Genomic DNA, 576,716 nt, shown 5'->3' with positions numbered 1-576,716 from the left:
TCGCGGGAGTCCCAAAGCTTTAGAAATGGCTTTATAACCTTTACCAGACTGATAGATCTCAATTACTTTTGTTCTCATTTGTTTCTGAATTTCTTTGGATATTGGCATGATGTCTAGCTTTTGAGGTGCTTTTGGTCTACTTCTCTGTGTCAGATAGCTCCTATTTAAGTGATTTCTTGATTGAAACAGGTGCAGCAGTAATCAGGCCTGGGAGTGACTACAGAAATTGAACTCAGGTGTGATAAACCACAGTTAAGTTATTTTTTAACAAGAGGGGCACTCACTTTTTCACACAGGGCCATGTAGATTGAGTTTTTTTCTCACTAAATAATAAAAACCATCATTTAAAACTGCATTTTGTGTTCAATTATGTTATCTTTGACTAATAGTTAACGGTTTTTGATGAGCAGAAACATTTAAGTGTGACAAACATGCAAAAGAATAAGAAATCAGGAAGGGGGCAAAGTTTTTCACATCACTGTATATGCAAAAGATAAACACACACCACAACAGTGTACAACTGCTGAATAGGTTTTTCCCAAATACACTCCGCTGTGTCACACGCCGTCACCAACACACTCCACCAGTGCAGGAATGCTCCCCCCACGCACCCGCACTCACCCAGTTAGCCTCCCAAATATCCGGAGGCAGAAAATGACAGCGTTGGGGGATTTGATTCAGCAGACACACATGATGTGGGCTGGTAAGTAGCCCTTATTTTACTAACTGCAACTAACATAGCATAAAACCAGCGTTTAATCGGAAATTCCAAAAATATTACACTCACATGCAGTTAGTGGATACAAGCTTATCAAATACAGATCGGGTCCACTCCGAATGATGCCACCTCAGATCCACGCTGCGTTCAAACACCGTCCCTGATGAGTCAGAGTTTGACCAAATGCATAGGGCGGAGCGACGATACACGTGACTTGCAAGGCAACAGAGTGGAGCAGTGTTTGAACGCAGCGTGGATCTGAGGTGGCATCAGTCGGAGTGGTCACCCAGGGACCCAATCTGTATTTGATAAGCTTGTATCCACTAACTGCACGTGAGTGCAATATTTTGGGAATTTCCGATTAAACGCTGGTTTTATGCTATGTTAGAGTTCTTAGTTGCAGTTACTCGACATGTGTGTCTGCTGAATCAAATCCCCCAACGCTGTCATTTCCTGCCTCCGGATATTTGGGAGGCTGACTGGGTGAGTGCGGATACACGATGTTCCTGCACTAGAGGAGTTTGCTGGTGACGGCATGTGACACAGTGGAGTGGATTTGGGGAAAACTTATTCAGCAGTTATACGCTGTTATAGTGTCTGTTTATCTTTTGCATGTAACGTGAGAGTCTGGCTTCAGGAGTGGTGGACAGCAAGTGTCAACCATCTGCAGTGTGAACCCAACCTTGATGGTTTATGTCTTTATTCGGGCCATAGACTGGGAGATGGTATACCTATTCTGATTTGTCTTAAAGGAGTTATCGGGCAGGTGCAGTAGTTCTGCACCTGCGCAGCACGCTCCGGTCCACGTGGCAGTGATTGACAGCGCAGCTCACGCAGGCGCAGTACAGGCCGACCTCCAGGTCGGTCTGACATCACCACAGCGGACCGGGAGGCAGAGGTGGCGAACGGCTACGGGGAGAGCTGCGGCAAGGGACATGTTTGGAGCTTGGGGCTGGGTAGCTGAAGCCCCGGGTAAGTAGCCCTTATTTTACTAGTAAGTGCCTGATAACTCCTTTAAGACTGTGTGCGCGATCTCTAGAACTTTTAAGTTGATTCACTAAGTAGCCTACTTGTAAAATGCATAATTAAAACAGGTGCATAGTCCTCAAAACACCACGGGTTCATAGCTTTCTGTTTATAGAAGGGGGCACTGTAGCCAGATTTACCCAACCAGATTAATTCTGAATATATTTAGAATGAATCTGAAAGCATTTCAAATTATTTAGAATTCAAAACAACTGTTCATTAACCACTTCAAGTTTTGTATTTTGTTTTTACCCCTAATGCTGGGTACAAACTATGTGTTTTTTCCGTCGATTTTCCGATCAATTTCCGATTCGAGTCTCTTATCTTTTCTCATCTATTTTCATTCACTTCTATGAGAAAATCGATCAGAAAAACAATCGGAAATAAGATTAGACATGTCGGAAATTATCGCGCCATCTATCTAACACAAAATTGTATGGTGTGTACCTAGCGTTAGGCCCCTTTTCCACAGACAGTTGATAAGCAGTGAAACGCCTCAAACGCTCACAACTGCTCACTGCTGCCTGGCAACTGCTCACTGCTGCCTGGCAACTGCTCACTGCTGCCTGGCAACTGCTCACTGCTGCCTGGCAACTGCTCACTGCTGCCTGGCAACTGCTCACTGCTGCCTGGCAACTGCTCACTGCTGCCTGGCAACTGCTCACTGCTGCCTGGCAACTGCTCACTGCTGCCTGGCAACTGCTTGCTGAGCACACAGTTCAACTGCTTGTGTAAAAGAGGTCTAAAGGTTCACTATTGATACAGCAATGTCACTATTACGTCACTTGATACAGCAATGACTTATTACCTATGCATCAAAGTGGTATATATTTTTTTTGTTCAGGGCAAACTAGACTTTCTGTATTTTTTTTTTTATTTCACAGGCACAGAAAATTAGGTCTAAACCACAAAATTGTGCTTTTTCATGTTCCCCCTTTCCTAATGTTTACATGACAAGTACCACAGTTGTAAAACCCCTCAAAATACATGATTTGTCTCGTCCCGGTTAAAACGATATCATACATGCCATATTTCATCACTAGTTGGGCATGTAGCGCACCATTATCGCCAGTCTGTGCGTCTGTAGCAATTGCATGTGATCACTAGGGTGCACAGTTTGGGGACCCCAGTGCTGTATAGATGCATTGCTAGGCAACAGCATTTCAATGAATCTATATAGCGTTGTGTCCCCAAGCAGTAGACCTAGTGATCGCATCAGATTAAAAAAAAAATTAAAGTGACAGTGCGCCCATCATAGTTTTTTGTATTTTCCCTCTCCTAACGTTATGTAAGTGATTACTGGTAGTAGCAATCCTTCACATTTGGGAGAGTGCATGAGTGTACACGCATAACAGGAGCACAAGAACAGCAGGATTCTGCGCTGGACATACCTCATACATCCAGGAACACAGAGAGGCACAGATCTGGATGTACGTGGTACATCCAAAAACAGCAATAGGTTAATGACAACACGGACTAGCCACGCAGGCTTTCATTACATTTGCTTAAGTTTTAGTTCTCCAACTGTAAAGGCCTGTTTCCACTAGTCTTGTATTCTCATCGCATCAAACCTGAAGCCAATGCATATCAATGGAGTGGTTTCCATTGCATGAAAATTTTCATTTGCGACACAGTGCGACCTGGGGAAATTATGGATGGAATGCTGCAAATATCCGCAGCATGCATCAGATTCCCCTTAGCAGAAACAGACAGCCTGCATCCAGACTTCCGAAAGACAACAGGAAGTCACCCACGGCTAGATGCCATCATAAGTGGGCAGTGGAAACGGGCCATTTCCACTAGCTCAGCATCAGTTTTTCTGCATCCAGATTTCTGGATGTGGCTATTTAATATCTGTATGGGAAACTGATGCATTATGCAGAAATCTGCAACATGACATCCATAATTTTTCTGCATCAGAAAAATTGTGTTTCATGGAAACAGGCCAATAGGCTTTCACTAGAGTCGTTTTTTCTGCTTCCAGAATCTGCATGTAGTGGAAACAGGCCATTCAATTTCTCCTAGCTGATGAACTGCATCCACTTGTCTGACAAATGTGAGGGGGAAGTGCCCTCTAGTGGCTATGTGCAGTAACAACTGTGATTGTTCGTATCTATGAACAGTATAGTTCTCATTTCATCTTATTGTGCCTACTTCAAAATAAAGAAAATTCCCTATAGATCTTAAAGTGAACCCGAGGTGAGTAATATGGAGGCAGCCAAATTTATTTTCTTTCAAGCAATACACGTTGCATGGCTATCCTGCTGATCCGCTGCCTCTAATACTTTCAGTCATAGACCCTGAACAAGCATATGCAGATCAGGCGTTTGTCTATATTGTCAGTACTGACAAGATTAGCGGCTTGCTGGTTTTCTGGTGCTATTCAGCTACTAGGGCAGCCAAATAAATGAGCAGGACTGCCAGGCAGCTGGTATTGTTTACAAAGAAACAAATATGGCAGCCTCTATATCTGTCTCACCTCGGGGGGGGAGCAGCTCTGGTTATAACGTGGACCCAAATTAAAAATACAAGATTTCAGAAATAAAATCTATTTTCTAAATTATAATAAATAGCAGCCTTTTTTCAGCTGCATGATGACAAATATAAAATATTTTACATTTATTGGAGGAACCCCTCCCTTCCTTTCAAATTGCCGGGATTTTTCTGGCAAACTGGTGGAGTAGATGGTGTCCGGCAATGGAGGAATTGCTAATGGCTGCCCCCAGTATAACCCTAGTTATGAAAAGAGAAGGGTGAAAAGCATGCACTGAAATGATCATAGGTTTGAAGGAGAGTTTATTTATCTTTGTATGTGTCAGAGTGGTGCAACTAAATATTTGTAATAAAAATAAAAAAAAAAAAAAAAATAAAAATATATATATATATATATATATATATATATATATATATATATATATATATATATATATATATATATATATATATATATATATATATATATATATATATATATATATATATATATATATATATATATATATATATATATATATATATATATATATATATATATATATATATACACATATATACACATATATATTTGGTTTGGGTCCGCTTTAAGTGAAATGTAATGTGGCCAGTTACTTACCTGGGGCTTCTTAGCCACCTGAAGTCTTCCTGGTCCCTCACCCTCAATCCACGCTAGTTTATTCCTCAACTGTCCACCTCCGCCTGTTGAAGGCCACTGTGCATGCACGGCCCTTGCCCCACGCCTCCTGGATCATATTCTGCACATGCACAGTGGCAATATTTACTTACTGTGTCAGCACAGAATGCTCTAAGGCCATTGGAGGAGGTGGACAGCACAGGCCTGTGCATGCAGTGTCTGGAGGGCAACAGCGGATGAAAGGAGCAGAGCGGAAAGATGGCGAGGGAACAGGAGGACTTCCAAGGGCTAGAAGAAGCCACAAGTAACCAGCCACTTTACATTTCACTTAGTGTACCAGAGATGTAATAAACTAATACCTGGGGCTTCCTCCAGTCCCATGTGCACGGATCGCTCCCACGCCACCATCCTCAGCCTTCTCTATTGCTGGTACTGGGTCCTGTAACTTCTTCCAGTCACGGCCAGTCCACGCAAGAGAAGTGCGACCTCTATGGCTGCCGGAGAGATACGTAGAGAGCGCACTTCTCTTGCGTCAGACTGGCAGAAGTTGCGGGACCTGGTACCTGCAACAGAGAAGACGGAGGACGGCGGCATGGGAGCGTTCTGTGCTCATGGGGCTGGAGGAAGCCCCAGGTATGTATATTTATTAAAGGTGGGTACACACGTCAGATAAAAGTCTTTGGAAAATGAAAGATCACAGACCAATTTTACCCCCTTTCATGTAGTATGAGAGCCATACTCTACACAGTCTATTCTATGGAGCTGAACTCCCCATCAGATAAAAATCTTTGCAAGATGCTGCACACAAAGATGCTGTACACATTCAACAGATCAGTATCTGCAAAAGATCTGTTCCTGCAAAAGATCCATTCCTGCAAAATGCATACATAGTCTATGAGATCTGCAGATCATCATACACACCTTGTTTAATGGACATTCATCTGCAGATCAGACAATTATCTGCCGATCTGAAGATCCAACCTGGTGGATCTGATCTACAGATAATTGTCCGTTAAACAAGGTGTGTATGAGGTCTGCAGATATCATAGACTATGAATGCGCTTTGCAGGAATGGATCTTTTGCAGGAACAGATCTTTTGCAGATACTGATCTGTTGCATGTGTACAGCGGTCTTTGCGTGCAGCATCTTGCAAAGATTTTTATCTGATGGGGAGTTCAGCTCCATAGAATAGACTGTGTAGAGTATGGCTCTCATACTACATGAAAGGGGGTAAAATTGGTCTGTGATCTTTCATTTTCCAAAGACTTTTATCTGACGTGTGTACCCACCTTAAGTCTCTGGTTTCCTTTAAAATGGTTTGTGACGCAGGCTATTGCGATCTATATCCTCTTTGCACCATCTAATCTCTACCAGAACGTAAATTTCAATATACTTGCTCGGCACACTCTCGCTGTGATCATGTTAAACTCTAAACTCAGCTTTCTAATGACATCTGATTTCTAGGTTTCTGCAATGAAAGAGTCGAGAGCAGCGTTTCCTGCATACAAATACAACAGCAAGTCCAATGCATTCCTGAAGACTGATAGGTCACACTGAATTGGTTGCTATGCAAATGTTAAACTTGACGCCTAATTATGTCTAAAGTTGCCAATAAACGGTACCATTTTCTCATCAGATATGATCTTTTGACGCGATTTGAATGATTGTAACTAATCGGAAGGCAATTATCGATTGTTAACATTTACTGAATGATTCTTACTTCAAATGCGATCATAAAATCCATCTTTACGCTCGATTTATCCTATTTAGCAATCGACCAAAGAATCGTTCCTTATCTATTTCCTTCATAAACAGCAAATTTTCTATACAATGCGATCATAAAAAAAAAAAAAAAAAAAAAAAAAAAAAAAAAAAATCGCATACAAAGATTTCCTTCGGTGAAAAAAATTGTACGGTTAATGAGTACCTTTAGTTTAATGTCAGTTCAGGTTTGCTTTAGAAAAACAATTATCACAGACTGCAAAAATGTTTACCTTGCCAAAAACTGTATCAACATATTTCTCGGTTCTTCCTTCTAAAATATCCGGATCGTCCAGTCCAGATCCGCCAATAATTCCAACCTGTAAAGCGAAGCGCAGGTTAGTGTATTAGTTATTAAACCAGTGCTTTCATCTCAGCAGGCGATCGTCCAGATTCTGCTCCTAATCAGGGGTTATAAAACTTGCGTGTCTGTGCAAACATCCCTAATGCTGAATACTCACCATAGCGACACAGGAAGATGGATCCAGTGATATTCCCCTACAAAGAGTGTTCCCTGATCCATCTTCCTGCAAGGTGGGTATGGGTGACGTTACACGACAGGAGCGAACGGGAAGTCAAGCGATTGCGCTACTTTGCGTGGAGTTGTTGGGGATCTTAAGATCTGATCCAGATCCTATGACAGCCGATCGCTGCGTGTTGCTAAGCGTGTTTCGCATAAGCACACATCTGTACTACATCGCGGAAACAATTTCTCGTTGTTCAAGAAATCGTCGGAAAAACAAAAACAAAACTGCATAGTGGATACGGGCCTCAAGACCAATATAGTGACTAAACTACTATGGGGTCCCCTCAACTGTGCACATGCATTACTAGGCAATGGTAGAGCAATGAATATGCTCGACACTGCGGGGCTCCTAACTGTGGCCATAGAGATCACAGCCGATCACTACAGGTGTCAAATATTAAAAATATGCATATAAGTGCAGGTGACAAAAGAGGTTAATAGGCTAGGTGAGAAGTTAACACTTCACTGCATACCCCCTCCCCACACATACAAATTTTTTTTAGTTTTCATTTGTTTTTTACTGTTAAAACTCCCCACCCTAACTTTTAAAGGGAACCTTAAGGTTTCTTGCACACAGGGACGTTACAGGCGCACGTTAGTGCAGCCTGTAACGCTCCCCCAACGCACAGCAATGTAACACAAGTGGGCTGTTCACACTGCCCATGTTGCGTTACATTGTAACGCAGCAAAGTGCTGCATGCTGTGCGTTCTGCGCGGCTAAGCCGCGTTAGACTGTTTGCACATGCTCAGTCATGTTGGGGAGTAGGGGAGAGCGGCGGGGCACATGGCTAATTAATATTCACTGCACTCAGTGACGTGCAGTGTTTACTTCCTGGAGCGGCCGCTCTGTGCGACGATTGGCCGGTCGGGACCACGTGATGCCGCATGCGTCCAAGAGTACGCATCACGGCATCACGGACGCCAGAGTGAGCTGCACAACGCGGCTCACTCCGACGTCCACACCAGAGAGCACCAGGCGTTGCATTAGGGGCACGTTATGTGCCCTATAACGTCCCCTAAACGCAACGTCCTGGTGTGTAACTACCCTTAATGTAAAAAATAAAGAGTTTAATTTACCTGGGGCTTCTCCCAGCCCTCTGCAGCCACGCTGGTCCTCTACAATCCTCAGTTCTCCCGCCGCCAGCTAGTTTTGTTTTCACGAACTCGGAGTCTGTGGCCCAGTGTGCCTGTGCAGCCCTGGCAACGTGTATAGTGCTCTCGTTGCATAGGACGCTATTGCAGACGGTAACACAAACAAGGATACGCGTTGCCAGGGCTGCGCAGACGCAGTGGCCCTCAGACTTAACTTCACAGTTACGGTTCCCTTTAATAATGAATATAGCAAATAGCAGCAATCATTTCCTTTTGACTGGGTGCACCCATGGAAGCATGTGTTCAAGGTGGGCCTGCATGGCGACTGTAAGGGCCTATTCACACTAGACGCGCTTTTTTGAGAGTTTTACGATTAGCAGTTTTTAAAATCACTCCCATTCACTTTCATAAAAATCGTGATTTTAATGAAAGTGAATGGGAGCGATTTTAAAAACCGCTAATCAATTGCAAAACGTTCAGAAAAGCGCTTCTTGTGTGAATGGGCCCTCATTCATGAATGTTAAATAAATGTCCTGAACTGTTTAATGGGAACCAAGCACCACTTTTTTTCCTGGTTTCTAATAGCAATAGGAGCTGCCATGTTTCCCCCTCCACTTCTAGCTGCCCATTATTTATCCAGGGGAAGGTGTGAAGATTAGCAGATGTGTCTTCTGTAAATGTTTTTAAAGCACAGTGTGCTATGTGCCCACCCAATAAAATAATTACATTGTTTTGAAGCACAGTGTCGTATGTACCCACCCAATAAAATAATTACATCCATATCTGCCAGAAATGTCCTTATCTGCCTGAAAATTCTGCAGTCAGGCAGAAGTAGAGTAAAAAGTATCTGTTAAACTTTTAAGTGTAAAAAGAAAAGGTAAAATTGAAGTTATTTTTAATAATGAGCCACATTATTGGCATATCTTTAATGTGCTGTTGAGATGCCCTGGGTGCTAAAAATGGTTCACTTTAATGGTGGGTCTCAGTCATTAGAATGATGCAGAATTGGACAGGGACAACATTATGTTGCTATGCCATCTTATTATTATGCATTTATAGAGCGCTGACATCTGCCACAGGGCTGTACAGAGTATATAGTATTGTCACTGTGTCTCAGAGGGGCTCGCAATCTAATCCCTACCATAGTCTAGGCTTAATCTTAGAGGGAAGCCAATTAACTTTAGCTGTGTCTTTGGGATGTGGGGGGGGGGGGGGGGGGGGAACTCATGCAGACACTACTAGAAAATAAAAACTGTATGCAGATAGCACCCTGGCTGGAACTGGGGACCCAGCACTGCAAGGTGAGAATGCCATCCACTACACCACTGTGCTGACTGGTATAACAATCTAATACAGGTAGGTCCCGGCTAACGAATGAGATAGGGACTGTAGGTTTGTTCTAAAACTGAATCAGTTCTTAAAGTGGAACAGAAGATTCGATACAAACAGTTTCACTTACCTGAGGCTTCCCCAAGCCCCCTGCAGCCGTCTCACGCCGGTCCTCCATGATCCTTTCTCCCGCCAAGGTGCAGTTTCATTACCACCAACTTGTAAGTCGACGGCAACTACACCTGCGCAGCTGCCGTTGACTTACAAGCCGGCAGTAATGAAACTGCATCACGGCGAGAGAACGGAGGATCGTGGAGGACCGGCGTTCCCACATAATCCCAGAATTTGGTCTGTTCAGATCAACAGGTCATTCATAAGTCGGGCGTTAGTAAAAGTCAGGGACTACCTGTAATTAATAGGTTTGTAACTCTGGGAAAATGTCCCTGAACGCCGAATGTGTTTTTCAAATAAAAAAAAAAAAAAAAAAAAAAGGAGGGGGGGGGCTTTGTATGTTTTCCTCAAAAGAGGATTAGATGATATGTGCCTTTAATTCAAATCTGAAGTCCACTTCTTCAAACATTTCCACTTATTGCTTGTCAGGAGCGGTACCTGACTGTCTGAACCAGCTCCTTTCTCCTGTCATCACCTCTGCTCTCCTGTTCGTGAGTCATGCAGAACAGGCAGCGCAGTAGAGCGTTATACATACTTGCTCCTGAATCCATGTCACTGTGCTCCAGACCCATATCCTGCTCTGTCTGTGCTCCTGTCATAGGTAACGTCCCCCGCACACATGCTGTAGACATGCACTGCAGACTCATTGTACCTATTGTAAACATACGTGTTTACTGTACACATTTGCACTGCAGTGTTCTCCCCAAGCTCTTTTAGCCGGGTACTCCACCCGGCTAGATTTGGTGACCACCCGGCTGTCATCGGCTCAGCTCCTCACCTCCTCCTATGCTGTAAGCAGAGTTGCCCTGCATTTTCATCTCGCCCCACCCGGCTACTTTTTCATGCCACCTGGCTGGAAACAAATTCTGGGGAGAACACTGCACTGTACACATACATTGTACGGCGTAGGTTTTTGTGTGTACACACACACATGCTTTGTATATGCGATTAATGCAACCATATGCTTGCGGCAAGCTATCGCCGATAATTTCTTATCTAAAATTACATATGCAGGACGGAAGCTTTAAAAAGGTATTTATTGGTAAGGTTTGAAAATATTTACTTAACTGAAAGTTTATAAGACATGACCCATAGACCGTTAGGCCTGGAACCCACTAAGAATCACTTCAGCACTGTAAAATCAGCTCATCGCTGTGTGCAGCGATTCCTAGGGCAAGTGTGCTTGCGATTCCCAATGCTTAGAAGAGCTGTACAGTAAACTGTGCAGACCTTACGATTAGCCATTCAGATTTTTGTTTTTTCAATAAACTATTATATTTACCAGGTGTCAGTCTTCCGTTTATAGCCCCACCCCCTAAAGGAAGAGGCTGTCTGAAAACCAAAAATACAGACAACTGGTGAGTATAATAAAGTTTATTTAAATTGCAATCTCTCGCCTCCCCCCCCCCCCCAAAAAGAAAAAAAAAAAACAAAACCTCAAACTCACTTTTCAAAGCCATGTTGCAGAGCTTATATACTTAGCATGGAGTGCAAATGCGCTCAAAATGCTGCATGTCCTGCAATTACCCATAATCACAGTCTCACTAGTGGGTTCCAAACCACTCACTCTCACTGGCAAAGCAATCTGGGAATCGTTGGCGATTGTTGGCGATCCCAAAATGCTGCCAAAAACACCCTAGTGAGTCCCAGCCCTTACCATGCAATGTTACCCAACCAGGAACAGTTTATCCCACATCCTATGCAATTTCCCATCAGGTTGTTTTGTGATCTCTAGGCTATAATGTACCCCGCCTCAGATAGGGAAATACAGGCACGTGTTGTGTAGTATGAACAAGTTCTTACACATACTGCAAAAATGGTACAGTTGGGAGATATATGCCTATAGTACAAGTCTCACATTATGCTTAATTCATATAAACTGCTTCAGGATAACACTAGGTTAAAATCTTTACCTCTACTCACACGTAAAAGACGTTTATTTACAAAAGGATTTCACTTCAAATTATAAACACGTTTACAAGAAGCTTCTTCTAAAGACAATATGATAAAGTTATATGCAATAGCATGAGAGTTGATGTGACATGCAGATTACAAAGTGACTTGGCTCTGCCTTCTGCTCGGATAGAGAATGCAATCCCTCCCTACCAGGAAGCCACGCGGCTACGTACAGCTTGCTGCAGCAGCTACACGCCTGCTTTCCCATATGCATGTCATGTACGTGATGTCATGCCAGCGCCGTAGTCGGTTATATTGCGTTGCTAGTGACCCTAGGAAGCAACGTAAAGCAAGCAGAGAAGGTAGAACGTGTAAGGACGCGTAATAGCGGACATTCCATGGCCTCCTCACTAACCTTCACAGAGTGCACAGCCATATTGGGAGCAGCGAAGAGGAGGGTCTGGAACTAGCTGCCTTCACGCCAAGCAGCGCAGCACAGCCTCATCATTTATCAGCGCGTTTTTGCATACTGCCTAGAGCTTCCTGAAATATGTAAGGAGGCCCCCTATTGGTTGCTTTGAAGAGAAAGAGAAACTTAAAATATAAGAAACTTCATGTTGGTGTCACAAGCATGTTTGTAGTGAATAAACGTACTATAGACTTTGTTCACATTTAAAATCGAAGCCAGCGGTTTGCGATTTTGCGAGTGATTCCCCCCCTCCCGGCGATTACTTGTGCGCTACGATTTTGTGGACGCAAGTCAGGAAGTGAACTATTTAACCCAGAAAAGAATAAATACAATATTATTCTTAAAAGCGTGAACTCAATCGCTGCACAAATTGATTTTGTGAGCGTTTTGCGTTTTTCCTATACCTTTTATTGTAGCAAAATCGTCCTAAAATGGTACATGCAGCGCTTTGCTGAGCGGAAAGCTGACAAATGCTGAGATATGAATTATCCCATTAAGGGGAACTTCAGCCTAAACAAACCTACTGTCATCAAGTTACATTAGTTATGTTAATTAGAATAGATAGGTAATATAATCTCTTACCCACCCTGTTTTAAAAAAACAGGCAAATGTTTGTGATTCATGGGGGCTGCCATCTTTGTCATGGGGGCAGCCATCTTTTTGGTTGAAAGGAGGTGACAAGGGGCAGGAGACACAGTTCCAACTGTCCTGTGTCCTGATCACCACTCCCAGCTGCACACACTAGGCTTCAAATGTCAAATTCAAAATGTAAAAAAAAAAAAAATTGCACCAAAACAGCAGAACGAGAACAACAAAATCAGAAATCCCATCATGCTTTGCACAGCATCAGGGGAAAAAAGCCCGGACAGTTTTCTTCTGTGCAGCTAAAAATGAGGCTTGTATAAGAGAAACAAAGTTCTGATGCTGTGAAACTGTTAAAGAAACACCAAGCCTTTTCAGTGCTGCTGAGTCGATTTTTAGTCCAGGGGTTCACTATAAGGATTCATTGCACTAGCGATAGGGTGTTTCTTTTAAATCGCCGGCACTCAACAAAAAAAACCGCAAAACGCCCTAGGTGTGAACGAGCCCATAGTGAGCAAGGCGAAACCTCTGCTTGGAATATATTTAAAAATATTGTGATTTATTCTAAACATCATCACAGTATGTACACAGTTCCACTTTCTATAACCTTGTTTGCCAGGTATGCAATATTATGAATAAACTCCAAATGAGGTAAGGTAACGGATATAATTATTGAAATGAGAGAAACATGGAGGCGGCACTGAAGTATGCTAAAAAAAATAAGAGTTTTACTTACCTAGGGCTTCTGCCGGCCCCTTGCAGCCGACCTGTGCCATCCTGGATGGATCCTCCGCCCCCGCCGAGGGTCACTTTTCTTCACGCAGTGGAAGCCGACGTCCACTGCGCCTTGGCCTCGCATACCCTCGTACCCGTTTCCGTAGCCAGGAGCTTCCTGAGATAATCTATACTGCGCCTGTATAGTACGCTCCCGGTGTCGGTGAGCGAGGACGCGCCGGCCAGGACCATGCACTCCAACTGCATGAAGTGAAAGTGAGCCGTGGCATGGGAACGGAGGATCGTATGGGAACTCCGCGGGCACAGATCGGCTGCATGGGGCTGGCAGAAGCCCCAGGTAAGTGAAACATTTTGTTTTAGCATACTTCAGCTCCGCTTTAAGGCAAACCTGAGCTGAGATTCAAAATATTACTTTTACTAGTTAGAGAGGGAAGCCTCAGCATCCTCATGAGTAGGGATGCTCAAATCATGAATTCAGATGAAATCCGAATAGGTGTTTTTCGGATTTCATCCACTTAATTGCAGCAGCAGTGCGGGTGACCGAGGCGGGGATTAATCTTACCCATCAGACGTCTTCTTCGCTTCTCCCTCGGCGCCTCCCACGCTGCGTTCCAATCCGGCGTCACGTGACTATACACTTCCTCCTTCAACCCGGAAGGAGGAAGTGTATGTAATCACATGACGCCGGATTGGAACGCAGCGTGGGAGGCGCCAAGGGACGAGTGAAGAAGACGTCTGATGGGTACGATTAACCCCCCCTCGGCCACCCGCGCAGCTGCTGCAATTAAGTGGATGAAATACGAATAACAACTATTCGGATTTCATCCGAATTCATGATTTGAGCATCCCTATTCATGAGGCTTCCCTCAGTTGTCGCAAGCCCCCCTGGCTGAGCGCAGACTTCCTTCACATCAGAGCCACACAACTCCTGTTCCTGAATTAAGTGTGCACAATGGCTGCATGAGCTTGCATGCGCAGTAGCATGGAGTCTGCAGCTACTGCGCATGCACGGGTAGGCTCAGTCGGCTATTGCGCGCACTTAATCCAGGAAGAGGAGCTGCGCGGCCCCGTTGTGATTAGTGACAATACATTGTCGCTTAGGGCCGGTTTAAGCAACAATGGGGCCCCAGGGCAAAATAAACCTGGGGGGCCCCAACAGATACCCCGGAACAAAAATCGGCATTAAGGGACCTTTTTGCAGCTGGTATAGTCAGGGTGTGAAGCCCCAATCGGTCGGAGCTCCACATTCTGGCTATCCAAGTCTGCATGGGGGACAAGGGGTTAAAAAGTTTCAGGAGGGGGACCCCACATAATTAAAAAAAAAAAATTCCCACACTTTAACATACAAAAAAAAAAATTGGGAAAATAGGAAAAAATGCCAGGGATCTTCATACAGCCATATTGCGGCTGTATAGCGCTCCCTGGCCAAAGCGCTGCGGCTGCGTATGGCCCCCCTGGAAACCCCGTCAGGAAATTTATTGCTTTCTTTTGATACATGCAAAATTACACTACCGTTAGGTTTGCTACTAATAGTAACATTTACCGCATTTAAAAGCATACTTTTTTCCTTCGAAATTTTACAATCGATTTTCTCAAAAACTATAAGGTCTTTTTGAAAAATTGTTTTTTCCTCTTATTCCCTTCTTAATATATCCTGCAAATTTAGGGTTCCTAGCATTTAAGGTGGATTTGCTATTAACTGTTAAAATCGGCAGGTTTTTAAATGTGTATTTTTTTTCCTTTGAAACTTTAAAATCGATTTTCTCAAAAACTATAAGGTCTTTTTGAAAAAAAAATGTTTTCCTCTTGTAGCCACTGAGGGCCCCTACAGGCTCTGGGGCAATTGCCTCCTTTGCCTCTATGGTAGCGCCGGCACTGTTGTCGCTAATCTTCCAACGGGAGGTGGCACTCAGCATGGGGGACCACGGAGTAGTGAGGGAAGCTTCTTATAGGGCAAATAGGTCAACCGACGATGCCATTAACATCTGTCTGGAACTTGTCAACAATCACCTTGACAAACCAAATTCATATGCCAGGGTCCTCCTCCTCGACTTCAGCTCAGCGTTTAACACCATTAGCCCCCATATAATGCATGAGAATCTGGCTGAGCTCGGGGTCCACCCCACTCTTCAACTGTGGATCAAAGACTTCCTTACAAACAAATCTCAGGTTGTCAAGATGGGCTCCACCTTCCTCGCAACCAAAGATCACCAACACAGGGGCCCCACAAGGCTGCGTCCTGTCACCATACCTGTTCTCCCTGTACACGAACAATTGCAGATCCTCGGCAAATTCTGTCAAGGTAATAAAATTTGCAGATGACACCACCATAGTTGGCCTGATCTCCAACAATGATGAGCAGGAATACCGCCAGCAGGTTGACAGGATTTGCCACTAGTGCAGGGAGAACAAGCTGGTCATCAACAATGCAAAAACCGTTGAGATTGTCATTGACTTTAGGAAGCACGCCTCCACCCCGCCTCCACTGCACACTGGAGGGATGGTGGTGGAAAGAGTGCCCTGTGTACGCCTCCTGGGCACCACCATCTCCAATACCCTGAAGTGTAAGGCAAACACTGTTCCACCCAGAGGAAAGCCCAGCAGAGGCTCTACTTCCTCCGCCAACTGAGAAAGTTCGGCATGTCCCAAAAACTCCTGAGGAGCTTCTATACCGCAACCATTGAATCTGTCCTCTGCTCCTCTATCCTTGTCTGGTATGCTGGCTCCACCGATAGCGACAGACGCAAACTACAGAGGGTCATCAGGTCAGCGTAAAGGATCATCGGGAACCAACTTCCTGCCCTGGACTCCCTCTATAAGACCAGACTATGTTCCAGAGCACTGAAGATTGCAAACGATCCCTCCCACCCTGGCCACCAGTTTTTCAGTCAGCTCCCCGTGGGGCGGAGGTATCGGTCCATCATGACAAAGACCACGAGACACAAAAACAGCTTCTTCCCCTCAGTGGTAAATTTGCTGAACGCGATAAACTCTGCTCATGCCCTCCCCCCTTAGGCTGCCCCTGCTCCCCCACGCTGACTTTAGGCATGTAACCCACCTGGTTATGGAAAACGGTGGTCTATGGTTATGTTTATCTTATGAAGTGATGGAATTGTGGTCTACGGTTATGTTTATGGCTTATGGTTATGTTTATGCAATGAAATCATGTCTACTATGTTATATGTCCTGATGTCTGTTACTTTTCTATGTATACGCCTTGTATCCGTTGTGCCAAGCCCAATTCCGGGCACTACCCAGTCGTGCTTGGCGAAAATAAAAGCGATTCTGATTCTGAATAGGATCCTGAAGTGTCTGATTTTGTACCTGAGCTAATGCTCAGGTACACTTTAAGTAATACCAGTTGCCTGGCTGTCCTGCTGATCTTCTGCCTCTAAGGCTAGGGTCACACTTGGCGGAATGCATGCATTTTCCACTATGTGCTATGAGGAAAACTCATGCGATTCTACTAATTGTGACTCTGGCCTAATACTTTAAGATGATCTTAGAGTAATCCTTGGGAGTGCACTAGCATTCCTTCTAGCATAGTTAGGTTGTTGATTATCTGTATTGCCTAGTTCTGTCTTGTCTGTTGCGATTGTCTTGTCACCAGCTGCGGTGAACAGGAAATCGTTCTGTCTGTTGGGATCGCATTCGCCCTAGCGGTAGTGGCGGTGGTTCCTTCTGTACTCTGTCTTAGGGGTGCAAGCCAGAGTTGCTGTTGCTACTGGTTGCTCCATCTGTCTGTCTGTCTGGATCACATTCGCCCTGGCGGTAGCGGCGGTGGTTCCTTCTGTACTCTGTCTGGGAGTGTAGGCCAAAGCTGCGGTTGCAACTGGTTACTCCTTCTGTCTGTCTTGTCTGGATCGAACGCTTGCTGTAGTCTCGGTGAGGGAACCGTTTAGTAAGCGTTCGCGTTCTCTTTTGTTTTCGTGTTTCTTTGGTTAGTCAGGGTTAGTACGCTTTGTCGCTATTGCGCTTCTCGTGTGGCGACCATTGCCGGGCGCGCTCTTTGTCGCTATTGCGCTTAACGTGTGGGGACCGCATGTAGTTAGTCCTGTCTGTTCCTTTGCTCTGTCTTATTGTGTGTTCACCGTCGCTGGGTGGCGACTAGATTGGTGGACACACATACATTCTGTCGCTGTGCTCACTCTCTCTTTCTCAGGGCTATCTTGCCCTGCATTGTTGCAATTCGTACAAATACCATCTGGCATCTGTGGTAGTGCAGAGGGGTTGTTCCTCTGCACGCCACAGCTCCATCTGCCGGTGGGAATTTCCCTCTACAAGTGCATTACACCAAAGCTGGGTTCTGTTGTTTCGTACGCATGTGGAGGATTTCCGCAGTGTCAGCGCGCATCTTGTGCGCTGACCTCGGAAATAATTCCGCAATCATTACAATAAATGTGCCCCCCGTGTCTGCATTTATTCATTACCTGTCCTAAATCAGCCTTCGCGTGGTGTCCATCCGTCCTCCAGGTGGCTCTGCCGCAAACACGCTGGCGGCAGCGCATATCGTCATGCGCTATGCACCGCAGCCAGCTTGTATGCGGCTGAGCCACCTGGAGGACGGATGGACACCATGCGAAGGCTGACACAGGACAGGTAATGTATAAATGCACACACAGGGGGCACATTTATACATTAGAGGAGCAGTGGTGGGGCAGACGCGGCGGGCTTGGCCGATTCCCTGAAGATTTCATGCTGAAATTGGACAGGAATCGGCCTGCAATATATGGGCAGCTCGACAAAGATGCGAATGTCTCCAATCAGATTCGATTAGAGATAAATTTGTCTCTTTCTCGAATCTGCCCATAATCTACTGATGTATTGCTACCTTTAGGTTCCTCTTATCTTTAAGCACCCCCCTCACCCACACACACAGTCCACCTTAATGTGCACCTGAGATCAAAGGAAAGAAGAATGTATACATACGCACGCTAAAATCGCGTGAACGTAAAAATTAGCGCGCGAATGTGAGAATTTGCACGCAAAAAATTTGCACGCAATACTCGCAGCAAAAGTCGCGCGAATCACATAGCGCGGCCGTGATAACAGTTATCACACTTTAGCGAATCAAGCCCATTCTGTTTTAAGAAGGCAAACGTTTGGTTTTTGTTTTTTCACAGTACATTGCGATGCGAAAGTTTGGGCAACCTTGTTAATCGTCATGATTTTTCTGTATAAATCGTTGGTTGTTACGATAAAAAATGTCAGTTAAATATATCATATAGGAGACACACACAGTGATATTTGAGAAGTGAAATGAAGTTTATTGGATTTACAGAAAGTGCGCAATAATTGATTAAACAAAATTAGGCAGGTGCATAAATTTGGGCACTGTTGTCATTTTATTGATTCCAAAACCTTTAGAACTAATTATTGGAACTCAAATTAGCTTGGTAAGCTCAGTGACCCCTGAGCACTGCAGGTGAATCCAATTATGAGAAAGAGTATTTAAGGGCATCAATTGTACGTTTCCCTCCTCTTTTAAATCTCTCTGAAGAGTAGCAACATGGAGGTCTCAAACCAACTCTCAAATGACCTGACGACAAAGATTGTTCACCATCATGGTTTAGGGGAAGGATACAGAAAGCTGTCTCAGAGATTCCAGCTGTCTGTTTCCACAGTTAGGAACATATTGAGGAAATGGAAGACCACGGACTCAGTTCAAGTTAAGGCTCGAAGTGGCAGACCAAGAAAAATCGTGGATAGACAGAAGCGACAAATGGTGAGAACAGTCAAAGTCAACCCGCAGACCAGCACCAAAGACCTACGACATCATTTTACTGCAGACGGAGTCACTGTGCATCGTTCAACCATTCGGCGCACACAAGGAGATGCTGTATGCGAGAGTGATGCAGAGGAACCCTTTTCTCCGCTCACAGCACAAACAGAGCCACTTGAGATATGCTAAAGCACATTTGGACAAGCCAGCTTCATTTTGGAATAAGGTGCTGTGGACTAATGAAACTAAAATTGAATTATTTGGGCATAAAAAATAGGAAAAACAACACAGCATTACAAGAAAAACACCTGCTACCCTACAGTAAAATATGGTGGTGGTTCCATCATGCTGTGGGGCTGTGTGGTCAGGGCAGGGACTGTGAATCTTGTCAAAGTTGAGGGACGCATGGATTCCACCCAGTATCAGCAGATTCTGGATATCAATGTCCAGGAATCAGTGACAAAGCTGAAGCTGCGCCGGGGCTGGATCTTTCAACAAGACAATGACCCCAAACACTGCTCAAAATCCGCTAAGGCATTCGTGCAGAGGAACAAGTACAACATTCTGGAATGACCATCTCAGTCCCCAGACCTGAATATTATTGAAAATCTGTGGAGTGAGTTAAAGAAACCTGTCCATGCTCGGAAGCCATCAAACCTGAATGAACTAGAGATGTTTTGTAAAGAGGAATGGTCCAAAATACCTTCAACCAGAATCCAGACTCTCATTGGAACCTACAGGAAGTGTTTAGAGCCTGTTTAAACAATTATTGCACACTTTCTGTAAATCCAATAAACTTAATTTCACTTCTCAAATATCACTGTGTGTGTCTCCTATATGATATATTTTACTGACATTTTTTATTGTAACAACCAACGATTTATACAGGAAAATCATGACGATTAACAAGGTTGCCCAAACTTTCGCATCCCACTGTAACTAAACGTCTGTACGAGTCTTTAATCTGCCCAACAATAAAAATAGTTTTCTATTTTATGTGCAGATTTACTTACAGTAGATATATTGGGTATAGATAGAAAGTCATAAGAAAGTTAATGCTGTACTTTATTCTGTTTAATGACAGGAAGATCATCCAGCTTGTTATTGCATTGTGGTGTTTCCTGAGATGAAGAGCATTTGATTCATTTGATTCTAATGTTATATAACTATTTGTTTTTTAAAGTTCAAAGGATGTTTATATAAAAGCATAGCAGATGAAACAGGAAGAGACTAATGCACAGCCCCACTTAACAGGTGTACTAAATAATATATCCCTGAATTCTGTATGCTCTATAAACAGGAAGGATGAATAAAACACAAACGGGGAAACCAAGAGCCCACTATTGTGTAGTATGTATTGACTTATTGTGGTTGTTATAGAAATCGAACAATGAAATGATACTCACAAGTGTGGGTTACCACAACTGCACAACCACCTGAAGGTAGGTGGGGAGAATAAACCCAGCCTCACTTAGGTTAAGAAGAGGGTCCTTCTGCCTACCTAAACTGGGGGCCCTCTGGCCACCTATACTGAGTGTGCTACCTCTTGCTGGGGAGAACTACTAGCTACCTATATGGGGGACCACGGGCCTCAATTCACTAAGCATTATCAAACACTTTATCGAACAAATTGATAATTTACCTCATGAGTAAAATCTAATTTTGAATTCACTAAGGTGTTATAGATTTATTGAACGTTTTATTGATAAAACATTTGATACATATATAACACCTTAGTGAATTCAAAATGAGATTTTACCCATGAGGTAAATTATCCAACGTTCCATAATGTGTTTGATAAAGCATAGTGAATTGAGGCCATATGTAGCTACCTATAATGAGGCGACTACTTCTAGGGAAGGGAATGGCAGGGTGGAACAGCTGCTGTTAGTCTGCCTCTTCCTGCAGCACAATATTCGTCTCACAAGACAAATAATTAGAAAGCAGCTGGAGAGGTACAGCAAAGCTTTTTCAACATAAAAGGTAAAAAATAGATTTGTACTTATTAAAGGAACATATCAATTCATTTAAAAAAAAAAAAGGCCACAGAACCCCTTCAATGCTGTGAAGGAGAAGCCTCTGGCTACCTAAAATTTGTGTGTAGGAGCATCGGTTACTATATGCTTTATAACTTTTTTTTTTTTGGAAGGGGATGTGACGGATTCACCTGTGCTAAATGCGCCCAGCATATGAAATATGCACACAAAGGTGTTATTCAGAGTACCCCCTTTAGGTTCCAGCCTTACTAAAAAAACAAGACGTATCTGTCAGTCCAAACCAGTCACTCTCTATAGGATGATACAAAAAAGGAGGAGGAGCGCTCCGTAGTGTGTTAACTTTTAATAGATTAAAAAAGCGCAAAAACATATGCACTTACTAGATACATGGATAAACAGGCGTTGAGTTTGGCATAAAGCCTAATTAAATCCCATCAGAGGAGCAACCTAGAAACTGCAGTGGCCAGCAGCAGTGGGGTCCAGATGGCGTGGTGACCCAAGGTGCCTTTCCGGGGATGATACGTGTGCAGTGAACGTCAAGACGCGATTCGGCGTATCCACGCCTTACTCAGTAAACATTTACTCACTATGGAGCGCTCCTCCTCCTTTTTTGTATCTTTCTCTTCAGTCCACTTGCGGTCGAGTGTTGAGGAGTCGCTAGAGTGTGTTCATTAGGTCCAGCGAGATCGGCCTAATCCTTGAGCGGTAGCAGCGCAAGATTTCCCTTCTTTTACTCTCTATAGGAAAAGGTTGTTTGTTTATTTCTCCCTGGAGAGGGTGCCATAAAACCTCCCCAGTAGATTCAGAGCCCTCATAAAACAATTACTTCTTCTCTCCAGCAAACCTAAACACATCAAACACATTATTTGATACCTATTCAAAGGATTTCCATAAAGAGAGGCTAGGGCCCAGAGAACTCCACACCCCTTGTAAATTTCTTAGCTTACCAGAGCTACATTCCTCCACATATCCTGATAGGGAGAATACCTATTAATGAATCTTAGAAACTAATATTCATCTTACTAAACTACCAGCCTTTCCATAGATGCCAGACATGTCAAAATTAGCAGATGTGCATTGAACCCAATCTCAAGGTGTTTGAGCCAAAAAGCACCTGCCTACCACCATCTGTGGCAGAGATATGGTTTTCTCTGAAATGAAATATGATAATTCATATGTGTTTAGTCTCTGAGTAAAGCAGAGAATGCCAGGAACACACATGTATAGTTTTCTGTGTGTTCTGATCAACTGACGCTGCGATAATTTCATATATTACTTATGTCTTTATGCCTCTCATGGCAGAGGGTGTAGCTGGATCATGTGGCAGACACTGCCCATCTCCTATTACTATAACCACCTTCCAGCGGAGAAAGAGTTAAAACTGCTGGACACACAGGCTGTCAGGGAGTCCCAGCCAGCCTTTCCATTTTATCATCATGGATTTGGGTTTACAGTATATCTTGGACTAATTACATATCAGAACTTTATGAGTAGGAACACACTAGGCAGAATTGCATATGCATTTTCCACTATGTGCTATGGAAAACGCATATGCGATTCTGCCTAGTGTGTTCCTACCCTATATCTTCTGTTTGGACTTACCATCGCTGTGCATGAGCAGTAGCCTGAGGCTAGTGCAGTTGGCAGGCTTTCAGGGACCTGTAAAGGTACTGGGGCTGGAACAAGATCCACTTAAGCACAATAGAACTTGTCCCCCCCTCTCAGGTATACTGAGTTTTTCCACTGATGACTTGGAGAAGCCTTCCACAGACAGCAGCTTCAAAATTGTAAGCTTCATTGTTTTGGGTGGCCCTGTTGTCAGCACCCCTGTCTTTGGCAATTCACTTTGGCATTCTCTTTGGCAATTCACGTACCTGAATTGTAGGAGATTGATGTGCTGAGGACAGCAACCCTTGCAGCAACTCGTAGACTGGAGTCCCTGGAGTTGGAACAGGGACCTCCTGTAAACAAGGGCCAGGAGTGCTTGAATAACCAGTGGTGTGGCAATCAGGCGTGTGACCAGAAAGGTCCAACACCGCTCTCACAGGTGTGGTGAGTGTAGTGATGCAGTGACCCAACAATCAGCTGGGTCCAGAGGTGAGCAGAGGTTAGGCAACAAAGCAGGTCCTCTAATAGGCATGGTTCGGTAACAGAGCAGGTCCTCGACCAAGCAAGGGGTCGGTAACAGAGCGAGTTCTCATACAGGCAGAGGTTGATAGACAAGTCGGTCGTCACATGAAGCAGAGGCCAGGAACAGAGCAGGAAGTCAGACAGGCCAGGGTTAGCATGCGTGATGACAACAGGCAGACTCTAGGTCAAACACAAGAGTACGTTCACACAATAGCTGCAATACTACAGCACTAGAGAGCTGCATTCTCCAGATTGAAACAGGCCTCTTGGCGCGAATAGAGTAACAGGTAAAGCACTAAGTGTGCATGCCCAAACACAGGTGTGCACTTGCAACACGCACGTAAGCCCAAACACAGGTGTGCACTTGCAACACGCATATACATAGATGCCCTTCACGCAGCATTGACCTCAACACCGTGTGACCCCAGTGGTAATGCAGCGCAACACAACACGCGTAAGTACAAACCCCCAGACCCCCATGCATAGGGACCCGCCGGGATGCACCAAGACTCCTACCAACATCCGTTCATACCAGCTGTCTCATCTGGACGGGTGCAGACAAAAAAGTAGATGGAGGCTGGCACTTCAAAAAAATTATAAAGCTCTTTTATTGAATCATGATTAAAAGCATGTGGCTATATGGCGACAGCCCGCTGTTTCAAGACTCAGCCCTTTTTCAAGCCGAAGTATCCGTTCATACTTCAGCTTGAAAAAGGGCTGAGTCTTGAAACAGCGGGCTGTCGCCGTATAGCCACATGCTTTTAATCATGATTCAATAAAAGAGCTTTATAATTTTTGAAAGTGCCAGCCTCCATCTACTTTTTTGTCTGCTCCAGTTGGATCCCAAAGTGCGGGGAACCTTTGAGGCTTTGGCACCCTATCCCTCCTGTAAGTGAGTGCCACTCTTTTTATCTTTGCATTGGAGACGTCATCTGGACGGGTAACTGACCATAATAATATTATTCAGCTGACTGCTACTGTAGTCTCCACACTGCAGCAGAACACTTCCTTCACATCCTCCACCCTCCCTTCTTCATGGAACAGAATGGGTGGCTTAAATGAGAGTCAAGCACCACGTCTGTAAGCCATTCATAGGTAAAATGTCCGTTGATCAAACATATGTACCATATGATGCCAGCTTATAAATGCAGGTCTTAGGGTGTTTTCTTATTTTGCCTTCAGGTATGCCTTAAAGGGACTCCGAGCAGTGCAGACACTATGGAAAGATGCATATCATTTTAAAGCTCTCTTTCTCCTCTTTCCAATGATATATAAACCGCCACCCTACGCCTTTTAGTTTTCGCGATTTTTGCGATTGAAATTGCCGCGGCTGCAATTTCAATCGCGAAAATAAAGAAAACTAAAAGGCGTAGAGCAACGATTTAGGGGTCGTCAGAAAGAGGAGAAAGAGAGCTTTAAAATGATATCCATCTTTCCATAGTTACATTGTATTACACAGGGCGACTTTTTCTCAAAGTCAGCAGCTCAATTCAGCAGAAAAAGTCGCCCTGTGTAGTACAATGTAACTATGGAAAGATGGATATCATTTTAAAGCTCTCTTTCTCCTCTTTCTGACGACCCCTAAATCGTCGCCCTACGCCTTTTAGTTTTCTCTATTTTCGCGATTGAAATCGTGAAAATCACGAAAACTAAAAGGCGTAGGGCAGTGGTTTATATATCATTGGACAGAGGAGAAAGAGAGCTTTAAAATGATATGCATCTTTCCATAGTTTCCGCACTGCTCGGAGTCCCTTTAAAATAGAACTTTTTATTTGTTTCAGATACAGTGAGGAAGGATTATAACCTCTGCCAGTTTATTTTGCTGCTTGTGTTTGTCCATCATTTGAAGTCTTGGCTGGAGTTCCCCTGTAAGGCAACTCTGTTGCTAGATGCTTTGTTTTTTTCTGTTGTTTTTGCATCCTTCATATTAATGAAATTGATGTTCTTTGTCATGTCAGGTAGTTGTATGTGTTTATAGTTTTGATTTTTACCATTGCTCGGTATTAGTCATGTTGATTATGTAAGAGGAAATATTATCTGTATTAAAGACAAGCTAGTTCTAGTCAAGGAACACACTTGGCTCCTGTTCAAGCAAAGAAACTATGGATGCTCTTTACTAAAACAGATTATGGTCTAAACAATGGTGTAGCTAACGTAAGGTGCATGATAGCACAGCCATTTTAGGAAAGTGCAGCTTTGCTTGGAAGAAATCTGTATTCTGACTCCTGGGATGTCTTGCTTGAAAATGAATATAATATAAACAGTGGCGTAGCTAAGGAGCTATGGGCCCCGATGCAAGTTTTACAATGGGGCTCCCCCCCAAGCACTCTATACATAACAATGCCTATGCCTACTACCGTACCCTCATGGCAAGAAGAAGAGTTTGGAATTCTCATTTGAAGTGTCCGCCCCACTACCTGCGGCCTGGCCCAACTGGATCCTTAACCTCCCTGGCGGTAAGCCCGTGCTGAGCACGGGCTATGCCGCCGGGAGGCACCGCTCAGGCCCCGCTGGGCCGATTTGCATAATTTTTTTTTTGCTACACGCAGCTAGCACTTTGCTAGCTGCGTGTAGCATCTGATCGCCGCCGCTACCCGCCGATCCGCCGCAATTCCTCTCGCCGCGGCCGCCCCCCCCCCCCCCCAGACCCCGTGCGCTGCCTGGCCAATCAGTGCCAGGCAGCGCTATGGGGCAGATCGGAGTCCCCTCTGACGTCACGACGTCGATGACGTCGGTGACGTCATCCCGCCCGTCGCCATGGCGACGGGGGAAGCCCTCCAGGAGATCCCGTTCTTTGAACGGGATCTCCTGATCTCCGATCGCCGGAGGCGATCGGAGGGGCTGGGGGGATGCCGCTGAGCAGCGGCTATCATGTAGCGAGACTTTGTCTCGCTACATGAAAAAAAAAAAAAAAAAATTAAAAAAAAAGATTTGCTGCCCCCTGGCGGATTTTTTGCAAACCGCCAGGGGGGTTAATGCAGTGCCCGGAGCTGATCAGGCCAGCACTTCACAAAATAAATCAGTGCTCCTTGCAAAGTGGACTTTTCCTAGAAGAACTAAAGAAAGCAATCATAAAATCCCTCTTGAAGAAACCATCACTAGATCCTGATTCTGTGACCAACTACAGACCTGTGGTGAACTTACCATTCCTATCAAAAGTTATCAAGAAAGCGCGTGTATCAAAAAAGGGCGCGGGATATAGCCGAAATTATATGTTGTAATGTAAAACAATATTTTTCGTTTATAGCTTATAAATAGTGTTGGGCGAACACCTGGATGTTCGGGTTCGGGAAAGTTCGCCGAACATGACTGCGATGTTCGGCATGTTCGGGCCGAACCCCGAACTCCCCGAACATCCCGCTTTTGGGGGCCCTATGGGGTCGCAGGCATAAGGGGGGAGCATGTCCCGGTCGCGGGGGGGGGGGGTCGGAAATTCCCCCCACCCCCTCCGCTAGCGCTCCCCCCTCTGCCCGCTTCCCCATACAAAAGTTTAAGGAAAGTACCGGTGGTAGTGGATGGCCTGGCAGTGGCACTGTGGAGTGAGGAGGAGGAGTCCGGAGAGAGACGCGTTGAGGGAGGCCGGGCAGCGGGCGGTTCAGCGGTAGTACCCTTGTGGTACTTCCGCCCTTTCTCTGACCTCACGCCCGCTGCCCGGCCTCCCTCAACGCGTCACTCTCCGGACTCCTCCTCCTCACTCCACAGTGCCACTGCCAGGCCATCCACTACCACCAGTACTTTCCTTAAACTTTTGTATGGGGAAGCGGGCAGAGGGGGGAGCGCTAGCGGAGGGGGTGGGGGGAATTTCCGACCCCCCCGCGATCGGGGCATGCTCCCCCCTTATGCCTGCGACCCCATAGGGGGGCCGTATTCGGCCGAACAGGGCCCTGTTCGGCCGAACAGGGGCCCTGTTCGGCCAGGTTCGACCAGGAATTGAGCCGTTCGGGCGAACGCGAACAGTTTGGCCGAACACCACCAGGTGTTCGGCCGAACTCGAACATCACCCGAACAGGGTGATGTTCTGCAGAACCCGAACAGTGGCGAACACTGTTCGCCCAACACTACTTATAAACGAAAATATAATGGTAAATCGGTTCAATAAACGGAAATGAAATGGCAAAATGCTGTCTATAACAACAAACGAATTCGGAAATGAAATGTCAAATAGCGTCTATAACAAAAAAACGATATTTACACTTGTATTAAGCATAGTAATACAATGGTAGATTTTACAGGTATTTTACTGCAAATATACCTAACTATAGGCTCTCCCTATCCCTAACCCCTAGACCCTCCCCTTTGTGTAAATATACATAATTTAATAAATGGTGTATATTACAAATATTGTACTGTAACTATACCTATCCCTACTCTCACACAGAACCCTCCCTGTACCTATCCCAAACCCCTAGACCCCCCTAGTGGTGGTGCCTAACCCTAACCACCCCCCCTGGTGGTGCCTAACCCTAAGACCCCTCTGGTGGTGCCTAGCCCTAACCACCCCCCTGGTGGTGCCTAACCCTAACCACCCCCCTATTGGTGCCAAACCCTAACCACCATCCTGGTGGTGCCTAACCCTAACCACCCCCCTGGTGGTGTATATTGTACTGTAACTATACCTATCCCTACTATCACACAGAACCCTCCCTGTACTTATCCCTAACCCCTAGACCCCCCCTGGTGGTGCCTAACCCCCCCTGGTGGTGCCTAACCCTAAGACCCCCCCTGGTGGTGCCTAACCCTAAGACCCCCCTGGTGGTGCCTAATCCTAAGACCCCCCTGGTGGTGCCTAACCCTAAGACCCCCCTGGTGGTGCCTAATCCTTAGACCTCCCTGGTGGTGCCTAACCCTAAATCTCCCCTGGTGGTGCCTAACCCTACCATCCCCCTAGTCGTGCCTAACCCTAACCATCCCCCTGGTCATGCCTAACCTTACCTTCTCCACTGCACAAACACCCTTACACACATATAAAGAATAATATATTTAATCCTTAAAATACTTCACTATAAATAACATGAATAGAATAATTTATATATTTGTAATAGAATAAATAGCATTAAAATCACGTACACATTAAAAATATTATAAATAGAAAAAGTTATATATATATATATATATATATATATATATATATATATATATACACATATATAATAGAATGGATAGCCTTACAATCATGTACGCATTAAAAATCTTAAAACAACGGTAATATTAAAAGCGATATATTAGAAAACTATAATCAACACATTATTAGTGTAAAAAACAAAGTTAATACCAAAAGCGACATATTTCCAATAGAACAAGGTTGAAAACGATATTCAAGCATTATACGTATGAAAACAAATTTTAACCACTTCACAACTGAGGGGTTTTACCCCTGAAACACCAGAGCAACTTTCACCTTTCAACGCTCCTTCCATTCATTCGTCTATAACTTTATTATTACTTATCGCAATGAAATAAACTATATATTGTTTTTTTCGCCACCGATTAGGCTTTCTTTAGGTGAGACATTATGCCAAGAATTATTTTATTCTAAATGTGTTTTAATGGGAAAATAGGAAAAAATGTGGGGAAAAAAATCATTATTTTTCAGTTTTCAGCCATTATAGTTTTAAAATAATGCATGCTACTGTAATTAAAATCCATTAAATTTATTTGCCCATTTGTCCCGGTTATTACACCATTTAAATGATGTCCCTATCACAATGTTTGGCGCCAATATTTTATTTGGAGATAAAGGTGCATTTTTTTCATTTTTGTGTCCATCCCTAATTACAAGCCCATAGTTTATTAAAGTAGTCATCAGGCAAAGTCAAGTAAAATGAGTGGTACTTACTGGGGGCTTCCTCCAGCTCCAAGCTCTCAGGATGTCCCTCGCCGCAGCTCTCCCCGCAGCCGTTCGCCGCAGGTCCGTCTCGGTCCCCTGCGATGACATCAGAGCGACCTCCAGGTGCAGGCGCAGTCTGCTCCGGCCCACGTGGCGGTGATTGACAGCGCCGCTCATGCAGGCGCAGTACAGAGTGACCTGGATGACTCCTTTAAGTAACAGTGTTATACCCACTGGACATAAATATTTAAAGAGTTCAGTCCCTAAGGTAACTATTTATGTATTTTTTTTAATTGTAATTTTTTTTTATTTATTATTACAAAAAAATAATAATTGGAGAGTGTGGGAGGTAATGAGTTAATTTATAGTGTAAAACAATGTATTTGTATATGAAAAATGCTTTTGGGTGTAGTTTTACTATTTGGCCACAAGATGGCCAGTTGACCACAGCACTTTTTTGTTTATGCGACCTGTAAGCGTCGGAAGGACGCTTACAGGAAGTTCAGTGAGACTGGGAAACTTTTTTTTTTCACAATGATCGCGCTGCTTCTCATAGAAGCAGCCGATCATTGCTGGGGGGCTTAGATCAACGAACGGGAACGATTTTTCCCGTTCATTGATCTCCGGGCGAGCGGCCGGCAGCGTGCACAACCGCATAAGCGGGCGCATGAGCGAGTGGGAGCGCGGTCAGCGGCGGGAGGTGCGGATATCTAAGCCCCTGGAGGGGAAGGGGTGGAAAAAGGGGCGTAAATATCCGCACCTGCGGTGGTAAAGTGGTTAAATGATAAAATAAGTGTAAACGATAATTTACTTGTTACAGCCCTGAAAGTAAAATTTAAAAACGGAAAAAGGTAAAAGCTCCTATAAGCGAAATTTAAAAACAAAAAAATAAATAAACCACAAAGATAAAACTAACTCGTAAACGGTATTTGTAATAAACCTTATTCTGTAAATGAAAACTTTTGTTAACACGATCCCTGCAACTGCTATTTCTCGGGTGCCCTTTTTTCCTGTCGAGCACCCAATAGCCGATATTTTGCATTGCAGTCTATGGCGGTGCCCTTTTTGTCCATTAGCCATATGCGCCCTTTTTTACTGGCCTGCGAGAAAGCAGTCGCCAACCAGCTAAAAGCCAGGCTTACAAATAACAGCATTTTTGATACTTTTCAGTCAGGATTCAGGAAAAGGCAAAGCACTGAAACGGCATTAGTCTGAGTATTGAATGATCTACAGCATTTTATACTGTGGATCATGAAATACTAATCCAGCGACTGAATAATTACTATGGCCTATGGGGTACTGTTCTTAGCTGGTTTTAGACCTTCCTATCTGGCAGGACACAGCAAGTATGTATGAGCACACACTACTCTAATCCAGTGCCACTTGCCTATGGAGTTCCACAGGGTTCTGTACTATCACCATTACTCTTTGCAGTCTACATGCTCCCACTGGGCAAAATAATCCAGAACTATGGCCTAGGATACCATTGTTATGCAGATGACACACAACTGTATATGTCCTTCAAGCCTGGCACCCAAGACCCATCAGCATCCATAAATGCGTGTCTATTGGATTTACAAAATTGGATGAACACCAGCTGGTTGAGGCTGAACTCTGACAAAACAGAGGAGTTGGTGATAGGTGGTCCACACATGATGGATAAAGTTCAAAATGCTCACCACCTCAAACTAGCAATTGGGGGAGGTACGAATTGGTACGAATTGGTATGAATTGCGAAACATTGGGGTGATCCTGGATGGAAATCTAAAACCTTCTTCCATCTAAGAAATATAGCGAGCATTAAACACCTTATCCTAGCTGAAGACCTACCTGCCCTGGTTCATGCATTTGTATCCTCCCGCCTAGACTACTGCAATGCCCTGTTCATCGGCTCTAAAGTTAAGGTTCTGCTCCCCGTACAACTAGTACAGAATGCTGCAGCCAGACTCCTAGCCAATACCCCCCGCAGCTCACTTATCACCCCAGTACTGCAAACTCTTCACTGGTTGCCAGTAAAATGGAGAATCTATTTTAAGATTTGCCTTCTGACATTCAAGGCTCTACACCACATGGAACCCAAATACATAGCAGATCTATTGGAACTTTATGCCCCTCCATGCACCCTTTGCTCTGCCAACAAAATTAATCTGGTTATTCCCAGGATACACTGAACATTTGGTGCTCAGGCCTTTTCCTATGCAGCCCCTATTCTAAGGAATGCACATCCACAATCAGTACGAGAGGCTCCTTCTATGGACAGCTTTAAAAAAAGGCTAAAAACTCACCTCTTTTCCCTAGCCTTTGAGACTGCATAACGCGGGTCACATCGCTTTGAGTCCCCAGGGAGAAAAGCACTATAAAAATATTATAGTAATTATTGTTATTGTTACCTCATTGTTCCAGGCAAAAAATAAGCTGCAGATTTTTTTTTCTACAATCAGCTCTACTTGCATACAATAACTGTTAAATTAATTTTAGGGTGATTCTGACCTATGTGGTGCTCCAGGAAAGTTGACTTGTATGAACCAAAAACAAGAACTCATACACCTGTTAGGGGTGTCTCAAATGGTCTTTCTATCGGACTAAATTTATTTATTTATTTATTGTATTTATAAAGCGCCAACATATTACGCAGCGCTGTTTATAATAGAAGTCTTGTCCTTCCTTGGGCTCGATTCACTATGCGGTGCTAAGTATTAGCGCCGCATAGCTAAGCGGGTTTTTCCGCGTTAACCGGCCGTGTGCGCACTAATATGCACGCAAACAGTTGCGCGCATCAAGTTAGTTCCGTTCGCGATGCCACAATAACATCGCACCATTCGCATGCTTTAGTGCGCGAACGGTGCGACAATAACGTTTTGCTGTTTTCGGCGCACCCTGCTGCGTGTGATGTGTGGGCGCAAATTACCGAACGCCCTGGTTTGCCCCCACAAAGTCTTTAGGTGTCCTAACCGGCTTTGCGCCGGTTAGTGAATCAAGGCCCTATAGTGTGTGTGCAGCACAACAGACATCCTCCTGCAGGTCCATGCTGAATAGATACTATTGCCAGCTGAGTACCACGCCACAACATCTGATCTTGTCAAGGTCCAAGCTTGGCATATGGGCAGATTGCTGCTTTCTGATTTTGAAGAGAGACTTGAAGATCCAGGGCATGAGCTAAAGTGTCTTCTTTTAAAGACACCAAGGACTTCAATGATTTCTGTTTGTGGAGAAATTCCATCTGATTATGCTTTTAGGCGATACACTGCCTAGTTATGTTTTGAGGGATACACTGAATAACTTTGTTTTAGGGTCATACACATAATATTGATAGCTTGGAGGATACATTGGCTAATTAAGTTTTGGTGGGCACACTGTTTATTTTTTTTTTTTGTTGATCTCTGACTACTTATGTTTAGGGAGGGGTGGATGTGCCTAATTATGTATGGATGCATGTGGCTTAATTATGTTGTCTAGGGCAGTGTTTCTCAACATTTTATTGGTATGTACCCTGTACTCACCAAGTACCCCCTGGCATAGTAAATATTATCACAAGTACCCATTGGCAAATACAGTATATGCTTAACTGTAGTACATGATAATTGGTTCTAAACAATTTCCAAGCATTTACTATTGTTTTGAATTAGCTAAAACACTAATTTGGTGTTGTTTAAGAATATTTATCATTTACTAAAACTCAAAATTTGTTATTCTTGGTTAAGTATATGAAGCCCGAGTACCCCCTGGAACCATTAGAAGTACCCCCTGGGGTACATGTACCACATGTTGAGAACTTAGGGTCAAGGAGAAGGAGAAAACCTAACTGTGTCACTGGATACAGCTTAATTACATTGTTTGCGGGAAACACAGTCTATTAATGTTGTTTGGGTGGCAATGAGGGCTGCTTAATTATGTTATTTGGAGTATAACCCTGCATAATGAGGTTGTTTGGGGAGACCCACTGCTTAATTGTGTTATTTGAGGACCATGTCTGCTTTATTATGATCTAAGATTCTAGGAGGGGTTGTTGTAGAGAACAGTACATACCCTGTCTACAGTATTCTATTCCATATGGCTGTTTCTATGGTAGTTAGGGCCTTCTTTTTAATTCAAGTTACACGTCTGCTCAGGGCCGGATTTGTACTTTTTGCCGCCCAAGGCCCACTGTCACCACCCGCCCCCTGACCAACAGCATCCCAGGTACTGGTGGTCCTAATGCCTCAGAACAGAGCTTAAATTGAAACTTGCGCACGGGGGTGGGGGAACAGCTGTTCACTCACCCTTCACTGCTTCCGTGCACTTTCCAGTTACTTCCTCTATCACCCAGAAGGAGGTAATGGAGAAAGAAGCTGGAGAGCTGAAACACAAAATAAAGGGCAGGGCACAGAGGTAGCGATAAGGGTGAGTTAAACCCTTCTTGCTGCCATGCGCAACAGTTTCAAATTGAGATCTGTTAAGAAGCATTCGGAACACCAATACCAATCGTCACACTGATCCATACTTCCAACTAAGTAAAACTGTCTCCTCCTGCAGTTAGTGAGATTTTAAAGAATACCTGATACCTGGGGGTTCTCCCCCCAAGCCTTACAGGTCCCTCTGTTTCCTCCTGGTCCCCTCTGTTGTGTCACTATCCCCCTCTGAAGGCTCGCCAGTCATGGGCTACTGTGCAAGGACCTCCTCGATTGTGCTCCCATGGCTTTTTACTCATGTACAGAATGTTCCTGGCCACGACAGCCTGGGCCACATGCGCAGTTACCCATGACTGGTCTAGTGGGCAAGCTTTTGGAGGGTGACATGGGACAAAGTAATGGACTGAGAGGAAACCAAGGGGACCTATAAGGCAAAGGGGGTCTGGAAGAAGCGGCAGCCCCAGGTAAGTAAAATAGAATTGTTTTCCATTTCAGGACAAAAAAGCAACTACCCCATTGACACCTGCCCCATTCACACCTAAAAATGAAACCGCGAACGTTTTCATGCGCTGTTTTTTTCCCCCTCCTGGCGCTCCACTGAGCACTGTTTTTGTAAAATGCGATTTTCTAAGCGCATTTTGAGAGCGGTTTTGTAATTCACTCCCTGACGCAAGTCAGGAAGTGAACTCTTTGACCCAGAAAAGAATAAATACTATGGGCTTGATTCACAAAAGGGTGATAACTGAGTTATCACGCCTAAAAGCTTTGCAAGTGCAAACCAGGGTGCTAAGTAGTTTGCACTCTAGTTTGCACTTGTAAACTATGGTGCAAACTAGGGTGCAAACTACTTAGCACCCTGGTTTGCACGTGCAAAGCTTTTAGGCGTGATAACTAAGTTATCACGCTTTTGTGAATCAAGCCCTATGTATTTATTCTTAAAAATGCAAACGCAACTGCTGCACAAAGCGATTTTGTGAGCGCTTTGCCTTTTTCCTATACCTTCCATTATAGCAAAAAGCCTCAAAAATGGTACAGGCACCACTTAGCTGAGTGGATCGGAAACGAACCGCTCAGGTATGAACTCTCTCATAGGGAGTCATTGCAGAAGCGTTGCGCTTATAAAAAGACGGAAAAGGCCCCTAATGTGAACGAGCCCTGACAGCACTCACACACGCGATGCATGGGGCCCATGCAGCTAAAAGGGTGTGTACAGCAGCTGCATCCAGGAGTGTTCAAAGCATGTGCAGTTTGGATGCTCTTGGCCATGGCAGCTGTGCACAGCTGAGTAGGAGCATGATATAACAGGGCATGGAGTGGATAAAGCATTATGGGGCCACAGCAGACAAAGGCAAATCTGAGTATGGGGACTAGTAAGATGCTTCCAGGCATGGCTACCTTTTAAAATTTACAAAGAGACATTTGTTTTGTTAGGTGGAGGGGGGATGGGCAGTGAACATTGAAAAAGAACGTCATTGAGAATAATTAAACAGAATAGTAAGTAGTTTCCACGTACTTACTGATAACATGCATTATTTGTCTGCAGCTCAGAATTCAGCACTTTTTCTCCCCTTCATTCTTCACCACCACACACAGACAGGAGCAGAGCTTCTGGAATACATTGCATCAGGGGGATCTCGATCTGTGCCTGGGGCTCTGATTCATATCAGACCCAGCAGCACCACGATACCTCCCCATCAGCACTGTCCTCGTCCTGGCCGGGCTGCCTCTGACGTCACTGACTTGCATTCACAGACAGTGGGTTCTGCAGCCGCGGCTCTGCCCACTGTCTGACTGTAGAGACAGCGCTGACAGAGGAGATGATATGCCTGGCAATAGGGAGATCATAGTGGTGCAGTGCATGCACATTTGCTCGCTGTCTCCACCACGTCACTTGTTGTAGCCGCCAGCCGGAAGCCGCTCCCGCTAGCTGCACACAGACACAGGATCAGTGCTGAGCACAGCGGGGCGGCTACGGTCAGCTATCGATCTTCTGCAGCAAGGCAATGACTGGTGACAGGTGCAGTCAACCTGTCATCCGCCCCAAGGTTAAAATTCCCCCTAGTCCTGGGCTTCGGGGGCCTTCCCCTAAATCCGGCCCTGCGTCTGCTAGGTTCACCTACATTTGGCCCCTGCATACTTCTTGCTGCATGCTCTGAGCGGCAGCAGGATAAGCCATCATTCGGCTCTCCCTAAAGGTGGCCAGACACGATACAATAAAATGATCCGATTTTACGGCAATTCAATAAATATGATCGAATTTCCCGAAAAAATCGAAAGCTTTTTTTTTTCATTTGACTGAAAAATCTGTTCACATTTCCAGTTTTTATGGATCCAAAATGCTGGAAATTTTTCTTCAATTTTTTAAAAGATTGTATGGTGTGTGTTAGATTGTCAATTTATTAATATATACACCCCAGCAATTTTCAGAGTTTCCAATCATTTTTATCATAATTGGGGAAAAATTGAACATATGTGTGTGGTACATTGGTCATATTTTTAAATGTTACAATCAGTCAGAAAAATTGATTGCAATTCTTGAATTGAACAGATATTTAAAAAAATTGTATGTTGTGTGGCTACATTTAGCCCAGCTCACATATGCCTGGGTGCAGGATAGTGGCAGCAGGTGCCAGTGGTGCACAGCCTGACGACCGTTTCACAAACAAACTTAGCTTCCTCTGAGACAGAGTGTAAACACTTGGTCTCAGAGGAAGCTAAGTTTGATTGCAAAATTGTCGTTAGGCTGTGTACCCCCTGGCGCCACCATCTTGCATCCAGTATACCAGAATGATACGTACACAAGTTTTGCAAGTCTTGCACTTGAATGTTGTTTATAATTGTTACACAAATATTGCACTAGAACTTTGCTGGTAAAAAATGTGCCAGAACTTTTCCTACTCTGTTCAAAAAGTAGAACCGCACACCCACAATATAGTAATCCAAATGAGGAGTCCGCACATATGTACATATTTGTCTGCCGTATGCCTTGATAAAGGGGACCCATTGGTGGCCCCGAAACGATCGTCGGCCGTACAGGTCAGATTTATCTGCATGTGTATGTGATGGGACAATAAATGGTGCACATTGTTCCAGCAAAGACTGTGTGCGGACTCCTCATTTGGATTACTTTTCCTACTCTGCATTTTGTTTACTGGAACTTTTGTATTGGTCTTGAGCACATTGAGCCCTACTGGGATCGTTACAGTTTACACCTTTGCCTCAAAATATAAGCTTGCAACTCAGACCTGATTAACCTTATGCCTGCTGGTTTTCCTTGCATTGTATTACATTTCTATATCTTGGCGTTTGAGAAATAAAAATGACCTCTAAAGAATCAGCTATGTCTTCATTAGAAAGTCACGTTAAGTCAACCAATGAACCTGTGGGTGACACTGTGGAATTTAGCACTGAAAAAAAGGATGACTCATCATGAACTGTATCTACACCACTTAGCACATGGAACCCAAGTTCACCAGGTTTCAACAAGAATTAAGCAATCTTTAATTCCACAGCTGTGAGTCATCGCTGGAATTATGAAAGGTTAAACATCACTGAAACCTTTGCATTTGAAAGAAGCTAAAATATGCTGATGTGGATATTATGGGAGAGTTGCATATAAAGTAGGGATGGGCAAAATCATAAACACATGAATCACAGATATTCATTATTTTACACTGTGAATTACCATGTTATTGTATATCATGCCCACTCTCCATGATGGCCATTAGTAAAGCTATCTTGCTGCTATGGATTCAAACAAGTTGGGAATGCATCAGATTTTCTGCTGGTGGCTTCACTGCTGTAAAAAAAATCTGTCACTAGGACAAAAGACAAATATTTCATATTGAATTCCAGATCTCCTCTGATAACAGATCAGGGTTTTGTACTAAAAAATACATCTCTATTTGGGAGAAAACAGCTGTTTCCCAGGTAAAATAAAGTTTATGATGCTCTGCTGTCACTGTTCCTGACTACTAAAATCAACATCAAACCAAGATTGTCCAATCCCTAAAACTGCTTGCAAAGTTTTCAACTCCAGGGAGTCAACCAGCCTGCACCTGGACCCAAACAGTGCCACAGTATACAATCGTGATGGAATTGACTGGGTCTCTGCCTGTATTTTGGCAATTATAGCCCAATTTATTGTATCATCAACTACTATAAACAATTGCATAGTTACATAGTTCTTTGGGTTGAAAAAAGACATAATATTGTACGTCCATTGAGTTCAACCAGAAAATAAAGTACAACACTAGTTTGGGAAATCAGCACTTGACAAAGGCCTGCATGCCGAAACATTGTGTGTGCATTACTGTGGCTATGATACAATAAATTGAATGGGGCACGGAAGAGGAAGGAACGGGAGGGTGATAGGAGGGGACATCTTGGCAGCCCTGCCTCTTCCTTTCTGAAATATTGACTTCAAGTTTTTTTTATGGCATAATTAGGGAGACCGGAGGGGGGGGGGAGAAGATGAGGAGAGGAACGGACAATGTACAGAGGTGTGTGGATCCAGCATGAACATACTTCTGTGCTTACTTTATGTAGCTTTGCTTGGGTCAAGTGTCCTATTAAGTTTTTTCAGACTTACAGTATTAGAGTGAATCTGCAGCCAAAAGCTTTAGATTTGGATGGCGTGAGGTAATGTTGAAACAATACAAACCAAAAGGAGAGAACAGTCTCTGGTTATAAAGGTGAAAGTGAACCCTATGAAGATCTATCAAAAGCTGTTTAACCAAATAAAAAGACAAAAGAGAAGGGAAGCCTAAACATTTCAGCACGATGGAAGATGATGGCTCTGTATAATTATTATTAATAATGATATTTTATGGTTGTGCCCTGGTATCAGCCCACTCTGGGTTTAGCCCCGATCGAACGGGACAGCTATCCATCCAGGACACAAATGGGGATGTAAGAGAAAGTATTATTAATATCTCCTCCTATGCTGTGACTGTGGCTGAACTTAAAGTCTTTGAGAAGGGGTTGGGTTTTGTACCAATTTATTCCGTGGATCAATTTGATTGGGAGACTGAGTTCTACAAATTTGTAAGGTCATTGAAACTGAAGATGTGGTTTAAGGACTCCCCAATGGTGGAGAAGGGGCTTCTTTATAAAAAGAGCACCTGGATACCTGACCTTCAGAACGATTCCCTGAGCATGTTTGAAAATATTGTGTTACATGAAGTTAGCAAAATTTGGTCTCGGGAACCTAGGTTTAGGAATGTGTCCGGGCAGGAGAGAAACGCTCTAAAATCGCTTCAAGCGAGTACGAGTATATTTATATCTAAGGCCGATAAAGGGGGTGCTGTAGTGATCCAGGATAAGGCGATGTACATTGCAGAGGCGAAGCGACAATTGACTGTACCTGGTCACTATCGCCCTATTAATTATGACCCGACCTGGGAGATTAAAGCAAAAGTTGACATGCTGATACGACAAGGAATTGACGATTGCTTGTTTGACAGTAAGTTGGCGGATTTTCTAACTACGGAACACCCTCAGACACCTATTCTGTACTTGTTGCCAAAAGTGCATAAGAGTTTGTTGAACCCCCCCGGACGACCGATTGTGTCGGGTATAGGGTTGGTCCTGCACCCGATTGCCAAATATGTCGATACTTTTTCGCAACCATTGGTCCAAGATGTGGCCACCTGTTTAAAAGATACTAACGATTTGCTCATCCGTCTGTCTGACTTAGGTCCAGTATCTGATAACCTGTATTTATGTACTCTTGATGTCCAGAATTTATTCACGTTGATTCCCCATCAGGAATGTATGCAATGCATTGAATCCAGATTACTTGAAACCAATATTTCCAATCGTATGGTGTATTACCTATTGGATTGTCTGGAGATGGTTCTTGGCTGTAACTACTTTAGATTTGATGAGGAATTCGATTTTCAGTTACAAGGCACTAGTATGGGTTCCCCGGTTGGACCCTCAGTGGCCAATTTGTTTATGGCCAGCCTTGAAAAATCGTTGTTTGTCGACAATGCGGAATACGCTCGAGATATTCTCGTGTATTATCATTTTGTCGACGACATTTTAATTTTGTGGCAGGGTTCACCTGAAAGGTTCAGATCTATGGTTGATGCAGCCAATGCTTGTCACTCGACAATTAAATTTACTGCAGAAATTTCTAATACTGCTGTGAATTATCTGGATGTTTCTATTTTTCGTGAAGGGAGGTCTTTGCTTACAAGATTATTTTCAAAGCCAACAGAACGGAATAATCTTCTGAGGACGGACAGCTTCCATGCTAATTGTGTTAAGAGGGGGATCCCTAAAGGCCAATTTTTAAGAGCCAAACGAATCTGCTCGTCCTTAGCTGATTATGATAAAGCTTCTAATACCCTGATTGAAAAATTTAAGGCAAGAGGCTATGATGCTACTTTGGGTAAAACCAGTCTGGAGGTTAGACATTTGGATAGAGACAGGTTAATTAGACAGGTCAGTAGAAAAACCGGTAGACGATCAAATGATCGTATTCCGTTTGTTTCTACTTTTTGTCATCAATCAGATAAGACCAGGAGCATAATTTGCAAGCATTGGTCTATTTTACAACTTGACAAAGAGTATGGTAGGTTGTTTGAACAGCCACTACTGTTTGCATATAAAAAGGGTAAATCGATTGGTGATGCTGTGTGTAACTCGGATATACGGAAAGTGACGCGAGATGTAGCAGCCCCGATGCGGCGTGGTACGTTTCCTTGCCTGGCCTGCAATTGTTGCAGTTCCATTATAAAGGGCAATTATATTTTACATCCTCGAACGGGTAAAAAAATGTTTATCATGAATCGTTACTTCTGTTACACGACGTTTGTGGTGTATGGCCTGAAATGTCCATGTGGCCTGGTCTACATTGGGAAGACCAGGCGCATGGCAAAGTGCAGGATTCAACAGCACAAACAGGCCATCACCAATCTTGCCGCTGGAAAAGCGAATTATGATACTCCTGTGGCTAGGCAGTTTCGTACAAGCTGGGCATGCAGTGTCCCAACTGAGATGGTTTATCATTGACGCTATTCCGCCCCTTAAGAGGGGTGGTAACAGGGATAAGTTGCTTTTACAACGTGAAGCCAAATGTATATGGAGATTTGATTGTATCGCTCCTAGGGGCTTGAACGAGAATAATAATTTTGCTTGTTTTTTGTAAATTTGTTACAGGGGGGACTCCACAGAGGAATAACGGACTTGATGCTGCTGTTAGATAAGTCCTTGACTCATGATATAACTTATTGCAATATTTTGTGATTGTATTTATTGGTGAATTTTTTGATACTAGTATACACTCATGTTTATTCAGAATTGTCAGGGTAGACATGTATGTGTAGTTCCCTGATTGGTTGTATATATCTTTTGAATTATTCACTTATGGTGTGACTTCCTGGGTGTGCGGTATTTAATGCTCAAGTTGATGGTGGGCGGTACACCTGATGAAGGGCTCCGCCCGAAACATGTAGTGTCATCGCTTGCTCCAATACAGCTTGTTGCTGCATACAGCTCCTGAGTGCCGTGTCTTTTTTGATGTTTGTCTATGGATGTGCAGGGGTGGTGTACCTGCTAGACGCTGAGCACCGGCTGGACGATTGTAATATCGTTTGTTCCCAGAGGAAGGAGGTTCTGTTTTTGCTTTTATCAGCCCACTCTGGGTTTAGGTTGATGGGATCCTGGGTAAGATATTGGGTTGGCCTGTCCCTGTTACCTGTAGAGTTCTCCTTACAGAGGCAGTATTTTCTACTGCCTGCAAGTGCCAGCTATTATAAGTACCATGCTTTAATGTCAGGAAGATTATTGTCTTGCATTGGATGCAGCAATCACCTTCTTCTTTTGCTGTGTGGATGTTCTTGGTTGATCAGGCTTTATCTGTAACGATAGGTGTCAGCAACCAGAGAGAATCTGATTATTGGTGATCTGCAGTATCACCAAGAATACAGATCTATACCCGATTATGGATGATCTGCAGAATCACCAATAATACAGATATAGTACTAACCTCTAGACACCTGAAGCGTGTAAGTGTTTGGTGTAACAGTAGGAATTGAACCACCGGGGTAGCAGGTGGTCCAATAAGTAGAGAAAGACTCTACTGCAGTCAAGGGCTCCAGGAGGGAGAGTCCCCGACTGGTTTTGCAGCAGGACCCCCCTCTGAGGAGCAGGGGACCCCTGCAGGAGGACTGAGCACCCAAAGGTTGGGTGACAGCCAGAAGGGTCGGGCAGGCCGGGTCGGCAACACACAGGCAGATAAAGTACAGAGACAGGAGACAGATTCGGTAACCAGGGACAGGCAGGGTCGGCAACAGTAGATCAGATGTGCAAAGGTACAGAATCAGAAAACAGAAGAGAAGTCAGGAGAGATACAATTCATAAACAGATATCCAATAATTCCTAGTCTTGAGTGTGAGGTCCGTGGTCTCACACCCAGGGACTGGTCTAAGGAATAACACAGATGATATACAATATTCCTAGTCTGGGGTGTGAGGTCCGTGGTCTCTACTCCCTGGAACTGGTCTAAGGAATAACACAGATGATATACAATATTCCTAGTCTGGGGTGTGAGGTCCGTGGTCTCTACACCCTGGAACTGGTCTAAGGAATAACACAGATGATATACATTATTCCTAGTCTGGGGTGTGAGGTCCGTGGTCTCTACACCCTGGAACTGGTCTAAGGAATAACACAGATAATAATACAGTGAACTGGCTAAGTGTGGATTCCCAGGTCCTCCTGGTTCCACCACACTGAAGGATCTGACTAAGGTGTGAGTGCTAACACATAGGTATTCGCAACGCCAGACAACCAGCAACTGAACAGCAAGAGATATATATAGTAAAGCGCTCCACAGCGCCGCCCAGCTCCCATCAACCAATCACCTGCTGAGCTGGGATCAGCTGATCGCCTCGATCAGCTGACCCTTCTCCTATTAGCATAAAGAGCCTGTCTTGCGGCGCGCGCACGCGTAGCTCTCCATCTGTGTGCACTACTAGGTCCAGACAAACCAGAAGCATGTTGCTGTGGGGAAACCGCCGCTCTGTGCGCGGATTTCGCTGCCTCACTGCCAGAACGCGCGGCGGTTTCTCCGCAATCCGTCACATTATCTCTTTACAAGCTTTCATACCTACATCGTAATTGCCCTACCAAATTTAAGAAAATCTGGAAACCGTGGCTAGCTTCTTTAGAAAATAAAAATATAGCTTTGGATGACACGTGAATGTTAATTCAGTTAGATTACTGAGGTTGCCTTATGCCCTTATATCCTGGTCACTGTTGGGGGGAGGGGGACGGGGTGGGGTTCATGATGTTATATTCCTCTTTACATAATAAAAATTAAAAGGCCTTGCAAAAGTATTCACTCCCCTTTGCATTTTTTTCTGTTTTGTTGCCTCACAACCTGGAATTAAAATGGATTGTTTGAGAATATGCAGCACTTCATTGACAGAACATGCCTACACAGTTCAAGATGTATTATTCGGTTTATTGTGGATTCTCTATTGAATTGAGGTCTGGACTTTGACTAGGCCAATCCAACACATTTAAAGCGGACCCAAACCAAACATTTTTTTAATTCAAAATATTTAGTTGCACCACTTTGACACATACAAAGATAAATAAACACTCCTTCCAACCTATGAGCATTTCAGTTCATGCTTTTCACCCTTCTCTTTTCATAACTAGGGTTGTACAGGTGGCAGCCATTAGCAATTTCTCCTTTGCTGGACACTTCCTACTCCACAAGTTCCTCCAATAAATGCAAAATATTGTATATTTGGCATCATGCAGCTGAAAAAAAGTTGCTATTTATTATTATAATTTAGGAAATAGATTTTATTTCTTAAATCTTGTATTTTTAATTTGGGTCCACTTTAAATATTTCCCCTTAAAGAGACTCCGTAACAAAAATTGCATCCTGTTTTTTATCATCCTACAAGTTCCAAAAGCTATTCTAATGTGTTCTGGCTTACTGCAGCACGTTCTACTATCACCATCTCTGTAATAAATCAACTTATGTCACTCTTGTCAGACTTGTCAGCCTGTGTCTGGAAGGCTGCCAAGTTCTTCAGTGTTGTGGTTCTGTGATGCATCTCCCCCCTCCAGGCCCCTCTCTGCACACTGCCTGTGTATTATTTAGATTAGGGCAGCTTCTCTCTTTTCTTTTACAAGCTGGATAAATCCTCCTCTGAGCTGGCTGGGCTTTCACATACTGAGGAATTACATACAGGCAGAGCTGTCTGCACTCTGCAGGAAGAAACAGCCTGACACTTCAGTGGAAGATAGCTGCAGGGGGAAAGAAACACACAAGTGATATCTTGAGATTAAAAAGGAAGGCTGTATACAGCCTGCTTGTGTATGGATGTATTTTCTATGTGTGGACATACTGTACATCAACCTAATTCCTGTTTTGGTGGCCATTTTGTTTGTTTATAAACAAACTTTTAAAAACTGTTTTTAACCACTTTTAATGCGGCGAGGAGCGGCGTAATTGTGACAGAGGGTAATAGGAGATGTCCCCTAACGCACTGGTATGTTTACTTTTGTGCGATTTTAACAATACAGATTCTCTTTAAACCACTTGAGTGTTAACTTAGCAGTAAGCTTCGGGTCATTGCCCTGCTGGAAGATGAACCTCTGTCCTAGTCTCAAATCACTGGCAAACTGACACAGGTTTTGCTCAAGAATATTCCTGCATTTACCACCATCCATCCTTACCTTGACAAGAACCAGTTTCCCAGTCCCTGCTGCTGACAAACATTTCCACAGCTGATGCTGCCATCACCATGTTTTACTGTGACAATGGTGTTCTTGGGGTGATGGGATGTGCTGGGTTTGAACCTGAATTTTTGTCTCATCTGACCAGAGCACTTCCTCAACATATTTGGGGAGCTGCCCACATGTCTTTTGGCAAATCCAAAACGTATTTCTCATTTTTATTTATTTATTTTTTCATCTACCCGTATTTTTTGCCGTACAAGATGCTCCGGAATATAAGACACACCAAGGTTTTGAGGGCAAAAACCAGGGAAAAATATATATACTAAACCTGGTACATCTATATTCCAGGAGCGTTTTGTAGGTGTTCCACCCCAATTAATGTTCTCAGGAGTCCTCCATGTGCCCTCCGGTTTCCCCAGTGTGGTCCCCATTTGTCCTCAGGTGTCCCTGTGTGCTTTCAGTGCACCCCATGTGCCCTTAGGTGTTTCCAGTGTGGCCCCCAAGTGTCTCCCATGTGCCCTCAGTGTCCCCCATGTGCCTTTAGATGTCTTCCGTGTGGTCCTTAGGTGCCCTCTATGAGCCCTAAGGTGCCTCCTATGAGCCCTCAGGTGCCCCCATGTGCCTTTAGGTACCCCCAGTGTGGTCCCCAGCGGCTGGAGTTCAGAGTAAGTATGACTGCCCCTGTGCTGACACCCGGGGGGATCGCAAACACAAGCGGGAGTGAGCGCACATAAGCGGGGAGGGGACCTGAGGCAAAGCGGCCAGTGAGGATAGAATGGGGTAGTGCGGACCACACGGGGAGCCAGGCAGTAATGCGGGCGGCAACACTGAAACATGCCGCCACACTAATTACACAAGCAAGGGTGGAGCGGATCACACAGGGAGCTAATGCAGGGAATCCCAGATGTGGCGGCAGGTCGCGGTTCGTATCGGCGGGCGTTCGTAAGTCGGGGATTCCCTGCATTTGCCGTATAAGACGCATGGACTTTTTCTCCCCATTTTTGGGGGAGAAAAGGTGCGTCTTATACGGCTGAAAATATGGTATATGCCTTGCATAATAACTCTTATATAAATGCAACAATTCAACATTCTATTACAAAGTGTTGCAACCTTCAGGGTAAAAATCAGGGGCACATTTCAAAGTGGAGTGTACAACCTATTGTGGTCCTACGGACAGATACTCCAGTCTCTGGTTTGGAACTCTGCAACTCCTGCAGGGTTACCTTTGGTCTCTGTGCTGCCTCTCTGATTAATGCCCGCCTTGCACGGTTTGTGGGTTTTGTTGGGTGGCCCTCTTTCCCAGGTTTGTTGTTGTACCATGTTGTGGTACCATGTACCATGTTGAATCTTCAAAGCTATAGATACTTTTTTTTTTATAACCCAACCCTGACTTTGTTCCTGAATGTTTGGAGAACCCCTTAACCCTTTGGGGACCGGCTGCCTAACCCCCCTTAATGACCAGGCCATTTTAAATGCGGGGAGGGGGGTGCATTTGGGGGTGGTCTGGTAGCCGGATCCCTGATAGGGCTAGCTGGGCATGGTGTCCCCAGTGTGGCCAGGGGTCCCCCGTATTGCCAGCAGCCTTTACTCACCTCCCAGGCTCCAGTGATGAGCAGCTCAAGTCCCTTCTGCTCTGGCTAGCATCCTCACTCACACTGCCATTAAAGGGTACCTAAACCAAATTAAAAAAACTAGTTTCACTTACCTGTGGCCTCTACCAGCCCTCTGCATCAGTCCCGTGTCCAGCTCTGGCCATCCGTATACTTGTTGTACGCGTTGCCGTCCGCAATAGCGCCTTGCACATTGCAGACGTCAACGCGGACCTAAATGAATGGCAAGGGCTGCACGGCCGCAGTGGCCCAACGACTCCCAGTTGAGCAAAAAGAAAGCTTAGCCATGGCGGGGTAACGGAGGATCGTTGAGGATCGGCATGGGCATAGGACTGCTGCAAGGGGCTGGTAGTAGCCCCAGGTAAGTGAAACCATTTGGTTTAGGTACACTTTAAGTTCCAGGTCGTGGCTTGATGACGTCCTCTCACTTACGTCAGAGCAAGCAGGGATGCCGGCCAGAGCGGAGGGGATCTGTCAGCGATCGTAGTGATCAGGAGCCAATCGCAACGGCTCCTGATCACTGAGGGGAGATGTCAGCTGTCATATGACAGCATAATCTCCACTCTCGTGTGCGCACGATTGCGTCGGGAGCGAAAAAAAACAGGTGCCGTAAATCCTACGCCGCATCAGGCTTAGACAGCCACAAGTGTGGCATAGGCTTTACCTACAGCGGTCCCCAAAAGGTTAACCTTCATGGTGTGATCCCTCTTGCTTAGTGGTGTTAAAGTCTCTCAGGCCTTTCTGAAAAGGTGTGTTTATGCTGACAGATCATGTGAAACTTAGATTGAACAAAGGTAGACTTCACTAATTAACTAATTATGTGACTTTTCAATGTAACTGGTTACACCAGGGCGATTTAGGGGCTTCATGGCAAAGGGGGTGAATACATATGCACATGCCAATTTCAGTGTATATATATATATATATATATATATATACAGTGGAGGAAATAATTATTTGACCCCTCACTGATTTTGTAAGTTTGTCCAATGACAAAGAAATGAAAAGTCTCAGAACGGTATCATTTCAATGGTAGGTTTATTTTAACAGTGGCAGATAGCACATCAAAAGGAAAATCGAAAAAATAACCTTAAATAAAAGATAGCAACTGATTTGCATTTCATTGAGTGAAATAAGTTTTTGAACCCTCTAACAATAAAAGACTTAATACTTAGTGGAAAAACCCTTGTTTGCAAGCACAGAGGTCAAACGTTTCTTGTAATTGATGACCAAGTTTGCACACATTTTAGGAGGAATGTTGGCCCACTCCTCTTTGCAGATCATCTCTAAATCCCTAAGGTTTCAAGGCTGTCTCTGTGCAACTCTGAGCTTGAGCTCCCTCCATAGGTTTTCTATTGGATTAAGGTCCGGAGACTGACTAGGCCACTCCATGACCTTAATGTGCTTCTTCTTGAGCCACTCCTTTGTTGCCTTTGCTGTATGTTTTGGGTCATTGTCGTGCTGGAACACCCATCCACGACCCATTTTCAGTTTCCTGGCAGAGGGAAGGAGGTTGTCGTTCAGGATTTCACGATACATGGCTCCGTCCATTTTCCCGTTAATGCGATTAAGTTGTCCTGTGCCCTTAGCAGGAAAACACCCCCAAAGCAAAATGTTTCCACCCCCATGCTTGACGGTGGGGACGGTGAGTTGAGTTAATGCCAAAGAGCTCTATTTTGGTCTCATCAGACCACAGCACCTTCTCCCAGTCACTCACAGAATCATTCAGGTGTTCATTGGCAAACTTCAGACGGGCCTGCACATGTGCCTTCTTGAGCAGGGGGACCTTGCGAGCCCTGCAGGATTTTAATCCATTGCGGTGTAATGTGTTTCCAATGGTTTTCTTGGTGACTGTGGTCCCTGCTAATTAGAGGTCATTCACTAACTCCTCCCGTGTAGTTCTAGGATGCTTTTTCACCTTTCTCAGAACCATTGACACCCCACGAGGTGAGATCTTGCGTGGAGCCCCAGAGCGAGGTCGATTGATGGTCATTTTGTGCTCCTTCCATTTTCGAACAATCGCACCAACAGTTGTCACCTTCTCTCCCAGCTTCTTGCTAATGGTTTTGTAGCCCATTCCAGCCTTGTGCAGGTCTACAATTTTGTCTCTGACATCCTTGGACAGCTCTTTGGTCTTTCCCATGTTGGAGAGTTTGGAGTCTGCTTGATTGATTGATTCTGTGGACAGGTGTCTTTTATACAGGTGACTAGTTAAGACAGGTGTCCTTAATGAGGGTGACTAATTGAGTAGAAGTGTCTAACCACTCTGTGGGAGCCAGAACTCTTAATGGTTGGTAGGGGTTCAAAAACTTATTTCACTCAATGAAATGCAAATCAGTTGCTATCTTTTATTGAAGGTTATTTTTTCGATTTTCCTTTTGATGTGCTATCTGCCATTGTTAAAATAAACCTACCATTGAAATGATACTGTTCTGAGACTTTTCATTTCTTTGTCATTGGACAAACTTACAAAATCAGTGAGGGGTCAAATATTTCCCAGCATTGGGGCTGTCTTAAAAAAAACACACGTGAAAAGCTGGTGATATATATCGCCCATCCAGCACCGATCCCTGGAGTCCTGTACAATAGTGTTCCCCAACCCTGTCCTCAAGGCCCACCAACAGTGCATGTTTTGTAGAAATCCACAGAGGTGGTCAATACGCTCTGGTGAGACACTAATTACCTCACCTGTGTATGTTTGTGGTTTCCTGCAAAACATGTACTGTTGGTGGGCCTTGAGGACAGGGTTGGGGAACTCTGCTGTACAATATATATATATATATATATATATATATATATATATATATATATATATATATATATATATATATATACAGAGAGGCTGCAGCACACAACATATATAGAAGGTGAGGTGTTTTTAATTTCATTTCTTCCAATTAGTTGACCCTTGGGCTTTTGGCATGGTTCCCACTAGAACACTGATAAAAACTGGCATTTTTGCCTAGTTAGAGTAGGACTCACCAGATTGAGGATATATATATTCTCAATTCACTTTGCCAACTTAGACTATTTTGTACAGATCCATCACCTAGAGAAACATTAAAATTACAGTTTGAAATGTAACAAAATAATGTTTCCATTACTACTGGCTCGGATAGCTTTGTGGGCAGGACCTAGAAGTCCCGTTTCCGCCAATCGCCATCAAATGCAGGGCCAGGCAACTAATCCAGAAGGGGTTATTGTTGTAGCCCTTGCGTCACGTATTGAGAAGGGGACCAGAAAGCTATAGGAGCCTGAGCGTGCAGTGTAGTGTCTTGTCCTGCTACTCTGCACCCGGTATGCTCTTCTGCGCCTTACCACATGCTGCTGCTGTTATTTATGAAAGCATGCCTCCTCATCCAGCCCCCCCCCTCGGCTGCCCGGTAGACTCCCATTGTCCTCCTCCCAGCCTGGATCGCAACACCTGACAGCTGGATTAGGTGACTGTGGGGATCAGGAGGTGGTGAGGTGGGTAGGATTTTGTGGATACCGCTGCTGTTTATAGAGACAGCTTGGTGGGAGAAGTTCCATAAGACACTCCTGGATCATGGATGCACTGGGTTTAGTATATTTCTCCACCTGCTCTTTGCCCTTTAAACGTAAGTGCGTCTTATGGTCCGGAGCGTCTCATGGTCCGAAAAATACGGTAATCTAAAATCCAATTCATGTAAGGGAACTTATTAATGGAAACCAAATTATTAACACATACACAATCCTTCACCTAAAAAAAGTGAGACCTCAAAAATGTTGTCAAAATCTCTAGAAAGTGAGTGCTGCCTTCCCATGGGTTATGTGTCTAATCAAGGAGACATGTCTACCATCTTCACCAGTGTCTCCACCCTTGGCAGATACGAGCAAGGGTTCACCCTAAATAGTTTTTGTTTTTTTTTAACATGCAACAGAAATATGAATTGGGACCCACTGAATGCAAACCAAAATACCTTACAAAACGGCTAAGAATTCACCATTGACTCCCTGTTCATTTGAGATAGAATCCAAAGTGGCAACTGTTAAGTTGAGCCACGGTCCAACATCCTTGCAACCCTATTTAAGCAACGAGTATTCTGACATTTGTGAGGAAAACATCAACATATGAGAACCCATGCTGTTACTAATACTACAATGTGCCTCAAGCACAATATCATTGTGAAGGCCTGAACATTTAGATGGATAAGGCTCAATTATAATTACAGCAGAAATACAAAATACCTGCAATCAATTATTGAACATCTTTGTACTTCTCCTCCCCGTATTCTCATTCAGATAAGAATTCTTTAGATGCTGGTAAGAAAGATAACAGGTCCACAAATTCCCTTTTTTTTAGGAAGCAGGATTGTACCAGTCATTAAAACAGGAGACAGAGGCATGGCTGGATTTACTTTTCAGGAGTCTATAGGCACAGAAGTTCTCTCCTTCCCTGTCAGTTTGTCTCCTCTCCTGGGCCTAGCTCTGTGTTCATGTTCCTGTATTGCCCCTTTTCAGTTACATTTGCTGTTACTGTCCTCCTCAACCTGGCAGGGGTTGACTTAAAAGAAGAGCCAGCTGGTTCTCTTTTGAGAGAGATGTGCCCTCACCAGCCAGCATGTTTATAGTCACTACTGCAGACACCAGTGCTCCCAACAGAGACAGAAATACAGTATATAGTCACAATGTTCCAGTACCTCTGCTCTTTCTAGTAGCTGCCTTAATTCATGCTGATGTACCACAAACTCCTGCCTGAGGTAACCGGCTTCCATATATGTCCATCTTGGCATGAGCCTCTGAACTCAGCCAGGGGCCCATCCACAGCAGGTGCTAGGGATATTTTCCTGCACAGCCAGGAAAGGACCTTTGAAATTATTCATGCTTGTCCATTCAGTGCAGGGCATTTTTGTGCATCACAATGCATTTTGATGCACACTGACAAGCCTGAACAGGCTTCAACTGTTATAGCGAACAATAGGTTAGGGTACATTACATATTAAAAAAAAAATCCAGTCTGCCTGTATAACTGGAAATGGCTAGAGGCATGGCAATTAATAATGGGTGGATTTAAGACGCTAGGGTTTTTGTAAATATAAGCATCTGAGATGTAAATGTGGTCCTGGCTGCAAAGGTGTTTCTTTGTCTACAGTGCTGGTTATGCATGAGTCAGCTTTATATTGTAATCTATTTTATTGTGTGGGAGATTCACAAATGGTGCGGTGGTAGGTGGACATTCTGTTTTTATAATGTGGCTGCCAGGGAGCATAATAATTCTGTTTGGCCATGGGTGGATAGATACTGTATGTGATAGCTGATGTGTTCAATGCCATCTTGTGTTGTGGCTGCTGGTGGATTTTAATATACTGCATTTATGTTATTGGTGCTGGAGGTTATAACATATTTAAGTAATCCTGGAGAGACAGACTTTGAAGGAGTGACCTGGACTTAGTCAGCACACAGCCACTGTTATGATGCCTATAATATTCTAGGCCTGATTAACTAAGCCAAATAACTGCATAATGCTGAGTTACAGCATGACATGGCATACAATAAAAGCTTGTTTCCCTATTCTGTATTGCCCATACAGTTATTCTCTTTAGTTTTATCTCAAAGTCATGTCATCTGTCAGAGGTATTGACTACAAATGATGCCCTTCCCCAGCAAAACATTTATGTGATCTCCAGCATTCACACCTCTCTCCCTGCGGTGACCCTAATGGTCAGGAGTGAATCAAGTAAATTAGGTGTCAGGCCTGATCAGTAAATTAGGCATCTCCCTAGGTGGTGGTTGGGCAGGGGTAGGGGGGTTGTTAAAGTTAGGCACCACCGGTGGGGTCTTAGGGTTAGACACCACCAGGGGGGTCTTAGGGTTAGGCACCACCAGGGGGGTCTTAGGGTTAGGCACCATCAGGGAGGTCTAAAGCTGGCCACTAACAGTCCAAGTTTTAGCGAAAAATCGTTAGATTTTTGAACGAGTAAAAAAAATGTCGCCTGAATGAATTTTCGTTGAACGAAAATTTGGATTTTCTTGGTGGTCGTGATAGATAGGAAGCAATGATTGGTTAGTTGATGGTGTAGTGAACGATTTTTCGTCCGATCAGAATTTCTGATCGCTCGAACGATTTTTCGCTAGAAATTGGACTGTTAGTGGCCACCTTTAGCGTTAGGCACCACCAGGGGGGTCTTAGGGTAAGGCACCACCGGGGGGGGGGGGTCTTAGGGTTAGGCACCACCAGGTGGGTCTTAGGGTTAGGCACCACCAGGGGGGTCTTTGGGTTAGGCACCACCAGGGGAGTCTAAGGGTTAGACACCATCAGTGGGGTCTTAGGGTTAGGCACCATCAGGAGGGTCTTAGGGTTAGGCACATCCCGGGGGTCTTAAGAATAGGCACCACCATGGAGGGTTCTATGTGAAAGTAGCGAGAGGTTAGGTTATAGTAAAACATTGGTAAGTTATATATCGGTAAAATATATTAAAGATATTTTACTATACGTATGAAGTAGTATTTTATCACTTTTACTGGTGCTCATTTTAGTAAACATAAAAATAAAGATAACTTCAATATCGTTTATATGTGCTGCCCTTTTTAACTGGAGTCTTTATAATATGCACGCGTTTGAATCGCATGCAATTTGCTGCATTGTGGAAAATGCTTGCAAAATTGCGTTTAATTAAATTCTATAGGCTGCATAGCAAATCACAACTGTCCACGATTTGTAATGCATTTTAAATCGCACAACATGTTGCTGCTCCTCGCGTACTGTATGCAAATCACATACTATGCTTTCCTATACAGCTGCAAAAATGCATGCGTTCTTGTAAAGAATAGGTCTGATACCGTATTGTTTCACTCGTTGAAAAGGATGATTATAAAAAACACAAAGTGCAGGTGCATTAAAAATACGTATTAAAGCGCAAATCCAAAAAAACGAACACACAAAAACGAACATGGCAAGTGTGTTCCCAACCTAAGTACATCAGGCACCGTTTCAAGCACTTTGCTAAGCATTCATGTGTATTCCCTCTGTTAGCCTAACACACCCTGTAGGTAACGTTCCAGGGAAGCCCTCAGTGGGTGTTAGGATACTGTGCCAACTACCAGCTTGGATGTCTGTATTACTAAGCCTGATGACTCATTCAGAACACAGCAGATTTTCTGTGATAAAAGAAATATATGCTGGCTGTTACATGTAGGTGTATTGTAATACTTTTACCTGAAGTGTTTAAGTACATTGGCTTGCATTTTGTAATGCATTGTAATAGTGTGTGAAAGATCCCTAAAATCTGAAGAATAGTTACACTTGTGCTAACTGGGCACACCTGATGGGAACAAGCATCAGAAAGATACATTTCAAACCTGCTACCACTGATTAAATAGTTGCAGGATAATAACAGCTTATGATCTTTCTGTGTTAATGTCTTAGTTATATAGTTTTGTTCCGGCATAGATTACAGTACACACCTTGGTTCTTGTAATTTAAAATCTTATACCTTGTTATTTTCTTAGCGGGTTAAAGCGTGCAATTGAGAAGCCAAAAACACTGCTTTCTGTCAAACATCAGCACTCTACTTACATGTAGCACTTCCGCCATTGCACTGCTTGTGTCGGTAAAATTCATTTATGCAGGGCAAGATTACTGTTTTAATCTTCCTTTCCTTTTAAACTTGCCTTGAGATGTGTTTGTTTACAAGTATGGTTTTGATGTTGGAACCCAGAGTAGTGTTCAGCCATAACATACAGTATGTCGCCTAAGGATAACTCACTTTGCTTGAAATTCTACAGTAACTCTAGAAAGAAAAAAACGATGCAAGCCTTTGGCTTCAGTTCACTAAGACACGTTTGGTAAAAATTACCTTGTGGTATTGTAGACTTTTTTTCTCCAAATTCACTAAGCTTGACATACTGTACATGCTGTAATAGTTTGGTAATTTACCAAAAAACTGCATGACAATTCACTAAGATTTTTACTTCATGTGGTATTTCATTAGGTATTTTAAAGTGTACCTGAGATGAAGGGACTAAAAGAATTGATGCTCTCCTGGGGTTTCCTCCAACCCTCTTCAGGCCATAGGCTTCCTCCATGTCTCCCCGGTCTGCTCAGATCATCCGTTAGCCATCCCGGCAACTTGGCTCAGTTGCTCCGCCCTAGTGGCACTCCTGTGGCCAGGTGTAGGTCTCAGGTGGTATGTACACATCAACATGTTTCTCAGTAAATATATTTCTCGTGAGGCTTTTGACATGGAATTTTCACCTGATTCCAGTAAGGGCGTGAGCCCGCTAACGCAGTTGTGCGCAGTTGTGTCCGCATTTCAGCAACACATCAATGTTACAGATGCTGAAAAGCAGACACAACTGCGCACAACTGCGTTAGTGGGCTCAGGCCCTAACAAGCAAGGGTCCCATCAGTTGTGGAAATGGAATATAGGGAGATGATTTGCATGTTGTTAAAAGACGTTTCCAGACTCTATGCCCACCAGGACCTGCAGCCACATGTGTAGGGTTGTTACGCCTACCTCCCCAAACATGGGTTGGTGACTCCCTTACCCCCATATTATGGACCATGCAGATTTTCATTGTTCAGGTAGTGGAGCCCCATGCTGCCTGGCTTAACCATTCTGGCAATACTAGCCTACCGGCCGGTATTGGTGGTGGTGGGTTAAATGTAGAGGGGAAGCTATGTTAGATCTGTTCTAAATTGTAATAATAATATTAATTAAGAAAATAAATAAATTGGAAAGATGCAATAAGCATTATTCTGACGTCATTCAATATATCTGATCACCTGGGTAAAGCAGGTGATAAGTTTAGTGTTGAAATGCCTTCAATTTGTAAATGTGTTTTTATTTGTAATGAATTATTTCTGTTTGTGTTTGTACATACATGAGTGCATGTGTTTGTTTGTGTCTAAATTAACCCCTTATGCTAAAGATCCTGAATAATTGGACATGATTGTGAACATACCTGAACTTTGTTAAGGGCTCTTTCACATTACCAAATGCGTGCACAAACGGGATTTTCCTGCATGCCTTTATGACTGGCGGGGTGACGTCAGGAAGGTGCGGTGTGAGGCTGATTAGCAACGGTAGTTTTTATTTACCCAATGGGAAAACGCTGCGGCTGGACGATTCAAAGCTCCATGATGCATTACAACGGAATGCTCTGGAACGCTTTGTCTAATGTGAAAGTTAACATGAAAGTCAAGTAGACTTTCATGTTACCTTTTTAAATGCATCCTAGGAGTGAGCCGTCAAAATGCACGGATCAGCTCCTAGTGTGAAAGAGCCCTAAGCTCTGCTGAATTTATGCATCAGTGATTTTGAACTACTAGTATATGAAATCTTAAGGCATGAATCTTGTTATTTACCCAGTTCATGGTATATTCAAGGAAGTTGAATTGTTTCTGCTTGGCACTATTTAATGTTCTAGTTGTTTCTTTGCTGTTACAAACATATTCAATTTAAATTAGGTGACATACTCAGGCCAGGCCCGGATTTCTGCAAAGGCCACAAAGGCCACGGCCTAGGGGGGAGGTAAAAAATCAGAAGGATAAAAGGGCGGCAGGACCTGAGAGAGATAAGAGGCTGCATGTCAAAATAAATCATTTCTCCTGCTCCGAAGCCGCCCTGCTTTGCTGCACACACAGTCAGAATTCCAGAGCTCTGTGTATTTTCCTTACTTCGTATTGTGCGATGAGACAGTGCTATCTCCTGAACATACAAGCTTCAGTTTAATGCCAGGGGTGAGAGAAACATGGATTGCCATGTGCTTGCTGCGCAGTCTGTGACTCCAGTAAGGTAAACATTTTAACAGAATTATTTCCACTTTACAACTCAAGCTGGGCTAAACAATGTATTGCTGGTCAGACTCTGTTAATGACTTGAGCCATTCCTTCTCCTCTCTCCCCCTGGATTGTAAATCTTAAACAGAAAGATAAGTTTTTTTTCCTTAGAGAGATTTATGGCAGCCCCTTCTAAGCTAAATCTTAACACCTTGCTGGCTCATTTTAAAGGCATCAGTAGTCTGCAGTAGTATGAGATAGACAACTTCTCTATAATTATAATTGCAAATGTACTGTTGTTACTTGTATACGCTTGTATTGTTACATTCTGTTTTGTATACCAAAAGTAATAACATATACTAAAAATTAAAAAAAGATATATTTGTACCGTATTGGCAAACAGTAAAAAAAACCTGTGAAAGAATCAGTACAATAAATACTATAAAATAAATGCAACAGATCTGTGATAACAGAAGAGCAGAGAGGGAGATGAATGCCGCTCTGCTACTTCATGCCTGGTACACACCATGCAATTTGCCATCAGATAGATGGGTTCGAATTGATTATTTCTGACAGGTCTAATCTGATTTCTGATCATTTTTCTAATCGACTTTGTATAAGTGATCGGAAAATCGATTCAACCCATCTATCTGGTGCGTACCAGGCATTAGGGACTCACTGCTCTGACAGGAAAAACAATCACTCATCATTTTTCAGAGGTATACACAAGTCACTAAAACAGGCATTTCCTCCTGGAAACAAGTGATCGTTAAGGCTCATACACACATCAGACTAGAGTCTTTGGAAAATGAAAGATCACAGACCAATTTTACCCCCTTCCATGTAGTATGAGAGCCATACCTACACAGTCTTTTCTATGGAGCTGAACTCCCCATCAGAAAAAAATCTTTGCAAGATGCTGCACACAAAGATGCTGTACACATGCAACAGATCAGTATCTGCATAAGATCTGTTCCTGTCAATGATCCGTTCCTGCAAAATGCATTCATAGTCTATGAGATCTGCAGATCATCATACACACCTTGTTTAACTGACATTCATCTGCAGATCAGACAATCATCTGCAGATCTGAAAATCCATCCTGGTGGATCTGATCTGCAGATGAATGTCTGTTAAACAAGGTGTATATGAGGATCTGCAGATATCGGGCTTGATTCACAAAGCGGTGTTAACTGTTAGCACGCCTGTGAAAACCCCCTTAGCACGTCTAAACAAGCTTTTCGCGCATAAAACTTTACGCGCGTACTGCACAGAGCGCAGGGCGCTCCGCGCGAAGTGCCCATTAAAGCCTATGGGACTTAGCGCGCGTAAAAACTTTGCGCGCGTAAAACTTTGCGCGCGCAAAGTTAGCGCGCGATCTGATTGAGAAATCCGGTGCTAACCTACTTAGCACCCTGGTTAGCGCGTCTAAAGACTTTAGACGTGCTAAGTAGGTTAGCACCGCTTTGTGAATCAAGCCCATCATAGACTATGAATGCATTTTGCAGGAACGGATCTTTTGCAGCAACAGATCTTCTGCAGATACTGATCTTTTGAATGTCTACAGCACCTTTGTGTGCAGCATCTTGCAAATATTTCTGTCTGATGTGGAGTTCAGCTCCATAGAATAGACTGTGTAGGTATGGCTCTCATACTACATGGAAGGGGGTAAAATTGGTCTGTGATCCTTCATTTTCCAAAGACTATGGTCTGATGTGTGTATGAGCCTTTTGTCAGGATGTTGGACAGAATGATATTGAGTGAAGGTGCATACACACATCAGACCATAGTCTTTGGAAAATGAAAGATCACAGACCAATTTTCCCCCCTTCCATGTAGTATGAGAGCCATACCTACTCAGTCTATTCTATGGAGCTGATCTCCCCATCAGATAGAAATCTTTGCAAGATGCTGCACACATTCAAAAGATCAATATCTGCAAAAGATCTGTTCCTGCAAACGATCCATTACTGCAAAATGCATTCATAGTCTATGAGATCTGCAGATCATCATACACACCTTGTTTAACAGACATTCATCTGCAGATCAGACAATCATCTGCAGATCTGAAAATCCATCCTGGTGGATCTGATCTGCAGATGAATGTCTGTTAAACAAGGTGTGTATGAGATCTGCAGATATCATAGACTATGAATGCATTTTGCAGGAATGGATCTTTTGCAGGAACAGATCTTTTGCAGATACTGATCTGTTGCATGTGTACAGCATCTTTGTGTGCAGCATCTTGCAAAGATTTCTATCTGATGGGGCGTTCAGCTCAATAGAATAGACTGTGTAGAGTATGGCTCTCATACTACATGGAAGGGGGTAAAATTGGTCTGTGATCTTTCATTTTCCAAAGACTATGGTCTGATGTGTGTATGCACCCTGATTGTGTGTAGGGGGGGGGGGGGGCGGTTGGTGGTACCGGGCCTAGGGCACTGGGAAGTCTAAATCCTGCCCTGACTCAGGCTGTACCTTACTTACTTCATGGCAATGTAGTCTAGCCATTTGACCCTCATTATGCAGATTTTAATTGATATGTTGCTGAAGGTGTGTATTATTTTGTACTGTCTATAAAATGTCTGGGAAAGGTAATAAAACATCATTTTACCTTGATAAATGGTGCCACAGTTCTCCGCCTCTTTTTAGGGATGGTTGTTCCAGTTTAACATACTATAGAGGCCCTTTTTCATTCCTCTTGCAAACCAGTTTTCTTCTGTATCCAAAATGTGAAACTTACCACCCTCTCTGCTTGAGGTGTAGGTAAACTGTTGACTCTTGGCCTGCAGAGTTTAGCCCTCCTGTGCTGGACCATGCTTAGGGGTTTTGTGAATATCCCCAATGTACAAATCATTGCATTCATCAGTATACAGAACTGCACACATCAGGGTGGCCACTGATGATTCAATCTTGTTCATCCAATCTTACCAAATCTATGTAATAGAAGAGTAAACGGATGGAATATATTAATTGGATACTATAGGCAGTTGTCTTATATTAGATAGAAATGGTAAGATTGGATGAAAAAGATTGGATCATTAGTGGCCACCATAAAGATGCTTTGATCATACTACAGTCTATTTAGAGCTGTTTCTTTTACATCAAATATGCTCTGTTCACATTATGCATGAAGAAGTAAGCCAAAGTAAAAAAACTTTAACAAACCTTGCATTTTAAACTGGTGACAGAGCCATGTAGGAGGAGACTTTGATTGTCCAGAACAGTTCAGCTTACAAATTGGTGCATGGCATGGTTTGAGGGATGGGAGGGACTTGGTAGGGCATAAGAGGTGTGTAGTTAGAATTCCCTATACAGAGGTTCAGTATAACGGGATCCCTTCTTCGAATGCAGTCTTTTTACGCTGTCATACTGACAAAAGGACTTGAATTGATTATGGCATAATCTGAAGATATGACCCTTTGATACAATGTAGTCAGTGAACTGCTTGTACTGTATAACAGTGTAAAAACTGAACACACAGCCATTAATGCCTAATCGCTGTCAACACAAGTGAGTACATCCCCTAAGTAAAGAATGTCAAAATTGTGCCCAAAGTGCCACTATTTTGTGTGCTACCATTATTTTCCAGCACTGCCTTAACTCTCCTGGGCATGGAGTTCACAAGAGCTTTACTCTAGAGTGGAATCCTTTTCCACTCCTCCATGACAAAGCTGATGGAGAGACCTTGCACTCCTACACTTTCTATTTGAGTATACCCCACAATTTCACAATAGTGTCTGGAGATATGTTTGGCCAGTCCAGCACCAGCACCTTTACCCCAGTCATCTTGGAAGTGTGCTTTGGTTCATTATGTTAAAATACTGCCCTGCAGCCCAGTTTCCAAAGGGAGGGATCATGCTCTGCTTTACTGTGTCACAGTACCTGTTTACATTCATGGTTCCTGCATCAGGTCACGTGAACACATCAGAACCCATACAGTTCGGATGCAGACAGCAGCTGCAAGAACTGAAGATGACCGGCGCCTGGAACTCGGTTTCCACTGCTTGCTGCTCTGCATTTGCTGTGGGAGAGGGGTTAGTATTATGTTGAGGCCCTTGATTGCTCAAACTCTCAAGCAACTGGAAATTATTCATATCTGGCATCCGGCAATCCCCGTCTGTGCCGTATAACCAAGACTCCACTGTACTACTTGTGTATTCCAGACAAACAGAAAATACTGTTTAGAAAACCAATCTTCTTGGATATCATTTTATACATTCTTTTGTAGCCAAAATAAGGGGGAAAAAATCATATATTTTATCTCTTATTTCTAAAAACAAATATTGAAATTCGATGGAACCGTCTACACAGCTGATGCACCAACGTGAACATACCATAGAAACCATAGAAGACCACAGTACAATAAAAGACCACAGTACCATACCACAGTAGAGTCTCAGGTTTCTGGCACAGTCGGGGATTGGCTCATGCCAGATAAGAGTGCTATCTGGTTGCTTGAGACTCAATGTTAAAAATGTTAAGCTAATACATTACTTTACCCCACTCTCTATACTAGTGTTGGGCGAACATCTAGATGTTCGGGTTCGGGCCGAACAGGCCGAACATGGCCGCGATGTTCGGGTGTTCGAACCGAACTCCGAACATAATGGAAGTCAATGGGGACCCGAACTTTCGTGTTTTTTAAAGCCTCCTTACATGCTACATACCCCAAATTTACAGGGTATGTGCACCTTGGGAGTGGGTACAAGAGGAAAAAAAAATTAGCAAAAAGAGCTTATAGTTTTTGAGAAAATCGATTTTAAAGTTTCAAAGGGAAAACTGTCTTTTAAATGCGGGAAATGTCTGTTTTCTTTGCACAGGTAACATGCTTTTTGTCGGCATGCAGTCATAAATGTAATACATATAAGAGGTTCCAGGAAAAGGGACCGGTAACGCTAACCCAGCAGCAGCACACGTGATGGAACAGGAGGAGGGCGGCGCAGGAGGAGAAGGCCACGCTTTGAGACACAACAACCCAGGCCTTGCATGAGGACAAGAAGCGTGCGGATAGCAATTTGCTTTTTGTCGGCATGCAGTCATAAATGTAATACAGATGAGAGGTTCCAGGAAAAGGGACCGGTAACGCTAACAAAGCAGCAGCACACGTGATGGAACAGGAGGAGGGCGGCGCAGGAGGAGAAGGCCACGCTTTGAGACACAACAACCCAGGCCTTGCATGAGGACAAGAAGCGTGCGGATAGCAATTTGCTTTTTGTCGGCATGCAGTCATAAATGTAATACAGATGAGAGGTTCCAGGAAAAGGGACCGGTAACGCTAACAAAGCAGCAGCACACGTGATGGAACAGGAGGAGAGCGGCGCAGGAGGAGAAGGCCACGCTTTGAGACACAACAACCCAGGCCTTGCATGAGGACAAGAAGCGTGCGGATAGCAATTTGCTTTTTGTCGGCATGCAGTCATAAATGTAATACAGATGAGAGGTTCCAGGAAAAGGGACCGGTAACGCTAACAAAGCAGCAGCACACGTGATGGAACAGGAGGAGGGCGGCGCAGGAGGAGAAGGCCACGCTTTGAGACACAACAACCCAGGCCTTGCATGAGGACAAGAAGCGTGCGGATAGCAATTTGCTTTTTGTCGGCATGCAGTCATAAATGTAATACAGATGAGAGGTTCCAGGAAAAGGGACCGGTAACACTAACAAAGCAGCAGCACACGTGATGGAACAGGAGGAGGGCGGCGCAGGAGGAGAAGGCCACGCTTTGAGACACAACAACCCAGGCCTTGCATGCGGACAAGAAGCGTGCGGATAGCAATTTGCTTTTTGTCGGCATGCAGTCATAAATGTAATACAGATGAGAGGTTCCAGGAAAAGGGACCGGTAACGCTAACAAAGCAGCAGCACACGTGATGGAACAGGAGGAGGGCGGCGCAGGAGGAGAAGGCCACGCTTTGAGACACAACAACCCAGGCCTTGCATGCGGACAAGAAGCGTGCGGATAGCAATTTGCTTTTTGTCGGCATGCAGTCATAAATGTAATACAGATGAGAGGTTCCAGGAAAAGGGACCGGTAACGCTAACCCAGCAGCAGCACACGTGATGGAACAGGAGGAGGGCGGCGCAGGCGGAGAAGGCCACGCTTTGAGACACAACAACCCAGGCCTTGCATGCGGACAAGAAGCGTGCGGATAGCAATTTGCTTTTTGTCGGCATGCAGTCATAAATGTAATACAGATGAGAGGTTCCAGGAAAAGGGACCGGTAACGCTAACCCAGCAGCAGCACACGTGATGGAACAGGAGGAGGGCGGCGCAGGAGGAGAAGGCCACGCTTTGAGACACAACAACCCAGGCCTTGCATGCGGACAAGAAGCGTGCGGATAGCAATTTGCTTTTTGTCGGCATGCAGTCATAAATGTAATACAAATGAGAGGTTCCAGGAAAAGGGACCGGTAACGCTAACCCAGCAGCAGCACACGTGATGGAACAGGAGGAGGGCGGTGCAGGAGGAGAAGGCCACGCTTTGAGACACAACAACCCAGGCCTTGCATGATGACAAGAAGCGTGCGGATAGCAATTTGCTTTTTGTCGGCATGCAGTCATAAATGTAATACAGATGAGAGGTTCCAGGAAAAGGGACCGGTAACGCTAACCCGTCACAGATGTTCCCAGCAGAGACACAGAGTGGCAGTAAACACAATGCTATATAGTGTGGGTGAGCGGTGTACTACTGTTCCCAGCAGCGACACAGAGCACAGTGCTATACAGTGGTGGGTGAGTGGTGTACTACTATTCCCAGCAGCGACACAGAGCACAATGCTATACAGTGGTGGGTGAGCGGTGTACTACTGTTCCCATCAGCGACACAGAGCACAATGCTATACAGTGGTGGGTGAGCGGTGTACTACTATTCCCAGCAGCGACACAGAGCACAATGCTATACAGTGGTGGGTGAGCGGTGTACTACTGTTCCCAGCAGAGACACAGAGTGGCAGTAAACACAATGCTATATAGTGTGGGTGAGCGGTGTACTACTGTTCCCAGCAGCGACACAGAGCACAATGCTATACAGTGGTGGGTGAGCGGTGTACTACTGTTCCCAGCAGCGACACAGAGCACAATGCTATACAGTGGTGGGTGAGCGGTGTACTACTGTTCCCAGCAGCGACACAGAGCACAATGCTATACAGTGGTGGGTGAGCGGTGTACTACTATTCCCAGCAGCGACACAGAGCACAATGCTATACAGTGGTGGGTGGGTGAGCGGTGTACTACTGTTCCCAGCAGCGACACAGAGCACAATGCTATACAGTGGTGGGTGAGCGGTGTACTACTGTTCCCAGCAGAGACACAGAGTGGCAGTAAACACAATGCTATATAGTGTGGGTGAGCGGTGTACTACTATTCCCAGCAGCGACACAGAGCACAATGCTATACAGGGTGAGCGGTGTACTACTGTTCCCAGCAGAGACACAGAGTGGCAGTAAACACAATGCTATATAGTGTGGGTGAGCGGTGTACTACTGTTCCCAGCAGCGACACAGAGCACAGTGCTATACAGTGGTGGGTGAGTGGTGTACTACTATTCCCAGCAGCGACACAGAGCACAATGCTATACAGTGGTGGGTGAGCGGTGTACTACTGTTCCCATCAGCGACACAGAGCACAATGCTATACAGTGGTGGGTGAGCGGTGTACTACTATTCCCAGCAGCGACACAGAGCACAATGCTATACAGTGGTGGGTGAGCGGTGTACTACTGTTCCCAGCAGAGACACAGAGTGGCAGTAAACACAATGCTATATAGTGTGGGTGAGCGGTGTACTACTGTTCCCAGCAGCGACACAGAGCACAATGCTATACAGTGGTGGGTGAGCGGTGTACTACTGTTCCCAGCAGCGACACAGAGCACAATGCTATACAGTGGTGGGTGAGCGGTGTACTACTGTTCCCAGCAGCGACACAGAGCACAATGCTATACAGTGGTGGGTGAGCGGTGTACTACTATTCCCAGCAGCGACACAGAGCACAATGCTATACAGTGGTGGGTGGGTGAGCGGTGTACTACTGTTCCCAGCAGCGACACAGAGCACAATGCTATACAGTGGTGGGTGAGCGGTGTACTACTGTTCCCAGCAGAGACACAGAGTGGCAGTAAACACAATGCTATATAGTGTGGGTGAGCGGTGTACTACTATTCCCAGCAGCGACACAGAGCACAATGCTATACAGGGTGAGCGGTGTACTACTGTTCCCAGCAGAGACACAGAGTGGCAGTAAACACAATGCTATATAGTGTGGGTGAGCGGTGTACTACTGTTCCCAGCAGCGACACAGAGCACAATGCTATACAGTGGTGGGTGAGCGGTGTACTACTGTTCCCAGCAGAGACACAGAGTGGCAGTAAACACAATGCTATACAGTGGTGGGTGAGCGGTGTACTACTATTCCCAGCAGCGACACAGAGCACAATGCTATACAGGGTGAGCGGTGTACTACTGTTCCCAGCAGAGACACAGAGTGGCAGTTAACACAATGCTATATAGTGTGGGTGAGCGGTGTACTACTATTCCCAGCAGCGACACAGAGCACAATGCTATACAGGGTGAGCGGTGTACTACTGTTCCCAGCAGAGACACAGAGTGGCAGTAAACACAATGCTATATAGTGTGGGTGAGCGGTGTACTACTGTTCCCAGCAGCGACACAATGACTGGGGGGACCCTGGCTAGCCTGGCTGGAGAGAGAACTACCCTGCCTGCCTACCCAAAGCTAAACCCACAGACAAATGTCGGAGAAATGACGTGGATCGGGTATTTATTTACTCGAACCACGTGACCCGTTCGGCCAATCAGAGCGCGTTTGGGTCCGAACCACGTGACCCGTTCGGCCAATCACAGCGCTAGCCGAACGTTCGGGGAACGTTCGGCCATGCGCTCTTAGTTCGGCCATATGGCCAAACAGTTTGGCCGAACACCATCAGGTGTTCGGCCGAACTCGAACATCACCCGAACAGGGTGATGTTCTGCAGAACCCGAACAGTGGCGAACACTGTTCGCCCAACACTACTCTATACTTACCATGAACTCTGTGCTAAATGTTAAAATACAGAAATTGAAAGTATATTAATCTTGGGGAAAGTATATTAACCATGGAACTAAGTCTTTAACAAGAGCAGAGCCCACAAACAGCCTGTTTGCCTTCACTACGGTGAGTACTGTCAGTGATTTGTGCTGGTTGGTTGAGGCTGATGGATAGTTGAACTCCAGATAACTGGGATTGTAAAATGGCATTGTGTTTTAGTGCGATTATATTGTTCCTTGCCATGGAATGCAATGGACACCGTATTAAAAGAGCCATTGAATATCCCCATCTCTATGTATAAAATACAAGTGTTTCTGCCTCCTGTCCCTGTGTCAGTGCTTTTGCACTACTGCGCATGTCCTGCACCGACACAGCCATTGGGACAGGACGCAGGATGGGGCAGGAGGCGTCCGAGCGGGCAGACAGATGAGCACGCGCGCACTGTGGGCTGGTGCGTGCGTACGGCGGAGGGTTGCGCACAACAGGTGCGCGCGGCAGGCGGCAGTGAAAAACCTAAAGCCCGTTTTTAAATGGGCTTAGGTCAGCTAGTAGAGCTTATAAAAAGCTTTTGTAAATGGCTTTTCTTTCATCCACAAATGCTGTCGGAATTAGCCAAGAGCCTGCCATGAAAATGAGCTGGAAGGAAATTAACTTGCACATTTAAGCTGACATTGAAATGGCAAACACTCTAAAACCAGGTGTGGGCCTGGTGTAAAGGGCTTCTCAGCCCATTATGGTGTAACAGCCTAATTTATAAATGATAGCATCACTTCACATATGCTTTAATGATTAGCAGTTGCAGTCATACAATTAGTTGTTTTTTTTTCTCGTTTTTTTTTAGTAAATAAGTCCAGAACTACTTTTATTAGAAAAAAAGTGCCTATAATACATACTTGAATACGCGTGTAGTCACACGGTTTTAACATTTCAGAAATCATCCCTATGGTTCAGAATCCAAATTTGTTAAAGACAAAGAAGAGAAAAGTGAGTGCCCCACAGTATAACTGCCTGATACCAAAAGGTACTCCTCCTATAGTAGCGGTGCCACATCCGGATGTGGAAAGATCAATGTATATCACCAAATAGAAAAATTCCAGGAACTACTCGCCGTATGGTCTGTTTCTATATGTTTTCTTATTACACTTGTTGTCTTATGAAGATATGGAAGGAAAGATGTGGAAGTTTTATTGATGACATGGCGAGTAGCTCCTGCAAATTTTTCTACTTGGTGATATATGGATGGTTCATAATGACCCAGGCATGGGTTGTACTTTTTTGCCAACAGTAGGCAATGTTTAATAAATCCAAGTTAGCATTATGATATATTTTAATCTACAATAAGATCTTCCTTATGATCTTTATGATCTTCCATCATCTCTAGCTCTTAGAACCTCCGTAAATCAGGCTCCCTGTTACCATCTCATCCCTTGTCAACTTTTTATTTTTTTCTCATCTAGGAAAGCAGCCAATTTGGTGTGCTGATGCCAAAGATATTGTCATTTAATTTCTCATACGATCTATGCGTGCTTGTGGATTTTTCTGGTAGATTTGAACCGTTTCAAAGGAACTCAAGGTGTGAGACCCATAGAAGCTGCCGTATTTATTTCTATTTAACAAAACAAATTGCCTGGCAGTCCTACTCATCTTTCTGGTCAATAGTGTCCGAATCACACACCAGAAACAAGCATGCAGCTAACCTTGTCAGCTCTGACAATTATGCCAGAAACACCTGATCTGCTGCATGCTTGTTCAGGGTGTATGGCTAAGGGCCTGTACACACTGCTGCGCTTGCGCTGCGTTTTTCAAATCGCATGTGCTTTTTAAACGCAAGGTCTTTTAAAAAATAATGAAAATCGTAAAGACCTGTACACACTGGCGCGATGCGCTTTTTCTATTCTCATGAAGGCTTGCGATTTAAAAATCGCATGCGCTTTTAAAAGCGCAGCAGTGTGTACAGGCCCTAAAAGTATTAGAGGCAAATAATCAGCATGACAGTCAGGCAATGTGCATTGTTTACAAGGAAATAAATATGGCAGCCTCCATATGTCTACCTTGTGATGCCTTTAAAGAGGAACTCTGATGAAAATAGTGTACTAAAAAAAAAGTGCTTCATTTTTACAATAATTATGTATAAATGATTTAGTCAGTGTTTGCCCATTGTAAAATGTTTTAAATCCCTGATTTACATTCTGTCATTTATCACATGGTGACATTTTTACTGCTGGCAGGTGATGTATAGAGATGGCTCGAACCTCCGACATTCAGTTTGCGAACCGCGAACACAAACTTGCAAAAAAGTTCACGAACTGCAATAGACTTCAATGGGCAGGCGAACTTGAAAAACTACAAACACTGTTTCCAGCCACAAAAGTGATAGAAACGATGTTTCAAGGGGTCTAACACCTGGAGGGGGGCATGGCAGAGTGGGATACACGCCAGAAGTCCCGGGGAAAATTACGGATTTGACACAGAGCAGGGTTATAATCCTTAAAAGGCAGAAATCACATTGCATTCCTAAATTGGAGGCCTGAAGTGCTTGAAAACATATTGCGTGTGTATACATGGATCAGGTAGTGTAAGTAGTGTACTGCTTCACACTGACAGACCAAACTCACTGTGTAACGCACCACAAACAGATGGCCGTGCTGGTGCGCACATTGGCGAGAATGCAGGTGCTGGCGGCTTTCCTGCCCATATGGTCGGGCTGAAGTAGCACAATAACAGAATAACAGTGACTGTCCAGCTGACTGAATTTGGTCTGTCCACAATGAAGCAATGACCTTATTTTCTTGGGTGTGCCCCCCAACACACTCATATAGGTCATTGCTTCATTGTGATACGCAATCCCCTTCACCGTGGCAAGGTAACAATTACGAAGGGGAATTGACACATGTACATGCCTTTTGTTTTGTTGTTGCAGCCGCAGTGCAGCCAGAAAAATTAGGCAGGCATGTACATGCAGCAGAAAAATTATAATAGCGGCCGCTGCTAGCAGCGGCCTTAAAAATTCAGGAATCCGCCTGGAGTCCTGGACCCTGTTGGTGGTAGCTGAGAAGGCAATCAAGCGGCCTGCAGGCAGAGATGCTGTGAGGGGACTGAATTAGTCTCAGGGCAGGTAGCAGCGGCTGGCAGGCAGGCAGAGATGCTGTGTGGGGACTGACTTAGTTTTTGGGTAGGCAGCAGCGGCCGGCATGCAGACAGAGATGCTGTGTGGCGACTGACTTAGTCTTCGGGCAGGCAGTAGCCCTCCGGGATCCATGCCTCATTTATTTTGATAAAGGTGAGGTACTGAACACTTTTTTGACCTAGGTGACTTCTCTTCTCACTGACAATGCCTCCAGCTGCACTGAAGGTCCTTTCTGACAGAACACTTGAGGCAGGGAAAGCCAGACGTTGGATGGCAAATTGTGACAGTCCTGCCACAGGTCAAGCCTGCGCATCCAGTAGTCCAGGGGTTCATCGCTGCTCAGAGTGTCTATATCCACACTTAAGGCAAGGCGGCCGGTTACCTGCCGGTTGGGTGGATCCGGAAGGGCTAAGGTGAGTTGTTGGAGTAAAGAATGTCCGCATGTCCGACATCACCATGAGATCGCTAGAGCATCCTGTCCTTGCCTGCGTGGACATGGGAGGAGGAGGAAGATTACTGGTAGTGGCACCTTTATTCCGTTGTGCTGTGACATCACCCTTAAACGCACTGTAAAGCATACTTGCCAGCTTGTTGTGCAAGTGCTGCATCCTTTCTGCCTTCTGTAAATTTGGTAACATCTCCGCCTCTTTGTGCTTATACTGAGGGTCTAGTAGCGTTGCCACCCCTTATGTTTTGGTCATTCCCCTTACGTTTTTTTTATACGGGGGTCCCTCAACAGGCTGGACAGCATGAGAGACCCCATCTGCACAAAGTCGGATGCCAGCCTACTATCCATCTCCTGTTGCTCTTCCTCAGTAAAGTCAGGTAAGTTCTCCTCCTCCCCCCAGCCACGAACAATACCACGGGAAAGGTGAGCAGCACAAGCCCCCTGCGATGCCTGCTGCAGTTGTTCTTCCGCCTCCTCCTCAAAGCTACCTTCCTCCTCTGACTCCTCGTCCCCGGATGACTCCTCCCCCCTCATCTGTGATGATGTGTTGATGATGCCGCAGGTGATGTTTCCAAAAACTCTTCCTCCTCTTCCTGTTCACGCTCCTCTACATCTTGATCTACCACTCTACGCACAGCACACTTCAGGGAAAAAAGCATATGGGATCAAGTCGCTGATGGCGCCTTCACTGCGACTCACCAGGTTTGTCACCTCCTCAAACGGACGCGTGAGCCTGCAGGCATGAGTGTCCAGTACTTCAGCCACAAAATGCCCAGCTCCCCAAAGCCTGACCTTTGACCATAGCTGTACAGATAGTCGTTGAAGGCTTTCTCCTGTTGTAGCAGAGGGTCAAACGTGAGGAGCGTTGAATTCCATTGAGTCGGGCTATCGCAAATCAAGCACCTCACCGGCAAATTGTTTCTCTGTTGAATATCGGCCAAGCGTGCCATGGCCGTGTAGGAACGCCTGAAATGCCCATACACCTTCCTGGACTGCTTTAGGACCTCCTGTAAGTCTGGATACTTAGACACCAATGTTTGTATTATAAGATTGGGCACATGTGCCATTCAGGTACACGTGTCAGCTTTCCCAAACTCAAAGCCGACAAAAGATTGCTGCCGTTGTCACACACCATATTGCCGATCTCCAGTTGGTGCGGGGTCAGCCACTGATCCACCTGTTTGTTCAGAGCAGCCAGGAAAGCTGCTCCAGTGTGACTCTGGGCTTTGAGGCAAGACATGTGCAAAATGGTGTGACACAGTCGTACCTGGCATGCAACATAGGCCCTGGGGAGCTGGGGGTGTGCAGTTTGAGAGAATGCAGCAGTAGAGTAGCACTCAGCCGAGGAGGAGGAGGATGACGGCGAAGAGGATGTAACAGAAGGAGTAGGAAGAGAAGGAGAGGAGGTGGCAGCAGGCCTGCCTGCAAGCCGTGGAGGTGTCACAACTAGGTCCGCTGCACAGCCACATACTCCCTGCTTGCCAGCGGTCACCAGGTTGACCCAATGTGCCGTATAAGTAATGTACCTGCCCTGACCGTGCTTTGCAGACCAGGCATCTGTGGTCAGATGGACCCTTGACCCAACACTGTGTGCCAGAGATGACACCACTTGCCTTTCAACATCATGGTACAGTTTGGGTATCGCCTTTTTAGAAAAATAATTGCGGCCTGGTATCTTCCACTGCAGTGTCCCAATCACCACAAATTTTCAGAAGGCCTCAGAGTCCACCAGCTGGTATGGTAACAGCTGGCGAGCTAACAGTCAGACGGTCAAGCCAGCTGTCAGACGCCGGGCAAGGGGGTGACTGGCAGATATTGGCTTCTTCCGCTCAAAGATTTCCTTAACCTCCCTGGCGGTTAATTTTTTTTTTCAAACTTTTTTTAAATTTTTTTTTTTTGTTTCATGTAAAGCTACCAGAGTGGTAGCTACATGAAACACCACTAGAGGGCGCATGTGGCCCTCTAGTCCGATCGCCGCCGGCAACAATAGCAAACAGGGGAACGCGTATATAACGCGTTCCCCTGTTTGGCTTCTCCTGTCGCCATGGCGACGATCGGCATGACGTCATGGACGTCAGCCGACGTCCTGACGTCAGGCGCACTCGATCCAGCCCATAGCGCTGCCCGGAACTCATTGGTCCGGGCAGCGCAGGGCTCTGGCGGGGGGGGCCCTCTTCTGCCGCTGCGTGCGGGCGATCGCCGCAGAGCGGCGGCGATCAAGCTGTGCGCGCAGCTAGCAAAGTGCTAGTTGCGCGCACAGCACTTTACCTTGTGAAAATCGCCCCACCAGGGGCTGAGATATCTCCCTGTGCGGCATAGCCCGAGCTCAGCTCGGGCTTACCGCCAAGGAGGTTAACGGACACCTGGCTACTGTGGGCAGAGGAGCAGGAACCGCTCAAGGTGAGAGGCGGAGTGAAGGAGGGTGGCTGTAAAGGTGCAAGTGATAAAGCAGCTAAATATGCTGCACCCGATGGAGGAAGAGGAGGCGGAGGGTGGCTTTGTATTTGTGTGCTGCTCAGATAGTCATCCCATTGCTGTTTGTGCTTTTTCATCATGTGCCTTCATCAGGCAGTTGTTTCTACATGGGTCTTGGTCTTTCCATGACTCAATTTTTGGTGGCAGAGAGTACAGATGGCATTGCTCTAATCTGAGGCAGACACACACAAAAAATTCCACATCGCTGAACCCTGGGATGATGGCACTTTGGTAGTGGCGGCAGCAGCTGACCTTGTGTAATGATCTGCAGACGATTTCCAGCCAACACTCACCACGTGTGCTGAAGCAGGAGGAAATCGCCACAGTCACAGAAGCAAAGTACCCAGTATAAATTTGTAGAGGTGAATTCCAACCAGCAGATGGAGCTGTGGAGTGCAGAGGAATAAACCCTCTGCACAGCCACAGATGCCAGTTTGAAATTGCATGACTGAGCAACAAAACAATAACTCAGAAGAAAGCGAAGACAGAGACAGACAACATGAGTGTCCACCAATCTAGTCGCCACTCCGCGACGATAGACATATCACGTCAAAGCAGACCAGAGTGAGAAAGCTAATCGCAAGACAAGCGATTGCTATCAGCAACACAAGACTGAGTAAAGACAGAGCGTGACTGAGTAAGGAAGAACCACAATCTGAACGTCAAAGAAAACAACAAACGAACTAGCTAAACGCGGTCCCCGCATGATATGCGCAACAGAGACAAGCGCGTTAACGGTACGGCCACCGCACAATAAGGGTAACAGTGAATTAACGTACCAACCCTAACTAACTCATGAACACAAACAATGACGACAGACAAATAACGCGAACGCTTGCTAATCGGTTGCCTCATCCCAGACAACAGCAAGTGTCCGTGCTGGACAACACACACTAAAGGTGCAATCAATAGCAACCGCAGCTAAGGTTATACTCCAAGAGACAGACAAAGGAGATCCACCGCCTCTACCACTAGGGCAAATGCGATCTAGGAGCGAAACCAAACGCTTCACTGTCAGCCACCGCAGGTGCCAGTACAATCGCAAGGACAAGACAAGACAGCACAGGAATACACAGTACAAATAACACAGAACCTGACTGCACTATAGGAAATGCAAAACGCACTCCCCAATAATAACTACACTAGAATATTCACAACAAGATACAAAAGAGGCTGAGGCTCCAAGGTAAGTTTCCCTAATCAGAAAACTATGTCGAGCAAGGAATTCTGGGAGGTAATGACATTTATACTAGAACCTACAAAGGAAGCAGATAAGCAATCTGCATGACAAGTGGATGCAAATCAGTCAGCCTTTCAAACTGACAGAAAGGGCCCTTTTCCCTGGACTGCACCATGCAAGCTGCATAGGAAACAACACAGTCCATGGAAATCAAGACCAGCAGAGTGGATTCTGACACCTTGAAGGGCGTGTTGGCTGGCTGCCCATAGGTGGCAATACATGCCGCCGGACACTGCCACAAGCTGTTTCTGATGGCGAGCTCCCCCTGCTTCTTTCAGCAACTCGTCTCCTCCTACTCCTCTCTGACTCCCCCTTTGAACTTTCCCCCTGTTCATCTTGTCTATTGAGAACCCACGTGACATCCATGGCAATATCATCATCATAATCATCTTCCTCAGCTTGGCTTGTATCAGACACCTCCAAAACTGCACCAACAACAGGTACTTCATCATCCTCACACCTTAAGTCCATACTGACGCTTAACTCAGACATATGAGGTGGTGGTCTAACATTAGCGCTTTCATCTTGTAACAATAATGGCTGTGAATCAGTTAATTCCCCACCAAATAACTCCTGTGAACTGTCAAATGGAGCAGATGTGGTGCTAGTAGTAGCAGTGGTGGCTGCCAGCTGAGAGTTAAGTGGGGTGCCAGTATCAGAGCAGGAGGAGGAAGGTATGTCACGGTTCCGTGCGGAAGCTGAGGTGTTCTGTGTTAAATAGTCAAATACGTCCTGACAATCTTGGGAGTTGATGGCACGTGCCTTTTGAACACTGTACTTTGGCCGAGGGCCGCACAAAATCACGTCAGCATGACCTCGAACAGACCTGCCAGGTGGCCTGCCTCTGCCTCTGGCTCTGCATCTGCCTGTTGTTTTGTCCATATTGGGGGGGGGGGGGTGAAGTAAAAGGTATGCACTGACTTGACTACAGTCACACAGATGCAGTGAAAGGTATGCACTTTGTGAATAAAATCACCATTGCTGTATCAAATATTATGGTAGAGAACAGAGGCGCCAAAAGGATAAAAACAATATTTAAAAGTTTTAAAATTATTGCTTAGGAGGCAGTGGTGGACTCACCTCCCACAAGCAGACACAACAACTGTGTATTCACAAAAGGGACATTTATTGGTATACTCCAAATAAGGTCGCAACGCGTTTCGCAGGTCAAACCCGCTTCATCAGGCAATTATAGGAAGGAGCACACAACAGCAGTATGTCCAGATAGCACCTGGCGCCTCAGTGTTTTTGATTGCTGTATCAAAAATTGTGCATTCAAACAGTTGCAAGAGGAGGATGTCCTACCATATCAAGCGTGGCGGTGGTGGGGGCAGGGCAAAAACGGTGGCCTAACGGCCGTTTCACACGGCGGTGCTTCTTCCGAGGCTGATGATGATGTTTTGTACCTACCTTTTTGAATGTCACAATTTTTGATACAGCAATGGTGATTTTATTCACAATCAGAAACACCATTAAATCAGTAATTACTGCAGTGCCTGATTCAACAGTTTTTTTCTTTTCTAATGCTGATCCTATGTGTATTTTTCGCTATTTAAGTCATGAGCACGCAGTATCTGGTACAATATCAAGGTGGTTTTTAGATTATCCATCCATCCTCTCTCCCAGTCACACAGCTAGAGACTCTGTAGTGCTGGCAACCTATCACTTTTTGATTTGAAAGGTATGCACTGACAGCTGGTGTAATACAATGTGCAGTCACACAGATGCAATGAAAGGTACTGGCTGCTGGTATAATACAATGTGCAGGCACACAGATGCAGTGAAAGGTGTACACTGACTGCTGGTATAATACAATGTGCAGTCACACAGATGCAGTGAAAGGTACAGACTGCTGGTATAATACAATGTGCAGGCACACAGATGCAGTGAAAGGTGTACACTGACTGCTGGTATAATACAATGTGAAGTCACACAGATGCAGTGAAAGGTACAGACTGCTGGTATAATACAATGTGCAGGCACACAGATGCAGTGAAAGGTACTGGCTGCTGGTATAATCCAATGTGCAGGCGCACAGATGCAGTGAAAGGTACTGACTGCTGGTATAATACAATGTGCAGGCACACAGATGCAGTGAAAGGTTTGCACTGACTGGTATAATACAATGTGCAGTCACATATGCAGTGAAAGGTATGCACTGACTGGACTAATACAATGTGCAGTCACACAGATGCAGTGAAAGGTATGCACTGACTGCTGTATACTGATGAGACGAATACACTTGAAATCCTATAATGAGAATCTGTTATGGAGGGCAAGTCTGCCATCCATTCAAGTGAAAAGGTATGCAGTGACTGGTATAATACAATGTGCAGTCACACAGATGCAGTGAAAGGTATGCAGTGACTGCTGGTGGTATAATACAATGTGCAGTCACACAGGTTCAGTGAAAGGTATGCAGTGACTGCTGGTGGTATAATACAATGTGCAGTCACACAGGTGCAGTGAAAAATGTATGCAGTGACTGCTGGTGGTATAATACAATGTGCAGTCACACAGGTACATTGAAAAGGTATGTAGAGACTGCTGGTGGTATAATACAATGTGCAGTCACACAGGTGCAGTGAAAGGTATGCATTGACTGCTGGTGGTATAATACAATGTGCAGTCACACAGGTGCAGTGAAAGGTATGCAGTGACTGCTGGTGATATAATACAATGTGCAGTCCCACACAGGTGCAGTGAAAAGGTATGCACTGAATGTGCTAGGCCTGGCACAGTATAGCAATTAGCAAGGGCCAGTTGCGACAGACAGGGCTGTGTAGTCAGTGTCAGTGGGCCACACACACACAAAAAAACACATCACAAGAACATTAGCTCTCAAAAGAGCTGTTTTGTGTTGCTTTTCAGCAACAAATATCAGCAAGGAGCAAGCTAACAGGACCTAACTAAGCTTTTCCTATCTTTCCAGCAATGTCTCTCCCTTCTCTCTCACTACAGGCAGCAGACAGAGTGAGAACATGGCCGACGCTGCTGCCTTTTATAGGGGAGGAGGGACTCCAGGAGGGAGTGCAGCCTCCTTGGCTGCCATGTGTCTGCTGACTGTGATGTAGAGGGTCAAAGTTTAGCCCAATGATGTAGTATAGGGGGCGGGTCGAACTCACTAAGTGTGCGCGAACCGTTCGGGCCATCTCTAGTGATGTAGCTGCTGCTTGCTATTTTGGCAGTTGGAAACATCTGTAAACAGCTATTTCCCACAATGCAACAAGGTTCACAGATATGAAACTGCCAGGACCATGGTCCTCAGAGTTTCTTGTGGGAGGGGTTTCACCACAATATCAGCCATACAGAGCCCCCTGATGATCCGTTTGGTAAAAGGAATAGATTTCTCATGGGAAAGGGGGTATCAGCTACTGATTGGGATGAAGTTTAATTCTTGGTCACGGTTTCTCTTTAAGCCAGTAGTTAGCTTTGACCTGTGGCATCTTGTGATCATACACTGCCTGAATCGTGCCATGACGTTGCAAATTTAAAATTCTTTATTCTTTGAGTGAAGCTTGAATGATTACGGATACTTGTTTCAATGTTTTTATAAATACTAGTGTATCACATAGTTTAACTTTCTTACGGTTTATTAAGTATGTTATCTGTGGGTGTTGGTATTCACATAGGAGGAGTACTTGATGACTAACTCAGGATATGAGTCATTACGGTCTGACATTTAAAAGCATACAGTTTGTGACAACACGGTACTTATATTTACTTTATCTAAAAAGAAGGGATAAAAATGGTAAAAAGTTACATTCAAAGAAGCCAAGAATATAAGGCTTAAAAGATTATACCCATTTTATAATTGTCATTTACTGATTCAGTAGGCATTTTAATTGCTATAAAATGTCCTTTGCCTTTCCCTTTTTAGTAAGCAATCTCACAATTGCATTATATCTTTTGAGGTAGTGCCCATACAGAATATTGTTTGAAGCCATTTTGATAATTTTCAAGAATGCCATGCCTGCTTTGGTTTTTTTTCAGTGATGTAAAGAGAGGATCAGACATAAATTAGCCTGATGTTAAAGATGAGGATGCAGGGACTAGAGGAACATATGTATACACAGTGGATTGCAGAAGAGTGCATATGTATACACAGAAGAGACAGATAGCAAAAGTGTTAGTAAACAGATCCTACTTAAAATGGGAAATTGGTAGCAGTGGGGTCCCACAAGAGTAAGTACTAGGTCTATTAATCTTCAATTTGTATTTTAATGACCTAGTGGATGGATTACGGTGCAATGTTGCCATCTTTACAGATGATACAAACTTATGCAGAATTATCAGGACTAAGCAGGGTAGTCTCCTCTTCCTTCATACATGGCTCTGTTACCAGTTTAAAATGTATGGTTTGTCAAAGTTCGTTCATCATGCTAGGCTATTTAGAGCTGTTTCTTTTATGTCAAATGTGCTCTATTCATGTTATGCATGAAGTCACAGTAAAGTTGGTGCTCTCCATTTCCTCATTTTACTGCAGATGACAGCACACTGCCTTCCTATCCAGAGGATCAAACCAATGCAGTGGCCACATGCATGTATTGCCCTTCATGGTTTTTAGGGTATCCACCAGGGACTCCCCTCTGTTCAATCTTAACCACTTTCCCCCCGCCCGTACGAATTTCTCCGTCCCTTTTTCCATCCTTTAACCCCCAGGGACGGAGAAATCCGTACTTTGCGCACTTCCGCCGCTGTCCGCGCTCCCGCTAGTAAACACGCCGCAGCCCGCTCGCCCGGAGATCAATGAACGGGAAAATCCATTCCCGTTCGTTGATCTAAGCCCCGCAATGATCCGCTGCTCTCCGATGGGCAGCGCGATCATTGTGATCTTACTCAGCCTCCAAGTACTTCCTCCAAGCTTCCGGAAGGACGCTTGGAGGTCGCATTAAAACAAAAAGTTACTGTGGCCATCTTGTGGCCAAATAGTAAAACTACACCCTACACATTTTTCACATACAAATAAATTACTTTTACACAAAAAATTAACTCATTACCTCCCACACTCCCAATTTTTTTTTTTTTTTTTGTAATTAAAAAAAAAATAAAAAATGTACAATAAAAAAAATACATAAATAGTTACCTTAGGGACTGAACTTTTTAAATATTTATGTCAGGAGGGTACAACACTGTTACTTTATAAACTATGGGCTTGTAATTAGGGATGGGCGCAAAACTGAAAAAAATGCACCTTTATTTCCAAATAAAATATTGGCGCCAAACATTGTGATAGGGACAATTTTATAACAGTTTTATAACCGGGACAAAAGGGCAAATACATTTCATGGGTTTTAATTACAGTAGCATGCATTAATTAAAAACTATAATGGCCGAAAACTGAAAAATAATTAATTTTTTCCCAGATTTTTCCTATTTTCCCATTAAAACACATTTAGAATAAAATAATTCTTGGCATAATGTCCCACCTAAAGAAAGCCTAATTAGTGGTGGAAAAACAAGATATAGATCGTTTAATTGTGATAAGTAATGATAAAGTTATAGACGAATGATGGAAGGAGCGCTGAAAGGTGAAAATTGCTCTAGTGGTCAGGGGGTAAACCCCCTCAGTGGTGAAGTGGTTAATAAACAATTTGACCCACAACTAAGACTATGTTTTAGATGTTGACCCCTTGTGTGGATGTTGGATAAACCTGACCTAGTGGGAAGAGTATGTGGCCTCGGTTTTGTAAATATAGGCTTTGTCACAAAGAGTATTAGTATGTTGCATGGCATTGGTGAAATCTGCCCATGGGCTTTGAAAAGCTTTAGTTTAAAAAGAAAGTCAGTCTTTCTATAGGTGTATATATGGATCTGACATAGTTATTATGGGCAAGTGCTGCTTGTGAGTGCTACATGTGGCTAGAGACTTGGGTGAACTTTGAAACTTGTTTTGTTAGATGTCCTCCATAGGGGCTTCTCTGCCTTGGGTAGCAGAACTTTGATGGGCAGCAGATGCACCCCTGCTACCATCAGGAAAGGTTTACTTCTCTGCTGGAATGAGTTTTACAATTTTGGCCTCTTAGTGTGAACCCAAGAGGGTGGTTACCCAATAGAGATTTCCTGAACTGTTTGCCGGCGAACAGTTACCAGCGAATATCGGCTGTTCATGTCCACGTCTGTTCGTGAACATATGGTGTGTTCGACCCGCCCCCATACATTACAATGGAGCCAAAAATTGACCCCTCACCCCAGAGTCAGCAGATACATGGCAGCCAATCAGCTATCACTCCCACCTGGACCAGCCCCATCTATAAAAAAAACAGCACAGTAGCCATTTTGTAGTCTGTGTTTGGCTTCTGTGCTAGGCAGATCAGGGAGAGTGTGCTGCTGAAAGGGATAGCGTTAGTTAGGCCTCTGTTTTGTGTCCTCAGTGCAGATTCTTGCTGCTACCACAGTGCCCTGAACGGCTAATAGCCCTTCTTAGAGCTGGTACATTGTTTTTCTTGCTAGGTATTGCTGTTCTGTGTGTCCAGTACACAAGTATGCTGTTGGAGACAGGTCTGCTGGTCCTAGTAGTGCACTGACTAGATAACCCAATAATCCTTCACCACCACTACTGGCAGCTAATATCCCCTACTGCCCTGCATAGGGCCTCACTAGCAGAGCCTTTATTGTGAGGTAATTGTTGCACATAGCATAAACCTGTCACCTGACCTGCATGAAGTGACAATCAGTTCCTCCCTGGCAGAGTTTTTCCTTTTTTGATATTGTAATATTGTAAAAAAAAAATGACTGCTGTGATTTCCTGTGGCCCTACCATATCGCCCAGTGTTCAGAGGCCTTGAATTCACAAAATGCCACAGAAGTAGTTGACTGGCCTACATAGCAGCACAAGCACACCCCATGTTCTACTGCTTCTGCTAGGAACCTTGCCGCAGCATTCCCATCCTCCTCTGATATGGGCACTCCACAACGTCATTGAACTACCTCAACCCGATCATAGGGGCTGGAAAACCGTGATCACCTGCACTCCCATGATCGTACACACAAGCACAGCAACCGTAACCCTACTCAAAGATTGCTACCAAGAACACTAACATTTACGTCCTGGAGGTGTCATCTAGTAAAAATAATAATTCACTCACCTGATGTTATCACTAAAGCTCTTTACGGTTGTTTGTGGTGCGGTAAATGTGGCATTTTGTCTGTCAGTGTGAACCGGGTCTAACCCTTACACTACCTGATGGATGTGTACACACGCCGGACGTTTTAAAGGACTTTATTCCACAAATTTAGGATTGTAATATGATTTCTGCCCTTTAGAGATTAAAACCCTTTCCCCTACATTGTTAGACAATTATTAGAAAGCCATAAGCCTGCTTGGACTAGATATTCAATGTTGTTATCAGGTCTGGATTTACTTCACAGGAGCCTATAGGCACAGATGTCCTGGCATCCTAGACTTCATACTCCATGAACCTACAAACTCCACCAAACTGCACTGCAACTGTGCAGGCTGGCCCAGCTGCCACTTTTCCCTTACTTCTTTTACCTGTCATAGGTAGCTACAGGTGTCCCTTAGCATTGGGTAACCAAGGGTATCCTCAGTATTAAGTGCCCCCTAATGAAGGGAGATCTCATCAGTGGAGTTCAGAGAGCTGAATGAGTAACCCCATTTATGATCAGCATGAGACTCTGCATAAGGAAGGAGGGGATTGAGTCGCCATACCATCATCAGGCACCTGTAGGCACGTGCCTACAGTGCCTACAGTGCCTTATGGTAAATCCGGCCCTGGTTGTTATTGATATGATGGCTAAGAGGCTGGACACCTTCGAACAACTCTGTTCGTGTGCTTTCTTCGGTAGAGAAACAGATTTGTTTTTTTGTGTTGTTGTGTGAAGGATGATGATACGAGAGTTCACTGAGAGAGAGAGAGAGGTGGCAGGATGAAGGTTTATAATGAATGAACATTGCTGTGATATGTGTTTTGCAGTAGAGTGAGTATTTATGCTTTGTAACAGCTGAATTTTTATGCAGTTTCGGCTACAATATGGAGATGATGGATGTTATATTTGTCCTTTCTGGCTGTAAAGTTTGACTCTTGTTGGTCTATTGTATAATCTACTGCTGTTCCATTTTCAATAAAATATTTTGTAATAAAAATGAAAGCCATAATACTGGGAAATGTACAGCCTTTCCACCTTCTCCTTCCTTCTGTGTGCTTTGTGGTTCCAACTCATTGACTCTGAGGCCAAAGAACATCTATTCCAGCAGGCAGACAAGTTAGTGTCACTGATGACTGCCTGATCATGGATGACCATTTTTTGCTAATTTCTCAAAGGTGGCAAAATTTGCACATCCTGAATCTATTCATTCCTGATAGGTGAAGTACACACGCATCACAGAGCGTCTGCTGTGCATGAATTCAACCAGGTCTCTATGAAAACTCTTTGATACTGGGAGAGTTACAGACTACTCAGCCAGCTCATGGGGACCAAAAAGCCCTCTTACTAAAATGTTAAGCAAAACAAAAGTTTGCTTAAGTTAGGCAAACTTTGGTTTTGCTTAACATTTTAGTAAGAGGTATTTTGGGTTCCTTTGTAGCCCCTTACACACTCCTAGGAGTTCTGCTTCACCATGAGCTTGCTGGATAGTCTGTAACTCTGGGTGTTTCAAGTCCTACACCATAGAGCCACATTAATCCATGCCATGCACTGATGAGGATCAACCAATCCGAAACAGTCTGTATGCATGTTGGATTATTATGGCTCTGTACAATTAACAAGCTGACACATCATTGCATTCCAGCGGCTCTGGAGGTGTTGTTAGATTACAGGGACAACAAATGATGATTTGCATATTCAGCAGTGATGCAAGGGAAACATTATATGCTCACTCCAGCCTGTATTATCGCAAATACCTTCTGTTTTAAGAAGGCAGACTTTTGTTTTACTGGGAGCATTGACTTTTTGGTCTCTTTTGGTCCCCTATACTTTCCTAGTAGTTTTGGGTCACTCAAAGCTGCTTGGGTATTCTGTAGTTTAAAACAGAGGAGGAACAGAAGAGGAACTGTAGTCAAAATAACATCATGAATACAATTGCTTATTTATTTATTTTTTACAATATTAATTTATACATTATTTATTCATTGTTTGCCAATTATAAAATATTTACTCTCCCTGATGAATTTCTGAAATTAATCACAGGTGGCAACATCTTGCGGGTGATCTCTGGGGGTCCCAGGTGTTCTCCTCCACTTTTTGCATCCTCTGGTATTGTTCTCTACTGCAGGTTTCCCTTCGCTGCTCTGGCTGTCTCTTCACTCCTCTTCTCCTGTCCTCTGTCCGAGTCCTTCTCTTCTTCTGCCGTCCCACTCGGAACCAGGGAGGTGAGTTGCGTTCTGTACACAGTGCTTCCCTGCAGTCACACTCGGAGGGGGTAGCACGGAGGGCGGCCCGCGGAGAGGAAGGGAGGGAGAGGTCGGGCTACCCTTCCCGCGGCTGACTCCCCCCTCCATACTGGGGGGCAGCTACCTATCTAACCTATACTGGGGGGCACCTACCTAATCTATCCACACGGGGGGTCACCTACTTAATCTAACCACACTGGGGGGCACCTACCTAATCTAACCTATACTGGGGGGCACCTACCTAATCTAACCACACTGGGGGGCACCTACCTAATCTAAAGTATACTGGGGGGCACCTACCTAATCTAACCACACTGGGGGGCACCTACCTAATCTAACCACACTGGGGGGGCACCTACCTAATCTAACCTATACTGGGAGGCACCTACCTAATCTAACCTATACTGGGGGGCACCTACCTAGTCTAACCTATACTGGGGGGCACCTACCTAATCTAACCACACTGGGAGGGCACCTACCTAATCTAACCACACTGGGGGGCACCTACCTAATCTAACCTATACTGGGGGGCACCTACCTAATCTAACCTATACTGGGGGGCACCTACCTAATCTAACCTATACTGGGAGGCACCTACCTAATCTAACCACACTGGGGGGCACCTACCTATCTAACCTTTACTGGGGGGCACCTACCTAATCTAACCACACTGGGGGGCACCTACCTAATCTAACCTATACTGGGGGGCACCTACCTAATCTAACCTATACTGGGGGGCACCTACCTAGTCTAACCTATACTGGGGGGCACCTACCTAATCTAACCACACTGGGGGGAACCTACCTAATCTAACCTATACTGGAGGGCCCCTACCTATTTAACCTGTATTGGGGGCACCTACCTACCTAGTCTATACTGGTGGCAACTATACTGGCTACCTATATTGGAGGCACCTACCTCACTAACCTATACTGGGGGCACCTACCTATCAAACCTATGCTGGGGGCAACTATTCTGACTCCCTATATTAGAGGCACCCACCTAGCTAACCTGTACTGGGGGCACCTACCTATCTAACCTATACCGGTTGCACCTGCCTATCTAACCTATACTGGGGGTAACTATACTGGCTACCTATACTGGAGGCACCTACCTGGCTAACCTATACTGGGGGCAACTATACTGGGGCACCTATGCCTGGCTACCTATACTATGCCTGGCTACCTATACTCGGGGGACATATAGCTGGCTACCTATACTGAGTGCCACTAGACCTGGCTAACCTATACTGCGGGCATGTATACCTGGCTCCGCGGGGGGGGGCGCAATTTTAACACCCTCGCCCTGGGTGCATTTTAGCCTAGAAACTGCCCTGAACTGACTGCACTCAGACCAAAGGGGGTTGAATAATTACACACACCCCACTTTGCAGTTATTTATTTGTAAAAATATGTTTGGAATTATGTATGATTTTCGTTCCACTTCTCATGTGTACTCCACTTTGTCTTGGTCTTTCATGTGGAATTCCAATGAAATTGATTCATGTTTGTGGCAGTAATATGACAAAATGTGGAAAACTTCAAGGGGACCAAATACTTTTGCAAACCACTGTATCGATAAAAAGCAATATAAAGATGATGTTGAAACTAGAATATTTAACGCAAAAGTGGGTATCTTAAATAATTTACCGCATTCTGCTATACATTTAACCAAGCATTTAGCAGCAAAAATGCCACTCATTGCCTGTAGCCCTATCCCACACATTTCATCACAACTGACTTCCACTGAGACTTCTGAATCAGGCAATGAGAGACAAAATTTGGTATTCAGACTTCTACATACACCTGTGGATCAGGATGGCCTATGCAACACAGAGTGTTAGGTGCATGGAAATATACTGGCTAAAAAAGCAAAACTATTATAATATTGCACATAAACTGTTGAACTTCTGGAGAAGTAAACATTTTCAAAAATACACTGGAAATTGTGGAGCATAATATGTACCGGTACTGGATACTATTAAGGCAGTATACTCTTTACAATTTTATCACTAATGAGCCTTTGTCTACTGCCTTTGTTACATTTGCAAAAATATTCTATAGCAGTTCATTTGAAATCCATGTAGACTCTAGTAAATGCTCAGATATCCACAAGAACTTACTCTTGTAGATATTTATTATTGAATGGCATTTACGTTCTCATATCCATTTTTTTTTATTTTGTAATAAAATAGTAACAAGGTATGTGTGTTCCAAAATGTATATTTTTCTTACATTTTCCTAGACATTACAGTGCTATTTTATCTGCCTACGTTATAATCACACCTGTTCTGCTTCTGCAAAGTGCATTCACTCAGTTCTGCAAAATGCCTTCTGCACTCCCTTGTTATCAAACTGTTCCAAGTTCAGACACCTGAGCAGAGATCCCGCCCAGATAGCCTCCTCCTACCCATTCATGCTAGCAAAGGTATAACAGCTGCAGCACTTGCAGAGTTACACCAGCACCAACTGAGCTGTCAGGAGGGAATAAATGACGGCCACTTCCCATTGTGCTGAAAACGGAAGTTACTTCTACCTTACAATGGTAAGTTTGCATACTTTTATTGCAGACAATTGTTGGTGGTAATATTTAGTGAATAATGCTGTTGGCATACATTTACATGGCTATATTATCTCCAATAATATTATTATATTGCTGCTTATTGAACACTGAACTAGTATCCTAAAAGTTATACTTCTGCCACTTAACTATGAAAATAAAAGTAAACAATACCAGTGCAGTATTCTGAATAAAAGAATAACAGTTTTGTCATTTCTAAAAGCAAAAAAAAATACATTTTGCCTTTTTTTCCTGAAGGATTTTGTTATGTTGTTTCTACCCCTTCTCCCCTGTAATATTTATTCCTATTATACAAATGTGTGTCTGTGTAGATATAGCTTTTGATTTGTGATTGTAGTACCTTTGGCTTGTGCGTCTGATATACAAGTAGCATTTATTTTTCTGTTGCACTTTACAAAGTACCCTAAACAGTGTACTCCACTAACTTTCCCTCAGTGGTGATCACAACCTAATGTCCCTACTACTGGCTGCAGCCAGATATGGGATGAGTAGACTTATCCTACCAGCATGCTTTTGGGGTATGGAAAGAAATTGACACATCATGAGAAGCTATGCAACTACAGGGAGAATATTCAAACTCCATGCAGATAAATAGTATGGTATGTTTTTTTATTGCTTATAAAGTGGCTACGTACACAACAGTGTTAACCTTTCAGAAATATACCCTGGGAAAGCCCAGTAAAAAAAGAAGACATATCTTTCAAAAAATTTAAATAAATAGCGTCAAAGGGGCAAAAAATTACGTTGGGACTCAAAAAGCAATTCTGATCCCTTACTGTTCACTATTGCAAATGTGGGCGGTTCACTATTTTGTCATTTTAACGACGTCCAGTCCTTTCTTGTTTTTCAATTATATTAACATATTGACAAAAAATTAATGAAGAAGATAAAGTTTTTGCAATTGAATTATATTTTATTCTGTTATTACCTGATTCTGAATTGATTAATGTCAGAATTTCATTTAGAGGACTTTGCATCTCCTGTTCCCGACGCCCATGTCAAACAGATGACACTTTTTTGGATTTAAAACATTCATACAAGAATTTAACAGAATTTGACTTAGGTAGAGTTACTTAAAGACATTTACAAAGTGCAAAAACAAAATGAAAATAAAAAGTAAGAGTAAAACCCTCTTTCTAACTAGTGAACCTTATCTTAAAAACCACAACTTACTTGTATATAGTTGTGCTTTTTACGATACTGTACACAGCACAGGATCAGTGTGTAAAGAACCTTTTACTATAGTGAAGGCTTACTCAAGGATTTTTTTAAGGTTACTATAGTGAAGGCTTACTCTTTGAATTTTTTTAAAAATTAACCAATAAATCATCTTGATTCAAATATTTCCGCCATAATTGATACCTAGCATAGTACAATACAATACTTTAAATTACTATCCAGTGTAAGGAGTTTGTGCATTTTTTTTGCATATATTTTTACACAGGAGCAAATGATTTCCCATATTCCTGTTGTGGATTCTTCAAGCAAAACCTCTGACAGGTACAGTTTCTTCAACACTAGAATAGAAAATTGAGAACAGTGGTTTCAATGATGGCACAGACAGGAATAAAAACGTGATACATGTTCTGAGACCTTGTTCACAGTGGTGAGTTGCAGTCCGATGTAACTTCTGCTTTGTAATGCGGCTTACCACACCGCAATACACCACCTATGCAACGTTCACAGGTGGGTTGTGGTATAACTGGTTGCAGAATGGTAACGCACTTACCGATAAATGCGCACGTTAACAGCAGAAGTGAAGCATACTTTTAATTGACCGTATGCTTCACTGTACCTGATACAACACGAGCATAACATGCTGCACTGCTGTTCTGATCAGTTGCATTGTGTTTCTGCTGTTACAGGCCACCTAACACAAAGACCACTGTAACGTGACCTAACCCTTTTCTACACTTTTAATACATAAACTTTCAAAAGTGCTTTTATTCCTGCATGTGTCCATACTGGAGATTTATCAGCTAACTTCCTGTTCTCTGTTGCCCTGTCACCAGTACATGGAGTGATTAGACAACTGTCTTGTTGTATCCTAGACTCCAGTGTTAGTCTCATCGAGGTTCTTACTATTCTCAGTTCTATTCAAAATAAAATAAATGACTGGAGATTCATTCAAGTTCTCTTCCTGTGCCCATGAAACATCAATCTTTAACAACATTATTTAAACTGATCACTTGTGTATTTTAACTGGGACTGGTCACTAGTATATTTTAACCGGGAAATATGTAATAGGTATATTTACTGAATATATATATATATATATATATATATATATATATATATATATATATATATATATATATATATATATATATACTCTTCCATCTATGAATAAACCTATTAAACTTCTGCTTTTGCACTCCCAGCTTTATATCAGTGCAAAGAATTGATAATGTCTAAGTAGATGGGCTGGTGCAATCAATATCTGTGAATGTTTGCCATTTGTTTACTTTCTGCGTGTCACATTACCATAATTCACTGGTAAAATCAAACAAGGGGCAGATAATTTTTTTCTTCTGTTAACAATCAACTGATTCATCGGAGACTAGTAATATTGCATGCATAGTTCAATTTTTTTTCTTTTAATTTCCCATGTACACAGTAAATCATTTTTGTGGTTTCACTGCTGCTGTTAAATATACAATTAAGAACAGAGGTTTTATTTAAGCAAAATATTTTTTTTTTTTTGCAATGTTGATTTTGCAGCTCTAGCTAACCATCAATCAACTTTAATATGTCATGTGTAAGTTATAAATGTTACTATAGATTCATGAAAATTTAGTACAGACAACAGGTTATCTCCCTAAGGCCTTCTTCACAATGAATCCATTGTGATGCTCAACAGATCTAAAAACAGGCACTTCTCATAATGTATCTGGTACAAGGCATACGGCATCACCGTTCATTTGTAATGCAGGCCTAACGGACACTTGAAAGGAGAGGGATATGGAGGCCCTTTGGACTATGAAAACCAGTTGCCTGGCAGTATTGCTGATCTTTCATGCATCATAATCTCTGAAACACACACCTGAAACAAGCATGTAGCAAATTCAGTCAAACTTCAACCAAACATCAGATCTGCATGCTTGTTCAGGGTATATGGCTAAAAATATTGGAGGCAGAGGATCAACAGGACAACCAAGCAATTTAAATTGTTTAAATGGAAATACACATGTCTGCCTCCATGTCCCTCTCACTTCAGGTGTTCTATAACAAGTGCAGTGTCCAGTGATGTGCGCACAGGTGTGAATTGCTTAATCATTGTAGCATGTGCAAAGTTTGAACATACGCTTAGGCTAAGTTCACACTATGTGTAGTTTGCATAATGCACAAAATGCCTACATTTCTTGTGTAACGTGTTATGTATAACACGCATTGCACACGGTATGTATTGTGTTTATAACGTAAACTGTACAAACCACTTAACAGGTATTATATAATTTGAGTAACACCTGGTAAAATTGCACACAGTTTTTTTTTTCTTTGTTTGTGAATGGACCCCAATTGCGTTACATTGCTCAATAACCTAACAAGTTACCGCATGTGAACTCACTGCCAATACGAGTGCAGGGGCATGCTCATATCTGTATTATAAGGGATCACTTTATATGAATACATTCTCTACACCATGTTTCTGGATAATTTGTACAAAAATGCAAGTGTTCCCTAGCAGTTGATCATGTTATGAAATAACACACATTTTACTCAAGAAATGTGTATATTGCTTTAAAGAAAACCTGAACTGAAAATTAAAAGTCAAAATAAACATGCACAAGTCATACTTACCTCCCGTGTAGTCTACTTATCAATCTCTTTCTCCTCTCCTGTGTCCTGTTTGTCCACTGTGATCAATAGAATTCTCTGTCCTCCATTTTGAAAAAGGCCATAATCCCCATAACAGCTTCCTTGTCAGCACACTGTTAAACTGTAATATCGCTCACTTGAGATATAGGAAAACATGGACACACCAGTTCTCCTCTCAGTTATAACTGACAGCAACTGATATATTTCAGTTCTGACAAAATGTTGTCAGAACTGGAAGGGATCACTGTAAGAAGAAAATGGTGAGCTTCTGAGAGGAACTGATGGAAAGGTAACTATGTAATATTCATTTGAAGTTACCTGATGTGTTTATTTTAAATAATTTTACTCAGTACAGGTTCCCTTTAAGCCATCATTATAGTCTGGGTGCAAAGCACATAATGTGAATGTACCCCTACTAATATATCTGAGATATGAACTGATCGCTGTTCACTTAAGTATATTCCCTTTTCTTTGTATGTAATGCCTGGTACACACCATGCAATTTTCTGACAGATTTACTGTCAGATCGACTTTTTCCAGCATGTCTCGGTCTGATTTCCGATCGATTTTCCGATCACTTCTATCGGAAATCAAATCAGACATGTTGGAAATAGTGGAATCTGTCAGAAAATTGCATTGTGTGTACCTAGCATTAGAAGTTGTGTGTAGATCACAGATATGAGTCAGATTCCAAATATACCGGTAAGGCCCGGTTCACATTAGCGTTGAGCAGAATGGAAGCGGAACGTATACTGTACAAACAGTCCGGTATGCGATATGGATCCAGTGTTAACCAATGGATCCGTTCACATCCATCCGCTTGTATGGATCCGTTGTCCGTTCCGCCCAACGGACAGTAAAATGCTGCAGGACCTATTTTTCCAGGCTGTTGTGCCCAGTGGAACGAAAACGGAAGGTTTTGCAGCTGCATAGGAACAAATAGAAAACTGACAGTTTTTGCCTGATCCTGATGGTCAGATCCGTACGTCCATAAGTGTAATTCCGTCATTCACAAAGAGTTTATGGTGACAAAAAGAGGCACAGTGAAATTGTCAGGCCACAAGACAGCAGTTACAGCAGCCCTTTACTTTGTACACAAACTGCTGGTAAAGGAAAGGTACCTGTAAACAACAGGCAGTCAGGGGATTCTCATTGGGATAAAAACAAAACAATAATACATTATAATTCTTCTCAGGGTACTTTGAGATTGATTGGCATATTTATTCTATAGGATCACTTATTCTATAGAGAAAAATATTTGATCTTTATATTGCCTTGTCATGTGCCTTATAAAAACAACAATATTTATTCCCAGGATCATTGTGCTTTTGTAAAACAGAATAAAGACTGTAGCCCTGTGCCTGTCAGCAGTGTATGTGACAGCCTACGGAGTGTTCTATATTTTGTAAGGGGCTTTTATGTGCTTTAAGCCAAGTTTAAAGGTGGCCACACAAGTTGTGTATGGGTGCTGGTTTGATTTTAATTGCAATATAGCAAACCAATCTGATTTTCAAAAACTCTAATCCTACCACTTAGTATGACTGAAGTATAATAACTGATCTTGATGCAATGGATGACTGATTCTGTAAATTCATATTTCTTTATAGCTTACTGCACATATGGGATACTGTGCTGTGTATGTGCTAATCAGCATAATGATAGCTTTAGCTGATTTTTTTTTCTATAAATACGATATCTGGATTTGATAACTATCTTTAAAACTGCTGGTAGATTGTTTCCAACTGGGATACACTGAGTAACAATTTTACAATCAATTACATAAATCGATTGAACTTTGTATTAATATAAAAAAGGAAAAGTCTATGTGCGTGGTAAATATATATATTATTATTTTTAATTATTTGCAATGCAGATTATGTTTATTCCATGGTTATTGTTAACCTGGAATTTACCTTTAAATTGCAGATGTACACGTTTTGACTTGCTATGAGTATGATTCTTGTACAACTGTACGTTTTCATACCAGTAAATATAAATCCCGTCAGAGCTGCTGGATAAAAATATAGTATGACATTTCAATAAAAGGTGAGCGATTGCTGCTGATTTAATATATCAGCTACTAATTTATAGATCAGATAGTTCAATTGTTCTAGCTAGCAGAAAAGAGGGATACATAAATTATTTTTGAAATGTTTTTGCTTGATGCTTACAAACATTGAACGTATCACAGGCGGTGCAGTGCAATAGTTTTCAGAGTGCATTTAATCGCTTTGGCAAAAGATTTATAATAATGAACATGTTTGAGGCACATAATTTGTAACTTGTATTATCAGAGCCCAGTTAATTTATAATCCCTGGAATTCATATAGATTATGGCGGCCGTCAGTAGTTTAGTCTACTTCCCATTTTCTTCCATAAGAAGTAACTGAGCACAGTAATTCAGCATTTGCTAGGAGAAATGGTAAAAAAGATTGTATTAAGTCAGCTTAAACAGGCATATGCAAATTTGAAAACCCTTCTCCAAGCATAGGTTTTAATGCCTTCTGTGCAGTTCACCCCCTAAATAGGAAAAGTGACACAATTCTCGTTACTTCCCATTCAGATCGATGAAAGGGGAATATCGTGCTGCAAATTTCTTTTTCTAGTGGATTGTACAGAAAGTGGGCTTCATAGCCCATCAGAAGGAGGTGTGGCTTCAGCAGGCAGATTCGTAAAGGACACATCAACTGAGAGAAATATGGAGGCTGTCATATTTATTCCAATTGCCTGTCAGTCCTGCTGATTTCTTCTGCTGCAGCAGTATCGGAATCACACACCGGAAACAAGCATACTTCAAATCCAGTCAAACTTGAGTCAGAAACCTGTGATCTGCATGCTTGCTAGGGGTCAATAGCTGTAAGTATCAGAAGCAAATGTTCAGCATGTCAGACAGTAAATTGATATTATTTAAAAGGAAATAAATGTGGCAGCTCCCATATCCCTCTCAGTTTGGTTGTCCTTTAATAAGTACAGGAGGGCCTCTGTCTAGAAGCATAAAAGGACCCAGGCCTCAGGTGACCACTGGATGAACCTAGAAAATTAACATATTTACCAATATTTAGACTTAATATACAATAATAGTTTATAATGTTATATAACCTATTTTGGGCATGAGGAGGGCATATAGACCAAAACTATGTCTGAAGAGAGCTTTTATATGTTTTATATGCTGCAAACTCTAGGTTTACAGAGGACTCCTATGACATATTTTTTAAAGAATGTGTTCATATTTCACCATATCTGTGTAGATAAGTAAAGGTAACTACATCGAAATGTGTTTCAAATAGTATTACATTCATTACAATTTTTTTATTCCTGTCAATAAAACCCCAGCTTATTCATCAATATTATTTCTTCTTCATTCTTATTGGAGTCTTTGAAGTTTTTCTCTGGAGCATAAAATAATATATTTTACATATGTGTATTTACTGACTGAGAAGGGCAGACATTTTCATTCGTTGTTATTCATTATTGGAATTTTGCTTTCAGTGGTAGCATGTTTTAAGATTAACCAAGATGACTTTTCTTATTTACGATACATCTACTGTATTTACATTTTAGATTTATCCAGTGAAAAGTGTGTAACGCAGATTTTTTTAATAAAACAAAACAAAAAATGTGTTTTATTTGTAAAAGACCAACATATTATGAAGCACTAGATAATAAATAGGGTTGCAGACAATGCTAAATAGGAGTGACAGACAACACTAGGTCACACAAGGATACACGGTACAAGATCATGCAATACAGTGATGATCTTAGAGACAAAGTAAGCAAAGCCAGTAGGAGGGGAGCACTGTGACATGATCAAGTATTGTACACTGGGGGGGAGAACTGCCAAAGGCTTACAATCTAAAGGGACGGAATAAGGTCATGCTAGGAAGGGGACAGCTGAAAAGGTGCTCAGCAGGGAGAGTTAGGGTATGGATGAGGCGGTTAGTCCATCATGAAGAGCAGTGTTTTGAGGGGTTGCATGAAGATGTTTATGGAGGGGGCAAGTGGGAAGGTGGAAGGGTGTATCAGAGAATGACATATCATAATTTATATACACACATCTTTTTGTCATTTATTGTAGTTGTTTGTAGAATTACTTTTTCAGGTAAGTCAACTATTATTTTTTTAATTATGCTTCCTTCATAATAGTGCTGGCTATCATGAAATTTGAAAATGCTTACCCGTTTTAGGGCCAGTTTCTACTAGTCTATGTGCGTGGCTGCAAGATGCATGGCGGCACTTCCTGGTCTGCGGGTACGCAGATGAATCCCAGAAGCCATGGACAGCTATGTGATTCCCACACAGAAAAATGCTGAAATGTCGTCCGAATTGCTATGGCAAACGATTTAGATGGCGGCAGCATTATCCCCTATGGCAGAGTTTGCCAGTGCGATTTGTTTGCGGGGAAACTATGGATTCGGCCCAATTTTCACAGCAGTGGAAACAGGCCTTCAATGTTTACTGTAGCTTTAAATGTTTACACATCATTTTTATTGTAACGAGAATTTAACAATACTAGTTTGGAATAGATTGGTCTAGTAACAGCTGAGTGTTGAAAAGCATGATCGCTATAGGGAGCATCAACAAAAATGTTTCCAAGGATGGCATTTGTTTTTTTAGTGAACCACTGAAGTAAGTGGCATTGGTTGAAAACAGTAGCATTTTTGCTGGACCCTTTTTAATGCCTCTTTATTTTAAACATTGTAGCAGTGGTCAGTAGGATGTCTGGGGGTGGATCATTTCTGAAGACAGTCTGTATGTATTCCCCATTATTTTCATTTATTTCCTTTACCAGGTCAGTGGAGATCTGCATATTAAATACTTTTTGATAATTGTTTCAAGGCCACGTAGGGTCCATTTCATCATAAAGTGCAGACATGTGTCCTGGCGACTGGCACCAGGAGGAGGACCTGGGAAGCCTCTATAGGATCCAAAGGCTTCTTTCTTCTAATTATGTGTTTCTGAACCTGAGCTTCGGCTCCGGTTCTCTTTAGGTAGCGAGCAACATATGGGAGTGCTCCGTGTCTTTTAATATATTTTCTTTGAATGCGCAAAGACTTCACATTGTTCTGTGTACAGCTCTTTGGATTAATAAGGGACATTTTATATTTCTGGCATTCTGCAGCTTTCATCGTTTGAGAAACTATCTAGAATTACTGTGAGATCTACAAAACCAAATGAATGTTAGAAAAGATGGAATATTTTATGAATCTGCAAGATTGTGGTGGTGAAAATGACCTTCATGCCTGTCATTAGACTTTTTTGACTCCTTCCAACATAAAACTATAAGGCAGATCCTTAGATCCTTTCAGAGGACAAGCTTAAAATTTAGATCTCGGCCATCAAGGGTTCACAATAGCACAGGAGAAAATGTATTTGCTTAGATCAGACGAGGGACTGGGTGTTCCCATTATAGTTACAGTACTTACTATCATGGAGTGCTAATAGAGGAAATGCTTTCCTACAAGAAAACCAAAGGACCCTTATGGAACTCTGCCAAAGTCATTGATTGCCATCCAATTAAATGCAATACAAATGCTAAATATATTGTTGTACATAAACCTTACAAAAACAAGAACAGTTAAATGACACAATACACAATTAGCAACTTCTCATTTACAATATGGAATGGGGTTAAATACTCAGGAGAACTAACCCCCCACATATGCTTTGGCATCACTCCTGGGACACCCACATTTTAATACAGTGATTTAAAACACAGAACGCTTCTCGAGGTGGAGAGAAGCAGAATTAAATAAAATATAATATATTACATTGGTAATAATTCTAAACGTTAATGGGAAATAGACAAGCAACAAGAACAGAAGTCTTTTGCTACCTGGAATTGATAGACTTTGCACAGACGATTGTTGGGAATGGAGATGCACAGTTCACAATGACAGATTTTGAACATAGATGCCTATGGTCACCATAGTATACATATCTCTAGGCTCTACTAGTAAAATATTTAAACCAAAGCACGTAATGAAATAGGAAACGGAGGCTGGGGAATCACTTGAGGCAAAAAGGCTGGTTGTGAAGGTATACTAATCTGAACACCATAGAAGGTAACTACAAAATACAATTCTGATGCCATTCAGTTAAATAATACATGACTTTTTTGGGGGCAGCACGGATAGTGGCAAATTAAGACATATTTGCTTAGACTGTACCAATGTGAAGAGATTCTCGACAATATTCTCCCAAACAGTGTGCATGATCCTAGGAAAGGAACTTCTAAAATAAAGATCCCGTTTGTACAGGATGTCCCAGGGGTGTACCAAGTACCAATAAACAATAGCTACACATATTTTCAGCAGTAAATTCAACTATCTCTAGCGCTTGGAAGTTGAGGGATTTATTTTGATACTTTGAGTCAAAGAAAGCTTAGAAACAAGTTTATTTTTGCAAGAAAACTAAGTTGCTTATGATTTGAGACAACAGTACCATAGATGGAGACTGACAGACTACAGTAGTGCTGGCTCTCCCTGGTGGACTGCCTAACTTTCCTCTCCTCCTTTCGCATTATCATTTCTCATGTCTCTTTTCCTGTTTAAAGAGGATCTGCACTCTAAAATTCTTACAATAAAAAGCATACCATTCTATTCATTATGTTCTCCTGGTCCCCTCTTTGCTGTTTCTGCCACTCCCTGCTGCAGTCCTGGCTTGTAATTGCCAGTTTTAGGCGGTGTTTACAAACAATGGCTGCAAACCAGAATGTGACAGGCTCAGAGAAGCTCTGTCTGTGACAACAGCAACAACACACAGCACACAGAGCCTGCAGGGGTGTTAAGGGTGTGTGCATAGCTTCTCCCTATCACAGCAGAGCAGCACATTCCTGCCTAAGCCAACAAAGCCGACAAAAGAAAGATTAGATTATATAACAGAGATATTACAGTGACTGTGCAACTAGAAAAGGCTGCAGTAAGACAAACCACATTAGAACAGGTAGAGGAACTTATAGGATAGAAGGAATAAGACTGAAAATTTTGTTACAGAGTCACTTTAAACAACGGGCCCAATTCAATTAAATTTTTTCCTAAGTTTCTCCTAGGAGATCATTTTTCACTTTCTGTTTAAAATAATTTTTCAACACTCTGCAATGGAAAATTAACCAACTAGTAGTTGAATAAATGCTGTCAAAATTATTCTGAGTATTTTCTGGCTTGCTTGAAACTTTTTATTGAAAAGCAGTGAAAATATCAGCTATGAGAAAACTTAGGAAAAAAAGTGAGTTTAGTAAGAGCCTATGTTTATCACATTTCACAATCCATAAAGGTAATGATGAGGACGTTACTTCTTATTCTATGCTAGAGAAATGGCTACGTGCAGCAACAGTAGATTTCTAAGCTAAAAGGAGACCTGAATAATGAGCTTATGAAATAGATGCAATAGATAGGAGCAATGAAAATGCTGCCCCACTTTCTCTGGTGACTTGCAGTATGTGCTGCATGAAGATAATATTTGTCAGAACAAGACATTTCTGTGTTGAAAGCTGGATAATTATATGAACATGTGAAAATGGTTGTTAAGTAAATGTTTAAACATTCATAAAAGTTTTGAAACAGAGAAATACTGATTGTTAAATTGCACGCAAATAAGTACATACACCTCTGTTTAGTTTTCTGTATGCCTCATCAGCCATTGCATAATGCTTTGTTGAGCTCTATACACTGCACGGAGCATGCTGGTCTGCCTGAAAAACCTTTATCTAACCCTATGGAATGCTGGGATTTTTATTATCAAACTTAATTTACAATAAGGGCGTACAATACCAGCTTCAGCACACAAGCTCCTATTTAAACAAAAAAACCTCTTTTCTTTAAAGGGCAGATTCTCTGTGCAATACCTGATTTTATGACTTATACGTTACAGTATCTGTACAAGTGTACAATAAAGCAAAAAGGTATTGTGTCGTATATAATGCTGTATATATTGAAGTAACTGTGGGGCCCCAATCTCGATCAATGAGAAAAACAGTAGTGCAGCTGTGTGAGGATAAATCCTTCTATCCAAGTAAAGTAAAGATGCAGTATTCACAGCGCAGGTATATTCCTCTCAGTCGTTTTGCTTTATGATGTGTATTTTCCCACTTATCACCACCTGTATATGCATTTGCAGTGCAACGACAAAAACAGGAAGGCTATCAGTGGTATTAAAATGTTTCTCGTTTATTTCTGGATAAAAAGGCAAAATATAGGGTGCAGGGTACACTTACTTCAAGAGGGTCCTAATCCACTTAGGACCCTCTTCTGGCATATATCGCTTCCCACCCAATGTGGTACTTAGTGACCTCTCCTTGCAACCCAGACTTATGTTGCCCGCTCTTGTCCCGACTAGTTTCGGCAATCTGCCGTCTTCAGGGGAATAAACCTTTAGGTTACCTTCAGGGTTTATTCCCCTAGTACCGGCTTCTGCTGATCACGTGTGGTGTCGTTTCTCCACGCTTCCAGGGTGGGGCTAATGGGGAGAACCCCCCAGCGACTAGGCTGCAGATAGCGCCTTTACTAGTGACACACTCAGGTGCTGGCACAGCACATGTATGTAGTGTCACTGTGACTTGCTGCTCTGAGTGACGTAAGGCGCTAGCAGTGACGTGTGCACCCATAGTGACCAGGTTGTCGCCTGGTGAGTGAGTGTGGTGACCCCCCTGGAAATGTTGGTCCTGTGCATGTGCACAGATGGCACATGACTAAGGCTGCCCTTGGTAGCCAGAGAGTACCCCCCAGTTTAGGAAGCCAGACTGTGGCCCCCATTATGGGCAGCCAGAGATTGCTCCCCCATTATAGGTAGCCAGAGAGTTTACATCAGTGCAGGTAGCCAGAAAGTGCTCCCCCATTCTTCAGTATAGGTAGTTTGAGAGTGCCCACCCTCCACGTCCAGTATAGGTCACCAGGTAGAGCCGTCCATCCCCTATGCACAATGCGCAGTGGAGCAAACATTACTCACCTCCCCAGGATCCGGACACATGTTGCAAGTCTTCCTCCTGTCCTTTGGTGGGGGGGGGGGCTCTATTTCTATGCTGAGATCGCCCTCAATCATCATGATGCATTTGTTTGAACATTTGCATGCGAGTGTGCGAAGGGTTATGGATTTTTGCTAATTTTATGGCCACACCCCCTTCAGCACCTCCCTTTCCTTAATAACGTATTTAATGTCCTAACTAGAGGTGATCTGCCTGGATATATGTTTTTTTTTCTCAATCGTCATGCGACAGATGGCAATCTCGACATAATGATGTGACTCCAGGAGGACATGGAGAAGACGGGCTGCTGTGGTTGGATTGAGGGGAGGCGAGTTCGGCTGCACTCGCTGCACATGGCCCTCCCAGTGGTATCCACGATAGTAGCTCGGAGTTACTGCTAATTTCTGCTAAAAGTAATCTTGAGCTACTCTCAGACAGGAATACTGCCAAGGAGGTTAAAGGGAAAGTCTACTTAATTTTAACTTATTTTTGGAGAGCTCAATGCCAATGCTTATTTTGCTTGCTTTCATGTGCATAAGAAAACACAGGCAACCCACAGTTTTGTTTTTAAACAGAGACCAATAGAGTCATAAGCCTCAATTCACTAAGATCATGCTGGAGATAATAAGGCAAGAGTAAACTTACCACTGCACAGTGAGAGAGTTATCTTATCTATTAATTTCTTAAAGAGAAACTCCAACCAAGAATTGAACTTTATCCCAATCAGTAGCTGATACCCCCTTTTACATGAGAAATAGAATGATTTTCACAAACAGACCATCAGGGGGCGCTGTGTGACTGATGTTGTGCTGAAACCACTCCCACTAGAGGCTCTGAATACCGCGGTACTCCTGGCAAACTGCCACAATGTAACAATGTGCACAGACAGGAAATGGCTGTTTAGAGCTGTCTAACAGCCAGAACAGCTAGAAACAGCTACATAACATGCCCACAGTAACAATGTCACCATGTGATAAATGTCAGAATGTGAATCTGATAGAGGAAAGATTTTACAATGAGCAAACACTGACTAAATCATTTATACATAATTATGGTAAAAAATGAAGCACTTTTTTTACCACATTATTTTCACTGGAGTTCCTCTTTAAGTTACCTCCTCTGTAGATAAGTTTCCTGCTCTGTAGTTATTTTCACACTCAGTTAATTAACCGCCTGTCTTTAACGTTAAAATTCTGGAGGTATTTTAAGGATTGAAGAGTTAACTTAAAGACAGAAGAGTTAACTTTAGGTTTGCCTGAGGTAAAATGTTTCCTGAATACTACATGCCTTATCACCATGGTGATAACACTAAAAACGTTATTTAAGTCAGGGGATAAGCTTAGTGAATTGAGGCCATTGTCTGCTATATTGGATCGGGGCAGGTGTTGTACATGAGTAACAAGAACTGCTCTGTGCAGCTTATAACTCATGCGGCAAAGTGGGAGTTTAAGAGTATTTAAAACAATGTTGCCATAGTTGCAAGGAAGTGAAAGTTTTGCTGACTGTCAGTTTTACTATCTGAAAATTAAAATCTAAAGTTTTATTAATATAAAAAAAAAGACTTATACAGCACTGATCCATGTCTGTGGTCTTTTTTTTAAACAAAAGTCGACTTTGCATTAAAGTCATTGTTGAAGATGGTACATACTGTGCATTATTCACCTGGCATAGATCAGATTTTATAGCGAGGGTGAAGAATGCCAGGTGAACTGAGTACACAGAGGAGTATACAATTTTACAGAACCTGTTTTGATTTTTATAGTTAACATAGGCAACTTTCACAAGTTCATTAATATATTGTTGTATGTACAGTTAAGAAATGTTAAAGAGGCACCATAGTAAAATGTAGTATACTATTCAGGATACCGCCTTCTACGTTATGGATCCCGGTTTCAACCTTAGAAACATTATATATATATATATATATATATATATATATATATATGAGTACATTTGAAATCGGCGCCGGTAGACTTGGGCGCAGGATACAGCGGTATATAGCTGATCCTGCTTCTGCACAAGTCCGGGCCGATTTAATTACTATTCCCCCTTCAGGCCGACATGGATAGTGGGGGAATGAAATAATTCGTCTTCCAGCGATTGCTGGAGGCCGAATTATTATGTTTTTAAGCAACTTCGGCTCCGTCTTCTGAATGATTCCTATTGAAGTCTATGGAGGCGCCGGCTGCGCCCAAATCTAGCAGCGCTGAAAAGCACTGCTCCGATATATATATATATATATATATATATATATATATATACAGTATGTGTGTGTGTGTGTGTGTGTGTGTATATGTGTGTATGGAGCCCCACCTTCTCAGTGATATTTAGCCTAGGCTGTTTATTATACAGAATTATCCTTCCAGAGCATTCTGGGAGACCAGGTGTTATTTCTGCTGGCTTTGGAACAACATATTATATATTCAGTAATCATCCTCTTTCATTTTGATGAGCAGCATCTGTTTTTAGTATCATAACCTGATGCTTAACTAAACTGTTTTCTTGTCTATATCTCTTTTATTTTAGGCACAATAGTATGCTGCTGGAGGACTGCACTGCACAAGCAATATGCAGAGAACTAGACATGTCTGATAGAGAGATGGAGGGGAGGCAAGATGTTGGCATAGCTGTGATGTTATAAACCTGCTATGCCAACGTATTGCCATCTCTCTTTTCTACCAGCACCTGCAGAATGAGCAATATACCATACATCTGTGGGAAATGAAGCTACATATTTTCAGTGTGCAACAAGCCTGTAAACGATGTACATTTAATATCACAAATACAGCAATATCTTGGGTGGTAACTAAAACCAGTAAATAAATGTAAGGTCTGTGTGAACACATAAACATTTCAATATGCTAATTTTACTGAAACATTATATGAATAAAGAACATGTACATCTAATGGCAATAAAGTGCTTATAACCTTTGGAAGTATGCACCCAGTGCATCTGCTGATTCATCAGTAACGTGAGTATTGCAGGCAGGCAGGCATACCAAAGCAACTACACATCAGTACAACAAATTAGACCAGAGAAGCCTAATTCTGGCACATAAAGTGTGTTTTATAATTCTTTTTTGCTAACTTAATTAGAAACATTGGCCTGTGGCATTTTGTTTTCTCTTTCACGGTCCATAATCTGTTGATAGTAGAAGTATGCACAAGTCTGTTTCTGAAGAGTGGCATATATATGACCCAGACCCACATTGACTGCTGCCATGACATGAAATTGTGGCGTTACAAAATAGCTGCTTTGTTACTGTTCTGTATGATGACAGGAGAGAGAGAGAGAGAGATGCTTGGCAAAAGACAATGCTGGTAGATTCTGCTGCCACATATAGGTGGCCATACACTGGTCGATTTGCCATCAGATCGACCAACAGATAGATTCCTCTCTGATCTAATCTGATCAGAGAGGGATTGTATGGCTGCCTTTACTGTAAACAGATTGTGAATCAATTTCAGCATGAAATTGATTCACCATCTGTGAAGCTGCCGCCTCCCCCCCTGCATACATTACCTGATCTGGCCGGCGCGAGTCCCCCGGTCTCCGCTGTCTTCTTCTCCGCTCTGGGCTCCAGGGCTGCAGCTTCACTGTACTTCCTGTGCGGGGAAGTTTAAAGAGTAGAGGGTGCTCTACTGTTTAAACTTCCTGTCGGGACAGGAAGAAGTGAAGCCTGCCGGAGCCCAGTGCGGAGAAGGAGCAGTGGTGACAGCGGGGATACGTGACGGCCGGAGCAGGTAATGTATTGCCGCTAGCGTCGGGCGTCGGACACTCGAACGCCACTATCGACGCACTCCCGACCCGCCGGTGATCGAACGAAATCTTCCGCACGGACGGATCGATGGGAACGATCAATTTCGGACGTAAATTGATCGTTCGGTCAGCGCTTGCGCAACGATTTCACAGCAGATTCGATCACAGTGATCGAATCTGCTGTATATCAGCGGGAAAATTGTTAAGTGTATAGGCCCCTAAAGAAGGAACTATTCAAACACACCTCCGGGAATGTTTGTCTCCCCCCCTCCCCCCCTTCCTACATGAAAAATAGGCATTTACCAACCACAATCGCAACTTATCTTCACCTAGGAGGATCTTTATTTTGGGGGGGATTTTACACCATCCAATTGAAAGTGATTCATGCTGGTCCTCCCTACACCTACAGATGCATCTACTTTTCCTATGACTTTCCTTCCTTCTAAGTGGGAGTGGGAGTGGAGAAGGTGGGGGAGGGGTGAGTGGAAGGATGGCCCACTTGACTCTACCAGAAGCTCCACACCACATCCCACAATGCACTATAGTGCATACCACAAATCCTGCACTGAAATGATAACTAGGGATGAGGGGGAAAAAATAGCTGGCAGGTTCACAAGATTTTCATAGAAATTCTCATCTGTCTGTGATAATCTCACAAACCAGTTTTGCAAACTTGCATTGAAGTCAAAGGCGCTGAGCCACCAAGTCATGCAGTTTATTATTATTAGCATTGATTTATATAGCGCCAGCATCTTCTGTGGTGCTGCAGTTAATTACAAAGCCCCCATACACACTATCATCACCAAAGTTGTTAGGTTTGCTGCTTCTCTCTTCCAGAGCATCCCATGTCATGGACTATGCAGGTTGGAATAGCTCAGGGCGCAGAGACCTAATCTGTACAGCCTGCATTGGTGACAAAGGGTCAGAGAGGATTGGGAGGGGGTCCCCACACTTTCTGTTTTGTTAAAATGTAATAAATATGTTAGTATTAGGTATACTGCAGCAATCTATAATTTAACAGTGGTTTAAAAAACAGATTTCTCAAAGGTGTTTTCCAATTTTTTTTGTTACTTTTCCCAATATTCTCCTTAAAGGGAACTTGAGGGGAAGGGGGATTTCAATAAAAAAACAAAAAACTGTGCTACCTCATACGGGGGGCTGGGCGGATCAGGTAGCCGCCATCCCCGCCGCTCTCTGCCGCTCCTGTAGCCTGCTCTCCTTTAGTTTCTGTTTGTGACATTTGGGGTCATGACGCTGGAAGAAGAGATGCTCTGTGTGTCACACAGAGCAGCATGCAGGGAGGCGGGGGAGCGGCCATGAAGAGGCAGAGCTGCCCAATTGCAGCTGGAGAAGGCCTTCAAGAACAACCACAGTGGGTGTTTGAGCAGGGAATACCTCTCCTCCCTTACCCTCAATTTTGGCGGCAATTGTATGTCGGCAATTTTGAGGGGTGATAGCGCAGCAGTGAGGGGCAGAGAGCGGCACGGGGTGGACACAGAGGCATGTCAGTGTGGAACATGCTTCTGTGTCCCATCTGCCACTCTGCTGCACCGCCTCGGGTACACTTTAACAAACTTAGAAAATTTGGTGATGACAGAATGTGTGGGTAGAGGTCTGTAGATCTGTGCTATTGACTTTAATGTAAAATGCTCTATTGCTACTTTTCAGTGGTGTAGCTAAGGAGCTGTGGGCCCCGATGCAAGTTTTACAATGGGGCTCCCAAGTACTCTATACATAACAATTGATACGGCGCACCAAAACCTGCCAATGGCAACTACAGTGCCTGAGGTGCAAGAAGGGGATGGGGAGCAGTTTGTTAATGATTACCACTATTCAAAGTATCTATAGAAGTGATTATTATGAGCACAGGACCAAAAGAAAGTACTGCAGTTGAGGGAGGACCCTTCGGGGCCCCTCTGGCCCAAGGGCCCCGATGCGGTTGCAACCTCTGCAACCCCTATTGCTACGCCCCTGCTACTTTTAAGTTATGTCACTATTAACCACTTCACTAAAAGTTTTTCTACTTAAAAACCAGAGCAGTTTTCACATTTCACACTCCTCCCATTCATTCAACAATAACTTTATCGCTACTTATCACAGCTAAATGATCTATACATACCGGTAGGTTTTTTTTCACCACAAATTAGGCTGTCTTTGAGTCTTACTTTTTGTTAAGAATTATTTTATTTGCATTTTTAAGGGAAGAATAATAAAAAAAATGTAAGTGTAAGAAAATAATAATTTCTTACTTTTCATCTATTATAGTTTATTAAAAAAAAAACTTACTACAATTTATTATTTTTATTTATTGTATTTATAAAGCACCAACATATTATGCAGCGCTGGACATTAGTTTAGGTTACAGACAATATTTAGGGTGACATACAGCAATACGACAATACAGGAATACAAGAAAAACTTTCACTTTGATCACCGGCATCTCGCTGATGCCAGTGATCATTTGTTATAGGCACTTTGAATGGCTTTGGGAACACATGTTCCCATCCACCGATCAATACTCTGCCGAGGTCGGGTCGCGGGCATGAGCAGACACACATGCAAGTGAGTGCTCCACTTATAAACTGATGATATGTGTATCTACGCCCTTGGCCTCTAAGTGGAGTCCAGTGGGGCGCAGATACACAATGCAAAGCATTGCGCAGAAGCAGTTAAAGAAAATCCGAATAATTTATTTGGTCTTCTGCCACTGCCCATGACCCTCCAGCTGCTTGGGGCTGTCTGCCGCTGCCCATGACCCTCAAGCTGCTTGGGGCTGTCCTTCTCTTCTGGCACAAGCATGATCGTGCTACAGTCACATGAGAGCGTCAGTGCCTGCACAAGTGGCTCCAGCTTACTGCGCAGGTGTGGCCATACTGGTGCTGATGCAGTACAGCTGTGGTCTTGCTTGAAGAGGAGTGCAGCGGTAATCTCTGGAGGGTCCACAAGCAGCAATGGGGAACCAGAGGATGCTGTGAGTAGCCTCATTAAGCTTTGTGATTTTGTACCTGATCTTCGGCTTGAGTAAACTTTAAAGTTACAGGTGATTGATGCTGACATTTCATAGCTTATTAAATCTAGCTTGAGACAAACTTTTCTGTATGGGCTACATTATAAAGTAAACTTATGCCATGACCAAAAAGATCATTCCACCCCGTCAATTATAGAGGTTTCCTAAAGGACAGTGAGACAGCAAGGGATACATTGAAAACTTTTCTACAATACTATTGATAGGATGGAGGATTTGTGGCACAAATGTGAGTTCCTCTACCGTGACAACTTACCAACCAAGTAATGCAAGGTCCTTGCTGCAAAGTCATGAAAAAAAGCAAAACCAGGAAAGCAATACATTTGCATTGTTGATCATGGGTTATTTTAAAGAATTGTTATTTTAAAGACATGCAATTTCCCTTTTAGGGATCTGTTCAAACAATCTGTTCTTGAGGCCTCATTCACAGTGGAATGTTGCAGAGCTGCATTATAAACTCTTATAATGCAGCTTACCACACTGCAATGCTAACGTTATGGTTACGGTAGCGTCGCATTGTAACGTGTAGTGTTATGGTAACGCACTGCTTGCAGTGCGTTAGCTCTAAACGCACACGTTAGCAGCTACAGGAAAGCACATTTTTCATTGCCTGTATGCTTTACTGTACCTGCTGTATACGACGGTTAGGCAGTGTTAATGTGCGTTGTAGTGCTGCTTAGTGACTAACATTACAATGCAATGTCCCACTGTGAATGAGGCCTGAAGGTGTAGTGTACTTTTTCAATACCTACATCTGATTCTTAACCTATTTTGGTTCCTGGACGTAGGAACTACGTCCAGGAACCATGCGCGCTCCCGCAGCTGATTGCGCGCGTGCACGCGCGCTCCCGGCCCGCGGTTCGTTAGCCAGGCAATCAGTGAATCGGGCTATGGTGCCCGATCACTGATTGCTCTCCCCCGCTGAAAAAGCGACAGCTTCTCTCGGAAGCTGTGCTTTTTCTGGCTATTCCCTCCCCGATGCGTCACTCTAAGCGTGTGTTACGCTTAGAGTGACGTCATGTAAACAAACTCATGGCCGCCATCTTGTGGCCAAAAAGTAATACTACAACTGAAAGTTAAAAAAAATAAAAATTAACACACATTTACATTATAAATCTATTGTTTACCTCCTACCCTCCCAAAACTACCCAAATAAAATGTTTACTATTAAAAAAAAAAACCATTACAATTAAAAAAAAAAAACATGTAAATATTTACCTAAGGGTCTAAACTTTTTAAATATCAATGTAAAGATGAAATATTTCTATATTTTTTATTTTAAACTTGTAAATAGTGATAGATGCAAAATGGAAAAAATGCACCTTTATTTCTAAATAAAATATTGTCGCCATACATTGTGATAGGGACATAATTTTAATGGTGTAATAACCGGGACATATGGGCAAATACAATACGTGAGTTTTAATTATGGAGGCATGTATTATTTTAAAACTATAATAGCTGAAAACTAAGAAATAATGCATTTTTCCATTTTTTTCTTATTCTTCCTGTTAAAATGCATTTACAGTAAAGTGGCTCTTAGCAAAATGTACCCCCCAAAGAAAGCCTAATTGGTGGAGGAAAAAACAAGATATAGATCAGTTCATTGTGATAAGTAGTGATAAAGTTATAGGCTAATGAATGGGAGGTGAACATTTCTCACGTGAAAACGACGGAACGCGAATGGGTTAATCATCAGCATACAGCATTGCTAATGAAGAGAAGGTATTATCAGAGATGTGGATCTTCTTTTTGTCAGCACTTATCTTTTTATTTTATCAGTTATCCCTAACACTAATATGCATACTGATTAACTTTCTTGTTCATTCAGAGGGCCTGATTCAAGTCCAACTGGCTAAAGACGTGCTGCCTGTTGCCAGTTGCCTGTCCTCATGCCTGTGGGACTTCTAACTCACCTGGCAAACTAATAAACTAATTGATTGGAGTATTTGAAATAATGTTTAGAAGTAGAATCATTACAACCTTTTCAGTCAAACAGGCAATGAAGACACAGTATACTGCAGGTCCCAACACCAAGTAATATAACAAAGAGGAGGTGCCTTTATTCATCCATTATACAATGTACAATATGTCTAATCATGGAAATCATTTCAAGGCCTATTTTTCAAGGCACTGGACAACAAGCACACCAAAGTTTTAAAATCAACGGTATCCTACAACTACATCAATCATTGTCATCACAATCCACCAAAAATGTTACATAACATTAATTGTGCGCACAATTACACTTTGTCAATAGGTTATGTCAATAACCCCCCCCCCCCCCCCCCATACTCTTGGAAAATTTTGCTCATCCCTTGCTCATCCCTATGTCTCAGCTGTTCTCACAGGCTCTGAATGCATTTGGTGACTGGAGCCATGGCCCCTGTTGCTGATTCCCGCAAACACTCTATTTGCCCCACTATCAGAGGCGACCACATGTCATCAAGCTGGAACACTAGACGCATAAAAAACAACTAGGTTGCAAGATCATGAAGTTGAATAAAGGGGACATTTGCTTCCAAAATGGATTGCATGCAATAGTACTCTGTTCTAGATCCTTACACCAGCATTGAGGTTTAACCGTTAAAGAGACACTGAAGCGAAAAAAAAATTATGATATTATGATTTGTATGTGTAGTACAGCTAAGAAATAAAACATTAAGATCAGATACATCAGTCTAATTGTTTCCAGTACAGGAAGAGTTAAGAAACTCCAGTTGTTATCTCTATGCAAACAAGCCATTAACTTTCCGACTAATGGCCCGTACTCACAGGCTGCAAAAGTGGCCTGTCGCCAGCACACGTGAGCGTGTGGGCGACAGGCCGGCGACAGCTCCTCGCCAGGTCCCTCCGCGTACACACGCGGAAGAGGGACCAGCGGCGCGACGGAAGCTGTCGCCGACGTTCCTCCTCGCCCCGCCGGAAGCTCCACATACCTCAATGGAGGTTGCTGTCGCTAGTCTGCATACTCACGCGGACTAGCGACAGTTGCGGCGGAGTTGCGGCGGCGACTGCTGCCAGGCGATTGACCGCGCCAATCGCCTGGAGACATCAGCGACGGGCGACAGTTCGGGGTGCGCGCCCGTGCAACGGCGCATACTCACGGGCGACAATTGTAGCCCATGAATATGGGCCATAAGTCTTAGTCATGGAGAGGGCTGTTATCTGACTTTTATTATCTCAACTGTAAGTGGAATGTTTACTTTTTCTCTGCTAGAGGAGAGGTCATTACTTCACAGACTGCTCTGAAAGACTCATTTTGAATGCTGAGTGTTGTGTAATCTGCACATATTATAGAATGATGCAATGTTAGAAAAAACACTATATACCTGAAAATAAAAGTATGAGAATATTTTCTTTGCTGCTAATCTAGACATAGATGCACATAGATCAGTCTGAGATTGCTCAGGAGGAACCAACTGCACTACCTACACCATCTGATAGATGGGCTGTACTGGCACAGGGCACAGGAGTGCTAAAGCTTTCAGCAAGACAGCAATGGCTGCCAAGAAAAGCATACAAGGAAGAAGGGGCTATGCTCATCCTGCTTAGGGACCGAGATTTTAAATGGAAATGCAGGTGCCGAGGGGAGTGGTCAATTTACATACAAACATTTACCCTCTGCATTAATGACACTCACATGAAGCTGGAACATTAGAAGCATTAAAAGCAGTGAGGTCATGCTATCAATTGAAGGCAATGAGCGTCATAATGAAATGTTTACATCTTTTTTTTTTTTTTTAACAAATCAATTTTATTGTTATACAACAAACAAGAAAGTATACATTAGGAGCCACTGTGTTCCACACACAAGAGAAATTAACAGAGTGGATATACAATATAATATTATCATAATGGCGGAAAGAGTATACAGACCAGTATGCAATTATATATGATGTTATACAAACCAGCTAAGGATATGTAGAATAACCATTACAAACATTATGAAAATATTCTGTGTGTGTAAAGTCTTCAGTATCAACTTTTAAACCTCATCAACCTAAAGATTAATAGGTATTTGCGTGTAGAAGACACAGCGCTCCTGGAAGAAGGTGAGAAAAAGGAAAAGGAGGAGAAGAAGGAAAAAGAAGAACGGAAGGAAGAGAAAGAAAGGCAAGAAAAGAAAGGAAAACGACTCTGGGCTCACTCCCAATCACATCCTAGAATGTCCCGAGTATTCAACATCTCATCGAGAACCGTTATGAAGGAAACAAGGTTTTAACTAGAATCCAAGTTAGATCCGGTTGTTGGGATATTGTCACACCATGGTGTCCATATCTTATAAAATCTTTGTGGGCAATTACGATTTTTATAAGTCATTTGAAATAGCGGGAGGGCATGATTAATAGTACGTTTCCACATATTTATAGAGGGCTCCGCATTACTTTTCCATACTCGTAATATTTCTTTACGCGCATAAAAGCACAATATGCGTATTAGGTATTGTGTATATTTATTACATGTCGGCTCCTCAAATAACCCCAATAATGCCAATTTAGGTGTACAATCAAAATGCGATTCTGTGAATTCATTTATGATAGCAAATATTGCTAACCAAAATGGTTGAATTTTAACGCAGCTCCAAAACATATGATAAAACGTTCCAGCCACTACAGAGCATCTCTGACAGAGTGCACTATTGGAACTACTAATATTGTGCATTCTCATAGGGGTTAAATATGTTCTGTGAAGGAATTTAACTTGAATTAACCTATCTCTGGCTGAGATAGGGATTTTCACAAAGTCTTCTAGGATATCTTCCCAATCCGTATTATCTAAGCCTGGTATATCTGCGTTCCATTTTTCCTGGCAGCGAAGAGTTTTTTCATTATTTTTTGATAGCAAGGCTGAGTATAACACAGATAGAGGTTTATCCAGATGCTGTGTGATAAGGATATTCTCAAGGTCATGTACTGCCAACACAGGAGCTCCACCAGGGAATTGCGCCGCAAATGCATGCCGCAATTGTAGGTAACGAAAAAACATCTTATTAGTAATGGAGTATGTCTGTTTCAGCTCGTTAAATGTTAGAAGTAATCCATCTTTTATGATATGCTGCAAGTTTTTAATACCTGCCTTAGCCCATATTATGGGGTCCGGAACCTGCATAAAGTGTGGTAATTTAGGGTTGTCCCATAGTGGAGTATATGGGGATATGTGCTCCTCTACTCCTAAGAATTTTATCACATCAGACCAAGTCCTGCATATCGCCTTCATTGGGACCGTGCATCTCTCATCATTTGTTGTGCCCCTATATATTAATAGAGTAAGCCTTTCGTATGATCCCAAGCATGCCGCCTCCGTAATTACTGCAGGGTTATAGCTGTCTTGAGCAAACCACCATCTAACTGTGACTAGTACTGCAGCGTAATAATACAATTGCATATTGGGAAGAGCCAGGCCCCCTTGATCTATAGGCAATTGCAGGGTATTAAGAGCAATTTTAGGAACCTGGCCTGTCCAAATAAAATTTGAAATTAAGGAGTGAAGATTTTTGAAGAATTTTTTTGGAATTATAATTGGTGTATTACGGAGAACATATAGAAATTTAGGTAAGAAGATCATTTTGAATATATTTATTTTCCCAATGAGCAAAAGCGGTAGACGTTCCCATGCTTGGAACATTAACATTAAGGTTAAAATAATCATGTACAGAATTTGTTACCAATATGCCCAAGTATTTGAATTCAGAGACCCATAGTAATTGGTCAGAGGAAACATTAACCTGGGAACTATCCAGTGGCATGATGACTGACTTACCTTGATTGATCCGAAGACCTGAGAATGAACCAAAAGTTGTGATAATATCTAAGGCAGTAGTGAGAGAGGTTCCTGGGTCATAAAGATAAAGCAGAGTATCATCAGCATATAGTGAAATTCTCTCTTCGATATTCCCCACAGAGATCCCCTTAATTTGGTTAGAATCACGTATTAAAATAGCCATGGGCTCAATCGCAAGAGCAAATAGGTATGGGGAGAGCGGACAAGCCTGACGGGTGCCCCGATATAAAAGAAAAGGATCCGAAATAGTATTTCCGGTGCGAATTCGTGCTTTAGGAGCATGATATAAGGCTTGAACCCATTGAACAAATTTAAAACCAAAGCCATATCGATTCATTATTTCCCACAGGTAAGGCCACTCTACTGAATCAAAGGCCTTCTCAGTGTCCAGCGAGGCAACGATCCTACATCTGGACCCCGAGGAGGGCAAGGAGATATTAGCAAAAAGCCTACGCAGGTTTATATCTGTGCCTTTATTGGGCATGAAACCAGATTGGTCACCGTGTATTAAGGAGGTGAATATTGGTTTGACCCTGTTTGCTAGAATCTTAGCCAGAATCTTAGCGTCAGTATTGAGTAGTGAGATTGGTCTATAGGATCCACACTGTGCTGGGTCCTTTCCTGGTTTTAGGATGAGTATTATTATTGCTTCTGAAAAGGAGGCAGGTAAGGGGCATCCCTCTAGGACTTCGTTAAATAAGGAACGGAGTTTGGGAGCTAGGATGTCAGCATAGCACTGGTAAAATTCAGAGGGAAAGCCATCTGACCCGGGAGTTTTATTGGGTTTAAGTTCGGCTATGGCTTCTTGAACTTCTTCAATGGTGATCGGTTTATCAAGGTTAAGTCTATTTGGTTCCGATAGGGTTGGTATATCTATACTATTTAGGTAAATGTTCAATTCCTCAGGGGAGTAATGAGCCCCGGAAGAGTATAGGGTTTTGTAGAAGTCAGTAAAGGCCTTATTTATTTGTTCTGGATCAACCTGAAGAAAATTATTGTGGTCGAGGATAGCAGGGATGGCTGTGGGCAAACCTGTGTCCTTGGATAACCAGGCAAGCAGTTTGCTATTTTTATCACCAAATTTAAAGATGTGCTGTGTCTGATGTAGCAGGGCATTTTTGGTTAGGGATATTTGAGCTAGTCTCCATTGTCTGATTAAGTGTTGCCAATGCCTCCAATTTTCTAAAGTATTGGTCTGTATAAAACTATTTTCAGCGTCTTTAGCTTGTTTTTCAAGGTTAAAGAGACTCCGTAACAAAAATTGCATCCTGTTTTTTATCATCCTACAAGTTCCAAAAGCTATTCTAATGTGTTCTGGCTTACTGCAGCACTTTGTACTGTCATAGTCTCTGTAATAAATCAACTTATCTCTCTCTTGTCAGACTTGTCAGCCTGTGTCTGGAAGGCTGCCAAGTTCTTCAGTGTTGTGGTTCTGCTATGAACTCCCCCTTCCAGGCCCCTCTATGCACACTGCCTGTGTGTTGTTTAGATTAGAGCAGCTTCTCTCTTCTCTCTTATCTTTTACAAGCTGGATAAATCGTCCTCTGAGCTGGCTGGGCTTTCACATACTGAAGAATTACAGACAAGGGCAAAGCTGTTTGCAGGAAGAACAGACCAGCCTGAAACTTCAGTGCATGAGAGATGCAGGGGGAAATAAACACACAAATGATCTCTTGAGATTCAAAAGGAAGGCTGTATACAGCCTGCTTGTGTATGGATGTATTTTCTATGTGTGGACATACTGTACATCAACCTACTTCCTGTTTTGGTGGCCATTTTGTTTGTTTATAAACAAACTTTTTAAAACTGTTTTTAACCACTTTTAATGCGGCGGGGAGCGGCGAAATTGTGACAGAGGGTAATAGGAGATGTCCCCTAACGCACTGGTATGTTTACTTTTGTGCGATTTTAACAATACAGATTCTCATTAAGAATATGGGCTCTAGAGTTTGCTTTATAAGTCTTAAGTTCTGTCATATATTGTCCCCGGATAACCGCTTTCCCTACATCCCAAACAATGAGATCAGAAGTAGATCCCTTATTTGTATCCCAATAATTACGTAGAGCGTGAGAAATTTGAGGTTGAATACAAGGTTCGTTAATATAAAATCGAGAGATTCTCCACAATCTATCCTTAGGTTTAGTAGAGATAGTCAATGTAAGTAGAAGAGGTGCATGATCCGATATACCGGATGGTAATATGTCTATACATTGTACTTGAGATAATACAGGGGGAGTAGCAAAAGCTAGATCGATATGGGACATGGAGTGATGCGCTGATGAGAAACAGGTAAATGATTTTTCTATGGGGTGTTTCCACCTCCACAGGTCTTGCAAGTGATTACCATCCGCCCATAATTTTAGATCATTGCCGTCTCTGGAAGAGCTACTGGTTCTGTCTATCGAGGAGTCCATAGTTAGGTTGAAATCACCCATTATAATAAGTCTGTCACCATGCCACCTGGAAGATTTAGTAATAATATCATATAGAATTTGCTTATTTACTGGTGGGGGTATATAGACCCCAGCATTTATATACTCAAGACCATAAAGTTCAAAATTAAGTAAGACAAAACGCCCCAGGTCATCACAATATGAGTCTATTATACGCAATGGGATAGATTTGTGGATAAGTATCAGGGGCGCCTCTGGCCATTTTGTCACTCCAGGCAAGGAAACCTGTGGCGCCCCCCCCCCCCCCCCTCTCAATGAAAATATTCGCAATGAGGCAATATTCGCAATACTACGAGCCACCGATCTACCGCCTCTATACCACTGTGTCCAATTGTAAAAATGTACTGCTTGATTGTACTTTTCGTACATTTTTGCCATGGATTGATTGAAATTCTGATCGATGTGGTGGTTGATAATCGCCATATTCGATCATTTTGAAAGAATCTGTCTGTAAAAATGAATGCATGTATTGACAGCTATAGGCTAGGGTTACTAATAATAAGATTGGGTGATTCAATTGTAAGGGTAAGATTGGGGGGGAAAGTAGAGAGTAACAAGGAACATTTATAATTACTTTTCTCCTGGCAGACTCAGTGCTGACTTGCTCAGTAGGCAGTAGCAGTGTTAGGGAGTCTTGCCCAAGGTCTCCTACTGAATAGGTGCTGGCTTACTGAGTAGGAAGAAGTAGAGATTTGAACCCAGGTTGCATGTGCCAGAGGCAGAGCCCTTAACAATTACACTATCCAGAGAGAGGCAGATGAAACACACCACAGCCAAGAGCAAAGAGGACCATGTGGAAAAATGGAGGCGTGAAATAAAACAGTCACAAAAGCTAGCCATATACCAGTCTCTCAAAGAGAATATAAAATGGCCCCATACCTGGAAAAGCTCCAAAACTCTCAAGAGAGGAAAATCTTGGGTGTCTACAGACTGAGTGCTCACAACCTCGAAATAGAGTCTGGGAGACACAGACAGACGTACAAACCCAGGGAAGAGAGACTATGCCAGCACTGTGAGCAGAAGACCCTCGAGGAATAAAGCCACTTCCTGCTGCACTGCCCCAAATATACTGCAACCAGGGACACTTACTTTAAGAAATTGTTGGAACTATTCCCAGACTTTCTCACATTAGAAGATGAGAGAAAAACATATAGCCTACTGGGAGAGGAGGAATCCACAGTGACAATCGCTGCACACTATGTCACAGCATGCCACAGACTGAGAGGAGCATAACGGAACTGTAAACCTAAAAAAATGTCCACATACTGCGTAGCCATTGTCCCCCTACCCCACCCCCCTTCCATGTCCCCCTTTTCTCCTTGCTTTGGCAATACCTGTAATTAATCTTGGACATGCCAATAAAGCTATCTTTGATTTGATTTGAGAGGAGGAAAAGACAGCCAGCACTAGGGGAAGGGGGGGAAAAAAGGGGAATGAGGGAGAGAGGAGGAGTGGAGAGAGACTGAGTATAGCCTGACATGGAGCAGAGATCTTATCTGTATCTATATCTGACTCCTGTCCTGCCTGTCTCTCACACAAGGCTGCAGCAGCCACATGGAGTCTAGGGACTGTCGAAAACTCTTCAACCTGTGTAATACCTTATCTAGCTGACCACATGCAGTCTTTACAATGATGAGAAAGCAGACAGAGTTTTTTTCTAAGGACACTGTAGGAGGCAAGCCTCTCTTCTGCATCATGCTGTGTACATTTACCAGCTTGCCATCAAATTGTACATTTATTTCCCTCAACCAGCCTAGTGCTTCACATTGCCTTATATATTGTGCACATGATTTTAGGTGCTGTGGTGGTGGGCTGAACAGGGAGTAAGCACATAATTGTAGGTGATGGGGGGAAGTGATGTTCTGGGAGGGAGTGAACACATGATTGAGGCCTGGAACTCACGACAAAACGCTATGGCTAATCGCAATTGCTAGCGTTTTGTATGAGCAGTTTGTAAGCGATTTCATGGGCGTTTTCGGTAGCGATATTAAAACGTGTAATCAATATGCCAGCGGTTGTGTAGCGATTAACTTCAAAACGCTAGCAAAACCGCTCTGTGCAGGATTTGATGAGCGATTATGCCAGCGTTTATATACTTTACATTGCAAAAACGCTAACCGCTAAAAAATGCTGCATGTCCTGAGTTTTGCGATTTGGTAATCGCAGTCGCTCCAATGGAATTTGGCCCATCCACTAACATTAGATGAGGATTTAAGGAAATCGCTAGCGGTTTGAATTGCTCCCTAAACGCTCCGAAAATCGCTCTAGTGGGCTCCAGCCCTCAGGGTGCTAACTAAGGACCAGGAAAATTAATTAGGGCCCATTTCCACCAGCAAAAACAAACACACTGCATTGCGATCGCACAAGCTGCCTTTTCCACTTGCCGCATTCGCGCCATATTAGCGTCGGGAATGGAGCACAATGAGGTTTGCGCCAGCCGGCAATCTGCGTTCTGGGAAAAAATGCCACGCACTAGTGGGAAAAGAGCACACCGCAATAGACATGTAAAGTGCAATGTAAATCAGCAAAATGGCTGTAATTCACTATTTGAAGCAGATTGCAAGTGGGAAAGGGCCCCAGTGTGTGTGTGTGTGTGTGTGTGTGTGTGTGTGTGTGTGTGTGTGTGTGCGTGTGCGTGGTGTGCGTGTGCGTGTGTGTGTGTGTGTGTGTGTGTATGTGTGTGTGTGTGTGTGTGTGTGTGTGTATGTGTGTTTGTGTGTATGTGTGTGTGTGTGTGTGTGTATGTGTGTGTGTGTGTGTGTGCGTGTGTAGGGGGGGGAGGGATGTAGGGAGCTTATAATTGAGGACGCTGGAGGGTGGTTAAAGCTAAGTGAAGGAGCTGGGTGGAGGGGATTTGTGACTAGGCTGTGTGTTTATGCAGGGAGATGGGGCAGCAGGCACAGCATGTGAGCAGATGGGAGATAGCACACTGACTCCGTAGATCACAGCTGTTTGGAGGATGTTATAGTGTAGTACCTGGCAGCCTTCTATCCGTAGTCCATGCTGGCTAGAGAATGCAGCATTTAAAACTCCCGGCTAATCCTCTCTCAGCTCTGACAGGGACAGCGCTGCTCAGGGGAGAACTGGGACCTTTTGGCCTGGGGGGAAAACACAAACTAGAGGCCCGTTTTCACGGCAGCCCCAGCCCAAATGACATCACACACGTGCCCCATGTGCTATATGTCGGTAGTCACGTGGGAAATACTGCAAGGACACTCGAGGGACAGCGTGACAGGTAAAGTATAAATGCACTGGCTCCGGGGGGCACATAATACATTTTTAGTTACAACGGTTAGGGTTTCTATCACTTACACAAGTCCTGCAAGCAGCCCTTCTGGAGTCTAGGGACTGTCTGCAAGCAGCCCTTCTGGAGTCTAGGGACTGTCGAAAACTTTTCAACCTAGACAACATCTTATGTAGCTGTGCACATGCAGTTAACAATGGTGAGAGACCAGACAGGTTTTTTTCCCACGGACCCTGCAGGCAAGCCTCTGCTCTGTATCATGCTGTGTATACTTACTAGCTTGCCCGTCCTGCAATTGCTCTGTAATTGGGCATTTATTTCCCTCATTCAGCCTAGGGTTTCACATTGCCTTATACAAAAACCTGAATTCACCAGGCACAGTACCAGCCCTAAATCATTAAATGAGAGGCAGCCTGGGGGGAAATCTCCCCCCGTCCCCCCTGGCCAGTCCTCCCCTGGCGCTGCTAGTTACAAGCAGCTAATTACAAGCTGATCCTCTCTCATCTCCACTCTCCAGTGTGGTTCAGGGGGATTGGGGGGAGGGGGGGCATGGCCGAATGAGTCACTGGCTGCTAGCACTAGCAGGCTTCTGGGAAGAAGCCTGGAAGTGTAACTGAAAAAAAACCTCTTCTTCTGCAAATGCAGGAAAAAAAGTGTCCTTGTGCTACTCACATCTGCCTGGCTCTTCTTCGCCCTCCCCCTCCCAGCGCCCTGGCAATGGCATGCCCTGCAAGGCCATAAAAATGGCCCTGATAAGGAGGGGTGGGCAGGACAGGAGTCACAGAGACACACTCTAGATCTGGAGATAACACTAACATTAGGGAATGCCATACAAAGTGTTGTAGACAGAAGGTTTGTAGATTCCTTATTTGAGGCTGAGCAGTAGAGGCTTTCATTAGAACTTTTTATTCCCGTTCCCTAAGTGTTCAGTCTCTAAGGACAGGAAAAATAAACTTTTTTCCCCTCAAAGCGCCTGCCATAAATCTGGCGCTCTAGGCAATTAGCTGGTCAGCTGGTCTCTAGAAGCGCCTCTGATAAGTATTGAGACTCCTCTGGAGTAGGACGAATATGTAGAGTGGTAGTGTTGCGAAACCCATGGACGCTTAAGCGATAGGAGTTTGTTACCTATTAAATGTGTTTCAAGTAAAGGGCACAACAAAGGTGGAACTCCGCTCAAAACCTCCAGCCACCGGCAGTGCAGGAAAACAGGCTGCTAGAACCTCAAAATCCATTACTGTAGAAGATGAAATCCGCACAATGTCGGTGGAATCAAAATCAGAATCGTTTATTTAATCAATCACATAGCAAGCTAAAACCATCGCCACATGCTGACATGTTTCGGGCGCTATACGCCCTTAATCATAGCACGTGCATGTGGCGATGGTTTTAGCTTGCTATGTGATTGATTAAATAAACGATTCTGATTTTGATTCCACCGACATTGTGCGGATTTTATCTTCTACAGTACTGTTTCAAGTAAGATACATATATGCGGGGTATATTGTTTTAGGTAATTAAATATTAGAGATCTTTTGATTTTGGAGCCCAGACCCCTTGTATTCCAGCTTATACATTTAAGTGTATCCATCGAGACTATATAGTAGTATTAACGGAGCATATTGTAGTAGTATAGCCCAGGACATGTGAGATTTACAGATTATGCGTAAACAGGAAGCGAGCCCAGAGTCAAAGGAGAGGAGAAGAAGAAGAAACACACAAAAAGGTACAATCCCAGAACCCCCCCCCCCACCCTACACCTCTTACCAAAACCATGGGAAAGAGCATGTCTGCACCCAAACGTACACCAACTGTTGCAGAGGAAGTACAAACAGACTACAAGTACTGCCTCTGTGGGGAAGCGGATTTGCGTGAGGAAAGCCGCCGCCCGGATCTCCCAGCTCAACTTGAGCAGGGGGTACATAGCTTAAACCTATTTAAACACTGGAAGTAGAAATAGTAAACAGGATACTGTATTAAAAGAAAAGAAAAGTTAGGTAGATGCACAGAGCTTGTATTTGTCTTATCCATTCCTTGTTAAGTCCCGTTACATTTAAAGAAGTGCAGGAAAACTGTCTTAGCAGTTGCAATCAGTTGACATAAGGTTACCATGGAGATCTCATGACATGTCATAGATTGGTAGAAGACATAGCCATCACCCTATTAAACATTCATAGAAAATAAATTGGTATTATATAAGGAAACACCCACTGCAGTATGAAATGCAGATATAAAATTGGAAGGCCCCTGTCCACTGTCAAATAAGTATAATATAGTATCACTGTTGTAAAGAGTTATGTTGGGCCATTAAAGCTGCGTACGTTAAAAAGGGGCGCTGGGAAAAAAGGGCGCCGGGTTTTTAACGATAAGCATGGATAACGTTTAAAAATGTATTGTACTGTATTTCGTTTAAAATTAATGTTTTATAAAGTTATAAATCATTAAATAATGTGCATTAAATCGGCAATTGTAAAAACGTTAATCTTTCGTTTAAATAGTAAAACGTATAATAATGTTTAAAAAAAAAAATTACTAAGTAACCCTCCCTGTACCTACCCCTAACCCCTAGACCCCCCTGTTGATGCCTAAACCTAAGACCCCCCCTGTTGGTGCCTAAGTAACCCTCCCTGTACCTACCCCTAACCCCTAGACCCCCCTGTTAGTGCCTAAACCTAAGACCCCCCTGTTAGTGCCTAAACCTAAGACCCCCCTGTTGGTGCCTAAACCTAAGACCCCCCTGTTGGTGCCTAAACCTAAGACCCCCCTGTTGGTGCCTAAACCTAAGACCCCCTGTTGGTGCCTAAACCTAAGACCCCCCTGTTGGTGCCTAAACCTAAGACCCCCCTTTTGGTGCCTAAACCTAAGACCCCCTGTTGGTGCCTAAACCTAAGACCCCCCTGTTGGTGCCTAAACCTAAGACCCCCCTGTTGGTGCCTAAACCTAAGACCCCCCTGTTGGTTTTTTCGTTTAAAAATAATGTTAAAAAAAATGTACTGTTTTTCGTTTAAAAATAATGTTTGAAAAAAATATTGTACTGTTTTTCGTTTAAAAATAATATTTAAAAATGTATAAATCATTAAATAATGTGTAATCATGAGAAGCAGTAATAAAACATTAAGTCTCCGGGCGCCGCTTTTAAAACGTTATTTTTCTCCGGCGCCCTTTTTTCCTATCGGGCGCCCATTAAACGATATTTATTATAGGAGTGAATGGCGGCGCCCGATTTGTCCATTAGCCTCAGGCGCCCGAATTTACTGTTTCCATTAAAGCTTGCTACTGTATGCTTCACGATGTGGAGCAGCTTCTGGCAGGATCTTTATGCTGGGAGTATACTGACCTCTATTGGTTGTATCTGGCTATTGTGTGGCTGGGGATTTTTATTAGTAGATACATATGTAACCACTCGCAAAGTAATAACTGCGCTGTAATTACATGAGGAGGAACATAAACTTAAAATAAGAGACACAGAGCTGCACAAAATAAGAGTCCCTGTCTGCTACAGCACACCTACAAATCAGGAATAAGGATGTGTGCGCTAATATGAGGTGCACCCAGTTAATGAGATCACTGCCAGAGTCTTACTCATCGCTAAAACGTGAAGAATGAAGCTGTCTATATTATCAATACATAGCATTGATGGACTGTGTTAGTCAGAATAATTCCATAGGAGATAAAAGATAAAGGGAAGAAGATGAAGTACATGTACCTCCAGAAGTAGTAGCTAAGGTGTGGAGACGACTAACACAAGAAGAGAGGATATGCAGTACTCTCCGCCAGATCCCACCGGAGGAATCAGGAATACAACCTCTTCTCATACTACTTCTTGCACTATTAAAGTATACTTAATATTAGTATCTAGTCAAGTTAGAATTATCAATTCCCGATTCCAAGGGAGAACCCCACGAAGGGCACCACAAGACGTAAGTAATTAACAATAAAACAGATGTATGTACAAGTTCCATTAAAACCTATGCCCTCAACAACTTAATATATTAAACTGTTTACGTTAGCAAACTTGCTGCTGAGGGAATCAAAGACTATAAAATCACAAATAATGTCATATTCTCCGTATAGCACAGCCACAGCCAAATTTTTTCTGATGGCAAAGTTAAGTAACCATACTTAGCAGTCATCCTATCACCCTTATTGGTATATACTGCTGTTTGAGCACTCACAGTATAATGACCGCACCTTATTTCCGTGAGAAAAATCAAACATTTAAAATAATTCTCTAGACCTCAGAGATCAAGAGCTGCGCAAAATGAGAGTCACTACTGTCTGTTACAGCTCACATATATGTCAGAGATAGAGATATATGCGCTAATATGAAGTGTGTCAGTTGAAGAAGATTGCAGCCAGTGACTTACTTCTCACTAAAACGTGAAGAATAAAGCTCTTTATATTTTCAATACATAGCATTGATGGATTGTATTGAACAGACTATTTCCATAGGAGACATACAGAGATTTTTTAGTGCATGCATGATCAGAAGTGATGACTATAGTGTAGAGACAACAAACACAAGAGAGAAAGAACAGAAGCATGATACCCTTCGCCAGTGCTCACCGGAGGAATCAATCATACAGTTTAACCTTTCAGATTACTTTTCCAAGATCAGTATATATACGTGGGGTATGAAACCCTACTCTGCAGGGGCGTAGCAATAGGCCCTGCAGCGCCTGCGCCCGCGGGGGGGCCCGGCCCCCCCCTGGGGCCCGCTCGGGGCCGTTTTTTGGGGGCTGGAGGGGTGGCAGCATGAGGGGAAAGCCTTGCCCACAGTCGGCGGGGAGAGGGGAAGTTCCCCCCTCTCCCTCACCTCGGGGCTCTCCTCTCTGCGCTCCCTTCCAGCTAGTTAAGGTCTGTGGGCAGCGGGCAGCAGCGGCAGATACATACCTTCTTCCTTGCGTTCCATCGCCGCCTTCTCGCTCTAGCGGCTGACGTCACTTCCGGAAGTGACGTCAGCCGCTAGAGCGAGAAGGCGGCGATGGAACGCAAGGAAGAAGGTATGTATCCCGCCGCCGCTGCTGCCCGGCCCGCTGCCCACAGACGGTAACTAGCTGGAGGGGGGCGCAGAGGGGAGAGCCCCGAGGTGAGGGAGAGGGGGGAACTTCCCCTCTCCCCGCCGACGGTGGGCAAGGCTTTCCCCTCATGCTGCCACCCCTCCAGCCCCCCAAAACCGGCCACGAGCGGGCCCCGGGGGGGGGGGGGGGGCTCTGAAATTCTGCAGGGGGATTTTCAGGTGTCTGCTGCCCACAGTACGATTTTCAGGTATCAGCTGCCCATATTATGATTTTCTGGTGTCTGCTGCCCACATTGCGATTTTCTGGTGCCTGCTGCCCACATTACGATTTTCAGGTGTCTGCTGCCCACATTGCGATTTTCTGGTCACTGCTGCCCACATTGCGATTTTCTGGTGTCTGCTGCCCACATTACGATTTTCAGGTGTCTGCTGCCCACATTGCGATTTTCAGGTGTCTGCTGCCCACATTGCGATTTTCTGGTGCCTGCTGCCCACATTACGATTTTCAGGTGTCTGCTGCCCACATTACGATTTTCAGGTGTCTGCTGCCCACATTACGATTTTCAGGTGTCTGCTGCCCACATTACGATTTTCAGGTGTCTGCTGCCCACATTACGATTTTCTGGTGTCTGCTGCCCACATTGTGATTTTCAGGTGTCTGCTGCCCACATTACGATTTTCAGGTGTCTGCTGCCCACATTGCGATTTTCAGGTGTCTGCTGCCCACATTGCGATTTTCTGGTGTCTGCTGCCCACATTACGATTTTCTGGTGTCTGCTGCCCACATTGCGATTTTCAGGTGTCTGCTGCCCACATTACGATTTTCTGGTCACTGCTGCCCACATTGCGATTTTCAGGTGTCTGCTGCCCACATTACGATTTTCAGGTGTCTGCTGCCCACATTACGATTTTCAGGTGTCTGCTGCCCACATTACGATTTTCAGGTGTCTGCTGCCCACATTGCGATTTTCTGGTGCCTGCTGCCCACATTACGATTTTCAGGTGTCTGCTGCCCACATTACGATTTTCAGGTGTCTGCTGCCCACATTGTGATTTTCAGGTGTCTGCTGCCCACATTACGATTTTCAGGTGTCTGCTGCCCACATTGCGATTTTCAGGTGTCTGCTGCCCACATTGCGATTTTCTGGTGTCTGCTGCCCACATTACGATTTTCTGGTGTCTGCTGCCCACATTGCGATTTTCAGGTGTCTGCTGCCCACATTACGATTTTCTGGTCACTGCTGCCCACATTGCGATTTTCAGGTGTCTGCTGCCCACATTACGATTTTCAGGTGTCTGCTGCCCACATTACGATTTTCAGGTGTCTGCTGCCCACATTACGATTTTCAGGTGTCTGCTGCCCACATTGTGATTTTCAGGTGTCTGCTGCCCACATTACGATTTTCAGGTGTCTGCTGCCCACATTGCGATTTTCAGGTGTCTGCTGCCCACATTGCGATTTTCTGGTGTCTGCTGCCCACATTACGATTTTCTGGTCACTGCTGCCCACATTGCGATTTTCTGGTCACTGCTGCCCACATTAGGATTTTCTGGTGTCTGCTGCCCACATTACGATTTTCTGGTCACTGCTGCCCACATTGCGATTTTCTGGTGTCTGCTGCCCACATTACGATTTTCAGGTGTCTGCTGCCCACATTACGATTTTCAGGTGTCTGCTGCCCGCATTGCGATTTTCAGGTGTCTGCTGCCCATATTACGATTTTCAGGTGCCTGCTGCCCACATTACGATTTTCAGGTGTCTGCTGCCCACATTACGATTTTCAGGTGTCTGCTGCCCACATTACGATTTTCAGGTGTCTGCTGCCCACATTACGATTTTCTGGTGTATGCTGCCCACATTGCGATTTTCTGGTGACTGTTGCCCATATTGCGATTTTCTGGTGACTGCTGCCCACATTGCGATTTTCTGGTGACTGCTGCCCACATAAGGATTTTCTGGTGACTGCTGCCCACATTATTATTATTATTGATTAGTATTATTATTATTAATTAGTATTTATATAGCGCCGACATATTACGCAGCGCTGTACAGTGTATATATATATATATATATATATATATATATATATATATATATATATATATATATCTTGTCACTAACTGTCCCTCAAAGGAGCTCACAATCTAATCCCTACCATTGCCATATATCTATATTATGCAGTGTAAGTACTGTAGTCTAGGGCCAATTTTTTTTTTTTAGGGGGAGCCAATTAACTTATCCGTATGTTTTTGGAATGTGGGAGGAAACCGGAGTGCCCGGAGGAAACCCACGCAGACACGGAGAGAACATACAAACTCTTTGCAGATAGTGCCCTGGCTGGGATTCGAACCAGGGACCCAGCGCTGCATTAGGATTTTCTGGTGTGTGCTGCCCACATTATGATATTCTGGTGACTGACTGCTGCCCACATTAGGATTTTCTGGTGACTGCTGCCCACATTACGATATTCTGGTGACTGCTGCCCACATTAGGATTTTCTGGTGACTGATGCCCACATTGCGATTTTCTGGTGACTGCTGCCCACATGGCGATTTTCTGGTTACTGATGCCCACATTGCGATTTTCTGGTGACTGCTGCCCACATGGCGATTTTCTGGTGACTGCTGCCCACATGGCGATTTTCTGGTGACTGCTGCCCACATTGCGATTTTCTGGTGAACTCTGCCCACATTACGATTTTCTGTCCCACATTACGATATTCTGGTGAACGCTGCCCACATTACAATTGTCTGGTGAATGCTGTCCACGTTACAATTTTCTGGTGACTGCTGCTCACGTTACGATTTTCTGGTGACTGGTGCCCACATTACGATTTTCTGGTGAACTCTGCCCACATTATGATTTTCTGGTGAACTCTGCCCACATTATGATTTTCTGGTGAACGCTGCCCACATTACGATTGTCTGGTGAATGCTGTCCACGTTACAATTTTCTGGTGACTGGTGCCCACATTACGATTTTCTGGTGAACTCTGCCCACATTATGATTTTCTAAAGGCCCACATTACGATTTTCTGGTGAACTCTGCCCACATTACGATTTTCTGGCCCACATTACGATTGTCTGGTAAAATGCTGCCCACTTTACAATTAATTTACAGTGAAACGCTGCCCCATTACGATTATTTGGCACCTATGGGGGGGGGGGGGGGGGCCCATCCAAATATTCGCAGGGGGGCCCAGTGATTTCTAGTTACGCCCCTGGTACTCTGTGTGAGAAGTTAACCAAGTTAGATCTGTCAGTTTTCGATTCCGAGTGAGAACCCCACGAAGTGCACAGCAAGACATGAATGGATAGTAATAGGAGTTATATAAATATATACATAAAGTCTCTGTGCATGCGACCCAGGGCCCCCCTGGCAGCATCACAGCAAACTCCATTGAGACCTAGTGTCCACAGTAGCATAATATATTAAACATTTTAGATTAGCTAACCTGCTGCTGAGGGGATCATGAAGATTAGGAAATTGCATAAATATCACCTTCACCGTAGAATAGCATATACACAGCCAAGATTCAAAATGTGACCGTTATCAAAGATGGCGATTGCGTGCCATACTCACTGGCGGTAAAATTAAGTAACACTATTTAGCAGTCATCATAACACCCTGATGCAAATGAACACATACAAGGCAGCAGCATAGGGTAGTCTAGCCTAGATGTATGCGTAAGTCATAATAAAATAACACCATTAGTACATGTAACAGTAGGCAAGGACATCTTCCAGCATTCTTATAGATAAGACCTCTGCAGTAGGCGATTTATATGGTATATACGGAATTATAAGGCTACAAAATTATGACATTCTTAACATAGGACAAGACAGCGTTCTAAATCTGTACATGAACAGACATCGCAATGTGCAACCATTAACAGCAGAACGTCATTAACCAATCTGTATGGCCTCCACAGAATGACGGGAGGAGAGAAGAAAAAACTATGTTAAAGAATCCAAGGAACATAAGGAACTAGCACAGTATATGTATCTATATAACGGTAGGTATTCCAGTGGGGCTATATGCTATAACATAGGCATCAGGATGAAGCCACGATTCAGTCCCCTGTCCACAGCCCAGAGTTTAAGTTCAGGTAGCTGTAGTAGAGGGGGAGGACCCGCCATATTTAACATGGCCCTACAGTGCATATTTTTATAACGACGGTGTTCGTACTTACAGTTCTCCGAACAATAATAAAAGAAAAAAGAGATACATTTTTGTTTAATCCGGTGGAAGTGGCAAAGACTCAATCCAGTTCATTGCTGCTTCAGGTGACTCAAAGAACTTCGTTTCTTCTTCATGTTCAACTCGTAGCTTTGCAGGGAAAAGCATAGCATAGGAGATCTTCCGATCTCGCGGCTTTTGTTTAACTTTCATGAAGGATTGCCGCTGTTTTTGGGTCTCAGCAGTAAAGTCCGGGAATATCATCAAACGTTGATTCTCAAGAAACAGATCCCCTACTTTCCTTGCCGCTATAAGGATGTTGTCCCGGTCTTTATAGTTCAAGATCTTGAATATGAGTGCCCGGGGTGGTGCGCCTGGAGGGTTTCTTTTTGTGGTGATCCTATGTGCCCTCTCAATCACAAAGAAGGGAGAAAAAGTATCTCCTGGAAGAAGGTGCCATAGCAGCTTCTCTATGAACTCAGGGACATCCTTTCCCTCACTGCCCTCTGGAACTCCAAGAAGACGGAGGTTATTCCGTCTATTTCTGTTCTCCGAGTCGACTGCCCTATCCTCCAAGATTTACCAGCGACGCTGCATGGCAGGGATGTCAGTTCCATGTGTACGAACAGTGTCCTCAGTGTCCGAGGTACGTCTCTCAATATCACTCAGTCGTTCCCTGATGGTGGACATATCTTGTCGCAAAAGACCCATGCCTGTGTTGAGATAGTCTATCTTTATTGTTAAGGTAGACTGGCATGTTTGTATAGCATCCATTATAGTGCCCACATAGGGCGGTAGAGGATCTGAATCTTCCTCCGCCATATTAGCTTCCATCTCCTTGTCCGTTTTAGCTTTACCCTTCTGCACTGCTGGGGTAGATGTTAGATTGTCAGAGGGTTTAGGCTTGTCACCTTTCTCCTTATTGGTTTGCCTGCCGCGCTGGGACATGGCCGGAGTGTCGTATCGATGATAGCGCGAGGAGGATGGTTTCTCTCGATCAGGTCCTATGGCAGCGTCCCAATCAGGGGAAGTGGGGCCGGTTTCCGCTGATCCCTCAAGCGGAGGAGCACACCAGGTCTTCAGTTTGCAGCCGGTCACGCACCCGACACTGTAAGGTACAGACTGGAACAGTTTTGTCTGTGTCTAAATAGCAATAATGGGGATTAGTAAAAACCAGGCAGCGGAGCTCCTCACCACGCGTCCGCTCAGGTCGCCATGTTGACCACGCCCCCCTACATCGTATTTATACATGACACTAGAGTACATGTAGCATTGGTGCTTACCCTTTCTGACAAGTCAGGCTCATCCAGCAATTACAATTACTCACCTGCGGCATCGCTGGAGTGTGGTATCCCTCGCTGGCACCCTCCTAGCGAGCACATTCCCGATGTCTTCTCGGAGATCCCTGGCGGCGATCTCCGATCTTCTTTGCATGTTGCTTCCTGTCCCTCAGTGATCACATGTCCCCACCTTGTCCCGCTGATGATGCTGCGTGCGCCCTCTGGTGTTGGGCATACGCAACATCATCACATAAGGCAGCAAATTCAAATTTTCTTGTGTTGGATGCAATGCAAACATCTGTATTGAATCAAATATAAAAAAAATTCTAAGTGTACAGTAATATACATATACACACATATATATATATATATATATATATATATATACTATATATATATGTATATATATATATATTACGCATGCTTGCAAGCCGGCAACTTGCAAGCGATCCGCAAAAAGGCTTACAATATAGAGAAACGCTTCAGAAAGATTGTACCTCTTGTGGTACAAAAATCCTGCGTAAATTAAATGCCGGGGAGGTTAAAGTATATAGCGGTGGTTGTGAGCAACTCATCTACATTAAATCACACAAAAAATTCTAGCACATGAATTGAGCTTGCAAAGAAGAATTCAATTGTATTAGAGCAGGTTCACACTGCAAGAGCATTTTCTAAGCGCCTGTAATTTTAAAAGCAATGTGAGCTTATCAAATCACAAGTCCTTAAAAGCTCTTGCAGTGTGAGCCAGCCCTTAGGCTAGAATAGATTCACAGTAGTCAGTTGCATAGCATTTGTATAATAACGAGTGTAAACTGCAATAGAGACTAGCCATAGATGTTAATACAAAGCCTGAATGCAGTGAGTTAGAATAATGCAATCAGTTACAATGCAGTACTGTGAACAGCTCCATCGAATTGTATGAGCAGTGAGTTGACATGCAGAATTATTTTGCAACACAACCGAGCACTGTGAATTAGCACTTGAAGAAGAACTGTAGCAAAAATAACATAATTAATAAAACATTTTTTTTTTAAATATTAATTTATAAATTATTTACTCAGAGTTTGCCCATTGTAAAAAAATTTCCCACCCTGATTTACATTCTGAAATGTATCACAAGTGGCGCCATCTTTAGTCCTGGTGATGTCTGTGCACAGAACTCTCAGTAAATGCAGAATGCAAAGGGAGATACTGTATGCTTGGCAGTTGAGAACAGCGTTATTTCCCACAATGCAATGATGTTCACAAATAGGAACTGTCAGGGCCATGGTCCTCCTGACCTCACACTGGGGTTTCTATACAATGTAAGCCATACAGGTGTCCCTGTTGATCTGTTTGAGAAACGGTAAAGCTTTTTGTGAGAGTGGTTATATCAGCTACTGATTGGCCTCAATAAGTTCAATCCAAGGTTAAAGTTCCTCTTTAATTAGGAACTGTCATGAAAATCTTAAAATTTAAAACACATACAAATAAAAAGTACAGTTCTTCCAGAATAAATTAAGCCATAAATTACTTTTCTCCTATGTTGCTGTCACTCACAGTAGGTAGTAGAAATCTGACATTACCGACAGGTTTTGGGTTAGTCCATCTCTTCATGGGGGACTCTCAGCATAGCCTTTAATATTTTTTAAAGACATTCCCTGAAAAAGATTTATACAAACATGCTGGTCAGCCTCCCCGCTCGCTACACACTTTTTTTTGGCAGTTGGGCGGAGCAATTGCCATTCACTAAGTGCTTTTAAAAATAAAGAAAACCCTGAGAAACCCCCCCCCCCCACACACACACACACACAATGAAAAGATGGGCTACTCCAAAATCTGTCGGTAATGTCTACTACTTACTGTAAGTGACAGCAACATAGGAGAAAAGTAATTTATGGCTCATTTTACTCTGGAAGAAACGTACTTCTTATTTGTGTATGTTTACATGCATTTTAAATTTTAAGATTTTCGTGACAGAGGTGCTTTAAGATAACAAAGTATTCATGCAAAAGACCTCTCTTAGAACACCCAGTTACAAGTTGTTACAGCTAAGCACAAACAGCTGACAAGCTCTGCTAGTGTAATTGAAGCAGTTTCTGCTCTCTTTAGTTTCCGTGCAGTTTCAAGTGAGATGGCGGCGCTAGGACAATTTTCAACAGTGAATGGACAGGCAATAAATCTCTCTCTGATCAGATTTGATCAGAGAGGGATCAATCTGCTGATCAATCTGGGTGCAGATTGACACCACCTTTATAGTGCCTTAAAATGCAACCTAGGCTCACTTGCTGTCATGTTATGTCCATTGTTCACCACTTCTTGTAGCCATCTCCAGTTTGCCCGCAGCTAATATTTAATCTCTCTATGATACCCAGGCAGTGGCATATCTGGGTACAATGGTGCCCATGGCAAACACTGAAATGATCTCAACCACTTCCCCCAGTCAGAGCCTCCTTTCCCAGCAATAACAGCATCCTTTCTCACCCTCACAGGCAGAGAAACACCTCAACACAATTAAAACATACACAAAATCAAGGCACTACTTCTGCCCACAGAAACTCATTTTTTAGGCAACCCTCCTCCCACAGGCAGAGCTCCTCCAACACTTGTCCACACCCCAACACATACACAAAAGCTGGCACATTTCCTTCCACAGGCATGATCCCTCCACCCACAAAGCCAAGCAGGGCCAGGCCAAGGTAGAGGCGAGAGAGAGAGAGGCTCCAGCCTCAGGGCTCAGTGTAGGAGGGGGCGCACAACTCACTCAGCTATCATTCCCCTATTGTGTATGAAGCAGAGTGAAATAAGAAAAGGGGATACATGGCAGTGACTGCAAGTCAGATAACTACAGATTAAGGGGTTGGGGGCCTCTTTGTCTAATGGGAGGGATGGAGGGGCGCACTTTAGTGTCTCAGCCTCGGGTGCTGAAGTACTGGGTGGTGGTGGCACCCAAAGATAGGTAATGTGATAAAACAAAAAATAATAATAAGGGGGAGGGAAGTGTCTTTACCACTCCAGATGGAAGAACCCAAACCACAGGGTTAATGTAAAAAGATTAAATTATTTATTCAGCACGATTAAAAGGACAACGCGCTTCACGGTCTCAGCCCGCTTCCTCAGGTCAATACAAGTGCCTTTAAAATATGGTCACAAGCATGGACACCAGATTTCTGTACAATACTCTTGTACTACAATCTAACATCTAATACCCCACAATACTGCACCATTTGGCTCCTGGTCTCTGCTTGTCATACAAGAGGCCGTGGTATATCCACAGTGATCACCTTTTCTATTGAGTGCTGGAGGACCTTGTCCTGGCTTTGAAACCAAGACCCATTCTCTAGTTTTTTTGTTTGTTTGTTTTTCAACACTCGCAATGCAGTAACAAGTGTGGCCGATACAATCTATTTCTCCTGTCAGTTACAAAGAGAGTGTGGCCAGGGAGACCACCTGGGGGTGTCAGGGAGAGCCCCGCAGTGGTCAGGGCCCTAGGGCAATATCCCCCTTTGCCTCAATGGCAGTGCCAGCCCTGATGCCCTGACATCTTTCTTCCCTTTCTATACTAGGGTTATTCTCCTGTGTTTCCACATTAGCCCCCTATGATCTGCCTCTCTCCTTTGCAAATAGGCACAGCAGTGATGCTGACGTCTTGCCTCCTTTAGCACAGGACTCTCTCCTCCTTTGCTGCGGATGCTTAACCACTTTACCCCCCCGCGGTACGAATTTCTCCGTCCCTTTTTTCCCCCCTAAAAAACCAAGGGACGGAGAAATCCGTACCTTCCGCACTACCGCCGCTGTCCGCGCTCCCACCGCTCGTGCTCCCGCCGCTTGTGCATGCCGCCGCCCGCTTGCCCGGAGATCAATGAACGGGAAAATCCATTCCCGTTCGTTGATCTAAGCCCTGCAATAATCCGCTGCTTCTATAAAAAACAGCGCGATCATTGTGATGTTCCCAGCCTCGTACTGCTTCCTGTAAGCGTCCTTCCGGATGCTTACAAGTCGCATGTAAACAAACTCACTGTGGCCATCTTTTGGCCAAATAGTAAAACTACACCCTAAAGCATTTTACATATACAAATACATTAGTTTTCCACAATAAATTAACTCATTTTTTTTAAAAAAAAATATACAATAAAAAAAAAAACATAAATAGTTACCTTAGGGACTGAACTTTTTAAATATTTATGTCAAGAGTGTATAACACTGTTACTTTATAAACTACGGGCTTGTAATTAGGGATGGATGCAAAACTGAAAAAATGCACCTTTAGTTCCAAATAAAATATTGGTGCCAAACATTGTGATAGGGACATAATTTAAACGGTTTTATAACCGGGACAAATGGGCAAATACATTTCATGGGTTTTAATTACAGTAGCATGCATTATTTAAAAACTATAATGGCCGAAAACTGAAAAATAATAATTTTTTCCCACATTTTTTTCCTATTTTCCCATTAAAACACATTTAAAATAAAATAATTATTGGCATAATCCTTTAGTCCCACCTAAAGAAAGCCTAATTGGTGGCGAAAAAAACAAGATATAGTTCATTTCATTGTGATAAGTAATAAAAAAGTTATAGACGAATGAATGGAAGGAGCGCTGAAAGGTGAAAATTGCTCTGGTGTTTAAGGGGTAAAACCCCTCTGTGGTGAAGTGGTTAAGTACTTGGAAAAAAGGCTCTGTGTGATCAGGTGCCCGGCAAGCAGCAGCTCTAGGAGCCGCATATCAGAGAGCTGCTGCATACCAATACATACCTGCTCTCTCTTTCCCCTTCTTGGTTTTGTGGTACTGCTGCAGCCTCCATTCTCTCTTATCTTCCTCCTTCTGAGTTCCATATGCTTAAAAAAAATAAGATAAAGATAAAGTAATTAAAGGCTGGTACACACAATGTGATTTTCCGGTCAGATGGAAAGGTTGATCGATAATTTTTAGCATGTCCAATCTGCTCGCAATCGAAAATGAGATAAATTTGCGGGTTAATACTGCACAAAGTCAGTACCGTTCTCAATCGAGAATTATAAATAGCTTCCCCTCCCCCCAATTTAGGAAGCTAAACATGTTCCCCCAGTATAAATAGCATCCCCCCAGTATAAAAAGCACCCCCCAGTATAGGAAGCTAAATGTGGCCCCACATCATAAACAGCACCCCCCAATGTAGGAGGCCAAATGTGTCTCACCAGTATAGATAGCTCCCCCTCCCCCCCCCCCAGTATAGGAAGCCAAATGTGTCCTCCTAGTATAAATAGAACAACTCCCCAGTACAGGAAGCCAATTTTGCCCCCCCCCCCGTATATATAGAATCCCCCCTATACAGGTAGCCAAATATCCCCCTCAGTATAAACAGACCCCCCCACCCCCAGTATAAGAAGCCAAAAGTGTCCCCCAGTAAAGATGTAAAAATAGCATCCCCCTCCCCCTAGTATAGGTAGCCAAATATGTCCCCCAGTATAAATAGCACCCCCCCCCCAGTATAAATAGCATCTCCACCAATATAGGAAGCCAAATGTGTTGCCCCAGTAGAAATGGCACTCCCATATAGGATATATATGGGGGTCCCATATAGCCCCTTTTGCCATGTTTTATTGCCCCCACTCCTTTTCCTCTTACGTGCTTCAGCGTCCACCTCAACAACACACTCTTAGACCTCAGAACAGCGGCAACAGGAAGCCAGAAGAGCAGCCAGCACAGTGACCATGGTGCGCACTACAAGTGCAGAAAGTGACTAATGAAGTCACTTCCTGCTTCTGAAATCCTCTTTGGCCACAGTGCTGACAGCTTTTCTGTCTTCTGGTCAACGCTGTTCTGAGGTCTTTGAGTGTATTGGGTAGGCGAGCGTCACAGCATAAAGGAGGAAGAAGGGTGAAGGCATGGCACCCATGGCGCTGTGGCGCCCATAGCATAAGCCATGCCTGCACCTCTATAGATATGCTACTATACCCAGTAATCTTTTAGGAACCCCCATTTTTGTGGGGTGGAGGGGGCTGCGTTCTGCCCTGTTACAGATTTTGCTTAGAAATCACTGTGTTCAGATGAGTAGCTTGTTTATTTCTATTACAGGGGATGTACCGTTGGGGTGTAAAGCAAAATAGATCAGTCAGGATAATCAGTAATCTCTTGGCAGGAGTGTAGCAAAGGCTTCTGAAGGCAGGCATGAGATTGTTGCCCGACCTGATGAATGCCTCACCTGTCTTTAATCAGCCACAGAACTTGTGTAGTACATATCTTTCAGCAATTACAGGGATGAGTTGGCAACTTTAAATATACTGGTTGTGTTCCAAAATCTTGCACTGATGTAGTGGAGAGCTAATGTAGACTTTGGAACTTAGAAAACAGATTAACCTGAGAGAGACAGAGCAGGCAACCTTTTTATCGGTTTTTCAATATATCCAATGTGATAAATCATGTTAAGTATTTAATAAAGCCTTTAGTTTAGCCTCTAAGTGGCGTCAAAGAATTAACAGATTGTGAAAGCAGTGTCAGTATTTTTTTCAAATAGTAACTGTGGAAAAAAGAGGAAATTCTGCAGATATTAGAATGAAAACATTGAAATGTGGCTTTCTTATAGTGTATTGTGTAATTCAGCACGTGGCACATAACTCGGAACTTTCTTTACTTCTTTAGTTAGGAGATAGTAGAAAGCAATAGGCTTACAAGTTTCAGTCATTTGCCAAATGTAAGCATAGCTTTTACAAGTTACTTTTTTTCTGCCTTTGACCAACCATAGACAAAGGTATTGTCTTTCTCTTCTTGTGTGCCAAATCATCCCTCTCCAGGTATAGCTTTCCACCTCCTGCAATTTACCTAGGAGTATTACAAACTGGCGCATAAACCAGCTCTGTCACATGTCACACTGCTAGCAAATGAAGCAGGACATTGTGGAGTTCTCTTCAATTTAAAGCCAGCCTGCACTAAAAATAAACTGATGAGATAAGCAATTGTTTCTATAGTCCTACGCCTCATTTCCAAGAATTCCACAGTTTTGTTTTTGCGTTTAAAAAAGTTAATAGCGTAAGTTGAATATTTTCAGTTGAATGATACAGTCTTTTACTGATATAACGCTCCCATCTTGAACTGCTAACGTTTTGTTTTGTTTTTAGTCTATCTTCTGCACTCAGAAGTGTTTCTCTGCCATGCAAAAGTTTTATGGCCTGTAATTAGTTATCAGTGAGTGTTGACTCAAGCCGACTAAAGGGAAAGCATCACTTGCATACCTTTACAGTGAAGATGAAAAATAAAAAAGGCGTACACTAGTTCTATTTTCAAAGGAAACTGCTCATACACATACGTATCTCATCATCAGGTCAGAAAGTTCCAGGAGAGGACATCACATGACATAAAGTAACTGTATGACAAACAGAAAACCATACTGATTTTTTCAGCGATTTTATATGGTGAGTAGAAATATTAAACTCATATAAAACAGATAAGGACTATAAAACAAACACCAGAACTAATGTTGACTTGGACAGAACTGCCCTGCTAGTTTCACAATTTGCTGACAGCTTGAAACCTTGTTTTAACCATTTCAGCCGCAGGTTGTTTTCACCTTATGTACACCAATATACAAGATACATAATTAGTGATAAAATACAAAAAAATGATACAAAATACAGAATACAAAATACAGAATTGGTAATGACAGTGATAAAAGTAACTTGATAAAATGTATGATTTTCAAGACACAAAAGGGGGAGAGAGCCCTGCCCTTGCGAGCTTACAATCTAAAGGGAATGGGGGGGGGGGGGGGGGACAAGAGGAGGGTAGTATACAACAAATATATAGAGGCAGTGTGTTTTAGGATACGTAGTTGGAGTGCAATTTTGTCTTAGGACAAAGGGAAGTGGCCTAAGGTAGCGCATATGCTTGTCAAAACAAATTAGTTGTTAGAGCATGTTTAAAGGTAACAAAGGTTGGCGAGTGACCGGTGTGTTGTGGGAGGACATTCCAGAGGAAGGGTGAAGTGCATGCAAAATCTTGTAAACGTGAATGTGAGGAGGTAATTCTAGAGGAGGACAACAGAAGATCATGTGCAGACCTGAGATTGCGATTGGGTTTGTATCTGGAAATAAGAGAGGATATGTACCGGGGAGAGATTTTGGGGAGCTTTGTAGGTTAGGGTTAGGAGTTTGAACTGGATCCTCTGGTTAATTGGCAGCCAGTGAAGAGCTTGACAAAGAGGGGCAGCAGAGGAAGATCGAGAAGAGAGATGAATGAGACGAGCAGCTGAGTTCAGTACCGACTGGAGCGGGACCAGTCTGTTAAAAGGTAGTCCACAAAGTAGTATGCTGCAGTAGTCCAGACGAGATATTATAAGAGCATGTATTAACATTTTAGTTGTGACTTGAGTGAGAAAAGGTCGGATGCGGGATATGTTTTTGAGTTGGAGATGGCAGGAGCTGGTTATGGAGTGAACATGAGGAGTAAAAGAGAGAGATGAGTCGAATATTACCCCCAAGCACCGTGCTTTGGGAACTGAAGTTATGGGAGTGTTATTAACATTTATTGTTACTTCAGGCAGAGAGGTGGATAGAGATGGCGGAAAAATTAAGCGAGAGGACATGGAGGAGGATATAGCAGACAAACAGTCAGGATCACATTTGAGAAGAGAGTTGAGGTCTGAGGCCGAAAGATACAGCTGTGTATCATCTGCATACAGGTGGTATTAAAACCCAAATGAGTTGATTAAGTCACCAAGACCGTGCATGTAGATGAAAAAGATGAGGGGACCAAGGACAGAGCCTTGAGTAACCCCGACAGACAAAACATGAGGAGAAGAGATTTGATCTGAGTAGGAGACTGTGAAGGATCTTCCAGAGAGGTAGGAAGATAACCATGTGAGAGCGAGCCCCTTTATTCCTACATTTGAAAGTATTTGTAGGAGTAAGGTGTGGTCGACAGTATCAAATGCTGATGAAAGGTCAAGAAGGATGAGTATGGAAAATTGATCTTTGGATTTAGCTGTAAGAAGATCATTGGCCACTTTAATAAGGGACGTTTCTGTGGAGTGGTTAGAGCAAAATCCAGACTGGAACTGATCAAGTAGGGAGTTAGCAGATAAATAATGGCTTAATTCTGCATGTATATGGCGTTCAAGTAATTTGGATGCAAATCAGCATCAACAGATCCCTCTTGTCCCCAAACTTTAGAACAAGGAGCTCATTGCAGTGGAAACTACACACCTCTCCCTTCTTCAATTTTTTGTTGATGACTTCCAGGGGCAGACCTTGGCAATTTGGCCTTGCGGTTCCACAGGCTACGGTTTGCGCTGCATCCAAAAATTTAAACAGCGGTACACTGACATAAAAATTGTCAATGTACAAATGGCACCCTTTGTTCAGCCAGGGACTTATCAAGTCAATGACAATTTTGCCAGTACTATTCATGTACGGTGGGCACCCAGCAACTTCCAGATGAGAGTCCTTGCCTTCATAAACCCAAAAGGCAAATGTGTAGCCTGTTCCGCTTTCACACAGTTTATAAAACTTAATCCCATACCGTGCACGTTTGCTGGGGATATATTGCCGTGAAATGACATAAGGGACTCATCTACCGCTATCTACCGCTATATTCTTTCCAGGCATGTAGACCTCTTTGAATTTGTCACTTAGATGGGATAAAAGAGGCCTCAATTTAAAAAGGCGGTCATGCGCTGGATCGTCCCTGGACAGATGTTGTTTGCTGTCATTAAAAATGTAAACATTTCATAGCGTTCCCTTGCCATAGTTGCTGCGTAAACAGGCATGCAGATTATGGGGTTTCTTGCCCAATGGTCACGAAGCTGAGGTTTCTTTTCTAGACCCATGTTTAACGTCAGGCCAATAAATACCCTCAGCTCAAACACATTCGTGGGGGTCCATCTCGCAGCTAAACGAGTGGTAGGATTGATATATACTGTGTAGCATAGAGATTAGTTTGCTGCACAATATGCTGTAAAATGCTCTCATCCATAAAAAGAGCAAAAAAGTCAGCAGGCTGCAGATTTGCAGTGGGCACTAAAATACTGATTGCTGCTGTGAAAGCAGGGATGTCTGGCACCACCATACATGGAGGTGACCACTGGGCGTTAGTTATCTCTGGTGGTAATTGGCTTACCCTTGGCCGTGAGATCGGCCACCTCCTGGTTGACCCCTGACCACTGCCACTAGCCACATTGCCGGGATCTGGCTCCTCACCAGCCAAACTACTGTCCCTAAGCTGTGCCTCTCCTTCTACCCTCAACCTGCGAGATGGTGGCCCTGACTCCTCCGAACTTGAGTCGCTGTCGGACAGTGACTCAGAGTCAGTAAAAGGTATCCACTCGTTGCCTGATGACCCCTCCTCACTCTCACTGCTTTGCTGCAAATAGGCGCAGGCCTCTTCAAGGGTGTAACCACCATTATGCTACCTGGATAGATAGACCGATGGATCGATAGATTGATCAATCGCTAGACGGATCGATCGGTAGATGGATCAATTGATAGATGGATCAAATGATAGATGGATGGATCGATGGATTTTTTTTCTCTGTGTTTTTATTTTTTAGAAAGAGTGTAAAGAGTGGAGCTTAGGGAGGAACGTATACAGAGATGTATACGATAATGTATACAGAGAGGTATACAGAGAAGAGAGAGAAGAAAAAAAATAGAACGGGAAAAATAAAGTTATCTACCTGAGTGGGATGGGATGGGATATAAGGGATGGGATGGTATGGGCATGGCCGTTTCTACCCCCGTGCGGGGCGTGCCGCCGCCCGGGGCGCTGCTGGGAGGGGGGCGCTGTGATGGAGGGGGGAGCCGCAGCCGCGGGGAGGGCAGCCCGACCTCTCCCTCCCTCTCCCTGGGCCGCCCTCCATGCGATCCCCCCTCGGACGGAGTGCAGAGTAATGCGCAGGGAAGCGCTGCATAAAACTACTAACCTCTCTGGCTCCAAGCGCTGCTCTCTCGCCGCCAGTCTCCTCTCTCTGCCTACACGCTGATACACACACACGCTGCTTCCTGTTTAGCAGCGTGTGTGTGTATCAGCGTGTAAGCAGAGATGAGACTGGCGGCGAGAGAGCAGCGCTTGGAGCCAGCGAGGTGAGTAGTCTTCTGTAGCGCTTCCCTGCGCATTACTCTGCACTCCGTCCGAGGGGGGATCGCATGGAGGGCGGCCCGGGGAGAGGGAGGGAGAGGTCGGGCTGCCCTCCCCGCGGCTGCGGCTCCCCCCTCCATCATGGGGGGCACCTACCTAACCTATACTGGGGCAGCTACCTATCTAACATATCCTGGGGGGCACCTACCTATCTAACCTATCCTGGGGGGCACCTACCTAATCTAACCTATACTGGGGGGCACCTACCTATCTAACCTATACTGGGGGGCAGCTACCTAATCTAACCTATACTGGGGGGCACCTACCTAATCTAACCTATACTGGGGGGCACCTACCTAATCTAACCTATACTGGGGGGCACCTACCTAATCTAACCTATACTGGGTGGCAGCTACCTAATCTAACCTATACTGAGGGGGCAGCTACCTTATCTAACCTATACTGGGGGGCACCTACCTATCTAACCTATACTGGGGGGCACCTACCTATCTAACCTATACTGGGGGGCAGCTACCTATCTAACCTATACTGGGGAGCAGCTACCTATCTAACCTATACTGGGGGAAGCTACCTATCTAACCTATCCTGGGGGGCACCTACCTAATCTAACCTATACTGGGTGGCAGCTACCTAATCTAACCTATACTGAGGGGGCAGCTACCTAATCTAACCTATACTGGGGGGCACCTACCTATCTAACCTATACTGGGGGGCAGCTACCTATCTAACCTATACTGGGGGCAGCTACCTATCTAACCTATACTGGGGGCAGCTACCTATCTAACCTATACTGGGGCACCTACCTAACCTATACTGGGGGGCAGCTACCTATCTAACCTGGGGGGCAGCTACCTAATCTAACCTATACTGAGGGGGCAGCTACCTAATCTAACCTATACTGGGGGGCAGCTACCTATCTAACCTATACTGGGGGGCACCTACCTATCTAACCTATACTGGGGGGCAGCTACCTATCTAACCTATACTGGGGGGCAGCTACCTATCTAACCTATACTGGGGGGCACCTTCCTAACCTATACTGGGGGGCACCTTCCTATCTAACCTATAGTGGGAGCATTAACTTATCTAACCTGTATTGGGGGCACCTACCTACCTAGCTAGTCTATACAGGTGACAACTATACTGGCTACCTATATTGGAGGCACCTACCTAACTAACCTATACTGGGGGCATCTACCTATCTAACCTATGCGGGGGGCAACTATTCTGGCTACCTATATTAGAGGCACCCACCTAGCTAACCTGTAGTGGGGGCACCTAACTATCTAACTTATACCGGGGACGCCTGCCTATCTAACCTATACTGTGGGCAACTATACTGGCTACCTATACTGGAGGCACCTACCTGGCTAACCTATACTGGAGGCAACTATACTGACTCACCTATGCCTGGCTACTTATACTGGGGGGACCTATAGCTGGCTACCTATACTGGGGTACCTATTCTGGGGGAATCTATACTGAGTGCAACTAGACCTGGCTAACCTACACTGTGGGCACCCATACCTTGCTTCGGGGGGGGGGGGGGGGGGGGGCGCAATTTTTACACCCTCGCCCTGGGTGCATTTTAGCCTAGAAACTGCACTGGGTATGGGATATAAGTTTCATTCAAAGTTTTAAAAATGTGTGAACTCACTTTTCTTATCAAAGAATATCTCTAGCAGCTCCAGTCAGCTCATAAATCAGCTCTGAGGTGACAGATCTGCTCAGAGATACTCTTTGATACACTTGTATCATGTTTGTAAACTTTTATGAGAACGATGACTGTTCATTGGCTGGAACAGCCATCATTCTCAATTTCCAGGCTTGTATTGGCTCAGAGGATATATGTCCTCTTCTGCCAATCCCCTTTGCCTCTGGGCCAATCACGATCGCACACGTGCATGCCTGTGTTCGTGCACGATCACAAAAACACTGCCTGCCTGTTTCTGATTAGAATGATCGCTGTTTTTGATTAAAAAAACAGCGATCATTCTTGCTGCACACTGATGGATTGGCTCAAGGGACTTCAGTCCCCGGCAGCCAATCCCCCCTGCCTCCAGACTCATCGCTTTGCTCGGGAATCATTATAGCTGAGTCATTCTAACAGAGCCAGAAGGGGGCAGGCTTGGGCTTGAAAAGACATCAAAGAAGACAGACTCAGCTATAATGATTCCTGAGCAAAGCCAGACTGAATGCTCAGTCGGGGATTTTATCAGGGCTGATAACAAGCAGGCTGAGCAGTGAAGAATGAAACAGAGAGCAGGATAGATGTTTTCACTGATATATATGGTAAAATACATGAGAGTGCTTTGTCTCTGGTTCACGTTAAAGAGAGTCCGAGGTGGGGACATAAAATTGAAAAAAAAACTATGTTATCTGATCTAGGGGGCTGGGTGGATCAGGTAGCCACCATCTCCGCTGCTCTCCGCCCCTCCTGTGGCTCGCATCTCCATACTTTCATTTTTGTGACATCGGGGGTCACAGCGCTGGAAGGAGAGCGAGATGCTCTCTCAGTGTTCAGGGAGGCAGGGGAGTGGCCAGAATGAGACAGCTGCCCAATGGCAGCTGCAGAAAACCTGCAAGAACACCCCCAGTGGGCATTTTGAGCAGGGAATCCCTCTCCTCCTTTCCTCTCCAGATTAGCGCCAATTATTTTGAATGCTCTTTTTTAACAGGCTTAAGTATCCCTTTAAAGGACAACTGAAGTGAGAGGGATATGGAGGCTGCCATATTTATTTCATTTTAAGCAACACTAGTTGCCTGGCTATCCTGCTGATCCTCTGTCTCTAATACTTTTAGCCATAGACCCCGGTGTTTCTGACATTATTGTCAGATCTAACAAAATTACCTGCATGCTTGTTTCTGATGTTATTCAGACACTACTGCAGCCAAACAGATCAGCAGGGCTGCCAGGCAACTGGTATTGATTAAAAGGAAATAGATATGGTAGCCTCCATATTCCCCTCACTTCAGTTGTCCTTTAAGAATTTGAACTGTCAGTTTTCAGTTTACAAAGAGGCAACAAACCTGTGGGCAGTGGAAGCCAATTAGGAGCAGACCTGCATGTAATTTGGGGGGTGACTTCTGCATTTAATTTGTGGGGTGACTACTGTATTTTGTTTGCGGGGTGACTGCTGCACTTTATATGTGGGTTGATTGCTGTAAATGTATATGTGGGGTAATTGCTCCAATAGATCTAGCACCTGCTTAGCACCCTCACTTACAAAAATCCTGGAGGAGGAGGTGGACTACTAGGGTAGGGTATGGTATGTGAGCTCCAAATCATCTCTGGTGGGCGCCCAGTCTCCCAGTCTGAGTCTGGGTGTGAAAACATCCATTGTGAGAAAACTAAGCAGAGAAAGTGATTCAGGGACCTTAGGTTTTACCTTGCTGAAAGTTTACGAATGACTTCATTATTATTTTAGAGAAATTCACAAAATGTTACTGCTGTCCAAAAAAGCATGTATTTATATTTAATCAGCACTAGGTGGCAGCAAATAACCACACACCATGTAAAAATCCCTTAAAGTGGATGATAGAGGAAAATGCATTCCTGCCAACTATTTAACTTCAGTTTAGCTTCCATTAAAAATACGCTACTTAGTGATTCAAAGTAATGTTCATGTTAGTAAAGATATGAATTCTATAAGTGTAAAACAATTATTGGTCAGAAAATACACTTAAATTTTGTGCTAGTCGGCCCAGAAAGCAAACGCAATAGGCCCTGGAAAATCTGCAAATATTATCATAACGGCAAAGCTGTTGGTGAAACAAAATGTATCACTGTCTGGAAGAAATGACACCACTGCTGAAAAATGACTTGTGATGCCAAATCAGAAAACACCCACATAGTAATCCTAATAACGCAAAAATTCCAATAATCAAAAGTAATGAAATAACCAGCATTGTGTTTTCCTTCAGGCTCTACCATATGGTGGCATGTTATTAACCCTGTCATCGCCAACTTACAGGCAAATACAGAATTTTGAAAAAGTCTGCTTCCTGCAAGATATCCTATGCTGAGAATTACTGTGTCAAAGGGATCCTTTTACACACTGATACAGTTACACAGATTACAGTTTTATTGCCTGTGATGAAACTATATTGTGTGGTAATGGTAGAGAGAGCAGTTCTTCAGTAACCACCCCTGCTTATCGGTGCAGGAACATCTCTTTACGACTGGAAGTACTGTTGTCAGAATGACTGGCTTACTGAAGAAATTGCCACGGAATGATAATGGACTATTTCTTCTAAGGTTCTCCAGAAGCGGTAGTCACTGGAGAGACAAAAAATAGAAAAGATACTGGCCTGCATGTGTTTTCTCTGCAGGGCCCGTATACAATTCACTTTTTCACCTGAGTTTTCTCCTAGGTGATATTTTCACAGCCTGTAAATAAAATTACTTTTACACCCCCAGCAAGCGAACAAATAATCAAATTAATTTTGACGGTACTTTTTCAACTACTTTTTGGTACTGTTTACATTGCAACGTGCTAAAAAGTTAATTCAAATTGAAGAGGAAAAATTATCTCCTAGGGGAAAGCCCAGGAGAAAACATAAATTGCATATGGCTCCCTGTGTGTGCCTGGGGCTGACATTTCAAAGCTGCTGATTTACTAATGTTAGTGCAATAATTATACCAGAGCTGCAAATTGCATTTATCTCATAAAAGAACGGCTGGTGACCCCCCTCCCCATGATCATTGTCTCTCCCATACTCTTAAAAACAGGAAATAAGTGTAACGATCGGTGTAACACAGAGAGGGTCTGATTACCGGTGATCTGCAGTATCACCGAGAATGCAGAATATACCCGATTATTGATGATCTGCAGTATCACCGATAATCAGATATATATTCTAACCTCTGGACACCTGAGGGATAAGAGTGTTTTGGTGTAACAGTAATACTTTGAGTATTGCACCTTAGGAGAAGGTACAGAAGCAGTAAGGAGTACTGCACAGAAGTAAGTTCCTTCCGTATGCCTAGACTCTCCCGGGGAGGAGCTAGGCTGAGGATAGGAAGGACAGAACGTGAGTGACACCAGAGAGAGGGTGTCACTAATAGGTCTGGGAACTGCCTCTAACAGTAAGGCCAGTTCTCGAGGTCGAGCAATCCAGGTAGTTAACACACAGACAGATACTGTACAGATTCAGGAGACAGATACGGAATCCAAAAAACAGGCAGGGTTTGGCAACGGAGTATCAGAATAGCGGGGTACAGAATCGAGAGGCAAATACAGAGTCCAGGAACGAGCAGAGTTTGGCAACAGGATATCAGAGATAGCAAGGTACAGAGTCAGAGTTCAGCAGGATAGTAAGGCAGGCTGAAGGTCATAACAAATAATACAGTTCAATATTCCTAACGCTAAGGTGTGAGGTCCGTGATCATCAACACCTTTGGAAACTATGCTAGAACACAGATACAGACAAGGCCTGAGTGCTACCACGTAGTGATCGCAACGCCAGACACCAGAGGAATGACCAGCACCCAGTATATATACACCAGTGCTCTCCAGCACCTCCCTTAAAGAGACACTGAAGCGAAAAAAAAAATATGATATAGTGAATTGGTTGTGTACTATGAATAATTACTAGAAGATTAGCAGCAAAGAAAATATTCTCATACTTTTATTTTCAGGTATATAGTGTTTTTTCTAACATTGCATCATTCTATAATATGTGCAGATTACACAACACTCAGCATTCAAAATGAGTCTTTCAGAGCAGTCTGTGAAGTAATGACCTCTCCTCTAGCAGAGGAAAAGTAAATAGTCCAGGAATAGTTGAGATAATAAAAGTCAGATAACAGCCCTCTCCACGACTAACTTTAGTCGGAGAGCTTAATGGCTTGTTTGCATAGAGATAACAACTGAAGTTTCTCAACTCTTCCTGTACTGGAAACAATTACACTGATGTATCTGATCTTAATGTTTTATTTCTTAGCTGTGCTACACATACAAATCATAATATCATCATTTTTTTTTCGCTTCAGTGTCTCTTTAAGTGCTGGACCAATGAAAGTTGCTGCAATTGTCAGCTGACCGGCCTGGTCAGCTGACCCTCCTCTGACTGCCATAAAGGCCCTGCCTCTCCGCGCGCGCACGCGTCCTCCTAAACCAGTGTGGACTATCAGTCCCAGCCACACCAATCATGTGTTGTAATGTTGTTGCTGTATGGGATGCGGAATCCGCCGCCACGCTGTCTGAGCATGCAGCGTTTCCTCCGCATCCCGCCCCACTGAGAGAAGCAGGCCTATGCGTACAAACCGCCGCGGCAGACGCGGCGGTTTCTCCGTGTTCTGCTACGCCAGACGTGGAAACAGCCGCCTGATCCTGGGTCCATGCGGCGGCTTTTCCGCGTTTCTTCACAGTACCCCCCCCCCCCTTGAGGAGTGGACTCCGGACAGCTCCTTCCAGGCTTCTCAGGATGTAAAGCGTGGAATTCATTTTTCAGTTTGTCAGGATGCATGCAACATTCAGGTACCCATGATCTCTCCTCAATACCATACCCTTTCCAATGAACCAGATATTGTACTGAGTTCTGAACTATGCGTGAGTCTAAAATCTTCTCTACCTCGTACTCAGGTTGGTCATCTATCATCACAGGAGGAGGAGGAGTGGGACCCACATGGACTGCTGGCTTCAGCAGAGACACGTGAAAGGATCTTACGCCACGCATACTGGCAGGAAGATCAATGGCATAAGTAACATTGTTGATCTTTCTTGTTACTGGAAATGGACCCACAAACCTGGGCCCCAACTTAGCTGAAGGCTGTTTTAAGGTTAAGTGACGTGTGGATACCCAGACTAAGTCTCCTGGTTGAAATCTCCACTCTAAAAAACGTTTTTTGTCAGCTTGACCTTTCTGACTTTGGAACGCCTTTCCCAAATTATTCTCCACGATCTCCCATACGTCCTTAAATGACTTTTGCCAGGCCTCCAGAGCTGGAAATGGAGTGGAAGCGATTGGCAATGGGGAAAATTTGGGCAGCTTCCCAGTAACTATCTGAAATGGACAGAATTTCGTGGAAGAACTTTTCAAATTATTCTGCAAATTCTGCGAAGGGCAAAAACCTGACCCAATCGTTTTGCGCCTCTGCAACGTAACACCTCAAAAATTGTTCTAACGATTGGTTGACCCTCTCAGTCTGACCATTGGTCTGTGGGTGGTAGCCCGACGAAAATGACAGTTCCATGCCCATTTGCTGACAGAATGCCCTCCAGAATTTCGAAACAAATTGGACTCCCCGATCTGACACAATGTTTTCCGGAATGCCATGCTAACGGAAAACATGGATGATGAATAAATCGGCCAACTCCTGGGCCGAGGGGAGTCCTTTTAAGGGCACAAAATGGGCCATTTTACTAAAGTGGTCGACTACCACCCAAATGACCGACATGCCCTCAGACCTGGGAAGCTCACCCACAAAATCCATGGACAGGTGGGTCCATGGCTCACTCGGGGTGGGTAAGGTCTGCAACGTTCCCACAAGTGCCAGCTGGGAGGGCTTACTTTTTGCACACACTGCACACTCCCTAACATACTCCTTGCAATCTGTTGCCAGAGAAGGCCACCAAGCGCACCTGGCAACCAGATCCTGTGTTCTGGAAGCGCCAGGGTGTCCCGCATTTTTGTGTGAATGGAACATTTGTAGAATCTGAAAGACGGAATGGCAGTGGTACAAACATAACCCCTTGAGGCTTCCCCTCCGGGGTGTCCTGTTGAAAGGGCCCTAAGGTCTCTGTCCAGTCTTTCCATATCTCAGTTGTTGCTAGTATCAGTTTCTGTGGAACAATGGTTTCTGGGGTAGAGGGCTGTGCTGTCTCTGGCTCAAAACATCTGGACAGGGCATCTGCCTTAATGTTCTTGCTGCCTGGAGTGTACGTAATTATAAATCTAAACCTCGAGAAAAACAAAGACCATCGAGCCTGACAGGGGCTTAATCTTTTAGCTCCCTCAATGTATTCCAAATTTTTGTGATCAGTGAAAACTGTGATTGTATGTTCTGCTCCTTCCAACCAATGACGCCATTCCTCAAAGGCTAACTTGATGGCCAGGAGCTCCCTGTTGCCTATGTCGTAGTTTCTCTCTGCCGGAGAGAACCTACGAGAAAAATAGGCGCATGGGTGTAATCTACCCTGCAACCCTGATCGCTGCGACAGCACAGCCCCTACCCCGACCTCCGAGGCGTCCACCTCAACAATAAAGGGGTAGGAAGTGTCAACGTGTCTTAGGATGGGTACCGAGCAAAACAAGTCTTTTAACGTGGAGAACGCTTGCAAAGCTTCTGGAGACCAGTGGGAAGTATCTGCCCCTTTCTTAGTGAGACTAGTGAGGGGTGCAATGACAGTAGAGTACCCGTTTATGAACCTTCTATAGTAATTGGCAAAGCCCAAAAATCTCTGAAGAGATTTCAACCCCACAGGTTGAGGCCAATCTAGCACAGCAGAGACCTTGGCAGGGTCCATCGACAGGCCTGAGGTGGAAATTATGTACCCCAAAAAGGTGACAGATGTTACCTCAAAGATTCATTTCTCCAATTTAGCGTAAAGCATGTTCTGCCTCAGTTTGTCCAACACAATTCGGACGTGTGTCCTGTGCTCAGAGAGGTTGTTGGAAAAAATAAGTATATCGTTCAGGTATACTAACACGAATTTGCCCAACACCTCTCTGAATAACTCATTAATTAGTTCTTGGAAGACGGCCGGGGCGTTACACAGCCCGAAGGGCATCACCAAGTACTCGTAGTGCCCGTCGGGCGTGTTAAAAGCCGTCTTCCATTCATCGCCCTTTCTAATATGCACCAGGTTGTAGGCACCCCGTAAATCTAATTTTGAAAAGACTTTAGCGTTGGTAACTTGTGTAAACAGGTCATCTATCAGGGGCAAGAGGTAGCGATTCTTTACCGTGATTTTATTCAGGCCCCGGTAATCTATGCATGGCCGCAGACCTCCGTCTTTCTTTTTAACAAAAAAGAACCCTGCGCCAGCGGGCGACCGGGAAGGTCGAATGAACCCCTTGGCTAAATTCTCACGAATGTACTCTTGCATGGCCACTTTCTCTGGCCCGGACAAATTGTAAAGATGACCCCTTGGGGGCATACAACCAGATTGAAGATCAATGGGGCAATCAAACGGGCGATGTGGCGGTAACTTGTCAGCAGCCTTGGGACAGAACTCATCAGTATACTCTGAATATTGTACTGGAACCCCCTCCAAATGAATCCTGGTCTGGCCTAATGTCACCCTCCCTAAACACGGCAGGAAACAATGAGGTGACCAGCTGGTTAACTGCCCAGTGGTCCAATCGATCTGTGGAGAGTGACGGTGCAACCATGGCATGCCAAGGATGACTGTGGAGGTGGTCATGTGTAACACAAAAAACTGCAGTTTCTCCTTATGTAGCACCCCTATAGTGACTTTCACCTCTGGTGTCTGAGACAGCGGATGATTACTTTGCAGGGGGGAATCATCTACTGCCGTAACCTGAATGGGTGGTTTTACCGGGGTGAGCGGAATACCTAAATTCTTTGCAAATTCAAAATCCATAAAATTTGCTGCCGAGCCTGAATCAACAAAGGCCTCGGAAACCTCGGTTTTATCTTCCCATGTAACAGTACAAGGAAGAAGTAACCTTTTATCTTCTAGGGGTAAGAGACGCGCGCCTAGGGTGTTACCCCCTACAACTCCTAGGCGGTAGCGTTTCCCGACTTATTGGGACAATTACGTACTCTATGACCCCCCTCTGCGCAGTAAAGGCACAGCTGCTCAGACATCCTACGTCTTCGCTCCACTTGAGATAGTTTTGACCGACCAATTTGCATAGGTTCGGGTGGAGGCGAGACAGGAGGAGGCGGAGTTACTGGACGCGCAGCATAGGACACCATCTTTAGCTGACTACTACCCCGGGTCTGTTTCTGATAGCGCAGCCTGCGGTCGACTCGAATGGCCGATGAAATGGCCTCATCGACTGTCTTAGGTTCAGGCAGACTTAGCATGAGATTAGAGACCTCATCCGACAGTCCCGATAAAAAGCAATCTAAGAGGGCATAAGTGTCCCACCTGGCTGAAACTGACCACCTCCTAAATTCCGCTGCGTAATCCTCGACCGGACCCTTGCCTTGACGCAAAAGCTTGAGCTTCCGCTCAGAAGTCGCAGCAAGGTCTGGGTCGTCGTAAATTACTGCCATAGCTTTAAAAAATTCGTCCACTGACGTGAGGGCTAAGTCTTCGGTGGGCAAACTGTACGCCCACGTCTGAGAATCGCCAGATAACAACGTCTTAATAAATGTGACCCTTTGGGCCATTGTTCCAGAAGTTCGGGGTCTCAACTCAAAGTAAGATAACACTCTACTTCTAAAATTTCGGAAGTCAGATCTGTGACCAGAAAATTTCTCAGGTACAGGCAAACGTATGTCAGAGCTAGGAGGGGATCGGACCTCATCCACTGCTGTCTGGAGGGTTTGTAAAGAACCAGACAAGGCTTCAATCATAGTCTTGTGATTACCCAGCACTTGGTTGATGTTTGGAATGTTTGGATGATGGAACCCGCCGCCACGCTGTCTGAGCATGCGGCGTTTCCTCCGCATCCCGCCCCACTGAGAGTAGCAGGCCTATGCGTACAAACCGCCGCATCAGACGCGGCGGTTTCTTCGCGTTCTGCTATGCCAGACGCGGAAACAGCCGCCTGATCCTGCGTCCATGCGGCGGCTTTTCCGCGTTTCTTCACAATAACCTCACAGTTGTGCCCACTCTGACCTACATTGGGGCCCCGATATATAGACAACAACAGCAATAGTGAGCGGTAGCAGAAGCTGGAAAGAGCTTTGGCATAGATCTCACCACAATCCAGGTCTCAGAGTACAGCAACCACTGAATGAACCTCCATTGTACTGATGCAGGGGATCACAATAGCAGCTACTAGAGTCCAAAAGAGGATCCCAGCACACTTCGAGTTTAGCCACGCTGTGTATCAAATACTCCCACCCTGTGTAAGACAATTGGCAGTATGTTTGGTTCTAGCCTCCTCCCCGCCTACATGTTTTGCTCAGTGAAAATTTAGAGTGTTTATGTAACGATCGGTGTCAGCACACAGAGAGAATCTGATTATTGGTGATCTGCAGTATCACCAAGAATACAGATATATACCTGATTATTGATGATCTGCAGAATCACCGATAATCCAAGTATAACTAACCTTTGGACACCTATATAGTGTGAGTGTTTGGTGCAAGATTGTTTACCATGGTGGTCAGGACTTCAACATGGCTATACAATGCGTCTATTTGGTTTTGGTCTGCCGTTCTGTAACGATCGGTGTCAGCACACAGAGAGAATCTGATTATTGGTGATCTGCAGTATCACCAAGAATACAGATATATACCCAATTATTGATGATCTGCAGAATCACAGATAATCCAAGTACAACTAACCTCTGGACATCTATATAGTGTGAGTGTTTGGTGCAACAGTAATGACTTTGAGTAAGACAACCCGAGGAGCAGGTGGTCTTTGGCAGTATGGGCGATACTGCCTTCTGAGAAGTGCAAAAACCTTCCAGCAGCCTGAGACCTCCAAAGGGGTGGAGTCCCAGGCTGAAAGTAGGAGGACCTGTGAGTGAGTGACACCTGAAAGATGGATGTCACTAGCAGGTCTGGAGACTATCTCTTAAAGGAGAGAGATAGCTCTCAAGGTCGGGCAAGCCAGGTCGGCAACACACGGACAGACAAGGTACAGAGACAGAAGGCTGATTCGGTATCCAAAGGCAGGCAGGGTTGGCAACAGATAGTCAGATATGCGTAGGTACCGAATCAGAAAGCAGAGGGATAGTCAGAAAAGCAGTAGGTCATAACAGATATCAAACCTAGTCTTGGGTGTGAGGTCCGTGGTCTCTACACCCTGGAACTAGTCTGGAGTATAATATGGTGGTACACAGTATCCCTAGTCTTGGGTGTGAGGTCCGTGGTCTCGACACCCTGGAACTAGTCTGAAGTATAACAGAATGATAACACAAAGTCCCTGATCTTGGGTGTGAGGTCCGTGGTCTCGACACCCTGAAACTAGTCTGAGGTATAACACAATGATAACACAAAGTTCCTAATCTTGGGTGTGAGGCCCGTGGTCTCGACACCCTGGAACTAGTCCGAGGTATAACACAATGATAAACAGAAGTAATCTGGCTCAGTGTGAATTCCCAGGTCCTCCTGGTTCTAACACACTGTAGGATCTGACTAAGGTCTGAGTGCTTCCACGTAGTGTTCGCAACGGCAGACAACCAGCAACTGGCAAGCAAGCAGTATATATAGTTGCAGGACTCTGCCGCCCTGCCCGAGCCACTCAGCCAATCAGGAGTCCAGCAGGAATCAGCTGATCATCCTGATCAGCTGATACATCTCCTGCTGGTACAAAGGTCCTGACTTCTGGCGCGCGCGTGCGTAGCTCTCCATCCATGTGCACTAGAGATCCCAGCCGACCCAGACATGTGCCGTTGCGCAGAAACGACCCTTCTGAACGCGGAGATAGCCGCCCCACCTCCAGACCGCGTGGCGGGATCTCCGCCGTTTATTACAGTTTACAAACCATGTATGGGTTTTGTAATTAATAAAGGTATGTCATTTTATATGCAATTTGGAGCACTAGTATAATTATTGCATTGCTAATGGTCCATAGATTTGCTTCTGCAAGTTATTTGCAGTGATTTCAATATATTTATAGGGATTCTGCCTCCTTATTTATGGTTACACATGGAGTCGCTCTGGTCAAGTATGAACAAGTTGAAGGTTGCATCTTTTCTCATTTAATGGCTGACTATTGTTTTAGTAATGATGGACTGATTTGCGGGCTCATTTGTATTCAATCCAAGCATTAAGCATTTGGCTTCCCTTCCTCATGTCTTATTAACTCAAATGCAGCATGTTCCTCTTAGGCCATTCCTACAATGAAACAATGTATATAGTGCGCAATTAAAGTGTTAGAGTAATTTTGATTGAATTCAGTTTCAATGTTTGAAGAAAAAAGGAGGGGGAGACCGCTGCACTCACGTGTATACTGTAACCCAAAAGGGAGCAGGAAAATCAAATGCCAAAGTCCATAAGTAACCAGAAAAATGCCGCTGCACCAATTGGTTGGGTGAAGTAGAAAATCTTTTTATTCCTTAATCCATCATCAGTGTTACAATAAAAAGCTCACGCGTATCGGAGCGTAAGATGGCTCCTTAATCATCGCTCCAATGTTTCAATGTAATGCAATAGGTTGGGGGTTGAGTTGTGATGCTGAAACGACAAGAAGAAGTGGATCACTTCTGTGGTGTATTAAACCTTTATTCACAATCGTAATAATACATAAAGTATTGCAGGCACAAGAAAATATTAAAATAGAGCTTATCTCAATCAGAGGTAACCTTACAACTCAACATCTACCATGGCCAATGGAGATAAGTGATCCAAAAACTGGCCTTTAAGTGGAGCTCCTCTGCTTGCCAACTGTATGCTGTGGGTCTGACGACACGTTTCGACGTGCCACGTTTTCCTTTGGTCATGTGACCAGCCATGGAGCTATGGTTGTTTTAATGGAGCCGGCTCATGAATATTCATGTGAGAGGAGCGAACCAGTGGGTGGGAAGGCTCTACGTACATAGTAATTAAATTAAATTTGCAAAGCATACCATTTCCCAATATAAAGCAATTAACAAAAATATCATATTACAAAATGCCAATAAATGTTAAAAATAACAGAAGCAGAGCATTCATCCATTACTAAAAAGACATCTGAGGAGCAAATAAAAATGTAAAAAGGATAATATTAAAAATGGTTTACATATGCATGCCATATTGCCATGTATATGCATTCATATTCTTTATTATTTTTCCCCCACTTCTTCCATTTTTATGCTCTTTCATGTATTATTATAATTTTGCGAGTCTGTGGCTGGTCACATGACCTCAGGAAGACACTGCTGCGTCGTAACGGTTTGTCAGACCGACAGCACACAAAGGCCTCGATTCATCATTATCTTTGCGATAACTTTTTCCAGTTCGTTAAATTACAGAATTCGAAGTTTATCGATTTCTAGTTGTATTCATCAAGGTTTTTCCGCATTTGGTGTGACTTCGATAACAATGCGGTAACCATTCGATAAAATGACGATATTTCCATTTTACAGCAGTAATTTAACACAAGGCCATAAGATTCCCGTGGAATTGTGGGTAAAAAGGCAGTCCTTTGAACACCACGTAGCAACATTCCGAACAGGGCTTAACACCTGGACCAGGATTCTGGAAGTGGCTTGGGACAATTCCACAATTTCGCCAGCTACGGCTTAATGGGAGCCTTTTCTGAAAAAATGTAGTGCAGCTAGCAATTTAGTTAACCCTGGCACTGCCTGTGTTCTCTTACAAGATGATTCAAGAGAAATGCAGCAGATGTCCTGGTATAACAAATAAATCCATTCTCTTGAAAATGTATTTGTTTCTAGACCTTATTCTTGCCCTTCTGCGCTTTCGAATCACTCTCAGCTGATACATAACCACTTCAAATGGCTCCATCTTCTCTGTCAGCAATGATCTGACAGGAATAACGACAGAGCAGTGAAGGAGATAACTAATCCTAACTTTAACGCTAAGCCACGCCCACTTTCATTTTCATGAATTGCACTTTCTTCCGTTTTATCGCATCATTACTGAATGATTACCGAATGCTCTCTAACAGCTGTAGATAACTTTGTTGAATCCTGAAACCAACTTATCGAGTTCGATATTTTACCGAGCTGTCGGTAATTGATACGATAAGTCTTGATGAATTGAGGCCAAAGTCCGCTAGCAGAGGAGCTTCACATTTTTAGTATTGGATAGTAAAACAAAAGGGGATGGATTAGAGGAAGTCAAGCCCTATAAAAAGCATTTTTTGCCTGGCCAGTGCGCACAGCATTGTGGGATTGCTGGCGTCACTGGCAATCCGACCTATAGAGCCCGACCCAGGAATGGCTCAATTTGCAAAATCTTGCAAGATGACACATGGTAAACACCACGAGTGAGAGACACGGAGAAGCGGCAGAGGGAGGCTGAACGGGGTCCAGGAACACAGGCTGAAGCAGCTGCACAGCGGGGAGAGACAGGCTAAAACGGGGACCAGGCAGAGAGACACCGATTTAGAGGCGGCTGCAGGAGGTTTTTTACATTGTCATCAGTCCTTTCTATCTGCACGGGATTTCCTAGGCATATTTACGTGAAGGGGAGGGCAGAAGACTGGAGGGGAGGCACAAAGCTGAGGGTGTACTGTCCCCGGCATCAGCATGAGAAGCAAGATGGCGGTGCTACAGCAGATCTAAATGTTAGTCTATTCTATGCACTGCAATATACCAGATGTAAACTTTTTATGTATATCTAACTGTACATAGTGCCTAGATTGCATATATGTATTGCTATTCTAACGCTTTTTGGCTGTAGGTAGTCTTTAACAGCAGGCATTACAATACAATACAATACAATACAATAACATTTGTAAAGCGCTTTTCTCCCATAGGACTCAAAGCGCATAGCTGTGTCTCAGATTAATACAGGGTTTCAGGCTGGGTTGTGTTACAGAGGAGATAGTCAGATGTTCATGAATGCCAGATTGAAAAGGTAGGTTTTCAGTTTAGACTTAAATGCTTCCAGGGATGGGGCTGTCCTGATTGGGTGTGGCATGGAGTTCCAAAGTGTAGGGGCAGCATGACAAAAGGCTCTGTCTCCAAAGGTTTTGAGGTGGACTCTGGGGGTGACCAAGGTGTTACGTCCTTTTGATCTAAGATTGTGGGGGGTGTGATGTAGTTGCAACAAGTCCTTCAGGTATCCAGGGCCCAGATTGTGCAAGGATTTGAATTTTTGCAAGGATTTGAAGCATTGCTTTTCTATATAAAATAAAACCACTCTCTGCAATGTTCAGAAATAGTCATTTTCCAGGAAATAATCTCGTGAAATAAAAAACACACACAAATGAACAAATACAAAATACACTCTGACTTGTTGTTTGTTCAGCTGGGAGCTTCTAGATTTAGCTGCATGCTGACTAATTGGGCCTTGTATGAAACGAGGCCAGAGAGCTCACCGTTTCTCTTTAGTCATGTGGTTGCTGTTTCATGTCTTCGTCCTCTTCACCAGGATATAAGTATACAGAGTACATATTTTTATTGATTGGCTTTCAAAATGCAATATAATGAAAGTTTCAGTTAGGGTCATATTTTATTGTGCAGTTATAAAATGAGTGTTAAAGAATTAATGGTGTTGTTTTATTAAAAAGCTTTATTTTTTAGTTTAAAAATCAAAAGTTGGTGCTGTAACAAATCAAAGGAGCTTCTTGATGGTGTTTAGCAGGCTGCTCACTCCCCATTATCTCCAGGTGGTCAAAGCCACACCCCTGGAAAGGGACCCAACACCACCATATAACAAATATATAAAACAAACCTCCCCCTAAGGGAGATTCATAAATGCTGTGGGCTTTTGGGATGGGCAGCATGCATTTACTTACACAAGGGGGGCTGCCCTGAGCTCCTCACCTTTACATCTTGTATGTCCCACACATGCACAGGTAAGAAAAGATGGAAACCCTCATATACACAGGGAACTACAGAGCTTCCATAGGCGAAACAGGAAAAAACGGTGCCGCAGGTGCCTTGGGGAAAAAAAACTCCACCACAGGCAATTTGCGACATTGAGAGGAAATTTGGGCACAGGGAGGCACCCAATAAAATAGCAGGCGCAGAGTCTTCCCGCTCTGCAAATTGCAGTTCTTCATAGCGTGAACAGAACTATTTTATTATTTATTTATTATTTATTCGGGCACCTCCCTGCATGTATTTTGTATTTGCTCATTTGTGCGTGTGTGCATAGCGGGAAGACCCCAGGCATCCAAATTATCCTCTCATTGCCGCTCTATGCCAAAAGGGAGCTTAAGGTTGTAGGCGCCACGTAGGGGGTTAGGGTCAGGCACCACCAGCAAGGGATGGTTAAGAGTTAGGTGACACGTGGGTGGGGTTAAGTGTTAGGCATAGGGAGAGGGAAGGTTCTGTTTGAGAGTAGGGTTAGGTTAAATTATAGTAACATTTCAATAAAGTATTGGAATTAGTATTGGAATTCAGTAGTAGAATAGTAGAAGTAGAAGTGTCCCCTGCACCCTTTTTTCCAGGTGCCTTATTTCATGGATGCCCCATAAGGAAGTAAATGCATGCTGCTCAGCTCACCCCAGATAACCAAATTACTGATTTACCATAACTTTGCAGTGTTTGATAAATTACTACATTGCATTCACTAAGGCAGTAGGCAGACGTTTCCAGTGTAAGTATGGGAAGGAATATTTTTAGGGCTCGTTTCCACCATAGCGAATCCGCATGCGGCGACGAGATGCGGATTCGCTTGTTACAGTGAAGTGGCCGGGGCTGTTTCCACATGTGTGGCGTGCGGGAGCGATTTGGCGGCGGGCCAAATCTGCACGACGGGACCCACAGAATTCGCCTGCGTCGGGAATCCGTGCGAATCGCCGCTAATGTATTTAATAGTAAAAACGCATGCGTTTGTTACATGCGTTTTTACCCGCGATTTCGCGTGCGATTTCGCACCTTTTTCAATGTTATTTTGCCCTGGCAGTGTCATGGTTAATTTCGCATGGCACCCTGCCATGCGAAATCGCACGCGAAATCGCGGGTAAAAACGCATGCGGAAACGCATCCGCATGCGTTTTTACAAGCGTCGGAATGCCGGCGAAATCGCGTCGCAACAGTGGAAACGAGCCCTTACAGTTTTTATTTAATTACCACCCTGCAATCATGGCTTACATTAATTAAATGTTATTTTATTATTAAGTACAGCAAGTATAAATACTTAGATGTAATCCCCCATAGAGGTGGACTCAGGATTGTGAAATGAGCAAAACAGGAACTTTCACTTAATGGAAACCTGTAGTGACAAAAATATGAAGGCTGTCATGTTTATTTTCTTTTAAAATGCTAGCTGCTTGCCTGACATGCTGTTTTTCTGGCTTCAGTAGACTGAGTCACAAATCAGGCCCAGGCACACAGCCAAGAAGTTGAGTCAGATGATCTCTTATTCTACACACATGTTCTAAGTCAATGTTTCAAAGTATTAGAGGCAGAGAATCATCATGAAAGCCAGGCAACTAGCATTTTTTTCAAGTGCATAGATTCGAGTGCAGGTCAGCACTTCCATAGGGGAAAATGGCCAATGGCCCAGAGTCATAGGAATTCCCAAGTTTCTCCCCCTTCGGTGTAATTAGGGATGTGCAGTACGCACCGGGTGTCACTTCCTCCTTCTTCCCTTAAGGTGTCCTCCTGTTTCCATGGCTTCCAGCTGTGGTTGCTCTGTCTTTGTAACCTGTCGGCATGTTACGTCAGTTTTTGCTTGTCTATAGGGAACAGGGTAGAGGCGCTGGAGGGGTGATACAGGAGGCTGGAGCAGGCTGAGGAAGGGCAAAGGAGAAGGAAGGAGGACAGATGAGATCTGATGCTCCAATGTGCAACTTTACATTTATGGGAAGGGAGGGGGGGAGTTCACCTGGTACCACTATCTGGAGGTGGGGTAGGCAAAGGCTACCTTAAAGAGAATCTGTATTGTTAAAATCGCACAAAAGTAAACATACCAGTGTGTTAGGGGACATCTCCTATTACCCTCTGTCACAATTTCACCGCTCCCCGCCGCATTAAAAGTAGTCAAAAACAGTTTTTAAAAGTCTGTTTATAAACAAACAAAATGGCCACCAAAACAGGAAGTAGATTGATGTACAATATGTCCACACATAGAAAATACATCCATACACAAGCAGGCTGTATACAGCTTTCCTTTTGAATCTCAAAAGATCATTTGTGTGTTTACCTTCTGTCCCCTTCTTCTCTCATGCACTGAACATTACAGGCTTCCTGCAGACAGCTCTGCATGTGCCTGTGTTTGTAATTCCTCAGTATGTGTCAGCCAGCTACTTTCACAGCCTAACAGAGGAGGGTTTTTATCTTCTATCACTGATAAGATAGCAGAGAAGCTGCTGGCTTATGTAAATAAAACACACACTGAAGTGTGCATAGAGGAACAGACCAGCACGGAAGAGTTGGCAGCCTTCCAGACACAGGCCGACAAGTCTGACAGGGGAAAGATACATTGATTTATTACAGAGACCGTGATAGTACAAAGTGCTGCAGTGAGCCAGAACAGATCAGAATAGGTTTAGGAACTTGTAGGATGCTAGAAAAAACGTTGTAATTTTTGTTACAGAGTCACTTTAATATCGCTAACTGGGTGGGTGGAGGTCCCTATTCTGCCCCCAAATTGAGGTATGCATGAGCCCCCCTACACCCCATTTTAGTCTAGAACACTGTGGAGGTGAATAGGAATATTTAGAAGGAGAAGATATTGCTATATGTGTTCCTACTGGAGAGCAATTTCAGTGCATGCTTTCTCTATGGGGTTTTTTGGGTTAGCTTTAAGTCACGAAACTCTGACATAACCATATGTTCATACTGGCTATGAATGCTGCTGTTTCCCCCTCTCTTTCCCAGTGCTGGGAAAGCTGGGTAAAAAGAAGACAACTTGCATCTATGATGGTGTTTACATAGATGTTTGTGCTCAGCAAGTGACATTATTGTGTCGGGCGGACGCTAGGTGCAATGACTTACAGACATTTCTCAGGCACTTTCTTGGCCATTTTCACTTCGGGATAATTTCCATGCAAAACTGATGTCACAGGCAAACAGGCAATAGTGTCAATACAGCATTTGATTTATTTCTCTGATACCTTTACTAACGGTAGTGTGAATCTAACCTAAATGTGTGCCAAGGACAAAAAACAATTGACAACAATAAAAAGAGTCAAGAATTCTAACTCTTCCTCACTCTACAAAATACGTTTTATTTATTGCAATGTCTCTCATTGTTGAATAGATCCCCACTGGCACTTACACAACAGCATTAAAAACAAAGGCCGAGGGCTATGTACAATTAACTTTTTCTTCTTACTTTTCTCATAGGTGATATTTTAAAAATTGTTAATGAAATACCTTTTACATCCCCAGCAAGCACGAAAATACTCAAAATAATTTTGATAAAACTTTTTCACCTACTTTTTGGTACTTTTTCAGTCGCAAAGTTCAGGAAAGATATCTTAAACAGAAGTTGAAAAATTATCTCCTAGCAGAAAACTCAGGAGAAAAAGTCAATTGCATATGGGCCCCTATCTCTTACCACACTATCCACAACAAAACTAAAGATGTTTCTTGGCACTAAATTTCACTTTAAAACAAGCCTGAGGAGAAAAAAAACCCTTATGACATAATGAATTGTATGTGTAGTACAGCTAAATAGAACATTGGGAGCAACAAAAAAAAAAGAGTCTCGTATTTTTAATTTTCACTTATATAGCCTTTTATATAACAATGTATCAGAGTGCCACAGTTGCAGTTTCAAGATCACACTCTGTTTATAGCTTAAAAGACAAAGTAGAGCTAATGACCGTTTGAACTTTCCTGCAGTAAAACCTTATCTCAAGCTGACTCTTGCTGTTTCTTGGCTGTTTAAGTGCTTCAGAAAACAGGACTGTATTTAAAGTGAACCTCCAGACTAAAAATCTACTCAGCAGCACTGAAACGGCTTGGTGTTTATGTAACAGTTTCCCAGCATCAGAACTTGTTTTTTCATACTATATTATAATAGCCTAATATTTAGCTGCACAGAAACTACTCTTTTTTTTATGGGGCGGCATAAAAGAAAACTGCCCGGGCATTTTTCCCCTGATGCTGTGCAGAGCATGATGGGATTTCTGATGTTGTTGTTCTCGTTGCCTAGCAGCTGGGAGGAGTGATCAGGACACAGGACAGTTGGAACTGTGTCTCATGCTCCCTGTCACCTCCTTTCAATCAAAAACATGGCTGCCCTCATGAAATCACAAACATTTGCCTGTTCTTTTAAAACAGGGTGGGCAAGAGATTATATTACCTATCTATTTAATTAACATAACTAATGTAACTTAATGACTATGTTTGTTTAGGCTGAAGTTTCTATTTAACCTAGGAGCCCAGTGAAGCTCTTTTGCATAGATAACAACTGAAGTTTTTTTTAACTCTTCCTGTGCTGAAAAACAATATGAGATTTATTTGCTACTAATGTTCTATTTCTTAGCTGCACTACACATACCAGTCATTATTATTCACATCAGGTTTGCTTTAAATGCTGTTTAAATTATATTAATAAATATGCCACTCATTTCTGATCCAGTACCTAGTAAATACATATACGTGGATTGTTGGTTGCCACCTTTTCATTCACATGCTTACGACCGTAAGTCCGTAAAAATGAAAAACAGATCATACAAAAAATGCATGGAAGGGAAAGGAGGAAATGTATAAATCCTTGCGTTCTCTTTTTCCTATACTAGGATCTATTTTAACCTTATGGTTTGGTTTTCATTAACTCCACATGTAATCCAATCAGGATGGAGAAACTGCAGCCTGAAAGCCGAGCAAAGGTGTTTCTTAGCGAAACCACAATCACTTTCACATACTATATAACATTCAGAGCTTTCCATTCATTCCTCTGTGCAGTGTAATCAAATCACCTTTGAGAAATGTGCCTGCACTTAAGGCAAAGGGCAGAGTGTATGCAGATGACATCGGAAATGGGCTCCAAGGTAACACGAAATATAAACAAGGATTCCCACAGAGGGAGGATTGCTGGAATGTAGAGTAATTGAGGTGACTGTTTGCAGGTTGTGGTGACCGTTTCCGTGGTGACGGACAGCAGTCAAGGGAAATCCTTGTGTGTATAATGTGACGTGGTGCCCTTTGCCAACAGCTGTTTACAACGTTATATCTTGCACGCAATAGTTACTCAGTTCATTTGCAAGCATTTTTTACTGTTCCACACCTTGTGTGTGGGAGGTAATCGGTGCACAGGTAATGTTTGCTCTTGAGCTTTGCACTGCGTATCAAACAACTCAGATCAGTCCAAAAATACTACTGAGGTTGACTGGAAATGCTGGTCTCCTGCCCATTTTAGTCTATAAAGGACATAACTATAGTACCGGAAGCCTGTGCAAATACAATGGGACCCCACCTTACAGGGAGCCCTAACAATTTCTAGCTACATTGCTTTTATTTACTATAGCTACCTAACTGATCCAGAAAACCAAGAATAGCATTTTTAATTTTTCAAGAGTCATGCTACTTGCACACCACTCAATCGGATCGAAACAAACGGTTTGAAAAGTCACCACAAGCGCATATTTGACAAGGTTGCATGTATTAAACTGTTTTAATCACATTTCAACAACCATCATTGTGTTTTCATATGACCCAGGGTACAGTTGCAAACTTTAGCCACTTAATAAGAGATTTTTTATATATATATAAATACACATATAGGTTTCTGGTTATCTAAGGCAGGGGACACATGTCTTTCAGTTTTCCATGTGCATTTTTCTGCATGAGTTTCCTGCACTAAGAAATTGACTTTTTTTCACAGCAGCTAAGGTAATTGATAGAGAAAAATGACAAAATATGCAGAATTATCCGGCAGGATGTCAGTTTTTTTTGTTTTTTGTTTTTTTTCTGGGCACGATCAATGCAGTGTGAAGTGTGAAAGAGCCCATTGATTAACATAAGTTTTCTGTTTTTCTGTGCAGAAAATGCGCACGAAAACAGTCAAGTGTTTCCCAGTTTTCACTGTTCTCCAGTGTTCTTCAGTCAGTGTTAGCAAATTATTCTCAATGTTTTATGTAGACGACAACAGCACAGGATAAATGGCTATTATGAATACATAATACCTAAATTTAGAAACATGAACTTGTATGTATCTTAGATATAGCTGTAAGGCTTGGTGGTGTATTCTCCACAGTCAGCATGCAACGCATGAGCTGACGTGGAGGAGGTACACACACTAGCACAAGGAAACAGGCTATCCCCAGTATAGTGGAGGGGAGGACTGACTCCAAAAGGAGATTGTGGCGCACAGAGCCGGTGCAGATCCGACAGCCACAAACAATGCTTTCGCTATAACGTCTCAGCGCAAAGTAGCGCTGAGCGCATAAACCAGAACTGAGGAGATCAGGACAGGTAGACAGAATGAACGCTTGCTAGCTAGCCGCTACTTAGTGACAGCAAGCGTCCACAACAAGACAGACTGGAATGAGGCAGCCAATGCGTTGCAGCGATGGCGTGCCTCACAAAGACAGGACAGGATAGTCAGGAAATAGCAGGATCAAGATAGATGAACGTAACACAGACAAATATACAATAAGTATGTTTTCCTAGCGTATTACAATTACAGCTATCAATGAAACTATTTGTAACGTCTGACTAACATATGTATATATCGGCAATGAACCGATATATGACATAAGCAGGAACGCTGACTAGGACTGGAGTAATACAGGGAACAGGACTCAGAAGGATTTGCTATCTCTTCGCAGAGATGAACGCAATCCACAAACGGTAACAGGACAGGATTCAGAAGGATTCGTTATCTCCTCGCAGAGATGAACGCAATCCACAAACAGGACCAGGAACAGGATAACTAGCTCAGCACGGGTGATCAATGTGCTAGAACTGACTAACTGAACAGGATATAAACAGTTCGTGTACGTATATATCAGCGTCACTGATGTATCAACGTAACACGAATACAAGGAAAATAATAAACGTGCTGGTATGCATATATATGGGCAATGAACCAATATATGATGCAAAACCAGCAAAGTATCTTTAGAACAAGAAACACGATCGGGGGTTGAAGCGACAGCAAGACAGGCTTAAAAACTGAAGCTATGAAAACCCGAGGAGTCCTGCAGGAAGCAGATCTTTATACTGAGGTCATCCAATGGGAGCAGACATGCAGATTCCCACACAGGTGAATGATAATCAGTCACAAGCTGACAGCAGGGAAAGGCAGACAAAGCTATGCAGCTTGCATGGAAAGAGATCAGAACTACCTGAGCTGCAGCACTACTACTTCCAGCAATGCCTGCTGCAGCAGCGATCATGACAATAGCACAACTAAAATAAAGACTACAGTCTTGTTACTAAATGTGCAATTCCTTCAGTTCAGCTGTACATTGCAAGGATTTACGGCATACATTATTTCAGATTGACTATCTAGTTTTTGATGCATACAAATCACAGCCATTTTAAAGTATTCGTGTCTAAGATTAACAGATGTAAGTAAAAAAAATATCTCCACAATCACGCCATACTAATGAGGAAGAAACCGACCTTCAGATTTATAAGTATTGCCATCATGGTACCACTGTTATATGGGCATGTTTGCAGTTTTCAACGTTTTGTACCACTGCATGTACACGGTAGGAGATAGTTTAGGCCAGTGGTCCTCAAACTAAGGCCCGCGGGCCTAATGCGGCCCCCTGAGGCTTTTTCACCGGCCCCCCACACACGAAATGTATTACTTATAGATGCAGTCTGCTGCATCTTTAAATATTGATGGCCTGCATATAGAATAACAGTACTGGCATCAACCTTACACATTGAAGCCAGAAAGCAGTCATTTGCTGGCTTCTGGGTTGTGCTGCAAGCTTTTGCAGGCCATTGGGTGACATTATGGCTCACATATGACTTGCTATGTTGGGGTCACGATATCTGCACTGTGTTGGTGGCATAACAGCTGCACATGCTATGTTGAAGGGCATACTATCTGCACATGCTGTGTTGATGGCATAATATTTGTACTTGCCGAGTTGGGGGCATAACATCTGCTCTGGTTAAATGGGAGACATGAGGGCTGCTCCTGTTAATAGGCGCTGCCTACAATGCCTAGGCTCAATGTTATGTTTTTCTACATCATTTCATGTATACTCCGGCCCCCCAGCAGTCTGAAGTATGTTGACCCGGCCCTTGACCAAAAAAGTATGGTGACCCCTGGTTTAGACAGTCAGGGTTCTTAACCACTTCACCACTGAGGGGTTTTACCCCTTGAGCACCAGAGCAATTTTCACCTTTCAGCACTCCTTCCATTCATTCGTCTATAACTTTACTATTACTTATTACAATGAAATGAACTATATCTTGTTTTTTCCGCCACCAATTAGGCTTTCTTTAGGTGGGATATTATGCCAAGAATTATTTTATTCTAAATATGTTTTAATGGGAAAATAGAAAAAATGTGGGAAAAAATTCATTATTTTTCAGTTTTCGGCCATTATAGTTTTTTAAATAATGCATGCTACTGTAATTAAAACCCATGAAATGTATTTGCCCATTTGTCCCGGTTATAAAACCGTTTAAATTATGTCCCTATCACAATGTTTGGCGCCAATATTTTATTTGGAAATAAAGGTGCATTTTTTTCAGTTTTGCGTCTATCCCTAATTACAAGCCCATAGTTTATAAAGCAACAGTGTTGTACCCTCCTGACATAAATATTTAAAAAGTTCAGTCCCTAAGGTAACTATTTATGTATTTTTTTTAATTGTACATTTTTTAATTTTTTTTTTATTAAAAAAAAAAAAAAATCGGGAGTGTGGGAGGCAATGAGTTAATTGTTTGTGTATAAGTAATCTATTTGTATGTGAAAAATGCTTTAGGGTGTAGTTTTACTATTTGGCCACAAGATGGCAACATTAACTTTTTGTTTAATGCAACCTCCAAGCGTCCTTCCGGAAGTACTAGGAGGCTGGGAACGTTTTTTTTTTCCACAATGATCGCGCTGCTTAGCGGAGAAGCAGCGGATCATTGCGGAGCTTAGATCAACGAACGGGAATGGATTTTCCCATTCATTGATCTCCGGGCGAGCGGCCGGCGGCGTGTTTACCCGCGGGAGTGCGCGCTACAGCGAGCGGGAGCACGGGCAGCGGCGGGAGCGCGGAAAGTACGGATTTCTCTGTCCCTGGGGGTGAAAAGATGGAAAAAGGGACGGAGAAATTTGTACGGGCGGGGGTAGAGTGGTTAAATTGGATTTAAAGTATAAATTCGAAAGTGAAAAATAGAGTGAGTAGTTTAGGAGTGTTCAAACTTATTAAAGTTTGAGTGCAAATTGAGAATGTGTGAAAAACACGTTCACCACACCTCTAATGAAAGTTAGTGAAGGATTGCACTTCTAAAATTTTCTTTGCAAAAAAAAAAAAAAAGTACCGTACATCTTGTAGCATAAATTTGCACATCGCCTGCAAATTTCTATTGACTTTCATTATATATGAAATATATAAAATATGTGTAAGCACATTTTAATGGGGAATAACACGTGAAAAAATGTCCACTTTTTCAGAATGATAAGTGTGAACCCTACCTAACACTTTAAAGGGAACATAAAGTGAAGTAAATGTGGCCATTTTAACTTTACAACCCCCTGTAGTCCTCATGTTTGCTTGGCATCGTTGTGCTCTGCTCAGATCAGCAGCTGTCTAGTTTAAGAGTTGCATGTGCTTCCTGGTCATGCTCCCGTGGATGGGGAGTGTGCAGCACCTTGCGCAGTTTGTAGAAATTGCAACTGCAATGCGAGGAATGCTCCTGGATATGGGAGCGTGATTGAGCCGCATGCGCAATAGCCCACGACTAGCCCAGTCAGCCAGCTTTTGGAAGGGGTACAACTGCTGATCAGAGCAGAGTCAAATAACAGCAAGGGACTAGGACGACTAGAGGGGGCTGGAAGAAACCCCAGGTAAGTTAAATTGTCCACATGTACTTCACTTTAGGTTCCCTTTAAAGAGGAACTCCAGTGAAAATAATGTAATAAAAAAGGTGCTTCTTTTTTACAATAATTATGTATAAGTGATTTAGCCAGTGTTTGCCCATTGTAAAATCTTTGCTTCCCCTGATTAACATTTTGACGTTTATCACATGCTGCTTGCTTTTTTGGCAGTTGGAAACAGCTGTAAACAGCTGTTATTTCCCACAATGCAACAAGGATACCACAGTCTGATGTCAGAACCATAGTCCTGACATCACACTGTGGGAGGGGTTTCACCACAATATCAGCCATACAGAGCCCCCCGATGATCCGTTTGTGAAAAGGAAAAGATTTCTCATGGGAAAGAGGGTATCAGCTACTGATTGGGATGAAGTTCAGTTCTTGGTTACGGTTTCTCTTTAAGGCCCAGTGCACACCGAGCGGTTTTTGGAGCGATCCGCCGGCCGCATCTGCCTGTAAAAACGCTTGGCTAATGTATTGCAATGGGATGGTGCACACCGGCGGTTTGAGGTTTTTGCCCAGCCGCAAATGTGCCTCCTGCTGCACGTTTGCGGTTTTCTGAAGCATGTCGTCAACAATGTAAAGTATAGGAAAAACGCAAACCGCTCTGAAAAACGCTACTTCAGAGCGGTTTGCCAGGCGGTTTTTGTTACAGAAGCTGTTCAGTAACAGCTTTTACTGTAACAATATGTGTAATCTGCTACACAAAAACACACCCAAAACCGCTAGGTATGTTTAGAAAACCTCTCTAAACATGCCTAGAATCGCTCTGGAATCAGCTCCCAAAACCGCTAGCATATTGCGGATCTGCTAGCGGTTTTGGTGTGCACTGGGCCTTACTTTGGTAATCTTCTTTGCAGTCTGTTTACCACAAAAACTCAGGGCCCTTTCACACTGACACGGTGTGTATTTTTAACACAGCCTAATTAAAGTCTATGGGTTATATTACAGTACATGTGGTGCGCCGGAAGTGCTCAATCTCACACGCTTCCAAAACTACGTTAACGCGCGACTTCCTCGGTGACACGCATTGAACTGGAAGTCATGTTAACCTATGGTAATGCAATTTTTTTTAAAAGGCTGGCGGTAGCGGTGCGATGGCCGCGCTGCAAAGCTAACGCAAATCTTCAGTGTGAAGCTGGACTGAAATTTGTTTTTGTTTATTTATTTATTTTTTCCACTTGCATAATACCCATAAATTACTCAGTGCTTTGCTTTAAAGAATATATAGAACCATTTTAAGAAAAAAAAATCCTGTTCAAGAATATAATTGCTGTATTCTATTTATCATGCAGTGTTTCCTTGTTCCTTGCGGCTTACCTCACCCCGTATGAATGGTTGCTTCATAAATAAACTGACAAATATGCTCCATTTTCATGTCACTAAAGAAAGAGGCCCAATCTTCATGCAAACCGATCATCTTCTGCAGTTTTCTAGGCACAAAGTGCATTTGGCGAAGTAGAAAATAAGAAGCGAGAAAACAGAAAATGGGGAAAATTGGTGTGTGCTCCAAGTGGATTATGCTTTTAAAGAACTTTTTTCCTTTTAAAGGATTTTCTTTCCTTACAGAGATAAAGTATAATTATGTGATTATGGAATTTCTGTTGCTGCTCCATTTTATTTTCCTGTTTTTAACTTTTGACTGTCTGTCTTGCTGTCTAGCAGAGGACACACGTTTGCCCACAAGGAAAGAGATTACTGTAAGAATTACATAAAGTATGCATGAAAGAAAATCCCCACGATTCTGCGTGCTAATTTTGAAAAGCAGCAACATAGCTCACATTAGGGTGGACCTCTAGCATACACTAATATAACCGTAAAGCAAACTTGGACTCAAACGCAAAACAGATAAATGAAATACGTGTTAGGCTCCCTGCACACTGCAAATCCGATTTGCGATTCCAATTTGCAATTCCGATTTTTCCTGGATGCTATCAAAACAAGAAGAAAAATGCAAAAAAAGCAGCATGCAATACTGATTACAAATCGCAAATTGGAATCGCATGTAAAATCGTGTCAAAATTGCAAATCAGAATCGGAATCAGATGTAGTGTGCAAGAGGCCTAAGGCTGTGTTGTTTAGTGAAATGTTCTCTGGCAGGGAGTTGAAGACAAAGCAGGTAAAAAGGTGAAATGCCCACTATTTATAGCCGCAATTTGCATGGGCCTTGTCTTGTCACTAACTGTCCCTCAGAGGGGCTCACAATCTAGTCCCTACCATAGTCATATGTCTATGCATGTATCGTGTAGTGCCTGTATCATAGTCTAGGGCCAATTTAGCGGGAAGCCAATTAACTTATCTGTATTTTTTGAGGATGTGGGAGGAAACGTGAGTGCCTGGAGGAAACACACACAGACACGGGGAGAACATACAAACTCCTTGCAGATCTTGACCTGGCTGGGATTAGAACCTGAGGACCCAGCCCTGCAAGGTGAAAGCGCTAACCACTACGCCACCATGCTGCCCAGGGGGGTGTACTGTAAGTTAAGAAGGTGGTGTAGTGTAGGTGGTGTAGGTTAAGGTTAGCCACCACGCCGGGAAAGGGGGGGGAAGTTGTTAGGTTTAGATTAGGCACCACCAAGGGGGGCTAACTCAGTGCTAGTTACAATTTGACCATGGTCTAAGATGAGAGCTTCACAGGCATGGCAGCTATTGCTGCCCATGGAAGAGATGGTTGTGTATGGAAGAATGAAAGGGTAGGGTTGGGGGGTACCTGGAAAATGTGGAACTTATGCATATGGCAAAGGGGAGATGATATGTATGTAATAGGGGACCAATATTGTGTGTGTGTGTGTGTGTGGGTGTGAGTGGTGGTGGTAGTGGTAGGGTGGTGGGAAGAGTGGTTAGAACGTTGAAATCTATCAGACCCTAACAGTACTTACTCTTGATCATATTTCCTTACAAAAAATAATCTCAACAGGTTTGTAGAGAAGAAGCTTTATTGACTCACCTCCATTTTAGTGCTGCTCTTTGCTGATGTTGTTTATACTGTACAGTATGTGATAGAAAGCCATTCTCCTGATGGATGAAAGAGCAAGAGCTCCAAGAATGTCATCCATATTCCGTTCCAGTATGGAATCCCTCTTACTCACAGTTCCTGTCACTGGGCAATGGCAGTGGCTTTGATTGATATGACCACTACCCTCCTTCAGAAGGAGAGAGATGTGGCAGTAACATTCTGCAGGGAACATCTTATCAGTTGTTCCTCAGAGTTATCATTGATTTTCATGGGCAGTATTCTTTTGGATATGTGAAGACAGTTATTGTATAGGATAAAGGTAAATATATGATTTACAGTACATTCCAAAGGCTTTTTTTTAAGTGATATTATACTCTTCTTTGATCAAAATGCAACCACCCCATTTCAGGTCTATATATCATAACATATTTTTCAAACAGTATTTCCAGTTTGGAAATACTGTTGGTTACTTGGTTTTATCTGCAGATGTCAACCACATGCTTAGCTTAGCCATCCTGCCAGCATAATCGAACGATCAGTCTATCTGATGCGAAAATTGCATCGTGTGTATCCAGCATAAAAAGTTAGATTTTGTGATTGGAAAACTAATGTTTTTTTTTTTTTCTAAGCATTCAGACATGTACATTAAAGAGGAGCTGTTAGCTATACTATCTCAAAAAACAACAACACATATATAAGTAAATAAATAATTGCTCTACGTACATAACATATGTATAGTATATATATATAGTAAATAAAGAGAATTCTGTTTCAGGCATTTGCCATCTTAATGCCCTCTGACAGAAGCCAATACTGATGTAATTTCCTCCCTTACTCTAGGAGGAGGGTGGCCAATGCAAACACAGACAGTCTTCAGACACTCCCACCCAGTTCTACAATAGAAAGTGCATTTTCATTGTGTGAGCTTGAAAAGCATGAGAAATATTGGCCAATCAGAGAGAAACAGAGGTGTGGGAGGGATAAATAGGAGGGAAAGAGGTGTCAGCCAATCAGGCTGCATTAGTTAAAGGGATACTGTAGGGGGGTCAGGGGAAAATGAGTTGAACTTACCCGGGGCTTCTAGCGCCCCCCCCGCAGACATCCTGTGTTGGCGCAGCCACTCACCGATGCTCCGGCCCCGCCTCCGGTTCACTTCTGGAATTTCAGACTTTAAAGTCTGAAAACCACTGCGCCTGCGTTGCCGTGTCCTCGATCCCGCTGAGTCTGAGGGGATATTAAGGAAGCAAAAAAAAAAAAAGACAACTCACATTGCCCTGCAACTTCCTTTGTGCGGCAGATGTACCACATAAGAGACACAGAAACTGGGGAAAGAGGTTTTATGGAGAAGAAAAGTAATAGTGATTTTAACGTTTGGATTGCCTGGCTAGCATCCTTATTACTTGTTTACCAGATAAAAATAAAGAATTGATTTTTGATTTTATGCCTGACAGTTACTCTTTAAAGAGTGTTCGAGGCGGATTTTATAGAGATTATAGGACACAGAGGCATGTTCTCTGCCCAATGACATGCCTCTGTGTCCTTCTGGTGCCGCTGCCAGTCTTCCTCCCTGGGCTCTGCTGTCCCTCCCAAAACTAGCGACAGGCTAGCGACAATCTAATTGTCGCTAGCCTCCTTTTCCCCCTTCCAGCCATCAACCACCGGCTCCCCCGCCTCCTCCATTGCCTCGCTCCCCGCCTCTGTCACCTCACTTCCCGCCTCCACTAGCTTTTTCCAAATGGCATCTAAACCATGACCCAGGAAGTTATGCAGGAGAACAGAGGCGCCAAAAGGATAAAAGGAAGCTAAATGAGCTTAAAAACCAAATTCTTGGTAAATAGAGGAGGTAGTGGTGGACTTACCTCCTTCAAGTAGACACACAACGACTGTAGTAAAGACAGTCAATATATTTTATTTCTGAACTCCAAATATGCAACACGTTTCGCAGGTTTGATCCCGCTTCATCAGGCAATAACAACGGAGCAATAGCATATAGCAATATATAGACCACATGGTCAGTAGAAGAGCCAGGCACCTCTGACAGAGGTGCCTGGCTCTTTGGTTTTTAAGCTCATTTTAAGCTCATTTTGCTTCCTTTTATCCTTTTGGCGCCTCTGTTCTCCTGCATAATATTGAGTCCACCCTGGGTGGAGGGTTGAACCCCCTTTTTCTCATCTACAGACAGCGACTTCTTATTCCTGAGTGGGGTCAGGAAAATCTCCCCACCTGCCTTTACAGTTGTTGCCTGGTGGTAACCCTGGTTTGTGATTATTAATATTTACTCTATCTAGTAACCATTTACCAGTACATATTACACTATTGGGGCTCTTGGTGTTCCTTGTTTTTATGACCCAGGAAGTACTTCCGTGTTGCGGCCATCTTGGATTTCTTGCACCGGTGATCGGAGGATGAACAGCTGTGGAGGGTGAATGGGGCCACAGAGAGTGGCATGGACACGGAGAGGCACAGATTGATTCTGGAGGCGGCGTGGAGCAGGTAGTATGTTTTTTTTTTCTTTTTTCATGCCACTTAAGGGTCTCTTTAAAGCTAATGGGAACCGAAAAAAAAAAAAAGTCAGATACTCACCAAAGGAGAGGGAGGCTCTGGGTCCCATAGATCATTCCCTCTCCTCTTTCGGTCCCCGCTGTTGCGCTGGCTCCCCGTAGCGGTATTGGACCGTTTCGATCAAATACCGCTGTTTCCCCGCCGAAGGGAAGCTTCGGAAATGCTTCGGGAGCCCGAGCACTCCTGAAGATGGGCCGCTCTACACTGCACACGTGGGCGCGTCCTCTATGACGCACTCGCGCATGCGCAATATGGAGCCGCCTGTCTTCGGAAGGACTCGGCTCCCGAAGACTTCCGAAGTCCCTGCAGCGGGGGACTTGAAGGGGGGATCCAGCGCAGCACAGAGGGCACCCGGAGAGGAGAGGGATGGCTCAATAGGACCCGAGCCTTCCCTCTCCTTAGGTGAGTATCTGACTTTTGTTTTTTTTAGCACGGGTAACAATGGCTTTAAGCTGCAGATTGAAATGGAAAGATACTTTATGATATTAAATTACAATACACTCAGGGCATAGTTCACAGTGCTCAGTTGCGTTGCAGAATAATTCTGCATGTCAACTCACTGCCCATCCAGTTCGATGAGACTGTTCACAGTGCTGTGTTGTAACGGATGGCTTTATTCTAACTCGTCGCATGCAGGCTTGTATTAAAGTCTATGTATGTCCAGTCTCCATTGCAGTTCACGGACCCTTGTAAATCCAGCCTAATACGTGCTGTCGTTTTTTTTTTGATCAAATGGAAATTCACTTTGAGAACATAGCAACTGTGCTCTTCATAAATACATTGTTAAAATATGTTTATTGCTTAAATATGGAATGTAGGTTACTGCAGGGACTACAGACCCATAAAATCATATCCAGCATACCTGCAGCATTACAACATTTATAGCTTACTGAATGTAAATCACAGAACAATGTCATCTACTCTATAGTTCTATGGAGCACAGGCTGGGAAGCTGACTTACTAAAGGGGTTATTTTCACTTTAGCCTGTTTCCTGTTCAGATCCCCAATCAAGTTTAGATTATACCTATATGTCATTTAAATACATCTAATTGTGATTTTGTATTGAAATGATTACTGTAGAAATACGTCCAGTAGTAAATCAAAATTTTGGACAGACTGTATACATGTGTCAACACAGACAGCAGGTGGTGCTAAAGGACAAAGTATGCAAACAGTGTACATGCAAGAGGTCTTGTAGGCAGATTGTCTTATAATTCACTTGTCGGCAGAATATAATTTCAAGTCATTGCTTGGAAATATGATCCTAGCACATACAGAAACAGCGCTCTCTCAAATACATCACAAAAATGTTAGCAGAGACAATTCTCAGCTGGCTGTTATGGACAGTATTGAGAAAACTGATTGGTTCTTTTAGGAAAAAAAACGTAATAGAAAAGAAAACCAATAGTAATGGTTACCAGTTAGGTATAGACGTTAGTTTTCAAACTTTTGCTACAAACATCACAAGAGAAGTCTAGCTTGCTCAATTGACAAGTCTTATCCTCCCCTCCCCCCCCCCCCCTTTTTTTTTTTTTCAAAAAAAGCTTAAGATACAAAAAAAAACCATCACAAACAGGCATATATATACGTATATAACAATCTGAATCTGCACTATGAAACTGCACATGCCTGGCCTGCCTGAGGCCTCCTTCACACAGACGGCCATTTAGCCACCCAGCTGCTGGGAGTAAGCACCTAGTGGTTGCAAATAATGCAGCTGAGTGGGAGTGCCTGTACCAGTGCTGGACATTTGCAGCCAACTGCAAGCACCTGGCAAATAAAGAGGCTGACAGGCAGTTAGGCCTGGAACCCATTAGCAGCGCTTTTCTAAGCCTTTTGTAACGGCTTGTGAGTTGAAAAGCTCTTCCTAATGTAGTGCTATGGGTGTGATCCCACTTGAGCAATGTGATTTTATACAAAGAAGGCCCATAGCATTATATTAGAAAGAGCTTTTCTAATCACTAGTGTCACAGATAAACCCTTAGGAAATGCAATCAATTCAGGAAGAAACACAATCAGTCAGTTTTCTGATTGTTTTCTTCTATCCCAACCCAAATTGCATGCCTAGGGGCAACAGAAGGAAACTCTGGGGTCCGTCTATTCATGTGATTACAGCTGGTCTTCTAGGAGGCCAATGTTTGTGTTTAAATAACGGGTACAAAAGAAGTCCCTTTACTAGTTCACCTAATAGGTGTGAATTACTGGCACCAATGTAGCATATTGGGAATAAATGTTTGATTTTGCCTTGTTAAGAGATACCATGCCTAGGATAGTTATGGAACTTGTAACATTTGATTTGTAGTGTCTCGCTGAATGTTTTGGTATCCCTTTTAAGGAGCTGCGGTAAGCCACAGATGCGTTATTATACATCTTATTAACCCAGTATTGTAAAATACTCGTGTCTAGTGTCAATGAGACCGATATTTTCTGTGGATTGTCAATTTGTTATTTTTATTTGTGTCTGATACACAGGGTCTGCTACATGAAAACGTTGTATTTTTTGGAGTAAAATTTCCTGCCAAAAATAAAACACTCCCATACTCCAGCCCAGGTTATGCCTCCAGGTCCCGCCCTAAAAGCTGGATCATTCAGAAGGAACAGGCTGGAATTTAACCTCAGTCCTCCATTTTACCATCATAAGGATTGCACACAGCCAGCAAAAGAACCTAGCAAAATTATCAACGAGGGGGGGTTGCGCATCCCTAAAACCATGCTGCAATTGACTGGTTAATCGCTCAGGCATGCACCACCTCATAATTTTGCTAGTATGTAACTACCAGGTTAGCTGCTCCCAGCCTGTATTCCTAAGTTTTCCTGTTTGCATGGTAAGTAATAGCCCTTATGGCCCTCTCCTCGCTGTCCATTAAAATGTAAGTTACACATTTTTGCTTAGCTGCTCCCAAGGTTATACATATTTTGTTTTTAACTTAGGTTAGGCCACTTGGCCAGAGGTGTAACTCACCGTGGTGCAAGTGCCCAGTATATTATACTTTGCATGCAAACTATAGTGGAAGCCAAAGTTCCTCTATAGCATAATAAATGTAGCATTTGTTTTGGATGCAGGGCATGCATTTTCAGCCTAATAGAGGTGCTGCATGCCTGAGCGATTAACCAGTCAATTGCAGCATGTTTTTAGGGATGCGCAAACCCCCCCCCCCTCTTTCATAATTTTGCTCGTATGTAACTACCAGGTTAGCTGCTCCCAGCCCGTATTCCTAAGTTCCCTGTTTGCTTGGTAAGTAATAGTAATTATGCATATGATTTGCATCTGAATTGAATGCAAAGTGTGCAGATAGCTTATTAGAGGTGCTACACATGTGAGTTGTTGGTCCTTTCAGATGCAGCCTTTGTGATATGCGCTGGCCCTCTCCTCGCTGTCCATTAAAATGTAAGTTACACATTTTTGCTTAGCTGCTCCCAAGGTTATACATATGTTGTTTTTAATTTAAGTTAGCCCACTTGCCCGGAGGTCTGCCTCACCGTGGCGCAAGTGTCCAGTATAGTGGCTGGATAGTGTACTGGTTAAGGGCTCTGCCTTTGACATGGGAGACCAGGGTTCAAATCCTGGCTAGGTCAAGTACCTATTCAGTAAGGAGTTCAAGGCAAGACTCCCTAACACTGCATGGTGGCCTCCTGAGCGCGTCCCAGTGGCTGCAGCTCTTGAGCGCTTTGAGTCCGAAAGGAGAAAAGCGCTATACAAATGTTCGGATTATTATCGGATTATTATACTTTGCATGCAAACTATAGTGGAAGCCAAAGTTCCTCCATAGTATAATAAATGTAGCATTCGGTTTGGACGCAGGGCATACATTCTCAGCCTAATAGAGGTGCTGCATGCCTGAGCGATTAACCAGTCAATTGCAGCGTGTTTTTAGGGATGCGCAACACCCCCCTCCCCCCCCTTCCCCCAGGTTAGCTGCTCCCAGCCCGTATTCCTGAGTTTCCTGTTTGCATGGTAAGTAATAGTAGTTATGCATATGATTTGCATCTGAATTGAATGCGAAGTGTGCAGATAGCATATTAGAGGTGCTGAACATGTGAGCTGTTGGTCATTTCAGATGCAGCCTTTGTGTTATGCGCTGGCCTTCTCCTCGCAGCATGAGAACCTAGGCTGGTGGCCATCTTGTTTGAACTTTTATTCTGAAACAAAGGACTTTCTTGGACTTCCACAAAAAAGGACATCTCCCCTACAACCTTTAAAGAGGAACTCCATTCTGACATTCATCACATGGTGACATTTTTACTGCTGGCAAGTAATGTCAGTGGAAGGAGATGCTGCTTGCTTTTTTGGCAGTTGTAAACAGCTGTTATTTCCCACAATGCAACAAGGTTCCCACTGTGTGATGTCAGAACCATGGTCCTGACATCACACTGTGGGAGGGATTTCACCACAATATCAGCCATACAGACCCCCCTGAGGATCTACTGGAGAAAAGGAAAAGATTTCTCATGGGAAATAAGCTACTGATTGGGAGGAAGTTCAATTCTTGGTTATGGTTTCGCTTAAAGTATACATTTTCGTTTGTTTTCCCCTTTTATTTTACACTGAACTATTTTTCTTTAGAATTGTTACTTTTAATAATTTTCTGTATATAAAATTATTTATATTGCATTTATAATAATAAGACTTTTAAGTAATTTTTTCTCAGCTGCAAACCTGCTTTCAGCCAGGCAGAAAGAATTCTAGCCTTTCTGAAGATTTGCTACCCTGAAAGATTGTGTTGTTTTAGCCAGAATAGAGTGTCTTAACATTTTTTTTATTGACAGGTTTTAGAATCAGTCAGAGTAGGTCTTCTATCCTTTACAGAGGTGGTGGCAGATACCTGAAATAGTGTGTAGTTTGTGTTTCTGTAGCTCACACGCTCCCTTCTAGCCTGTCTGCTGCTCAATTCCATCAGTTTCAGTGCACCGATTTCATCCACAAGGTTGGATGGTCTGGTCTGTATGTCGAAATAGATTGGAAGGCATTGATTGGAAGGCCACTAGGGGGCGTGTGACAACTAGCTCTTAGAAAAGGCTACTAGTGGGTCCCAGGCCTTAGGTCCTCCACTCGTCAGTTTTTCTGTGCATTTTCTGCACAGAAAAACTGCAGCCAATTTTAATCAGTGGGCTAGTTGACACTTGAATGCATTTTTTCACATGCAGAAAAACAATTGACAGCAATGCACAACTGTCAGCCAACTCATGCAGAAAAACTGACGCACAGAAAAACTGACAAGTGGAGACCGGCCCTTACTGTTAAGTGTATTATTAGGATAACTTGGGGGTAATAATGTTCTTTTCATTAACTATTTGCATCATTTTTTCTGTCATTGCAGCCATGGTGTGGAGGTCTGTTGTGGTTATCTGGTGGTGTGGGGGGACCCACCCACAGTGGTAGTCCTTCAGTTATGGTGTTTTAAACACGTGTATTGGATGCTGATGATTAGCTACGTGTATTGGTTGGTTGTTGGCTATCACAGTCTTGGTGACCTCTGTATCCCCTCCCTCAAGTCTTTTAACACTTAATTTTATGGATGATATATTTATATTATTAGAAGAAAAGAGAGGGGCGCTCTGAGTCCGTTGCACCGCTAGACTGTGCTCTAATAGGACAGGTCTCACCTGTTTGCGGTGGGGCTTGCACAGCGTACACAGCCCGGATCTGCCTTGTCCCTCTTAGCCGAGCCGGGGACTGAGCTCTGACGCGGGGCGGAAGTGACGTCACTCGCTCCAGGAAGTAGTAGGTCAGTTGCCGGGTAACGCCAGACAGCCCTGTACGGAGCTTCTGGCCCTGTGCAATGTATATTGCTGAGCAGGAAACTTCACGGAGGTGGAGGTAGATAGACTTGGATATGATAGGAATATAAAACTTTTTATTAAAACAACGCGTTTCGCGGAGATACAGTCTCCGATTTTTTAAGTTAATGCTTGTGGAACTAAACATCTCTCGGAAATAAATACCCTCCCCTCCATACAAAGACCCGACTTGACCAATCCGCACTGCAGTGGGTGGGGTCCAGGGATTCATATTACTTCTAAGTAAGGAGCAGGTGCCGTAAAGCACCTAATAAAGGGACAGGAGATAATGTATAGGATATAAAGAACATAGTGGCCTAAAGGAATTATAAAAAGAGAAACCCCTTGAGAAACAGACACCCATGGTAATTAACTACTCTGGACAGGCCGAGGAATGCAGAGACATTTTCTCGAAATATTGGCCGGTCCTATTAAGTGATCCCATTTTAAGTTTTATATTCCTATCATATCCAAGTCTATCTACCTCCACCTCCGTGAAGTTTCCTGCTCAGCAATATACATTGCACAGGGCCAGAAGCTACGTACAGGGCTGTCTGGCGTTACCCGGCAACTGACCTACTACTTCCTGGAGCGAGTGACGTCACTTCCGCCCCGCGTCAGAGCTCAGTCCCCGGCTCGGCTAAGAGGGACAAGGCAGATCCGGGCTGTGTACGCTGTGCAAGCCCCACCGCAAACAGGTGAGACCTGTCCTATTAGAGCACAGTCTAGCGGTGCAACGGACTCAGAGCGCCCCTCTCTTTTCTTCTTTTACTGCAATGGTTTTATCGGGAGCAGCCAGGTCCAGACTGTGGGGGCCAGATCGCATCTAAGGGGCATCCACTAGCTCCATACTGCCTTTTTGATATTTATATTATTGTATGTTATATTTTTTTATTATTCAATGATGGGTTGCTTGGCAATTTATATTCAATTTGCTGGCCCTAGTGAGTAACAGTATTTAATTGAGGAAGTCAGTGAAATTCTAGTGTAATGCTTGGGGGTCATACTTTCTGACCACCCAGCACAACAAGGCTGGATAATGGAGGAGGTTACACAGGCTGCCCAGAGCAACTGCAGCTCTGGGCTTCCGATATCGCTACAAATAAAACACAATGGCAGCGCAGTGCAATGTTGCGCTGCCTTAGTTTGCACTGTGCTGCCTTAGCAGCAAGTATTTAGACAGGTACAAGACAGGACTATAGATTAGAGCATAACTAGTAGCAACCGCAGCTCACAGTCACGTCCACAGAAACAGAGCAAGTGGGCTAACAACAGTCACCAGCAAGCATCCACCCAGGCAAGACTACAGGATAGAACGTAACTAATAGCAACTGCAGCCTATAGTTACGTTCCCAGAAACTAGAGTAGCAGGAATACTACAGTCACAACGTGGTGATGGCAGAATCCAAGCTATCTGGATAATGGACTTCACTGATCCACCGCGGATGCAGCGAACGGCCATCAAGCATGGAACTAAGGAATATACAATGATAAGAAAAATAAGAAACAGCTCAACTAACGGATAAATATATATTAGCAAGTCTGCATGTATATTTATCAAGAACTAGCTAAAGCACAAGTAATAAGGTCGCATAGAACTACAATAACAGAACTATACAGAGTAACAAGGTGCCCAGTAGATTAGCGTACTGACCACTATGACGGGCGGGGTACAAAATGGGAGGCAGACTTTCATGCCGGCATCAGCCAATGGATGCAGGTATGCAAATCTCCACACAGCTGAATGGTAATCACTCAATCCTGAACTGGCTTGATTACCATTTGCTAGCTGGCTGTGAATGCAAAGGACTCCCATAAGAAATACATGCAGTATTATATAACAACATGCATGAAGGAAATCCAGGGATATCTGGCCGCAGCTCAGCTGCAACAAGCAATTGGTGGAATGATGACGGCATCCTGAGCTGCCCAGAACTGCAGCGATTGCAAATGACAATGAGACCCATTGCAAATGCACAACCGAATGCTAGCAGATAAGCCAGAACTGTCCGTTGCAGCTCCACTGTAACGGACAGTATACGCTACAGGAGGGATCCTTACATACAGTACCTACAATCGGGGTGTCTAAACTTTTAGCCAAGGGCTGTATCACAGTTCTTAAGGTTGCTGGGGGCCGGCCTAGAAAATTTAAAAAATTAAACACAATTTGCAAAGTGCTGAAAAGTTATTTCAAAGAGAAAATGAAAAATTATTTTCTGTGACAGGGGTGTCCAAACTTTTAGGCTAAGGGCCATATCACCGTTCTCAAGGTTGCTGCAGAGGTGGCTAGCAAAGTTAAACAAAATTTTTGCTGATTGCTCCTGGCTACTTTATGCCTACTCCATTTTGTCAAAAAGAACATTTCCAAAGGTAATAAACCATATACCGTGTGCAATTAGCATGTCCTCTTCAGTATGCAGGTATACTGCTGCTGGCACAGCAGTGGCTAACAAGTGACTGCTGCTACTGGTGGCACAGTGGCAGCTGCTTGTAAGTGTCTGTTACTGCTGCTGGCATACAGGGCCGGTTCTAGTTACAATGGGGCCTTGGGGCAAAGTAACTTGGGGGGCCCCTAGAAATGCGCCCCTTAGCCTTCGAACTGACTACCAGGACCCCTCCCACCACATTCCCAGCCACACAAAATCATTATGTGTCCATCATATGTCCCCAAAAGTATTGTTGGGAACCCCATTATTCCCTTCCTCCTACCCTTCACAAATCCAGAGTGTACACACATTTGGGTCTTACCTGATCCAGGTAGGATACAGGAGGCAGCACCAAGCTCTACGCTCCAGACTTCTCCCCATGGCACCGCTCTTCCTCACTCCCAGCAGGCAAGTACGGGGTCAGCATAGCTGGAGGGGAGGGAACACACACCTTGGGGGCCCCCTACAAGCTCTGGGGCCCTGGGGCAATTGCCCCCCTTGCCTCTAAGGAAGTGCTGGCCCTGCTGGCATAGTCCATCACTAGGATTCATTGGAATTCCCATCGGTCAGGGCATGTGCCCCATGATACTCCGCGATTTACACTTAACTGCATTGCCCATAGACTTCCATTCTTGTATTTTGGTGTACACCATTGTCTGTATTATTATGTACCCCATGTTTGTTTCTTACTTTGTACAGCGCCACGGAATATGTTGGTGCTTTATAAATCAATAATAATAATAATAATAATAATTACCCCAAAACACAGCGAGTTAAAGGGGTTCTTTCACGAATGAGGAAAAAAATAAAAAGTGGTTTTTAAACATCCTTGTAAAATAGTGTAAAAAGTTTTTTTTTAAAAATGAATGGTTTCATCAATATAACATGGATTGTAAATAGTGATGGATGACGGCTGGGAGGCTAATCCATTTGTTTATGGGGTGGTTTTTTTTTAACTTTCTTTTCACAACCATAACTGCTGCCTACATAGTTTTCAGTGGTATAACCCACTTCTAGCAGGAATCGCTGTTATAACCCTAATAGCTGAGCTCCGCTGAGCTGCTGAATATGTGTTTACACTGTTGCTAGGCAACCAGACCCCGGATGCAGAGACTCATTTGTGAAGAGTCATAAGCTGCAGGGAGAATCAGTCCCATCTACACCATATGATTCTTTGTCAGATTCGATTCAATTTGATTCGATTCATTGATATGATTTGATCTGACAATCTAACATGTCCGATTCATGATTTGATTCAATTTGATTCAACGGTGATTCCTGCTAGAAGTGGGTTATACCACTGAAAACTATGTAGGCAGCAGTCATGGTTGTAAAAGAAAGTAAAAAAAAAACACCCCTAACAAATGGATTAGCCTCCCAGTCCTTCATAAGTCACTATTTACAATACATGTTATATTGATGAAACCATTCATTCAAAAAAAAAAAACTTTTACACTATTTTAGAAGGATGTTTAATAGTTTATGCATAAACCATTTTTTATTTTTTCCTCATTTGCGGAAGAACCCCTTTAAGCGCAATGCGTGTGGTAACATGCTGCTGCCCTTGCTTAGATACTTCCAGCGCACCACAACATACCTCAAAAAGGAGCCTAAGCATCCAGTCTGGCTTTGCTATAATGATTCAGCTATAATGGTTCCTGAGCAGAGCCAGAAGGGGGCAGGCTTGGGCTTGAAAAGACATCAGAGAACACAGACTCAGCTATAATTATTCCTGAGCAAAGCCAGACTGAATGCTCAGTCTGAATTTTATCAGGGCTGTTAACAAGCAAGCTGAACAGTGAAGAATGAAACAGAGAGCAGGGTAGGTGTTTTCTCTAATGTTCCCACTGATATATATGGTAAAATACATAAGGGTGCTTCGTCTCTGGTTCACTTTAACCTGCAAGTGTAAATGGGCTCTATATGAAAATTCACAAAAGCAAAATTATACATTAAGATCAACAATGATGAACACTACAGGCTGAATTATGGAGTAAATATTTCTTTACAGCAGAACATTTTTAAAAGAATCCAGGGATCAGGGTTTCCCTGGATCACACAGGCTTTCCATTGCTCTCTAGGGTCCAACCTTAGAAACTTAGAGCCAACGCAGAAGTGAGGCTATGTTCATAGTAGTGAGTTGTGTAAGACAATATATTCACATTGCTAAGGCGATGCAATTATATTGTAATGGTACGTTCACATCAGTGTATTAGAAATGTGGCACGATGAATCCATCGGGCATAACGCAATACATGCAGGGCCATAACACACATAAGTACTGTATGCTTCACTGCATGCGTTGCACCGTAAGCATGACCCCTCTGGTGCATTCCTCTTTTTACAGGGATCGTAAAGCAACTCCCCACTGTGAACTTAGCCTAAACCTGCCAAATGATACGCAAATGACTGCAAAGTGATTTATCAAAGCGTGGTCATAATGTATGAAAGTAATACTACACTGCACATAATGGATCATCCATTGCTATATAAAAAGTAGCTAGCAGAGCAACAAATGTTGGTATGTGCCCCCAGCCGTACACCTGTAACACCAACTGGAAATGGCTACTTTAGAATTCACAACATGTCAAAGTCAGACGTGGTTGGATTTACCCCAGGGATATCCACTCTAACCTCACAACATACAGTTTGCATAACTTTGCTTTAATTTCCTCATTTTTTTACACTTTTTTTTTAAATGCCTAATGCATTCTCAGACCAGGAGTGTCTTACAAAGCCGTCATTTAGAAGTGTTCCACATAATGTAAACTGTGTGTGAAAGGAAAATGAGTTTAAAGTGTCTTACTGTTACTGAAAGGCTGAAGCTATGTGAGGCATACAGAATCTGTAATGTGAGATTATTATACTGCTCAGAGACTTACACACGATGAGTAGAGTGTAATGCATTGCATATAATGTATTGCATTTTGCTCTACTTATGGCATGGTAAGACTTTACACACGTTATTTTGCTTAAAGCATTTTAGTGAATACACCTCTTAGACACTTTGAAAGCTGCAATTAAAGTAGGGTTAACTGGTTGCTAATAATTCTGAATTGAAGCAAAGTATCAACATCACTTATTCACTAGCTGCTTTTCTGTAGGCTGCTTCACTTCACAAAGTAGCTCTTGAGAAATCCTGCATGTGCTTTATATGTGTGTCTGGGTGGTTGTCAGCAATTTATTTGTTTTTGCACTGTTCCACTAGGTATGGCCGGAAATGCTGATTTTCGGTTTTGTGTAAATTCCGATTACCAAAAAATGCTGATTACCAATTGCTGATTTCCATGGATTTCTGAAATACGATTACTGATTTCAAAGGAAAGTCTTATTTTGTCATTTTGTTAATAAAGTTAGTTACCCGGTAATTATAATACTTCTGAGTATTGAACCAATCAGAGAATGCATAATTTTACTGTGGTCATCAGAATACCACAGACATTTTAGGGCAATCGCAAAACCAAAATACTTGGTAGTATCCGAGTCTTGTGATTGGTCTACCGTGGTAATCCAATTTTTGAGGAAAAAAAAACTGCTTTCTCTGATTGTTCCAATTCTTCTGAGTTTTGTAATTGGGCTAAAATTACTGAATTGCATTAATGTGGCATTTCCACTTAAAATTTTGATTTCAATAACCGATTACCGATTACAGCTGTGGTAAGCCAATTTACCGTGAAGAACGTGAATGCTATGGGCGAATCTAAGGGGCTTTAGACCGCGGCGAGGGAGAAATCTGTGTGGAGGGGGCTGGAGAAAGCCCCAGGTATGTATAGAACTTTTATGCCCCTTCCTCTCAGATTCACTTTAAATTTAAAAGTGCATCCTGTTTCTTCTCAGCAAAATGATCAAACAGTGAAGATTACCATTTGTGTTAAAGGACGAATAATATGTACCTTGACTTGTTTTCAATCTCTTACAGTGAGCTTCAGGCAAAATACTAACAGTGTCACCAACGGAAATTCCCTTATATCCTACGGTAACACTTCTAAATTTATAAAGACTTCCCTCTCTGTTAATTCCGGCCTGCATACAATGTCTTAAAGAAGAACCTTCCTTTAAAATAAATCCAAATACTTTGAATGGATCTCCACAACAGTGAGGTATATAAGTGAGAGCTTATTAACTCTTTTAGTTAAATTTATTTTTATATTCTATACTTAAGAGAATAATAATAATAATACCTTGATAATAACAACACTCTTCCTGCATAGGCATGAACACACATTAGCTTTCAATGCTTTCTTATTCTAAAGTTACATAGCATGTTTTAATCACTGATCTTATAAAGTAATTATACGAAACCTCCAGCTATTTTCATGATATAATCATTGCCTGACAGCCGACACTATATGATTATTAGAGTACTTATAGTATTAGAACATAAAACCTTTTGTCATATTGGCTCAGGGAAAAAACGATTTTAACTAAAGCAGAGACACACAGTGGCTGGTTCAAGTATGATTTGTCACTCTTGCCTGTGCTCATTTGAAATACAAAAGGGAAAATTATATGTGGTTTTTTTTCGTAAATACATTTTTATTGAAAATTTTCTAAACAAAACATCAACAAATACAGGTTACCTTAAAGGGAACCTGAAGTGTGTAAATGTATTTAAAATAAACACATGACGTAGCTGCAAATGAATATCACATACTAACCTCACCGGCAGTTTCTCTCAGAAACTCACCATTTTCTTCTTACAGTGATTCTTCCCAGTTCTGACAATATTTTGTCAGAACTGAAATATACCAGTTGCTGTCAGTTATATATCAGCAGCTGTCAGTTACAAATGAATGTGCACGGTAATGTCCATGTTTCCCTATGGCTCAAGTACGTGATATTACAGTTTAACAGTGTGCTGACCAGGAAGCTGTTATGGGGTAATGGCCATTTTCAAAATGGAGGATGGAGAATTTCATTGATCACAGTGGACAAATAGGACACAGAAGAGGAGAAAGAGATTGAGGAGTAGACAACACAGGAGGTAAGTATGACCTGGGTATGGTTATTTTGACTTTTTATTTTCAGTTTAGGTTCTCTTTAAGTAAATCACTGTAAGATCCCAATTCACTTAGAGAAGGAATAACAACATTGAGTAATAACAAGTATTTATTGAAAAAAGGAGAAATATTACCACTTCTTGGTGAAGTAAATATTGGAATAAACACCATTATTCTACTAACAGTGAAGTCATATATATTAACAGTAGGTATAACACAAGATAACCTTTAGAATAAAATGTATCATCTGTAGACATCCCAGTCTTCAACATATATAACTGTGATATGCAGTCAGAAAGAAAGTCAGAGGGGACAGGGGGGGGGGAGGAAGGGGTAAAAGTAACTTCGCACAAAATGTACTAGTGAGGTCGGGTCTCCATAGATGGAACATTGACATTAATGAAGAGATTATATGTTTTTAACTCAGCACATCAAGTTATTACAATAAAATCCAAGTAACATTAAGCATTTGAATCAATAAAGATACATAAGGCAATACGATGCAGCCGTATTCAATGTATTCAGTGGCAGTGGCTGGCTAGTGTAATGGTTAAAGGAAAACTAAAGGGGACCATACACTAGGCGACCAACCAACCAATCGACCATCCAATTCGATTATTATAGTTCAAATTGGATAAAAAATTGGTGCTGCCAAGTGCCTGTCCGACTGACAAAGCAACCAATTTCAGGACAGAAAATGGCCGCACGGTCAATCGCGCATGCTGGAAAATTTCGGGCCGAGGTTGGTTGGTCAGGTGCGCGGCGGTACAGCGGCCAAATTGCGAACGAGCGACGAGACGACGAAATACCCGCCGCTGCTGATTTTGATCTGATATCAGGAAAAATTGATACTAAGGGGACCATAGGGGACCATACACTAGGCGACCAACCAACCAATCGACCATCCAATTCGATTATTATATTTCAAATTGGATGAAAATTGGTGCTGCCAAGTGCCTGTCCGACTGACAAACCAACCAATTTCAGGACAGAAAATGGCCGCACGGTCAATCGCGCATGCTGGAAAATTTCGGGCCGAGGTTGGTTGGTCAGGTGCGCGGCGGTACAGCGGCCAAATTGCGAACGAGCGACGAGACGACGAAACCCCCGCCGCTGCTGATTTTTATCTGATATCAGGAAAAATTGATACTATTTCTGAAATAAAATTGAAATATTAGCTAATACATACAATCCAAAGAAATGTTGTTAATTACTATAACATATAACATCGGTCCTGCACTCCCTTCACTGGCTACCTATAAAATGGAGGGTCCTGTTCAAAATTGGCCTACTGACATATAAATCATGATATAATCTGGGCCCTGGATATATGGATACATGAAAGAAATGCTACAGCTGTGTAGCAATCCCTGCAATCTCAGATCTACAGGTTCTAATAATCTAGTCATACCCAGAGTCCACTTGTAAACTTTTGGTCCCAGAGCCTTCTGTCATGCTGCTCCTACATTATGGAACTCCTTACCTCAGCAGATCAGGACAGCTACATCTCTGAACGTGTTTAAATCCAGACTGAGAACCCACCTGTGTTAATACTTCATCCTACTACCAATTACTGAATCTAAAAGAGAGCCTAAGCGCTTTGAGTCCTATGGGAGAAAAGTGCTATAGAAGTGTTATTGTTATTGTTGATACCGTTATTTTGTGGGTGAGGTTACACCATTTTTTTATACGAATAAATATATACAAATAATATTTATTTGAAGATTAGATTATGTGTTTTCATAACAAAATTAATGTTTAAAAATCAGCATTGACTGCTACTTACAGATAATGCAGGCAGATAATGCAGGCATTACTTGGTGTAGCAAACCACAGAAATAGCCCAAGTTAAGTCCATGTCTGCCTGGCTGCCTTGGCTGTTCAGAGTTGTGCTTAACCTCCTTGGCAGTAGCCCAGAGTCAGGCTCGGAGTAATAGGAAAAAGATGCTGGGGAGGTGAGTCTGTGCAGGGGCTGCTGCAGATCTCTCTGCAGTAATGTCTTCCTCCTTTTAGGGTCTAAAAGCACATGAAAAATTTGTGCCACTTTTAGACCCTAGAATCATACCGCAAGGGAGGTTAAATAAGACTAAATATAACAAAGGAACATAACCAGCCTCACAGAGACAGGAGGACGGGGCCAGGGAGCTGGGCGGGCGTGTGAGTGGGTGGCCGGGTCTGCGGTGGGTGCACACACGTGGCGGGTGCGCACGCATACGCAGTAACAGGCGGCGGGCGGCTGCGAGAAAACACAGACCTAGAGCCCATTTTTAAATGGGCTTGGGTCTGCTAGTCTTCTTAATAATACTTTATCAAACGTATGCCACCTAAGCCCCATATATATGTATCAGGACTGTTGCCCAACAGGGATCGGCACTAGTTACCTTAGGTCCAAGCTTGTACAGACTGCTGGCTAGCAACATGTCTATTGCTATGGAGGAGGAGGAGAGGCAACAAAGTAGCTTCTGGCAGATGGGGTGAGTGGGGAATACAATGTGATGATGTCGGAGGTATCCTGTCCAAAAGCAAGACTCTCGTCAAGGTGGTTTTCAGTGCCATTAAGGCACATACAGCTGGTTTGTTGAGGCAGTAGAGATGATTTTTTGCAAAATGTCAAATATCAATTGTGTATGAGGTTCATATATTGTCATGTTGTAACCTAGCATTTAACTTTAAGTTGAAGAGGAACTGCAGTGAAAATTGTGTAATGAAAAAAGTGCTTAATTTTTACGATAATTATTTATAAATGATTTAGTCAGTGTTTGCCCATTGTAAAATCTTTCCTCTCCCTGATTTACATTCTGACATTTACCACATGGTGACACTTTTACTGCTGGAAGGTGATGTCTGTGGAAAGAGATAATGCATTTTTGGTAGTTGGAAACAGCTGTTATTTCCCACAATGCAACAAGACTCCCACAGTGTGATGTCAGCACCCTGGTGCTGACATCACACTGTGGGAGGGGTTTCACCACAATATCAGCCATACAGAGCCCCCTGATGATCCGTTTGTGAAAAGGAATAGATTCCTCGTGGGAAAGGGGGTATCAGCTACTGATTAGGATGAAGTTCAATCTTTGGTTACTCCTTAATATCGTATTATTTGCATTAGATTTATTTACATTTTAATGTCACATTTTAGTTGATACTGAAGGCATCCATTTATTATTTAGAACATTAAGTGTTTCTGCATTAACCGTATGACAGCAACTAAAATCATTTAATAGATGTTTGCCTTTTTACTTCAGACTATGATTAAGTCATTATTAAGTCATCCCATTTATAATTGTCAATCAACCCTACAGTGGATTCCTTTGTACCAAACTGAAGCCAGATAATGACATTAAGGTTATTTTTAAAATATGGTGTAAGAATAATCTATTTTAATTTCAGTCATAGTTATTCATGGATATATAACATAATTAGTTAAATTAAATGGAAAAGCTACATTTAGGAAATGAGCTATCGAAGCAGTTATTAGTTTTACTGAGATTATTATCTATTTTTATGTCACTTAGTACACAACTTGCTCATGCAGTTTTTTAAGCCTTTGGGATTTGCACAATTAACTTGGAGAAAAAAGCTATATATCATGATTCCCATCTCTCTATCGAAGAAAGTGGTGACTGTTGTAACCAAGTTACAACGGTCAATATGGACAGGTCAAAGCTTAAGGTCAAATATGTACACCTCAAAGCTTTAAGGGCCTCTCATGTGTTTTGATCTTTTAGCTGGCCATGCAGATTAGAGGATCATGGAATATTAAGATCCAACCACCATAAGAGTAATGCATCTATACCTATAGGAGATGTTGGGGAGAGGAGGAGAGGACAGACGGCCCATACTTTTCATGGAGCATATTCTGGGGTATAGTCAATATTTTCTGTTCCTTATTATTAGGGTGTTTGGGAAGTGATAATCGCTTGCTGAAAATCAGTGTAGTTGAAAATGGCCGAATTGAGCACTTTATATTTCATAACTATGCATGACATTAAAATATAAGGCATTGTGACAATTTCCAGTATTGCATATGACAGTATGGTAATTATCGGGTCACATGGTACTGACAAAGGTATAATAATCAGAATTTGTGACACTTATAAAAATTGTTTATTGCACTCAGATATTTTATTACAACATGAAGAACACATGGACACCGAGAGCCCGATATAGTGTAGTATGTATGGATCAAGGGAGGAGAGATGAAAGGTAAGTAAAGAATGCTCACAAACCAGGGTTACCTCACAGACAACCACTGTAATGGCAGATGGGGAGAACAAGCCTGTCCCCACTCAGAATAAGAATTCACTCTCTGTAGATAGGAAGAAACGTAGAACATGTTCCGCCCTTCCACCAAGGGTGGACTAATAATAGATGCAGGTGAACAGAGCCGCCAAAAGAATAAAATAATATATTAAAAGGTTTTGAAGTATAACACAAAACGATTTATTTATACACTCCACAATATTACAACGCGTTTCGCAGGTGTGACCCCACTTCTTCAGGCATTTCAGATAGGAGTATATAGCTTCTCCAAGCAGACACAAAAATTTCCAATGTATTTGTCAAATACAACAAGTTTATTTACATACTCTGGGGGACAATGCAACGCGTTTCGCAGGTTTGGTCCTGCTTCATCAGGCAATTGTTCACAGAGGTGCCTGGCTCGTCTACTGACCACATATGCTATTGCTCCGTTGTTATTGCCTGATGAAGCAGGATCAAACCTGCAAAACGCGTTGCATTGTCCCCCGGAGTATGTGAATAAACTTGTTGTATTTGACAAATACATTGGCAGTTTTTGTGTCTGCTTGGAGGAGCTATATAGTCCTAACTGAATTGCCTGAAGAAGTGGAGTCACGCCCGCAAAACGCGTTGTAATATTGTGGAGTGTATAAATCGTTTTGTGTTATACTTTAAAACATACTTGTTTTAGTGTCCTTTGGAGTGGCTAGGTTTCCACCTCTACCACATCCATGTTTTAAACCTTTTATTATATTATTTTATTCTTTTGGCGCCTCTGTTTACCTGCACTTATTACAACATACTGTAGACCCTTATTCAATTCACTTTTTCTCCTCTGAGATATTTTCACACCTTATCGATAAAATACCTCCTAAGCCACCAGCAAGCAATTTTGGCAATACATTTTCACCTACACTTTTTAGTACTTTTTAATTGCTGATTGCTGAAAAAATATTTTAACCAGAATATGAAAATATGTCTCCTAGGAGAAAACTTAGGAGAGAAAGAAAAAGTGAATTGAGCCATGATGTCTCTAAAGAAAAAGCAATAAATCTTCCACAACTTAAAATACACACACACACACACACACTCACACACACACACACACACACACACACACACACACACAAACACACAATTGTAATGAGAGGGAAAGTGGGCAAAAGTCTCTGCATTCAAGCCATTGGTAGGCATACCGGAGTAGGGTTGTAACATCTGCAAATATAGCGGCTGCGGACACGCAGGGTATATCCACAGCCGCCTTTGTTCCCTGTTCACAGGCCTCATCCATTCCATCGGCGTCTAGTACGCCGGGAACGGTACTGTCTCGTGCTCATAGGGTCGCTGTATCGCGCGGGCGCGCGTGGAGACAGGACCTTTATGCTGGAGGAAGGCACGTCAGATGACCTGCCGGTCCGATGACGTCAGAGGTGACTGACGCCACTCGGATTGGCTGATTGGTAAGGGGCGTGGCTGTGAGCTCTCCTCAGCTTCTTAAGCCTTCACTGGTCATTTGCAACTTGTCTGCTGTTGCGAATACACTCGTGTTAACGCTCAGACCTTAGACTAGTATCCGGTGTGCTTTGATCTGGGAGGAAACCAGGGATTTCACACAAGACTAGGACTATTGTTATATTGTATTGCTGATTACCTGTGTATGATTCTGGCTAGACTCTGACCTTGCTATTGCTTATCGATTCTGTACTTCCGCCTATCTGACCTTAGTTGCTGAACCTCTGCCTGATAACTCACTATTCTTCTGCCTCACATTTCTGTACTGTATTCGCCTCTCAGTTGCCAAACCTTGCCTGTCTGACCTCTCTACTCACCAGTGGGCCCTTGCCACTGGTGAGGTGCTCTTTTGACTAAATACCCACCAGCTCCTCTGGTGAGGTTTAGTTTAAGTTATACAACTCCTGTGACTGATAGTACTTTACCAGCTCCACTAGTAAGGTCTATTATTTATCTACTGTTGCACCAAACACTTTACACCTCTGGTTCTCAGCCTTCTATACTTGCATTATTGGTGATACTGCAGATCACCACATAATCGGGTATAGAGTCTGTATTATTGGTGATTCTGCAGATCACACATAATCAGACGTCTGTGTACTACACCAATCGTTACAAGGGTTTTATGGGAGAGCAAAAACTCTGGAGTCTATTCTGAAAAGGGTTTAGGGTCAGACTCTTCAAATCTGAAATGTCAAGAAAATTTAGAGGACTATGTTCCATAAATAAGGGTATAATTTTGCACTTTGCAGCCAAAGTAAATGATTACAGACATGCAGGTATTTTTAGGATTATTTGCCCTGAGGCTGCTTTATTCATACACAACAAAGTGTAATGACGCAGCCATTTAATGTTGTGTGCACAGAAGATTGTGATTTATTCCAATCCCAACTAGTGATGAGCCTGAATTTCACGTAATCGTAATTTTGCATCATAATTTAATAATAATAATAATAATAATTATTAGGATCCATAATTTTACAGTTACATGTAATTTTTACTTTAGCATTTAATAGCGAAGCCCCATACATGTTATCATCACCAAAAGTGGGACAATATAAAAAAAAAACATTTTCAAAAAGAAAAAGACTTTGTAGTTTTAGAGAAAATTGATTTAAAAAATTCAAATAAAATATGTTTTTAAACTAAGTAAAAATTACGTTTTGCTGTGGTAAACTTTAAAGGGAACTTAAAGTGACACCTAGGTCTGCAGATTAACTTTCCTGGGGCTTCTTCCAGCCCCCTGTAGTCGTCCTGGTCCATCACTGTCACCCTGCTCTTTTCCCTTCAGGTGCTGTGTCCGTTTGGAAGGTGCAGGTGCAGCCCCAGGCCACATGCGTCTGATCGCGTATCCGTAACTGGGAGCATTCTGCACTTGTGCAGTAAAAAAAAAAAATGAAACTGTGCATGCACAGTGCACTCCTGATCAAGGAAGTGGGGCCGAGGAGGGGCGTGGCTAGGGCCGTGCATGTGCAGTTGCTTTAAAGTGTACCACAGCACTGTAAAGTTCACTGTAAAGTATACCACAGCAACATGTCATTTTACAGAGTTTAAAAAGGCATTTTTTTTGAATTTTTAAATTCTATTTTCTCAAAGTCTTTTTGAAAAAAAAAATGTTGTTCCCACTATTCCCCTTATTATACATAGCAATTTTGGTGACGATAACATGTATGGGGGCTTTGCTATTAACCTCTAAAGTCACCAGGAAATGACACGTAATTACATAAAATTATTAATGGATTACTCCAAATCAGTTGAATTTTGAAATTGTGAGGATGTGTAGTCACAATTGTGACATTTTACATTTCATTTCTTGTAATTAGCAGATTATGATCATCACTAATACCAACCATAGCATAATTATTACTGTCATTATTATTCCTACGTAGGTGCAGTGAAAATATTTGTAACCAATACAAATATTGTGTTACAATAAAAAATGTAGATTCAAAGTACGGTGCTTTTACCTCACCACAGTTTCTGATTTCTTGTGCACTAGAACACTATCCTTCACCCTCTCCTCAGGCCCGAACACTGCCATTCCAGTGCAGGAGACTTGGGCCCAGCAGTGAGTAACTTCAGCGCTGAAGTTACTTATAAAACACTATAATTCGGCCTCCAGCAATTGCTGGAAGCCGAATGATTTCATTCCCTACCATCCATGGCGGCCTGGAGGGGGAATAGTATTTAAAATCAATGGGAATTTGTGCAGGAGCAGGATAAGCCACACAGGCTGTATCCTGCACCCAAGTCTTCTGCACCGATTCCTCTCATACACCTCAGGCCTGGCTCTAACTGAAGCAAAAAATAATGGTACTCTAATAAATGTATAACCAGCATGGGAGAAGCTGACAGGGTATAGAAACCAATTTCATAGCCAAAGTAAAAAGCTCAACAAATATAAAGCCAGCAAATGCACATGACATCTCCGACATACACAGAACTTTCCCAGCACCATGATATGTGGGAAGCCCGTCACCAGCATTTAGGTCAAAATCATTCTGGGGTCTCTCTAGGCTAATGATGGATGATATCACATCCTATACAAACACGTGTGCCCATAGTGGTATATTATACATGCCCAAATGGGTAAGACATGAAAGTTAAAGAGAATTCAGGGTGAACCTTGAGTCAAAAATCAAATACTTACCTAAGGAGAAGAATGCCTGCACATTCACAACCGCACTCCTCCTAATGCACTAGCATGACCGCACTGCACCCGCACAGTAGTACAGAGCTGCTTGTGCACAAGTAGCACTGGCCTACTGTGCAGGGGAGGCTGTGCCGGCACAGGCGCAGTATTTCTGTGCTTGTGCTGGTAGAATCCAACAAGAGCATGTCAGATTTCTTTTGGGGGTCCACTCTCAGCAACGGCGGACCAAAGAATGGCATGGGAAGCCTCTGTAGGGTACCCGAGGTTTGCCTCAGGTACACTTTAACCACTTGCCGACCGCACGCTTATACCGTGCGTCGGCAAAGTGGCAGCTGCAGGACCAGCGACGCAGTACTGCATCGCCAGCTGCAGGCTGATTAATTAGGAAGCAGCCGCTCGCGTGAGCGGCTGCTTCCTGTCAAATCACGGCGGGGGGCTCCGTGAAAAGCCTGCGGGCCGCCGATGGCGGCTCGCAGGCTAAATGTAAACACAAGCGGAAATAATCCGCTTTGTTTACATTGTACGGCGCTGCTGCGCAGCAGCGCCGTAAGGCAGATCGGCGATCCCCGGCCAATCAGCGGCCGGGGATCGCCGCCATGTGACAGGGGACGTCCCGTCACTGGCTGCACAGGACGGATAGCGTCCTGTGCAGCCTCGATCGCCGGGGGGGGCCAGGTAGGAGAGGGAGGGGGAGGATTTCGCCGCGGAGGGGGGCTTTGAGGTGCCCCCCCCCCCGCAACACCCAGGCAGGCAGGAGAGATCAGACCCCCCCTGCACATCATCCCCATAGGGGGGAAAAAAGGGGGGCAATCTGATCGCTCTGCCTGCACGCTGATCTGTGCTGGGGGCTGCACAGCCCACCCAGCACAGATCACTCAAAACAGCGCTGGTCCTTAAGGGGGGGTAAAGGGTGGGTCCTCAAGTGGTTAAGTGAACAAGAGGTTGCCACCTGAACCAGAGTCTCTGAACCTTGCAAGCAGCTATTAGGAAGACAGTGTCCTCATAAGAATTGCCCTGTGCTACATCCTCCACTAAGTAGAAAACAACAATGCTAATTCACACAATGAAGCTCATCAGATTCTATCTCCATCCTGTGCAAACAATGAGTGTATCTACAATGGAACACATACATGGATGGAGATTTCACTTCAACTCTATAAATTACTAGAATATAAAAAACGATGTCAGCTACTATAACTTTTTTTGGCACAGGAAAAAGTCATCTAGACCACAGAATTCAGAACAGAGTTTATCATACAAAGCCTTCAACGTTTTCTGAGTGCAAGTGTTAAAATTAGTAATAAGGGCTCCTGCTCTGCACAGTTAATTATTTATGCAGAAAGATCCATTTTTTATAAGCTGTCCATACTTCAATGAGAATACAGATGCCTTTCTTGTAATCGAGTTCAGATTCAGCTTACAGTCAGCTTTGGACATTCACAATTGAAACAGAAGGATAACATTACAGAATATATAATTACAAAAAAAACTTGCACCGCACTGATTTATGTTTATAGCAATTTATTGACCAAGGTGGAGTATTACAGTATTTTCATTCATAGTTTATTTAGTATAATGTATCATGGAGACCTTTTTGTCTTTATGCATTCGCCTACATTCTTGGATGAAGCATAGGGATTGGTGTTATGTAGACATGGTAGGATTTCATATTTTCATAAGATTTACTTTTGATTTACATTGCTGGGAACAATAGATATTTCTTTTGCACTTTATACACCAACACATTCAAATATAAAGAGACTGTCCTATAGCTAAATAAAAGAGAACCAGCCACATTCCACTGGTGAAATGATCCACTTTAGTGTGAAATTTATCTTCAAGAACCAAAGTGCATGAAGAAATGGTGTTCTTGAAATCACATTTTAATTTCATGTAAAAACTTTCCACCTTGCCAGGCTAGATGTTTTGACACTGTTATTTCTTGTAGAAAGGTCACTGTCAATAAATATTCTATTGGTTTACGTGCATTTTTGACAATGTGCATGTCAGATTCTTTTCATCAAAGGTTTCATGGTTCTTAAATATTAACTCTAGCACAGTTTTTTTCATTCCTATCTGTCATAAAGGCATGCCATTGTTGCTTTTGTTTCAGGATTTATGCTCTTTGCTAGCCCTGGTTGCATTATCTTAGTTTTTATGCTGTCTGATTTTAATAAGTGAATCTCTGATTTCACTAAGGGTAGGTTTACTCTGAGTCTACTAGGGTGTGCATGTGGCATAGATTTCGAATCTAGCATCTTCTGGCAATGCGCATGTCACAACACATGCTACCTCACACGTCAGACTTACACATCAGGAGCTTGTAGGCACAGAGATTCTAGCGCCCTAACCTCCGCCCTTTAACATATACCACACCCCCAATCCCGATCCTTATTGGCCTCAATTCACTAAGCTTAACTCCTGTCTTTAATAACTCTTCTTAGCTGTTTTACAGTTATCACCATGGTGATATAATTGTGATAACTGTAAGACAGCTCAGAAGAGTTATTAAAGACAGAAGTTAAGCTTAGTGAATTGAGGCCAATGGCCAATGGTTATTAAAGACAGGAGTTAAGCTTAGTGAATTGAGGCCATTGGCCTCAATTCACTGAGCTTAACTCCTGTCTTTAATAACTCGTCTGAGCTGTCTTACAGTTATCACAATTATATCACCATGGTGATAACTGTAAAACAGCTAAGAAGAGTTATTAAAGACAGGAGTTAAGCTTAGTGAATTGAGGCCAATGTCTTTTATCACATAAAGAGCTAAGTATACATGAACCTAGCAATGGTGTAAATCAAAGAGTGGGCCTGCCCAGCAAAATGTTGTATAAGACCACCTCTACTTTAATAATTAAAAAAATTATAATAATTATATATATGGCTACCCTTACAAAACAGGGTACACACAATCTGGGATGGGGCTACCCACAATTGGGGGCTACACATAACTAAGTCACCACTGTACATTGCCTCAAGCCCACCCCCACTAAGATGTGGAGAGCAGGCGGCAAATGTCAGTGTGTGTGGCTAGAGTATACAGCTTTATTTATTGTATTTATAAAGCACCATGATATTATGCAGTGCTGGACAATAGTTAAAGAGACTCCGTAACAAAAATGACATCCTGTTTTTTATCATCCTACAAGTTCCAAAAGCTATTCTAATGTGTTCTGGCTAACTGCAGCACTTTATACTATCACAGTCTCTGTAATAAATCAACTTGTCTTTCTCTTGTCAGACTTGTCAGCCTGTGTCTGGAAGGCTGCCAAGTTCTTCAGTGTTGTGGTTCTGTGATGCATCTCCCCCCTCCTGGCCCCTCTATGCACACTGCCTGTGTATAATGATCTCTTGAGATACAAAAGGAAGGCTGTATACAGCCTGCTTGTGTATGGATGTATTTTCTATGTGTGGACATACTGTACATCAACCTACTTCCTGTTTTGGTGGCCATTTTGTTTGTTTATAAACAAACTTTTTAAAACGGTTTTTAACCACTTTTAATGCGGCGAGGAGCGGCGAAATTGTGACAGAGGGTAATAGGAGATGTCCCCTAACGCACTGGTATGTTTACTTTTGTGCGATTTTAACAATACAGATTCTCTTTAAGGTTACAGACAATATTTAGGGGTGACATACAGCAATAAGACAATACAGGAATACATGCAAACCAGATCACACAGCACAGTATGAGTACAAGGTAATGCTTAGTCACTGGAGGGGAGCATGGAGATTAGGTAAGTTAAGTTCACTCAGATCCATAGGATGGGTGTACAGCTGATCAAGTCTGCAGCTGGTGCATGCGGGGACAGATGTAGGTGGATGCAATACCCACACCGCCCACCACGCTACTCTCACTTTCACAAAAGGCACTGATTAAGCCTTGGATCTCCACTTCTAACTACATGCCTGTGGCTGCTGGACTGGTGTCGAGGGGGGAATAACATCAGCCTCCAGCTCTGCTGAGGAAGGGGACATTCGAGAAGGGAGGGGAGCCACCTCTGCCACATGAGGTGCCTGTAGGAACGTGCCTTCAGTGCCTTATGGAAATTCCAGCCCTGCTACCTCATTGCTACTTTTTTGTAATGCAGGCGTAACATGTACGTTGGCCAGTTGCACAATGCTCATGTTATTATATGATGCACTGTAGAAGCAACACGTAAATGTGAATGCACAGATTATGGCACTACTGTCACGCATTGCTGTGCTATTAAAACTCACATTATACACTCCACAATGCGCATAGTGTGAATGCAACCTAAACCATTGGAATTTAGTAGAACTATTGTTTTTGTCATGGTGTTTGGAGTGAATAAGCAACTCTTGTAAGTGTTATTTTGCCTTCATAAAATAGAAGGTATTTGTGATAATTCAGTTTGAAGGCTTGGTTCACACATAAATCTGTACATTTCCGGTCTGATCCAGGACTGTTCTGTCCTATCAGTTTAGTATCAGTTTTCAATCAGCTTTACCTGACCGGACTGGAAATATTCACCTTTTATGTGTGAACACATCCATAGAAATACATACAAAACTGATAAAAACTGACAAGACTGGACCGTACCAGAGAAGTACAGATTTATGTGTGAACACACCCATAGAAACACATACAAAACTGATCACAACTGTCAAAAACTGACAGGGTAGATAGCTGGCAAACAGGGCCGGTTCTAGTAACAGTGGAGCCCCAGGGCAAAATTAACCAGGGGGCCTCCCAGTAGACACCCACCAACCAAAAAGCGGCAGTAGGGACCCTTTGTTGCAGTCAAATTTCTGCCAGGACTCCTGAGCCATGGGCTGACACTCCATGGTTCTGCTGAAGACACTGCAGGGCCCCATGGGGAGCAAAAGTTAAGTTGTGGGGAGACACCTTATGGGCCCTACAGGCTCTGGGCCCTGGGGTAATTTCCCCCTTTGCCTCTATGGTAGCACCAGCCCTGCTGGCAAAGACTCACAGGTTGCTCTACCAATGTCTACGCAATGGAATTAGCCTACAAAGTATTAACCAGATGGTACTTGGTACCATCCAGACTTACCAAACTATCCATATCAACAGGCCCCAAGTGTTTTAGGGGCTCTGGGAGAGAGGACACGATGTACTACATTTGGAGGCAGTGACCCAAACTAACCAGGCAGGGCTTTTGGGCTATTACAATCTCTCTTTCAAATCATTGTACGTAAAGATCCGTGGATCGTACTCTTCCACAGTAAAATAGAAAGCCTATCAGAGTCACAGAATAAATTGGCCTCCTTCCTTTTTCTGTCTATTAAAATGACTATAGCCAAATATTGGAGAAAACCCCCACAAATTTCCTTGAGGCCAAGGCCCGCATGTCAGACTTTATGATTAACAAAAATCTCACCAGTGTCCTTTGAAAAAATTTTCCCCGAGTATGGCAACCTTGATTCTGAAACCTTGATTTTGAAACATGTATTGCTCTTATGGACTCCTATGCTCTCCCCCCTTTACCTCACTTTTAATTTCCCTCCTCTCCTCTGTATTCTCTCTTTCTCCCTTTATCCCCATTTCTCCTCCTTTGGGTCCGGGGTGGGTGCATTGAGAGGAAGGAAGGACCCTTCAAGACCTCTCACCCCATAAGATTTTTCAGGAATATAGGCTGGTAGCTCTGCTGGCTACAAACCCAAGCAATCTTTACCCATCCCTATTTTTGTTTGTTTGTTGTCCAGTATAAGATGCTAACCGGCTGCTGGAGCCTCCATTGTGCCATATCTATGTACATTGTCCTCTCCCCTGCATGGAAGAATCACATGCACAACTCATATACAGTATGTACGCTGTTCACCTCATGTTATATTTGAAACGTTCAATAAAAATTTTGCAATCAGAAACTGTCTGGACAGGACACCTTTTTATGTGTGAACCAAGCCTAAGTAAGCAGCTATGTTCATCATTCCCTGATCTGCTTGGGCATTCTGTTGCAATTCTTCTAAAGGACTGTTTTGTTTTCTAAAACCACTATGAGAAAAATCACCAGTTGTACATTTGAACCTTTCTGTGACTCAGAAACCTGCTTTCATATCAAAGTCAACTTATCATTTTATAAAAGTGCTTGGTAAAAAAAAAAAAACCTACATAATGTGTACTTATAGAACACACAAAAAGCTCAAGCTGAATTCAAGGAAAACTGCTCCCATTGTATATATCAGCCCACCACTGTTTCCAGTAGTGGTTATTGTTTCCTATCCCTCCTTTGTTTTGAGAGTCCTCTGTCGCTTTGCCATGAAATGCATCCACTGCTGGACATCCGAGCTAGTGGACCACTGTACTGTTATTGGAGCTCGGCACATTTGTTAGAAAGTAACTACACACCTATAGTAATTCACTTTGTGAATACAGCACGGCATAGTAAGGAGCATTCAATCTGACTAAACAGCACATTTTTATTCCATGGGAACAAGAATTTACAATTGTTGAATCAATGTTTGCAGGAGTTATTCTAATCTTGGAGCTGGCAATTCATTTATTGCCATCTGATTAATTATTTAAGCTGACAGCTACTTAATTGGCACCACCCAAATCTAATTAGCTCCTGTAAATGCCAGTTCCTAGGGAGCCAAAGTTTTCCAGTGAATTTCTCCGCAGAGACATGGGGCCATGTGCAATTCACTTTTTTCCTGAGTTTTCTCCTGGGAGATAATTTTTCACCTTCAACTTAAAATAAAGTTTCCAGCACTTTTCAACTTAAAAAGTACCAAAAAGTTGGCGAAAAAGTGACATCAAATTTATTTTGAGTATCTTCTTGCTTTCTGGTGGCTTAAAAGGCATTTTATTGACAAGTTTAAGAATATCACCTAGGTGAAAACTCAGGAGAAAAGTGGATTGCATGTGGGCCATGGGAAGAACATATAGAGTTTACACAGATAATATACATGCCAGAAAATTAATCTAAAGGTGCATACATACCTTTGATGGATGTCGCCTGTTGGGGATCAGGATCCATTCCCATTGGGTGACATTGCTGGGCCAGGCTGCACAGATGCGAGTCAGTTGTGTAGCTGATGATGTGCTATGTTGCTATGCGGGGAGGTGGAGGGACAACGGAGAAGCACGCATGACATCACATGGCGGGTGGGGAAGTAGCGTAAACAATGTGATCAGCAGTTGCTGGGGTGGGGGTGTGAGGTGATCCGCTAGATGGATCACTTGTGGGTTGAGGGTCAGGGACCGCTGTACACGTGCTTGATTATCAGCTGTTATTGGATTCGCCTCAGCCGACTTAAGACAAGCGTGTGTACATGCCGTAAGCCGCTAGTGCTGCACATTGTAAGCGCAAGTCTTTATGCCACCATGCTGGCCATACAAGTGCCATGCTGTTGTAATATGATGCATAGGTCAAAATAAGTTCTGCTTTCATAAGGGAAGTAGAAGTGATGGATATGGAGGATCTTGGGTCATGTGACTGACTCTTCAGAATAAAAAGTAAGATATAAAGCAATAAAAAAATAACGCAAATAAGCACTCATAATGGATGTGTATTAGATAAGTGATATTCATTGCTGGTTTTCTGGTTTCAAACTATAGTGTTAGTACAAAGGATCAGGGTGTCAACCTATGCTCTATGATCCAATGATCCTGGAGTACTTTTCAGGTATTGGAGAAATCCTTTGGTCACACTTAACTGCTGTAATGATGCACCACTATCTTGCAAAGTAGAAATCACAACAAAACTGGACAATCAGTCAGTTCTATTATCTTCTAAACACCATCGGACATCACTTTTTCAAAAGGTCACCATCTCTGATTGCACTAGTGTAGGCCATTATATAGTACAACCAAGAAATTCTGTATTAAAAAAGTCATGGATTTTTCTTAGGATTCAACCACCATTCTGTGCAATCAGCAATAAGATTTAAGTTATTTTTTTAACCACACCCCAAAAGGTGATACATTCACCCCACAATATGACCAAGTCATAACAAACAGGTAATAAGTAGAGACAAGAGGTTTAAATTCACCAAATCAGCCTTGAAGCAAAAATAACACGTCCATTAAAAGCACAAATTATTGTGAAAATGAGCTTAAATTTTGTCTTACAGCTTGTACAGCTTATTTTTCCAAAACTGCATTTTCAATCAGAGCTGTCCCAGGTGACTCTGCAGGTGTTTGGCCACTTTTTCCTTGTCGTTAGTATAGTTCATGTGGCGTTCAGACGAGGGAGAATTAAGGCTCACAAAAGACATTATCCACTGCCTGTCTAGAGTAGATTTGTACCAGGGATCAAATGAATCCACTGTCTGGAAAGATGCATGGATTTTTCTGAACACTATGAACAAAAACAAAATGGATAAATGTAAGCCATAGAAAACCATGCCAATCTTTCAACTTTCTATTTAATCTGCTGCCCTTTCTGTCACAGTGAAGAGCAGGGAACATACTGTGAACGGGACCTTTGTGAAAGGAAAAGATAGGAGTCTGGACTTGAGTATAAGTAGATGCAGAGATATTAGCAGTGACATTAAGTTTGTATCCTTGTGTATTTGTACCTCGTAACTTCAATCTAGGTGATTGTTTTATTTGTTGTTTTTTCAGTTACTTCTTTCTTTAAGTTATTTGGAAGGATTTGGAGAGATGTTATTTTGGCTGCATGTGTATGATGGGGTAGTCATAGTGGCAGCCCCTGTTATGGGGAGAGGGAGAATGTTGGACTCACTTACCATGGAAGGAAAAAAAAAGTGGCACCACCTGTTTGGAGGAGGGGGTGACTCTAGCTGTGGGAAGGCAGAGTTAAAGTGGCTGCTTTTCTTATGGGGGCATGGTCACATTTGAGATGCAGGTATGCCGGGAAGGGGGGGAGGGGTGGTGGTTGTGAGGCCAGGCTTTAAAGTTTCTTTGGGATTTCCGTGATTTGTAGTTACTTCTCAGTTGCTGGGAGGTTGTGGAAGGAATACAATTGACACACGCGTGCGCACACACACACGTGACGCACACACATATCTCATGAGCCATGTAGAGCCAGAAATGTAACATGCATGCTAGGTAGTCACTGATCAGCCACAACATAACAACCTCTGGCAGGGGAAGGAAAGTACTTTGATTATCCGGTTACAATGGCACCTGTCAAGAAGGGATCTCTAACAATGGCTTTTGCGTGACAATAAGTTTAAGTCATGTTCAGTTATGAGACAGAGCTTAATTGAAGACGTTTACCTAATACACGTATTACTCTGTTTACCTAAAATAGGTTGATGTATTTTCCTTGCTCATCTTGGCATTCATAATGTGCATGTTGTGAACATGCATGCACTTGCTGGTGCCTTCCATACTCCCACCTGGATTACAGGCCAATGTGTTTGCAGTAGCAGCAATGTAGAAATGTTCCTATTGTGCTTTTTGGAATGCCCCACATCACACATCACAGCAAAAGGATGTCATCATGTTGCTCCCCTTCTTGCCTTAGGGTCAAGGAGCGTGAGATAAAATTTGTGGCAGCAGATCTCGCTAATTACTTTTATCATTTTGGCACCCTTTAGTCTAGCCAAGTGTGCAGACATGTTTTTCAGTATGTTTAATTGCACTGTGGAGAATCAGAAAGAGTAAATTGCCTTGAAGCTACTCAAAACAAAGTACCCATAAATCTGAAACAAAGAACTTAGAAGCACATGACTGTTTAGAGAACACATCTATTTACATGTACATGCACAAAATGTAGATGGAGCAACATCAGTACATTACCTAATATATATATATATATATATATATATATATATATATATATATATATATATATATATATATATATGTATATATATATATATATATATATATATATATACATATATATATATATATATATATATACATATATATATATACACTCAACCACTCAACCACACACACGCTCACACAAGTGTATACATGCTACATACAAATGTATGTGGGAGGTAACCAGACATGGCTCCTGACTACACTTTGTTTTCTGTTTTCTTTACTATATACCTTAGCTAGATCTCAGTTACAAGGAGTTGCCTTTGAAGCAAGCTTGATGTGCAGCTGTCTCTTCTCTGCCAGGGGCCTGAATCACATGATAAACACTAGAGGCCAAACACTATAGGCACCGTGGCACATACCTTACATGACCACCAGAGGCCTCTAGTGTTTGACCTCTTTGTGAAGTGATAAAAAGTGCTCAAGAGAGAAGAGAGTGGAAGATGTGTCTGGCAATGGAGAGAAGACGCACAGCGGATATGTGAGTGTTGCTGCTTTCACATGGCAATGGCAAGAGAGCAAAGACAGAAATTGACAATAAGACGTTAACAATATATACAGGCATGCAACTCACAATGAAATGGTCAATGCTATGCAACATGCAGTTTAGCATGCGAGCAGTCATGAGCCTTCCCAGGGTGTGGACTAGTGTTTCTCAGCAATCGCATCAGGGTGACAGCTAAGTTTTAAGCTGGCCAGAGTGCAAGAGTGTCACAGCCAGGCATTCTTACACCAGGCATATTTGAGCTGAGCAAGGCTAGGGTACCACTGAGGGGCTGGAGTTCAGCAGGAGGGCTGCTTGGGGAAAAAAGGTGTCCTTTCGCCTGTTTTTTGGCGGATAGACCTGTAGTGTCGCCCCGATGGAAGGAGCTGGAAGAATCAGCCGCCTGGGTGGGAGGGGTCCTGGGGGATCTTGGTAGCCCTTGTCTTCATTCTAGCGGTATGGAGAAGGTCTAGAGGTGGCAGTGGAGAGCCAATGATACTTTCTGCTGAACTAATAATTCTTTGAAGTTTATGCGTGTCTCTGGTGGTTGCTCCTGCATACCACACAATAATGGTTGCAGCTCTGGAACTCTGTGCAGCAGGAAATAGCTGGTGAAGAGGCCCCTAACCAAGTAGAAATGTAATTTCTTAATACTCTGGCTAGTCAAAGACTGACAAAAGTAAGCTCTGCCAGTCACTGGTTGCATTAGGAAACATTTGTGTGTAGAACTGGGGCTTTGATAAAAATACAAGTCTAGGGAGTGCTGTGAAAGTATAGTTCCATTTTCAACTCTTGCAGTTGGCATCAGTAAAACCAAATATGGAACGCGCCGACATTTGCTTTGCCAGCTGATCACACAGTCAGGCAAATCTCGTATTTAGTGCCACCTCATTAATATTATCTTTTGCAGTACAGGGTCAAAACATCACTTGAAAAGTAAATCCATTTTAGTAGAAAAAAAGTGTGTACAGTAACTTGCGATTTGTAATGTAATAGTATTAAATATTATAACATGACATCTTGTAACATAATGCTGTTAAATAATTTTCAACCTTAGTCTGCAGCTGTTTTCTTTTTTTATCCTTAGTACTGAACTGCTCTGCTCCCTTAAAGGAATATATAGATAAATTGAAAAAAAATTCTTTTACTTGCCTGGGGCTTCTTCTAGCTCTCTGTAGTCCCTCACTGTCCACTAAGTGCCCTCCGTAGAACTGCTTTCAGCACCATTAAAGTCCTCATGCTAGCTGGGGACATTACAACATTAAACAAAGCACAAGGACATTATAGAATTCAACAATGGTAGACAATATAATGATGTAGCAAAGGAGTGAAAAATATAGCAGACGGGTCACTGTCCATATGGTGGTGGAGAAGAGCAGGTGTGGACGCCCTGCCGAATACTCCATAAATGCATACCTTACATAATTTCTAAAAATGTGTAAATGATAAGTAAATTAATTGTCACTTTTATGATAACTGACACATTTATGATCAGTAGTTAGTGTTGTCACCAATAGTAATAAACTTAACTTTTTGTAGCTAGTTTATGTTTAGTTTATACCTGCCATTCCTTTTCTCTTCTTTTCTGGCCCTGTCCCAAGAAAACTTGTCAATCCAGGTTTTACATCCAGTGTGCCTGAAGAAAATGATGTGAATGTTTTGGACTGAACCCTGCAGTTGTATGCACAGACTTGTTTTAGTTCATGTGAGTTGTGTTGAAAGTGTCAGTCCCACATTTCCATAGGACCAGAAATGAAAAATCAGCACAATTCATGTTTTTCACTTTTGTTTGTTTTGGTTACTGATCTTTTTTCAGCTTACAACATAGCTTATTTTTGACCAGATACTGGCATATTTCATAATAAAGTGCCCAAAGAAATGCAGTAACACTTTACAGTAATTTAGGACTCCTAAGTGTCAGATTGCTTTGCATACTGAGCTTTAGTTTTCTTTTTTATAATTTCATATGAAACTTACATGCTACTCCATATATTCACCCCGAAGTTTAGCACACTTGGAATGTTACTTTTTGACTTTCCTTAACCTTTAAAAAAAAAAATCTAATGTCTGGTTGGTGGAATACTGCTCTATTGATGATATCACTTCAAAATCATTAGAAAATATTCTCCCTTTCAAATCCTTTTTGGGCTTCTTTTCGTGAGCAGCTGAAGATGGTGAACTCACTGCTCCCGTCTCGGGTCACTGGCTGGACACTTGCTAGCATTTGGCATGGGCGATGGACAGTCGGTGCCTCCCATGAAGTTGCATCTGAGCACGGTAGTTGCCATCCTCACACATGACATGATGTGTTGTTTTATTGTCAGATAACTGATGCACGGTGCATTTTAACGCTGCCAATTAGCTGCATGTAATTACAGGCGAAAGGCGCTTTTTGCCAACAGTCGGGAGTTTGAACTGCCTGAAAAATGCACAGTTCAGTCTCCTGTGGAAAGAGGCCTTAAGATATGGAAACAGGTGGAGCAAAATCTGATGTGTAGGGTATATGCTCCATGCCCACAAATTCTATAACAACGACTTGCCAGAGGTTGTTTTGTGAGCAGTACCACCGTCTTCCAAAAATAGGACACATTGTTGCATCTTCCCTGCCTTTATTTCTTCCAAAATCTCCTTAAGGGCTGGAACCCACTAGGAATCTCAAATCGCTATAAAAAACGCTATCATTTTTGATAGTGATTTGTACACAAAACACAGATGGCTTTCTGAAGCTATTTCAAGAAATGCAATTTCACTGCAAACACTGCACTGAATTACCCACTATTCACTTACATTGCCCAAGTGCTTTTGGAGTTGCCTTTAATTCCTTGAAAGTGCTCTAGTGGGCCCTAGACCTAAATCAGCACAGAACATTAGCACAGTTCTTTTGCAGTATCTCTTACACAGGGCTGGTTCTAGACTTTTTGCTTGTGAGGATGCCCCCCCCCCCCCAATTTGGAATGATCGCACCGCATCCAACAATTTACTCTGCTTCTAATGTTCTCACATGACATGCTGCAGCTCAACATAATAACACACTGGCTGGCTGTGAGTCTGTGACAAACAAACTGCTCACCCTCAGCCACTCCATTCCTCCTCATTGCTGCTCACCCTCAGCCACTCATTCTTCCTCCTCAGGACAGCAGTGCCACCTCCTCCCTTCTGCTGTGCAAGTCAAATGAAACACAGCTGCTCTCCTGCCTCACCCCTCCTCACTGACTGTCAGACTCCTCACACAGCACAACAAGCTGCTTTTCCCCAATGATGACCTCTTCACCTCGCTCTCCTCTTTCTTGTCTTCCTACTCTGACTACATGCTGTTAACATAAACACAGTACAAAAATTCTGCCCCTGTAATCTCTGCGCCTGATGCAAATATTTAACCTTGCTTCATGAGAGAACTGGCCCTGCTCTTACACTGACGGTTATTTTTTTTGCCAGCTGTGTTTGTATTGTGTTTAAATGTCTTGCCCACATCTACATGTTCCAAAGTCCAAATAAGTCAGCAGGGTTGTTATTAAGGTACCAATAAATTTGAGATGATTGAGAATGATGCTGAACATTATGATGCAGAATTATACTAATTACTATGAACATTTATGGTAAACTGACTAATCAAATCTTACAGTAAAAGCATTTCACTGGTCCATATTCAAGCTGCACAGATTTGCATTAACATTTACATATTTCTGCATCAACTAAGAATTATTTATGTTTTATGGCTGAATAGAGTAATGGTTAAAGAGACACTGAAGTCTCATAAAAATCATCTTTTTATTTAAAATATGTCTTTAACATGATAGCCCTAACTAAAACGCTGCATCCCGCGGTTGAAATCTAACTAAATCCCCCCTAACTGCCCCCTCCCTCTCCCCTGCAAAATCCATGAATTTCTTGGTCGTGGATTTTGCTGCGGGAGGAGGCAGAGCTTTCAGCCGCAGCTCTGCCTCCTTACACGTCAATCAGTGCGTATCTCCGCCTCTCCCCCACCCCTCTCAGTGAAGGAAGACTGAGAGGGGGGGGGAGAGGCGGTGGACCGCGCTGATAGACGCATGGAGAAGCAGAGCTGCAGCTGAAAGCTCTGCCTCTCGTGGAAGCGCTGCCCGGATTGCCCCCCAGGGAGTTTGGGGATTTAGTTAGATTACAGCCGCGGGGATGCGGCGTTTTAGTTAGGGCTATCATGTTAAAGACATTTTTGAAATAAAAAGATGATTTTTATGAGACTTCAGAGTCTCTTTAAGGGCTCTGCCTCTGACACAGGAGACCTGGGTTCGAATCTCGGCCCTGCTTTTTCGATAAGCCAGCACCTATTCAGTAGGAGACCTTGGGCAAGTCTCCCTAACATAACTACTGCCTATAGAGCGCGTCCTAGTGGCTGCAGCTCTAGCGCTTTAAGTCCACCAGGAGAAAAGCGCAATATAAATGTTCTTTGTATGTGTCTGTTTTAAAGGCGGTATACTTAGTGTGTGCAGGCAGCGTATGTTAATTTTATCCTGCTTTACGCAAATGATGTAACACTGTGTAACTCACACAGACATCACCTACATTGCCTACGTAAAAAGGTGACGTAGTTGTTTCACATATAACAGGAGTTATTCAATATGCATAAAGACCAGTAAACTTACCGGTAATGTGTGTGTGCTGCCTGCGCATGTTAAGTTTATTAAAGATAAGCAAAACAGGGTTGCACTGTCTTGGTTTAGGTTTACCTTGTGCTTTGAGGAAACCCAGAACTGGCTGGCCAAAACATGTAGGTGGGACCACTGCTTCCTGCAGGTGTGTGTACTGTCTTCTGCGCTTGGAGTGACCATTCCTCAATGTGCTGATGTATCAATGCTGCTGTCACTGCGGCCCCTCCACACATGCTGAACATGAGTCCATGTGCAGATGACAGCTGCAGTTTGTGGAGTCCTGTCATTAAGACCCAGGTGCTCATTCCTTCAGCACCACTAGTGAACACCAGTAAGCATTGTGCTTTGGCCTGCACTCCTATTGGAGTCAGACTCTTGCAACATGCAAGCATACAGCGCATAAACCTATCAATAGATAAGGAGCACAAATCCTAGCTCATGCTGTATGGTGCGTATGGATGTAATGGATGTTTATTGTAGCGGACCTGGCAAGGTTAATGCAAAGCACTGTCTGTCCCAAAAGAGGAAAGTCATGACCTGAAAGAGGGCATTAGGATATGTGGTCAAATCTTTTGAGTTTTCTTTTTTTTTTCTTTTTCAAATAAAGTGAGATTTTTGTGAGTTTGCGGCCTAAATTCTCAATGAGGCAAAGTTGGCTCGATTACTTCCCTTTTTACATTCGACAGCTGAAGCACTTAATCAAGGCCTGAAGAAATGATGTAATAGCGCCTGATGTAGAAGCAGCAGAGGCGTGACGGCGCACGATAAAATAGCAGCAATGGAGTTGAGCTACTTTGTAGTGCAACTCCATAGCACTGGCGCCTAGTGTAATACCAGCAGGGGTAATTTGAGCACCGGTGGTGCTTGATGTAATAATGGTGGGGGAAGGATGAATAATAAAATAGTGGTGGTGGACTTCTGCTACTATGTCTGATTTAATAGTGATGAAGAAGTTCTGTACTGGCAAAGACAGCGGCAGCCACAGGGACAGCACTGGAGCTGAACTCCATAGCGGCGGGGATAACTAGTATAGTAGTGGCTGGAAGACTGGTGTGCAGCATTGTCAGTGTGATGTTAAGGTAGGCAAGTTTTGTAAGTTGTCAAAAGATAGTTAAAACTATTTTTGCTTTTTTTTTTTTTTTAAAGCATTCTCACCCCATAGCATTTCTCCACGTTTGGATAGTTTAGAGTTTTTGTTTTGTACAGTGCTGGACAGAGGATAACGAACTAATCACACAATTTACTGTCATTCACTCAAGGGGGGGGGGGGCATGCAGTCTAATGTCTTTACTTCCTCATTAAGCTCTTTGGACATTTTTGATGGGGGGGGGGGGAGGGGTAAGGGGTGTCAAACTGAAAAGAAGATACCACTCTTTCCCTACTTTGTATGAAACAAAAATGGTCTTAGCTGCAGTTTTACTTTACGTAAGCCCGGCGGATGCAACTTTATTGTAATGTAGGTAGAGGGAACACATACAAGTGAAAAGAAAATACACAAGTCAGAACAGACTTTTTTTGTTTGGTTTCTGGCTTTTGACAGTATAAGAATTAGAAGGAATTCAATTAATAACAATGTGTGCTGTTCTCTGTTTCAAGGGATGCATTATGGAAAATATTTTGAGAACTCATTTCTTGAGTTTGAATCATTTATCAAACACTGGAGTGGCAGTCTAATTGAAGTTGACATTCAAATTATGATTACATAAAAATATCCCTCTAACTGAGTTTGAAATGAGTGATTAATGTCCTCAATTATAAAATAAATATTTTAATGTTATTTTTAGTGTGGTGTTAAGCATTCTATTTGCATGTACTGTAAATGACTATTACCTTTGTATACACACCACAATGTAGGACAGTTGAAGTACCACATAAAGGGAGATTCCATCATCATTTTGTAAGATTCCAAGTCTTTTTGTAATTTATTATTAAAATGCATCTTTCTCCAAGTCTCCATTTAGCTTTTCAGCTAGCTAAGAATATTTTAAACTTACAGCCAGGCTCAGATTTACATCACACTATCATCACACTATGCCTATAGACACATATATCCTGGCACCCTAGACTTTTCCCTCCGTGAACCTACAAACACCTGCTAAAACGCACCACAAGTGTGCTGCCTGGCCCGGCTGTCAATTCTCCGTTAGTTCACTGGTCCATCATAGGTAGCTACAGGAGTCCCTCAGCATTCGGTAGCTATCCATTATTATTGTTGGTATTAAGTAGCTAGAGGGGAAGCAGGGAATTTGGGCACATGAGGCAAGTGGACAAAAAGAGCGCAACGCCATTGACTCTCATGTTAAATATTGTTTGACGGGCATCCAACTGGAAATTTGGGAAATTTCGTGTCTGTCTACGTAAAGTTTAATAACAAAATCGATATTCTCTGGAAAATAAAAATAAGCATTAAATAACTAAATATTAGAGTTGGGCCGAACGGTTCGCCTGCGAACGGTTCCATGCGAACTTCTGTGGTTCGCGTTCGCGTCCCGCAGGCGAACCTTTGCGGAAGTTCGGTTCGCCCCATAATGCATGGAGGGTCAACTTTGACCCTCTACATCACAGTCAGCAGGCACAGTGTAGCCAATTAGGCTACACTAGCCCCTGGAGCCACTCCCCCCTACTAAAAGGCAGGCAGCGGCGACCATTACGGTCACTCGTGTGCCTGCATTAGTGAGAGTAGGGCGAGCTGCTGCACACTCTCTCTCATAGGGAAAGATTAGTTAGGCTTAGCTTGTTCCTGGCTGCATACCTGTTCTGTGAACCCACCACTGCATACCTGTTCTGTGAACCCACCACTGCATACCTGTACTGTGAACCCACCACTGCATACCTGTTCTGTGAACCCACCACTGCATACCTGTTCTGTGAACCCACCACTGCATACCTGTTCTGTGAACCCACCACTGCATACCTGTTCTGTGAACCCACCACTGCATACCTGTTCTGTGAACCCACCACTGCATACCTGTACTGTGAACCCACCACTGCATACCTGTTTTGTGAACCCACCACTGCATACCTGTTCTGTGAACCCACCACTGCATACCTGTACTGTGAACCCACCACTGCAAACCTGTTCTGTGAACCCACCACTGCATACCTGTTCTGTTCAGTGAACCCGCCACTGTATACCTGTTCAGTGAACCCGCCACTGCATACCTGTTCTGTTCAGTGAACCCGCCACTGTATACCTGTTCTGTTCAGTGAACCCGCCACTGCATACCTGTTCTGTTCAGTGAACCCGCCACTGTATACCTGTTCTGTTCAGTGAACCCGCCACTGCATACCTGTTCTGTTCAGTGAACCCGCCACTGTATACCTGTTCTGTTCAGTGAACCCGCCACTGCATACCTGTTCTGTTCAGTGAACCCGCCACTGCATACCTGTTCTGTTCAGTGAACCCGCCACTGTATACCTGTTCTGTTCAGTGAACCCGCCACTGCATACCTGTTCTGTTCAGTGAACCCGCCACTGTATACCTGTTCTGTTCAGTGAACCCGCCACTGCATACCTGTTCTGTTCAGTGAACCCGCCACTGCATACCTGTTCTGTTCAGTGAACAGTTTGGTGTGTCAGTGTGAAGCAGTACCTTAATTACACTACCTGATTGATGTATACACATGCAAGATGTTTTAAAGCACTTTAGGCCTGTCATTTAGCATTCAATATGATTTCTGCCCTTAAAACGCTGCTTTGCGTCAATTCCAGATTTTTCCCGGGGACTTTTGGCGTGTATCCCACTCCGCCATGCCCCCCTCCAGGTGTTAGACCCCTTGAAACATCTTTTCCATCACTTTTGTGGCCAGCATAAATTTTTTTTTCAAAGTTCGCATCCCCATTGAAGTCTATTGCGGTTCGCGAACTTTAACGCGAACCGAACCTTCCGCGGAAGTTCGCGAACCTAAAATCGGAGGTTCGGCCCAACTCTACTAAATATATTGATATAAAAAATATTATGATAAACGATAAGAGAGTCTTAGAGTTAAGCACCACCAGGGGAGTCTTAGAATTAAGCACCACTTAGGGTTAGGCACCTCCAGGGTGGTCTTAGGTTTAAGCACCACCAGGGGGCCTTAGGGTTAGACACCACCAGGGGGGTCTTAGGGTTAGGCACCCCCAAGGGGGGTTTTAGGTTTAGATGCCACCAGGGGGGGTCTTAGGGTTTGGCACCATCGAGGGAATCTTATGGTTATGCACCACCAGGAAGGGGGGCTCTTAGAATTAGGCACCACCGTGGAAGTCTTAGGGTTATGCAACACCGGGGGGTGTTAGGGTTATGCACCACCAGGGGGGGGAGGGTCTTAGGGTTAGGGATAGGTACAGGGAGGGTTCTGTGTAAGAGTAGGGATAGATTTAGTTGTAGTAAAATACAGTGGCTTGCAAAAGTATTTGGCCCCCTTGAAGTTTTCCACATTTTGTCATTTTACTGCCACAAACATGAATCAATTTTATTGGAATTCCACATGAAAGACCAATACAAAGTGGTGTACACATGAGAAGTGGAACAAAAATCATACATGATTCCAAACATTTTTTACAAATAAATAACTGCAAAGTGGGATGTGCGTAAATATTCAGGCCCCTGAGTCAATACTTTGTAGAACCACCTTTTGCTGCAATTACAGCTGCCAGTCTTTTAGGGTATGTCTCTACCAGCTTTGCACATCTAGAGACTGAAATCCTTGCCCATTCTTCTTTGCAAAACAGCTCCAGCTGAGTCAGATTAGATGGGCAGCGTTTGTGAACAGCAGTTTTCAGATCTTGCCACAGATTCTCGATTGGATTTAGATCTGGACTTTGACTGGGCCATTCTAACACATGGATATGTTTTGTTTTAAACCATTCCATTGTTGCCCGGGCTTTATGTTTAGGGTCATTGTCCTGCTGGAAGGTGAACCTCCGCCCCAGTCTCAAGTCTTTTCTTCCAAGATTGCCCTATATTTGGCTCCATCCATCTTCCCATTAACTTTGACCAGCTTCCCTATCCCTTCTGAAAAGAAGCAACCCCAGAGCATGATGCTGCCACCACCATATTTGACAGTGGGGATGGTGTGTTCAGGGTGATGTGCAGTGTTAGTTTTCCCCCACACATAGCGTTTTGCTTTTTGGCCAAAAAGTTCCATTTTGGTCTCATCTGACCAGAGCACCTTCTTCCACATGTTTGCTGTGTCCCCCACATGGCTTGTTGCAAACTGCAAACGGGACTTCTTATACTTTTCTGTTAACAATGGCTTTCTTCTTGCCACTCTTCCATAAAGGCCAACTTTGTGCATTGCACGACTAATAGTTGTCCTATGGACAGATTCCCCCACCTGAGCTGTAGATCTCTGCAGCTCATCCAGAGTCACCATGGGCGTCTTGACTGCATTTCTGATCAGCGCTCTCCTTGTTCGGCCTGTGAGTTTAGGTGGATGGCCTTGTCTTGGTAGGTTTACAGTTGTGCCATACTCCTTCCATTTCTGAATGATCGCTTGAACAGTGCTCCGTGGGATGTTCACGGCTTTGGAAATCTTTTTGTAGCCTAAGCCTGCTTTAAATATCTCAATAATTTTATCCCTGACCTGTCTGGTGTGTTCTTTGGACTTCATGGTGTTATTGCTCCCAATATCCTCTTAGACAACCTCTGAGGCCGTCACAGAGCAGCTGTATTTGTACTGACATTACATTACACACAGTTGCACTCTATTTAGTCATTAGCACTCATCAGGCAATGTCTATGGGCAACTGACTGCACTCAGACCAAAGGGGGATGAATAATTACACACACCCCACTTTGCAGTTATTTATTAGTAAAAAACGTTTGGAATAATGTATGATTTTCGTTCCACTTCTCATGTGTACACCACTTTGTATTGGTCTTTCATGTGGAATTTCAATAAAATTGATTCATGTTTGTGGCAGTAATGTGGCAAAATGTGAAAAGCTTCAAGGGGGCCGAATACTTTTGCAAGCCACTGTATCTATAAAAGTAACCAATGCTTCACTATAGTTATGACGATTGTACATTTGTGTAATTTTTTATTGTTATAGATGATATGTTCAGATATGTATGTATTACATAAAGAAACAATAAAATATGGCTATAGACAATATTATACATAAATATTAAATTGGCCCTAGACTACGATACATGCAAACACTATATAGATAGGCAGGGCCGGCCTTAGGTTTCACAGCGCCCTGAGCGAACCAGATTTTGGTGCCCCCCCCCATTCATCCTCTTCACGCACGCAGACACAGATTGCACACATGCAGATCACACAGACACATGCAGATCTCGCACACACACATACACAAACTCACAAATGCAGGTCTCATACAAGCAGATCACACACACACGCAGATCTCGCTCTCGCGCACACACACACACACACACGCAGATCTCGTACACACACATGCAGATTACACACACACATATACACACTCACACACATATACAAGCAGATCTCGCGCACACACACATGCGGATCTCACACATAGACATATACACACTCATACATGCAGATCACATACAAGCAGATCGCACACACACACAGATCACATACAAGTAGCACACACACACACGCAGATCACATACAAGCAGCACACACACACACACACACACACACACACAAGCAGATCACATACAAGCAGCACACACACACGGGCAGATCACATACAAGCAGCACACACACATGGGCAGATCACATACAAGCAGCACACACACACGGGCAGATCACATACAAGCAGCACACACACACACGCAGATCACATACAAGCAGCACACACACACACACACACACACACACAAGCAGATCACATACAAGCAGCACACACACACGGGCAGATCACATACAAGCAGCACACACACACGGGCAGATCACATACAAGCAGCACACACACACGGGCAGATCACATACAAGCAGCACACACACACGCGCAGATCACATACAAGCAGCACACACACATGCGCAGATCACATACAAGCAGATCGCACATACGCAGAACACACACACACACACACACACACACACACACACACACACACACACACACACACACACACACACACACACACACACACGAAGCCCCCTGGCACTCAGCTTCCCTCCCTCCAATAAAAGTATCTTTCCCCGGCACACAGCTTCCCTCCTTCCCTTTGATTAATGCGCCCCGCTCTGAGCACCTGTCATTTCCCTTCCTTCCTTCCCTCCCTCCCTCCCTCATAGAGAATGGTGCAGGCAGTGTCACTTACCATCCATCTCGCAAACAGCAGCTCTGGTCAGCTCCCGGGACATAAGGGCTTTGCTTGATGACCTCATCAAGCGAGCACCCTTAAAGCCACAATGCAGAAGAATGTCCCGGGAGCTCAGCTGAGCAAAGCTGCTGTTTGTTTGCGAGATAGACGGTGAGTCAGAGCCACTGGCTGCACCGTTCTCTAGGAGGGAGGGAAGGAAGGGAAATAAGAGGTGCTCAGAGCGGGCGCATAGGGAAAGAGGGAAGCTGTGCGGCGGCCGGCGGGGAAGATACTTTTATCTTAGGGAGGGAAGCGTTCGCCCCCCTGAAAGCAGGCGCCCTGAGCGACTGCTCCGGTCGCTCAGGTCAAAGGCCGGCCGTGTAGATAGGCATATGGCTATGGAAGGGATACGATTGTGAGCCCCTCTGAGGAACAAAGTGACAAGACAAATGCACGATGTTCCCCACCTCTGAAGCAGGATTTCTCTCCTATGCAGTTCATTTAAGCACCGCTTGCTAGGGTGCTGGGAGTCTGCCGCTGGCTACAGAAGGGAGCTGCATTTTCCATTGGACATGTTCACCGCTTGTGCAGAGTAGGAGCTGACGTGATACCACCTCGTATGGTACTGTATGCATTGCCTTCATTGTTCTGGAATATGCTTTATGTTCATCTCTAATCCTATACACTGGCAGCATGCAGTGTCTGTCACTCCTGCTTACCCTTTGATGGACTCTGCTGTGCTTATATCTGCAACTTACTATTGCTCTCTGCTTATGCTCTCTGAACTCTGTGCTGGAAACTAAGGACTGTAAGATAAGTTTATCCTGCTTTCTCCTCCCGATCTATATGGCTGTTGTGCCCTGCTGGACTTTGTCCTATATATCATTGACTGCCTACTCCAAACTTGATTCTCTAATTGAGGAACTGTTTCTGGGGACGCCCTATCAAAATTATTCTCTGCATAAATATACATTCAATAGAGCAATTGCTACTACCAGCACCAGGTGGCCAGGTGTGAATGCTGCGATGTATGTGTGGTATGAATGGGTGGTATGTTGGCGGCCATTGGGCTGCTTCTTTTTAATTTGAATGTTTTATTTTTTACAAGTGTGTGTACTTTATTGACATTTTGATAATTAATAAAAAGTTTTTTTGATATTTTTCTAAAAATAGTGCTTTGTTGTTTGGAGTATATGCCTTGCTTCAGCACCTCCTAAATTGTTTTGCTTGACAAGACAAAATACTCAGTACAGCACTGCGGAAGATGTTGGCACTGTATAAATAGTAAATAATAATAATAATAAATAATAATATCCTGTATTTATCATTTCAGAATGAACAAGCTATGTATAAGCTATTTTACATATACCGTATATACTCGCCTATAAGTCGAGAAATTTAGGACTGACTCAAAGTATAAAAGTGTGTGTGTGTGTGTGGGGGGGGGGGGGTCGCCTTATACTTGAGTAATCCTAAATTTCAGAACTTATAGCCTGGCATTGTGGGGGAGCCTCTTTCTCTCCCCTTACCTACTGCTAATGCAGGCAGCTTTCCACAAAGCCCCCCTCCCTCCCATCACCACGCAAAGGGTGTCCGCTTCTCCCTCTCTCTCCCCCCTGTGTCATCTAATGCGGCAGCCCCAGCGCTTAAGCGGAAGCCGTAACTCACTGATTACACAGCGCGGCATCCTCCCTTGTCCCTCTGCTCACGCTGGTCTGTTTTACAATACCACAGCTACTGCTCCGATGTCACATGACACATCAAGTCACATGACATCGGAGCCATAGCTGTGGCATTGTAAACAGACCAGCGTGAGCAGAGGGATAAGGGAGGATGCCGCGCTGTGTAATCAGTGAGTTACGGTTTCCGTTTCAGTGCTGATGGTGCATTAGATGACACAGGGGGGAGAGAGAGGGAAAAGCGGACACCCTTTGCGTGGTGATGGGAGGGAGGGGGGATATGCGGAAAGCTGCTGGGGAGAGGGTGAGTGAGAGGGGGGGGGCTTTCCATGGTGGTGGTAAGGAGGGGGCATTTCAGCAAGCTGCGTGCTGTAGCACTGTGAGAAGGGGAGACAGATGCTGGCTGGTGCAGCTCCTACAATCCAGGGTAAAACAGGGGACACACAGCTAGGGGACACAGGGGCTGCACAGCCATGGGGAAATGGGCCACATAGCTAGAGGGGCCACACAGCTAGGGGGACACGGGCCACAAAGCTAGAGGGGCCACACAGCCTGGCAGACACAGGGGCCACACAGAGGGGTCACAGTGACCACACTAAAACATCCTGGTGACATCCTGGTCCCCAAGTGCAGTCTTTAACTTTCCTGGGTAGAGTTATATTTGATTAAATAAAAAATTCCAGCTTAAGAGGGTCAAATATTGGGGTCGACTTATACACGAGGTCGACTTGTATCCGAGTATATACAGTAAGTCATATAAATGCATTAAAATTATTAATTATTAATGTATCTCAGAGCAAAAAGCCAGCAAAAGAATGTTAAAGACCTCTGCTCTATATTTTTCTAGTTAGTCACCTGTACGCTTGTCTTCAGTGTGGGGGAGTGAGTTTTTTAAAGAATAACAAAACCACCGCCCCCACTTTTCACACAACATAGTTGACAAAATGTTTGTTTCCATAAGACCTAACCTGAAAGTAAACCAATAAAACATATATGTGAGTGAGATGAGCAGGAGCCCAAATCTAGTTGCCCAAATGTGTCCTTTTGTTCTTTATTGTTTTTTGTATGGTTTGGAACCTTACACTGTATGCATCAGTGCAACACTGTGCACACTTTACTAATGGGCTCCAGTCTCAGAGGGGCATACTGAGCTATATTCTGCTCTGCATGTATTAAGATGCTATAATGGAACCCCTATCTAAATTCACTAATTGGTTTAGGAGAAAAAGCTGTCAGAGCCATAAAGATGCTAAAGAGAGTTCATGCGGTGGTAATTGTAGCACAGTGATGTTTTCTTGAATCATTACTCGAATACATAGTCACATGAATTGAGTCAATATCTCTAGTGATCGTTGTAACAGAATCATGTTTTGTAAGTACTGTTGGCCTTACCTGAAATTATTTTTGTATGAGAAATGTTCAAATTACACAGATACATCTATATGGGACTCCTGTAGGACACAATCTGGCCTAATGCCCTTGCATAGAGCTCTGACAGTAATCAAAGGTCACCCTAAATTTTTACTGTGTCTTGAAAATTCCACAGCTTTCAGATAGTGGTCTGAGTATAATTTGATTATGCTGTATGATCTAGTCACGGACACAAAGGTTAAACCCTTACAAATATTAATAGTAAATAGACATAGGTCCAGCGCTAAATTATTTAGATATCTGCAGGTTGAACATTTTCTTATGGCCTAAACAGATCGATCAGATACCCTCGTTACACCTAGATCTAGTTTCCAGCAATGACTGGATAGTGTACTGGTTAAGGGCTCTACCTCTGACACAGGAGACCTGGGTTCACATCTCGGTTCTCTCTGTTCAGTAAGCAAGCACCTATTCAGTGAGGAGATCCTAGCACTGCCTATAGCAGGGCCGGATTTACCATTAGGCACTCTAGGCACGTGCCTACAGGCGGCATGTTTGTAAAAGGCGGGTCAGTAGCCGCCCAAAGTGTCCCCTGACTCCCCTTGTTTCTCTCCCTGTGCAGAGAGAAGAGCGCCGTTAGTAGTGCCTGAACCAGAGGCTGGAGAGGTGCAGCTCCGTGGGGCGCGTGTTCCTCAGCTCTGATCGCCGCCCACCCGCCATCCTGAAGTGACTGTCCCGGTCAGCGGCGCCCTCCGTGTCACATGCCGCAGCCCGCACTGTCATCAAAGAGATACAAAGCCTGCTTGTACCGTTAGCGTTGCTAGGCAACGCTGCAGGAAGCCAGCTCCACATTGGAGAAATAACCCGGCTTCTTCCTGTTGGAAGAGGATGGAGTGGAGTTGAGTCTGACTGTGCAAGGATGAGAAGAGCAGGCTGGGCTTGGCACTAAATGTGCACAATGCACGAGTGGCAGGTATTTGAAAAAATGTTCTTCCCTTCTCCCTTCGGTTCAGTAAAGTGACACGCATCCTGTCACGCCTGACATATTCCTGTACTAGGTTCAGTATCTGGCGGGGAAGGGGAGAGGAGATTCACAGACTCAGCAGATTGTGAGTCTCATTGCGCTGAGTCCTGTGACAGACACTACCAGAGAGAGAGAGAGAGAGAGAGAGGTCTGGACTCTGTCTTGAGCCAGGTCAGCGGGCAGAGACTGCCAGACCACTGTGCTACTGTATCATCTATCATCCTGAGGAGGAGGGCACATGTAGCTGACCATGACTGCACAGGAAGAGATGGAGGACTAGAACAGAGTGAAGCACAGTGAGAGGTACTAAAAACTTTGTAGTCCAGACAGACAAGGGACCTGGGTCCAAGCTGGCTGGAAAGAGAGTAACCAACTGTCTATCACACAAGCTATGATAATGTCCTCAGTGGAGCTCACAATCTAATCCTACCATAGTCATAGTCTGATGTCCTCCTATATTATTATTATTATTATGTATTTATATAGCACTGCCATCTTCTGCAGCACATTACAGAGTACATAGTCATGTCACTGACTGTCCTCAGAGGAGCTCACAATCTAATCCTACCATGGGTAGCACGGTGGCGTAGTGGTTAGCTCTGTCGCCTTGCAGCACTGGGTCCCTGGTTCGAATCCCCGCCAGGGCACTATCTGCAAAGAGTTTGTATGTTCTCTCCGTGTCTGTTGTGGGTTTCCTCCCACATTCCAAAAAACATATGGATAAGTTAATTGGCTCCCCCTAAAATTGGCCCTAGACTACAGTACTTACACTACATAATATTGTCTTGTCACTAACTGAGGGACAGTTAGTGACAAGACAATATATATATATCTATCTATCTATACACACTGTACAGCGCTGCGTAATATGTCGGCGCTATATAAATACTAAATAATAATAATAGTCATAGTCTAATGTCCTACCATATTATTATTATGTATTTATATAGCACTGACATCTCCCGCAGCACATTACAGAGTACATAGTCATGCCACTGACTGTCCACAGAGGAGCTCACACTCTAATCCTACCATAGCCATAGTCTAATGTCCTACCATATTATTATTATGTATTTATATAGCACTGACATCTCCCGCAGCACATTACAGAGTACATAGTCATGTCACTGACTGTCCTCAGAGGAGCTCACACTCTAATCCTACCATAGTCATAGTCTAATGTCCTACCATATTATTATTATGTATTTATATAGCACTGACATCTCCTGCAGCACATTACAGAGTACATAGTCATGTCACTGACTGTCCTCAGAGGAGCTCACAATCTAATCCTACCATAGTCATAGTCTAATGTCCTACCATATTATTATTATGTATTTATATAGCACTGACATCTCCTGCAGCACATTACAGAGTACATAGCCATGTCACCGACTGTCCTCAGAGGAGCTCACACTCTAATCCTACCATAGTCATAGTGTAATGTCCTACCATATTATTATTATGTATTTATATAGCACTGACATCTTCTGCAGCACATTACAGAGTACATAGTCACGTCACTGACTGTCCTCAGAGGAGCTCACAATCTAATCCTACCATAGTCATAGTGTAATGTCCTACCATATCATTATGTATTTATATAGCACTGACATCTCCCACAGCACATTACAGAGTACATAGTCATGTCACAGACTGTCCTCAGAGGAGCTCACAATCTAATCCTACCATAGTCATAGTCTAATGCCCTACCATATTATTATTATGTATTATATAGCACTGACATCTTCTGCAGCACATTACAGAGTACACAGTCATGTCACTGACTGTCCTCAGAGCAGCTCACAATCTAATCCTACCATAGTCACAGCCTAATGTCCTACCATATTATTATTATGTATTTATATAGCACTGACATCTTCTGCAGCACATTACAGAGTACATAGTCATGTCACTGACTGTCCACAGAGGAGCTCACACTCTAATCCTACCATAGCCATAGTCTAATGTCCTACCATATTATTATTATGTATTTATATAACACTGACATACTCTGCAGCACATTACAGAGTACATAGTCATGTCACTGACTGTCCTCAGAGGAGCTCACAATCTAATCCTACCATAGTCACAGCCTAATGTCCTACCATATTATTATTATGTATTTATATAGCACTGGCATCTTCTGCAGCACTTTACGGAGTACAGAGTACATAGTCATGTCTCTGACTGTCCTCAGAGGAGAACACTGTCTAATCCTATCGTAGCCATAGTCTAATGTTCTAACAGACTTATTATCATCATTGTTTTGTTCTGAGCATAATCTTCTGCAGAGTATTAGCGCAGTGAAGGGTTTTGCTCACCTTTTCAGCGTGCATGCTTCTTCCGGGGTGCTTCTGTCTTCTAATGACACGGCAGCATGTATGCACTCACATACCATGCCAGTTCACGGGCTCACCCTGTGCAGCAGGAAATGACGGCAGCACAGAGGAGAGGTGAACGAGACCGCTCCACTTTGCTAATATTCTGCATGAAGCCCCAGGAAGACCAGCATTAGGAGGGAAGATGTGTCACAGGCCTGTTCTCAATCTACCAGCAAGGAACTGTCCTGCCCGATCGCTAATGTCAGTTTATTTCAACTAGAAATTGATCAAAATTACGATCAAGCAGTATGTTAGGGCAGCTTCAGCAGATTAATAGTGTAAGGGCACCTTACGTTTTTACATGTGTACTTAATGTTTACCAAAGGGACTATTTTAAATAAAAAGAAACACATATCTAAAGCCCAATCTACACGATACGATTCTTTGTGCGATTCGATTACAATTCTATTTACGATCCGATTAAATCCGATATGTCCGATCGGAATTTGATTCAATTCAACTTGCCATTGCAAAACAATGGCAAATCGAATTGAATCGAATCCTGTGCAGTAAGCCATAGCTGCTTGTCCACGAGCAGCTCTGTGCTACTGCTCAGATGCAGCACGGCCACGTTTGTGCATGAATAGAGGTGGGAATATGATTTTCAAACGAATAACAGCGGCAGTAGTCTGAAGGAGGATGTAAGAAGCCTCTGGAGTATTGCCTGTGTGGGGTGCACTTTGTAATCTCTGCCTCTGTTGCAGGATTATTATCTGGATTACAGTTGTATTATCTGCTTGTTTTTAGCAATATCAGCCTATATTTGCTAACTTCTACATTCTGTTGGTGATATCTGCATTGTTGGTATTCTCTACTTGTGTTTGGTAATATCTACATTACCTTGTGTGATTTTATGTAATAAAAGGGGTTGTGGTTTGGGGGTGTGGCCTGTGTTAAGGGGTGGAGTTTAGGGCGCCAGACCTTATGTGCCTATAGGCTCCTGAGCTGTAAATCCGGCCCTGGCCTATAGAGTACGTCCTAGTTGCTGCAGCTCTGGCACTTTGAGTGCGCCAGCAGGAGAAAAGCACAATATAAATGTTCTTGATCTTGTCTTGTCTAGTTTTGAACATACTCTAGATGATGTGAATCCGTCCTCTGCAGGAATTATTTCCACGGCTTATGGCTGCTTGCTTTCACCAGGGGTAATTGTTGAACCGGTTTATATACTGAAATGGGAGCAGGACCTGAATATTACAATAGAGATAGAAGACCTGCAGACAGTTGGAAGTGCTTGCCAAGCAGTCCTATATGCTCTTTATTTTCAATAAAAAGGGTACCGGTAAATTAACTTACTTAAAGGACAACTGTAACAAAGTGATATGGAGCCTGCCATATTTGGAGTGATATGGAGGCTACCAAATTAACTTACTTAAAGGATAACTGTAACGAGAGTGATATAGAGGATGACATATTTTTTTTTCATGTTAAACAATACTAGTTGCCTGGCTATCCTGTTGATCCTCTGCCTCTGATTCTTATAGCCATAGACCCTTAACCAGAACCAGTATTTGCAGATCAAGTACTCTGACTCAGGTTTTACTGCTTGTTCCAGGGTTTTGACTCAGACAATACATAAGCCAGAAGATCAACAGGAATGCCAGGCAACTGGCATTGTTTACAAGGAAATAAATATGGCAGCCTCCATATTCTTCTCACTTCAGTTGTTCTTTAATATAAAGTATTGTGCACTAGAGATGGCCCGAACGGTTCGCCGGTGAATGGTTTCCGGCAAACTTTGGTGGTTTGCGTTCCCGGAGAAACGCAAACTTTTCCGGAAGTTCGATTCGCGCCCATAGTGCACTTTGACCCTCTACATCAAGGTCAGCAGGCACATTGTAGCCAATCAGGCTACACTCCCTCCTGGAGCCCCACCCCCCCTTATAAAAGGCAGGCAGCGTCAGGCTTTTCACTCACTCGTGTGCCTGCAGCAATTATAGAAGGGAGAGCTGCTGTGCAGAGACCTATAGGGAAAGCTTAGTTAGGTTCTTGTAGGCTTCTTAGCTTGCTCCTTGCTGATTCTTGTTGCTAAAAAAGCACCCCTCAACAGCTCTTTTGAGAGCTAATCTTGTGATCTATTTTTTTTGTGTGTGTGTGGCCCACTTGCATTATATACAGCCCTGTCAGTCAGTTGCAGCTGGCCTTTGGCCCCTTGGTGGTATAATTACTACTGTGCCAGGTGCACATTGTAATACCCATCACTGCATATGCCTACCTGTTGTTCACTTCAGTGCACCCACCTACCTACGTGAGCGCACGCAGTGTCACTGTGCCTGTCCGGTACCTGTCTGTGTGTGACAGGTGCACATTATAATACCCATAACTGCATATACCTACCTGTTGTTCACAGTGCACCCACCTACCTACGTAAGCGCACGCATTGTCGCTGTGCCTGTCCGGTACCTGTCTGTGTGTGACAGGTGCACAATATAATACCCATCACTGCATATACCTACCTGTTGTTCACAGTGCACCCACCTACCTACGTGAGTGCACGCAGTGTCACTGTGCCTGTCCGGTACCTGTCTGTGTGTGACAGGTGCAAATTGTAATACCCATCACTGCATATACCTACCTGTTGTGTTTAGTGCACCCACCTACCTACGTTAGTGCACGCAGTGTGATATACCACTCCGTGTATACCTGTTAACTGCACCTGTGTGACTGCACATTGTGCACATTGCATTAGTCAAGTCAGTGCATACCTTTCACTTCATCCCCCCCAATATGGACAAAACAAAAGGCAAAGGCAGGCCACCTGGCAGTTCTGTTCGAGGTCACGCTGTCGTTATTTTGGGCGGCCCTTGACCAAAGTACAGTGTTCAGAAGAAGGCACGTGCCATCAACCCCCAATATTGTCAGGACGTAGTTGACTATTTAACACAGAACACCTCATCTTTCTCAGCTTCCGCTGACATATCTTCCTCCTCCTGCTCTGATTCTGGCACCCCACTTAACACTCAGTTGGCCGCCACCACCAAAGTGCCATCACCCCAGGGCTCAGCGATGTGGACATTTTTGTGTGTGTCTGCCTCAGATGAGAGCAATGCCATTTGTACTCCCTGCCACCGAAAATTGAGCCGTGGAAAGACCAAGACCCGCGTAGGGTTAACTACCTTACGAAGGCACATGATTACAAAGCACAAACTGCAATGGGATGACTACCTGAGGAAAAGCAGCACACAAAAGTAAAGCCACACACCGCAGTGGAAGATACCAGGCCGCAATTTTTTGACATAAAAGGCGATACCTAAACTGTACCGTGATGTTGAAAGGCAAGTGGTGACATCTCTGGCACACAGTGTTGGGTCAAGGGTCCATCTGACCACGGATGCCTGGTCTGCAAAGCACGCTCAGGCCTGCCCGAAGACTAAGTCAGTCCCTACACACAGCAACTCTGCCTGCACGCCGTGTGACTGCCTGCCCCAAAACTAAGTCGCTCCCCACACAGCACCTCTGCCCACAGGCCGCTTGACTGCCTTCTCCGCCACCACCAACAGGGTCTAGGACTCCAGGTAGATTCCTAAATTCTTAAGGCCACCGCTAGCAACGGCCGCTATAATAATTTTTCTGGTGCGTGTACATGCCTGCCTAATTTTTCTGGCTGCACTGCAGCTGCAACAACAAAACAAAAGGCATGTACATGTGCCAATTCCCCTTCGTGATCATTACCTTGCCGCGGTGAAGGGGCATGCGTATCACAATAAAGCAATGACCGCCAGCTATATGAGTGTCTCGGGGGATGGGGGGGTTCACACCCACGATAATAAGGTCGTTGCTTTATTGTGGACAGACACAAATTTGATCAGCTGGACAGTCACTGTTCTGTCATTCAGATACCTCAGCCCGGCAACCATATGGGCTGGAAAACCGCCACGGCCTGCACACTCGTCATGGTGCACACCAGTCCAGCACGGCCGTCACAACACAAACAGCTGTTTGCGGTGCGTTACACAGTGAGTTTGGTGTGTCAGTGTGAAGCAGTACTCCAATTACACTCCCTGATTGATGTATACTCATGCAAGATGTTTTAAAGCACTTTAGGCCTGCAATTTAGCATTCAATGTGCTTTCTGCCCTTAAAACGATGCTTTGCGTCAAATCCAGATTTTTCCCCGGGACTTTTGGCATCTATCCCACTCATCCATACAAAAACTCAAATGTTAGACCCTTTGAAACATCTTTTCCATCACTTTTGTGGCCAGCATAAGTGTTTCTAGTTTTCAAAGTTCGCCTCCCCATTGAAGTCTATTGCGGTTTGCGAAAGTTTGCGCGAACCGAACTTTTGCGGAACTTTGCAAACCCGGTTCGCGAATTTCGGAGGTTCGGACCATCTCTAGTGTGCACATAGAATCTACTAATAGAAATAGATATGCATATGCTAAAGCTCCTCAGCATGCATTATCTAGGTAAATGTTCATGTTTCACAGGCAATTCTGAAGTTATTTTGCTTGGATCACACTGCTAAATACTGTATTCGGTAAGTACACATATAATAACAAAGATTTTAAGTGCTTTTGGGTATCTTGCTGATAGATAGCTTATTTGTAGTAAATAACAGGCTAAGGATGACTACAAAGCTGTTAATATTGCTAAAGAAATTTGTGACTCTCGTTGACAGCTTATTGTATTTATATCCACATTTCATAATGATCTGCCGCACCCTAGTCAGAGCATGATGGAAAAACACATATTTCTCATATTCCTTCTCATAAATCATAGAAAATCTAATAATTAATCCCCTGTAATATCTCACAAAAACACTATACTTAAAATGTGATTATAGGCTAATCCCTTTACTATAGACACTGGCTCAGCAAAGAGTGTTGCATTTGTAAATTTTACCATTGGTTTCTGTTGTCTTATCAGTCTAAGCTATGTTTGAGAAAAAGCTTCTTGTATTTAAAATATTCCGAATTGTTTTCTTTGTCAGCACTCAGACAGGATAAGTTTTGGCGATCAGTGAGCTAAATCCTCGTGCTTAAGATGCAAAGAATTGGTTACATGACATGGTAACAACAGACGTGGTGAATGTAAGACAGTGCATGGTATTCACAGTCAGACAAAGCAAACAAGCTCAGAACAGAAATGGCTATGTCTAAAGAACTCTGAATTTCAGACTTTTTAAGTTCAAACTACAATATACATAATTTTACACTTTGCCAAAATACAATAAAATTGCTCAAGAACAATTTTGGAATCTAAAGAGTCAGTGGATGAGACTATATATTCTTCAAATATTTACCTGGGACTATACAGTATGTGTTTGTCTTAACCACTTCCCGACCGCCGTATATACAATTGGCGGCCGGGAAGTGGACGCCGCAAGGACCGCCGTATTGACAATTGGCGGCGGTCCTTGTATGGGCATGGGCAGAGCGATCGCGTCATCCGTGACGCGATCCTCCGCCTCCGCCTGGCGCCGCTCACCCGCCGCAACATCCCGCCGGCCATACGGAAGCGCCGGCGGGATGTTAACCCGACGATCGCCGCATACAAAGTGTATAATACACTTTGTAATGTTTACAAAGTGTATTATACAGGCTGCCTCCTGCCCTGGTGGTCCCAATGTCCGAGGGACCACCAGGGCAGGCTGCAGCCACCCTAGTCTGCACCAAGCACACTGATTTCCCCCCCCCCTGCCCCAGATCGCCCACAGCACCCATCAGACCCCCCCCTGCCCACCCCCCAGACCCCTGTTTGCACCCAATCACCGCCCTAATCACCCATCAATCACTCCCTGTCACTATCTGTCAACGCTATTTTTTTTTTATCCCCCCCCCCTGCCCCCCGCTCCCTCCTGATCACCCCCCCACCCCTCAGATTCTCCCCAGACCCCCCCCCCCAGACCCCCCCCCCCCCCCGCCATGTACTGTATGCATCTATCCCCCCTGATCACCTGTCAATCACCTGTCCATCACCTGTCAATCACCCGTCAATCACCCGTCAATCACCCCCTGTCACTGCCACCCATCAATCAGCCCCTAACCTGCCCCTTGCGGGCAATCTGATCACCCCCCCACACCAATAGATCGCCCGCAGATCCGACATCAGATCACCTCCCAAATCCATTGTTTACATCTATTCTCTCCTCTAAACACCCACTAATTACCCATCAATCACCCATCAATCACCCCCTATCACCACCTGTCACTTTTACCTATCAGATCAGACCCTAATCTGCCCCTTGCGGGCACCCAATCACCCGCCCACACGCTCAGATTGCCCTCTGACCCCCCCTTATCAATTCACCAGTGCATTAATTACATCTGTTCTTCCCTGTAATAACCCACTGATCACCTGTCAATCACCTGCCAATCACCTATCACCCATCAATCACCCCCTGTCACTGCCACCCATCAATCAGCCCCTAACCTGCCCCTTGCGGGCAATCTGATCACCCACCCACACCATTAGATCGCCCGCAAACCCGCCGTCAGACTACCTCCCAAATGTATTGTTTACATCTGTTATCTTCTCTAAACACCCACTAATTACCCATCAATCACCCATCAATCACCCCCTATCACCAACCGTCACTGTTACCTATCAGATCAGACCCTAATCTGCCCCTTGCGGGCACCCAATCACCCGCCCACACACTCAGATTGCCCTCAGACCCCCCCCCCCTTATAAATTCGCCAGTGCATTAATTACATCTGGCCTTCCCTGTAATAACCCACTGATCACCTGTCAATCACCTGCCAATCACCTATCACCCATCAATCACCCCCTGTCACTGCCACCCAACAATCAGCCCCTAACCTGCCCCTTGCGGGCAAACTGATCACCCACCCACACCAATAGATCGCCCGCAGATCCGACATCAGATCACCACCCAAGCGCAGTGTTTACATCTATTCTCTCCTCTAAACACCCACTAATTACCCATCAATCACCCATCAATCACCCCCTATCACCACCTGTCACTGTTACCCATCAGATCAGACCCTAATCTGCCCCTTGCGGGCACCCAATCGCCCGCCTACACGCTCAGATTGCCCTCAGACCCCCCCTTATCAATTCGCCAGTGAAATATTTACATCTATTCTCCCCTGTAATAACCCACTGATTACCTGTCAATCACCTATCAATCACCCATCAATCACCCCCTGTCACTGCCACCCATCAATCACCCCCTGTCACTGCCGCCCATCAATCACCCGCTGTCACTGCCACCCATCAATCAGCCCCTAACCTGCCCCTTGCGGGCAATCTGATCACCCACCCACACCAATAGATCGCCCGCAGATCCGACGTCCGATCACCTCCCAAGTGCAGTGTTTACATCTGTTCTCTACCCTAAACACCCACTAATTACCCATCAATCACCCCCTGTCACTGCTACCTATCAGATTAGACCCCTATCTGCCCCTAGGGCACTCAATAACCCGCCCACACCCTCAGAATGCCCTCAGACCCCAGCCCTGATCACCTCGCCAGTGCATTGCTTGCATTTATTATTATTATTATTATTATTATTCCCCCCTCTAATCACACCTTGAGACACCCATCAATCACCTCCTGTCACCCCCTAGCACACCTACCCATCAGATCAGGCCCCAATTTGCCCCGTGTGGGCTCCTGATCACTCGGCCAAACCCTCAGATCCCCCTCAGACCCCCTTCCGATCACCTCCCCAGTGCATTGATTGCATCTATTTTCCCCTCTAACCACCCCCTGAGACACCCATCAATCACCTCCTGTCACCCCCCTAGCACTCCTATCCATCAGATCAGGCCCAATACAACCTGTCATCTAAAAGGCCACCCTGCTTATGACCGGTTCCACAAAATTCGCCCCCTCATAGACCACCTGTCATCAAAATTTGCAGATGCTTATACCCCTGAACAGTCATTTTGAGACATTTGGTTTCCAGACTACTCACGGTTTTGGGCCTGTAAAATGCCAGGGCGGTATAGGAACCCCACAAGTGACCCCATTTTAGAAAAAAAGACACCCCAAGGTATTCTGTTAGGTGTATGACGAGTTCATAGAAGATTTTATTTTTTGTCAAAAGTTAGCGGAAATTGATTTTTATTGTTTTTTTTTCACAAAGAGTCATTTTTCACTAACTTGTGACAAAAAATAAAAACTTCTATGAACTCGCCATACACCTAACGGAATACCTTGGGGTGTCTTCTTTCTAAAATGGGGTCACTTGTGGGGTTCCTATACTGCCCTTGCATTTTAGGGGCCCTAAACCGCGAGGAGTAGTCTAGAAAACAAATGCCTCAAAATGACCTGTGAATAGGACGTTGGGCCCCTTAGCGCACCTAGGCTGCAAAAAAGTGTCACACATGTGGTACCGCCGTACTCAGGAAAAGTAGTATAATGTGTTTTGGGGTGTATTTTTACACATACCCATGCTGGGTGGGAGAAAATTCTATGTAAATGGACAATTGTGTGTAAAAAAATCAAACAATTGTCATTTCGAGAGATATTTCTCCCACTTAGCATGGGTATGTGTAAAAATACACCCCAAAACGCATTATACTACTTCTCCTGAGTACGGCGGTACCACATGTGTGGCACTTTTTTTTACACCCTAAGTACGCTAAGGGGCCCAAAGTCCAATGAGTACCTTTAGGATTTCGCAGGTCATTTTGCGACATTTGGTTTCAAGACTACTCCTCACGGTTTAGGGCCCCTAAAATGCCAGGGCAGTATAGGAACCCCACAAATGACCCCATTCTAGAAAGAAGACACCCAAAGGTATTCCGTACGGAGTATGGTGAGTTCATAGAAGATTTTATTTTTTGTCACAAGTTAGCGGAAAATGACACTTTGTGAAAAAAAAACAATTAAAATCAATTTCCGCTAACTTGTGACAAAAAAATAAAAACTTCTATGAACTCACCATACTCCTAACGGAATACCTTGGGGTGTCTTCTTTCTAAAATGGGGTCATTAGTGGGGTTCCTATACTGCCCTGGCATTTTAGGGGCCCTAAACCGTGAGGAGTAGTCTTGAAACAAAAATGACCTGTGAAATCCTAAAGGTACTCATTGGACTTTGGGCCCCTTAGTGCAGTTAGGGTGCAAAAAAGTGCCACACATGTGGTATCGCCGTACTCGGGAGAAGTAGTATAATGTGTTTTGGGGTGTATTTTTACACATACCCATGCTGGGTGGGAGAAATACTTCTGTAAATGACAATCTTTTGATTTTTTTACACACAATTGTCCATTTACAGAGGTATTTCTCCCCCCCAGCATGGGTATGTGTAAAAATACACCCCAAAACACATTGTACTACTTCTCCCGAGTATGGCGATACCACATGTGTGGCACTTTTTTGCACCCTAACTGCGCTAAAGGGCCCAAAGTCCAATGAGTACCTTAAGGATTTCACAGGTCATTTTGAGAAATTTCGTTTCAAGACTACTCCTCACGGTTTAGGGCCCCTAAAATGCCAGGGCAGTATAGGAACCCCACAAATGACCCCATTTTAGAAAGAAGACACCCCAAGGTATTCCGTTAGTAGTATGGCGAGTTCATAGAAGATTTTATTTTTTGTCACAAGTTAGCGGAAATTGATTTTAATTTTTTCACAAAGTGTCATTTTCCGCTAACTTTTGACAAAAAATAAAATCTTCTATGAACTCACCATACTCCTAACGGAATACCTTGGGGTGTCTTCTTTCTAAAATGGGGTCATTTGTGGGGTTCCTATACTGCCCTGGCATTTTAGGGGCCCTAAACTGTGAGGAGTAGTCTTGAAACGAAATTTCTCAAAATGACCTGTGAAATCCTAAAGGTACTCATTGGACTTTGGGCCCTTTAGCGCAGTTAGGGTGCAAAAAAGTGCCACACATGTGGTATCGCCGTACTCAGGAGAAGTAGTATAATGTGTTTTGGGGTATATTTTTACACATACCCATGCTGAGTGGGAGAAAGATCTCTGTAAATGGACAATTGTGTGTAAAAAAAATTAACAAATTGTCATTTACAGAGATATTTCTCCCACCCAGCATGGGTATGTGTAAAAATACACCCCAAAACACATTATACTACTTCTCCTGAGTACGGCAATACCACATGTGTGGCACTTTTTTGCAGCCTAACTGCGCTAAGGGGTCCAAAGTCCAATGAGCACCTTTAGGCTTTACAGGGGTGCTTACAATTTAGCACCCCCCAAAATGTCAGGACAGTAAACACACGCCACAAATGACCCCATTTTGGAAAGTAGACCCTTCAAGGTATTCAGAGAGGGGCATGGTGAGTCCGTGGCAGATTTCATTTTTTTTTGTCGCAAGTTAGAAGAAATGGAAACTTTTTTTTTTTTTTTTTTTTCTCACAAAGTGTCATTTTCCGCTTACTTGTGACAAAAAATAATATCTTCTATGAACTCACTATGCCTCTCAGTGAATACTTTGGGATGTCTTCTTTCCAAAATGGGGTAATTTGGGGGGTATTTATACTATCCTGGAATTCTAGCCCCTCATGAAACATGACAGGGGGTCAGAAAAGTCATAGATGCTTGAAAATGAGAAAATTCACTTTTTGCACCATAGTTTGTAAACGCTATAACTTTTACCCAAACCAATAAATATACACTGAATGGGTTTTTTTTTTAATCAAAAACATGTTTGTCCACATTTTTCGCGCTGCATGTATACAGAAATTTTACTTTATTTGAAAAATGTCAGCACAGAAAGTTAAAAAAATCATTTTTTTGCCAAAATTCATGTCTTTTTTGATGAATATAATAAAAAGTAAAAATCGCAGGAGCAATCAAATAGCACCAAAAGAAAGCTTTATTAGTGACAAGAAAAGGAGCCAAAATTCATTTAGGTGGTAGGTTGTATGAGCGAGCAATAAACCGTGAAAGCTGCAGTGGTCTGAATGGAAAAAAAAGTGGCCGGTCCTTAAGGGGTAGAAAGCCCTAGGTCCTCAAGTCGTTAAACCTGAAGCGCAAATAAACTTATGACATAATAGTAATGAATTGTATGTGTAGTCCAGCTAAGGAATGGAAGATTAGTAGCAAAGAAAATAGTCTCATATTGTTTTCCAGTACAGAGAGAGTTAAAAAAATGTCAGTTATCTATGCAAAATAGCTTCTCTGAGTTCTTGGACCTCGTGGGTGCACTACAGTCCTGTTTTCTGAAGCACTTAAACAGCCAAAAACAGTGAGAGGCAGCTTGAGATAAGGTTTTACTGCAGGAAAGTTCAAAGGGTCATCATTTCTGCTTTGTTTTCCAGTTTAAAAGACAGAGTGTTCTTTTAAAACTGCAACTGTGGCAGAATGATGCAATGTTATTAAAAAAAAAAGCTATACAACTGAATTGTAAAAATATGAGGCTTTTTTCTTTGCTAGAGAGGCGTAGCTAGGGCTGTCAGCGCCCAGAGACAAAGACAGTTTTTGCCTCCCCACCTGGACAACATGTTCGTGCCACACATCAGAATGTGGATGTGGTCATGGGTGGAGTCAAATGTACAAATGCTGTTTACATAGCCAGATGTACCTACTTCCCCCTAAAGATAGTGACATGTGCCTCCCTTCCCCCTATTTGATATGTGCCCCCTTCCGCTGTTCAGATAGCCAGGTGTGCCCCCCTTTAGATAGACAGATCTGCCCCCCTTTAGATAATGAGTTTTCCCCCTTTAGAATTAGCCAGATGTGCCCCCCTTTAGATAGCCAGACATTTCATGCTTTTTCTACTGCTGTTGACAATTCTGCACTCCTCTGCAGAGGCAATTCAGGCAGCCAGTGAGCCACCTCTTACGCATGAGGAGCTGCAGTGGCTGTTCTAAGCCCCCTTACAGTGCTGTGCCCGGGGACATGTGTCTCCCCTTGCCCACCCATAGCTACGCCTCTGTTCCTTATTTGTACTACACATACAATTCATTATAGCATACTTTTTATTTTTTTGTTTCAGGATTGCTTTAAGTTTTGCGCTTGAAAATGTTTTTATTGGGGGTTTTTTTAGGCTAAAAACATAAAATATTTTACAACATAAAATATGAATAGATGAAATTGAATACCATTGTTTTATACATTTATTATGCTTTGTTTTTTGTTTTTTTTTACTTGGGAACATCCTGTTCTATACATACTGTATGTGTTACAATGTTCTTTTTATGAAGACATTAACACATATAAGCTAATATCCTATTAACTTTTCTCCTGGGTTTTCTCAAAGGAGATTTTTACATCTTGCCAATAAAGTTCCTTTAAGGCTATTTGCACACGAAGACGTTGCGTTAGGTCCTACGTTAAGGTCGCATAACGTGCACCTAACGCAAGGCCTGGTGCTCTTCGATGTGGACGTCAGAGTGAGCCGCGTTGTGCAGCTCACTCTGGCGTCCGTGATGCCGTGATGCGTACTCTTGGACACATGCAGCATCACGTGGTCCCGCCGGCCAATCGCCGCACAGAGCGGCCGCACCAGGAAGTAAACACTGCACGTCACTGAGTGCAGTGAATATTAATTAGCCATGTGCCTGGCCGCTCTTCGCTCCTCCCCAACATGACTGAGCATGTGCAAACAGTCTAACGCGGCTTAAGCCGCTGTAACGCTATGGTATGCTGCACTTTCGGCAGAACGTGCAGCGTTACCTGTAACGCAACGTGGGCTGTGTGAACAGCCCACTTGTGTTAAATTGCTGTGCGTTGGGGGAGCATTACAGGCTGCACTAACGTGCACCTGTAACGTCTTAGTGTGTAAGCAGCCTTAAACAACAAGCAGCAAGCAAGAAAATACTTACAATAACTTTGATAGTACTTTTTCATCTATTTTTTGTTACTTTTTCAATTGCAGGGTGCTGAAAAGTTGGTTTAACCATTACAGCCCGCGGGTATTTTTTACCTTATGCATTAGAGCAATTATCACCTCCCATTCATTCACCAATAACTTTATCACTATTAATCACAATGAATTGATCTATATCTTGTTTTTTCCACCACCAATTAGGCTTTCTTTGGATGGTACATTTTGCCAATAATTATTTTTTTCTAAATGCATTTTCACAGGAATATTAAGAAAAAAATGGAAAAAAATGCATTATTTCTCAGTTTTCGGCCATTATAGCTCTAAAATAATACATGATACCATTAAAACCTATGTATTTTATTCGCCTATTTGTCCTGGTTATTACACCATTTACATTATGTCCCTATCACAATGTATGGCACCAATATTTTATTTGAAAATAAAGGTACATTTTTTCAGTTTTGCGTCCATCACTATTTACAAGCTTATAAATGTTCGTAAAATGGTTAAGGGCTCTGCCTCTGACACAGGAGACCTGGGTTCGAATCTCGGCTCTGCAAGTTCAGTAAGCCTGCACCTATTCAGTAGGAGATCTTGGGCAAGTCTCCCTAACACTGCTACTGCCTATAGAGCGTGTCCTAGTGGCTGCAGCTCTGGCGCTTTGAGTCCTCCAGGAGAACAGCACGATATAAATGTTCTGTGTTTGTTGTTTGTTTGTTTAATATACCCTCTTCACAAGCATATTCAAAAAGTTCAGACCCTTAGGTAACTGTTTATGGTTTTAATGTACATTTTTTTTCATAAAAAATTGTATTTGGGTAATTGTTGGTGTGGGAGGTAAACAGTTAACTTTAAATGTAATAATATAGGTTTATTTTATAAAAACATTTATGTAGTTTTAATATTTGGCCACAAGATGGCCACAGTGAGATTTTATTTTTTTTAGCCCTGGAAGCGAAGTGCTCGCTTCCAGGAAGTATTAGGAGGACAGGAAACTTTTTTTTTTTGCTAGAAAGACTGCGGTTTCTGATAAGAAACCATCGGTCTTTCTACCGGGGACTTAGATCAATGAATGGGAACTATGTTCCCATTCATTGAACTCTGGGCTAACGGTGGACCACACGTGCTGGCACACAATCGCGAGCGCGCAGCACAACACAGCAGCCCTACAGCAGCCGCCTGGACGTGACAATCACGTCCAGGCGGCATAAATGGTTAAACAGAAGATGAGACCTGCCCTTATATCTTTTGCCATTGAATGTTGTGTACATGATACTCTGCATGAAATGCCCCTCAAAAGGAATCTGTACTGTATAGGAGAAAATCAATGAGGGTAAAATGGTCACAACAGTGGCCCAACACTTCTGTGAACCAGGACACAACATGTAAGATTTGAAAGTACTTATTCTTAAGGGTTGATTTAAAAAATGAGCAATCAAGGAAAAATTCTGAGTTCACATTTATGAAAATGTTCAACACATTAACAGAAGGTTTACATTGTGGAATGGGTTTCATGACACCTTATTTAACGTGACTGACTTAACTTCATGATTTTTATGGACTTCATATATTTACTTGCATGAGCTCACTGGCTCCAGCCTACTGATCACCTGACATCTAAATGCTAAATAGTAGCCAACACAACTGTCATCTGCGTGTTTACTATTTACCTGCATATAGTGTTTTACTTCAGCTAACATCTGGAAATATGCCTGAAGAAGGGGACTAGATCTCTGAAAGCTTGCATGCATAATTTAACTTTATCAGTTAGCCATTAAATGGTATTACTTTTACAAAACTTTGTTTTTCTACATACATTTGCTGTAGTAAACAAATCTCCAACATTGCAAAAGTCAACTTTGTTTACTTGGGAACCTAAAATGATACACCTGATATTTTCAGATTGAGTTGTTACCCGGATTGTATGGTAGCAAAGCAATTGTTGAAATGCCTCATGTTTACCTACAAGCTTAATCACACGTGTGTCTACCATGTCCAGGTTTGACCATTGCATTACTGCAACGGAAAAACCCTACAGGCTTGGGGGAGTTGGACAGGTAAATGGCACATATCCACTGCCAAGTACCAAGTACAGCAGACATTTCAGCTGACCCTTGGAGTGTAGTGTATCTGCACTAGAAGAATAAGGTACCACTCTGGGAAGTGTGAACCTATCCTAATATTCACTTTGGATTTAGCTTACCTTTTACTATACATCACCAAATTAGCAATCTGAGATAGTAAAATATTTTACAAATAAATGAAAGGTGGAATTACCAAAAATGAAATGTATATTTGTCATATTTTATATTTTCATTATTAAGAATTAAAAAGAAAGCTAATGTATTTTATTTAATTTTTATTATGTTATCTGATTAAAGGGCATTTAATTAACCACATATGCATTTGGCTGGCTGTCCAGAGAAAACATTTCTGACATTACTAATATTATATACCTCATCCACAAAATATATTATCAAAAAAGTAAGGTTAGTGTAATTAAAAATTCCATACTAAAAAAAATATGAATTTCTATTTGTCATTATTTTGTTTATTTTTTATTTATTTATTTTTTGTAGGGAAATTAGCTATGGGGAGACTTTCATAAAATACTAGCAAAGTTTGCAATGTGTTTCATTTTCTTTCTGACATATTACTGCACTCATATTTTACTAGTTTTTGTTCCCTTTAGTGATCCGAGTAAGAAAATCTAAGAAATACATGGAGATAAATAAAAGGAGAAGGAATTCTGAATGCTTTTGCTGTTGCAGCTAGTCATGCATTCAATATAATGTATACTTCTGGATAGATAGAGTCTTCCATCTGTTTTTAAAATGTAAACCTGTAAGAGGCAGTAGAAAAAGCATACAAACATTTTATATACAATAAAAAAAACAAAACTAAAAAGTCTAGAAGAAGACAGCTGCTTGATATTTATGAAAGTTTAGTTTTAAAGATTTCCAGTACTTACAATTTTCTGTGGGACTGATATATTACAGGTCTCAAAGCAAGGAGCAACACTGGAGAACAGTGGAAAATATATAGGATCCAGCAAATCTACCCTGGATATTTAAACACAATTGTATTATTAAGTACCAAATGAGAGCACCCTTAGCTCTTGCGCCTGGTAGGAGGAGCGGAAACTGTACTGGTCATAGTAATAGGGGAGAGGGCTAGGGACGTATTTTGTGTAAGGTCAGAGATATCAGTTGTGTAGTTTGGATAGAGGTGACATGGAAGCCTACGTAGAGATTTTCAGACTGGGCAACAGAAGCGTAGTAATGAGAAAGATAGAAAGGTGCAGCTGTAACATTCATGGTGCATTGCACCGAAGGTGACGTAGCTACATACTTGTCAGTTTAGAACCTGCAGACATAACATAAAATGTGTCGAATGAAGTGGCATATCTCATATCATTACTTTTTTTTAAAGTGTAACTGTTTGCCAGGCATAACATCAAAAATCAATTCTTTATTTTTAGCTGGTAAACAAATAATAAGGATGCTAACCAGGCAATCCAAACGTTAAAACCACTCTTACATTTCTTCTTATTAAACATAATTTTCCAGTTTCCCTGGTTCTTTTTTGGTACATCTGCTACACAAAGGAACTTTACTCAGACATAACTAATGCAGCGTGATTGGCTGAAGCCTCTTTCCTTCCGATTTTCCCCTCCCACACCTCTGTTCCTTTCTGATTGGCCAATATTTCTCAAGGCTTTTTCTACTGCAGACCTGAGTGAGAGTGTCTGAAGACAGTGAGGAGGGTGGGCAATGATACACAGACAGAGTAAGGGAGAAAATGATGTCAGGATTGGCTTCAAGATAGACACAGTCAAAATGGAAAATCCTTAGAAGGATTTTTTCTTTTTTTACTATAGATAAATCTCTCAAATCAATATGTGGGCAGTGCAATACATCTGTTATGTAAGTAGAGCAAGTATTTATCTACTTATATATGTGTTTTTTTTCTGGGATAGTATGGCTGACAGCTCCTCTTTAACCACTTCAGCCTACAGGTGTTTCACCTTCAGCACGCAGACACTTTTCCCCTTTCAGCACTCCTCCCATTCATTCCCCAATAACTTTTTCACTACTCATCACACATAAATGATTTATATCTTGTTTTTTTTGCCACAAATCAAGCTTTTTGTGAGCGATACTTGTTTTCAGTAAATACTTTATTTTCTATGCATTTTATAGTGAAAAACCAAGGAAAAAATGAAAAAATACACTATTTCTCAAATTCCATCCCCTATAGTTTTAAAATAAACAATATTACTATAGATAAAATACACACATTTTATTTGCCCATATGTCTTGGTTATCACAACATATAAATTATGTCCCTAGTACAAAGTATAGTGACAGTATATTGTTTGGAAATAAAGGTGTATTTTTTCTATGTTGTGTTTTTTGTTTTCTCATTGTACACTACCAAGGATTAAAAGTCCTTATTTGCATAACTAACAGGAATACGCCCTCATGGCATACATATTTACAAAGCTGAGTCCCTAAGGTAAAGATTTATGTATTCTTTTTTCAAATCTGTCACTTTTTGGGGGTTTTACAAGTGTTTTATTTTGGTACAGAGTTTATGAAAATACCAATATTATTGCTTTTCATTCACTTTGGCAGTTAGAAAAATTCACATGAAATACGCCTCAACTTTCTTACTGCCCAAATTGTATTCTCTTGCTTGTCACGGTTAAAATGATACCCTATATACATAATCACATAGCATTTTGGGCTCACAGCACACTATTAACCGCAAGTAGTGCCAATGGATTTTTCAAAGCCATTTTTTTCAACAAATGCAGCAATGTCATTCTTTCTTAGCAACGCCCACGGAGTGTCAGAACATTCAATACATGTCATAAATGTTACCATTCTGAAAATTAGAGACCCAGGCCTACTCAGATATACATATTTGGTAACATTGGGACGTATGCGGTTTTGCTGAAGTTGCACCATAACTCTGAAAATTGCATTTTTTAACAGTTTTTTCAAGTTTGGCAGTATGAAGAATTCACATGACATATGCCTCAATCCTAAAACACACCAAATTCTATTCTACAGCTTGTCACGGTTAAAAAGATACCCTATATACATAATCACATAGTGTTTTGGGCTCACAGCACACTATTAACCGCAAGTAGCGCCAATGGATTTTTCAAAGTCATTTTTTTCAACAAATGCAGCAATGTCATTCTTTCTTAGCAACGCCCATGGAGTGTCAGAACATTCAATACATGTCATAAATGTTACCATTCTGAAAATTAGAGACCCAGGCCTACTCAGATATACATATTTGGCAACATTGGGACGTATGCGGTTTTGCTAAAGTTGCACCATAACTCTGAAAATTGCATTTTTGAACAGTTTTTTCCAGTTTGGCAGTATGAAGAATTCACATGACATAGGCCTCAATCCTAAAACACACCAAAATCTATTCTACAGCTTGTCACGGTTAAAAGAAAACCAAATGACAATGATGACAAATACAATGGAACTTACCATTGGACGTCTAGCAGGATTGGAGAAAAGTCAGAGGTCAGAAGTCAGGTGTCAGAAGCCAAAGCAAATTGGTGGGTCAGAAGAAGGGAGGGGTCAGCATAGTTCATTCCAAGCATGTGGCTAAAGTTCAATTTGGAAGCAGGGTCCAAAGTTCAATTTGGCAGCTTGATTATGTTTCTGGGCTTCTCCCAAGCATCCAGTTTCCTCCAACACCTCAGAAACACATTGGTAGGCCAAATGGGAGCTTCTTAAGGGACAGTAAAAGGCCAGTAAAATATGTCCAGGTTTAAAAAAAATATAGACACCCCCCCCCCCCCCCAAAAAAAAAGGAAGAAGAAGAAATTAATAATGTGGAAGAGTGTGGTATGTCCTGAAGCAAGTAGCAACGCATAGTGCTGGGGCTGAGGGGCAATCCGGGCAAAAATATCTGGACTCCCTCCTCATCTTGTGTTTCACACACACTCTGCATCTTCTCATAGGGGTGGCTTTCACTTCATTTGGGGGGATCAGGGCAGGAAAGTGTCTTTCTTTAAGTCTGAGGGTATTCTCCAAATAAATCGGATCGTTTTGCTGAGCGATTTGGGTAGGGCCAAAAATTAGAGACTTGTGGACTTTCTCCTGGAACTGCACAAAGGTGTCCCTTCCGCCTGCTTTTGCATACAAGACAAATGCGTTCTGCATTGACACCTTCAGCAAGTAATAGGCTATCTTCTTATACCATGCCCTCCGCCTTCTTCTTAGCATATAAGGAGCCAGTTTTTGGTCTGCCAAGTCCACTGCTCGCATTTTCTTGGTGTACTCCACTACAGCCTGTGGTTTTACAGTTCCCTCCCCTCTTGACGAGGCAGGAACGGTGGCCTCACTGTGGATCGTTGTTAGGATCAACACATCCCTCTTGTCAAAGTATTTTAGTGCGAGGAGTTCGCCACATCTGAGGCTGTAGGACTGTCCTCTATGTAGTTTTTTGTTCAGTACCTGTAGTGGGAGGCCTACACGGTTGGATCTAACCGTCCCACATGCTCCAGTCTTGGCTGAGTACAGGAACTTAAACAAAGGTACACTTGAATAAAAATTATCTACATAGAGGTGGTACCCCTGGTGGAGATAAGGGGTTAAAAGATCAATAACAATCTTCCCACTGGTGCCAATGTACTGTGGGCACCCAGCTGGCTGTAAAGCGGAGTCCTTGCCTTCGTATACTGTAAAGGCGAAGGTGTAGCCAGTGCCACTCTCACATGCCTTGTACATTTTTACCCCATATCTTGCCCTCTTGCTAGGTATGTACTGTTTAATGGCAAGTCTACCATGAAATGGTACAAGGGACTCGTCCACTGCAATGTCACGGTCTGGGGTGTAGAGATCTCGAAATACTGCAGTAAGGTGGGTCAGCATGGGCCTTAACTTGAATAACCTATCATGGGCAGGGTCAGTCCGTGAAACATGGTTGGTATTATCATTCAAATGAAAAAATTTAGATAGCAAGTCAAATCGCTGCCTTTTCATTGTTGCTGGGTAGAGGGGCGCGCTATGATAGAGGTCCTTGGACCAATACATTCTCAGTTGTGGCTTTGTTGTGACACCCATGCTGAGATTCAAGCCAATGAAAATTTTAAATTTGGGCACGTTGGTGGGCTTCCATTTTGTCACAGTCCAGTGGGTTGGGTTTTCAGCTAAAAATTGTTCAGCATAGAGATTAGTCTGCTCAACCATATGCTGCCAAAAGTCCACCGTAATAAAGAGCTGGTACAGCTCAATGGGTGACAGATTGTCAATAGGCACTAACACACCAGGAGTGGCTGTAAAGGGTGGTATATTGGGCACCTCAAAATTAGGGGGTGACCAAGTGCCATTAAGGATATGATCTGGTACCGGCTGCCTGCGAGGTACCGATGGCCGCTCACCCCGTCTGCTGGCTCCCCTCTGCCCAGTGCTGCTGCTGGCTGCTGTGGTGTTGCCCGCTGAGACCCAAGCTATGGCCTCTGACTGTCCAGTTGGTTCCTGTCTGCTGCCTCCTGTCTGCCCACTGCTGCTGCTGGCTGCTGTGGTGTTGCCCGCTGAGACCCCAGCTATGGCCTCTGACTGTCCAGTTGGTTCCTGTCTGCTGGCTCCTGTCTGCCCACTGCTGCTGCTGGCTGCTGTGGTGTTGCCCGCTGAGACCCCAGCTATGGCCTCTGACTGTCCTGATGGTTCCTCATCAGGGGAATCAGGATCATCCCAACACAATTGGTGAGATGGCAGCCCTCCGGACTCTGAGCTTTCAGTACCTGAATCAGAGTCGCTCGGAGGGGACCACTCGCTGCCTGAGTCATCCCCAGATTCCTCACTGCTGCTCTGCTCGCAGAAGGCGACTGCCTCCTGCAAAGAAAAGCGCCTCCTCGCCATACTAAAAAGAAGAGATAGAAATAAAAAGTAAGAAGAAAAAGAAAGAAATAGATTGTGTTTTTTTTTTTTTTTTTTTTTTTTTAAAGTGACAGTTTTTTTTTTGTTTTTTTTTTGTTTTTTTTAATTGAAATAGATGGATAAAATAGATAAAGAGTAGATAGAAGGTAGATAGAAAGAGTATATAGAAAGAGTAGAGAGGGTGAAAATACCCAAAAGTTAGGAAGGGAGGTTAGAAAGAATAAATGGCAAGGAGAGGGAGGATCAGGAGATAAGGGGGTAGATATGGGGTTAAAATCAAGGAATGGGGGGCAAAATTTTAATAATATAAGTCCTACCACACTGCTGCAGTCTCTCTCTCAGCTCCTGTCAGCACAGATCACTCACAGAATCTGTGATGACAGAGAGCTGTGAGAGAGAGAGAGGGAAACTTTGTTTATAAACATTTAGCAGAATGTACATTGTTACTGGCTGTAACAATGTGCATTCTGCCTGTAAACTCATCTGATTGGTTAAGGGACCTGCTGGTCCCTTGAACCAATTAGCTCTCCGTCGGCTGGGCTGTGAACGAGCGGCGGGTGCGCGTGCATGCGCGCGCACCCGCGGAAATAACGCTGGACGTACTTGTGCGTCCATTTAGCCCGCAATGCGCCTATCTGGACGAGCAGATCCGTCCAGATAGGCTGAAGTGGTTAAACAATCCATAGAAGCATAGAGCAGACAAGAAGGGCAGAGTAGTCTGGGGCAGCAGGTGGGGGTGGATTTTCCTATTTGCTGAAATCATGGAATTTAACTGTAAACATTTTTTAAATACAAATAAGAATATTGCCTTGCAAACCTGTAACATTTCTAACATTCCATTATTTCCATTTTTTAAGTGAAATTAGATGAAAAACTACTGTAGAGTCTATTTAGCATAATATAAGTGATTACAGACTAAGCCATTCTCTCTTTCACTTAGAAGTTATTGTACATTCCTGTAACGCATGAGTAAACTTGCTTTGAAATCCGACTTCCATTTTTATAATGTAATTTGAGTGTACAAGGAGGTAGTATTCTGTTGTGAGTGATTGTTTGTTATTATAGCACACAGACATGAAAAAATGTTACTTACATCCTCTTTTATTAGTAGCCTCCACCCTATATTAGTAGTGAGACAACTTAATCCCCTTTCTCATAAGACATGTTAATGCCAAGAGCACTGAATATGGAATACAGCCTGCTTACACAAGTTAAACAGGTACACTACCGGTAACGTAATGGATGAAGTAAAAGGATTTGAATTATTAGTGCAATCTGTGTGATCTAAAACTCTATGATTTGTTATGTTTCCCTGGATTCAAACATACCTGTTTAACCAGTTCCATGAAGACATTGGGCTGACATACGAAATAGTTCGGCCTACCACAACCTGATAAACAGGACTTCCTTCTGCCATGACTCCCATTTACAGGGTCTACTTGAAAAGTGATGAAACGGTCCCTACTGCTCTTTCAGGAAGTTAGACATGGGAATGCTGTGCTAATGTTTGTGAATAACACACACAGGGTGTCTGAGCCTGCAGTTAGACCTCCATATTTACTTCAGGTTTCTGTCACAATAGATGCACCTCATACAGTTCTGGTTGAACTCGATGGACGTATGTCTTTTTTTAACCCAAGTAACTATGTAACTATATCAACGTGATGGATGGAGATAATCCTATGAAAGTACGTCAAAGGTTTTTGACTGAATTTTGCATCAGCCTTGGGAAAACCAGTTATGAAACTCTGGAAATGTTATGGCAAATATACTGCCCAAAGTGCATGTGGGGAGGCAAGCCTTGCCAGCAATTGTGTTTTTGAATCAACTGGGAGGACGTGTACAGGGTGCTTCCACTTGCTGTCACAGAAGACTTAAAAAACAGTGATCCGGCTGCAGCTTCATACTTATCGATGTAGACCACTCATAAACAACGGCACAGCATTTCATTACGTTCAGTTAGCCTTCTTATTTTAACCACTTGGGGACCACCTATAGTTAAATCTAGGCAGGGCTTGTGGATGCTCAAGCCTGACATGTGTAGATTCAACTACACTGGCTCCCTCACACTCACCAAAAATGCTTGTCTAATATCAGCTGACTAAGCCACTAAGACACTTGGATCTCATCTGCCACCATGCTGCACCATGTAATTATGTGGCTAGCCTCTCCACCGTTGGAGCCGGTTGAAGACCCTCTGATCCAAGTGTGGACTAAGCTCGACCCCGCTCCCTCAAACTGATGAGCATTCCTTCTTGCACTATTGTAAGGGGGTGGTGACCTTCCACCCTCTCCCCCTAACACTCAGCCCTCAGAGGTCATCCATGTCCTCCAGCTTTTTTTTTTTTCCAGCTACTGGGAGAAATGTGGATGACAAAAAAAATATTTATTTTCAATAAATTGTTGCTTTGGCATTTATTGCAGAAGAGTTGTTAAAACATTTATATTATATGTGCTAACTATCCAGTCATCTAGTATGGCATTGCTTTGCATGTAAAGCATAGTGCTCTAAAGCAGACCCGTGTTTATATTTCTCTTCTACAGTAACTCACAGTCCTCTGATTTTAAATGTGCTTTTCTCTTCTGTGGAAAAAGATACCCAAATAAGCTGTAATGCTGTCTATCTTGCACAGCGGAAAACAAATAATTGTCATTTTGTGTCAATAAATCTGACGCCGCTAATCTGATGACTGCAAGTGCAAACCTCTTCATTACAAAATGGCCACACTGGTAGAATAAATGTGCCAAACACCTGCATGTAATGAGACCATTCCATTATAAATTGGCAGCACATTTTTATTCCTTTGGATTGATTTCATTTTATATTAACTGCTGCAATTTGGGAAGATTACACATTTGAAAAACTTTAATATATTCAAAGATAACTAAAGACGAGGAAAAAAAAACCAACAGCAATATATTCATCTGACTGTTATAAAAGCATTTTTGTAGCATATTTGTTCAGTAGTTTGGGATATTCCTACTGCTAAATGTTATTACTTGTATTATGAGAAGAAATGTGCCTGCAAAGATACAAGAGCTCACGCGAGGCACAATATAAGGGATAAAGAACTCCCTGGCTCCTGCGTCTGCCTTGTACCTGCTACATTCTTCCAAGGAGGGGGCATGGATTCATTTTCAGCCCCCTGCATTGGTGGGCTTGGATAAACCATTTATAATCCTTGTTTTACATGAAGGGAGAAAAGCCTGTCATTCTTTGTTATGGTCTAACCTAAAGAAATCCAAACTGAACCTTAAAGTTAGTTTGTTGTTTGGAAGGTGTTAAAGAGAAACTCTGACCAAGAATTGAACTTTATCCCAATCTGTAGCTGATACCCCCTTTTACATGAGAAATCTATTCCTTTTCACAAACAGAAAGGAAAATAACTAGATTCCCCTAATATTTAATAGTTATTAGCTAAGAGTCGTGGCTAATATATGGCTAGAGACACCTGAATCAGTGAAAAAATCTTTATTCAAAACCAGCTCATAAAAATAAAAACAATTAAAAACAGGCAGCCAGACCTGGTACACAGGCCCCTGACCTATTCCCCAAGTATAAATACTTAACAAAGTGATTAGGTAAACAATTTGTTGCCTTGATATGTCTGCTCGTGTTGCTTTAGTGTGAATTATCCTCTTCACAAACAGACCATCAGGGGGCGCTGTATGGCTGATATTGTGGTGAAACCCCTCCCACAAGAAAAGTACGTACTCTTGGCAGTTTCCTGTCTGTGAACCTTGCTGCATTGTGGGAAATAGCTGTTTACAGCTGTTTCCAACTGCCAAAAAAATCATGCAGCAGCTACATCACCTGCCAACAGTAAAAATGTCATCATGTAATAAATGTCAGAATGTAAATCAGGGATTTAAAAGATTTTACAATGGGTAAACACTGACTAAATCATTTATACATAATTATTGTAAAAATGAAGCACTTTTTTTATTACAATATTTTCACTGGAGTTCCTCTTTAAGAAGGGCTATAACATCTGGTAGGTTATTAACTGCTGTTTCACAGCAAATAGAATTCCACTCACTTCCTATTGCTTTCATGAGTCTACCCCTGAACTGGTTTATTATAAACATACTTTTAATACCATTGTATTTGTGGTGCTGTGATAAAATGTCACAGCACCATCCTCCTCCAGCACCCCCTGTGCCCTCAGCCCTGCTTAGCTGCAAACCTAACTTTTCAAATTGAAGCCATAAAAGTATCCCTGGAAGAATACACATGGGGAAAGAGGCACCCAAGATATGATAAAACTGAGTTAAAAACAATAAAAGGAAAAAAACGAGGTGGCTTATCTCAATGAAGCCAAGTTGTTAATAAATGATTTTATTATATGCACTAGCCAGTCAGTAACTCAGTTTTATCATATTTTGGGCACCTCTTTGGCTCCCTGTGTATTCTACCAGGAATACTTTTATGGCTTCAATTTGAAAAGTTAGGTTTACTATTTTTTGACAAGGTACCAACAAGACAGAATATGTCACTTGTATGCCTGAAAATTAACTCTTACAGACCACTAAATAAAAAAAAACCTGGTTATTAATATGTTTTGCACTGTACATATGGGTTTATCTCATCATGTCACCTGTCACCTTGAGTACACTTTATAGAGAACCAGAGACAGGTTAAAATAAAAAAAGTTAGCTGCTTACCTATGAAGATGAAAGCCTCTGGATCCTCTAGATCTGCAGGCATGGCCATAGTCCACAGGCACAGTATGGCCGCACTTGTACATGGCGGGAAGCAAGGCCACAAGAACATATCTGACAAGCTCTTGTCGAATATGCTACGAGGGTCATGTATGGCAACGGTGGTCTTCAAGATAATGTGGGAAGCCTCTGGAGAAAGTAGCTAACGTCTTTATTTTAATCTACCTTGGGTACACTTCAACTACTCTATATAAAACTGAAAAGAAAGATTGAGGTGGAGTGGGGCTTAAAGCTCACCTAAAAAATGTAGCTACACAAAAATATAATGCCATCATTTCATTGAGTCTGCCATATCTGAAGTTTTACGGTTTGGCTTTGAGTTTCTGGGGCCTACCAAGAGTTAACAAATGCATGACTAACCACAAGTTGAAGGTATCCTTAATCCTCTATGTCATGCACTGTGCTAGCTGATGACTCCTGGGACATACCTAGGCCAAGTCACAGTATTTGCCAGAAATTAAATCATAACAGTTTTATTTAAGATATCTCTAATACCTTCCAGATCACTCTTCCCTTCCTTATCAGCATCTTCAAAAGATTAAGTTGCCAGTTTCATTTTACTTTATCAAATGCATATGTTTTAAAGAAATATTTTATACTTTCTTAGTTTTAGTACCCAGCTGTATGTGCTGTGTGATTTGATAGCGGAATGCCTATATTTTGTATCCAACTGGAATCTTTTTATCTTTTTTTTTTTAATTGCAGTAATTCGTTAATTACTATCTACAATGTATTTTTATGTTTTCAAGTATTTACTTTGTGGTTAAACTTTCTTGAATGTATTTCATATTCAAATTCATAAATATTCCATGTAGTATTTGTACAATAATCCTTACCGGCTGACCCTATCCATGCATGATTGCATGCACATACCCATGCCCATATACACACTTGCACATTCTGTGGCTTGGGTGTCATTTTAGATCTAATGTCACTCTGGGCCTGGCCGAGGCAAGAGAGGCTCCAGCCTCACGGCGCAGTGTAGGAGGGGGCGCACAACTCACTCAGTTATCATTTCCCTATGGTGTTTGAAGCAGAGAGAAATAAGAAAAGGGGATACATGGTAGTGACTGCAAGCCAGATAACTAGAGATTAAGGTGTTGGGGGCCCTGGGGCGCCTCTTAGTCTAATAGCAATCAGTGTGTGATGGCTGGGGTGGGAGAGATGGAGGGGCGCACTTTAGCCTTGGGTGCTGGAGGACTTTGTCCCAGCTCTGAATTGTCACTGTTTATTCAACATTCCTCTAATGTTATGGACAAAGTCCTACAAAAAAGGCTCCACCAATATCTGCCCTGAGGACTTTCAGATGTTCAAGTTGGTTTTGAAAGAAGTAGAAACACCATAGAACAAAATGTCAATATTTGCTGTATAATGAATAAAGCTTGGAAATTTCAGAGAAATGTCAGCCCTGCAAGGACTGGGAGTGCTCCCAGTCCATGCTTGCAACTGTAGAAGACACTGCACTGTAGACCAGAGGAAGTAGACAGGTACCGCAAAACGCATCATTTTTTCCTGCATCCAATAAAATTATTATCTTTAAACCTTCCTCCTGAGGTAAGACTGTTTTATTACACACGTTTAGTCGTTGAATACTACATTAGGGAGTCTACTCCCATTTAGTGTACAGTTTAAAACTTGCAATGGTGTCCATAGCTGCAAAGCTACACCATTAGGTACCAGGGCCCTAATTCAGTTCTTTTTTCTCCTAAGTTTCTTAATAGTATTTTCATATATTTTTAATAGAATTTTAAGCCACCAGTAAGCAAGGAAATCTTTTTGCCAGTGCTTTTTAAGCTACTTGTTGGTTTTTAACTGCCGAATGGTCAAAATGTATTTTAAACAGAAGATGAAAAATGATCTCCTAGGAGAAAACTTAGGAGAACAAGTTAATTGCATAAGAGGCAAGGTAAATGTATTCTCCTCTGGAGAAATCTGTATGCAAACCAAAATGCAACAGACACCAATTTGGCTCAAACTGCTCAAGCCTAAGACAGAGGTGAGACAACACTATACTGTTTTGTATCACCTCTCTTATTTAACTTATATGCAGATCACTTACATTGGAATGTTGTTTTAGATGAATCAGATGCTGCAATTCAAGCTTCAGAATTGGACCTCAGAATCAGATATATAGGTGATACAACTCTGATAGCTGCAAGTGAGGAACAAATGAAGAGCTTGTTGGTCAGGATTAAAGAAGGAAGTGTAAAGTGGGCTTCCTGCTGAAAGGGAAGCTGAACTGACAGGAATACAGAGGCTGCCATATTCATTCTCTAATAAATAATGCCAGTAGCCTGACTTCTGTGCTGATGCATTCCCTCTCATACTATAAATCCCTGGCCCAGAATGAGCATGCAGATCAGATGCCTTGACTCTGGTCCAACTCCACTGGCTGCATGTTTGTTGTAGGTGTGTGACTCAAAAACAACTAAAACCAACAGCTCAACATTACAGCCAGGCAACTGGCATTGTTTATAAGGGAATGAAGACAGCAGCCTCAGTATTCATCATACCTCAAGTTCACTTCAAAACCATAATTCAGCTTCACATTTTTGAATGCACACGATGATTAGTGTTCATCAATTAACAATCCAGCTTTCTATCTCTGAAAACTGAAATCCGCAATTTGTGAAGGAATGAAGAAAGTTTCAATAAACAGCATTTTTCAATGTCTAAAATATTAATCCGGAATGTGGGTTTGATATGGCTGTGTAAAACTTAAAGCTATAGGCTTGCTATACACCAGCGGTTCTGGATGCTTGCTTGGCTTAACAAAGGGCGAAAAGGGATAATTTGCATATTTAGTAGTAGTGCATTGTGGGTAACCACAAATGTTCATTTATAACTGAATTATTGCAAATTTCCTTCTGTTTTAAGAAGGCAACTACACCAAGCTTTGCTTTTTTAGTAGGAGGGCTTTTTGGTTCCTTTTATCCCCTATACATTCCTAGTAGTTTGGGTCATCCTGAGCTGCTTGGTTACTCTGTTGTACTGGTCCAAGCCCTATTTCATACAGCCTTATCAATCCCTGCCATGTACTGATGAGGACCAAAAGTCCGAAACAGGCTGTCTACATGTGGGTTTGATATGGCTGTGTAAAACTTAAAGCTATAGGCTTGCTATACACCAGCGGTTCTGGATGCTTGCTTGGCTTAACAAAGAGCAAAAAGGGATAATTTGCATATTCAGTAGGGCATTGTGGGTAACCACAAATGTTCATTTATAACTGAATTATTGCAAATGTCCTTCTGTTTTAAGAAGGCAGTTACACCAAGCTAAAATATTAATGAATGGGACAGTTCATGCAGAATAATTTTGTACTGAAAATATTTTTTCCTTTCTTTATATTGGCATAACAACTTGGGCTTTCACAAGGTTTTGCTATTGTTGAGCTATGTGGAGTTGCCTAAGACCCTTTTAAATGGCCAAACATTGACCCTTTACTGGAATCAAAAGACTTGAGCTTTTATGCCAACTCCTAGTGATGTCCAAAAAAGTATGTTGTCATTTTAAGTCAGAGAACTTGGGAAATAAAGCACATTTCTTCTGTATAGAAACCAAGCAGATCCCTGACATATATAATGTGTAATTCCTGCTAATGGAAGGGAGGCATGGCACTGCATGGCAAAGCTCTGCCCATCCTTTGAATACACATCTATTCTATTTACATGACAAAACAAGACACACAACATTTATATTGCATTTTTCTCCTGGCAAGACTTAAAGCGCTTAAGCTGCAGCCACTAGGAGCATGCACAGTAGGCGGTAGCAGTGTTAGTGAGTCCAGCCCAAGGATTCCTTATTGAATAGGTGCTGGCTTACAGAACAGGAAGAGCAGAGGTTCCAACCCAGGTCTCCTGTGTCTGAGTCAGAGCCCTTAATCATTATACTATCCAGCCAAATGAGTCGTGTCTTACAGGATTGTCCAGCTCTTAGCAGCCAATAGTTCTGGAAACCCTGGTATATTTCACAAAGATAAAAATCAGTTATGTGAATCAGCAGGTGGATCGACTTCATAAAGAGGTCCTCAGAATGAGCCTAGAGGGGTCAGTGTCATACCAATGTGTGCCTCACCAAACACTAGCAAGGCAAGTCTCAGACCTTCATGAAGATGTAATTTGGAAGATTAATATAGTTGTATTTTTTTACTTGGGATCTGCCTGAAAATAACAGGAGACATTTTCATATATATATCAGGAACCAGCTTGGAGAGTTGCAGCTAGTGATCTCAGTAAGTAGACAGCTTGTGGACCTCGACATGGGGCCTTTTTGACCTTTAGAGATGTAAAAAGAAACCAAAAACAGTACATAAAAACGTACAAAAAGGGCGTCGGGAAAAAAAGGCGCGGGGTGTAAACGATAATATTGTTTTGTATTTAGTGTACAAATAATGTTTTACAAATCTATAAATCATTAAATAATGTGTATGAAATCGGCAATAGTGAAAACATTAATCTTCTCTGTTTCAAAAGTGAAACTTAAAATAACGTTTGTTAAAAGAAAGATAATATATGTTTAATCGTTATAATTGTATATTATTGTGATTAACCTTTATTTATGGTTTCTTCTTATAATAAAATCTGAAAGCACTTATTATGAACGTAGATATAAATATAATTACGTTCATAATAAGTGCTGTAAAACATTAGTAAGTATTACTAAAATGTTACTAAAACTATACCTAACCCTACTCTCACACAGAACCCTCCCTGTACCTATCCCTAACCCCTAGACCCCCCCCTGGTGGTGCCTAAACCTAAGACCCCCCTGGTGGTGCCTAAACCTAAGACCCCCCTAGTGGTGCCTAAACCTAAGACCCCCCCTGGTGGTGCCTAAACCTAAGACCCCCCTGGTGGTGCCTAACCCCAACCACCCCCCTTAGTGTTCGCTTTATTATGTGGATAATAATGTTTTACAAATAGTGACTGTAAAAAATATATTGCAATTTACGTTACGTACTGATTGCTTTATTTTGTGAATAATAATGTTTTACAAACAGTAAGAGATAACATTTTAAATAATGTTTTAGTTAAATAGGATACATATGTTTAGTATCTTTATAAACGTTATTTGTCACGGGTGCATTTTCTAAACGTAAATCATCACAAGCACAGTTATAAAACATTACAAAGCTCCGGGCGCCGTTTGTAAGACGTTATTTATCTCCGGCGCCCTTTTTTCCTGCTCGGCGCCCATTAAACGTTATTTATTATGGGAGTGAATGGCTGTGCCCTTTTTGTCCACTAGCTGCCTGGGCCCTTTTTTCCCGTTCCCCATAAAAACGTTTCCATTTTCATAAACAGATGAGCTATTGCCTACTGCAAACATAATGGGCTTTATTAAATTCTCTTTTTCTCCTATGTTTTTTTCCGGGGGATAATTTTCCATCTTCTGTATAAAATAACTTTTAGCACTCCGCAATTAAAAAAAAAAAAAAAAGTAGGTAAAAAGGTGCAGTCAAAGTTATTCTGAGTATTTTCTTGCTAGCTGGTGGCTTAAAAGGCTTTATTGCTAAGGTGAGGAAATATCGCCTAGGAGAAAACTGAAGAAAAAAAGTTTATTGAATAGGGGGCCAAAGTTGTCATATAAAACTTATCCCCCAGAGACCCAGTGTTCTAATATTACAACATCACATTTAAGGCTTCAAAAATAAACCCTTCCAATTTTCTTCTTTGTAGAACCTTATGATAATTACTACTGAACAATAGGACCTATTAGTAGTGTACATGAGGTTTTACAAAGAAGAACATTTTTATTTTTGTAGCCTTAAATGTGATGTTGTAATATTACAACACTGGGTCTCTGGGGGTTTAAAGTGTCACAAATGCTAATTATGACACCTTTGTCAGAACCGTGTGACCTGATAATTGCCATACTGTTATGTGCAATACTGGAATCTGTCACAATGCCTCATATTATAATGCCATGCATAGTTTAAGTTATGAAATATGAATTGCTTAGTCCAGCCATTTTTGTTACACTGATTTTCAACAAGCAATGATCACATGTATGAGGGTGTTCCGCATGTACACTTGCCAAAAACCTTAAAATAAGAACAGAAAATATTGACTATTCCCCCACGATTTTCTCCATGAAAAGTATGTGCTGTCTGTCCTCTACTCCTCTCCCCCACACCTTCTATAGGTATAAACGATGCTCAACCACTCAATGTTTCTGTTTATGATAAACTGATGCATTCATCTTATGGTGGTTGAATCTTAATTGAATGAGACCCATAGTGGTTTGATTCAACTTTTGCTTTAACTACACGCAGTGATGGCTAACCTTGGCACTCCAGCTGTGACAAAACTACAAATCCCATCATGCCTCATCCTCCCCAAGGTATGCTTAGAGCTGTCAGAGTATTGCAATGCCTCATGGGACTTGTAGTTCCACCACAGTTGGAGTGCCAAGGTTAGCCATAACTGGGCTACAGTATCATTTAATGGAAAGTAAAATTGCAGGGATCACAGCTCTAAGCAAGTTTTATCTGAAGGAGCTTGTAGACCTATGCTGTGCTCTCCTTCTCCTGCTTGCATCTTTCATTTCCTGTCCTCTTTACCTCAACCTCACAGCAGTTCTCAATAAACCAACCATTCTTCCTCTTGTCTGTGAGTCTCTATCATCATAAAGATCCTTGTGGAACATTCATAAGAAACATTCATGATCCTTTTGGCATCCCCATGGTTACAGAGAAGGAACCACAAAGTTGGCACCAGGGAGTTTGCATTGTGAAAGTGGTGGAATTGATGGAGAGGGGATTACTGAAGGAAGAAAAACTCACCACAACCTTAGCCCGTGGATATTACAGAATAAGCATGACATTAGCAATAAGAAAACATTGCACTGGAAGTATTTGCAGTAAAATTTGTTTCTGAAAACAAATAGTTACTAAAAATGCATAGAAAACGGATAAATGGAATGTCTAGAACCACCCTCCATTAAAGGATATCAACCATTTATACTATTTGACAACAGAACCAAACTACAAAAATCCACTACTATAAAAGTACAAATGTATTCAAAGTCTACTTAGTGACTTTCCCGTTGTGTGTGTGGTGTGTGAGGGTCCCATGGTGATGGTGTATTTTAATGGTATTAATGTGGTAGGTTGGTTGCAACCTTGAGTGGGAGAAAAAAAGTGGGTTCCTTGTGGGAAATTCTTTTCATTAAAGTGGACCTGAACTCAGAACTTCTTCTCTGCTCTTAAAGATACACAACAGCATAATAACCATTAAAAAACATTTCTTGGTTACAGATGATACAAATCCTGCAATAATTCTGCAGTGTGTCTACTTCCTGCTTTCATTAGAGGAAGTAGACCTATTGTTAACATCCCGTGTTTACCAATTAGCTGCTCTGCCATGGCAGAGGATATTCCTGAGCTGACACAGCTGAAGAGATCAAATTACGGTGGTGATTAGACACAGACGAGGGGAAATTAGACAGGCTAAACTCTCTAAATACATACAGGGTGCATTTCTCTATGTTTACCTTCTGTCCAGTGCAAGAGGTCAGGTCCACTTCAAACTCAGAATAAAATTGTACTTTTTAAAGTAGCACCCATTTTGCTTCTTGCTTGTTGGACTATATCATTTTTTTGTAGCTAAATGGAATGTTTTTAGCGGTCACGCTTTCATTACTTCGACTGAAACCAATTAACCTTAAGAAATACCCCAGCTAATTCTGATTATCTGTAGGATATCTGATGTAATAAATGCATAACACAGGAGAAGAATTCCAGAATTCTAAAATATGACAGTATTCCACCTTCTTTTTGGATGGAGTTCAGCTCAGCTTTTATTCCACAAAATGTTCTGCGAATTAAATCCAAGAGTAGCACACTGCCAAATGAAGATTACTTAATCACTCAAATACTATTTAGCTATTTGTTTTCACTCGAAATGTTAACCAGAGGAAATTCCCTTGTCCAAGTCCTCCATGAATTCTCATCATGAAGCCGTAAAATGACAGCACATTGAAACTTATAGCAGCGGGGCAGGTAGTTCCGGCACAACCACATGTAGGCTCATGTTTGTAATTAGGCAGTGTCCACATTTGTTTCCTTAATGAACAACAGGCATCAACGAAAAGTCATTTCTTATGTAGTGTTGTCTTTGTAAAATATAAAAGTTTCACTTAAAAACATTTTAAATAAGGGTTAAAACCCAGCTGTAGACTCTATGCTAAATGCAAGTGCCAGTAAAAAGGTCATTTTAGGACAATCAGTTGTTGTGAGCCCACTGAGATCTACTTAGAAGGTTGCAAGTGCGCCAAATTCTACAAGTACTGCGTAGAAGGAGGCTTTATAACTTTGGGAGAGGGCAGGGACGCATTAAGCAAATGGACAGAGATTTAAAGACGTACTTTCTATCTCCTACGTTAATCCTAATCCGATTCATGCAGGCAATCCCCAAGGTGACATTCCACAACCCGTGATGAAATAATATCGAAAGAATGTACTTGCTTGTGATAAGCTATATGGTGTCATAGTCAGCACTGATCTGCGAACACAAAACGGAGCTTCTGGACTAGAATTAAATTCCTACACCTACAGGCTGTCAGTGTCCGAAGAAGAATGTTGATAAATACATCTACTCAAGGGGACAGCAAAATGTAGTTATTGCTGCCAAGGACTGCACAAAATATGGCCAATTATGTTCAACATATAGATATGAAATGTAGCATTTATGCTGACATCAACACTGATAACGGTAATGAGTACATGATTTTATGAACACATTTTTTAGCAGAATCAATCTCTGTGTGTTATATTGTAGCAAGGTCGTGTTATGGACACCTATCAGATAATGTCTAATGCTTGTCCATAGCGTATACCATTCACTAGTCAGGGGTGTCAAACTCAAATACAAAGTGGGCCGAAAATGAACACTGGGACGAAGTCGTGGGCCAACCTTAATGTCTACTGGCTACCTTCCTCCCTTATAAAGTTCCCTGGTGTCTAATGGACCCTCTCCAACCCTTATACAGTTCCCTGGTGTCTAGTGGTCCTCTTCCCTCCCCTATACAGTTCCCTGTTTTCTAGTGGTCCTCCCTCCACTCCTACAGTTCTCTCATGTCTAGTTGCTCCCTCCCTACCCTATACAGTTCCCTGGTGTCTAGTGACGTCTCCCTCCCCTTTACAGTTCCCTGGTGTCTAATGCCCCCCACCCTGCCCTATACAGTTCCCTGGTGTCTAGTGCTTTCCCCCTACCCTCCCTCATATGGCTTCCCACGTGATCTAGGGCTTCACCTCCACTATAGCTTCCCTGGTGGTCTAGAGTGGGCCAAACTTGATGCAAACTGGGGAAACCACTTGAAGGCCAAATTTAATGGCTCTGAGGGCCAGATTTTGCCCGCGGGCCAGAGTTTGAAATGTATGCACTAGAGAAACATCATTCTAACGGAAGACATCAGATTGAATGCATAGCTTTATAGCTTGACATTTAAATATTTTTTGCAGAGGAGATTAGGTGTACAGAAGATAGGTGTACTGTTGCTAAGCGCTAGAGTTTTGCTCAAGTGATTTTACAGCGATTAGCACGGTAAAAAAATCACTGGACACTTCAACGATTTCAGACCAATTGCGGTCAGCGTTTTATAAGCACTGTACCGCAATCGTTCCAGAATCACTCCAAAAAATCCGGCAGGTAACTGATTTGCGATTGGTGCTAATCACAAAATGCCCACAATCTGCACCAATCGCAGCAGTGAGAGAACTGCCATAGGGTAGAATGGCACTAGCACTATTGAAAAGTGCCAATGCTTTGGCGATTAGCGGGAATCGCCTGCTAATCACCTAGTGTGAATGGGCCCTTAAAGAGGCTTTCTGGTGACATATAGTAGAATGCAGTACATTTTCAGGACACCCATTTTTACGGTAATTTTCCTGGTTCCAGCATCAGAAACACTTCCTTTATGTATATATTACTGTATATTGATATGTATCCCTGCAACTTTATTCATTATGTTTTTTTTTTCACTACAGTTCCTATCTAACTTCAGTAATGTTCCTCTTTGTCTTTAAACATGTATTGAGATATGAAGCCATATATTTACCCTCTATTCCCCACTAACTGAGCTCATAAATAAGGCAGATGTTTATTTCCATCCCTTCCTCATTCAAAAAGATTTCTCAATGTGCCTTAGTCCTTTTTTTACAGTGCAAGTTATTCTTCTCTGCCCATTTCTGTCAATTAAAAATTGAGTAAAATTGATGAGCCAAACATTGGGCCTTTACGATGCCAGTTCAGTTTCAGAAGAGCAGATTAGACAAGATATACAAGTGATATATAGATTGGAAACATATAATTTAATAGAAAATCTATGACAGGTTTGTTGGCAATATACTTTGCAAAAACAGCAGGGTCCATACGCAATTTGTGTTTTCTCCTGACTTTTTTCCTAGATGATATGTTCACACCTTATCAACCACAAGCAAGAACATATTCAAAATAATTTTGAAAGTTATTTTTCACCTGCTTTTTGGTGCCTTTTCAATAGAAAAGTGCTGAAAAGTTATTTTAAATAGAAGATGTAATATTATATTCTAGGGGAAATTCCAGGAGAAAAAGTTGATTGCATATGGGTCAACATCTCAATGGGAAAAAAAAAACACTCTGGATATCTGTGCTGATACGGACAAGGTAAAGCGTTAGGAAAAAGAGCATTCCATATGAAAATGATCAATCAACAGAGGCTGAAGAAGTGAGAAAATTATGCAACAGGCTAGTCCATTTTGCCAAAATGTAATTGCAGTTCATTGCAGATGGTAAGTGACCTGAGTCATCTCTTTCTAGATATAAACCAGGGCATCAAAGACCTGGACAGTGTGAGGTAGAACCTGGTTGTGTTGTATAGACCAAGACATCATTTCCCAGAGAAGTTCTATTGGATTTAGAGCAAGCATGGGGCCAGTCAATATTATCATTTACTTCATCCTCCAGGAACTGCATGCATACTGTCACCACATGAGATTAGGCATTGTCATGTAGTGCTCATCCTGTTCCTCCTTGCCCAAAGAAGCAGATACCAGCCCTGCTGATGGGTAAATGACCTTGTATGGCCCAGTCCAGTTCTCCTAAAGTAACTGCCTGTCTCTTGCTTGGCACAGCAAACCTGGCGATAAAACGTATTTATGTGCCATCCTGGAAGAGTTGGACTACCTATGCAACTTCTGTAGCGTCCATGTATTGCCTCATGCTACCAGTAGTGACACTGACCATAACCAAATACAAAATTAGTAAAAAAAAAACTGTTAAAAAGAGGTGGAAGGAAAGCACATCAGTGGTCTGCACCTGTTAAACCATTCTTGTTTTGGTGGTTGGCTAACTGTTGCCCCTCTAGTGCACCTTTCATAACACCAAAGCAACTAAAAAAAACAACCCTCTGCTACCTACCAGATCGATATTCCAAAAGTTTTATTTAGCTGCATAAGGCTGCACTTACAAGGAATTTGACTTGCCTCTTGCTTAATGGATACAGACTGGAATTTATCCAACCCATGTGATTGTGCCTCCTCTGGTCAGATTTTTCCCTTTTTCTTAGTGAATATTTCAGAAGATGTCTATAGTTTCTAAGGGGTGCAGTGTAGACCATGAGTGGTGTGTTATGGTTACATCTGAGACTTTTTTTTACTATACTACAATCAGTACTTCCTTTACTGTAGCTTCACCGGTACTTGCTGAATAGCGTATGGGAACTTAGGAGATTAGGGATCACACATAAAAACTCAAAAGGCAGCATAAAGTTGTACAGGTGTGCACATGCGGACATTTGTCATAGTCAGCACGCTCTATCACATTTAAAGTACAGCTTAAATTAGAACTTCCAAGTAAAAGATGTAAATCTAGGTGTACTTTATGTTTCTGGAGGGCTTATCAGTTCTTATTACATCCCAGTTAATGTGTCCCTTGGTATCTCCATCCATTTTGTGATATCATCGCTGTTATTATTTATAGCAGTGTGAAAGATTTCAGAGATATTTATCAAGGATGAAGTGTTAAGTCCAAAAACAACAGCCAATCCTTTATTTAATGTCTAAAACAGTTCAGTACTTTATGTTCAGTCTTTCCTAGCATGATGGTAGTAAAATATACATTTGTGCTTATAATTGAAGATACAACTTGTCTACATATTTGTACCAAAAAATACTTCATTATAGATTTCTCCAAGTACAAATGCCAACTTCTCTTGCAAACCACTGTGGTGTGCAGTACAGTGCTTCCAATAAGAGTTATAGACAAAAAGTAAATGGCCAAACTATACGCAGTATATTACTGTTCCATCAGAGCTGGCTCCACCAGTACAGTAAGTAAACAGGAGACTGGATGTTTCTGAAAGAACAAGATACAGAGGTCTACTTTTTTCTTCTTTCTAGATACATTTGGCTGCAATTTTCAAGTTTTGGGTTGTTTTTTTTTACTTTCTCCTAGATATATGGACACATGTCTTTTTCAACCAAGCTGACTAAGTAATATGTACTTATGTTTTACTAGCAGGCAGTATTTGAAGACAGCTACCACACTTCCCATGCATCTCCTCCTACATCACACCCCAGTGGATAGGCAACGGCCTCATTATGCGATTGCATGTGGGACTGTGTGTGTGATTGTGCCTCAGCCTAGATTTTTTGATATCCTGCCAAAACATTATATAATTGCACCTTTTAATACACTTTAGTTAGTTCTCACCTTAACTTCAGTTTCTAGGTTTAACTTTTCTAGCCATATTTCTCTGTAGGCTCTGTAGGTTGTCCGTTCTCTAGTCACTGCATACACATGGGCAACAAATGACAAAATTACTTATGTTCCGAATGAGGCAACTGAAACAATGGGTTTAATCTATGACAGCTACATATAAATGCTGGATTATGCAGGACGATCACTCATGATCATCTCAGGTGTTACCTGACCTGTACTCTCACTGTCATTTAAATACATGTAAGTGACCCACTGTGTTGGATTAATCTTGGACGATCACCACTGTAGGTTCAGAATCAGAATCATTTATTTCACCAAGGACAAAGTAGTTGTACCCGGGAATTGGTTTTGGCTCATACAGGTTGTAGAAGGGAGGGGGGGGGGGGGGTGTTGGATGGTGAGATTAAGGGCGAAAATGTCAGAAAGCCAAGAGCCAAGGCTTCCATACTTTGGCGCCACTGTTCACACAGCAGGGCATCTCTTGGACATCCTCCCTTAAAGTGGACCTAAACCCAGGACTTCCTCTCTGCTCTAAAAAAAAGCAACAGCATAATAACCTTTACAGAAAAAAAACATGTCATTGTTACAGCCCACATAACTCTTACTGAGATTCTGCAGTGTGGTTATTTCCTTGTTTCAAGGGAGCACATAAATGGTTAACCCCCTGTGTTTACATATAGCCTGTAGGCAGAAAGCTTGGAAAAGATCAGACAGAGCTGACAGCTCACATTACATTGGCTAATTACTAGCAGATAAAGGAGAATTAGACTGTTATCTCTAAATACAAACAGGGTGGGTTTCTCTGTGTTTTCCTTCTTTCCTGTGGAACAGTTTAAGGCCACTTTAACCATAAAACAGAACAGGCTCCTTGGTGGAAAATCCAGGAATGTGTTGGTACAGTGATATTTCCTAAGCTGTCACCCTAAACAATCACAGACAACCGAGTAATATTAATCAAGCATGTGGATGTGGCTTTATATTAACTTGGCAGCAGATGGTTAGAGAATATCAAATTCCTGAAACACTTGATTGAATGTATTAAAAGTTGTACTAAATATAGTTTTGCTTCCTCAAGACATGATGTGCTTGCAATTATTCAAATTTAAAGAGACTCCGTAACAAAAATTTCATCCGGTTTTCTTCCATCCTACAAGTTCCAAAATCTATTCTAATGTCCTCTGGCTTACTGCAGCACTTTCTGCTATCACCATCTCTGTAATAAATAAACTTATCTCTCTCCTGTCAGACTTGTCGGCCTGTGTCTGAAAGGCTGCCAAGTTCTTCAGTGTTGTGGTTCTGTGATGCATCTCCCCCCTCCAGGCCCATCTCTGCACACTGCCTGTGTGTTATTTAGATTAGTGCAGCTTCTCTCTGCTCTATTATCTTTTACAAGCTGGATAAATCCTCCTCTGAGCTGGCTGGGCTTTCACATACTGAGGAATTACATACAGGCAGAGCTGTCTGCACTCTGCAGGAAGAAACAGCCTGACACTTCAGTGGAAGATAGCTGCAGGAGGAAAGAAACACACAAATGATCTCTTGAGATTAAAAAGGAAGGCTGTATACAGCCTGCTTGTGTATGGATGTATTTTCTATGTGTGGACATACTGTATATCAACCTACTTCCTGTTTTGGTGGCCATTTTGTTTGTTTATAAACAAACTTTTTAAAACTGTTTTTAACCACTTTTAATGCGGCGGGGAGCGGCGAAATTGTGACAGAGGGTAATAGGAGATGTCCCCTAACGCACTGGTATGTTTACTTTTGTGCGATTTTAACAATACAGATTCTCTAGCATTTCTTTTTTACAGGCAGAAAATGGGGAGCAAGGAGGTTGTTTTAGGTCAGGCATTCTCAACCAGGGTTCCCTGGAACCCTAGGGTTCCTCGAGTAGTCTGCAAGGGTTCCTTGGCATTTTCCCCCATCGTGGGGGTAGTATAATAGAGCACATTATAATAGGTGATACTTCAACAAGAAGCACTAAATTGGGGGGTCAGGAGACAGTATAATGAGTGGTAGTGTAATATGGGTAGTGAAATAAACAGCCACACATACTTTTAAAGACTATGCCTCCTCCAAAATAAATGCAGGGGTTCCTCGAAATCAAAAAATTGTTTGCAGGGGTTCCTTGATATCCCAAAGTTATTTGTAGGGTTCCTCCAGGGTAGAAAGGTTGAGAAAGGCTGTTTTAGGTGGAGACAGGCAATTATAGCGCACTGGGCATTCTGAAGATATAATAATATAAAAAACAATGCCGATAATTCGTACAGGAAAAAATATATATACAACACGGGAGTCAAAACTGGCTCAATCTTCCTAAAAAGTACATTCTGAAGATATGGCGATGCCTGTATACAGGTGTAGTGTTGCTACAACACACACACCACTCAACAAAACGCAACACCAAATATCATTACCAAATATCATTACAGCAGTGTCAATGTCAGTCCTCTAAAGGAGGATGAGTCCTCAGAAGGACTATTGGTGGGTCCCTTGCTGGTGAACTGCAAGTAGCAGAGCACCTAGGGAGCAGCTACACAGCACAATATCAAACAATAGCCTATCTCTCATTGTCCCTCTATCTGTAGCAGCAGCTCCTCTCGCTTCACTGACTACAGGCAGAGTAAAAATGGACACCAGGATTGTGGCTTTTATGGGGGGATAGGCCCGGGGGGGAGGGGGGGGGGGTAGCATCTTTGATAGGCTGTGCAGGGTGAAGGGTCAAAAAATGGCTCTATTGGAAAGTATGGGGTGGTCGCGAATGGCCCATATAGTTCACTTTACTCACAAACAGGCAAGCTGTGACCATTCGCTGGGAACCATTTGCCAGTAAACGTGTTCTGCCATCACTAATGCGCAAAAATTGAATCAAGAAGACAAAGAGAAGCCAGAGAGGTAGTTTTTAAATTATCTGAGGCCACTGGCATGAGAGGGAAAAATGCCAGGAAACCCCTGAAAAGTCCTCAAGGAACCCTGGAGTTCCTGGAAACCCTGGTTAAGAAAGCCTGTAATAGCATGTTACTTAAAGGTCAGTAGAGAAGTAGAGGATGTGTGATTGTAGCCCCCAAGCACGTTCCCAAATTTTACAAAAAAATAAAACCAGGAGAGCAACGACTGAAAAAAAAATCTTGCTGCAGTTGTGTGCATGCAAATCCAATAATTTCCAGCCCATGGAAGGCGTACGTTAAAAAAGGACGCCGGGAAAAAAGGGCGCAGGGTTTTAAACGATAAGCATGAATAACTTTTAAAAAAACATTGTGCTATATTTCGTTTAAAAATAATTTTTTATAAAGTTATAAATCATTAAATAATGTGTATAAAATCGGCAATTGTAAAAACGTTAATCTTCCCTGTTTAAAAAGTTAAATTTATAATAACGTTTTATAAAACATTAATAAGAATGGTACTAAAGCTATACCTAACCCTACTCTCACACAGAACCCTCCCTGTACCTATCCCTAACCCCTAGACCCCCCTGGTGGTGCCTAAACCTAAGACCCCTCTGGTGGTGCCTAAACCTAAGACCCCCCTGGTGGTGCCTAAACTTAAGACCCCCCTGGTGGTGCCTAAACCTAAGACCCCCCTGGTGGTGCCTAAACCTAAGACCCCCCCTGTAGTGCCTAAACCTAAGACCCCCCTGGTGGTGCCCAAACCTAACACCCTCCTGGTGATGCCTAAACCTAAGACCCCCATGTGATAAGCATTAATAACATTTTAAAAAATATTGTGCGGTTTTTCGTTTAAAAATAATGTTAAAAAAAAAAAAATTTGTACGGTTTTTCGTTAAAAAATAATGTTTTAAAAAATGTTGTACTGTTTTTCGTTTAAAAATAATGTTTAAAAAATTATAAATCATTAAATAATGTGTAATCATGAGAAGCAGTTATAAAACATTAAAAGTCTCCGGGCGCCGCTTTTAAAACGTTATTTTTCTCCGGCGCCCTTTTTTCCTGTTGGGCGCCCATTAAACGATATTTATTATGGGAGTGAATGGCGGCGCCCTTTTTGTCCACCTGCCTCATGCGCCCAAATTTCCTGCTTCCCCGTGGAAGCCCTAGTCAATCAGATGCTATTTCTTTAAGTATAGCATAATAAACTACAGCTGCAAAAATACATTATTTCAAATCCTTAAAAGCCTGAAAAGGTAATCCATCTGAATGTGTCTTCACTAACTACACGGCATGTTTTTTCATCCTTTTATTCAAAATGTGTATTCTGCATCATAAATGCCAATTGTTTTATATTACATATTGCATCCCCCATGACATTTTCTATTCCTTAGTATTTAAATTATGACTTGTGTTCAGCAAAATATAAAAACATACAAAATGCAGCCAAGTTTTCTATTAACTCAAGAGACCATTAATTTGTGTGCACCTGAATCTCTGTGACCTTATCTCCTCTCTATATGTGAATACCGGTAGATATGTTACTGATACATGTTTTATTATTAACTTGCACCAAAAATGAATGTTTTAGTTTATGATATTCGCAGTTCTGAAATACAGGAACTAACTGCCGTGTTGTTTATAGACAGTTTTGTAATACAGAATTTTAAGCAATGTATTAACCATCTTGAGGTTTTTTGTTTTTTTTTTGTTTATTTGCTAGCGTGGAGGGTTCATTGTGACAGAGTGACACAGGGAGACCCTATTATCTCCATGTCTATAATGTTCTGGCCCAGATTTGAATCAAGGATCCAGTGTAACAAGTGCTATACCTCTACACGCACCACATACCGTTCCACATCAGAATCATAATCATAATTTGTTTATTTCGCCAAGTACAACCGAAGTTGTACCCAGAATTGTTTTTGGCACATACAGGGTCGGTGATGGTACAGTACAAATGCATACAGTTAATGTAAAGTATGGGTGTACAAAGTATATGAACACCATAAATACAACCGTAGCTGAGGAGGACCAGAGGGGTAGCCTGAGTGCTATGTTGAGAGGGGAGCTGCACCTATAAAAGCGCCGCTCAACTGCTCTGCAGCTATTCAGAACGGAGCAGGAAAAAATGGTGCACAGCTCCACCAGAACATTATGGCGCCGTCTATTTAATGTAAAACGCTAATTAGCGTTTTGAAATTGTAACATTGTTGTAGCACAGCGGTATAGTACTGAACTGTGGTTTGTATTTTGTGCATAAAGTGCAGGTTCGAATCTAGTCAATGATCTTTTTTAATTATTTTAATTTATTGATACATGCGCTGTTATCTGAGAATTAATAAAAGATTACTTTAAAAATTACTTTTTACGAAGTCAAAGTTTTGTGTTTTTAATATCCCAGCTGCATAACATATGCAAAGGGAGTGGGAAGGCAGAATAAAGATGAGAGTTTGCAGCCAGTAACTCCTGTCTCTCCTTCTTAACCTTGCATAAGATATTCAGCAAGCTCATGGTGACCCAGAAATCATTGGAGTGTGTAAGGGACTACTATGGTCCTAAAAGCCCCCTTACTAAGATGTTAAGAAAAACAAAAGTTTACTTTCCTAAAACAGAAAGAATTTGCGATAATTCAGGTTGGAGTGAGCTTGAGATGTCTCCCAGAGCAACACTGCTGAATATATGCAAATTAACCAAGGGTACAATGGTTAATTTGCATATATTCAGCAGTGTTGCTCTGGGAGACATCTCAAGCTCACTCCAACCTGAATTATCGCAAATTCTTTTTGTTTTAGGAAAGCAAACTTTTGTTTTTCTTAACATCTTAGTAAGGGGGCTTTTAGGACCATAGTAGTCCCTTACACACTCCAATGAGTTCTGGGTCACTATGAGCTTGCTGGTTAGTCTGTGCCTCTCAGATTCACAAGCCCTACTCCATAGAGCCAAATGAATCCATGCCATGCACTGATGAGGATTAAACAATCTGAAACAGTCTGTATGCATGTTGGATTATTATGGCTCTGTACAAATTAACAAGCTGACACATCATTGCATTCCAGTGGTTCTGGAGGTGTGTTTAGCTTCTAAGCGTACAATGGTTAATTTGCATATATTCAGTAGTGTTGCTCTGGGAGACATCTCAAGCTCACTCCAACCTGAATTATCGCAAATTCTTTCTGTTTTAGGAAAGCAAACTTTTGTTTTTCATAAGATATTCAGCTGGGACATCAAAAACACAAAACGTTTACTTCATAAAAAACTATATTTCAACTAATCTTTTACCAATGCACAAATAGCAGCAGTATCTCTATCAATGAAAGAAAAAAAACATTTCATGTGTGCAGATTCGAACCTGCAAAAATTTTCTCCAAAGTCCAGTGCTTTACCACTAGGCTATCAATCCTTCTAAAGCTGGCCACTAACGGTCCAATTTCTAGCGAAAAATCGTTCGAGCGATCAGAAATTCTGATCGGACGAAAAATCGTTCACTACACCATCAACTAACCAATCTTTGCTTCCTATCTATCACGACCACCAAGAAAATCCAAATTTTCGTTCGACGAAAATTCATTCGGGCGACATTTTTTTCACTCGTTCATAATCGATTGTGTCCACCAATGGAGATTATTTACAACCAATCCGATCAGAATTTCTGATCGCTCGAACGATTTTTCGCTAGAAATTGGACCATTAGTGGCCAGCTTTAGAATCTTTGCTTAGTAATGCTTAGACATTCTTTTATAACACTATGCTGACCAGCTCCATCTACTGGTTATACATTTCACTGTAAACACCACAGGCAGCCCGAGTCATATTACAACGGAAAATTACGTTTTAAACTCTAAAACGCTAAATAGCGTTTTAAGGGCGTGCGCCATTTTTTCCAGGCGCCGCTTTTGACTGTATGCATTTAGGAGCCCATAAGGTTCATGAAAAAAGAGAGAGAGAGAGAGAGAGAGAGAGAGAAAGAGAGAGAGAGAGAGAGAGAATAGAAATATAAAACAGATGGACCCAGGGGAAGGACTAAGGGGGTACTCCGCTGCTGTCTATGGCACTCAAATGCTTCTTCAGCGATAAATGAATCAGAGGACTCCCAGTCCACCCCTGGGGAAGAGAAAGAGAGAAAAAGCAGAGAGAAGGAAGAGAAAGAGAGAGAAAGAGAAGGTGAGAATGAGTCCCCAAGGATTGCGGCATAATCTGGCCGGTTAGGTGTCCTGTTAGGCTGGTCTAGTCGATGTCGCAGAAAGCCCTAAGGCTACTACGGATACTGGCCGCTGATGCACGAAGATAGGGATTGTGCTGGGCAACCATCAGCTGGATCTGTCGTCAAAGGGAGAGCTGCAGCACTCAGACTGGCCTAGTAATGACAGTCTCCTGCACGTGGCTGGGAAATGGGCATGGACGCCATGCGGTGGCTGCTAGGCCGCGGTACAGGCCAGGAGCCTGAATGACAGAAGTTTGGCCTGATATAGCGGTGGTGACTCCTCAGTGCAGTCGCTGTGCTGCGCTGCGCTGGATCTACCAAGGAAGGCTTCGGGAAGCAGCGGTGGCGAGATACCAGTTTGTCCCTCCATGTGGGGGTGGGTTGGTCCTGCTCTGGCATCCTGGTGTAGCAGTGGAGAGAGCGCCGGGAAGCGGCAGTGGCGAGATGCAGAATGGTCCTGGTTGAGGCAGTAGCAGCGGCGGTGTCCCCCTATGTGCTGGACTCTCATGCAGCGACTCGCTGCATGAGAGAGGCAGGAGCATAGTTGTAACATGATGAGATAGACATGTGTATGTACAGTGCCTAGCACGCAAATAACTATGCTATGTTCCTTTTTTTCTTTCTCTGCCTGAAAGAGTAAAATATCAGGTATGTAAGTGGCTGACTCAGACAGGAAGTGACTACAGTGTGACCCTCACTGATAAGAAATTCCAACTATAAAACACTTTCCTAGCAGAAAATGGCTTCTGAGAGCAAGAAAGAGGTAAAAAGGGGAATTTCTTATCAGTGAGGGTCACACTGTAGTCACTTCCTGTCTGAGTCAGGACTGAGTCAGCCACTTACATACCTGATATTTAACTCTTTCATGCTGAGAAAGAAAAAAAAGGAACACAGCATAGTAATTCGTGTGCTAGGCACTGTACATACACATGTCTATCTCATCATGTCACATGTCACTTCGGCTATCCTTTAAATGGACCGACTTAGGGATGCTTATTCGGATTCCACGGAATTGAAATTTCCAATTGGAAATGGGAAAACGGAAATTGGAATTCTATGGAAATCCGATATACCACATTTACCAAACGTAATTTTAGCCCAATTACAGAAGTTTGTACCACTCAGCATTGGACCAATCAGAGAAGGCAGAATTTTTATGCAAAAATCAAATTATCGCGGTCATTTGAGACCAATCTAAGATCACGGTTTTTCAATTTCTGAATTTTTCTTGTCATTCTTGCTGTCTCTGATGCAATAAAATGACAAATAAAATACTTCTTGGTAATTGGAAAATTGGGAAAATAAAAAATAGTAAAAACAGAAATCGGAAAAAACTGAAATTGGAAAATCAGAAATTGGCATTGGCGGAAATCAAAATTTCCGCAGAATTGGAAATGGGCACTTCTGACCATCCCTGTGGACCGTTGCTCTGATTGTTTTAAAATAACAATCTTTTATGTATTGACTCTCGTTGCACCTTCTTGACTCTGTCCTGACACCTTGGGTTTAGCAGTACAGTAAATGCTGATTTACTGCTGCGGGGATCTGTACGAGGAGATTCATGCCTCCAATTGTGCAAATTAACTTTATTTACAATGTACCACACACACACACACACGTGGGCGCGCACGCACGCACACACGCACACACGCACGCACACACACACCATTTTAACACTGCCCTCTATCTAATACATTAATGTAGGATGCCTTCAATTTTCTGAGTTCAATGCTTCCTGATTCCATCTATGCAATACTTTAAACTGACTGATCGCGCTTTTTCAATCAGTACGATCTAAGTGGTTCATTGCGCTTACATATAATCTGACAGATTTATGTAGAAAGAAGAATGACTGGAGATGACTTGAATTGCCCAATTACATATATTAATAGATCATCCGTGACTACATGCATGCGTTCTGCATTTTTTCCAGTTGAGTAACACCTTATGTGAATCACCTGGATTGATGTGACTCATTTTCACAATTCTTCACAGTAATGCTCATTTACAGGAATTTGTTCTGTTAAACTGAATTGTTCTTTACATTGGGTGTTTCTCTTATGCAAATACTTACAAGACTTATGGAGCCTATTCAGTCAAAATTACACATTCTCTAGATCCTCTTGTAAAATAAACTTATAATTACCTTCCGGGTCTGTTTCTTCCAACTCACTCCCCGAGCCCTGTGTCTGTCACCTTCTGTCTCGTAGCCATGCCCCCTTTCAGAAAGGACCGTGGCCAGCCGTGGCACTTTCAATATCTCGGATAGAGGAGTGCGATAGCACCCTTCTGCAAGAGGGCAGAAGAAGAATGTGTAATGGTGACTGAATATGCTCTAATATTCTTATAAGTGACAGGACTGGTAGCATCACTGACCTCCATAAGGGTACTTGCTTTTCATTCACATACAACCCAGTCATAGTAAAGCACTTAGTGCTGAATGCAGTGACTGTAAGGAGTCAGTGGACCTTTTTGTGAAAAAGAGCAACACTGGAACCACTACTATAACTGGTTCCGGACCGACGCAGTTAAAATCTATGTCCTGTTTCTTTCTTTTTTCTTTCTCTTATTTCCCTCTTTCTTCCTCTGTCCTTTCCTCCTACTTTTTCTCCCTTCTTTCTTTGGGGTTCTCTCTTCATCCTGCAATTGCAGGAATTCACTGAGCATACTGAATCACCTTCCCCAAGTAAGGTACCGCCCATCTGTGTCGATAGACATGCCCACATGTTCTTATTTTGCTTACTCATTGTTATGGGATATCTCATTATTATTTGTTGTCAATACACTAGCGGGCTCAATTAATTGAGAGACATGTGTATGATCCCAATTGGGCCCTGTCTCTTAAATTAAGCACCTACCATTCCCGCTTCATTGATAACAATGTGTCTCATCAGCTCCTTGCTTATCTTGCATACCCCACATCATCGTTATATTTTTCCCTGGGCCTTGCAACAACCCTAGTCTTTAATTTGTTTATATGGGGCGGAGCTGGTTTGCCGCCTTACATCTTTAAATATGCTGATAATGTTGTAAGTTTTATTATGCACGTTACATTTATCACCTTTATTGTGACCTTATTGCTTGTTATGTGACTGTTATGTACCACTTTTATTTTTATTTCTGAAATGTAAAATAAAAGAATCTTTAAAAAAAAAATGTATGTCCTGCATTTGGCTGCGCACATCTGACAGGACGTAGATTTCAACACTCGTCGCCTCGGGGTTATGCCACTCCCGCTGTCTCCCTGCCGCAGATCACTCGCCCTGCCATCTATATGACGGCAGAGCTGTGTGAGCAGGTCAGGAGATGATTTCATTGGCTCCTGACCCTGTATTCACTGTAAGCCAATCCCATTGATTGACAGCATCAGGAGCCAATGAAAGCGGCTCCTGACTGGCGCACAGAGCTAGAACGGCGTGACCGTCGAGGGTGACAGGTGATTGCGGCGATTTGTCTGTAAGTGCCGTTTTACCATGTCAGCAGTCTATGGTCCGTAACCTATTTGAGTTTCTGGACGTAGAAACTACGTCCAGAAACCATGCGCGCTACCGCGCGCTCCCGCGGCCGATCGCGCGCGTGCACGCGCACTCTCGGTAGCCACGGAATCAATGTATCGGGCTATGGTACCCGATCACTGATTCCTCTCCCCCGCTGAAAAAGTGACAGCTTCTCTCGGAAGCTGTGCTTTTTCTGGCCGTTGCCTCCCCACTGCGTCACTCTAAGCGTGTGTTACGCTTAGAGTGACGTCATGTAAACAAACTCATGGCCGCCATCTTGTGGCCAAAAAGTAAAACTACAACTAAAAGTAAAAAAAATTGAAAACAACACACAATTACATTATAAAACTATAGTTTACATCCCACCCTCCCAAAAATACCCAAGTAAAATGTTTTAATATAAAAAAAATAAACCATTACAATAATAAAAAAAAAACATGTAAATATTTACCTAAGGGTCTAAACTTTAAGGGCACAGAGACTGCTGGTATGGAAGTAGATAAGAGATGATATTTAATGCCTGACAGCCTGAAAAATCATAGAATTTTATTTATTATATTGGTAATTAATCTTTAGTTTCCCTGGGTGTGTCATTTGCAGTGGGGAAAGAACCTGCAGGGCCGGCACTGCCAAAGAAGCAAAGGGGGCAGTTGCCCCATAGCCCCTGACCTCTGCAGGGGCCCCTGTGCTGCCAGACCCTGTCCCTGTCAACTGTGCTCCCCTCCCTGCTGCTCCCTGATGCCCCTGCACATTAGCTGCAGGTATCTCCTTCATTAGCACATAACGGCAGACAGTGGCTGCACTGTCTGTGTACTCTCTAGCCGTGCTGTCTCCTCCTCTCTATTACCCAGCATGTGTTTACACATAACGCGTGCCAGATAGAGACTGAGGCAGACGTGGAGAGGCGCCAGATAGAGAGGCGCAGCTAGAGAGTGCACACAGAGTGCAGCCGCTGCCCCGTCTCACTCTGCCACAATGATGCTGTGTGGATACAGGTCAGTGCCTGACGGGTCTCTTCTGTCTTGCAGAGCGGAGATGGACACTGCTGGCGCTCTTGCTGCACTCTCTCTGAATGGCTGCAGGTCACTCACTCACTGCAAGCAGAACATTCTCTGAGTCTTCTCCTTCTCCCACTTCTCTTCCTCTTTATAATATCAGCAGTACCATTGGTGAACCCATTAGGCACTGACTGATTATTGTTCATACGTTGAAAGGCTATTCAATACAGGGTTCCCCAGTGCAGGTACATTAAACTCATCATAGATTTAAAGTGGGATTACATTTAAAAAGTAAGTAATATGCAGCTACTATGCAGGGGCCTCAGGGAGCATTGGGTGGTGTTTATCGGTCGGGAGGGGGATGTAGTGAGGCCTACTTAAGCTTGCCCCAGGGCCCCTTAAACCCCGGCCCTGGGAGCCTGAAAGGGTGTGTTTGTTAAATTTTGGGGGTGTAATTGCTCATGTGTGTGGGGGGGGGGGAAGGGGCTTATGATCAGTTTAGGAGGGGGAGAGAAATGTACTCTGGGGCAATGCTAACTTTTGGGGAGAGGGAACATTTAACTCCAGGCATTTTATGCAATTTTTTGGAGGGCGGGGGTAGGGGTGGAAGAGTATATTTTTGCACCAGAAGGAATTAGCTCAGTTTAGGTATGGAAGAACAAGAGTTGTTTGCATTAACAGGTATCAAACAGAAAATGCAGCCCTGGGAATTACTTTTTTGTGCAGTGGGCGAGCCCTTTATGCAGGAGGTTGGCGACACTTTTTCTCCAGCTGGATGTCCTCTTTTCATCTTTTACTTTCAAGTAAACCTTTTCAGCAAAATCTAGGCTAAACTTTTGATAGGAAACTATGTTTCCACGCGTAGCTGTTGGTGGAATTGTGGCAGTATTTCGCTCATTGACAGGTTTACTTCCTGAGACTTAAAAAGGTGAACTTGTACAAAATGTAAGCAAAAGTACATATTTAGAAGATGGTCAGTGTCAAGTCCCTCTATGAAGCATATTGTAACCCCTTGTTTTTCATGCAGACTAGTATTCCCCAGAGAATATGGAGCCTACCAGAGTGAGGCCCTGCCCCTGAGCAATACAAGCCCACAAGTTTTATAACATTAGGGGAATTTGAAAAAAAAGCCCCTACCCACTTTTCAGAGCCAACTTGTATGGGAGAAGTGGACTCCTTCTCATCTCTTCTATGAACAATGGCTGATGTTGTTCATGTTGGATGGAATGTTTTTTGCATAGGCTATTCTCTCTCTTTTCTGTTCTGCTTTCCCTACCGCCACTACAATCCTCTTCCTCAGCTTTCTCTTTGCCCTACATGCACCTCACTTTGTCAGCCTAAACCTCTCTCCCTGCAGTATCTGTTAGCAGTCAGGCCTGGTCCCAGCACTCATGTGCATGGTTTGTCTATGAGTATTTCAGATCAAATAGCAAATAGCATATTGCATGTCATACAAGCAACGGACACATTACATACATAACAGTAATGCCGTGTTTGCACAACACTCCTTACAGACTTTGTGTAAATAAACGCCTATCAAATATACATGCACTGTCTGCGCAAGTAAATTTTACTGATGATAAGTGAATCTGCCCCAATCTCACCTTGTATATTGCATGTACGCACATTACTTCTCTGTAGCACATTTTCCTTAGGCAAAACCCACTATGTCATTTCAGCTGGTTTATCCGGTGAGACAGGTGAGTACTAGCATCATGCATCTCAATGTGTTTACCTAAAATAAAAGAGAGCATCATAAATACTATTCGTCAAAGCTATATTGTTAGACAAGTTCTTGCTTGAATGCGTATTTTGCAATACGTGTATTACTGCATGAATTACATAACTGCTTAAGTAGTGCTGATTACATGTTTGCATTAGGTCAGTACCTAGAGCTTTCATGAAATCACCATTGTGCTCCTGTAATAGCTAGCTGATGACAAATTCTTACTACTGATATCATTTACATGTTAGAGGACAGAAATATAAAAGTACATCTAACAGTGGAGTTACTGCAATTCAATGCTCCTCCCCAGGCAGTACTTTGAATAACCCCCCAGTGTTCACACCCCTTCCCTTGCCTCCCCTTGGTGCCCTTCACGGCTTTGGGGCCATCTCACAAGAGTCATAAAATAAGTGTGGCCTCCATGATCTTCACACCCATAACAAGTGCAGCCACAAAAACACCTGATCTGATGTATAGTTCCCTGTATCGGAGGAAATGAAGGTTATATATATATATATATATATATATATATATATATATATATATATATATATATATATATATATACATATCTTATATATATCACATCTTATAAATAACTGGGATTCAGAGAGTTGCTGCCACGTATATATATATATATATATATATATATATATATATATATATATATATATATACACATATCTGACAATCAGACAGAAAAATTTACTGCGAATTCTTGAATTAAAAAGATATTTAAAAAATTGTATGGTGTGTGGTCGCCTATCAAATTAGAGTTATATGGGAACTAGGGGTTGGTGAAACATTTCGCTAATTGAGAGCTTTTAACATCAGCAGGGTCTTGACTGCCATATACAGTCCAAACAATATAACGGGGTTTTGAATGAACAGTCAACGTTTTATTCTTCAGTATTCTATTTTCTTCTAGATTGCGAACAGGTAACCACAAGAACCACATACAGTAATACATCAAAACAAAGGACTGCCTGACACGTGTTTCACAGTCAAAGACCGCTTCCTCAGAGGCACACAGTGCATACACATATCAAATGTTGGTTCGCAGGTAATATCACATCGCAATCTGTAAAACCAGTGAATCCGCTCTCCTGAACGAAGCCCTGGACGCTAGAACGCATCCATGGAAGATAAGTCTTTGACCGTGAAACACGTGTCAGGCAGTCCTTTGTTTTGATGTGTTACTGTATGTGGTTCTTGTGGTTACCTGTTCGCAATCTAGAAGAAAATAGAATACTGAAGAATAAAACGTTGACTGTTCATTCAAAACCCCGTTATATTGTTTGGACTGTATATGACATTGTATGAGGAGTGGAACTACACTATTGGTGTTTTAAGTGATCTTGTATTGCTGCATCAACAAAGGAAGAAGGAGGGAGTGCATTGGTTGGAGAGATTAGGCTTTGCCCTGCAATCTGCATGATTGGGGGGGGGGAACAAAGGCTACCCCAGAACAGCAATGGGGAGCAAAGGCTACCCAGATACTGTAATACAGGAGAGTGGGGGACGAAGGCTGCCTAATGCTGCTTTTTTGGCAGGTGGGGGCTGAATAAGGTCACCTAATGCTGCTATCTGGGGAGGTGAGGAGGGGCACAAAGGCCACGTGATTCTGCTATGGAGAGATGCATGTTAATGTATGTCCATGGACACTTTTAATCTGAAACCAGCACTGGTGGTGACAAACAACCAGAAGATGCTGGAGTATGCAAGCTGTGCCTTATATATCCTTTAGTATATATTGGTGGCATATTCAGTTACAGATGCACAAACTGAGGACATTAACCCATCTGTACTGCTGCACTTCCAGATAGCTAGGAAACACTTGTCACTGTATTTGATACCCTTTCAAATGATGAGCTTACACTGGAATGTGATGAAGATACTCTTGTGGGGGAATGTAGCCATAAAACAGCGCTAGTATCCTAGTATCCGAAATCCTGACCCGAACATGCGGCCATGCTGTGCAATGAGAAACGGATGTTTCTCATCACACTGGCAATAGGACCGGATGCTTACAGCACCGGTAATATATATATATATATATATATATATATATATATATATATATATATATATATATATGGCAAAGGTAGGGATTAGATTGTGAGCTCCTTTGAGGGACAGTTAGTGACAAGATATATATATATATACACTGTACAGCGCTGCGTAATATGTCGCCGCTATATAAATACTAAATAATAAAAATAATAATAATAATAATAATAATAGTATCCATGACGTTGCTTTTCAGTAGGACCTGCAGTACAGATACTGCTCAAAGTAAAGCAGCATGAATCTCTGCAATGTTTTGCAAAAAAAAAAAAAGTAATTTAAAGGTGAACTGCAGAAAGCCAGAATAAAACAACTGAACACACAAATTCAATGGGAAAAGGCTGAAAGTCTTTAAAGGAACACTTAAGTCAAACAAAAAAAATGAGTTTTACTCACCTAGGGCTTCCAATAGCCCTCTGCAGCTGTCCGGTGCCCTCGCCGTCTCCCTCCGATCCTCCTGGCCCCACCGGCAGCCACTTCCTGTTTCGGTGACAGGAGCTGACAGGCTGGGGACGCGAGTGATTCTTCGCGTTTCCAGACACATTAGCACCCTCTATGCTGCTATATGGTATATGATATATGCTATAGCAGCATAGATGGCGCTATTGTGGCCAGGAACGCGAAGAATCACTTGGGCATCCCCAGCCTGTCAGCTCCTGTCACCAAAACAGGAAGTGGCTGCCGGCGGGGCCAGGAGGATCGGAGGGAGACGGCGAGGGCACCGGACAGCTGCAGGGGTCTATTGGAAGCCCCAGGTGAGTAAAACTCTTTTTTTTTTTATTTAAGTGTCCCTTTAAGAAGACACAGCATGTTTCATATTCCAGCTGTACCATTTTTGCTGTGCTTTTATTATGCACAAATGGGCTGTATCATAACTGAGCTGAGCAACTGTTAGCCATAATATGCCCCCCACAAAAATCACATATGTAAGTAGATAAATACTTGCTCTACTTACATAACAGATGTATTTGCACTGTCCATGTTTTGGATTTCATTATTTTTTCACTTTTAATCATCCTCCTGGCAGTGGCCATTTTGTACCCTCCAGGCTAAATAATCCCCCTCCTCCCTGCACTAATTCTGAGCATAGTAGGGAGGATAAAGGCAGCAGGCACAGACTCACCCACTAACGGGCGCTGATGACAAATTGATAGATTAGATACAAAAATAATATTGAGTCTCAAAACAAATCTATAAAGTATATGCATATTATTACCAGGCCATTTATTATGAGGGGGCGCAGCCACTTTATAAAAACGCCACTTTATAAAAATATTATACTGCTTTTGTACAGTCTGGGTCTTTACAGGTTTCAATATCCAAAAGAGTTGCTAAAGTCAATACAGACCAAATCTAAAAACAATCCTGGTTACTTCTTTACCATACCAGGTTTACGCTGGCGGTTTTTTTTCTTGCGTGACTTCTGCCATTTTGCTTGTTATGTCAGCAATATCAGTTAGGCATCTTAGCCTGTTAGCCACAGCAATTATTAGTGTAAAAGAATTAATTTCTAACCATGTCTTTGCTTGAAGAAGAGAAGCATCAGCCCATGCTAAATGCATTCCGTGTAAACAGGAAATGAATCCAAAGCCTAAAGAGCTATTCTCTTCTTTACAGAACCTTGCCTGATGATGTTAGTCTGCACGTCTGTGTTTTCAGTCTGCTTACATACCTGGAAGTATGAAAGGCTGTGATCCTCAGTTCCCACTTCCCAGTGGTAGTGCATGCTTCAAAAAGAGTCAGAGGTGTGAGCAGATTTGTGGGCCATTCAAACAATCTGAAATCTGAATGATCTTATTTACCATCTCCCATGTTTCGGAGTCTTTGTATTACAGTCCGGCAACAGCCTGTTGCTGAATACCAGCTATACACTGCTTACTCCTTAGTATTTTGCTCAACCTATGCAATTACCTATGGCCATCTTCAGTTACTCTAACCTTATTCACCTCTACAGCCTGGTCAGGCCCGGCCCGCCCATGAGGCGGGGTTAAACATTTACCTCAGGCGGCAGATCTGGGGGGGCGGCACCCTCCTGTCTGTGGATGCTGGGTGCCGCCCGCCGAGCTGGAGGGGTAGCTGGCAGAAAGGGGGTATTGGGCCTAGCAGTGGGGAGGGGGGTCGGACCCCCCCTCCCTCGCCTGGGTCCCCCGATCTGCGCTCCTCCTCCAACGTTAAGTAACCAGCGTGCATAAAGATGAAGAGGCAACGGGCGGGGAAATCACTCACCTCTTCCGCGTTCCATCGTGTGCTCCACTGACGTCACTTCCGGCAATGCCGCCCACTGTATTGTAAGTGGACGGTCTTGCAGGAAGTGACCTCAGTGGAGCGCACGATGGAACGCGGAAGAGGTGAGTGATTCCCCCGCCCGTTGCCTCTTCATCTTTATGCACGCTGGTTACTTAACGCTGGAGGAGGAGTGCAGATCGGGGGACGCAGGCGAGGGAGGGGGGGTCAAACCCCCCTCCCCACCGCTAGGCCCAATACCCCCTTTCTGTCAGCTATCCCTCCAGCTCGACGCACCCCCCCCCCCTTCCCCCCACGACTGGGCGGCGATTTTTTCTAATTATGCCTCAGGCGGCAAAAAGTCTAGGGCCGGCCCTGAGCCTGGTGTGGGTGTTTGTTGGAGACCACAACCTGATGCATCATCATCATCATCATCATTATCAGAAGACCTGACTGCTACTTCGTAATATACACAGTTTCAATTAAACAGGCTAGCTCTTACCAGTACCCTTTAGGGAAGTCTCCCATATCCAAGGTCAGACCAGCCCACTCACATGGTGGTGGTGGTGGTGGTGGTTCTATCTTTGCTGTTACTGCTACCTCCATATTTCTCTCCCTACTTTTAATCTAATTCTAATTAATGGATTTAGCCAACCCCAGTGCCAACGTAGTTCCTGGCATATAATTCTTCTCTTCTCTGGCACATTGAGGAAATTATCTTCACACCGGGGCCACAGCAAGTGAGGAGGCAGCATTCAGCATTCATCCCCACTGAAGACAAAGAATGCTACCATTTGCCCCCCCCTCCCCCCCCCCCACGCACATATACATACTCCCCCTCTGCCCCACATGTCAGGCCACTTCATGGAAGAAGCACTTGTGCAACATAAAACGCTTTAACTCTAAAATAATTTTTATTTGACTCACATCTCTCAAGAGATGCTTATTAGCTTGCAGATGCTGACATTACAACGGTGCGTGATGCCAATTGCCAATGCATGAGAGTTCCAGAAATGTCTTGAAGGGTTATGTCACCATGACTAATAGCTGTGACTAGACTTCAGCACATTATAATGGATTAGTGACTAGTGCTAACGGCTAGTTAGATCATCAACTTACCCCACCGCCAAGCTGTAATTTCTAGGACTTACATCTTTCCGATATTGGCCTCAAAGTTGTATGAATTTGATCCATCCCCATAACTGTGCTCATTTTTCTGTCAATAGCAATGTGGTTCGATGTCCAGGTCATCTTGGTAGCATCTGACACTGTAGTAACCTTCCTGGAGACCGCAGAATCCTGTAGAATTTTTTACCCATTGACTTCAGTGGTGTAGTGTTCATATCTGGGCTGTGTTAAAACCCAAACATTTTGACCTGTTTGGTGGAATGGTTTGAATGCAGGCTGTGCTAACAAGAAGTCACATTGCACAGTTATTTCATATTTTCTATTGACGTTTCAATTACAAAACAAGAATCACCTTATTTCCACTTTCTGTATGGTATGTTTCTTTTTTAATGAGCCTTGTAAGAACAGTATGTAATAATCTGGTACATTTTATTTGTTTCCTAATGACTCCCTCATGTCCTAATTTACAATTGCAATAGAAGTATACAAGAAGCCAACTTCATAAAAAATGAGAAACAAATCTCATGTATAGATTGCTCGTTAGTCATAATGAAATTATTAATTATGAAGTAATTTTATCAAGTTTAGCACAGACTCACAAAAAGCCTTCTAGTCCAGATAAGGCAAACAAGGGTAACCAAGCATTATGTACTTTGAATACTACCTCACACAGGCCAAACTGAAATTGTCCAAATGCATACTTAAGAGAATAGCTAACTCACAATAATAAACACATTTCCTTTCACAACACACAGCATTCAAACTAATAGTTAGCTGATTTTTTGCTGTATATTTCATCCACCATTAGCTGGAAAAACTGATTTGGGCTGACTGGAGAAATTATTTCTCTATTTAGTTATGTGGCTAATGGGTACCTGTCAGGTTTCATTTACTGTTTTTGTTGCCATTGTAGAGATGTACCAAGATCCTAAAGCCTCCTGCACACGTACGATGCATGTTGCTGGGTGGGGCTCGGGGACCTGATCCCTCAGTCTAGAGGCCTGCGCGGGTCCAATTTTTCATACCCCCACGTGACCCGCAGACCCGCTACCCGCACCCGACCCGCAACCTGCTTTCAGCTGCATTTAATACCCGCACCCGGGACCGTCCCCCCTCCCCACCGAGTGTGGCCCTAGCTTTCCCCTCATGCTGTGAGCCCTCCGGCCCCCAAAACGGCCCTGAGCGGGCCCCAGGGGGGGGGGGGGGCGAGCCCCCCGCAGACGCATGGGCTGCAGCCCCTATTGTTACACCCATGTTTTCTTTATTACAGTAGCTCAGCAGTAAAATAAACGGTAATTCATTAAGAAAATCAGGATTGCATAAAAGTACAATAAGGCTTTTAAGCAGGGAGAGCAAATATACTGTATATGCACACCTACTCAGGACTTACCAATCAGAATCAAAGTTAACTGGAGCAGATTTATCACAACCCAAAAAAAATTAAAAAACACATCACATGTCCCTCTATTTTGCATGCACTTGTGTTGATAAATCTGCCCCATTGTCTTGCATCTGTATGATAATAAAATCCTGTATTTAACCACTTTGCCCCCGCCCGCACGGATTTCTCTGTCCCTTTTTCCATCCTTTAACCCCCAGGGACGGAGAAATCCGTACTTTGCGCACTCCCGCCGCTGCCCGCGCTTCCGCTCGTAAACACGCCGCCCGCCGCTAGTAAACACGCCGCCGCCCAGAGATCAACGAACGGGAAAATCCATTCCCGTTCGTTGATCTAAGCCCCGCAATGATCCGCTGCCACTCGGCTGAGCAGCGCGATCATTGTGAGCAATAACAAACTCCCAGCCTCTTTCTACTTCCTGTAAGCGTCCACGCTTGCAGGTCGCATGAAACAAAAAGTTACTGTTGCCATCTTGTGGCCAAATAGTAAAACTACACCCTAACCATTTTTTACACACAAACTAGTTTTACACAAAAAATTAACTCCTTACCTCCCACACTCCCCAATTTTTTTTTTTTTTGTAATAAAAAAAATAAAAAAATTTACAATTTAAAAAAAAATACATAAATCGTTACCTTAGGGACTGAACTTTTTAAATATTTATGTCAAGAGGGTATAACACTGTTACTTTATAAACTATGGGCTTGTAATTAGGGATGGACGCAAAACTGAAAAAAAATGCACCTTTATTTCCAATTAAAATATTGGCGGCAAACATTGTGATAGGGACATAATTTAAACGGTTTTATAACCGGGATAAATAGGCATATACATTTAATGGGTTTTAATTACAGTAGCATGCATTATTTAAAAACTATAAAGGCAGAAAACTGAAAAATAATAATTTTTTCCCACATTTTTTCCTATTTTCCCATAAAAACACATTTAGAATAAAATATTCCTGGCATAATGTCCCACCTAAAGAAAGCCTAATTGGTGGCAAAAAAACAAGATATAGTTCATTTCATTGCGATAAGTAATAATAAAATTATAGACGAATGAATGGAAGGAGCGCTGAAAGGTGAAAATTGCTCTGGTGGTCAGGGGGTAAAACCCCTCAGTTGGGAAGTGGTTAATTATTCTTGTCATATGCAGCAAACACATACCTGTGTGTGCTAGATGGCTGTGGATGCAGCTACACTGTGTCACAGATCTTGTCACATGTGGCATGTGCTTCTCTGCCTGCCATGTGCTGCTCTGTCTCCTCCCTCCAGCTTTAGAGAACATGCCAGAACATTCTCTAGCTCTTGTCCTTTAAAATATCCCCAGTCACTAACAGACAGAGCTTTCCTATGACACCTTTTCCTCTTTCACACGGACATGTTCCCAGTTATATGCACTAGTATGGGGGGAGGGGAGGTGTCAGCTTGAGAGGAGGAAGGAATCTGCTATAATTAAAGATGAGAAGCAGTAAACAAGCCAGCAACAAAGTATTCTGGTGCCAGGATTCATCACAGATTTTGGAAAGGCAAAAGATACAGAATTATCTTATGCTTGTTTTGACTACCCGCGACCCGACCCACACCCGCAGACCCGCTACCCGCACCCGACCCGCAACTCGCTACCCGCGACCCGACCCGCACCCGCAGTACCCGCAATTCGGGTACCCGCACCCGACCCGCATTTCGGGTAACCGACTCGCTGTAGGCCTCTCCCTCAGTCGACATTGCAGGGCCATGGCTGTTCAGATGTGTTGCTAGTGGCTTATTCTGTTGCTATCCAGGGGGGCAGCAGAGTGGCACAGGAGTGATGTCACGTGGTGAGCGGGCTGAGTGGGGAGAACAATGCTCTGGGCCAGCGCTTGGACTAATCAATCAACTAGGCTGATTGCTGGCTGAGGCATTGGGGAGCATTGGGGACTGCTGCACACATGCTCATTATCAGTCGCCTTGACCAGCTTTCATCTAGCGTGTAGAGATGTCGTGAACATAGAATTTTCCATTCGCGAATGGCGAACGTGAATTTCTGCAAATGTTTGTGAACAGGCAAATCTGGCGAACCACCATAGACTTCAATGGGCAGGCGAATTTTAAAACCTACAAAGACTGTTTCTGGCTACAAACGTGATGGAAAAGCTGTTTTAAGGGGTCTAACACCTGGACAGGGGCATGCCGGAGGGGGATCCATGCCAAAAGTCCCACCAAAAATTACAGAGTTGACGCAAAGTCGAGCAGAGAATTAATCCAATATGGCCACCGCTACTGCTTTTTGATGGGGGGGGGGTCCAGAAAGAACTGCTAGCTGATTGGCTGCCATGTGTCTGCTGACTGTGAGGTAAGGGGTCAAAGTTTAGCTCAATGATAATGTATAGGGGGCAAATCGAACACCCCAAATGTTCGCCGCGAATTTGAACAGCCGATGTCCACAGAGGACTGCTTGCCGGCGAACTGTTCGGGCCATCTCTACTAGAATGTATGTAAGGCTTTACTCTCACCTACAAAGCACTTTACAGTTTTGCACCGGCAATCAGCAAAGCGCTGCTGCTAATGTATCCCTATGGATACATTCACACTGCAGCGTTTGCGATTCATTGCAAATGAGCGGCATGCAGTGTTTTGGGGGAGATCGCGCTGTGATTCTTGTTCTATTGAACGGGACTCACAAGTGCAATTCACGGAGAATCACGAGATTTTGCCTGTGAATCGCTCGCGGACCTAAACGCGATTGCGGGCAAGTGCCGAGTGTGAACCAGCCCTCACTGGAGAGATTTACTTTACTTCCTGTTCTTTGTGATTCTGTCACAGGGAAAGGAAGAGAGCAGAAATCTCACAACCAGAACTCAGACACAAAAATAATACGAGGGATTCAAACCTTTTTGTACTATAGCTGAAGTTCCACAGTTTTTATGCGGCGTGCATATTGGCCTGTCCCCTAACCCTATATTTGTGAAGGGTACAGCCACCTGTTGGAAAGGTCAGTGAGCCACATCTGCAGGGTGTATGGGAAAACTGAACTCATCCCTGAGGATGCGATTACCCATTAATACATAGTGCAACCCTTTAAGGCAAATACTTCAGCTGAAGTATTTACTAGCACAATGAAGAATCCTGCATAATATAATACAGTGATGCTCTGAAAAGTATCCATCAGCAATACCATCAGTATGGTAGCAATTAGAGAATGCTATCTCATTGCAAACTATGTAATAAAAGTGATTCTGACAAACTACAAAGACTCTTCCTGCAACATGTCTAATTAATTAATTCAGAAAATGAAATGACTTTCAGATGTAGCCGTTATGTATTTCTTTGCAATGGCAAACAATGGCAATAATAACAATGCATTCTCTCTCTCTCTCTCTCTCTCTCTCTCTCTCTCTCTCTCTCTCTCTCTCTCTCTCTCTCTCTCTCTCTCTCTCTCTCTCTCTCTCTCTCTCTCTCTCTCTTTTTCTCTCACTCGAGTGTACGATAATCAAAGTGGCTCAGCTGTAAAAGTCCTCATTACATGTTTAGTTGTCTTGTCTTGTGCCCATCATATAGTAGTCACCACTATTTGCAAATTTCCCATTTTTTGTGAGGGAGGGAACACACTTGTCTTTCAGTTTTCCGCTGTGCATTTTTCTGTGTATGTTTTCTGCACACCATGCAGCTGATATAATTGATACTGAACACTGACAAAATGTGCAGAATCATGATGCAGAATGTCAGTTTATTTTCTGTGCGCGAAAAACACATTAAATGTGAACTAGCCCATTGATTAACAGGATTTCTCAGTTTTTCTGTGCAGAAAACGCGTACGAAAACAGTTAAGTGTTTTCCCTGCCTCAGATATCACGTTTTAAGGAAAATATCACCAGTTTTTTTTATTTAAACAAAAGATATTCATTACTATGCTGTTTTATATACATTGTAGTAAAAACATGGTGAACAGTATCAGAAAGGTGACAAACAAAAACTAAATATGGGGATATCACATGACATTAGGAGCCAGAGGTACACTAATGTTTGCAGACCAAGGGCCTGATTCACAAAGCGGTGATAACTCAGTTATCACGCCTAAAAGACTTTAGGCGTGATAAGCTGTGCACTGCTGAGTTAGCACCGTTAGCACCGCTTTTGCTCTTTATCGCGCAATTCCGCGTGCAGCGCCCATAGGGTTTAATAGGCACATCGCGCGAACTGCACCGTGCGCCGGGCGATTGCGCACGCAAAACTTTGCGCGCGGAATTTCACGCGAGTTTCATTTTATTATGCCTAAACTGAGTTTAGGCGTGATAAAGGGCTTTTCACAGGCGTGCAAACACTTTGCACCGCTTTGTGAATCAGGCCCCAAGTGTGAGTGAGGGATATGAGAGGACATGTGTCTGGCGCAGGGCTTTGTAAGAGACTTGGCTTCCACTGCGGTACCCGCTCTGCATTTTATTACACGTGAGGGGGATATAGAGAGGCAGGGTGGGGACAGGGATCAATGCACACTGACCACTGTGGCTCAGGGACAGGCGCGAATTGGCACGGGGGGACGGGGGGCAATTGCCCCCCGGGCTGCCCGAATCTGAAGTAATTAGGGCCGGTGCAGACCGCAGCCAGGTACGCAGTGAGTGACACAGAGAGAGCTGTGCGTGCAAAGTTTGCCACGGCCTCTCACTAAGCCAGCCACCCCCTGCCCGGCTAGCCCTCTGTAACAGAGTCAGACTTACTTTACGGGCTGGCTGGAGGATGATGATTGAAGATGCACGCGCTCCACCGGCCGGTCTGACTCTGCCTTCATCCTCTTCAAGTGTCCAATCAGGTGGGCTGAGGCAGCCGTGGCGTGTGTGCTGCCGCTGCGTGAGCGTGTTCATGCTATTTGGTCAGGACTTGTTGCTGCTTGTGGACTCCGCCCCCCGCCTGGAGCCATTGCCGCTCAGCTAGCTCATCTGCTGAGAGGCAACCTGTGCCAGTGTCAGTGAGTGAGCTTTCTCTGCTGGGGCTGGGCTGGCTGGCTGGCTGGAGGAGTCGTCAGACGGTCATCGTATCGTCCTATCGTAGTCCTGCCTGACAGACTGGGAGAGGGAGACAGTCACGCCGCCTAACTAGCTAAGCTGTGGAGGAGGAGTCAGGAGGAGAGGGGGTCAGTCCAGGTCGCCAGAGGAGGTTTTTATAAATTTTGTTTTTGTACTTCTTTGTTACTGACTTTTTTCTTGAGGTGTCTTTCATTGGCGGCAGGGGGAGGGAGGCAGGCAGTTAGGCGTCAAGCGGGTAGTTGGAGGAGGGGTGGGGGGTGTTGTTAGGTGTCAGACCGGTAATTTGTATGGGTGGGCAGGAGGGGGGGGGTAAGGCATCAGGTAGGTAGTTTGTGTGTGTGGGGGGTTGTTTAAGGTTAGGCATCAGACACAGACACGTAGATTGTGCAGAGAAAGGGAGTTAGGCATCAGGTAAGGTATGTAGTTCGTGTGTGTGTGTGTGTGTGTGTGTGTGTGTGTGTGTGTGTGTGTGTGTGTGTGTGTGTGTGTGTGTGTGTGTGTTTGTGTGTGTGTGTGTGTGTGTGTGCGTGCGCGCGCGCGCGAGGGAGGCTCTTAGTCATCATGAATGAGGGGTTTAGGGTTAGGCGGCAGGTAGTCTGTGTGGGGGTTAGACATCAGGTAGGTAGTTTGTGCAAGGGGCATACATGGGGCTGCCAAGACCTAAAAGGGCCTCTACGATTTGTTTTCCCCCCAGGCCAAAAGATCCCAGTCTTCCCCTGCTCAGGAAGAGGGGGAATTGGGACTGGTCACATTAAAAGTTTGAGCATGGGGCCACATACTGACCACACTAAAAGGGGGAGCAGGAGGGTTCATACTGGCCACACTTTAATGGGGAGCAGGAGGACACATATTGGCCACACAAAAAGGGAGAGTAAGGGGACACATACTAGCCACACTAAAAGGGGAGCAAAGGGACATATACTAGCCACACTGCTGCGGCCACACTGATAGGGTGCATGGGGACAGATTAGTGGCTTAATAGCTGCATGTGGGGACCTGGAGTAGTTATTGGCTGCAATTGGGAGCTAGGGGGGACCAGTGGCTACAATACTTTATAAAGTTCAGCCATTAACCCCTCCTGGTCCCCAAATTGTACTGCAGTGGGAAGCACAACTGGGCCATGGAATGGTATGCAGTTACTTTGCACCAATACACTGTTTATATTGACTTATTCAGACTGTCTAATAATCTGTCTTGTTCGGTTTTTGGTTTGGGTGGGATTTAACACCTGCATAAGAATTATGTGGGCTTTTTGTGAAATTCATGTTTTCACATCAATGAACACACATGATAACTGAATGAAACACACACATTTAACAACAATAAAAAAGAGCAACTACATTTGAATAGATTGAAATACAGTCGGAAAGAAACAGGTGCAGATCTAGTTTCAGCGACTCCTGACATTTCATGATGCCATAAGATCTGAACTTGTACTATGCACACAGAGAGTTTGCTCAGTGCACACTTTGATGGGGTTGATATTCCTTATGTCACATGGAGTGAAAACAGTATACCGTTAAATGCGAAACAAATGTTAGCTTACACTGTACGATATGTTCCAGAGAAGCCGAGAGCCACCACCATGACAAGAAAGATTAAAGGAAATAGCAGGAAGGTTACAAGGAAATAGTGCTCTTTAAGAAGAGCAATGAATTCAAGGATGAAGGTAGCTGCAAAGCACTTGCTAGTTTAGACACACACACACACACACACACATATACACACACACACACACACACACACACACACACACACACACACACACACACACACACACACACACACACACACACACACACACACACACACACACACACACACACACACACACACACACACACACACACACACACACACACACACACACACACACCTTATGTACTGTACAAAAGTACTACCTAGCCAAACCTCAAGGACTGTTGGAAATTTCTAATAAATGGGTTTCTGTAGCAAATTCAGCCTACCACCATCTAAAAAATGCAAACACAACCTCAAAAACACAAAGCACAAATGCAAAAAATGCAAATCTTGATACCAGGAGGGCTGCGGTGAAAGATAATTGAGTGGAAGAGGCTAATTACATTAGAGGGCAACAGGAGAGCGAGACAAAAAAACAAACAAACATAAAAAAACACATTTTAGGGGGGAAATTGTTACCATTTTATATATGTGAGGAAGTAATTAGTGATGACCCCCATTTGCTCCACTTTAAAATTAGGGCTATATTGTATGTCTGTTCCAGTTAAGCTTATCATACACTATATATATTATATAAAAGGGATATTTACCATGGAAATAACTTTATATATTAGCCAATAGCCAGACTTTTTTCATTGTTCACAAAAGTACAGAAGTTCGGAAGGGTCCTCATTTCTTTTTATTTACAGCTTTGCCATCTGGTTGGTTACGGTGCTGATAAAAGTGGCTCCTAGTCAATATCAGGCTGGCAGGCAGAGGTAAGCAGAGATCAGAACTTTCACTCTTCTAGTTACAGTACTTTTTCTCTTAAGCTGGCCTATGGGGTAAGCATGGCCACTTGCGCTGGTCAACATTTCTAAAAGTGTCAGGCAGTGGTCACATTTGTTGCCATGTTTTCTGCACCGAAAAATGCATTTAAACTAAGAACTCATGTTAATCAATGGGCTATTTCTCACCACAATCAGTTTTTCACATACAGAAAGAAACTGCACACCTTATGCATTTTCTCTATCAATAACATTAGATGCAGTGAAAACACACACACATTTTTTGCATAAAAATGCACATGGCGTGCAAAAAAGGTGTGCAAAAACAACCTGCACAGAAAACTGACAGACGGGTATGACCCCTGCCTTATGGGCTTTGTAAAAAAAAGTACTGAAAAGTACAACTCATCCTTGTTTTAAACCAGAAAGCAGTTTCATTATCTAAAAATAAACATACATATATCCAGGCACATCGCCTCTAGTTAGGACATTAAATAAATTATTATTAGGGAAAGGGAGGTGCTGAAGGGAGTGTGGCTAGAAAACAGCAAAAATCTATTAACCCTTCGCACACTCACATGCAAATGTTCAAACAATTGCATTCACAGATTCACTCATCCAGGCACAACTGTTATCCCTACAGCTAAATTAAAAGCCAGGGTTTTAGTTCACAGAAGAATGCATTCTTATGCTTCGTCACCTACACTGCACAGAAGTACCCAGGTAAACATAGGTGTCCTAACTCTGGCCCTGTAACATGCATAGTGCAGACATGCAAACACATTCATTGCATCAAACCTATCAATGGATTAGGAGCACACATCCTAACTTCCTCTCCTGGGAAAGACAGTGCATCTTACCAATCGCACAAGGGAGCTAATGTTATGTGTCCATGTGCACCATGCGCATACACCAGCATAAGCTGTCTGCATGCTGACAAACATACAGGGGAAGGGGGGAGTGCACCGAATTGGACCCTAGCCACAGGGGTCAATGATAAGAATAAACATACATATATCCAGGCACATCGCCTCTAGTTAGGACATTAAATAAATTATTATTAGGGAATGAGTGTGCGAAGGGTTAATAGATTTTTGCTGTTTTCTAGCCACACTCCCTTCAGCACCTCCCTTTCCCTAATAATAATTTATTTAATGTCCTAACTAGAGGTGATGTGCCTGGATATATGTATGTTTATTCTTATCATTGACCCCTGTGGCTAGGGTCCAATTCGGTGCACTCCCCCCTTCCCCTGTATGTTTGTCAGCATGCAGACAGCTTATGCTGGTGTATGCGCATGGTGCACATGGACACATAACATTAGCTCCCTTGTGCGATTGGTAAGATGCACTGTCTTTCCCAGGAGAGGAAGTTAGGATGTGTGCTCCTAATCCATTGATAGGTTTGATGCAATTAATGTGTTTGCATGTCTGCACTATGCATGTTACAGGGCCAGAGTTAGGACACCTATGTTTACCTGGGTACTTCTGCGCAGTATAGGTGATTAAGCATAAGAATGCATTCTTCTGTGAACTAAAACCCTGGCTTTTAATTTAGCTGTAGGGATAACAGTTGTGCCTGGATGAGTGAATCTGTGAATGCAATTGTTTGAACATTTGCATGTGAGTGTGCGAAGGGTTAATAGATTTTTGTCATTATCTAAAAAGTGAGCTGATAATGTATCACTTCCTCACAGAGTGGGTGGAGACAGGAAAATAATTCTTTCACACCCTCACTGGCCAAGCGTGCATTCAGATTAGCTGGTTTATAGTACACAGACTGCTTTAAATATACATAGGCAATACCTGGGATTGGCTCATAAGACCATGCACACCCTCCGCATGTTCAGGGTACTTGACAACAGTCACAAATAAGGCTCAGTCCACTCTTGTCAGGTTGCATTTTGACACTGAGGGGAAGAGCAGGCAGTAGGCAATCCGCTTTGGCATCCGTTTTGTGTGCAAAGTTCTGTGTGTGAAGGGAGATCTGTTTTTGTGTTGCCTTTCAATGCCTCCGTGGGGCTCCAGGAAAAAGTGCAAAGCCTGGACTCTCCGTTCAGTTTTCAGGCACAGATCTCACGGATCCGTTTTTTGACCAGAGTGAAGAAGGGCGCTATTTTTAACATTGGGATCTGTGGCTCCGTTTTTTTATGTGTCAAAAAATACAGATATGGTTCCTGAACAAGTGTGAACAGGCCCTGACCCTTTATTGAGGATCACTTCCCCCAAAAGACTTTTCAGACTTAGTTCTTTATTACTCTGGAAGCAAGAGTGAAAGCTCTAACCACGGGCATTGTCTTCACTCATTACCCCAACTGACAGGGTAAGAGAAGGGGCTGTTGGGAGACAGTATCATCTACTAAAGGGGTCCTTCACTTTCTACATTCCCCTGAGAAGCAGAGTGATCTTACTAAAGCATTGAAAGCCTTGTAAATACCACTCTTGGTCTTGGACATAGCAGCAATTTCAAACTGAATTGCACAAATATCTGACACTGCTCCAGACTGTTGCAGGGCTAGTGAGCCAGAAAGAGTGGGACTTTCTAGCTTCATATATCTTGTATTTTGAAATATGTAGAGCAGGAAACCAATACAGTCTGATTTGTGGATGACATTTTATCCAGATTTTAGATGATTCACTTTGCACTGCTAACAAATGTATCGCAATACTGTCCCACTGGCAGGAAATGCTATAAACACACCATGGAATGATCTCTGCTCCATAACCACATGACTTTCTCTGCTTGGAATGCTTGCTGTGCTTCATTTCACAGCTAAGTGTCAGCTTTGTCATTAGCATAGACCTGTGCTTAAAGATTCACATGTTTTGACATTATCGAATGGAACAGGCTGAATGCACATTGTGTATGGAATTAGAGAACCTAGTGGAATGGAATGCACATATGACTCATAAAAAGGAAATAAAAAGGAAGCAGATAAAGAGATGGAATCAACCTAGATTTATATAAATCAGTTTGAGTGGGGTCTGACATTAATATGAAATCATTGATGGGCTAAAATATAAAAGACTGTAAGAAAAACATTACTGGCCCTATAAGGGACAATGACCTTAATGCACTAAGCTCATCTCCTGTCTTTAATAGCCTTTCTAAGCTATTTTTACTGTTATCACCATGGTGATAAAGCATGTAGTATTCACTAAAACATTTACCTTAGGCAAACCTTAAAATAAGGATTTTGTCCTTATTTAAGAAAATAAAGTGATTATTAAGAAAAGGAGTGATTTCTAAAGTTAATGTTTCAATCCTTCAAGGACTACTGTAAGGGGGTAGGGGGAAAAAGAGTTGAACTTACCTGGGGCTTCTAATGGTCCCCGCAGATGTCCTGTGCCCGCTCAGCCACTCACCAATGCTCCGGTACCCGCTTCTGGAATTTCTGGAATATCTGCTTCACTTCTGGAATTTCCAACTTTAACCCTCCTGGCGGTTTGCTAAAAAATCGCCAGGGGGCAGCAAATCTTTTTTTTAAATTTTTTTTTTTTTCATGTAGCGAGACAAAGTCTCGCTACATGATAGCCGCTGCTCAGCGGCATCCCCCCAGCCCCTCCGATCGCCGCCGGCGATCGGCGATCAGGAGATCCCATTCAAAGAACGGGATCTCCTGGAGGGCTTCCCCCGTCGCCATGGCGACGGGGCGGGATGACGTCACCGACGTCATCGACGTCGTGACGTCAAAGGGGATTCCTATCCACCCCATAGAGCTGCCTGGCACTGATTGGCCAGGCAGCGCACGGGGTCTGGGGGGGGGGGGGGCTGCGGCGCGACGGATAGCGGCGGATCGGCGGGTAGCGGCGGCGATCGGGCACTGCACGCAGCTAGCAAAGTGCTAGCTGCGTGCAGCAAAAAAAAATTATGCAAATCGGCCCAGCGGGGCCTGAGCGGTGCCTTCCGGCGGCATAGCCCGAGCTCAGCTCGGGCTTACCGCCAGGAAGGTTAAAGTAGGAAAACCACTGTGCCTGCACTACCGCTCCCTCCCACTGACATCACCAGGAGTGTATTACGCAGGCCCAGTACGGTCTGCGCCTGCACATTACACTCCTGGTGACGTCAGCGGGAGCAAGGCCACGGCCACGCAGGTGCAGTGGTTTTCCAACTTTAAAGTTGGAAATTTGAGAAGTGAACCAGAGGCGGAGACCGGAGCATCGGTGAATGGCTGCACAGACACAGGATGTCTGTGGGGGACCATTAGAAGCCCCAGGTAAGTTCAACTCTTTTTTCCCCCTACAGTAGTCCTTCAAAAAACCTACAGAATTCTATGTGCGTAGGAGATGGCGACCATCATATGGACAAGAGGCCACACCAGCAGGCTCCTGAAGGTAATGGCACACTATTACAAATAGCTAGGGCATATATTAATATGCATGGTGAAAATGGGATTTTACTACCTGTTTAGAAAGAGCATTAATGGCTGTGACAGTTAGGTGTGGGAAGATAATATCCTGATTCAGCCAGGTAGATAGCTTCTTGTGTCTTTTCTTTCCTCTGGATTGAGATGCAGCAAGGCTCAAGAGGTTGAACTTGATGGATGCGTGTCTTTTGGCAGCCGAGACAGGTGTGTAGCCATGTGGGAATAATATACTATCTAGCTCCGAGCAAATAGCTTTGAATAATTGCAAATGGAAATGTGGTGATATGTGATTTGGTGTCTTGCGCAACATCATGCATGAAGAAATATTCTTTATAACTTAAACAAAATTCATGGGAAGAGGAGAGAGCACACCCTAAATAAAGCAATCACTTATGTTATGTTTGGAGTTGGACGCATTTAACTGATTTTATTAATAGAGTGCTGTATCTTCCATCTTCCGAGGTTAGGAACGCTGAAGAATTTGTGGGACCAATAAGAATTACCTATTTATTAAATTAACTTGATAATAACTTACTGACCACAATTGCAGTTTTATTATGCCAGAAAATAGCTCCAGACCGAATGGTTAGTATTACAGGTGGAGGTTTATTAAAAGTAATATTACATCAGTCAGAAGCACCATAAAGGGCAAGTAGTTCTTGGTAATCTGATATAGGAGTCCTTAAAGAGGGCCTGGACTCAGAACTTCATCTCTGCTCTAAAAGATAAGCAACAGCATAATAAGCTCTAAAGAAAAACATTTATTGGTTGCAGCCCACAGAACTCCTGCAATAAATCTGTAGTGTGTCTAATTCCTGCTTTCATAGAAACAGACCAAGGCTTAACATCTGGGGCTTGATTCACAAAGCGGTGATAACCCAGTTATCACGCCTAAAAGACTTTAGGCGTGATGACCTTTTCACCACTGAGTTATCACCGCTTTTTCCTGCTCTTCGCGCGAAGTTACCGCGCGTACGCGCGTGAGCGCGCGCGCAAAGTCCCATAGGGTTTAATGGGAGCTTCGCGCGAAGCGTCGGGTGCTGCGCGCGTAACTTCGCGCGAGTTTCTTCTTATCACGCCTAAAGTGAGTTTAGGCGTGATAAGGGCCTTTTCACCAGCGTGCAAACACTTTGCACCGCTTGGTGAATCAAGCCCCTGGTGTTTACAAATTAGCTGAGGCTGCTGAGAACTGCCAAATTCATGTGCTGACACAGTTGAAGGCTCAAATTACAATTGTGATTACTAGCAGCTGAGGGGGAAACACAAACAGGGTGGATTCATCTGTGTTTACCTTGTGTCCTGTGTATGAGTTCAGGTCCATTTTAAAGTAGAACTCTGGAAACTTACTAAATATAACTTTCAGGGTATTATAATTCCCTTTCCCTAAGGCATTTGATACTCCCTTGGTGTCCTCTTTAGTAATCTGCAGGTCTCTTCTCTGACAGTGTTGCAGGAACATTACTGAGGAAATCTCCAATTACTCATCAGGCATGGACTGGAACCTTTCACCTTTTGAAACAGGTACTATGTAAAGACAATGGAGGTTATCTTGTTTGACAAAGCTGATCCCCACTTAGCTCTCCCATAGTTCCAATGACCTAAAATGATGATGCAGATTAAAGGACAACTGTAGCGAAAGGTAAATGGAGGCTGCCATATTTATTTCCTTTTTAACAATAGAAGTTCCCTTGCTATCCTGCTGATCTATTTGGCTGCAATAGTGTCTGAATCAGATCAGAAATAAGCATGCAGCTAATCTTGTCAGATCTGGCAATAAAGTTGAAACATCTGATCTGCTGCATACTTGTTCAGGGTCTATTGCTAAAACTATTAGAGGCAGAGGATCAGCAGTACAGCCAGGCAACTGGTATTGCTTAAAATGAAGTAGATATGGCAGCTTCCATATACCTCTCACTACAGTTGTCCTTTACAGCTGAGGAGACATAGGTGAATGAGGTGCTTGCTTATATTGCCACAAGACACTATTCTGTAACTAATATTGCATAACATTTTGTTCAGATAAGAGGGTGGATTCACAGATTATCTCGTTATTTCTCCCCTTATCTGTGTTAACTTATGATTTTTATCGCGCGTACGTTAAAAAAGGGCGCCGGGAAAAAAGGGCGCAGGGTTTTAAAAGATAATCATGAATAACGTTTAAAAAAAAATTTGTGTTATATTTCGTTTAAAAATAATGTTTTATAAAGTTATAAATCATTAAATAATGTGTATAAAATCGGCAATTTTAAAAACGTTAATCTTCCCTGTTTAAAAATTGACATTTATAATAACGTTTTATAAAACATTAATAAGAATTTTACTAAAGCTATACCTAACCCTACTCTCACACAGAACCCTCCCTGTACCTATCCCTAACCCCTAGACCCCCTGTTGGTGCCTAACCCTAAGACCCCCCTGGTGGTGCCTAAACCTAAGACCCCCCTGGTGGTGCCTAACCCTAAGACCCCCCTGTTGGTGCCTAAACCTAAGACCCCCTGTTGGTGCCTAAACCTAAGACCCCCTCTGTTGGTGCCTAAACCTAAGACCCCCCTGTTGGTGCCTAAACCTAAGACCCCCCTGGTGGTGCCTAAACCTAAGACCCCCCTGTGATAAGCATTAATAACGTTTTAAAAAAAATATGGTGCGGTTTTTCGTTTAAAAATGTAAAATAAAAAATTGTACGGTTTTTCGTTTAAAAGTAATGTTTTAAAAAATATTGTACTGTTTTTCGTTTAAAAATAATGTTTAAAAAATTATAAATCATTAAATAATGTGTAATGATGAGAAACAGTTATAAAACATTAAAAGTCTCCGGGCGCCGCTTTTAAAACGTTATTTTTCTCCGGCGCCCTTTTTTCCTGTTGGGCGCCGATTAAACGATATTTATTATGGGAGTGAATGGCGGCGCCCTTTTTGTCCACCTGCCTCATGCGCCCAAATTTCCTGCTTCCTTTTATCGCTCCTTAACTGATGAAACTTATAATTCAGCTCTCCTTACCTGTCTTTAGCCATGATTTATCTCTCCTTATCTGACTTAAAGGGACACTTAAGTCAAACAATAAAAATGAGTTTTACTCACCTGGGGCTTCCAATAGCACCCTGCAGCTGTCCGGTACCCTCGCCGTCTCCCTCCGATCCTCCTGGCCCCGCCGGCAGCCACTTCCTGTTTCGGTGACAGGAGCTGACAGGCTGGGGACGCGAATGATTCTTCACGGTCCCAGACACATTAGCACCCTCTATGCTGCTATATGGTATATGAAATAAGCTATAGCAGCATAGATGGCGCTATTGTGGCCAGGAACGCGAAGAATCACTCGCGTCCCCAGCCTGTCAGCTCCTGTCACCAAAACAGGAAGTGGCTGCCGGCGGGGCCAGGAGGATTCGGAGGGAGACGACGAGGGTACCGGACAGCTGCAGGGGGCTATTGGAAGCCCCAGGTGAGTAAAACTCATTTTTTTTTGTTTGACTTAAGTGTCCCTTTAAAGGGGTTCTGTGGATTATTAAAACAACAAAAACTGACACTTACCTTGGGCTTCTATCGGCTCCCTGCAGCTGTAATGTCCCGCGCCGTTCTCCTACGATCCTCCATTCCCAGCCACTGGTCCCGGTCCACTTAGCTGTCTGACGCAACTGCGGCTGCTCGCACCCGCTGCATCTCAGGGAGCTTACTGCGCAGGCGCAGTACGAGAAAGCCTAGTACTACGCCTGTGCAGTAAGCTCCTGGAGATGCGAGTGGGAGCAACCATTTTTCGTCTAATTAGACGAATAATTGACTGGTGCCGGCAGCGGGGAATATAGGATTGTAAGAGTAGGTGCGGGACATGACAGCTGCAGGGGGCCGATAGAAGCCCCAGGTATGTGTTAGTTTTTTTTTTTTTTTTAATTATCCACAGAACCTCTTTAACGGAAACCTGAGATGTCTGGTACTGCAGTATTTATACTTATCTGCGGCTTCCTCCAGCCCCATGTGGTCTGTGGGCTCAATCACCCTCCTCCCCAGTTGCTCAGTTCTCCCGTGGTCCCGGGGTCGGGGAGGATGGTGAGGGAACGGACGGACCACATAGAGCTGGAGGAAGCCCCAGGCAATTATAAATACTGCTGTACCTGACATCTCAGGTACACTTTAATTCATGATAAATAAATAACAGTTATATCAGTAATACATGCGATGCCCCTCATTGGGTTGAGCCTGCATCTTTCTCTCTTACTGTATAAGAAGGTTGCTGGGTTTCTCTCTTTGGTGCATGCACATCCCACTGAATTCATTGGGAAAGTTTGGATTATCAGATTGGCTCGGTGTTCTTGTTCACCATATGAAATGACTGAAGAGGAGAGTAGAGGAACCTGAGATGCATGGGTCTCTGCTTTGAAATCCTGTGCCATGTGACCAATATATTAGAAAACCCAGTGTTTCCCATTGAATTAACCAGATTCCTGTGATGTCTCTGGGTAGTGACAAGTCTTCACTTTTTGCCAATCCCCATGTGGGTAAGAAACAAGTTGTGCACACTTCCGCACTATAGGACTCAGGCACAAGCAGAGATGACTTAGATGTAATGAAGCCCTAGGCAAAGTAGTAGATTTGGGGACTCCCATGTGGTCCTTTTGGTAAGCTGAAGTGGAGAAAGGTCAAAGAAGTACAAAAAAACAAAATCTATTTTGCTCATCAAGTACTCCAGGATAACGCATTATAACAGTTCCTTAGTTTACTATTATTTGAGAAGTGTGGTTTATTAGTGTAAAGATTTTATGCTCACTTTGTTCTGATGTGACCCAGGTGAGTGTTGCAAACTTTTGCCAACTTATAGCAAACAATTTGTAGCACTCCGGTCCAGGTCTACTGGCTGGATAATGTCTGTTCTTCAGCCTTCTCCGTTCCAACCTCAGTATATGAGCCTCTATTTATTTAGCATGCTTCTACATCACTACATTCCGCTCTATACAATACTTTCGGAATAAAATCAGAATTGCATAAACGGGCTTTGTTTCTTGCCTAACTCAGCAATCTGATAATATAGTGTAACTGCTCTCACGCCTTTCTTTATTTTACTAGTTGGCAAATGTGTATTTATTGCATCAACATTTCTCTGAGCCTTGAAGCTACAAGCGGTTCTCAATTTACGTAAGGAGTATGTTCCAAGGAGGGCCCATGTAAATCAGTTTTCTCATAAATCAAACAACGATCTCGGATTGAAAATCCTAGTTGTTACTGTTGTTGTATTCCATATGAATAAAGCACTGTAAGTTCAACAAAGGGAAAACACATTTGTATTGTTACTTCTCCCCACATTCTGAAAAAATCCAGCACAATTTGCATAACTTATTTTAATAGAGTACAGTACTTTATACAAAATAACTGATCTTACACATTAATTAAATTAGTGTAAGGCCCAGGACTCACTACAAAGTGCAAAGCGCTATCGCAATCGCTAGCGATTTGTGATAGCGTTTTGCAAGCGAATTTGGGCGCGATTTCCCTGATCCTATACAATACATTAGAATGGAAATGCTTCCAAAATGCTGCATGTCCTGCGATTGCAATTTCCCTAATCGCAATCACTCCAGTGGGATCTACTGCATCCACTTACTATGGTAAAGTGTTTTGGGAAATCGCTAGCGATGGAAAGCAATCCCTAAACGCTAAAAAAAAAAATGCTCTAGTGGGTCCCAGCCCTATAGCTTGGTTTATATTACAATGCAAAACAGATAATTTTTTTACGTTTTTTGACAGAATGTAATATTATTTTCTTTTTAAGTTAGCCAATAAAGGGTGTCACCCTGATTCAAAACTTCGTACTTCAACTGATGGCTAACACAGTATATTTACTGCTACTACAATGTTATTAATGTATATATAGCATAGAGGCACTCCCTGCTTGCAAAACTCTAGTATCAAGTATCACTTTTTATTATATATTTTATTAAAGTGGACCCAAATTAAAAATACAAGATTTCAGAAATAAAATCTATTTTCTAAATTATAATAATAAATAGCAGCCTTTTTTCGGCTGCACGATGACAAATATAAAATATTTTACATTTATTGGAGGAACCCCTCCCTTCCATTCATATTGCCGGGACAGAGTCCGGCAGACTGGTGGAGTAGGTGGTGTCCGGCAAAGGAGGAATTGCTAATGGCTGCCACCTGTATAACCCTAGTTATGAAAAGAGGAGGGTGAAAAGCATTCACTGAAATGCTCATAGGCTTAAAGAGACACTGAAGCGAAAAAAAAAATGATGATATTATGATTTGTATGTGTAGTGCAGCTAAGAAAAAAAACATTAAGATCAGATAAATCAGTCTAATTGTTTCCAGTACAGGAAGAGTTGAGAAACTCCAGTTGTTATCTCTATGCAAAAAAGCTATCAAGCTCTCCGACTAACTTAGGGCTGGTTCAGACGGACGCTTGCAGAGCGTTTACAGCCAGCGTTCGGGGCTTGGCGTTAAACCAAGCTTTCATGCGCGTTTGCATGAACGCGGCGTTCGGGTCCCGATTTTCCCTGGCGTTCAAGGAGCCCCTGGAAGCTACATGTAGCTTCCAGGGGCGGTTAACCGCTACGGGTAATGTCCCCCTAGGGGAAGAAAAAACGCGACCGCATCCGAACGCAACGCGAACGCTGCTGAAAGCCCGAACGCATTGCCGCTGCGACGCCAATGAACGCGACGCCTCCAAACGTCCGTCTGAACCAGCCCTTAGTCGTGGAGAGGGCTGTTATCTGACTTTTATTATCTCAACTGTAATTGAACTGTTTACTTTTCCTCTGCTAGAGGAGAGTTCATTAGTTCACAGACTGCTCTGAAAGACTCATTTTGAATGCTGAGTGTTGTGTAATCTGCACATATTATAGAGTGATGCAATGTTAGAAAAAACACTATATACCTGAAAATAAAAATATCAGAATATTTTCTTTGCTGCTAATCTTCTAGTAATTATTCATAGTACATAACCAATTCATTATATCATATATTTTTTTTCGCTTCAGTGTCTCTTTAAAGGAGTGTTTATTTATCTATGTATGTGTCAGAGTGGTGCAACTAAATATTTTGAATTAAAAAAATGTTTGGTTTGGGTCCGCTTTAAGGAAGTGGAATGAGATCCGCAAAACACATTATCATTGAAGTGTCTGGGTTATATTAAAATGTATCATTTTATTTGGGCTAACCCTTTCTTATTAGAGGTAAGCCAATTTTTTTATGTTGCACCCAGTCGACATTCCCACTTCCACACATTGTATCTTGGAGCACCTTCTTCCACCCCCCCCCCCCTCCTCCTTTGTTATTAACAGGATCTTTTCAAACTTCCCGTAAGTGCAGACCAGAAAGATTGTATGCATTTCCTGCTTTTCCCATAATGGGATGCATTTCCCATATAAATCTTTGGAGGAAACGCATCTGCTCCGGACCGCAAGAGAACCACAATGGACCATCAGAGCAGATACTTCAGTGTCCGCTTCAGTTGGCTGACTTAGATGAGATGTAGATGTAAACCAAGATCTGGTGTAGATGTGAACAGAATCTGAAACTTGTATCCACTGTACTTGTGCAGTATAGATCTTTTTGCAATTTAATGATATTAAACAAATGTAACTTTTTTATTGTATTTTCAAGCCACCTGTAAATTACTAACTTAATCATAAGCACAAATTGCACTTCTTATTTCTTGTTTTCCACTCATGATCTTAACCAGAGATTGGCAGCAGACTGTGACACTTTCATCTGCCATTTTCTACTTGTGACAACGAGCTGGCTGTGTTTAAGAGAAACTCCAACCAAGAATTAAACTTTATCCCAATCAGTAGCTGATACCCCTTTTACATGAGAAATCTATTCCTTTTCACAAACAGACCATCAGGGGGCGCTGTATGGCTGATATTGTGGTGAAACCCCTCCCACAAAGAAATTCTGAGTACGTACTCTTGGCAGTTTCCTGTCTGTGAATCCTGTTGCATTGTGGGAAATAGCGGTTTACAGCTGTTTCCAACTGCCAAAACAGCAAGCAGCAGCTACATCACTTGCCAGCAGTAAAAATGTCACCATGTGATAAATGTCAGAATATAAATCAGGGATTTAAAATATTTTACAATGGGCAAACACTAACTAAATCATTTATACATAATTATTGTAAAAATGAAGCACTTTTTTTTATTACATTATTTTCACTGGAGTTCCTCTTTAAGCATGCTCAAGGACAAGGTGAGGAAGCTGAAATAATATTTAACATTAGTCCGAAGGGATTAATTTTTCCTTAACAAAAGTAACACAAAAAAATACAGTCAGGGAATCATAGGATAATACCCAGTGAATATATTTCTGCCAGTAGCAACACATCTGACATAAAGATGTTATTTTTCAGTGTTGACCAGTGGCTAATTTATGAGAAGGGAAAAAGCAAAAATATTTGAAGGAGTTTTAAGCCTTACAGGACACACATACAATTGTCCCTATTTTCCTACCTATGTCATCAGGACTTTCACTCAAACCATCACTATTTTGATTCTGAGTAAATAAAACTCTCTAAATCTGATTGTGGTTATGCGCAAACCAAACAAGTGGCAGCATAATAACTGCCAGTTGTTTGGAAACAGCAGCTGTTGAATTGTTAAAGCAAACATTAAGTGGAAATAAACTTATGAGATAATGAATTGTATGTGTAGTACAGCTAAGAAATAGAACATTAGCAGCAAAGAAAAAAGTCTCATATTGATTTCCAGTACAGGAAGAGTTAAAACACTTCAGTTCTTATATATGCAAAAGAGCTTCTCTGAGCTATTCAACCAACTTGGTTCAAAGAATATCCTGTTTTCTGAAGCACTTAAATAAACGTTGAGAGGCCTCTTGCACACTACATGTGATTCCGATTTTTTATATGATCCGATTTTTGATTCCGATTTTAAAAAAGTACTGCATGCTGCTACGTTTTGTAAGCGGAACAAAAAATCGGATCGTATAAAAAAATCAGAATCCTCTGTAGTAAAGAAAGAAGTGCGCAGACTAGAAAGGAAGTGGCGAAAATCTCAGAATTCAAAAGATAAATACACCCTTGTCTCTCACCTAGAAAGCTCCCAAAATGCGATCACTAAGAAAAAATCCTCCTACCTATCACAGGAGATCGCAAAGGCCGCCAACAGACCAGCCTAACTATTCCACACAGTTGATAGACTATGTAACCCATCCTGCCTAAAGCCTACTATAACTCCCTCAAAGGAGCTATGTGAGAAATTTGCGTGCTACTTTGCAGACAAATTATCCTCTATTCGCTCTCTCATTCAATCCTCAGCACCCACGACTCATGCAACTCCTGGACATAGCTGCAAAAACAACCTAACACCCTGGACTGACTTCAAAAGTATTAGTGAGGAAGAGATCTCAGACATCCTCCGTCACCTCCGCCAGACCACCTGCGACCTGGACCCTGGACCAACTAAACATATGCTGAAATGCCCTGACCTGCTTGGCCCAGCATTTCACAAAATAGTAAATTGCTCTCTGCAAGCAGGGAGGTTTCCTACCTCTCTAAAAGAAGGAATCATCAAGCCCCTTCTTAAAAAACCTTCCATGGATCCAGATGCAATGAGCAGCTACAGACCTGTCTCCAACCTCCCCTTCTTAGGTAAAGTTATTGAAAAGGCTGTCTATCTGCTACTTGAAACCAGGCTGTCAGTAAACAACATCCTGGACCCTCTACAATCTGGCTTTAAGAAACACCACAGCTGTGAAACAGCCCTCATCCAAGTCTGCAACGACCTGCTCATGGCAAGCAGGGCCGGGACGAGGCATAGGCTGGAGAGGCTCCAGCCTCAGGGCGCAGTGTAGGAGGGGGCGCAGAATTCATTCAGCTGTCATTCCTAATTGTGTTTGAAGCAGAAAGAAATAAGAAAAGGGGATACATGGCAGTGACTGCAAGCCAGATAACTAGATATTAAGGTGTTGGGGAGGTTGTGGGCCCTGTGGCACCTCTTAGTCTAATAGCAATCAGTGTTTGATGGCTCGGTGGAAGGGATGGAGGGGCGCACTTTGGTGTCTCAGCCTTGGGTGCTGGAGGACCTTGTCCCGGCTCTGATGGCAAGGGACAGAGGGGAATGCTTCATCCTAATCCTGTTGGATCTCTCAGTGGCTTTTGATACAGTTGACCATGAAATCCTGCTTAACAGACTGCAGGAGTACTGTGGCATAAGTGGATCAGTCCTCCAGTGGTTCAGATCATTCCTGACTGACAGAACACAGAGAGTATCCCTAGGACCTATAATGTCCAAACCTGCACCTCTACAATTCGGAGTGCCACAAGGATCAATCCTATCCCCTCTGCTGTTTGCAATCTACATGTTGCCACTCTGTACACTTATCCAACGACATGGCCTGACGTACCACTGCTACGCCGATGACACACAGCTATACCTGTCCTTCAAACCTGGTGGAACAGACCCTACTCCAAAAATAAACTTTTGCTTAGCTGAGCTACAGGCATGGATGAATGATAACTGGTTGAAACTGAATGCTGACAAAACTGAGGTCCTCTTTGTCCAAAGCCAGTGCTCGGCATCAAAACAGCTCTATCCTAAAGCAACACCAATCAGGATTGGGAATTCAGACATAAACAGCTCCAACCTTGTGCGCAGCCTTGGCATACTAATCGATGGGGATTTAAATTTCAGAAACCAAATTTCATCTGTAGTTAAATCTTCCTACTTTCATCTGAAGAACAATGCAAAGATTAAACATCTGATTCCCCCAGAGGATCTTCCAACCCTAGTTCACACCTTCATCACATCACGGCTGGACTACTGCAATGCCCTTAATGCTAGCCTCCCCAAAAAGGACCTGCGTCGCCTGCAATTAGTGCAGAAGTGCAGAATGATTAGTGCAGACAGCCTTACCACTGTCACATTACACCGATCCTTCGCTCACTGCACTGGCTACCAGTAGAATGGAGAATACTCTTCAAGATTGGACTGCTGACATTCAAATCCCTGCACAATCTGGGCCCTGGATACATGAAGGACTTGCTGAAGCTGCACCACACCTCTCACAACCTCAGATCAGCAAGTTCTATTAACTTGGTCACTCCCAGAGTGCACCTCAAAAAATCTGGAGACAGAGCCTTCTGTCATGCTGCCCCTACTCTTTGGAACTCCCTGCCACACCCAGTAAAGACAGCACCATCCCTGGAGCTATTCAAATCCAGACTGAAAAGCCACCTGTTTAGCCTGGCATTTCCGGACTTATAAAATTATTCCGCTGTACCACGATGGTCTGAGCCATGCTTATGCGCTTTGAGTCCTACGGGAGAAAAGCGCTCTACAAATGTTATTTGTTGTTGTTGTTGTAGTGTGCAAGAGGCCAGAGACAGGAAGAGATAAGGTTTTACTGCAAGAAAGTTCAAATGGTCATTAGCTCTTCTCTGTTTTATAGTTTAAAATACATAGTGTGATTTTTAAACTGAAAATATGACAGTTTGATGTCATGTTATAAACAAAGCTATATAACTGAAAATAAAAATAAGAGACAATTTTCGTTGCTACTAATCTTCTATTCATTATCTGTACTACACATACAATTCATTATCTCTTCAAGGTTTTTTTTTGCTTTAGGTTTACTTGAAAGGAAACAGGACAGAATATGGGGGCTGCCATCCTTATTTCTTTTAAGATACAGGCAGTTTTGTAAGCATTGATCATTTTGTATCATTGGTATCACATACCTGTGATAAGCAACCAGCCAATCAGGGTGGAATCAGAACACCCCATCTGTACACTGGTTCTGGGCTAGTTGGTCGGAGAGTATAAAATTACAGGATCAGCACTACAATTACAGAGCAAGCAGCATTTGTGAGAGTGAGTGAGAGAACAATGTCCGGTCCACCAGGAACGCCTTTAAGTATAATAATTTGCCCCAAGTAAAAATACCGCCTCACCTCAGCCACTTAGCATGTTGTTTTGTCATTGACCTGAAGTCGTGGGGGAACACTCTTAAAACACACTGTCCTATCTCCATTTTGTGCGCATTATATGCGTTTGCGTTTTTCTGATTGGCAAGTGTTATCTTGATTTTTGAAAATAGATACTAGTAGTTAAATTCATGAAAAACGCAAAGCGGTTTTCATGTGTTCCTATACTTTACATTGAAATGCAAAATGCATCATAATCGTGCAGACATGCGTTTGCGTTTTTTTTTTAATTGGAACGCAGCAGTGGAAAAGACCACCCTGGATTATTAATTTAACCAGGCTGCACTAAGAATGAGCAAACGCATGCGTTTTGCGTTTTTGGCAAAAAAGCAGCTAGTGGAAAAGGGCCCACACACACGGCTGAAGGAGAAGGAGCCAGGAGGAGGAATAATAGATGTCTGGGCCAATTAGCAGGGGAGGAGAGTGATTAGCAACTAGTTACTGCTAGCCACACTCTTCCCAGTGAAATGAATCAAATGAGTCAAATGAATCGGTTCATGATTCAGTTCCTTTTCATGAATTGAATCGAATGAATCGATTCACTGTAAAGAGCCGGACTCGCCAATCACTACTGCGCTCCCCGCCTGCATCTATCTAAGTGGCAGCAGCGACGGCGGCGGCAGCTATAAATACCTCCATTCACCACCGGAGGTCTCTGATCTGCAAGTGCTTCTCCGATCTGCAAGGGCTTCACATTACTTCCTGTTTTAACAGGAAGTAATGTGAAGTCCTTGTAGATTGGCCACCTCCGTGGTGAATGGAGATAATTATAGCTGCTGCCGCCGCTGCCACTTAGATAGATTCAGGAGGGGGAGTGCAGAGGGGAGAACCCGAGGTGAGGGAGGGGGGACTGTCCCCCTCCCTGCTGATGTGCAAAGCTCTCCCCTCATGCTGCGACCCCTCCTGCCCCCCCAAAACAGTCATGAGCGGTCCCCAGGAGGGCCCCGCCCCCCCCCCCCCCCCCACGGGGGCAGGGGCTGCTTCCCATACTGTCATGCCAGTGAGTAATGTAAGTTTGGCGGGTTTATTAGTAAAGGTAAACCTTCCTTTGCCTTTCCTCTTGCTATAAGCATACACCTCTTGAAGGTGGATATGTTTTGGTTTAGTACATTTCAGACTAATATTCCCAACCCAAGAGTACGACTGTTGAAGTTCTGACTCTAATTTGAGCGGGGGAAATTTACTCTGCAGGCACATATGGGGGTTGTGCTACAGTAGCAACCCAAAAAGTGTGAGCACCCTAAAAAGTGTGAGCACCCTGTATGCACTACATCTAATAGGTTTGTATTGTTGGCTCCTGGTTGTTTCCCTTTATATTTTCTTGGTCCCTGGATCTCCTGGAACTTTAGAAGATTGTTTGCTCAGGATGTAGATATGAAGAAAGGCCTGGGAATCCGTACCACTTTCCCCCATGTGTTTTCTTCTGTTCTTACAAGTATAATTGTACTAAATACTACGTTTTATGCAAAGATGCTTGGCCTATTTAACCACAGCATATCAAAGAATTTATGAAGACATCAGAAGGCGTGGCAGGACCACTGAGAAATAATAGTTGGATCAGAAAACGAGGTCAGTGTACATACTAAAATAGCTATGTATCATAGCATAAACTGACAGGACCAAGAACTTGACATTACAGAAAACAATAGATTTAAAGTACACTAGAGCTGATTAACAATAGAAGTTTTATACATACCTGGGGCTTCCTTCAGACCCATCTGCACGGATCGCTCCCACGCCGCCATCCTTAGTCTTCTCCAGCTCCGGTACCGGGTCCCATAACTCCAGCCAGTCGTGACCCATCTGCGCAAGAGAAGTGTACCCTCTATGTATCTCTCTGGTGGCTGCTGGAGAGAAACAAAGAGAGCGCATTTCTCTTGCTACAGACTGGAGGAAGCCCCAGGTATGTATAAAACTTTTATTGTTAATCAGCTCTGGTTTCCTTTAAAGGAATACTTAAGGGGAAAAAAAATGACATTTACTCACCCGGGGCATCCCTCAGCCCCCTGAAGTTGGATGGTGCCCTCGCAGCCCCGCTCCGATCGTCCTGTCCCCGCCGGCGGCTACTTCCGGGTTTCCCACTCGCTATATGCTGCTATAGCGTAGCTATATACGCTATAGCAGCATATAGCGAGTGAGAACGCAGAAAATCAGCCGCGTTCCCAGCCTGTCGGCGGCTGTCGCCGAACCCGGAAGTAGCTGCCGGCGGGGACAGGACGATCGGAGCGGGGCTGCGAGGGCACCATCCAGCTTCAGGGGGCTGAGGGATGCCCCGGGTGAGTAAATGTCATTTTTTTTTTCCCTTAAGTATTCCTTTAAGAATCATCCATGCTTTTCATCCTGATTTTGTGGGCAGTTGATTCTGCCTCTCTGTTGTCTCTCCCAGTTTACCCTTTATTGAAGTATCCAGTTACAGAGAAGGAAGAGTACAGCAATATCAGATCTGCACACAACCTTCTTTTGTCCTCTCTAGAATCACCTCCTTGCATTCATGTATACAAGACTTTGCAGGTGCTTCACCCCTCCTCTGGAATCCCCTGCCACAACACATCCATCAGTCTTCAACCTTTGAAATCTCTATAGTAAATGCTTCCTCAAAACTCACTTTTTCCAACAAGTATATCCTCTAACTTAGGCCATTCCCCCTCTGACAATTAGCCAAGTTGTACTCCTTACTTGATAATCTAAAAAAACACTGCCTCCATGAATATTGTATACTGCACCCCCCCCCCCCCCATTGTTTGAATTGTTTTGTACCCTTTGTTTGTTTCTTACTTTATACAGTGCCATGGAATATGTTGGCACTTCATAAATCAATTATAATAACAAATATGACCAGTTTGAATTCCAATAGTCTATTAGAGCTTAAAGGGATACTGTAGGGGGGTCGGGGGAAAATGAGTTGAAGTTACCCGGGGCTTCTAATGGTCCCCCACAGGCATCCTGTGCCCGCGCAGCCACTCACCGATGCATTTTCCCCTGATCCCCCTACAGTGTCCCTTTAATGTGTACCTAAAACGAATTGCAGCAAAGGATTTATACTTACATGGGGCTTCTTCCAGCCCCCTATAGTCTTTTACCTCCCTCACCACCTTCCGGTCTCCTCTGTATTGCTACTGTCAGCCCCACTACTGCGTGGTCCCATGCACACACACCAATGACGCTTCAGTCACCGGGAGCATTCTGCGCATGTGCAGTTCATGAAGACTGTGACGGCACTTGGGCAGAATGCGGGGATGCACGCGGCTGGGACTGTTACCGCACAGTGGCCCACAACCAAGCTGGATCGCAGACTTCACAGCAGCACAACAGAAGGGACTGTAGTGACACAGAGGAAGCAGACAGATTACAGGGGGATGGGAAAAGACCCAGGGAAATATTAAAGAAAATCTGTAATGAAAAAAACTCCCCTAGGGGGTATTCACTACTCACCTCGGGTGGGGGAAGCCTCCGGATCCTATTGAGGTTTCCCCCGTCCTCCACGGTCCCACGGTGGCGGCAAAAATCCTCCCGGAGTGGCGGCAATATAAATATTGACCTTTTGGCTTCAGAGCAGGCACAGTATCCTCTCCTTCCCACGGAGATAGGCGGAAATAGCCGATCTCCGTCGGGCTGCTCTACTGCGCAGGCGCAAGTCTCCTGCGCCTGCGCAGTAGAGCGGACCCGACGGAGATCGGCTATTTCCGCCTATCTCCATCAGAAGAGCCGAAACAGCGCCCCCGCTGGAGCCTGGAAAGGTGAATATTGAGCAGGCTGTCGGATCTGTCGGGCCGGCTTTGAAGGGCTGCAGCGAGACCCCTGTGGGACAGAGGAGGACAGGGGAAGCCTCATTAGGATCCGGAGGCTTCCCCTTCCCGAGGTAAGTACCCCCCAGGGGACGTTTTTCTTCTTACAGTGTCTCTTTAATTATTTGCTGCAATTTGTCTCAGATCTACTTTAATTCTTTTTGCCTGCATTTGTCACAACAATGCTATACATGCAGCTGGCTTGTTATGATCTCTAACTCTGACTACTCCTTCCATAGCTTAAAGGTGCACTATGACAAAAACTGTAACAATTTAAGATACATATGTTTACATACATACATATAAGATACAGTAGGAGGAGGTGCCCCACTGTGAATACAATCCCCTTGTGACAAGAGATTAATCTTGACCTACAATGACTTGTCAAGCAACACGCACGTAAATGAACTGATACAGTGAGGCTGGAGAAAACAATTATACCTAACAGAAAAAAAATGTGTAAATCAGTTGCATTCTGCAGTGCCACCCTGTATGTCTCTACAGTGAGGACATTCTCCTAGCCAGAGCCAGGACAAGGTCCTCCAGCACCCAAGGCTGAGACACAAAAGTGCGCCCCCCCTTTCCTCCCACCCCAGCGGTCACACACTGATTGCGATTAGACTAAGAGGAGCCCCAGGGTCCCCAACCCCCCCCCCCCAATTCCTATCTGGCTTGCAGTCACTGCCATGTATCCCCTTTTCTTATCTATCTCTGCTTCAAACACAATAGGGGAATGATAGCTGAGTGAGTGGTGCACCCCCTCCTACACTGCGCCCTGAGGCTGGAGCCTTTCTTGCTTCTGCCTCGGCCAGGCCCTGCTCCTAGCAGCTATATGTAATGGTTTTGAAACACTAGACACTAGACAGTTTTGGGGTAAAAAACAAAACTAAGCAAAAAAAAAAAAGTGGCTTTATTGATTATGGCTAAAATGCACTATTACCTTATGCAGGCAAAGGCAAAACATTTTGGAAATTGTCCATATACTTTATGTAAAAAATAATACTCATGGCATATACTGTATGCCAGGTGGCAATCAGCCAGGTGTGGTATATCTACATCCTGGAATCATCATAAAGTGTGATAGAAATTATATGTACTATATTAAAAATCACAAGGTATAAATCAGTCTGTAATTTCATTTCTGGGCCGTCTGTACTGGTTTCCGCATACATTTCTGCTTGACAGAAAATCTTCAGAATTCCCTGCCTGGGGTTTTCTGCTCTATTTATAGCGCAAATATTGAACAGCTTTCGGTTGGAAAACACTTTTGATTAGGTTCTACATAAAATGTAATTTTATAGAACAAATTAATCTATTTACTTTTATGCATTGTAGATCAACAGAGCTTACGAGGACACGGCTGGTCTATTTATGACATTCATGAATTGTTTTTACAGTATTCCCCCAAAAGCTGGATTGCAATAAATGTGTCAAGTCACTTCATGGGAGGCCACGTTTCATGAGAAGTCAAATAAAAATGTTCACGCTGTTAGGACAAGCCCTTAAACAATTGCCATGTAAAACTGCTGTAACACGAAGAGCTGTTCTCTCTGGCAATTCCCACAAAGTGGGGAGGCTGTTCGGAAAATGTGCTAGTGGCACGCACAATGCCTCTCGCTGGTAAGAAAGCATCGTAACGATCAGGCTGCTAGCTCCTGCTACATCCATACTGTAAAAAGGAGAAGGGGACCTCCCGCATTGTTAGGTTCTAATCTGTTATAATGACTTTCCTAAAGTCACCTCATTCTCCATTGCCAGAGCCAGATGAGTTTATGTCCTGCAAAATACAAAAATCAATTTTGATCAGTTATGGGCCACCCAGCAGAGATGAAACTGCCAGTTCCTGCTGCTAGTAATCCTCTGACAGATCCAGCCAGGCACCTTCTTCATTATTAACATGCAATGCTTGCTTCCTATGCTGTAGTTGAAAGCCACCTATTCATGAACGCTAATGAAGAAGTATATGGCAAGGAAATGAACAGCGCTACTTAAAAACAGACAAGTGCCTACCTGCAAAAGAGTGCAAGCCCCACTTGTGGAATAATATACACACCTAGCATACACATGACCTGTCTACCACTGGAGGATGTTGGTTTCCGTAACAGATTGCATGCAACCTATTAAGTACTCGTCCCTCCCACTGCGAAGAAGTCAATCCTCCCTGGGAGGGGACCTAACACTAACTAAATCCTAACCTATGTATATGCATAGCCTGGGTGCGGCTAATCAAGTAAATTCGAAAATTGAAAATTGCGCAAAAGGTGGATCAGCGCATCACCAGGCCGCCTCCGAATGGCCTCGAATCAGAGGTGCGCTGAGCCCCCCCAGAAACTGCAAATGCACCTTGAACCCAAACGGAAGCTCTGCATATACACCAAAAGCAAAGCTGTTAAGTGGGAGCAGCTGACCAAAAATGAATTAAATTAGTACATGGCAAGGAAATGAACAGCGCTACTTAAAAACAGACAAGTGGTGGATCAGCGCATTTGAAGGCCATTCGGAGGTGATGCGTTGATGCACCTTTTGCGCATTTTTCAATTTTCGAATTTACTTGATTAGCCGCACCCAGGCTATGCATATACATAGGTTAGGATTTAGTTAGTGTTAGGTCCCCTCCCATGCAGGATTGATGTACTTAATAGGTTGCATGCAAGCTGTTACGGAAACCAACATCCTCCAGTGGTAGACAGGTCATGTGTATGCTAGGTGTGTATTTTATCCCACAAGTGGGGCTTGCACTCTTTTGCAGGTAGGCACTTGTCTGTTTTTAAGTAGCGCTGTTCATTTCCTTGCCATGTACTAATTTAATTAATTTTTGGTCAGCTGCTCCCACTTAAAGTGAACCTAAAGTGAACAAAAAAAAATGAGATTACCTCACCCGGGGCTTCCCTCAGCCCCCTGCAGGAGGTCGCAATAGCAGCACAGGGGGCGATATACAGGCTGGGAACGCGAAGAATCACTCGCGTTCTCATGCCTGTCGGCCAGTGACGGCCAAACCGGAAGTGTTCGCCGGCGGGTGCAGAAGCATCTGAGCAGGGCTGCGAGGGCACCGATCGTCTGCAGGGGGCTGAGGGAAGCCCCAGGTGAGTTAATCTCATTTTTTTTTTTGTTCACTTTAGGTTCACTTTAACAGCTTTGCTTTTGGTGTATATGCAGAGCTTCCGTTTGGCGTTTGGGTTCAAGGTGCGTTTGCAGTTTCTGGGGGGGCTCAGCGCACCTCTGATTCGAGGCCATTCGGAGGCGGCCTGGTGATGCGCTGATCCACCTTTTGCGCAATGAAGAAGTGTGTCATCAATCAGGCATAGTTTCACATACAGCTGGATGTGTTGGTTTTACTATACATTTGGCATGACATCTTCATGCATGGTTTTACTTTCTCTCTGTGAAAGCTCTATAGAGAGCCCTTGTTTAGGCATACAATATTAAAGAAAAACTAAAGAAAAAGTTAGATTATTACCTATGGAGTGGAAAGGCTCGGGATCCCATAGAGTCTTCCTGGTCCATGCTCTGTGCACTTGCTCCAATGCTGTACCCCCATTTAAGTTATTCGACTAACAGGTCGCATACACCTTCAGGAGCATATAAACCAACCCGTGTATAAGCCGAGGTACCCACTTTTCCCTCAGAAACCAGGAAAAAGTGAATGGCTTGCATATAAGCCCCCTCCCCAATAAAGCCCCGGCCACAAGAGCCAGATGTGTCCCCAGTACATGTTATCCCCTTTCCCCATAGCCAGATATACCCCAAAAATGATACAGCTGTGTCTCAAGGCGCCACTAGATGATGTCATAGATATGAGACACAGTGATTACCACACAGGTAGAATCCAGGGGCGGACTGACCATTAGGGCACTCGGGCACGGACCGAGGGCCCGTGGTCAGGGGGGGCCCGCCACCCGCAAGAGAACCCTGAGCAGGAGGGGAGACAGCCAGTGAAGGAGGGCGATGGGCATAGCAGCGGAGAAGGGGGGAAGTTCCCCCCCCTTCTCTCACCTTGGGGCCCCCCTTCCTGGCTCTCCCCTCCGTAATCTGCAAAGTGCAAGCAGCTGGAAGCGGCTGACAGCGGGCGGAGATTTACCGCTGTTCAGCCATTGGAGGGATCGCTGATCTGTGTGCAGCTAGTGTGGGCTTGAGAAGCCCAGACTAGCGGCTCACAGATCAGCGCTCCCTCCGGTAGCTGAACAGCGGTAAGTTTCCGCCCGCTGTCAGCCGCTTCCAGCTGTTTGCACTTTGCAGATTACGGAGGGGAGAGCCAGGAAGGGGGGGCCCAAGGTGAGAGAAGGGGGGGGGGGGAGGAACTTCCCCCCTTCTCCGCTGCTATGCAAATCGCCCTCCTTCACTGGCTGTCTCCCCTCCTGGAGACACCTACAAGCCTGGCTGCATATACTGGGGGCACTTACAGACCTGGCTATACTGGGGAGACCTATACACCTGGCTGCATATACTGGGGGCACCTATACACCTGGCTGCATATACTGGGGGCACCTATACACCTGGCTGCATATACTGGGGAGACCTATACCTGGCTACATATACTGGGGGCACCTATACACCTGGCTGCATATACTGGGGGCACCTATACACCTGGCTGCATATACTGGGGGCACCTATACACCTGGCTGCATATACTGGGGGCACCTATACACCTGGCTGCATATACTGGGGAGACCTATACACCTGGCTGCATATACTGGGGGCACCTATACACCTGGCTGCATATACTGGGGGCACCTATACACCTGGCTGCATATACTGGGGAGACCTATACACCTGGCTACATATACTGGGGGCCCCTATACACCTGGCTGCATATACTGGGGGCACCTATACACCTGGCTGCATATACTGGGGGCACCTATACACCTGGCAGCATATACTGGGGAGACCTATACACCTGGCTGCATATACTGGGGAGACCTATACACCTGGCTGCATATACTGGGGGCACCTATACACCTGGCTGCATATACTGGTGGCACCTATACACCTGGCTGCATATACTGGTGGCACTTATACACCTGACTACATATACTGGGGGCTCTTATAGACCTAGCTACATATACTGGGGGCACCTATAGACCTGGCTGTATATACTGGGGGCACCTATAGACCTGACTGTATATACTGGGGACACCTATAGACCTGGCTATATTGGGGACACCTATAGACCTGGCTATACTGGGGACACCTATAGACCTGGCTATACTGGGGACACCTATAGACCTGGCTATACTGGGGACACCTATACACCTGGCTACATATACTGGGGACACCTAAAGACCTGGCTATCTATACAGGAGACACCTATAGACCTGGCTATCTGTACTAGGGACACCTATAGGCCTGGCTACCTATTCTGGAGACACCTGTAGACCTGGCTACCTATACTGGGGAAACCTATAGACCTGGCTATCTTAACTGGGGACATCTATAGACCTGGCTATCTTAAATGGGGACATCTATAGACCTGGTTATCTATTCTGGGGACACCTGTAGATTAGGCTACTTATACTGGGGACACCTATAGACCTGGATACCTGCACTGGGAAAACCTATAGACCTGGATACTTCCACTGGGGATACCTTTTGACCTGGTTACCTATACTGGGGGCACCTATTTTGGGGGAACTGCTGCCAGATTAACTATTTTTGGGAAACTGCTGCTGCCAGATTAAGTGTACTTTGAGAAACAGCTGCCAGATTATGTGTATTTTTGGGGAACTGCTGCCAGATTGTGTATAATGGGGGAACTGTTGCTTCCAGATTCTGTGTATTTTGGGGGGACCACTGCTGCTACATGTATTTTTGGTGATCCGCTGCCAAATTATGTGTATTTGGGGGAACCGCAGCTGCCAGATAACGTCTATTTTGGGGGAACGACTGCCATATTATCTGTATTTTGGAAGAACCGCTGCCAAATTGCATGGATTTTTGGTGAAATGCTGTCAGATTACATGTATTTTGGGGGGAAACACTATGGCAGAGTTCAAACTTCCCCGGCAGACCTTTTACACCACTGCTAAGGTCATGTATATTTTGCCCCACCCATGACCACGCCCACATTCTGTTGCGTGACCACACCCATTTTTTGGCGCGCCGCGCTACGCGCGGCCCAGGGGTTTTTGTCAGTGTACAATATAACATATTTACTGTTGGCAATAAATTATTATATCTTAGTCTGTAAAAATATAACGTGAAAGGTGGGAAACACACACTGGTATGGGGGCCCCATATTCTCCTATTGCCCGGGGGCCCCATGAGTTGTCAGTCCGCCCCTGGTAGAATCACAGCTGATATGATGTTTGCACGCTCCACTCCACAAACCAGGGGGCACAGGTAGTCTTGAGCAGCGCACTCTGCGCACCATGTTGCACGGGACAGGGGGGGGCATGGACAGGAAGCCAGCTGGCAAGAACAGGACCATTAGTGCTGCAGTGCAAGATCCTTACGCTTCTCTGCCAGTAACAAAACCTGCTCCACCATTCGTTGTGCTCCACTGACTCGCATATAAGCCGAGGCTTATACACGAGTATATAAGGTACTCCTTTCCTGAGTACTTCTGAAGATGACTGGATCCATATATCTCATGTGCAAGTCCAGATTCACGTGGTACAAATATGTCTGTCTTCAGAAACCTCCTGATCACGGAGGAAATTGGTGGATCGAGGCCTGTCAATGGACTTTTCTACTTATGATTTGCACATACTTTAATACTCGGCCTCATTTCCAGTCAACGCAAGTCCCGGACACAAATGCATGCAAAATGTATTTTAGGTGTAACAGCCCATTGGGCTTATTTCACCTAATGCAGGAAATCACGCATGTTCATGTCCGAAGATAAAAATCAGACATGCAGCATTTTCCAGGATGACCCAGTTGTACCTCCATAGAGGAACATAGTACCGCCCTCCACAACACATGCAAATTTCATGTTTCTACGTGTGCCGTTCGTAAAGCTGCATTGGAACCAGAGTGCCTGTTGCTAGTGGAAACAAGTGTCTTAACTTTGTGACTCTGCTCCTTTTTAGCCACTACAGAGCCACACTGATGTCCCAGACAGCATGGATATTCTATATTGCATAGAGGTAGGTGTGACGAACATTACGGAAAAGTCGTGCGCTAGTGCCATCGACTTTCGCATAATCGTGCACAGTTCCTGTCAGTCTTGGGTAAATGCACAACAGATGTCAATTTCTCTCTCTCTTACTGAGTACAGTAACCTTCCCCCCCACATCCTGTTCAGGTCAGGAAAGAATTCACAAGTAGCCAGACCACCTGGGGAGCAGCATTTGGTCACATAGCTCATGTTCCACCAAACCAGCTCAAACTGGTTGAACTTCAAATTTCCCTCCAAGCGTATAGCTTCACACAAAGGGAACGTTAACTTATTAATAATTCAAAATAGGTTTGTCACAGCAAGACCAAAATTACATTTCCTGATACCTAGGAAACAGGTCTATAATTCACATGAATTATCATTCTCTAGCTATCAGGAATCAATTGAGAAACCGCTTTATCCGGCATGCGTAGAGCAAATTCGTTAGACTAGGCGTGTATAGTCTCATTTAATACAGAGTCGCATGCTGCTTATGAATATGGTCTCGGATCTGCGATGCACCCATCTGGGGCGGAATTACACAAATTATTAATAATTGGTACATTCCTTGCTCCAAGTCTGTGGGTGGTAACCTGACTTGCCAGGAGGTAACCCTGCCTCCAACACACCTACTTTCCAGGTAGTGACCGCCCCAAAACTCTGGTCAGTAAAAAGCGTTTGCAAGGAACTCCACCCAGTTCTTCAATTTACATCGACTAGGGAAGTCCAGACATGTGCTCACGGAAGAACCGGGCGCATGTTGTGTACAAAGGACTTTTAAGCTGAATGCCTACGTTTAAACTGGACTATTTTCTTCATGCTTCAAATGGACTGCTCAGCTAACTAAGTAAGAACTTTCTGTTTTATTCCTTTTATTTTTAAGCTCTGTGTTTTATATGTTAATAGGTGTATATAACTGTATGTAATGCATTTGTGTTATTAAACGTTTAAAAATCGTTTAGCGGTTATGACCTGTGGCTGAACATACACAATCGTACCTATTCTCCTGAACTCGCTACCCTGTGTTTAATAGAAGTATACATTTATAACCCGTATGCGAGAACCCGGCCCAGACATAACGATCTGGCCCAGATTCTTGCATACTGCTAGGGGTTACTAAAGTGTTCTCGAAGTCCTAGTAAAATTACAGTAGCGGGCTGTGTAACTCGCTTGGTGGCAGGTCTTTGAATTGTATATGTGTGTGGAGTGATTCGGTTGGTATCAGAACGCTCCCTTCGCGAGTCAGTTCATCAAATTGCGAATGCGGGTTACCCTTCGTGATGAACAAATGACCGTGTAAGAGGATTTCTGACGCTGATCGATTTACCCCACCCGCAGACCGGCTCGCGGTCTGTGACATTTGTTTGGCAGCTTTTTGGGATTTGTGTATGTTCAGAACATCAACGGCAACGTTATTTGATTAACCTGCCAGAACAGATCAAAAATCTGTGGTTGATAACCGGTGCATTACCATTTATATAGACTAAACGTGTAGCACAGAGTTCCCCCCCCAATCTCTTTTCCTATCCTATCTTTTATTTGGCAAAAATGGCTGCAGCAAGATACAAGAAAATGGCAGTGGCAGACCTAGTGAACTTGTGTGAAGAAAAAGGCATTGTGACTTATAGAAAAAAGAAAGCGCAATTGATTGAGGACTTGTTGCGACTGAATACCCAGCCGGAGCAGATGCTGGGAGAGCACACTCCTGGTTCAGACGGTGCTGTAACTGGGGCAGAGGAAAGTGAGCGGTTGGAGCAAAGCAACCCACTTCCAGACCCAGAGGAAAACGGGACCGCGTCTGAACCGGTCGCTGTAACTGCTGAGGAGCATGGTGGCCGGCAGGAGCCCGCCCATGCCAACCTGTTCTGTGTTCCTGATGCTGGAATGCAACCTGGATTACAAAGGCTGTTGGAGACAAATCCTGAGCTGTACATGCAGATTGTCAGAGAAAATGCTGACCGCGCAGAACGCCAGGCTGAACGGGAATCTTCAGAACGCCGGTGGCGGGCTGAGCAAGTAGCGGAAAGAGAGGAGAGAGAAGCCGCACGCAGACATGACCTTGAAATGGCCAAACTGCGAGCGCAAGGCCAAAATCCCTCGCAAAGTGCTCTGGAACCCCGGCCCACAGCAGGCCCATTTGGGACTCCCAAATTTAAGTTCCCAGAAATGGAGAAGGGAACTGACCCGGACACTTATTTACACTCATTTGAAAAGACTTGTCGTCAGCATCATCTGCCCCAGGAGCAGTGGGCGAGATATCTGACACCCAACTTGCGGGACAAAGCGCTTGAGGCGTTTGTGGACTTACCCGCTGACAAGGACAATGACTATGAGGCGATAAAAGCTGCAATTATCGCCAAATACCAGCTGACCCCAGAGGTCTATCGCAAAAAGTTTCGCTCCCTGCAGAAAGGCCACACCGACTCTTACACCGACCTGGAGAGTCGCCTGCTGACCGTGTTCCGGCAGTGGTCGCGGGGCCTCAAAAAAGACTCTCACCAAGGTCTGGAGGACCTCATCGTACAGGAGCAGTTGCTGAACTGCTGCACTCCAGATGTCCGGCAGTTTGTCTTGGAGCGGAAGCCTGAATCCGCCAAAGCTGCCGCAGAACTTGCAGACACTTTTGTGGCCACCCGTGTGCCGGACAGCCGCAAACCTCCAGCCCAGAGCTGGAGAGGGGGGAGACCTATGCAACCCAGCTCTCCTCCCCCTGCTAACCGTGGGAATCGGGTCCCACAGCCACAGAGGCCGGATGCTGCACCTGCTACTCATCCGCCTGATGCCACATATGTTCCGAAGTGCTACCACTGTGGACAGAGAGGACACCTCAAGTCTGCCTGCCCCGAGGTGAGGACGCCGTCTCCAGAGCCTAGCGCAGAAGTGGCTAGCGCATCCTCTACTGCACACGCCTACCTCGTCATGGGAGCAGCAAATCCTCGACTTTCCGGAAATCATCAAGTCGTGGAAGTTAACGACCAGATCGCTGTTGGTTTCCGCGACACAGGCGCAGAGCTTACCTTGGTTCGCTCTCATCTTGTAGCCAGGGAGAATTTCCTGCCTAATGAGCGTGTCACACTTTTGGGAGTTGGTGGCACACACGCACGCATCGCCAAAGCTCGTGTTGTTCTCGATTGGGGAAGGGGCCGCCAGTCAAAAGTTGTGGGGGTGACAGATGACATCCCAGTGCCTGTGCTGTTGGGCACCGATCTTGGCACCCTACGATCCTTTTATGAACCTGTGATCAACACCCCGGATTGCCAGTCTGGACCCACTCAGGTACTGTACAAGCTTGGGGTGGGACAGAGGGAGGCAGCCAGGGTAATGGTACCTAGCCCTCCTAGGGAAGGAGGGAAGGAAGCGGTACCTGTTTCTAATGGACAGCTGTCTAGTCACGGTTTGTCTGACTCTAAACCTGTCACTGTTGTTCCAGATACCTGTGTACATGTGAAAAATGAACGTAACTGTGATTTTAATGTTGTACCAGATGTTGCTAATAGCTTTCATGCTGAATCTCACAGTGCTAAAAATGATGTATGTTTAAATGTGACAGTCTCTAATCTAAGAGGTAACAGTCTTGTTTTGCCTGGGTCATATCCGTCCAGGGCAGTGGAAGCAGGCCAGGTGTCAGAGCAGGCAGCTGGGGGCCTAGACCTCCCCTCCTGCTATGACAGCCAGAGTGCTCCACCATTGTCTGCTGTTAACAAACAGCTGGTGGAGACAGGCCGTTCCTTCCCTGTCTCACCCTTGCATGTCGTCCCCTTGCAGAAGCAACCCAGTGCAAAACTGCCCACAGGTCCACCCTCTATCCTTCCTGGAGAAGGGGCAAGCCTCGCCACCCAGGTGAAGGCAAATTCGTTTTTAAAATTGTGCTCTAATGTTCACCTAGGTTGTGCTGACCAAAATGTTGTGCCAAGGTGTAGTCCGTTAGAGCAGGGGTATGCTACGCTGCTTCCAGATTCGCAGGCTGACACCCGAGAGTCAGGAAGTGACCCGGATGTCAGCCAACGACTCTCTCCCTTACAGGAAGCGCTATGCAAACCCAGCCAGGCCTTTAGAGGTAAGCCTGTTGGTGTGCATCGCACCGTCCGCAAAGCGGACACTGGGACACACCGGACCATGAGGCCTTACGCTTCTGGTGAGTTGTCTAACGGGCAGTCAGATAAGAAGTCGAGAACCCGGTCAGTAGCTAAGCGCCGCGTAGAGCGGGTCATGCAGACCCACTCTGTGCGTCCGGCTGGTAGGAGGGAGATGTGACGAACATTACGGAAAAGTCGTGCGCTAGTGCCATCGACTTTCGCATAATCGTGCACAGTTCCTGTCAGTCTTGGGTAAATGCACAACAGATGTCAATTTCTCTCTCTCTTACTGAGTACAGTAACCTTCCCCCCCACATCCTGTTCAGGTCAGGAAAGAATTCACAAGTAGCCAGACCACCTGGGGAGCAGCATTTGGTCACATAGCTCATGTTCCACCAAACCAGCTCAAACTGGTTGAACTTCAAATTTCCCTCCAAGCGTATAGCTTCACACAAAGGGAACGTTAACTTATTAATAATTCAAAATAGGTTTGTCACAGCAAGACCAAAATTACATTTCCTGATACCTAGGAAACAGGTCTATAATTCACATGAATTATCATTCTCTAGCTATCAGGAATCAATTGAGAAACCGCTTTATCCGGCATGCGTAGAGCAAATTCGTTAGACTAGGCGTGTATAGTCTCATTTAATACAGAGTCGCATGCTGCTTATGAATATGGTCTCGGATCTGCGATGCACCCATCTGGGGCGGAATTACACAAATTATTAATAATTGGTACATTCCTTGCTCCAAGTCTGTGGGTGGTAACCTGACTTGCCAGGAGGTAACCCTGCCTCCAACACACCTACTTTCCAGGTAGTGACCGCCCCAAAACTCTGGTCAGTAAAAAGCGTTTGCAAGGAACTCCACCCAGTTCTTCAATTTACATCGACTAGGGAAGTCCAGACATGTGCTCACGGAAGAACCGGGCGCATGTTGTGTACAAAGGACTTTTAAGCTGAATGCCTACGTTTAAACTGGACTATTTTCTTCATGCTTCAAATGGACTGCTCAGCTAACTAAGTAAGAACTTTCTGTTTTATTCCTTTTATTTTTAAGCTCTGTGTTTTATATGTTAATAGGTGTATATAACTGTATGTAATGCATTTGTGTCAGGGGCGTAGCAATAGGCCCTGCAGCGCCTGCGCCCGCGGGGGGGCCCGGCCCCCCCCCCCTGGGGCCCGCTCGGGGCCGTTTTTTGGGGGCTGGAGGGGTGGCAGCATGAGGGGAAAGCCTTGCCCACAGTCGGCGGGGAGAGGGGAAGTTCCCCCCTCTCCCTCACCTCGGGGCTCTCCTCTCTGCGCTCCCCTCCAGCTAGTTAAGGTCTGTGGGCAGTGGGCAGCAGCGGCAGATACATACCTTCTTCCTTGCGTTCCATCGCCGCCTTCTCGCTCTAGCGGCTAACGTCACTTCCGCTTCCGGAAGTGACGTCAGCCGCTAGAGCGAGAAGGCGGCGATGGAACGCAAGGAAGAAGGTATGTATCCCGCCGCCGCTGCTGCCCGGCCCGCTGCCCACAGACGGTAACTAGCTGGAGGGGGGCGCAGAGGGGAGAGCCCCGAGGTGAGGGAGAGGGGGGAACTTCCCCTCTCCCTGCCGACGGTGGGCAAGGCTTTCCCCTCATGCTGCCACCCCTCCAGCCCCCAAAAACCGGCCACGAGCGGGCCCCGGGGGGGGGGGGGGCGCTCTGAAATTCTGCAGGGGGATTTTCAGGTGACTGCTGCCCACAGTACGATTTTCAGGTATCAGCTGCCCATATTATGATTTTCTGGTGTCTGCTGCCCACATTGCGATTTTCTGGTGCCTGCTGCCCACATTACGATTTTCAGGTGTCTGCTGCCCACATTACGATTTTCAGGTGTCTGCTGCCCACATTGCGATTTTCTGGTCACTGCTGCCCACATTGCGATTTTCTGGTGTCTGCTGCCCACATTACGATTTTCAGGTGTCTGCTGCCCACATTGCGATTTTCAGGTGTCTGCTGCCCACATTGCGATTTTCAGGTGTCTGCTGCCCACATTGCGATTTTCTGGTGTCTGCTGCCCACATTACGATTTTCTGGTGTCTGCTGCCCACATTGCGATTTTCAGGTGTCTGCTGCCCACATTACGATTTTCTGGTCACTGCTGCCCACATTGCGATTTTCAGGTGTCTGCTGCCCACATTACGATTTTCAGGTGTCTGCTGCCCACAGTACGATTTTCAGGTGTCTGCTGCCCACATTACGATTTTCAGGTGTCTGCTGCCCACATTGTGATTTTCAGGTGTCTGCTGCCCACATTACGATTTTCAGGTGTCTGCTGCCCACATTACGATTTTCAGGTGTCTGCTGCCCACATTGCGATTTTCAGGTGTCTGCTGCCCACATTGAGATTTTCTGGTGTCTGCTGCCCACATTACGATTTTCTGGTCACTGCTGCCCACATTGTGATTTTCTGGTCACTGCTGCCCACATTAGGATTTTCTGGTGTCTGCTGCCCACATTACGATTTTCTGGTCACTGCTGCCCACATTGCGATTTTCTGGTGTCTGCTGCCCACATTACGATTTTCAGGTGTCTGCTGCCCACATTACGATTTTCAGGTGTCTGCTGCCCGCATTGCGATTTTCAGGTGTCTGCTGCCCACATTACGATTTTCAGGTGCCTGCTGCCCACATTACGATTTTCAGGTGTCTGCTGCCCACATTACGATTTTCAGGTGTCTGCTGCCCACATTACGATTTTCAGGTGTCTGCTGCCCACATTACGATTTTCAGGTGTCTGCTGCCCACATTACGATTTTCTGGTGTATGCTGCCCACATTGCGATTTTCTGGTGACTGTTGCCCATATTGCGATTTTCTGGTGACTGCTGCCCACATTGCGATTTTCTGGTGACTGCTGCCCACATAAGGATTTTCTGGTGACTGCTGCCCACATTATTATTATTATTGATTAGTATTATTATTATTAATTAGTATTTATATAGCGCCGACATATTACGCAGCGCTGTACAGTGTATATATATATATATATATATGTATATATATATATATATATATATATCTTGTCACTAACTGTCCCTCAAAGGAGCTCACAATCTAATCCCTACCATTGCCATATATCTATATTATGCAGTGTAAGTACTGTAGTCTAGGGCCAATTTTTTTTTTTAGGGGGAGCCAATTAACTTATCCGTATGTTTTTGGAATGTGGGAGGAAACCGGAGTGCCCGGAGGAAACCCACGCAGACACGGAGAGAACATACAAACTCTTTGCAGATAGTGCCCTGGCTGGGATTCGAACCAGGGACCCAGCGCTGCATTAGGATTTTCTGGTGTGTGCTGCCCACATTATGATATTCTGGTGACTGACTGCTGCCCACATTAGGATTTTCTGGTGACTGCTGCCCACATTACGATATTCTGGTGACTGCTGCCCACATTAGGATTTTCTGGTGACTGATGCCCACATTGCGATTTTCTGGTGACTGCTGCCCACATGGCGATTTTCTGGTGACTGCTGCCCACATGGCGATTTTCTGGTTACTGATGCCCACATTGCGATTTTCTGGTGACTGCTGCCCACATGGCGATTTTCTGGTGACTGCTGCCCACATGGCGATTTTCTGGTGACTGCTGCCCACATGGCGATTTTCTGGTGACTGCTGCCCACATTGCGATTTTCTGGTGAACTCTGCCCACATTACGATTTTCTGTCCCACATTACGATATTCTGGTGAACGCTGCCCACATTACAATTGTCTGGTGAATGCTGTCCACGTTACAATTTTCTGGTGACTGCTGCTCACGTTACGATTTTCTGGTGACTGGTGCCCACATTACGATTTTCTGGTGAACTCTGCCCACATTATGATTTTCTGGTGAACTCTGCCCACATTATGATTTTCTGGTGAACGCTGCCCACATTACGATTGTCTGGTGAATGCTGTCCACGTTACAATTTTCTGGTGACTGGTGCCCACATTACGATTTTCTGGTGAACTCTGCCCACATTATGATTTTCTAAAGGCCCACATTACGATTTTCTGGTGAACTCTGCCCACATTACGATTTTCTGGCCCACATTACGATTGTCTGGTAAAATGCTGCCCACTTTACAATTAATTTACAGTGAAACGCTGCCCCATTACGATTATTTGGCACCTATGGGGGGGGGGCCCCATCCAAATATTCGCAGGGGGGCCCAGTGATTTCTAGTTTCGCCCCTGATTTGTGTTATTAAACGTTTAAAAATCGTTTAGCGGTTATGACCTGTGGCTGAACATACACAATCGTACCTATTCTCCTGAACTCGCTACCCTGTGTTTAATAGAAGTATACATTTATAACCCGTATGCGAGAACCCGGCCCAGACATAACGATCTGGCCCAGATTCTTGCATACTGCTAGGGGTTACTAAAGTGTTCTCGAAGTCCTAGTAAAATTACAGTAGCGGGCTGTGTAACTCGCTTGGTGGCAGATCTTTGAATTGTATATGTGTGTGGAGTGATTCGGTTGGTATCAGAACGCTCCCTTCGCGAGTCAGTTCATCAAATTGCGAATGCGGGTTACCCTTCGTGATGAACAAATGACCGTGTAAGAGGATTTCTGACGCTGATCGATTTACCCCACCCGCAGACCGGCTCGCGGTCTGTGACAGTAGGCTTGTTGGGAATTTAGTCCCTTTCCTACAAGTGATTTGTAGATTATTAGAAATTGGAAGCACAGAATTCTTCTCCTATCAGCTATTGTCTTCTAGAAGGAGACATAGCCTCATGAATTAAACAATGAAGAATAGTTAATATATAGTTTCATTTGTTAGAAATATTGTAGCACTGCCAGAGAGATTATAAGCAATACAATAATAATAGTCCTGCAAGTAGATCAGCAGAAACTATGAAACTCATTCTTTTAATACCTGAAATGAACTCTATGTAAGAGGTAACCAGTTACTGATCATAAAGAAATGTCTAATATATTATCATATGGCAATTTTCATTGCTGTAAAAACTTCAGATTATGAAACTCTAGCTCATTTGCACGCTTGGGGATTTCCCAACACAATGTGATAGAAAAATGCTGCATAACCACATTTTAACCTGTCTGTTTTAATTTTATACTCAAGGAGCAAAAGAACAGACCATACTTGTCTGCACTATGAATATATATATATATATATATATATATATATATATATATATATATATATATATATATATATATATATATATATATATATATATATATATATATATATATATATATATATACACACACACGTAGATCCTGACTTACGAACACCTGACTTACAAATAACCTGCCATTGGGAGCTGCACGAAAATGGGAAAAAAAATTGTTTTTTTAATAAAAAATACATTGTAATTTGAGAAAGTTGTTTTTAAAAAATTAGAAGTAAAATGTTTTTTAAACTTAGTAAAATAACACTTTGCTGTGGTACACTTTACTATAGTGATCTACAACGCTGGGACACTGTGGAAGTTTTTGTGGCTTGCATGAAATAAATTCAATTTCAAAAATGGAATTATGTATAATCATAATTGCATAATTTTTTGTGAAATTTTGCATACCATAAATTAACTCATTGCGATCATCACTAGGACAAAAAGAGGCACAAATTAGGATAGAAGGAGGCACAAAGGTGGTACCATAATTTTTCGTAATTATGATTGTTTTCGTAATGGAAATTAAGAATTTCGAGTTTAATGCGGAAATTCGGCCATTCTCAAAATTGTTTTCCAGTTCAGAGCCTCCTGATACATTTAAAGTGACAACATGTGCAGCGATCTTTGCATTATCAGATATTGCATGGCCCAAAATCAAGTGTCTCAGCGTGCATGACCGATAAGTGCACCTTGGCAAAGAGCACCTGTCTTAGAAGTGGCTGCAGGTAGAGCCTCCTGATACATTAAAAGCAACGGCATGTGCAGGGGCCTTTGCATTATCAGTAATTGCAATCAATGAGTGACTTTCCTGGGTCTAGTAATTACTTAAATTTGCATAATTACTATTAAAAACGAAATTACGTCCATTTTCGTAATTAAAGTAACTGTTTCTATACAAATCACGTAATTACAAAATTTCGTGTTAAACACAAATTTGCGCCGAAACGAGAAATTACGTGATGGAAATTTAGCTTATGGAATTCCGAATTACTGTTTGTATGGCAATGTAGAAATAACAAATTCGAAATGTAGTGGCAAAATTTGCATCTGTAATTACGGAAACACGAAATTACGCTTATTTTGGCTCAACACTAACGCTGTAGTCAGCATCTACATAAGCTGACTACAGAAGAAAGGATCGACCTTGGAGGACACTGAGGAATCCCACAGTCTTAAAGCAGATCCAAGATGAAAAACTAACTATAACAAGTAACTTGTCTATATATCTTATCTAAAGTTTACAAGGCATAAGTAGCTGCTAACAGCATCAAAAGTTGATGATTATTTATTCCTGTGATATAATGAGGGCAGCCATGTTCTGTTTGTCACATTGTCATAGGCTAAGGGCTGGAGATGCTATCAAATTGCCTGTGTGTAAATTCAGTCCCCTCTTATCCTCTCCTCTGCCTCTGAAATCAATGCCTAGTAACCTTCTCCTCCTCTTGCCCAGACTGAGCTCCCATAAGCCCTTGCTACAGTGCCAAGGCACAAAAGGAGCAGCGGGCGAGGCTTGTTTCGTTTATAGGGAATTAGAGTATTAAAACAAAACAAAAAAAGTTTTTGGCTTGAGGAATGCCCTATAAACTATATGAAAGGAGCACAATTATGCAATGAGTAAAAGTTTATCTCGGATCCACTTTAAGGGGGCTGGAGGAAGCCCCAGGTAAATATAAAGGCTGTGCTTTAATCATCTCAGGTTTCCTTTAAGATATCATGCAGGGAACACTCATTTCAGCAGTCTCTTATAACGCGGCTTTACTTGTCGATCACACATGAAAAACAGCAACTCCGCAATCTGACATTGTTGAAGAAAGGTCTAGAAGAGACTTCCCTAAGTTCCCTATAGAGTGTTGTTTCTGTCTGGATCAGTGACATAATCTGGGTCGGGTGCACCTAATGTTGTTGACCTGGAAGTATACTATCTTAATGAGTGTGGATGTATTTTTTGTATTGCATCTGTGTATATGAAAGGAAGTTGACTAATTGGAGTTTACACAAAAAGACCTTACTATCTATCTCAGTGGTGCTTCATCTTGATCTCAGGCACAAATGTCATTAGATAATTAGTCAGAGTTTCCAGCTCTCATTTACAGTATCCTAAAACCTAAACAAATGTAGCCTTGCTAATATCTTATGGGAACTCAGTTGACCCCATCAATTTTTCACTTATAGGGATTGAGTTCTGAGTAATTCTACTGGGGTTACATCTTGTGCTAATTTGAAAATTGTCTTATCTATTTAGTTCACAGCTGTGTGATTTCTGTTCTCAAGAGCTTCAGACAAACATGAGTTCTAAAGTCAAATAAAATCATTTTATTCACTTATGTATACCTTGATTATTTAACCACTTAAATATCACGTATGAAAGTGGCTGACTCAGCCCTGACTCAGATAGGAAGTGACTACAGTGTGACCCTCACAGATAAGAAATTCCAACTATAAAACACTTTCCTATCAGAAAATGGCTTCTGAGAGCAAGGAAGAGGTAAAAAAGGGGAATTTCTTATTATTGAGGGTCACACTGTAGTCACTTCCTGTCTGAGTCAGGACTGAGTCAGCCACTTACATACCTGATATTTAACTCTTTCAGGCAGAGAAAGACAAAAAGGAACACAGTTCAGTTATTTGTGTGCTAGGCACTGTACAAACACATGACTATCTCATCATGTCACTTCAGGTATCCTTTAACCATTTCAGCCGAGCGGACGTGAGCTTCACGTCCGCAGTGGCAGGTGCTACAGCCGCAGGGATGCGCTAGTCACGTCCCTGCAGTTTGGGGGGTCTGCAAGTGATCCTGCGGGCAGATGCCCACCTTCACGCTGCTGCTGCTAGCATGGGGGATTGGCTGCAGGGGACAAAAGTCCCCTGTGCCAATCCGAGCATGTCCGTCGAGAATAAACACTGTTTTTGTTCAAAAACAGTGTTTATTCTGTAAATAGAGCCACTGCGCTATCTCCCGCCATCATTTCCACCGGTTTCCGCCGCCCGATCATTACATTTATGAATGGAAACAATGTTTCCATTCATAATCTCCCCGCCGCCGCTGTGATTGGAGGCTTCCGATGGAAGCCTACGTCACTTCCACTTGTTACAATGTAACAATACATTGTATCCTATGCAGCGTAATTGTACGTTACATATAATTTTGCTCAGCGGGGACATCTTGTGGCCAAATAGTAAAATACACCTACTGACTATAGGGGAAAAAATAATATCTATGTCAAGAGGGCATCGTATTATTAAATAATGGGCTCAAAATTAGTGATGGATGTAAAACTGAAAAAATGCACCTTTATTTCTAAATAAAATATTGTCACCATTTATACTAGGGATATAATTTTAATGTTGCAATAACCGGGACAAATGGGCAAATAAAATGTGTGGATTTTAATTACGGTAGCATGTATTATTTTTAAACTATAATGGCCGAAAACTGAGAAATAATGATTTTTTTTTCATTTTTTTGTATTATTCCTATCAAAATGCATTTAGAATAAAATACTTTTTAACATAATGTACCACCCAAAGAAAGCCTAATTGGTGGCTGAAAAAAAACAAGGTATAGATCATTTATTTGTGATAAGTAGTGATATAGTTATTGGGGAATGAAAGGGAGGAGCGCTGAAAGGGGAAAATTCCTCTCGTCCATAAGATGAAAAATACCCGCGGGCTGAAATGGTTAAGGTTCTGGGGGGTGTTACCGTTTGAGGTTCCTGACAATTTTGGCATATTAGCTGTGTCATTATTGATACAGCAATAACTTTTATTACATATGCTATCAAAGTGGTACATGTATTGTGCTTTTTTTTTAGGTAACATTTTTTTCCAAGTATTTTTTATTTTCACAGTTAAAACGATACCATATTTCATAACTAGTTGGGCATGTAGCGTACCATTATCACCAGTCTGTGTGTCTATAGGGATTGCATTGAATCACTAGTGCGCACAGTTTGGGGACCCCAGTGCTGTATGGATGCATTGCTAGGCAACAACTTTCTGATGCATCTATATAGCCCTGGGTCCCCGAGCTGTCACCCTAATTATCGCATCTGATGGCTATGGGTGGCAGCCATTACAGGTGTTCATGGATCTTAACTCTAAGCCTAGGTGACACAAGGGGTTAATTAGTCTGGTAGTGGTTAAAGGCCCATACACACGTCGGATTTGCGCGAACGACGGGTCGTTTGAACGTTCCCGTCGTTCGCACGTTTCCGCATGAAATCCGGCGTGTGTACAGACTATCGTTCGGGAGATATGACTGGTTACCAACGATCCGCCGGGCGGATCGCTGGTAACCAGTCTTATCTCCCGAACGATAGTCTGTACACACGCCGGATTTCATGCGGAAACGTGCGAACGACGGAACGTTCAAACGACCCGTCGTTCGTGCAAATCCGACGTGTGTATGGGCCTTAACACTTAAAAAAAAATAACTTAGATTTTTTAATGGGACACTGTCACTTTCATTTATTTATTTTTTTCTCGTAACTTCATGTGAATGTTTGCTGGCAACACCAAATTCTTCTACAACCTAAGCTTATAGAGAAGTGCAAAAAAAAGTGGAAAAAAGTGGTACAGGAGGACTTTTTCAAAAATATTTTTATTTGTGCACCAAAAATACCTCCCTACAGTTCCAAACAAATCCTGCAATGTAGTGTGCAGAAGGCTAAATATATCACATCACTAAAAGCAAATGTTGCCCCTTAGCTTCTCTGACTTCAGCCATGTACAGGAGCACAATGTTGCTCGGTGAGCTCTGATTGTCTTCTCTGTCCTGACTCTGGTCATTTCTTTTGATTTTGTTTCTCTGGAAGTGTTTCTGTGCTTGTAGTTGCTGTCCCATCCTGGTGGTGGCATAGAGCCCTAATTACACCCAGCCGGTGTTACAGACTGTTGGTGATGGAAGTCAAAAAGGTGGAACTGGCCTGTGTTAGTAGATTTCCTGTTAGGTTATGTGCCTCTCTATGCTCTGTTTGACATGTAACATCAGTCCAAATAGGGTAGTTCGCTGCTTTGTGTGTCTTCCAAACACATGGGCCAAATCAAAACGTGAAAAGCATCCTTTTACTTAATATGTACATTCAGAAGATACTTAATATGTACATTCAGAAGATAAAAACTCAACACAGGGAGAGACATACATTGTATGGTTTGGCAAGCAAAAAAACAGTATATGGTTCAAACCGGATAATCTGGAGAATATAAGACATCACACTTGGAAAGAAATTACATCCAAAAATGTATTCTCCCAAAAGTGTCCAGAGAAGAAGATATTAGGATGCAAAAGGATGCTATAATCTGCATAGTTATGAAATTATAATTATTTTGTGGGGTGAGTGAGCAGTTATTTTTCTCCTCCCAAAAAACTTAGGTCTGTGACCGTCTGACCATGCACAAAACTCTTGTTGGGTATCACTACAGCGAGAGGCAATGTAGTCAGTGAGAATGAATAGGAAAAAAACTGTCACTGATCCAGATTAATGACTTTTCACAGTGCGGCCATCACACGAGTGGGGTGTATATACAATGAATACAGCACCACCTATCTAAGCAATGAAATCTATGTAGCTAGTAAATACAGTTGTGTTCAAAATTATTCAACCCCCACTGAAATTGAGTGTTTTGGCCAGTTTGACATTGATTTTGATCATTTCAGTCATCTTGTTTACAATTAAATTAAAGAGGCACTTGTAAGTCAGACAAATATAACATAACATTTATAATGAAATAACCACAAATGTCTTTTCTGTGCTATCAGTTTTATTCAACCCCCAAGTGACATTAATTTTTAGTACTTAGTACAACATCCTTTTTTCAGTTATAACCGCTTTTAAACGTGAAGCATAGCTTGACACAAATGTCTTGCAGTGATCTACAGGTATCTTAGCCCATTCTTCATGGGCAAAAGCCTCCAGTTCAGTCACATACTTAGGCTTGCGCGCTGCAACTGCTTTCTTTAAGTCTCACCAGAGATTCTCAATTGGATTTAAGTCTGGTGACTGCGATGGCCACTCCAAAATGTTCCAGCCTTTAATCTGCAACCATGCTCTAGTCAAGTGGACTTGGAAGTATGCTTGGGATCATTGTCCTGTTGAAAGGTCCAACGTCTCCCAAGCCTCAGGTTTGTGATGAACTGCATCACATTTTCATCCAATATCTCCTGGTACTGAAGAGAATTCATGGTACCTTGCACACGCTGAAGCTTCCCTGTACCTGCAGAAGCAAAACAGCCCCAAAGCATAATTGACCCCCGGCCATGCTTCACAGTAGGCAAGGTGTTCTTTTCTTCAGAGGCCTTGTTCTTCCTCCTCCAAACATAGCATTGATCCATGGGCCTAAACAGTTCTAATTTTGTTTCATCAGTCCACAGAACACTACCACAAAAGTTTTGGGATAGTGTTCTGTGGACTGATGAAACAAAATTGAAATGTTTGGGCCCATGGATCAATGCTATGTTTGGAGGAGGAAGAACAAGGCCTATGAAGAAAAGAACACCTTGCCTACTGTGAAGCATGTAGGCAAAATTGAAAAATTTTGAATACAACTGTAAATCAGCAAAGAAAAAGTACTAACAGTGAAATTGACTTTCTATAACTGAAACTATAATCTGACTAGTGTCTATCTGCCTGGTCTGTATTTCACTGACAATTTTACATGGTAGTCTGACAGTTATGCAGAGCAGCTATGTCTAGCACTCACAACTCAGTCATAAGTGCCCAGTACAGGGTCTTATATGCAGCTATGGCTGCCCTGTGTGGCATGTGGTGTGAATCAGTTAACCAGCTGCCTGCCACCAGTAAGATGGAGGAGTTGATCCCTGCATTGATTGGAGGGCCCTAGGCATCATTAGAGGGGCTGCTGGGCACTATGTAAGTGCCAAATATGCACTGTAGAATCACATGTTTTTGGGTCGACCCAAACAACCAACACAAATTCGAACAACAACACTAGTGTGGAATTTCTCTCAGGGTACCCGCGTTTCATTAATTTGTATGGAGCACTCAGCTGTGCCAAAACTACCAGTGGAACACCATACAAGATTGCACAACACTCGTAATGCTGGCATTTCATGCTGGTTTTAGCTTCTGGTAATCTCAGTGTTGGTGACATCAGTGCTGAACCTCTTAACTAGGTGAGTGTTTACACTGGTGAGGTGAACACCCTGTGGACAGTTACTTCAACCTCTTGGCCACTGTTCCAATTTGATAACACTGTGCAGAAGGGCCACAGCCAGGTACACTCAAACATGCCTGCTCCACCGCCCTCCCATCCTAGCAGAGTAGCAGAGGGAGTGCTGTGATATTTACCTGATCCATACTGCATCGGGTCTCCTCTTCCTTCCGGCAGCCATTTACTCTATGCTGCCACCCTTCGAGTCCCAACCATGCAATATACTGCTCTGCATGGGGGATGGGGGGAGGGTGTCAGAATGAGTGGCCACAATGCAGCCCAATATGGCCCAGGGGTCCAATGGTCATTGTGCTGGGGGGCCCAGAAAGCTGTTTTAGTGTTACATTGCTACTGATCCCAATAAATCAACCTGTAGCACTGGCATACCACTAATTAAATGGTGGTTACAAGGGTTAATGGGGAATGCTAGGTTACAGTGAGGGAATTGTATATGTTGGAGTTATATCATGAGGAGAATGCTAAGAATAGTATTTTACATTGAAGAGGAGAGCTGGGGCACTGACAGTACATGTAAAGGGAATTATATTTTACTAGCTTGAAGCTCGTTTAATAATGGGCACTAGAGAACTTGGCATGCGCCCTCCACAGCCATGTGGCTCACGCAAGCCCACAACCCTACATGCATACAAGTCCACAGTCATGGCCCTGTGTGTACCCGTCCAAGGCCCCAAAGCCCATGGCTGTGTGGTGCACATGCGTAGCAGGCAGCTGACACGGACGCACCCTTCAGTGTATCAGTGTGAGTAGACTGCAGTCAGTAGCTGTGGAAGTCTCCTTTGCAGGAAATGGCTGTTCAAGAAACTCTTTTACTGGGTAAACTAAAGAGGTTTAAATAGTACCATCTATTGAAGGTTAAAAACAAGAACATTTGTACCTTTAGTTTGACTAAATATCTACGAATAGGTGCAATAGTCAGAAAGGAAAGGAGTAATTGTGCCTCTCTGTGGTTTTATTTGCATCTGGATTAAATAAAGCAATGATTTATATTTGTCCTCTCTGCTCAGTGTACGTGCTGTGTGGCCCAAATATAGGACATACACACGATTAAGCTCTAGCTATTGAAAAATTCCAAGAGCAATGCAATTAAACATTGTTTTGTAAAACAACAGGATGGCTGATATTCTCTGCATAGTTCTGTATGCGCCTCTGCCCTGCATAGTTTAATATGCATTAAATAAGCACTCTTCGAATGCTGTTTATGTAATTGGACAAACCATAAACAGATGGCTTTGACAGTGCATCACTTGCTGCTCTTTCATCATACAGACTTTCTCTATAACTACTATAGTCTGTGATTGATAAAGCAGTGCATTCAGTTACAGCAGTTTTTAAATCACAGCTCAACTCTGGCAGTCATTTGGAGTTTTTTTTGCTAAGGCAAATAGGAATCAGAAGTCTTCTTAATGCTACTGGGTCACTAGGTGGAAAACAGCAACTAGTGAGATTTCAGTTCAATATTTTTGATATTTACTTTAGTTAGTTATTTCCTTTAAAATGTGACAGCTAAGATTTTTTGGGCTTTAGCCATTGTTTTGACATTTGTCCGGGTATCCCAAATCTTCAGCGTACAACTTAGCATGTGACTAACAAATGGCTAGGCCAGATATTTTTATATTTTTGCTGAATTTATTTGTCTCCAATAGCTACACTATTTCCTCTGCTCCTCCTTACCTTTTCCTAGGACAGTATGTGCTATTTTATTGTGCTGAACACACCTAAACCATCACTGTTACTAGTGCAATGTTACTAGTGTAATGTTTTTAGTCTAATGTCAGTTCTTTGCTTCTTTGTCTATGGCATCTAGGATGGCTCCACACAACATTGTATTGTACTGTGACAATAAAGGCATCTTTATCTTTATCTGTTTGCCTGCAGACTGTCTTTGAAGTATGGTGATCACAAACAATCATTTCAACCTGCAAAAGCTAAGCTTTTGTATGTAGCTTAAAGGAACACTATCAAACCAAGTGTTATAAAATGACAATGTACAAGTAATGTCTAAGTAGCGGTGTAAACATTTTCCTACTTTTCATGTTAAAAAGCAAAAGCTGTAATTCACTGTGTGTAGATTTTAGCTATGTTTGGAATGTCTCATTTACATAGGTGAATCTCTGCTGTCTGTCATGCTAAGAACAGTGTAATATTGAAGCAGAGTTATACACAATGGCTCTGGTGTCAGGTTTCACACACTACAAATGTTTATGTTGCACATAAGATACATTTCCTCTGCTTTTTGCAGACATCTCCCAGAGACCGACAACTGTAGCTGCTAAGAGCTTTCTCTCACACACAGAATTAAGAGATGGAGTGTGAGGGACCCCCCCCCCCCCTCCTCTCAAGGTTCACTGGCACTTCAGAATCAGGCTAATCAGCATCAGGGAAGTGTAAAAGGAATTTTATAACAGTAAACAAACAGATTAGCAGTCAAATGTATACACCAGTACTAAACAACACTTCCCAAAGAATTCCTATCTCAATTGAAAAAAACATGTCAATCGATACTGTTCCTTTAAAGAGGAATTTAACCTAAGATTTAACTTCATCCCACTCGGAAGCTGATACCCCCTTTCCCACAGGGAGTCTTTATGTTTTCTCAAATAGATCATCTGGGGGGGTCTGTCTAGCTGATATTGTGGTGAAACACCTCCCACAGTGTGATGTTATGACCATGGTCCTGACAGTTTGCTGTCTGTGAACCTGTTTGTGAACCTCGTTGCATTGTGGGAAATAACTGCTTTATCCAACTGCCAAGCAACCAGTATCTCCATCTGTGCATAGAACTCTCAGTAAACGAACATTCCATACTGATAACCTGGCAGGACTAAAGATGTCACCACCAGTGATAAACTTCATAATGTAAATCAGGGAGAGGAGAGGAGAGGAAGATTTTACAATGGGCAAACTGTGACTAAATAATCTATAAATGAATATTGTAGCAAGAAAATTATAGACATGCAAGTTAAAGGCCAATTATATAGGGCCATCTCCAAACAGATTGATGTTCATGTGACAACAGTGGCAAATACTGTATGAATAAGTTTAAGGCCCATGGAACCATAATCAACCTTACTGGACACAGCAACTGGAACATGTATATCAGAGTAAGTACAGTATAATGATAGTAAGGATGGTATATGGAAAAACAAAGGGCAACTTCCTAAGAGATACAGGCTGAATTCCACGGCCACACTCCATCAATGACTGATTTGTGGCTTTTTGAGTAATAGTGGGCTCAATGGAGGAAACAAGGAAAATTCCACTGCTGAAACAAAACTGTAATAAAGTCAGACTGAAATGTGTTTATATGCATTCATAAATGACAAGCCACAATACTATCAGGAGAATGTCCTATGAACAGATGAGACAAAACGCTTTATGGCAAATTACATCAGCTGCATGCCCACTGTGGAAAAAAGCTTTCAAACAAAGGCACTCCATACCTACTGTGAAACCTAGAGGAGGGAGACTTGGTTATGTTTCAGGGTTGCTGTATCTGAATGGAGTGCCAGGAATCACTGCAAGGAACAATGAAATCTTAAGATTTTCAAGACATTCTGCAGTAAAATGCTCTGTGTCCAGTGTCAGACAACTCTGTCTCAGACACAGGTCATGGACCCTTTCATAAGATAATTACCCAAAACACAAAGTAAAAAAACAACAACCCAGCATTGGCTGGGAAGAAGGCACCAAAGATATTTTGTAATTATATTTCACTGAAATGTCATTCACATTCCATTCTGAAATTAGCTACTGTTTTCAAACAACATGTTTAAAGTACGGTTCTTTGCAACCGTGGTAACAGTCTGTCATTTGTTGAATAGAACATCCCTATTTTTTCATTTTATTGTTTGTATGATTGGTTCAGGAAAAGAAAGCACACAAAAAGGTCACAGGGTTTTGATTACCGCATGCATTCGTTGTGGCATTGGTAAGACTTCACACACAGTTCTGTTTAATGCAGTTAATTGCATAAACCCCTAAGTCAGCTACTTTCGTAATGTTGCTAAATTCTTTGCAATGTAAGAGTTAAGAAGGGAAAATTACTTTTCTTAGGGTTCATTCACACTGCACAGCACATGTGCGAATGTGATTTCGTGCATGTGCTCCGATTTATGGAATGCATCGGCGCAGGGCCTTAAAACATGGACGTTGGCAGCCACGGCAGGATGCCCAACGGAAACACACATGTACTGTGCACTAAGATGTTCCCCGCTATGTTATGGGAACACACACTGTACTGTACATTGAATGATAACATAAAAGTCTATGGTGTTTCACGTTACCATGCATATCGGATATTATGTGCGGTGCGTCATGACTGACATCAATACACATAGCGTGAATGAGCTCTTATGAAGGCAGAGTGATGTTGGTAGCATTCTGTGAATTGTATAGGAGGGCAATGCATAAAACAGCATTTTCACTGTACCAGAGCCACATTTATAAAATATCTGCATCTTCTATGTATCCAGGAAGAAGAAGAAACCACAGTGACATAGCTTTACACTTTATATGAGGAAACATGGAAATAACACCAGTCTCATTGAAACAAGTAAAACCAGTGGCAGAGGTTTCAGCGGAGATTTCTGTGCATCTGCAATAGGCCGTAATAGGAATTACTGTTAAAGCAGCACTCAGCAATTTTGGCGCTGTCAAAAGATGGGACTTTTGTAGAAGCTGGGTACCCTGCGCAAAAATTTCCCATCGGCTTAGTTATATGTACGCCTCTCACATACCCACTGCCTGTTTAAATATACTGCGCATTGAATTGCTTTGTTTATATCCAATGCCTGGATTTTCCCAATATTCCTATTCACTTTTGCTTTCATTTGTTACATTATAAAACTGGATATAGAAAAATAGGCTTTTTTAAAACTACATTTCTGATTAGTCGGTGACATGTAGTTAATATTTGCATTTATTTGTCACTTTCTTGCATTTTGTATAGTCTGCCCAAGTACATTTTTTACATAAGCAGTAAATAGGAACATAAACAATAGTTTTTCAACAGAAAATCCATTCTTGCGAAAAAAAAAAATAGCTGTAAACAGAAATGGTCTAAATTAACCTTTCCATTTCAATGACAGGCAGTTATGAATTTCCAGAACATACTGTAAGCCCAACTTGTGTTTCTTTTCTAGTTTAGAATCTGTACTAGTTTTCAGTGCAGACATCCCAGGTGTGTCCTGCACAAGCAATTATCTACACATAGCAGGTCCATTCATTGCTTATTTTCCACACCTGCACAAACTGCCTGACTACCAGCAAGCACTCACACATGCCTTAACAGAGCCTGTTACAATAGATGTAAAATAGCTGAGTGTTTAAATTCAGGTAAACCTTGTAGGCAGTTTCAAATAATATGTGACGTTAATCCTAAAAATATGTGGAATTTCGCTTTCAATAACATAATTCTTATCCAGGATAGGTTAGCGTTCAGGAGTACCTTGAATTCCCTAAACATATGCAGGGTTTTCAAGCCAATTTGCGTAATCATGATATAGCTGCATGTAGATTTCAAAACCTTCCAGATACAGTTCTAAATACTGACAAAGAGGAATCTGGAACCAAGTTCAAAATGAGTTGTCCATATCAAATTCAGTAATTAAAATAGCAATGATATCACTACACCTGAATGAAGTATTCTTTTCTATGGGTTGTGCTTTATTGACTGTTTATCTGGGAAACATCTGTTTTAATATTTCATCAGAACGAGAGCAGCTTACACAACTAGTCAGAGATGCTGCATGGATAATGTGTGTTCTTATACATGACCTCAGATAATCTCAAGCCTGATATCTTTTTATAACATCAATGATCCAGATCATGGGGAAATCAAAGTAATCATTGGTCTCTGGTATATTTGTGGGTTGGTCGTCGTTGCAAATGTCATGTTTTATATCTCGGTATGTTTTAAGAAATCCCAAGACCAAACACGAAATCCCAGTGCCTAATTTAAACATGCTTTTGCTGGGGTTCCAATTAGTGCCACTAGTACAATACAGAGAACCCCAGCAAAAAGCATGTTTGAATCTGACGACATGCTCTCCCTTTGTCCTTTAAGGTGCGATTAAACTCTGTTTTTCAACCAATAAAAATTGAACTCTACATTGATTAAAATGTATATAAAATAATTAATACACAGTTAGGAGAAAGTACCTGTTTGAACCTGCAGTCCCTTATTTCCAAAGCCGAGAAAGAGGTAGTCTTTTTTTAGTAATTTTTGGAGTGATTTTCGAGAGATTTAGTGCTAGGGAGCCACTGGCGGAACTTTGTGGGAAATTGCTAAGCACCTGCAATTCCCAAATCGCAGCCGCAATTTCATGATTCCTGGAGGGGTTGCAAATTGGCCCTACAGCCATGAATGCAATCGCTCCAGGATTGCTCCCAAAATGCAGCATGCAGCACAATCACTGTGCAAAAACAAGTGGTACCACCCCCATAGGGTTTCATTGCTGGAGTGCTTTGCTGATTGTCGGTGATCTGCAACTGCTGCAAAGGCTCTGCCGTTGGTTCCCAGGTCTTGCTGACATGATCTCCTGGATCCCAGGTCACATGTCATATCATGTGATCAGGACCTAGAAGACCTGCCAGAAGTTCAGAGCCACCAGTGGAGGAAGAGAAGAAGCTGTTTGGAACAGGTAGCTATAACTGCGCTGCGTAATATGTTGGCGCTTTATAAATACAACAAATAAATAAATAATAAATAAAATAAATGACTGTTCCCTGCCACCCGCTCGTCTCTCTGCACTGGGCAGCCAAAGGGGATTTGCCGGTAAAGTTTTATGTTACACAGCATTCTTTAAATGAAAAATGTAGTTTGAAGCTGCTAATGGGTTAATGCAGTAGTACATTATAGATACAGTATTATTATATTTAGAGCTTCAGTTAAGTTATTATTTACCTGTTTCTCTCTTCTGTAAATAAAGTAATGAAAAAGTATATTAGTGTAACAGAAAAACTTAAAGAGACTCTGTAACCAATTTTACTCCCCCTTATCTTATCTGCAGCATGTAATGTTACCTCTTCCGACCTCCTCATGTTAATCCTGGTGGTGTTCTGTCGCCCCTCTCTCTGTTAATCCCCCTTTTTGTATCTTTGTCGAGGCTTGTCGATGGGGGCGGCGGCATCTTCTGCAATGGGGGACGCCTAGTGCATGCCCAGTGCAGATCAAGATGCGGCCCCTCCACGCTTCTGTAAAGTCCGCTCCAGTCTCTCCCATCTCAGCTTATGAATCAGCGTCCCTGCGCAGAGCATGTCTGCGAGGGAGGGAGCCGCTGAACAGCTGATCGGAGCTGCCGTCTCCGCTCCAGTCTCTCCCATCTCTGCATATGATATGAATCAGCGTCCCTGCGCAGAGCATGTCTGCGAGCGAGGAAGCCACTGAACAGCTGATCGGAGCTACACAGAGCTTGTTCACGGCTCTAGTCTGGAGTGCCCATCTCCCGTACACGCCGCTAGTTCCAGGGACACGGCCATTGTGATTGTTTTGTAAACAGTTTTTAAAATTAAGCACTACCATTTTGCCATGTTCAGGTGGGAATGGGGCCTAAAAGTATTAAGGTAGCCATACACTGGTCGATTTGACATCAGATCGACCAACAGATAGATCCCTCTCTGATCGAATCTGATCAGAGAGGGATCGTATGGCAGCAACCGATTCACCATCTGTGAAGCTGCCGCTGACGCCCCCCCCCCCCCGGTCAGCTATACATCTTCTCCGTGCTGGGCTCCGAGTCCGGCTGGCTTCACTGAACTTCCTTCCGGGGAACAGTAGAGGGCGCTCTACTGTTTAAACTTCCTGCCGGGACAGGAAGTTCAGTGAAGCCAGCCGGACTCGGATCCCAGCGCAGGGAAGAAGACAGCGGAGAGAGGGGGACACGCGCCGGCGGACCAGGTAATGTATTGCAGCTAGAGTCGGTCGTCGGGCATTCGAACGCCGCTATCGACGCACTCCCGACCCGCCGGCGATCGAGCAAAATCTTCCGTATGGACGGATCGACGGGAACAATTGATTTTGGACGGAAATCGATCATTCTGTCAGCGTTTGTGCAACGATTTCACAGCAGATTCGATCACAGTGATCGAATCTGCTGTATATGGGCAGCACGGTGGCGTAGTGGTTAGCTCTCTCGCCTTGCAGCGCTGGGTCCCTGGGTCGAATCCCAGCCAGGGCACTATCTGCAAAGAGTTTGTATGTTCTCTCCGTGTCTGCGTGGGTTTCCTCCGGGCACTCCGGTTTCCTCCGACATTCCAAAAACATACGGATAAGTTGATTGGCTCCCCCTAAAAATTGGCCCTAGACTACATTACTTACATACATAATATAGACATATGGCAATGGTAGGGATTAGATTGTGAGCTCCTTGAAGGACAGTTAGTGACAAGATATATATATACACTGTACATCGCTGCGTAATATGTCAGCGCTATATAAATACTAAATAATAATAATAATAATAATAATAATATATCGGCGGGAAAATCGTTAGGTGTATGGGCCCCTTAAGAGGCAGTGGATCAGCTGAACAGCCAGCCATTGTTTAAAATGTAAACAAAATGCATTCTTTAACAGGAAATAAATATGCAGAGTTCCCAACTGTGCCTCTTTTGGAGTGACAGTCCCTCTTTGGGAGCCCTGTCCCCCTGTACTTTTTTCCTCCTCATTTATCTCTCTTTCAGGACTTTGTCCCTCTTTCTATGTAAAAAAATATATTTCTCTACTAAAAAATGTGTTTGATTGACTCTAAACTTTATTCCCATCCCTTAAATTGATATATTACTAATTTTGAAATGTTACAATGAAGGAAATGAACCAGGATAAAAAGGATGAGTGGTTTGAATTATAAAACAACAATTTTTTCTCATGAAATCTTTATGGTATGTGTGACTAGGGGGTGTGACAGGGGCGTGATTAGGGGTGTGGCATGGGCATGGCTTAAGTGTCCCTTTTTCTCATCTCAAAAAGTTGGGAGATATGAATATGTCCTGCTCCATATGTCTCTCAGTTCAGGTTCCCTTTATAAAACAGTATACCGGTACTCACATTACAGCACAGATATATGTAAAGCAGACAGATCATGTTATATTCCTAATATTTATATAACAGTAGTTAAACATCATCATATATGGTTCAGTGCAAAAAAAACACCTTAGTGATGTAAAAACAAAGTGATCACAAAAAAGTAATGTTAAACGGAACATGTAATGTAGCCAGGGGGCCACATGTTTAGTGATTTGTACTTGACCTATAATTGCGGTAGAGGTGATATTGCATATTGCAGGCACCCATCTACAGAGCCCAGGGCTACATGTATTAACGTTGTTCACTAAATGGGGATTATTGTATTCATTCTACCCAGCTTCTGCGGTGTATCATGGGTAAGTAAGCCATAAAACAAAAGGTGGTTTGAACCTGTGTACCGTAAACCAGGACTGTTTATTCACAATGGAATTTTCAGCAATGTTTATCCTTAAGTTATGTAGCTCAAGTCCCCAAGAGCCAAGTGGGTCAGGTATTACCTCATGTGTTAGTGCAGCTGCTGATTTGTGAAGTCACTGGACATGTCTGGTTTCCTTCTGTCACAGCAGCTCATTTATCCCCCTGATTCTTCAGAGACCTGCAGCCCACTGCAGAATATAAGGTGAAAAGGCCTGAAACAAACAGCCAGGAGCTTTACCTGCTGCTGCCAGTGAAGGAAAACAGACCCATTTTGGTGGTCTGTAAGTCTTTCTTGCACTGATGAGATTAACTTCTTATAGGGAAATTTCATAGGCGACAGTTTTCGAAGGAAAAAAAAAATGCGAGACAACGATCCTATCGATAATGTCTCACATCTTTAAAAATACTGTTTTTCACTTGTCTCAGCTGCTGTCTGTTTTTGGTGGTTTATGGAAATAACAGTCATTATTGGTAATAGAAAATTGTGTGCATGAGTGCATTTATAATACACCGCCATGGTGTAACGGTATGTGACATCTGTGCAAGCTATGCCAAGCAGGATTGGAAACACATCATATATTCTAAAGGAGGCCTGAAGTAAGAGGGATATGGAATGTGCCATGGCCGCCTTCCTCTTGAAACGATTACTAGTCTGACTGTTATTGTAGTCATTTTGCCTTTTTATTGTTTCTTAAAGTGGACCTCTGGTTTAAAATTAAAAACCCACACTATCGGCACAGGCATCAGTAATTATAACACAGTAGCAAGAAAAAACGTCTAAAAACTGACCATTTGTGCTTTAAAATCTAGCTTTTGTTAGTAAACCACAAACCCTTTCTGAGAAACTGCCATTGCAGTTTTCGGCCTTTTGCAAAGACTGCTAAGAGATTGGGTCACCTGTAGGTGGGAGGTGCCTCATTGTGTGGCCTGAGGGGTACTCTACTTCTACCTATGCTACTGTGCTAGCCTATCTCAGAGAGAAGTGGTGAATAGAGAAGTAGTGCTCCCCAACCCTGTCCTCAAGGCCCACCAACAGTACATGTTTAGTAGAAATCCACAGAGGTAGTGAATCAGATACTAATTACCTCACCTGTGCATGTTTGTGGTTTTCTGCAAAATATGTCTGTTGGTGGGCCTTGAAGATAGGGTTGGGGAACTCTGTTCTCCAGTACTTCCCTGCTGCTTATCAAAGTAGTCAACCATAGTAAATGTCATTCTAGTTCTTTTTCACTTTGGAATTCAGAGCGCAGGTCCACATTAATTGATTTGCAAAGAATATCTGTGCAAACTGTGTGCTCTAGCTATACTCTTGGCTGCACACTTGCTGTAAAAGATCACTGAGCTCAAAAATCAGCATGAAGACCAGGGAACTGCCAATTTTACAGAGAACCTGTACCAAAAAAAATTTCCCCTGGGGGGGTACTCACCTCGGGAGGGGGAAGCCTCAGGGTCCCAATGACGCTTCCCTCTCCCCTGCAGCTGTAGGCAGTCCAGCGCTGGCTCCCCCAAAGTGTCCCGGAATCCTCCCTCGATAAGCCTGACAAGCACTGATAAGCGCTGATTTATTTACCTTTCCTGGCTCCAACGGGGGCGCAGTTGCGGCTATCTGCATGGAGATAGGTGAAAATGGCCGATCTCTGTCGGGTCCGCTCTACTGCACAGGTGCAGGAGGCTTGCGCCTGCGTAGTAGAGCAGCTCGACAGCAATCGGCTATTTCCGCCTATCCCCAAGCATGAGCCGATACTGTGCCTGCCCTGGAACCGGGAAGATAAATATTTACATCCCCGCTGGTCGGGGAGCTTTATCGCCACCTCCGCAGGACCGAGGAAGACGGAAGACGCCCAGGGCCGGATTTCTGGCAAGGCCGTATAGGCCATGGCCTAGGGCACCAGAAATTTAGGGGCGGCTCAGTGAGGGACAGTAAAGCTGTTCCATGCAGCCATCCCTATCTACAAGGACAGCTTTAACCTTTGAACTCTCTGTCCTGTACTTGTGTCTTCCCTGCAAGACCTGTAAGCTCTATCCTGCAGGTACACTTCAGCCTAACTCACATGGTGGCACAATGGGTTCATCATTAATGAGATGGCAAACATAACGTAAAAGTTCTTAAGGGAAATATAACTTATAATTTATACGCGTATTACTGAAATAGTTATTGTCTGTGACATCCAATGATGTAAGTAGAATTCTCATTGGGGCACACGGAGATAACAACCATACAGACGGTATAATTGGCCTTGGGCGGTAAAAAGTACAAATCCGGCCCTGGAGACGCCTCAACAGGATCCGGAGGCTTCCCCCACCCTAGGTGAGTACCCCCCAGGGGAGGTTTTTCTCATTACAGGTTTTCTTTAAGAGCTAAAAAGGAATCATAGTCTGTGTATGATGTGTACTTCAGGTATCCTTTGCATTAAACATCTGGTAGGTAAATCAGCTGACTGTACTAAAGCTAGAGATGTGTGATTGTGATATGATGGTGGATGAAGTGGTTAGCACTGTTGTTGCATCTTCATTCAAGCGAATGGAAGCCAAGTCCGCTGTGAACATGTTCCTTGCAGCACTCTTTTGTGCACCTGAAAAGGCACTTCCACTGCTGTCTGTTCTGCATTATGACATTTATAACGCATAGCCAGTTGTCTGTGGTTTAGGTGCTATCTTGGATGACTAACTGAACACGATTTTGTTGCAAGCTTTGAAAACTTTGTGGGGTTGATTCACTATAACAAATAGCATGCCTTTTCAGAGTTAACATACCTTATCAGAGTTAACATGCCTTATCAGAGTTGGTGTGCCTTATCAGAGTAGCATAGCAAGCGCTATGAACTTGTGCCTGCTAATTGTCAATGACGAGAGCTCCACTCATCCTGCACTGAGCCTCTGCAGGTCCGACACGTTGATTGGCCCAATAGGCTGCCTGTCAATTTTCCTGTCAAGTGACTGGCAGCCTATTGGGCCAAAGTACGGGAATAATGTCCTTTAAAGTGATTTGACCCGCTGGAGCTCAGGGCAGGACGAGTGGAGCTCTCGTCATTGCCAATTAGGAGGCATACGTTTGTAGCTCTCGTTATGCTACGCTGATAAGGTGTGTTAACTCTAATAAGGCAGGTTAACGCTGATAAGACATGCTAACTCTGATAAGGCATGTTATTTGTTATAGCGAATCAACCCCTATGTTTCTTCTTCAGGCATGATACAGAACTGGATCAGAACTGTACCCCTTCTGTATCAAGGCTGAAGAAGAAACTATACATTTTGAAAGCTTGCAAAGAAATCTTGTCAGGTAGTCATTAAAGGGACTCAGAGCTGAAAAACTGAAAAAGAGATTTTAAACATACCTGGGGCTTCCTCCAGGCCCAACCGCCTGGATTGCTCCCACCCTGCCGCCGTCCTCCGCTGCTCGCAGCTTTGGGAACCGGGGCCCAACACTTCCGTCATTGCGGCAAGCTGTGCAGGAGAAGTGCGGTCTTTACATATCTCTCCAGCAGCTGCTGGAGAGATACGTAGAGGACGCACTTCCCTTATGTCAGACTGGCTCTGACTGACGGATGTGCGGGGACCTGGTACCGGAGCTGCAGACATAGGAGGGCGGCGGCGTGAGAGCAATCGGAGAGGATGGGGCTGGAGGAAGCCCCAGGTATGTATAAAATCTTTTTTAGTTTTGAGCTCTGGTACACTTTAAAGGTATCACCTAAACAACTTTTGTTATGTCTTCGGATTATAACACAATGAGCAGGTAGGAACCATGTAAAGTTTCTAGGGGGTAGACCCTGGCAGCCATTTTAGGGCCAGTGTACATGAACTGTTAGTTTCTTAATTCAACATGAGCTCAGACTGAAGAAAAGAGTACATGTGCATCTGGAAATTATATGCAACCTGCAGTTGGCCTGCAAATGATCTGCACTGGACATTTATTGAAATTTATGTTAGAATGACAGCTGATCTGAAGTCAGGGGTCTATCTATAATACCACTAAAAAAGCATGTGAGAAAAACTTGCTGTATGTGTGAGGAGAGTCCTGTGTTTTGCAGACTAACCACTGGAAACATTTAGAGGTTTGGTTCAGGGTCTTACATGGAACCTGAAGTGTGTGAGAGAGATGTCGAGGCTTAGTTATTTATCAAATATAAACAATATCAGTTAGCTGGCAGTCCTGGTGATCCTGTGCCTCTAATACTTTCAGCCATAGACCCTGAACAATCATGTTCTTCAAATTTTTCTGTCAAAATCTGACAAGATTACCTGCGTGCTTATTTCAGTTGTGTGTTTCAGACACTACCGGTGCCAGAATAATTAGCAGGATGCCAGGTAACTGGTATTATTTAAAGCAGATCCGAGATGAAAAACTAACTATAACAAGTAACTTGTCTATATATCTTATCTAAAGTTTAGATAGTTTACACAGCAAACCTAGCTGCAAACAGCTTCAACAGTATATGATTATTTCTTCCTGTGATACAATGAGGGCAGCCAGGTTCTGTTTGTGATCATTACACACAGGCAAACTTATCTGCATCTCCAGCCCTCAGCCCGTGAAAACCTCACACCCCTCTCCTTCTCCCTCCTCCCCTCTGCCTCTGAAATCTCTGGCTAGTAACACCTCCTCCTCCTGCCCAGACTGAGCTCCCATAAGCCCTTGCTACATGTGTCTCAAAGTGCCAAGGCACTCGAGCTGTGGGCGAGGCTTGTTTAGTTTATAGGGAATTAGAGTATTAAAACAAAAAAAAAGTATTGGGCTTAAGCTATATGAAAGAAAACAAGTATGCAATGAGTAAAAGTGTATCTCGGATCTACTTTAAAAGGAAATAAATATGTCAGCCTCCATATACCCCTTGCTTCAAATTCCCTTCAACTTAGAAATTTAGAGTACAGTATATTGCTTAGTCATTTTGAGAAATAGCATGAAGGCTATATTCTATGCAAGAAATATCTGGCCTTTGATATTTATATAAGGAACTTAGCAATAGTGCACAGTGGGCTTGATTTACTATTCTGCATCATCACATTTGTTGGCTTGTACTTACCTGAAGGATTTAAATTGCTGTGCTATAATAAAGACATTTATGTTCTTTTGGTAAAGGAAGTGGTTAACTATTTGTTTAAACTCAAGAGTAGGCACACATTAATTGTTATATAATACTGTAATGTTTAATTATAATGTTTTGTTAATGTTAAGTCACAGGTCAGCCATATGATTACTGTTAATTAGCAGTAATTGCATTGATAAATGATGATGATTCAGAGAACACCCGCACATGTAAATTATACTGCAGTACAGATCTTTATTGTAAGATCCTAATTTGCTTGAAAAGCAATAACAGAATGCATTACATTATTTAAGGAAAGTAAAGACTATCTCTACACTATCTCAGAACCTAATGGATCTTATATTCCATTCAGGACTTTTAATATCGCACATGGAAATCAACCAAGTGGCATGGTCAGACCACCACACCATTCACTTCTCTCTGGCTGTCTATTTGCAACTTGAAGTCAGGCTCTCAGCAAACAACATCTTGGACCCTTTACAATCTGGCTTCAAAAAACACAACAGCTGCGACACAGCCCTCATCCAAGTCTGCAACGATCTACTCATGGCAAGGGACAGAGGGAATGCTCCATCCTAATCCTGTTGGATCTCTCGGCAGTTGACCATGAAATCTTGCTCAACAGATTGTAGGAGTTCTGTGGCATCAGTGGCATAGATCTTTCTTTAATGACAGAACACAGGGAGTATCCCTAGGACCTGGAAATCCTGCACCTCTAAAATTTGGAGTGTCACAACAAGGCTCAATCCTAACGCCTCTGCTATTTGTCATCTACATACTACCACTTGGTATAATTATCCAACAAAATGGTCTGATGTACCACTGCTATGCTGATGACATGCAGCTAGACTAGTCCTTCAAACCTGGTGGAATAGACCCTACTCCAAAAATAAATTCTAGCTTAGCTGAGCTTCAAGAGTAGATGAATGACAACTAGTTGAAACTGAATGCTGACAAAACTTGTTGTCCAAGGCCAGTGCTTGGCGTCAAAACAGGTCTATTCTATATGAACATCAATCAGTAAGTATAGGGAACTCAGACATAAATAGAGCCGACCTTCTGCCTAGCCTTGCTTGGTGTGCTCATCAACGGGGAATTGAGCTTCAGAAACCAAATCTCGTCTGTAGCCAAATATTCATAGTTTTATCGGAACATTGCAAAAATTAATTCCCCCAGAGGATCTCCCAACCCTAGTTCACACCTTCATCACATCACGGCTGTACTGCTGCAATGCCCTTTATGCAGACCTCCCAAGCAAGGACCTGTACCACCTGCAATTAGTATACAACTCTGCTGCCAGATTGCTAACAAATCAGCCTCACCACTGGCACATTACACCGATTCTTCACTCACTGCTCTGGCTACCTGTAAAATAGAGAATAGTCTTAAAGATTGCCCTGTTGACAATCAAAAATCCCTACACCATTGGGCCCTGGATACATGAAGGACTTGCAGAAACTGCACCACACATCACAACCTCAGATCAACAGGATCCATAAACTTGGTCACTCCAAGATTGCACCTCAAACACAGTCAGAGCTTTCTGTCATGCTGCCCCTAGCCTTTGGAACTCCCTACCAACACAAAGACAGCCCCTCCCTGGAGTTATTTAAATGCAGACTGAAAAGTCACCTGTTTAGCCTGGCATTTGCAGACTTACAGTAGATTTCTTCCTGTATACCACAATATACCAATTAACCACTTACTGGTCTAAGCCATACTTATGTGCTTTGAGTCAAGAGAAGCGCTTTACAAATGTTGTGTGTTGTTGTTATCATACTCGAAAATAGGGATAGAGTTAATGTTTTAAGGATTTTAAACTGTGACAGAGAAAACATCTCACCCTTTAGCATACAAAATGTCTACAAATCTCTTCTTCCTGCATGAGTAATCTGTGCAGTAAATGTTATAACCCTTTGGCACCATCTTTTTATATAATATACAGTGGCAGTTGTTGGGGTAGGGTGCTTGGTAAAGTGATTAATGGTATTTATATACAGCCCAGATTTCTTTCCTATGCACAGCCATTTTAACAAATCCATTTTTTTTATGATTTGGTGTTCATGGAGTCCATGGTATTGTGTACATTTAGTGTTGGGTATTGGCAACAGACGGTTGTGCCAGAATGCAGTTTTAGGGGTTCTCCAGGATCGTCTAACTTTTCACAACCCACCTACTTAGCTTAATTTTAACTTTACCTCCTCCGTTATCCCTCACCTACGTCAGACTATAAACAAATCCCTTCTTTGCTATATCCCTTCAATTGACCTAATCGTTATCTAGCATCTATCCTTTACCCGTTCCCTAGCTGATGCTGAAATTAATTGTCCCATGCCTAAACTTCACCTCTTCATTTAATCAATACCTAATCCTATTTTATCTTATCTCCTGAGCTGGTGTCACTCAATATTTTCTCTTAATCTATTCTAGTGATCCTTAAAATGGGAGCCACAGTGCCCTGGTACACCACAAGTGCTTCCCCGTGTACTGGTTCCACACCATCCCTTCCTCCCTTCCTGTAGAGTGAAGTCTGCAGAGAGGTAACTTACCTGTCCACATTAGCATATACTGCAAGGCACCTCTGGCTACCCACTCCTCTGCCACTAATACTCCCCTAATGGACAGAGTAGAGAGCTTTACCAGCATACCTCTGCTCTGTACAGCGACCATGCATTTAGGTAGTTGTTTTGCCAAGAGGTGCATTGAAAAAGTGTCATCAAGGCAGCCCTCACCTGGAACATTACAAATCCACTGATCTAACCAATACAATTAGCCTTGATTAGATAGACAGGAGAAGAACTGGAGTTAATGTTTTGGTTGCTGGCCTACTAAGTTTTATTAGCTTGTGTATATTTTTTATAACATACTATCGGCTGAAGGATATTTAATAATAATTTAAAGTGGGATAAATCTCTGACATAAGATTCAACAAAAATGTGTTTTCCTACTTTATATTACTTATACTGTTATGATATTTGCTTTTGTGCATAAGTATTATTGTCTGATTAGTACAGTTTATCTGCTCTGAAAGCTGCTATTGCATTGTATTGCATAGCTGCTGTATTTATATATTAAAATCCATCTAGTGATCACTCCTCAGCTCTTTCTGCTTCTCAGCTCAGTACAGCTCAGTTTTGGCAGTTTTCTAATGTTTACTAAATGTATCTGACAAAGGAATGAAAACAAAAGATAATGTTATAGCACCTTCTGAAGCCAGAAGCTTTCTACTGAAGCAATGAACATTCCACTGAAGAAGAATGTGCTGTGTTTACCTTTTTGAATGCTTTCCTACTAAAAATGTCTTATGTGGTAGTAGATTTAATGCTGTATATAATCTTTTAGAACAAAGAGGAAATGCAGAGCTTCATACTTTAAGCACAAGACTGCACTGCTTTTAGTAAAAACTCAACTTGGTAATCTTTTTAACAATGTTTTTCACATTGTGAAATAAAGGAAAGTAAAAAACAGTAAATATGTTTACCTTTTCTGCTCATTATTAATGACTAATATCTGCAGATTTTGTGCCTTTTGACCAAACCTTCCCATTTGCTCTTGCAAATCCAAGCAGACAGATTTTCACTACAGATTCACTTCAACAAATGAGAACTGCATTATACAGCAGATAATGTGATTGTTCCATTTTAAAACCATCGTTTGCTTTTGTGTGATAACCTGTTAACTAGCAGCAGCTGTATTTGTGCTTATAATAGCGCATCTAAGTCTTTTCAATGAAAACATTTCTATATCTGAAAATAAGATTAATAAAGAAGAAAAAAAATCTTTGGTTCCTTTGAAGCTTTGCAGCTAACATTGACACATTCCACGCAAGTTAATGTGATTTTCTTAAGGGATCATAGTAATTTGATCATGCTAAAGATTGCTCTGACAGATTCATATTTTATGTACAGTAGCGTATAAGCAGAAGTGACCTGGAATGACTTTTGAGTACGTGTGACACTGTTGTTCGCATACCTTCCATACGCAACTGCTAGTCAAATGTTTGCAGGATCTAATAAAGCTTGTGCGAACATCAAACTGCCTGCACAGCTCGATATACAGCTCAGAATGTATACTCTTTTACATGTTTTATGGAAATAACCTGCACTATAAATTCAGTGTAAAGCAAAACAACTGACTGTTATACAGAACCTCAGAGGCTTATTTATTTTATTATAGCGAGGATAAATGGCAAACATCTGTCATATGTTTACGGGACATTTACAACTGATGTGTTTTTTTATCCAACATGGTATTGTGAACTTATGGTGTATTTGTAGCGTACGCTGAGAAAGGGCGTCATGTAAGCTCAATACAAAAACAATCCATTTGTCACCATTGAATTAATCTGCCAGGATAGAGTTCCATTATGGAGGGTGCCATTCTATATTGTTTTATTAAAGCGTTAGTGTACTTAAAACTTAGAGCCATTTTCCAGGAATTCATACACGTCCCCCCATCCCCCCCAAGGGACTTTAACCTCTTTGTCACCTGACTCCACCATCTGGCCAGACAGCTATGGAGTCTATAGTGCTTGAGGCCCACTTTGGTTTTGATCAGAATTGTTCATCCCCTCCCCCTCATAACGCCACTTTCCAGGAACTCCCAATGTGGCCCTCCTTGCAGCACTTGCTCACCAGAGGTGTAGCTATGGGGGGCAAAAAGGAAACTTATATGACATGTCCCCGGGCCCAGCACTGTGAGTAGTGAGGGCGCTCAGCATGGCTTGCTGACAATACAAAGTGCCCCCGCTTCTCTCTCCCTCCCTCTGCAGCGGAGTGGGGAATTGTTAATAAAAGCAGAAGACTCACTGGCTCCAACGTTCTGGTGATATCATCTCTCCATTGCAGGGTGCCCAGCATCCTCTCCATGGTAACAGCAGCATCGTGTGACATGAGACATTGAAGTCGGTGAGTCTCCAATGTCCAGTGTCAGAGGCGCTTATCGTGACCTAAAGACTGCACTGTGTGTACTCCTGTTAATTATTGCCTGAAGAAGCGGGAATATACCTGTGAAACGCGTTGCGCTGTGTGTTGGAGTATATAAATAAATGTGTTTGTACTTAAACCAACAATATCATGTCTGCTTCGGGGAGATGAGACCACCACCGCCTCCCGAGGAATTTTAAAATTGTTAGATATATTTTATTCTGTTGGCGCCTCTGTTCTGCTGTTATTAACACATCTGGCTATCTAAAGTGGGACACATCTGGCTATCTGAACAGGGAAAGGGGGCACGTTTGAATGTCTAAAGGGGGGCACATTTGGCTATCTATAGGGGGGCACATCTGGCTATCTGAATGGGGGGAAGGAGGCCACATCTGGCTATCTATATGGGGAATCTGCCTTTTTGACCACTTAAGTACCAGCGGCCTCTGACCCTTTAACCACTTGAGGACCGCAGTGTTAAACCCCCCCTAAAGACCAGGCCTTTTTTTACTGAATGGGCCACTGCAGCTTTAAGGGCTCGCTGCAGGGCCACACACCTCAGCACACAAGTGATCCCCCCACCACCCTCCTTTTCTCCCCACCAACAGATCTTTCTTTCTTTTCTTTCAGCATGTTTGTTTATTTTATTATAAATATTTGTTTTATTTATTTCCTAATAAATTTGTATATTTATTTTATTTTTTCTTCCCCCTCCCCCTGTCAGCCTATCAGCGTCTTATTATGTCCTATTATACTGGTGGGGAGGTCCATGCCTATAAAAGCCTACCTCCCCTCCAATCAATCTGGGGTGAAGGGAGGAGCAAGTGGAATTAGTGCCACTACCCTTCTAAAGGACTCACCTAAAGAAGCTGACAAGGAAGAAAACAGGCAGAAGCCCCAATGTGGTGTCATTGTGACTATAAACAGGAGTTGTGGGGACATGGAAGTTGTCCCTATCATTTGTTAGGGTGGAAAAATAGCAAGAAGAAAATGCAGTAGACATGCCTGATTCATTTTTACCCACTTTTAAAGGAAAGCCTGAAGTGAGAGCCATATGGAGGTTGCCATATGGATTTCCTTTTAAACAATACTAATTTCCTGGCACTCCTTCTGATCTACCTGGTAAGAAGTGTCTGAATTACAAACCTGAAACAAGGATGGCAAATATAGTGAGACTGCACAGAGAGGACCTGATCTGCATTCTTGCTCAGGGTATATGGCTTAAAGTGTTAGAGGCAGAGGATCAGCAAGTCAGCCAGTCAATTTGCATTATTTAAAAAGGGAAATTCCTTTAAAGAGAAACTCTGACCAAGAATTTACCTTCATCCCAATCAGTAGCTGATACCCCCTTTTACGTGAAAAATCAATTCCTTTTCACAAACGGATCATCAGGGGACTCTGTACGGCTGATATTGTTGTGAAAAGCATCCCACAGGAAACTGTGAGGACCATGGTCCTGCCAGTTTCCTGTCTGTGATCCTCGTTGTATTGTGGGAAATAACAGCTGTTTCCAACTGCCAAAAAAGCAAGCAGCATCTCCTTCCAGGAGAATGTCAGAATGTAAATCGTGGAGAGGAAAGATTTTACAATGGGCAAACACTGACTTAATCATTTATACATAATTATTGTAAAAATAAAGCACTTTTTTATTACATTATTTTCACTGGAGTTCCTCTCTAAGGTAGTGGCAGGCCAACCCCAGCAAGTATAGGCTGGGAGTCTGTCCTTATACTTATTGTAAACTTACTGTAATGTCTGCATTACATACATATATTTTTTGTACACTGAATATGGCATTGTAGTGTAAAATATGCTATAATAATGTCAACTTAATTAAAAGGAATGGGCTAGTCTGTACTGCACAGAATAAGATTGAAAATGGGGGAGAAACCGAGAGCCCAATATGGTGCAGTATGTTAATATGGAGAGGTCTGTTGTGAATAAATGAGATGATTATACTCACAAGGGTGGGTCGCCACAAAGGCAACCACTGGAAAGGCCGGCGGGGAGAATTGTAACCTGACCCCGCTCAGGTTAAAAAGTCGCTCTCTGTAGATAGGAGAAAATGGGGATACACCCCTCCACCAAGGGTGGACTAGATGATATTGAAATATGATAACAGAGGCGCCAAGCAGAATAAAATTAGTTAAAATTGTTAAAAAGGGGGAAGTGGGTGGACTCACCTCCCTTCTGAAAAAAATGGCCGGACAATGGACAGGTTACTTACAGTCTAAAGTAACATTTATTAGTAACTCCAAAAGTGCAACGCGTTTCACGGGTAACAGTCCCGCTTCTTCAGGCAAACGATTATTTGGAGGGTGCTGGGGAAGGGAAACAAAAGGAAAAAAAAGGGGATTGCCAGAGGAACGCAAATACCAGGCACCCAAAGGTGCACCACAAGTCTACAGCAATAAAATGTGCAATATGCATTTAACAGCAAGATATGCATACAAAATAGACTGAGAACGTGTGCAAATAGCATGTATAAAGTGACAGTGCACATATCCATAATATAAAGGCAGAGTATGAGTCACTCTTAGTAAAATGATAAGACAGTAAAAAAATGAATTTAAAACAGGGAGAAACAGAGAAAGGTTTAGTTTTTAAAGGAGTGAGTGCAGCAGTATATTATGATAAGGCAAAAAAGGCATAAAAAAAAAAAAAAAAAAAAAAAAAAAAAGCAGTGTTTCAAGATGAGCAAATGTTCAACTTACTAGAGTTATGAGAAGCAGAGAAAGGTTTCATTTTTGAAGGAGTGAGTGCAGCAGTATATTATGATAAAACAAAAAGGCATACTAAGAAACAGCAGTGTTTAAAGGTGAGCAAATGCTCAACTTACCAAAATCAGGTCATGAACCAGGTAGAGCGCCTCTGTGAGGTGTGGGGTGCTCTGTCTTAAATTTATAAGTGACTGGAATCACCCAGAATGGGGGATGGGAAGTGGGAGCGACAGAGGTCGCATGCTGATGACATATGGTAGTAGGGCGGTGCAGTACTGAGATCAATGTGGGAATAGGATGCAAACCTATGTGTATGATGCTGGATGGGAAGGGAAGGGGGGGGGAGAAAGAGAGGGATATAGGCAAAGGGACTGGGATATGCATAAGTAACAACATGCTTACTCCCATAGTGTACCTTGTATGGGTTGGTAGTGGATGGTGAAAAGCGCATAGGATTGGAGGTGGCCTAAATCTTAAGTAAAAACAATAGATGTGGTGTTTGTCAATCAATGCAGAAGAAATTCAAACTGAGAAATACATCAATACACATCTCAAGGGCCGCTCTCGTTTTTACCCCACTTCCTCAAAGGGCAATTTTATTGACACTTTCTACACACTAGTGCTTAATGATCTGCAAAAATTGGACTTTGACACACCATCTCCTTCATCCAATCTCACTCCATCAGAAAAGAAAGCTCTCTACACCCTCAAAAATAATCCAGACATAATCATCAAACCCGCTGATAAGGGCGGCGGTATAGTTTTACTCAATAAAAATGACTATCTACTAGAGGCCCATAGACTACTCGACAATCCACTACACTATAGACAATTGGACTCCGACCCCACCCCAAACTATAACGCTAATTTAAAACTCTTCATTAACCAAGCATTTTTAAACGGTATCATTACCAAGAATGAAAGGAACTTTATCATCAATCACCATCCCAAAACACCGTTCTTTTATTATCTCCCCAAAATTCATAAATCACTCACCAATCCACCTGGTAGACCGATCATTGCAGGGATAGAATCCATCACCAGCAACTTATCTAAATTTGTAGACTATCATTTACAACCCCTTGTACAAAATCTACCATCATATCTTAAAGATTCGGAACATCTTATTCAGATATTAAACACTATTCCTTGGAATACAGAATACAGCTGGCTGACATGTGATGTGTCTTCCTTATACACTAATATTCCACACACCTTTGGCCTCAGATCATTAACATATTTCCTTTCCACCCATCCCGACATGCCAGCCACCCAACAATCATTCATTACTCAATGTGCAGAATTTATTTTACAACACAATGTGTTTTCATTTGCTGACAATCATTACCATCAAATTTCCGGTACCGCTATGGGCAGCTCATTTGCACCCTCATATGCCAATCTTTCCATGGGCCTCCTGGAACATCTCAAATTCTCCCAGACACATACATTTAGCAAAAATATTGTTCTATATAAAAGATACATCGATGACTTGATCTTCATTTGGAAGGGCGACCATTCCCTCATTCCTACCTTCCTCACCTTCCTGAACGATAACCCGGCCGGTCTGACGTTCACCCACCAACATCATCCCACCACCATCGATTTTCTCGATCTAGTTTTATTTACTAACACCCATCACATCAAAACCAAGACACACTTCAAAAAAGTTGACTCTAACAATTACATTCATTTCAATAGCCATCATCACCGACCCTGGACAACCAATACTCCCTATAGTCAATACCGCAGAATCTTCCGCAATTGCACCGATTTCTCCGATTACCAATCCCAATCAGATATCCTTACCAAAAAGTTTGCAGAACGTGGCTACCCAAAAAAACTGATCAAAGACGCCAAATGGAAGGCCACCATCACCAATACCAACAATACTGTTTCGTCCTCGACCCCCAGTCCTTTCCCCAGATTTATCACTGGATTCAGTAAACACCACAAACAGATCAGATCCATAATACAAAACAGATGGGAGATTCTGACACAGGATCCTCACCTCAAACCTACTATACCTGAAACTCCCTTACTCACATTCAGAAGGGCCCCCAACCTCAAAAGTCTCCTGGCCCCTAGTAAACTACGCCTACCTATCCCTAATCCCACTGAAACCACCCCCATCTCAAACCCTGGGTCATTTCCCTGTGGGAAATCCAGATGTACTGCCTGTCACTTCATAAACACCACTGATTCCTTTTCATCCAATACCACCCAAATTCAGTATATTATCAAACAATACATTACTTGTTCAACCAGAAATGTCATTTATTTGATCTCTTGTTCATGCAATCTGCAATATGTGGGGCGAACCACTCAACTTGTCCGAAACAGAATAGGACAACATAAGCGCAATATATTGAAAAACTATCCACTTCACAGCATTTCCCGTCATTTCGGCTCCACCCACAACTGCAATCCACAAACACTCAAATTCACGCTTATTGAATCCATCCCACCGCACAATGCTTTTGAGGTCCTTAGGAATAAAGAAATGTTCTGGATACAAATTCTTAAAACACTAACGCCCGAAGGTCTAAACGAACAATTAGAGAAAGTATATTGAATCATCTTTTTTTAATATATTTTAAATGGTCCACTCTTTTATACGAACCCATTATATTTGTCTTACACTTGTTTTGCTTTGATCATTTACTTATTTTATCATTTTTAATGTATTTTCGTCAAGTTTTATGCTTCATACAAATTTTTGCAACTATGCATAGTTTTGTATCCATACTCCTATTATTACAGCAGTTTTCTGTTTTTCACCCTGTACCATTAACCCTAGCTGGAATGAACCTCTCCAGTATATTTTGGATCCAACATTCGGCATAGTGTGGCATGAACAAATGTTTTTATGCATTTTCTTTACATGTACTTTTTATGTATTCCAAGTGCAACTTTTATTTAACCTTTCTACATTTCCTTTCTCCAGCCTCCGACCCTATAACAAACACCACATCTATTGTTTTTACTTAAGATTTAGGCCACCTCCAATCCTATGCGCTTTTCACCATCCACTACCAACCCATACAAGGTACACTATGGGAGTAAGCATGTTGTTACTTATGCATATCCCAGTCCCTTTGCCTATATCCCTCTCTTTCTCCCCCCCCCCCCCTTCCCTTCCCATCCAGCATCATACACATAGGTTTGCATCCTATTCCCACATTGCTCAGTACTGCACCGCCCTACTACCATATGTCATCAGCATGCGACCTCTGTCGCTCCCACTTCCCATCCCCCATTCTGGGTGATTCCAGTCACTTATAAATTTAAGACAGAGCACCCCACACCTCACAGAGGCGCTCTACCTGGTTCATGACCTGATTTTGGTAAGTTGAGCATTTGCTCACCTTTAAACACTGCTGTTTCTTAGTATGCCTTTTTGTTTTGTTTTATCATAATATACTGCTGCACTCACTCCTTCAAAAATGAAACCTTTCTCTGCTTCTCATAACTCTAGTAAGTTGAACATTTGCTCATCTTGAAACACTGCTTTTTTTTTTTTTTTTTTTTTTTTTTTTTTTATGCCTTTTTTGCCTTATCATAATATACTGCTGCACTCACTCCTTTAAAAACTAAACCTTTCTCTGTTTCTCCCTGTTCTAAATTCATTTTTTTACTGTCTTATCATTTTACTAAGAGTGACTCATACTCTGCCTTTATATTATGGATATGTGCACTGTCACTTTATACATGCTATTTGCACACGTTCTCAGTCTATTTTGTATGCATATCTTGCTGTTAAATGCATATTGCACATTTTATTGCTGTAGACTTGTGGTGCACCTTTGGGTGCCTGGTATTTGCGTTCCTCTGGCAATCCCCTTTTTTTTCCTTTTGTTTCCCTTCCCCAGCACCCTCCAAATAATCGTTTGCCTGAAGAAGCGGGACTGTTACCCGTGAAACGCGTTGCACTTTTGGAGTTACTAATAAATGTTACTTTAGACTGTAAGTAACCTGTCCATTGTCCGGCCATTTTTTTCAGAAGGGAGGTGAGTCCACCCACTTCCCCCTTTTTAACAATTTTAACTAATTTTATTCTGCTTGGCGCCTCTGTTATCATATTTCAATATGCACAGAATAAGAAGACACTTGCAGTCCTATAGACACTTATTCTGCTGTATAGAAAAAGATTCCAGCCATGTGCAGAATACACCTTTCTTGAGACTCCTGCTGCATGATCATCATACAGGCTGTTTCTGTTTAATGAAATCACCGTTCATTCAGGCAGAACTATTACCTGTGACCTAGTAAGTGACTGAGAAATTGAGGTAACACTCATTTTGGCAATTTCGCTGATTGCCCTTACACATTACCTGGCATTTCACACATTAATTCTTCTGTGAAAGCAAATGTATCATAGTTATTTAGGCTGGAAAAAAAGTCACAAAAATCGACAGCTGTGCAGACATTACAAATGCACTAAATTGTTATTGTTGTGAAATGGATTTAAGAACATCATTTCCAGATGATTTTGATTTCAATTTTCAGATCAATTTACTGCTTCGGCTTCAAGATAGACACAACTTATACACACGCTGACCCAGAGCAGATTGCTAATGATAGAGAAATGAACTATCAGGCATTGCAGCTGTTTTATACAACTTAATCATTTGAGCATCTTCTATCCATTAAAATATTTTTACAAAAAGGTGCTGACCACATCACTCTGCTTTGACGGCCCAGTGAATAGCTGTGTGTCAAATGTCTGAAATTAGTGAACGACCTGGGAAAAGTCACATGAGGGTACAGCTTAAATGTAATAGTGACCATGCCTGCACGATCATTTGAAGTCAAACAAAGACAGAAAATCTGTGTGTAGAAATGTTAACAGTGCTTAAAGAGACTCTGTAACAAAATGTTGAGCCTTATTTCTTCTATCCTATAAGTTCCTATACCTGTTCTAATGTGCTCTGGCATACTGCAGCCTTTTCTAGTTGCACTGTCTCTGTAATAAATCTTATCTTCTTTCCTCTGTCGGCTCTGTTGGACTCAGGCTGGAATGTGTGGAATGTGCAGCACTGCTTGTGATAGGCAGAAGCTTTACACACCCTTTCCAAGCTCTCCTCTCAGCCTATCACACTCTGGTTAGCAGCCATGTCTTTTGTTTGTAAACACTGCCTAAAACTGGCAATTACAAGCCAGGATTGCAGCAGGGAGTAGCAGAAACAGCACAAAGGGGCCCAGGAGAACATAATGAATAGAATGGTATGCTTTTTATTGTAAGAATTTTAGAGTACAGATTCTCTTTAAAGCAAACCTGAAGAGAACGAAAAAAACATATGATATAATGAATTGTATGTGAAGTCTGGATAAGGAATAGAAAATCAGTAGCAAAGAAAATAGTCTCATATGTTTATTTTCACTTATATAGCTTTGTTTTTCTTTGTTGTTTAAAGGACAACTGAAGTGAGAGGTATATAAAGGCTGCCATATGTATTTCCTTTTACACAATACCAGTTGTAGCTCCAAAGGTTCACACGTCACCCACCTTATGGGCCTAAGACAGACCCTCGTGCCGGTGCACTTCTCCTGCAGGTACACCACTCCTGCTCCACTGAAGTACAAATTCAAAAACGGAGACTGCACACAAAGGGCTTTAGCGACAAGCTGTATTAGTGAGCATGTAGAAGGGCTCCGCCCAAAACATGTTGTGTATGTGCCTCTACATGCTCACTAATACAGCTTGTTGCTAAAGCCCTTTGTGTACAGTCTCCGTTTTTGAATTTGTACACAATACCAGTTGCCTGGCAGCCCTGCTGGTCTATTTGGCTGCAGTAGTGTCTGAATCACACCAGAAACAAGCATGCAGCTAATCTTGTCAGATCTGACAATAATGTCAGGAACACCTGATCTGCTGCATGCTTGTTCAGGGTCTATGGCTAAAAGTATTAGAGGCAGAGGATCAGCAGGATAGCCAGGCAACTGGTATTGCTTAAAATGAAATAAATATGGCTGCCTCTACATCCCTCTTGCTTCAGCTGTCCTTTAACTACTTTAGGACCAAGGTGATTGAAATCTACGCCGTTTTTCCAAATTTAACTTTTTATTGGTACTTGTTAGAATTACAACACATGCGTTATATTGTACCGGTGAAACATCAAACATTCGGTGAAAAATAATTTTGGAAAAACATAAGAAAGTTGGCTGCTAAAGCTACACTCAAAGAGGTTCCTCTAGATCCCTGGACCTTAGTTCTTGGTTTACCGATCCCTCATACCAGGGTTGCTACACAGAAAATGATAAACATTATTTTAGTTGCAGCCAGATTGTCAATTGCAACCTGTTGGAAATCAACTTCCCCTCCCACGGTAGAAAGGGTTAGAGCTAAAATTGAATTCATTAGAAAAATGGACCTCCTTACAGCAACTAAAAACAATACCATGGCTTCTTTTGAAAAAATCTGGGACTTTTGGGACATTAATGTGGTGCTAACTAACGATTGCGGTTTGATTGCCTGAAATGTGCCTGCTGTGTCCTGGTGGAGCTGGGACTTTTCTTGCTATTTTACATGTGTTGTGCCTCAGCCTTCCTGCTTGGTTCTGGTTTTTAAGTTACCTCCTGTTTGGAGTAGTTTTGTACTCAAAATACTTGATGTTACAGTTAAGAAAAAAAAGTTGAGGTCTTGCTGCTACTATGTCTTATGTAATCCACTGAAGTTGTAATATGTGAAACTGTCTTTTCAGTGTCTACTATCAGCCTTCGTGTATGGACATGATTTTGTATGCATGATTATGACCTCAATAAAAAAACTTTAAGTACGAAAAACATTTGTTGAAAAATACAAATAATGAACAAAGTAGAACATTGCATATAGTATTTGCTATATAACATTGTTGTAGCTAAATAGCTAAACCTTTACACATAGCTTTAGGCTTTAGCTGATCATACCATTGATCATTTTAGCTGGTCATATCTCTTAGTAATTATTGTTGTAAGGCATATGTTTTTCTAATGTCTTTGAAACAAATGCATGAGAATAAAAGCAAGACATTAAAATATATATATAAAAAATATAAATAAATAAAATAACGTTGAAAACTGTAAAGACCAGATCATTAACCTCCTTGCCGGTTATCCTGAGCTAGGGTCGGAGCGGAAAACCGCAGCTAAGAATGGTGATCCCGACCTCTGCTCAGGGTAGCCGCCGGAGGCTGTATGCAGAGCAATGTGCGCAGCAGGAGCGTTTCTACATACCTTCCGGGGATCCCGACGTCGGCCGGCATTCTTCTTCCTCTCCTCCGGGGCTCTGCTTCCTGCTGGTGAGATCGCCGACTGTCGTCATGACGACAGCCGGCAATTTCACTTTAGAGTTGCAGCGCCACCCGGAAGATGGAGGCCTAACTGCAGCGCTGGAGCCAGGGAGGTGAGTGATTGCAGGACTGCTGCAGATCTCCCGGGCAGCATTATTTTTTCCAGGTTTTAGGGTCTGAAAGGGTGCAAAAAATTGCACCGCTTTTAGACCCTAAAATCTGGAAAGAATCAGAACGCCAAGGGGGTTAATAGTAATGCCATATAAAAGTAGTTGACAATCTTGTGTGGGCTTATCTTACATTTCCAAACTTCATTGCCTGTTCTATCTGAGCTTAATTATAGTTCATATTTCTGGGTTATCTACGCCCTGTTTTGATGGTTACCTGGCTGCCAGGGCGTAGATTTCAATCACCGCCACAGCGCGCATCCACAGTTTTCGTCGCTCCCGCTGATCTCGACGCTAAATCCCCACTGTGTCCCATCGCAGCTCACTGGCTCTGCCTGTCTCTATGACGGCAGAGCCATGTGAGCCGGTCAGGACATGATTTCACTGGCTCCTGGCTGTGTCTATCAATGTAAGCAGCTCCCTTAGGCTTAGATTAATAGACACGGCCAGGAGCCAATGAAAGCGGCTTCTGACCAGCTCACATGACTCTGCCGTCATAGAGAAGGCAGAGTGGATGTCCTGAGAATCCCGGCGTGTGGCGGTGATGGCGGTTGCGGCAAGTATATGCGGCGATTCGTCGGCATTCCGTCATTATTGTACCAGTGGTCTCTGATCAAATGCAGCAGCTGCTAAAACACAGTACATGTATCGTATTCATACATCATATGCTTTTATAAATAACACATAGCATACATTACTGCTAACTGATTGTTATTTTCATTTAAATCTACAGTATATATATTTAAATCTACAGTATATATAGACACACAGAGCTTCCCACAGTCTCTGTGCCCATGACACAAAGCAGCCAGTCAATGGAGAAAATAATACCACATATTCACGGGATAATGTACTGATTAGTTTAAAGTCGCTGGGGATGCATTAACTGATCATTACATTTGTACCGGTCTTTTCTTGCACAGCAGAAGGGAAAGCGCTGTAAAGCTTTACACAGGCGCAGCTTAATGGGAATAATGTGTGAAAATTGCCAGCAAGATCCACATATGCCAATGGAGTCCTAGCATTGAATGGGATTGTTGAATATCATACTGTATACCTTACTTATACCTTCAGTTTGGCAAGCTGGAACAAGTAGCTGGAACAGTTAAAGGGCCTATAACAAGACCACCAGCTGAAGCTTTCTGTGAAGGGACAATTGTTGGAATTTGGTGGTTATCCAAAATACACATCTGAGGAAAACTGTAAAACAAGAGTCATCAATCAATTAAAAAAAAAAAGAATATCTGGAACATTGCATGTTTATGGGTTATTGCTACATTAAAATGCAATTATCTGTTACTATTTAGTTAGAAACCTATAAGAGTAAGACAAATGGTACTATAGTAAACAGAGTCACAGTAAGTATTGGTCTGCAGCACGTTACTGCTTGTTTTGCACAGAAAACACTACATGTTTCAGATGGTGCCCCCACCCTGTCCATAGAGCACGTATTCCCCAATACCCATCGCCAGAAATGGATATCATAGAAATTCAAGTTATAATTACAAAAAAAGTATATGCAAAATCTGGGGACTGCACACATAGGTATCTACCTCAGCAAACAACAGGAGAACTACCACTTACGCATACATTACTGAATACAACATGTCACCAATGTGGATTTAGCAATTTATTTCTTTACATTTCAGTTAATCCAGCTTCTGTACAGAATATAGGAAAGGTTAGAGAAATCACTTGTAACTGACTTTCAAGTTTAAGCCCGTCAGATGTACACAATTAAATCCATTTTAAAGTAAACTCGAGGCGAACCTCAGCCAAAAACAGATACTTACTGTAATGGATTGTGGAAACACCGCCGCGCGGTCTGACAGCGAGGCGGCTGTTTCCACGTTCAGACCGGCGGTTTCCGCACAGCAGCATGCGTTTGGTTTGTCTGAGCCTAGTAGTGCACACAGATGGAGAGCTACGCGCGTGCGCGCTAGGAGGCAGGACCTTTATGCCAATAGGAGAGGGATCAGCTGGTCAGGACGATCAGCTGATCCCAGCGCAGTAGGTGATTGGCTGAGTAGGACTGGGCGGCGCTGAGGAGCGCTGCACTATATATACTTCTTGCCTGTCAGTTGCTGGTTGTCTGCCGTTGCGAATACTAATGTGTGAGCACTCAGACCAGTCAGATCTCACAGTGTGTTAGAACCAGGATGACCTGGGAATTCACACTTAGCCAGATTATGTTTGTGTTATAGTTCCAGGGTGTTGTAGCCACGGACCTCACACCCAAGCTTAGGGATACTGTGTCATTGCTGTGTTATACTTTAGACCAGTTCCAGGGTGTTGTGACCACGGACCTCACACCCAAGCTTAGGGATACTGTGTCATTGCTGTGTTATCATTTAGACCAGTTCCAGGGTGTTGTGACCACGGACCTCACACCCAAGCTTAGGGATACTGTGTCATTGCTGTGTTATCATTTAGACCAGTTCCAGGGTGTTGTGACCAAGGACCTCACACCCAAGCTTAGGGATACTGTGCCATTGCTGTGTTATCATTTAGACCAGTTCCAGGGTGTTGTGACCAAGGACCACACACTCAAGCTTAGGAACACTGTACTATTACTGTGTTATACTCTAGACTAGTTCCAGGGTGTCGAGACCAAGGAACTCACACCCCAGTCTAGGATTTTGTTGTACTTACATGTTATGACCATTTGCTCTGTCGACCTTTCTCTTGCTTTCTGATTCGGTACCTCTGCATATCTGCCCACCTGTTGCCAGACCCTGCTTGTACCCGGTTACCGAATCAGTCTCTCTCTCTCTGTACCTGATCTGCTCGTGTGTTGCCAACCTGGCCTGCCCGACCACCCCAAGCTGTCACTCTCCCTGAGTGCTCAGTCTAACTGTACTAGCAGTAACATCATTCCACTACGTGTCATATCCTTATCCCTGGTTACCAGGTCTTCACTATCTAGGAGATAGTTTCTGCACTGCCCAGGGCCACCTGCCCCTCAGGTGGCTCTTGGCCAAGCCGTTTACATCTCCCGCTCCTCGGGAGATAGCCTTCAGTTTCATCTAGCACTTTACTCATTAGGTGTCCAGAGGTTAGTCATACTTGTATTATTGGTGATTCTGCAGATCATTCATAATAAAGTATACATCTGTATTGCTGATGATTCTGCAGATCATCAACAATCAGGTTCTCTCTGTGTGCTGACACCAATCGTTACACTTACCTAGGTAGAAGGAACCCTTGGGATCCTCCAGGGGCTTCTTATGTCCTCCTTTCCCCCACTGCCACTGCCCGGGACCCACCTGAGGATCGCAACTGCGCTCCTCTTCATGCACAAGTGTGGCCGCTCCTGCGCAGTGGCAGGAAGCTAACTGCAGGGGTGTGGCTGTACTTGCACAGGCACAGTAATACCATGCTCATGCATGAAGAGACGTGTGGTCACTATCAGAAATCCAACAAGCAACAGTGGGGGCCAGGAGGATGTGGGAAGCCTGTTCAGGATCCAGACGCTTCCATCTACTTAGGCAAAAATATCTATTACCTTTTTTTTTTTTATTCGCCTCGGGTACACCTTAATAAATTGATACATTTTTAAATCCTTCTGTAAAGTGTGCCTCAATCAGCTCCTGTTGCCAGAGCGAAATACATAATCAACCACAAACCAATAAAGTTGGCCACCACTATGACCCAATTGCCCAAATGGCTTAAACACAGGAGAACGATACCCCTTCCGACACGTCATGCGCCTCGTCTTCCACATGTAAACTAGCTCAGAGTGGCATTTCAAGCTAAACATGGCTGATTACTGAATACTGATTGTTGATCCAAATCTTTTCACATCCAAACGGTTGAGATGAAGTTTTTCTCATGTGTAAGGTACAGGAAAGTAAAAGTGACTGTGTAAGATTATTGGGAAAAATGACTGTCTCATACATAAACTGTGCTCAGAATCATGTAAGGTTCCTGACAGTGGCTGTGTGTACCAGATCACCGTGACTTGCTCATTGGACGTTTGAGGAGATAGTTGAGTTGAGCAATAAATGCAATTGCCTGAAAGGGAACCTGTACTGAGTAAAATTATGTAACCACTGGGCGGTCGGCCCACAGCCGATGGGCGGCCGCAAAGTGGACGCCGAAAGGACCGCAATACGCCCAAGGGCATTGCGTCCTTTCGGCATGCCGGGGGAGCGATCGCGTCATTGATGACGCGCGCTTCCCCCGGCAACTGGCTCCGCCCACCCGTGACGACAACCCGCCGGCTGTCCGGAAGCGCCGGCGGGTTGTTAACCCCACGATCGCCGCTACAAAGTGTATAATACACTTTGTAATGTATACAAAGTGTATTATACAGGCTACCTCCTGCCCTGGTAGTCCCAGTGTCAGAGGGACCACCAGGGCAGGCTGCAGCCATCCTAGTCTGCACCCAAGCACACTGATCTCCCCCCCCCTGATCGCCCACAGCACCCCTCAGACCCCCCCTGCCCACCTCCCAGACCACTGTTTACACCAGGGGTAGGGAACCTTGGCTCTCCAGCTGTGATAAAACTACAAATCCCAGCATGCATTTGCCTTTATCAATCATGACTGTGGCTGCCAGACTCCTGCAATGCATTGTGGGACTTGTAGTTCCTTAACAGCTGGAGAGCCAAGGTTCCCTACCCCTGGTTTACACCCAATCACTCCCCTAGTCACCCATCAATCACTCCCTGTCACTATTTGTTAATGCTATTTTTTTATTAGGTCCCTAACTGCACCCTGGGGACTCCTGATCACCTCCCCACCACTCAGATTCTCCCCAGACCCCCTCAGACCCCCCCCCCCCCTGTGTACTGTATGCATCTATCCCCCCTGATCACCTGTCAATCACCTGTCAATCACCCATCAATCACCCCCTGTCACTGCCACCCATCAATCAGCCCCTAACCTGCCCCTTGCGGGCAATCTGATCACCCACCCACACCATCAGATCGCCCGCGAACCTGCCGTCAGATCACCTCCCAAGTGCATTGTTTACATCTGTTCTCTACCCTAAACACCCACTAATTACCCATCAACCACCCATAAATCACCCCCTATCACCACCTGTCACTGTTACCCATCAGATTAGGGCCTAATCTGAACCTTGCGGGCACCCAATCAACCACCCACATGCTCAGATTGCCCTCAGACCCCCCCTTATCAATTCGCCAGTGCATTATTTACATTTGTTCTTCCCTGTAATAACCCACTGATCACCTGTCAATCACCTGTCAATCACCCATCAATCACCCCCTGTCACTGCCACCTATCAATCAGCCACTAACCTGCCCCTTGCGGGCAATCTGATCACCCACCCACACCATCAGATCGCCCGCAAAACTGCCATCAGATCACCTCCCAAGTGCATTGTTTACATCTGTTCTCTCCTCTAAACACCCACTAATTACCCATCAATCACCCCCTATCACCACCTGTCACTGTTACCCATCAGATCAGACCCTAATCTGCCCCTTGCGGGCACCCAATCACCCGCCGGCAGGCTCAGATTGCCCTCAGACCCCCCCTTATCAATTCGCCAGTGCATTATTTACATCTGTTCTTCCCTGTAATAACCCACTGATCACCTGTCAATCACCTATCAATCACCCATCAATCACCCCCTGTCACTGTCACCCATCAATTACCCCCTGTCACTGCCACCCATCAATCAGCCCCTAACCTGCCCCTTTCGGGCAATCTGATCACCCAATCACACCATCAGATTGCCTGCAGACCCGCCGTCAGATCACCTCCTAAGTGCATTGTTTACAGCTGTCTCTCCTCTAAACACCAACTAATTACCCATCAATCACCCCCTGTCACCACCTGTCACTGTTACCCATCAGATTAGACCTTAATCTGCCCCTTGCAGGCACCCAATCACCCACCCACACGCTCAGATTGCCCTCAGACCCCCCCCCCTTATAAATTCGCCAGTGCATTATTTACATCTGTTCTTCCCTGTAATAACCCACTGATCACCTGTCAATCACCTATCAATCACCCATCAATCACCCACTGTCACTGCTACCCATCAATCACCCCCTGTCACTGCCACCACCAATCAGCCCCTAACCTGCCCCTTGCGGGCAATTTGATCACCCACCCACACCATCAGATCGCCTGCAGACCCGCCGTCAGATCACCTCCCAAGTGCATTGTTTACATCTGTTCTCTCCTCTAAATACCCACTAATTACCCACCAATCACCCCCTGTCACTGCTACCCATCAGATTAGACCCCTATCTGCCCCTAGGGCACCCAATCACCCGCCCACACCCTCAGAACGCCCTCAGACCCCAGCCCTGATCACCTCGCCAGTGCATTGCTTGCATCTATTCCCCCCACTAATCACACCTTGAGACACCCATCAATCACCTCCTGTCACCACCTGTCACCCCCTAGCACACCGTCCCATCAGATCAGGCTCTAATTTGCCCCGTGTGGGCTCCTGATCACTCGGCCAAACCCTCAGATCCCCCTCAGACCCCCTTCCGATCACCTCCCCAGTGCATTGATTGCATCTATTTTCCCCTCTAACCACCCCCTGAGACACCCATCAATCACCTCCTGTCACCCCCATAGCACTCCTATCCATCAGATCAGGCCCAATACAACCTGTCATCTAAAAGGCCACCCTGCTTATGACCGGTTCCACAAAATTCGCCCCCTCATAGACCACCTGTCATCAAAATTTGCAGATGCTTATACCCCTGAACAGTCATTTTGAGACATTTGGTTTCCAGACTACTCACGATTTTGGGCCCGTAAAATTCCAGGGCAGTATAGGAACCCCACAAGTGACCACTTTTTAGAAAAAAAGACACCCCAAGGTATTCTGTTAGGTGTATGACGAGTTTATAGAAGATTTTATTTTTTGTCAAAAGTTAGCGGAAATTTATTTTTATTGTTTTTGTCACAAAGTGTAATTTTTCACTAACTTGTGACAAAAAATAAAATCTTCTATGAACTCACCATACACCTAACGGAATACCTTGGGGTGTCTTCTTTCTAAAATGGGGTCACTTGTGGGGTTCCTATACTGCCCTGGCATTTTAGGGGCCCTAAACCGTGAGGAGTAGTCTAGAAAACAAATGCCTCAAAATGACCTGTGAATAGGACGTTGGGCCCCTTAGCGCACCTAGGCTGCAAAAAAGTGTCACACATGTCATATAGCCGTACTCAGAAAAAGTAGTATAATGTGTTTTGGGGTGTATTTTTACACATACCCATGCTGGGTGGGAGAAATCTCTCTGTAAATGGACAATTGTGTGTAAAACAAAATCAAAAATTTGTCATTTACAGAAATATTTCTCCCACCCAGCATGGGTATATGTAAAAATACACCACAAAACACATTACACTACTTCTTCTGAGTACAGCGGTACCACACATTTTTCAGTCTGGCAGAGGCGGTGTATGCCTGTGCGATTAACCATTCAATTGCAACATGTGTTTAGGGATGCGCAGCCTTTCCCCTCAACCTTTTCTTAACTTTGTAACTATGTAACTGTCAGGTTAGCTGCTCCCAGCCCCTCCTCCTGAGTTTCCTGTTTGCATGATAAGTATTTGCAGATTTGCATATGATTTGCATCTGAATTGAATGCGAAGTGTGCAGAAAGTCTATATAGGTGCTACACACTGAGCTGGTGGTCATTTCAGATGCAGCCTTAGTGGTATGCGCTGGCGTTCTCCTCGCAATAAATATACACTGAATGGATTTCTTTTTATCAAAGACATGTAGCACAATAAATTTGGACAAAAATGTATACAGAAATTTTACTTTATTTGAAAAATGTCAGCACAGAAAGTAAAACAAAACATTTTTTTGACAAAATTCATGTCTTTTTTGATGAATATAATAAAAACTAAAACTCGCAGCAGCAATCAAATAGTACCAAAAGAAAGCTGTATTAGTGACAAGAAAAGGAGGTAAAATTCATTTAGGTGGTAGGTTGTATGACCGAGCAATAAACCGTGAAAGCTGCAGTGGTCTGAATGGAGTAAAAGGCTCTGGTCCTTAAAGAGGAACTCCAGTGAAAATAATGTAATAAAAAAGTGCTTCATTATTACAATAATTATGTATAAATGATTTAGTCAGTGTTTGCTCATTGTAAAATCTTTCCTCTCCCAAATTCACATTCTGACATGTATTACATGGTGACATTGTTACTGTGGGCAGGTTATGTAGCGGCTTCTAGCTGTTCTGGCCATTACCGACAGCTGTAAGCAGCTATTTCCTGTCTGTGAACATTGTTACATTGTGGCAGTTTGCCCAGACTACCGCGGTCCCAGATATTCTTGTGGGAGGGGTTTCACCACAATATCAGTCATACAGCGCCCCCTGATGGTCTGTTTGTGAAATGCAATAGATTTGTCATGTAAAAGGGGGTATCAGCTACTGATTGGGATGAAGTTAAATTCTTGGTCGGAGTTTCTCTTTAAGGGGTAGAAAGACTGTGGTCCTCAAGTGGTTAAAATAAACACATGAGGTAACTTCAAATGAACATTACATAGTTTGTTACCTTGCCATCAGTTCCTCTCAGAAGCTCACCATTTTCTTCTTACAATGATCCCTTCCAGTTCTGACAATATGTTGTCAGAACTGAAATATATCAGTTGCTGTCAGTTACAGCTGAGAGGAGAACTGATGTGTCCATGTTTCCCTATGGCTCAAGTGGGTGATACTACAGTTTAAAGGACCACTATCACGAAAAAAGTAGGCAGTTAAAAAATGTGACAGATGACAGGTTTTGGGCCAGTCCATCTTTTTAAGGGGGATTCTCAGGGCTTTCTTTGTTTTCAACAGCATTTCCTGAACAACAGTTTAACTGCCAAAATAGCAAGATACCAGCCGGCCTCCCTAATCACTTGCACACTGTTATGTCAGTTAGATTTTGCAACTGTTGTTCAGGAAATGCTGTTGAAAACAAAGAAAGCCCTGAGAATCCCCCTTAAAAAGATGGACTGGCCCAAAACCTGTCATCTGTCACATTTTTTAACTGCCTAGTTTTTTCGCGATAGTGGTCCGTTAACTGTGTGCTGAGCAGAAAGCTGTTATGGGGTAATGGCCATTTTCAAAATGGAGGATGGAGAATTCCATTGATCACAGTGGACAAACAGGACTCAGGAGAGGAGAAAGAGATTGAGGAGTAGACTACACAGGAAATAAGTATGACCTGTTTATGGTTATTTTGACTTTTTATTTTCAGTTCAGGTTTTCTTTAAGGTAACAGAAACCAACTAGCCTTATATCCAAAATTCTCATATAACCAGAGAGGAAATGGTCATGAAAAAAATCAGCGTGTGCAGGGCACACTTTATAGAGTCTGTTGGAGTTAAAAGTGCAATGCAGTCCATAAATGATAAACAACAAACTTTCCCAAACTTCCCCCTCTCCCCAAATTTTCCCAAACCATTTTTACCTTGACCACTCCCAGAGTCCAACTGAAAACCTTTGGAGCCACAGCTTTCTGTCATGCTGCCCCTACCCTTTGGAACGCCTTGCCGCACCCAGTTAAGAAAGCTCCAACTCAGGAGGAATTTTAATTAAAACTGAAAATCCACCTGCTTAGAATGGCATTTATGATCACATAACTTTTTCCCCTGTATCACATTACAAACCACAACTATGTAATGATCTGAGATAAGCTTATGCGCTTTGGGTGCTACAGAAGTAAAGCGCTTAACAAATGTTTTGTTGTTGATGTTGTGCCTTACAGAATCATGTCACTAATTTATTTAGTTTAAACTAGGGACATTAAATAGAAACACAATTTCAGTCACTAAAAATGTAACAGATTAAATGTTTTTTGTTATATTTAATACTTCCAATATCCTGTTTACGAATTTAGTTAAACAATTTCTGCAACAGTTCATGTCAGCTGCAGGACACACAATGAAGATAATTTGGTATAAGCAGCAGAAAACACACACATATATATATAACTGCAACATGTTGTGAAAGTTATCTAAGATGTACATAACATGCCCTAAATAGAAAAGAAAAATATTTTATTTTCCAGTTTCAGGTAAATGTCATATTTCTAGTAACCTCTAAAAATGTGATTGTGAATTAAAGTCATGTATTTATTTAGCCGGTTTGTCTTGGCTGAGTAACAAGGGGCTCAGAATAAATAGTTGACAAAAATGTATCCTATACATCAAAATACCAGAGCATAAGTCATTTGCTTCATCATTTTCTATTTTAGATCTGCTGTCTACCACCTGATGGCACCCTGGTGATCTCAGCTTAAGGCTTCCAACGCCTTGCTGCAGGAAGAGCTGCTGTCCTACACGCTGCTATATTCTGGTGAAAATAATTATTCATTTTATAGCTTAGCGACAGCTGATTGCAAGATCATAGCCAAACTGTTTTGGGCTAAGGCTAGGTCCACACTAGACACAGTTGCAGGACGGACACTGCAGTCCGGATCAGGGGAAGATTAGGGGAAGTACCACCGTACTGCAAACTGATGAAAGTGCACCGGTTTTGCATCAGTTTCCGTTCAGTTTTTCCCTGACAGACAAACGTCTCCATCATTAGGAAGGAGTGGGAGGATTTTTTTGGGCCAATCATAAAGCTCAGGCTATCCATTTTCACATCAGTTTTTTGCCTGTGGAGCTGGAGATGCATTTTCTCATTGCTTTTCACTACACCTGCTTGTATCCGTGGTCCTGATCCGTTGCGTGAAAATGCAGCAGATCCGGACCTTCTGTTCAGGTTTTGAAAACGGGTCCCCGCAAACGCAGACGGATGTGTTTTTTACTTGGGTGAGGACAGCTGCTATTTTGAACATTAGTATCCGGGACTCCGTTTTTCATCAGGTTTGAAAAACGCAGCCACGGATACATTTCCGGACCTAGTGTGGACCAGGCCTTAGTGCAAAATGGAGAACAGAGCCCATTGGTTGCCTTCTCTTTGTTAAAGTTCCAGTCAAAGAGCAGCTTTACCAAAAGATAGTAGTAGGGAAAAAAAATAAACTCTTAAAAGAGAAGATGAATTAAGAAATTTGTGATACTCACCATGTAATTCGTTTATGTTGTTGGTATGCCTTGGCCCCATTTACACTTAATCAGTTGCTCTCAGTTATAACTGAAAGGACAACTGATTTTCAATGTAATGCCCATATTTTCCTATGGCACAGTTCACACTTAACGTGTTTTAACTGAAATCTTCTTCCCAATGCACTGCTATGGAGAAGAAAAAAAAAACGAATACCAACTGATTATGTGTAAACAGGGCCTGTGTGCGTTAGTATGCGTTAGTACGCGTTGGTACGCGTTTTTTCCATAGCAGTGCATTGGGAAGAAGATTTCAGTTAAAACTTGTTAAGTGTGAACTGTGCCTATTATTGATCACTATTCTCAGCGTTGTCAGGTGTGGAAGAAGCTGCCTCTGTCAGTCGTGGGACGAGTGAACCTGTTTGAAATGATTTTTCTCCCTAGATGTAATTATATATTTAGACAATACCCAGTCTGGGTCCCTCAAGCTATATTTAAAAAAAAAATTGATTCTATAACTTCTGACTTTTTGTGGTCAGGAGGGCCCACTAGGCTGTCTCTTTCTGCACTGCAGCTTCCAGTGGATGCCGGGGGCTGGCGCTGCCTAATCTGTTTAATTATATCCTAGCATCAATTTTAGTTACTATTAGATGGTGGTTCGCCCAGGATCGGCGCAATACAGCGACTACCCTGGAGGCTGCAGTGGTCGGTTCGTATGAATCTTTGACAAATTTGCCATTCAGGGGAGTTAATAGATACTCGGAGATTACTACATCTACTACTATTAAAGCATGGGACATAGCAATGGATAAAATACATAAACCTGGTACAATGTCTCCCTATACACCTCTTTGGGGTAACCCAAGATTGGGTCACTTTATGGGTATCCCGGACCCTCAACTATGGGTGAGTTATGGAATTAAACAGGTTGAGCAGTTGGCTCCCCGGGGATGTGTTACAGTCCTTCAATGTGCTTAAATTCTTGTTTAAGTTACCAAATCATATGTATTTTCGATATATACAGGTACAGCATGCCTGGAGTGTCCAGTTCCCAGGTGTTTGGGTGTGGGAATCGGACACTCTAGAACGCCTCCTGATTCGCCAGAGAGTGGAAAGGCCTCTCTCAGAAATATATTCTATTTTGATGCCTGTATCCTGTATAAGATTGGATGTTGCCCGTGAGAAGTGGTCCCTAGATGTCGGCCCACTTTCAGACGTGAATGGATGGATGTTTTAAGGGCTATGCAAGGTATTTTCATTTCTGCAGTGAATAGGTTTACACACCTAAAACTTATATATTGGGTTTATTATACCCCCCAACAGCAATATAGCTACTATCCTGAAAGGTCAGATAGGTGCCCTAAATGTAAGGCGGCGGTGGGAGACTTTTTCCACATGATCTGGAACTGTCCGGTTATTATGAACTACTGGTTCGACTTGGCCCATGTTATGACAGTGGTGATGGGAGAAAGAGTGGTGGTTGACCCTAGATCTCTTTTGCTGGGTCTATATACATATTTTAGTACTTCTCTCCAAGGTACCGCCCTGCTACAAGTGATGAGCTTGTATAGTAGACGGGAGGTTTTCTATAGATGGGGTAGTAATACACCTCCCTCCATCTCTACATGGGTTAAGAGAATGAATGGGGCCATGCTGCTGTATAAACTTACATATTTCAAGCGCAAATGCCCAGAAAAATTTGAAAAGATGTGGCAAAGCTGGATCGAATATATTCATAACAACTATACTTTAGACAACCCTGCTTAGGGGAAGACGCTGTCGCTGACTATATGCTTGGATAGGCTACTACTTCAATATATATAACATACTGAGTTGCCGATATGAGTTCTGATTGCTCTGACTTGCAATGAACCCGGGGAGGGATGGATGAGGGTTGGTAATTATAATACTGTAATGTCTTTGTTGATATATTTTCTAAAATTCAATAAAATTCAACTTTTTTAAAAAAAAGTGTGAACTGTGCCATAGAAAATGGGCATTACTTTAAAAATCAGTTTTCTTCCAGTTATAACTGAGAGCAACTGATTAAGTGTAAAAGGGGCCTAAGTCTGCAAGTCACCATTTTTGCTACTGGCAAACAAGAAAAAAATGGACTCCTCCAACTGCTATTATCAATTGTCTTCTAAAACTATTCTTTATAACCCATGAACTTGGGTTATAAAAAATAGTTTTAGAAGAAAATGCTACTCAAGTTCCACTTTTCTACCTCTGCATAATATAAAGATTTTACCTTCTTTAATGGTAGAAGTGGTGTCTATGTAAATGTTCCAGATGCTTCCTGTTGGCTCCAGAAGAGAGGAACCACATCATGGTGTAGTGAAATAGCACTCTATTAACCCAATAGAAAGCAATGATAAAAATAAAACAATGTGATGATGCTTCCACATCTGCGATGAGGGGAAAATTACCTATGTCCCTCAGGGATTTGTTGTTTTGAAACAATTGTGACCTGCTACATTGTCACTATAGTACTGGCCATTAACACCATTTCTGTGAGAGCAGGTATACATCCTATTCAAGCCAGGTCACTGATTGACTGGAACCATTCCATCTTCTGCCTGCTAGAATCACAGTTATGTTTCTGCGCAGCTGGCAACATAAAAGCCTGCATTTACTATGTTGGAAAACGTAAACAATGGGAGTAGTATTCATTTACCTGTGTGAAATGTCCTTTAGGAATAACTATGAATAAATGGGTCCCATAGCAGTTTTTAACAGGTTGTTTAATTAACATAGCTCAATACTGTGCAGGATCCTTGAGAGGATTCTCTTTTCCTGCATGATTGTTTCTGGTTATGTATCATATTTTGTAGGCTACTCTCCTTTGCTGTTTTGTTTGTTAATATTAATAATAATAAAGATGATGATGATAATAATACAAGGGCCATCCAGAAAGAAACAACTTTTTTTTTTTAATCTGACACACAAGGTATTATTTCAGTGTAATTCAACTTGCTTCTGTCAGGTTAACATCCCGCTGCACTGCTTGTCACAGACTGCAGAATGCCGGTAACTGTTTGCTCAGCAGCATTGACACGACCCCCCCCTCACCCCTAATCTCTACAACTTATAGGTGAGGAGTGTAATGCTACTACAACAAAGTGATTGAAAACCTTGTAAAAGGATAGAAACATGCTAAAATTAAAGAGGTGAGTATGTGGAGAAATAATTAGAAGATACAGTGTCTAAACTGATTAAATGAAAACAGCTGTTGCAGCTGGATGAGCCTTGTAATAATAGTAATGTTAATAATTACCATATTTTTCGGAATATAAGATGCTCTGGAATATAAGACGCACCTAGGTTTATAGAACAAAAATCAGGGGAAAATATATATATATATATATATATATACTAAACCTGGTGCGTCCATGTTCTAGGAGCGTCTTGTACATGTCCTCCCCCATTATCCTCCTATGTTCACTATGTGTCCCCTTCTGCCCTCCTGTGTGGTCCTCCAGTCCCCCTGTGTCCACTCCTGCCCCCCTGTGTCCACTTCTGCCCCCCTGTGTGGTCCTCCTGAACCCATGTGTCCCCTCCTGTCCTGTGTGTGTGTCCCCTTCAGCCCATCTGTGTGGTCCTCCAGTCCCTGTGTCCCCTCCTATGTGTGTCTGTGTCCCCTCCTGCTCCCCTATGTGTGTGTCTGTGCCCCATTTAGCCCCCATGTTGTCCTCCTCTCTGTGTCTGCTCTAGCCCCCAGCATGTCTCTGCTCCAGCCCCCTCTCCCCCTCCGCATGTCTCTGCTCCAGCCCTCTCCCTCCCCCTCATATCTCTGCTACAGCCCCCTCCCCCTGTCTCCACTCCAGCCCCCTCCCCCCCTCCCCGCATGTCTCTGCTCCAGCCCCCCCCCCCCCCCCACATGTCTCCGCTCCCTTGGGTAATAATAACTGCAGAGCGACTCACCTCCCTATGGTGGTCCTCTTCACCTCCATCTTGTCAGCGCTACCCCTGTAAAAGAATCGTTAGCGCCAGAGCGTCTCACCTTCCTCCGGCGGCTGCGATCTGCAGTCATCTTGCGTACCGCGCGGCTTCCCCTAGTGACGGCTCGTGTTAATGACTCATTGAGTCATGGGGAATGACTCATTGAATCATTACCATGAGCCGTCACTGGGGAAGCCGCACGACTCCCTCTAGTGATGGCTTATGTTAATGATTCAATGAGTCATTCCCCATGACTCAATGAGTCATTAACATGAGCCGTCATTAGGGGAAGCCGCGCGGTACGCAAGATGACTGCAGATTGCTGCCTCTGGAGGAAGGTGAGCCACTTTGCCGCTAACTATTTTTTTTACAGGTGTAACGCTGACAAGATGGAGGCGGAAAGGACCACCCAGCGCTGGAATCCATAGGGAGGTGAGTTGCCACCGGCGTAACCACCGGGGATGCGACCCCCTCAGCCGCAGGGGGGCCCGGGGCTGCTCCGGGGCCCGCCAGCCATGTGCGGAGGAGGGGGGGAGCGCTGCCGCCCGCCCGATTCTAGGACCCACCAGGCCCCCAGCCAGGTGTGGAACTGGCCGCCCGGGCCAGTTCATTCCCCGCAGCCCCGCAGTCTCCCGGGAGGCAGAGCAGGGCTACGGCAAGATGGCCGCCGAAACCCTGCTCTGGAGACTATTTATGTCTCCAGTACAGGGCTTCGGGAGCCATCTTGCTGTAGCCCTGCACTCTGCCTGTCAGCGCGGGAGATGTGCTGCTGCTGGAGGAACGTCGGGGGATCTGAGGCCAGGAGAGGAGACTTCTGCCAGGCAGGTGAGTGAATTGTTTGTTTTTTTTTTACAGGTGCTGCCCATATTGCAATTTTCTGCTGTCTGCTGCCTCGTTGTGATTTTCTGCTGTCTGCTGCCCACATTGTGATTTTCTGGTAACTGCTGCCCACATTGCGATTTTCTGGTGTCTGCTGCCCACATTGCGATTTTCTGCTGTCTGCTGCCCACATTGTGATTTTCTGGTAACTGCTGCCCACATTGCAATTTTCTGGTGACTGCTGCCCACATTGCGATTTTCTGTTGACTGCTGCCCACATTGCGATTTTCTGGTGACTGCTGCCCACTGTACGATTTACTGGTGACTGCTGCCCACATTGCGATTTTTCTGGTGACTGCTGCCCACTGTACGATTTTCTGGTGACTGCTGCCCACTGTATGATTTTCTGGTGACTGCTGCCCACTGTACGATTTTCTGGTGAACGCTGCCCACATTGCGATATTCTGTTGACTGCTGCCCACTGTACGATTTTCTGTTGACTGCTGCCCACTGTACGATATTCTGGTGAACGCTGCCCACATTGCGATTTTCTGGTGACTGCTGCCCACTATATTATTTTCTGGTGCCTGCTGCCCACTGTACGATTTTCTGGTGACTGCTGCCCGCATTGCGACTTTTCTGGTGACTGCTGCCCACTGTACGATTTTCTGGTGAACGCTGCCCACATTGCGATTTTCTGGTGACTGCTGCTCACTGTATGATTTTCTGGTGCCTGCTGCCCACTGTACGATTTTCTGGTGACCGCTGCCCACTGTACGATTTTCTGATGAACGCTGCCCACTGTACGATTTTCTGGTGAACGCTGCCCACATTGCGATTTTCTGGTGACTGCTGCCCACTTTACGATTATTTTATGGTAAAATGCTGCCCACTTTACGATTATTTTATGGTGAAATGCTGCCCACTTTACGATTATTTTATGGTGAAATGCTGCCCACTTTGCGATTATTTTATGGTGAAATGCTGCCCACTTTGCGATTATTTTATGGTGAAATGCTGCCCATTTTACAATTATTTTATGGTGAAATGCTGCCCACTTTGCGATTAGTTTATGGTGAAATGCTGCCCACTTTACGATTATTTTATGGCGAAATGCTGCCCACTTTACCCACTTAACGATTAATTTCTGGTGAAATGCTGCCCACTTTACAATTATTTTATGATGAAATCCTGCCCACTTTACGATTAATTTCTGGTGAAATGCTGCCCACTTTACGATTATTTTACGGTGAAATGCTGCCCACTTTATGATTAATTTCTGGCGAAATGCTGCCCACTTTACAATGAATTTCTGGTGCATTGCGATTATTTTATGGTGAAACGCTGCCCCATTACAATTATTTTATGCTGAAACGCTGCCCCATTACAATTATTTTATAGTGAAACGCTGCCCCATTACAATTATTTTATAGTGAGACGCTGCCCCATTACAATTACTTGGTACCGGGGGGGGGGGGGGGGGGCATCCAAATTTTCGCAGGGGGGCCCAGTGATTTCTAGTTACGCCCCTGTGAGTTGCTCTGCAGTTATTGTGACCGGGGGAGCGGGGGCTGGCAGACCACACAGGGGGACAAGGCAGGAAGTCCCCGACATAGCGGCGGGTCGGCGGTTCGTATCGGCAGTCGTTTTTAAGTCGGGGATTCCCTGCCTTTGGAATATAAGATGCAGGGACTTTTTCTACCCATTTATGGGGAGAAAAAGTGTGTCTTATATTACGAAAAATACGGGTAAGTCAGTTCCAGGGTAGGATTCAGTATTTTTGTCAGACTCTCTTTTTATGGCATGTATCTTAAAGGACCACTATGAAAAAATGAAACAAATTAAAACATATATGTGCAGTGACTGGAGGAACGGAAGACACCATATGGGCCCCTCAGTACCTGGTGTGGTAGCAATCTCTGCATCCCTTTTTGCTACATCACCGCAAGGAACAAAACCCTCTTCCCACTTTTATACATTTGTAAAAGTGATGATTAGGCTTTGAAAAGTGAAGACATCACTTTTTTTATATAAGCTTAGATTTTTAACTAGAGATGGGTTGAACATCAAGTTTTTGGTTCGCAAATTTTGAATGCAAATTTCCAAAAAAACTGGCGAACAGACTGTTTGCAGCGGGCTCCTTAGACTTTAATGCAGGCCACCGGACGTGGACTTTAGCGGTTAATAGTAAAGCCCCCTTAAATGCTAGAAACACAAAATTGTCAGGGTATGTGGAGGAGGACAGTGGGTACAACAGGACAAAAAAATCAAAAAGACCTTATAGTTTTTGAGAAAATCGATTTTAAAGTTTCATAGGAAAAAAAGAATACATTTAAAGAGACTGAAGTCTCCCAAAAATGAGGTTTTTCTTTTAAAAACCTCATTAACATTATAGTCTCACCTAAAATGCTGCATTCCCGCGGCTGCAAACCCCCTCGATCACCCCAAACTCACGAGGGTACGGGCAGGCAACTTCCGCATAGAGGCAGCGCGGCTCTGCCTCTATGCGCGTCAATCAGCACCGGATTGCCGCCTCTCCCCCGCCCCTCTCAGTCTACCTTCACTGAGAGGGGCGGGGGAGAGCCGGAGATACGCGCTGATTAACGGGCATAGGGACGACAGCAAAATCCACAACCTAGAAAGTCGTGGATTTTGCCTGCACTGTACCCCCGTGAGTTTGGGGTGATTGAGGGGGTTTCCAGCCGCGGGAATGCAGCGTTTTAGGTGAGACTATAATGTTAATGAGGTTTTTAAAAGAAAAAACTCATTTTTGCGAGACTTCAGAGTCTCTTTAAATGCGGCAAATGGAAAATAATGTAGCCAACCTGACGGTAGTTAAAATTTACATATATCATAAGAAAGAGCAATGAATTTCATGGCGGGGAAGTGGCAATGCTTTGGCCAGGGATCGCTATACAGCTGCAATATGGCTGTATAAATGATCCCTGGCAACTTTACCTATTTTTTTGAATATTTTTTTTTTGTTCAGAGTGTGGGAAATTTTTTAAAAAATGACAGGGGGTCACCCCTCCAAAGCTTTTTTAACCTCTTGTCCCCCATGCAGGCTGGGGTAGCCAGAATGTGGAGCCCCGGCCACGCTGTGCTTCGCACCCTGGGCTATACCAGCCTGTATGGTCCATGGTATGAATGGGCTCTGGGGGAGAGGGGCAGCCAAGCCTCCTCCCAGAGCCCGTGTCCAATCCATGGACAAGGAGCTCTTCCCCACCTCCAGTGCCCCAGGAGGAGGTGGGGGTCGAAGACACCCAGGGGGGTTCATGGTGGCATCTGGGAGTCCCCTTAAAGGGGACCCCCAGATGCCTGTCCCCCTCCCAGGACAACTGAATATAGTGGTACAAAGTACCCCCTACCCATTTCCGCAAAGGGTTAAATGAAATGCTCACTGCGCAGCTCTCATCTAAACTAAGTTATTAACCACTAAAGTTGGCGGACACTCATCTGCCATTAAAGTCTATGGGGAAAATGCTAACCCAGGTTTAGAAAAAAAATGTGTTAAATGCAAACAGCAAACAGCCCTTGTTATCTGCAAAACTGTTCTCTGTTTGGCCCATCTCTATTTTCAACTAGCACAATGGCATATTGCATTATACTGCATTATCACAGTATATGTTAGTACCAGCCCCACAACACATTAATAAAGAAATAGTACTAGGAAGGATGGTCAGTGAGGTGTAACTAATTCTGGGTTGATTATTGATTATGCAAATATGTATGCAAATGTATGCAGCTCTATAATAGACCAGACCAACCAAACTTTACCCTGATTCGATTGGTCCATTTTAAAGCTGCATACATTTACATACAACATTTGCATTATCTTACATCAACTTGGAATTATTTGCATCATTGACCATCCCTAAGTACCAGAATATCTAACACTGGACTATACAAGTTGTTTTTAACCATTTGTTTGCATCAATACAGTATATTTATGTCCTCTCTGTCACCAATTTTGTCTGAAGTATGTAAACAACTGTAGCACCAATGCCTGTGTTCATCACCCCATGCAACACTTGTGGTACTAACCAGGGTATCCCACCTTGGAGTCCAGTCTTTCCTTACCCCTCCCCTTCCCCTTCAGCAGAGGTTTCAGGCAGGAAGCGATTCTGGTATCTCTTACTTCTCCCAGGAAAGGCTATAAGAGGGGGTACACCAGGCTTCCAGGGAAAGTTATAAGGTTGAAGGGGGTTTTCTAAACTACCATAGGACCAGGCTTCCAGGGAAAGTTATAAGGTTGAAGGGGGTTTTCTAAACTACCATAGAAATGTATAGGGGGGGGGGGTAGACTACCAGAGAAAACTATATAAAATGGAGCAGAACCACCAATGTCTTAAGTGCTGAGCTGTTGCAGTTGCCAACGATGAGTGCAGGTGATCCAACATTTCAGCCTTCCTGGCACTCAGGGCCGGATTTACCATTAGGCACTGTAGGCACGTGCCTACATTTGCCTGATGATGGAAAGGTGTCTCACTTGCCTCCCCTAGTGCCTTCCTGCCTCTTTACCTATGCAGAGTCCTGAGCAGAGTGTAAGTGAGAGGTTACTCACCCAGCTCTCTGCATTCCACTGATAAGATCTCCCTTCAGTTGGGGGCACCACTAGCTTCTTAGCATTAGGTAGCCAGAGGTACCCTCAGTATTAAGGGACACCTGTATGATGGGCATGGGAGGCAAGGGAGAAGTGACAGCCAGCACACTTGGAGTGCGGTCCAGCGGGGCTTTGTAGGTCTGTGGAGGGGGAAGTCTAGGGTGCCAGCACATCTGTGCCTATAGGCTCCTGTGATGTAAATCCAGGCCTGCTGGCAGTATCTGTCAGTATTCACCACCCTCTGCCTGCTGCTACTTGTACACCACTACTTTCTGCCTACTGCTACTTGTATGCCACTACCTGACACTACTTGTCATACAATATCTGTTAATACTTGTCTCCCACTATCTGTAACTTCTCGTCAACAACTGCCTGCTGCTACTTTTCTCCCACTATCTGCCACTACTTGTAGCTTTATAAAATACCAAAGAATCACAGCTGCTGCATCAGCTAATTTATCCTCAGTGACCTACTGCCTGCTACCACTTACTGAACCTGTAACACTCTGGCTAGTCACATGGACATGCAGAGCGCAGAATAATTGCTCTGTGAGCAGAAGCCAAACCTCCCTGCGTTTCAGGAGGCATGGCTGCAGCCTGATTGGGAGGGCTGGGAGCGAACAGGCAGCAATAGCTTAGTGAGGATTTATGAACTGGTATTGTTTTATTTATTTTTTTTACTCGTTCATATTTCAAAAATTACAGGTTTTTTTTACAATCATTTTAATGCATAATACATTTAATAAAATATTCTATGAAATCCATATAAAAAAAAAAAAAAAACGTACCTGAACAGGTGCTTTAGCCAGGATTAGCAGGTTTTGCTAAGAATCTCAGAGACCTGTGCTGACTACTAGGAGATTAACCGCCACAATAAGACTAAATCAGATAGCCCTCTTGCATCCTTCCCAATCATCCTTTCTGGCACACCAATGAGGTGGCTAATTTATCATTTCTAAAGCTTCCGCATAACTAGCAGATTATAAGATTTCCTGCATGGATTTATACAATGTTTCCAAAGAAGCACTTCTTTTGCAGGAGCTGTCACTTATCAAACCATCTGAGTTTGTAAAGTAGAGATCTGGTTTGTGAATATTAATCCATATTGTGTTGTAAGTTTTTACTTACAGTATGCAGAGTTCTACATGGAACGCGGGCGCTGAACACCATCCTTCTACTGCTATGGACAGAAATAATTTAAGTGACCATAAATGGTCTGATGAGGTCGTAGTCCTAAATCCGCCAAACATTCTATAGTGACTCTAAAGATAACAAGAAGCATGAAATGTCAGTTAAGAAAGAGCAATCTGAATGTTGAGTCAATCCACTACCTGGAAGATTAAGGGCCCATTTCCACTATAGCGTTACGAAATCGCCGGCGAATCACCGCAGGCAAATCGCATGCGGGTGCGATTCCGCATGCGTTTTTGCCGCGATTTCGCATGCGATTTCGCATAGGTAAGGCTGTATGCGATTTTAACCATGTCACTGCCTGTGTGAATTAACATGGGTACCTATGCGAAATCGCATGCGAAATCGCGGCAAAAAACGCATGGGGAAAACGCATGCGATTTCCCTATTAAATACATTGCGTGCGATTCGCCTGCATTCCACACGCAGGCGAATTCTGAGGCCCCTACCCTGCAGATTTTTTCTGCACAGAAAAACGTGCGGGGAAATGCACAAGTGGAAACAGTCCCATCCACTTGTACTGACTGTGCGAATCCGCATGCGGGCAACGCATGCGGATTCGCGATAGTGGAAACGGGCCCTTACATACAAAATGGTCAAGTACAGCAATGGGCAAGTACCTGACATCAGTTCATTTATTAATGGTAGTTTTTAAGCATTTCCATAGACTATTAACACTTCTGCCAAAACTATCAGGGGAGCAGACACTACAGCAGCAGGAGACCCATGGCTGGGGGAGGGGGGTATAGAAAAGGCAACATCATACCCTTCCTGCCTCTGATACAGGGCTCCTCCCTGTAGAGCAGTTATTGCTTTAACCACTTGCCGACCGCACACTCATAACGTGCGTCGGCAAAGTGGCAGCTGCAGGACCAGCGACGCAGTACTGCGTCGCCAGCTGCAGCCTAATTAATCAGGAAGCAGCCGCTCGTACGAGCGGCTGCTTCCTGTCAAATCACGGCAGGGGGCTCCGTGAATAGCCTGCGGGCCGCCGATGGCGGCTCGCAGGCTAGATGTAAACACAAGCGGAAATAATCCGCTTTGTTTACATTTGTACGGCGCTGCTGCGCAGCAGCGCCGTAAGGCAGATCGGCGATCCCCGGCCAATCAGCGGCCGGGGATCGCCGCCATGTGACAGACCACATCCTGTCACTGGCTGCACAGGACGGATAGCGTCCTGTGCAGCCCGGAACACCAGGGGGAGGCAGCAGGTAGGAGAGGGAGGGGGAATTTCGCCGCGGAGGGGGGCTTTGAGGTGCCCCCCCCGCCACCCACAGCAGGCAGGAGAGATCAGACCCCCCCAGCACATCATCCCCATAGGGGGGAAAAAAGGGGGGCAATCTGATCTCCCTGCCTGCACCCTGATCTGTGCTGGGGGCTGCAGAGCCCACCCAGCACAGATCAATCAAACCAGCGCTGGTCCTTAAGGGGGGGTAAAGGGTGGGTCATCAAGTGGTTAACCTCACCTGTTATGGGTAAAGGGGTCATCATGTTGGCCATACTGTTGTACAAACATTTCAAAAGGGTCTCATGCCATAAACACCTTTATTAATTGGCTTAACAAGTCTGTAATAAATCACACAGACTAAAAAAACAGAATGAAATTATCTCTTGGGTGCATACAAAACAGTTATATTTATTCATTCAAAAAATTGTTGTACATGCTAGGAAAAATAGCTGCAAATACTAAATTGAACACAAAACCACCATATAAAAAATATGCTTTTATATGCCAAGTTTTCTCCAACATTGGATACATTTGGTTTTTGGTTGTTACTCTGCATTTCAAGCGAACTTGTTGGCCACTTCATGTGCACATTAGTTGTAAGCCGAATGGTAATTCCTTCTGATTTGAAGGAACCCCATTGGTCTGCTAAGGACCAATGGGGCTCCTTGGAGCCCAAATACAAAGATGCTTTCGAGAGCTCTGAGCTATAGCTCAGAGCTCTGTCGGGTGAAGGGACGCTAAGTCCCCGCCGGCTCCGCTGCCCTCCCCGCCTCTCCCACATGTCACCTATATACATGCTGGCACCCATGGGTGCCAGCATGTATATGGGTGACAGGTGTGGGCGGAGTGGACGGCGGGAGCCGGCGGGGACTTAGCGTGTATGCGGCGGCCGGCGGGTGAGCGGCGAGTGACGTCGGGTGCGGTGGTGTTACAAAGTAACAAAGTTGTTACATTGTAATAACTTTGTTACATTGTAACTGATTAGTATATTTCCGAGGATATTGCGTGGGAACTGGCTTTTAAAGGGACAGGTAAGTATTAATGGTTAATTAAGAATATTAAAGGACTTTTTTCGTGGTTATGTTTTTTGTTCAATTAAAATACTTTTTCTATGTGTTTGTGTGTTTATTTACTTTTAACTCTTAAAGGAAATGGGTAAGGGGTACAAGTACCTCTATACTCATTTCTCCTGGGAGGGGGGGTGGGCATCTCAGGGACCCCTTTTTAAAGGGGACTCCCAGATGCCACCATGAACCCCGCCCCCAGGAAATCGTGGCCTCCACCTCCACCGCCCATCGGAGGTGGAGAAGAGCCCCTTGTCCTTGGATTGGACAAGGGCTCGGAGGGGGAGGGGAAAGCTTGGCTGCCCCTCCACTTCCGAGACCCCCCAATCCATGGACCATGCGGGCTGGTATAGTCAGGGTGCGGAGCCCCACGCGGCCGGCGCTCCGCATTCTGGCTATCCCAGTCTGCATGGGGGACAAGGGGTTAAACGAGGTCTGGGAGGGGGGACCCCACGTCGGTTTTTTTTTCAATATTTCCCACACTCAGAACGAAGTAAGTAAAACTCTTCCCACTTGGGGAATCTATGAAAATAAAACACTACTGTTACCTGTGCAAAAAAAACTGACATTTTCCGCATTTAAAAGACATTTTTGCCCTTGAAACTTAAAAATCGATTTTCTCAAAAACTATAAGGTCTTTTTGAAAAAAAATGTTTTCCTCTTATTCCCACTGATCCCCTTAATATACCCTGTGAATTTGGTGTTTCTAAATTTTAAGCAGGCTTTGCTATTAACCGTTAAAGTCGGCGGGTTTTTAAATGTATATATTTTTCCTTTGAAACTTTAACATCGATTTTTTCAAAAACTATAAGGTCTTTTTGAAAAAAAAAATTTCCTCTTATTCCTTCTGATCTCCTTAATATATTCTCCAAATTTGAGGCTCTTAGCACTTAAGGGGGCTTTGCTATTAACCCTTAAAGTCGGCGGCTTTTTTATATTATACGGGAGCGTAATATTACGCGATTACGGCAGACTGTGTAATCTCAATGGGAGTTTACTGTCTTACGCGTAATTTGTTACGCGTAAAAACGTAACCCACGGTCTACGCGTAATTAATTACGCGTAATACCGTAACCTTACACGTAACGCTTACGGTGCATTTGTAGTGAATTACGATGCGTAATTACGCTAATGCGTAATTTCGGCCCAGCACTGACTACACATACAAATCATAATATCATAATTTTTTTTTTCGCTTCAGTGGCAGAATAGTTTTTCAATTCAGAGATAGGAAAACAAACAAATGATTACAGCAATTGATTCTTTAGCTGTTTTTTTATTGTCAGAAATGCCAGTTCCTCAGGTTTTCTGATACATACCAGAGTTATTGTATGTACGCGAGGGTACATTTGCTTCAAGGTCTTGCAATTCCTGTGCCTTTGGTTTACACCAATGCTAATCATCTATTCTACTCTTTTCTATAAGGCCACTGAAAGTATTTGCTATGTTCTATTTTCTATCTATTTCTATTTATTTCAATAAACATGTAAAAGACCAGTTTTTGGCATTTCTGGAGAGTGGCGTTGTTACATTTGCATATCATTATCAGATGAAGATGATGGGGCTTCCAGTCTGGGGGCGCTGTTACGGTCAGCCACATAGTCCCGAATGTTGGAAAGTCCTGGAATAATACAACAGCTAAGGGCGCTGCGGTGGATTTCCATCTCCTGTGCGTCCTGCCACTCATCCTTCTCCTCATCATAATGCTCCACGTTGGAGGTTGTGTTGAAGCCATTAAATCCCCCAGCAACAAAAAGGAGATCATCCACCACCTCAATGCCAAAGTTGCTGCGTGTAGTGTTCATGGCTAATATTGGTCTCCATGTATCAGTGGCTGGGCTGTATGCCTCTCCACTGCGCAGCCTGTTGCTACCATCAAAGCCACCGATCTGTAAGAAAAAGAATGAGTATGAACAATCTATCTGCTGGTCTTAATGCAGCCACCCACCCCTATAATATAAGACTGTTATAAAGTCAGCTTTGATTGATGCACAATGGAAGTAACACATTGCTCCAAATAAGCTGCTGTACTTGACTTCTGTCTCAGTTCCTGAGTCTACACAAATTCCCCAAAATATCAGGAAACCAAAAAATAGCCATTTTACTCCCCAGACCATCTCAGCAAAGACTGCTCTGTAGCAGTTTAACAATGAAATACCTTCCCATTCCAAAACATAGTTATCCATTTTTTTGTTCAACAATTTGAGCTCTTTTTAAGAATATTGATATAAAAAAACGAAGAAAAAAATATGTCTATAGCACTGCACTGAAGAAGATGGAGTAACATGTCAGGCCCACTCTGAGAGCACACCGAACACGCAGTGTTGCTGTCTTGTCTCTTCACACCCACAGCTGCAGGCAGCATGTCTCATCAGAAAGGAAGTTGTGAGAAAAAAGGTAGCAGAGAGACTGGGATGTGCTGCAGATCTGACCATACTGTGGTCAATCATCACTGCACTACAATTTATAAATAGAAATAATGAAACAACAATAAGGCTTTTAACCACTTCGCCATATCTGGACGCATATATCCGTCCAGATAGGCAGTGGTGCTGCAGCCGTGTGGTGCGTGCGATCGGACGCACGCCTGCGCGCGCTCCCGCTGCCCCCCGATCAGTGAATGGGAATATAATTCCCATTCACCGATCTTAGTCCCCGGCAGAAATACCGACGCTTTCTCATCAGAGAGCGTGGTATTTCTGCCCCCAGGAAACTTCTTCTCTTCATTTTAGTTCCTAGATGCGACATTGTTCGCATCCAGGAATTTTTTGAATGTGGCCATCTTGTGGCCAAATAGTAAACTGCACCCACATACCTGTATTGAATAAAAAAATACATTATATTACATCTAAAATTGGCTATTTACCTCCCAAACTAAAGTTACCCAAATACATTTTTGTTTTAAAAAAAAAATAAAAAAAATTACAATAAAAAAAAACTACATAAATAGTTACCTAAGGGTCTGAACTTTTTAAATATACATGTCAAGAGAGTATCTTATTAAATTTTTTAAAATTATAAGCTTGTAAATAGTGATGGACGCAAATTGAAAAAATGCACCTTTATTTCTAAATAAAATATCGGCGCCATAAATTGTGATAGGGACGTAATTTAAATGGTGTAATAAGCGGGACAAATGGGCACATAAAATGCATGTGTTTTAATTACTGTAGCATGTATTAATTTTAAACTATAATGGCCAAAAACTGAGAACTAATGATTTTTTTCCATTTCTATCTTAATCTTCCTGTTAAAATGTATTTACAGTAAAGTGGCTCTTAGCAAAATGTACTACCTAAAGAAAGCCTAATTAGTGGCGGAAAAAACGAGATATAGATCAATTAATTTTGATAAGTAGCGATAAAGTTATTAGCGAATGAATGGGAGGTGAACATTGCTCGGATGCATAAGATTTTCAAAGCTGTAGGCTGAAGTGGTTAATCAAAGCCAACCTTATGGTAAAGCAATGATTTTCTGGATAAGGATGGGGAAAGTTCCAAATGTACTACTTTGGTAAATAGGTTAGGGTTAGGCATTGCCTAAAGACTGGAGGTAAAATATAAAATAGATAACAGGGGCCAATGCTGGGTACACACAATACATTTTTCCGCTCAATGTTCCATCCGATCATTTTTTCCTCTCGATTCTGTGCTTAATTCTCTTATCTTCTGCTCTTTTTACTTATCTTTTTCCATTTACTTTTATGAGAAATTGAGCGCAGAATTAACCGAAAGGAATATCGGACATGTCGGAAATTATCGAATCCATCTATCGATAGGAAAAACGTATGGTGTGTACCCAGCATAAGATTAGACGCTTGGCAGGAAATAGTGAAAGCTATGTACAATCGGGTAGCAGTAATCATGTAGTTAGGGTTAGTGGTAGTAGACACAGTAGGAGGTTGGGAATAGGCCCAGGCCAGGCAATGAGGTTACAGCTAGACGTGAAAAGGATGATTAGAATCATTTAGGGGTGACAGAGTTTAGTTTGTCAATCAGAACTTGATTAATCTTAAACCATTAAACTCGAAGCACCATGATGCCAAAAATAGTTGGAAGGCAATGCTCTGCTATAAAAGTGTCCCCTTTTCTCTAAATGTAGCTATATTAGAAGGTGGCCATCTCTGAGGTGCTCCAGTAGACTGCTGCATAAATATGACTGGGTAAATTGTTCAGCATGCATGCTTATGAGAGGAGAGAACAGTGATACCAGAAACCAACATTCTTGATTTATGCATACCGCATAGACTTTGTCTTTATAGGCGATTACTCCACAGCCGCTGCGTCTGGTGCCCATGTGTGCAATCAGGGTCCATTGGCCTGTGACGGGGTTGAAGACCTCTGCAGTGAATAAGCAATCATTGCCATTGAATCCGCCACATATGTAAACCTGTAGAAAGAAAAGAAAATAGTGAACTTGCTAATATATTCCTTACTACGTACACAGCGCCATGTTCAGGGCCCTTTAGAAAAGCATAACAATGAAATGGGGCCTCCCTATTTACTTATCTCTCCCTATTTACTTAGTTTAGCTCTAGCCCGGGAAAAATGACAATGTTACAATACATTTTATGACATCCAGTAAGTTTTTTTTAAATAAAATGATTCATTATACTATTTTTATACTACTTAAAAAAAAATCTTTATTTTTATTTATTTATTCATGACAGTTCTCCTTTAAGTAAGATATTACCTTGTTATGCAATACAGTGGCACTTGCATCACTCCTTTGTTCGTTCATTGGCGTAATTATATTCCACTGGTTGGTCTCTGGATCGTACCGTTCAGCAGTGTTAAGGCGAACATGGCCGTCAAAGCCCCCCATCGCATAAATGTGGTCATCCAGTACAGTAACGCTGACATAGCACCTAATAGAGTGCATTGGGGCTGCAGGCTGCCATATTTTCTTGACCGGGTCAAATCGCTTCACGCTGCTGAAGTAGGCCACGCTGTCAAACCCACCAATCAGGTACAGGTAACCCTTTAAATATGCAGCTCCATGATAGGCTCGGGGACTTTCATCATCATATGTCACATTTTTCCAGCGATTAGCTCTAGAGTCATAGCACTCTATGGCATTCGTGGGGCTTCCACCGCTCCATCCACCAGTAGCAAAAAGAACGGTGAAGGGAAGACGTGGCCTTTTGAATGGATTGCTGAAATCAGGTTGAGTGAAATCATCATTCATGTTCAAATCATATATCACTTTCAGTGCCTCAATAATGATATTCTTGCATCCATCGTTGTTCCGTACATAGTTGTTGGACTTTACGTTGTTCATAAAATATTCAATAGGCATCAAAGCAAGTCGAACCTAGTAAAGAACAATATAAAATATCATACAAGAATAATAAAAAATAGTATATCTTATAGCTCTGGAACTTTATGATTAAAACTGAGCTCAGGGTAACAATCCAAACCCATCCTGTGTCCTTCCTTGTGTTCCCGCCATCTGGTCATGTTGCCAGTCCATTATTTTATACCCAGAGATGTCACTACTAGGTGGGGGGCCTGAGACTGTAGGAGATCCCAGTTAGTTAAGAGGAACTATTGCAAAAATCTTAAATTTAAAACACATACTAATAAGAAGTACATTTCTCCCAGAGTAAAATGAGCCATAAATTACTTCTCTCCTATGTTGCTGTCACTTACAGTAGGTAGTAGAAATCTGACATTACCAACAGGTTTTGGGCTAGTCCATCTCTCCATAGGGGATTCTCAACATGGCCTTTATCCTTTATAAAGACACTAGTGACCTTATCCCGTTTAAAAACGGGCTTGGACTGTCACTAATCCGCCGTATGCATGCGCGCGCCCCGAAGTGCCCCCTTGCGCACACCTGCCATGCGCAACGGGCGAACTCATGTCGCGTATCTGTCACACGTGCGCACCCCCCCCCCCCCCCAGTCTTGAAAATTATATATAGACATTCCCTGAAAAAGATTTACACAAAGATGCTGGCCAGCCTCCCTACTCTCTGTACACTATTTTGGCAGTTGGCTGGAGCAACTGCTATTCACTAAGTGCTTTTAAAAATAAAGAAAACCCTGAGAACCCCCCTAAGAGAAAATGGGCTAGTCCAAAACCTGTCGGTAATGTCAGCTTTCTACTACTTACTGTAAGTGACAGCAACATAGGAGAAAAGCAATTTATGGCTCATTTCACTCTGTGAGAAATGCACTTCATATTTGTATGTGTTTTAAATTTTAAGATTTTCGTGACAGTTCCTCTTTACTCTCCCTCTGATACAGGGGCCTCCTGCCATAGTAAACGTTTTTGGAGCTTCACTTAAAATAGGTGGAGGTACTCATGGTGGCTGTACTATTATGGGAAGGGATCATTGAGGCCACACTTGATATACGCCCTCACAAGGGTGAAAAAGAGATGAATGTTGGTGATCACCATAGGCATTTCGCTGGACTGCCTTTAGATTAGTAGAAACACCTGTTTATTACTTTAGAGTAGATAGACAGGTTTCCCTTTGGGGTAACCAAAATGTTGTCACTGTAATATTTGATGTTACCCTTCATGTGCTCTTTAACCCTTAGACTGCCAGTATATTTTTTAAGAAGCTACAATCCAATTCCAGCTATGTGTGCGTTGCGTCTTGCCCAAATTTACATGTAGCTCAGGCTTGTCACTGAGGTGCAAATATATTTGAGTTGATTGAGACTTATGGTGCTCATACATGGTACAATTTTTTCATTTTTTTTTTCAATTAGATCATTTCATCCGATTATTCTGTTGGATTGAATATAAACGTTTTTCCAACATGTCTGTCATGTCTGTTTGCTTGAACAAAAAAAATATTATTTTCGACCTTCATTTGATCCGATCGTTTTGGTCTAATAAACAGGCAAATTGAAACGTTTTTATTGTACCATGTATGGGCACCATTAGGCTAATTATGATACAGAATTATTCTACTTTTCGATTATAAAAATCTAATATGTAAAGGCACCAATCAAACCTTGCAGTATATGCATTTGACTGGTTAATTGACTGGTCAATTTCTAGGTCGCATTCACAGCGGGATGTTATTGTCCTGCATTATAAAGTCATTATAATGCAGGTTAACGCAATTTAATAAGCCTATGCAACATTCCCAGTGCGACGTTGACGTCGCGTTGTAAATGTTGTGTTATGGTAACTCACTGCTTTCCGTGCGTTACCTCTAAACGCACACGCTAACAAATACAGAGAAGCATACTTTTCATTGCCTGTATGCTCCACTGTATCTACTGTATGCCACGGGAACGCAGTGTTAATGTGCGTTACCACCTTTTTTTTGCGTTGCGTTGTAATGCTGCATTGCAACTTTAAAGTCGCATTACAACGCAACATCCCACTGTGAATACGACCTTAAAGAGAACCTGTACTGAGTAAAATTATTTAAAATAAACACATGAGGTAACTTCAAATGAACATTACATAGTTAGCTTGCCATCAGTTCCTCTCAGAAGCTCACCATTTTCTTCTTACAGTGATCCCTTCCAGTTCTGACAACATTTTGTCAGAACTGAAATATATCAGTTGCTGTCAGTTATGTATCAGTTGCTGTCAGTTACAGCTGAGAGGAGAACTGATGTGTGCATGTTTCCCTATGGCTCAAGTGGGCGATGTTACAGTTTAACAGTGTGCTGACCAGGAAGCTGTTATAGGGTAATGGCCATTTTCAAAATGGAGGACGGAGAATTACCTTGATCACAGTGGACAAACAGGAGGCAGGAGAGGAAAAATAGATTGAGGAGTAGACTACACAGGAGGTAAGTATGACTTGTGTATGTTTATTTTGACTTTTATTTTCAGTTCAGGTTTTCTTTAAGCTGCATAGATAAGTAGTAACATCTGCATAATTCTGCATCAACTTTGTATAATTTTGATATATAGAACACACGCCTGATTTAAATATTTAAACACAGATTTGCCTTGAAAGAGGAAAACTAAAACTAAAACATAACTTTTAATGAAAGATCAAACATAAAACCGAGTAGCGCTGCTAACACATACTAGTTTGGCGACAAAACAGTGGAAGGTGATACTAATGAATGATGATCTTTCATTAAAAGTTATATTTTATTTTTATTTTTCCTCTTTCAAGGTTAATCTGTGTTTATATAATTTGCATATCTCAAGCCAAGTAGAAAGTTGTCTCTGAGCCAAAACTTTGTAGTAAATGCCTTTAGATGCCTTTAGATATCTGGGACACAGAAATATGGGGAAACAAAAACATTTGTAGACGTATCTTGTACTGAAACACCTTTAGATGTCCATGGCATATGGATGCGAAAACACAGAAACGCCTATAGAAGTCCGTAGCAGTCTTTGTGTTAGGGCCTCTTTCGCACTTCCACCATTGCCACAAAATCAGCGCATCGCGGCGCAGAAGCAATTACATTGATTGCCGTGGTACCCAGGAAGTACGACACTGCATTCAGTGTGTTAACAGTACGACATGCACATTTGCACCGGAAGTGAGACATACTGGAATGGTACTGCATGCCTCACTGTATGGCTGCAATGCACCGTTAACCTGTGGTGAAACTTTCCAGGACCACTGCAGTGGAATTAAAGAACAATCGCATCACATCGGCAAATAACAAGTGTGAGGGGGCCTCAAGAGAAACACGAAGGCCCTGTTTACACTTAATCAGTTACTCTCAGTTATAACTGAAAGGACAACTGATTTTCAATGTAATGCCCCTGTTTTGCTATTGCACCTTTCACACTTAAAGAGGAACTACAGTGAAAATAATGTAGTAAAAAAAGTGCTTCATTTTTACAATAATTATGTATAAATGATTTAGTCAGTGTTTGCTCGTTGTAAAATCTTTCCTCTCCCCGATTTACATTCTGACATTTATTACATGGTGGCATTTTTACTGTGGGCAGGTTAAGTAGCTGCTTCTAGCTGTTCTGGCTGTTACAGGCAGTTGTAAACAGCTAATTCCTGTCTGTGAACATTGTTACATTGTGGCAGTTTGCCCAGAGTACCGCGGTCCCAGAGCTTCGTGTGTGAGGGGTTTCAGCACAAAATCAGTCATACAGCGCCCCCTGATGGTCAGTTTGTGAAAAGCATTATATTTCTCATGTAAAAGGGGGTATCAGCTACTGATTGGGATAAAGTTCAATTCTAGGTTGGAGTTTCTCTTTAACGCGTTTTAACTGAAATCTTTTTCACAATGCACTGCTATGGAAAAGGAAAAAAAATGCGTACCAACCGATTAAGTGTAAACGGGGCCTAATTTCACTTGTTTTGTACAGATAGTGAAAAAGATTGCACTGCAAGTGCAGCATGGTGCTACATCAAATTTATAACCATTATTTAATTTACTGTTTGGCATTCCTTACAATGATCAGGTGAGAGTTGACCTCTGGCCTTTTTGTCACTCCAGGCAAGAAAACCTGTGGCGCCCCCCCCCCCCCTCCAACTGCATCACATGCTGCCACCATGCCCATGATATAAAAATAAAATAAAATATATAACTTGCTGACCTCAGAGCATGTTCAGATACCATGTTTGCACAAATAATTTTAGACATATTTTCCCAAAAATAACAATGGTCTGTATCATGTCCCCCACAGATCAACTGCAGATACCATGTTCCCCTCTGATCAAATGCAGAGACCATGTTCCCCACAAATCAAATGCAGATACCATGTCCCTCACAAATCAAATGCAGATACCATGTCCCTCACAAATCAAATGCAGATACCATGTCCCCCACAGATCAACTGCAGATACCAGGTCCCCCACAGATCAACTGCAGATACCAGGTCCCCCACAGATCAACTGCAGATACCAGATCCCCCACAGATCAACTGCAGATACCATGTCCCCCACAGATCAACTGCAGATACCAGGTCCCCCACAGATCAACTGCAGATACCAGGTCCCCCACAGATCAACTGCAGATACCAGATCCCCCACAGATCAACTGCAGATACCATGTCCCCCACAGATCAACTGCAGATACCAGGTCCCCCACAGATCAACTGCAGATACCATGTCCCCCACAGATCAACTGCAGATACCATGTTCCCCTCTGATCAAATGCAGATACCATGTCCCCCACAGATCAAATGCAGATACCATGTCCCCCACAGATCAAATGCAGATACCATGTCCCTCACAAATCAAATGCAGATACCATGTCCCTCACAAATCAAATGCAGATACCATGTCCCCCACAGATCAACTGCAGATACCAGGTCCCCCACAGATCAACTGCAGATACCATGTCCCCCACAGATCAACTGCAGATACTATGTTCCCCTCTGATCAACTGCAGATACCATGTCCCCCACAGATCAAATGCAGATACCATGTCCCTTACAGATCAAATGCAGATACCATGTCCCTCACAAATCAAATGCAGATACCATGTCCCCCACAGATCAAATGCAGATACCATGTCCCCCACAGATCAAATGCAGATACCATGTCCCCCACAGCACCACCTAGCACCCAACCTCACACATACCACCACCTAGCACTCAGCCGCACACATACCACCACCTAGCACCCAGCCGCACACACGTACCACCACCTAGCACCCAGCCGCACACGTACCACCACCTAACACTCAGCCGCACACGTACCACCGCCTAGCACTCAGCCGCACACACGTACCACCACCTAGCACCCAGCCGCATACATACCACCACCTAGCACCCAGCCGCACACGTACCACCACCACTAGCTGGAATTATAGCATACCTCCCAACTTTTAAAAAGCAGCACATTATGACCCAGCTGCATAGTAAAACAGAAATTTGTGCATAATGCACAAACACACAAATGAATATATGTTTTTTACATGCACCCAGACATTCATCAGCAAAAATACTAGCATTTTCCACAAAGATAGGGTTTCTCCCTAGTGTGTTCTCAGCCTGTAAGCACAATACATCACCTTAAGGAACACATCTGTTGTTCACCTTATAATGCTTGGCGACAATGATTTAACAAAACGTTTTTGACATGGCTGGTGTTAATGTGTTTCCTCTGCAGTGCTGAATAGCTAAGAAAGAACTAAGGGCAGATCACAGGAATGTATTGTTTGCAATTCATTAGCTACTCACAAGACCCTTCAATAATACACATACTGATATTTAGTGGGACTCTTATCACATGGGCTAAGAACGGTGTCAATGGTTTATGTGTGACTGACAATAGCTCGGGTGCTTCTCCTGCTGTGAGACTGGTCTCTACACTCACCCTGCTAAGCTGCTCTGCAGATTGCTAGTCTTGAGGCTGCATGTCTCAGTCACTCTACTGCCCTGTCACCTGTAGAGGAAGGGGGCGGGGCGCCACATTCATCAGGCTCAGCAGGAAGCTGCTGAGTGCCGTGCACTAGTGCCTGTGCACATGACACTGGCTGCTCTGATTGTGGGAATTGCTTATAAAGGCCCCCCAGACTGGGCGACTCTCTAGCGCTGTGTCCCCCCACATACTGTGCCCACTGCCCAGGCCCGGGGAACATACGTCCCTCCATGCTCCGCAAGCTATGCCTCTGTTTCTGGCCACTGTGGCCAGCGGGGAGGGGGCGGAGTTAAAAGCACAACACATTGCAGCTCTGCTCCACACTGGCTCTGTGTTGGGGGAAGGAGTGGCCATGTAGGAGGAAAGGGGAGCACATGCTTTGTTTCTATTGGCCCTGGGGGCGGGCTTCGGCGGGGGGCGTGTGAGTAAACGTAACAGCATGCAGCTGCAGCCAGTAATGGAAAGGAAGGTGCGTGTGATTGACATGCGCATTATGCAGTCCAGCAGCGGCGCACTACAGGGTCCAGCGGCATCTCCCTTGGCAACCAATGCGCCCCAGGCAGTTGTTTGTCCTGCCTGTCCTGTCAGGCGCCCCTGCCCCTGTGTCTTCTTGTCTGCCCCTGTGTCCTCCTGTTAGCCCCGTGTCCTCCTGTCAGCCCCCTGTGTCCTCCTGGCAGCCCCCTGTGTCCTCCTGGCAGCCCCCTGTGTCCTCCTGGCAGCCCCCTGTGTCCGTTTGGCAGCCCCCGTGTCCCCGCTGTGCCTGGCTCGTGTCCCTGCCTGCGCGTCTCCTCCCTCCCTCAAACAGCGGCAGCAGCAGCTTACCTCCTCCATCTTGCCCGCGGCGAATGAAGACATCCAGCTTCTCCGTGCGGCTTCCTCTAGTGTCGGGCATCTAATGACGCGTCATCAATGATGCGTCATTAGATGCCCGACACTAGAGGAAGCCGCACGGAGAAGTCTTCAATCGGCGCGGGCAAGATGGAGGAGGTAAGCTGTTGCCACTGCTCGCACGGGGGGGCCACAATGACACAAGGGGGAGGGAGGAGACGCATCAGGGGGGAAGCCAGGCACAGCGGGGACAAAGGCAGGGAATCCCCGATGGCGGCGGGTCGGCGGTTCGTATCGGCGGGCGTTCGTAAGTCGGGGATTCCCTGCCTTTGCCATATAAGACTTTTTCTTCCCACTTTTTGGGGAGAAAAAGTGCGTCTTATACGGCGCCAAATAGGGTACGTCATTACGTGTTTCGGTGCCCTACTTACACACGGGAGCTACATGGGGGAGTGGGAGACATAAAGGGGGGATAATGCAGGGAGTCCTCGACGTCGCGGGAACGTCTGCGGTTTGTATCCGCGGGAGTCCGCAAGTTGGGACTTGTTGTATAAGACACAGGGACTTTTTCTCATACAGTGTGTCTTATACAGCAGCAAATACGGTAAATTGCACCTGCAGTTTTAAATAAACAAAATAATCTGCATAGCTATCTCTTGTGTGCTACCTGTGGAAGCAGCTCTGAGATACACTGCTGGCGTTCTGTTGGGTTGTACGCAATCCATTTTAAGATGGCTTCAAAGACGGTCTCTTCATCCTTGACGTTAAGCTCATCACTGCCAATTATATCACGGAGCTCCATTGGGGACATCTGCAGAAATTCCTCAGAGGTGCTCACAATGTTTTTGAAGTTGTGAAGGATGTATTTGTGGGCCTTTTGACGCAGATCTGGGCAGTAGTAATGGTCTGTGAATTTGTAGAGACCAAGACAGTTCTCCTCACACATCTGGCCGATGAGGAACTCAGTGCACAGATGGATTATACCCTGAATATTAAACTGATCCGCTGCGATGAAGAGTCTTTGGGCATTGTCAGAAGTTATGGCTACAACTCTAGTGTAGGCATATTCAATTATCTGGTGCATCATGTCCACATCAATGCCAGGGATTTTATAACAGTTCTTCTCTTTCTTGTCCCAGCTGCTCTTAAACAAGGCCCTGTATAGAGAAGAATACAGCACATGTTTGTATGGTGGTTAGACCTTCATCATTACTTTCATTGCATAAAGGAAGATAATTCACCTCATACAGGTCTATAAAAAGGTCTCTGGCCCATATGCAATTAACTGTGGGGCCCAGTGCAAGTTTTACATGGGGCACTCTATTGATATGGAGCCCTAAAACCTACCAAGGGCAGCTGCAGTGTCACAGAGGTGTAGAGTGGCCAAACAGCTTGTTACCACTATGCAATGCACATATAGAGGTGTTCATTACTAGCATAGCACCAATGAAAAGCTAATAAGATAGATGAAGGAGGGCCCCTCTGGTCCAGGGGCCCCGGTGCCATTGCAACCTCTGCATCCCCTATTTCTATGCCACTGGGTGGATCTGGCAGTAGGTAGTCAGGTAAGTAGAAGAGCTCCAAGGCCACAGACCCTCTCACAGACCCGCTTTAAAGGAAACCAGAGACGGCAACAACTAGCCAGGCTGCTATCAAAGCTCCTGATTGTGATGGGAGTCCTAGAGAAGAACACAGAAAACGTCACAAATGCTACAGAGAATAAAATATTACCACAAACCGCATCTTAATGAACTCTAACCTTTAAACACTTTGGGCAAATAAATAAGATATCTCAGACTTCTGTACGTATTAGCGAGAGTAGGGGGTGCTCTTCTGATTGTCACAGATTCAAAGTTATCAAATAGAACTTTTCTCTTTTTACAAGACACCCCACCAGGCCATGGGGGGTTGCCCAAAGAGCTCTCATGCCCACCATCAGTGATCTGAAAGGAAGGTGGGCGGTGGTATGTAACCCCCAATTTCAGGGACATGCCCCCACTGCTGTCAGCAATAGCAAGCTGACTTACATATTGGGAGGATGCCCTCCATTCATTACCAGCCTCTATAGCCAATAGCTCCTTAGTAACAGGTGTAACCATAGCAGTGGCTGCTCCAGTCGAGTACCACGGTACACACTGTCAATAGTGAGGGTAATATCGCCATGCATCTGTGCACAGCAATATTACCACACGTTTGTGCATCAACCCCAATTTTACAATGAACATTATGCTGTGTGATGTATGCTATAGACTTGCTATAGAGAGCTATTATTATGTCACGCCAAACATTTTAAAATCTCGGCGTCACCATAGACTTACATGCCTTCCGGTCGCCGTGATTTCCTGTGGGTGTTGGCCGATAATGCGCTGTTGTCGTCATGTTAAATTTGATACTTCTGGCGCATAGCACCGCGGTAGGTATGAAAGCCCCATAGGTTTTCATTGCTATAGCGTTACCCAGTGGTAAAAAAGTGTTATGCTTACGCAATGCAATGAAAACGGGCCAGTGTGAAAGGGGCCTAGACTATATTAGCTGCCTCCCACTTTAAAAACTCCAAGACAATTACTTCTCACCTGAAATAAGGACTACATCCACACAGAATGTTCTTATGGGCGCTAAATTCCACACCACCGACACTGATGACGACGTCGCAGAACTCACCCTCCAGCCTCAGCTGGTTCATTACACTGCAGAACATTGCACTCGGTTTGCGCTCCATGTTATTAGGGATGCAGGCTTTTGAGGTTCCCAAAGGCACAGATGAAGCAATCAGCCCAGCTAAGTAGTCATCTAGCAATGCAGGTAATGTTCGTTATTTGCCACTGGTTGTCATTTGACAGTTAAAACCAGTAATCATTTGCCAGTTATAAGTCGGGAGGGTTGACCTTTGCTTGAGCTCAAAACATGCCCACACTTTTAAGGTGTCCATTGATGGTACAATTTTTCCTTCAGATTCAATCTTTTGACGCGATTTTTATGAACTAATTGTATAGAAAACTATGCTGTTTGTGGCCCAAATCGACGTGATATGATTCTTTGGTCGATTGCAAAAGGAAAAAAATATCGAGTTGGATTTTATGATTAAATCAGAATGTAAAAACTTCTTAAATCGTTCTGTTAATGGGAACACAATTGATAATTGCCTTCCAATTAGTTTTGATTGTTCAAATTATGTCAAAGGATCGAATCTGAAGGAGAAATTGTACCGTTAATGGGCACCTTTAGGTAGATGACTCCTCAGCAAAAATAGTACAACAATATAAGATTCGCAAAGGTGTATGAATTGCCCAACACAGATACATGAAGGTATTCACTTAGCATGTTCCACACCCTGCCAGAAAACAACATAATGCAAAATGTATTGCTACCCATCTGAAGAACAAACTAATGAGATAGCCTCCTATGTGTATAGACATTGTTATTGTTGTGGTTCTGTGTTTTTCCTTTTTCTTCTTTTTTGAGCTTGTTTTTTTTTTTTTTTTTTTTTTTTGTTATTATGTATTGATAGGTTTTGACATGCTGTCACTGTTCCTTTGACAACCCATTATCAAAAATCTATTAGGTGTTTGAAAGGCTCATACACACACTCAACAAAAATCTTTTAAATGCACGATTATCAAACAACTTGAAGAAGTTGGACAACTTTTGCCAAGTAAAAGACGTGCAAACAACAAGGCGTTATCACTGATAAGAGGCGGCCAACAACTGATAAGACACAGCTCAAGTCAATCCGACATTTGGATTGACTTGAGCTGTGTCTTATCAGTCGTTGGCAGGGGCGTAGCAATAGACCCTCCACGGATGCAGCTGCAGTGGGGCCCAGAAACCACAGGAGGGTCCATCCTAAGAGGCTGACAACTAAAGGTAGCCATACACTGGTCGATTTGCTATTAGATCGACCAGCTGACAGATCCCTATCTGATCGAATCTGATCAGAGAGGGATCGTATGGCTGCCTTTACTGCAAACAGATTGTGAATCGATTTCAGCCTGAAACCGATCACAATCTGTGGAGCCGCCGCTGTAGCCTCCCCCCCCCCCCCCCGCTGCGCGCATACATTACCTGACGCTGGCTCCCGGACATCTTCTCCGCATCTTCTCCACGCTGCACCCGCTCCATCCCGGCGCTTCCTGTGTCACTCCGTGACCAGGAAGTTCAAATAGAGCGCCCTCTATTTGAACTTCCTGGTCACTGCAGTGACAGGAAGCGCCGGGATAGAGCGGGTGCAGCGCGGAGAAGATGCGGAGAAGATGCGGAGAAGACGCCCGGGAGCCAGCGTCAGGTAATGTATACCTGATCGGATCGGCCGCCGCTAGCGACGCACTCCCTACCCGCGGGCGATCGAGGGTAAGTTCCCGCACGGCGCGATCGACGGACCGATCCGATTTCGGGAGGAAATCGGATCGGCGGGTGCGTTTAGCGCGAACGATTGGCAGCAGATTCGATCCCAGGATCGAATCTGCTGTCGAAACGGCCGCGAATCAGGCCGGTGTATGGCCACCTTAAGGGCAAGGAGAGAAAAAACTTTCTGCTCTCTGCACAATTGTTCTAATGATGGCATCTGCTTAGCCACTGATAAGGAATCATACAAAGTTTTGCAGACAAAGATTTGTAGACAATCCCTATTCAGTGTTCAGCGGGGTCTTGTGTACAGAGCTGCTTTACCCCAGCCTTTCTAACTCTCTCCAAGTGCTGTGTACTATAGTGATGCTTGAGGAGTTTGCAGAGCCAGTTCTGCTCCATTGCCAGAGTGACTGTAATAAGCCGAGGCTGGGAGCTGCTGTCTGCTTTCTGCATGCATTTTCTGCACACCAGGGGCTTGATTCACTAAACTGTGATAACTCATAGCAGGGGCGCGCTAGCGTTTTTTTTAAAGCACAAGAAAATTAGTTGATAAGGACCTCCTGTAAGAGAAACTATCACCCGAGCCGTGCTGCTCACCAAGTGAGCATCCAGTGGGGCTTGAACCCAGGTTCAGACTGCGTTCAATAGTAAAGTGAAAAAATGACACAAATACAAAACAGTGAATAAATTTCAATAGTGAAACCATCACTATACAGTAATCCTAAAAACAAATTGGGAGGTTATAAAGTGCTTGATCAATTGCATCTTTGATTGCAAACTGCATATAGAGGAGTGCGTAGGGAGCGTAATACTTTACCCAGAGAAGACTGGCACAGTGGTAAGAGCTGACAAGGAGAGGAGGAGGGAGCTGCAATTATAGCAGCTATTGGGTTGTCAGCAATTGATCGAGCACTTTCTCACCTCCCATTTTTTTTCAGGATTTGTAGCAGCTGTAACAAATAAATATTTTTCTTTAAAGGTTTTTATTATTTATTGTATTTATAAAGCGCCAACATATTACGCAGCACTGCACAATAGATAAATGGGTTAACATACAGGTAGAACATACGGAAACTCACAACAAAACAAGATGATGCAAATGATTTGATAACAATACAGTGTCATAGGTCAAAATAGAGACTGTTCGAGTCTACAAGAGGGGTGGTTGTGAGTAAGATTGCATAATCAAGCTGGATACATTAGGGAGGAGGGCCCTGCCAGAGGCTTACAATCTAAAGGGTGGGGTGGAGACAATAGGTGCGTCTTTTGAGAGGGGGTCTAACAGAACATATTATGGTGCTGGTGTAGGGGGGTATGCGAGCGTGAAGAGGTGAGTCTTGAGAGCTTGTTTGAAGGTATTAAAGGTGGGGGCGAGTCTGACGGCTGGTGGGAGAGAGTTCCAGAGAGTAGGGGCAGCCCTGGTGAAGTCCTGAAATCGTGCGTGTGACTGAGTTATGCGTGGTGTGACTTGGCGCAGGTCATTGGAGGATCGGAGGGGGCGGGCTGGTATGTGCCTGTGGACCAGATCAGAGATGTAGGTCGGGCAGGTCTTGTGTACTGATTTGTAGGCCAAGCACAGGATTTTGAAATTGATCCTAAAGCTGATGGGGAGCCAGTGTAGTGCTTTACAGAGCGGAGTTGTAGAGGCGCTGCGGTGAGAAGAATGTATCAGTCTGGCTGCCGCATTCATTACCAATTTAAGTGGGTCAGTACGGTTAGAGGGGAGGCCAGATAAAATAGAATTGCAGTAGTCTAGGCGGGAGATGACAAGGGCGTGGATGAGGAGTTTAGTGGTGTCAGGGGACAGGTAGGAGCGGATCTTGGAGATGTTGCGGAGGTGGAAGTTGCAGGATCTGGCAATACCTTGGATGTTGGCTGTAAAGGAAAGTTCAGAGTCCAGAGTAATGCCTAGACAGCGGGCTTGGGAGGTAGGGTGGATAGTAGTATTTTCAATAGTGACGTGCAGATCTGGGAGGGGTGCAGCTGTGCGGGGTGGGAATATTAGAAGCTCAGTCTTGTATAAATTAAGCTTCAGGTACCTGGCAGCCATCCAGGAGGAAATGGATGTGAGGTAGGCAGAGACTTTGTCCATGGTAGAGGAGGAGAGATCTGGGGTGTGGAGATATATCTGGGTGTCGTCGGCATACAGGTGATAATTGAAACCCATGGAGGAGATGATTTTGCCAATTGAGGCAGTATAGAGCGAGAACAGTAGTGGTCCTAGGACGGAACCTTGAGGAACACCAACTGAGAGGGGTGTAGGAGTGGATGAGGAGCCATTGAAAAATGTTGTGAAGGAGCGGTTGGAGAGGTATGAGGAGATCCAGGCTAAGGCTAGGTCCTGAATGCCCATTAGCTGCAAGGAGTGGAGGAGGAGGGAGTGGTCGACAGTGTCAAATGCCGAGGAGAGGTCCAGGAGGAGCAGGATGGAGTATTTACCTTCGGCTTTCGTTATTATGCTGTTTCTTATCTTTTAGAGCAGATAAGAAGTACTGAGTTCAGGTCCCCTTTAAAGGACACCTGAACTGTAAAAAAAAAAGTTACCTCAGTAGTGGGAAGCCTCTGGATGGTTCAGAAGCTTCCCCCATTATCCTGAAGCCCACCAAGTAAGTACAGGGACTCTCTATATCTATTCAGTTCATCGCAAGCTGAATAGGTTTCTCAAGGTCACATTCTCGGCTGTGGACGAGCACATCCATACTGGGCATGTGTGGACCTTGCTCATGACATCACTTGTGCATGGCTCTTCCCTGCCGTGCATAAGCACTTTGTTTTACTGGACACTGTTGAATAGGTGGAATAGGCATAGAGGGTCCTTATGCTGGATCAATGGGCTGCAGGAGGATTCAGGCAGCTTCTGGACCATTTAGAGACTTCCTGCTATGGTAAGTATCTAGACAAGACAAGACACAGAACCTTTATATTGTGCTTTTCTCCTGGCGGACCCAAAGAGTCGGGCATTTCAGGCGCTCTTACAAGGCCATGGCACGCTTTGCGGACATTCAGCGTAGAAACAACTTGCCGGTGAGACGCCTGATTTGCGATAGCCTGACTCGCTGGAATTCCACCCTGCTGATGATCTCTCGCCTGCTAGACCAGGAGAAAGCCGTCACCCAGTACCTGTATCATTACAGTACAAGGACACAATCTGAGAGGATGGGGATGTTGTGGCCCAACAACTGGACACTGATGCGAAATGCATGCAGGGTCATGTAGCCCTTTGAGGAGGTGACCAAACTGGTGAGTCGCGCTGAGGGCACCATCAGCGACTTGATCCCCTACGCCTACTTCCTGGAGCGTGCCGTGCGTAGAGTGGTGGATACAGCTGTGGAGGAGCGTGAACGAGAACAGTTACGGCAGCAGGAGTCGTGGGAGCTATTTACATCCGAACCCGATGTTTCCACAACACCTGCGGCAGCACAGAGGGGGGAGGAGGAGGAGGAAGAAGAGGAGTCGTGTGGGGAAGGAGAGGAGTCAGACTCTGATGATGGTGATGAGGAAGGTGTTTCTGTGGAGGAGGAAGAGGCGGCGGAAGAAGAACAACCACGGCAGCCGTCACAGGGGGCTTCTGCTGCTCCACATTCCCGTGGTATTGTTCGTGGCTGGGGGGAGGAAGAGGAGTTGCGTCCCGTCACTGAGGAAGAGCAAGAGGAGATGGAGAGTACATCTGCATCCAGCTTTGTGCAGATGGCCTCTTTCATGTTGTCCAGCCTGTTGAGGGACCCCCGTATCAAAAAACTCAAGGCGAATGACCTGTACTGGGTGGCCACACTACTAGACCCTCGGTACAGGCACAAAGTGGTGGACCTGTTACCAACTCAACAGAAGGCGGAAAGGATGCAGCACTTGCAGAACAAGCTGTCGATGATGCTTTACAATGCGTTTAAGGGTGATGTGACTGCACAACGCAATCAAGGTACCACTGGCAGTAACCCTCCTCCTCCCAAGTCCACGCAGGCAAGGACAGGACGCTCCAGCAATCTCAGGGTGATGTCGGACATGCGGACATTCTTTAGTCCAACTCCTCGCCATAGTTCTTCCGGATCCACCCTCCACCAACACCTGGACCGGCCGGTAGCCGACTACCTGGCCTTGAGTGTGGATATAATGTGAAAAATATTGTGAAAAATAATGGCCCTGGTCGAGTCCCGACCCCTCTGAACGGGTCGGGTTCTCAACTCATTCCCCCCTCAATATGGCCGCCACAGATTGCAGCGGCTGCGCAGTCCTCATAGACGCGATTGCGGCTGCGCAGCTCTAGCACTTCGTCCCGATGCGTCCGATGTATGCACGCATATTGATGACGCGGCGGGAGGAGGGCCTGGAGCTGCGCAGCCACAATCGCGCCTATGCAGACTGCACAGCAGCGGCAATCTGTGGCGGCCATATTGAGGAGGGAATGAGAACCCGACCCGTATGGAGGGGTCGGGGCCCGACCGGGGCCGGTATTACTACGAGAGCCATGGGGGAATGAACGGGAGGGCGCGGATGGCGTCCTCCATGGATCTGGATTATGGAAAGGTATGTAACTTTTTTCACATTTGTGGCCTAGGAAGTCCGTTAAATATTGTTTTCTGCTATCTTTTTAACATATCCTGCAAATTTGGTGTTGCTAGGATGTAAGGGGCCTTTGCTATTAACTGCTAAAGTCGGCGGGTGATGATGATAACCAACCAGAATTATAGGGGTGCAAAAGTGCTGAATTCTGCCATAGGCTTCCATTAGGCTCCCTATTTCACTTTCAAAAATCTCAAATCTTTTCAAAGGGCTATGGCTCAGTAGTGGCAAATTTTCTAGCATTGTAGGGACTCTTAGGGGGATCATGACTGGTGAGTTTCGGGCCCCTAGGCCAAAGAGGTCATAGCCTAGGGCAGGGGTGCCCACACTTTTTCGGCTCGCGAGCTACTTTAAAATTTGCCAAGCCCAGGAGATCTACCAACATTTAGGTAGCTAGGTATACGTGCCTTCAGTATAGGTAGATAGGTATAGGGGCCTTCAGTATAGTTAGCCAGGTATAGTGTAGTTAGGTGTGGGTGCCTTCAGTATAGTTATCCAGGTATAGTGTAGTTAGGTGTAGGGACCTTCAGTATAGTTAGCCAGGTATAGAGTAGTTAGGTGTAGGTGCCACTCACCTCCCTCCAGTTCCAGCGGCGGTGTCTGGGGCTCCTCCTTGTCTCCCCTCCTTCGGCCACGCTGGCTAGAGTCAGTGCAGATGCGCGGCATAGAAGAAGACTCCGGCGAGCACAGGGGGCGGCGGGCAGCGTGTGCTGACGCATTGTGCCCAGCACCGCCCCCAGCTATGACGTTGCGGCGTCCTCCATTCCCGCTGCGCCGCCCCTCTCCTCTCTGCCTCTTCCAATTGGCTAGCGGCCGACAGGGGTGCAAAAGTGGTCAAATCCCCCATAGGCTTTCATTGGGTCTCCTATTTCACGTTCCAAAATCTCACAACATTTCAAAGGGCAATGGCTCAGCGGTGGCAAAAATCACCAGTCATGATCCCCCTAAGAGTCCCTACAATGGTAGAAAATGTGCAACTGCTGAGCCATCGCCCTTTGAAAAAATATGAGATTTTGGATAGTGAAATAGGGAGCCAATAAAAGCCTATGGGGGATTTTACTACATTTGCACCCCTGTAACTCTGGTTTGCAGATATGTAGGGAACCCATCTTTGGAGTCTAAGTCTAACAATATGTCTTCTACCTGCATGAGACATTTCGTGAGATTCAGACGTTGCTAATGGCCATGGCTGCGATTTATGTACGTCAGAATCGCCACCATTGAAATTGCCCAAATAAACAGGTTTTTGTGACCCTAGGCTATGACCTCTTCGGCCTAGGGGCCCGAAACTCACCAGTTATGATCCCCCTAACAGTTCCTACAATGCTAGAAAATTTGCCACTGCTGAGCAATTGCCCTTTGAAATGGTGTGAGATTTTGGAACTGTAAATAGGAGGCCCAATGAAAGCCTATGGGGGATTTTACCAATTTTGGACCCCTGTAATTCTGGTTTGCAGAGATGTAGGGAACCCATCTTTGAAAACCAAGTCTAACAATATGTCTTCTACCTGCATGAGGCATTTCGTGAGATTCAGACGTTGCTAACGGCCATGGCTGCGATTTATGTACGTCAGAAGAAGAAGATATAGAAGAAGAAGATATAGAAGAAGATGAAGAAGAAGAAGATGAAGTAGAAGAAGATGATGAAGAAGAAGATGAAGAAGAAGAAGAAGACGTAAATGAAGACTTCCAACTTACAACCATTTTGGACACACCTTCTCATGCAAACACTTTTCATGAAGTTAATTTACTATTTTTGATACCTTTTCTATAACTACTACATCACCACATAATCACTTGATGTTTTTCTTCATAAAAAATGGTGGTTTCATGCATCATTGACCTCCAATACAAGTTTTAAAAGCTATTTAAGGCCAGCTCGAATATTTTACTCGAATACAGACTCGGATAGTGACGTTGGATATCCGAGGTCGAATCGGATATTCGATTAACTCGAATATCGAACTTCGAGTGAATTCGTATAGTTTACTATCCGAATTCGACCAAACTCGAATAGGATAATGAGGTATCTGATCAACACTGACGACAGTGTTCAGTTTCTGACCTTTATCAAAATTAATGAGGAATGGATCACGGAGGGCTACTGCATGACCGAAGACTAAGTCAGTCCCCACACACAGCATCTCTGCCTGCAGGCCACTTGCCTACTCCGCCACCAACAACAGGGTCCAGGACTCTAGGCGGATTCCTGAATTTTTAAGGCCGCTGCTAGCAGCGGCCGCTACACTAATTTTTCTGGTGCGTGTACATACTTGTCTAATTTTTCTGGCTGCACTGCGGGCGGCTGCAACAAAAAAAACAAAAGGCATGTACATGTGCCCATCCCTCTTCGTGATCATTACCTTGCCACGGTGAAGGGGCTTGCGTATCACAATGAAGCAATAACCGCAGGCTATTTGAGTGTCTCGGGTGGGGTTGGGACACAAAAAATAATAAGGTCGTTGCTTCATTGTGGTCAGACCAAATTTGATCAGCTGGACAGTCACTGTTGTTCTATCATTGAGCTACTACAGCCATATGGGCTTGAAAACCGCCACGGCCTACACTCTCGCCACGGTGCGCACCAGTCCAGCATGGCCGTCACTACGCAAACAGCTGTTTGTGGTGCGTTACACAGTGAGTTTGGTGTGTGAGTGTGAAGCAGTACTCTAATTACACTCCCTAATTGATGTATACACATGCAAGATGTTTGAAAGCACTTTAGGCCTGCAATTTAGCATTCAATGTGATTTCTGCCCTTAAAACGCTGCTCCCTTGCGTCACATCCAGATTTTTCCCCGGGACTTTGGCCATGTATCCCACTCCGCCATGCCCCCCTCCAGGTGTTAGACCCCTTGAAACATCTTTCCCATCACTTTTGTAGCCAGCATAATTTTTTCTATTTTTCAAAGTTCGCATCACCATTGAAGTCTATTGCGGTTCGCGAACTTTCGTGAACGGGGTTCGCGAACCTGAAATCGAAGGTTCGGCCCATCTCTACTGCTCTCTGCCTTCCCTGCGATGTCAACCCCAGAAATTGCCAACATGCAGCTTGTCGGCAATTGAGAGAGAGAAGGGGCATCCCTATTAGGAGAGGCACTCCTGCAAAACGCCCACTCTGAAGCACTCCTCTCACTCGCCCATCCTCACCCGTTCCCTCCTTTCTGAGCTCTGTGCTTCTTAGATCAGAATGTGACCTCTGACCCCTGAAAGGGAACGTAAGCCATTACAGGCTTCAGGGGGGCCGGGGAGCGGTAGGAATGGACACTACCTGAATCTGATCTGCCTTTTCCCCCGGATCAGGTAGTATATTTTTTTGTACAAAAAAAAAGGTGGCTTGGGTTCTCTTTAAATATAACATGTAGATACAGCGTTTTGTGAGTGGCACTCCCTACCATATACTTAGCAGTAGTCAGTGACAAAAAATGACAGGCAAACAATAACTCTTCTCACCTTCCTTCCAGTAACCCCTTATGCGTGACTTGCTCAGGCGTGTGCACTTCGGAACAAATAGAAATGACAGATATTGGAACTGGAAAAATGAAGAGGAAAGAAAACATCCGGGCACCTTCCGTCTTTAAAATTTATTGTGCAATGTCCACATCCATCAGGGTTACATACCACGAGTGTGTTCCACGAGTGGTCAATACGGTGGCTGTGAGGTGGAGGTGGGGATGCCGGGCATCAGTGAGGGCTTGCGACGGCCGTTTCGCGTCTTGCTAGACGCTTGGTCACGCTGTGCTCCCGTTACAGGGTTCTCTTTAAACAAGAAATCCTTGTTCAAAACAATTTACCTGTTTTAATCATGTTCCACACTCATAACTTTCACCATATGATATATACAGCCTATAGACAGAATAATGGGGCCTAGTATAATCATTTCAGCTGCATCTACCAACAAGGGCCACATTGCAGGTCAGATTGTACTGAGAATCTCTGTAAAGCCTGTCATACACTATACAACCAGTGGTAGATTAGGTAAACAAACAATATCCACCTGATATTGGTCTTTTACCTGTTTTACCCACTTTGTACAATCTGATATTGCACATGACTGCAGCAGAAAATATCTGGCAGATTGTATTTCAGATCTGTGTCATTTAAACACATGTAAAGTGAGAACTCTCCATACAGTTCCCACTGGTTAGACAGAAAGATGGTGGTTAGCATGAGAATAACAATAGCCCCCAGCCCCCCACAACCACCATGACCATGAGATGGCCCGGAGGCTAGAGTGCCAGCTCCATTTCTCCCATGCCACTTTTCCCTCTCCAGCTCTCTGCAAAGTCACGCAGAGGAGCAATGTAATATTTACCTAGATTTGCTAGATACCTCTGTGCAGCTCCTAATGCTTGTCAGATCTAAATGAACTATAGGGAGCCAGATGGAGGTATCTAACATGGCTGCAATAAAAGTGGGGAGGACCCAACCAGTGGTGGAAGTAGGTAAATATTACATTACTTTGCTGTGCTGCTCTACAATGCGGGAAGGGGAAGACTTACTTGCCATGCTTGCTATGGGGGAAGGGGTGCTGTTTTTCCACATTTGCTGTGTGGGTTGGGCGAGGGTGAAATGGTGCGATGTCGAGGTCTGCAATGGTGGTGGATTTAGTGAATATAAGGTCGAGAGTGTGACGTGCACTGTGAGTGGGGGCGTTAGTGTGTTGTACTAGGCCATGTGAGTTCAACAACAGAGTTCTTGGGTTCATCGATGGGGATATTGAAATCCCTGAGGATGATGGTGGGAAGGTCAGAGGAAAGGATGTGTGGGAGCCAGAAGGCAAGGTTGTCGAGAAATTGTCGCATGGAGCCCGGAGGGCGGTATAAGACTGCAACAATGGCTGGGAGGGGATTGTAGAGGCGGATAGTGTGGGCCTCAAATGATATGAATTGTAGGGAGAAGGGTGGAGTGAGGACACGGAATGTGCAGGATGGGGAGAGGAGCAGACCCACCCCTCCCCTGGGCCTGTTGACTGGTCTGGGGGTGTGACTGAGTATTGACTACGCCTATACTCTGCTGGATTCCTGTTGCCAACCTTGCCTTGTCCCTCGACTACGCTTTGCCTTGCTGCCTGGATTGACCCCTGCTTGGACATGGATTTGCATAAACACTGCCTGGACTGACTTCGGCTTGTCTTTGACTACACCATCTGTGGAAAGTTCCTATCCTGGACTCTAACTGCTGCTTAGAGCTCCTGTCTCTTCTGCCACTTGATTCATTCGTCTGGATAGCCTCATCTACTAGGCCTCAGAGGACTGTGTTGCATATACAGTATATATATATATATATATATATATATATATATATATATATATATATATATATATATCCATTGTGCCCAATATTGCCTTGCTAAGGTATTATCAGGCTTGTCTTTTGAATCTACTGCCTATCAGACTGTATGCTACATCTGCCTGCAGGGTGTATTGTAGTATTGTGTTAGGTACAGTAGGAGTTTGCACAGGTGTTATTGACTGGGCTCTGTGCCAGTCACATGGGCATACGGCCTGAACTGTGGATATTGAACAGACAAGCCTGACATGCCAATTTCTGATGGAAATTCCGCATTCCTAGGAGTGTCTTTCCGTTGTTTTTTTTTTGCTTTGTTTTTTGCTATTTTGTGAATTAAGTTAGTTAATTGAAAAAAAGGGGTTTTTTTTGTGTGAATGCATGTTATTATAAACAATCTGCATTTCTGATTGGCAACCACATTACACTTTCAAATCCTCTGATTGGACTAATATTTCTGAATTTTGTGACTGGCCTAAAAATTCTACAGTATTCTGTTTTCCGCTGTATTTGACCAATCAGAGAATCAGTACAATACTGATTCTCTGTATTGTACTGATTCTCTGATTGGTCCAATACTTCTGAGCTGGTGTTCCAATGCTTACGAGTTTTGTTATTGGCTTAAAAAGTCTTGGTAATGCGGTATTCCACAGAATTCTGATTTCTGAACTCCCATTTCCTTTGTGGATTTCCAATCAAAAACTCGGAAATCAGAATTCCACAGAATTTGGAAGCTCATTTCTAGTTATAAAAAATTAAATTTTCCTTCAGAAGTCAGGACTATTTTAAAAGAATCCTCTAAGAATCCTCTATCCAGCAGTAACGTCTGCATGCAAAGTACATATACAAAATGTTTTTAATACTCAGTCTTTTTGGAATTCCACGTGATAGACCAATACAAAGTGGTGTACACATGAGAAGTGGAATGAAAATAATACATGGTTCCAAACATTTTTTACAAATAAATAACTGCAAAGTGGGGTGTGCATAATTATTCAGCCCCCTTTGGTCTGAGTGCAGTCAGTTGCCCATAGACATTGCCTGATGAGTGCTAATGACTAAATAGAGTGCACCTGTGTGTAATCTATTGTCAGTACAAATACAGCTATAAGAGAATATTGGGAGCAACAACACCATGAAGTCCAAAGAACACACCAGACAGGTTAGGGGTAAAGTTATTGAGAAATGTAAAGCAGGCGTAGGCTACAAAAAGATTTCCAAAGCCTTGAACATCCCACAGAGCACTGTTCAAGTGATCATTCAGAAATGGAAGGAGTATGGCACAACTGTAAACCTACTAAGACAAGGTTGTCCACCTAAGCTCACAGGCCAAACAAGGAGAGCGCTGATAAGAAATGCAGTCAAGAGGCCTATGGTGACTCTGGAAGAGCTGCAGAGATCTACAACTCAGGTGGGGAATCTGTCCATAGGACAACTATTACGATATATACAGATGGGTCAGCACCACCGTCAAGGAATTAAAGCTCTTTTATTGATGTGGCAGCAATTACAGACTGCTGTTTCGGGCAGTCATGTCCTTTTTCAAATTGCAAGTAAAGCCGTGACAACTTGTCACGGCTTTACTTGCAATTTGAAAAAGGGCATGACTGCCCGAAACAGCAGTCTGTAATTGCTGCCACATCAATAAAGAGCTTTAATTCATCGACGGTGGTGCTGACCCATCTGTATACTGTATATCGTTGAAGTGTGCCCCAAGAGGTGCTGGGGCAGGGGTCGAGCACGCCACCTTGTCCATCGGGTGCTCCTTATTCCTTTTGTTGGTCATAGGACAACTATTAGTCATGCACTGCACAAAGTTGACCTTTATGCCACAAATCATGTGGGGGACACAGCAAACATGTGGAAGAAGGTGCTCTGGTCAGATGAGACCAAAATGGAACTTGGCCAAGTGCCACGTGACGCGTGCCAAGTGCCATGTGACATGTGGCAAGTGCCACGTGACACATGCCAAGTGCCACGTGACACGTGCCAAGTGCCACGTGACAAGTGCCAAGTGCCATGTGACACGTGCTAAGTGCTAATTGCAACGTGCCACGTCCGGCATGTTCCTGGCACACATTACACCTGCTGCTGCTGCATTGCCCTGCTCCTGCTGCCTGTGCAGCTCCCACTGCCAGGGTGCCACAGGCCACTGATACCACCTTTATTTATCCCAAAACACAATTGCTGCGTAATTTTTTGGGGGTGTCTTGGCTGAAAACTGTCATGTCCCAGTTGTGCGGTTGGACTTTGGACACAATGTGGGCTGCACGACCGCTGTCTGGAACCTAGGCCTAATGTTAATTGACAGCCATTTTTTTTTTGGGGGGGGGGGATTTTAAGTCCCCACATCATCAATTAGTGTTCCCCTTTACAAAATAATAATGCTACATGCATCATATACCCTAAAAAAAGTTTTTAAAGCAGTTTAAAGGCCACTTCCGGTTTTCTATCCGGATATCCGAATTTGCTCGGATATCCCGGATACTAGTGTCGGATATCTGATTCGGATTGGAAAATTTTGGAATCGGATATCCAACCTGGATATCTGGGTATCCGGATCCGATTCGGATCCGGATTTTGAAAAGGGGTATCCGAGCAGCACTAACGGCCTTGTCTTGGCAGGTTTACAGTTGTGCCATACTCCTTCCATTTCTGAATGATCGCTTGAACAGTGCTCTGTGGAATGTTCAAGGCTTTGGAAATCTTTTTGTAGCCTAAGCCTGCTTTAAATTTCTCAATAACTTTATCCCTGACCTGTCTGGTGTGTTCTTTGGACTTCATGGTGTTGTTGCTCCCAATATTCTCTTATAGCTGTATTTGTACTGACATTAGATTACACACAGGTGCACTGAATTTAGTCAGTAGCACTCATCAGGCAATGTCTATGGGCAACTGACTGCACTCAGACCAAAGGGGGGCTGAATAATTACACACACCCCACTTTGCAGATATTTTTTTTTCTTTTATGTTTGGAATCATGTATGATTTTCCTTCCACTTCTCACGTGTACACCACTTAGTATTGGTCTTTCACGTGGAATTCCAATAAAATTGATGCATGTTTGTGGCAGTAATATGACAAAATGTGGAAAACTTCAAGGGGGCCGAATACTTTTGCAAACCACTGTATATATAAGGTATATAAAATACATCAAATGCAGAGAGAATAAATATGAGAATAGAATGGAGCTGGAGACATCTAATTCAGGAACAGCTTGTCTCACCCACATTTTGGCAAATGTTGACATGTTACACCAATAAGTTTAGTAATGCCTTTGCGTTTGTTTGTTTTTTTGTTTAGATGTGGTGGTTGTGGCCTGTTTATCTCTGTGATCCTCTACCTTGGCAGAAGATGTGTTAAGAATAGATTATGAATGGCAGCAACTGTTTTAATCTAGGTGCGAGGTTACATGTGTTGCTTCCTCCAGTACAGGTGCCCAACAATGAAGGGGAATGGTTCCTGTATTGTACAATGGCAATTATGGTCTGACATCCCAGACAGTTTGTGTTTGGCAAGTGATGAACCTCAGGAGTCTCACCACAGTATTTCAATTGTATGTGTTCCTTTTCATTATGAAAAAATATTGACTTTAGTTTATTATTTGTTTTTGGCTAGTGCAAGCGCCTTAGTACAGAATGTACAATAACCAATGAGAATTCCGTTTACTGAATCAAACCAATACCTTATGGATTGTGGTGTCAATTTTGAGGGCAATTAACACTTTATTTCTTGCACTATTTTGTTAAGGGATTCTCAAAGTGAAAAAGTAAGGCAATTTTTACTTACCTGGGGCTTCTTTTAGCCCCTAGAAGTCTTCTGGGTCCCTCAGGGAAGCTCTGGTGCTCCCCAGTGTCCCACTGGCCGCCCATAGAGCTCGACGACCTGTCAGCGCTTCTGCAAATGCGTGGGCATTTGCGGGTGGGCGCAACCACGCCTGTGTCATCAGACCCATTTTGAGCCCGGTGACGTGAGCGCAGCCGTCCGTGTGACCACGCATGTGCAGAAGGTGCCAACCCGCAGATGGGTCGGCCAGCTTTGCTCTTGGAAAAATTTAAGTGGATGTCTTGGCTATTTAGATTTAAAATGTTTATTTATATATAGCATTATATTTCGTAGCAATATCAAGAACAACAATGCATGTAGTGATTTATAATGCACAAGTTCTCACAAGTAACAGACAATGGTAAGCTGGTCTACCTCAAAAAGAAAATGAATAGCTGGAGTAATTCTAACTATCTAAGGATATTGTAAGTACAATTTGAGAAATCCAATTGTTTATGGACCTGTGCAGACTAAAGTGCTATATCTGTGTCTTTAGTAACACTTTGCTTTGCTGTAAAGACCTGGAGTTGATTCCATGTTTATTTTGCAACTAAACTATGTAAACTATTTGCAGTTCATTGTTCCCATTAGCCATTTACCTGTGTATAAGCTTCTTGATTACTGGATGTCAAATAACCCACTTTTCACATACCCAGTCAGGAGCCAAGAAACTGTCTACTTTTTTTCACCACAGATAGTCAGTGGTATAGGCTGCATTTTTTTTAGAGAGATTCGGTCTGTTCTTGCATCCTTGTACTCTGAACAATAGGAAGAACCAAACCTACCAGCAGCATAAGCCCCACCCACAGAGCCTGAAACCAACTCTATAAATTGAATAGATTCTGTTCACGTGATAAATGTTTTAGTGCAGGACCTAAAGCTATAGCGCACTTCATACAGAAAGGTAAAATTTGATCAGTACGATTACTAGGTTATTACATGGCACTTTTAAATCTATGCCTGGAGGCTTTAAAGTACTCCTTCACCATTGTTTGATTAACCTGTTAAAAATAAAGCCGCAGCATACCTCACCTACTCCTGTTTCCATTAGCTGTCTTCTCCGCCCTTTCAGCTCTTCTATTCCGCCGCGTCATCTTGTATCTGCTGGCATTTTTGTCGCTATGGCACTGACCCGGAAGTAACCCGGAAGAACCTCCGGGTCAGCGACATAGCAGTAAAAATCTCAGCAGATGCAAGAGAAACAGAAGAGCTGACAGAAGACAGTGATGGGAACCAGGAGTAGGTGAGGTATGCTACGGCTTTATTTTAACAGGTTAATCAACATAGGGTGGTACGAGGGGGTGCTGTCGGGGGCATTCCCAGGGAGGATAACTGCCATATCCTCCCTGCCCATATTCGATGTTCTAGTCAGTCTAAGAATCAACTTACTTGAACGGGGACCCCTGGGAGGAATGGAAGGTGCGGATGGTGCTTAACATATTTTACAGCAAAATCTGCAAAACGGAACTAACAGCAATCAAACCCCCTCACAGGTTAGAGGTGTGTTTACTTATTTATTCATTGAAGGGACCCTTATAATACTGACTCGAGTGATTAACTGTCCATGGCCATGATGAACTTTGGAGACATGGATGGTACGCTTATATGAAGTCTTTTAACAGCTTTCTTATTTCTATTATGTTCTGACCAAGTATAACTTGGTGCACTTTAGAAGTTTATAGTGTATTTTGATTTTGAGTGTTTCTACTTGCATACCTTCCTTAATGACCTTTGTGATGTAGGACCCAATCTCGTGTGCAAGACTTTCAAAGCCGGGCTACTGGCCATCATCTTTACAGCTGCTCAAATCATATTGCTTCCAATTCCCAGTGGAAATCCCCATAGATGAGTTATTTGGCTTAGACTGTGCATGAGATAAGTATGTTTTCTCTAACCAAGTGAAAATTTTAGTTCCTTTGGATAACCATGCAATGCGAACATTTGGTGAAATGAAGCCTATTTTTCACCTGGACACACTCAATACATGTATTCAATAAAGGAAATATGACTTAGTTTGTTCATATATGTTGCAGATGTTGCTACAAAGCAAGATTTTCCCACTAGTCTGGCAAATTGACTTTGCAGTGAGCAATGAAATAATCATCTCTGCAAGTAATATAGTACCATATGTCTAGTTGATGCTCTGAACAACTGTCAAAATGCTCAAAGAGCCACGCGGGAACTGTATAGATACAGAAAGACATATTTACGTGTTCATGGGAACTATATAGAAATGGTGTACATATCTTAGATAATCGTGAATGCTGAAAATGATATTACACTTTTGTTAAAAACTGTAGTAATACACAGTACATTAGGGAAACAGTAAAAAAGGGAGCAGGAGGCTAGTGGACAAATCGGGCGCCGCCATTCACTCCCATAAGAAATATCGTTTACTGGGCGCCGAACAGGAAAAAAGGGCGCCCGAGAATAATAACGTTTTCCAACGGCGCCCGAAGATTTTTAATGTTTTATAACTGCTTGTGATGATTTACGTTTCCTATTTCAATAAAACATTATTTTAAATGTTATCCCTTACTGTTTGTAAAACATTATTAATCACAAAATAAAGCGATCAGTACGTAATGTAAATTGTAATATATTTTATCCCTTACTGTTTCTAAAACATTATTCTACACACAATACAGTGATCACTAAGGAGGGTCTTAGGTTTAGGCACCACCATGGGGGTCTTAGGTTTAGGCACCATCAGGGGGGTCTTAGGTTTAGGCACCATCAGGGGGGTCTTAGGTTTAGGCACCATCAGGGGAGTCTTAGGTTTAGGCACCACCAGGGGGGTCTTAGGTTTAGGCACCATCAGGGGGGTCTTAGGTTTAGGCACCACCAGGGGGGTCTTAGGTTTAGGCACCATCAGGGGAGTCTTACGTTTAGGCACCACCAGGGGGGTGTTAGGTTTAGGCACCATCAGGGGAGTCTTAGGTTTAGGCACCACCAGGGGGGGTCTTAGGTTTAGGCACCATCAGGGGGGTCTTAGGTTTAGGCACCATTAGGGGAGTCTTAGGTTTAGGCACCATCAGGGGAGTCTTAGGTTTTGTCACCACCAGGGGGGTCTTAGGTTTAGGCACCACCAGGGGGGGCTTAGGTTTAGGCACCATCAGGGGAGTCTTAGGTTTAGGCACCACCAGGGGGGTCTTAGGTTTAGGCACCAATACGGGGGTCTAGGGGTTAGGGGTAGGTACAGGGAGGGTTACTTCCTTTTTTTTTTTTAAACGTTATTATACATTTCACTTTTTAAACAGAAGATTAACGTTTTCACAATTGCCGATTTCATGCACATTATTTAATGATTTATAACTTTATAAAACATTTTTTTTAAATGAAATATAGTACATTCAATTTTTAAACGTTATCCATGTTTATCGTTTAAAACCCCGCGCCCTTTTTTCCCAGCGCCCCTTTTTAACGTACGCGTACATTAGTGCTGCGCATAGTCACTTTTTAATTAAATCTTATTAAAAAGACCTTTCTATTCCACTTTGCAGCCAGCTGTAAATGTCTAAACTTGCCAGAAACACAAATAACACTTTTTTTTTGCAGTCTTGGCAATAGCACAACTTTGGCTTACTCTTTGGTGCCCATAAATGCGTATCTTCTTCCATTAGCAAAATGCATTGTAACTCTTCTTGCATACCTGGAGGAACAAAGCGATTGACTTAGGCTGTGAAATGCATGCAATTCTAATAACCAACATTTAGGAAAACTGTGTTTTTCTTTGTTTGTAATAACTAACAATTATTGTACTGTATTTATAAAGCATATTATGCAGCACTGTACAATAGATAGGGGATACATTACAGCACAGAGGTGCCAAGCTGATATTGGACCTAAAGCTGTGATACTCCGTTTTGTTGATTGCCTGATGAAGCGGGATTGTGCCCGTGAAACGCGTAGCAGTATTGTATAGGAGTATGTGAATACATTTTTCTGGATTATAAAGCAACAGCATCGTGTCTGTTTCCGAGTGGCAGGTCCACCGCCGCCACCCGAACATTTTAAATGTTTTAGCAATTTTTACTCTGTTGGCGCCTCTGTACACCTTTACGTCAAGCTTATCCACCCCAGGTGGAAGGGTGGTTCACCCTTTTTTCTCCTATCTACAGAGAGCGACATCTTAGTTCTGAGTAGGGACAGGCTTAAACTCCCTACCTGCCTATACAGTGGTTGCCTTAGCGGTAACCCGTGTTTGCAAGTATAATACTTGTATTTTATGTACCATCCCTGATTCAATACATACTACACTATATTGGGCTCTCGGTTTTCTGCTTTAGGCTTACAATCGAGTCCTTGTAAAGTATGGAGCTGAACTGAAGGGATTACATTTTTCTCAACAAAGTACGAGATAAATAGATGAATATTTTGGCAATGACCAGCATGTATTAGTATACAATTTCTAAATACAAGAATTTCTAGACAATTAAAGTTGGTAATATCATACTACCATGCACAGCAATTGCAGGGGTACCCAGAGGCTTTGGGGCCCCGTCTCCTCCAATCCGCATGCACAGTAGCAGAGGTAGTGTTATATTTACCTGCTTCCTGCGTCGTGGATCACCATGCATCATAGCAGCAGCACTCTCTGCTGTCCTTCGCTGAGCTTCTGATCACATGACTCGCAATGGTCATGTGACCAGCCGCTGAATAGCAGCAGAGATAGTGTGCTGTGATGCACAGAGGAGACCCGCAGCACTGGATCCTGCTGCAATATTACACTCGCTACCTGTTCCAGTGCTACAGGTCTCCTCTGTGCATCAGCGACCCCTATCATGTGATCGATGTGAGTCATGTGACCAAGAGCTTGGCGAAGAGTAGAAGAGAGTGCTGTGATACATGGAGCTCCGTGTCACTGGAAGCAAGCAAATATACTGCTCCCTGCACTACTCTACATGTTGGAAATGGGATGTGGCTTTACTGGCTGCCTGTCTGTTCCCTCAGGAGAGGGTGCGATGGACCTAGGGGGCTCCATGCAATCTTTTTTGAAGGGGGGGCCCATACATGGTAATTATGCCCCTGCTACCGTGCTACTACTACACACAGCTGGATGGCCTAGCTTTGATCCACACATGTGGACACTGCTTCCGTAATCCGCATGGTAGGGGGACCGGGAGTTATCACGCTGTATGCTCCTGTACTGCACATTCCCACTCTGCAGCCTCTATTGTTTTTGAGGCCTGATGTGAGTGATCTGTCTGGGACTTGGCATTACACAGCACCCCGCTCATTGAGGACTCTGATAGGACTCTAGCCTGCTGACATCTAGTAGTCCAGAGGGTGGTTAGTGATCTACAGTGGAAAGCACAATTTGCACATGGGCTTTTGTTCTATGGTAACCAGCTGAATTATGGGCTGTCATGCTGGCAGAATTGTTCATATTTTAATGAAACTGAGCTACAGTATATATGACATGACTTCCCCAATAGGATGATAGGACACGCAGTAAATATCCAAAGTGCCGCGAGTGTAATCCAGGATTGCTGACGCACTGTACTATGGTGCTTCATGCATCAACAAATGCTTTGCATGCTACTTGCCTGCTATTTTAATCAAGATAAGGCAATAGTGAGCTTATGCAACTTCTGGACTAGCCCTGTCCCTATATTGTGTAATTATTGTCTCGTATCTGATATCTCTTACAGATTGGATGTAAGTGGGTTGTATGTGGAGGATATGCTGTATTGGCCATAATGTGCAGTTGGAGTTCCGCTGCTTTGCTTGTTTTCAATTGATTTTAGTCACATATTGTTTTGGTTACATATGCTAAAATAAAGTTTATTTATTTTTGTACTACATTTTATACCTGCTTGGAAATACGTTTTTTTGAATTATAATATGGTTGTGTATTGATGAGATATTTCTATGGTATCCATACCTAGCATATTCAGGTTATTTCAATCTGTTTAGACAGATCTTGTAGTACATATCTGCATTTTTAAAAGTTTGTTGGTAATATTATACTATCTATTGTCTAGAAAAAGCAAACGCCTGACCTGTAAAGAAAAACATGCTGGCAGTTTCATTGCCTTATCTTAAAAACTGTCCTAGAATACATTTGATCATGGGCCCTTCCATGGGGCCAGAAGAGACTTTTTTGATTGCTTCTATGCACTCTGTAAAGCACTGCTTAATATGTTATGTAGCACAGGGACACAAACTATACAAATAATAACAATAATATACTAAAGTAACTATCAGTCTCTTGAATTCCTGGTTGACTAAAGCTGGCCACTAATGGTCCAATTTCTAGCGAAAAATCGTTCGAGCGATCAGAAATTCTGATCGCATTGGTTGTAAATAATCTCCATTGGTGGACACAATCGATTATGAACGAGTGAAAAAAATGTCGCCCGAATGAATTTTCGTCGAACGAAAATTTGGATTTTCTTGGTGGTCATGATAGATAGGAAGCAATGATTGGTTAGTTGATGGTGTAGTGAACGATTTTTTTGTCCGATCAGAATTTCTGATCGCTCGAACGATTTTTCGCTAGAAATTGGACCGTTAGTGGCCAGCTTTACACATAAGCTGAATTTATTTGTAAAAACTTTACTAAATTTAATGCTCACATGTCAACCGAAACTCACAGTGCATGTGCTGCCAATGTAGGTATGTGATTATAATCCATAAAAAGACACAAACCTCGCTTGAGTAACTTCAAAACCATGTTTTAAACAATCTGGCACAGTTTCAAATTTGGTTTCACAACCTGAGTGAGCACAGGGAAAAAAATAAACAAACCAGAAATATCTGTGACAATTTGTTATAAAACATGTCCCATCAAGACGTCTACAGATTCCACCTTGGTTCTATCTGAATGGGAGCCAGTCGCTTGACTCACACATTTTGCCAACGGCGTATTTAGTTTGGCAAGCTGGAAACCTTGTCCTGACAGGTAAAGCTATTATCAAACGCTATAGGTACATTTCCCGTGGTTATTTTGTGTACTTGTTCTTTTTAGGACAGATGTAGGCATTTAATTAGCAATAATTTATTCATCCTGGAGATAAGAAAAAGTGTTGGCATTTGTTCTGTTGATGTTTCATTGATATTGCAGGAGAAAAGCAATAGCTGTGTAATTTAAAAATAAGATTCAGTCGTGAAGGATATTCCCCGTCTATGATCCAGCACTAGTCAGGACACATAGGTTCTGCTTCCTTCACCTCCAGCTGGAGTCTGCATCTCCGTCTGCCTGACGAGGGGTCAGGAAGCAATAGATTTATATGCTAATACTATAAAAAAGAGTAAACCCAAGACAGCTAGTAGCTGTGAATCGGGATGGAGCACAATGGTCTGCCCATGCAGATAGACACCCAGTATAACAAGTTAGAACTCTTTACGGAAGAAAAACATGCAGGCTTAGTTTCCATTGCTGCCACGAATTCGGATTGGATTTGACAGCCTATTGAAGTCAATAGGAAGCATCTGAATTCGTGGCCGGGGAAAAATCTGAGGCCCTGCAGCATGAATTAATGCGTCACTGTCCGAATCCCATAGCCCTGCACAGGGCGACTAGAGGGATTCGGCTGCGAGCAGGTCACAGCTGTGCCGACATTGCGTCTTGCAAGACGCATGCCACGCACAAGTGTAAACAAGCCTGCATAGACATATCATACACCACCATCAGGAAATGCAGCTTACTTAGAACATAGAGCAACACAGGAAGTATACAGGAAAATCACAATACCATAGAGATCATTGCAGCACTTTAATTTTACAGTGACATCTTGTGGTTGCTTTACTAAACTGCACTTTAGGTAATTCTGTTAATACTGCCAACAAATCAGTCTTGTTCATAATGTTTGTAGGATCCAGAAAATCAATACACTCACTGGACATTTTTGGTTAGTTTCTGTTTTACTGTATATTCTGCCATATAAGACTACTTTTTAACCCTTGAAAATCATCTGTAAAGTCAGGGGTCATCTTATACGCTGGGTGTCATTGATGCCGGGTGATACGCCCTATCCTGTTACCGACTCTCAGATCTCGCTGCTGAGGTCTGTAGTGCAGCGGCGCAGTCACACATGTGCGAGATCTGAGAGGCAGAGAAGGAGGTAAATAGGATACAAGGGTGGGCCAGAAGGGTGAAAGAGGAGTGTTTTTTGGGCACAGCACAATCTATTCTTCCATACCACTCTGATAAACAGGTAGACAAGGAGAGCTGACCAAATCACTTAGTGAGAGGGAAAGTTAACCAATCCAACCAGTCCACCGCCTATATACTGTTATATACTGGGTACCGTATATAGTACAACACCAGTATCTGTTCATACATAGCACCAGTATATGATGTTTTTTTAATTTTTATTTGGTGTGCGTTGGAAGAGGGGTAGTCTTATATGGCGAGTATATCCCAAACTCTATACTTTAACTGGAAAAGTTTGGGGTCGTCTTATACAATGGAATATACGGTACTTTTATTTTAGGGCTGGTTCACACTGGGGGAGATTGCGCTGCATTTGCCGGTCCCCGACAATTGTGTTCCCACAGCAGCATTTCAGTTTTTAGAAAATATACATTTTTTTGTATGTACCATTTTTCTGAGCCTTTCAGCTTGAAGGAATGTGCAAGAGCACACATTCCTTTTAAAATCAAAATGCAAAATCACAGTCACTGAGGGCTTAGCGATTACATTTTGCAGTGTGAGCTAAGCCTTAGTGTGTTTAAAATGAGGCCTTGACCAAAATGTAAGCATATTACTTCCAGTATGCTCAGTGTTGTTTTTTTGTGTCTGTACTGACAGTAAATTAGCTGTAGCACATGCTTAATTATATACTAACAGGGTCAACAGAATATCTTTTCCACAGCTTCTGTAGCTTTCATTTGCCTTTTCTTTTGTTGTCTACGTTGTTTATCATCCCTGTTACACTCTGCACTTCTGCACATGTTACGTATGAAGGTACACAGGGGTAATAAGGAGCTGTTTCCTGTCACATCTCTGGATTTTACCAGAATCTTAAAGCAGTAGGAAAATCAGCATTTTTGCATTGTTGATCAGAACTTAAAGAGACTCTGTAACAAAATGTTCAGCCTTATTTCTTCTATCCCATAAATTCCTATACTTGTTCTAATGTGGTCTGTCTTACTGCAGCCTTTCCTAGTTGCACAGTGGCTGTTATATAATCTCTGTTATATAATCTAATCTTCTTTCCTTTGTCAGCTTTGTCGGCTCAGGTCGAAATGTGCTGCTCTGCTGTGATAGGTAGAAGTTATACACACCCTCTCCACGCCCCCTCCAGGCTCTGTATGAGTCACAGACTGAGCTTCTCTCAGCCTATCACATGCTGGTTAGCAGCCATGTTTTTTGTTTGTAAACACTGCTAAAACTGGAAATTACAAGCCAGGATCGCAGCAGGGAGTGGCAGAAATAGCAAAGAGGGGCCCAGGAGAACATAATGAATAGAATGGTATGCTTTTTATTGTAAGAATTTTAGAGTACCGATTCTCTTTAAAGAGGAACTCCAGTGAAAATAATGTAGTAAAAAAAGTGCTTCATTTTTTACCATAATTATGTATAAATGATTTAGTCAGTGTTTGCTCATTGTAAAATCTTTCCTCTCCCCGATTTACATTCTGACATTTATTACATGGTGACATTTTTACTGTGGGCAGGTTATGTAGCTGCTCCTAGCTGTTTTGGCTGTTAGAGACAGCTGTAAACAGCTAATTCCTGTCTGTAAACCTTGTTACATTGTAACAAACTGCCAAAAGTACCGCGGTACTCAGAGCTTCTTGTGGGAGGGGTTTCAGCACAAAATCAGTCATACAGTGCCCCCTGATGGTCTGTTTGTGAAAAGCGTTATATTTCTCATGTAAAAGGGGGTATCAGCTACTGATTGGGATAAAGTTCAATTCTAGATTGGAGTTTCTCTTTAAGTTTATTTTACTGTTAGACTGTCTTCAGGGTTTTTACTGCAATCTGTGATTCCATCAATTAAGAACTTTCCTCACTTTCTTTTCTACCAGAACGTGAGATTAATTTGTCCAACTAGTGAAGAAAAAGTAATAAGAAAGATTTCTATTTTTTGTGAAGTAGAATAATAACTTCTGCCATAATATTTTTGCATCTCCTTACTTTGTGTCGCAGTGACACCCAAGGCTCACATTAGAGCCACATGCAACCCTGTGTTAGTCTAAAGCTGGTCAGACATACATTAGTTTCCTCCCAATCTTAGGGCTTTTTCGACCATTGTAGCCCCTTAAACACTCCAATGAGTTCTAGTTCACCATGAGCTTGCTGGCTAGTCTTTACCTCCCAATGTATAAATCCAATCTTTCATTCTCTCATCAGAATCTGATCAATTTGTGATTGGTTCCTGCCACATACAGCTCACTGATTCGAACATATTTCAGCATTGAAAATCAATTGAGCAGTGTTCCATGCAATGCAACACTAATGCCCATCGATCCACCACCACTCCTGCCCTGCCCTCAATTACGTTCAATCGATTTTATGTCAAAATTGATCATAATGTGATCAATCAAACATGGCGCAATAGATTTCTGGCAGATTTTCAGAGTTATTGAATCTGCTGGGAAGTGAATGGGAAAATTGATGTGTGTATGGGTACCTTAACTCTTCAGACCAACACCCACACCCAAGCAACCACATGTTTTGCAGGTAGATTCCATGCCCTAACCTGATCCACAGTTGTTTAACTCTGCAGCCTGACCTGAACCCAAATTCATACTAGAAGGGTAGTAAAACAGTTAAGATAAAAATGAAACATGTTTAGGGGTAAACAATGCCAAATAAATCTGTTCATATTCAGAACAGAAAGCCATATAAACATTTAAAGGATATATAGTAGTGATGGGTGACATCGCAGATGACTGTTTGTGAATTTTACCGCAAAAATTTGTGATATGATACATGCTAGAAAGACCAAACTTGCAGGGTATGTTAAAGAGAATCTGTATTGTTAAAATCGTACAAAAGTAAACATACCAGTGCGTTAGGGGACATCTCCTATTACCCTCTGACACAATTTCGCCGCTCCTCGCCGCATTAAAAGTGGTTAAAAACAGTTTTAAAAAGTTTGTTTATAAACAAACAAAATGGCCACCAAAACAGGAAGTAGGTTGATGTACAGTATGTCCACACATAGAAAATATATCCATACACAAGCAGGCTGTATACAGCCTTCCTTTTGAATCTCAAGAGATCATTTGTGTGTTTCTTTCCCCCTGTTCTCATGCACTGAAGTTTCAGGCTGCTCGTTTCTTCCTGCAAACAGCTTTGCCCTTGTCTGTAATTCTTCAGTATGTGAAAGCCCAGCCAGCTCAGAGGACGATTTATCCAGCTTGTAAAAGATAAGAGAGAAGAGAGAAGCTGCTCTAATCCTAAATAATACACAGGCAGTGTGCATAGAGGGGCCTGGAAGGGGGCGTTTATAGCAGAACCACAACACTGAAGAACTTGGCAGCCTTCCAGACACAGGCCGACAAGTCTGACAGGGGAAAGATACATTGCTTTATTACAGAGACAGTGATAGTATAAAGTGCTGCAGTAAGCCAGAACACATTAGAATTGCTTTTTGAACTTGTAGGATGATAAAAAACAGGATGCAATTTTTGTTACGGAGTCTCTTTAAGGAGAACATTGGGAACAAGTGGAAAAAAGACCTTGGAGTTTTTGATAAAATCTTTCTTAAAGCTACTATAGAAAAAGTTTTTTTTTTAATGTGGTTAAATGACAGATAATGTATCAACCTATCTATAGTGTAAATTTGCATATATCAGAGATTGCAGTATAGCCTCAATATTGTAGTATAAGGATCCCTGGCCAATTTACTGGGATTTGGCCATTTAAAAGTTAAACTTACAAAAAAATGACATGACCCCCCCCCCCATCCTGAGTTTATTTAACCCCTTGTCACCCATGCAGGCTAGCAAAACTAGATTACGAAGCCTGGACTGCATGGAGCTCTGCAGCCAGAGCTATACCAGCCTGCATGGTCCATGGTATGGGGGGGACTCTGGAAGAGAGGGGTGACTAAGCTTCTCCTTCTCCCTCAGACCCCTTTTCCAATCCTTGGACAAAGAGCTCTTCCCCACCTCCGGTGTCCAGGAGGAAGTGGGATGATGTCACCCTGGGGGTTTGATAGTGGCATCTGCGACCCCTGCCCAGGTGAAATGAGTATAGGAGTACTGATGTACCCCTTATCCACTTTCACAAAGAGTAAAAAAAAAAAAAATACAATGAGTAATAAAGTCCTTTAATACTCTTTATTAGCCAAAATACTTACCTTTAATTAATTTTCCCATGACAGTATACTTGGAAATGATCCAACAGATATATTTTTATTGAATATCTCTGTGCACTTGCCACCACTATACATGCCGCTGGCACTACCACGTTGTGGTAATGCGGTATTTCCACGGAATACTGACTTCCAAGACCAATTTCTGATTACTGCTGCGGTAAGCCCATGTCCAATCAGAAACACAGAAATTAGCATTCTGCGGAAATTTTGCGACCATCCCTAGTGCCTGCTCTGCATTGTTGGGGAGAAGGCAAAGGTCACCTATTGCTGCTATTTGGAGGATGACGGGGTCACAAAGGCTACCTAATACTGCTATGTATGTGATGGGGGGGGGGGGGGGGGCATAGAATTTAACTAATACTCTCAGCAAGTATCATGTAGGGGCCCCATGTTCATTTTTGCCAAACACCCCATCAGAGCCGGGACAAGGTTCTCCAGCACCCAAAGCTGAGACACCAAAGTGTACCCGTCCATCCCTCCCACCCCAGCCGTCACACTGATTGCTATTACACTAATAGCAACCCCAACCCCAACAACTTAATTTCTAGTTATCTTGCTTGCAGTCACTGCTATGGATTCCCTTTTCTTATTTCTCTCTGCTGCAAACACAATAGTGAAATGATAGCTGAGTGAGTTGTGCACCCCCTCCTACACTGCGCCCTGAGGCTAGAGCCTCTCTCGCCCCTGCTTCAGCCCAGCCCTGCACCTCATTTCACTCCAAAGCCCTGCACATGTTTTACTTCAAAAGAATGACTTCACTTCATTATATGTGAGAAAGTAAAGAGGTCAATATAAGTAGAGTTGGGCCGAACCTCCGATTTTAGGTTCGCGAACCTGGTTCGCAAACTTCCGCGGAAGGTTCGGTTCGCGTTAAAGTTCGCGAACCGCAATAGACTTCAATGGGGATGCGAACTTTGAAAAAAAAAATAATTATGCTGGCCACAAAAGTGATGGAAAAGATGTTTCAAGGGGTCTAACACCTGGAGGGGGGCATGGCGGAGTGGGATACATGCCAAAAGTCCCGGGGAAAAATCTGGATTTGACGCAAAGCAGCGTTTTAAGGGCAGAAATCACATTGAATGCTAAATGACAGGCCTAAAGTGCTTTCAAACATCTTGCATGTGTATACATCAATCAGGTAGTGTAATTAAGGTACTGCTTCACACTGACACACCAAACTCACTGTGTAACGCACCGCAAACAGCTGTTTGTGTAGTGATGGCCGTGCTGGACTGGTGCGCACCATGGCGAGAGTGCAGGTTTTGGTGGCTTTACAGCCCATATGGTCGCCTGGCTGATGTAGCTGAATGACAGAACAGTGACTGTCCAGCTGATCAAATTTGGTCTGACCACAATGAGGCAACGACCTTATTATCGTGGGTGTGCCCCCCGAGACACTCATCTAGGCGCCGGTCATTGCTTCATTGTGATACGCAAGCCCCTTCACCACGGCAAGGTAATGATCACGAAGGGGAATGGGCGCATGTACATGCCTTTTCTTTTGTTGTTGCAGCTGCCCGCAGTGCAGCCAGAAAAATTAGGCAGTCATGTATACGCACCAGAAAAATTATTACAGCGGCCGCTGCTAGCAGCGGCCTAAAAAATTCAGCAATCCGCCTGGAGTCCCGGACCCTGTTGGTGGTGGCGGAGAAGGTAGTCAAGCGGCCTGCAGGCAGACATGCTGTGTGGAGGGACTGGGAGCGACTTAGTCTTCTTGGGGCAGGCCAGGCAGCCAGTCACACGGCGTGCAGGCAGAGATGCTGTGTGTGCGGGGACTGACTTAGTCTTGGGGCGGGCACCAGCCCTCCGGGATCCATGCCTCATTCATTTTGATAAAGGTGAGGTACTTAACACTTTTGTGACTTAGGCGACTTCTCTTCCCTGTGACAATGCCTCCAGCTGCGCTGAAGGTCCTTTCTGACAGGACGCTTGCGGCAGGGCAGGAGAGAAGTTGGATGGCAAATTGGGACAGCTCTGGCCACAGGTCAAGCCTGCGCACCCAGTAGTTCAAGGGTTCCTCATCGCTGTTCACAGCAGTGTCTACATCCACACTTAAGGCCAGGTAGTCGGCTACCTGCCGTTCCAGGCGTTGGTGGAGGGTGGATCCGGAAGGGCTACGGCGAGGCGTTGGACTAAAGAACGTCCACATGTCCGACATCACCATGAGATCGCTGGAGCGTCCTGTCTTTGACTGCGTGGACACGGGAGGAGGATTAGTGGCAGTGGTACCTTGCTGGCGTTGTGCCGTCACATCACCCTTAAAGGCATTGTAAAGCATAGTTGACAGCTGGTTCTGCATGTGCTGCATCCTTTCCACCTTCCAGTGAGTTGGTAACAGGTCCGCCACTTTGTGCCTGTACCGAGGGTCTAGTAGTGTGGCCACCCAGTACAGCTCATTCCCCTTGAGGTTTTTTATACGGGGGTCCCTCAACAGGCAGGACAGCATAAAAGACGACATCTGCACAAAGTCGGATCCAGTACCCTCCATCTCCTCTTGCTCTTCCTCAGTGACGTCAGGTAAGTCAACCTCCTCCCCCCAGCCGCGAACAATACCACGGGAAGGTTGAGCAGCACAAGCCCCTTGCGATGCCTGCTGAGGTTGTTCTCCTGCCGCTGTCCCCTCCTCCTCCTCCCCCAAAGAAACACCTTGCTCATCATCCTCTGAGTCTGACTCGTCTTCTGCACACGACTTCTCTTCTTCCTCCTCCTCCCCCCTCTGTGCTGCCGCAGGTGTTGAGGAAACAGCTGGGTCTGATGAAAATTGGTCCCATGCCTGTTCCTGCCGTAACGGTTCCTGGTCACGCTCATTCACAGCTTCATCCGCCACTCTACGCACAGCACGCTCCAAGAAGTAAACGTAGGGAATTAAGTCGCTGATGGTGCCCTCACTGCGGCTCACCAGGTTGGTCACCTCCTCAAACGGCCGCATGAGCCTGCATGCATTTTCCATCAGTGTCCAGTTGTCGGGCCAGAACATCCCCATCTTCCCAGACTGTTTCATTCTACTGTAGTTGTAGAGGTAGTGGGTCACGGCTTTCTTCTGTTCTAGCAGGCGGGAGAACATGAGCAGGGTCGAGTTCCAGCGAGTCGGGCTATCGCAAATGAGGCGTCTCACCGGCATGTTGTTTTTGCGCTGAATTTCCGCAAAGCGTGCCATGGCTGTGTAAGACCGCCTCAAATGCCCACAGAACTTCCTGGCCTGCTTCAGGACATTCGCTAAGCCAGGGTACTTTGCCACAAATCTTTGAACCACTAGATTCATGACATGTGCCATGCAGGGTATGTGTGTCAGCTTCCCCATATGCAAAGCGGCAAGCAGATTGCTGCTGTTGTCGCACACCACGTTGCCTATCTCCAGGTGGTGCGGGGTCAGCCACTCATCCACCTGTTTCTTAAGAGCAGCCAGGAGAGCTGCTCCAGTGTGACTCTCCGCTTTGAGACAAGACATGTCTAAGATGGCGTGACACCGTCTTACCTGGCATGCAGCATAGGCCCTGCGGAGCTGGGGCTGTGTAGCTGGAGAGGAGAACTGCCACTCAGCCAAGGAGGAGGAGGACAGCGAAGAGCATGTAGCAGGAGGAGAGGAGGTGGCAGGAGGCCTGCCTGCAAGCCGTGGAGGTGTCACAATTTGGTCCACTGCGCCCTGCTTGCCATCGTTCACCACCAGGTTCACCCAATGGGCTGTGTAGGTAATGTAGCGGCCCTGCCCGTGCTTGGCAGACCAGGCATCCGTGGTCAGGTGTACCCTTGACCCAACGCTCTTCGCAAGAGATGACACCACTTGCCTCTCAACTTCACGGTGCAGTTGGGGTATGGCCTTTCTCGAAAAATAAGTGCGGCCTGGCATCTTCCACTGCGGTGTTCCGATGGCCACAAATTTACGGAAGGCCTCAGAGTCCACCAGCCGGTATGGTAACAGCTGCCGAGCTAACAGTTCCGCCACGCCAGCTGTCAGACGCCGGGCAAGGGGGTGACTGGCCGAAATTGGCTTCTTCCGCTGAAACATTTCCTTCACGGACACCTGACTGCTGCTGTGGGCAGAGGAGCAGGAACCGCTCAAGGGCAGAGGCGGAGTGGAGGAGGGTGCCTGTGAAGGTGGAAGGGAGAAAGCGGCAGAAGCAGATAATGCACCTGATGGAGGAGGAAGAGGAGAAGGAGGGTGGCTTTGCTTTTGTGTGCTGCTGCTGCTTTTGCTCAGGTGGCCATCCCATTGCTGTTTGTGCCTTTTCTCCAGGTGCCTTCGTAAGGCACTTGTCCCTACGTGAGTGTTGGCATTTCCACGGCTCAATTTTTGTTGGCAGAGCGAACAGATGGCTTTGGTCCGATCTGAGGCACACACATTAAAAAATTTCCACACCGCTGAGCCACCCTGGGATGTGGGCACTATGGGGACCTCAGCAGCTGATGCTGAAGGGCAAGTTGGCTGGCTGTACATAGGTGGCGATACATGGTGCCGGACTCTGCCACCAGCTGTTTCTGACGAAGAGCTGCCCCAGTTTCTTTCAGCAACTTCTCTCCTCCTACTACTCTCTGACTCGACCTCTGAACTGTCCCCCTCTTCATCTCCTCTATTGGGAACATACAGAGGATCCCTATCATCGTCATCATCGTAATCATCCTGCCCAGCTTCGCTTGCCTCAGACAAATCCAAACATGCACCATCAGTAGGTCCTTCATCCTCCTTACACGTTACATCCATAGTGTTGCCGGGTAACTCAAATATATGAGCTGGTGAAAATTCATCTGGCTGTAACAACAATGGCTGTGCATCAGTGATTTCAACACTAAATAATTCTTGCGAAGTGTCAAATGCAGCGGAAGTGGTGCTAGTAGTAGCGCTGGTGGCTGAGCAAGATGAGGTGTTCTGTGTCGCTAAATACTCAACCACGTCCTGACAATCTTGGGAGGTGATGGGACGTGCCTTCTTCCGAGCATTGTACTGTGGGCCAGGTCCACACGAAATTACATTTACACGACCTCGCGCAGATCTGCCGGGTGGCCTTCCTCTGGCTCTGGCACTACCTCTTCCTCTACCTGTTTTGTCCATATCGGGTATGCACGGAGTGGTATATCACACTGCGTGCACTCACGTAGGTAGGTGGGTTCACTTAACTGCACAGGTATGCGCACTGATGCGGTGGGTTCACTGAACAGAACAGGTATACAGTGGCGGGTTCACAGAACAGGTATGCAGTGGCAGGTTCACTGAACACAACAGGTATGCAGTGGCAGGTTCACTGAACACAACAGGTATGCAGTGGCGGGTTCACTGAACAGGTATACAGTGGCGGGTCCACTGAACAGAACAGGTATGCAGTGGCGGGTTCACGAAACAGAACAGGTATACAGTGGCGGGTTCACTAAACAGAACAGGTATACAGTGGCGGGTTCACTAAACAGAACAGGTATACAGTGGCGGGTTCACAGAACAGGTATGCAGTGGCAGGTTCACTGAACACAACAGGTATGCAGTGGCGGGTTCACTGATCAGGTATACAGTGGCGGGTCCACTGAACAGAACAGGTATGCAGTGGTGGGTTCACTGAACAGGTATACAGTGGCGGGTCCACTGAACAGAACAGGTATGCAGTGGCGGGTTCACTAAACAGAACAGGTATACAGTGGCGGGTTCACTAAACAGAACAGGTATACAGTGGCGGGTTCACAGAACAGGTATGCAGTGGCAGGTTCACTGAACAGAACAGGTATGCAGTGGCGGGTTCACTGAACAGGTATACAGTGGCGGGTCCACTGAACAGAACAGGTATGCAGTGGCGGGTTCACTGAACAGGTATACAGTGGCGGGTCCACTGAACAGAACAGGTATGCAGTGGCGGGTTCACTAAACAGAACAGGTATACAGTGGCGGGTTCACTAAACAGAACAGGTATACAGTGGCGGGTTCACTAAACAGAACAGGTATACAGTGGCGGGTTCACAGAACAGGTATGCAGTGGTGGGTTCACAGCACAGGTATGCAGTGGTGGGTTCAATGAACAGGTATACAGTGGCGGGTCCACTGAACAGAACAGGTATGCAGTGGCAGGTTCACTGAACAGGTATACAGTGGCGGGTCCACTGAACAGAACAGGTATGCAGTGGCGGGTTCACTGAACAGGTATGCAGTGGTGGGTTCACAGAACAGGTATGCAGTGGTGGGTTCACAGCACAGGTATGCAGTGGTGGGTTCAATGAACAGGTATACAGTGGCGGGTCCACTGAACAGAACAGGTATGCAGTGGCAGGTTCACTGAACAGGTATGCAGTGGTGGGTTCACAGCACAGGTATGCAGTGGTGGGTTCACAGAACAGGTATGCAGTGGTGGGTTCACAGCACAGGTATGCAGTGGTGGGTTCAATGAACAGGTATACAGTGGTGGGTCCACTGAACAGAACAGGTATGCAGTGGCAGGTTCACTGAACAGGTATGCAGTGGTGGGTTTACAGCACAGGTATGCAGTGGTGGGTTCACAGAACAGGTATGCAGTGGTGGGTTCACAGCACAGGTATGCAGTGGTGGGTTCAATGAACAGGTATACAGTGGCGGGTCCACTGAACAGAACAGGTATGCAGTGGCAGGTTCACTGAACAGGTATGCAGTGGTGGGTTCACAGCACAGGTATGCAGTGGTGGGTTCACTGAACAGGTATGCAGTGGTGGGTTCACAGCACAGGTATGCAGTGGTGGGTTCACAGCACAGGTATGCAGTGGTGGGTTCACAGCACAGGTATGCAGTGGTGGGTTCACAGAACAGGTATGCAGCCAGACAGGAACAAGTTAAGCCTAACTAATCTTTCCCTGAGAGACAGTCTGCAGCAGCTCGCCCTACTCTCGCAGGCAGCACACGAGTGACCGTAATGGCCGCCGCTGCCTGCCTTATATAAGGGGGGGTGGGGCTCCAGGGGCTAGTGTAGCCTAATTGGCTACACTGGGCCTGCTGACTGTGATGTAGAGGGTCAAAGTTGACCCTCCATGTGCATTATGGGGCGAACCGAACTTCCGCAAAGGTTCACCTGCGGGACGCGAACGCGAACCACTGAAGTTCGCATGGAACCGTTCGCAGGCGCACCGTTCGGCCCAACTCTAAATATAAGCTTAGCTTGAACATTGTTTAATAAGAATACATTGTTACGTTTCTTCAAACCAATCCACTACAGGTAAACTTTACAAATGTACATAATCATTTGCAGTGCTTAAATTCAGCATGGTATGCATTGAAATATTTTTGATTTATAAGAAAACACACTGTACAATTCCGCATTTTATAGTATCATTAAGCTGTAACCAAGAAGTATTCAGCTTGTTTACAATAATAATAACATTACACAAAGAACAACACTGGAAAAAGAAAAATGTAAGCAATTTATTTTGAATTGATTTGCTTCATGTATGAAATAACATTGTGGCCATGGTAGTAAAATTGATATTTTATCCTCCAAGAGTATACATAAATGTGGACAAGCCCTAATTACTGTGCTCCCCAAGGTGCACTTTTTCCTACAGCTGCAATTCTGAGCTCATGCCAACAGAGGGGAACTCAATACTACACAGTAAAATGCTCCACTAAGAAGAAAATCAATCACAAACGAGAATTTCAAAACACTGGAAATAAAAAGGATGTCCAGTTACCTTTCAGAATATTTACTTTAAATACAATGTGCCAAAAGTATTCACTGGATTAAAACTTTTTTTTGTGTTTTTTTTTTATTTTATTTTTTTGCCTGGCAAGTTTGGACGCTGTTAAGAATGCAAATAATTAATTAGATCTAGATTGTGTAATAAGTAAATCTGCTAAGCTTAGCAATTTAAAGTGTACCTGAGATCTAATTATTGTATTTATTTATACTTACCTGGGGCTTAAGGTCCATGGGCTCCATCACTGTCCTCTCTGGCCCTTCTGTTCTTGCGCTATGCCTCCCGGTAATCTGGTCAGTCGTGGCCGGTTGTGCACTTTTGCGCATGCACGTGGCTGTGCAATACTTCTGCGCAGGCACAGAGCGCTCCTGGGCATGGGAGTGCGATGAGGGAAGAGCGCGGCCGGGCTGATTACCGGGGTACATAGCGGTAGAAGGGAGAGGCCCAAGAGGATGACGAGGGAGCCCCCGCACCTCATGGGGCTGGAGGAAGCCTCAGGTAAGTATAAATAAACACATTAATAAGCTCTCAGGTTTCCTTTAAAGAGAATCTGTACTCTAAAATTTTTACAGCACAAAGCATACCATTCCATTCATTATGTTCTCCTGGGCCCGTCTTTGCTGTTTCTGCCACTCTCTGCTGCAAACCTGGCTTGTAATTGCCAGTTTTAGGCAGTGTTTACAAACAAACCAACCAGCTTGTGATAGGCTCACATAAGCAGAGTGTGTGAGTCATACAGAGCCTGCAGGGGGCCTGGAGGGTGTGTGTATAGCTTCTGCCAATGACAAGCAGTGCAGCACATTCCACACATTCCAGCCTCTGCTGACAGAGCTGACAGAAGAGAGAAGATTAGATCATATAACAGAGATAACACAGCTACTGTGCAATTAGGAAAGGCTGCAGTAAGCCAGAGCACATTAGAACAGGCAAAGGAACTTATAGGATAGAAGAACTAAGGCTGAAAATTTTGTTACAGAGTCTCTTTAATAAGCAACAATATATGTTTTGCTGTTGCAGACTCTATGTCATTGGAACCATCTGCTATAAACCTGTTTGCACCACTTTTAGATAACACTAAGACAGCGTTCACACTTGTTAAAATGAAAGTGCAAAATAGCACACACAGAAAACATGTTCCCTGCGAATGTGATGTATCTCAATTGCAAGGTAATGCCCATGTTTCCCTATGGCTCAATTCACATTATATGCATATATTTTTTTGCAATGCACTGCTATGGAGAATTAGAACGGGACAGTTTCTCAGTGTATAGTGCAAAGGAGGCCTAACAGTGCAAAATGGAGAGAACAGAACCTGGCATGTAAGCTATAAAGAATCGTGCAATCTTATTTATGGATATACATTTTATTATGAAAAGAAGAAAAGTGTTGCTTTGTTCTTACATTACATAACAGGCTTTGCTTCCATTAGAATAATGAATTCCTTGAGCACTACTTTGAACTTTTCCCACAGTAAAGAAAGCACGATCTCCATGGAATTTTTTGTTTCATACCTTTATAAATACTGGAAAATCTTTTAAAGAAGCAATTCAATTGGGAAAACAATGACAAACAGTCAGAAAGAGTCCCAGGGAACAGCTGCACATTCAGGACTATAGAAATGCTTTAATAAATACTTGCAGATGTGTGCTTCTTACTCAAATGGAATACATAGAAAATGGTAAAATTGGAATTAGCTTAAAACAACGAATATGAAGGAACGGGTGGAGGGTGCGATCTGGACCCACATGGGTCCTTCCATAGCTCAGTTAGAAGGAGTCTATAGAACAATGTGGAGGCATGGTGCACATTGAGGACCATTTCATTACTGAGATTGGATTGCAGAGTAGCATGAAGGGAAAAAATTGTTGTGACAAGTCAGGGTTATCAGGACAGAGTGAGGAAGCTTGCCGTGGCAGATGCAGTGGCGGCGCTACACTGGGGCACACTGGGGCACTGCTCCCCCCACTGATCTTCAAAGGAGATATTTTTCATACAAAAGTAACACTCCATAAATCAGAAAGAGAAACTTCCATCAAAAACACTCATATAATTGTGGCTTTTAAGTTTGGGAGCATTGTAACATTACCATTAAGGTTCTACAAGGCAGGAGAAGTATAAAAAAACTAAATACAATGATATTGCAGTATTGCAAAAGCAAAGAGGAATGTTGCACTATTACACCATGGCCACAGAGCAGGGGGCGGGCTATGAAGGTGAAGGCTGGGCTGTGGAGGAGGTAACCCAGCCTTGGCATTACTGCATGATGGGGGTAGGGCCTTCGCCTTATATGGCATAGCAAGGGAGGAGGGGGTGAGTAAAGGAAATTGTGACACTACTGTACAGAAAGCCCCAGAAAAAGCATTTTTGAATCTGCTGTTGAGGTTCCCCACTGATTCTTTAACTGACCAATGAGAACCCTTACTAAGGACAATTCCCATTGTTCAGCTACAGGGTCAATGGGGAACCCCAGCTGATTTAAAAATGCTTGTGTTAGAGCACCCTGTACTATGTTATTGAAACAATATCAGAAATATTTGAATTTACCACTGAAGTTTCCTATTGGTCAGTAGTACACTGACCAATGGGATTTCCTAAAAGGGTTGGTGGGGCACTATTTTTTTTTCTTACTAAGCTAAGAAGCAGTGCATGATGTTGAAGACATTCTCACGGCACTGCATCCTGCTCACAAATCACCTGGCTTTACCTCTGAAATGCTCATTATTATTATTAGTATTTATATAGAACTGACATCTTCCGCAGTGCTGTACAGATTATATATATAGTCTAGTCACTAACTGTCCCTCGGAGGAGGAACTCACAATCTATTCCCTACCATAGTCATATGTCTATGTATGTATTGTTTAGTGTATGTATTGGGCCAATTTAGGGGAAAGCCAATTCATTTATCTGCATGTTTTTGGGATGTGAGAGGAAACCAGAACGCCCAGAGGAAACCCACACAGACACAGGGAGAACATACAAACTCCTTGCAGATGTTGACCTGGCTGGGATACGATCTGTGGACCCAGCAATGCAAGGCACTACACCACCCTGCTGCTCATGCAAATGGTAATGGTATTGTCTGGGAGAAGCTGACAATCAAATTTACCAGTAACCTTTGTGCAATGCAAGGAGATTAAAAAAAATTCTCCAACTAAATATTTTATCTTCTGCAACTGCATAGAGCCTCCGACTGTTTTTTTTAGGAATAATGTACTGCCATTTCCTGCCTGCTGGTGGTAGTATGGAGTCGGGCTATCCTGGATTTTCGCCATCCACTAGCAGATGGCCTTTCACTGTGCTCAAGGACTTGGAGTTCCTCTTCTGGCCTGCTGGTGATTCAGGAGCACTATCTGCAGATTCCCACTATTAGCTACATCCTGTTGTTCTCATGCATGGTCTATTTAAGAACTGCCTCTTCCTCCTGCGAGTTGCCAGAACTTTGTTACTCCCAGGCCTGAGTATTCTGGACACTCCTGTAAAACTGATTCTGATCCTGTACTTACCTGCTGACTTGTTGCTGAGCTTATTAGCTTGTCTTGACTCTATCTCTTGCCTGTATTGTACCTTGCTAGCCTGTTGCCGACACTGCTTTCCTTTTTGACTCTGCTACTGCCTGCGCCTAAAGTGTATGTTTGTGTATATATATATACTACAGTATATATGTTTGTATATATAGCCTGTATTTTACCTTGTAAATAGTTAATTTAGGGTATCGGTCATATGTGTACACACTGCATGTCCTGGTTCATTAGTGATTCTCTGTACATGGTGTGCTGTCCATATGGCTGCATTCAATTTGCATTTGTTATTTTTTTTGTATAGTTTTGTAGTAAACACTATTGCATCATATTCTGGTTTCAGTCTTAGTATTTCTGAAAACTGTGGTCATTCTCTGGTTTCCTGTCCAGTAATCATAACACTGTTTAAACCACCAGCAAGCAAGAAGATCCTCAGAATGACTTGGACAGCACCTTTTCACCTACGTTTTGGTATTTTTTTTTTCAGAGTGCTGGATAGTTGTTTTAAATAGAAGATGAAAAATGATCTCCTAGGAGAAAACTTGATTTGAATATGTTGTTTTTATTGTAAATGAAAACTTGATTATTTGCATCCACATTAAGTATTACACAAAACTGTATAGCCTATTATTTATACATTAAAGATGATGATGTCGATGATTACAATTTACAAAAATGTACCGTAATTGATTTTATAATGCTGGTTTCTGTCAAAATTCCTAATTATTGTGTTGCTCCTTATCAAACACTAATATAAACCAATACAGTACTGACACAATTAGGGACCTGTGGAATTTGAAAAAAGTACTGTATGCATTTTGCTAATGAACTCTCCAAGGTATGTGTAACTGGAGGTGGGATGGGGGTGGATGTTGTGGCCATATACACTCACCTAAAGGATTATTAGGAACACCATACTAACACAGTGTTTGACCCCCTTTCGCCTTCAGAAATGCCTTAATTCTATGTGGCATTGATTCAACAAGGTGCTGAAAGCATTCTTTAGAAATGTTGGTCCATACTGATAGGATAGCATTTTGCAGTTGATGGAGATTTGAGGGATGCACATCCAGGGCACAAAGATGTGAGATCTGGTGACTGTGGGGACCATTTTAGTACAGTGAACTCATTGTCATGTTCAAGAAACCAATTTGAAATGATTCAAGCTTTGTGACATGGTGCATTATCCTGCTAGAAGTAGCCATCAGAGGATGGGTACATGGTGGTCATGAAGGGATGGACATGAGTAGAAACAATGCTCAGGTAGACAGTGGCATTTAAACGATGCCCAATTGGCACTAAGGGACCTAAAGTGTGCCAAGAAAATATCCCCCACACCATTACACCACTACCACCAGCCTGCACAGTGGTAACAAGGCATGATGGATCCATGTTCTCATTCTGTTTACCCCAAATTCTGACTCTATCGAGACTTATCAGACCAGTCAACATTTTTCCAGTCTTCAACTGTCCAATTTTGGTGAGCTTGTGCAAATTGTAGCTTCTTTTTCCTATTTGTAGTGGAGATGAGTGGTTCCCGGTGGAGTCTTCTGCTGTTGTAGCCCATCCGCCTCAAGGTTGTGCATGTTGTGGCTTCACAAATGCTTTGCTGCATACCTCGGTTGTAACGAGTAGTTATTTCAGTCAACGTTGCTCTTCTATCAGCTTGAATCAGTTGGCCCATTCTCCTCTGACCTCTAGCATCAACAAGGCATTTTCACCCACAGGACTGTCGCATACAGTATGTTTTTCCCTTTTCACACTATTCTTTGTAAACCCTAGAAATGGTTGTGTGTGAAAATTCCAGTAACTGAGCAGATTGTGAAATACTCAGACTGAACCATCTGGCACCAACAACCATGTCACGCTCAAATTTGCTTAAATTACCTTTCTTTCCCATTCTGACATTCAGTTTGGAGTTCAGGAGATTGTCTTGACCAGGACCACACCCCTAAATGCATTGAAGCAACTGCCATGTAATTGGTTGATTAGATAATTGCATTAATGAGAAATTGAACAGGTGTTCCTAATAATCCTTTAGGTGAGTGTAGTTTTGCTCTGAAAGATTATTATTATTATTATTAATTAGTATTTATATAGCGCCGACATATTACGCAGCGCTGTACAGTGTATATATATATATATATATATATATATATATATTGTCTTGTCACTAACTGTCCCTCAAAGGAGCTCACAATCTAATCCCTACCATTGCCATATGTCTATATTATGTAGTGTAAGTACTGTAGTCTAGGGCCAATTTTTAGGGGGAGCCAATTAACTTATCTGTATGTTTTTGGAATGTGGGAGGAAACTGGAGTGCCCGGAGGAAACCCACGCAGACACGGAGAGAACATACACACTCTTTGCAGATAGTGCCCTGGCTGGGATTCGAACCAGGGACCCAGCGCTGCAAGGCGAGAGAGAGCTAACCACTACGCCACCGTGCTGCCCAGAAGAGATGCTTCTCTTTCTCATTTGAGAAAGTTGAGAGGCATGTAATTTTCCCTTACTGTTCCTATTGTATCACCTCAGTGACTTATATAATCTTTTTTTTTATTAGTTGCAGTTTTATGCAAACAGGCAAATGTATGTCGCTGGTTATGCAAGCAAATCAGTAACATACAGATACCAACCAATTGTTACTGTAATTAAAAAAAACAAAATACTCACATCAAAGGTAACCATTGATGAAAAGATTGTTTGAACTAGTGCCATTTACTTCTTAAGTTTCATTTTGCAAATAGCGCCATTACTGTTCCTTTGTAACTACCACGAAGTTTCCACTTAAATAAAGTAACTGTGCAAGTTTTCCTTCGTGAGATATGAACTAAAAGATTTATTTTCCGTCATGTTGATACTGTACTGTGATCTCGACACTTTATTATTTTTAAAGAATTCTCAGGTGTGCTAATGCCATGGGAAGAAAGGACCTTATTCAGAAGACTTCCCCGTCTTAATCCTTTCAACTACAAAACACACATTGATCTATTTTGTAAATCTGCGGCGGGACATATGAATCGTTAATCTGTGTTTGTCTAAATGGAAGGCCCCGGTGACAGGCACTCAATGGCTGGATTATGATGTCACATCGGTAATTAGATTGTAAACACAGGATAGAGTGGAGGAGACATGAAAAGAAACGACCAATGTTGTTGCTAGGCAGCAGGGAATACAGTGTGTAACTTAAAACCTGAAATTCCCCTGCACAGATGTCTCTGCTGCTCTCATGCCAATAAGCGTTTCAGTTTCAATTTATTTGGTTTTATTTGGCCACTTAGCAGAACTGATTGTTAACAATAAGCAAGCTATCAAAATATCACTTAGATCATGATTGATTTCCATATATCTCTCTTTTTATGGTCCGTGTTGTTACATAGTGCATTTGGGAAACTCGTTTAACTCCCATCGTCATGACCGTTCACTTTCTCCAGCTCTGAGCACCGAAATCCAGCAATTTATAGCTTAACCTCTTAGCATTCCTCCAGCAAACATTTTATACCTTCACAGCTGAGCTAGTTCATGCAAATGCTAATATGGAACCACACTAGTATCTGTGCAAACACACATCCTCACACTCGGCTAAATCTACTCCATCTCCCAGAGGATTAAGAAAAGCAAAATATAAAGTAGGGTGGTCTCATAGAAGATTAGCTGAATCTGGATTCTATTACATCTGCTATTGGTATAAAAGGGAGCTTTTTCCATGATTTGATTTCCAATATCCATTACAAAATGCAGGCTCTGTGCTTTTTCCAGTACAATTTGTGCTAACCCAGAACAAATTTAATTTGCTTAAATTGACTTAAAGAGAACTTTATAGATGTGACTACGTATATGTTACATAACCTGACGTCACCATTGTCTTGTTTGTACTGCAGTGGCAGTATAGGGCGCTATCGTATGACATACTGTACACCATTTGGAATGTATGACTGCATTCATTCCTAAAATTCTGCACAACAAAATAAAATGCATGCTGTTCTGTTTACTTATAGTTGTCAGTAAGGAGAAAATAAATATTACACTTGAGTACATTAAAGAATACCCCTAACAAGCACAAGCAATATACTTCTTTCCAACATGATTTTAATGTACTGATACAATTAAAATTAGCATTCAGTACATACATATCTTGAAATAGTCACTGGTGAGGTTTAAAGGATAACGCTACTTGAACTTACCATATAGCTGTCCCAAATTACATTAAAAAGTTTTTAATGATCCTCTAGCGTAGTATACAGAGATTTGGGTACTGCTACCTACTGGGCACTCCAGTCCACACCAGTAATTGTCAGTGGTGCTCAGCAAGATTTCGGATATCCGAACTACCCAGATAATCCAAACTTTTTCCACTATCCGACCTTTGAATAACAATTCGGATACTTTTTAAAATCCGAATAGACTATCCGAGCAAAGTCGGATTTCCCATCTGAAATCCGAAATCCGGCCGGATAGTTAGTTCAGATATCCGAGCAGAAGCCAAAATCACCTTCAATGGCAAAAATCCCTTTTGAAGGCATCCAGGCCTAGAGAGAGAGAGAGAGAGAGAGAGAGAGAGAGAGAGAGACCAAAAAGTTCGGATTCGGTTATCCGAATCGGATCCGGATATCTGGGTATCCGGATCCGATTCAATTCGAATTTTAAAAAGGGGTATCCAAGCACCCCTGGTAATTGTAGTCAAAAGGGACATCCTCATTTAAGAAGAAATTAGGTTGCAGTCCAGACTTTAGGAGTCTGTCAAGGCAGTGCTTGCAACATTACAGGCAGAGGACACTCTCCCCACCCCATGGCTCCATATGCATGTCACATGATCAGGAGCCGAGTATGCAGCATAGAGCAGGTTGCTGCTGGGAAGAAGAGGAGATCCAACATAATGCTGGAGCAGGTAAAAAATACCCTCCTCCACTTCACCTACACTGCAAGTTTGGAGAAGGTAGCTGGGGGGGGGGGGAGGGGTGACATCTGTGTGACTGGCCATTTGCAGTGGGGGGCAGGGGGACCAATGACAATTTTGCTTGGGGGCATAAGGATTATTGCTATGCCCCTGGCCACTCCTGTCTTTTGAAATCTTTTTCTGGAGTCAGCAATTGCAGCCACACTTGTTTTCCTAGAGATCCTTTCCTTGACTTCAGGGCCGAATTTACCATAGGCACTGTAGGCACAGGAGGGCTGTCACCCCGTACATCAGGTGGATGCAGCAGGTGTGCCTGGTTTTGGCTCCCTTCCTGCAGGGAACCAAGATGGTGAGCTAGGAGCGGGCATCAGTGTGCGAGTGGGTGCCCATGGTTTGCCTGCTGGACAGGGTGGTGTTTGATCTGCTGGAAGAGGGAGAGGCAGCCCTGACCCAGCTGGATCAGCAAGTAGCTGCCCAGTCCACCTCTCAGGAGGAGGAGGAGGACTTGAAGTTGGTGGAGGAGTTGGAGGTCCCTGATCTTGACGCAGAGTGCAGCTATAGTGGTGCAAGGGTGGAGAGGGCAGGAGGATGCTCCGCAGCCAGAAGAGGAGGACAGACATGTTGTCTCAGGGGGTGACTACGTTGATGTGGCTGATGTGGTGCACCTCTTCCCCGTGGCTGTGCACATGCTGCGCTGTCTGCGCAGGGACCCCAGGGTGAGCCAGATGCGGGAGAGGGTGGACATCTGGATTACCATAATCCTGGACCCACGGCTGAAAAGCAAGCTGGGTCAATTAATACGTGTGAAGACCCAGAGCTTCAACCAAGGAAGTTGCAGACAGCCCTTGTTCGTAGACTGGAAGAAGCCTTCCCCCAGCCTTCCACCCCCCTGTCCCTGTCCAGCCAACACAACAGCCAGTGCCTGCAGCCAGCAGCAGCAAGCGCCCAGGAGATCTGCTTAGTCTGACTAGGCAACTATACACAGTAGAGCTGCCTAGAGAGAAGATGCCATCAGCAGCAGCATCCTCCTCTAGTCAGCACCAGCGTCTGACCCGCATGGTGGCAAACCCCATGGAGTACTGGGTCAAGAGGCTGGAGATCTGGAGGGAGCTCACGCAGTATGCCCTGGAAGTCCTGTCCTGCCCCCCTTTCAGCATGCTGTCAGAGAGATGCTTCAGTGTGGCCAGTGGCGTGCCACCCACATTTTTTATTAACTAGACCTTCACACATATATAATTGATATTTTTTTTCAAAAAACATGATGCATAATGCATCATTTCATGTAAGAAAAAGGGTTTAGAAGCAATTTAAAGGGCGTTTGTGATTCCAACTCATGATTCCAGATTCAATATGTGATTTTGAATCGAACAGAATCCTATTCGGTATTCCGAATCTTTCTGTGATCATGATCACGGTCAATCCCAAAGTGTTGAAAGTGCAATTTGCTGGAGGGTAAAGGATCCACTACTTTCCCTTGCAAAGCAGCACCAAGTGTTGACATTAATGAAGTTGTTACTTGGGCCTGGAGGGTTAATAAGTCTCTTAGGCTAGGTTCACAGAGGTCAGTTGCCTAACATGTGTTATAATAACTGTGAACTGCAATGGAGACTAGCCATAGACTTTAACCACTTCAGCCTAACTGGACGAAATTTTTCGTCCCGTTAGGCTGCGCGCACTCCCGCGGGTTTTGCGTGCTCCCGCGGCCCCCCCCCTGACGGCCGCTACCGGCCGTCAGCCCAGCGAACAGTGAAACGGATTATAGATCCCTTTCACTGATCGGATCCCCCCGGAGAAAAGCCGACAGCGTCTCTCCAGACGCTGCAGCTTTTCTGCGTTCCAAAAAGTTCCCCTGCTTCAATCTTCTTCCTGGGAGCGAGCTCGATCGCTCCCAGGACTATTTGACTGTGGTCATCTTGTGGCCAAATAGTAAATTACACCCACATACATTTTACATTACACAAATACACTTTTTTACATTAAAAAATAACTGTTTACCACCCACACCAAAAATTACCCACATACAGTTTTTAATAAAAAAAAATTACAATAATAAAAAAACAAACAAAACCATAAATAGTTACCTAAGGGTCTGAACTTTATAAATATGCATGTCAAAGGAGTGTATGAATATATTTTTTAAAAATTATGGGCTTGTAAATAGTGATGGACGCAAATTGAAAAATTGCACCTTTACTTCCAAATAAAATATCGGCGCCATACATTGTGATAGGGACATAATTTAAATGGTGTAATAAGCAGGACAAATTGGCAAATAAAGTACATGGGTTTTAATTATGGTAGCATGTATGAATTTCAAACTATAATGGCCAAAAGCTGAGAAATAATAATTTTTTCCATTTCTTTCTTAATATTCCTGTTAAAATTGATTTAGAATAAATTAATTTTCAGCAAAATGTATCACCCACAGAAAGCCTAATTGGTGGCGAAAAAAACAAGATATAGATCCATTCATTGTGATGAGTAGTGATAAAGTTATTGGCAAATGAATGGGAGGTGAAAGTTGCTCAGATGCAAAAAAAATTCAACCCTGTAGGCTGAAGTGGTTAATACAAAGCCTGCATGCAGCAAGTTAGAATAATGCAATCAGTTACAATGCAGTACTGTGAAAAGGCCTATAGTATTACTGTATATGGGCAGTGAGTTGACATGCAGAATTATTTTGCAAACCAACTGACCAGTGGGAACCCGGCCTTAAAGGAGGGGGCTGCACTGTTTCTTTAAAGAGTAACTCCAGTGAAAATAATGTAATAAAAAAAAGTGCTTCATTTTTACAATAATTATGTATAAATGATTAAGGCAGCGTTTTCCCATTGTAAAATCTTTTAAATCCCTGATTTACATTCTGACATTTATCACATGGTGACATTTTTACTGCTGGCAGGTGATGTAGCTGCTGCTTGCTTTCTTGGCAGTTGGAAACAGCTGTAAACAGCCATTTGCCACAATGCAACAAGGTTCACAGACAGGAAACTGCCAGGACCATGGTCCTCAGAACTTCTTGTGGGAGGAGTTTCACCACAATATCAGCCATACAGAGCCCCCTGATGATCCGTTTGTGAAAAGGAATAGATTTCTCATGTAAAAGGAGGTATCAGCTACTGATTGGGATGAAGTTCAATTCTTGGTCACGGTTTCTCTTAAAAAAAAAAATCTGTTCTCACTTTATACACCCTTCATATGCACATGAAGGATTAATGGGCATTTCACTGCATTACCACATGTGTTTTTTTTTTTATGAAATGATGCAGGCTTTCTGTATTTTCATTGGAATTGATTGTGACAAAGAGCTTTTGGAGCCTCAGGCTAGGTTCACAGTGCTCAGTTACATTGCAGAAAAATTCTGCATGTCAACTTACTGCCCATATAATTCTATGGGGCTGTTCGCAGTCATGGATTGCGTTATTCTAACTCACTTCATGCAGGCTTTGCATTAAAGTCTATGTCCAGTCTCAGTTGTAATTCACACACATTGTAACACGTGCGTTATGCAACTGACCACTATGAATTCAGCCTCAACATATGATGGCCATATCACATTCCCACCAGTGTATGAATCAAAAGAGTCACCATTTAAATCCTTTGCCTAAGTACACAGTGGTCAGTTGCATAACTCGCATTATAATGACTGTGAATTGCAATGGAGACTGACCATAACTTTACCACAAAACCTGCATGAAATGAAATAAGTTAGAATAACTAACTGTGAACAGGCCCATAGAATTGTATGGGCAATCAGTTGACATGCAGAATTATTCTGCAATGCAACTGACCACCACTGTGAACAGGGCCTCAAGCTTAACAGTAAATCCAAACTATTATATTATTTTTTATGCCCTACCTGAATGTATGCCAGACCAAAAAGATTAAATTACTTATTTGTAGCTGTGCTGCATTTTTTTATTAATTCAATTTTTTTTAAACAATGCTCTTGTAAATGCATCATTGTCATCATTAAAACATGTAAAGTGTGTTAGTAAGTGCCTGTAGGCATCAGATTTCACGTTTCTATAGTAAACTTAAATCATGTATTTTAACTATTTTAACTTTGTTCTATAGTTTATGACATAACTTTTCTGTTCTTTTTTCCAGTTTTATTGAAACTGTTAATATGATGTTGATATTGGTTTCTTCCTTTCAGACTCTCTTCCAATATCAAGAACATAAAAAATCCTGAAAAGAAAAATCCATTAATTCTGTACTGAGTGTGGATAGAACAATATTGTTTTAGTAGTTTGGTTACATGGTCACACAGCCCTTAATCAATCGCTATAGCAACATATCATTTCTTCAGTTAGCCTAACTAAAAGCATAAGGATACAGAATATGTCAATAAAAAATGCTAATTTAACCAACATGAACAGTGTTAAAGTCTGATGTCAAATTGCTGGATGGGGATAAAATGTAAATCTAACTTATGCTGCCCTCCTTACCATAAACAGAGATAGATAGATAGATAGATAGATAGATAGATAGATAGATAGATAGATTTACTTTCATAAAAATCTTGGTCATTTTTGTTATTTAATATTCCAGCGATTGAATGCAGACAATGCAAGTTAAATAACTAGGTTAATCTGCAGCAAACTCATTGTTGACTGATGAATCTATGCATAAAATGCTGCCCTTTACACCACTCTTCATTTTTTTGAATGTTAACAAAAAACTTTATTAAAACAGTGAAATCTAAAATTTCTCTAATGATGTGAACTAAAGTGTCCATAAACGGTAATACAGCTGATGATAGTGTCTATTAAAATTGGCATCGAGCTAAAGCTATTCTACAGCCAGAATGCTGCTCTAGGATGTTATTGTGGGTTTCAGCTATTGTATAGTGCCAGGTTATTAGTGCTAGAGGATATATGTAATAGAGTGTTTCAGTTACTCTAACCTAAACATCACACACCAGCTACTGCAGAGCAGGGGTGCAGCTAAGGTTTTTGTGGCCCCAAGCGGACTGTAGGAAGTGGCCCTACGAAAAATGGGTGTGGCTATCCCGCATAAGTGGGCGTGGCCATGACATGTGGGTGGAGCTGGAGGGCGGATTGGGGATCGGCTGTTTGCGGGGAAAATGGATGTGGGGGTGATTGAGGCGCGCGCAGATGGATTTGGCCATGACATTGTATGGGTGGAGCTTAACCGTAGCACAGCAAATATAGCCAACTATGACCATTAAATAATAAATGCAGCAACAGTTACCCCAGACACCAGAAAATAAAAACACAATTTGTGCAACATTTCAGCAGAAAACAAACGCAATTTGTGCAACATTTCAACAGAAAACAAACAGAATTTGGGCCACATTTCAGCAGAAATCAAACGCAATTTGGGCCACATTTCAGCAGAAATCAAACGCAATTTGGGCACATTTCAGCAGAAATCAAACGCAATTTGGGCACATTTTCAGCAGAAATCAAACGCAATTAGGGCACATTTTCAGCAGAAATCAAACGCAATTTGGGCAAATTTTCAGCATAAATCAAACGCAATTAGGCCACATTTTCAGCAGAAATCAAACGCAATTTGGGCCACATTTCAGCAGAAATCAAATGCAATTTGGGCACATTTTCAGCAGAAATCAAACGCAATTAGGGCACATTTTCAGCAGAATTCAAACACAATTAGGGCACATTTTCAGCAGAAATCAAATGCAATTAGGGCACAGTTCAGCAGAAATCAAACGCAATTAGGGCACAGTTCAGCAGAAATCAAACGCAATTAGGACATATTTTCAGCAGAAATCAAACACAATTAGGGAACAGTTCAGCAGAAATCGAACACAATTAGGGCACATTTTCAGCAGATATCAAACGCAATTAGGGCCACATTTTCAGCAGAAATCAAACACAATTAGGGAACAGTTCAGCAGAAATCAAACACAATTAGGGCACATTTTCAGCAAAAATCAAACACAATTAGGGCACAGTTCAGCAGAAATCGAACGCAATTAGGGCACAGTTCAGCAGAAATCAAACACAATTAGGGAACAGTTCAGCAGAGAGCAGATATCAAACACAATTAGGGCACATTCTCAGCAGAAATCAAACACAATTAGGGAACAGTTCAGCAGAAATCAAACACAATTAGGGCACATTTTCAGAGCTGCAAAAAGAAAAGGATTTACTCACCTGGCAGTGGCACTGGCAGAAGTCTTCTCTCCCCGTCTCCTCTCCTGGCCGGCTCCTCAGGCGCGCAGTTCCCACGGAGCTCCCTCCCTCCTCCAATCTCCCGCGCTGATTGAATCAGGGCTACGGGAAGATGGCCACCCGAAGCCCTGTACTGGAGGCATATAAATAGTCTCCAGAGCAGGGCTAAGGCGGCGGCCATCTTCCCGTAGCCCTGCCCTGCTCTGCTCTGCCAGCCCCGCGGGGCTGCTGGGAAACAGTGACGTCACGCCGACGTCACTGAGCCGCCGAGGCCCCTACGATCTTGAGGCCCCAAGCGACCGCTTGGTTCGCTTTATGCCTCGTGGCGCCCCTGCTGCAGAGGCTGGAAGTCATGGGAATATTAGTTATGGTTTTACCAGTTGCAGCTGTTCATTGGGGTTAGGCACTAAAAGCAGGGAGTGAGGCCTAGTTCACAGTGCATTGCAGCATAGTTCTGCATATCAGCTCACTGCCCATACAATTCTATGGGCCATTCACAGTGTTGTGCTGTAACTGATTGCATTTTGCTAACTCGCTGCATGTAGGCTTTGTATGAACGTCTTTGTCTAGTTTCCATTGCAGTTCACACACATTAACACGTGCGTTATGCAACTGACCACTGTGAATCTAGCTTGAGGCTAGGTTCCCAGTGGTCAGTTGCACAATGCACGTGTTATAATGCGTTATAATGACTGTGAACTGCAATGGAGACGGGACATAGACTTTAATACAAAGCCTGCGTGCAGAAAGTTAGAATAAAGTGATCCGTTACTGTCAACAGCCCCAGAGAATTGTATGGTCAATAAGTTGGCATGCAAAATTATTCTCCAACGCAATTGACCACTGTGAACAGGGCCTTAGTGTTAGGCAGGGGAGCAAGGGGTGCAAGGGGGGGGGGGCAGAGCTGTTTTGGGGCCACTACCAACATTCCCTTCCTCCGATACAGGGAACTATACATCAGATCAGGTGTTTTTGTAGCTACACTTGTTATGGGTGTGAAGATCAGGATGGCCACACTTGTTTTATGACCCTTGTGAGATGGGCCCCCGGGCTGTGAGGATCACCAAGGGGAGGCAAGGGAAGGGTTGTGAACACTGGGGGGAGGGGGATGCCCACCAAAGTTTCACTGGGGGTCCCCATGAATAGTAGTTACACCACTGGTGTTTGGGGATAAGGTAACATGCGATTAGTTTTCAGTTATTGTTGCTAACAGGTTAGGGTTAGCCATCAAAAGAGGTCTAAGTGGTACCTTCTCTCTTCCTGTCTTGATGCAGCAGTACTACGTTACTCCCAAGTTATTGCATTATTTTGATGGAATAAAAACTGATCATATCTTAACTTGAACTTTGGTTGATGCTCATACTGATCCAGGCAGTGCCAAAATAAAAACATAAATCTATATTTTCTTCAAATAACCAATAGTTCTGCACACATCTACTTAATCATGGAATATCCTGTCTGCTGAGTCAGGAAAAGGAAAATCTGTAAAAGTACTTAAAAAGAAATCAAATTATTTTGTGTGGATAAAATTATTACACCATAAAATAGAACGATAAACTCAGGTATGAGTATTACAGATGACAGGCCCAATGTGGAGAGTTTCCAGAACTGATCCTCTTGTAACGCTTTTATTAAACCATGTCAACAGCAGGGATTTTCCCTGTCTAGAAAAATATTGTAAATGTACTTAGCTTGTATTCCCAGCTATTAAACAGGGCATGATGTAAGAGGTTTCTAATCAGAACAAAAGTACTGTTGTGTGAAAAATTGTGTGTTGTCCATGTGAGCATGGCTCCTAAAACATGAATGGATTAATGAAGCAATCATACTTCCTATTTAGCTTCTTTGTGTTTTTTGAAGAATGCTAGTTTGAATCTATGTAATCTATTACATTTTTACACTACTGAGCCACTGTTACTTTTAAAACTCATCATTTTCCTCATTTCGGTGCCCATTTGGCTTATTTAGAAAACGAAATACAGAAATTATACAGTCTGGCAATTATAAACATGTAAAAGAGTATATAGCTACTGCCAAGCAGTTTTGCCACTTTCAAATCTATGTCTTTTAATGGGGCAGCTACAGAGGAGCTTATGTTCTGCAGTGGGCACAAGCCCTTCTCATTCAGAGATAGAACCTTATTCAATTTACTTTTTCTCCTACGCTTTCTCTTAAAATAACTTTTCAGCTCTATGCAATTGAAAAGGTACCAAAAAGTAGATTAAACAGTACTGTCAACATTGTGCATTTTTTTGCTTGCTGGTGGCTTAAAGAAAACCTGTACTGAAAAAAAGTTCTCCTGGGGGGGGGGGGGGGGGTACTCACCTCAGTAGGGAGAAGCCTCTGGACCCTATTGAGGCTTCTCCTGTCCTCCTGTGTCCCACGGCGGTCTCGCTGCAGCCCCTGGAATGCACAGGCAACAAATCCATGTGCAATATTCACCTTTTCGCTCTCTAGCGGGGGCGCTGTTGCGGCTCTTCTGACGGAGATAGGTGAAAATAGCCGATCTCCGCCAGGTCCGCTCTACTGCGCAGGCGCAGGAGACTTGCGCCTGCGCAGTAGAGCGGCCCAACAGAGATTGGCTATTTTCACCTATCTCCGTGGGAAGAGCGGATACTGCGCCTGCGATGTAAATATTTACATCACCGCTGCTCCGGGAGGATTTTCTCCGCCCCGTGGGAAACAGGAGGACAGAGGAAGCCTCAATAGGATCCGGAGGCTTCCCCCACCCGAGGTGAGTACCCCCTAGGGAAGGTTTTTTTTCATTACAGATTTTCTTTAATAGGCATGATACTGTGGGAAAATATCACCTAGGAGTAAATGTAAGAGAAAAAGTGAATTGATATAATCTCAAGCGAGTCCGGCCACCAGCTATGGCCTTTGCTTATATTGAGGTGGTCAGGATATTCTCTAGCACTGTCAGTGGCCAGTCAGGTCATAGTACGTATACAAACATCATGTGTTGCAAACCAACCAATAGTTAACTGGAACCTCTGGGCTACCAAGAAAGCATTATAGTACATTGTGGCAATACTAGCTTTTCTTTTCTTTCCTTTCTTTCTTTTTATTGTCTATTCCTATTTTGGAGAAATTTGACTTTAGCCTTTGATAAATAGACCAAATATTCTTTGAGCACATTATATCTCGTGACTGGCAAACAAGGAAGGAGGAAGTAGTAGGAGGGACGCGAGCGTGAGAGGTGAATCCAGGACGGCATCTTACAGAGCGGTTGCCCGGGACCTACAACTGTGTTTATATGCCTGTGATTTTCCTCCGCTTGTGAGTGCAATATCTTTTACTCTTTACATTAAATGAAGGTTTTACACTATTGTGGCGCTTTTTAGTTTTTAGAGTTCTCATCTGGAAAAACTGGTTATCATCTGTGGAGTTTAATATCTGACCCCCTAAGCTGTCATTCCTGCCTCCGGATATTTGGGAGGATTCAGGGGTGAGTGCGGGCACAGAGGGGGGTGTCCCTGGCACTTGGTGGTTGTTTGAAGTGAGGTGACGGCGATTGCCACACGTGGGAGGTGGTGGATTTAAAGCAATCGCAGTTTTACACTATTTGTGTTTCTTCTCTCTCTTTTTTTGCATATGACGTGTGGCCTAGAGTGATACTGATAACAGCGTGGATGCACCGCAGTCTACCAGAGAGAAAGAACTGAACTTTTATTGGATACTGTGGTAAACTGTTGAGGTTCTAATTGTGGCCTGTGAGCGCGGATTTTTATAGGACATTTTATTGGCGCTTAATAAATTGCCCCTCTAGCATTTTTAGAGAGTGCTGTAGCAGTTTCACTTATCAGTTACAGAAGCAGAAGACATTGAGATGATATCCAAATTACAGGGTTAATTTTGCACATACCATATTTTTCAGCATATAAGACGGAGCGGAGATGTGCTATAAGACTCATCTAGGTTTTGGGGGCATAGACCAGGGGAAAAAAATATATACTAAACCTGCGTCCATGGTCCAGGAGCATCTTGAAGATGTTCTCACCCAATTATTGTGTCCCCATGTGTCCTCCTGTGTCCCCTTCTGACCCCCATGTGTCCCCTTGCAGAGATGTGCTGTGGTACTTTCATTGCTTTCTCTATTTGGAACACAGAGAACACCACGGTGTTGTGCTGCAAGGGGGTGGGTCTACATGCTGGAAGCCAGTGCACACGGGGCGCAATGAGTGATTTGTAGCTAAAAGACCTGGGAAGTCATGATTTTTTATGAGACAGGGATACATAGAATTTTTTTCTAGACCGAGAAGTCTCTTTAACTTTTTGGGGACCGCTTCTTTGATATCCTACGCCGCACTTGTGGCTGTTCTAGCCTGATGCGGCATAGGATCTACACCGCCCGCCGTATCCGCTCCCGACGTGAACGTGCGCACCCGAGAGGGGAGATTAAGCTGTCATATGACAGCTGACATCTCCCCTCAGTGATCAAAAGCCATCGCGTAAGGCTTCTGATCACATGATCACTATGATCACCGGTGGATCATAGTGATTACTATGACAGCTGTGGCGGTAGAGGGGGAAGAAGGGGATCCACTCGCCTCCCTGACATTCCCACGAGCGATTGCCGCACCCCTCTGCTCTAGCCAGCATCCTCGCTCACTCTGACATCAGTGCCGGGTCCCGGCTTGATGACGTCATCAAGCCGAGACCCGGAACTGAGAGTCAGTACGAGCGGGGATGGCGGCCGGAGCGGATGGGTCTACTGCGTCTCATCGCCAGAGCCTGGGAGGTCAGTAAAGGCTGCCAGGTACAGGGGGGACACCTGGCCACACAGGGACACACAGCCCAGCAAGCCCTAAGAGGCAAGCCCCATCTCTTTATGGGGGATTCTAAGTATTTTGTTTATTTTTTTGCATAAGCACTTCCTAGACAGGATCTAGGCAAAGATGCAGGCTGCCACACACCTGTTTGCACACTATTCTGGCAGTTGGATTGAGCAACTGCCGTTCAATACATGCTTTTGAAAATAAAGAAAACCCAGAGAATCCTCCATGAGTAGAAAGGCTAATCTAAAACCTGTCAGATTTCTACCACCTACTGTAAGTGACAGCAACATAGGAGAAAAGTTATTTACAGCAACCTTTACTCTGGGTGAAATTTAATGATTACCTATGTGTTTTCATGTATTTTACATTTTACAGGTTTTCTGTGATATTGCTCCTTTAAGATCCCTGTGTGTTCTGAAATGAGTAAACCTTACTGGTTAGTGTCCCTGGTGTTGTCTGTGTTACAACTCAACTCACTTCAATGAGATGTCAACAAGTTGCTGGTCTTCCACTGTGCATTTTGCCTGACTATTGGAGGGTGATTTGTTATGTATCACTGAATATGGTTGGGGGAAGTGTGTCGTCAAGCTGCCTCAAGCTGTCTTTTTGCTTTTGAATAAACTTCAGTAAAAGATATGAAACATTTTGCTAGTTACAAGGCAAATTGTATGAAGTCGTTTTCTTCTGGTAAACTACTCTCATTTCATACAATGGAACATTTCAAACTACCTGCATTGCTGTCAGTTAACAGTTTACCCTCATTTCAACTATCATCATTCTGAGCTGAAAGAATAATATGTCACATTTGGACTTTTGCATAGACGAGCTACTTCAGCAAGCACACACGGCCTTCTGGCATCACTTAGTCCAATTGCAATTTTCCGCAATCAAAATAACAAAATAGCAGACAAATGCTGTCTTGTCTCATCAGAAATAATTTTGTTTCAGGCATGATTCAGTCGCATGTTCTTATGGTTTTAAAAATAGTTTATTGGACTTACAGTATACATGAGTATAAAAACAGACTTCCGATCACTGTGAGCATAGAGGTTACAGAATGCCAGAAGGGAGAGGCGCCTCTGGTGTACAGCAAGGTTTATGAGAGACAGACTGTAGTGTAGGGTGGTGAAATAAACAAATATGTATAACATATATATATACTGTATATATATATACACCATGCAGGTTATACTGTTTATATGCAAAGTTAAGCAATATACCAAGTTGTCACATACAGTATAGATAATTTACTCTTTTGTGCAATGATTTGGTCTAGTGCAGTCTGTTGAAAGGACACTTGAAGTGAGAGGGATAGGAAGGCTTTCTTTCATCATACACCTGAAACAAGCATGTAACAAGTGCAGTCAAAGGTCTGATCTGCAGGCTGTGGCTAAAAGTATTAGAGGCAGAGGATCGGCAGGACAGTCATTGTTTAAAAGGAAATAAATATGGCAGCCTCCATATTTCTCTTGCTTCAGGTGTCCTTTAATACATAGTGAGATTGAAGCGGGCTAGTAAGTGTATGTGCTTCTTTTTATCTCTTAGGTGTGCCACTTTATGGTGGTTTTAAAGACCTATGTTAACCAGTTCACCACTAAGAGTTTTTTCACCTTATGGATCAGAGCAATTTTCACCTTCAAGCACTCCTCCCTTTCATTTGCCAATAACTTTATCACTACTTATCCCAACAAAATGATCAATACCTTGTTTTTTCGCCACCAATTAGGCTTTCTTTGGGTTGTACGTTTGGCTAAGAATTATTTTAACCACTTGCCGACCGCACGCTTATACCGTGCGTCGGCAAAGTGGCAGCTGCAGGACCAGCGACGCAGTACTGCGTCGCCAGCTGCAGGCTGATTAATCAGGAAGCGAGCGGCTGCTTCCTGTCAATTCACGGCGGGGGGCTCCATGAATAGCCTGCGGGCCGCCGATGGCGGCTCGCAGGCTAAATGTAAACACAAGCGGAAATAATCCGCTTTGTTTACATTTGTACGGCGCTGCTGCGCAGCAGCGCCGTAAGGCAGATCGGCGATCCCCGGCCAATCAGCGGCCGGGGATCGCCGCCATGTGACAGGGGACGTCCTGTCACTGGCTGCACAGGACGGATAGCGTCCTGTGCAGCCCAGATCTCCCGGGGGAGCAGGTAGGAGAGGGAGGGGGGAGAATGTCGCCGCGGAGGGGGGCTTTGAGGTGCCCCCCCCGCAACATGCCTGCAGGTAGGAGCGATCAGACCCCCCCTGCACATCATCCCCATAGGGGGAAAAAAAGGGGGGCGATCTGATCGCTCTGTGTGGCCGCGGATCTGTGCTGGGGGCTGCAGAGCCCACCCAGCACAGATCCAAACAAACAGCGCTGGTCCTTAAGGGGGGGTAAAGGGTGGGTCCTCAAGTGGTTAAGCTCAATGCATTTTAACCACCTGAGGACCTTAGGCTTACACCCCCCTAGTGACCAGGCTATTTTGTTTTACAATTTAGGCCACTGCAGCTTTAAGGGCTCGCTGCAGGGTGGTACAACTCAGCACACATGTATCCCCCCCCCCCTTTTCTGCCCACCAACAGAGATTTCTGTTGGGGGGCTCTGATCACTTCTGAGGTGTTTGTTTATTTTTTGTCTTTATTTATTTTTTATTTTTAAATACATCTGGGCATATTTTATTATTTCATTTACTCTCTCCCCCCGGCAGCCAATCCTAGCGATCGGCTCTCATAGACATCAGCCTATGGGCTTGATTCACAAAATGGTGGTAACTGTTAGCACGGCTGTTAGCACGGCTTTTCACGTGTTTTAGCGCATTTTCAAATGAATAACGGTTATCGCGTTCAAAAATTCACGTTCGTGCATCAACGCAAATTTTTGCACGCGATAGTCACGCGAAATTTCATGTAAAGCACACAGTGTGCTAACAGTTAGCACCATTTTGTGAATCAAGCCCTATGAGAGCCGATCACTCTTTGTGCCTCCTAAGGGGACAGCCGAGTGTCACGGCTGTCCCCAGTAGTGGTGCTCAGCAGAGCTCGAATATTCGAGTAGCTCGAATATTCGAGCTCTTTTTCAGCTATTCGAGCTCGGTATTCGAGCTCCGAATAGCTGGAGCTATTCGAATGGGCTATCCGAGTACACTCGAATAGCCCATTCACTATTCGAGCTATTCGAGCAACCCGGCGCTATTCGAGCTCGGTACCGAGCTCGAATAGCGTCATAGCCCAGATTGATGTCCTTAGAGCCAATCAGAGGGCTCCCAGGCCCTCTGACGGCAGCCAATCACAGAGGGGGACCCTGGCCAGCCCCTACCCTATAAATAGCGGCCGCCATGTTCCGTTTCTCCATGCTTGCCTGAGACTTGTACAGAGAGAGAGTTGCTCCTTTGTGCTTTGGCTTAGCAAGTGCTCTATTGTGATCATTTACCTAGCGTTTTTGCTCACCTACACCTGCCATATACACCTATATTGTTGTTAGTTAGATAGACATTGTATTTTAGTTAGTAGCTTGTGTGTTACATTAGAGACAGGCAGCTGCTGCAAGCTTACAGGTTTAGGCCTCAGGGGGGCCTTGCCTCTGTGGGCAGCTGTCCTCTGTTTATTTCTCTCATCTATACCAGTATTTCTGCTGTCCTTTACTAATAGTATTGTAGTTATACTGTACTAGGAGTAGGACACTCACTGACTGTCACTGTTTATAGGCTACTGTACACACACTCTATTTCCTTCTGATAACTTATAGATTATTGTTAGTTAGTTGTACTTACTTACTACTTACTCTTACTGTACCCGTAGGGACACTCACTGTCACTGTTCATATAGGCTACTAGCTCCTGCGTGTGCGCACTGCACTCACTGTCTGAGTGTACACACACAACACACACTCTATTTCCTTCTGATCGCTGATTGATTATCGTAATTAGTTAGTTCTACTTACTGTTACTACTTACTCTTACTGTACTAGGAGTCTAGGACACTCAGTCACTGTCCATAGGCTACTAGCTCCTGCGTGCGTGCACTCACTGTCTGAGTGTACACACACCCACACTCCATTTCCTTCTGATCGCTGATTGATTATCGTAATTAGTTAGTTGTACTTACTGTTACTACTTACTCTTACTGTACTAGGAGTCTAGGACACTCAGTCACTGTCCATAGGCTACTAGCTCCTGCGTGCGGTCACTCACTGTCTGAGTGTACACACACCACCCACACTCTATTTCCTTCTGATCGCTGATTGATTATTGTAATTAGTTAGTTCTACTTACTGTTACTACTTACTCTTACTGTACTAGGAGTCTAGGACACTCAGTCACTGTGTTCATAGGCTACTAGCTCCTGCGTGCGTGCACTCACTGTCTGAGTGTACACACACCCACACTCCATTTCCTTCTGATCGCTGATTGATTATTGTAATTAGTTAGTTCTACTTACTGTTACTACTTACTCTTACTGTACTAGGAGTCTAGGACACTCAGTCACTGTGTTCATAGGCTACTAGCTCCTGCGTGCGTGCACTCACTGTCTGAGTGTACACACACAACACACACTCTATTTCCTTCTGATCGCTGATTGATTATCGTAATTAGTTAGTTCTACTTACTGTTACTACTTACTCTTACTGTACTAGGAGTCTAGGACACTCAGTCACTGTCCATAGGCTACTAGCTCCTGCGTGCGTGCACTCACTGTCTGAGTGTACACACACTAAATTTACTTGTGATTACTACTGATTATTGTAACTGCTAGTTGTACTTCCTGACTGTTACTACTTACTTACTGTACTAGGGGACACTCACTCAGTCACCTCACCAACCAACCCACTCCATTAAAGTACCCCACTTTTCACCCGCCCTTTTACAAAACTTTTGTCTATACGCCCAAAACATTTAAGATGTCTGGAAGTGGCAGCCAGCGCGGTTTGGGCAAGGGGAAGGGCAGCAAGGGAATCAGGAGGAGAGGGAGCAGCATTGTGGCAAGCCGCGGCCGCGGGCGCGCCACCATGCACAGTTCCGCAGCAGCAGCAGCAGCGTCAGTGGCTAACATTCCTCCCATAGCCACTGGCCGTGGACGCCTTGGGCGCCGCCCAGCAGGAGCATCTGCAACTCACGCTGCAGAGACACAGCAGCAGCAGCGTGTAGCACCTGCTCCCATTTTCCTCCAGCCGGGTCGGAAACGTCCCATTGAGGAAAAGGATGCAGACACTGTGGTGCAACTCATGACGGAGGATGAGCAGCCCGCCATCAGCTCTGCATCCGAGGCCTCCACCCTCACCAACACCACCACCACCACCACCCCTGTTCGCAGCAGCCGCCCAGCAGGGCCTGGGGAGGAGGCCAGTTCACCGTCAGTTGGCGACCTGTCATTCAGCAGTCTTTTGACCCCAGGCATCATGAGTCAATTGTCTGCTGTTGTTGGCGATTTTGAGGAGGAGATGCTGATGGGCACTTTGGGGGATGAGGGATTGGACAGCAAGACTGTGGCGACAGTCAAGCAGCCCATCCATGCATCAGGAGAGGAGTTTGGGGGGTCCTCATCCCAGCAGGACATGTTTCAGGAGGGGGAGGATGATGATGACCCGGTGACAGACAGAGACTGGGTGCCACCACCTCCAGGGGATGTCGTCCTCAGCAGCTCTGAGGAGGAGGAGGAGGATGCTCTTGTGGGCCTTGCAAGGAGGCGCATCATTGCAAGCATTGGCAGCAGCAGTAGGCAGGTCCCACAGCCTGCTGGTGTCTCAGGCTCAGCAGCAGCAGCAGCAGCATCTGCCAGTACCACCACCAGCCGCACCCAAGCCCCCCAAGCCCCCCCCCCCCCAACCACCACAGGGAGACAGGCAGCAGCGCTTCCATGCCGTAGGGGGATGTTTAAGTCACCAATCTGGCGATATTTCACCATGCCCACTGTGTACAGCAAGTACGCCACTTGCAACCACTGTCAGCGGAAGTTGAGCAGAGGTGCAGACCCCTTAAAGTTCTGCACCAGCTCGCTCATCAACCACCTTGCGGCTAAACATTTCCACCAGCATGAGGAGTTCCAGAGGCTGAAGGCATCTGGTGCTGGCAGTGGCACCACACCCATCACTGCACAGCCTTCAGCAGCAGCAGCAGCAACAGCAGCCACCCGCCCTCCTGCTCCTCCAGCAGCACCAGCAGGAGTGCGGAAACGCACTGCTCCTCCCCCCTCTGCAACTCCTGCCGCCGACACTGAGGCCTGTTCTGGCAGCCAGTCCTCAGTGGCCTCCTCTGCTGTGTCTGCTGATTCCCGTGTCAGCAAAAGGCCACGCCAGAGCCTTTTGAGCGAGTCCTTCCAGGGGGTGGTTAGGGCTCTGCCTCCCAGCAGCCGTCGCGTGCGGCAGCTGAACGGCTTGCTGGCACGGGCCATGTGCTCCCAACTCCTGCCGTACACGCTCGTGCAGGAGGGGAGCGACATTCGTGCGCTGCTTGCTTGCGCAGCCCCAGACTGGCAGCTCCCCAGCAGACACTTCTTTGCCCGCAAGGCCATTCCTGCACTGCACCGCTTTGTGATGGCCAATGTGGAGCAAGGGCTGGAGCACGCGGTTGGTGAAAGGGTCCACGTCACCATGGACTCCTGGAGCAGCCGCTTCGGGACAGGCCGCTACCTGTCCTTCACTGTCCACTGGGTCAGCTTGGTGGAAGGGGGTGAGGATGGGAGAGCAGCAGCGGGCACAGCAGCAGCAGCAACACAGTGGGTGGTGCCACCCCGCAGGGTCAGGGGAACTGCAGCAGGTTCCTCCGATCCTCTGCCATCCTCCGGCACACCTGGCCAAACCCCCCGCCTCAGCAGCAGCGTGAAGGCCCGCCACTGCCAAGCGCTGCTGCACTTGGTCAGCCTTGGGAAGACCAAGCTGACGGCAACCCATGTGTTGGCCAAACTCCAGGAGCAGGAGAGGATTTGGCTGACCCCCAGAGGCCTCAGAGTCGGAGAGGTGGTGGCCGACAATGGGGCCAATCTGGTTGCCGCAATAGACAGGGGAAACCTGACCCACATCCCCTGTCTTGCCCACGTGCTGAACCTGGTGGTGCAGAAGTTCCTGCGCACCTACCATGGGATGGGCGAACTGCTGGAAACGGCAAGGAATGTTGTGCGTCACTTCCGGCGCTCGGCTGCAGCCTGTGCGAGCCTGGAAGACGTGCAAAAGGAGCTGGATCTGCCACGCCATCGGCTGATCCTTGACGTTCCGACTCGCTGGAACTCCACCCTGGCGATGTTGGAGCGTCTGGTTGAACAGAGGCACGCTGTCAAACAGTACCTTGCCCTGGCCACTGTTTCCGCAGCTCAGAGAAGGGACAAGACCAGCAACATCCCGTCCATCGTCCCCGATGATGACTGGAGGCACATGCAGCAGGTGTGCTTTGTGCTGGCTCCCTTCCTGCAGGCCACAAACATGGTGAGCAGGGACCATGCTATGGTCTGCGAGTGGGTGCCCCTGGTTTCTCTGCTGAACAGGGCCCTCGATGCTTTGCTGGAACAGGGAGCGGCAGCCTTGGACCAGCAGGAGCGGCAACCAGCTGCGCAGTCCACCTCTGAGGGGGAGGAGGAGGAGGACTTGGTGGAGGTCCCTGACCTGGCTGCTGATGAGGGGGATCAGCACAGCGCAGCTGAGTTGGTGCGGGGGTGGAGAGAGGATGAGGCGGCAGAGGAGGAGGATGAGGACAGCACTGACGTCGATGTGCCAGCAGACGTGGCCCGCCTCTTCCCAATGGCAGCGCACATGCTGACGTGCCTGCGCAGGGACCCCAGGGTGATCCAGATGAAGCAGAGGGAGGACATCTGGATCAGCATGATGTTGGACCCACGCCTCAAGGGGAAGTTGAACCAGTTCCTGCCGCCTGCAGGAGGAGACCCAGCGCAACAAATAAGGAGCTTGCAGCAGGCCCTTGTTGAGCGCTTGGAGGAAGCCTTCCCCCAGCCTTCCACCCCCACTGTCCAGCAGCGAGCACAGAGGCAGCAGCAGGTGCCTGCATCCAGCAGCAGCAAGCGCCCCACAGACCTGCTGTCTCTCAGCCACGAGCTCTACAGGACTGTAGAGGCTCCGGCAGCAGTGACTAGAGAGGAGATGCATGCAGCAGCATCCTCCTCCGGTCACAGCCAGCGCCTGACCCGCATGGTGGCTGACTACATGGGGTCGTACAGCGGGCTTGACAGCGATGCCCCTGTTGATCCCATGGAGTATTGGGTCAAGCGCATGGAGATCTGGAGCGAGCTGGCGCAGTACGCCCTGGAAGTGCTGTCCTGCCCCCCTTCCAGCGTGCTGTCCGAGCGCTGCTTCAGTGCAGCTGGTGGCGTGGTCACCAAGAAACGCTCACGTCTGTCTCACAAGTCTGTGGACAGACTGACGTTTCTTAAGATGAACCAGGCGTGGGTGGAAGGCGAGTTCCTGGCTCCTGTTGTCGGCGAGAGGGGGACATGAACTGGCTGCCGGAACCATCGTTAATGTGCCTTACCACCCTTTACCACCTCCTGGCTCCTGCTCACTAAGCCAGCCTGGTTCACTTTGACTATTACGTCGCCTGCAGCCACACATTTTACACCTACAGTGGGCTGCTGTGTACTGCCCTTCTGCTGTCTGTCTGTGTTTCCCACTGCCAGGGTACACAGAATTACCTTCTTCTGCTGCCACTCTGCCACCAGCTATTACGTCAAACAATAGCTATATTGGTTGCAAAACCAAAAACCAAAAAACCATAAAAAAAAAAAAGGTTTAATTTTCCTGAGGTGCCCGGGTTGAAAACTGTGTTGTCCCAGTTGTGTATTGGACACAATGTGGGCTGCACGACCGCTGTCTGGGACCTCCTGTTGTGTTTATTTACAGCCCTGGTATCACCGCTAGGTACCAGGGCTATTATGTCACGCTGCCTACCTGCTGCCACACTCACACTACTCCTCCATACCTCCTCCTGCTGCTGCTGCTGCTGCTGTCTGTCTGTGTTTCCCACTGCCAGGGTACACAGATGATTTACCTTCTGCTGCCACTCTGCCACCAGCTATTACGTCAAACAATAGCTGCTCGCCTACTCCTCCATTCCTCCTCCTGCTGCTGCTGTCTGTCTGTGTTTCCCACTGCCAGGGTACACAGAATTACCTTCTTCTGCTGCCACTCTGCCACCAGCTATTACGTCAAACAATAGCTATATTGGTTGCAAAACCAAAACCAAACAAACCATTAAAAAAAAAAAAAAGGTTTAATTTTTCTGAGGTGCCCGGGTTGAAAACTGTGTTGTCCCAGTTGTGTATTGGACACAATGTGGGCTGCACGACCGCTGTCTGGGACCTCCTGTTGTGTTTATTTACAGCCCTGGTATCACCGCTAGGTACCAGGGCTATTATGTCACGCTGCCTACCTGCTGCCACACTCACACTGCTCCTCCATACCTCCTCCTGCTGCTGCTGCTGCTGTCTGTCTGTGTTTCCCACTGCCAGGGTACACAGATGATTTACCTTCTGCTGCCACTCTGCCACCAGCTATTACGTCAAACAATAGCTGCTCGCCTACTCCTCCATTCCTCCTCCTGCTGCTGCTGTCTGTCTGTGTTTCCCACTGCCAGGGTACACAGAATTACCTTCTGCTGCCACTCTGCCACCAGCTATTACGTCAAACAATAGCTATATTGGTTGCAAAACCAAAACCAAACAAACCATTAAAAAAAAAAAAAAAAGGTTTAATTTTTCTGAGGTGCCCGGGTTGAAAACTGTGTTGTCCCAGTTGTGTATTGGACACAATGTGGGCTGCACGACCGCTGTCTGGGACCTCCTGTTGTGTTTATTTACAGCCCTGGTATCACCGCTAGGTACCAGGGCTATTATGTCACGGCGAGCTGCCTGCCTCATTGACTGCCTGCTGCCACACACTCATCCTCCTCCTCCTGCTGCTGAATTTACCTCCTGCTGTCTTTGTGTTTCCACTGCCAGGGAGCACATACAATGGCGCTTCCAACATGCGTGCGCCCACCAGCTATTTGTTACGCTCAAAAATAGCTGCATTTCTTTAAAAAAAAAATTGAAAAGAGAAATACGTGAAGAAGAAGAAGACGATATTGAAAAAGAAGGAGAAGGAGAAGATGAAGATGAAGAAGAAGATGAAGAAGAAGATGAAAAAGAAGAAGAAGATGAAGAAGATGAAGAAGAAGAAGAAGATGAAGAAGAAGAAGAAGAAGATGAAGAAGATGATGAAGAAGATGAAGAAGATGATGAAGAAGATGAAGAAGAAGAAGAAGATGAAGAAGAAGATGAAGAAGAAGATGAAGAAGAAGAAGAAGAAGAAGATGAAGATGAAGATGAAGAAGAAGAAGATGAAGAAGAAGAAGAAGATGAAGAAGATGAAGATGAAGAAGAAGAAGAAGATGAAGATGAAGAAGAAGAAGAAGATGAAGATGAAGAAGAAGAAGAAGATGAAGAAGATGAAGAAGAAGAAGATGATGAAGAAGACAATATAGAAGAAGAAGAAGAAGATATAGAAGAAGAAGATCGAGAAGAAGAAGAAGAAAGATAAAGAAGAAGAAGAACAAGTATATACAGTAACACTACTGAACAAAATTAAGGACACAACTTCTCTTTCCACATTTTTTTTTAAAGGAACATCCCCACATAATCACTTGCTGTTGTTACTTGGAAAAAAAGATGTTTCTTGCATCATTCACCCTCAAAACAAGTGTTGGAAGCTATTTAAGGCCAATTCGAATAGTCAGCTCGAATAGTGAGCTCGAATACCGACTCGAATAGTGAGCTCGAAGTCCGAGGTCGAATCGAATAGTAAAAATTATTCGACTCGAATATTCGACTGACCTCGAATAATTTACTATTCGAATTCGACCAAACTCGAATTTTAAAAAGGGGTATTTGTACAGCGATGACTTAGATCCCAGCACTGTACATTGTAAATAGATGGTGGTTTCGCCATCTAACACGCTCCTAGCAGCGATTGCCACTGGGAGACAGATGACGGAGCGGAGCTCCATCATTCAAGCGGAGATGCGTGCAATTTCCTGCAAAACCCCACCCCAGGATTTCACTGCAATTGGCATTGAGTGGTCCTGGGGCTGCCGCTGCGTTCACGCCAGTTGGCATGGAGCGGAAGGGAAGCAGATAACGAAAATAGTAGGAAAGAAATGGAAAAAATTCATTATTTCTTAGTTTTCGGACACTATAGTTGTAAAATAATAGATGCTACCGTAATTAAAACTCACATTTTTTTTTGCCCACTTGTCCCAGTTATTACACCATTTAAATGATGTCCCTATCACAATGTATGGCGACAATATTTTATTTGGAAATAAAGATACATTTTTTCAGTTTTGCATCCGCCATTAATTACAAGCTCTTTTTTGCAAAACTTACAGTAATATACTCTCCTGACATACATATTAAAAAAGTTAAGTCCCTTAAGGTAACTATTTACAGTATGTATTTTTTATGTACATTTTTTTTTAATGAAAGTGTTTTATTTTAGTAACTATGGGAGGGGATGTAAGGGGTTAATTAATGGGTATATTGATGTAATGGGCTGTGTATGTAGGTGTCATTTTACTATTTTGCCATTTAATGTCTCCCCAGTTTATTTTCATTGTGTGTGTTTTACTGCATATATGCGTTACCGGAAGTAATGCATGTATGCTTTCACTTTCTGTTCTTGTCAGTGCAAACGGCATCTCATTGATCTCCGGGCTGCGTTCCCATTCACTGATCTACGGGCTAATGGGCGGTGATGTGAACATGAGAGAGAGTGCGCGCGGGGCTGAGCCGGAGCGCACGCATTGGGGGTCGTGGCGGAAATACATATATCCACGCCCCTGGGGTGTAGAAATACTGTACCATGCGTAAATAGGCTGTTTGCATGTTGGATTGATGTGGCTCGGTAAAACCTCCTCTGCGCTTTTACTGTTCCCTGCTCTGCATTACAGAACGTACTGTGCCCAATGGCAAATTCATAAACAGAGAGGGTGATGGTACAAGAACAACGTAACATTAGTTTTACTATACAGTTACAACAAAGATATCAATTTAGCTATTGCTTGAGATCTACAAAGAAAACACATATGAGTTCCACCAAGACTGCCAATAAATAGCTGTACTTATAGATTTCACTATCACTGTTGCAATGTAAAGTTGAATCTCAAAACTTGAGTTATGAGCAGAGTTTAACTAAATCCTACAGACCCTTGCACAAGACCTTAACAATAGCGACTTACATCAGATACCAGAAATGTCAGTGTTCGGTAAAATAGTGCTTCTTCTGTTTCAGAATCCTCTTAGAGGTTAAAAATACTGAGAGACAGAAATAAAAATGGTTGCAAAGAAACATCCAATGTAAACTGTAGAGCAGATGCCTAAAGTGAGAGAAGTTATGATTGTGCTGTATTTACCTTTTTTGTAGAAAATCATTTACATCCTTTAAAACACATTCTGCTTTCACGCTTAATGCAAAAAGGAGATAAAAATAAACTGAAGAGATGATTACATTTTAACTAAACTGAACAAGAAAATATTGTGTATATGTATATATATATATATATATATATATATATATATATATATATATATATATATATATATATATATATATATATATATATATATATATATATATATATATATATATATATACATATACACATATATAAAGGAAACCTGTAGCGTGAAGGGTATGGAAACTCTCACGTGTATTGTCTTTTTGAAATGCTAATTTCTTGGTTTTCAGACTAAGGACTGGTTCACACGGGCGGCCAGCTGCTGGTGTCTCGTTTCGCAATGCTTTTCTGCTACTGTGCAGTAAAAGTTTTTGCCATCGGTACCAGTTGTTCCGTCATTGCATCGCATTTTTAGCCCCTAGGGAGATCCGGAACCGTGCATGCAACCGACACTACATGCTGTGTCTCCCAAAATGTAATTGACTGTGGTCCTTGCGCAATTGCCAGCAAGCAATTGACAATAATGCATTCAAATGAATACTTTTATTCTCATCAATGCGGTAAACAATGAGGGCAGGTGCCGCTGACAGTTTGGCCTGCTCCTTGAAGGCAATGGCTCAGAACAAGTGTGCACATCAAGCAATATAACATTATTGCCTGCGTGCTTGTTCCAGGTGTGTAACCCATAAACTCCTGAATCCAATCATCCATCGTGATATCAGGCAACCATCATTCTTTACAAAGACTTAACTATGGCTGCCTCCATGTTCTCTCTACTAAAGGTTTCCTTAGTAGACTAAAATCACAAAAAATTAAATAAAACATATTTAGTATAGTTTGTTCATTTGACATTTACAAGTACCCATAATAGAAGCTTTGTAAAAGGAGACTTGCTTCCTGAAAGTGGTTTTTTACACAAAGCCTCTTTCTCCCAGCTAAACCTCAATGTCTTTGTGTGTACTGAGGCTTTCTGTGGCCTAGAATGCCATGCGATGTTTAACAGTGGATGTGGCTGCGTTATTTATGTCCCTTACGTGGGTGTTATGAGGCCCATTAGAAAAGGAAGTCAGGGTGGCTATTTTTGTTGCCTTGGCTTGGAAATGTGCAAATATATAGAAACTGTCACCATGCTCCAAGTAAATAAAAATAACAAAACATCTGAGTAAAACATAATGAGGTATATTTGTTGTAGCTTTTTTCCCTGTATATGTCAAACGTAGATATATACTGTATACATGAACCAGATACTATATAACAGATACAGAAAAATTGTTTTATCATGTAAAGCTGTTGTAGTTATGAGTTTGGCATCACCTTCCATGGTACTGTACAAAGTAAGATATAAATATACAAACATTATTTAGGCTGGCCATAAACCCAAAGATTTCCACCTAATCTGAAAGAAGCAATGAATCTATTCAAAAATCAATCAAACTGCAGCATTGCACTGTTCAATGCATTGCAACACTCTGGCCCATAGATCGACCGTCACGTCTGACCTGCCCACAATCAACCTCAAACTTCCATCAGATCAATCCTGTGGGGAGTCAAACGGGAAACATGTATAAGTGTATGGGCACCTTTAGATAATTCAAATACATAAATGTGAAAATACAAGTTTACAATCAAAAACAATGGAGAAAAACAGGAAGTTAATTTATGTTGGGTGTCACTGAAAGCCCTTGTCAGTCAGATTCTGCTGGAACAGGTAGAGATGCCTTTAAGTATATGGATGTTGCTATCTTCTTCCTGTTCTCCACCCTGCAGAAGGCAAGCAAAAGATATATCAAATAAAAAAAAATACAGCTTTAAATCGCTTCTGTCCGGATAGTACCTGAAGGTCCTTGTTTTTTATTGCTTTTTCAGAAAACAGCATAAAATAAATAATTATACTGTCATGTCAATATAGTCCAAACAATAGTAGAAGATTTAACTTTGCAAATTATTGATTTCATGAAGTTCATCAATGGCCATCACCTTTTTTCCAAATGATTGTAGACCTCAAATGAAAACAAGACAAACATTACATTGATATAAAATACAATACAATGTCAATAGTAAGACAAATTAAAACTATATCTGAAATACAGAATCTTAAATTTCAATAAGCTAGACCTATTCCTAGTGGAAAGTTCCTCCCAAATATTACTGAAGTACAGCTCAAGAATTCTCCGTTCACCTCTTTTAAGTCAAATCATAAAATAATTAAAAGTGATGAATACACTTTTTGTGTATTGATCCAAGGTTATTTTGGATAGCAGAAACATATCTCTAAATAAGTTTATATGTGGGATCCTAGTATGCATCTAGTTTAGGTTAGTCTTCCTGGGAGTTCCTCTGACTTGATGCAATTGTTGGTTATGTAGATAGGAGTATGTGTCAGAAAGCAGAAGACAGTACTAAGGAAGCAAGCTGAGGATCACAATTCTAGTGGAGGATAAATTCTAGTGGAGGATAAAAGAAGACAAGATAAATAACAGTTATATTGCGCTTTTCTAATGGTGGACTCAAAGCGCTTTTAGCTGAATCCACTAAGATGCGCTCTATAGGCAGTAGCAGTGTTAGGGAGTCTAGCCCAAGGACTCCTTACTGAATAGATGCTTGCTTACTAAACAGGAAGATGCATGATTCAAACCCAGGTCTCCTGTGTCAGAGGCAAAGCCCTTAACTAGTACACTATCCAGCCACCACCAAAAGAAAGTCAAGTGCTGAGAGGAAGTTGTAGTTGGGATGATGTCTCGAGATGAGTGAGGAAATATAAGGAGAGGATAGATGGTAGAGACCCTTGCATTTATGCATTACAAGTTCAACTGGTCCCTCTGGAAATAGGCAGCCAATATATGGATGACAATAATGAGAAGCATTTGAGGATAGGTACATGTGTTAACTTACAAGTACTGAGTAGAGAGAGAGAGGCAGTCTGGCAGTCTATGGAGATGGTTGTTACAGTGTTAAGGAAGGAAAGGTGCAACAATTATAAGTAATTTTGTCTTATTAGGTTTGTTTCAAATTATGTATGGACCTGAAATCCAATCCAGCTGTTATTTTTACAGTATAGGACAAAAACACAACTGCTGGCATCTGTCTGGCTGCCATAGACAGAATTTTTATAGATTTTTTTGTTCTGTTTTTTTACTGCTATCAATAAGCAAATGCTGTACTACTGCGTGACTGGCAATCTTCTCTGTGATATTTTCTTTTTTCAAGCTGAGGACAGTGAATAATTATATACACTTAAATTGATCCAAAGTAATTTTTGTTAGCTGGTTAGTTAATCAATACAGAAAGCCAGTTTCTGGGAAACAGAATGCACTTGTAATCTGTTCTAATCAGCTGACATTCCATCTTCCCATGGCCAGTAAGTTACTAGACACAGTGTACCAAATAATGAATTGAAATTTACTTTTTCCACTCCAACAAAATTTCACATTTATGAAGCATTAGCAAGGAGAGCTTGTACCAGTTTGATAAATAATTAAACATCTGGTACTGATCTCATTGACATATTTTTTTGCTCCATTTAGGCATGTGCAAACAATTGTTTTTAATAAAAAAAATGTCATTAAGGAAAGCTATGAAGTTCTGTTGATAGACTGAAGAAATATTCTGCTACCGCCATGCGAGTAATGCATTCAGCTGTAGTGAGGTTTATATTTCAAGAGAAAGGTTAAGTATGCTTGAGTACATATGTTTATTTATGTAAAATATGTGGGGCAGCTTAAGATTACATAAGTTTAGCACATAAAAGTCTATGGTGTAATGCAACTTTATTAAAAATGTAGAATAAATCACGCAGAATCCCAATAAACAGGTTGTAAAGATAGTCTTCTAAGCCACTTAATTACTTAAAGAGACTCTGTAACAAATTTTTCAGCCTTAGTTCTTCTATTCTATAAGTTCCTATGCCTGTTCTAATCTGCTCTGGCTTACTGCAGTCTTTCCTAACTGCACTGTCTCTGTAATAAATCAATGTATCTTTCCTCTGTCCTGTTTGTCGGGCTAAAGCTTGATTGTGTGGAATGTGCAGGGCTGCTTGTGATTGGTAGAAGCGATACACACCCTCTGCAGGCCCCTGCATACTCTGAATGACTCATACACTATGCTTAGCTGAGCCTATTAGAAGCTGGTTAGTTTGTTTGTAAACACTGCCTAAAACTGTTAATTACAAGCCAGGATTGCAGCAGAGAGTGGCAGAAACAGCACAGAGGGGCACAGGAGAAAATAATGAATAGAATGGTATGCTTTTTATTGTAAGAATATTAGAGTACAGATTCTCTTTAAAGCAAATGTCAATCCAGTTAGAAGTTGCTAATCAGTTCTGCGCCACCTGCATGCACCTAGAAGGCATACACATAAAAGAGTTGCAATGAAAAATGGGCGTGATATAGTAAGGTTAGTAGAATACCAATAATTTTACAGATATTCTAATATTCTACTATATTCTACTGTGTATAGTAGAATATTGGAAGTGTTACCAATATTCTACTATTGCCTATCTGAACCTATTCTCACACTACCCTTCCCTGCACTAGCCTACCCCCCTTCTTACTCCTCCTAATGCTGGTGGGTACACACGTGGCGATTTCCCGATCGATCCGCGGGATCGATCCCAGTTGATTGATTATTTCTGACATGTTCGATTGGGTTTCGATGGATACAGCATACTTAACATGAGTAAATCGATGGCTGTATCGATCGAGACCCGATCGAACATGTCGGAAATAGTTGATCGACCGGGATCGAGCTGGAAATCACAATGTGTGTACCCAGCATAACACTAATTTATCCCACCTACACCTAATTATAGCAGTGCCGATATCCCCCCTAAATAGAGTAGATAAATTAGCGGCTACCATGCTGCCCCTCTGTCCCCGATAGTATTGTATTCACTACAGAGCTCTGCTATTCCGTTTGTCATAGCAGAATGCTGTAGTGCATAAAATAACCTCTATGATGTTCTGCGCCACCGCTACAAACTTCCACTACAATGCAGCAGAACTTCCCCGCTGCTATATCCATAGGCGCCCATTTCTCGCAGTGTCATTTGCGCTCCAATTACTGTGTGCCTCTAGAAGTTGCAGAGCACATTGTGGGACCAAAACATATCATGTTTCGGAATCTTCCTATCAGTCATCCATCCACTTTAGAAGGACTAGTGGTGTGGTGTACACTGTGTTTGCTTTAGCAGACCACCCCACGAGTCCTGAAACCTCTTCCCCTACCACCTCCCATCTCATAATCCATTTGGTCAGTGAGACAGAACATGGGCGATAAAAACAACTGGCCGGAAAATATTGCATGGAAAGCCAGGTTTTTTTTAGTATATTAGTGAGTTCTGCTCCCTGCAGCGTATATAATGATTCAATGCAATGTATGTGACTGTTCCAAAGGACTCTAAGGGCCATATCCTATTCAAGGTGATAAGTAGCTTGCACATGCAAGCTATTTATCACCTTGCCATCACGCAAGGATTACCGGCAAATCCTATTGCCAGTTTCCTTTGTGCAATGGCCGATCGTTAGGAAGCATTACTCAGGCGGAAGCCTGAGCGATGCTCCCTTTTACCGGGCAATGGGGAGTGAGGTTCACGCTGTGGTGCTGTCCTTCAGCACCACGGCCTCACTCCCCACACATGCGCACTCACCCGAAAAATGGACCAATCCGTTTAAACCTAATGGGACTAACTGGTTCATTTTCAAGCTGCATATATTTGCATAAAAATGGACATTAATCTGCATGAACTCATAAATATTTGCATCTCACTGATTATCGCTAAACGTGAGTCCAGGTTATACTGGCTAAGCAAGAGATTATAATGGATTGTAAATTGATGGCTGAGGGGATCCAACTTGCTGTCTTCCTAGACCATTCTGAACATAAGTCAATGATACAGCCCTTTTTGTTGCTGTTTATTAAAACATACACATATGGATGTTTAGACTATCGCTATAAAATTTGAAACTAAGCATGGGACACTAAGTCAGGAACTGGAAGAATTTGAATCTGCAGACAAAGAGGTGGTTCTGGGACTTGAATTCCCATTGTTGTCAGAGTTATGATTATGACTCAATAGAAGTGTGCTAGGCTGCTGATAATATGGTGCAAGTGGAATGTAATTATAGCAAATAGCATACATCTGAGTTGCCTATGGCAGTATGCCAGCTCAAGTAGCCCCCTGTGATAGTGTAAAAATGTCCCTGATCTACTTTAATGAAAACTTTTTAGATGTGATCAGCAACCACAGAGATGAGAAGACAAGGCAATGCCCTATCTACATTGACTGAGGGCAGTGAGCGACTGTTTACTGGAATAAGGAGCAGGGCACCTGAGAGGAAGGTATGATCCACTCTAAATAGCTGTCTGCTATATGCATAGACAGAAAAGAGGAACTTCTGAATGCCTGTGTTTGGCTGCTGTTGGATGATTATTTTTGGAACCCTGCATAGTGCTATGAAATGTTTTTTTGTTCTTGATATCAAATACAAGTCTGCTTTGTTTTTAACCTTACTGATTTCAGGCTATTTGGCACAAATAACCAGGGGCGTAACTAGAGATCACTGGGCCCCCTGCGAATCTTCGGATGCCTCCTAAACTGCACACATGGTGTACAGAAAATGCATGCAGAAAACTGACAGATGAGTGTGCTCCCAGCCTCAGCTTATTACACTTACTCTGTCCATCACTGATGGAGCAGAACTGGACCTGCAGATTTATCCAGCATTACTACAGTACACAGCACTTGGGGAGGGGTAAAGAGGTTGGGGGCTGGGTGCTGTACACAAAACCCTGCTGCACACTTAATAGGGACTATCTATAAAGCTCTGTCTGTAAAACTTTATATGATGCCTTATCAGTGGCTGAGCAGAGGCAGACATTAGAACAATTGTGCAGACAACAGAAAGCTTTTTCTCTCTGTGCCCTCAGCTGTCAGTCTCTCAGGACAGGGAAAATAATCTTCTTCCATCCATGGGGCCTCCTGCTGCTTCTGGACCCCCCTGTGGCTGCATCCCTGCAGGGTCTATTATTACGCTCCTGCAAATGACCAGGCCTCTGTTATAAGGTGATAATGCATCAGGAGAGCGGGAAGAGACACATTTGATGGAACAAATCATTGGATCACTGTGTTAGCACTTTAAGGACTGGGGTTCCCTTTAACTATAGCAGACTTTGACATTTTCAAGGGGTCAGAATCTTCGGCTGCTAATAACTACATTTTTTTAAACTGTAGTGTGTATTACACAAAAATTAGCAATTGCCTTTTAAATGACAATTGTAGTGAAAAGAATATGGAGGGTGCCATATTTATTTCCTTTTAAACAATACCAGTTGCCTGGCAGCCCTGCAGTAGTGTCTGAATAACACCAGAAACAAGCATGCAGCTGATCTTGTGAGATTTGACAATAATGGCAGAAACACCAGATCTGCTGCATGCTTGTTTAGGGTCTATGGCTGCAAGTATTATAGGCAAAGGATCAGCAGGACGGCCAGGCAACTGGTATTGCTTAAAAGGAAATAAATATGACAGCCTTCACACCCCTCTCACTTATTTTCTCCTTTAACACTCACTGCTATTAGGAGAAAAAAATCCAACTCTCACAGAGAGCATAGCAACCATTGCTGAAAAGTAAGTGTCTTAAGGCCTCAATTCAATAAGATCATGCTGGAGATAATAAGGCAAGAGAAAACTTACCTCCACACAGTGAGAGAGTTATCTTATATCTCCATTTACCTCAGGTGTAGTTAAGTTACATCCTCTGTAGTTATTATGTAGAATTCTGGAGTTATTTTAAGGATTGAAAAGTTAACTTTAGAGATCTCACCTTAACTTAAAGAAGAGTTAACTTTAGGTTTGCCTGAGGTAAAATGTTTCCTGAATACTAGATGCCTTATCACCATGGTGATAACTCTAGAAACGTTATTAAAGACAGGAGATAAGCTTAGTGAATTGAGGCCTAAGTAGGAGTCTTGAGTAAATGTGGGACATGACTGATTAAAGAAAAAGGCTCTCGCTGCAAATGCATATTACAATAACCAATTCCATGGTGTGAAATGTCAGAAGAGGGTGGCGCATTTTTGACAAAAGTAGCCTAAAATGTGTAACAAATGCAGTCTAGTTTTGCTGGATCACTGATGTTCACATCCCTAGTAGTGTTGGGCGAACAGTGTTCGCCACTGTTCGGGTTCTGCAGAACATCACCCTGTTCGGGTGATGTTCGAGTTCGGCCGAACACCTGACAGTGCTCGGCCAAACCGTTCGGCCATATGGCCGAACTAAGAGCGCATGGCCGAACGTTCCCCGAACGTTCGGCTAGCGCTGTGATTGGCCGAACGGGTCACGTGGTTCGGACCCGAACGCGCTCTGATTGGCCGAACTGTCACGTGGTTCGGGTAAATAAATACCCGAACCACGTCATATCTCCGCCATTTGTCTGTGGGTTTAGCTTTGGGTAGGCAGGCAGGGTAGTTCGCGCTCCAGCCACGCTAGCCAGGGTCCCCCCCAGTCATTGTGTGTCACTGCTGGGAACAGTAGTACACCGCTCGTTCAGCCACACTATATAGCATTCTGTGTACTGTTCTGTGTCTGCTGGGAACAGTGGTACACCGCTCGTTCAGCCACACTATATAGCATTCTGTGTACTGTTCTGTGTCTGCTGGGAACAGTGGTACACCGCTCGTTCAGCCACACTATATAGCATTCTGTGTACTGTTCTGTGTCTGCTGGGAACAGTAGTACACCGCTCGTTCAGCCACACTATATAGCATTCTGTGTACTGTTCTGTGTCTGCTGGGAACAGTAGTACACCGCTCGTTCAGCCACACTATATAGCATTCTGTGTACTGTTCTGTGTCTGCTGGGAACAGTAGTACACCGCTCGTTCAGCCACACTATATAGCATTCTGTGTACTGTTCTGTGTCTGCTGGGAATAGTGGTACACCGCTCGTTCAGCCACACTATATAGCATTCTGTGTACTGTTCTGTGTCTGCTGGGAACAGTAGTACACCGCTCGTTCAGCCACACTATATAGCATTCTGTGTACTGTTCTGTGTCTGCTGGGAACAGTAGTACACCGCTCGTTCAGCCACACTATATAGCATTCTGTGTACTGTTCTGTGTCTGCTGGGAACAGTAGTACACCGCTCGTTCAGCCACACTATATAGCATTCTGTGTACTGTTCTGTGTCTGCTGGGAACAGTAGTACACCGCTCGTTCAGCCACACTATATAGCATTCTGTGTACTGTTCTGTGTCTGCTGGGAATAGTGGTACACCGCTCGTTCAGCCACACTATATAGCATTCTGTGTACTGTTCTGTGTCTGCTGGGAACAGTAGTACACCGCTCGTTCAGCCACACTATATAGCATTCTGTGTACTGTTCTGTGTCTGCTGGGAACAGTAGTACACCGCTCGTTCAGCCACACTATATAGCATTCTGTGTACTGTTCTGTGTCTGCTGGGAATAGTGGTACACCGCTCGTTCAGCCACACTATATAGCATTCTGTGTACTGTTCTGTGTCTGCTGGGAACAGTGGTACACCGCTCGTTCAGCCACACTATATAGCATTCTGTGTACTGTTCTGTGTCTGCTGGGAACAGTGGTACACCGCTCGTTCAGCCACACTATATAGCATTCTGTGTACTGTTCTGTGTCTGCTGGGAACAGTAGTACACCGCTCGTTCAGCCACACTATATAGCATTCTGTGTACTGTTCTGTGTCTGCTGGGAACAGTAGTACACCGCTCGTTCAGCCACACTATATAGCATTCTGTGTACTGTTCTGTGTCTGCTGGGAACAGTAGTACACCGCTCGTTCAGCCACACTATATAGCATTCTGTGTACTGTTCTGTGTCTGCTGGGAATAGTGGTACACCGCTCGTTCAGCCACACTATATAGCATTCTGTGTACTGTTCTGTGTCTGCTGGGAATAGTGGTACACCGCTCGTTCGCCACTGTATAGCATTGTGCTCTGTGTCGCTGCTGGGAATAGTGGTACACCGCTCACCCGTCACTGTATAGCATTGTGCTCTGTGTCGCTGCTGGGAATAGTGGTACACCGCTCACCCGTCACTGTATAGCATTGTGCTCTGTGTCGCTGCTGGGAATAGTGGTACTGTATAGCATTTCTGTACTGCCACTGTACTGCTGCCAGTCAGCGTGTACTGTAAGGATAAGTGAAATGAGGAAGAAATCCGGTGAAAGAGGGAGGGGCAAGGGAAGAGGTGTTTCCCCTGACGGTTCACGTACAGGCCACAGGGGAGCACCCAAGAAAACCCACTCAATACCGCCCATGTTGTCCAGGACAACAACCCTCACAAATCCAAAAGAACAGGACCAGATAATTACTTGGATGACCTCTCAAGCGTCCAGCAGTGGGTTAAGCAGCACCAGCACATCACGCACGAGGTCCGAGTCCTCAGCCAGTTACAAGGAGCCAGTGGGCACAAAGCTGACACAACCGGCAGCGACACCACGCACACAACTGCCAGATAACCAGTCCGATGAATTACCTCAGGACACAATGGGGTATTCGCAGGAGCTATTCCCAGCCCAACAAACTTCCACCTTTCAAAGGTCAATGGAGGAACAGCCAGAAATGTTGTGCCTGGATTCACAACCGTTAACTGTGGGAAATGCACCGCGCACTGAAATACAAGGCGAGTCCGAAGAGGACTCGGAAACCCAAATCCCAGAGCAATTTGGGCAGGAGGGGTTGCAATTGCAGGAGGTCGGCCGACAAGATCTGGAAGACGACGTTGGAGTGTGCTGCGCAGAGGTTGTTGTGGGGAGCTCTACTCCACGGCGGTGGCCCACAATGACATATGACGAGTTTGAGGAGATGGAAGAGGAGGGTATGGACAATGTGGACAGAGACCCAGATTTTGTTTGTGAACGAGAACATCGCCGTCGTAGCAGCAGCACAGATGAGTCTGTTGAAGAACACACTGCTGCACGAGTTCGCCTTGTGCCACAAGGTAGGCGGCGCGCAATTTCAGGCACCACAAGCGTGGAAGTTCAAGTGAGAGGCAAAAGAGGAGCAAACAGAAATCGCCAGCAAGGAGGCAGGTGCTCCAAAGTCTGGGCTTTCTTTGAAGACTGCACTGAGGATGTTACCATGGCGATTTGCAAGGTGTGCAAGACCCGCCTGAGCAGGGGGAAAAATATTAACAACCTCTCCACCACCAGCATGAGCCGTCACATGCTATCCAAACATCCCACTCTTTGGGCAAACGCGTCAGGACAGGGTACCAGAAACAACACTGCCTCCCTTGGGTTCACCAGACTCACCACCAGACCCGCCTCAGCAGCAGCAGTAGCCCAGCCATTGCGTGGTTCACAACATTCACAAACATCAGACGACGCTGACACTGTCACTTTCCGGAGTAGTGCTCTTGAGGTCTCCCAGTGTTCATCAAACACAACAACCAACAGCCCTTCCGTGTGCAGCGCTACGGTTCAGTTGTCTGTGTCGGAGATGTTTGAGCGCAAGAGGAAATTGCCAGCAAATGACCCCCGGGCCGTGGCAGTAACAGCCAGCATAGCCAAGCTTCTGGCCTGCGAAATGCTGCCATATCGATTGGTGGAGACAAACAGCTTCAAGGGCATGATGTCAGTGGCCATCCCACGTTACGTGGTTCCCAGCCGCTACCACTTTGCACGCTCTGCAGTGCCTGAGTTGCATGAGCACGTGGTCAGCAAAATAACCCGAAGCTTGAAGAATGCCGTTGCCTGCAAGGTTCACCTCACCACTGACACCTGGACGAGTGCGTTCGGCCAGGGTCGATACATCTCCCTTACCGCGCACTGGGTGAACCTTGTGGAGCCTGGCAGCGATTCCTCACCTGCTACGGCACGGGTGTTGCCCACGCCACAAACAGCTGCACCGCCGTCCCTCCCACTGGATAACAGCAGCACCTACCTCTCTGACTCCTTCTCCTCCAACGCATCTCAAAGCTGTACCTCATCCGGAAACGCTAACCCAGCAGCAGTAGGATCGTGGAAGCAGTGCAGCACAGCTGTTGGCATGCGTCAGCAAGCGTTGCTGAAGCTAATCTGCCTTGGGGATAAGCAGCACACAGGGGAGGAAATTTGGAGGGGAATAAAGGAACAGACGGATTTGTGGCTGGCACCGCTGGACCTGAAACCGGGCATGGTTGTGTGTGATAATGGGAGTAATCTCATTCGCGCTTTAAGGTTGGCTAAGCTGACACACATCCCTTGCCTGGCGCACGTGATGAACCTAGTAGTTCAGCGGTTCCTGAGGACATACCCAGGCTGCCCGATCTGCTGTTGAAGGTGCGTCGAGTGTCCAAACATTGTAGAAATTCCAGTACTGCTTCGGGGGCACTCGCCAAGATGCAGGAGCGCTTCAATCTCCCCCACCATCGCTTGCTGTGTGATGTCCCTACGCGCTGGAATTCTACGCTGCACATGCTAGCCCGCTTTTGCGAGCAGAAGAGTGCAGTGGTCCAGTACATGACGGCGCAGTACCGAGGCGCATCTGGCCAGCTGCCAAGCTTCTGTGGATCCGATTGGGCCAACATGTTGGACCTCTGCCAAGTCCTCCAAAATTTTGAGCAATCCACGTTGCTTGTGAGCAGTGACAACTCTTCAGTCAGCATTACCATACCACTGCTGTGTTTACTGAAGAGGTCGATGTTAAAAATCAAGGAAACAGCTGTCATGATGCAACTGGGGGAATCTGAAGGAGAAAACGATCAGCGTGATGGTACCAACATCAGGCCATCCGCCTCAGGGAACGCTGGCCCCAGCAGCTATGACGAAGAAGAGGAGGAGGAACAGCTGGAGTTGGAGCAGGAATTTCATGCCACCACTGACGAGGGCCAGAGCGGTGCACGTTGGACTTCCACAATTCAACGCGAATGGTCAGCAGAAGCAGACCAGGAGGAAGGTGACGACTATGATGCATCACAACAACTATCACAACGCTCACAAGAGGATGATGAGGATTCTGGTAGGACTCTGGCACACATGGCTCAATTCATGCTAGACTGCATTGAACGTGACCCACGCATTGTGCGCATTCTGGACAACACCAATTACTGGGTTTATACCCTTCTGGATCCACGGTACAAACACAATGTTCCAAAACTGCTTGAAGAAAGAGTCAGACAGGTCAAAATGGAAGAATACCAGCAGGCCCTTGTGGAGACTTTAGAGAGGAGATTGACATCCTCCCCCTCCTCTAGCCAGTTGTACGCAGACAGACTGACTTCCGCAAACCCAGGACGACCAGGAGGGCAGCAAACAACGCAAGCCGCAGCTAGTACCCAAAAGGGAATGGTATCGGCAGTGTCCTTGGAGTGGGAAAATTTTCTGACACCCATGCAGCCGCAGCCCACTGAACAGCAAGCGTGCAGATCCACCTCCAACACCGATCGCCTGGAGAAGATGGTCAAGGACTACATGTCAGATGGCGTAGCTGTGTCGAACCATCCATCTGCACCCTTCAACTATTGGGTATCGAAGCTAGACACCTGGCACGAACTGGCAATGTACGCAATAGAGGTGCTGGCTTGCCCGGCAGCCAGCGTTATGTCGGAACGCTGTTTCAGTGCTGCCGGAGGCATCGTCACAGATCGGCGTATCCGCCTCTCTACAGAAAATGCAGACCGTCTGACTCAAATTAAAATGAATCAATCCTGGATTGGAAATGACTACGCAACACTCCAGGACCCCAACCAAGTAACATGACCAATGAACATCTGGGATGGTGTTGCGTTTCCGGGCCCTGTTTATTGAACCTCTCATCTGTATTACATTTATGACTGCATGGCGGCAAAAAGCATTGCTGCTATATCCGCACGCTTTTTGTCCACATGCAAGGCCTGGGTTGTTGTGTCTCACAAAGCGTGGCCTTCTCCTCCTGCGCCTGCTCCTGTTCCATCACGTCTGCTGCTGCTGGGTTAGCGTTGCCGCGTGGTCCCTGTTTATTGAACCACTTATCTTTATTACATTTATGACTGCATGGCGGTACAAAGCATGCTATCCGCACGCTTCTTGCCCTCATGCAAGGCCTGGGTTGTTGTGTCTCACAAAGCGTGGCCTTCTCCTCCTGCGCCTGCTCCTGTTCCATCACGTCTGCTGCTGCTGGGTTAGCGTTGCCGCGTGGTCCCTGTTTATTGAACCACTTATCTTTATTACATTTATGACTGCATGGCGGTACAAAGCATGCTATCCGCACGCTTCTTGCCCTCATGCAAGGCCTGGGTTGTTGTGTCTCACAAAGCGTGGCCTTCTCCTCCTGCGCCTCCTCCTGTTCCATCACGTCTGCTGCTGCTGGGTTAGCGTTGCCGCGTGGTCCCTGTTTATTGAACCACTTATCTTTATTACATTTATGACTGCATGGCGGTACAAAGCATGCTATCCGCACGCTTCTTGCCCTCATGCAAGGCCTGGGTTGTTGTGTCTCACAAAGCGTGGCCTTCTCCTCCTGCGCCTGCTCCTGTTCCATCACGTCTGCTGCTGCTGGGTTAGCGTTGCCGCGTGGTCCCTGTTTATTGAACCACTTATCTTTATTACATTTATGACTGCATGGCGGTACAAAGCATGCTATCCGCACGCTTCTTGCCCTCATGCAAGGCCGGGGTTGTTGTGTCTCACAAAGCGTGGCCTTCTCCTCCTGCGCCTCCTCCTGTTCCATCACGTCTGCTGCTGCTGGGTTAGCGTTGCCGCGTGGTCCCTGTTTATTGAACCACTTATCTTTATTACATTTATGACTGCATGGCGGTACAAAGCATGCTATCCGCACGCTTCTTGCCCTCATGCAAGGCCTGGGTTGTTGTGTCTCACAAAGCGTGGCCTTCTCCTCCTGCGCCTGCTCCTGTTCCATCACGTCTGCTGCTGCTGGGTTAGCGTTGCCGCGTGGTCCCTGTTTATTGAACCACTTATCTTTATTACATTTATGACTGCATGGCGGTACAAAGCCTGCTATCCGCACGCTTCTTGCCCTCATGCAAGGCCGGGGTTGTTGTGTCTCACAAAGCGTGGCCTTCTTCTCCTCCTGCGCCACCCTCCTCCTGTTCCATCACGTGTGCTGCTGCTGGGTTAGCGTTACCGGTCCCTTTTCCTGGAACCTCTTATATGTATTACATTTATGACTGCATGCCGACAAAAAACATGTTACCTGTGCAAAGAAAACAGACATTTCCCGCATTTAAAAGACAGTTTTCCCTTTGAAACTTTAAAATCGATTTTCTCAAAAACTATAAGCTCTTTTTGCTAATTTTTTTTTCCTCTTGTACCCACTCCCAAGGTGCACATACCCTGTAAATTTGGGGTATGTAGCATGCAAGGAGGCTTTACAAACCACAAAAGTTCGGGTCCCCATTGACTTCCATTATGTTCGGAGTTCGGGTCGAACACCCGAACATCGCGGCCATGTTCGGCCTGTTCGGCCCGAACCCGAACATCTAGATGTTCGCCCAACACTAATCCCTAGTAAATCATGCCTGACTAAAACTTGGGTCAGTATTGATACATATTGGTATATAGATCAACACCTGAAAAACCCATAGTCTAAGCAAAATTAATTGTAATAAAGGGATGAAATTCAGGGCTCAAAATCTACAAAAACGATGCCACAGCACGGATAACTGCCATACAAAAAATAACTTTTATTATTCAAACTTTTATTATTCATACATATAAAACACACCTTTGTATGTAGGTGTGTTTTATATATATGAATAATAAAAGTAATTTTTTATATGGCAGTTATCCGTGCTGTGGCATCGTTTTTGTAGATTTTGAGCCCTGAATTTCATCCCTTTATTACAATTAATTTTGCTAAAACTTGGGTCAGGGTGAGCTGCAAAAGGCGTTATAATAAAGAACATATAATCAATGGTATTGTAACAGGGGTAATTATAACGGAGGCCCTACACTACAGCAGAGGGCATTTTTCATGAAAAACACTATTATGAAAGCAGAATGATAAAAGGTATATAGAGGACATTAAAGCGGAGGACACTATAAAATGGGGTGTTGTAATGGAAAGCACTATCAGCCATGTAATGAAAGATGAAGCTTTATTGACAATACATGTCTACTGGGAACTGTAGCTGTAGTCTCTTACAATTAAATTAGGGGCACCTGCAACAGGCTGTACAATTAAATAAGGTCCAAAAGGAAGAAGACAACAAAAAGTGCCATGCTCTTGACTACACCCCTTGCCATAGTCCCTCTCAGCTACACAAGGTGTCCTTGGTTGGTGCACACAGAAATGTGGAGTGTTTTGTCAGTAACAAATGGAAACTTTGCAGCTACCCTTGTCAGGCTTATTGTCACATATGATGAGAGCAACATGGAGATAAGGATTGGCAGCACTTTTTAATTAATTTAGCTTCCACTGTTGTATAAAAAGCAGAAAAGGAAGACAACCAATAATGTATATAAGTTCCATTATTGATCAGGGGATAATTTTAATGTATTTGTGAAGAATGCCTTAAAGCTTACCTGAACTCAGAACTTCCTCTCTGCTCTAAAAGATAAACATAATAACCTTTAAAGAAAACATTTATTTGTTACAGTTGATACAAATCCTGCAGTTAATCTGCAGTGTGTCTACTTCCTGCTTTCAGGGAAACAGACATAGGGTTAACATCCTATGTTTATAAATTAGCTGCTCTGCTGAGGCAGCCAGCAGACAGAGCTGAGTGAACAAATTACACTCATGATTAGTCACAGATGAGGGGGAATTAGACAGGCTAAACTCTCTAAATACATACAGGGTGCGTTTCTCTATGTTTTCCTTCTGTCCTGTGGAGGAGTTCAGGTCCGCTTTAATAGTAAATTTACACTGTAATACTGTTTTCTTCCATTCATGTAAAATAGAGTAAATAATGTTGCGTTGTGGAGATTGTAATATAAGAAATAAAGGCAGTGTGGTATATGTGTTCTCTGCCAAACCCTCCATTCCTGAACCTCAGTACTAACCAAGACTCATTAGCATGCTCTACAGCTGTGTCGTCCACTTACAGGCAACATATCCCATTGCATGACTCATATGAAAGCCATGAAGCCACCATCAGCATACTTCAAAAGACTAATAAATAGCATTTCTGCCGTTTACAATCTTCACATCATTATTCTGTACATTGTAGGTCATGTTAACATAGGCATCTGATTTCTCTTAAAGAACTCTCAAATATAGCATTTTGTTCCACATGCTATATACAGTGCATGACTAAAAAAACATAACATAACCAGGTTCAAGCTGTGAATTAATATCAGGTACCCTGTTAATTAATGGACACCTGAAACCACCAGGATCCCATGCAGTGGACTAAAAGGAACCTAATAGCCTACCAGGTCTGAAGGCATGACTGGCTCACAAGAGTGAGAAATTAATTGCATGACTTATTGCAATGAGTCTTGTGCTTTAGACAAAAGGAAGTGATCATACTTTTCTGCTTTAAAAGGCAATTCTGTACACATTCATGATGTCACTGGCTTTTCTCTTAATTACTAGACATTGGGTTAAACATCAAGTTAGTTTGCACGTAATTCAATGAACAAACCAGCCACCTCAGTGCACATATCAGGAGGTGGCTCCCCAATGTAGTATGCAATGGTTAAACTTCGGTTATGAAACAATTTTACCTCAGGTTTGAGGTTTTACGACAATAATTTTATTGGACACAGGAAAAGAGAATGTGTTTTGTGGAACCTGGTTTGTTCATTGAACTGTCGATTTTACTGCAATCCTTCTGTGAACGCAATCCAACTCTTATGGTATGATCTGCGCTTATTTGAACTATCGATTTTACTGCAATCCTTCTGTGAACGCAATCTAACTCTTATGGTATGATCTGCGCTTATTTGAACTATCGATTTTACTGCAATCCTTCTGTGAACGCAATCTAACTCTTATGGTATGATCTGCGCTTATTTGAACTATCGATTTTACTGCAATCCTTCTGTGAACGCAATCTAACTCTTATGGTATGATCTGCGCTTATTTGAACTATCGATTTTACTGCAATCCTTCTGTGAACGCAATCTAACTCTTATGGTATGATCTGCGCTTATTTGAACTATCGATTTTACTGCAATCCTTCTGTGAACGCAATCTAACTCTTATGGTATGATCTGCGCTTATTTGAACTATCGATTTTACTGCAATCCTTCTGTGAACGCAATCTAACTCTTATGGTATGATCTGCGCTTATTTGCACTATCGATTTTACTGCAATCTGTGAATATTCTGAAGTGCTGTAATACTTTGCATTTTACTATAGCTAAGTGACTGGCTTTGTATATTCCATGAATTAGTCTGCTCTCCTCTGGCTCCATGCTAATTTGGCCCCAACACCTGTAGACAATCAAGCAGCTTCCTGCTTAATTACCTGAGTTACTGTGATCTGCTGCAGGCTGAGCTCATTCCCTCACCTGCATCAGTCAGGCTACAATCAGGCCTGCTAAGCAGACGCTTATCAGGCTTACTATATAGATGCAACTCTCAGTCGATTAGACCTTGATCAATTTATGCACCGGTATTTCAAAGTACACCGGTTTCTAAGTACAAAGAGAACGACCGAATTAGACCAGAATTAAGCCAGAAGAGACCAGAAGGAACAGACACAAGACTTTAGCAATCTGATTCACGGTTAGTGCAATGATGTTGTCTCTGCTCTTCATGATTAGCCTGCTTTCCCCCGCTATTCTCAAATCTGTACACTCACTGCATCCTCCTGCTGTCAGCAACACGCTCTACATTTCTCCCTCTCTTTTATCATCTCCACAGGTTGCTTCTCACGAAACTTTCTTATTCATACAACCGTGCTATACATTTCATACTCCAACTACCCATAAATCTAAATCCCACCCTATCCTCCGCTCTCTCTGCCTCCTGTCCTATTACTCCTTGCTGCAGGTGACATTTCACCAAACCCCGGACCCTCTCTGCCGGCTCACTCCTCACTCTTGCACACTAATCGCACTGCAAACAGCCAACCACATGCACATCGAAACTGCCACAACCTTATTAATATTCCTCTTCTCCCCCCTCCTCCCCCACCTATCTCTGCTGCTCTCTGGAATGCCCGCTCAGTCTGCAACAAACTTCCTTTCATCCATGACCTTTTCAATTCCAACGCCTTCACCTTCTTTGGGGTCACAGAAACATGGCTGACGCCTTCTGACACGGTCTCACCTGCTGCCCTCTCTTATGGGGGATTCCACTTTAGTCACACGCCTAGAAGTGGGAATAAACATGGCGGTGGTGTGGGCATTCTTTTCTCTGATAGATGCTCCTTCAAGCCACTCACCCCCATTCCTTCTCTTTCTCTACCTTCCTTTGAAGTCCATGCAGTCCGTCTATACTCTCCTTCTAACCTCCACATCGCAATAATCTACCGCCCTCCTGGCCCTGCTTCCTTCTTCCTAGATCACTTCTCTGCATGGCTCCTCCAGTTCCTGTCCTCCGATATCCCTACCATCATTATGGGCGACTTTAACATTCATGTTGACACCAACAATTCTGCCGCCACTAAACTTCTCTCACTTACTTCCTCCTACGGCCTGTCTCAGTGGTCCACTGCTCCAACTCACTCTAATAGTCATACACTTGACCTCATATTCACTCGTCTCTGTTCTATCACTGATTTCACTATATTCACTCGTCTCTGTTCTATCACTGATTTCACTAATTCTCCTCTCCCGCTCTCTGATCATAACCTACTAAACTTCTCTCTCTCCTCCTCTCTACCACCCTGCCTCAAGCACGCTCATATACACGCAGGCACTACCGCAACATAGACATGCAATCTGTCTCTGATGCCTTGGCACCTCTCCTCACACAACCATTCACTGACCCTGACTCAGCAGCTGCACACTATCACTGCTCAATCACGCAAGTCATGGATGAAATCGCACCCCTCACCAATGTCCGCCCGCACCGTGTCAGTCGCCAACCCTGGCTGACCAAAGCTACTAAACAGCTAAAGGGGTGCTCTAGGGTAGCTGAACGCCGTTGGAGAAAAACTAATACTAATGAGGATTTCATTACTTACAAAAAAGAGTTGAACAAGTTTAAAACCGCTCTCTCTTCTGCAAAACAATCATACTTCTCCTCCCTCATATCCTCCCACTTGCACAATCCAAAGCGCCTGTTCAGTACTTTCAACTCCCTTCTCCGTCCACCCCCTCCTCCTCCTTCTTCATGCTTATCAGCTGAAGAATTTGCAACATACTTTACAGTTAAAATTGCAAAAATCCGTAGTGTGTTTTCCACGCAGACATCAAACTCCATCTCCACTCCTCTTGTTGACTGCTCTCTTTCCAGTTTCTCTCCACTCTCTGAACCTTCACTCTCTTCCCTTATCTCCAAATCCCATCTAACCACCTGTTCTTTGGATCCTATCCCATCACATCTCATTCCACAGCTATCCACATCCCTCATCCCTGCCCTAACATCGCTGTTTAACCTATCCCTCTCCACCGGAATTTTTACATCCTCACTCAAGAGGGCTGTTGTAACACCACTACTGAAAAAACCATCTCTAGACCCCACCGAACTTGCTAACTACCGCCCAGTGTCACTTCTTCCATTTGCATCTAAATTACTTGAAATCCATGCAGAACTAAGTCAGTATTTATCTGCAAATTCCTTGCTCGATCAGTTCCAATCTGGCTTCCGGCCAAACCACTCCACAGAAACAGCCCTCACCAAAGTAGCTAATGATCTCCTCACAGCTAAATCCAAAGGCTATTATTCCATACTCATCCTTCTAGATCTGTCATCAGCATTCGACGCTGTCGACCACACTCTACTCCTACAGATCCTTTCATCTATAGGAATAAAGGACCTCTCTCTCTCCTGGATATCTTCCTACCTGTCTGGAAGGTCTTTCACTGTTTCTTATTCAGATCAGGCCTCCTCTTCACATCCTCTGTCTGTAGGGGTACCTCAAGGCTCTGTCCTCGGTCCCCTCCTCTTCTCCATCTACATGCACGGTCTTGGTCAGCTCATTTGGTTTCCAATACCACCTATATGCAGACGATACACAACTGTACCTCTCTGCCCCAGACCTTAACTCCCTCCTCACACGGGTTCCCGACTGCCTGTCCGCTATCTCCTCTTTCATGTCCTCTCGCTTCTTAAAACTTAATATGAATAAAACTAAACTAATAGTCTTTCCACCATCCCTGTCCACCCCTTTGCCTGATATTACAATAAATGTTAACAACACGTCTATAACATCAGTTCCCAAAGCACGGTGCTTGAGGGTAATATTTGATTCTTCTCTCTCATTTACTCCTCACATTAACTCCCTAACCAGCTCCTGCCATTTCCAACTGAAAAACACAGCATGTATCCGACCTTTTCTCTCCCATGACACAACCAAAATGTTAGTACATGCTCTTATTATATCTCGATTGGACTATTGCAATATATTGCTTGGTGGACTTCCAACTAACCGACTAACACCGCTCAATTCTGTACTGAACTCTGCTGCTCGACTCATTCATCTCTCCTCTCGCTCTTCCTCTGCTGACCCTCTCTGTCAAGCTCTTCACTGGCTACCAATTAATGAGAGGATTCAGTTCAAACTCTTAACCATAACCTACAAAGCTCTCCACAATCTCTCTCCCCTGTACATCTCCTCACTAGTCTCCAGATGCCAACCCAACCGCAATCTCAGATCTGCACACGAGCTTCTTCTATCCTCTTCTACAATTACCTCCTCACATTCACGTGTACAAGACTTCTCACGTGCCTCACCCTTCCTCTGGAATGCCCTTCCACAACACATTCGCCACTCTCCCACCTTCGAAATCTTTAAACGTTCCCTCAAAACCCACCTTTTCCGACAAGCATATTCTCTAGCTTAGCCCATGCACCCACTAAATAACCTAATTACGCACTGCCTGTACATATACTGTATACTTCCCCCACCTCTTGTTTCCACCCCATTCCTTTAGATTGTAAGCTCGCAAGGGCAGGGCTCTCACCCTTTGTGTCATGGAATGTTATTAATTCAATTGCTTGCACACTGTTAGAAATTTATACATTTTAGTCATCATGTTAAATCAAGTTGTAATCAGCAGTGCTGTATCTTGTATCAGTGTTCATATTTCATGTAAATCATTGTCTGTATCATTATGTATCCCTTGTTTGTTTTCTTACATTGTACAGCACCACGGAATATGTTGGCGCTTTATAAATAAATAATAATAATAATAACCTGGCCACTTCTTTATGTCTACAGTACAGTTCCTTATGCAGCTACATGCACAGACTGGGAGTGCATTAGTTCCATCTTTTTCTGTGTTCAATAAAATTATCTTCTGGATACCTCCAACCTGAGGTAAAACTATTTCATTACTTGAGGTTACCATTTAGGCGGACCCAAACCAAAAAAATTTTTTAATTCAAAATATTTAGTTGCACCACTCTGACACATACAAAGATAAATAAACACTCCTTCAAGCCTATGAGCATTTCAGTGCATGCTTTTCACCCTTCTCTTTTCATAACTAGGGTTATACAGGGGGCAGCCATTAGCAATTCCTCCATTGCCGGACACTACCTACTCCAGCGTTTTGCCGGATTCTGTCCCGGCAATTTGAAAGGAAGGGAGGGGTTCCTTCAATAAATGTAAAATATTTTATCTTTGTCATCATGCAGCTGAAAAAAGGCTGCTATTAATTATTATAATTTAGAAAATAAATTTTATTTCTGAAATCTTGTATTTTTAATTTGGCTCTACTTTAAATACTACATTTGGGCGCCTCTTCGCATTTTGTGTACAGTTCTAACCCCCCAACCCTCCACCTCCCAGAGTGTCCCGTGATAATAATTATCCAGTGGTCTTTTACTGGAGCACGACCCAATCCATCCTGAAAAGTATGCCCAGTCCACATGGAGAATTCTCCACCTGCCTGAAGCTGGTTGCTTATAATAGTAACCCATGGAGGATGGGGGGTGGCAGGGTTAAATACCCACCTGTCTTGACCCCCCGCCCCCCCCCCCCCCCCCCTCTCCGAGACAGGTCCTGGCGAATTTTTTTTTGCTGTCTGCCGAGGCTCTGGCCAAGACCGCAGGCTTCCCCAGCTATGCATCCATCCTCATTAGGACAACGCCTCTGCCATTTTGACCTCGAGGACTTAATGAGGGAAAAATCTAGCCCGCTAACTGAAAATTACTGATTTGAGCAGTACTTTTCACATTCCTGAATATTGTCTAGTACAGTCAGACCAGTTTCTATATAGCAAATTTGATTTTATTTGTCTTCTCTATCTACAGATATCATTCAGTGAAAAAAGATTTTAGACGCAGTGGCTTTGAACCTAATCCTTCAAATATGTGTTAAAGGTGATGGGCATATTTCCTTTATTGTCAATTCATGTTGAGACAAAGAAAGGAACTATTAGGTGAGTTCATTGAGAACTTGTTTCCAACCCACATGAATTTACATCAACCTCATGATTTAATGATGAGATCAGCTGATGCCTAGAAGCCTTAGTAAAACAAAAAGGGAATTATCTGTTACAATTTGTTTCCCATAAAGAAGCTTTTTAAAACCAAAAGGATCATTTTTTTCTGACACAAAACATAAAATATGGGTCAGTCATTCTGTGATGTAGTTATATTGACACGCACTGAAGTTTCTAGGGTAGACTTTTTTCTTAAAGTACTCCTATCACCATCAATGAGGTGACACAACTGTGTAAGGTGAAAGCTGATCTCTTTAGCATTTTAATCAGTGGTTGCAATTTGCAAATTTAGGGTGCACTTATGTATCATCTCTACTATCTACATAGCTCTGAAATGTTTGTACAGGAATCCAAACGCATGGTGAGTCATAGTCATAGGCCTCAATTCACTAAACTTAACTCCTGTCTTTAATAACTCTTCTGAGCTGTTTTACAGTTATCACAATTATATCACCATGGTGATAACTGTAAAACAGCTCAGAAGAGTTATTAAAGACAGGAGTTAAGCTTAGTGAATTGAAGCCATAGTCTACAGAACCAGAGGCAAAAACAAAGAGATAAGCAGTAAGTATAGTAAGCCTTTAAGTTTTAGTTTCAAAGAGTTTTATTAACAACAATTTTAGATTTAGAAAAGGAAGGTCCGCACCAATGTCTCCACATCCAATATACTTTATTCAGGACGTATCCAGTTACAGGTGATAGCACTTGACTGACATGTTTCGGACTCCAGGTCCTTAATCATAGTCATTTCATGGCTCACTGAGTGCAGGTTAAAAAGGAGGAAGGGTAGTAAGATGCGGGGCATGGCCCAACCCATCCTAGGGAGGGAGCAAATCACCCATCACATCCCACCAAAAACTACCAACTCACTAAAAATATAAAACCAAACACTTACAAAATTAAAATACAAGAAGCAGGCAGACAAAAGATCAAAAGTTACAACTTAATAGATGGGGAGTAAACATGCCGGCCATTAATAGGAAATGACATGCACTAATAGTATCCAACAGATGGTCTGCTGTAAATGTCGAGCACACAAATTACAGTATGGGATAGTGTCCAGATTAATTGGAATGCACCTCCCCTTAACCCGTAACCAAAGCCAAATCCCACCTAGCATTTAAACCCTTAGGTGACCTGGTACCAAGGCGAAAAATCCAGAGTGCCTCCCTCTGACGAATCAGGGCTTGAAGATCAACCCCCCCCCACCCCCGTTTGGGCAAAAAAACCCTCTCAATTCCATGGAAAGAGAAACCCGACATGTCGCCACCATGTACCTGCCGGTAATGTCTGGCAACATTGGAAATATTCTGAGTGGACCAGCCTGCTCCCAAAAAGTATTCAGATACTCTGGCTCTGAGTGGTCTAGTAGTGCAGCCCACATATTGAAGAGAGCATACTCGGCATGTCACCAAGTAAATCACATTTTTAGAACCACAGTTGATAGATTTGTAACCATTGTGCACTGACTCCACAAATTGAGCCCTAGTATGTAGTGCACAATAGTTACAGGTTGGAATTGCACATTTATATGAACCTCTAGTAGACAGCCAAGTAGATGACTCCCAATGTGAACTAAAGAGGCTAGGGGACAGCATGCTGCCCAATGTGGGGGCCCGCCTGCTGGAAAAGCTGACGCCATTGCGAAAAAAGGGCCGCAGATTCTCATCACCCTCCAAAATGGGAAGATATTTGGTGATGATACGCTTAACCTCCTGATACTCGGAGCTAAACGTAGTTACAAAGACGGACCTATCTCCGAAATCGCGACCAGAAGTATTGGCCCGTATTAACTGACTCCTGGGAATGGAAGCTGCCCTCTGTTTGCCCCTTTCTATAGTCCATTTAGGGTAGCCTCTCTCTAACAAGCGTCCCTCAACAACCCCAAACTCCCGTCCAGTGGCCACCTGATCCGAGCAATTCCGGCGCGCCCGAATACATTCGCCCACCGGAATCGCCTGGATCGTATGCGCAGGGTGAAAGCTGGCTGTCTGTAATGTGGAATTGCCCGCACAGGGCTTCCGATACGTCCTAGTGCAGACAACCCGTGAGGTGGAGTCACCTTCCAGGCTCAAATCCAAATAATCAATAGAGCTGGGTTGCCACATATGAGTGAACTTTAAGCCATGACCAGGAAACTGTCACAAGTCATAAAAAAGAACTGGCCTCTCATAACCAGAGACCCTGCCTTGCAAAAAATCTTTCCTGATCCCCCACGAGTGGTGTATAGAAGGGCCCCGACTCTAGGAGATATCCTAACCCGAAGCGAGTATCGCTCCGTTGTGCCAACCAATTGGCTGACCAATGAACGCCCAAAAGGAAACCACAGATGTGGCAGATGTAAATACTGTCCACAGATGTTGGAAGGTACGAACCTTAGATTGGGGGGTACACAGTGGGAGGTGAGAGCTTTCATCACCTGCCAGACCAAGTTTGTCTCTTATGTCATCTTTTGTCCCTGCCAGTTTTTCTATGTGGGCAAAACAACCAGGCCACTAAAGGAGAGGGTGGGGGAGCACTTTAAGTCCATCAAGTCCGGGAAGGGATGCCCACGCCTAATTGAACATGTTAGGGAGTCCCATGGAGGAAAAGCTAAATGCTTGAAATTTGCGGGACTCCTGCATGTTGCGAACTCCAGAAGAGGAGGTAATAACAATAACAATAACAATAATATTTATATAGCGCTTTTCTCCCTGGGGACTCAAAGCGCTGTGACCCTGCATTATGCAGTCTCAAAGGCTAGGGAAAAGAGGTGAGTTTTTAGCCTTTTTTTAAAGCTGTCCAGAGAAGGAGCCTCTCGTACTGATTGTGGAAGTGAGTTCCATAGAGTAGGGGCTGCATAGGAAAAGGCCCGAGCACCAAATGTTAAGTGTATCCTGGGAATAACCAGCTTCATCTTGTTGGCAGAGCGGAGGGTGCGTGGAGGGGCATAAAGTTCCAATAGATCCGCTATGTATTTGGGTCCCATGTGGTGTAGGGCCTTGAATGTCAGCAGGCAGATCTTAAAATTGATTCTCCATTTTACTGGCAACCAGTGAAGAGTTTGCAGTACTGGGGTGATGTGTGAGCTGCGGGGGACATTGGCTAGGAGTCTGGCTGCAGCATTCTGTACTAGCTGTAAGGGGCGCAGAACCTTATCTGTAGATCCGATTAACAGGGCGTTGCAGTAGTCTAGGCGGGAGGATACAAATGCGTGAACCAGGGCAGGTAGGTCTTCAGCTGGGATAAGGTGTTTGATTTTCGCTATATTTCTTAGATGGAAGAAGGAAGACTTGACGACAGCTGATACCTGCTGTCTGAGTTTTAGATTTCTATCCAGGATCACCCCAAGGTTTCGCACAGAGTCTTTATACTGTACAGTATCTCCCCCAATTGCTAGTTTGAGGTGGTGAGCGTTTTGAACTTTATCCATCATGTGTGGACCACCTACCACCAACACCTCTGTTTTGTCAGAGTTCAGCCTCAGCCAGCTGGTGTTCATCCAATTTTGTAAATCCACTAGACACGCATTTATGGATGCTGATGGGTCTTGGGTGCCAGGCTTGAAGGACAGATACAGTTGTGTGTCATCTGCATAACAATGGTATCCTAAACCATAGTTCTGGATTATTTTGCCCAGTGGGAGCATGTAGACTGCAAAGAGTAATGGTGATAGTACAGAACCCTGTGGAACTCCATAGGCAAGTGGCACTGGATTAGAGTAGTGTGTGCCCAGACATACTTGCTGTGTCCTGCCAGATAGGAAGGTCTGAAACCAGCTAAGAACAGTACCCCTTAGGCCACAGTAATTCTTCAGTCGCTGGATTAGTATTTCATGATCCACAGTATCAAATGCTGCTGACAAGTCAAGAAGAATCAGAATTGAGCAATCACCCTTGTCCCTTGCAGTAAGTAGATCATTCATTACTCGGACTAATGCTGTTTCAGTGCTGTGCCTTTTCCTGAATCCTGACTGAAAAGTATCAAAGATGTTGTTATCTGTAAGCCTGGCTTCTAGCTGGTTGGCGACTGCTTTCTCGATAACTTTTGATAGGAATGGTAAGTTCGCCACAGGTCTGTAGTTGGTTACAGAATCAGGATCTAGTGATGGTTTCTTCAGGAGGGGTTTTATGATTGCTTTCTTTAGTTCTTCTGGGAAAAGTCCACTTTGCAAGGAGCACTGAGTGATTTTGTGAAGTGCTGGCCTGAACAGCGCTGGGCACTGCATTAAGGATCCAGTTGGGCCAGGATCCAGGTCGCAGGTAGTGGGGCGGAGACTTTGAATGAGAATTCCAAAATCTTCTACACTCAGAGTGTCAAAGACTTGCCATGGTGGTACGGTAGTAGGTATATGCAACGTCCAGTGGTCAATTGATGTTGTTGGTGTAATGCTGGCACGGATGGTCGACACCTTGTTTGTGAAGAAGGCAGAGAATTCCTCACACCTTTCCCTGGAGTATGTGGTTGGGGCTTTTAGGCAGGAAGGATTGCAGAGTGATTCCACTGTGTGGAAGAGTTGAGCAGCTCTGTTGTTGGCTGTAGATATTTTGTGCGAGATAAAGTCTGATTTTTTCTTGGTTATTGCTTGTTGGTATTGTCTGAGGTGTTGAATTAGGCTAGATTTGTGCTCCTCAGACCCTGATTTACGCCACTGTCTTTCTAGTCTGCGCCCTTTCTTTTTTAGATCCATGATGGTTTTGTCAAACCAATTAGCTTTCTGCTTTTTGGTTGCTGATTTGGTGCGCCATGGGGCAATACTGTCAAGTGTTTCATATATCGTGTTGTTGTACTGGGTTACTAGAGAGTTTGGGTCCATTTGACTGTGGAGCAGATTTGTAAAATCCAGGTTGGCAGTTATCCTCTCCGGTGTTAATTTACTCAGGGGTTGGGTTTTGATTGTTTCTTTAGGGAGCTGCTTGATAGGATGATGTTCAATAGTAAACTGTATTATGTGATGGTCTGACCACACCACTGGGGTTACTGTTATGTTACTAATGTCCATTCCGAGGTGGAACAGTAAGTCTAGCGTATGCCCTCCTCTGTGGGTAGCTGATTTTACAACTTGTGTGAAGCCTAGTCCACCCATGAGATTTATTAGTTCATTTGCATCTTGTGATCAGGAGTTGACCCGACGTGAATCACGGGTAATCTTGCGTACGGGGGCAATGGGGCCCGTGGGCCTCAATGATAGGCTTGAACTATCCTGCTTCCTTGATCCATAGCGTTAAGACATCTCCATTCTTCCCTGGACAATGCATTGGACGAGGGGTGGCTCCCCCGCCCTTGACTCTCCTGGTGCTTGGAAAATGTTTCTTAGATTTTTTCCCCTGTAGGTGCCCCTCCCGCCTGCCCCTTTCCCCACCAGTTGCAGAAATCCCCCTTTTAGAACAACATCTACCCCTCCTCCCTTAGAAATTCCTTCCCCTTCCTCTCCCGGACGTAGGATTAGCCAAGATCATGTGTCATTATGGCATTGGAATATGAGTGAATATCGATCTTTGTGTCCCTTTAGGAATGGGAGCCCCCTTTGGTCTCTTCCTACTCCTCCCTTCCCTTCTTTTCACTTCCCTCCCCTGTGAATAGTGGGTCCAGAGAAAAATGTACTACTGTTCAGGAGCGCCCCCCTCCTAATGTGCCCCTGGCCCAAAGAGTGATGCATCAGGAACCTGGGGCACAGATGGGTGGGAGTACCACCGATGGGGATGCGCTGGGGTGAGGCAGGTGCTTTTAGCTTGTGGATGGCAATGTGGCCCAGGGGCCACAGGAAGGGAGGAGGCCATGCCCCCACTCTTGTCCCTTTGGAGGGGGTGTGTGTGGGGGGGGGGCGCCGCTTGGGGATGATATGTATGCCCCGGTGGCGTCCTTTTTGTTCTTCCCCCCTCCTCGGGACGAGACCATCGCACATTTGCACTGCCTCCAGATCCATTGCGTCCCCAAGATGTAGGGGGGTCCAATGCTCCTGGAGATACACCAGAGGTCCCCCGTTCCCTTCTTCCCTTTTCCTTCCCATTTTCCAAGTACATGCAATCCTGCCCTCTGGCTGTCACCAAAGGATCCCCTTATAAAAATGAGCGTTATAATGTATATGCCCTCTCCTATGGGCGCAAGTAGGGGTTCTTCCCCCCCCCCCCTCTCCACCCCCCAATGTTAGAGAGAGGCTACCCTAAATGGACTATAGAAAGGGGCAAACAGGGGGCAGCTTCCATTCCCAGCAGTCAGTTAATACGGGCCAATACTTCTGGTCGCGATTTCAGAGATAGGTCCGTCTTTGTAACTATGTTTAGCTCCGAGTATCAGGAGGTTAAGTGTATCATCACCAAATATCTTCCCATTTTGGAGGTTGATGAGGATCTACGGCCCTTTCTTAGCAATGGCGTCAGCTTTTCCAGCAGGCGGGCCCCCACACTGGGCAGCATGCTGTCCCCTAGCTTCTTTAGTTCACATGGGGAGTCATCTACTTGGCTGTCTACTAGAGGTTCATATAAATGTGCAATTCCAACCTGTAACTATTGTGCACTACATACTAGGACCCAATTTGTGGAGTCAGTGCACAATGGTTACAAATCTACTATTAAGCACTTTATCAACTGTGGTTCTAAAAATGTGATTTACTTGGTGACATGCCGAGTATGCTCTCTTCAATATGTGGGCTGCACTATTAGACCACTCAGAGCCAGAGTATCTGAACACTTTTTGGGAGCAGGCTGGTGCACTCAGAATATTTCCAATGTTGCCAGACATTACCGGCAGGTACATGGTGGCGACATGTCGGGTTTCTCTTTCCATGGAATTAAGAGGGTTTTTTTGCCCAAACGGGGGGGGGTGATCTTCAAGCCCTGATGCGTAAGAGGGAGGCACTCTGGATTTTTCGCCTTGGTACCAGGTCACCTAAGGGTTTAAATGCTAGGTGGGATTTGGCTTTGGTTACGGGTTAAGGGGAGGTGCATTCCAATTAATCTGGACACTATCTGATACTGTAATTTGTGTGCTCGACATTTACAGCAGACCATCTGTTGGATACTATTAGTGCATGGCATTTCCTATTAATGGCCGGCATGTTTACTCCCGATCTATTAAGTTGTAACTTTTGATCTTTTGTCTGCTTGCTTCTTGTATTTTAATTTTGTAAGTGTTTGGTTTTATATTTTTAGTGAGTTGGTAGTTTTTTGGTGGGATGTGATGGGTGATTTGCTCCCTCCCTAGGATGGGTTGGGCCATGCCCCGCCTCTTACTACCCTCCCTCCTTTTTAACCTGCACTCAGTGAGCCATGAAATGACTATGATTAAGGACCTGGAGTCCGAAACATGTCAGTCAAGTGCTATCACCTGTAACTGGATACGTCCTGAATAAAGTATATTGGATGTGGAGACATTGGTGCGGACCTTCCTTTTCTATGTCTGTTTACTGGGCTTGGCTGCTCGTGTTCCTGCACTGTCCCACCCAGTACAGTGAAGCGGTACCTTCTGCTTTTCAATTTTAGATTTAGCAGTACGGCAATTAAAGATCCCAGTAGGGGTAATTTGAGTGAAATCAGTCATAAAGAATTTAACATTAATCAACATGAATAATGAGTTAACAAGTCACTAACATCTGAAGCAATATTTCACATGAAGATGAAGCCTGGTGGGTACAGAAAAGGTGGGGACACAGATTGGCCTTGATTCATAAAGCATTACCTCATGCGGTAATGCTGAAAACAGCAGACTTTCCCGACCACTTAGAAATGTGTCAATTCATAAAGGCTGTTACCGCATGAAAAGCTGACATTACCGACCAGGGAGATAAATTACCGACTTGGCTGTAGTTACCGCCAACACATGTCAGTAAATTGTCAGCAAATGTCAATTCATAAAGCCTGCAACAAGCGGTAAGCCTGGCGGTAGTTACCGACACCTCTGGTGAGGTCTTAACAAGTTACCGACACCTCTGACAGCTCTGATGAATGCAAAGTGCAGAGAGCCGAAGTCTGTTTGAGTCATCTGTGGAGAGAGCCAGAGAGCAGTCTGTGTGAGTCATTTGAGCAGGCAGGGAAAGACTGTGTGACTCATCTGTCTGAGTCATCAGTGGAGAGGGCCAGAGAGCCGTCTGTGTGAGTCATTTCTGCAGGGCAAAGAGAGAATCTAGACACTGCTCTACTCTACCGTTCAATGGGCTGCGGTAATTTACCGACCTCCAAGGGCAGCTGGGGAAATCTTTATGAATTAGCACACAGACCGGGAAAATACCGAGTGCGGTATTTTCCCAACAAGATTTTTCTTATCGCACTGCTGTTTATGAATCGAGGCCATTATCTCTTTTATATATGCATATAATAACATAATGAGATAATGAGACCCAACCAAATAGAAGGAGCACACGATAAAAGGCCAATGTTATCTGAGTAGGAGAGCCAGGGCTGCCAGGTTCTAGTGAAGGTATCTGTGGTATCATTAAAGATAGTTAATAATCTTTCAGAGATCATCATGTCTGTGATGATATTTTTGGTAAGTTAAGCCTTCTGTTAAGTTAAGCATTTCTGTTTGTGTCATTAATTCTGAAGTCTGCGCAAAGCATAAAATAAAATTTAACACCTAACAATTTTCCTGACGATATACAGCAGATTCGATCACAGTGATCGAATCTGCTGTGAAATCGTTGCGCGAACGCAAACGCAAATGATTGATTTCCGTCTGAAATCAATCGTTCCCGTTGATTCCTGTCGAGCCGTCCGTGCGGAAGATTATGCTCGATCGCCGGCGGGTCAGGAGTGCGTCGATAGCGGCGCTTGAATGTCCAACGACCAACGCAGTACAGCGACAATACATTACCTGCTCCGGCCGGCACGTGTCCCCACTGTCACTGCTGTCTCTTCTCCGCTGGATTCCGGGTTCCGGCTGGCTACTTCCTGTCCCGGCAGCAAGTTTAAACAGTAGAGCGCCCTCTACTGTTTAAACTTCCCCGGACAGGAAGAAGTGAAGCCAGCCGGTCCGGAACCCAGCGGAGAAGAAGACAGCGGTGAAAGCGGGGACACGTGCCGGCCGGAGCAGGTAATGTATGCAGGGGGAGGGCGCAGCGGCAGCACCACCACAGATTGTGATCGGTTTCATGCTGAAATCGATTTACAATCTGTTTGCAGTAAAGGCAGCCATACGATCCCTCTCTGATCAGATTCGATCAGAGAGGGATCTATCTGTTGGTCGAATCTGATGGCAAATCGAACAGTGTATGGCCACCTTTAGGTTACAATTCAGTGAGCCATTATTTAGACACTGGCCTCAATTCACTAAGGTTATCTCCTGTCTTTAATAATGTTTCTAGAGTTATCACCATGGTGATAAGGCATGTAGTATTCAGGAAACATTTTACCTCAGGCAAACCTAAAGTTAACTCTTCTGTCTTTAAGTTAAGGAGAGATCTCTAAAGTTAACTCTTCAATCCTTAAAATAACTCCAGAATTCTAAAGTTAAAGCCAGGCTGTTAATTAACTGCATGTGAAAATAACTACACAGGAGGTAACTTAAAGAAACAATTAGTTTCACTTACCTGAGGCTTCTACCAGCCCCATGCGGCCATCCTGTGCCCTCATAGTCACTCACTGCAGCTCCAGTTCACTGCTGCCAGCTAGTTTTGTTTTTGCCAACCTTGGGGTCGGTGGGCCACATTGCGTACATTTGTACGCATTCCTGCTAGTGCAAGAACATTAACGCATACATTTTTTCACGTTAGCGGTGAAACGCTAATACATTTTAAATAAACATTGTATGCATTAATCTTCCTGCACTAGAGGGAATGCATAAAAATGTACGCAATGCAGCCTGCTGACCCTGTGGGCCCGATCTCGTCGGCAAAAACAAAACTAGCTGGGGGGGGGGGGGCGGAGACTGGAGCAGCAGTGAGTGATTATGAGGGCACAGGATGGCTGCATGGGGCTGGTAGAAGCCCCAGGTAAGTGAAACTCTTTTTTTTGCCTGATTATTCCTTTAAGGACAGAAATGATAAGATAACTCTCTCACTGTGAAAACGTATCTTTACACCTTACTAAGGCAAGATCGATGTGTGGAGGTAAGTTTTCTTTTGTCTTATTATCTACAGCATGATCCTAGTGAATTGGGGTCAATGGCCTCAATTCACTAAGATCATGCTGGAGATAATACGGCAAGAGAAAACTTACCTCCACACATCGATCTTGCCTTATTAGGGTGTAGAGATATGTTTTTCCACAGAGTGAGAGTTATCTTATCTCATTTCATAGGTTACCTCCTCTTTAGTTACGTTACCTCCTCTGTAGTTATTTTCATATGCAGTTAATTAACAGCTTTTAACTTTAGAATTCTGTAGTTGTTTTAAGGATTGAAGAGTTAATTTTAGAGATCTCACCTTAACCTAAAGACAGAAGAGTTAACTTTAGGTTTGCCTGAGGTAAAATGTTTCCTGAATACTACATGCCTTATCACAATGGTGATAACTCTATAAACGTTATTAAAGACAGGAGATAAGCTTAGTGACTTGAAGCCATTGTGTGCATGATGGGGATGCAGATATCTCATTTGCTATCTTAGCAGCAGATAACAACATCTCCAGGAAGTAATTGCAGCAAAGTACAAAGAAAGCTCCAGAATGGTTACATGTATGTCTGTAATATAGTTTGCTCAGCTATTTGAAATGTGCAGAAAGAATTGGAAAATATTTTTTACTTTTCATAAAGAATAGTTAAGATGGAATCCTGTACCCAGTCTGATTGCTATGACTTTTCTACTACTTGGTTTGCCACAATGAATAATATTAGCTTCCATTCTCCAAGACTTGAGAAATAACATCTATAATGCAGCAGGTTACATTAATAGAAAATAAAAAAGAAGCACCCTTAGATCTCAGAATACTAATATATTGTATATTACTGAGATAAGAGTGCAATAATATTGTATGATGTAATATTGCACAGCTGTAAGAAAGATTTATTTAATAGTCCTTATTTAGCTGGATCTATTTAAAAAAATGTTCTCACTTTCTTAAACATTCATATTCTCATTGGCTTGTTGGCATTCCTCACAGGTGTGCTATGATGCTGGCAAGAGCTACATGTGTTTGTTTCTTTATAGCAGTCAACTTTCACAAAACCCAGGTCTGTAGAATCATACAGTGTTCTTGGCAATGAAGAGCTGTAGTATAGCAGGTCAATTTACTCAGATCTGTCTGTTTTTTGTTTTTTTATTTTCCAGTTGGCTCATGGCTCTGACTGCAATACTTTATACACAGCATCTACAGAAAAATGAGGGCTTCGTGGAATTGAAAATCAAGGACATTTTAGGGGGAAAAAAATAAGGTATAACTTTCATGGATAAAAACTATTTCCCCCCTACGACATCTATGTACTGTCCCCTAAATATAACCCTAAAACATCAGGTTTGGTGGCAGCTTATTGTCTTGTTTTACTTTTTTACCAATTCTTTTTCAATCCTTCAATCCATATAATGACCAAAGTAAAATGGCAATTTTAAAAGGATGCGCCTTCAGACATTCTCCCAACAGTTAAAACTATTATTCCAAACAAAAATAATTGTTCTGGGCACAGTTCAACTTTTGAAAAATAACATGCAGTTTCTTCCTCTCCAGAGGGAAAGGTACCATTAATAGTAATCCACATATTCTTTACAAAATAAGTATTCAGCTGCTACTGATCCATCCAAGTGTTCAGAAGAGAACCACTGTTAACCTGCTCTATACGGTTCACCACCACAATTTTATATATTTTACAATTTATATTGTTTATGCAATACTCCAATATATCGCAATCTTACCACATTATCTTATTGATTCCAGTATGCAGCAAGCTGTATGCAGTACCTAACAATGATGAATATGTAGGGTATCACAGCTCACTACAATACACTCTTTCTCAAAGTGTGGGGAGAGTGTTGTCTGGACAATACTGAAATACAGGTGCCTGGCTGAATAATACACCTTTTTTGGATTGGCATTTGTGTTGTATACAGTAGAACTGTCAGAGTTTACATTTTAAATAATGGCTACCCACAAAAGCAGACAGGCGATATTTTCTGCTACGGGTCAAAATGTTATGCAAAATTATTTTTTTTTAGCCGGATGAAACAAAAAGCAAAAACAGATAAACATGTAAAGAGTTCAAATCTAGCTTGATTTTTTAATTTCCTCCCAGCTGTAAGCAGTAATAGCTAGTTTCTGCCCCCTCCCTTTGTGTTAACAGTGTAGCTGGGTTCATACTATGACGGGTTCATGCCATGGATGATGACAGTGCATACGACCTCCACAGTCAGGTCTATCAGCTGCATCAGGCATGTCTTCATAGAATTGCAAAATTTATGTCCCTTTCACATTTTATTCAATTCCCTGTAATTTAATGCAGCAGGCAACTGATCTGCATGTAAAGATCCCAACTGTGATTGGGTTGTCCCCTGGAGAACCATGATCTTTATATGTGTTACAGCTTTTCTTCTATGACTGCGAATGGGTCATTGAGCTCTTCACGTTGATAGAGTACACCTATATGGACTCTTATGCACCCTGCCGGGGTATATAAGAGTTGCGATTGGGCTGTCTCTTTTCCCTGCATTGCAACTTGGAACTTTAATGAGCAATATCAATGAAGCCAATATGTGTATTGAGCTGTCACACTGACAACTGATTTCTGTGGATTTCCTTGTGAAGTTATATAGAATGTCTGTATACTCTGGAACATAAAGAGAAAAGCTAGCTCCTTTTAACTATGTTCCTTTAGCCATTCTTTTTTGACAGGCATTGTGGTGTCTTGGTTGTGGCTTTTTGGACACACATAGGTGCTTCGGTGGCCCTGAATCCAGATGTGACAAAGCAGAATGTTATCTTATTGTCAATCTGTGACTTGAGGAATTACGTTTCCTATTGTATATTTAGCAGTCTGTGCATGGGGGAGCCCCTAGTGACCTCAAGGATATCTGTAACTCTTTTCAGGAAAAATTTGTTTAGATGCATTTTTTGCCTACTAATAAAATGTATATGTTTTTACGATTGTTGTGTTTTTGATAACTTATCCAGTTTTTTTCCCTAAAAAATAATAATAATAAAATAATAATAAATGCCGCCCATCCGTACATAATGACACCTTCCTCCTCCCTTCGAGAAAAAAAAATGATCTTAACATGAAAGAATGACAAAACTCCCTTTGCTAAAAAAGATAGGACACTGACCTGGTTGTTAAGGAGTTGTGTATTTATCTTCTTCATCAAAACAAAATAATTTTCTTCTTTTGTCAATGTATACAAAATAACAAATAGCACAGCAATGTGACCCTATTACAGTTTGTGGATTCTGGATAAATATTTGGATGTATTCATCATGTCCGTGTTGCTTTGTAATTGACATTGCCAGCTGGGTTTAGTAACATCTAGTAAAACATTTAATTTACTGAATGAGAGATTATTTTTGTTACAGCAGAATACTAGTTTAGTTTATGTGAAATGAAAGTTAAACATATAAATGAATAGATTACTAAGCCTTTCTGCTGTCTTTAAATTCACAATTATGTACAAGTTTATTTTTATAGCAAAAATATTTTTATTTTAGATCTGGTAACCATAGACATATAAAAAGCTCTTCTTCCCTCTTGATCAGCACCCAAGATTATTTTCAGGCAAAGAAAAAGTGGTTGCCAATATGCAGTGGTTGCTAAGCATTAGTAGATGCAAAACTGCAGTAAGTGCCAAGGTGCAATGGGTGCCCAGATGCAGTGGGTAGTAAGATGCAAAGGTCCACTTTGTGCTAAGTTGCAGTGGGTGCCGAGATGTCAAAGTAAAGTCTGTGTCAAGCTGCTGTGGGTACCACGGTCCAGTTTGTATTGGGTGTTTATTTGCAGTGGGTGCTGAATGAGTAGGAGATGGTGATAAACAATAGTGGGTGCCATGTGAGTGCTAATTGGTACAGGGAGCCATGTGAGTGTTGGACATGAGTGAGTAGGGAGTGCCATTTGTGGTCTGGATGTGTGCCATGGGAGAGTACTGAGTCTCATATGGGTTCGGACCAAGGATGGGTACTAGGTGCTATTTGGGTGCTGGCCATGGACAGGTACTAGGTGCATATAATGGCTTTGGAACTTGGTGCCATGTGAGTACTGTGCCCTGTAGGTGTTGATTATGGGGGGTATAGGGTGTCATGTGGGTCTTAGGTGCAAATACTGAGTGCCAAGTGGGTACTGGGAGTGAGGACATGGTGACATATGGGTGATGGGTGCTGGCTAGTGGGGTATTTGTTGTCATGTGGGTGCTAAATGCAGATGCTGGGTGTGGGTTCTGGGTGCTTGTAAAGGGTGTCATGTGGATTCTGGCTATATAGGTGGGTATCAAGCATCATGAGGGTGTTGATTGCAGGTACTCAGTCCCACATAGGTGTGAATACTTGGTGCCATGCCTGCACTGGGTGCTAGCTATGGGAGGGCATTGTGTGTCATGTGAGTTTTGAGTGCAGGTACTTTGGGTGCTAGTACTGGTTATGTGAGTGCAGAAAGTGGGTTCCATGTGGAGGCTGTGTGCAGGTGCATAGTGAGTGCCATGTTGGGGCTGGGTGCAAGTACTGTGCCATGTGGGTGTAAGTACTGGGTTCTAGCTATAGGGTGAAGGGGTGCAGGTACTGGGTGTCATGAAGCTGTATGATGCAAGTACTAAGTGCCACATGGAGGCCGGTTGTGAGTATTGGGTGCAGGGTGCTTGGTGCAAGTACTGGGTGCTTGCTATAGTGGGGGTTACTGATTGAGTGTAATGTGGGTGCTGAATATTGGTGGGATTGCCGTGGGTGCAGGGGATGGGAGGTCACTGTGGGTACTGCTATGAATGGCATAGTTGCTGCTAGGGGAGGTAGAGGTCAGTGTGGTTGCTGGGGGACGTAAAGGTCAGTGTGGGTGCTGGGGGAAGGGTAGGTCACTGTGGGTGCTGGGGGGGAGAAGTAACTGTGGGTGCTGTGGAAGGTAGAGGTCAGTATAGGTGCAGGAGGAAAGGGAGGTCACTGTGGGTCCTTTGGGGGAGGTCACTGTGGGTCTTGGGGGAGGTAGAGGTCATTGTGGGTGCTGGAGGAAGGGGAGGTCACTGGGGGTGCTTCTATGAATGGCATAGTTGCTGCTAGGGGAGGTAGAGGTCAGTGTGGTTGCTGGAGGAGATAGAGGTCAGTGTGGGTGCTGAGGGAAGTGTAGGTCACTGTGGGTGCTGTGGAAGAAAGAGGTCAGTATTGGTGCTGGAGGAACGGGAGGTCACTGTGGGTGCTGGGAGAGGTCAGTGTGGTTACTGGAGGAGGGAGTAGTTGTGGATGCTAGGTATTGGGAGAGGTCACTTTGGGCGCTGGCGATGGAAGAGGTCACTGTATGTGCTGCTTTTGGGATGGGAGGTCCCTGTGGGTGCAGCAGGGGACCGGAGGGTAGCCACTGGGGGAGGGAAAGATCATTGTGGGTGCTGGGGGAGGGATCGGTCAATGTGGGTGCTGGGGTATGCAGAATAACTGCTAGAGCTGGGGAGAGAGAGGTGATTGTGGGTGCTAGGTGAAGGGAGAGGTCACTGTGGGTGCTGGGGGAGGGAGAGGTCACTGTGGTTGCTAGGTGGAAGGAGAGGTCACTGTGGGTGTTGGGGAAGGGAGAGGTCATTGTGGGTGCTAGGTGGAGAGAGGTCACTGTGGGTGCTAGGTGGAGGGAGAGGTCACTGCGGGTAGTGCTGCTCGGATACCCCTTTTTAAAATCCGGATCCGATTCGGATCCAGATACCCAGATATCCGTCCGGGTCGGATATCCGATTTCAAAATTTTCTAATCCGAATCGGATATCCGACCTCAATTTTCGGGGTATCCAGCTGGATTCGGATATCCGGATAGAAACAACAGAAGTGGCCTTTTAATTGCTTTAAAAACGTTTTTTAGGGTAAATGAGGCATGTATCATCATTATTTTTTAAAGTGAAACACTAATTGATGATGTGGGGACTTAAAATCCCCCCCCCCAAAAAAATGGCTGTCAATTAACATCAGGCCTAGGTTCCTGACAGCGGTCGTGTAGCCCACATTGTGTCCAAGGTCCAACCGCAACTGGGACATGACAGTTTTCAGCTAAGACACCTCCAAAAAATTACGCAGCAATTGTGTTTTGGGTTAAATATAGGTGGTATCAGTGGCCTGTGGCACCCTGGCAGTGGGAGCTGCACAGGCAGCAGGAGCAGGGCAATGCAGCAGCAGCAGGTGTAACGTGTGCCAGACGTGGCACTTGGCAATTGGCACTTGGCACGTGTCACTTGGCACGTGTCACTTGGCACATGTCACGTAGCAATTGCCATGTGACACGTGCAACGTGACACGTGCCACGTGACACGTGCCAAGTGACACGTGCCAAGTGACTTGTGCCAATTGCCATGTGACACTTGCCAATTGCCATGTGACACGTGCCAATTGCCATGTGACACATGCCACGTGACACGTGCCAAGTGACACGTGCCAAGTGACACGAGGCACATGCCAAGTGCCACGTGCCAAGTGCCACATGACACGTGCCAAGTGACACGTGCCAAGTGACTTGTGCCAATTGCCATGTGACACATGCCACGTGACACATGCCAAGTGACACGAGACACATGCCAAGTGCCAAGTGACATGTGCTAAGTGCCACATGCCAAGTTCCAAGGGCCACGTGCCAATTGCCACGTGCCGAGTGACAGTCAGACAGCAGAGGAGAAGACACTAACTGTCACACTGGCACTGCTCAGCAGCACAGCAGTTCTGTAGTAAGCTAACACAGTAGTACTACTACTCTAACAACTACTAGCACTGACTGCAGTACTACAGTACTAACTACACAATAACACAGTAATCCTATGCCCTAATCCCTACTGTAGCTAGCTAAGGCTAATAGCTGGCCAGCAGGCAGCAGCTGGCCTGGTCTGTGCACAGCACACACACAGACACATAGCAGCTGCAGCAGCCCTGCAGCACAGCACACACTCTGACTGTCACACAATGAAATCAAGCTAATTAACATTACAAAAATAGTGTAGTGATAGTGAAGGGGTTAATCACTGAACAGCTTTAGGTGTATCACTGTGTACAGCCCTTGCTAGGCCAGCAGCACTGGAGCATGTCTCTCAGTGAGTATTCAGCAAGCTAGGACGATATGTCTCATCATGGCAGCCCTCCTTATTATACAGGGGCGCTGGCCAGTGTTCCTTTCTGTGATTGGGTGCCAGGGTTTAGGTCAGGAGCCCTCCGATTGGCTCGATGAGGTCAGGTGGGGGTGGCCAGGGTTCCCCTCTGTGATTGGTTGCCATGGCTTCTTTTGGGAGCCCTCTGATTGGCTCCATGACGTCATCTCCTTAGTTACAGTATTTCGGATCCGGATATCCACAATATCCGCGGATATCTGCGTTATGTGCCCAAATATCCACAGATAGCTATCTGAATTTGGGCCAAGGTATCCGGAATCTGAATTCGGTCGGATAGCTGAAAAAAGTTTGGATATCCGGGTTACCCGGATATCCAGAATCTGGATGAGCAGCACTGACTGCGAGTGCTGGGGAGGGAGAGGTCAGTGTGGGTCCTAGGTGGAGGGAGAGGTCACTGTGGGTGCTTTGTGGATGGAGAGGTCACTGTGGTTGCTAGGTTGAGGGAGAGGTCACTGTGGATGCTAGGTGGAGGGAGAGGTCACTGCGGGTGCCGGGGGAGGTAGAAGTCTTGTGTAAGTATGGGTCTTTGGAGGAGAGAGAGGTCAGTATGCCACACTAAGATTCCTGTCCAGGCCTCTTCACTCGAAAGTGTCCCAGGTGGGGTAAGAGCTCTCGGCAGGTGGGCTGGGATTATTGTGGTTGGGGGGGCTTACTTTGCGCGGCCATGTGGGTCTTTCTTGAAGATTTTAAAAAGGAGACACCCATAAAAGGGGACACCCAGAGCACCCCCTTCTGCACGTGCATGTGTACAATTGTATATTGCTGACTTCCACTCCTTTCTTTCAGAAATAGGTTTTGTAACCTACTGCTGTTGTATGCTGAACACGTTCTTGAAACTTGTTGTGACTATACACCACTAATTCTGGATAACTCGGTAACTGCTAATTACTCATGCAGCAAGGAGTGCGTATGGTAGCACTGCGGCATGAGTTGGGCGCCGGGTGGTCCCTCTAGTACAAATATTGATAATTTACATTCCTGATATGCACTTACCCAGCACACATTCTCACTTGAATTCCCCCTCCCAAATCCTATCTCTAACCCCCACCAAATGCCTAACACTAACCACCCTTCCAAGTGCCAAAAGATAGCCCCCTCCATCACCGAAACAACTACTATTGTAGCCAATCATCTACAAAATAGTTGATTGGCTCCTCTATTTCCCTACTTAGAATCCGAATTGCGTCTTCTGTAGCCAATCAGTTACTAATACCGCATAGGGCATCCAACACACTGCCTGGGCGCCCACTTACCTATACTTTGTGTAGGCATCTATTAGAAGCCTGTGCCCAAATCACCTGATCAGTGCAGCAAAAGCAATATTGGTAAGGTGCTGCTACCAATATTCTACTATTGGCTTATAGATTGTGTTTTTGTTGGGATTTTTTGTGTTCTTTCCCATCACTCAGCTATTCCAAAACACTACTGCCCTTTTAATATGATAATAAAGTGAGTGGACCTTTGTGAAATACAGGTAAGATTAAATAATGGTAAGAATCAATTTAATAGGAAAAGCAAGTTGAAAACACATATCGTGAAAAAGACACAGAACACATATAATAAAAGCCTGTTGGGGCTGATAATGATAATCAGGTGATTAAGGATACCTTTACAGTGGGACGTTATGAAGAGACATTAAGGAGGTATTGCAATGCGGAATGATGCACTGCAATGATAATTCTGTGTGATATTCACAGTGCAATGTTAGCGTTGCAGCGTAACATGTTGCGTTATGGTAATGCACTTTTGCAGCAAGTTACTGCTAAACGCACACGTTAACAGGTACAGGGAAGCATAACTTCCATTGTCTGTATGCTTTACTGTACCTACTGTATGCTACGTAAAGCGGCCGCAACATGTGGTACGACTTTTTTGTTCCATTGAGCTGTGTTCCTTATAAAACAAGAACACACTGTGTACCTAGTGTACCCACTGTGTACCTAGCCTAAAGGTGGAAGAATTTGGTATACAGATATATAGAAAGGAGTTTACAGTGCAATACCATTGCCTTCTTCTTCCTCTGACACCCCCCCCCCCAAAAAAAAAGAACCACTTCTCTTAATGTTAATGCCTTCTTAATGCCTAACACTAGCTATACATAAATCTTTTCCTGATAACTAGCCCGACAGTTACACTTTAAGCAAAGATCACTTTTCCCAGAAAACCTCTTTGTTTTAGTTTAGGAGCTGCACAGAAATTAATGCATGCAGTTCCATATTCTTTTTTTTTTCTTTTTTAAATTATTATATGTATATTGTCGGTAGCCTATTTTTCATGCCATCTAATGTATCCACTGCCCTACAAACAGGCATTTGGGACATGAACCTACTACAGTCCACAAAATAGTACAGGCAGGCTTTTATGTATTCTTTCAGTTTTGTTCTGCTTTGTATTCATAAGCCTCTTTGTCATGCTGTCTAATTTCATGCTGCGTAATTAAGTTATAATCATCAAGCAGTTGAATTTTACTTTTCTTACTATGTCATTTTGTGGAACATAATTTCCTATTCATTATTTATTCTCTCATCTCCTTGCCAAAGCTAGACTTTAGTAAGTACATAGAGCTGCTGGTTGCTCTAACACAGTCTGCTGTTTTATCTTGTTTATCAGTGTTTTTCCTGTAATATTGTAGTACACAAAAATTAGGTCAGCCTATAAAAACACACTATCAGAACATCCTGGTATATTTACATCATGTAATATGTCTAAGCGTAAAGGGTAACTGACGTGACGTGTCATGATGAGATAACAATAAGTATACTCCCAATCCTTCTTAGAACTATTATTATTATTATTTAGTATTTATATAGCGCCGACATATTACGCAGCGCTGTACAGTGTATATATATATATATATATATATATCTTGTCACTAACTGTCCCTCAAAGGAGCTCACAATCTAATCCCTACCATTGCCATATGTCTATATTATGTAGTGTAAGTACTGTAGTCTAGGGCCAATTTTAGGGAGAGCCAATTAACTTATCTGTATGTTTTTGGAATGTGGGAGGAAACCGGAGTGCCCGGAGGAAACCCACGCAGACACGGAGAGAACATACAAACTCTTTGCAGATAGTGCTCTGGCCGGGATTCGAACCAGGGACCCAGCGCTGCAAGGCGAGAGAGCTAACCACTACGCCACCGTGCTGCCCCGACAGTGTTCCTTTTTTTTTTTTAACTGTAAGGTTAAGAGTCTGGTTTTCTACATGACAGTTTATTTGTAGTTAAACTGCAGTCCAACTGCATCTTAAAGTGGACCTGAATTATTTCACAGGAGAGAAGGTAAACAAAGAGAAATTCCACCCTGTGTGCGTTTATAGAGAACAACCTGTCTAAGTCTCCCTTATCTGCAATTAATGAGCCAGTGCAATTTGAACTGTCAGTTCTCTGTTGAGTCTACCAAGTTCTGAGCTAATATATAGATACAGGAGGTTAACATTTTCTGTGCACCTGGGATACCAAGAAGTAACCACTCTGCAACATCTCTGTAGAAGCTCTGTAAGCAGTAACAAGGAAAAGTTTTTCTTTAAAGGTCATTATGCTGTTGCTTATATTTTAGAGAAGAGAAGAAGTTCTAAGTTCAGGTCCACTTTAACTCCCACTGATAACTAATTAGAGCTGATAAGACTTCTGTGTAACTAAGAAACACTTTGTAGTGTAGGGAAAAGATAAAAAAAAAAGTTCAATAGTTCAAGGTTTGTTTGTGTGGGAGCTACTAAAGCATCCACCTGAGACACTAAAATTTGTAAAGTACACATTTAACTTATATATATATATATATATATATATATATATATATATATATATATATATATATATATATATATATATATATATATATACAATATTTAATAGTTTAACATGCAATGTAAATAAAAACTTACTGAAAGCCAGTAGTAAGTGTGCAACTTACCTGCAAACGTCCTTAGGGGGCAGTCTATCTCTGAACTGTGGCCAGCAGTGGTCGTAATCCAGATGGTATCAGAACACAGGCTCCCTCGGCAGACTTCCATGTGCCAGTGATGTCACTACCCCTTTCAGTGTATCCCAAACTTTGTCAGGTCGATGAAGGCATGGATACCCTGAAACGCGTAGTTACGTCCCAAGCACGTGGATACCCACTTTTTATCCCTACTATCCTGGTTTCAGCATCGGATACAGTTCTATACATTGCTGTATGTTGATTTAAGCACTGCTCTCCCAGTGATGCTTTGCCTAGGCTGATTAACCAGCGGATCTGGAGGTGTGTTTAGCTTCTAAGGACGACAATGGTTAATTTGCATATATTCAGCAGTGATGCACTGGGAGACATCTCAAGCTCACTCCAACCTGAATTATCGCAAATACTTTCTGTTTTAAGAAAGCAAACTTTTGTTTTCCATGCATTTAAGTAAGGGGACTTTTAGGACCATTGTAGCCCCTTATACACTCCAATGAGTTATGGTTTACCATGAGCTTATTGGTTAGTCTGTACCTCTAGGTTTTTCAAGTCCTACTCCATAGAGCCAAATTAATCCATGCCATGCACTGATGAGGACCAACCAAACTGGAACAGTCTGTATGCATGTTGGATTATTATGGCTCTGTACTAATTACAAGTTGACACATCATTGCAATCCAGTGGATGTGGAGGTGTGTTTAGCTTCTAAGGATGACAATAGTTACCGTATTTTTCGGAATATAAGACGCACTTTTTCTTCCCCAAAAATGAGGGGGAAAAGTGGGTGCGTCTTATATTCCAAAGATGCGGTAAATGTGGCCCTGGAATATACTTACCGGCTCCTGTTGCCGCGATCCTCTCCTCTTCGTCTGGCGCTCTTCATCCCAGGACGTCTTGTCATTCATTGTGAACGTCTTCAGAGCCCCAGCTGCCCGCGCGCCTCTTCACTGCAGTCTTCGTATAGACTGCAGCCTTTCGATATACATGTGCTGCCGCCGCCATCCTTCCTAGTTACGGCATCCTCCCCCGATGTCCTCCCTAGTTACAGCGTCCTCCCCGACGTCCTCCCTAGTTACAGCGTCTTCCCCTGACGTCCTTCCTAGTTACAGTGCCTCTGATGTCACGCGCACATGTGCGTCGCAGATCAACCAGCAGAGGGCACTGTAACTAGGGAGGACGTCGGGGAAGGACGCTGTAACTATCGAGGACATCGGGGAAGGACGCTGTAACTAGGGAGGACGTCGGGTGAGGACGCCGTAACTAGGAAAGATGGCGGCGGCAGCACATGTATATCGCAAGGCTGCAGTCTATGCTAAGACTGCGGCGAAGAGGACCGCGGGCAGCTGGGGCTCTGAAGACGTTCACAATACATGACAAGACGTCCTGGGATGAAGAGAGGAGACTGCAGCTGAAGAGGAGTGCCGCAGCTTGGACCCTGAAGACCTGCATCCTGAATGACGGGCGCCCTCTGATGAAGAAAGCCAGATGGGGGAGGAGAGGATCGTGGCGACAGGATCAGGTGAGATGTTTCATCAGGGTTTAGCTAGTGTAGTGTATTTGGTGGTGGCAGAAGGGGTTGGTTAGTGTAGTGTAGTGTAGTGTAGTAGGTGGTTACAGCAGCAGGGGTTAGTTAGTGAAGTGTAGTGTAGTGGGGGCAGCAGGGGTAAGTGAAGTGAAGTGTGTGGTGTGGTATAGATGGGCAGTGTATCTTAGGCCAGTGTGGTGTAGATGGGCAGTGTAGTTTAGGGAGAAAGGGTCCATAAGACGCCCCTGCACCATAGACGCACCTAGGATTCGTTTTTTTTTTTTCTCTGATTTTTGCCCCCTAAACCTAGGTGCGTCTTATATGCCGGAGCGTCTTATATTCCGAAAAATACGGTAAGTTGCATATATTCAGCAGTGATGAACTGGGAGACATCTCAAGCTCACTCCAACCTGAATTCTTGCAAATTCTTTCTGTTTTAAGAAAGCAAACTTTTGTTAAAGATAATGTTGCCAGTGTTTTCCAATTTGAATGTGCTGAATTTTGAATCCATAATGATCTTGCTCTGACCTAAGAACTCTTTATATTACCGTCTTGGTTTCTGCAATTAGTTTTGCACCAGGAATCCACTAAAACAGAAGTGCTGGATATTTCTCAAATGAGGTATGTTATTGTATTTTCCCAGGAATGAGGCCAGACAAAATATACTTTAAGTTTTGACTAGCGAAGCAACAAGGAGAGCATGGGATTTCCCATAGTAAGCATCACATTAGGAAAGAACATTGATGATTTTATACCCACTGCTTTACCACAACTTAAGAAGAAAAACACGTTAGAACATTGCAGTGTGCATACTCTCCATGTTATCAAGTGTATTACATAATTGTTTGGGGTACATGAGAAAACATGCCTCCATTTCTGCAGAGGCAAGGTTTACAAATAAGGTGAATATATCTGGACAGTTCAAAGTGAGAAAATTATAAGCTTATATCAAAGACATCCATTGTAGAGGTGTGTTTAGTGACAGAATATCTACCCAACCCCTTCCCCGTCCCATCTTTGTTCATTTTGGTTCCATTCCTACCCTTGGAGATGCACATAAGGTGGGAGTTTTGCTATGTATATCTACACCAGCAGAAAATGATAGCTGAGGTAATTATGAAGATCTAGGGCCTTTTTACACTAAGTTCACTTAAGTCTGGTTTTCAGAGCGCATGCAATTTACAAGTTGCAAGGCTACTTGCTTTATCAGGCAAATAATGAAGCCCCCTCTCCCCCACTTGTGTTGTGATATTATACCATTCTAGTTGTATCATAATGCACTATCTGAAGCATTTTTGGTGCGATTGCCATCCCGTGCAGGGGTGTATCTGAGTAATATAGAGCCTATGGCAAACACTGAAATTGCGCCCTTCCCGGTCAGAGCCCCCTTCCCCTCTAAAAACAGCATCCTTTCATATCTACATGTGTTATGGTTGCCTGCGTTTTTTTGGCTTGGGATATTGCTGAAGTTACATTTTTGAAAATATCTCTTCTTATTTCCTCTCTGTTCTCTTTTCTAAACCTGTCAAGTGCGCCCTACATACATAAATTAAGTAGCCATGTTCCCGATAACAGAATCTGATCTGATGAGCACAGGGGCAGGCATGGCAGCACAGTACAGGAACAAGCATGACATGGCACCCGTGATGCTGTGGCGCCCATGGCATGAGCCATGCCTGCACCCCACTATATACGCCTCTGATCCCCTGCAATTAAAGAAAACTTTTCAATTGCACAACAATCGGACCAAAAACATACAGTAAATGCAGAGAGAAAATGATTCTCATTCTATCCTCTGCACTTGCAACTGGCAGTAGAAAGAGGTCTTTATTGTTAAAGACAGATATCTGTTATATATACACACACCTTCTGTGCAATCTGATAACGAATTTACCTAGGTGACTGATGACACTGCACCTGCTCTGCCATCTTCTAAAGTTCCTATATATTTGCTTTTGGATTATATACAGTAGTATGCTTTTTAGTACCATCGTATGAGCTGGAGATAGTCGTTTCCCTCCACCAGATCTTTGACATGCCCACTGTTAATTACTAATAAAGTTTTAGTCATGAAAATGAAAGCTTTATTTTAGAGATTATCAGTTCATTGGCCTGGTATACAATTTGGTACATCATTTTCTCCCCCTTGTTATGTTATGTAAAGTGTGGAATCACTGCCAATTTGTTATCACTGCGTTCTTTTTGGATGGTTTTCTGCTTGCTTCCTGAATTTCCTGATAATTAAAAGAGAAGACTGAATTTCACTATAAGTAACACAAAAAAACTATAAAAATGGAATAGAGAAATTGAAAGTTCCTGTACAGTTTCCTTAAATGATTCAGAATGCCCCTAAATATGTTCGTTTTTAAGAAAACAGTCCCAGATGACTTTATCTTTAACAAAGAAAAGACAAGACTAACAACAAAACATTTGTAAAGCGCGTTTCTCCTGTAGGACCCAAAGTACATAAGCTTGACTCAGATCGGTACATAGTGATGTGCTATAGGGGGGAAAGGTATGTGATCATAAATTCCAAACCAAACAGGTAGCTTTTTAGTTTTGATTTAAACGTGTCCAGGGTTTAATTACTTAGTTAATTTTGGCAAGGCATTCCACAGGGTAGGGGCAGCATAACGTTCCCACCTCTTTTTTAGGTGTCTGTATCATTCATTCACCTCTGTAAAAGGAGGGTTTAGTGACAGCTCATCCTTTATCCTCTGTCACATTTTGATTGCAAGGAGTAATAAGTGAAATCCATTTTAGAATCAGAATCGGAATCGTTTATTTCGCCAAGCATGATTGGGTCATGCTCGGAATAATTTTTGGCACATACAGTACATATAGCTCAGGAAAAAGACATATGTATAGAGACATAGATAGATGGCGGCAAACAGCAGGAGCATCAGTTTGCATTACATTACATTATACATTATACATCGCAGTCCATTAAGTGACCCAAAGATGTCCAACAGTTAGTCTTGTGGGCAGGTTGGTTCGGTTCACTGATCGGCCGTGGCACCGCCCGTTTCACAGCTTGTTGGGGCTTGCACTGATGGAAGTATGTGGAGGGAATTTAAGTGGCTGACCGCCGATGGGAAGAAAGAGTTTCTGTGTCTAGCAGTCTTTGTGGGGATGGCTTGAAGTCTCCGAATCAGTGGGAGCAAACTAGTATCGGTGGCCTGGGTGTGAGGGATCAATAGCAATCCTCAGTGCCCTGGATTTCAGTCTTTTGTTGTGTAGTAGTGCAAATGAGGGGAGGGAGCACCCAATGATCCTCTCCGCCAACCTAATGACCCTCTGTAGTTTGAACTTGTCACTGGTGGTGGCGCCAGCATACCAGACCAATATGGAGGAGCAGAGGATTGACTCAATGGTGGCAGAGTTCAAGCTGGTCAGAATTTCTTGGGTCATACCATCCTTCCTTAGCTGTGGGAGGAAGTAGAGTCTTTGCTGAGCTTTCCGTTGGATGGCAGTGATACTGGGCTTCCAGCTAAGATCACTGGAGAACGTAGTGCCCAGAAGACGGGCACAGGGCACTCTAGTGCAATCAATATAGATTGTAGGTGGGGTGGGAGCAGACCTCCAGAAGTCAACGATTAGCTTGACACTTTATGCGGTGTTAAGCACCAGCCTGTTCTCCTTGCACCAGCTGCAAATTCTCTCCACCTGCTGACAGTACTCCTGGACTTTATCCTTAGTGATTTGGCCATGCTCCACCATAATATAGCTTGACTATGGAAGGTTCTAGAAGAAAGAGCATAAAAGTAGCTAAAGAAAATGTCAGTGTATACAAATACATAAAGATAATATTTTGGTACATTGGCTAAGTGGCTAGCACTCTGGACTTTCAAAGTCCCATGTATGAATCCCAGTCAATGCACAATCTCCAAGCAGTTCCATCTCCTTCCACAACCAAAAAAAGAAATAAAACAAACTGATGCAAATACACACACACACACACACACACACACACACAATAGTTTGCAAAAGTATTCGGCCCCCTTGAAGTTTTCCACATTTTGTTATATTACTGCCGCAAACATGAATACATTTTATTGGAATTCCACGTGAAAGACCAATACTAAGTGATGTACATATGAGGAGTGGAACGAAAATCATACATGATTCTAAACGTTTTAAAAATAAATATTACTGCAAAGTGGGGTGTGCGTAATTATTCAGCCCCCTGAGTCAATACTTTGAAGAACAACCTTTTGCTGCAATTACAGCTGCCAGTCTTTTAGGGCCTAGGTTCTAAACATGCGGTACGCGTACCCCAGGGGGTACTTCTGATGGTTCCAGGGGGTACTTAGACTTGCTATACTTAACCAAGAATAACAAATTTAGAGTTTTAGAAAATGATAAATCCCATTTAAATAACACCAAATTAGTATTTTAGCTAAATAAAAGCAATAGTAAATGCTTGGAAATTGTTTAGAACTAATTATCATGTAATATGATACATACATACATTTGTCTAGGGGTACTTGCGATAATGTTTACTATGCTAGGGGGTACTTGGCGAGTACAGGGTTTTAAAAGGGGTACATACTAATAAAATGTTGAGAAACACTGTTTTAGGGTATGTCTCTACCAGCTTTGCACATCTAGAGACTGAAATCCTTGCCCATTCTTCTATGCAAAACAGCTCCAGCTCAGTCAGATTAGATGGACAGAGTTTGTGAACAGCAGTTTTCAGATCTTGCCACAGATTCTCGATTGGATTTAGATCTGGACTTTGACTGGGCCATTCTAACATATATATATAAATATGTTTTGTTTTAAACCATTCCATTGTTGCCCTGGATTTATGTTTAGGTTTGTTGTCCTACTGGAAGGAGAACCTCCGCACCCATCTCAAGTCTTTTGCAGACTCCAAGAGGTTTTCTTACAAGATTGCCCTGTATTTGGCTCCATCCATCTTCCCATCAACTCTGACCAGCTTCCACGTCCCTGCTGAAGAGAAGCACCCCCAGAGCATGATGCTGCCACCACCATTTGACAGTAGGGATGGTGTGTTCAGAGTGATGTGCAGTGTTAGTTTTCAATGGCTTTCTTCTTGCCACTCTTCCATGAAGGCCAACTTTGTGCAGTGCACGACTAATAGTTGTCCTATGGACAGATTCTCCCATCTGAGCTGTAGATCTCTGCAGCTCATCCAGAGTCACCATGGACCTCTTGACTGCATTTCTGCTCAGCGCTCTCCTTGTTTGGCCTGGAATTTAGTTGGATGGCCTTCTCTTGGTAGGTTTACAGTTGTGTCATACACCTTCCATTTCTGAATGATCGCTTGAACAGTGCTCCGTGGGATGTTCAAGGCTTTGGAAATCTTTTTGTAGCCTAAGCCTGCTTTAAATTTCTCAATAACTTTATCCCTGACCTGTCTGGTGTGTTCTCTAAACTTCATGGTGTTGTTGCTCCGGATATTCTCTTAGACAACCCCTGAGGCCATCAAAGAGCAGCTGTATTTGTACTGACACACAGGTGCACTCTATTTAGTCATTAGCACTCATCAGGCCCAATGTCTATGGGCAACTGATTGCACTCAGACCAAAGGGGGCTGAATAATTACGCACAGTTGCAGTTATTTATTTGTAAAAAATGTTTAGAATCATGTATGATTTTTGTTCCACTTCTCACATGTACACCACTTTGTATTGGTCTTTCACGTGGAATTCCAATAAAATTGATTCATGTTTGTGGCAGTTATGTGACAAGATGTGGAAAACTTCAAGGGGGGTGAATACTTTTGCAAACCACTGTATATATTACCTCTTTATTAATTGCCCTTAGACTATGGTAGAGGCACTATATTATGACTATAGAAGAAATTAGATTGTTAACGCCCCTGAGGGACAGTTCCTGACTTGACTTTGTCAAAGTACTCTGTGAAGAACTGTGTAAGATGTCAGGACTATATAGATTCATAATAAAAAAATAATAATAATAATACTTAAAGAGGAACTCCAGTGAAAATAACATAATAAACAAAAGTGCTTAATTTTTACAATAATTATGTATAAATTATTTAGTCAGTGATTGCCCATTGTAAAATCTTTAATCTCCCTTACTTACATTCTGACATTTATCACATGGCGACATTTTTACTGCTGGCAGGTGATGTCAGTGGAAGTAGCTGCTGCTTGCTTTTTTGGCAGTTGGAAACAGCTGTTATTTCCCACAATGCAACAAGGCTTCCACAGTGTGATGTCATCTCAGCACCATGGTCCTGACATCACACTGTGGGAGGGGTTTCAACACAATATCAGCCATATAGAGCCCCCTGATGATCCGTTTGAGAAAAGAAAAAAATTTCTCATGGGAAAGAGGGTATCAGCTACTGATTGGGTTGAAGTTCAATGGTTCTTGGTTACGGTTTCTCTTTAACAGTTATCCTGATCACAGAAACAGAACACGATAAAATGGATTCTATGGCCTGGGTGTGGCTTGCTCAGTTGTAAAAAAAGGCATTCATAACAGCTGTGGCCGTCCACAATGCGGCTTAGGTTTAGTGTGAACCCACCCTAATGGGTAGGAGCATCTGCCAAAGTACTCCTAATCAAATAATGGGTAAGTCTAACCCTACATAGGGCAGACCACAGGAACATTGAATCTAAATGGCTTCAATTAGGAATTTAGCATGTAATGAGTTTTTGTAAACTGATTTGAATGATTTTAGATTTGATGTGTTGCTATTTATTTAACCACTTGAGGACCGCAGTGTTAAACCCCGCTAAAGACCAGGCAATTTTTCATTAAATTGGCCACTGCAGCTTTAAGGCCAAGCTGCAGAGCCGCACAGAACACAAGTGACCCCCCTCCCTTTTCTCCCCACCAACAGACCTCTCTGTTGGTGGGGTCTGATCGCCCCCCAGATGTTTGTTTGAGTGTGTTTGTTTATTTATGTTTTTTTTAAATAAAAAGTGTGTTTTCTTTTAATTCTATTGTATACCCCCTCCCTCCCCCCGCCAGTCAATCCCCTTGAACAGCTGTCGTAGGCTTCAGCCTATGACAGCCGATCACCTCTGTGGCTCAGGAGGGGACAGCCGTGTCACACGGCTATCCCCAGTACAGCGTTGCTGTAGATCGCAGCGCTGTACCAGTAATTAGACGGCGGTAACACCGTCTAACAGTCTTCCGAGCGTCAACCACCGCTCGGAGACTGAAGGCGGAGCTCTGCTCCGCCCACCAAGCACGTGATGTGTGCGCATCCTGCGCGCGATCTCCTGCAAAGCAGAGCCCCAGGACTTTACGCTGATCGGCGTCAGGCGGTCCTGGGGCTGCCGCCGCGCAGTCGGCTAGAAGTTAGGGGATGTATCTAGAGATGAATACTATGGTGTGAATAATGCTTTAACCAATGTCTGCTAACCAGGGGCGTAGCAATAGGGGGTGCAGAGGTAGCGACCGCATCGGGGCCCTTGGGCCAGAGGGGCCCCGAAGGGCCCTCCCTCAACTACGGTATTAGCTTTCTATTGGTCCTGTGCTCATAATAATCACTTATATAGATGCTTTGAATAGTGGTAATCATTAACAAACTGGTCCCCATCCCCTTCTTGCACCTCTGACACTGTAGTTGCCATTGTTAGGTTTTGGTGCGCTGTATCAATTGTTATGTATAGAGTGCTTAGGGGGCCCCATTGTAAAACTTGCATCGGGGCCCACAGCTCCTTAGCTTCGCCACTGCTGCTAACCCGAGAAAGGGCAATCAGCTCAAAACATTGAATCTGGCTGCTGTTCTACCAATTAAATGCATATCCTTACTAAAGTAAAGCTCTCATCAGTTAAGTTTGGACATTGACACTGACATCAGGATAGCTGTGTTTGGCAGCAGTATTCATTGGTCTATTGTGAAGCAGATACAATAGTGTAAATGTCTAAAATGATAATGTCATTTACTCTAACAAATAATTTTATCTGTTAACATTGAGCATTAAATACCTGAAGAAATGAATGCCATCTGTAAAGCAGTTGGGCTTGAAAGAAAGAACATTTTAATACCCTTTAAATCTATAGAGATTATTTCTACCCTTTATAAATGTTAAGCTATTATATGAATGTGTTTTGGAAGTGGGCTGTAAGAAAGATGGCAGAATATAAAAGGCACTGTGAAATACAGGAATCCCAGAATTTTCATTGCTAACTATTTCATTTTGAGCTGTGGTTTTCATTAGTGTGGTAATGTGGAACCACAGGCCCCAAAAAAGAACTGGCAGAAGGATACACATGTTTCTGGGTTTCTTAAAACAGCAGAAGGAAGTCAACTTGTGTTGATTTACTCAGCTAGGATTCATGTGACTCATAGGTATTTCATGAAACATATAACCCTGAAGAAAATTGCAATATCTTTATTCTTTAGATGCCTCAGTGATATTTTCTTTTAGCAATTCTGGTGAAAGCTATCTATGCTAATTCTGTAAAAAGTAGACCGGGAGAATAGGTCAAGCTGACTGGAGCAACAGCAAAAGTGGAAAGTATGTTTCAGAGCATAAAGGATATGCAGTTAAGAAACCCTTTATGGTTATTTAATGCCTAATGTTGGAAACATGGGCGTCCGCAGACAATTTTCCTGGGGGGGGATGGGCATGACCATGTAGACAAGGACTTTGGTAGGGATTAGATTTGGAGCGCCTCCAACACAGGTGCCACCCAGTTTAGGTAGTGACAGGGACCCCCCATGTTTAGTGACAGGGACCCCCCTAGCTTAGGTAATGACAGGTGTCCCACAGTTTAAGTTAGTGACAGGGACCTCCCATGCACTATGCAAGCAGCCAGCGTCAGACCATGGGTGTCCGCACATAGGGGCAAAATGGGGCAGCTGCCCCCTCCCTGGCCGTCAGCCCCCCCGGCCGCCAGTCGCTCCTCCTGGTCATCTCCGCTGCCTATCAAGTAAAAGGCAGCATGCCAGAAGCCAGCGCAGACCTCCGAAAAGCAGGCGACCAGTGAGAGGTGGGCGAATGGTACCCCCATGGACACCGCGCTGCATATGTGGAAGTGATGTCACTTCCGCATATCAGTGCGATGTCCATGAGGTCCTAGTGCCCGCTTTCACTGGTCGCTGGCTGTTCGAAGGTCTGCCGCTGGCTGCTGGCATGCTGCCTTTTACTTGATAGGCAGCGGAGATGACCAGGTGGAGTGACTGGCGGGGGGGGGGGGGGCGGCTAATGGCTGGGGGAGCGGCTGCAGCATTTTGCCCCTATGTGTGGATACCCATGTTTGGAAAATACACTTGGCCTCTGACAAAGCGGGGGAATCCTGTGAAACGGCTGTCAGGCCGTCCTTTACTTTTCTGCCTGTAACTTGATGTACCTCATGGATTAAAATACTCCTCATGGATTAAAATACTGAAGCATTAACCCATCAGTGCCTAGCTCTGTTACTTCTCTTGCTATACTTGAACAAGAACTGCTGAAAACAAGCATAGTTGTCCACAATATTCTTTTCGCATTTGCCTCACTCAAAATAGGAGAGCAATAGAAGCCAGCACAGTGTTCTACACAACTTGGCCAGCAGAAGCAAGTAGATTCTTTAAAGAAGTAAAGAAAGACGAGCATCCACAAGCACAGTGATTTTCTGAAACATTACATATATACAAACAATAACTCCAATGTTTGAAGTGCATATTGTGGCATTTGCAAGTTTTACTTGAATAAAGAGTATCTCTGGTAATGTCTGACCAACATTTCAGGTTTTATGAAAATCAGACAACTGTATTGGTGACCCAACAGGGCCTATCAGAGGATCATTTCAGTTTGCAGTCATTTGATTTTCTAGGCAAGGCCCATGATTTAAAATATGCTTACTAGGAACCAGGAAAATAGTATACTGTTTGGTTAACACTTGATAAAGGCCTGTGTGCCAAAACGTTGTGCAGTTTTGTGGCTATGGTACCACCAATAAATTGAGCTACAATTGCTAAATCCATGTAGAGAACCAGTCGAATGCTTTTATTTCTTTGGCTAACAGCACATCCCAAATTCTTTTAACACAGTTTAGCAGCTTTACTGTTAACACTTTCTGTTCAGGTGCTCAGTCAGCTCATCTACCTAATAAAGCACAATTGTCTGACACATCTATTCCCACAAAAGACAAAAGACAATGTAACCTCGGAACCCTAGTATTATATTATCATTGCAGCGAACAAATAATAATTTTAATGTGTGCATTAGATAGAAAATAGTTTTATGCTCACTTACTTTCTATGTTGTGTCAGAAGGAACCTGGGGGAAAGATTTAAATACTAATCCCATACTTAGCATACCAAAGGGTCAATACATATTTCAGCATTTGGGGGATTTACTGCAGTGTTGCATGGGATGCAGGTCATCGAGGATGTGTCCCTAAATACCTGGTTTCAGTTTATTCAAAATGGTCTACTATTGGGTGACATGCTTTTGCAACTATCATCTTGGTTGTGGCACATACATCCAATAGCATCAAGCACTAAGTTTGAGGATATTAGATTAAAAGGTATCGTATATACTCATACATAGGTCCACCTGCATATAAGCCTCACCCCTTACCTTCAAAACATGGGCAGAAGGTGTGACCTACCAACAAGCCCACCACCCAGTGTAGTGGAAACAAATCTGCTCTTCCAAGTAGGAAAGTCAGGTTAAAGAAAAGATACAATAATTTAGGGAAGAATATAGTTTTAAATAGTGCTGCCTTGTTGAATAACTGCAGTGGGGGAATCCATCGTTTTAGCAAGAATTTTACAATTGTGTTAATTGAGGACAATTAAGTTAACTGCTAACTGGTTGCATAAATTTGTCCCAAAGACCAGGAAAACCAATACATTGAGATAACAGAGTCGTCAGAAGCCAATACTTCTGCTTTAGTAAGTACCGTATGTCTATTGTATTTTTTTTTATATTTTAAATGTTTATTGAAACATTTTTGAATCAACAAGAAATTAAAACAAGGATTAGAAAATATATATGTGAAACCATGTATAACAATGATGTATCATGTCAAAAGGTTGCATAAACCAAAAATCTGAGGGCTGGGGCAAATCAGCCCACAGAACTGTACTACTCATGGAATATTAATTAACCAAAGCAACAATGCCACAATAGCCAAAATCCCATAATGAATCATATCTATAGAAAGAAATAGGATAGGACAAATCACATTTAATTAACATAAGTTGAGATTTTTCCTTTTCGATTTTATAATGTGAGAACAACCCAAGATGGTTAAAGAGGAAGTTATGCTAATGTAACTTAATAAACAAAACTGCTTTTTTCAATAAAAATGTATAAATGAATTAATCAATGTTTGTCTGTTGTAAAATATTACCTCACCCTGATTTAAATTCTTATATTTATCTGTACTGCTAGAAAGGTGTTGAGTGAGCAGGAAGATTGGTTATTGTTTTTTTATAATTCTTCATAGAGCATCATGATGAATGGAATACATAGTGTGGTCCTTATTTCATAAACATTGGAGCAAATGAAAGTAAATAACAGATGAATCTGTGATTATGGTTGCCAGTTGAAAAAGTGACAAAAAGCCTGATTGGCTGCTGTAGCTTCAGTTTATCACCAGTCTTCCTCTTCATATATCAGTTTCAGAGTATGCAATGAATGTAAAAATACAATGTAAAAAAAAGTTGACTAAATGTATGAGCAGGGGTTAAACAAGTTCAGTTTCCTTCTGGTCTGTGCTGGATCAAAATGCACATAATGATAAATTCAAATCCACAATATATGGCACTATTTTTAAATTTGAATGAGCAAACTTAGCCTTATTTCTTTATTTACCGTATGGACTTTTTCAAGATTATTCCTCCGTTTTATGACTGTGACATAAATTATGTGGTTTTCAATTCTCTACAAAGCATTTTTGGCCTGTCATCATTCCATCTTAATTTTATTTTCTGTTCTTTGCCAAACCTATCTAGTATTTGAAAGTCCTCTGTGTTATTCTAATGGTTTCATTCTAACTGTAAAAGACACGGCCTGCTTTTGCTCTGTTTTAAATGTTATACTATACTATGTATCTGGAAGCCGATTGTGTCATGTACATATCTTATTCAACAAGCTGATAGCAAAGCAATGTTCATTAGATATATTGTGAACTAAAATAATTTATCTCCAAATAAATTTATTTTACAGATATTTTGAAAAGATTTGGAAACTTCCATTTTTACTGTCCTTTGCATTTTAAAAATGGTGACAAAGTGATACTTGACTTTGATTTACTTTAACTCTTTAATAATGGACGCAGTGGCAGCCCCAGGACTGCCTACGGCAATTGGCGTGCAGTCCTGGGGGGCGTGTTTTGCAGGAGATCACACGTGCCAATACGCGTGCATCTCCGCTGGAGTGACAGAGTTCCGCTCCGCCATCAGTCTCCTAGCGGTGATCACCGCTAGGAGACGGTTAGACGGCGAGACCGTCGCCATCTATTAACATTGTACAGCGCTGCGATCTACAGTAGTGCTGTAGCGGGGACAGCCGTGTGACACACTGTCCCCTGGGTGGCAAGGAAGCGGTCCGCTGTCAAAGGCTGAAGCATAGGACAGCCGATCGTGCTTATTGGCTGGCGGGAGAGATATTTCAATAATAAAGAAGGGGAAATTTAATTAAAAAAAAATTCACATAAATATTTATTAAAAAAAAAAAAAAAACATCCCTGCAGGGATCATGGCACACACCAACAGAAAGCTCTGTTGGTAGGCATAAAAGGGGTTGGGGGAATCACTTGTGTGCTGAGTTGTACGGTCCTGCAGCAAGGTCTTAAAGCTGCAGTGGCCTATTTTGTAAAAAAATGGCCTGCTTATTAGGGGGGTTTAAGCCCGGGTCCTCAAATGGTTAATGCTTTTTAGTTGTTTTATCATTATGGAAAAACTACTTTGCTTTTTTTTATATTTTTATAAGTTTACAGGTGAAATTCGAAAAAATTAGCCCATTTCAGTAATTCAACTTAAAAGGTAAAACTAGCATATTTAACATTTTCACAATATTCTAATGGTCTGAGATTTTTATTTTGGGGTTTCCATAAGTTGTAGGCTTTGCATGTAATGAGTCTATTTAATATATACGTTTCACCTTTTATTTTAATGAAATAAATGGACTTTTGCACAATGTTCTAATTTTTCAAGTTTCACCTATATTTGGTATAAACATTAACGAGACATACAGATGAATGCAGAGTAGTGGCTCAAACATTACACAAAAGCATTACGCAAAAGCATAATGTTACTATAAACATTAAAACAATACCAGTAGCAGGATGTAAAGCAAATTTTACCCATAGATTTCCCCAATACCAAAACTTCTTTGCTTTATCATTATTTTTGTTCAGAAATGTATTATTGTTTTAAAAGACACATGTCAGTTTATATATATATATATAATATTTATATATATATTTTTGTATATATATCAAAAATGGAGATTGTACGCTTTTACAAAGTATTCTTACTTATATGGGGAACATTTATCTATGCAATACCAATATATACACATAACAAGATCTCTGTCTGGAAAATTACCAAATTTTATTGATTGCATTTACAAATCTAAAACCGCATTAAATACTCCTGATCTTCTGCCTCTAATGCTTGAAGCCATAGACCTTGAACAAGCATGCAGATCAAGTGTTTCTGACAAAAATCTGACTGGGTTAGCTGATGGCTTGTTTCAGGAGTGTGGCGAAAATGTGGTGAAATGAAAGTTACTTACTTCAGTAGAGTGAAGCCTCTGGATGATCCAGAAGCTTCTCTGATCCTCCTCGACCCCCTACTAGGGATGGTCTGAAATGTCGATTTCCGTTCTGCTGAAATTCCAATTTCTGCCAATGCCGATTACCGATTTCACGGATTTCCGATCTGTTTCCGATTGCCGAGTTCGGATTTCCAAGTAGTGTTTTTTTTGGTCATTTTGCATTCTTCCGAGTTGACTCTGCATTTTCTGATTAGTCCAATGCTTCTGAGTTCTGTGATTGGGCTAAAATTACCGAGTTGTGGTAATGCAGTATTTCTACAGAAATCCGGTTTCTGATCAGTTTCCAATTTCCAAGTTGTGTTTTCTTTTTTTTTCTTTTTTTTTTTTTTTTTTACATTTTTTGCATTTTCTGATTGGTCAAATACTTTCGAGTTGTTTCTGCATTCTCTGATTGGTCCATTGATTTCAAGTTGTGTGATTGGGCAGAAATCCGATTTCCGAGTTCCGTTCTCCGATTTCTGAGTTCCGACCGGAAATTCGGAAATTTCCATTCTGCAAAATCCGAATGAGCATCCCTACCCACTACCTATTGGGACCCTCTTTTTCTCCCCAACCAAACTTCTCTCCATGTATGAGCACTGCCATGCTGTGTAGGTGCAAGTAAAACCCATGCCTGTGCAGTAGCATGCAGTTGTTCACAATGGAGGAAGCCTGAGATCTCTGATACTGCGCAGGCGTGAGCCGCACTTACGGCTGCGCAATGTGGCCATGTTTATACATGGTCGGTAGTGTGGCCATGCTGATATTTGACAGGGCACAGCCTGATCGGTGGGGTTGAGGACCATCCAGAAGCTTTCCACTACTGAGGTAAGTATCTAACTTTAACATTTTTTTCACTTCAGGTACCCTTTAATTACATGGTGCTCAACTGGACAACCCTGCTGGTGAGTATGATGCTTTCGAAAGGAGGGGAAGCATAATCCCAGTACTGATGGACATAAAATCTCTGGTAACTAAAGGTGAGGGGAACCCACATGCTAGCTGGATCAATCTAATGCTGGGCATACACGGCTCGTTTCTCCTTATCAATCGAGCCGCTGATGGCTCGATTGATAATTTCCGACAGGTCCGATTGCCCGCCGGATCGATTTCGCGCTCGATACCGGCGGGCAGAACAATAGAAAAAAATGAAGTGCTGAATAGCGCTAATTAGAAAGCACCCACGGGGACGATCGGCAATCGATCCGCGCGCATGTGCGGACGAGCGGCTACGCGCCGGCATTGAGCCGCTGGCTTGATGCCGGCGCACTATCTAGCAGTGTATGCCCAGCATTAGATCATTACAAGTTCCTATATCTGGGGCACAGAGCTAGCATCTCTTTGGTAGGAAACCTCATGCTGTTTTTTTAATTATCTCTTTATTTATAAAAAACAAACAAACAGCAAACACTAATGTCTATGATGACGGAGTATGTCCGCTCCAACAGAGTGTAGGTTACACACTCATGGCAGATAACTCAAAGTGCTACCAGTTAGACGTCCTAAAACAACATGGTGGGCAATAAGACAAGTGGAGGGGGATAAGCCAGGACCCCCACAGCATCCCATTAAAGGGGTGTAGTCCCTATACAGGAAATTCACAGAGACGATACACTACAAGCGGCGTCTGTGCAACAGCATCATTAAAGTATATACGACTTTCATGTACCTATAGGGCCTGTCTTTTAGATATTAGTGTTTGCTACTATTCCCCTGGTACCTCCCCTTTATTTCGGTCAGTGTTTGTTTATAAAACAGAAAAAGAAGCTGAATGCATGTTCATTTTATGTGTGTGTGTGGGTTGTCAGTTGATGCCTGTTTCAAACAGGTCTTAAATTAGTCCTTAAAGTTACACTGAAGCAAAAAAAAAAAAAAAGATATAAGAAACTGTATGTGTAGTATGGACAATTAACAGAAAATTAGTAGCAAAGAAAAGAGTCTAATATTTTTATTCTTTTTTATACCATTGCATCATTCTGTCATATTTGCAATTTAGAAACCACACTCTGTATTTCAAACTGTAAAACAGACCAGAACTAATGACCCTTCAAACTTCCCTGCAGTAAAACCTTATCTAAATCTGTCTCTGACTGTTTATTTAATGTTTAATTGCGTCAGAAAACAGCACTGTAGCCGAACCAAGTTGGGTCGGGGAGCTCAGAGAAGCTCTTTTGCATAAATAACAACTGAAGTTTATTAACTCTTCCTGTACTGGAAAACAACATGAGAATAGTTTCTTTGCTACTAATGCCCTATTTCTTAGCTGTACTACACATACATTTCATTATATAATAAGTTTATTCTCGCTTCAGGTTTTCTTTAATCACTCATGGTTTTTGGACACAAGTCTCATGTCCAAATTAGCTACACTACTGGTTCCTGACCTTGAGACTTACTATATGCCCAGCTCTAAAAATCACAGCCGCGCTTTTGCGTGCCCCTGTGGCTCGTGCACGTGAATGTGCTTGTGCATGCTCATGCATTGATCTCATTGTGAATGATTGCTGCTAGTAGTAGTCATTCACATAAAGTTACATTGAAAGAAAAAGGATTTTTTTTAATAAAGTGACAGTGTAACATAAGAAAATAAAATGTTTTTTTTATGTTTTAACCCCTACCAAACCAATAAACCCCATGTGTTAGCTATACTTGGCCATTAGATTCGTGGACACCTGTAATGGTTTCCACCAATAGCGTTCAGATGCGATCACTATGGCGACAGCCCGGGGACCCATCGCTGTATAGATGCATTTAAATGCTGTTGCCTAGCAATGCATCTATACAGCTCTGGGGGTCGCCAAACTGTGCACCCTAGTGATCACATGCAATTGCTATAGACGCACAGGCTGGCGATAATGGTACGCTACATGCTCAACTAGTGATGAAATATGGCATGTATGGTATCATTTTAACTGGGACGAGCCAAGTAATGTATTTTGAGGGGTTTTAAAAATGTGTCATTTTTGTGTTTACGTCTAATTTTCCCTGATAAATTGTCTAATATTACTCCAAAAAAGTCTAAAATGTCCTGAAAAAAACAATCTATGTATCACTTTGATGACATAGGTAATAAAAAGTTATTGCTGTATCCAAAGCGAAGTAACAGGAAAAAAGAAAAAGCAATTTCACTCATTGGATTTATAGAAAACTTTTTTTGTGTATATTATCCTTCCTGGCACCTCTGTTTTACTATTATTTGCAAGCTTTTTAACCCTTGGTGGATGGGTGTTACCCTTTTTATTTCGAAGCAGGTGGTTTTGGCGCACAGCGCCCAGCGCCAAGCGCCGAAACTGCTTGCCCCGTATCAGTAATGTTATACTGCGCGGGGTGTGTAAGGGTAATTCAGGGCTCTGGCGATCACTGGACCCCAAAGTACATCTCCCTTCAAGTTGCAACGGCTCGGAGGGGAAATAATATTATACTTTGCTGGGGATTTGAGTGGCAACTGTAATTCAGCTCACCCTGCGCCCAACTCACCGGCGGCAGACATATACAGTATGTACGCCTTGATCTTCCAATCTACATAGAGCAACTTCTTAACCCAAGTGAGGTCGGGTCTAGGCTCCGCACTTTTCTGTACAGTGGCTGCCTTAGTGGTAACCCACCTTTGTGAGTATCTTTTTATGCAAAGAACTTAATTTTTACATAATTGTAATTTGCTACACTATTATGGGCTCTCAATTTCCCCATTTGTCTTTTCATATGTGGCTAAAATCTGGTCAGACTTCAGTCAGAAACATCTGACCCACATGCTTATTCAGGGTCTTTGGCTAAATGTATTAACCACTTGAGGACCTAGGGCTTTCTACCCCTTAAGGACCGGCCACTTTTTTTCCATTCAGACCACTGCAGCTTTCACGGTTTATTGCTCGCTCATACAACCTACCACGTAAATGAATTTTGGCTCCTTTTCTTGTCACTAATAAAGCTTTCTTTTGATGCTATTTGATTGCTCCTGCGATTTTTACTTTTTATTATATTCATCAAAAAAGACATGAATTTTGGCAAAAAAATGATTTTTTTAACTTTCTGTGCTGACATTTTTCAAATAAAGTAAAATTTCTGTATACATGCAGCGCGAAAAATGTGGACAAACATGTTTTTGATTAAAAAAAACCCATTCAGTGTATATTTATTGGTTTGGGTAAAAGTTATAGCGTTTACAAACTATGGTGCAAAAAGTGAATTTTCCCATTTTCAAGCATCTCTGACTTTTCTGACCCCCTGTCATGTTTCATGAGGGGCTAGAATTCCAGGATAGTATAAATACCCCCCAAATGACCCCATTTTGGAAAGAAGACATCCCAAAGTATTCACTGAGAGGCATAGTGAGTTCATAGAAGATATTATTTTTTGTCACAAGTAAGCGGAAAATGACACTTTGTGAGAAAAAAAAAAAAAAAAAAAAGTTTCCATTTCTTCTAACTTGCGACAAAAAAAAAATGAAATCTGCCACGGACTCACCATGCCCCTCTCTGAATACCTTGAAGGGTCTACTTTCCAAAATGGGTCATTTGTGGGGTGTGTTTACTGTCCTGACATTTTGGGGGGTGCTAAATTGTAAGCACCCCTGTAAAGCCTAAAGGTGCTCATTGGACTTTGGACCCCTTAGCGCAGTTAGGCTGCAAAAAAGTGCCACACATGTGGTATTGCCGTACTCAGGAGAAGTAGTATAATGTGTTTTGGGGTGTATTTTTACACATACCCATGCTGGGTGGGAGAAATATCTCTGTAAATGACAATTTGTTAATTTTTTTTACACACAATTGTCCATTTACAGAGATCTTTCTCCCACTCAGCATGGGTATGTGTAAAAATACACCACAAAACACATTATACTACTTCTCCTGAGTACGGCGATACCACATGTGTGGCACTTTTTTGCACCCTAACTGCGCTAAAGGGTCCAAAGTCCAATGAGTACCTTTAGGATTTCACAGGTCATTTTGAGAAATTTCGTTTCAAGACTACTCCTCACGGTTTAGGGCCCCTAAAATGCCAGGGCAGTATAGGAACCCCACAAATGACCCTATTTTAGAAAGAAGACACCCCAAGGTATTCCGTTAGGAGTATGGTGAGTTCATAGAAGATTTTATTTTTTGTCAAAAGTTAGCGGAAAATGACACTTTGTGAAAAAACACAATTAAAATCAATTTCCGCTAACTTGTGACAAAAAATAAAATCTTCTATGAACTCGCCATACTACTAACGGAATACCTTGGGGTGTCTTCTTTCTAAAATGGGGTCATTTGTGGGGTTCCTAAACTGCCCTGGCATTTTAGGGGCCCTAAACCGTGAGGAGTAGTCTTGAAACGAAATTTCTCAAAATGACCTGTAAAATCCTAAAGGTACTCATTGGACTTTGGGCCCTTTAGCGCAGTTAGGGTGCAAAAAAGTGCCACACATGTGGTATCGCCATACTCGGGAGAAGTAGTACAATGTGTTTTGGGGTGTATTTTTACACATACCCATGCTGGGTGGGAGAAATACCTCTGTAAATGGACAATTGTGTGTAAAAAAATCAAAAGATTGTCATTTACAGAGGTATTTCTCCCACCCAGCATGGGTATGTGTAAAAATACACCCCAAAACACATTATACTACTTCTCCCGAGTACGGCGATACCACATGTGTGGCACTTTTTTGCACCCTAACTGCACTAAGGGGCCCAAAGTCCAATGAGTACCTTTAGGATTTCACAGGTCATTTTTGTTTCAAGACTACTCCTCGCGGTTTAGGGCCCCTAAAATGCCAGGGCAGTATAGGAACCCCACTAATGACCCCATTTTAGAAAGAAGACACCCCAAGGTATTCCGTTAGGAGTATGGTGAGTTCATAGAAGTTTTTATTTTTTTGTCACAAGTTAGCGGAAATTGATTTTTATTGGTTTTTTTCCACAAAGTGTCACTTTCCGCTAACTTTTGACAAAAAATAAAATCTTCTATGAACTCACCATACTCCGTACGGAATACCTTGGGGTGTCTTCTTTCTAGAATGGGGTCATTTGTGGGGTTCCTATACTGCCCTGGCATTTTAGGGGCCCTAAACCGTGAGGAGTAGTCTTGAAACCAAATGTCGCAAAATGACCTGTGAAATCCTAAAGGTACTCATTGGACTTTGGGCCCCTTAGCGTACTTAGGGTGTAAAAAAGTGCCACACATGTGGTACCGCCGTACTCAGGAGAAGTAGTATAATGCGTTTTGGGGTGTATTTTTACACATACCCATGCTAAGTGGGAGAAATATCTCTGTAAATGACAATTGTTTGATTTTTTTACACACAATTGTCCATTTACATAGAAATTTCTCCCACCCAGCATGGGTATGTGTAAAAATACACCCCAAAACACATTATACTACTTTTCCTGAGTACGGCGGTACCACATGTGTGACACTTTTTTGCAGCCTAGGTGCGCTAAGGGGCCCAACGTCCTATTCACAGGTCATTTTGAGGCATTTGTTTTCTAGACTACTCCTCGCGGTTTAGGGCCCCTAAAATGCCAGGGCAGTATAGGAACCCCACAAGTGACCCCATTTTAGAAAGAAGACACCCCAAGGTATTCTATTAGGAGTATGGTGAGTTCATAGAAGATTTTATTTTTTGTCAAAAGTTAGCGGAAAGTGACACTTTGTGGAAAAAAACCAATAAAAATCAATTTCCGCTAACTTTTGACAAAAAATAAAATCTTCTATGAACTCGTCATACACCTAACAGAATACCTTGGGGTGTCTTTTTTTCTAAAATGGGGTCACTTGTGGGGTTCCTATACCGCCCTGGCATTTTACGGGCCCAAAACCGTGAGTAGTCTGGAAACCAAATGTCTCAAAATGACTGTTCAGGGGTATAAGCATCTGCAAATTTTGATGACAGGTGGTCTATGAGGGGGCGAATTTTGTGGAACCGGTCATAAGCAGGGTGGCCTTTTAGATGACAGGTTGTATTGGGCCTGATCTGATGGATAGGAGTGCTAGGGGGGTGACAGGAGGTGATTGATGGGTGTCTCAGGGGGTGGTTAGAGGGGAAAATAGATGCAATCAATGCACTGGGGAGGTGATCGGAAGGGGGTCTGAGGGGGATCTGAGGGTTTGGCCGAGTGATCAGGAGCCCACACGGGGCAAATTAGGGCCTGATCTGATGGGTAGGTGTGCTAGGGGGTGACAGGAGGTGATTGATGGGTGTCTCAAGGTGTGATTAGAGGGGGGAATAGATGCAAGCAATGCACTGGCGAGGTGATCAGGGCTGGGGTCTGAGGGCATTCTGAGGGTGTGGGCGGGTGATTGAGTGCCCTAGGGGCAGATAGGGGTCTAATCTGATAGGTAGCAGTGACAGGGGGTGATTGATGGGTAATTAGTGGGTGTTTAGGGTAGAGAACAGATGTAAACACTGCACTTGGGAGGTGATCGGACGTCGGATCTGCGAGCGATCTATTGGTGTGGGTGGGTGATCAGATTGCCCGCAAGGGGCAGGTTAGGGGCTGATTGATGGGTGGCAGTGACAGCGGGTGATTGATGGGTGGCAGTGACAGGGGGTGATTGATGGGTGGCAGTGACAGGGGGTGATTGATGGGTGGCAGTGACAGGGGGTGATTGATGGGTGATTGATAGGTGATTGACAGGTAATCAGTGGGTTATTACAGGGGAGAACAGATGTAAATATTGCACTGGCGAATTGATAAGGGGGGGTCTGAGGGTAATCTGAGCGAGTAGGCGGGTGATTGGGTGCCCGCAAGGGGCAGATTAGGGTCTGATCTGATGGGTAACAGTGACAGGTGGTGATAGGGGGTGATTTATGGGTGATTGATGGGTAATTAGTGGGTGTTTAGAGGAGAGTAAACGCTGCGCTTGGGTGGTGATCTGATGTCGCATCTGCGGGCGATCTATTGGTGTGGGTGGGTAATCAGATTGCCCGCAAGGGGCAGGTTAGGGGCTGATTGTTGGGTGGCAGTGACAGGGGGTGACAGGGGGTGATTGATGGGTGATAGGTGATTGGCAGGTGATTGACAGGTGATCAGTGGGTTATTACAGGGAAGGATAGATGTAAATAATGCCCTGGCGAATTGATAAGGGGGGGTCTGAGGGTAATCTGAGCGTGTAGGCGGGTGATTGGGTGCCCGCAAGGGGCAGATTAGGGTCTGATCTGATAGGTAACAGTGATAGGGGGTGATTGATGGGTAATTAGTGGGTGTTTAGAGAAGATAACAGATGTAAACAATACATTTGGGAGGTAATCTGACGGCGGGTTTGCGGGCGATCTAATGGTGTGGGTGGGTGATTAGATTGCCCGCAAGGGGCAGGTTAGGGGCTGATTGATGGGTGGCAGTGACAGGGGGTGACAGGGGGTGATTGATGGGTGATAGGTGATTGGCAGGTGATTGACAGGTGATCAGTGGGTTATTACAGGGAAGAACAGATGTAATGAATGCACTGGTGAATTGATAAGGGGGGGTCTGAGGGCAATCTGAGCGTGTGGGCGGGTGATTGGGTGCCCGCAAGGGGCAGATTAGGGTCTGATCTGATAGGTAAAAGTGACAGGTGGTGATAGGGGGTGATTGATGGGTGATTGATGGGTAATTAGTGTGTGTTTAGAGGAGAGAATAGATGTAAACAATGGATTTGGGAGGTGATCTGATGTCGGATCTGCGGGCGATCTATTGGTGTGGGGGGGTGATCAGATTGCCCGCAAGGGGCAGGTTAGGGGCTGATTGATGGGTGGCAGTGACAGGGGGTGATTGATGGGTGATTGACGGGTGATTGACGGGTGATTGACAGGTGATTGACAGGTGATCAGGGGGGATAGATGCATACAGTACATTGGGGGTGGTGGTCTGGGGGGGGTCTGGGGAGAATCTGGGGGGTTGGGGGGTGATTAGGAGGGAGCAGGGGGCAGGGGGGGGGGTATTAAAAAAAATAGCATTGACAGATAGTGACAGGGAGTGATTGATGGGTGATTAGGGGGGTGATTGGGTGCAAACAGGGGTCTGGGGGGTGGGCAGGGGGGGGTCTGATGGGTGCTGTGGGCGATCTGGGGCGGGGGGGGGAGAAAATCAGTGTGCTTGGTGCAGACTAGGGTGGCTGCAGCCTGCCCTGGTGGTCCCTCGGACACTGGGACCACCAGGGCAGGAGGCAGCCTGTATAATACACTTTGTAAACATTACAAAGTGTATTATACACTTTGTATGCGGCGATCGTCGGGTTAACATCCCGCCGGCGCTTCCGTATGGCCGGCGGGATGTTGCGGCGAGTGAGCGGCGACAGGCGGAGGCGGAGGATCGCGTCACGGATGACGCGATCGCTCCGCCCATGCCCAAACAAGGACCGCCGCATTTTGTCAATACGGCGGTCCTTGCGGCGTCTGCTTCCCGGCCGCCATTTGTCTATACGGCGGTCGGGAAGTAGTTAAAGGTAGATCATCAGCAGGACAGCCAGGCAATTTGCTTTGTTTAAAAGGAAATAAATATGCCCGCCTCCATATCGCTCTCTCTTCAGATGTGCTTTAAGTAATAATGGTAGCTTGAAAATGACATTTTTGCAAGAGAGCACTAAATAAATGTTGTCATAACACCTCTTATTCCTTGCGAATTGACACAACTGTATAAAAAGGACTTTGAGGGAAAAAGTTTTCATTATTATTTATATGGTGCCAACATCTTCTGTAGCACTGTCTGTACATAGTACAAAACAATAGTGTGGAGCATAGATACAAGTCATTCAATGCACTGTACATCAATCAGTACATCCAGCAGTACAAGCACAAATACATCAATAATTGATATGTGGTTTTAGACATCACCAATACCGGTACACAGGGCCACCATCAGGGGGGGACAACCAACACAACATTGATGGGCCCCAAGCCTCCAGGGGCCCCGGGCCCCCCTCTAACACGTGGCACCTGCTTTATGTGTCACCGGGTCCCTGTCTTGTCACTCTCCCCGCTTCTCTGCTCCGTAGTTAGAGCAGGGCTACAAGAACATGGCTGTCGATGTCCACAAATGCAGACATCGGCAGCTATGTTACTGTAGCTTTGCTCTAACTATCAGTGAGGGCAGAGGGCTACGCTGCACTTGTCCACCCTCCCCCCTGCCTCTTTTGAGGGTTCACTGCTATTTTCCAGCACAACAGCAGACACGAGGAATGTGTTTTCCTGCAGCCTTGTACTAATTTTGCTGACGCCCTGAATCTGCAGTGTCTCACACACAGTGAAGCTGTCTGCAGGACACTGCTCCGCCCCCTCATCCTCTCCTCTGTTCCTCGGCTCTGCCAGCACACAGTGTGTGAACAGGCAGCGCGGCTGAGTAATGCATGTGTCCCAACAGACAACTACGAAGAATGAGAATAGCAGACTCCCTGCTGTGGAGGTGAGAGCTATTCACGCACCCCTGTACAGTGAGCCAGGCTAGCCAGCCTTCCTTAATGAAAAGTGCTGTGAACACTAGTTAACTCTTTCCATGCTGGAAACCTTGTGCTAAGCTAACCAATTCAATGTCTATTGAAAGCTGTTAAGGATATTAAGGATTTGTAGTGTCCTTGAGTTTAGGGGTGTCACAGCGTGTGTCAGCAGTGGGTCTTAAGGCAGGGAACACAATTGTCAATCAAATGCACAACGACCTTGCCATTGATTTAATGATCTACATGGGGCTGGAGGAAGCCCCGGGTAAGTTCAGATTTCCACTTTAATGCTCTGCTCAAGGTCCCTCTAAAGTGCACCTGAGATTGCAATCATGGGTGTATTTATGCTCGCCTTCCTCCAGCCCTGTGTGGTGTGTGGACTCCCTCGTTGTCTTCTCCAGCCGCTCGGTTCCCTTGTTCTCCCACCCAATTGTGGCCAGTTCTGTGCTTCTGCGCATGCACAGACTGGTCACGTGCGCACCCCTGCTGCACTCCCATACCTGGGAACATTCTGCATCTGCGCAGTACTACCTTGGAGCATGACACAGAGTGTGGGCGACTTAGCCGTGCATGCACAGAAGAGCGTGGCCAGACAGATTTCCAGGGGGAAGGGGGGGGGGGGTGATAACAAGTGAATAACCTTTAACTGCTTAATACTGGGGGGGGGGGGATTGGGGGAGCATAGTCCTAGCTATCCTGAGGGCACCTACTCCTAGCTATCTATCCTGCGAGCTCCTACACCTCCGATCCAAAAAAGCTTTATTGGCAGGACCAAATACATTTAACATTGCCAAATCAAAACAAAGCATTAACATGGGGGTGGGAATAAGGGAAGGGTATAGGGGGTTGGGGTATGTAGTCCTTAGGGTGTGGGGGATGTAAGGGACAATATGGGGGGGTTGGGATATACAGTCCATGGGGGGTATTGGGGGTATACAGTCCATGTGGTATCATGTTCCTCTCAGTTGGTGGCAGGCTGTGACATATCGGGCAGCTATTTGCACGGTTGTTTCCTCCTCCACCTCTCTACTTATCCTGAGGGCACCCACTCCTAGCTATCTATCCTGAGGGCACCAACTCCTAGTTATCTATCCTGTGGGCTCCTACACCTCTTTACTTATCCTGAGGGCACCGACTCCTAGTTATGTATCCTCAGGACACCTACTCCTAGTTATGTATCCTGAGGGCACCTACTCCTAGTTATGTATCCTGAGGGCACCTACTCCTAGTTATGTATCCTGAGGGCACCTACTCCTAGTTATGTATCCTGAGGACACCTACTCCTAGTTATATTTCCTGAGGACACCTACTCCTAGTTATGTTTCCCGAGGGCACCTACTCCTAGTTATGTATCCTGCAGGCACCTACACCTTGCTACCTATACTGAGGGCACCCACCTACACCTGGCTACCTATCCTGAGGGCAGCTACTCCTGGCTTCCTGTACTGAGGGCACCTACTCCATGCTACCTATACTGAGTGCACCTATACCTGGCTACCTACCTACCTATACTGAGTCTGAGGGTGTTTTATTTGGGGGGGGTATGATGTGTCACATAGATCTAATCATTTGGCTTGACGTGTCACGACTTCAAGAAGGTTGGAAACCACTGTTGTAAATGGTGGCGGTGATTGGGTATCTATTGGCCAGACACAGCAGCCAGTGTGTGGGCCTGGGGAGGGGGGCCCAGGCCTGATGATGTGTGAGGGGCCCCAAAATTTCTGATGGCGGCCCTTCCGGTACATGTACATTTGTACATCAACAGCAAAAAACACTAAGATGAGATACCTGTCCTTGGAAGCTTACAATCTTTCAGCTCTTATTTGTACTACCAACATTTGAATCCAGTACTCTTGAGTGGCTGTTGTGGGTAATTCCTGTCCAAGTACTCATTCATTCATCAGTCCCATAAATATAATACTGAGACAAAATGGTGATTAGTACAAATATATAGATTCATGTCATACCAACAGTTACCATATAATCCAACCAAATTCATACCACCAAATTACTATTAACCTTCAACAGTTTAATGAAGATTGTATAAAATGGCCATATTTCTGGCACCTTCTGCTCATAAATTCTCCCCACAATATTTCAATCGTAGAAGGAAATAGCAATACCTGGAGAATGAATTATGAAGAATGAATTGCTACTGTGTAATTTAGTTTAAAAGTATAACTTTCCTTTTCTGAAAAATGAGGAATTGTTCTTGGCACTAAACATGGCCCTTTTCAGCCATATTTTCATGGAAGGATGTTTGTAAAGTGTAATAGATTAGCTGGGTGTTATGTTTTACAATTGGAAATGGATATGCAGCCCGCTGTCTAATAGGCCCGTGTTATACAGCAGCACTAGGTTCATGCTAGTCACTGCCTCAGGAAGCCACAAGACTCATGTCTGTGGCTTTTCTCAGGGCTCAGGATTAGGGCTGTGTGTGGTCTGAAAACACAAAATCCACCCGCCATAGTGAGTCCACACACAGACTTACAATGGATAAAGCAAATACTTTTCATTTGTGCCATTCAAGCCTCACAGCATATACAAAAAATACCCTGGACTCATATACGTGTAGTGACTGCCAGTATGAGGGCTCCATGTCAAGACGCAAATTTATAGCCTTGCAGCGTCACTGAAAAACTAGTCTATGCTGAATAAAGGTTACAAGCAAGGGAAAAATGAGAGAAAATTCCAGATGTGTAATTAAAATGCTTCATAAAATAACCGCATTTAAAGGCAAATTCCATTCCTGTGTCATATTTAGCATGGCCTAGGTCTACATACTGAATGCTGACACTGTTTCATTTCTCTAATAGATAGTCTTCATTGTACATAGAGTCTTATTGCAGAAGAGGTAGTATTCCTTACTTGGCAGCCAATCTGTCACCCTTGCACATTGTAACAGTAACAATGGTAATAAGAGAGAAATAACCTGAATGATTGCTTGGATGAGAAGATTTCACATTCACGGCATGGTTGCTGTGTTACCAGTCCAGTAGTTTTGCTCAATGATTGCATTTGTTTACCCTGCTGTTTGTTCTTGCTTGCGATTGGACATTTTCTAGGTATAAAAGCCACAGATTTGTTCAACCAACATCACTCTGCTGTGATTTCCAGTATAATAAAAGTAAGCCTTTCTATAAAAAGCAGTCTTGTGCCTTTTTTTTCTTGTGATTCTTGACCTGAAAGTTGAAACAGGAGCTGTCAATGTCTAGTGGGGTTCATTTAGAGGGACTGGAGTCCAACATCCCTGCTCTAGGCTAACTGTGTGTTTTGTTGCTATGGTGGGGAGAAGAGGGACGAAGGAAGTAGCACAGAGCGGGTGGATGAATGTGGACAGCAATGCCCTCAACCAACTCGCATTGTTCTTCTGACTTACCCTGTCTGCTCTGCCAGGGGAGATCAGGGGTCGCTGTACACGCTCTTGATTCTCGGCAGAGGAGGTCTTTATTGGCTGTCTCAGCAAAGGGTAATCTAGCATATGCATGTCGCTGTAGAGTTCCACCTGCTAGAAAAAGGCCCTCATTTGGCATTTACAAATAATTCTGCACGATATTCTGCATAGTAGTTTGCTATTCTGGTAGATTGTAGTCATAATTTACAGTATACGTTATATTAGGTCATAAAATGTGCAGTATTTTATAAAAGATTTGAATTCTCATAAAAAATAGGAGGCATGTTAGAACATTTACCAATCAGTTTAAGACCTGCCTGTACCTTGCAGTCAATTTGTTTGCATTTTACAGTTTTTAGTGGAGTTCCTATTCAGTTCCTATTCCTGTTTTAGTGGAATTTCTACTCAGGCTGTAGAGAAGAATATGAGAAATAAAACTCCAAATATTTACTGTAATTTTTTTCATAGGGGATGTCTTAAAACATACTTTCCATAGGTTGCTACATAATCAAATACACCTGTCTCCTCAAAAAAAAAATGAAAAAAATAAAAACACCTTACAAAGGCTATCCTAAGTTATAGAAGACAATTAAAGACTATTATTATTATTTACTGCACGCTAGCCGCTGAAATACTGCAAATTTTACCGCACTTAGTGCATTTATCACACATTTTACAGCACATTTTACTGCATGTTCGGAAATGCAAAAAAAATCTTTCAGAACCTTTAACAAAAAAGGGAAAATACCGCATGAGGTATTTTACCAACAGAAAAATATTTACTGCACATAGCTACCAGGATTGAGGCCACTGTTCCACAAGAGAGTCACATCAAATACTGAGAGCACTAGTCACTGACGTTTGCCGCATGCAGATCTGCTATTGCTATTTTTCTTTATTAAATACATGACCCAATATAAACAATTTTTTCATGTGTTTCAGACAACGTTTTTGCTCATATTCACATAAAAACATAGAGCATTTTAAAGGGTTAAAAATATTTCAAGGACCACAATAAATAATGTATGCAGTTGGTGACAATAGTGTCAGATGCATTCTTTAGAATGCTGATAAGGGACCCATAGCAAGGTTAAGCAGCAGAAATTTATATACAGTTTGAAGGGTCTTTATTGAAGACTCTTGAGTCATAATTTCTAGTCAGTGAAGCAAAACAGGAAATAGAGAGACAAAAAATGCCAATGTTCTTGCGGGAAACACAATGTAAATTCCTATGGATGATCTGAACTTCACTAAGCTAGTTAGGAAAACTTTGCACATTTCTACATTTACAGTTTTCTAGGGAAGAAGTCAAATAAAGCTAGTTAAATCCCAAAAAGTACAAGGGTAAGTTTGAAAATAGGCTTATTCATAAAAAAGTATGACACTTCACAGTAAAAGTAATCCACAGCTAATCTATGTATATAATCCTATGAACAATACTGTAGCCTAAACCGTCTACTGTAAGATTACTGACGTTAATTGCTGTCTCTGGTTCCACATTTTTCCATATTTAGCTCATTTGAAATATCTGCGAGAAATTACATAATGAATAACATTCACAGTTGTCTGTGCACGTCGCAAATATTTACATTTTTAAAAAAATACACAGGTGTATTAAGTTATGCTCTAATATACATCTCAAGCACCAAAAATCTTAACGCTTGCATATAGAGTGATCACTGCGCATGCAGGGGTGGTTACCGATGCCCCGAATCCCCCCTCCCCCCCCTGCTGCTTTCCCCCTCGCCTGTGGAGAGAAAGGAAGATCGCGGCTCCAGCCGCCAAAGTGTAATGCGGGGAGGGAGGCCGACATCACTCCTCCCTCCCTCTCCATCAAGTGCCCCCCATTTTATTCCCCTTGCAGAGAACGCGCAGCGAGCGTTTAGTTTACCTGTCTGTGCGCTCCGGCCAGCTTCATTCTATTTCCTGTTTCCCATGATGAGAAACAGGAAGTAGAATGAAGAAGCCGGCTGGAGCGCAGAGACTCAGGTAAACTAAACGCCCACTGCGCATTCTCTGCAAGGGAACTCAGAAGGGGGTCATTGATGGAGAGGGAGGGAGGAGGGATGTCGCCTCCCTCCCCGCATTACACTTCAGCAGCTGGTGCCGCGATCTTGCTTTCTCCCCACTGGCACCCTTCAGTCTACCCCAGGCATGGGCAAACTCGACCCTCCAGCTGTTACGGAACTACAAGTCCCACAATGCATTTGCCTTTATGAGTCATGACTGTGGCTGTCAGACTCCTGCAATGCATTGTGGGACTTGTAGTTCCTTGACAGCTGGAGGGCCAAGTTTGCCCATGCCTGGTCTACCCCCACAGAGTGGCACCTTCCTCCCTTCTCTCCCCCCAGAGTGGCACCCTTCACCCCACCCAATGTGGCACCTACCCACTCCTACCCACCCAGGTTGGACCCCTCATTTTCCCCCAGAGTGGCACCCTTCTCCCACCCAAAGTGACACCCTACCACCCACCCATGTTTACACCCTCCTCCCTCCCAGAGTGGCACCCTTCTCCCACCCAAAGTGGCACCCTACTACCCACCCATGTTGGCACCCTCCTCTGTCCTCTCCCCCCACAATGGCACCCTCCTACCCACCCACTCCTACCCACCCAGAGTGGCATCCTCCTCCCTCCTCTCCCCCCAGAGTGGCACCCTTCACTCCAGCCAATGTGGCACCCACTCTTACCCACCCAGGTTGGCATCCTCCTCTCCCCCAGAGTGGCACCCTTCTTTTCTGGGCAAACGCCTGCGCGGTAGTGGGCGGCTTCCCGAAAGGAATCCCCCCCCCTTGAAAATCCTGGGTTTGCCCCTGGTGATGATGATCCCAGCCGTATTTAACCCATTCAGGTTCCGTCGTTTTCACGTGAGAAATGTTCACCTCCCATTCATTAGCCTATAACTTTATCACTACTTAGCACAATGCACTGATCTATATCTTGTTTTTTCCGCCACCAATTAGGCTTTCTTTGGGGGGTACATTTTGCTAAGAGCCACTTTACTGTACATGCATTTTAACAGGAAGAATAAGAAAAAACGGAAAAAATTCATTATTTCTCAGTTTTCAGCCATTATAGTTTTAAAATAATACATGCCTCCATAATTAAAACTCACGTATTGTATTTGCCCATATGTCCCGGTTATAACACTATTAAAATTATGTCCCTATCACAATGTATGGCGACAATATTTTATTTGGAAATAAAGGTGCATTTTTTCCGTTTTGCATCTATCACTATTTACAAGTTTAAAATAAAAAAATATAGAAATATTTCATCTTTACATTGATATTTAAAAAGTTTAGACCCTTAGGTAAATATTTACATGTTTTTTTTTTATTGTAATGTTTTGTTTTTTATTGTAAACATTTTATTTGGGTAGTTTTGGGAGGGTGGGAGGTAAACAATAGATTGATAATGTAAATGTGTGTTAATTTAAAAATTTTTTTTTACAGGTGTAGTATTACTTTTTGGCCACAAGATGGCGGCCATGAGTTTGTTTACATGACGTCACTCTAAGCGTAACACACGCTTAGAGTGACTCATCGCAGAGGGAACGGCCAGAAAAGGCGCAGCTTCCGAGAGAAGCTGTCGCTTTTTCAGCGGGGGAGAGGAATCAATGATCGGGCACCGTAGACCGATACATTGATTCCCTGGCTACCGAATCCGCGGCCGGGAGTGCGCGTGCACGCGCGCGATCGGCCGCGGGGGCGCGCGGTAGCGCGCATGGGTCCTGGACGTAGAAACTACGTCCAGGAACCAAAATAGGTTAAGAACTACAGATTTCTGAGTTAACATCCTCAGTGGATGCACTGCACTTCACAGACAGCAGTGTGACCACAATCCCTTCTCAACACAAATTTGAGGTTAATCGGGCCCTATAATTTCATAGGTTATTTTAATATAGTGAAAAAGTGCCTGCATCAGAAGTTTATACATGAATTACCTGAATTTTATTAAGAATTTATGTTTTGGCCTTCAGATTTAGGATAAGTAGTGCAACACTGCTGCAGGGTGTATTATATACAAAATAGTGTGGTGCAATTTTACTGTGGTGGTCTCTAATGTTGCAGGAAAATCTAGCCTACATTGTAGAAAAAAATAAAAAAATTGTGTAGCGTTAGTCTATGATCATGATGATTAAGATGTATTTTTCGTTTAGTGAAAGTGACATTTCCCTTAAATAAGATGCCACATTATACTCATAATATTCATTTATTGCAGATACAGACACTGGTGGTTTAAATAGTAAATACAGCACACATTATCATGTACAAAGCTCCTTCCAAGGCTCAGCCTTTGCACTGCATGGCTTTATTAAATGTGCTCGTCTTTAAAAACAGATAATGTGTGCGGCTGCTGCTGTGATTTTTAATGCTGTGCATGTCTACTGCTATTTCATACAGAATTTGGCCTCTAGAGGGCTACAGCACTTCAGATTTGGGTTGGCTGTAAATAGCACAGTCATTTTTAAAAGGGTCAGACTAGTGAATCACACATAGAAAGAAATGAACGTGGATGTAAATGTAATCATAATGTAATTCTATATTGCATCAGAACAGCTTGAGTTTTGCATCATTAAATCTTACATGATACTAGTTACCGAAATTGTCATTGCTGCTGAAACACATTGTTACAAGCACAAGAATATGTGTTATTGTTTTATATGTAATGAGGTCCAGCAGTGACACTACCAAATTTTACTGGCACAGTTGTAAATGGATACTTTTTTTAATTTGTTATGTATGTTGGGCTTATTAGTGGCTGGTTTTGGTTAAGGATGAAAGTTGACATTAGGAAAAGTGTGACAGTTTAGGGTCAGAGCGCACTAATGCACTTGTTTCCACTCCTGCTCACTTTTCAGCATCTGTAACATTGATGTGTTGCTGAAAAGTGGACAGAAGCGTACTGGAGTGGTCAGGCACTAATTGTTAGGCATTACTTTGTATGGGTTTAATTAGTCTAAAATTGCACAGCAAATCCCGGCTACCCGGATCATGAATTGGAATTGCAGGTCCTGGCTCAAAAGATGGTAAACAAATTATTCTGTGTAGCCACTGCCAGTTAAATCTGTGAAGTCTGAAGGGGTTCTATACCTACAATACTATGTACAGATTACTGTACTATATTTCCAAAATATCCATTGATTCACGTAGGGGGTGGATCAAGTCACCTTGAAGAAAAAAACACAAAAGAAGGGCAGGAGCCCAACATGTTCTAGTATATCTGGAAAATGCGCAATATAATTGGAAAGTGAGTGAGATACTCACAAACCTGGGTTTCCAAACAGCAACCACCTTCTGCGCATGTAGGGAACACCCGTCCTGCACTTGGGTAGTTAAAAGGTCTGTCTGTGGAACAGGTTGGGACCAAAGTCCCGTCCCTCCAATGGAGGGTGACACAATAGTGGAAACATAAGAGGCTCCCAATGGAGTAATACATTTATATTGGTATTACAATTAGAGTTGGGCCGAACCTCCGATTTTAGGTTCGCGAACCGGGTTCGCGAACTTCCGCGGAAGGTTCGGTTCGCGTTAAAGTTCGCGAACCGCAATAGACTTCAATGGGGATGCGAACTTTGAAAAAAAAAATAATTATGCTGGCCACAAAAGTGATGGAAAAGATGTTTCAAGGGGTCTAACACCTGGAGGGGGGCATGGCGGAGTGGGATACACGCCAAAAGTCCCCGGGAAAAATCTGGATTTGACGAAAAGCAGCGTTTTAAGGGCAGAAATCACATTGAATGCTAAATGACAGGCCTAAAGTGCTTTAAAACATCTTGCATGTGTATACATCAATCAGGTAGTGTAATTAAGGTACTGCTTCACACTGACACACCAAACTCCACTGAACAGAACAGGTATGCAGTGGCGGGTTCACTAAACAGGTATACAGTGGCGGGTCCACTGAACAGAACAGGTATGCAGTGGCGGGTTCACTGAACAGGTATGCAGTGGTGGGTTCACAGAACAGGTATGCAGTGGTGGGTTCACAGAACAGGTATGCAGTGGCAGCAGGATCACTGAACAGGTATGCAGTGGTGGGTGGGTTCACAGAACAGGTATGCAGTGGTGGGTTCACAGAACAGGTATGCAGTGGCAGGATCACTGAACAGGTATGCAGTGGTGGTGGGTGGGTTCACAGAACAAGTATGCAGTGGCAGGATCACTGAACAGGTATGCAGTGGTGGGTGGGTTCACAGAACAGGTATGCAGTGGCAGCAGGATCACTGAACAGGTATGCAGTGGTGGGTGGGTTCACAGAACAGGTATGCAGTGGCAGGATCACTGAACAGGTATGCAGTGGTGGTGGGTGGGTTCACAGAACAGGTATGCAGTGGCAGGATCACTGAACAGGTATGCAGTGGCAGGATCACAGTACAGGTATGCAGTGGGCTGAGGGCTCACTGAACAGAACAGGTATGCAGCCAGGAAGAAGTTAAGCCTAACTAATCTTTCCCTATATGAGAGACTGCAGCAGCTCGCCCTACTCTCACTAATGCAGGCACACGAGTGGCCGTAATGGCCGCCGCTGCCTGCCTTATATAAGGGGGGTGGGGCTCCAGGGGCTAGTGTAGCCTAATTGGCTACACTGGGCCTGCTGACTGTGATGTAGAGGGTCAAAGTTGACCCTCAGGTGCATTATGGGGCGAACCGAACTTCTTCCGCAAAACGTTCGCGTGCGGTACCCGCACGCGAACCACCTAAGTTCGCGCGAACCACGTTCGCCGGCGAACCGTTCGGCCCAACTCTAATTACAATAAAATTCAAGAGGTGGCTCACCTCAAGAAAGATGTCTAAGTTTGTTCACAAACAGAAATTTCATTTTCACAATAAAAGTCAGTAACTACAGACCTCCAAACTTTGTATGTGCTTCAGATTAGTTCAAGAACAGTGCATGTAGAGCTGCATAAAATGGGATTCCATAGACAAGCAGCTGCTTCCAGACCTTACATCGCCAAGTAAAACGTCAAACTTCGAATGCAGTTGTGTAAAGCATGATGACACTGGACTCCACAGCGGTAGGGATGTGTTCTCTGGAGTGATGATTTATGCTTTTCTATCTGGCATTCTGATGTACAAGTCTGGGTTTGGAAGATGCCAGGAGAACAGCACTTTCCTGACAGCATTGTGCCAAGTGTAAAGTTGGGTGGAGGTGGGATCATGGTTTGGGGTTTTTTTCAGGGGTTGGCCTTTAGTTCCAGTGAAAGGAAGTCCAATTGCTTCAGGATACCAAGAGATTTTGGACAATTTCACTATCCTAACTTTATGGGAACAATTTGGGGCTAGCTCCTTCCTTTTCTGGCATGAGTAAATTTGGTGTGGAGGAACTTAACTAGCCAGCACAAAGCCCATACCTAAATCTGATAGAACATCTTTGGGATGAATTAGAATAGAGACGGACTTAGACCATTTCATCAAACACCAATGTGAGACCACACAAATGCTTTTATGGAAGAGTGGTCAAATATTCCAATAACCAATCTCATAAAACTTGTGGAAAGCCTTTCTAGAATAGTTAAAGCTGTTTAGCTGTAAAAGGCAGGCTCACTCCATAATAAATGAATTTAAGATTAACAATATGATTTTATTATAGTTTTTGTGTGTGTAAAGGCAGGTGTTCCAATATTTTTTAGCAATAAAGTAGTGTATGCCTTGACAGTAACATCTGACAATTTTAATAATTTACAATGATGATTGAAAGTTTGTGATCCCTTTAAAATCTTGTATATTCTTTTTATAAAAATGACCTGCCAGGTTTGGATTTGGCACATTACAGGACTTGGGTAGAAGATAGGAGATACTGTAGCACACACAATATACAACAGAGTCCAGAAAATATCAGATCACCAATGTTACAAGCAAAACAGCATGCTTTATTGTCCACACGCCTTGATAAAGGGGACCCTGCGTGGCCCCTGAAACAGTTGTCGGTCCATACAGTGGAAGCTGAAGCACAATAAAGTATGCTGTTTCACTTACAACATTGGTGTGCTGATATCTTCTGGACCTTGATTCGTTTGGTGACATTGCCTATGTATCAAGCACCCAGCCTATTGAAGGAGTGCCCACTCAAAAAACTTTTAAAGACAATATACAGCAGAATGCACACAATATAAAGAGTACACACGCTATACAGCAGAATAAGATAAGCACAATATACAGCAGTGTAAGTAATTGAAGAGGCAGTGACTCAATATAAATTTTGCCAATAACAACGACCAACCCTAAGGAAGGAGGGGGTACTGGAAAGGAGGAGGGCATGAGGAGAGTTCCTGGGGTTTACAGCTTAGGGGAAGAAGCTGTCCCTATGACTTGAGGTCCTGGTGGAGAGGGCCCAAAAACCTATGGCCTGATGGGAGCTGACTTAAGAACTTAAGAAGCGGTGACTTGGGTGTAAGGGGACATTGGCAATCCTGTGCAGTCGGGAGTTGTAAAAGAGGCACAATGGGGGGAGGGGTTTCCCAATGATCCTCTCCGCTGATGTGGTCCTTATCCAATTAACTTTTTCTCCTACATTTTCTCCTAGGTGATATTTTCACACCTTTTCAATAAAATGCCTTGAAGCAAACAAGTAATTACGATATTTTTGACAGTACTTTTTAACCTACTTTTTGGTACCTTTTCAATTACAGAATGCTGAAAAGTTATTTTAAACAGAAGATGAAAAATTATCTTCTAGGAGAAAACTTAGGAGAAAAAAAAGACTTGAATAAGGGCCAATGAGCCATATGCAATTCACGTTTTCACCTGAGTTTTCTCCTAGGTGATAATTTTAATTTGTCAAAAAACTGTCTGTTAAGCCACCAGCAAGCAACAAAATACTCAAAATAAAATAAAAGTTATTTTAAATTGAAGAATGAAAAAGTATCTCCTAGGAGAAAGTGCAGGAGAAAAGTGGAATTGCGTATGGGCCAATAGCTCGTATGCAATTCCACTTTTTCTCTTGAGTTTTCTCCTAGGTGATATTTTCACACCTTGTAAATAAAATGCTTTTTAAACCACCAGCAAGTGAGAAAAAAACTTTAATTAATGTTGATAGCAATGTGTAGTCTTCTATTTGGTACTTTTTCAATTGTAAAGTTCTCAAAAAATATTTTAAAAAGAAGTTGAAGAATTATCTTTTAGGAGAGAACTCAGAAGAAAGAGTTTATGGCATCTGCATGTTTTCAGTAACAGTTGATCAGTCCTGCACATTGAATCTCCATGCAGGACAGCTTCAGTTCTTGGATGTTGGCGGGATTCTTCACAACAGCCGCTTGCTTTAGGACTTTTACATTTTGATTGGATTCAACTACTTTTGCAACTTGCTTAAGAATCAGACTGTGTTATAGGTTACATTCATGTTAAGTAATAGAGAATATGAAAAGGGTTCACTAACTTTCAAGCACCATCCCAGTCTTTCAAAGAAATCTGTTATTGTTCAGTAAACTCTGCCATTTACTCAATTGTGGAATATGAGTTGGAAGAAATGTATACCAGTTGTTATAAGCTGCAGAACGTATAAGATGTAGAATTTAGGCATGAGTGGATCTAGTGTATACTTAGTCATGAAATATGAACTGATAATTCTGAAGGTTCCTTAAAGTTAATTGGGAAGGGAAAAGTTTTTATTTTCCATGTCATAATCCAGGTCATAGCTAATGTTTAAATCATTGTAATTCAGCGAAATGGATTGTCCAATCAAGCCAATCCACCTGGATTTTGCAAAACCTTAACCTGTTAGGATTACGGTAAGGTTGACACAGATGGATTAAAACTATTAGGACACTTGTTAGGTTGGTTTACAATAATTGGGGCACTCATTATGACCTAATGTTTGGTTTGGCTGTGTGTTACCTGCATTACTCTTGTTTGTATCATTTAAAGTGGACCTGAACTCTTGCTCAGGACAGAAGAAATACATAGAAGAATGCACCCTGTATGTATTTAGAGAGTTTAGCCGGTTTAATCCCCCTATTTGTGTCTAATCACAAATTGTAATCCGATCTCTTCCCTGTGTCACATGACTGCCTTGGCAGAGATAGCAGATAAGGCCATTTGAATACCATATGTTAACAATATGTCTGCTTCCATGAATCAGGAAGTAGAAACAGTGCAGATTTAGTTTCAGGTGTAACAAAGAAATATTTTTTTGTTTAAAGGTTATTATGGTGCTGTGTATCTTTTAGAGCAGAGAGGACGTTCTGGGTTCAGGTCTGCTTTTATTGTCTGTAGACAAAGAAGCAGTATAACTGCCCCCACCCACCAAAACTTGTGACTTGATATAGTTCAAGAAGGGAGGAATGGAGAGTATATGTACTCAGCTCTACTTTTCTTTGCTCCCCAAGCAGAAACCTGGATAAAGGACTAGATGGAATGTTAACAGGACCCTGACACTGATTTTACTCTTTAAAAAAGTTACAATAATTCTGTACTATCACTTTCATTTTTAAATATTATTTGACTCTGGTGATTCCTTGGGTAAATAATTAGCCATAAATGGTAACTTTATAGGAAATTATAATGTAATATAGGGATATCTGGCAGGCATTTAAAATTACTGAAAAATTGTTTTCTTTAACCAAACCTGAACTGGAAAAAAATGTATGAGATATTTAATTGTGGGTGAAGTACTAATGGAAAATAGAGCTTTCCTTGTGTCTCATATTATTATTCCCAATTTAAAAGGGTTACATATCAGTGTGATGTTAACCTCTTGACGACCAGCTAACGCTGATTGGCGTAAACTGGTCGTCTGCGGGAGGCCGCAATAACAGCATAGGGGGCGATACTATGGCCGGGACGCGAAGAAACACTCGCGTTCCCATGCCTGTCGGCCGGTGATGGCCAAACAGGAAGTGTTCGCCGGCGGGTGCAGAAGCATCGGAGCGGGACTGCGAAGGGCACCGATCGGCTGCAGGGGGCTGAGGGAAGCCCCAGGTGAGTAAATCTCATTTTTTTTGATCGACTTAAGGATCACTTTAACCACTTCACAACTGAGGGGTTTTACCCCTGAAACTCCAGAGCAATTTTCACTTTTCAGCGCTCCTTCCATTCTTTCGTCTATAACTTTATCATTACTTATCACAATGAAATGAACTATATCTTGTTTTTTACACCACCAATTAGGCTTTCTTTAGGTGGGACATTATGGCAAGAATTATTTTATTCTAAATTTGTTTTAATGGAAAAATAGGAAAAAATGTGGGAAAAAATTCATTACTTTTCAGTTTTTGGCCATTATAGTTTTTAAATAATGCATGTCACTGTAATTAAAACCCATGAAATGTATTTGCCCATTTGTCCCAGTTATAAAACCGTTTAAATTATGTCCCTATCACAATGTTTGATGCCAATATTTTATTTGGAAATAAAGGTGCATTTTTTTCAGTTTTGCGTCCATCCCTAATTACAAGCCCATAGTTTATAAAGTAACAGTGTTATACCCTCTTGACATAAATATTTAAAAAGTTCAGTCCCTAAGGTAACTATTTATGTATTTTTTTTTTATTGTAATTTTTTTTTTTATTACAAAAAAAATAAAATTGGGGAGTGTGGGAGGTAATGAGTTAATTTACAGTGTAAAACTAATGTATTTGTATAGGAAAAATGCTTTACGGTGTAGTTTTACTATTTGGCCACAAGATGGCCACAGTAACCTTTTGCTCATGCGACCTATAAGCGTTGGAAGGACGCTTACAGGAAGAGCAATGAGATTGGGAAACTTTTTTTTTTCCACAATGATCGCGCTGCTTCTCATAGAAGCAGCCGATCAATGCGGGGGGCTTAGATCAACGAACGGGAATGGTTTTTCCCATTCATTGATCTCCAGGCGAGCGGCCGGCGGTGTGCACGAGCGCGGGTGCGCACGCATGAGCGAGCGGGAGCGCGGACAGCGGCGGTAGCGGCGGAATGTGTGGATATCTCCGTCCCTGGTGTTGACAGGGTGCAAAAAGGGGCGGAGATATCCGCAGCTGTGGGGGTAAAGTGGTTAAGCCATTAGTTATCAAGATCTGAAAAAGATCAGAGCAACTCTTTGCTGCTGAAGAGACAAGATTACAGATGAAATCTTCATGAAGACCCTAGATGAATACAATGATTTGGATACCTGTTATGGCTTGTATTACAGCATGAGACCTAAATAAAAAAAATGTATTTCTGTCTAGAGACATTTTCTCACTCATGTTTCTTTCGAGGCTTTTGTAGGGTGTTTTTTTTGTACTTTTAACCCTTTGTGACTAGGTGAGGATGGGGCAGATATCTTGGGGCTCCATGTAAAATGCCCTTCCAGGTTTCACAAAAAGTAATTATCACTCTCCCCTCCTTCTCAAGGTGATACAAAAGTGGGAAAGAGGCCATTGTTCCTAATCATTTGGGCAAAGTAATTTCTTGGGGATAAGCTATATTATCCACTGCAAGGCACTCCCCAATGTTAGAGGGCATGCGGCTTGGTTGGCTTTAGGAAAGAGGTGAGTGTACTCTTACTGCCTTCCTATCTTTGCCACCTTGGCTGCATATATATCTACATAAGTGACTGTTGAATTATTGAGCAGACTTCCAGTCCCTGTTTTTATCAACATTTACAAATTGTGAAGACATTAAGAAAAAGGAAAGGAAGATGAGTATGTCAGTTTTATTTCTCACAGAATTATCTAAAATGACAAATATTACTTAAAACCAAGGGTCTAGCACACACTGAGGGGCAAGCAATACCACCAGATATCAATATCGCAAACTACAATCGATAAACCAAATGGTAATGAATAGTGTGAACTGGCCAGTTTAAAAAATAGTCCTCTTGGCTTTTTAAAGACCTGACAGCTATTTTATAATTTGTTCTTCCTTTTAAAAGACTGAATTCATTTGTGACCATATGTAGCACAGTGAATTTTAGGCACATAAAGGCCTCGATTCACTAACCGGCGCTAAGCCAGTTAGGAGGCCTTAACAGTTTGTGGGCGCAAACCACAGTGTTCTGTGGTTTGTGCCCACAGGACCACCCACATCGCGTGCAGCGCAGCTGGCCGGTATTAGTGCGCGGTGCACATTGATACGCCGCTTCTGGAGACACCCGATGCGCCATTTTCGTTTACAAGGCAGCCGGTTAGTGAATCAAGCCCCAAGTTTCACCAAATATCCGGTATGCTAGCATCATACCAACATGCAGGAGCTGCAGAAATGTACACTTGATAAATATAGTTTAATTTGTTTAAAAGCTGTTAATAGAATGTCAGGATGGGCAAAATAAACCTCTTTAAATGTGTTATTAGCTAAAACTGAGGGAAGTGTTAACAGGCTGAATCTTAGCAATGGACTCTTCCAGAAAGCTCCCTGTGTATTCCACCAGTTGGTTTGGTCTCCTCGGTGCAAAGATTGACTGTGGAAGAGGTAGGATCTCTGTCTAGGGTCTCTGAAGCTTAAGTTAATTTATCTGTTGTAAAAAGTTATGATCAGGCGCGGAGCTAGGGGGGGTCGGGGTAGGACAGGTGCCCCTTGCAGTGGATAATATAGCTTATCCCCAAGAAATTACTTTGCCCAAAAGCAGGGTTTTGGGGTTTTTTTGGGAGGGGAGCAGCGCAGAGAAGAGGGAGAGCTGTGAGCAGCGGTGGAGAAGGGGGGCCATCTCCCCCCTCCTTCTCTCACCTTAGGGGGCTCTCCCTCCCTCGCTGTCCCCTCCACAACTAATGTCCGGGTGGCTGGCAGCGGCGGGCGGGACTTACCTCCGTCTCGCTCCAGCGCCGGAAGTTCGGGTCCTGCAGCCGCTGCTCTGGACTAGAGTAGCGGCAGATCCATCCGGCCCTGCTACGAGACGCAGGTAAGTCCTGCCCGCCGCTGCCAACCACCCAGACGGACATTAGTTGTGGAGGGGACAGCGAGGGAGGGAGAGCCCCTAAGGTGAGATAAGGGGCCGGGAGACATCCGCCCCTCCCCACTGTGCCCATAGTTCTCCCTCCACTGCGCTGCTCCCCTCCTGCTGGGGGACACACCTGCCGACATATACAGGGGACATATACCCCCTGCCTACATATACTGGGCACATATACCCCCTGCCTACATATACTGGGGACATATACCCCCTGCCTACATATACTGGGCACATATACCCCCGACTACATATACTGGGCGCATATATACCCTCTGACTACATATACTGGGCTCATATACCCCCTGACTACATATACTGGGCGCATATACCCCCTGGCTACATATACTGGGAACATATACCCCCTGCCTACATATACTGGGGACATATATCCCCTGCCTACATATACTGGGGACATATACACCCTGCCTACATATACTGGGGACATATACCCCCTGCCTACATATACTGGGGACATATACCCCCTGCCTACATATACTGGGGACATATACCCCCTGCCTACATATACTGGGGACATATATCCCCTGCCTACATATACTGGGGACATATACCCCCTGCCTACATAAACTGGGGACATATACCCCCTGCCTACATATACTGGGGACATATACCCGCTGCCTACATATACTGGGGACATATACCCCCTGCCTACATATACTGGGCGCATATATCCCCTGCCTACATATACTGGGCGTATATACCCCCTGGCTACATATACTGGGGACATATACCCCCTGCCTACATATACTGGGGACATATACCCCCTGCCTACATATACTGGGCACATATACCCCCTGCCTACATATACTGGGGACATATATCCCCTGCCTACATATACTGGGGACATATACCCCCTGCCTACATATACTGGGGACATATACCCCCTGCCTACATATACTGGGGACATATACCCCCTGCCTACATATACTTGTGACATATACCCCCTGCCTACATATACTGGGGACATATACCCCCTGCCTACATATACTGGGCGCATATATCCCCTGCCTACATATACTGGGCGCATATACCCCCTGGCTACATATACTGGGGACATATACCCCCTGCCTACATATACTGGGGACATATACCCCCTGCCTACATATACTGGGGACATATACCCCCTGCCTACATATACTGGGGACATATACCCCCTGCCTACATATACTGGGCACATATACCCCCTGACTACACATACTGGACACATATACACCTGGCTACACATATTGGGCACATATACACCTGGCTACATATACTGGTCACATATACCCCTGGCTACCTGTTCTGTAGACATCTCTACCCCTGGCTACCTGTTCTGGGGACATCTATACCGCTGGCCACCTATTCTGGGGACATCTATACTGCTGGCCACCTATTCTGGGGACACTTATAGACCTGGGGCTACCTATTTTTGGGGAACCACTGCTGTCGGATTGAGTGTATTTTGGGGAACTGCTGCCAAGTGAGAGGTGTCTACCATATTAAGGGGGCATTCTGCCTATTTATGTGAAATGCTGTCTATTTATGTGCCTCATGACTGCTGAATTTGTCTTGTTGGGGGCCTCATGGTTACTAAATTTGTCTTGTTGGGGGCCTCATGATTTGTTGGGGGCCTCAAGATCGCTGAATTTGTCTTGTTGGGGGCCTCAAGATCACTGAATTTGTCTTGTTGGGGGCCTCATGATTTGTTGGGAGCCTCAAGATCGCTGAATTTGTCTTGTTGGGGGCCTTATGATTGCTGAATTTGTCGTGTTGGGGGCCTCATGATTTGTTGGGGGCCTCATGATTGCTGAATTTGACTTGTTGGGGGCCTCATGATTGCTGAATTTGTCTTGTTGGGGGCCTCATGATTGCTAAATTTGTCTTGTTGGGGGCCTCATGATTGCTGAGTTGGTCATGTTGGGGGCCTCATGATTGCTGAATTTGTCTTGATGGGAGGGGGGGAGGGGGCTCATGATTGCTGAATTTGTCTTGGAACATGCTGGAAGGTACATACTGAGGGAGGGTGGGTGAGCGTGAGCCTGCTAACTACCTGTACATTTGGCTCCACCCATAACCATGCCCACATGTATTATATGGCCACACCCCTTTTTGGCGCAGCCTTCCCCTTAGGGGGCGCATTAATAGTCTTTGTCCCCGGGCGCTGAAAGCCTTAGCTACGCCTCTGGTTATGATATATACTCATAATAGTTCTGTAGAATGTAAAGAGGTGTATGTGTGCTTTTTAGCAGCCTGTAGGCCCTGCAGTACATGCTAGGCTGAGTAGATGATGTAAGTTAGAGAGCCATGTGCTCTTCCTGGCTGCTGTATGAGACATGCAGTGTTCCACATCACCCTGCCGCAATATCTCTGTAAAATGTTTTCTCTTGTTCATTTTCCTGTATGCTTTGTTATATCTATATATCCTGTAACATATATGTAGAAATGTAATATAATGACTGCCTGTTATGATATAGATCTGTTGGTGGCCTGGCAGTATCCCAGACAGTGGCAGTGTTTCCCTGTTACAGGTATGTTGCTGTTATTTTCATGTTATTTTTCTATGTAAATCCACTATATGATCACTGTTTTATAATATTTTGTGAGTGCAAAGATTGACTGTGGAAGAGGTGGGCTGGTGGCCTGGCAGTATCCCAGATAGTGGCAGTGCTTCCCTGTTGTCTTACAGGCTCCAGCCAAGTGCACTCCACCTCAATAAAGCTTTGAAACACAGAAGGCCTGAGTGTCATTTCTTTCAGTCCACTGAGGGCTCGTTCAGATCATTCAGCGCAGATGGCTGTGCGATCGGAAGGCAATGCATACGATCACATGCCATCTGCGCTACCGTGCGCTGCGCTGCAGATCCAATTTAGAGATGGCCCAAACGGTTCGCATGCGAACGGTTGCAGGTGAACTTTCGGTGGTTCGCGTTCGCCATGTAACGCAAACTTTTGCGCAAGTTCGATTCGCCCCCATAGTGCGCCATTAGGGTCAACTTTGACCCTTTACATCACAGTCAGCAGGCACATTGTAGCCAATTAGGCTGCACTTTCTCCTGGAGCTACTCCCCCCCCCCCTCCTTATAAAAGGCAGGCAGCCCCGAGCTTTACACTCACTCGTGTGCCTGCATTACTTAGTGAAGGGGCAGCTGTTGGCAGACTCTCATAGGAAACGATTAGTTAGGCTCTTGTAGGCTTGTTAACTTGCTCCTGGCTGATTGTTTTTGCTAAAATAGCACCCCTCAACAGCTCTTTTTAGAGCTAATGTTCTCCTGATGTGGTTTTTTTTTTGTGTTGCCCACTGACACTGACATTATACAGCCCTATCTGTTGCAGCTGGACCTTGGTAATTGTTATTACTGTGCCAGCCAGGCCCTGCCTAACTATCTATACTGGGACACCTACCTATGCCTACCTAACTACTGGGGCACCTAATTACCTATACGGGGACACCTACCTATGCAGGGGCGTAGCAATAGGGGTTGCAGAGGTAGCGGCCACATCAGGGCCCTTGGGCCAGAGGGGCCCCGAAGGGCTCTCCCTCAACTACAATATTAGCTCTCTATTGGTCCTGTGCTCATAATAATCACTTCTATAGAAACTTTGAATAGTGGTAATCATTAACAAACTGTTCCCCATCCCCTTCTTGCACCTCTAATGATGTAGTTGCCATTTTTTGGTGCATCATATCAATTATGTATAGAGTGCTAGGGGGGCCCCATTGTAAAACTTGCAGCGGGGCCCACAGGTCCTTAGCTACGCCACTGTACCTATGCCTACCTACCGACCTATACTAGGGCACCTACATGTGCCTACCTACCTATACTGGGACTCCTACCTATGCCTAGCTAACTACTGAGGCACCTACCTATGCCTATCTACCTATACTGGGACACCTATCTATGCCTACCTACCTATACTGGGACTCCTACCTATGCCTAGCTAACTGCTGGGGCACCTACCTATGCCTACCTACATACAAGAAGATAATAAGGTCGTTGCTTCATTGTGGACAGACCAAATTTGATCAGCTGGACAGTCACGGTTGTTCTATCATTGAGCTACCACAGCCCGGCGATATGGGCTTGAAAACCGCTATTGCCACGGTGTGCACCAGTCCAGCACGGCCGTCACTATGCAAACAGCAGTTTGCGGTGCGTTACACTGTGAGTTTGGTGTGTCAGTGTGAAGCAGTACTCTAATTACCCTCCCTGATTGATGTATACACATGCAAGATGTTTTAAAGCACTTTAGTCCTGCATGCAATGCGATTTCTGCCCTTAAAACACTGCTTTGCGTCAAATCCAGAGTTTCCCCATGGGACTTTTGGCGTCTATCCCACTCATCCATGCCCCCCTCCAGGTGTTAGACCCATTAAAACATCTTTTCCATCACTTTTGTGGCCAGCATAAATGTTTCTAGTTTTCAAAGTTCGCATCCCCATTGAAGTCTATTGCGGTTCGCAAAAGTTTGCGCAAACCGAACAGTTTGCGGATGTTCGCGAACCTAAAATGGCCAGTAATTTTTACCCATGAAGAAGCAGCAATTTTACCAGTCCTAGTGCCAGGGGAGCAACGCCCATTACTCTATTAGCATCACGCATGTGATCCCATTAGAGATGGCCGGGACCTCGGATTTTCGGTTCGCGAACCTTTGCCAAATGTTCGATGCGCGCAAACCTTCGCGAACCGCTATAGACTTCAATGGGGAGGCGAAATTTGAAAACTAGAAACATTTATGCTGGCCACAAAAAGTGATGGGAAAGATGTTTCAAGGGGTCTAACACCTGGAGGGGGGCATGGCGGAGTGGGATAGATGCCAAAAGTCCAGGGGAAAAATCGCAATTTGATGCAAAGCAGCATTTTAAGGGCAGAAATCACATTGAATGCTGAATTGCAGGCCTAAAGTCCTTTAAAACATCTTGCATGTGTATACATCAATCAGGGTGTGTAATGAGAGTACTGCTTCACACTGACACACCAAACTCACTGTGTAACGCACCGCAGACAGCTGTTTTCGTAGTGAAGGCCGTACTGGACTGGTGTGCACCATGGCGAAGATTGCTCTTCTTCAGTGATATCAGGTTATGTCTGACTGCCTTATCAACTTTCAATGGTTCTTTCTCTACCATTGTTAAAGCTTACATCTATTTTGTTAAATACTTGTTCTGCTTGCTGTTCAGTACCTGCAACGAGAATCTTTTATGGAGGGCAAGTCTGCCATTGTGAGTGACCACTGGTAATGGCCAGGGAATCCTGGTTCAATTCCGGTCCGGAGTGGGAGCCTAAGAAACGGCTACCACCACCACACATCCAAGGAAGGCAGCAGGCACGCTGTGGGCAAAGGAGCAGGAATGGCTACCACACATCCAAGGAAGGCAGCAGGCATGGCATGCCCGTCCCGAGGTAGTGACCAAAAATAACAATACAGGAGAACTTTCGAGGCCCTGCTGTATATGAGATGAATCAACTTGAAATCCTTTAACGAGAATATGATATGGAGGGCAAGTCTGCCATCCATTCAACTGAAAGGTATACACTGACTTGACTAATACAATGTGCAGTCACACAGGTGCAGTTAACAGGTATGCACGGAGTGGTATATCACACTGCGTGCACTCACCTAGGTAGGTGGGTGCACTGAACACAACAGGTAGGTATATGCAAAAATGCGGTGGGTGCACTGAACACAACAGGTAGGTATATGCAGTGAAGAGGTGGGTGCACTGAACACAACAGGTAGGTATATGCAGTGATGAGGTGGGTGCACTAAACACAACAGGTAGGTATATGCAGTGATGAGATGGGATGGGTGCACTAAACACAACAGGTAGGTATATGCAGTAATGGGTATTACAATGTGCACCTGTCACACATTGACAGGTAGCGGACAGGCACAGTGACACTGCAGGCACTCAACTCACGTTGGTAGGTGGGTGCACTGTGAACAACAGGTAGCTAGCTATATGCAGTAATGGATATTACAATGTGCACGTGTCACACACAGACAGGTAGCAGACAAGCACAGTGACACTGCGTGCGCTTAGCTCACGTAGGTGGGTGGATGCACAGTGAACAACAGGTAGGTAGATGCAGTGATGGTTAATGTGCACCTGTCACACACACAGTCACTGAATGTGCTGGGCCTGACAGTGGCACACACAGTATGAATTATCAAGGCTGTCTATGCAACACAAGTGCCAGTGGGGAACAGAAAAAAAAAATAGATCACAAGAACAAGATTAGCTCTGTTATTAGATTAGAGCTGTTGTGGGGTGCTATTTTAGCAATAAGAATCAGCAAGGAGCAAGCTAAGAAGCCTACAAGAGCCTAACTAATCTTTCCCTATGAGAGAGTCTGCAGCAGCTGTCCCTTCTCTATTTACTGCAGGCAAATGAGTGAGTAAAATGGTCAGTAATGTCTGCCTTATATAAGGGGGGGGAGTGGCTCCAGGAGGGAGTGTAGCCTGATTGGCTACAATGTGCCTGCTGACTGTGATGTAGAGTGTCAAAGTTGACCCTAATGGTGCCCTATGGGGGCGAATCGAACTTCCAGTAAAGTTCGCGTTTCTCCGCGAACCCCCGGAAGTTCGCCTGGAACTGTTCGCCGGCGAACCGTTCGGGCCATCTCTAGATCCCATAGCAATGCGCCCATTGCCCCAGTAACACGTGTAGCACTAACAAAATACCGGGCAGCGCTCCCTTGGCATTAGGACTGGCATGATTAATTCCTGGCCCTTCATGCATCAGACCCTTTATCTGGTGGATGAGGCCAAGTGACTAGGGAGATCTCTGTGCTCATCAGCTGCCCTGGTTGAGTGATGAGAATTGACTAGTTTTGAAAAGTAGCTTGGCAGAGCAGTTTTATATGCTGAATATTTTAAGGATTTTATTACATGAATGATTATATGCATAGCAGAATGTCAAAATTGTTGGTATTGAGGCATTTTAATATGCATTATGCTTATGGCTCAGCGCATACCCCTTAAGGTTGTAATTATTAGTTTACCATAAATATTTTAACATTAATATTAATATCATTGATAAAGAATGCTCTCCTCTTATTAATGAAGGCAGAGAACACTAACTCCTAAAAACAGACATGCCCTAAGCAGTAGTGCCGTAAGGCAAAGGACTGCTTTACTTTTAAGTCAATCTACTGTTTATGGATGAACATACTTCATAGTTTATTTATACTGAATGGAAAAAAAGAGAGCACAATACAAAAGTGTCTAAGATAAAATTCCAGCACTAGTAAGAATAAAAAACAATGCTGGCTGCAGTGAAACGTCACATGACTTGCCCGTGTGGTTTAAAAAGAAAACACAATCTAATATAGAACAGTGTACGCTAGTAATTCATGTTTGCTTAAAAGTCTTGAGTGATTCAAGACCACAAAGTGAAATCTTGAGTGATGCTTCACCATGGATAGCTTGGAAGGGCTTACTGAAAGACCTGGAAAGGAGAAATCTTTCTTTAATTTAATCCATGCGTCTAAAAAAGATGGAAACATGGTTAAAAACTGAAGTCTTCTGTTCTATGCCACAACATGTTGCAGCTTTGTGACGGCAGCCTCCTTTGTTATCTCCTCTTAAGCAGTATGGCGTATTCTTGTCATGTCAGCACTTCCCGAGAACAAGTACATCTATCCCCCATAAGATGGAATGCCAATTTAATTACTGAGGATCATAAGACAAACATCCCAGCATGTGACATAACTCAATGCATTTTAATCTTATTATACACATTTCAAGTATAAGTTTGTAGTGGTTTTTTTTTCTTTTTCTTTTCTTTTTTTTTTGCCAGATCAAGTTAAACGTTTAAACTTAAAAGTGAGAAACCGTACAATATATGACAGCTGATTTATAGAACTGCCAGAACAAGTTTGTATTTACTATGAAATTTGAATTTAAAAGGAATCTGAGGTTAGAGGAATACAGGCTGCCATATGTATTTACTTTTAAACAATACCAGTTGCCTGGTATCCAGTTGATCTTTCTGTTCTTTAGTGTTTGGATCACACCTGAAACCAGCATGCAGCTTATCATGTCAGATTTTTGTCAGAAACATCTGACCTGCATGCTTGTTCTGGGTCTACAGCTGAAAGTATTAGCACAGAGGATCAGCAGGACTGCCAGGCAATGTAAAATGAGGCAATAAATATGTCAGATTCCGTATGTCTCCCACCTCTGGTCCCCTTTAAAGTTGACATTGAAATGATCTAAAGCATAGATGTCTGGTATGTGGGCAGGATTTCAGGGTCAGTAGAGGTGATATGAGAATGGGCATGATGGTGAGAATAAGTGAAGGGTGAGCAGGTAGTGAGCATGAGAGGTGAAATGGGCTGGATACAGTGGAAGTAGTAAGTGAGAATTGATATGGAGGGTAGATGCTGTGGTTGGCAGGACAGGTGACGGGTGGCTAAGTGGATGCAATGGAGGTGATATGGTGATAGGCTGATAGGTATAAGAAGAGGGTTGGTGGGGAGGTTAGGGTTACGCATTAGGTAGAGGTTAATGTTGGGGGGTTAGGATTAAGCATCAGGAAAATTTTAACATGGGGCAGAAGTTAATGTTTAGGAGGAAAAGTTAGGGTTGGGCATCAGGAAGAGGCGGGAAAGAGGTTAAAGTGTACCAGAGATGAAAAATAATAAAAAAAAATGTATACATACCTGCAGGGCCAGATTTGTACTTCTTACCGCCCAAGGCCGACTATTACCAGCCGCCCCAACCGAAACCGTATCCTACCACCTCTCTCCACACACACACACACAAAAAAAATTTTGGGCCACTGGTGTCCACTATTGTGGCTAGTGCCGAGGTCTCCATGGCAACGTGAAGTGAATCAATCTTGTCACACGGGGTAACTGGTCAATCAAGCGATTTACAGGTGATGGGCGTGGTGGGAGTCGTCCACCACACACACATTGTCAAAAGTGGATCACAATTGGACATTGGGTGGGGTCAGCAACACGTAAAAGTGAGTCCTGTACCCACTGCTGTCTCCAGGGTAACAGCGCTGGCCAATCAATAATTAAGAAATGGGTACTGTGAGAGGCTGCCTTCTGTATTCTGTACTATTTGCTGGTGCTGCCCCTGGTCCTTTCATCCCCCACACCAAGTGCGTGAGATCCAGCCTTCTGTAACTGCCTGCAGCTGCTGCTATATCATTGGACAAGGTCTGGCTTTTTGCTAGTCACACACTGTTCACAAACATTTAATTAACCGACTGCAGCTGCCTGTAGCACTGCACAGGCAGATGCCAGCTGTTACTAATAGTGCAGTTATCCTGACCCCTTTCATTTGTTTGGACACTTGCAAATAATGCCCTGCAAATAATGCCCACTGCCTGCAGGCCGCCCCTTGTTTATCTGGTGCCCTAGGCCGTGGCCTATGTGGCCTTGCCAGAAATCCGGCCATGCATACCTGGGGCTTCCTCCAGCCCCATGCGCACGGATCTCTCCCACACCGCTGTCCTCCGCTGCCTGCAGCTCCGGTATTGGGTCCCATTACTTTGGTCAGTCGCAGCCAGTCTGCACGAGTGAAGTGTGCTCTCTTCTTCAGTGGCCACTGGAGAGATACATAGAGAGCACACTTACTCCTTTTCTTGCATAAGATATCACACTACCCCTCCACCAAACCTAGTCTGAAGTCACTCACCAGATGCAATGACCAACAGGGTCTAGTAGCGCTTTGGGGATATTTTTGGTCACCCCCGACCTCCACAATGAGATACAATCCACTTCCTATTCCAACTTCAATATCCCTTTCATGGCCAAAATATGACAACCTCAAATAAAAACCTCTCATAGCTTAATACTGTAAAACTATTTAATAATATAAAAGGATATTGCACTCAAACAAAATGACTTGTAAAACAGCATAGAGTTTTAAGTATGGACTCTCCCCGGTTTGGTGGCCTCGGCTGGCTCCTCCAGAATCATGCGTTGTCCCGACAGTGTAAGGTCACCTGTTGCTACCTAGCCTCCACCTCATTGCTTCCTGAGAATCCCGACACAGCTCACTTCAATACTACTAGTGCACTGCCACATCCCAAGGAAGAATGTTGCAAAGCACTTCATGTTGTGGAGTTTGTGGGACTTTATTGCCATTACATATGAATTTGAGTATTGAACTGTATGCTTGCTGCACATACTGTTCTATGGAGAGTGGAGGTGGGTGGGAGGATAACTGACAGCAAGGAAACATAATAGTAGATAGGTTAGGTGAGGATCTGACTCAGCGGACTGTGGAAGACAAAGCAGCCAAAGTTCAAGGTTTTGTCAATAAATCCAGGATGCATTTGCAAGGTCACTTATGTTTTCCAATAATCCACATCTCAGGAAAACCTTAGTAAATTAGGCCCATAGTCAGTTATTGCACCTGTATGAATGTTGAATGGTTACAGGACATTTTTGGCATATGTCTATCCCCATGACATTTCCCATCTGAAAATCTACATTCCTTTTTGTAACGTATTTACCTAAAGTGCATTGTGCGTATTGATAATGTACCGATATCAAGCAGGAAATGAAGTGGTGATGTCAAGCAGGAAAATAACTTTTCCCAGACTTCTTACTTGCCTTGCTTGCGTTTTTGACATGTGTAATTATGTAGAATACTACATGGAAATGTTTATTGGGAAATCTGTCACAGCTATTGCTGAAAGATCAAACACGGAAGGAATAATCCTGTACTGTTTGTGAACTGTGCTTGTTAACAAAGGTCTGTATGACAGAAAGTACACAAACAGTTACTCACCTTACATGAGTTTTACCAGCTGTGTTTGAGCAACCTAACAAGACTTTATGAGAAACTTCCCTCAGTTTTTGAGCAACAAAGTCTTAACGCAAACGTAGTCAGAAGATTAAATTGTACATCTTTGATCCATGATGAGGAAGGAGTAGAGATCTGGCTATGTTTGTAAATGCTGTCTCACGCTGTAGCTTTCCGCCACGTCTGCATACAATAGTTGGTATACACAGTACATGGAGAATTCAGTGTTACTTCATTCTAGAGAACAGAGAATGATCCTTAAATGGCATCAGCTTTGCAAAGATCCTTTTAAGACAGACATTGGCCATAGAAGGACACTTCAGCCAGGGCACTATCTGCATGGAGTATGTTCTCCCCATGTCTGTGTGGGTTTCCTCTAGGCATTCTGCTCTTCTTCCACTTCCCAAAAACATATAGATAAGTTAATTGGCTTCTCACAAAAAATTACCCTAAACTACAATGAACTATGGCAGGGATTATATTGTCAGCCCCTAAAAAATACACTCAATCCACTGGCACAACTCAAATTTATGTGAGATGTGTGTGAGCATCAGAAGCAAACAGTCACTGTGGAGGTGTGTAGCACTAATTTTAAAGAAGAGAAAAACTGTTCAGTTTGCCTTCTGCTTGCTTAGCAGGGATGTAGCCTGGGCGTGGTATTAGCAGGTGCAGTCTAAAGGCCCGTACACACGCTTGATTTGTAGAAACGACGGGTCCGTCAGACCCTCCCGCTGGGCGGGCGTTACAGCGACAGTCCGGCGTGTGTACAGTCTGTCAGGCAGACTGATAAGGCTGTTTCTGAACGATCCGTGCTGTAACGCCCGCCCAGCGGGAGTGTCTGACGGACCCGTCGTTCCTACAAATCAAGCGTGTGTACGGGCCTTAGGGTTACTATCCTGGGATGTAAATCTAGCTCTCATTATCACAGGGGCGTAACTACAAATCCCCCCCCCCCCAGTGAGACTTTGATGGGGTCCCCAATGTTTACACCCTTTCCTTTGCCTACCCCTGGGGACCTTCACAGCCTGGCGGCTCATCTCACAAGGGCCATAAAACAAGTGTGGACATCATAATTTTTACACAACTATAGCCGTAAAAATCACCTGATCTGAAGGATTGACCCATTTATTGGAGGAAGTGAAGTAGTAGATGCGGCCCCCTTACAGCTCTGTGCCCACCTGCGCAGGGTCTGCTCCCCTGTAGTTACACCCCTTCACAGGTGTAAGACACATCTACAGTACCACATAATGCCTTCTTAGCACCCAGCAAGCCAAAAAAATGGCACAAAAGTCGTTTCCTCCACTGTCAACTTTTTATAGATGATTTTTGCTTAGTGGCTCTTCAGCAGGTTGTAAGATGAAATAAATGGTGGGATAAAAGTCATAAATAAAGAATATCTGAAACTGTGCAAATGTAGAAGCTTTATATGCTCCTAAACATGAGCTCCTAAGCACACGCAGAAGTAGAGCACAGTCAGTGAAGTCAGAACAACTAATTTGCATATTTGAAGTTATTAAAGTCTGAGGATCTAATAGCATACTTTAAAAGGAGGTTAGCCAAGGCACCCTACATAGTCCATCCTCTGACTTCAGGTTTCCTTAAATGAATTCAAGCATAGGGAACGTATTGTTTTAGTAGAAACAAGTAGATGAGATGACAATCTAAGCCTCTGTTCACTTGAAGCCCAGTTTTAAAATGATTCTGAAATGAAGAAAAACAGCTGCGTCAGATGTTTCTGACATTTTCCACCTCTGGACTGAACACCACTTTTAGGGCAGTTACTCTGAACATCTTGCACTCCATGGCTTCAAAGCCAACTTTCAGCTCCTGAGCAGAGAAGTGACTTCATCCATCAGTGGCTTCCAAAACAGGATTGTGGCTTCATGACAGACTGACCTTAATGTGATCCTGACCCGTGGCTCAAAAAATGAAAGTAATCATAAGACTGCACTACACGTCACTCACGTCTTCTTTACAAACCACCATCACAATCACTGCTTTCTTCTTCCAGATTCCTGGTGTGTCCCACATTGAAGACTGAGTTAGTGGTTCTTGAACCATTATCTACAATATAGTCCATATTCAGACCTATGTATTGATACAGTGGGTGGAATATGATGTCATTGAGAAGAACAGAGTAATATGAACAAATCCACAATTGTCTGCTAAACATCATCTACTTTATTTCAACATGTTAATGCATAATACTTTTATCCAAGAAGCTTGGGGGCCCAAAACCACTAGGAATGTATAGGGGACTAAAACAGACAGAAAAGCCCTACTACTAAAAAGCAATGCTTGGTGTGCTTTGCCTTCTTAAAAAGGGCATACAGAGATAATTTGCATATTCAGTAGCGGTGCATTGTGGGTAACCACAGATGTTCACATAAAGCTGAATTATCACAAGTTTCTTCTGCTTTATTAACTACTTTGGCCTCCAGGACATAGTAGCTACGCCCAGGAGGCCATGTGCACGTCCGCGCGCTCCCGCGACCGATCGCACGCGTGCACGCGTGCTCCCGGCCGCGGTTCGTTAGCCTGGCAATCAGTGAATCGGGCTATGGTGCCCGATCACTGATTGCTCTCCCCCGCTGAAAAAGCGACAGCTTCTCTCGGAAGCTGTGCTTTTTCTGGCTGTAACGTCCCCATACGTCGCTCTAAGCGTATGTTACGCTTAGAGTGATGTCATGTAAACAAACTCATGGCCGCCATCTTGTGGCCAAAAAGTAAAACTACAACTACAAGTGAAAAAAATAAAATTCAAGACACATTTACATTATAAAACTATGGCTTACATCCCACCCTCCCAAAAATACCCAAATAAAATGTTTAATACAAAAAAAAAACCCAAAAAAACATTACAATAAAAAAAACACATGTAAATATTTACCTAAGGGTTTAAACTTTTTAAATATCAATGTAAAGATGAAATATTTCTAATTTTTTTTTATTTTAAACTTGTAAATAGTGATAGATGCAAAACGGAAAAAATGCACCTTTATTTCCAAATAAGAAATTGTCACCATACATTGTGATAGGGACATAATTTTTTTTTTTTTAAAGATTCTTTATTTATAACAACAAGATTTTTTAAAGACAACACAGAAAGTAGTACATCCATTACAAGCACCAAGTAGTTAGTGGAACATAGGTACTGAAATATAATTTCCCAGATGACAAGCCAGCGCCACCTGGAACTAATTATACAGGATTCAGGTAAAGTACCACATAGTACAATTCAGGTCAGAGGGACCTGCAACATAATAATGAGTAGCAAACAAATGCCATGTTACAACAGGCGGAACGGACAAAGGAAATCCCATGGCCCAAAGGGAACAACCGCATGGGTCTCCTTAATAGCTCATTCGTAACTTAGGCTCAGTGGTTAGCAGGCTACACCTCTGAGAGCATACCAAGTATTATCACAAGATGATTGGGCGATATATAGCTGGAGAAGAAAACGACTAAGGTGCTGAGGCAACGAACATTAGGACAAAAGAAAGTTAAGTAGAATCCAGAAGTAGTGAGATGAGTCAAGAAAAGTAGAAATGAGGAAGGTAAGTACTGTCGTGTCAGGGTGCCCACAGTCAAATAAGATCAACGCCTAAGGGGTAGTTCGAGGGTACCTCCGGGGCCCATCTCAGAAAGTTATATTTTGGAGAGGGAGGGTGGTTCTAGTTAAGTGCAGTTCTAGCTGGATGTGAGAGAGGCATACCTGGGTGATTCTTTGAATTCAAACCATCCATACCAGGTCTTCCAGTATTGTTCCCGCTTCTCCCGCAAACTAGCGGTGAGGTCCTCCATCTTTTCCACCCAATCAATTTCTCGGAACCAATCCTGTATTCAGGCGATTTCCATTTCCTGGCTATTAAGATTTTGGCCGCATTGATTAAATGTCTAGTGAGAGTTTTTTTATATCTCCTAATTGACCATTGATTATGGTGTAGTAGGAAAAAGGCAGGGGAGTCCGGTGGGAGATAATCGGTTAAGACGTGCATTATCTCTCTCACATCTATCCAGAACCGCTTAAGTTTACAGCACGACCAAAATATATGTACCAAAGTGCCATTTTCCAGGCCACATCTTTAGCATAAGGAGGAGGTCAGTGGGTACATTTTATGAAGCCTATGGGCGGTCAAGTACCACCTGGAGAATATTTTGTAGCCCGCCTCCTGGCTCCTAGAGGAAATAGATGATTTATGAGAAAAAGTGAGTATCTTACGCCACTGCCTATCAGAGAAGGCCATGTTCACGTCCCTTTCCCATTTAGCTTTGTATGCGAGGCAGAAGTCCTCATTGTCGTTTAGTAAAGAGTACACCAAGGAGAGGGAGCCTTGTATCGTACCCTTATCCATGCAAGTTTTTTCAAAGAGGGAGAGAGGCCTAGAAAAACTTTCCCTGGACCCTTGTGACATGAGGAAATAGTTAAACTGCAGCAGGCTCCAGGGGTCAGGGCTGCGGATATTGAGTGAAGCTGGAATGTCTCTGAGGGTTACCCATTTCCCTTCTGATATCAAGTGCATGGCTCGGAGAGGGGGTTCTATCCGCCACCTCTGGTAGCTATTACCATCAAGGCCCAGGGGGAAGTTAGGATTGCCTAGGATGGGTAGCAGGGGGGACGGCCAGGGGGACATAGATAATTTTTGTGATAGGGACATAATTTTAACGGTGTAATAACCAGGACATATGGGCAAATACAATACATGAGTTTTAATTATGGAGGCATGTATTATTTTAAAACTATAATGGCTGGAAACTAAGAAATAATGCATTTTTTCCGTTTTTTTCTTATTCTTCCTGTTAAAATGCATTTACAGTAAAGTGGCTCTTAGCAAAATGTACCCCCCAAAGAAAGCCTAATTGTTGGCGGAAAAAACAAGATATAGATCAGTTCGTTGTGATAAGTAGTGATAAAGTTATAGGCTAATGAATGGGAGGTGAAAATTGCTCGGATGCATAAAGTGAAAACGACTGAAGGCTGAAGTGGTTAAGGCAAATCACACCAAGCATTAGGAAGAACGTGAGACTAGAAACAATTATAGAAGAGAAGATTTTGCAAAGCAGCAATTCAGATTTCTGCACATATTGGACGGTCACACACAGCTGCCACTCACTTGGCAAAAGTGAAGCAGCAATTAAACCTTGTACTATTAAGCTTATTTGCATGGACATCCGCACGTAGGGGCAAAATGGGTCAGCCGCCCCCTAACCCCCCCCTCCCCCCAGCCATCCACACTGCCTATCATGTAATAGGCAGGGTGCCAGCAGCCAATGTCAGACCACCGATCAGCCGGTGAGCAGTGGGCGCTAGGACCTCGCAGACACCGCACTAATATGTGGAAGTGACGTCATGTCCGCATATGCAGCGCGTGGTCCACGGGGGTGCCATGTGTCCTATTAAAACCTGGGGGGCACCTGTCACTAGGAGGGTGAGTGGTCCTTGTCACTACCTTAAAGGGAAGGTTCAGGGAGGGTGGGTAAAAAATAAAAATCAAATTCCTCTTACCTGGGGCTTCCTCCAGCCCGTGGCAGGCAGGAGGTGCCCTCGCCGCCGCTCCGCAGGCTTCCGGTGGTCTCCGGTGGCGCGCCCGACCTGGCCAGGCCGGCTGCCAGGTCGGGCTCTTCTGCGCTCCAAGGCCCGGAACTTCTGCGTCCCACGCCGGCGCTCTGACGTCATCGGACGTCCTCCGGGCTCTACTGCGCATGCGCAGAACTACTGCGCATGCGCAGTAGAGCACGGAGGACGTCCGATGACGTCAGAGCGCCGGCGTGGGACGCAGAAGTTCCGGGCCTTGGAGCGCAGAAGAGCCCGACCTGGCAGCCGGCCTGGCCAGGTCGGGCGCGCCACCGGAGACCACCGGGAGCCTGCGGAGCGGCGGCGAGGGCACCTCCTGCCTGCCACGGGCTGGAGGAAGCCCCAGGTAAGTGGAATTTGATTTTTATTTTTTACCCACCCTCCCTGAACCTTCCCTTTAAACCTGGGGCTAGGGGGGCACCTGTCACTAGGGGGTGAGGGAAACCCTGTCAATACCTAAAACTGGGGGTCACCTGTCACTAAATATGGGGGGCACCTGTCACAACCTAAACTGGGGGCACCTGTCACTACCTTAACTGGGGGGAGTCCCTGTCACTAAACATGGGGGGGGCCCTGTCACTACCTAAAACTGTGGGGCACCTTTTACCACCTAAACCAGGGGGAGTCTCTGTCACTAAACATGGGGGGTCCCTGTAGGAGACGCTCCCAATCTAATCCCTACCATAGTCCTAGTCTAATGTCCCACCATTGCTAAATTCATGTAAATTTGGCGCCACCCATGACCACACCTACATCTACATCCTGGTCCATGGCACACTTCCCCCTCTTGAGTTCTACACTCTACATGTTGAAGCCACTGAGCGAATAACAATACTGGAAGAGCGGATATCCTCCCAATGTCAGTTTTAACACCACAGGGAAAAGAATCTTGCCCAAGAAAAGGAGGTGAAACAGATCCAGGCATCATTTGGTCACACTCCTTCCCTGACAGGCCACACATAAATATAGAAGGGAAACATGGGGATGATGAGAAAAGGGGAATTGCAAGTTAAGTATAAGGACCATAAAGGTGCTCAAAGAACATTCTATCCATTGCCAACACCTGTTATTGTCTTTGGATGGAAGGAACAGGCAGGGAACACTGTGGTATTTTCTAACCTTTGGCAATCCGTGCCCAAGTTGTTGTCCCCCCGTAAACACTTTGAGCCACATGAGCACCTTCCTGTTTGAGTGGTTTGGGAATGACCCTTACATATAATGCATCAAATGTGATGATGGCTATTGGATTGCCACACTGCTGGATCTCAGCAGAAAAGAGGAAAGGTAAAATTTATCAGTACAAAGAGGTGATTGTAAGGCACTTACCATAAGACATTCCCATACAGTAACAGAAATAAGTCGCAAAGCTCCATGACCTATTGCAGTCAAGCAGAGAGCCACAGCAGTATAACCACCAGCAGGTAAAATATAACAAAAGCATTGCAACATGTATGACTTACAGCAGTTTTTCTTTATAATGTTTAACCTCCTGAGCGTTCTGGACGAGATGAGCTCGTCCAGAGACGCCGGAGGGTGCCGCTCAGGCCCTGCTGGGCCGATTTACACGAAATAAAAAGGAGCACACGCAGCCGGCACTTTGCCAGCCGTGTGTGCTACCTGATCGCCACCGCAGCGCGGCGATGCGCCGCGTGCAGCGGCGAAAGAGGGTCCCCCCAGCCGCCCGGGCCCAGCGCAGCCGGACCAAACAGTTTCGGCCAGCGCTAAGGGCTGGATCGGAGGCGGCTGACGTCAGGACGCCGGCTGACGTCCATGACATCACTCCGCTCGTCGCCATGCCGATGAGGAAAGCAAAACAAGAAGGCCTTCTTGTTACTTCTGATCGCCGGAGGCGATCAGAAGTACGGATTAGGAGCGCCCTCTAGTGGGCTTTCATGCAGCCAACTTTCAGTTGGCTGCATGAAATAGTTTGTTTTTTTTATTTAAAAAAAACCTTCCGGTCGCCAGCCTAGCGATCTTAATAGAACACCAGGCAGGTTAAAGGACATCCAAGGTGAAAATAAACTGTTGAGAAAAACAATTTTATCTATTCTCCTTCACCTAAAAATGACTTTTTTTTTAGATATCCCACAGTTTTATTTTATATTTAAATCTAGTTTTTACAGTTTAATTGTCTCTGCTCAATGACACCATCACTGACGCATGCCAGAGCCCCAATCTATGAACTATTGGCCCTTTCTATCTCTTTCCTGCTCTCAGAAGCCATTTCCTGACAGGTAAGTATTTTATGGCTGTAATTACTTATCAGTGAGAGTTATGTTATAGTCTGACCCAGTCCGACCCGGTCCCGATCCAGACAGAAACTGTCACTTGCATACCTGATGTTTAACTCTCTGAGGAAGAGAAAGAAGAAAAGGAACACAACATAGTTATTTGTGTGCTTGGCACTGTACATACCCATGTCTGTCTCATCATGTCACATGTCACCTCGGTGATATAATACATGTCGCCTGTGATAAATTTCACAAAGTAAATATTGGATGGAAATAAAATAACAATAGGCAAACACTGACTAAATTATTTATAAATGAATATTGTAAAAAAAACCAAAAACAAGGAATTTTATTAATTATGTTGTTTTGACGATCGTTCCTCTCTAATGAATATGTCAGTTCCAGATCTTGACAACTAACAGAGTGACTAGACTACTGGGTGTCCAGAATTGACCAGTGGCTGGACCTTAAAGGGAACCTGAAGCAAGTAAAATTATTTAAAATAAACACATGACGTAGCTGCAAATGAATATAACATACTTATCTCACTGTCAGTTCCTCCCAGAAGCTCACCATTTACTTCTTACAGTGATCCCTTCCAGTTCTGACAATATTTTGTCAGAACTGAAATACACCAGGCAGCTGTCAGTTACAACTGAATGTGCAAGGTAATGTCCATGTTTCCCTATGGCTCAAGTGGGTGATATTACAGTTTAACTGTGTGCTGACCAGAAAGCTGTTATGGGGTAATGGCCATTTTTAAAATGGAGGACAGAGAATTCCATTGATCACAGTGGCCAAATGGGACACAGGAGAGGAGAAAGAGATTGAGGAGTAGACTACACAGGAGGTAAGTATGACCTGTGTATGGTTATTTTGACTTTTTATTTTCAGTTCAGGTTCTCTTTAAAGAAAGCTGTGTGTTTTGGAAAGAGTTTTCAGTAAAGCTGGGTGGTTGGTGACAGACAGATACATCCGTGTTTCCAAAAGCCAGTGTAAATCAGCTGACTTTTCCCAGTGGATATGAAGTACTTACCTCCATCTTCTAAAACATGAGGTGAGGATGAGCCCCTTGCCCTTGAGCATCAATGGGCTTTATAGGAGAGGGAAAGCCTTAGATGAAAATAGAGGCTTTGCTCCAGCAATCATTTAATTGCTTTCGGGTATATTCTCTTCATATATATATATATATATATATATATATATATATATATATATATAACTTTTTGTATCAGTAATATTGTGGTGCCACCCATATTTCAGATAGGCATTTATCTGACATTATTGTGGAAAGAGACCAGGGTTCCAAGTCTACTTTAACTCACGTATTGCTTAATTGCCAATCTGTGGCACTTTCGGTTCTCAACATGTGTTGGTTTTGTGTGTGCAAACATTTTATTCAAGATAAGAAAGCAGTGTGCCAAGAGTCCTCCTGAAAGCTCTTGTTCTACTGAATGGTTTTTCACCTCACTCAGGGCACACTTTTATTATGAATTAGAGGCAGAACAAGTCCTATATGGAGAATGCTTAGCTGTCCTTAAAATGCTGTTTTTGTGCTCCATTCTAGTGCAATGCATACAACACATTACTAATTAATCATCCGAATATTTAACAAACATCTGTTAAAAGCAATTTACCACTCATGAATTGGTTCTAAACGACTTGCTAAGTAACTGCTATCTGTCCATTTTCCCTGAACTGTAAACACAACACTCACACTACAAAACAACTGCTAGATGTACTGCTTAGAAATCAATGCTGATTGATTGTGCTCTGTAAACCACCTGAGATAGCACTGAAAAAAAAAAAAAAAAAAAGAATAGTCACATATTTTAAAGGCTTAGCGTTCAACACTGGAGCGCAACGTTGCATATCCTGTAAAAACAGGATCACAACGGAGGGGGAAAATCACACTGTGCGTTATGCATGCAGTGCGGCACATGCAGTGAAGCACCCAATACATAAAAAGTATAATTCACTGCAGTGAAGCATTCAATACATTAAAAGTATACTTCACTGTAACATGCCTCGCGTTATTCCAATGGATTCCGGGCCGTGTGATCATTCTATTACAATACAATTGCATCATGTTTGCTATGCAATTATATTATCCGATGCAACTCAATGTGTCATTGTGAAAGTAGCCTTCAGCAGCATTCATACTCGTCTGTTAGTTTTCTGTGTGCGTTTTTCGGTGTGTGCTTTATGCACACCATGGCCCATATGCAATTCACTTTTTCACCTGAGTTTTCTCCTAGGTGATATTTTCACAATTTGTAAATAAAATACTGTTTAACTGCTTGCCGACCGCGTCACGTCGATGGGCGTGGCCTCGGTGGCAGCAGCAGGACCGCCTAACGCCGATCTACGTAAAGTCATGGAGCAGCAGTTTGCAGGAGATCGCGTGCAGGCTGCGTGTGCATCTCCTGTTCGGGGGGCGGAGCTCAGCCCCTCCTTCAGTCTCCGTGCGGCGATTGCCGCTGGGGAGACTGTTAGACAGCCGTTTATTTACTTGTACAGCTCTGCGATCAGCAGCAGCGCTGTACTGGGGACAGCCGCTCTACTGTTTAAACTTCCTGCCGGGCTAGAAGAAGTGAGGCATGCCGGACCTGGAGACAAGAGCGCAGACAGAGCAGCGGTGACCGGGAGACTGGAGTCGCGCCGGCGGAGCAGGTAATGTATGCGGGCTCTTTTGCGTCGGTCGTCGGGCACTCGAACGCCGCTAGCGATGCGCTCTTTACCCGCGGGTGATCGACGGTTATTTTCCGCACGGCACGACGACGGGATCGGACAAAATGGATCGAAATTCGGCGTGTAGCGTGAACGATTGGCAGCAGATTCGATCCCAGTGATCGAATCTGCTGTCGAAACGGGCGCAAATTGGGCCAGTGTATGGCCAGCTTAAGGCTATATTTTCACTAGGAGCATGCACATTTTCAGATGGGAAATACTAATGCGAAATAGCATACGCAGTGGCGGACATACGGCCGTGCAGGCCGTGCCGCCGCACAAGGGCCCCTGAAGTTCTGCTGCTTCAGGGGCCCATTAAGTATTGCAGGTTTTTTTTTTTGTTTTTTTTGTTTTTTTGTTTTTTTAACCTGGGGGCCCAACTCCTGTCCTCCCCCCCTCACCTCGCCCCCCCCCCCCCCCTCATGCGGCGGGAGAGCGGAAAATACAAGAAGTCTCCGGCCGGGGCGGCAGCTGCAGCTTGGTCTCCAACTTTGGAGACATATCGGAAACTAAGCAGCAGCTGCCTCTAGCGTCTGCTGCAGCCCCGGCCGGAGACTTCCTGTATTTTCTGCTCTCCCGCCGGCTGCAGCGCATACCGGGAGGGGGGCCCCGAGGTGAGTGAGGGAGGATAGGAGTCGGGCCCCCCACCCGGATAGCTACCCACCCGGCTACCTTACCCACCCACCCGGCTACCTACCCCGCTACCTAACCATCCACCCGGCTACCTAACCAGGCTACCTACCCACCCACCCGGCTACCTAGCTACCCACCCGGCTACCTAACCACCCTGCCGGCTATCTACCTGGCTACCTACCCACCCGGCTACCTAACCACCCTGCCGGCTATCTACCTGGCTACCTACCCACCCGGCTACCTACCCACCCGGCTACCTAGCTACCCACCCGGCTACCTAACCACCCTGCCGGCTACCTACCTGGCTACCTACCCACCCGGCTACCTAGCTACCCACCCGGCTACCTGACCACCCTGCCGGCTATCTACCTGGCTACCTACCCACCCGGCTACCTAGCTACCCACCCGGCTACCTAACCACCCTGCCGGCTATCTACCTGGCTACCTACCCACCCGGCTACCTACCCACCCGGCTACCTAGCTACCCACCCGGCTACCTAACCACCCTGCCGGCTACCTACCCACCCGGCTACCTAGCTACCCACCCGGCTACCTAACCACCCTGCCGGCTATCTACCTGGCTACCTACCCACCCGGCTACCTAGCTACCCACCCGGCTACCTAACCACCCTGCCGGCTATCTACCTGGCTACCTACCCACCCGGCTACCTAGCTACCCACCCGGCTACCTAACCACCCTGCCGGCTATCTACCTGGCTACCTACCCACCCGGCTACCTACCCACCCGGCTACCTACCCACCCTGCTGGCTACCTACCCACCCGGCTACCTACCCACCCACCCGGCTACCTACCCACCCACCCGGCTACCTACCCACCCGGCTACCTACCTACCCACCCGGCTACCTACCCACCCACCCGGCTACCTACCCACCCGGATACCTACCTACCCACCCGGCTACCTACCTACCCACCCGGCTACCTAGCCACCCACCCGGCTACCTAACCACCCACCCGGCTACCTACACACCCACCCGGCTACCTACCTACCCACCAGGCTACCTACCTACCCACCAGGCTACCTACCTACCTACCCACCCGGCTACCTACCAACCCACCAGGCTACCTACCCACCCACCCAGCTACCTAACCACCCACCTACCCACCCACCAGGCTACCTACCCACCCGCCTACCCAGCCACCCACCAGGCTACCCACCCGGCTACCCAGCCACCCACCAGGCTACTTACCCACCCGGCTAAGGGCTACCTACCTACCCACCCGGCTGCCTACCTACCCACCAGGCTACCTATCCACCCAACCACCCATGGGAGCTGCGCGCCGGATGGAGGCTGGGACAGGAGGTCTGCTGCTGCAGGTGAGTAAATGTTTTTTTTTTATTATTTATTTTAGCAGGTGTATGTTCTGGGCAGGTCTGCCACATGATTGCGTGTATGTTCTGGGCAGGTCTGCCACATGATTGCGTGTATGTTCTGGGCAGGTCTGCCACATGATTGCATGTATGTTCTGGGCAAATTTGCTACATGATTGCATGTGTTTTCTGGGCAAATCTGCCGACATGATTGCACGTATTTTCTGGGCATATCTGCCGACATGATTGCAGGTATTTTCTGGGCATATCTGCCGACATGATTGCAGGTATTTTCTGGGCATATCTGCCGACATGATTGCACGTATTTTCTGGGCATATCTGCCGACATGATTGCACGTATTTTCTGGGCATATCTGCCGACATGATTGCACGTATTTTCTGGGCATATCTGCCGACATGATTGCACGTATTTTCTGGGCATATCTGCCGACATGATTGCACGTATTTTCTGCGCATATCTGCCGACATGATTGCACGTATTTTCTGGGCATATCTGCCGACATGATTGCACGTATTTTCTGGGCATATCTGCCGACATGATTGCACGTATTTTCTGGGCATATCTGCCGACATGATTGCACGTATTTTCTGGGCATATCTGCCGACATGATTGCACGTATTTTCTGGGCATATCTGCCGACATGATTGCACGTATTTTCTGGGCATATCTGCCGACATCATTGCACGTATTTTCTGGGCATATCTGCCGACATGATTGCACGTATTTTCTGGGCATATCTGCCGACATCATTGCACGTATTTTCTGGGCAAATCTGCCGACATGATTGAATGTATTTTCTGGGCAAATCTGCTCACATTATGTGTATTTTCTTGAGAAAACCTGCACAATTATGTGAATTTTCTGGGGAAAGGGTCACCAAAACTTGGGCCCACTGTCTTTGCGTTGCACTTTTCAAGGGAACCTGAGGTGAGAATAATATTGAGGCTGCCATATTTCTCTCCTTTTAAGCAATACCAGTTGCCTGGTTGCCGTTCTGGTCCTCTGCCTCTTATTCTTTCAACCATAGACCCTGAACAAGCATGCAGCAGGTCAGGGGTTTCTGACAATATTGTCAGAACTGAGAAGATTAAGCTGCATGCTTGTTGCTGGTGTAATTCAGTTTATTACTGCAGCCAAATAGATCAGCAGGGCCGCCAGGCAACTAGTATTGTTTAAAAGGAAATAAATATGGCAGCCTCCATATCACTCTCACCCCGGGATCACTTTAAATTAGTTAGCTCCGCCCTTATCCGGTCATTGCCACGCCCATTTTTTGCCGCGGCGCTACGCGCCGCAGGTTCTATCCGCGCCCATTTTTTGCCGCGGTTATAGCTGCACCCATTTTGGGGCGCGGCGCGCGAAGTCAGGGGGGCCCACAATTGATATTTTGCACAGGGGCCCACTGCTGCCTGTGTCCGCCACTGAGCATACGCATTTGTGAAACAGCATCTTTTTCTGCTGAAGTGACTCAGGTGTTGTCAGGGTGATGTGTCTATTCAGCAGAGGAGGGGTGGGGCAAAGACACAAGCACAGGAAGATTCTTGCCTTTGCCAATGACAAGAGATAAGCAAGCTTCTACTGCTCTCTTTAGTGAGAATAACTATCTTATACACAAGGAATACTTGGGAATGCTTTTAAATGTTCTTTTATGTAACTAAGAATAGTTACTGCAATTCTAATTTTAAGAGTGTCAACCGCCTTCAAAGCTCATTCAGGACATTGGGTGTGATATTGCTCCAATTTAATTCCTTGTGTAGTCCATGCAGTCTCCATGCAGTCCTGTGAATAACTTCCCCCAAGGCTTCTCTGTTCCTTGTGGCACAGGGACAGTGGCCGCCTCTTCTGCCAATATCGCTGCAGACGTGTTCCTATACTTAAACTCTGTTACAACAAATGGAGGAGTGCCAGTCTGCAATGCTAGTTGGTTCTGCTTTAAATTAGCAAAGCAGGTTTCTTATTCTCTCTGTTGCATTATAATACAGAATAAGCTAAGCAGTAGAATAAAAAAGATATCCCGTACCTGTGTTTGATATCTGTATTTACAGATCTGTGTCGACTCTTTGTTAATCAGACTTGATTAAGGAATTCAGGTTTGTAACGGGATAGCAGCCAGTTTTCCAGCACTAATATTTGAGAAAAGATTGTGCAGATAATGAGCAAATAGCATCACGAACCTTTGGCAAATGTTGACCATTAAGGATTGAGATAGCTGCACAGTTACACTGCTACATTGGACTCTTTTGTTGAAGTAGATAGCATAGGCCCAGTGACTTTCTACACAGCTGGAATCAGTAAAGCTAATACAGTACAATTACATTTAACCCTATGTTGTCATTATTTAAATTATCTGTCTAGGGGCTTATTCTATAATTTTTCCAAATAACACCATTGCTAAGTTTAGATGTGATGTGAGTCATAGCAAGCAAGAAAATACACACAATCATTTTGATAGTACTTTTTGTAATACCTTTGGTAGTTTTTTTAATTGTGAAATGCTGAAAAGTTGTTTTAAAGAGAAGATGAAAAATTATTACTTAGGAGAAAACTTAGGAGAAAAAAGTGAATTGCATATGGGCCAAGGTCTCTTTTTACGTTTTGTACTGTGTCTCTGCCCAGCCTCCTGAGCTCTTCATCATGTGTCAGTCATCAAATTGATTGATCCCGTTCAATGTTGTTTAATAATGTACATACTAACAAAGCTAAGCTGTACATACTTGTATGGAGTTCTCCTTTAAAATCCTGAGAACACCTGTGCTTACACATGTGTAATAAATGGTTTATGTATATAACTGATTTGACAGGCTGTACTGGAATTTATT

General features: G+C 43.6%; 2 protein-coding genes across 6 annotated transcripts in view; both read right to left on the bottom strand.

Moving 5' to 3' along the window:
* MTAP (methylthioadenosine phosphorylase) overlaps window positions 1–12,171 on the bottom strand; it is a 92,966-nt gene extending 80,795 nt beyond the window's left edge. For 2 of the 5 annotated variants that reach the window (XM_068234457.1, XM_068234466.1), the window contains exons 1-2: window positions 12,066–12,171; window positions 6,870–6,956 (exon numbers count right to left, since the gene is read on the bottom strand). In XM_068234457.1, coding sequence (XP_068090558.1) covers window positions 6,870–6,956; window positions 12,066–12,086 — 108 coding nt within the window. In that variant the 5' untranslated portion in view covers window positions 12,087–12,171. Of the gene's footprint in view, window positions 1–6,869; window positions 6,957–11,667; window positions 11,835–11,883; window positions 11,907–12,065 lie in introns of those variants that run through there. The other 3 variants (XM_068234488.1, XM_068234482.1, XM_068234473.1) reach the window with 3 other exon arrangements.
* A 370,477-nt stretch (window positions 12,172–382,648) lies between these two features.
* On the bottom strand, window positions 382,649–396,312 carry LOC137517483 (kelch-like protein 10). The gene is made up of 5 exons (XM_068234445.1): window positions 396,059–396,312; window positions 394,153–394,642; window positions 386,085–386,705; window positions 385,632–385,781; window positions 382,649–383,281 (listed from the first exon to the last, which is right to left on the bottom strand). Exons 1-5 carry the CDS (start codon window positions 396,202–396,204, stop codon window positions 382,919–382,921), a joined length of 1,770 nt encoding a protein of 589 aa, XP_068090546.1. The 5' UTR covers window positions 396,205–396,312; the 3' UTR covers window positions 382,649–382,918.
* Window positions 396,313–576,716: the final 180,404 nt, after the last annotated feature.

This window comes from Hyperolius riggenbachi, chromosome 1, assembly GCF_040937935.1.
Source record: "Hyperolius riggenbachi isolate aHypRig1 chromosome 1, aHypRig1.pri, whole genome shotgun sequence".
NCBI lineage: Eukaryota > Metazoa > Chordata > Amphibia > Anura > Hyperoliidae > Hyperolius > Hyperolius riggenbachi.
This window is presented reverse-complemented; position numbering and strand designations above follow the sequence as displayed.

Excerpts from the sequence above, each read along its gene's own strand:
- LOC137517483 (XM_068234445.1), bottom strand. The coding sequence starts at position 396,204 with ATGGAGCGCAAACCGAGTGCAATGTTCTGCAGTGTAATGAACCAGCTG. Across the intron at positions 386,706-394,152 it reads TCTCAGAGCTGCTTCCACAG|GTTCGACTTGCTTTGATGCC; the intron begins GTAGCACACAAG and ends GTTCTTTACTAG. Across the intron at positions 385,782-386,084 it reads CCACTGTATTGCATAACAAG|GTTTACATATGTGGCGGATT; the intron begins GTAATATCTTAC and ends TTCTTTCTACAG.